The 576716-nt window shown below is 46.7% G+C and overlaps 1 long non-coding RNA gene across 3 annotated transcripts; it reads left to right on the forward strand.

The window, feature by feature from the left end:
• The first annotated feature begins 124702 nt into the window (after positions 1-124702).
• On the forward strand, positions 124703-382768 carry LOC138488572 (uncharacterized). Of its 3 annotated transcripts, XR_011274685.1 has the most exons (5): positions 124703-125518; positions 217837-217907; positions 218652-218822; positions 354109-354201; positions 382721-382758. It is a non-coding gene; the product is annotated as an uncharacterized lncRNA (long non-coding RNA). The 3 variants fall into 3 exon arrangements; XR_011274684.1 differs by lacking the exon at positions 217837-217907 and having other exon boundaries at positions 382724-382768; XR_011274683.1 differs by lacking the exon at positions 217837-217907.
• Positions 382769-576716: the final 193948 nt, after the last annotated feature.

Below are 576716 nucleotides of genomic sequence, written 5' to 3' on the forward strand. Positions count from 1 at the left end.
GTTACAACGCCTGTCTAAAAAGTGACAGAATAAGAGTCAAATTACCAAACTCTATGGTATGTAATACATCCAGCCTTGTAGGTCCTTGTAGGTCCTATAACACTTTCTTCCAGATCTAGTACAGATTGGGAGAAACTGTAATTTAAAAGAAAAGGCGCATCAGGGGTATTGAAGAGGATATATATCCCTCCAAAAACTCGTGTGGCAGCTAATGGGGTAAACAGTCCTTTAATAGCCCACAGATTTGAAACACTGACCCTGGATTGTTGGGGTTAAAAAGACACAAAAACAATTGAAGAAGGAGAAAATCCTTATTCTTTAAACACAAAGACAATACAGTCACAACTTCCCTTCTAAGGCTTGTTTTAATTAGAGGGGAGTCGGACAATGTAAAAAGGTTTTCTCAAACAATCACAAATAGGCTAACTGTTGCCTTTTTTAGATGTAGCAAACACCGTCGACCGGTTTCAGTAGCATGACTTCACTACAACCACATTCATCAGGACAGTCTTAGCTTCCTCAGAACTGGTGTATTTTGTAATTTAACAGCCAGTTAATGAGGAACAAAAATACGGAAGATGGAATTGTACTTTACCACCTTGCCGTAGGTGTCAATGGACTGGAACAGTCTAGGAGTGAGCCTGTAGGATCAAAACAAAATAATCCACAGTCACAACGCGGCTGCTAGGTTCCATGCATTGGATTATGAATAGACCACAAACTAAGTGTCATTCATCTATGCAGACAGAGTCTGTTAAAACCACACTACATCATTCATTCTTAGTATATATCTCTCAATCTCCTTCGTATGTAGCCATCATGCATCTAGGGCCAGAGTGTGGGCTACAGTATTCTAGGTATTAAAACAATAATCATGGATACATGTGAATCATTCATAGACACGTCTTGAACAAGTGTGTTTTTAGGTCAATGGAGAACAAACGTTGTAAATATGCATATATAGGATTGAGAATTTACATATAAAGGAAGGACTAACCCTCTATTTGCTTCCCTTGAAAGTCGAAGAAAAAGGTGATTATGCCTTAGTTGGAGGCACAGTTTGACTACCCAGTCCCATGCTGGTAATCTCTGTGGTAATATAAAGATGTAACAGTATTACTCATATTGAAGGTACCAGATTTTTGGTGCCTCTGCCTGCAGTGCCACTTATTAGGTTACCAGTGAATTTTGGCACTTCTAATGCATTTTAGGTATTTAGAAAATTATGGAAAACTTATAGAGGGGAGGGCCAGGAGTTACAGCTCCTGAACGGGGGTGAGTACTCCCTATCCAGCATGACATAATCCCATGGCTCTAGAAAACTTATGTCAAGATTGTATGAAACCTCAGAGGAGGTCCCAAAAGCTCACTAGCATACACCTTCTTTGGTGTGTGGTACGGCTGTAATGTCCGATGCGAGTGCGGCCGCAAATCTATCGCATTCGCTGTTTTAAAAAGGGAGAGCAATGAGCCTTCCGTTCACTTCCGTGTCACGTGATAGTTGCAAACGAGTCACGTGCACGCGTTTCAGTTGATTGCATAAGCGGCCCGAATGTCAGGTGAGTCACGCTAAACCTATTTCGGCTATGGAAAGAGAGGTCCAACTTTCACATGACATGCCATGTATGTCACGTGTTCACACTCGTGTTGGTGTAATCGGCCCGGAAGTCAGGCTAATCGACTGGGACTAGGTCAGGCACTATGTATCAGGGTGGATCAATGTAAATCTCCACCAATCTCAAACAGATCAAGGTCCCATTTTATAGTGTAGGGCCAATAGATGTTACTGTCTAATTATTAGCCATAGTTATTTTGCTAGGATATTTATTTCACAGGACTGAATGATAGATTAGTTAATCATCGCTAAGGAATGCCAGGGTATGTTTTCATTCAGACCAACCTTGTCGGTGTTTAGACGGAATACCCATTTTTGTTCACGTTTCAGTAGGAGGTGGCTCATGTCCCCTCCTCTTCTTGGGCATCTGACTTTTTCTATGATTGTCCACTCAATTTCAGTGGCCAGTTGATTCGACCTAATGACATGGTCAACCAATGGTGCATTTTCCCGGTGGGTCCTAATGCATGATAGATGCTCTTGGATCAGTTTTTTATTGGCCTAGTAGTCATGCCTATGTATTTTTTATCACAGGGGCACTTTATCATGTAGATTACATTAGATGTTTTACAATTAGTTAAGGAGACGTGTTTCCACGGTGTCCTTAGGCCAAGGTCCAAAGTCTTGGTGCGTTTAGTAAATGTACATACATTGCACTGACCGCACGGTGTGTGTCCCTGTGGAGCTGAATTGTTCCACAAGGTGGTCTGCCCAGTGGCCTCTAAGGCTGGTGTATATGAGTGTATCAGTGTGTCTCTTAAATTTTTTCTTTTTTTCATGGCAAATCCTGGTAATGGTAACGTGACAGGCCCTACGTTAAGTATTGGCCACAGTTTGATGATTTCCGTTTTGATAAGGTTGATTTTGTTTGAATAGCTAAAGACTGCTGTAATGGTTTTTTCTCCAGCTGGTTGTGTTTTTTGTTGCAAGGTTATATCCCGAGGGATATTTCTTGCACGTTTCCTTGCTGTTCTCACAGTTCTCTTGGGATATCCGCATTCTAATAAGCGGTCTGTGAGTCCATGTGCTAGTGCATCATAGTCCTGTGTAGTAGAACAATTACGCCTATATCGTAAAAACTGGCCAAATGGTAAGTTTTCACGAAGACTCCTTGGATGAAAGCTGGTGTAATCCAGTAGGGAGTTGCGATCAGTTGGTTTACGAAAGACTGTGGTGACCAAACAGCCTAATTTTGGTGTGATTTCCACATCAAGAAAATGGATGATTTCTTTCGAAATGCTGTGTGTAAATTTGAGATATCTATCTCTTGAGTTGAGCCAAGTCATGAATTCTTTAAATCTTGGTTCTGTTCCCGTAAAGCTGGCCAAAAGATCATTTATATACCGCGTCGATAGAGTGACCTGTGTTCTGAAAGGATTAGATGGCTGGTATATGTGAGTCTCCTCAAATTCGGCAACATATAGGTTTGTCAGAGACGGGGCAAATGTGGCACCCATTGCGGTGCCTGAGCATTGCTCATAAAAAGATTCCTTATACAGAAAGAAATTCTTGGTAAGTGCTAGCTCTGCAAATTGTAGTATAAACCCTATGGAAACCTCTGGGGGAGTCTGACGTTCGGGACGCTTATGCGATCAACTGAAACGCGTGCACGTGACTCGTTTGCAGGTAAGCTTTTGATGGTAAGCGTATGATGGTAAGCTTTTGGGACCTCCTCTGAGGTTTCATACAATCTTGACTTAAGTTTTCTAGAGCCATGGGATTATGTCACGCTGGATTGGGAGTACTTGCCCCCGTTCAGGAGCAGTAACTCCTGGCCCTCCCCTCTATAAGTTTTCCAGAATTTTCTAAATACCTAAAATGCATTAGAAGTGCCAAAATTCACCGGCAAACTAATCAGTGGCACTGCAGGCAGAGGCACCAAAAATCTGGTACCTTCAATATGAGTAATACTGTTACATCTTTATATTACCCCACAGATTAACAGCATGGGACTGGGTAGTCGAACTGTGCCTCCAACTAAGGCATAATCACCTTTTTCTTCGACTCTCGAGGGAAGCAAAAAGAGGGTGAGTCCTTCCTTTATATGTATATTCTCAATCCTATATATGCATATTTACAACATTTGTTCTCCATTGACCTAAAAACACACTTGTACAAGACGTGTCTATGAATGATTCACATGTAGCCATGATTATTGATTTAATACCTAGAATACTGTAGCCCACACTCTGGCCCTAGATGCCATGATGGCTACATACAAAGGAGATTGAGAGATATATACTAAGATTGAATTATGTAGTGTGGTTTTAACAGACTCTGTCTGCATAGATGAATGACACTTAGTTTGTGGTCTATTCATAATCCAATGCATGAAACCTAGCAGCCGCGTTGTGACTGTGGATTATTTTGTTTTGATCCGACAGGCTCCCTCCTAGACTGTTCCAGTCCATTGACACCTATGGCAAGGTGTTAAAGTACAATTCCATCTTCCGTATTTTTGTTCCTCATTAACTGGCTGTTAAATTACAAAATACACCAGTTCTGAGGAAGCTAAGACTGTCCTGATGAATGTGGTTGTAATGAAGTCATGCCACTGAAACCGGTCAACAGTGTTTGCTATTTCTAAAAAAGGCAACAGTTAGCCTATTTGTGATTGTTTGAGCAAACCTTTTTACATTGTCCAACTCCCCTCTAATTAAAACGAGCCTTAGAAGGGAAGTTGTGACTGTATTGTCTTTGTGTTTAAAGAATAAGGATTTTCTCCTTCTTCAATTGTTTTTGTGTCTTTTTAACCCCAGCAATCCAGGGTCAGTGTGACAAATCTGAGGGCTATTAAAGGACTGTTTACCCCATTAGCTGCCACACGAGTTTTTGGAGGGATATATATCCTCTTCAATACCCCTGGTGCGCCTTTTCTTTTAAATTACAGTTTCTCCCAATCTGTACTAGATCTGGAAGAAAGTGGTATCGGACCTACAAGGACCTACAAGGCTGGATGTATTACATACCATAGAAGTTGGTAATTTGACTCTTATTCTGTCACTTTTTAGACAGGCGTTGTAACACCGCAACCTAGTTGAAAGTGCACGTTAGGCAGGGATAGTATATTTCTTGTTCTATCCTTCTGTCTTCTGCCACAGCCTTGTATTTGCATCTTTCTCGATCGCGAGCTACATATTAGCTGAAATTGAAGTCCTTTCCTCAGTTGTTCTTACTTGGCTGCGAACAACACAGATGTATATTGCCCATCTATTGTGTGAACACACCCTTCATTGTCCACCAGGATTTCAATGCTAACATCCCCAAACTCTGTCAGTGGTGTATATTTGCATTCTATCCCTTGCTGCCTCATGGATTCATTTATGCATACACATGCATCAGAGCCTTTTATCTGTTGTCCCTTTCTGTACTTTAATGCTATTGTAACTTGCCTGGTGAATGTGGGGAATGGTAACATCCTTTTTCACCTGCAGTTCAACTGCATATGGTGCCATCTGTGCGCAATGGAAAGCTTGTCTTTTGTCTTCAAATTCAGGTGCGGCCCCACCTAACCTGGACCAAACCTTTTGATTTAGAAAGTCTCATACCATACACATTCTGTGCATGATATAATTTCCAAAATAAAATGTGTTTTGTGTCCCGCTCATGATCCACACATTGTGATTAATACTCTTAGGATCAATTGTAATCTTTAACATGCATCTCCCTACAATTCTTTGCCCCGATTCTGTATCATCTAGGCCAAAAATGTGTTGTTTCTTTATTCTGAACCTTGGTATCACCTCCCTGTCAATTATTTGCTGGAGTATCTTTTCATTAATAAAACGTCTTTCATGTTCAAGTGCTAACTGTCAGATCCCTTCAGTCTTGGGCAGAGGTAGCATGGACACCTACCTCCCCGTAGGGTCTTGGCACCTGGGAATCAGCAAAACCACATGCCACTGCAACCCACCGGGGAAAGAGGGTTAGGGTCCACAGGATTGGATGGGTAGGGGGATTTAGGGTAACCGGGCAGAGGGTTAGGTAGAGGTTGTGGACAGGTAGGGGTTGTTGGAAAAGGTATTCCTTGTCATTCCTTGTTGTCCCTCCTGGGTTCTTGAGGTCCCTACCTATTCACACATGCATTCAAACATCCACACTGTAAGAAGGTTGTATGCCAGGAAACCTGTTTTACCTACTTGCACTAAAACATTACCTCATGTTATGCATTGATCAGTCACTATCACTCTAAGCAGGTTGTATGCCAGGAAACCTGTTCTCCCTGCTTGCACTTTAACTAATCATGTTATACATTAATCAGTTGCTACCACTTTATACATAGACTGTTTAAGCATGCAGCGTGCTGCTATGACAAGCAACCCACATTTAACATATCACATAGTACACCATAGCAGGGATTTGCACTTAGCTCAGGTGGTTTTGGGGTGTTGTGCAGCTTGCCACCTGAACTGCTGTCCCTGAGTCCAACATGCGTGTTTGTGCAGAGGCTCCTCTGCCAAACAAGCCAAAGAACAGTGGGGTTATCAGCTGCGGAGGCGGGTTCATACACGGGCGGTATTCCGCCTTACATTCTTATCAAAGCACTAATCAGCGCATTGGATTTGGTTCAGTTCTGACTCTCACACATTATGCGGGATTCGGTTTCATTCTCATGCGGACGGTAAGGTTCCGGAGTCAACTCCGATCAAGTTGTGACATTTAAATTGTTCATCAAACTCTCAGAAAACACTGCACAGTATGGAGCGCAGTCTGCATTCCACAATTCTCCCTCAGACAAGCATTTGCATTAACGTCCCTCAAAACACTCCCACATGGAACGTGTTTGCAAGCGTTATCAACATGTGCATATCTGCTGTGCAGAGCGGGCCTGCAGTAGGGTGCGCAGGCGGGGAACGGCCCTGCGGTGAGCGGCCTGAAGGAGCTCCCGTTTCACACATCTGCTTCCTCTCGCGGTCTGTAGCACAAGCGGGGATCCTTGGATGTGACGCGTGCATGCGCGGTGCGTTAGGCATTGTCCTTGTTATCCTGGAAGGCCTCTGGTCTTTCTGGATGCTTGTGTTTACACCAGGCCTCTGTCCTTCAAATTAAACACTGGAACCTCCTGTAATGTAAACATCTCAGTCTCTTAGCACTTCCCAGAGGTTTCTTATGCAGGATCCCTTTACCATGAGCTGCAAGGCTCTTGTCATTAGTGCTTGCCACCTGTTTTTCTCTGACACTAACGTGGCTTCTATCATTTCATGATACCCATTCACATGGATAGGAATCCATGGCTGCCCATCTCCCACATGTATTTATGAAAGGGTTGAAATGTGCTTTCCTGCATTTATCTCTGGAGTCACATTTGGCTTGTATTTTTCTTCGTTCAGATAAATGTGCAGTGTGTTTTCATTTTCTGGTTGTCATTTTTTCTTGGGGTCCAAATAAATCTCCAAAGACGGCTTCTCTTTTTCTCCCTGCATTTCACCCTGACACATGAGAATGACAGTGGCGCTAGGCACACAGCCATTCTGAAGATATACTTCCACTTCACTTTCTGATTTAGCAACGGTATGGCATTCTTTTACACTGTTGTTTTGTGTTATTATTTTCTTAGGCCTCAATGGTTTTTTAGCTAGGGACCACAATACTCCATTTACCCCATCAATGAGGGGCGACAACCTCTTTAAGCAATTCGTCTCTATGAAGAAGGGTATTTAATTGATGGATGTAATCAACAATTCCTGTCTCAGCCAATGCTTCCTTATCTTTATGTCAACCTCAGTGACACCTTCAATAGGTATTTCTTCCCCATTGAAATTGTTCACTGGGCCTTTGTTTTGCCTCACTTTTATGTGATTTTATGGGGATCTCCCTTCATTGAAAATTTCACTAATTCTTTTGACATTATCGTCGCTTGGGCATCCATATAAATCATTGCAAATGCATCACATTTTTCTTCAATAGTAATAGGATCATAGTACCTGTCTTCAACCCCTTCTAGTACATACAAAACATGTGCATTTTTGCTGATTTCAGGACTCACTTTCCTTAGCTCTTTTGTACTCTTTGCTAGGCAAATGGGCATGTGCAATTACATCTTTCCCTCCTTTTTGCCCACTTCATTTTGAATTTCTTTGTCTATTCTCCTGGAATCAGAACCCATTAGGATTGTAGCCACTGACTGCCCCTCTGACTTGGGACTACCAGTGTTCACACTGCAACTTTTTGACAGAATATTTTCACAAGTGTCAAATGGCAGCCTGTCAACCTTTGGTGCACGACACTTATCTGTGTTTTGGATGGTGCCTGTCATTTCTGTCTCTTGGAATATCTGTGTTTCAAAATACTCCTCAGGTGATTGACTTGCATCCTCCTTTTGAGCTACAGTTTTCTCCATATGGTTATCAACATTTTTCTGACTATCAAGTGAGGATATTCTAACTGTTGAGCCTAACTCTTTGTCTTGTGTTTTCTTTTCACAATGGATGCCCTTGTTAAATCTGTTTCTCTCTTCTTTGGGTTTTTATGGTTCATTTTCCCCTTTTTGTTCTTCATTTTCACACAACTTAATAAATAGTCTGGATCAACTCTAAATTGAACCACGCTCCCTTTTTGTGTGTGGTGAAATTCTCTGTCTCACTTCCATTCGTTTGTTTTGTTATTTTTAACTCAGTGGACAGTTTGGAACCATTATTCAAAGGTGATTCATGGGCTTCTGTGTTTTCATCAATGCAGGGGCTATTAAATAGTCACTCATTGTCAGAACGCACCTTCACTTGGCTGTTGTTTTTGAACTGCACATAACTTTCCTATTTTTCAGACAACATTTTGACTTGGGCCTCTAAACATTGAAACCGTGTCTCTGGCTTCCTCTCTTTGTGTATATAAATATAAGGGTACCGATCATACCGAAAGTCCTCCATGTAAGTAATACAAAATTATAAGCAAATGGACCTCGTCTTCGAGGTTGGACAAATTCACTTAACACCTATTTACCATTCAAACAATTTACTTTATTATAAAAAATAGAAAATATATCAAAATGTTTGTTTATAAAAAACACAAATTCACTAAACATTTGACATCAACGTAATCATTCCACCATGTATACACATCTACACTAACATACATCCAATGGTTACTCACAATGGTCTAGGAAAGCAGTTGCATCAGACCCTTTTCAAGGAAAAAATAATAATTCTTCAGTTTCTCACATCCAAATGAACTACAATTATGTATTTATGTTTAACAGCGGACAATAGCTTGTTAACATTGTCTACACGTGTTTCGGTCGGTGGGAGCGGCTTCTACTGAAGACTTGAATTAACCTGACTTTCTTTAAGACGTGGGAGAGGAGTGAGTACAGCCTCGCCCTCACAGAACAATCCATTTGAAGATGCCTTCAAAAAAACTCACTAAAAAAATATGATAAAACATAATTACTGGCCAACCTCTTTTCATCACATCAACGGCACCCATTACTAGTGCGTATAAATCTTTAGTCATTATACTAGTTTGCACTCACCTCCAACAACAGCTTATGGGGGTAGTGCAAACAATGGATTTAATGCCAAGCACTCTGATGTTGGATCAAATTACAAAGGAACCTGAAAAGGATAGAGGCTTAGAGTGAATGTAACACTGCCTCTCTAGAGCAATATTGGCAAAGATCACTACTAATATACTGGATATATGATCTCATCATATCCGCTTATGGCACGTGCTTCCCGTGGTGTAGCCATAACTGTAGGGATCTCTCAAAAAACACCAGATAAAGTGGTGTTTTTCTGATGATGCATTGTTTGATTCTTCTTTTTCTCCATCCCAGTTGCTTTGGTCATTCTGGGACATTAAGTTACGTTTTGGAATTGGTTCAAAAGATTTGAATAGACATTTTTAGTAGTCTTAAATGGTGAATGATTCTTGGATAATTGGTAGGTTGAATTGGAGAGAGTGGTTTCGCTATTCCTCATGAGAGAAGGGGTGGGCATATAACAATAGGCCATGGGGGTATTAGATATTGCAGGGTTATTTTCAGGAGAAAATGGGAGATACCATATCTCACCCGATGGAGTTTTGACATCTCCATGGAGGTTGTCTCCCCCCTTGCGATCCTCCCTCATATAGCCGCCCCAAGAGTCAGGATCAGATAGCAGCTGCCGTGCCGTAGCCACATGGGAGGAGGTTATCTCCGGAAGATCAGTGATGACTCATCCGGATTCATCACAAAAATTATTCAAGGCTTAAAGGTTGCATACTGGACCCCTGATGGAGAGCAACCCTTGTTAGGTAACTTTCTCCCTTTGAATGGGTTCCGGATACAGCCCAAACTAGGAAGGGTATCATATAAAAAATGTAGAGAATACAGGTCACAAGTAATGAAGAAGACAAACCCAAATTTAAGAACTACTGGGAACAAGTTGTAGGAACTCGATTTCTGGAAGCCTGTGGGAAAAGATATAAAAGGTTACATTCCATGGAAACCTTTTGAACTATGCTATGGAACATAATTAAAAAGTTCTCCTTGGGTAGCACAGAGACCAAGTCAAGCTGTCCAAGATATTTTCAGGCTCTTTGCCGCTCTATAGTAAATATAATAGCCCAAAGAAACACGTATACACTGAAAGTGTCAAGCAGTTCCCCCCTTCTCACCTGAGCCCGGTCTTTGCTGGATTTCTTGGTCGATGCCTTCTTGCGGACGGATCGGGTCTTGAATAAGGCTGCACGAGTCTGTTCCGACTCCAGCGTGCGTTCAAAGTTCCGGGATGCAATGATCCAGGAATCCGGGAAAGTAAGAGGGTGCACTACACAGCACACAAGTCCAGGAAGTAAGAAGGAAAAGAGAGGGACTAGGAATGGAGTTTAGAAGGGGCAGAATCAGGGAAAACAATACCGCGAACTATGGAGCACACGTCTGGGCGCTACTTCGCAATAGCATTGAGATGCGCAGAGCCGCGGGGGGCGTGGTCTATTAATAGAACACGCTACGTCCAACGTGTGGAGCGAGGATGGTGTTTCACGCTGGACGGCCATGTTGGGAGTACCAGGGAGTGTAAGCCCCGCTGAGACAATGACCAGGAAGTCCAAAAGGGGCGCGTTCTGTAGGTCATGACAGCATGCCTCCTCCAAAGACATGTTCCTCCAGGTTTTCCCGGGTGTATGAGGTGAAATTTTCTGAGCAGTCGAGGGGTCTTGAGATTAGAAAGTGGTTCCCAGGTTCTTTCACTAGGAGGATATCCCTTCCATTCAACCAAGTATTGAAGCTGACCCCGTTTATACCTGGAGTCGCATATTCTGGAGACTTCATATTCCAGTTGGTTGTCGACCAGTAGAGGAGGGGGTCTGCAGGATTTCCGGGAGGATTGGAAGTAGAGTTTTAATAAGGACGTGTGAAAAACTGGGTGAATTTTCTTCCAGGAGTCTGGTAGTTTGATCCGGTATGAGACTGGATTTATAATTTCTTTGATGGGAAATGGACCATAGTACCGAGGGGCCAATTTGTTTGGCCGTAGATGTCAGGGTAGTAATTTTGAGGACAATCATACTTGATCACCAATCGCATAAGAAGGCCCTGGTCTTCTTTTGGAATCCGCATACCTCTTAGTCTGTGTTCTGGCCTTCTCTAAGTTTTCTTTGGCCTCTTGGTGTACGTTGATGAGGGTTTTGATCCAGTAGTCGACAGTAGGTACCGTTGTGGGATGAGGGAGAACACAGGGTAGAACCGATGGATGGAAACCTTGGCTACAATAAAAGGGACCGGTCTTAAGTGCTGAATGATCAGAATTGTTGTAGGCGAATTCAGCCACGGGTATCAGGAGCGACCAGTCATCCTGAACCTTGGTGGCGAAACATCGAAGATACTGTTCCAGGATCTGATTAGCACGTTCTGTGGCCCCGTTGGTTTGGGGATGATAACCTGATGAGAGGGCGCGTTGGATTCCCAAAATGCGACAAAGATGTCTCCAGATTTGTGAGACGTATTGAGGTCCTCGATCAGAAATGATCTTGGAAGGAAGTCCATGCAGACGGAATATGTGTTCCAGAAAGATTCCAGCAAGTTTGGACGAGGATGGTAACTTACACAGGGGTGTAAAATGAGCCATATGAGTGAACAAGTCAATGGTAACCATGATGGTCGTGTATCCTCGGGAAGGTGGTAATTCCACAATGAAGTCTGTAGCAATGAATTCCCATGGCCTTGTTGGCAGTGTAGGTTGCAGTAGAAGACCCGCCGATCTCTTGTTATCATGTTTATTTTGACTACAGATAGCACAAACTTGGATGTACCGCTGTACGTCGGTCTTCATTCGAGGACACCAAAACTGTCTTTGTATGAGGCGGAGGGTGTTGGTTATGCCACGATGTCCGGAGTGAAGGGTATCATGACAGAGGTTTATTATTCTTTGTTGTAATTTCTGTGTGTGAATGACCAGTGCATTGTCCTTAAATACATATCCTTCCTTAACTCTTAGATTCCATTGATTCTTCCTTGAAATATCCTTCCGCAGATCAGAGGATTGGGTTTGCACTCAAATTTCTTCCAGGAGATTGACTGCTTGAGCTACAAATATCGTGTGGGGAAACATCTTAGGATAGGCCCTATCTTCAGTAGTTACATAGTCAGGACGTCGAGATAAGGCGTCAGCAATCAGGTTTTGTGATCCGGGAACATGAGTGATGTGGAACTGGTACTGGGCAAAGAATTAGGCCCAATGCGCCTTACGACTGTTCCTACACTCCAATGACTGTAGAATTTGAATATTCCGATGGTCCGTGCGGACCTGAACTGGATGTCTAGCACCCAGAAGTAGATGTCGCCATTCAGTGAAGGCTTGGCGGATGGCTAACAGTTCCTTTTCCAGGACGGAGTAGTATGTCTCACTGGGAGTCAGGGTTCGTGAAAGGTAAGCAATGGGGTGTTCCAGTTTATCCTCAAATTCCTGCTTCAACACTGCTCCTATGGCGTAGTTAGAGGCATCCGTTTCCACTAGGAATGGTCGATTTATGTCGGTTTGGGCTAAGATGGGGGCTTGCGTAAACTCTGCCTTTAAACATTGGAATGCCTTATCTTGCGGTGTAGACCAGATAAAGGGGGTGCCTTTCTTCAAGAGAGCAACGATCGGCTGAACGATCTCGGAAAAGGTGGATATGAACTTCCAGTAGAAATCTGCAAGCCCCACGAAGGTTTACCTTCTTTCACAGACGTGGGAGCTGGCCATGCCAATATGGCCTTTACCTTTGAAGGGTCCATACCAATTCCTTCTGGGCTAAGGATGAATCCTAGGTAGTGAACAGAAGTAACATGAAACAAGCATTGTTCGGGTTTGGCTAAAAGTTTGTGTTCACAGAGTCGTTGCAATACTGCCTTTACCTGTTCTTCATGCTTTAGAAGGTCCTTGGAAAAGATCAATATGTCGTCCAGATAGACAATGACGAAGAGGAGTAACATGTCTGAGAACACCCTATCCATGAAACATTGAAAAACTGTGGGGGCATTAGCTAGTCCAAAGGGCATGACTAGATATTCATAGTGACCAAAGGGTGTTCTAAAGGCTGTTTTCCATTCGTCTCCTTCCCGGACACGGATCAAATGGTAGGCACCCCGGAGATCCAACCTCCTGAATATTACGGCGCCTCTCACAGCTTCCAGGATATCCGAGATCAAGGGCAATGGGTACCGGTCTTTGAGGGTGCATTGATTTAAGCCACGATACTCGAGGCAAGGTCTGAGTTCCTTGGTGTCCTTCTTGGGAACAAAGAACAACGAAGCACCCGCTGGAGATTTAGAAGGTCTAATGGTGCCATTTTCGAGGTTGGTATCCAGGTATTCTCGGAGGGCCTTCTTTTCAGGTTCAGAAAGGATGAACATTCTGCCAAAGGGAATCACTGCAGAGGGATCTGTATCTATGGCTCAGTCTTCAGGTCTTTGAGGGGGTAAGGCCTGGACTATGGCAGTTGAAAATACATCAGCATATCCCTGATAGGCCTCAGGGGCTTGTATGATATTGGAACCCATGAGCGGTGTTTGCTGGCCTCTTGGTGGTTCTTTAGGGGGTGTCAAGGAGGGATCCAGGAATAGGCAGTGAGACATAGATAACTCTGAGCCTAGGAATAGTGATCCTGCTGTCCAGTTGATATACGGATTGTGCTTCTGTAACCAGGGCATACCCAACACCATGGGGTAATGAGCTGACTTAATGATGTCAAATCTGATCAGCTCTTGATGATGGTTTATGGAAAGCTGTGTCTCTTTAGTCTGCAAGCTTATGGGCCCTGAAGTAAGGGGTCTTCCGTCGATTGCTTGCACCGGCTGCATGGTGCTTCGTGTCTCGTATGGAATATGATGACTAATAACCCAATCTTGATCAATGACAATTCCCGTAGCTCCACAGTCTACCAAGGCCAAGATGGAATAGGTCTTATTCTTGGAGGGCGATAGAAAGGCCTGCAGTATCACCAAATTGTTTTGTCCAGGAGAGTTCAAGGATGGAATTGATGTGGAGCAAACATCTCTCTCCCGAAGCTCTGCTCCATCTAGGATTGGGAGCTGGCGTTTTCCCGAACGCCGAGGGGGGGCTAGAGGACACTCCCTAACCAAGTGTTTATCTGAGGCACAATACATGCACAACCCCGTATGGACCCTTCGCATCCTTTCTTGCGGGGATATAGGTCCACGGAAGGCTCCTATCTGCATGGGTTCTGGTTCAGTGACTGAGCCTGGGTTTGTGTCCGTCTTGGTGGTACTCTCAAAGGACACTTTCGGAGGATTTCCTCTGGATTTATTCTTCTCTGCCTTCCTTTCCTGGATTCGAAAGTTTATTTGCATGGCAAGGTCCATTAGTGCCTGGAATGAGTTTGGGCGAGCCACTCGGGCCAACTCATCCTTAATCTCCTCATTCAGTCCTCTCCTGAAAAGGGTAAAATTTGCCTCAGGGGACCAATCAGCTTCCTTGGCTAATTGCTTGAATCGGGTTACAAAGGTGAGCATATCCTGGGATCCCTGCTGGAAGTCTAACAGGTGTTCCTGGGCACTATAGACCTGCTGTGGGCGATCAAACATGGTTTTAAGGGCCTGTATGAACCCATCATAGTCATCTAGGAGGGCATCGCCGGAATTAACGAGGGGCGTAGCCCAGGTTAATGCATTTCCAGAAAGGTGAGAAATTATGAAACCCACTTTAGCTCTGGGAGTCGAAAAGTAGTAGGGCTTAAAGGTAAAGTGGACCAAACATGAATCCAGGAATCCACGAAGGATTTTTGTCGAACCAACGTATTTCTCAACTATGCCGCCCAGCAGCACACTTTCTTTTGTGGCAGAATCATGGGATAGAACCAATTGCTTAAGAGCGGCGTTTTCCGCTTTGAGATTCTGTACCTCGGTTGACAGTTCTTGCATGCCACGCATCAGGTCCTGAATGGCCGCTTCCATGTCCATATCGAGTTTGGTCAGGTGGCGTCTCAAACTGTCAAGGAGTTCCCCTCATCTCACCTGAGTCCGGTCTTTGCTGGATTTCTTGGTCGATGCCTTCTTGCGGACGGATCAGGTCTTGAATAAGGCTGCACGAGTCTCTTCCGACTCCAGCATGCGTTCAAAGTTCAGGGATGCAACGATCCAGGAATCTGGGAAAGTAAGAGGATGCACTACACAGCACAAGAGTCCAGGAAGTAAGAAGGAAAGGAGAGGGACTAGGAATGGAGTTTAGAAGGGACAGAATCAGGGAAAACAATACCGCGAGCTATGGAGCACACGTCTGGTCGCTACTTTGCAATTGCATTGAGGCGCGCAGAGCCGCGAGGGGCGTGGTCTATTAATAGAACACGCTACGTCCAACGTGTGGAGCGAGGAAGGTGTTTCACGCTGGACGGCCATGTTGGGAGTACCAAGGAGTGTAAACCCCGCTGAGACAAGGACCAGGAAGTCCAAAAGGGGCATGTTCTGTAGGTCATGACAGAAAGTAATAGTAAAATATATTTATTTCATATACACAAGGCAGGTAAGTAAATACTCTTTTTAGCTAACCAAAGCACATAGGAAATATCAACAATACTTTTCAATGGTGACTGCTTCAATTGTGTTTGCTCGCATTTACAATTGTTACAGAGAATGACACTAATGACAGTTCTACCGTATTACTAGTAAAGTGGTGCACTCACATAGATTACAGATAAACAGTAATGACATTCAGATCATAAAGTCACAGCAGACAAAGTCTGTTGGAAGGAAAAGGATGGTAATACCCACTTGAGCAATTTTATACGTTCTAGCAACACTTTTTAGGGTTCCTAGTGCTTTGTAAGCCCAAACCACTAACTAGCAAAAAAGTCAGTATAGGAGTGGAATAAAAGTCTTATGTAGCAGCTGAAAGGGCAAACTTTAGTCACTAGAATTAAAATGCTTAGCAAGATAACACAAATTATAAGGACCCTGCAAAGGACACCCTACAGGACACAAGCTGTTAAGCCTGGGCCAGAGGTATGGGTGGACACTCAAACACCTTGTAACTCACTTCAGTCACACTGGAACGACTTTTTGACTTAAGTTAAGTTCTACCTTTTGCCTCACAGTACCTTAGGTTAGAAGAAATAAACAACGCTGGATTCTCTCCTGTGCATCAGCGAAAGACCCGGGCTCCTGATTCCTCAGTCTGATAATAAAAGGAAGGACTATGAATGGGATGTCACAGTAGCAGTCGCGAGAGAGGACACTCAGCGTGGATTTCTTCGGTCTCCGACATCAGTCTGTGGTTTTGGCACCTGTTCATCAGCTCCAACAAAGGACGGGTATCGGCCAATCAATCTTCTTCGAATATGTAGTCCTGAACTCTGGTGAGGGGATTTAGATAAGTGGGATTGTGCCTCTGCAGATCATCAAAGTCCGGGGTGGATTTGTCCACGCAAAAACATTGCACTGCAAATGGGTCAGAGGTCTCCTATATTCATGGTTTACATCCCTGAAAGGTTACAGCACCTCAGGAGATGGCTCTATTTGTAGTTCATCTTGGGGCAGTTGGTCCCACCAGCCAGAGGGAAGGAGTCATCCTCTTTTGCGCTCCTCTGTCGATAAGAAAACAGGGTCAGAACAGCAGTGGTTGCTTCACGGTTACTAGAATGGTCTGCAGGTATCTCTGGTCATCTTCAGCTTCAGATCTTCTGTTCCAGTTGTTTACTTGCCTTCTACTTCAGGAACCTCACCTTATATTTGGATTTCCCACTCACCCCTCTGCAAACTCTCAGAGCAGTTTACAGAAAGGGGCGGGTGACTGTCCAATCAGGACAGCCAGCCACCCATTGGGAACTGGTTCCATTCAGGCACTCTGGCAGACAAAGTACAGGGGAGTGGTAAACTCCACCCCTGCTTCCTGCCTTCACAGACACACTGGCTCCTAGGCAGGAACATCCAGTGTTCCTGCCAAAGAAAAAACTCATAAACAGACCTCCCCTCCCAGAATGGTAGAAGAAGGGCTAACAAAGGATAACCACATAAAAAATGGTGAAAAAAATAAAGGAACCACCATGTTATAACATAGGTGGCCCTATTGCGCATAACCGAGATTATGAATAGTCTGTGGTAAAAAATAGCACAATAGTTGGTAGCCAACATCCACTGCCACCAGCCGTAACTGTAGGGTTGTCACTCTGACTGGAAAGTCACAGGAGCAGAGAGAAGTGGGATACTACGTATCTCCTTAGCACGCCACTTAAGGTGGTTAAGGTAGTGTGTGCTAATCTCTCATAAGTAAAGTTTTTGGAAGGATACAAAGTATCCCTCTTTCCTTAAGAACAGTAGTTCTAAAGAAATATAAACGACATATTAAAACAAGAACCCAAAGCGTTACCAACAACACTGCACAGAGGGTGCTGTGTTCTGCAAAAGTGTAACACAGATTCCTTTAAGATATATGGAGGAAAGCAGACTCCATAGAATAAGGTAAAATAATAGAACAGAGATCCCAAAATCCAGAGCAAATAAGAATGAAAGTGAAGAAAAAGGCTCCCCTCATTCAGGATAGAAAGAAAAAGGTCCAGAAGTCTATCAAAAAGTGCTAGGGGCGGGGGTCTCCCTAGGAGAGGGGTTAAGCATACAACTGATACATCTCCCTAACGTTTGTCTCGGGAGGATAGGTCAGGGGCAATGCGCTTGCCTGGGAAGCAAGACGACTCGGCCGAACACAGGTTCGAACCCTGGTTCCACGCTTAGAAATCTCTGGGTATAAAGCATGTTATAAATAACAAATTATAATAATAATTATAATAATAACATTGTGTTGCAATGGTGAGAACATCTGAGCATTACCCAAAATCAAGTTTTGGTCATACCCTAAAATACCTAAAAACCCTCTAATTTGGGTAAGTGCCTAGTGTTTGGGAATATTATGCACTTCTTTCTGGGGTGATGCTATTACACAGTGGTCCATTTTAATATTGTATCCCAAATATTGTACCCTCTGCCTACATAATTGTACCATTTATTTTGAGGCTTTGGGACCGTTCTGAGCTAGTGCTGTTAAAAACACTTGAATGTCCTATTTATTCGCTTCATCCGAAGGTGTGGTTTTCAATAAATCATCAACATTCTGAACTAGCACTGACTATCATTGGAATTGAATATTTTACTGTAACTGTGTGGCATCATGTTGTCTCAGCCCCAGCTTCCGATGGATGTGTTGGTCCCGGTACAGTCATCTTTGTTGTTGGGATTGTCTCCTCTTCTGTCGCCCACGCTGGCATCTTCTTGCCCTACACGTTCTGCATGTTGTTCAACAAGCGTCAGTAGGCTGCTGCGCGTTTCTTGAAGTACGTGGCCCTGCTCTGCCTGGAGGGATCTACTGCAATTGACTTGATGTGTCTCAGAAGGCACATGGTTGGATGGATCCGGGTGTTAGGGAATGGGCTGATTCTTCCTTTACGCTCTGCCTGGGGAGTTTGCGTGGGTTGGCCACACCCCCTCCCTGCGTCTGTGTATGGCTTGGGTGAGCGTAAAATTGGCAACACTCCCTCCCCCTCCCGCTCCCCGCTGCTCTCTTCTCTGATTGGTTGACTCATGGAGAGGGATGGCTTAGATGGTGGCTACTACTTTTGCGTGGGAGCATCCACTTAATGCACTGACTCCAGGAGGTTCTTTGGGCCCGGAGGCTCTCGTTGGTAACGCAGTATGCCTGGTTGCCCGGGATGCCTCAGCAGAGTTCGGGGATTTGGGGTTGAAGATATGCACGGTGAGATGGCAGGCTATTCTGGCACATGCTGAGGTGCTCATAGCATGGTTTTGTGAAATGAAAATCGTGTCTTGATGAGTGACATCCCACAGATGTAATTAGCAGGTAGAACCTGCCTGTATGCCGTGCTTCTCCAACCTAGCCCTAAGATTTCATCTGTCACCTTTACAACCTGAAAAGTATATTTTGCACAGTCAGGTATGTCTCTGAACAGTTAGTAGTTGTATGCCATCTGTATTTCCAACAGGTTCCAAATCCAGCAACAATGATACTGGGGCCAACTGTGTCAGCACCACCACTAGGCCCGGCTCCAGCAGGGGGGCAAAGGGGGCCGGACCCCCCCCAAAACCCCATCTGGCCCCCCTAGAAAGGATGCCATGCCACTTGGCCCCATGGGAGTAGGAGGGTGGGGGGTGGATGTCACTCTAAACATGCAATACCAACCTCAGACATCATTCTGAGAGGCTGAACTGCAGCAGGCCTGGCCAGGATTTGTTTGCTTGCCCTGGACAATAATGTATGCTCGACTGCCATGAAAGCACAAATGACCAGGGAGATGAAGGGCCATTCACATCTCCAAGTGAGGTGGCACACTTATTCAAGCAGGCGGTCTACAACTATTTTCTCAAACCTAAAATCCAATTTTGGTTTCTGTAATTTAAATTATGTTTATCTTTTGTGGGAGTATAGCAGGTTTTTTTTTCATCATGCTTAATAAAATGGTTAACTATATCAAACAATAAATGACAGGTGATGTTGCATGAACACAGATTTCTGCAGAAGGTGCATCATCTGACTGGGGGCTCTTACAAATTACATTCAAAGTATATATTATGCTGCATTAATTGCTTGAGTATAAGTGAAAAGATAAGGTTGGTAGTAACACAAATTTAATTCTGGAGGGGAGAGTGTAGTAAAATCAAAAAATGATAGATGCAAGGGTTTGAATTCAACATTACCACTACTGCTGATCTGCGCAACATTCCATGGCATAATTCTTTAGAATGTCTGTTCCATTACAGAAGGGGACACACCATTAGCAAATGCCTCTTGGTGCTGCCACCAAAAGGTGCAGTTCATTCTGAATTGCTAAGCCATGTTCCCTCTCCACTGGAACACAAGCAACCACATGCATTTTTAGGCCTTGTGGTCTAGCAGTTTAGGAATAGCTTCTCACATTAGTGACAGGGCCAAGGTTGATTTGCAAACAATGGTATGAAAGGATGGCCAGAGCAATGTCAGTGGTTATAATTGATTCAGAGACTTTTGCCTATTAGGTGCAAGCCAGAACTCATGAAGTGGAAGATAGGATGGAGATTAATTTGTGAGGAGAAATACACCATCTACCTGCCTCTCACCTCCAAAATGTCATCTTTCTGGAATTCTTTGAGCTAGCTCTATCGCAAAGTAACACAAAACGTGTTGCTGTATGGGGCCTTCCAGTGTTATATCTAAGCATTCCTTTGAGTGTTTAATTACTAAATTGCCTATGCCAAAGAGCTCCTGGTGTAATACAAATCTCTTAATGTGTTTCTTCAGCCAGTTGATTTTATAAGCAATATCTTTGTCAATGCCTCTGTTCCTTGCACTGAAGTCATGTCTTAAAAAAGCAATCGCAAAGCCAAGAGTTTTGGCTTGTGCATAGGTATTAGACAGATATTTCCCAGCCATGCCATAATATGCCCAGACACTCACACCATTGTCCAGCTGTTCTCCTCTTATGTGCTGGGTGGTACCCTTATGGGAGTTCCTGGCAAATGCCTACCCAAGTCTAATCAAAAGCTCAAGCTGTTGGTTTTGCCAATGCATGTTGACTTCAGTTTGTCTCCTTACGTGAACGTGTATATGCCCAGATGTAGGTGTCTTGCTTGCTACACCAAGGGAGTCAAGCTGCACCTGACTGAGTTGGTCAAACTAGGCCCTAACTGAAAATGATGACTAGGATGGCAAGTATGGACCAGTTTCAGATATTCTCATGCGTACTTACCAGTGGGGATCCGACATAAATAGAATGCATGTTTGTCTGTGTAGAAGCCTAGTCTACTCTGCCAGAATGTTTCATGATTGAAACTGATAAGTACTGACTTGATAACCTCATGCTTTTTGAGTAACGTAACAGAGTTTGCATTCAAACAGAATACATCATGTGTATTGTGGGTCTTGTTTGGAAAGTATTATGTTATTCTTGGGTGCTGGGTGTTTAGGCAGTGCTGGAAATGAAACATGAACACCTGTAAAATAAAACGAGAGAAAAATGTTTCCTATAATGGTGAGGGCAAAGTATAAAAGGTGTACATCTTTTTAAACTAAAAAACACTATTGAAATGATATGATGGGTTATTTATAACGCGCTTAATACCCAGAGGTTTCTAAGCACTGACCCGGGAATCAAACCTGTGTTGCTCTGTGTCGTCCTGCTTCCAAGGCGAGCACGTTGTCCTGAGCTATCCTTCCCAAATATTTCCTAAAGAGTGCAGTCAGACGTGGATTTAACATTTGGACAAGGGACAAAAGCCTATGCCCCACTGCTCTGCCTCTTCAATCTCAGATCAAGCAGCCAGGGCTGCAGAGGCCCTCCCAGTGAGGTCTTATCTTTTTAATGTATCTCAGAGGCAGATTATTTCAACAGGAAGCGATTACAGATGAAAAAAGGTAACCGGCAGTGACCATTGCTATGGCACTATTTTCTTAAAATTATGTAGCGTTTTAACAAGCTATTTAAGTGTGATTGTTGGGTGATTAGAACTTAGGGGCATACAGAAAGATCTGTGTGAAACAATGACCTTGTCATGAATTTCATTTCACTTTGTGTCTGATGAGATTTTGTGTAAATTCTCATTAATTTCTATTCTTGAGCGTGTAGGCTTCCATTCAGGATGGGAAAATAAAGCTAAAATCACAGGGGGCCTTTTTCCAAGTCAAGCAGAGTGGAAAAACAGGTGGTAAATGCATTTATAAACACTTTTTATGAGCTGCAGGATTTTATATGATTTGGCAGGCAAAGATGGAGAACAGATCACTGCCAAATCCGATTGGTTTTCCACCAGCACATGTTTTTATGTTGTCGGAAAACCAATAGATTCCTATAGAATCCGCCTGACTTTTATACCTGATAAAAGCAAGCAGATTCCAAAGGAATCCATTGTGGATGACTCTCACAATAATTAATTGTGGAGTGATTTACACTTTTCCAGACACGTAGTGGAAAATTGAAGAGCAAATGTGATTTTCACATGTCTTTTACTCTTTACTTTTCCAGTACTTGATGGAAACAATTAAAATTAATGAATGTCACCTTTTGCAAAACGTGTAAACAGGAGTTGTCCCAGCCTGTGCAATTTAGGATGAAAAAGAAATTCCCCCCTTACCATTTTCATCAACACATTTCTATAATGATGAATATGAATACATTTTCATGTTGATTTATCATGTGACTTGTGCATTTTTAAAATAATCTTTCTCAAGTCGAGTATTATTTTAGGCATTCAAAACCAAACTTCAACACATATTTGAACTAACTTGATCTTGGACGATGCATGGTTAAGCATCTAAATGTCAGTCTAGGCTCAAATTCTTGCTTTACGACTTAACCGAAGTGTGTGATCCTGGACAAAACATTTAATTTCACTATGCCTTACCTGATAAAATTAGGTGCCCTAGAAGTGCTGCAGTTTGCATTATAAGCTATTCCAAAAAGCCTCACTCATGGTTTAATAGTTGGGCAGCAATTGCATTAGGACCCACCAAGAACACACACATATTTCTTTGAAAATACCAGGACACATATATTGAACAAAATTGTGTCATTCAATATCAAATTAAAGTAAACACATCAAACAAAAATCCATCATGGACAATTGCATTTTATAACCAGTATGTAAACAGTATATACCAGACAATGATGTACAAGGATATGGTAGGGGAGCAATGCCCTCTCCTCCCTACCCTGCCCCACCAGGACCAATACCAAGAGGCCGGAAACCCCTCAACCTGGACCGTCTGCCTCCTGATGCAGCTCTCCCGGCTTTGGACCCAATGGAGTGCTAGCATGTAGGAGAGAGCGCTTTGTCTCCTACCTGCTAGCACTGCCCTGGATCCTCAATTTAATTAAAATGTGCTGCAAAAATGCAACACAAAATCAAAGGTGTTGAAAATGTAATTTAGAAAGAAACAGAATCTTCTATTCCTTGCTTCAGTATTCCGGGGGTGGGTGTCTATCTTTCACAACAAGATGTAGGGACCGCAAGCAACTCCTCGGGGGCCTGCTGGGAGTAGCCACAGTGTTCAGGAAGGTATTGTTGGGTGAACACCATCTGAGATGGTACAAGGACTGGGGGCCTCATTGCTCGGCCCGCTCACAGCAGGAGGAGGCATCACCCTCGATTCTCCCCAGCCAGGCCAATAAAGGAATAAAGGCGTCATGGGGGATGGTGGGAGTAGGTGGGAGTGAAGCAGGGGTCAAGTCCTAATAAAAGAAGTGGGGGGACTCAGTAGCATAGCCAACGGGGAGTGATGTCACAGGAAGTGATGGCGTCACAGGAAGTTGTGCGACCAGACGTGACATCACAGGAAGTGACATCAGTTGCATGGTGCGCTTGTTAACGGGGTACTACACAGATCTAGTCACAGGAGACTTAATTTCCCATGGTGCATCCAAGTCCAGAGAAAACATCAGTTGACACAGACTGTTCTGTTTCACCCAAACTCCCACTCCTCCCTCAACCATGGCATTAATTTGTTATATGAAAAACAAGGACTACACGTTCAGTGGGGACAGCAGAAGAGAGAAGGCAGGACAACGGAAGAAACAGGGTGAACTGGTCAATGAAAGAATGGCGAGGATAGAGGGAAACTTGCAGTTGAAGAATGGATGGTGCAGGGGTGAATGTGTGACAGACAAGGAGAAGTAATGAGGTGGATAGTGTTTTTGACAAGTGAATAGACAACTTGCTGGGGGCTGTGACAGCAGTACACACACAGTGCCCACCCTAAAACTGCCTCTGGTGAAGCATAACCAGGCCCATCACACCAAAGGCTGCCTGTAACTGTTCTGACCCATCAGTTTTGACATTGCCCGACACACCCACCTGATATTAACAGAAATTACCCTGCATTATCCTCGAAGGCAGCCTGACACCATCCCAGCCCAACACAGTAGCATGACTGCCCCCTTACGAGCCTGTTATATCAATCAACCACATCAGTATGGCATTGGTCCGATATATCAGCCTGACACATTGGACAACACTTTATCGCTACTGCCTAACACACCAACAAGGCACGGACCAATACAGTGGCCCAACATACCAACCTGCTGTGCCTCAACACACACGTACACACCAGCACCCTAACATTGTTTCGTGTTCGCCCCAACTAATCTAGAACTTATGAACTTCCTGCTATTTCTTCCCTCCATCACCTCTAAACTTATCACTTTTTTTAACAGTTTCCACATTTGCATACTTCAGCTTATTGCAGGGGTCTCATTCTGCAACATATTAGGTGTGAAGAGCCCACCCAGACCTCTTTATTTCTAGTATTGAAATGGTGGTGCTGCATTTACAATTTAAGTGAACACTCAAAACCTACTAGTACTCGAATGCAAAGCATAACACCAGGACTGCGTGAGCCATCCACGGAGGACATTCGACCACTTGTGATCTCCCAACCCATAGAAGACTTAAACAAGGTATCTTTCAGAGGGGGTTGTTTGAAAGACAAGTGGAAGGTTTGGAGCAGTGGGGGTTCTTATTTACAAAACGGCAGCTGTGAAACGCTCAATATAATGGAAAACGGGTTTATGATAGAGCAAAGAAGACTGAGCATGACTGCAGCTCCCAGGAGACATTAGTTTGTTACATGAAAAACAAGGACTACACGTACACAATGATATGCTTACCGTAGGTTGGAATATAATGCGCAAAGCGTCAAGCATATAAATGGTCCATTGTAATAAAGGTAATAATATTTTGAGTCATATGCCGGTCGCACTGTTGATGAGAATGGCAAGTGTGACGTCACATGTACCGGATAAGATTCCTCACTTTGGCTATTACCAGGTTGAGCGAGGCCACCGTTCCATCCTTGAACCTTCCCGGAAGGAAAAGCATAGAAAACTAGTCACACAGCATAACGTTGATGGGTCCTCTTCTTTAACATGGCGCTGAATAGAAATCAGTACTAGGAGTGAAACGGAATACGGCTGGAAAGAAGAGATGCAATGGACCGCAGAACAAGATTAACAGAGATACTCTCCTTATCTGCAACAGTGGTGTATTGAACTGGACACCCATAGTTTGAGTCCCGAGGACGGCGAAAATTCTAATTTAAAGAAAAACAGTCAACATTTTTAATTTTACAGACAGTCTCTAAAATACCTAGGGGGACGGTGTCGACCCTGTGAAAAAAGTGGGTGGACGCATCCACCCACGTGTACCCCCAACTTGAGCCCTGGAGTGGGAAGTGTATGGAAAGGTGGTTATGGGAGCTGAAGGAAGGTGACTGTGGGGCTGAAAGATGAATGGTGATCGAATATATTAGAAAGGGGAGAGTAGATGGGAAGGCAAGATAGGTAGATTGATGTTGCAACATTTTCCTTGCTATGGAATTTGTGCCCCTGTGATCACAAACTTGGCACACCCAGATAAAAATTCCTGGAGGCGGGCCTAACCACCACTGCCAGGCAGTAGAAGGCTGTTACCATTACTGCCACTCCACCAACACTGCAACGTCCACCACCACTTTCACTGCCGCAATGGCAAGCACTACAAGCTACTTCACTAGCAGCACACCCACCACCCAGTCCCACCCCCTCACCTCTCTTCTCGCCCCTACTGCACTAGCCTCTGCAGGCAGTCAGAGGGTTGGCTGTTGCAGGAATCCCTGTTGAATGCCACCAGCCAATGTGGTCATCTCCTTCTTCCTTCCCTTCAATCTTCTGGCTTTAACTCTCTGCTAATCAAACGCTTCTTCAAGCAGGGGGGGGGGGGCAGATCCCTCTCCTCAGCTGGCTCCCTAATATGGAATAGCCTCCTCTCTCTCTCTTCATCTTGAACAGGAACAACTCAAGTTCTGCAAACAACTCACAACTTTTCTCTTCTCCTCCTCTTTCCCTCTCCCCCTCCGTGCTAACAATCCCCTTTGTTGCTGAGACTGGCGGCCTGGCCCACCAAGAGTCCAATAGGGTCCTGGCCTTCTGCCCAATCGCCCCGAGCAGCCGCCCCTTGCACTGTCCTCTGTGTCCATACCCACCCATCGGATGGTTTGCTTACGCTCTGCACTTACCTGTTGGGCGGTAGACCCCCATCTTCGCCTGAGATGTCTCTGCCCATGCACTTACCTGTTGCACCACGGACCAATGGGCACCTCTGGCACTTTCTCCCCTAGGGGACCCTAATAGCACTTACCCCTATCGTACCCCCTTTTTTCAATGCACTTGCACGCTCCGAATGTCACAAGGTCTAGTAGGACCGTTGCCTGTTTCTATTATTCATTGTCAATTTCATTGTTTATTTGCTCCATTGGTCCCTTCCCTTCTGCCTCTTGGCGCTTTGAAACACTGGTCCTCATTACAAGTTTGCCGGTCCGGAAACAATGGTGCTGGTAAGCCTACCAGCACTGTTGTTTCCTGACCGGCAAACTACAAGTCTGCGGGCGGGTGTTGTTCTGACCGCCAGCGTCAGATGTGGTGGGCGAAACAGAACCCGCCCGCAGACATTCACGGAAGCACCAGCACCGTTATTAACAGTGCCAGTGCTTCCGTGGTCCCCACTCCCATAGAGAATTGGGATCAACATTTTACTGACTTACCTGACCGCCGGGGTTGTAATACTCCTGTGTTTCCGGCAAGTCAGGTGCCGGTAAATCATTACGGGTCTGGCGGCTACCTGCCAGTTTTACCGCCACAGTTACCGCTGGCTGTAATGAGGACCACTGTCTTGTTGTATAAATATCCAATAAATAAATAAATTGGCTGAACCTGTTGCCTGCCCAATCACACTGGCTATGATGTCCTCAGCCTCATGGCCAATAGGGTGACAGAAGACGAGGAGGAGGAGGCACCATCTCCAGGTTTAACAGGGGATGAGGATCATCTAGGGTAGGGTTGTCCAACTCAAGGCCTCAAGGGCCAGAAACATGTCAGATTTTCAGGATACCCCTCATTAATATTCATGAGATACATTTGCTTAAAATGATTCTAAATGTAGGCAATTTATTTCTCATGAATATTAATCAAGGATATCTTGAAAACCTGTAATGATTCCAGTCCTTAAGGCCTGGAGTTGGACAACCCTGATCTAGGGTAACATGACACAAGATCATTACCACCTCTATCATCAGTATGATATTACATCAGACCGATGATGATGATGACAATGATCATGTGAGTCCCGTAGGATGGTGTTATTCCTCTGATACCAACACCACTACACCATTGGATATGGGAATAAGTCAGAAGGAAGAGGGTACCATGAACCAGAACCAGGGTGCCCAGGGCCAGTTGGGGCAACACCACAGCACCATTGCCTGATGTTAAAGACCTGGGGTCAGCAGAGTGCAAGGAATTCCCAGGTACAGCAGGCAGTGTCAAAGGCAGTAGAGAGTGAGGGAGGTCACAGTGGGGATGGCTCACAGATTTGCATTAGTTTAGAGCACTATGAAGAAACTGGAGTGGACTTTCACTCTAATCTTACCAGTTGACTATAGAAAATGTGCAATCTCGTCAATTGTATTCCTCGCCAGATCCTATGACGATTATGAACTCCCCGCAGCCAATACACGAGTCTGTGGAATATGCGGGTGGATGAAAAGAAGGGCCACACACAAAGTTTTGTTAGAGTTGTTGGGGTAAAATGTGAAGTGGGTGTGTTAGAGGTTTTATTGAGGTGAAAGGTGACGAGACATGTGTTTGGGGTCTTGTCTGGGAGTGAGGACTATAGTGTGTTCGATTTTTGTTTAGGGGATTACATATTTCTGAATCACATATTCTTGTATCAGTTTAGTTATGCAAGCAATATTGTTTATTTTAATGAGCTCCAGAATCCTGTTGTGTCCTCCAGCCTGCTGAAAGCTCTGTGTTTGACATTAGCACCCGAACCCTTAGAAATAATGTTCCATCACTTCCTGCTGTGTGATCTGGCCATCATGAGGCATGGCCCTTATCATTCTCATAATTCTGTGATGGGATTGGTACATGTATTATGTAAACCAATGATAAGCTTGCTCACCTCACATGAGTGAAACCCCCAGGTTCTATGCAAGCACCTACACTGTGCCCTCAAGAGGCCAAACGCCCACTCAGTGCCCTCAAGAGGCCAAACGCCCACTCAGTTGTCCTCACAAGTGCCCCATTGTAGTTCTGGTACTCCCGATAGGGTACCGTTACACTTGGCAACATGGGATATCCTGAGTCAGCGGAAGAATGTCGGAAGCATGATGGAGTGAGGGGATAGACAGGCATATCTTGCAATACTTGTAGTACATTGTATGGGTTGTCACCTTTCCTTGCTAGCAACATTGCTATGTATATTCATTCCTTCTTCATCCACCAGTGGATACCAAACGGATGGGTGAGAGTGGGAGCAAGTTATACATGCCCATATGCATGTCGCAGGCTACAGAAAGGTGGCTTGGGAAACTTTGTGTAGCATTGGTGTAGAGTTTCAAAATGTGTCAGTTGCACGTAAATGCAGCATAGTAGCCACCTTAATGGGAGAGGGTTTGACTGTGCATGTTTACTGCATTTTGGAATCCCCCCTGTTATCTGCAGTATGCCTCTGGTGGTGTTTCTGTCCAAGCTATACAGGGTTAGGAGTTGGTCATTGGTGAGGATCCAAGCTGCCTTTTTGAACCCGGAGATGGCTCTGGAGGATAGCTCGGGGGCAACGTGCACACATTGGAAGCAAGACGACGCGGGGCAACGCAGGTTCAATCCCGGGTCTGCGCTTCGAAGCCTCTGGGTATAAAGCGCGTTATAAATGACCACTTATAATTATGCCAGCATAGTGCAGCCTCTTGCTCCTCACCTGTAGCACACGTCTCCACTCCTGCAAGATCTGCCGCTGTCTGTTTCCAGCAAACAAAATAGTGAGCACATAGAGATGCTGGGTGAGCACTCCGCCCGTTGATATGTGGTGTGCTGCAGTTGCATTCTGTCCATCCCTTTTGCGGGGCATGGGGTGCACTTGTGTCTGATTTGGGTTAATCTACCAGTCATTACCTCCCCCTTTTGTGCAGAAGTACATTTTGGAGATGTTTTCGAATTGTTCAACCACTCTTCAACTCATAATCAGACGATAAATACTGTGTGTGGCTTTTCCGAGAATACGGCATACTTTTGTCTGCATGCAGTGTTCACTGAAAATCACATGCCTTCTTTTCTCTAATCCGCCTGTCCTACAAATCACATTTGTTATCCGTTTCATAATGTGGCAGTCTTTCAAAAGGCAGTATTTCAATTATTGCCTGTTTTTACCATTACCATAACAGTCAAAATAAGGGACTGGTTTGTCTCTCAACGCCCCCTAGGTGTATAATACCTGCCTTTAAGGGTAACATGGAGTTCGGGTTGTGCGCGCAGTCAATGCATGCTGTCGTTGCTGAGACTATTGCTGTGTCTGTACCCTTTCACAGGCCCCGTGTCCTAAAACTAAGGACAGGTTGAAAAGAAGGCATGTTTCTTACATCTTTGTATGTCACCAAATGAACTGGATGAATTGTTTTATCTTCATCAGTTATGCAGCCTGCAAGAAAAATGTCATTTATGTTTTGTTTTATAAAAGGATAAATAAAGGTTTTAAAAAAATACAAGCTTTATAACATAAACGAGGTTTTGACAAAGCCTTTTCCTTTAATCCTTCCCTGGGACTCAGCTGAAGAGCTTCCGGTTCAGGAACTAAATTGACATCACTTTGCAGCCAGACAAATAAACTTGAATCTACCAAAATAGAAATAAAAATCTAAAACAATTACAATAAAGTAGTCAGAGTAGGTTGTTCCTGGGACTCACGTTGGTAACACTTTAAAATTGTTTGTCTTTGAATGGAGCACATGTTGAAACCCGAACTGCAGCATCAATGTTAACTTTCCTGGTACATTTTCTGAATGGGATCGGGGGACTGCGACCCCCCTCCATATACTCCAATTTCTAGGACCGCTTGTTCTGCGTGAGGCTACTGTACCTTCAGGTCCCATCCTTTCCTGTACAGGTACTAGAAGGCCTTCCTCTTGGTCTTTGGTTTCGTATCCACAGGGACATGGACCCTGTCTTTGTTGGCAGCCTTCCTGTTCCCCTGTTCCATAGTTTGGCCAGCCCCACATCCTGCAATTACATCAGGCTTTGCTATGCGCCTTGGCGGTTCCCACATTGGTGGCAACCGTTATTTTTCCCTTGAGAATTGGGTAGTTTATACTTGCAGTACAATGTGTGCTTTGTGCTTAGTGAATGTTCTCAGGAGCTTCCCCAGCCAACGCTTAGGTGGACTGTTTACTGCAGCTGTGTTCTTCATTTTCCCCGTTGGCCTCTGTGCATTTGCTAATATCTGTCTTTTGGTTCGAGGTGCAGTGTGGGGTGGGTGCGGGGGTTAGGGCAGGGGCTGTTCCTGTGCTTTAGTGGTATAGTGTGCTATTCGTCTTTGCCTTCAGCATTCTTTTATTTGTGTCTACATATTATGGTGTTCCATGGCACTTTAACACTCCATGTGCTTTTAAAGATTGGGTCCTTTGCCTCTGTGGCTGAAATGTGTTGGGTGTGACTTGTTATTCTTAATTTTTCTTCAAAATGCAATCCATAGATATAGAGATATCTCCAGAGTCTTGCAGTAATTCCAGGACTTTGTGAAATGGAATAAACATACTAGGGTGTGTATGCAGTGTCACAGATGGCCCCAAGAACACACCAAATCTCGAAGAAGTTTCAGGGGTTTTAAGATTTTGGAGAAATGGCTCACTAAGTGACGTCCCTCTCTCGTCTCCCATGAGCAATTCTCTTGCTAGCCCAGGTGTCCCTGAACCCCCATTCACTGGACATCAGTAGCCCCTAATTTCTACAGCTGACCGGCTAAATGTGATAGCCTAAAAACCTACTCCTTATGATGTCTCTTGGCCCGCCTTCTCTTCCCTTGACAACATCCAAACAACCCACCCTGACGGGTCCCCACTGCTCTCTTATATTCTCCCCCTTCCCTTCTGATTGGTGCTCTGCGTCAGCTTGTTCCCCTGTACAACCACTGTCATCTGTCCTCCCCTGGGACGGTTTAGGAGTGTCTGCAAATATAAAACAGGCTTTGAGCTTCCCCCCATCTGCAACGTGGGTTTGCAGGCTTTTTGCAATGGCAGCCTGCTATGAACAAAATCATTGTTAGGGTTCCTGTACACATTGAATGGAGCTTCCAAAGTGCCAGTGTGACTGCTGTGGGTTTCTCTTGCTTCCTCAGTCTCTGCCCCCACTACGCCTGGTGAGTGCTGAAAAAGTCAGCCATTTGCTAAACAGATTCCTGGTAGCTGTAGACGCACAGGAGAAAGATGAAAAAACGGTCTTGTGCACAGCAGGTATGGGGTGATTGACAGTGGTGCTTGACACCTGCATCCACGCACAGGTAGAAGGTACAGGGACTAGGTCCTTCCCAACTCCCACAACCCACCTCTGGGGCAGGACTGGATCTGGTAACATCCTGGCAGGACTCCTGCTCCAGGTTGGTAGGGGTACCCATACTATCTTGACGAGGTCAGAGCCATGACTCTGTCTCAGCAGGTGCTTACTTATCTTTACACCCATGCACCCCACCCCAGCCCTGAACTTGTCCTTTCTCGATGGGCCAGCTGGGTCTGTTCTATTTGGTTCTGGATGCGACATTATGTTTATCATATCGGGTATTCTATTTATTGGGCAGACGCAATATCTTAATGTGATCTGACTTGCGATAAGACCACCTAGATAACTGAAATGTCACGTGACAGGACAATAAACGTCTTCAATATTTTTATTTGGAGTATAACTGGCAGCTCAATAATTTCAAAAGATTACATTATCAGTAATTGATTACGAATCAACAATCTATAAAGAATGTCAATAGAATTCAAATCCAGAGATGCAGAAGAAGTATTCTTAAGACATAAACATACACAAAATGCAAATACAGCAAAGACATCGAAATCATCCCTAAAGAATTTGTTTGAAAAATTTGAACTTTTTTCAAACAAAAAACTACCTCAATAGTGGGAGAATAAGGCCATGAAAATGTATCAAGTGGGAAGAATACCAAGAGGATTAATATTATCAGATGGTTAATAACACTTGGGGGTTCTGTTTATCCTCTTCAGAGGAAGGTGAGGCTTTCAGTAAATCATCAACATTCTGCACTTGCACTGACTACCGTGTATATTACTAGCAAACATTAGCCAAGGTTATATAGGGGTTTGGCTTGTGTTTGGGGTCTAGTCTGAGAGTGTGGACTATAGTGTGTTAGCTTTTTGTTAGGGGAGTACACATTTCTGGATCACATATTCCTGTGTCAGTGTACTCATGCAAGAGATATTGTTTTTTTTTTTTATGATGTCGACAATCCTATTGTGTGGTCCGACCTGCTGGAAGCTCAATGCTTGACATTAGATATCCATACCCTTAGAAATAATGTTCTATCACCTAGGGCTTCCGTACGAGTCAGGCGGTAATCCTGCCAGTACTACCGGTGGGTTGCTGCCAGACTCGTAATATTTTACTGGCGCCTGACTACCCGGTGCCACCGGCTATTACAAGTCTGGTTGCCCGGGAAGTCAGGTGCCAGTAAAATGTAAGTCCCCATTCCCATGGAGTCCCATCTATGGGAGTGGAGACTCTGAAGCAGAAGCACCCTTAACGGTGCCAGTGCCTCCGTGAACAGTCTGGCTACCGTGACATTAGCACCCAGCAAGGTCTGACCTGTCGGGCACAGCCACCACGGCAGCTAGACATGTAGTTTGGTGGTCCGAAAACAAGGGTGCCGGTGAGCCTACTGGCACCCTTGTTTCCGGACCGGCAAACTTAGAATGATGCCCCTACTGTCGTTTGATCTGGCCATCTGGATGTACAGCCTTTTTTTGGCTCCTATCATCCTCATCGTCCATGACAAGCTCATTATTATTATATCATTCTGTGATGGTATTGGCACATGACGCTTCATTCATATATTATGTAATGATATGATATGATATTATGCATCATTTATAACGCGCCTGTACACAAGTGTTTCTAGGCATGACAAGACAAGGTAGAGAAGACAGAGGGAGGACAAAAAAACGATCTTACTAGGCCTTGTGTCATTCAGATCGTGCAAGTGCAGTGGGGAGAGGGAGAGGAGAAGTGCCAGGGTGGGGGGAAGGGGGAAGTGCAGTCAGGGCAGCATTTCTCTATGTAAGTGCAGCCAGGGCAGCACAGCTCTGGCTAAGTGCAAGGAGGCAGGGGACTGTAGGGTTACAGATAAAGCTCCAAGTGCACGGAAGGCCCCGAGACGGTGCAGGGGCTACTGGTCATGGAGGGGCCTGGTTTCCATTGATATTCTCAGGATAGCCAGGCAACCAGTGCAACAGAGAGGTAGGTCAGCAGGGGAGAGAGAGGAGCGAGAAAGCAGAAGCAAAAAGGAAGGTTTTGAGCTGCTTCCGGAACCTCACGTGGTCCGGCTTAAGTTTCAGAAGAGCAGGAAGGCCATTCCAGAGGGAGACACCTGCAGAGGAGAGAGATCTACCACCCAACCCACTCTCTGCCTGGTGAAGCGTCTGACCATCAGAGAGTTCGAGGTGGCTGCACAAAGGGCTCTAGAAGGAAGTTGTTTAGGAAAAGAAAGTTGGATGTAGTGCAGGCCCCCACCCCAGAAAGCCTTGTGAGTGATGCAGAGGGTCTTGAACTTTATCCTCAGCCACCGGGAGCCAGTATAGAGATTTCAGGGCTGGAGAGATATGATCCCTGGGCTTGAAGCCAAGGACAAGTCTTGCAGTCCTGTTATGGATTAGTTGCAGAGGATGAATAGTAGAGGAAGGCAGATTGAGAAAGAGGCTGTTGCAGTAGTCCAGCATAGAGAGAACCAGGGCTCTGGAGACAGTGAGCTTCTGGGGAAAAGTGAGAAAAGGAAGAATACCTCTGAAGAGGTGCAGCTGGTAGTGGGACTTCTTAGAAAGGTCCGTGATGTGAGGAGAGAATGGAGTCGAAGATGACACTAAGGTTTTTTGCCTTGCAGGAAGGCTCAGGAACAGGTCCCAAGGAGGGCAGCCAGAGTGAAAGAGGGAAAGCAGTAGCAGGCGTACCAATGAGAAGGATCTCAGTCTTACTGGCATTAAGGCAGAGATCGTTGGAGGCGCACTTCTCCTGAATCACGAATAGACAGTCAGGAATGAGCGAGAGAGGAGAGGAGACTGAGGGGAACCCAAAGGACAGCTGAGTGTCATCTGCATACAACTAAAAGTTAGAGGAGAATGTAGAGATGAGGTGGGCTAGGGGGGCCAAGTAGACGTTGAAAAGCCAGGGTGAGAGGTTAGAGCCTTGGGGAACACCTCACTTGGAGAGAGAGGTGGTGGAGAGGAAGGACCCAAGTTGAACCTTGGAGGGTCGGTCCAGGAGGAAGGAGGTCAACCAAGCCAGGTCCTGATCCGTGATCCCCAGGTTCACACATATACGATTGATCAGGATGGCATGATTGACCGTGTAGAAAGCAGAGGAAAGCTCAAGGAGGATGAAGACAGAAGGAATGCTAGAGTCGAGATTAGTGAGCAGCGCTTCATGGGTGTTAAGAAGAGCAGTTTCCATGCGTCTGACTGTTGTGAAGCCAGACGGATGGTCATGGAGACAACCAACAGATTCAGAGTGCAGAGTAAGCTAGGAGATGGCCAGCTTTTCCAGGAGTTTGCCCAGGAAAGGAGTGATAGAGATCAGGCGGTAGTTTGCCGGACAGGAAGGATCGGCGGAAGGTTTGTTCAGGAGGGGGTGCACAAGGAAGTGCTTTAGTGGGAGGGGAAAGTTCCAGTGGCAAAAGAGTGATTGCCGAAATTGGTCAAGGCTGGAGCGAAGGTGACAATGTCGTCCTTGATGGTTCTGGAGGAGCACGGGAGCACCTGCTTGGATGACACTTTCATAGATTGGACTTGTCTAGAAACATTGTCAGGCGTGATTGGAGAGAAAGCGGAGAAAGGAGAAGAGCGAGAGGCAGATAGAGGTGGCCCGGGAGAGGTAGCAGGAGAGATAGGACAGGATGTCCTGAGTTTTAGTTTTGAAGTGAGAAGCCAGAGCTGTGCAGAGCCAATGATAAACTTGCTCACCTTTTCTGAACTGCATGTGAGTGAACCCCCAGGTTCTATGGAAGAACCTAAATCGGGCCTTCAGGAGGCCAAATGCCCTCTTAGTTGTCCTCACAAGTGCCCCATTGTAGTTCTAGTACTCCCGGATACGGTTTTGTGACACCTGGTAACATGGGATATCTGGAGTCACCGGTAGAATGTAGAAACATGATGGTGTGAGGGGATACAAAGACATTTGTTGCAATACTTGTACTACTAACATGCATTGCATGGGTTGTCACCTTTCCTTTCCAATATCATCGCTGTGTATAATCTTTCATTCTTCATCCACAAGAGAATACCACATGGATGTGTGAGAGTGGGAGCAAGTTATATATGCTCGTATGCATGTCGCAGAAGCGCATCTAGCACCTTGTCCAGGGCTACAGAAACGTGGCTTGGGACACTTTGTGCAACATTCCTACAGAGTGAAATTTGGCAGTTGCACAAAAAAACGCAGCATAGAAACTACTTAAGGAGAGAGGATATGGCTGTGTGCATGTTTACTGCATTTCGGCATTCACCCTGTTAACTGCAGTATGTCCCTGGTGGTGTTTCTGTTCAAGCTATACGGGGTTAAGAGTTGGTAATTGGTGAGGATCCACGATGCTTTTCTGAACCTGGGTATGGCAGCATACTGCATCTTCTTGCTCCTCACTACTCCCGCAAGATCTGCAGCTGTCTGTCTCCCTCAAACAACATATTAAGCACACAGAGATGTTGGTTCATCACACTGCCCCTTGCGCACAGTATGTATGGGGGGTTCTGCAACATTCTGTTCATCCGTAGTACATTTTGGAGCTGTTTTTCGAGTTGTTAGTGTGTGCCTGCATGTACCAATCTCTATTTAGCAACTGTTGCCCCATATAGATCCACTATGTTGCCTAGCCTTGTGCATATAGGAGAACTGTTGGTTGGTGATATCTCACAACTAGATGAACTGTACTCTAACTGCGCTAGCTACTCCAGAAAGAATTGTGAGCACTAACCTGCATCACAATTGGCTAGAACAATGAATATTAGCTTACATCACAACCAGACAGAACTAAATATTAGCTTGCATCACATGTAGACAGAACTGTGAGTATTAGCTTGCATCACATCTAGACAGAACTATGAATACTAGCTGGCGTTACATCAAGACAGAGCTGTGAACTTAAGTTTGCGTCACATCTAGATAGACAAAGCTGTGAATACTTGCTTGCGTCACACCCAGACAGAATTTGTGAATATTAGCTTGCATCTCATCTGCATCTCATATAGACAGAACTGTGAATATTAGCTTGCGTCACATCCAGACAGAATTGTGAATATTAGCTTGCATCACATCTAGACAAAATTGTGAATATTAGCTTGCATCACATCTAGACAAAACTGAATATCATCTTGTGTCACATCTAGACAGAGCTGTGAATATTAGCTTGCGTCACATCCAGACAGAACTGCAAATACGAACTTGCGTCACATCCAGACAGAATTGTGAATATTAGCTTGCGTCACATCTAGACGAAATTGTGAATATTAGCTTGCGTAACATCTAGACAGAACTGTGAATATTGGCCAGCAGCACAATTAAACAGAAATGTGGGGGATATTTAAGAGCCGCATCTAGATAGAATTTGGAGATTAGCAGGCACCAGCTCGAGAAAGAATTGAGAAGGTTAGCATGCATCACCCCACTAAAAAAACATCTCTCTCCTCTGCACACACCTCTCACACTCAAACTAAACACAACCACCCCTTTAAAGCACACCAAACTGCACGCACTTCACTACACTGCAACAACAAAACAAATCACACATAGGGCCTCATTATGAGCCCGGCGGTAACCGAGGCAGTAAAACCGCCTGGTTACCGCCGGACTCGTATTACCATTCCGTCTCCATGATTCCCGGAATTACTGGGGCATTACAACCCCGGTGACCTGGGATTTCCGGAGGCGGAATGGTGTAAATCCCGATTCCCATTGAGTCCCATAGGACTCAATGGGAACGGGGATCATGGAAACACCGGCACCATCTCGTGATGGTGCCGGTGTTTCCTCGTCCGCCTGCATGCGGTCGGTGTTAAACAGGTCAGACCTGGCGGGATTGACGCCTCTGCCTGCAGGAGTTGTGATCACCCGGTATGGAAACAATGGTGGCGACGGGTTTATCGCCACCGTTGTTTCCATACCGGGTCGGTTGTAATGAGGCCCATAGTCTCGCACAACAGAACATGATGGCTACCAACCAAAAGCGCAGCAAACGGTGTTAACCGAACTGAAGCTGCCAACAGCACATCACAGCTCTCTTGCTCTTTCTCCCCCTCGGTTCCACTAATTTAGCCTACCCCCTTTCCTTTTCAGATCTGCCAAAGCACCAGGGAACCACTCCAGTGGTGATAGTGCACAGTACAAATGTCCTTTAACATTACATAACTTGTCATCTCATAATCAGACATTTACTACTATGTGTTGTTTTTCCAAGAATACTGCATGCTTTTTTCTGCATGCAGTGTCCACTGAATATCAAATGCGTTCTTTTCCTTAATCCGCTTGTCGTACAAATCATAATTGGTTTTGCATGATGTGTCAGTCTTTCAAAAGGCAGTATTTCAAATATTGCCTATTTTTACCACAACCAAAGCACCCTAAAATGGGGGACAAGTTTGTCTCTCAATCTCCCCACCAAGGTGTATTATACCTGCTAATAGGGGTAACATGCAGTTCAGTTTGAATGCACAGTCAATGCATGCTCGTTGCTGAGATTACCGATGTGTCTGTACCCTTTCACAGGCACAATTTTTAAAAATTAAATACACATCACATGTTTATAATCAAGCCACAAATATATTTCGATTTAAAAGAATGCATTAGGCAATTTGTGTAACATCATTGTGTACAAAACAATCAATGGAATTCATTGTTTTATATTCATGTCTGCTCAATTATACAGCCTGCATGACAAAATGTAATTTTATGTTTTGTTTTATAAAAAAAGAAAAGCTTCATAACCTAATTTTCTTTTGAAAAAGCCTTTTCCTTTAATCATCCACTGGGACTCAGCTAAAGTACCGTCTGGTTAAAGTACTACACTGACATCACTTTGCAGCCAAACAAATAACCTTGATACTGCCAAATAAATAAAATATAAAACAATTGCCATAAATTAGTCGGAATAGGTTGTTCCCTGGGCTCTCCTTAGTTCCACCTTAAAATTGTTTCTCTTTGAATGGAGCAAATGTTGAAAAAATAAAACACAGCAGCATCGTTGTTAACTCTCCCGTTAAACTTCCTGAATGGGATCGGGGACTGCAACCCCCCATGCACTCCAAATTCTAAGACCACTTGTTCTGCGTGAGGTTACTGTACTTTTAGGTTCCAGGTACCCGTCGTTTGCTGTACAGGTACTTGAAGGCCTTCCTCTTGGTCTTTGGTTTCGTGTCCACAGGGACAAATGAACCTGTCTTTGTTGGCAGCCTGCTGTTCCCCTGTTCCATAGTTTGGCCAGCTCCACATCCTGCAATTACATCAGGCTTTGCTATGCACCTTGGCGGGTCCCACATTGGTGGCAACCGTTATTTTTCCCTTGAGAATTGGGTAGTTTATACTTGCAGTACAATGTGTGCTTTGTGCTTACTGAATGTTCTCAGGAGCTTCCCCAGCCAACGCTTAGGTGGACTGTTTACTGCAGCCGTGTTCTTCAGTTTCCCCATTGGCCTCTGTGCATTTGCTAATATCTGTCTTTTGGTAGAGGTGTAGCGTGGCTGGTAGGGGTTGTTCATGTGCCGTAGTGGTGTGCTTTTTCTCTTTGCCATTAGTTTTCTTTTATTTGTGCCTACATATTATGGTATTCCATGGTACTTCACCATTCCATGTGCTTTTAAAGCTTGGGTCCGTTACCCCTGTAGCTGAAATGTGTTGGGTGTGACTTTTAATTCTTAAGGATTCTTTAAAAAAAAAAAAAGAATACATACATATGGTGATATCTCCAGAGTCTGGGAGCAATTCCAGGACTTTTTGGCATGGAATAAAAATACTAGAGTGAGTATCCAATATCAAAGATCAAAGATGGCCCCAAGAACACACCAAATCTTGAAGAAGGTTTGAGGGGTGTTATTAAGAGTTTGGAGAAGGGACTCGCCAAGGGACGTCCCTCTCTCTCTCGTCTCCCATGAGTTTTTGTCTTCCTAGCCCAGGCGTCCCTGAACCCCCAAGGTGCTCACTAGAGAGCAGTAACTCCTAATTTCTACAGCTGACTGGCTTAATATGATAGCATAGAACTAGACGCCGTATGTCTCTTGGTCCGCCATCTCTTCCCTTGACCACACCCAACCAACCCACACTGACAGGTCTCCTTTGCTGTCTTATATTCTCCCCCTTCCCTTCTCATTGACACTCTGAGCCAGCTTGTTCCCCATGGCCACTTGCTGTCCTATTTCTTCCTCAGGGCCGGTTTAGAAGTGTCCAAAAATATAAAACAGGCTTTAGTCCTGCTCCCTTTTTTCAGCGCAGGTCCGTCGGCTCTTTGCAATGGCAGCCTGCCATGAACATTGGACCCAATGGGGCTTTTTGTTGTGGAATAACTGCAGCGGAATTACCACAGCAGAATTACTGCAGATTCCGGAATCCTGCTGATTTCTTGACGTTGAGTGGCAAAATTTACCTCCAGGGTTTTGCCACTTACCGCCATGCTCGTAATGAGGCCCATTATTTCCTATTACAATGTAAATAAATGAAATAAAAATCTTTTAACTATCTGTTTAGAATTATTGGCACAAAGCCTCCCATAACTTTCATGTCAGAGGTTATGTTCATACTTAACAACGTTACCCATGCTGAGGGCCCTTTGGAGTCTGATCCATTCCCACGCTGATCTTTACCACAAGGTGTTTAATAGCAGCTTGGCTGAGACTCCATCAGGGGTCAAGGTGCCACATCTAGTGTAGTGTGGGAGTCAGGGTGTATATCGATGACAACAACAAGAATCAGTGAGGGGCCCCACTCTTGAGCTTTCTCCAATGACATGCTGAGGTGCAGAGCAATTATAATACACATACCTGGTTCTCTAGATCCAACTGAGGCTTCAGCTGTGCAAAACCCTTGACCAATTCAAATGTAACCTGTGGTGTCCAAGCACCACTCGAGGCGGCACATCCACAAGTTGCAAAAGGAACAGAAAGTGTTAAGTGAGGAGGATGAATCCGCTCACAACTCTTCAGAGGTGGAATCTCCACATTGGGTTTGGTTGTACAAAGACTGAGCGGCAAGAATCAGAGATTAAATGGCCACAAGCACAGGTTGATTGACTCTGACTGCATAACCCTTTGCTACAGAAGCAGGAGAGGCACCACTTGAGAGGGCTTTGGTTGACCCATCTTCTTTCAGCTTGGACATTGAGTAGGTCTATTTGGTCTGGTCCTTTAAGATTCATAGTTCATTGCAGATGGCTCCACTGGCATTTTCCCTTCTGCTCACATTCCGAGAAGAATGAGCTAGGTGATAGAACCAGCCACAGATAACTAGCCATGAAACTGTCTCTGGCAGAACCCTTGCTTGCATCGAAATCCGTGGAGGTCCAAATGGGATCAGTAGATTCCGGTATGCTGCCCTTTTTACTCTTTTTGGGTGCACTGGTGCCATAACACATTTGCCTCTATTTAGCAGCTGTTTAAGAGCAGGCAGATTCCATAGGATTCCATAAATAAATGCCACCTATAAAGCACAATTTGCAGGTTGTATTTATTTGTTTACAAGACGGAGAGCAAAACTGAAGAGTAAATGCAAATTTACCTTCAGTTTTCCATTATGCATTGTAAATGTTTACAATTGCATGCAGGGGACCCGACATCGCATAGGTGCTAACATTGTGGTCCTCTGCATGTAACTAACATTTTATTTTAGCTTTATGTATTTTCTAATTAATAATGGACATAGCACAGAACTAAACACTTCATAATACATTCCAATTGTTCACCCATATTTCTAGCAATCTTCCAAAATCATATCACCATAAATCAAAATTGGTGATGTGTGGGTTCGCAGGGAGATTCTACTAATATCCATCTTATCAACAATCCCCCCCTCATTTGGTTTGTTTATTTATTCTGCTTATTTCCTCTTCATTATAATAACAAACCATTCTTCAGTGATAATGGTTTGTGGAACCACTGTTCACTCTCCTCTACATGTTCATGAAATGGGGATCCAACTTTTATAATCTTTGGGAAATTTCCAATAGCTAGAACAATTATTTTGTTCATGGCCATGACTCCCCACTAAGTAGAGTTTGGACCTACTTTTCTTTTCCAAAATGAAACTAATGTTAAATGGGCCACATTTAACAAATTATTTATTAATTCTGCAGTGGCTCCCCGCTTTCCGTAACGCCTTTCTGCAACGTCCCCAAGAATCACTACTCAGATTCCATAGATAGAGCTATACACAACACGTTCTATAGGTGCTGAAACCTCTTTCCAATAGATTTGTGAACTTGGCCAATTCCACCACAAATTAGCCATATTTCCTATTTCTCCACATCCCCTCCAACAATAAGGAGTGAAGTTGGCCAGAATTATGTTAATTCTTTATGGTGTAAGGTACCACCAATTGCATATTTTGTAAGCGTTTTCTTTTCTGATGGTGCATTTAAATGGTCGATTCGCTATTTCACTTATGTGGGACCGTAGTTTTTTATATCTATATTTCATGTTGCCATCTCTCCCTATGTATCAGCCTACCATCTACAGTCGACATATCCATTAATTTCTATATTTTATAGATTATTCTATTGTTGTACCATCTTTTGTCATTAATTCCATACCATATGGCTTCCTTTTACTAGCTGCAATCACTGTCTTGTGTGAGATCCAGTGATGTATTAGCATATAACTAAATTGCTGTCTATCTCCTATTGAAAACTTCTCCTTACGTTCCACAAAAGATGGTTATCCCTGCTCAGTATAAGTCCGATAAATTGAATTAACTGTTCTTTTCCCATGCCCCAAAGTTGTTCCTAACCATTTCCAGTCAAAATTCCAGATTATTGACCTTTGGCGAGATGGGTCCCACTCCCAGCATTATTTCCAGTAGATCCAAATCCCTATAATAGTACTCCAATGTGCACATAGTGTAAGCCAACAAACAACATCCTGCCTCCTTCAGACCTTTCTCCAAGAATGGCAGTTTAAATAGCAGGATAACCGGAGCTCTTCGTTTCACATCCCTCAAGCCTTTAATCCCATGGTTTGAAGTCCATTCAATTATGGGTGTGAATTGGGTTGCTAGCAAAAATGTTTTACTTTCTGGCACTTCTAGCCAACTGACTAATGGGAAGTGCGTCAAAATAGCATTTGAGATTCCGAGATGCTTCTTGGACTAGATGGAGGTCTGGATTTTAAGATAGGGCTCTAAACACATACTACAGTCTAAACAGAAGGGTTATCTTCACAGCCATTACTCTCCCAAATCAGGATAGTTAATGTATGTTTCATCATTTGAGATCCTCATTGGATGTTCTCTATAGTTCCAGAATGTTAGTTTTATATAATTCTTCATATTTTGGGATTATCTATATTCCCCAGGTACTCTGCACTCCCTTTAGCCCCATCAATCTGAAATTGTACCTCTAGTTTCTTCACTATTTCTGACTCCCCTGTGATGTCAAATGCTTTGGAATTTTGTATCATTAATTGTGAAACCCGATATATTACCAAATTGCTGAACTTCACTAATGGCAATTGGTAGGGAGGAGCCCGGAGGACATAAATCCATCAAAGTTTCATCTGTTATAACAATATTTTATGTTGTTGCCTTGCACAGTTTATCCCCCGTATTTTTTCATTATTCCTAATTTAGTACGCAAGAGATTCAATGCCTATTGCAAAGACCAGGGGAGAAAGAGGACATCCCTGGTGTGTGCCTCTCAATATGTTGATAGGAGAGTTAATCCACCATTAATATTACCTCTTCTCATTGTAGTTTTAAAATGAGAAGAAACCCTTCCTGTGATTCTAGGCCTCAGTCCATACTCTTCCGATTCTAATTTAACCTAAACTCAATCTACACTATCAAAGCACTGTGGGCATCCAACACTAGTAACACCATTTCTGCCCTGATTTTTTTGCCCCAGCCAATTACGTTTATATCCCTTCTAATGTTATACTGTGTGAATCCTGTTTGGTCCGGGTGTATCATCTTTGGTAAAACCCACATCAAACAGTTTGCAAGAATCTTGGCATAGAGTTTGGCGTTGCCATTAAGAATTGAGATAGGTCGATAGGCCGAGCGTTCACACAGCTCATTCCCCAGTTTTAACATTAGTTTAGTCGTTGACATTGCCATGGATTGTGAAACCTCACCTCCTGAAAGGATTGCATTAAACCGGTTTGGAAGGGTCTGCATCCGCAGCATTTTAAGTTATATAAAATGTTAGTAAGACATCTCGCCCCAGTGCTTTATTCGTTGGCAAGGTATCTATTGACATCCTCACTTCTTTCCAGGGTTAAGGGACCTTTAATCTTCTCTCTTTCCTCTAGTGAGAGTTGTGAAAGGTTAGCCCTTTCTAAAACCTCCTTTTGTTTATCTAGGTCTATTGTATCCCCTTTTCATAACACTGTTCCATAATTTCCAGTTTCTCAAATTCTCCATTTTTAATTTCACCTTTATCATTTGTAAGCCCATTGATGTAGATTATTGTTCTCTGCGTATGCAGCTTTACAGTAAGAGAACGGTTAGCTTTATTACCCCTCATATCATTATTGTTTTGACTGTAGATTTGCCTTTGCCCAATTGTGTGCTAAAGGAGCTTCTAATTGGGTTTGGGCCACTGTTAAGGCCCTAAGTGCCTTATGGATCTCATTCATTTTTGCCTTACCTTGGTGCCTCTTTGGCTGCCGTTTTCAAGGCAATATGTGTGGCCTCACTTGCTGTCATGAATGCAGTGGTTTTGGAAATACTCTCTCCCCTGATTACTGCCTGGCCCTTGTCCCAAATTGGTCTCCAATCCATTTCCTCTACCTCATTAAAGTAAAGTAATTTCTTGTTGCCTTGCAATTCGAGTTCATATTGCTACGTCTCTTTGTATCATATAATTCAAATGCCACAGTTACAATTTTTGTATTGTGTGTTAGTATATTGCACTGTAATTGAAACCATGGCATGGTCTGATGGTCCTGCTCTCTGTTGAAACAACACCTGGAATTAAAATCGCGGCTATTAGTATCATATTGATTCTCGAGAATGTGTATAATAACCGCTCCTGGTGGCAATAACACCAGCTTTCTATTGCGAACAACTCTTGGAGAAGCTTTGCTAACACGTATCTATTGCACATGCCCAATTGAGTCATGGGGAAGGGTTTTGTCCCTCTCAGGATCCATCACAGAATTGAAATCTCCACCGATCACTACCTCACCTTCAAGAAACCTCCCCAATTTTCCCAATTGATCGTAAATATACTGATCTTGATTTTAGTTAGGTACGCAAATGATACTAATGTAAATAATTGTTTGTTTATAACTCCTTTAAGCATTATGGTTTCCATGTGATAATGTCACCTGGAAAAGGTGCCTGGTACGCAACCTTTTTATCCTGACACCTAAAATACTTGCCAAAACATTCTAGGAGCGGTATAATTTTATATTATAAACTCACATCATAGAATATTTGAGGAAAGTGTTTGATTTTAATGAGGGTGCATTTTTTGGGAAATATCACCCCCTGCCGGCCATTTCCGAGGCGTCTTTATCACTGGACACTGCATTATGTACCTCCCTTCTGTGCTTTGAGATATTGATTGTTTCTTAAACTGTATCTCTTTTCCTATCATTATGGCTACTCCTCTTTTTGGAGCCACTAGAGACAAAGAATTATATCAGGAACAACCTATTGTTTTAACCTGCCTTCATCGTGTTCTAACTAATGTGTTTCTTGCAAAAAGACCACTGAGGCCCCCATTTCACTCAAACTTTGTAATATAGAACATCTCTTAGAGTGGGAATTAAGAACCTGGACATTCAGGGTCACGAAAGTCAGCCATCAATTTCTATCTCCATCATCATCAATAGGCAACCCCTTCCCAAATCCTGTACAGGATTCTTTCTATCACACCCTTTCTGCTCTCGTCGACCAAAAGGAAAAATAACCTACATTAAAACCATATCTTTAGATGCTCAATTGAGGGTGAGTACATATCACCTTTTCCCACCTCCAATTTCTCAAGCCCACTGTATCTGAGTTCACTTGGTGCCTCTGTCTCATGTACCCCCTTCCCTCCAGACCACCCACCCACCCCTCTCCACTCTCCATACACCAAAACTTGCAAATCCCCCAAAAGGGGGGTTTATTGTGTAATAGCAAAGGGAAACATTAAACATGATTCACCCATCACTCCTTTTTTGTGCTCTAACATTTCTACAGTTATCCAAATCCATAAGTACGCCCCCATTTAAACTTGTTGCAATCTTTGTTCCAAAACTTTGCAGAATGTCTCTTAACTCATGCAGCTTACACCTTCAGTCAGGTCCTGTCTAGTTGCCCTTTCTCCTTCTCTCTTTCTTTAAGGTTTGGCCGAACTCGTTTCCATCTCTCTTCTTCATTCAATTGCTTTCTTCTTTTGTAGCTTCCTCTATTAGGGGAGGAATCAGTCTGTTGATTGTTCCCAATATTAGTCATCAGATCGGTGACCTCCTCCTCCTTAGTGATATCATAGGACTTGCCTTCAGTTTTGTAGATCATCCTGCACAGGAATTCCCATCTATACTTCACATCCTTCTCCCGCAACCAGCCTGTTACTAGTCTCAAACTCTTCCGTTTCAGCAGTGTTGCTTGAGTTGAATCCTAAAACAGCATTATGGTTGCATCCCCGAATTGTACTATTTTACATTTCCTTGCAGCAATTATAATATTTTCTTTCAGCTGGAAGAAATTAACTGAAGTCAGCACATCTGGTATCAGGTTCCTGCTCTGTTGGAATGAGGGAGGTATACACGCTGTTTTCTATCCATTATAACATCAGTTTCATATGGTAACTCCAATAGCCATCTAAACAGGGCTGTAACAAGTTCATCCAGGTCACGATCTAAACCCCTTTAGGTATTGCCCAGATCCTGATATTGTTGCACTGCATTCTGTTTTCCACATCCTCCTCTTAATAATGTATTGCTTTCATCTTCTGTTCCAGCCCCATTATTTTCTCCAACAGCACACATTGTTCATGGGTCTGTACACAGATAGTATTTTCCACTTCCTCTAATTTTTTTCTGCTGCCATAACATGTTTGTCTTATTTAGCTATTGACCCGAATAGGTTCGCTGAACTGCCCTTTATTTCTTTTTTAAGTTCCAATAACTAGAGTTGCAGATGACTTGGCTGGAGGTGTATCTGTAATCATTTGCTCCTGGGGTGAGTGGAGTTGTGCCATTATTGGCTTAAAAGTCCTCCTGGGTTCTTCCTGGGTCTGCTTTAAAGCGTTGATATCTCCTGATTGAGGGCCCTTTTGTTTTCCTAATATCTTTGCCATGGCTATCACACCCTCACCAAACCCATGGTCTGGCAGCCAGACTATTAGGTATCCAACCCTTCAGATCTTTCATTTTGTTGCTTGTAACTATTTAAGACTACTCCAAGCCTTTACTATAGTGGCAGAAGTTCAAAATATGGTTCACTGGTATCCACTAGATGTGGGTGGACCATCTTTTTAAACCCCCAGCCTTTCACTTTGTCTATCCTCTTGATATTTTAAGTCTTAAAGAAAATGCAGGCTTTACGGAATATCAAAGACAAAAGAAACTACCACTTTCTTGATCTTGACACAGCTTTAGAATCCCCACAACCCAGTGCAGGCTGCGAAATAGATCGCCCCCACTGTGTTAAAGATTCATTCCAGACCACCCTGTAGTGGTAAACACAAGGGGTAGCCCTGTCAACTAGGAAGACTCGAAGGGCAAGTAGAACTAGAAAACAGCGGGGCTCTGGTCTTCCCATGTACACTGTTGGCACACTTGTAATGTGCAGTGTGAACATGTTTACAAAGATAGGGAGGCTGTAACCAATTTGTCCTCGACAAAAAGAACCCAGTCTCAGCCGTAAGAGTTCAAATTAATGAAGAAAAAGGTGACAAATTAAGTTAATAGCATCAAACTGAGACACATGTGAATATCATTACAAATGTGTTCGGACAGAAGTGCGGAGTGCGGTTGACTTAATAGCCACTGTTTATTAACTGTGTTCATACGACATTTCTGACAAACACAAGTCTTTAACCATCCCTGATTAAGCATATAAAAAGAGAACAACACAAATGGCAATCCCTCTACGGTGGTCGCCTTGACGACTTCTAATCAACTTCATTAGGTGTCCCACGGCGTTCTCTCCACACCACCAGAGCACACCTCGTTCCTGAAGAGAGCTGACGCCACGGTAAGCTCCTCAGCCATGACCCATATTGGGCCACTGTCCTGACCTAATTCACTGGCTGACGCTGATTTAGTGAGACATCAGGGCATTTTTTGGTATGACTATTATACCAGAATACCAGGCTACGTGGGTGCCCTTGCCTCTCTCTCTCTCTCTCGGGCGCTTGATTTTCTAGGTGTCTTCATTTTTTAGGTTCAAAGGACTGATATAGGTTAGTGAGGGAAATAGAGGTGAAAAAGCATTATACCGTGCTTTTATGCCTTCTTTTCCTGAAGCGCCTATTGTAAAATGCCCCCTTTACTGTGCTCCAGAGGAAAAGTTTGATCAATGATCAGTGACCGGGCTAGATGTAGCAGGCCTTATCAGATGTTGCTGGCTCTCCCTGTGTTTAGTGCTTACCTATGTCAACATTGCAGCAATGGTAAGAAATCACAGCTTGGACATGTAGTGATCCAACCTGTTCAACGCCACCCAGAACAGGGTCTTTGGGCCTCATTACACGGAAGGCGGTGAACCATGGCGCTACCGGCACCGCCTTGGTGGAAAGGGGAATTACCGCCCCATTCCAAGGTTGGCGGGGCGGTAATTCCCCCTTCCACCATTGCCCTTCCCCATTCCCACATAGGGCTCTATGGGAATGGGGAAGGCGCTAATTACGGTACTGCAAATTGCGGTACCGTAATTAGCTCCACTGGTCCCTTTGCGGGTTGGTTTTTAACGCCTGCAAAAAGCAGGCGTTAAATTCCCAAACCGGCAAAGGGACTTCGTAGTAAGGCGGTAAGGATTTACCGGTACCGGTAAAATACCGGTACCGGTAAACCCTTACCGCCTACCGTGTAATGAGGCCCTTTGACTTTTCCATTTAATGCAAAAGGGCTCTTCCCATAAACTGCTTAGAAAAATACTTCGAGGCCAAACAGAATGCTATGGATATGGAAGTGATCACCAAAACTCCCCCAAAAGCATCGTAGGTAGCGTTAGCTCCCAAATGTGTGCCTTTCAGCCTTTTCAAGATTTGGGTTTGCAACAGGATTTCTTCAGCATCAGGCATCAATGAAAGCAGGAAGTGTATGGCAAGCTCATCAGCTCAGGGACCATCACAGCTAATAAGATAAGAAAGTGAAGATGTCCTGATACTCCATCCCAGTCTGGAAATGGGTATCGTCTTTTCTCCCTGTCTGGAAAGTGGTCACAAAGGACCCTTGGTAGCGACATGTCATATCATCAGTGTCAGTTCAAAGTAAGTCTTCAACTTAATGTTTTACCATTGTAATACGGTGCAAAGCAAATGAAAACCAAGGGAAGACAAACACTCCTGGGCTTGCTTTGGACACAAACATTGTGCAGGGGGTCAATGATCTTGAGTGCCTAATGGTCCGACAAAAGCTGAGAGGCGGCACCTTCAGGGTGGTCTTAGTTTAACAAATACAACAAATACAAATACTCAAGTATAATATGTGGTAAGTCAGAATTAGGAGCCAGACAATTCATTGTGGTTTAAACACAATAATGGGCCTCATTAGGACTCCAGCGCTAAACCATGGTGCTGTTAGCACCATGGTCCATGCCGGAGTCCGCCATGGCGGAATGGGGTATTACCACCCCATTCCGAGGTTGGTGGGGCGGTAATTCCCCATGCCACCATGGCCCTTCCCCATTCCCATTTTTGCCCCATACGACGCAATGGGAATGGGGAAGGCGCTAATTACGGTACCGCAAATTGCGGTACCGTAATTAGCACCAAGGTCCCTTTGCGGGTCCCTACTTTAACGGCTGGTAAAACCAGCCCTTAAGGTCGGGTCCCGCAAAGGGACCTCGTAATTAGGCGCTAGGTGTTTAACGGCGCCGCAGCCTTTTACGGCGCCGTTAAACACTTAGCGCCTGCGTCATAATGAGGCCCAAATAACTTTATTATAGGCCCAAAACCCTGTACTATCCCTATGATTCTGGTCCCTTTGCAAAGAAAAAGGAAAGAGTTCAAAGGGTGCACATCGGGATGTCATACAAAATAAAGCCAGTCCACCGTCTAGACACGTACACTTGCCTTATCCTAGCCCTACAACCACAAAGGAAAATAATCTAATCAGAGCACAAAGTCACTCAAGGTCCTTTTGCCCAAATGGTATATTATTGACTGGTTTATGGCCCGCCCTAGACTGTCTCACAATTAGACATGGACTTCTTGCCCTTAGTAGGATTCAAATATTATCACTAACAAAGGTCTCTGGGCCTTTTGCTCGATCCACAGTTCCAAAAGAAAGAATCAATAAGTCTTCTTGGGGCTTCCCGCCCCGTATCCAATGGAGCAGTGCATGTCTCTAGGCCTCCGGGCCTGCTATTCAGTTCCAGTCCAGTGCAAAGCAAAGTCCTCTCAAATGTCATTAGATAGATGGGCGTCCTCTGGCTTGGTTCGGAACCCCTTTGTTTGCTACGCTTCCCTGGAGTCTTAAGTTGGACACCCCCTTTTAGGGTTGATCTGATGGCAGCCTACTTCAGGACCGATGGATTATCTCCCCGCCGTACGGTCTCAGATTTCACACCACGCTTCATGCGGTTGCATCTCTTCTCTTGTTGGTGGAGCCGAGCTTCTCCAGCTCCAGGCTTGTTTCCAGTTAGTAATGTTCCGATGGCTTTCTCCTCCGCACTCCACACCATCTGCCTGGGACTACTTCCTGACTCCGCCTCAAAGGGAGAAAAGCCCTCCTCTGCATCTCAGTTCCACATGCTTGTGTGCCTTTTTCCTGCTCTCCTCCCCCTGGTCTGATCATAAGGGCCCTTTATGTTGCTCCCTGGGAAGAGACAGAACAAGTTATTGGTTCTGCATTTTACAGAATGAGGGCAAGAGCAAAGGGTCAGAGACCATTCCAGCTACCTTTTTATGGACATCCACATAGTTGTCTGCTGCAGTCCCCATATAGCTAATGAAAACATTAGCTGCGTGGGACAAAGAAGGATAACACATATCCCTGTCAAGGGATGGCCTGTCTTCCAAGATGGGGGGTCACCCCCCAGTGGGATCCCGATTGCCCTGTCCCCTAGGGAGTTAAAATTAGCAGGCTCACCTCCATAGTCCCAAAGGGTGTGGCTCCCCCATTGGTGAGGGTGGATGAATTCCCTGGATTCATCACACATACCATATCATAAGCAATCTAACATACACAATGGATGATGGCCATTTCTTCGTTGCTCTTAACTCATTTCCCCTCGACCACTCAAGCCCACTTCCATTTAATTTGTTGACATCAGAACCATTATATGAAAAGTCATAATTAAACACTTTATACAAAATGCACATATGCGATCACTCATTAGCTCACCTCCTCTCAGTTTGTAGTTGGACTAGAAGTTATTGCTTAATTTGTTCTACCTGTGTAATGCCTACTATAACATATTCCTCTGCCTGGTAGTCGGAGCGAGGGGTGGGATAGTTATGGGGGCTGGGAGCCAGTGAAAGCTAACTGATGTTGAGCCCAGGGGCAGTGTGGGGATGGTCACCACAATGCTCTGGTCAGTTGGCAGGACCACAACACAATAAACCAGAATGTGTGCATGTTCCGTTAAGGGAATGCTTCAGTGCGGATAGACCATGTGATCCATTCAGACCCATTTGGTACAGTGAGATTGTGGCAGGTGAGAATTAGGAGACAGACAAAGAGGTGTGTTTCACACAGGTTTCATCCTTTTTTAGTTTAAAAAGGCCTGATCTTGCCCTAAATCTATGATTCTAAACCCTACACTCTACAAAAGAAAGTCAAAAGGGTGCTTGTCAGGGTTTTAGGTTAGCAACATAAATGAAGTTCTGTGTCCCGAATCCTATTCTTCATCGTAATCTTGAATGCTTTCTTTACCTAGTACTCCAAAGAATAACACAAAACAAACTAGATATACTTTTCAGTAATTGACCAATGATAGGGATGGCTCTTGGCTTTGAGCCCCCACCCCTGTGTCTCTGCTATAGGTTTTGGCCTTGACTACCTATTTCGATTGGGTAATAATAGTTATGTATGAAATATATCCTATGAAAAGCACTTTAGCTTAAAACGCTATATAAAAAACAAATTATTAGGTTCACCGTTCCAAGTATATAGTTCATATATAACTGGGGTACTGTTTGGGGACTATAGCCAGATCTCTCACTACTTCTCATTCCAGTTATAAGTCTCACAGTCTCCCTCCCCACCCTCGGGGGGAGTCTTTCGTCTGTCTTGCTCCCCAATCAAGGTCTTTTCAGTATTGTTCTCTCCACTCTGCAGCTTCTCTGTTCGCTCTGTGCTCCAGGGCTTGTTTCTCTCTCCACACTCTAGGCCTTCTTGGTTCGTTCCCTGCACCGGGGCTTCTCTCTTTCTTCATCCCCGCTTTGGGATTTCTTAGTTCACTCCCTACTTCGGGGATTATTTCTGTCTCTTTCCCCACTTTCATGTTTATTACTCTTTCTCACACACTGGACCTTATCTCTCTCTCTCTCTTTCCCCATTCTGGGGCTTCTGGTTCTTCCTCCCACACCGGCGCTTGCCTCTCGAGTTTTTTGCCACTTTCTGTGCCTCTGGGGTCACTGCGTACCTGTATCTGATGAGTGGTACTGCCTTGGAAGACTATGTAGGCCGACTGCCTTCTGCCGATGATTGTGCTAGTGCACTAGTGGCGCTATCCCAATAGTATCAGGATTCAAAAGTGGTGCAACCCAGCAGCAGCAAAATTCAAATGTGGTGCAACCCCAACAGTATAAACTCAATAGTGGAGCAGCGCAGCAGTAGTACAACTCAAATTTGGTAACCCAGCAGCAGCAATTCAAATGTGGTGTAGCCCCAACAGTATCAAAATTCAAATATAGTGTATTGAGTGAATGGGGTAGGAGGGAGAAAGTGAGGATAGGTACGTACACTCTTGAACTGTATAGCAGTATACTTTTTCACGAGCATCGCACAGGTTGGCTTGGTAAAGTGTACAGTTTCTGTCAAAGTGAAGGGGAACGAAAGTACACTCTTGAACTGTATAGCGGTATACTTTTTTCACTGGCATCGCACAGGCGGGCTTGGTAAAGTGTACAATTTCTGTCATTGTGGGGAGAGGACCGACACGACTGGCTTCATTTGGTTCCTCAATACGTGTTGAGGGAGAAGTCTTAACAGTCCCACTGACCGGGGCTCCCGGGGGGGTATTTGAGGTTGGTGAAGGGACCAATGGAATATGTTTGCTTAATTAATAAAAAAGGATTACAAGAGGACATAAGAAGAAACTAAACAAAATAAGCAAGGGAGAGTGAGGGGAGCAGTCACTATCCTGTCCCCCCAGTTTCCCCACAGGGTTTCCTCAGAGGCGGGCACTCGTCTGTAAGTGGTGGCGGTTTGGTCACTACGGTGTAGTGGTCATTTTCCCCTTTCAAGGGAAATTTTGGTGTGTGTATTTGCATGGAGGGCGGGTGAGATTCAGATTAAGCGAAGTGCACACGACAGGAGAGGCCAGGACTCTGCCCTAACCTATATTAATAATATTTAATTATTTATTTACCAGAGGTGAATTGACTCACTCCCAGGTGACCAAACGTATGATATTCAACTACTGATGTACCAAACGTGAACTGACTGGCTTACCAGTGATCCAAATGTTAATATGTAATTATTTATTTACCAGAGGTGAATTGACTATCTCCCAGGTGACCCAATTTATGATATTCAACTATTTATGCACCAAATGTGAACTGACTACCAGTGATCCAAGCGTTAATATTTAATTATTTATTTACCAGAGGTGTATTGACTTACTCCCAGGTGACCCAATTTATGATATTCAACTATTTATGCACCAAATGTGAACTGATTTACTTACAAGTGATGCTGTTGTTAATGTTTAATTACCTATTAATCAAAAGTGAATTGACCTGCTCACTGATGACCGTGGATGTTATGTACTGATTCATATACCAATGTTTTATTTACACAATTTTTGTCATATAAAGAAGGTTGTCAAGCTGGTCAACTGAAGATAAGTCTGTGACTATTTACCCATGGTACACACTAATCAAAGTTATTCACCATGGCTATCTAATCTCATAGAAGAGGGCATTCACTTCCTCAGAGCCTACTGTTCACTCTGAGGGCCGATAATGGTCCTCATAGGAGGACCCACTCATGGCCCCCTGGGTTGTCATTTCGCACATGTGTGCAGTAAGGTGTAAGTATCCCATGCTCAGGACTCCTACAGGTTGCTGCACACCCCACCTTTTAGATACCTTAGGGAGAGATACCTTACACTATATTGAGAGACCTCCCAGAAAACTGGCAAAGAGGAAAAAAGGACGAGAAAGAAGATTGACACAGAGTATAAGCGGGCCCATGTAGGCCACATATGTACCCATGATTTCCCTTAGATTTCCTCTAAAAATGTTTATGCCGACTCAGACAAATGCTGTGGACTTGGAGTGATTCTGGGGGAAAAGAGGCCTAGGAGTGCAATAGGCACTGTGAAGAGTAACGTTTACCTTTTTTTTTTTTTTGGTCAAAATCTTTTACATTTGCTTTGTTTAGGATTTTTGTACGTTTCAGCAGAGTGCTTTACGGGAAAGGGAACAAGGTTGGTGTCTCTAGGACAGTAGTTTCTAGAGCACAGTAGTTTCGGGAAATTGTTCGTATGTTTTCATCCCTCAGCACACTTGATTTCCATAGTTAACGTTTTTCACTTTCCTGAGTTTTGCTGATGTTAAATGTCCACCTCTGTATTTACACGAGCCATAATTTCCAACGTTATGGGGTAAAAACACATTCACTACGCCAATCTAGATTGTTTTCATGCGCTTTCGTATCATGCAATCAATTTTAAACAATGTATATCCTTCTTTAAAAACGTCATGATATAGAGTATCGTTTCTTAGCAATAATTGTATAAGGCTATAATAGAAACGAGCACAATAACGTCGCCAAATATATTGAGGTATATATAATAGTATGAATTTAAATAGCATATCTTAAATTAGTAAATTACTCCATCTATTGGTTGATTTAAGAATTGCAGAAGTTGCTAGTATATTTAAGATTTTTTAATAATCAGATCAATCAAACTGTATCTAAAGAGGGAACAACGAATGTATGTACATAAGTAAACTGCTATGTATACTCTGGCTGCTATCACCACCGTAGTCTCCCGGCGCTGTCGCTTATCTGAGTCCATGCATAATAAGGCCCCCTGGCATGGGTGTCCACATAGGTGTCATGGGAAGGATGCATCGTAAAAGTGAGAGCCGAAGCAGAGGAGGGTGCAATAGTTGCAAAAGATGGCAGGGGAGTAGCAGTATAACAATGGATGCAGAAAAGCTTCACATAGTAGTGGGGAAAGAGGTAGTGCGCTAGGGATGTAGACAGCCCAGTGTTGTTTTGGCAAATGTGTGTGCCGTATTCCGAAGAGTGTTGATGGTTGCACGATCGGCTCAGGGGGGTGCACAAGCATTTCTGTGGAGTGGGGGAGCTTAAATGGAGGCGGGATGACCAATTACATCCACCAAAATCCCTCATATAAAAGTCCTGGGGTTGTTATGTGCTCAAATGAACTAATTGTATCGAAGAGTTGATTCAATTATGATTCCTCAAAGAAATTCTTCCTTCCCTCACTGGAATGCCTATCTGCCATCCAGACCTGGTGTAATTCCAATGATCTCTGCCACAACGCCAACAAGACTGAGATCCTTCCTATTGGGACCCTGCTCCCTCTTTCTGCCCCTCCCTCTGGCCATCCTCTATGGGCTTGCCCCCTCCTCCTTCATCTGAAGCCAGAAACCTTGGAGTCATCTTCAACTCCTCTCTTTCCTTCACCCCTCATATTGTGTACTTTGCCAAGAAGTCCCACTTTCAACTCCACCTCTTCAAAGGAATTCTTCCTTTCCTCACTTCCCCCCAGAAACTCAATGTCTCCAGGCTCTGGTTCTCTCTATGCTAGACTACTGTCATAGCCTCTTCCTTAAAGGATAGTTCCGGGACTTTTTTTTTTGTTTGTCCCTACGGTTCGGCCATGTGTTTTTAAGCATAAATCGGTAGATCGTAGAAAACTTTCCTATGGACCTTACCCGACTTTTCGTCCATTAACGCACTCGAAATCAGCCGCCATTTTCTGATAATCCTATCATTTCCCCCCCATCGACCTGGCTCACCTGCTTTTGCGGCACTAAATCAAATCCCCTGCCCCTGAAACAGACTTTATCAAAACATTCATATTCCCCGCCTCTATCCGTGACGTGACTGTGCTGCGTAGGCAAACGCGCCCAGGCGTCTTCTACACGACTCCACACGGAACCCGGAAACCAACACAGATCAGCTCACAACACAGCGCGCCACAATTCGGAATATGAAACTGTACTTTTAAATCAAACCGCAAGATTGTAAATTTGGTAAAGTACATTTATTTGACATCAAATGTTTAGAGAATATTCAGCGATTTGCATTTTTATTTGCTCACGTTCCAAAAAGTTCGTTTTGAGGCACGCGATGTTCCTTTGCTGTACACAGGGTCTTAGATCATCTCACAATACAGCGCCACAATTCGGAATATGAAACTGTGGTTTAAAAGCAAACGGCAAGATTGTACATTTGGCAAAGTACATTTATTGGACATCAAATGTTTAGAGAATATTCAACGATTGCATTTTTCTTTGCTCTCGATCCAAAATAGTTCGTCTTGAGGCAAGCGATGTTCGTGTGCAGTACACAGGGTGTTGGTTTACGATAAAATAAGCTCTTCGGTCGCACTGATAATCGCATGGCTGTTCCAACAACGAGGCACTAGGCCACCACAACGGTCTGTATGTTGCATCTAGCAGTTAGTACTGCGTAAGGGCATACTTGTACTTGGCGATCGTCCCATAAAATGGTCAGGGTGGTAACGTTGTTCACGCGGAGAAGCAACTGGTGGTTGTAAAAGCCATCCGCCGGTGTCTGGTACTGGTGACACATACAATAATGAAGGATGTACCTGTTTTAAAAACATAAAAAATGAAATTAGTCTCACCATCAGATCTTTATTAAAATTATTCATTTTATATATTAGGTCAGGAAATTATTTCATAGCTAGGACAGTGCAACTGGGTATTACACGTCAAGGGGGGGCTGTAGGATACTGAGACAGTCCCCCAGTGCAGGGGTTGACAGGGAGGCAGTGCAGGTGGAGAGTGGAAGGGCCCAGGACCGAGGTCGCAGACAGTGGACCAGTTGTAGCAGGGGAGAGGGAGAGAGAAAGCAGAAGCAAAGAGGAAGGTTTTGAGGTGCTTCCGTAAAAGGAGATGGTTCTCCTCAAGATAGTGCGCGGTACAAAACAATATGCCACATAGAACGAACAAGTACAACTTAACCCGTCTTTAAAGCTACTGTATAGTAATTAAATTGCGGTATAAACTCATCTAAAGAGTTACTTACATTATATTTGCATTTTCCATTGTGTCTGTGCGTAGGGCAGCCCCGAAATACCACTCCTTCTATGCCGACGTTATTTCTTCTAATGAACGAACATTAAATGGCTTTCGTTTCTGAAATTATATTCATTATCGTTTCTTACGTTATTGCCCCACACCCCCAAAAAGAAGTCTTTCGGGATGGTCCCGGCCTGTCAAGGTCAAATAACAATAGAACCTTATACTGAGTCGTGGGCCATTCCGGCACCCGAGCAAAAAATCAAAGCAGCTGACCTTCACTTTGAACGAGCACACATTCCTAGTTAGCTACATTCAGTGTAAGGCCATCTCACAGGACTCACAGAGCAATCACTTTTATTTACACAATACATAGCTACACATATTCAATGGGCCTGCGACATGAGGAGACTCGAGAGAACAGACAATCAAATTACAATCATTTAAACCTTGATGTGTATTTCTCAATGAGCTCTGCTTTAGGTGGACATGGAACAGAGGCAATGTTGGGTGGCAATGCAGTTGTCCCCTGCACAGGTTCGTTCACAACTCCATGTATGTGCCTATCTAGGACATCAACAATAAGTCTCTCAATAAACTCATATTGCATATCCTCAAACACTGGTTTGATCACCCATTGTTTACTTCTTTTAGTGAAGGCCTTATTGTAGCGAAGCGTCCCTAAAGTTCCGGTCGTCCTACTTTGTTGACGGCCAACATTATGGTTATGTGCCAAGACCGCTAGAAGAGTCCGATTTATCATGCCCTCCATGCCAAAATGCAATCGTTTTGGCCTGTACTTTAGGCACATATTGTGGAACACCTCCAAATCTCCTGTGTGGCAGAATTCCGTGAGTCCCCTCAAATCTCTTGTTATAGTTTTATCAAATACAATCTTTTCAATGGCTTTGTGAGTGGGTGATGAAGGAATCAACCACTTCTTCTTCCGTGCCTCCTCTGTGGACAAATGGCCATGTTCACAATTGTGGAAATGTTGGTTTGTGGTCCAGCGGTGAACGTTGCTACAGTGTAGCATTACTGACCGCCATTTTTCCAGTAGAATTTCCAACGACCCTCCACATGTTTTTGAGCTCCACCAAAGATGGTTGCTGATTGACTTGGACCACTGTGAAATACCTTGCATATCTTTTTTTTTACCTGCAGCCGACATTTTTTTATTGATTGTTTTTGCAAGATGCCAAACGTCAAATTGGTGATTTATATTTTTGTACTCTTCTCTCATTGTCTTGGCAATTGAAACGTGTCTGTCCGTGGCTATCAGGTCGATCACCATTCCCCGCGATTGTAGTTCTTGCAATGATGCTACAAAGCCAACTTTCTCCATGGCCACTGAGGATGTACTTTGTGACACCTGCACGACCACCGAACTCACAATTTTCTTACTTTCCATGTCCTGAAAGTGGTAGGTGCAGTACTTGGCTGAAAATCCTGGGCTGTTGCACTGTCCATCACCGGCTAGCCTGAACCGTTTGCCCGCGAATGTACTATCAATAGACATTTTTTCCATTCTCCAAGCTTCGCTAATGGCTGGAAATAGATAATCGGTTTGGTATTTGTAGAACTGAGTTTTCGCAATGAAATGGATTCCCACAAACTGAAAGAAAGACTCTAACTTTTTAAAACTTGAACCACTAAAAAGTGCAGCCGCTGCACAAAGTAGATTGCCTGCTGGCAGTTGCCCCAGCATGGGTTGTGCAGACCATGAGAAAGGATGATATTTTGTACAGGTGGCATGTATTTTAAGGTTAGTGCCTCGAATTGCAGGAGTCACATTAATCAATGGCTCCCCACATACTTCCCCACCAACCGAATGCCCACATTTCATCCGAATAATAATATCAATCAAACAACTATCGAATACAATGAATTTGGCCTCTTTCCTTATACTGTCACTCTGCATCCCAGCTGGTTCGGCCTGTAACGTTGAGGACATGTCACTCACATGAAAGGTAGAATCTCTGATATCGTCTTCCGCTATGTTCAGTGATATTGATGGTGTTTCATTGTCGTCCACTTCATTCTCTTCCATTGCAACATCTGTTCCTTCTCCGGCGATGGGTGAATAAAACAATTTCTTCAACTTTCTCGCGGTGTTAGTTTTTGCGGGTGTGGATTCTGTGAATTGATCTCCGACTGCATCCGAACTACCAGGAGGACATTCACTATCAATGGCTGGTGGTGGTATAGCTCCGTTGTCAATCACTTCATATTCTTCCCATTGGCACGATGCATCTCCAGTCTCAAGTCCCTGCCAAAAGGTTTGACAAGCAACATCTCTCGTTCGCTTCACTGTCTGTGTAGATCTAGTTCGTACACCCACTCGCAACTAGAGGACAGATTGGATAAGGGATGTTCAGTTTAAACACAACTTACAGTATTGAACTATTAACAATGAAAAACAACATAATATAGTGACCAGGACACTAACCTTCTTTTGCTTTCTTTTCTTTGAAACTTTCTTGCCTCGAACTTCAACATCAGGACGCTGTTGCTCCGACTCGTGTTTGCATGTCTCCACTTCCTCTTGCGCTGCAACGACTATATTTTCATGATAAGCACATCCATCACGCACTGACGCTCCATCGACTCCCTGAAACATAGAACTTTCATTAGTATGTATAATAATATTGAAAACACAAAATGTACTTGGGGACCAATACCCACGTACATCTCAATAGCAAAACACGAATGAACGCTTTGTGTAGAACATTCAAACGACAATTATTCACGCATTGTTGATCTAGTTAGATGGAACTGTCAAGATCCATACCTCGGGCTCCTCATAGACTTCCATTGATGATATTATTGAAGATGATGCTTCAGTAACTCCCTGAAACACAGTAATTGCATTAGTATGGTTTTCTATTTTGTTAAAAAGAACATAAACTTTGTGCAGGCGTCAACGGCTCATCTAAATAGACCTGCACAAATGATCAGTTGTCTAAAATAAATAATGGATATCTAAATATGATTCGATTTGCTCGATCGTTGGAAGTGTCACCACCCAGAGATCTGTATCAACTACTAGGGGTGATGTTCTTGTAGAAGAAGCTCCGTCATCTCCCTGAAACATAGTACTTGCGTTAATAAAGAAGGAAGTATAGCGGATGTAATCACGTCATATGATTTCGCTTGATCGAACTGTCAGTATCCATACCTCGAAATGCATAAGAACATCAAGGGACGATGTAACTGCGGTGCACACTTCTGCAAGCTGTTGCGCCGACCCGTAACTGCATGCTCCCCCTTCTTCTTGGACTAATGCTCCATCGACTCCCTGAAACATAGGACTTTCATTAGTAATGAACACAATATTGAAAAAAGAAGACACATAGGAGGGCGACGACAGAAGGACATATCAATGGCTAAAAACGAAAGAAACATTGTGTGTAACAATCACGCTACAAGAATGCAAGATCTGATGATCTCCATCGATGGAACTGTCCGGAAACGTACCTCGAGCATCTGAGTGACATCAACGGTTGTCGTCAATGCGTTGGACTCCTCAGCATCTCCCTGAAAGACAGTACTTGCATTATTTTGGATAACAATAATTATAACTGAAAACAAAGACTAGAGGATGAGTACAAGGGTGTACCATTAGGTAAAATAATTACACGATAAATTAAAACTATTGATTTACATGCCAAAAACAAGTCAGTGGCAGAATAGCTAAGTAAGATTACCCGATAGGCGCTTGAAGTGGCTGATGACTGCAATAACGACACGGATGGAGAATCTTCTGCCTTCATATTGAGTGGATACATAAATGGGGAAATTATTGTTAGCTAATGCTACACACTACCGCAAGGCCGAGAGATAAATACGTAAACTTGACTCACCAGTGGAGGGATGTGGACGAATAGAGTGGGAATAGCGGTTGAGAGCAATTTTCGCTTCGCTCACGGTGTGTTCTTCTTTATTAGCAATGATGTGGAGTACATGTCTGAGCTAAAGTGCCTGCTGCAGATGCGGTATCGATCACCCCTCTTGTCCGCAAAGACTTCTACGACTCTACTTTCAAGCTCAGACGGTGGATATCCGCAATATCAGACCCATTCTCTTATCTGATCTATTGTCTTAGGGAAAACATGCATTATAGTACCTTCAGATTTTTTATGGGTCTTCGAAGGGCAACCGCCAATGGAACAGGCAGGCATTGTGGAAAGTTCTGAAAAGTAAAGATCAACAATTCTCTATGAATACCAATGTGTTAAAAAATTAAATGACACATAAAAGGTTCAATGCAAGGTTCGTTTTGGTTCTTGGAACTATACACGTTATTCACATGCGGATAAGTATTTGAATAACTTAAAAAAAATAGAAAAATAATTTGACTAAACTCAGAACATGTGACTAGTTCCTTGCATGTACTGTCTTGAACGAAAAGAAATTGGACGCAAAATGATTATGGTACATGGCCTTACCTTGACGAACAAACACTTAGATGCAGGGATCAGAGTAGTTTCTTGTCGTAGAACAGGGAGCAGTTCACAGGTTGCAAACTGACGACTTTCCTCGAAGTGGTCACGGAAGTTCACAGAGACGAAGAGCAGATAACCAGCACCTTCATGGGTTGACTAGCAAAGCGCAAAGAAGTTCTCATTAGAAATATGAAGTGGGTTATAAAGAATTCGAAACAGGGGTGTGTTTGTGAATGAATGACGTGTATATGTCGTGGCATTATGCGGTTTGTAGGGGGGCGTCCAGCGTGAGGGGGGATGCTTGGCAGGAGACACGGGGTCTGGAGGTAGACATGGGAACAACAACCCATGCTCTATAGACCACTTTGAAGTGTACATGGTCTTTGGCACCTCTTGGCCTTTATCGCTCCCTGACAGCTCCACTTGCCAGCACAAGTACCCCGGTGCGAACTGCCTTTGATAGGGCGGGGGGTGGATTGGGGCGGTGGTCGTGCAGACAAGACACAGGAAGACTCGTGAATGGAGACACACTTATGTGGATTGCAGGGGGGCGTCCAGCGTGAGGGGGGATGCTTGGCAGGAGACACGGGGTCTGGAGGTAGACATGGGAACAACAACCCATGCTCTATAGACCACTTTGAAGTGTACATGGTTTTTGGCACCTCTTGGCCTTTATCGCTCCCTGACAGCTCCTCTTGCCAGCGCAAGTACCCCGGTGCGAACTGCCTTTGATAGGGCGGGGGGGGGTGGATTGGGGCGGTGGTCGTGCAGACAAGACTCGTTTGCCGCAGGGCCTCACCAAGGAGAGGCCATCTAACTGCATGTAAGAGGCAGGCTGCAGGATCTAGTACATGGAAGGCAGGGGGGTGAGTTTATAAATACCTCACCCTCCCAGGAGAATATATGGGTGCAGTTCACCCTGGAGACCCTGGATGCCTAGGCAGTTAGTCAGCAGCAGGCTGGCCTGTGGTGGCAAGGCGGCACGGGCCAGAGGGGGTCATCGCTGTACCCGGTGCCCAAAAGGATGATTTATTATGATCAATTATATTGATTATTTACCTATAACCATGTTTTGTATCAATAAAATCCAACGGCTTTTTATTGCCAACGCTTGAACAAAGTGGTGTGGTAAGTATTTTTGGGGGAGGAGGCAAGGCCGGGAGGCTTGATGCCAACCCGCAAAATAACATATGTATGTCTGCTGCATATGGGTTCAACGGTTATGTGGATTGAAGGTGGGCGGCCAGCGTGAGGGAGGATGCTGGCCGGAGACATGTGGTGTGACAAGACAAGGCACAGGAAGACTATTCAATGGAGACACACTAGATACATTTAAAAAATCAAAACAACCATTGTTAAAATATATGTTGGGTTTTATTTTAGATCTTAATTTCAATTGAACATAAATAATAAACATTACACATTGTAAAGTTCCGGTTGCAGCACATCCAGGGAAAATCCGCGGTATTGTCCACTGTTGCTGGGGAAATGTTGTCTAATGGCAAGTACCGCACAGGCAGGTATTACTCTCCGAACGCGGTGTCCGAGCCTCCCGTGAAGCCACCAAGTGAAGCAACGATAGGCCACCAGCCTGTACCACCTGTGAAAAAGAAAGATGCAAACTGTATTAAAATGACAACACTTTCTTATCACTGTCGATTCAGGTAAAAAATGTCATTCTGCTTTGAAAAAAATTCTATCTAGAAAATGCACAATATGGAACCAATTTACATGCATTCGAATGATATGTAGATGTAATTTTATATGTGGGAGACGACCATGAAATAGTAGTGGCATCACTGACATCACAACCAGAGTATACTTACTCGTTACTCGGATTACGCGGACGAACAGTGCCGCGAAGTTCGTGCATAAGCACCATCATCATCCTCAACACGATCCGTGAGAGGCAGGCTTCCCTGAACTCTGGCAGCTCGGTGATGCATTGCGGACTTGGCTCGCCTTCCGAAATGTAGGCCAAGCACCCGGAATTTTCACGGCAGCAGCAGTTCTCCTCCTCAGTTGGCATTAGCTCGCACCGATTGCACGTGCACCAGGTGGAGACGCCGTCCATGCGACATGGTCCAGGCTCTTCATCCGTTGACTGGTCCTCCCAACTGCCGTCCGAATCCCCATCGTTTTCGCGTGCTTGCCTTTTCAGTAGTTCTTCCTCGGTGTACTCGGGCTCGTACATATACGGCATTATTGTAGCCATTGTGTGGTAAAGAAAGTAAAATAATTTACAGAGATGGTACAGGTGTTCACAAGGCCTAGAAGCGGCGAAGGTAGCTGACCAGAGCACAGAAACGAGTCACAGAATACTCAAAGTAACACAGAGAGAGTAATGGAATCGAAAATCTGCTGCTGTGTGTTGTGAAACGGTGTGTTTATACTTATTGAGGAAAGAGGCGTCCTGCCATTTCCATGGCGACACTTCATTAGCTGAGGCGCAGCGATTGTTGACACGAAACGTGCTTTGGCGTTGGGAAATGGGCGGTACGCATCTGCTGATGTCAGGCTCAGGGGCGGGGGATTTGATTTAGTGCCGCAAAAGCAGGTGAGCCAGGTCGATGGGGGGAAATGATAGGATTATCAGAAAATGGCGGCTGATTTCGAGTGCGTTAATGGACGAAAAGTCGGGTAAGGTCCATAGGAAAGTTTTCTACGATCTACCGATTTATGCTTAAAAACACATGGCCGAACCGTAGGGACAATAAAAAAAAAGTCCCGGAACTATCCTTTAACCTACCCTGCTCCTCTCTAGGACCCCTCCAGATAATCCAGAATAGGACTGCAAGAATTATCCTTGGCCTCAAGCCCAAGGACTGCATCTCCCCAGTCCTACAAACTCTCCACTGGCACCCGTTTAATGCAAGGATCAAATTCAAATGCCTCTGCACCATTCACAAGGCTGTCTGGATCCAGGGATCACGCTAGCCATGCCATCCTGCTCAGCCATCTCTGTGACAACCTAGGTATCACTGATCAGGCTATGGCCTGGTTGACCTCTTTCCTCTCTGATCGACCCTCCCAGGTCCAACTTGGGCTCTTCCTTTCCTCTATCTCCCTCTCTACCTGTGGTGTTCCCCATGGGTCTAACCTCTCACCCTGGCTTTTCTACCAATACCTGGCAACTCTCGCCCATTGCATTGCCGTTTTCTGCTCCAACTTTCAGTGCTATGCGGATGACACTCAACTCATTTTCAGGCTTCCCTCGGCCGCCTCTTCTCCTTCTCTCCTCTCTGATTGCTTATCTGCTATTCAGGAGTGGTGTGCCGCCAACAATCTCTGCCTAAATGCCAGCAAGATGGAGATCCTCCTCATCGGCACACCTTCACACTCCTTTCCTGTCACTCTCTGGCCGGCCTCCCTTGGCCCTCCTCCTACCCCCACCTGCGACACTAAGAACCTCAGTGCCATCTTCGACTCCACGCTTTCCTTTTCTGCCCACGTCTCTGATGTCTCTAAAAAGTCAAACTTCTAACTGCACCTCCTCAGAGGTATCCTTCCTTTCCTGTCCTTCCCCCAGAAGCTTGCTGTCTCTCGAGCCCTGGTTCTCTCTAGGTTGGATCACTGCAACAGCCTCTTTCTAAATCTACCTGCTTCTACTCTCCGCCCCTTGCAACTCATCCATAACAGGACTGCAAGACTTGTCCTTGGGTTAAGCCCTGGGATCGTATCTCTCCAGCCCTGAAATCTCTTCATTGGCTCCCAGTGGCTTCAAGGATTAAATTCAAGAACCTTTGCATTGTCCACAAGGCTTTCTGGAGCCTGGGTCCAAAATGCCTTCAACTCTCCCTCTGTAAATACCTTCCGTCTCAAGCTCTTAGCTTCTCCACCTCCAACTCCCTCAGGGTTAGTCGTTTCTCTAAGAAACAAACTGGGGGTAGATCTCTGTCTTCGGTTGGGGCATCCCTCTTCAACGGCTCCCTGCCACTCTGAAACTTGAGGAGAACCATATCCGGTTATGGATCACCTCAAGACCTTCCTCTTTGCTTCTGCCTTCTCTCCTCCTCTCCCCTGCTGATCTGTTCTGCTTTGACATTGTGCACCTGGTTACTCTCTGATTTCAGGCCCAGGTACTTGCTCACCTTGCCAGACACCTGCACTGCCTCCTGGCAACCCTTGCACTTGGGTCTGTATCTGTAACCCTACAGCCCTCCCTTTTTTCTGCACTTTTCAGACACCCCCTCTCTGTGCCTTAAACCTAGAACTTGCCACTTGCTGGCTACACTACCACTGTTGTTGTTTTGTTATTTCCTTGCTCAGCACTTTCCACTTCTTCCCACTCCCCGCCTCCCCTGGACTTGCATGTTCTTAGTGTCACTAGGCCTAGTAAGATCGTTGTTTTTGTTCTCGCTTGTTCCCCTTCCTTGCCTCTTCGCGTTCTAAAACACCTGTGTAAGAGCACTATACAAATAAAATATCGATATCAATATCTACAACTTGCTCTTACTAAATACTCTCCCTCCAGATTTCTACGCTCCTCCGGCACCAACTCTCTGCTTGTCAAGCGCTTTGCTGAACAGCGAGCTGGTGGCCAATATCTTTCCTCAGCAGGCTCCCTCCTATGGAACTGCCTCCCTCTTCCTCTTCGCCTTGAGCCAGATCTCCTCAAATTCCAGAAGCTCCTCAAGACTCTCCTCTTCGCCTCCTCCTTCCCTTCTTCCCTTCTCTGCTAAATGCCACAGTTGCTGAGATTGGTGACCAGAGCCCTTATGTGTCCTGCCGGGTCACACCCAATCGCCTACAGCCTCCACTCCTCCAAGCACTTTTCCTTGGCACCCACTGACATATGCCATCACATGCCTGCAAGTAGTTATTTACCAATACACTTACAGCTACTCACACCCTAGCAGTTATCGCCTGATACACCTAGCACTTACCCCCCTACTCCATCGATCCTCTCTCTCTCTGCACTTGCACGTTCTGAATGCTCACAAGGCCTAGTAGGTCCACCCATCTTTCATTGTTATATTGCTTTCTTTATCATGTTTCCTCCCTTATGCCCTGATGGGTGCTTTGAAACACAATTTACTTGATGTATAAGTGCCTTACAAATGCACAATAAATAAAAAAAATAATAATAATAATGTGTAGGCTCCAACAATATATTTTCAAAATATATGGTTGATGAAATGCAAACATTTTTCGAAATAAGTTGTTGATGCATCACAAACTGCTAACTTTACTGTTTAATAAGTAAACACGCATTAAGGAGGCCCAAGTCCAGAATTGGCTGAGTGCCATGAAGATCGACCCACCCAGTGCACACTCACTCTGTTTTACTATCAACTGTGACCTTTCATTCAAAACACATGTTGCCAAGACTACGCAAACAGATACCATCTCCGGAAAGTAAAGACTTTCATATCTAACTCGAATTTCAGAAGAATTGTCCAGGCTGTGTTCATCCCCCATCAGGATGGTGGCAGTGCCTACATTACGGTGACACAGATACTACCTTGGTCCCTATGATAGCTGTCCAGCATGCTTGCTCCAGCATGCCGCATCACAGAACTAAGAAAATTCAACCACATCACTCCCATCCACAAAGAGTTGTTCTGGCTGCCCCTTCAAGCATGCATCCAGTTTAAGGCTGTCAGCATTTTCTACAAAGCAGTCACAACATAAATTTGCCTGTTCACCCCACGAGGAGTAGGAGCTCCAACGAGTAGGTCCCGACCCTGCAGGAGCAGCGGGCCTACGGAGGAGAAGCTCCCACCACCCACAAGCTAATTTCGGTAAGCGCTGCTTCTTCGCGCTAAATCTGCAAAAATTTCAGTTTATCTCTCCATAATTGCACACAGGTGTTCGTGGAAGCCCTGAATCAAAAATCGAGTGCCCAGATACGTCTCGCCCTAAAGGAGCACTCTTTATGTGCCTTTCCTGCATCCAGGTACACGAGGTACCAAGCATGTCCAAAATGGCCACCTATTTCTGCCTGGAGCCTCATCTGCCTAGCCAGGCTCCCAACACCAGCCAATGCCTCCTGCCAATTGGCTTCTGACTGTTTTTAACAGCCATTGGTTGCCGGCAGGCGAAGCCGGCCCACATTCTCCAAGGCACACTGAATCAAGGCTACTGCCTGTTATATGCCTGTTATATGCCTGTTATATGCCTGTTATATGCCTGTTATATGCCTGTTATATGCCTGTTATATGCCTGTTCGATGCCGTTCGACTGCCTGCGCCGGACTGGACCACCCGTATGAGGTAACACTGAAAACCTTCATTGCTGCCCCTGCACCGAGGTACTGCATCTTTGCAAGACATTTCCGCTTGCCCACTATTGTTCAACCGGTACTCAGAGCTGTCGACCGGCGTACTCAAGTACAATCTACCGCCACAGAACTACTCACCTATGTCCTGTAATTGACGTTTGTATGCTCCCTCTAGACCCCCACTCACGAGGTACGCGAACCTCCACTTCACCCAATGTCTACCGTTCACGCACTGTTCCGACCACCTCCTAATCCGTGTGCCCCTTTATTCTGAAGCATTCTGCAACCTGTTCCCTGAATGTGCATTGCCTTGGCTAAAAGTGATCTTACCCCCATTGTCTGTGTATTGCCCTAGCTAAAATCGTACCTGCCTACTGCTGATCTTATACTGCCTCAACCAAAGTGAACCTGCACACTGTTGATTGTGCGCTGCCAAAGCTAAAAGCAAGCTTGCCTACTGTTGATTGTGTATTGCCCTAGCCTAAATCGAACCTGACTACTGGTGATTTTGCACTGCCCTAGCTAAAATCGATGCTGCCTACTGTTGATTTTGCACTGCCCTAGCTAAAATCGAACCTGCCGACTGTTGATTTTGCACCGCTGATTTTGCTTACTGTTGATTTTGCACCGCCCTAGCTATAATCGAACCTGCCTACTGTTGATTTTACACTGCCCTAGCTAAAATCGAACCTGCCTACTGTTGATTTTGCAACGCCGATTTTGCTTACTGTTGATTTTGCACCGCCCTAGCTATAATCGAACCTGCCTACTGTTGATTTTGCACTGCCTCAACCATAGTGAACCTACCCACTGTGGATCTTGCACTGCCCTAGCTAAAATCAAACTTGTCTATTGCTGCGACGCATCTCCTCCTAGGTGCACATCCACCATGCTCTTTAGGGCGCTCCTTATACTGTACCACATTCTGCCCTTTGAAGCAGCAATTATCACCCAGCTATGCACACGTCCGACACGGCCGACACACCTTCAGCCATCAGTCACCTTATCTCTCCCAAGCCTTGTCCCCCCGACCCCGCGCGTGGCGACCCCCACAATGGACAATATGACACCCACCATAGGCCTCCAGCGCCTCAACACTGACATTAGCCCATACTTCAATGACCCAGCCCACTGGCTGGAACACTTCGCTAGTAAACCCACTCCGAATCAACCGTGTTCCTTATCTCTCAGAAACAAAAGATTAGGCACCAGATTCCGCATACACCCCACCCATAGTAACCTCCCCAAGCAAACACGATACACACCACTGTGCTCACCCACTGCACCCACCAATAGCAAACCCCCCTCTACAGAGGCGAAATTGCTGGTTATCAAGGGCGCCCTCATCAACGCCAGATCCCTCCCAGCGCACGCTCTAGATATAGCAGACCTTATAACATCTTCAGATCTCGACTTCATTGCCATAGCTGAAACTTGGCTTCATGCCGCATCTGTCACGACCCTCACCCCAAAGCCCCCCTGGCCTACCCATGGGCCAGGGGGATCCTTTGACCCCAGTCCCCACTAAATCCCAACCTAGGCCTTCTTGGTGCCAGTCCTGGCTCCTTTGGCACCAGGCTCATACTTAATAATGAGTTTGTGCTTGGGAACTACTTTTTGTTACTGTCATTTAATTTGGAAGCATCCACAGAATCAGGCCTCTTGGAACCTGGCTTGCAGAAGGATGGTTTGGGTGTGGCATCTTGGAACTCTTTTACCTGGACTTCTTTCTTGAAGCTATTTAAACCACGCCCGACTGGACTGACACGCTTCGCGTTAGTTTGCAATTCTGCAACGTGACGCTCACCGCGTTCAGCTTCAGCCACGAACCTCGGATGAACAGCATCTGCAGAAAAAGAAGGAAGACATTGTTAGAAAAGGTTGCAGCTTACCTGAATTCCATCATTAGCCGTCCTCAGCTCTTCCGACCGGCATCCTGGAACCAGCGCTTCTTCGGATAGACAGACCTGCAGAAAGGGAAAGACATTGTGCACAATTAACGAACTCTGCCAAAAGGCTTACCTTGCCGCTCGCACTTCATTCAGCAACATCTCTGGAATTCTACACTCTGGCGGAGCACTGTGACCTGTGAAGACAAAAGATAACAGGTTAGCAAAGGCAAGGCACCTTCGCGCTGCATTAAGCGTCTACTCGCCGCGTCTAGGCGCTCCAAAAAAGCTAATACTTACCAGCGAACCCCGAATCCATTCTTCGCCATGAATTGGACTTCCACGTACCTAAGGAAGAGACAAAAGACATTGTAAATTCCAGAAAGGCATGCTAGGACAGCAAAACACCATAGCAGTAAGACCTACCTGAAAGACTCACGTCGGGCCGGCATTAGTGAAGTAACTGGACCGCCATAGCCCGCAAAGCACCACGCGCCCCTGCCGAGACAGCAGGACGGAGAACCCGCCAACATCAAGAACAAGGTGAGAGGAAGCCCAGAGGGACCGCAGACATACCGGGTGGTGGGAGGCTGTTAATCCCAGTTACCCGGTCCTAAACATTGTTTACCTGTATTTCTGGCAGGATTCTTCCGCTGGTCACTACTGGGCATCGCAGGGAGGGATACCTGGACACCGACTGCTGGGTGGCGCCCCCGTGGAACCAGGTGAGCGTAACAGCATCCGGTCCTTCCTTATCCCTTGCCCTACCACCCGGCTTCGGCATCATGAGATGTGACCGCACCTCTGCCTCCCACACCAGAAGTGGTGGCCTAGCCATCATCCACAAAACCACTCTGGATCTAAGAGTATCGACCAACACTAAACTCGAGTCCGCTGAACTACTATTGTTATTGTTGTTATTTTGCATTTATATAGCGCCTTATATACCATTGGTATGGTCTGAAGGCGCTGGTAGGTTGAACGCCCTTGGGAACCGAAGTTCAGATCAGTAGAGAGGGTAGAGAGAGTCAAAAGGTGCTTGTGAGCACCGGGTATGTGTGCAGCTCATGCGGTATTCGTACAGATTGAACAGGAGGGCAGACAGGCATGCTCCTTGTGGGACTCCCGTGTCGACTGGTCGGGCTTGGGAGGTATAGGTGGAGAGTATTGTTATTTGGTACTGATCTTTGAGGAATGAAGCTATCCATTTAAGAGCGGTTCCACGAATTTCTAGGGAGTGGAGGCGGTCTAGGAGGATTGAGTGATTGATTGTGTCAAAGGCGGCGGATAGGTCAAGAAGGATTAGTGCTGCGCATCCTGCGGAGTCTGCTGTCATTTTAAGGTCATCCCAAATTGAGGTTAGGGTGGTTTCAGTTCCGTGACGGGCTCTGAAACCTGAGTGAGCGGGGTCTAGGAGATTGTTGTCTTCGACAAAGGCGTTTAGTTGGGAGTAGGCGGTTCGGTCAATGAGTTTGGCAAGGAATCTGGTGTTTGATATGGGGCGGTAGTTTTTGGGTACGAGAGGGTCGAGCGAAGGTTTTATAATTAGAGGTTTGACATGAACCGTTTTGAATGCGTAGGGAAAGATGCCGGAGGAAAGTGAGGCATCTTGCGTGTTCTCCTCCGCAGGTGGAAGTGAACATTTCTTTGAGGGTTGTGGCTGGGCAAGGGTCCAGTGGCGAGCCAGATGGTTTGTGAGCAGATAGAAGTTTGAGAAATTGCTCTGGTGATATTGGACTAAAGGATTCGAACGTTGGTTGCGTAGTGGTCGCAGGTGGAGAGCCGGCCGGTATGGGGGAGAATTGCTGGGTGGATGTAGGACAGCCAGTTTGGTGTTTAGAGTATTTGTTCTTTCGAGAGCCGTGGTGTAAAAGTGGAAGGAGAGTGAGTCGCACAGTGATTGTGAGGGAGTCGGGACGGTCGTGTTGCAAGCCGGATTGGTGAACTTGGAGATGATTTTGTGGTGTTCCTTGCTTGGGTTTTTGCGGTTATGGTTTCGGGAGTTGTAGTAGCCTTTTTTTTGCTTTCCAGATTTCAGCTTTGTACTGATAGAGGTGTCGGGCCAAGGTGGCCCTGCTCTCCTGGGTTTTGTCTTTCTGCCATTTGCGTTCTAGGTATTTATATAGTTGTTTAGTGATCTTCAACTCAGGAGTGAACCATCTGGGGAAGAGGCCACAGCGGGTAGATGGTTTGCAAGGGGGTGTGAGCTGCATCAGAGATGCGTTGAGCCATGAGTCAAAGGCGTCAGGGGTTAGTTGTTTGTTGAGTTGGCAGGTAAGAGGTGGAGACTGGAGGAGTGCATCGGCTAGGTCCGGGACGATTATTAGTTTTTTCCAGCATTTGCGTAGATTCGGAGGTTCAGATTGAGTACGGGAAGGGGGTCGTATGAGTGAATGGCGAACGAGAGAATGAAGTGATCGTACCAGAGGATAGGGGTGGGGGGCTTTAAATGAATCAGGGTGTTGGAGCTAAAGATGGCATCAAGAGTGTGTCCTTTGTAGTGAGTCGGGCCGTTTATGTGGGGTTGGAGGTTAATTGCGTCCAAACTGTCGACCAGAGAGTGTGTCATAGGGTTGGTCGGGATGTCAAGCCATATGCTGAAGTCTCCAAGAAGGGTGAGGTTGGGATGGTTTAGTTGAAGGGTCGCAGAGGTTGTTTGCGAATTGACTATCGTAGCCAGAGGGCCTGTAGATTATTAGGAAGCTGTATGAGAGCGACGGGGAGAGGGATAGTTTAACGAGGAGAGATTCGCAGGAAGGAATGGAAGGTTGGTTGTCGATGATTGAGGCATGGAAGAGAGACTTGAAGACGAATGCTACTCCTCCTCTGGAGGGACGGTTCAGTGGGATGAGGGAGTAGTCGGGGGGAAGGCTTCATTAGCGATTGGGGCGAAGTCATCAGAGAACCATGTTTCAGTGATGAAAACCAGGTCTGGTTTGTCAGAGGCGAGGAGGTCAAAGATGCAGTGTCTGTTTTTTGCTACAGATCGGGCATTAAATAGGATGCAGTTCACATCGGCAGGCGAGGTTGGTCTCGCAGCGAAAGGGGGTGGTGGCGGAGAGAGTGGAGGCTGGAGAGGTAGGGGGGGTCGGTGATGATCGATGGGAATAGCGGGCGAGCAGAAATATTGGCAGGCTTCGGGCGGGATTGGGAAGCTGCGTGTGTTAGGATGATTGGGTTTGGATCGGGGGATTTGAAGGTGCGGTGTGGGCGGTTGGGAGTTTCAGTTGCAGTTGATGAGAAGACGAGGGAGAGGGGTTTCAGGAAGGGTGAAGCCACGGGGGAAGGAGGTGAGTGGGGGAATGAGGTGGTGGGACAAGACAGGGGAGGCGAAGAGTGCTGAGAGATTGTGGGGGACTAGGCACGTTTCTTCTTTAGTTTCTTTGTTGCAATTGGAGTGTGAGAGAGGATATGGGGGTAAGAGGGGGAGAGGGATGTGGCTTTGGTTTTTGCTAGGGCTAGGTGTGCAGTTTTTAGGGAGGGGAAAGGGTGCGGTCGGCGGGGGAAGGTGGCGGGGGTTTGAGGGCAAGGCAGCGGGTGGATGCTTGCAGGGCGGGGTGTGCTAGTTATGAGGGGAGAAGGCATGGTTGACGTTGGCTGGTCGGTGGTGGGGTTCAGGGGAGGGTGGTCTTAGGGTGGTTGGCTCACCATCGTGCCCCTCTGGCTTGGTGTTTGGAGAGAGGGATGGCAGGGAGTGCGAAGGAGGGAGGGGTAATTTGGGGAGGGGGGACGGGAGAGAAGGCGGATTGGGGAGTGCGGGCGGTCCACGGCAGTTGTTTCCGACAAACTGTTGGTGTGTAGGTACACTCATGCTTGGTACTGGCTTTTAGGTGGATTTAGGAGGGCTTTCTAATTGTAGTTCTAAGTTCAGGCACACTTCCAAGTTCAAATTGCACAGAGATGATATTAGGCTATTAGGTATTATTAGGTACACTTCTAGGATCACAGGGATGATATTAGGATTAACTCTAGATTCGATTTTGTATAGAGGTGATATTAGATTATTAGGCACAGTTCTAGATTCTACATGACACAGATATACTATTAGGTATACTAATAGGATTAATTAGGATATTTGGGCACGCTTCTTAGCCTCAATGGTATCGTGCGCACTTCTAGATTGAACTAAGCGCAGAGAGACTATTCTGGATACTAGTCAGATCAATTAGGGCACGCTAATAGGCGCACTTCTCTCAATTCAACTTTATACAGGGAGGGTATTGGGGATGAATATAACTCAACTTTGCACAGGTAGGCACACTTCTCTCAATGCAAATTTATACAGGGAGGGTTTTGGCATGAATATAACTCAGCTTTGCCCAGAGAGGTTATTAGGGAGATTAGTCGATTCAACCCGGCAAGGTATTAGATTATTATAATATTTCACTGAGAGGCTATTGGGAACACTTCTAAATGCAACTTTCACAGAGAGGCTATTGGGAACAATTCTAAATGCAACTTTCACAGGGAGGCTATTGGGCGCACTTCTAAATGCATCTTTCACAGAGAGGCTATTGGGAACACTTCTAGATGCAACTTTCACAGAGAGGCTATTGGGCGTACTTCTAGATTCACAGAGAAGCTATTGGGAACAGTTCTAAATGCAACATTCACAGCAAGGTTATTGGGCACACTTCTAAAATGCACACTTTCACAGAGAGGCTATTGGGAGCAGTTCTAAATGCAACTTTCACGGTGAGGCTATTGGGCACACTTCTAAATTCACAGAGAGGCTTTTGGGCACACTTCTAAATGCAACTTTCACAGAGAGGCTATTTGGAACAATTCTAAATGCAACTTTCACAGAGAGGCTATTGGGCGCACTTCAAAATTCACAGAGAGGCTATTGGGCACATTTCTAAATGCAACTTTCACAGAGAGGGTGTTGGGAACAATTCTAAATGCAACTTTCACAGAGAGGCTATTGGGTGCACTTCTAAATTCACAGAGAGGCTATTGGGCACACTTCTAAATGCAACTTTCACAGCGAGGCTATTGGGGACACTTATAAATTCGCAAAGAAGCTATTGGGCACACTTCTAAATGCAACTTTCACAGGGAGGCTATTGGGCGCACTTCTAAATGCAACTTTCACAGAGAGGCTATTGGGAACAATTCTAAATGCAACTTTCACAGGGAGGCTATTGGGCACACTTCTAGATGCAACTTTCACAGAGAGGCTATTGGGCGTACTTCTAGATTCACAGAGAAGCTATTGGGAACAGTTCTCAATGCAATATTCACAGCAAGGTTATTGGGCACACTTCTAAAATGCACACTTTCACAGAGAGGCTATTGGGAACAGTTCTAAATGCAACTTTCACAGTGAGGCTATTGGGCACACTTCTAAATTCACAGAGAGGCTATTGGGCACGCTTCTAAATGCAACTTTCACAGAGAGTCTATTGGGTGCTCTTCTAGATTCACAGAGAGGCTATTGGGCACACTTCTAAATGCAACTTTCACTGAGAGGCTATTGGGCGCACTTCAAAATTCACAGAGAGGCTATTGGGCACATTTCTAAATGCAACTTTCACAGAGAGGCTGTTGGGAACAATTCTAAATGCAACTTTCACAGCGAGGCTATTGGCCACACTTCTAAATTCGCAAAGAAGCTATTGGGCACACTTCTAAATTCAACTTTCACAGAGCGGCTATTGGGTGCACTTCTAAATGCAACTTTCACAGAGAGGGTATTGGGCACACTTCTAAATTCACAGAGAGGCTTTTGGGCACACTTCTAAATGCAACTTTCACAGAGAAGCTATTGGGAACAGTTCTCAATGCAATATTCACAGCAAGGTTATTGGGCACACTTCTAAAATGCACACTTTCACAGAGAGGCTATTGGGAGCAGTTCTAAATGCAACTTTCACGGTGAGGCTATTGGGCACACTTCTAAATTCACAGAGAGGCTTTTGGGCACACTTCTAAATGCAACTTTCACAGAGAGGCTATTTGGAACAATTCTAAATGCAACTTTCACAGAGAGGCTATTGGGCGCACTTCAAAATTCACAGAGAGGCTATTGGGCACATTTCTAAATGCAACTTTCACAGAGAGGGTGTTGGGAACAATTCTAAATGCAACTTTCACAGAGAGGCTATTGGGTGCACTTCTAAATTCACAGAGAGGCTATTGGGCACACTTCTAAATGCAACTTTCACAGCGAGGCTATTGGGGACACTTATAAATTCAACTTTCACAGCAAGGTAATTGGGCGCACTTCTAAAATGCACACTTTCACAGAGAGGCTATTGGGAACAGTTCTAAATGCAACTTTCACAGTGAGGCTATTGGGCACACTTCTAAATTCACAGAGAGGCTATTGGGCACGCTTCTAAATGCAACTTTCACAGAGAGGCTATTGGGTGCTCTTCTAGATTCACAGAGAGGCTATTGGGCACACTTCTAAATGCAACTTTCACTGAGAGGCTATTGGGAACTATTCTAAATGCAACTTTCACAGAGAGGCTATTGGGCGCACTTCAAAATTCACAGAGAGACTATTGGGCACATTTCTAAATGCAACTTTCACAGAGAGGCTGTTGGGAACAATTCTAAATGCAACTTTCACGGTGAGGCTATTGGCCACACTTCTAAATTCGCAAAGAAGCTATTGGGCACACTTCTAAATTCAACTTTCACAGAGCGGCTATTGGGTGCACTTCTAAATGCAATTTTCACAGAGAGGGTATTGGGCACACTTATAAATGCAACTTTCACAGAGAGGCTATTGGGCGCACTTCTAGATTTACAGAGAGGCTATTGGGCACACTTCTAAATGCAACTTTCAGAGAGGCTATTGGGTGGACTTCTAGATTCACAGGGAGGCTATTGGGCACACTTCTAAATGCAACTTTCACAGAGAGGATATTGTGCACACTTTTAAATGCAACTTTCAAAGAGAGGCTATTGGGCGCACTTCTAGATTCATAGGGAGGCTATTGGGTATACTTCTAAATGCAACTTTCACAGCGAGGCTATTGGGGACACTTCTAAATTCTCAAAGAAGCTATTGGGCACACTTCTAAATGCAACTTTCACAGAGAGGGTATTGGGCACACTTCTAAATACAACTTTCACAGCGAGGCTATTGGGGACACTTCTAAATTCTCAAAGAAGCTATTGGGCACACTTCTAAATGCAACTTTCACAGAGAAGGTATTGGGCACACTTCTAAATACAACTTTCACAGAGAGGCTATTGGGTGCACTTCTAAATTCACAGAGAGGCTATTGGGTGCACTTCTAAATGCTTTCACAGAGAGGCTATTGGGCACACTTCTAAATGCAACTTTCACAGAGAGGCTATTGGGTGGACTTCTAGATTCACAGGGAGGCTATTGGGTATACTTCTAAATGCTTTCACAGAGAGGCTATTGGGCACACTTATAAATGCAACTTTGACAGTGCGGCTATTGGGCACACTTCTACATGCAACTTTCACAGAGAAGCTATTGGGCACACTTCTAAATTCACAGAGAGGATATTGTGCACACTTCTAAATGCAACATTCACAGAGAAGCTATTGGGCACACTTCTAAATTCACAGAGAGGATATTGTGCACACTTCTAAATGCAACTTTCACAGAGAGGTTATTGGGTGGACTTCTAGATTCACAGAGAGGATATTGTGCACACTTCTAAATGCAATTTTCACAGAGAGGCTATTGGGGACACTTCTAAGTGTTGAAGGTTGAGTGGTAGGGTAGCATGGCGAGATGTAATTGCTTCTGTCCCCGCCCTTGCCACACTTACTTGTTGGCGGCTTCTTGCTTCTCCTGCGCATACCTGCAGATACGCCCTGGATCCGTCTTGTTGGAGCCGTCCTTTGCCTCTGGGTCCTTAGCCGTTGGGGGCTGCCGGGCAGAGGGCTGCCCTGGGAGGGTCGCTAATGGCTTGGGAAGGATGAACCCAGTACCCAATCAGGGCGGGTGGGCGGTTCGGGAGGCGGGAGGGAGGGTGGAAAGGCACCAGGAAATGGGTTAAGCAAGGGTTTAGAGGGAAATCAGGCTACGTGGGTGCAGGGAGGGGGTTCAAACACACAAAATGGCCCTCAGGGCAGCACAAAGGGTACACACTCACCGGTACAGGCGCACTGGTCAAAGGCGCCTCGGTAGTAGCAGCGGGTCGCTAGACCTAGAGAGCACGATCCCAGTACCGAATCAGGGCGGGTGGGCGGGAGGGAGTAAAGGCACCAGGAAATGGGTTAAGTGAGGGTTGGGAGGGAAATCAGGCTACGTGGGTGCGGGGAGGGGGTTCAAACACACAAAATGGTCCTCAGGGCAGCACAAAGGGTACACACTCGCCGGTACAGGTGTTAGGCAGAAACCTGTGCAGTTCCCTTAGGGACCACTGCAAAAAGTTTAAGACCACAGGAGTAAGCAGTAAACCCAATTGGTAGCCGTCTGCACCACCCAGATTTACCTGGTAGCTGTGGCTGAGCAGTCAGACCTCTCATAAGAAGAGTTAGGCAGTATGTAGAGTATACACAATAGGGCTAAAAATACAGTAGCACAAGCAAACACTGACCAGAGCTTTGGTATAAAAGTATATAATTATTTATTTAAAAACACACTTGTAAAAATACACTGGCACTAATATGTCAAGCAGGTTCAAACACAGTCACTATAAGTATATACACCTCCCTAGTTAATTATTCAACAAGTCTATGTTAAGACACCACTTATTTAGCAAAACAGAGGTGAGCGCGTAACCGTAGATGGCACTCCAATAATTTGTTAAAAAAGGAGAGAAAAGGCAGAATAGGAAAATAACACAGTTCCAACACTTTTAAGAAACCACAGCAGGTCAAGAAAGGCAGGGTCTACTGTAGAGCAAAAAGTTCATAGGCCAGGCCCACTCTTGGAGAGAGCAAGGCGGAATGTGCCCAAGATCACACAGTGGAAATGCACTCAAAGTCTTTGCAGAAAAGTCAAAAGAGGTTGGATCAGTTCAGAAAGGTAAGGTTGGCAGGTCCGAGGTCACCCCAGGATAGAGAGTCAAGGATTTACGGGACACCTTGGACAATCTGTTGCAAGGGAGACCAGGCGGGACACAGTACCTGAAATGGTGAGAAAGCTCCAGCGGGGGCAGTTGTTGCTGGCACCGGTTGCAAGTCAGGGCTTCGTCCAGGGGAAGAGATGATCTCGACGTGGAGGAAAGCTGGAGGTCTTTGCACTGCCAGGGAAGAAAACCAGCCACGGAGTTTCCCAGTTAAAAGGTACGACCCTTTTATTTGCGGTAGTGGTGAAGCGTGGCTATCCAGCCGCCGGGGTGCTTGGCACGGGTGATTCGACCACGAGACGATCCAGGAAGGCGAAAAAGGCAAACTGGTTGGTCCAACCAGCTCAAGGGGAAGAAGACTCTCCTGGAAGAAGATATCCTCTGTCGTCGGGGAAGTCGTGAGTTTGTACAGCAGGGCTCCACCGGTGGTGTCATCGTTGTAGATGGCTCAGCTTCTCCTCTCTTCGGATTCTTTAGGTCATGTGGCGACTTCTGAAGTTCCAGTCCCCAAAGCCCTGCTTTTATGCAGCAAAACCCCCATTCATCAGCCTAGCTGTCACTCAAACATGCTAAGTGGTGAGCCGGGCGGCTCACCACTGGCCCAATCACACAAGAGTGCGACTTGAGTTGCCAAGGCAACGCAGTCCAGGGTGCCTAATCCCCCTCCCACACATCCTGTGGACCCCAGACAGAGTGGCACCATTTGGAGGGCTTCTGTGGAGAAGCCCGCCAAAAAGTGGAACAAAGGGCTCGACTTGGGTTAGAGTTTCCGAGGCGAACACAAACACCATTTTAAAACTGAGTCCTGGCAAAAAGACCCAACCGGGTTTATAAATATTAAATAAATAACCCGGCGGTATCTTTAACATTGCACCAAAAAGTGGTGCGTTTAAAATGAATGGGAAAATCCCATAGGAAATATTCTGGTGGAATATTTCGTGTGGTATCCACTGCCACCAGCCAGAAACTCGACAAGGGGGGACTGGACAGTGCCCCCTTGGAAAATAGACCCAGGGGGAATCAAATTACCCCTACCAGTACTTCCACAATATGATGGTTTGTACTGGTTCTGTTCACAATTTGAGGCTAGTAAAGCCAATGGTGACTTTACATGCCCTGGGAGACAGTAGTCAGTCCCAGGGTATGGAGTCTATGTTTGGGGGTCACTATGACACCTCTGTGTTACTGCACTGAGGGTGCTGTGTAACACACATACCAACAAACACATGAAGCCCTATGGAGTAAAAGACCCCATAGCCCATAAAACACATTACATAGTCAAAGGACATTCTCAAATCATGCCTAAGAGTGAGAGAAAAAGAGTCTCACTCTTAGCAGGAGAAATAAATAAACCCCAAAAATCCAGCAAAGCTGCTGGGGGACTCACTAGGTTTGGGAAATTAGCCTTAACAGAGAATTCTTCCTAACAACAGGCGCACTGGTCAAAGGTGCCTCGGTAGTCAAAACTATCAGTCAAACTAACACCTAATCAAACAGCCACCCTCCACCTAATCTACAGGCCCCCAGGCCTCCTTTGTCGGCGAAAATCTCTACCCTCCTCCTTGACAATGCAAAAACGAATTCACAAATTATCATCCTTAGAGACCTCAACCTAGGACTTGGCGACCCCAAAGATCCCATTGCACTAGACTTGGAAAACGCCTTTTCCAACTCTGGCTTCACCTTGCACATCCATGAGCCCACGCATTCTAAAGGCAGGACCCTTGACTGGCTAGCCAGCTCTAACTGCAATATCAATGTCCTGGCCAATACCCCTTGCTTATGGTCAGACCACCACATCATCACTTTTAACATTGAAGCTTCCCCCCGTATCCCGACCCTGATAGCGCCTGCTCTCCCGACCAGAAACAAAAAAGGACATAACCAAGGAGAAACTTCTCCCTCTGCTACTCCCTTCGCTTAAAGCAGCCACTGACTCCTGCAATGACCCCACCGCTCTAGCTGACATCTATAACTGCAGCATGCTCATAGCTATAGACTCTATTGCCCCCATCAAACTGAGGAAGGCCAAACCACGGGCACACCTTAACTCTTGGTTCACACCACAGTTAAGAGTACTCCGCAAAACCAAACGCTGTGCCGAAAATTGTTGGAAAAGCCACCATTCTGACGCGCACAAAGACGGTTTCTTCTTGGCATCGCTCACCTACAAAGCAGCCATTATAGAGGCCAAAAAAGAGTCCCTCAATAATCGCATCCTGCAAGCTGACTCCAATTCTAAGGAACTCTTTAAGATCCTAAAAGAGCTTGAAACTCCCGTTACCCCCCGCCACCCCGACACCTGTATTAAAGATAGCAAATGGTGTACTAACATTCAGGCAGCGTTACTGAATAAAATCACCACGCTTCAATACAAAATCATAGCTAAACAAGACAGTCTGAATCTGGACAATCGCCCCCAGCTAGGGCCCTCTCCCCTGACTTGCCCAATCTCAAACGGTTTGCCTTCTCACCGCTCACCACCGCGGAGGTGGAATACATCATCCTGAGGATCAAACTGTCCAACTGCCAGGGTGATCCCTGCCCTGCCCCAATCATTAAGGAATCTGCCCACGATTTGGCCCCATTTATCACATCATTCATCAATGCCTCCTTTAAAACAGGAACTGTCCCTGACAACCTTAAGAACGCATGGGTGATCACCCTGCTCAAAAAACCCTCCCTTGACCCTAGCATTCCTACCAACTACCGACCTATTACTACTGTCCCGTTCCTGTTAAAAATCCTAGACCGCGCAGCATACCTACAAATCCAAGAGTACTTGGAAGCCAATAATATTCTAGGTCTTAGACAATCTGGCTTCCGCCCCAGACACGGAACAGAGAAAGCTCTACTAGACTTAAAAACTCAAATTGAAGTTTTAAAGGTCAACGGCAAACTTGCCCTGTTACTTCTACTCGACCTCTCTGCGGCATTCGATTTGGTCAATCACCAAATCTTATGCAAGCATCTTCACTCTGCCGCCCACTTCTCTCCGTCAGCTACGGCCTGGATCAAATCATTCTTGAGCAATAGATCTATGCAGGTCTTTTCTCAATCTGCAGCTGCAGATCCTTCCCCTATTCACTGCGGCGTCCCCCAGGGCTCTTGCGTGTCACCAACACTCTATAATGTTTTTACAAAACCGCTCTTTGATGTACTTGACTATCTGGGTGTCTCTTATACAAATTACGCTGACGACACCCAGATACTCATTCCCATCACTGGAGACTACTTGGCTGACACGAAGGCCCTGAATGACGTCTACCTGGTCATCCAAGCTTGGATGGCACAACACCAGTTATGCCTCAACGATGACAAGACTGAGCTCCTCTTCTTGGACACCACGCAACGCCTTAGCAAACTTGAGCCGTCCTACCAATCGTTTATCATGGATGGCAACACCATCCAAGTTTCGAAAGACACTAAAACCTTAGGCGTCTACCTTGACACCAGTTTATCCCTATCCCGACAAACAAATGCAGTCAGATCTGCTTCAGCATTCACCTGCAAACTCATTGCAGCCTGTAGGCCATTTCTGACCACCCTAAACACGGTCACACTGGCCAGAACCCTCATCATGGTCAAAATTGACTATGGTAGAGCCCTTTACCTAGGAACCAGCCAAGAGAATCTGAACAAATTGCAAATCTCCCAGAACAATGCCATTAGAGCGTCTCTAAACATCCCGCGAAACCACCACATCTCGGAATTTCACTGAAATTTCACTGAAAGCCTTAGGCCTTACCCACAAATGCCTAGCCAACTAAGCCCCCCCCGTATCTCTGCAGCCGACTATCCTGCAACGCGCCTACCCGCCCTCAAAGAACCGCCCAGACCCACTGTTTAACTATCCCTAGGTTCAAACTACAAAAAGCGGGTGGATCAAGCTTCCCCGTCCTAGCTTCCAAGCTTTGGAACGCCGTCCCCCTCACCATCAGATCAGAAGAATGCTTTAGTGCTTTCAAGTCCAAAACGAAAGCCTGGCTCTTCAATCAGCCTTGAAATTCGGATTTCTTTGTACCTGGGAGCCCTTGTCCCAGTAAAGACCTGCTCTAATCTCTACTCTGTAAATGATGTATATTGCTGTTTGCTCTGAATACTTTGCACTGTATCTAAAGGTTGAATATATGTATGCGCGTTATGTAACCATGTCTAAAGTTGCGCCCTGATGCCTCCGGGCCGGACGGTGCACGTTACAAATAAAACAAATACAAAATACAAAATACCACTCTACTTGATCGACAAACTCACCATCTGCAGAGGTCAGCACACCACCAAAAGCCACAACATTGCCACACTGGAAACCAAGAACTGCGATAGGGAAAAACAAGAAACAGGCTGCTTCTGGCTGTACCTTATCTCTGGAATGAGTTATATTTGCAGATAAGAATCGCCCCCTCCATTTTGCACATCAGAAAGGACTTGAAGACCCTACTCTTCATTAAATAGCTCACCAATCACTGATCACTCCACTTAACCCTTTCTTCTATGGAGCCACTCCCTAACCCCCCACCCCCTCCCTTGTGTCCTCTCCACTTCCCAGCTCCTCTGCTATTGCTGCACTCTACTTGTATCCCCTGGGTATGTCTTTGTAGAGCGCTCCATTGATTCCCAGCTAGGTTTGTGCGTTATCCCGTACAATCCCATACATGCATGCATGATTATTACGATTTGTCGAACAGCATCAGGTTGCTGAGCTAGAAACATTTCCCAAATACTCGACAGTTATTTCAAACATAAGACATTCAACAAAAAACTATGGCACACACGTATTAAAATGGCTCACCAGCCCAAGGTAATGGGTCGAACAAAGTGATGGCCATTACCCTTGGCTGCCACCCATTACCAGCTAGTACAGAGTGCCCTGAGGTGTTGACAAAACATCAGAGTGCTGATGATATCTTTAAAACAACGTCCCTTGCTCATGCGCAAGTGTCTACTCAACAAAGATAGACTAGCTAAATAAAAACATGCCCAGCATAACCAACAGAAAGCCCCATTTAATGTACTAAGCCCTTTTTTTTTAGTTTCAGAGAGATTGGATCAAATGGCACATGATTTCAAATATACAGGTATGGAAATTGTATTGTAATGTTAGCGAAAAACACTGCACTTTTACTTTTTTGAGAACAAAATAGGTTTAGGATAGAATCCCAGCCTGTTGTTGCATCTGCTTTCCCACTTTCCCAAGACCAAACCTTAGCAGCCTTCTCAAGAGCTCTTCAGTCTCTCCTTCACCCTGACAGTTGGCTGTAAGTCCGAAGACAGTGCTCTTCAGGTCATCGTATTTAACAGTGCTGAGCCCCAGGTCTAACAGAAGTTTCAACTGTTCTGACAGTACCGGTGGGGACATGCAACAGCAGAAACCGAGATGGTGCAGACTCTTGTCTGGCTGAGGGTATTCTGTTCAGATCAATGCTCCTTTTAGATTGAAGGCTATCTTTTGCCAAAATGATCAAATCATCAAATGACCCCTCTCAATATTCTAAGAGTGTTTATTAATAACACCTAATACTCAATTTAGTCCCTTTCCTCTCACACTCTCACTCACAACTATGACAACCCATTGGCCAAGGAGTCGTCACAGTGTGTCCGTGTTAATTAATTGCTCATAAGTTAATTCCTAACTGTCCACATTAATAATAATGAATGACGACGATTAAGTGCCAATGCTGTACACTATCTATCCTAGCGTAGCTTGGGATAATGATAGCCCCAGATAGAAACCCTGCTCTGGGGATCCGGTGGGCTTGCTCTAAAACACTCACAAATATGAACTGGCTACATCAACTATGAGACTTTGAACCTGTCACCATCGTACTCAGAGGCCCTATCTCCCTAATTCCAATTCTGGTGGCCGTGGGTTTGTGAGACTGACGTGTCTCTCCTACCATGAAGAGATGCAGCCTATCTGTGCTCTTATCTCTCTTCATCGAGAGAAAAACAAAAGACATAACATAATTAAAGCATTTGCAAAACATCTAAAAGTAGGTTAAGTTCAGCATGTTTATTTTATACAGCACCTTGAAGGGATAGCTGTAAATCACATTTTAAAGAAAGAAGAGATCATAAACCCGTTAATGCAGCCCCAACTTCATCCTTCTGTAAAACCCTAATATGGCAAAGACACAAAGAAGAAAGAGGACAAAAGGAATCCACACAACATCAAGATGAGTCCTGATAAATGTAAAACAAGAGGATTGACAAGGTGACAGTCGACTTAATTTGAACAGTCAGACTTTTTAACTAAATGGGTTTTTTTTCACCATACCTGCAAAGTTAAGAATTTTTAAAGATGTTATAATACAGTTACATTTACTAAAACGGAATCAGAAAATGCAGCTCTCAATTAATTGCCTTTTACAACTGTTTGCAAATGCTGCCAAGGTGGTATCCCTTAATATTATGAAATTGGTTTTGACATATGATAACTCTTTCATTATGTAATATAAACAAGGAAATGTACATTTGATGGTACAGTAAGGATTTTGCAACTCACAAATACGATGGTGTATATAAATCTACATAGACAGCTAAGAAAAATGTACTTTTCTCGCTTTTGTACTAGCAAACATTTTTATTAATTCTGTTGTGCAATTTCTTTTTATTAATTTCAATTTTGAAAAGCTCTTATCACCACTACCCACAGAGTTCTTAAAGAAACCCATATAACAGGATACAAATCTTCCTGCTTTGTTTTTTTAAATGAGATTTAAATGTTTAGTGGAGTTGGATTTTCCAGTTTTTTCACAAACTTCTAAATGCTTATCAGTTAATAATCACATAGAGGACCTCCTTCAATATGTGCATCGGCACTAACAGTTAAGGGCAGATGGAGTTCTGAGCATTGCTTTTCAAGCTCTTCTTTGGTGAATCATTTGCCTTGTAAACCCCATATTTCAGCGTGCTGATATAGTTTTTTTTTTTTAACTTCTTTTTATTGGTTTTACAACAAGTGGAAAAGTGCATTTCCCAACTCCCTCCCATTCCCCCCCCTCCCCTTGAAGGCAATTGCTTATGTCCGTGGTCCATTATCGCCATGGGCCACTAACCAAAGGTTGTTAAGTTCATAACAGAGAAACCATCATCCCGACCACCCCCCTCCCTCCCCTGGGAGTGGCCTCTGCTTGTCCATGGACACGTGTGTTGGCACCTTGGAGTTGTGTCTATATTGTCCATTGTTTGCTCCGGCCACGGCCAGGCCGCCTCCTCCCCACTCACTGTATTCCCTCTGGTCTATGTTCTGCCCCCGGGCACAGGCGAGCCAGCCTGTCCTCCTTCCGAGTCGTCTGAGTCGCTCTTGTTCTTTTCCACCCCGTCTCCGAACAGGTCCTGCCACCCCGTCTCCGAACAGGTCCTGCGTCGTTTCAGCTATCGCCCACTTTTGTAGATCTGCCCATCAACCCTCTGCCGAGGGTCCTTCACTCGTGTTCCATGCCATTGCTATGCGGCACTTCGCCAGTATTGTCATCAGGTCTTTCATTTTTGCCACGTGTGCCATCTGCCTGTCCCCCCTCGGAACAGGCCCAGTATGTAAGACCTAGGTGACCAGGCTTGCATATGGATTCCTGCCGTCCTCGCCTTATCCTTCACCATGTTCCAGAACTCTGTTATTTTTGGGCACGACCAGAACATGTGACCATGTCTGCTTGTTCTTCCCGACAGCGTGGGCAGCTGGGAGTTTGTCCTTTTCTCATCTTCATCATTCTTTTGGGAGTTAGGTAGGCTCTGTGCACTATGTAGATTTGCAGCTGTCTGAACCTGGCATTCCTAGAAACTTTTTTCGTGTATTGGAGGGTTCTATTCCATTCTCCATCCTGGAAGGGCTGCTGAAGCTCCTCTTCCCACTTTGCCCGCACGTTCAGTGTCTTTTTATTAGTGGTACCCAGTAGTTGCTCGTAGAGCCTGGACACGGTGTGTCCTCCTTCAGAAATGTCATACCAGGCATCCAGCGCACCCCCAGTATCCTCTGCCTCCGCCTCTGGCATGGTTTCTCACCTCTTCTTTATTGCTTGTACTAAGCTGTTATACAGGATGAACTGGCCCTTGTGCACCTCCTGCTCCTCTACCAGGGACTGGAATCCGACCCACTGTCCTTCTTGCCACAGGTCCCCTATTTGGGCTACCCCCTTGTCCTCCCATTGTGCCCTGTACGTGGCCAGGCTTGTTATGCGGGTATCTACCAGACCCGCCAGGGGGATCTGTCTCAAGCAGGGGTCCTGCATGCCTTGCGTCTTCCAGGCTCTTTCCCATAGTGTTTGGCCCAGCTGGGCCATGTTAGGAAGAGCCCTAGCCTGGGCAGCATGTATCCACAGGAGTTCCCTCAGGTAATATTGCCTGAGTGCTGGTCGGAGAAGAAGTGCGTCAATGGAGATATCCCCCCCAGCCATCTCACCACAAATTGGAGTTGTGCTGCTAGGTAGTAATGCAAAAAGTCTGGGAGTTTGATGCCCCCCACTCGTGGCTCCTCTGTAATGTAGTCAGTGCTACCCTGTTTCTCCCCCCTCCCCACAGGAAGGTCCTCACCAAGGTGTGCAAGCGTTTAAAGAAAGCCCCCGGGATGTTGTAAGGGATATTGGTAAAATAATATAGGAGCCGGGGCAGGACCGTCATCTTCACTAAGGCCGCTCGACCTATCATCCCCAGTGGTAGGGTCTTCCAGAACTGCATGGCGTGCTCAATTTTGTTCAGGGCTGCCTGCGTGTTGGCTATGTGTGTGTCCGTGGTATCATGGTAAATGTCCACCCCCAGGTATCTAAAGGTGGTCGGGGTCCATGTGAGGCCCAGGTGCGGCAATTGATCTGGTGGCACTTTTCGCAGGGCCGCCAGGGGGAACAGTGAGGATTTCTCCCTGTTGACAGTGATTCCCGATAGTCTACCGAATGCCCCTAGTGCCTCAAGTAAATCTCGCAGATGGGTGCGTGGGTTCTGGACGTAGAGCAGTATGTCGTCTGCGTAGATCGATATCTGGTGTGTCACCCCGTCAATCGCTATGCCCTTGTCCATATAATCCATTCTTAGGAAGACCGCGAATGGCTCCAAAGCTAGAATATATAACATTGGTGACAGCGGGCACCCTTGTTTCGTACCTCGCCCTATGCTCCATTCCCCGGAGACAAGCCTACCCGTCTCAGCGTGCTGATATAGTTCTTCAAATCTTTCTTGAATTGACATTAAAACTGTTTCAAGCTATTTAGTGAAAAATGTGATTTCAAAATGTATCTTGGGTGTGTTAAAGTCTCATCTCTACTCCCACAATCGAAATGTCATTTTATGTACCTTATTCTTTTCACTGAATGAAATCTAGGTTCAACTTCAAGTAGGTCAGCAAGTTCACTAGCACTTGAAATAGATCCCTCCAAACTGTTTTCTTTGTATTTATCCAAAAACTGGACACACCCCTTTATTAATTGCATGGTCCTGCACACATCGATACTCTGATGCTGCACAGATTGACTGACAACATTAATCTGGAAGAGCATGTCATTCCAAATGACCAATGAACCAAAAAACTTAAATCTTCCAGTTGATGACAAGTAGTGGCTCCGTATGCACTTTCAGGACCATCTTTTTCCTCTTCCTCAGCAAGAGTGATGGGTGCATCATTGATAGCACCAATCTGATATCTAACAGCTTTTACACTGGAAATGTTTGCCTCCCAACGTGTTTCACAAAGTCATTTTTAGGTGCAAGATTTAACATTATCTGTTAAAATCTTCCAATGATTAAAGAGAAAGCAAACAGAGAGAATAATCTTCCTAAGATCCCAAATAGAGACACGGATTTGACAGATGATTTGACTGCATTGCACAAAACTAGGTTCAGGTTATGACATCTGCGGGGCATGAAAATGTTAATCGGTTAAGATCTAAAATTCTCCTTAAGATGCTAGTAGTTTTACCTTTCATATTAGCTCCATTGCCATATCCCTGACGTTGACAATGTTTTAAGTTAACATTACTTTTTTCCAGCCTTTTGATTGTTACATCCGACAGCCCTTTAACACTGCAGTCGACAATTGGAGTAAACCCCAATAACCGTTCACATATTTCAGCATCAGCATTATCATTTGTAAAATAAACACATCTTATTGCCAAGGACAGTTGTTCCAAGTGACTGATGTCTGTGTAAAGTCAATAATTATTGACAACTTTTTGCATTTTGTATCCTTTAAATGATTGCGGCATTACCCTTTTCATCCATTAACTCAATAAGTTAATTTGCCATATTATTCCCCCAAAGATGAACTGCTAATTCATTTTTCAAAATTCGATCTACGTGTTCTTGCATAACAGGATTTAATATTTGGTAAATAACTGAATAAGACCTAGGTATTTTCCATCGTATTTTCCATCATTTCTGGCTTATCAGACGAGCCATAAAATGGCATGAAATACCAACGCTGATGTCTCAGGCTTCTCTTGGTTAGAATCAGGCTGAGAGTTCAGTTCACCTTCATCCTGAAGATCGCTAGTACTGATGTTTGATTTGCATGAAGTGACCATAACTGATATCACAGGATTTTCTTGGTCGGAATTTTCATTCCCAGTAACTTCAGTTGTTGATGTCCAATATATTTGAAGATACATACATTTCTTTATACTTTCTTGAAATGTGACTTCCTTCTCAGCTCTTCGTTTTCTAAATTCTGCGCCGAAGGGTTCTTTTTACCACTGTTAGACATTTTTATGGCAGAATTGATATTTTTACAAATAGAAAATGCTTGAATGAACATGGACAATCACATTAAAAAATGAAAAGAATCCATGGATGCTGATGAACACCACATTTTACATAGTAGTCATTCTTAATATTGATATAGATAATTAATAACGTTTGTTAAGTGGAGAGGCAGAGTGCCCAGTAGAACCGTAGAATTCCTGAGGGGTCTCAAACCTATCTCTCAAACCTATCTGTATGAAAGAGGTCATGCGGGCCACTTCGTGCAATACACTTTTACTGCACTCCACTTCCTTGTGCTCGGATTGTGCTACTTAGGTCAGTCAGCCAGACATTGCGTAGTGTACGTTGGAAGAGATTTTTTTTCCAATGAAGGGGACATCTAGTGAAAAGAAAAAATCCATCATTTGTTTTTCACTCATCCCTGTATTGCCAGAAATCTCCAACGGCAAGGATTCCAGTATACGCTTTTGTGTTGATGATGACTCTTAGGTTTTATGTTGCACACGTTTTTTAGATGTATTATTAGGGCATCATTCACTGGCGCACACCTTCAAGGAAATGTACAAAATGAATGATGTGACGGGCGCTCCCATCTCGAAAGAAGGAAAGACCACAAACCTTACACGAGCAGTGACCGAGAGTTTGCTATGATCCTGGTAAAAGTCGAGCAGCCAGCGGAAGAGCCGTCCCAGTTTTTTGCTCAACTCAGCGATGGCTGCCCGTCCGCTCTTTAGTGACACTGCCAGTGTGCTCACCTCTAATCCACTTGAACTGGCCACAGGCGTTCTTGTTCGATGATTTAAGTAGGTGGATGCTTAGGTGGTGTGCAGTGTGTCAGGGGCATCCAGTCCAGATGACAGATCAGGTTCAGCCCAGCCTGAGTGTGAACCCGCGTAGGTACCACCACCATCTTGGACTGGGGCACAGCCTCTCTAGTGACAGATGAACTTGACTGTATGCGCCGAGCGGGCACCCTTTATTTTCTGCTGGCAGATTGCGCCATTATGTGGCCGCACCGCTCGATCACCCCTTAAGCCAGCAATGATATTTGACATAAGATCATGCTTTATTTGGTCATAAAGACGAAGTGGGTGGCTAGGCAAATATTTACCAAGGGATGTGGCACAGTTCCTTTAGGAACAAAAGAAGCACTGCTGCTCCTCTTCTTAGAGACTCAGAGTTGTCATTAGAGAGACAGGATGAAAAGAAGACAGCCAGGAGCAGGAACGGATCCAAGTCTCACAGAGACAGAGATTCCCCTTCCTTGACTTGCTCTTTATCTTCCCCGTTGTCATATTCCTCCTCTTTTCCGTCTTCAGGTGAAGAATCAAAGGGAGATGCAAGAAGCAATTATCTGGATAACAAAGATGTACTTAAGGTCATTGTAACATGTTTCATGTTGAATGTAGTTCTCTACGAATGATCTTCAAGATCCCAACGTCAGACCTACAGATAGGCGTTATAAGAAAAACCAGCAAGAATGGCCTCCCCTTTACTTCAGATTTTAGAGATAAGATCCTTAAAGAGGGGGGGAGTATGATCGTACATCTGGACCCATATTTTGGAATGAACTATACACCCTCAGAGAGGGGGGATCAGCCTGCAAACTACTCTGGAGGTCAACTCCTGCCTGTCAGGCTTAATGGGGTTCCTCTCTATGTCACCTCAAGAGGCAGTGGTCTGTGATCCCATTGAACAGAAAGTTCTCGGAGCATCTCTCACTCCTCACCTGGACTTACGCATTCTCTGAAACCCTGCTAATTTTTGGACGATTTTCAGGAGTTAAACTCTAGGATAGAAGAAGGTGTTAAATGCTAGGACCTACATGACACCCTGCTTCACCAAGTGGAGATGCGCTCAAACTTAGTGTTTGACGGAGTCCTGGCATTCACCTTTATTATACGGACCTCTGTGGTGTCAAGGTGGAAGGTCGACATTTGGGACTGGCTGACACTTCCCAGAAGGATATGACCCTCCAAATTGAATTCCAAGGACCAAGTTTGTTTGGCACATAAATCAAAAATAATGTACACTGTATCCTCAAGGAGAGAAGCATTCTAACACCCTCAAATGCAAGCCAGAGTCTCATTCCAACTGCCACATGTCCTCATACTCTGACATTACATGAAGGCAATCAGCAGTGCGGCTGTTGGCAGGCTTTGATTTAACCGTGTAAGTGGGCTCCAGCGCAGAGGAGCAGGACGAGTACTCTTTCTGAGACATTGTGCTCCTGATTGACAGGGAACCCCACCAGCCACTCCGAGTGGGCTCGGAATATGATGATCAGTATTCATGTGCCTCTGTTTACCATTCACATTACATTGACCTGTGAAGAGAGTTGTCACAGCATTTACTCTAAACCAGCCTAACAGCTAAGAGATTTACACAACACCCATTTTTACACCTTAAAACAAGAAAATGTGCCCAACAAAAATGGGAAACAATGAGCATATGGGAGCCTACCCCTAGCGTCTTCACACAAATCACCATTGATATTTACGAACCAGTGACGAGCAGAGAAGTGGCATAGGATGAACTCTAATAATAATATTACTTCCTGTCCTCAAGAAGAATTTTAAGGTGAACAAAAATATTTTAATAAGCATAAACTATCTATTTTGGTAAAGCTAGTTACTTTTTTACTTCCTGAAAAAACATTTTATTCCAGGTAAGGTGTAAAATCTGAGTAAAGCCATGTTTGATACCCTGACTTAGGAAGTGAAATGACAAGGCATATAATAAAGCCTATAGTTTTACCCAACTTTCTTCATAGGCAAAATTCAACAGAGCCTTACTGAGGTTTCTGACGGTGCCCCATGAGAGAAAATCACATATATTTGGCTTTTAAGTTAATAGCAGCAATGCTCAGAGGTACACAGATTGACTTCCTTAGTCTGTAACTCAGGCCCCCTCTTCGATTCACTGTTATCAGTTAAACAAGATGCATGGGGATGCTAGGGGCACTTAACACAGAGGTCATGATTATATTGAAAAGTCCTCAGCTGCTGAGTTTAGAAAGAAACAGAAGGTGCAGTTTCCTAGACTGTCACTTTGAGTTTCCTATCCTTTTGAAAACAAACAAACACCTTTCCTTCACTGTACTGTACTGCTGAAGTTGTTGATTTCTTCTTCACCCCCAAGGAGTGTGCTCCTGTGCCCTTCCTGCCACACCCCTACCGGCTCCTGTGCTAGCCTCCAATAAAAGTTGACAGGGCTCTGTAAATGTGAGGCATTGCATCAGTAAAACTCTCACTGAGATATTTGCATATCCACCATACTATGAAAGCGCAACATATTGAAAGCCTCACCATGACATTTTGGTAATTTTAAGAAAATGTCATGAATCTGTATGTACGCAATTATTTTGCAGTGAATACAAGATTATTTGCCGCATACTCCGCCCTAACATTATTGGGTAGGAGTATACAAGTGCTCTGTGAAACCGTTTTTGCAGAGCTTCCATATAATTTGTTGAGGTCCATGCTCAATGGAACTCTGAACATTTGCAATGGATGCAAATTGTGTGAAAAGTATTCTAGCTGTCTGAGTATCTGTTGCCCTAATTCTATGTACAAGTAATGCCAGCCATAGTCAATACCCATTATACCTTGCAGGCCAAGTAAATGATACTGCAATGTTTCCCTCCACTTATCGGATACTCTTACCAATGCTAAAGTAGGACACACTGAGTATGACATTTGCCTACTCAAATTCCTTAGAGGACAACTTGATATTTGATTTTTGTAATGTGTTAAGGTATAAGGGTACTGCTTCAAAGTGCTTGTGTGGCATATGTAGCGAGAATAGGAAGCATGGGATAAGGTTACACATCTAAGTAGCCTGCTTACTTAGTATCAATATTTGAACTGACTGTTGGGTTACATAGTGTGGGTAATGCTTTTGTTAAGGCACCATGAGTAAGAGAAATTCTGGTGGTTGAACAGTATCCATAATACAACAAACATAAAACAAGTGGATGTATGTACTAGTCTGGTAACCTTTCGCAAGGCTAAGTTAAGCAGAGTGGAGGTTGCCCGGTAATATCTAAATGTGGCGTGAGGTGCAAGGTAGAGTCATAAGGTATACGTGTGGTAAAGTCAAGTATAGGAGTAATGGGGGGAGGGTATTTGGTTAATGTGTGCAGGCATATCTTAGTTCGATCGATTCATGGAGCCACTTTTTCATATTTGTTTTAACTTCTTTAGGGTGTATTCTGTTTTTAGGTTTTTAAGGTCACGCTTGTATAGCATCCCAATGTAAATATGCTAGACCACACTATCAAGACTAGTTTCTATAATTTAGCTTTGATAAGAGAGAAACCACATGTCAGGTAACTGCTGTGGCTTGTACCTTATTAATTCTTGAGAAGGTGGCAATTGTCTGTGTGTGCTACTAAAACTCTTCTGAGCAGTACTCAGAAGGAAGCTGGGCAAGCACACACGCGCACAGCTTAAAGGGAACATTGTTCATGATCCAAGGATCCACAGAAGAGAACGTCAATACAGAAGAAGATTCTTGACGTTAGGCTGAAGAGGGTGATTTGTGCAGTGCTTCCTCTGTTCTGAGGTCAAAGGTTGTTACTTTATAGTGTTTCTAATCTTTAGGATCTCAGGGGGCTATGGGCTCATCTTCGGCCTCAAGGGGGTAAACAAGTTTGTTTCCAACATAAGATTCAAGATGTAGACTCTTTGATGGATCATTCACTTGGTCTCAGATGAAGACTGACTCATGTTCCTGGATATCAGTGATGCAAATCCTCATCCCCTCATACGATCAGCAGACCAATGACTGCTGAGATTTCTAGTGGGAAATCAGGATTTTCAGATCTTAGTACTTCCCTTATGTCTTCAATCAGCATCAAGGGTGTTAACTGGCACACTTGGTGGGGAGGCTCCAAGAGGAGGGCATAACAAGGCACCCCTACGTAAAGTATGTTCTAGTCCAGGAGTGTTTCAGGCACAAGGTGGTAGAAGCAGTGGCACGCGTCTCCATCTTCATTTCTTCCCCAGATTTCTCATCAACATCAACAAGCCTCACTCCTGGCTCATTGTGGGCCATGTTTGTCTCCCAGAGAGTACAGTCAGTCACATCATTTCAGAGGTTTCTTGGTTGTGTCTCCTGATGAGGGCCTACGCTCAAAGATGGCTGGGGTTGCAGGGACTAATGGCAGCAAGGGTATGTATCACTTCCTGGGTGCCCCTTCAACTTCAGCTTCTCCTGTGGCATCCCCAGCCATAATTGGCTACAAGCATGATGAACTATGAGGTCACAGTTCCAGGACAGCTCAGACAGTGGTGATTGAAGCCTGTCATCCTCTTCAAAGGGTTTCCCCTTAACCCTCCCCTACCAGATGTCATCACCACTGATTCAAGCACCTCCAGTGGTTTGAGGGCATTTAGAGGACCACAACTATGCAGGGATGTGGGTCTCCCTGGGAGTCCCTGCACTCCTCCAATTGGAGGGAGTTGGAAGTCGTCCACAAAGCTCTCTTTGACGTCTACACACTGATCAATTCCTGAGCTGTGCAGATCGTGACAGACAGTACAACAGCAGTAGTCTACATGAACCAACTATCAAGGGGGATAGGCTCCCCTGGCTCAGGTCTCCCTCCATTTGAGTTATTGGATATAGAAGAATTTGATGTTGCAAGAGGCATCCCACGCCAATGGGATCAACAACACTGTCCCATTCACTCAGCTGAAACATTTCAACTACCAAGAGTATTTCCATCAGTCCTGCAGCTTTCTAGTTGACCACAGATTGGTATTGGTATTGTTTATTTATAAAGCGCCTATACACAGGCAAGTGTTTCAAGGCTCTCAAGGATGGTGGGAACACGGGGAAAAACAACAGTCGCTCAGAGCCCTTGAATTTCTGACACAATAACAGTCTGCAAAGGCAGATTAAGTGAATATGGTACTGTTAAGATGGATTTCTGAACTCTGACCTGGTGGGCAGAGGTTTAGGAGGCCAGCCTAGTTTCTTGGAACAGGGTAACTTTCTGGACAAGCCAGACCAATCAAGGTAGCTTGGTGGCGGTCACTCCCAGTCAGGTGTAGATATATTAAAAATACAAATAAATGTATTTCAAGGCCTTTGAGTTTCAACACACAAATCAAATGACAGTAATACTTATTAAGCCAACACAATCCTATCTAAATACATATATAGAAGACCATTGGAGTCTAAAGGGTTAATGCATGAAATGGGTCCACAACCTAAAAGGGTGAGGAAGCAGGCAGTGCAAATAGTCTTTAGTCCCTTCTGCATCCAACACCCTCCTAACTAAGAGGCAGCCCAATCCCTAAGAAGAGTGGAGCCTAATGCTCAAATGTACATGCAATGCAAGCGCACGCGGTAGTTCAAATTGGCAAAACGGGGTCTCTTCAAGGGTCTGTAGCAGCTCAGGAAGGTGGGTGAGGCGATGAAGAATAGGTTCCCACTATTCGAGGAGGGTCTCCACTTGAGGGCAGAGACGCTTCCAAGAGTTCGGAATAGTTTTCTAGTTCCCACTAGCAGTGGAAAGGAGAGGGGACCCCAGGGGCCACTTGTGCGTAAAAATGGATGGAGGCACTAGGGGCCATCAGTTAGGGTTGCGATTACTAACCAACCCCCGGCGCACTCCGGACCAAACTTCGGCAATCGAGTCCACTTCAGTTGCAGGTTCAAGTGCGGCAATTTGACGGCTCTGCGGCTTTCAGCGACAAAGATACACAAATGATTCCCAAGCGGTAAAGTGGTGATTTCTCCGCTCCTGGTGGATGGATCAGGCCAGTTTCACTGCAGCAGGCTTCAGGGTCAAGAGGGGCACAAATGCAGCACACCTGAAAAGTTTGTCACTACGGCTGGGCGACATGGTAACCACGTGTACTCCGGTTCTGGCGCACTCATCTCGCTTCAGACCTGGGAACGCCAATTGTACGAAATTCGGTTTGAGAGTACCGTGAACACAGAGCTAGTGATATTCTAAGTTTTAAAGGGCCTCCTCGAAACAGCGGCAGAATCAGGGCAAAGAATCTGTGTAAGCTGGTCAGCCCACTGGGTGGCCCAGGGACCCTTCCGAGAAGGCTTACTTGCAGGTTTTGATGAAGGTGCCGAGAATAGTTGGTCCCACTATTCCAATGGGTCGAAGCGTCTTCGCAGACCTTCTAGGATGACTAGACGCAGAGGGATCCCACGGGGCTCAGGGTGCCAAACCTTCCAGCGGGTCACTAGCGGTTCCTTGACTCAGATTCTTAGTTTCAGGACTTGGATCCTATCCTTCGTTCAATGAGAACTCCAGAGATCAACATGGTATGGGTGTTTGGGGCCTTCTCTTATCCAGAATATCCTTCATGCCAAAACGAAGAGGACCAGGTCTACTAGTCATTTCCAAAGGCCCTAGATACTCTCGCCATCTCGCCCCTTCACCACACAATTGATGAGATTATTTTATGCGAAGCACAGGCTGGGAATGCTGCCAATAAATACGTTACTTTTTAAATGGAGTGTGACTGAATCTGAGATTTGCTCTGTCTGCTCCCTTGGCAGGGAAGATACTATTCACTTTTTGTTCATATGCCCATACTATTTGGGACTTAGAAACACGTTATTAAAACCTATCTTGTTGAAATTTAAGGTCAGGCATTTATATGAATCCCTGTCATTGTCCAAGAGTACAGTTGACAGCTTGGTGACTTTTGCATTTGCGACTTACTTTACTGCGTTACTTAGAAGTACGTTTCTTAAAACCAACTTAAAAACCAACTACATGGTATGATCTTCAGCTCACCAATGTTTTAATGTTCACTGTATCGTGGATTCTGTGTATATTGAAAAGGGTTCTTAAGCAGGCAAACGTCGAGAAATGTCAAAATGTGCCTTCTTCTGTAATGTCAGGTTGATACTTGACATATTGCTCTTCATGATGTTATTATTTTTAGATCATTTTGAGTTTGATTCTCTGTTATGGTTCAATGACACAAATATGTATGACTTTTTTATGACTGTGAGGTTTTATTGTGGTGTTTTTATTGTGATGTTTGATTTGTATACACTTTTTATGGTGACGCTGAACTAAAAGTACTTAGTTGATGATGGCTATTTGTATGTCAAGTCAAGAAAATGATATTCAAGTTAATGATAGTTATTTGTTTTTTTATATAGCGCTTTCGCAAAAGCACTATAAATAGAACATATTTACATACAATTATCACCCAACCAGGGGGCGTGGCTTGGCGGCCATGCAAGCGTGAGCGAACTCTGAGAGGCTCCCACTCGATCCGGCTAATGATCCTGAAAAAAGGCTGAAATACACGTCGGAAGACCGAACGAACGCCAGGGAAAGGCATCGGAAGGCTCAGGGCGCATACGGGGGAAGACCCGAGAAAAATCGGAAGCTGGAACGAGTGAAAACGGAGAGGGAGAGATGCGTGGCGACACTAACAAAATGGCGGGCGCACAACACTGAGACCACGACCCGCGTCCTGTGACACGAAGGAGGACGCGAAGAAGGACCGGAGGTGAAGGGAGAGACCGGAGGCGACGGGGGAGGCAGCCGACCAACACCCAGCTCCGGCAGAACCGGAATACTTTCCGAGCGACATAGGTGCGGAGTACCGACTGCAGCAGGCGGAGGAAGGAGCCCGCGACGGCACTGCAAGCAGTCGCGCTGCGTGGAACTGAAGCGGGCAGAGTCGCCGCGAGAAGCGAGAAACGAGAGGCGGCCCACAGATCGGATTGAAGAAGAGCTCTCCCCTGCCGGCGCGGAGGTGAGCGACTGTAACGGAGACCCGGCGGAAGAAAGGGGTGCGTCAAAGCCCGGACCCAGACCCGGACCGAGGACCAAGCGGAGCCTGCGAGGGGAGCTGCGGCCGAACTGGGACGGCGCAGAGACGAGTAGGCGCGAAGTACCAACTGCATGGAACTGGAGCGGGCAGAGTCGCAGCGAGAAATGAGAAGCGGCCCACAGGTCGGACCGAAGAAGAGCCCTCCCCTGCCGACGCGGAGGCGAGCATCTGTAACGGAGACCCGGTAGGGGAAAGAGGCGCAGCAGCGACCGGGACGCCAAAGCCCGAACCCGGACCGAGGACTAAGCGGAGCCTGCGAGGAGAGCTGAGGCCGCACTGGGACGGCGCAGAGCCAAGAGGCGGCCGTTGACATAACGACAGGGAAGTGAACCAAAGAAGACACACACAGAAGCAGACCCCGGCCCAGCCAGCTGCCTCAGGACAATAAGTAAAAGAGTAAAATAACCCCCGAGGCGGCTCCTCAATAGAAGCACGAGCTACAAATTCAGCTGGTAAGACTGGCCGCCCGCTATAACGCCAGGACAGGGGCAGTGACCAGGGGAAGAACCGCCCCACGGTAAGATAGACCGCAAGCACCCACGGGTGTGCGAGAAGACAATACCACAGAGAGACACGGTGGAAGGGCAAATACAGAGAGACAGCAGGAAGAAGCTCTTTAGAGGCCAACACACGCAGGAAGTGAGGGCGAAGACTGCGCAGAAACCCATCGGAGCGCAAAGCAGACCCCGGGCAAGTAGGACTCCACTACAGGCCGAGACGAGCAGGTATCAACATGCCAGACAAGCCAAAGAGCGGCAGAGGGAGACAGACTGTCATGGAGACATTTGCCCGCAAGAGTGATGACCAGCAGCCTGAGGCAGAAGAGAAAGACACGCCAGAGCCATATGTCACGCAAGGAGAGATCAGGCAAGTGGAAAGCAGCATATTGGAAGCCATAGAGGCGCTAAAGACGTCAATAGAAGGCAAGCTAGATGCAGTAATGGTGGATGTGGGTCTCCTCAGACAAGACACGAGGAACCTGGCGGAGAGGATGACAACAGTAGAGCAACAAGTGCACAGCAATTCAGCGGAAGTATCCACCTCGCGTACACAAATGTCAGAAGCAATAGAGAGAATCAATATACTAGAACGCAGAGTGGAAGACGCAGAAAGCAGGGCCCGATGTAATAACGTACGCATAGTAGGGCTGCCGGAGGGGGAGGAAGGAAGAGACCCCACGAATTACATTGAGAACCTCCTGATCCAAGAAGTAGGAGCTGGGACCCTGTCCCAGGGCTTTGTAGTGGAGAGAGCACATCGGGCGCTAACCAGAAAACCGCGCCCAGGAGCACCACCGAGACCAATGATTGCAATGATCATGAACTTTAAGGACAGGGAAAAAATCCTGACTTTCTCGAGAGAAGGAGGGAGCATAACAAGAAATGGGGCCAAGATAACGATGTATCCAGACTATACGGTCCTTGTGCAAAGACAGAGAGCCCAGTTCTGGCAGACCAAAGGGCGCCTTCGAGCGGCAGGGGTGAAATTCATGCTGCTGTACCCAGCCAAACTTAAAATACTGCATAACGGAAAGACACAGATCTTCGAGACAACGGCTGACGCCCAGGAGTGGATGGACCAACAAGGGATTCCGCAGCTGGCAGAGGGAGGCGAGCGAAATAGAAACTCCCCCCGGCGAAACAGAGAGTGAAACCAAGCGCGATATGCGTACCCAACGCCACAGCAACAGAGCAGTAGGGACACCCTGCCGTGAAATACCGGAATAGGGTGACCGACAGCCTCCAAGTTGAAAAGCCTACAGTAAAGAGAATTGCAGGAGGAGCAAGAAACTCAGGGAAGTGGAACCGCCAAGACCCACAGTGGAACCCCAGTTATGACGATGTTTATAGTGTCAGTTTTGAGACACTACGCCGCGACAGGCAGGCCCAAGGAGAGGAAGACGGCACCTGGAGAGCGGTGGGGCCCGAGCAGGGAGAGGGAGGCTGGGCGTTTGTTGATGTTCTTTTGGTTAACAGTTATAGCAGTTGGAGAGTTAAGGCTAAGCCCGCAGAAAAAAGAGGAGAGCAGAAGGAGAAATAACAGTTGTCATACACAAAGAATCATTATGGAAGACAAACACAGGGAACAGCACCCACAAGCAGAGAGCTGGCGAAAAGCACGAAACGAGACTGTCAACAACGGAATACAGCGAACAGTAGGGGAACCGACCCGAGAGAGTCGACGAACAGACTATTTAAATTCCAACAGGCAGAAGAAGGGATACAAATTCCTGGCAAGAGTAAATCGAGGGAATGGAACACTGAGCAGGCCCATGGGAAAAAATAGGCCTCTAGAGCGAGTCTCCATAAGGACCGAGACGACCTGAGGATTGTCACGTGGAATGTCAGAGGGATGAACGCATATGTCAAGAGAGTGAGGATATATACCTGGTTGAACAAAACAAGGACCCACATTGCAATGCTGCAGGAGACACACCTGACGGCCGCAAAACAAGCCAAGATAGAGAAAAAATGGGGTGGTCAGATGTATAGCGCAACATACTCCAATTACGCAAGGGGAGTAATGACCTGGGTCGCTCCCGGAATCCCATTCCAGCTCATCAACCAAGAAAAAGACGCGGAAGGCAGGGTCCTGATGGTCCATGGGATGCTGGAAAACCGGGAGATATGCCTGGTGAATACCTATGCCCCCAATCATGACGCGACGGCCTTCTTCAGGACACTCCCGCCCCGGCTGGCCCCGTACAGGAATGCCACGATGATCTGGGCGGGCGACCACAATTGCACATTAGACCCCCGGCTAGACAGGTCGGACAATAAGCACAGGAGAGCGGCGCCACCAGCGAGAGCACTACGACAGATGTTAGACCAACTCGAGCTCGAAGACATCTGGAGGAAGGTACATGGGGAAGAGAGGGGATACACGCATTACAGTGCCCCACATGGGACATTCACACGGATAGACTACCTTTTCACGGGCAAGGAGACACTGGGGGAATTTACTGAGGCACATATACATGCGCAAACCCTATCTGACCACGCCCCCCTGAGAATCACATGGGAGCACACACACAGGAGAGCCCCTATACCCACGTGGAGATTAAGGGCAGAAGCATTATTAGATGGAGGTTTCCAAGAATACATTCAAAATGTAATAGACGATTATTTTCAGCATAACGCGGGTAGTGTGGAAAGCACGGGCACGGTATGGGAGGCCTTCAAGGTGGTGGTCAGAGGTGAGGCGATGGGGAAGATGGGAGGCCTTAGGCGAGAAACCCTAACGCAACTAGACGAGCTGGAGGGGGAAATCGAGAGAGCTGAGGAGCAGGCGGGGGAGAAGGGGGCGGAACAGGGGAACCTCACCACCCTGCGACAACAGTGTGTAGAGACCTGGGAAAGACTAGGGCGCCTTGACTATGGGAAATATATACAGAAATTACACGCCGAAGGGGACAAGCCCAGCAGACTCCTGGCCTGGCTAACCAAACAGGATACTAAGCGGGAACCGATCAACGCAATCCAAAATAGACAGGGAGAGGTGATAAGATCCCAGGACGGTATAAATGAGGTGTTCTCGCAATTTTACGAGGATTTATACTCTAGGGTCCAGGAAGCGGAGGAGGGGGACCTGAAGGATGCCCTCGCGGAAATCAGCCTCCCACAATTGACGGAGGAACAGGCCCAAATGTTAGAAGCCCCTCTCACTGTAGAGGAACTAACAGAAGTGATTACCCGGTTACCGACAGGGAAATCTCCGGGGCCAGACGGGTTGCTAGGCGAATTTTATAAACAATACAAAAACGACATAGCCCCGAGACTGCTGGAAACATTAGACGAAGCATATGAGATAGGAAGACTCCCGAGAAGCATGTCAGAATCGATAATAGTCCCCATCCTTAAACCAGGAAAGCCACCCCTCGAATGCGGCTCCTACAGACCGATCTCCCTAATAAACCAGGACTCCAAGATCCTGACGGCGACATTGGCTAACCGCCTTAAAAAAGTGCTACCCACCCTGATCCACACAGATCAGACAGGGTATGTACCGGAACGAAACACGTCCTGGAATCTACGCAGACTCCATTATGTCATAGAAAGGACAAACCAAGAGGGAGGGGAGAGGGCTGTGGCTTCACTGGATGCAATCAAAGCATTCGATTCGGTGGGGTGGGACTGGCTCCTGGGAACGCTCGCCCACTACGGGATTGGTCGAGGGTTCATACGATGGATTGAACTATTATACAAGGATCCGAGAGCGAGGGTCAAGACAGGTAGACAAGTTTCTAAGGAATGGGGCATAGAGCGAGGCACAAAACAGGGATGCCCCCTGTCTCCAATGTTATATATTCTGGCCCTGGAGCCATTCGCAGTATTCCTAAAAACGGATTACAAGGACACGGGCATAGAGATAGATGGGGAAACACATCAGATATCCATATACGCAGACGATATACTCCTCTACATACAGAACCCACGCGCCCACCTGCAGGACTTGCTGGAAGCGCTGAGCGCGTTCGGTAGGTTATCCGGAATAGTGGTCAACAGAGAAAAATCCTCACTATTTCCCTTAGCTGGCCTACGCGCAATACCGACAGACCAATTGCCGCACCTAGGTATCGCATGGACCCCGAACACCTTTAAATACCAGGGAGTAGACATTTACCACGACACCACGGAAACACATGCAGGTAATACACAAGCAGCCCTGAACAAAATCGAAAACGCCATGAAATTTTGGCAGACCTTACCGTTGGGCATGATAGGCCGAGCGGCACTGCTAAAGATGACGTTCCTGCCCCGACTTTTATATTACTTTACAAACATCCCATATAACATACCGAGGTCCTTCTTTAAACACCTACACACCATGGTGAGAACCTTCCTGTGGGGAGAGGGGAGAAACAGGGTGGCACTAAACACACTACAAAGGAGCTACGAGTGGGGGGGCATAAAACTCCCAGATTATGAGCATTACTACTTGGCAGCACAACTCCAATTTGTGGTGCGATGGCTAGGGGAAGAAATCTCCATAGACGCAATACTTTTTGGGCCAACACTCCGGAGATACCACCTGAGAGAACTTTTATGGATAAAGGCCACCCAAGCCAAAGACCTTCCCAACATAGTTCAGCTAGGCCGAACACTATGGAAAAGAGCTTGGAAATCACAAGACATACGAGACCCTTGCTCAAGACATATTCCACTAGCAGGGCTAGTGGACACCCGAGTGGCCAGTTTGGCCACGTACAGAACAAAATGGGAAGACGAAGGAGTAGCCCAAATAGGGGATTTGTGGCGAGAAGGACAATGGGTCGAATTCCAAACCCTGGTAGATGACCAGGACATGCACAAGGGCCAATTCATCCTACATAATAGCCTAATTTGCGCAATAAAGAAAAGGTTGAACACCATGCCTGAGCCCGAGGACACCGAAGGAGCACTGGACGCATGGTATGATATTTCCGAAGGGGGGCACACCGTATCCAGACTCTATGAGCAGTTGCTGGGAATCACCAACAAAAAGACACTAAGAGTACGTATGAAATGGGAAGAGGAACTTCAACAACCCTTTGAAGAAGAGGAATGGAACAAAGTCCTCTGGTACACGAAAAGGGTCTCCAGGAACGCCAGGTTCAGGAAATGCAACTCTACATAGTGCATAGAGCATACCTGACTCCCAAGAGAATGTCGAGGATGGGAGATGGACAGGCCCGGTGCTGCCCGCGTTGCGGAGTCGAACAAGCCGACATGGTGAACATGTTCTGGTCGTGCCCGCAGATAACAGACTTCTGGAACATGGTGAAAGAAAAGGCGCTGACAGCAGATATACACATGCCAGCGGGATCGCCAGCATCATACTTGTTGGGCCTGTTCCCAAGGGGGCACCGGCAGATGTCACATGTGGCAAAAATGAAAGACTTAATGATAATATTAGCAAAGCGCCGCATAGCGATGGCATGGAACAGGAGCGAAGGCCCCTCGAAGGAGGGCTGGTGGGCCGACCTACAAAAATGGACAATAGCAGAGACGGCAGTCTGGGCGAGAGCCACTCAAAGGGGGGAGAGTAACAGTGGAGCCAGACTATTGGCATGGAACTCTCTGGTACGAGACCTGCTAGGTAACAGAAACGGGGATGACACGAGCGACCAGGGCGACTCGGGAAATGAGGAAACTGGCCCGCCCACGCCAGAGGGCACCATATGATTCAGAGACAGGAAAGAACTGGGTGGAAAGAGGCCTGGCCGTAGCCTGCGCAGACGCTGAACAGTGGAAACCCTACTTGGAAAGGCCAGCATACACACGCATAGACGAGAGCAGGGACACTCCCAGTGAAAGGAAGGAGGCTGCTGAGAGACCGGTCCCTCCGCTATAAACGCGACAACTGTTAGAGCCAAGCCCGAGGAGGCGATGGACTACGAACATACTGCGGCAGCCTTTGGGAGAGGGAGGGGGGAGGAGGAGAAAAAAGGGAAATGGGGAATGCGTTCTTTTTTGGTTTGTTCTTTTCCGTTATGTTGTAAAAAATAAAAAGAAGTTAAAAAAAAAAAAATTATCACCCAACCAAAACTGATACTCATTTATCGACCTTGGAAGGATGAAAGGCTGACTTGGCCTTGCCGGGATTCCAACCTGCAAACTACAGCTCATGCACAGATCTCAGCAGTGAGTGCTCAACCCGCTGAGCTATCCTACAGTTGCCATGTTTACACAGTCGCATACTTTGCTAGGCATTATTTTCAAATACAAATGGAAATTCCTATAGTTGTTTCAAGATTGCTTATAATCAAACACACATTTTTAAAAGTAAAGGCATCCGTCCAACATTTTAATTCCAAATGTTATAATGTGTCATAGAGGCCTTGGAAAATGAAAGACCACAAAAGACAGACCTCATCACACACACAAGGGGGGCCAGCACGCATGCCGTAAAGACAGACCTCCACGGAGCTCCGTCCGTGATCCTGAAACTAATGCTTTACTTTCGCTGAATTAAGGTCTACGACTCGACCTGAGGCCAGAATATCGTGGGGGAACCGATTGCCAACACCCGGCAACAATATTGGGCTGAATCGGAGTGCGGACGACGGAAAACGGGAAGATCGAAGCCGAGCCCCCTGGGACTCCAAGATGGCGGCGCCCGCCGCGGAGTAGGACGAAGCCAGCCTCGGCCCCCTGGGCCATCTTGCGGACCGCTGCAGCTGGGGTGGCCGCTGCGGAAGAGCCTGTTCCCAGTCCCGCCGGTGGATACTCGACAGGGGGAGACCGGCGCCGGTGACTGCCGCGGAAGTCGGAGGAACCGCTGCATGGGCGCGGTCAGGAGGAGGTCGTGTTCGCCGCGGACACTGGAACTGGGAGCACTTAGCAGCCCCGGCGGCGTGAAGGTGAGACTGTCCACGCTCACAGCCTGCACTGGAGCGAGCTACGGGGAACAGTACAGAAGGCGGCGGGCCCCTCACGACGCTCCCTAACGGGACCACCTGAAAACGCTTCGTACGGTCCCCCAGCAGCCTGAGGGAGCAAGCTCGGTCGGCCCTGGGGCCCATCACCGGCTCCTGCGAGGAGGACTGGCCTGGACCTGTGGGGCTGCGGTCGCCCTAGAGGCTGCCCGATACGCGAGAAGCCTCGTGGGAGGCAGTCCCCAGCGGAAGGAACCCACTCACGGCACTAAGGCCCGAGAGGGAGAAGGGCGACTACTACAGTGACTGGGAGCCCCTGGGAGCCTGACCCATAGGTGGTGGGACGACATCAGCCGGCCGGCAGCTCATCGGAGGCGCAGCCCGGGACCTGTTGGCACCACAGCGACTCCCAGAACAAGGCTCCCCACACAACCTGAGCCCACAGCCACTGGTCAAGATTTTGAAACCTAATTGTGCAGACACCAGCTGCCGGAAACAACCGAAAAAACTAGGGTGGGATCCCTGGGCCTATAGCTCCCTCGTAGCCCACACAAAACTCTTGATACAGGGGTCGTCGACAGATCTGCACTCTGCTGGGGGTTGCACTTATAGACCTCAAACCAGGAGATGTCTCCCCCCAGGACCAAGCCGAAACTAGTCACGATGGACTCCTTTACGACAGTCAGACCCCAAAGGCAGTCATCACAACAAGATCGAGAATTCTCTGACGATCCGCCTCAACAAGAGGAGGATCTCAAACACACGCAAGTCCTCCAAGCAATAGCTTCCCTCCGCACATCACTCGAGGGACGGCTTGAAGAGGTGAAGTCAGATATGCAGCTCATGCGGCAGGACGCCCGCAACCTAACGGAAAGAGTTACGGAGACAGAGGTTGCCCTGCAGGAAAATGTTGAGAACACCCGAGATCTACAGACGACGGTCAGAGATCTGGAGCAAAAGGTAGCAAGACTAGAGGCCCGCTCTGAGGACGCAGAAGGTCGGGCGCGCCGCAATAACATTCGCATACTGGGGGTTCCCGAAGATCTTGAAGGCCCAGACCCGACGACCTTCATTGAAACGCTCCTACAGCAAGAAATAGGGGTGGCAAACCTCTCCCAGGGATTCTCCGTCGAAAGGGCCCACAGGTCTCTCCAGAAACGTCCCCCACCTGGATCTCATCCACGTCCAATCATAGCAAAGATTTTGAATTTTAGAAACCGCGAAACCATACTGCGGTTTTCTAGAGAAGGCGGGGAGATAAAAAGAAACGGCTCCATAATAGTTATATACCCGGACTACACCCCTGCAGTACAACGAGCCAGAAACTCTTACATTCCAATTAAAGCCCGGTTGAGGAAGCTCAACTTGAAATATATGCTCTTATACCCATCACGTCTCAAGATTCTATATAAAGGGAAAGCGACGTTCCTAGAGACCCCAGCCGCAGCTAACATGTGGCTTGAGCATAACAATCTGGCGGATGACAAGGAAGAATCATTGAACTCAGACCGGGGATGACCACCCACCCCCGGTGAAAGCAAGCAATGGGCAATCCCCACAGAAAACAAAAGGAAATGAACACGAACCGTAGACGAACGAACCATGATGTAGGTCCTACTACTAGTCTCGCAACACCGGACGCGAGATCGGAGGAGCATACAAGCGGCGGACAAACAACCCACCCCACCAGAAAAGGTGTAAGCAGTTTGCTCACACACAACCTGATCCGGAAGGCCAGGAGTGGCCTGGAAGGCTCAGGAACCCCTGAGCGCTGCAAGTTATAAGCAGCTGCTAGGGTCAGTTTGGAAAGTTTTGTTTAGTTTTTCCCCATTCAACACAATGGGACCTACACAAGTTCGAAAATCTCCAACCAACAAAAGATCTGGGCCCGGAACGAGAGGACAGGTGGGGAGAAGACCAAGACAGGACGGAAGGACAAACGAGGCCAACAGGGGTTAGACAACCGTGAGTGTTACTCAATTACCATATCATGGAGGCTAAAACAAATATTAAGATACTGACCTGGAATGTGAGGGGCCTGGGTTCATACCTACGCCGGAATAGAGTCAAGTCCTATTTGAACAGAAAGAGAGTACAGATAGCGTTATTGCAAGAGACACACTGCACGGCCGAATCCCTAGAGAGGCTAAGTGAACACTGGGGAGGCCAGGGGGTCGGAACTTCGTACTCTAGATATGCAAGAGGGGTATACACTTGGATTCACCCACAACTCCCTTTCCAGATAACTAAGACCGAGCCAGACCCAGAGGGAAGGTTTGTAATACTATGGGGCAGACTAGAACAAACAGATATTTGCATAGTGAACTCCTACCTCCCCAATACCAACATCCCATCGTACCTAAACTCCATGTACGCTAAGATTGCGCCATATCGGCACGAAATCCTTTTTTGGGGGGGTGACTTCAACTGTGTCCATGACCCGATACTCGATAGGTCCCTCCCGCACCCAAAAGGGCCCTCAGCGGCCACAACGGCTCTCTCCCTATTAGTCGATAGGTTACACTTGGCAGATACCTGGAGAGAGTGTCACCCTGACGCTCGAGGGTACTCATATTTCTCCGCTCCGCATGGTCTACACACCAGATTGGACTACGTTTTCATAAGCAATGAGCATATGCCACAAATAGAAGAAGCCCATTATCTGGGCAGAACCATTTCCGACCACTCGCCTCTCCTGGTGGGCTGGAATCACACTGGCCCCAGACCTCCTATTCCAATGTGGAAAATGCCGATAGATGCCCTGGGAGACCCAACATTTAGAGAAGACCTGCATGAATTCATAGAATCCTTCATAGAAAGAAACACCGGAAGCGTAGACCGCTTAAGCACGATGTGGGACGCCCTAAAAGTAGTGACGAGGGGGGAAATAATAGCAAAGGCAGGGGGCATTAAAAGACAACTCAGGGGCGAGCTGACCCATTGGGAGCAACAAATAGAACAATTGGAAACAGCCCCGGTTGCCACAGAACAAAGGGAAGACAACCTCAAAGTACTTAGAACTAACTCTACCTTAGCTTGGAATAGGCTCGCCTAATTTGATTATGCCACCAAAACTAATAGAATACACACGGAGGCGGACAAACCAAGCAGAATGCTAGCCTGGCTCTGCAAGAAAGAGCACCCCAGGCACACTATCACCGGGGTACAAACCGAGGAAGGGGGGCTAGCACAGACACAGCAAGCCATAAACGATACCTTTAAGGGCTTCTATGAACGCCTTTACTCTCATAGCGACCAGATCCCCTTAGAAAAAATCATGGACACCCTTGAAGAGATAGGACTCTCCAAGATGCCCCCAGAGCAATCGGAGGCCCTAGATGCAGACATCACAACTGAGGATATCACAGAAGCCATTAGATCGCTAGCCACTTGCAAGACGCCTGGGAGCGATGGTCTGCCCACGGAGTTTTATAAGGCGTACGAGCCCACCCTAACGCCCCTGCTACACGAGGTTTTTCAAGAAGCACACGAGACAGGGATATTACCTGATAGCATGAGAGAGACCCTCCTGATCCCGATAATTAAGCCTAATAAACCCCCTGACAGGTGTGACTCGTACCGTCCGATAGCAATGCTCAACTACGACGCGAAAATCCTGACAACGGTGTTAGCAAATAGACTGGCTAGAGTTATAGGGCAAGTAGTACACGAAGATCAATGTGGCTTTATACCAGCCAGAAACACAACCATGAACTTGCGCAGAGTGCAGCATGTCATTGCTCAAACTGAAGCTTGCACAGAAGCATATGCACTACTGTCCCTGGACGCCATTAAGGCGTTCGATTCGATCTTTTGGGAGTGGCTATTGGCGGTTCTGGAGGGGTTCGGCTTCGGCCCGAGGTTCATTAGGTGGATCAAGATATTATACACGAAACCTAGAGCCAGAGTAAAAACTGGGAGGCACGTATCGGAGGTCTGGAACATATGCAGAGGAACCAGACAGGGTTGTCCCCTCTCTCCCATGCTCTACGTACTAGGCCTGGAACCCATTGCTATCTACTTTCGAAAGCAATTTTTTGATGCTGGGATCCGGCTGGGAGACACTGACCACGTTATCTCTCTCTACGCGGACGATGTTCTATTATTTGTCAAGGACCCATACTACAATGTGCCTACGTTGCTAGATGTCCTAGACAATTTCGCGAAGGTTTCCGGAATAAAATTCAGCAGAGCCAAATCCTGCCTCTTCCCACTGGCAAACCTTAAGGGAAAGGAAACATCGGAGCTTCCCTCGGTGGGAATACGGTGGGAACACACCTCGTTCAAATACTTAGGCATACACATAATGCATTCCCCCGAACAAATGCATGAGCGCAACACTAAGGCTGCTCTCCCGACCTTGAGGAAATCTATGGCTTTCTGGGCGAAACTCCACCTATCCATGATGGGCAGGGCCTCCATAACTAAAATGATTGTCCTTCCTAGATTCTTGTATGGATTTCAGAACGTACACTTCTACATCAAAGCGCCCTTCTTTCGCCTACTGGAAAGTATGCTTAGAGACTTCTTGTGGGGGAAGGGAAGACGTAAGATAGCGCTTACCACGCTGTCGTTACCGTATACTCAGGGGGGAATCCAACTCCCAAACTTTGAAAAATACTATCTGGCCGCGCAGCTTAGCTTTGTCACCAAATGGTTAGCGGACGATGCCACATCGGAGACACCTCTCCTGCAGCCACTGGTCTCCCCGTTGTACATGAAAGAACTTCCCTGGGCCCCCACCCACCTGATAAGAAATGCCCCCCTAATGGTCACCCTTGGACGCAAAATCTGGCGTAGGACCGAATCCCTTGCCCATGTCAAACAATAATACTCCCCGAACATCCCGCTTATCTCGGACTTATGCAAATCCCCTGCGGACCTACTACAACTCAGACTCTGGGAACAGAAAGGGATATAATCATGGGGGGACCTATACACGGAAGGGGAGTTCAAAGAATTTGAAACGTTTCAAGAACAAAATGAGGTCCACACATGCCAGTTTCTGTGGTATCAAAAATTAAGATCCACGACCCGTGCCAGATGGCCGACATGGCCAGAGGAACCAGACACAAACCCTCTGATCACGCTACTGTACGAACTGGGAGAGGGAGGGAGACCAGTGTCTCAGATCTATAGCCACCTAAATGACACTCCCAACCCACGCAGTGCTGGACTCAAATCCAGATGGGAAGCTGACATAGGCAGAGAATTAACAGACGGGGAATGGGAAAGGGCTCTGACATTTCCTAAAACAGTATCTAGAAACCATAGGTTTAGACAAATACAATTGAACCTTCTGCATCGGACATACCTAACCCCATCCAGGCTGGCCAGACTCCATAAAACTCAGAGCTCCAAATGCACCTGGTGCGAAATGGACAATGCGGACCTGCTTCATGCATTCTGGCGCTGTGCCAGGACACAATCCCTGTGGTCTTCAATACAGCAGACAAGTGAAAATCTGGGGCTGAGCAGATATGGATGGACTCCTGCGGAGTGCCTACTCGGCACAAACCCCAGACCAGCAAAGCTAAAGCATCTAGTTAGACTAATGGACATTATGTGTATTCTGGCCAAGAGGACAATTGCAATGTCCTGGAAGAAACCGTCGGGACCACAACAGAAAATCTGGCACAGAGAACTGAAACGATGGGTGCAGGCAGAAACGAGAGCCTGGGAGGAGAGCGTGGCTAGATCCACAGATGCCTCGAGTATGACTTTAGACGCCTGGAAGGGACTCACAGACCCCTTGTTCTACCCCTCCGACGATAAGCCCCCATGAACCACCGCAGACCCACAGTGGAAAGTCCCATGGATAGAACTGGAGTCCTCGAGGCAGCCCAATCACTACCTCGTGTGAACCCTGCCAAGGGAAGTTCCCCCCCCCCTGAAGGTCCTAATCCCCCCCTGTGCCCCCACTCGGCACCGGCCCCTCAAGAAACAAACGTTTGGAGATAGTTAAAGTTTCATGTTAAGTTGTAAACGTTAATAATATGAGACGCTATGTGATTTATTGTTTGATGGCAGTAATTGTAATTTTCATATGTTTGTAATAAATAACAAATGCCAATAAATAGATTTGAAAATAAAATCACACACACAAGGGGCAGCAGCTCATTTACTTGTATAGATTTGCTTTTGCAACATCAACAACCATCCGCCACTACTCATGAAAGATGTTCACATGCAGTGGCTAGAATTTGAATTAAACACCAGTGCAGATCCATGAAAGGTGTTTAAAGATCATGGCTATTCTCAATTGTCTTTAACCCAGTAGACAGTACTTTCAGTTATAGTTCAGTTCAATCTATTTCACCGTCCAAGCCATTCATGCATGTGTCGCATGTTGAAAATAGAATTTAACAATTTCACTAATTACATCACATACACCCAAATATCTTTTCTAGAAGCTTCAGAAGAGCTTGAAAGTATTGCTGATAATCACAACCTTCACTCGAACTACAGTCTGTCAAGTGCAGAAGAAATGAATACAACTTTTGAATGAAAGACTGTGAAGAGCCTCATAAGGGCCCTTGATGGGACCCAAAAGAAATGGGCCTCATTACAAGTTTGCTGGTTATTCGTTAGTAAATCGACCTAGTTACTGCCAAACTCAATTACTGTTACGCCACTTGGTCAGCGGAGTTACCACATCATTACAGGTGGTGGAAATTCCCAATTTTTGGGATACATAGGACTTCATTGGGATTTTTGGCATATTTACCACCGGCGGAATTATGATGCAGTAAATCTATCGATTTATGGCAGTAAGGAAGAAGATTTTTGTTGGCTGTTATTCTTCCTCCCTACCACCAAGCTTTTAGTATGGTGGTGCCGTAATGCAGTGGTAAAATGGTGGTAACTAAATTACTGGCACTTTACTGATGTTTTTACCCACCCCACCGTACTTTAAATGAGGCACCGTTTTTTAGTGCTGTCTGCTTGATATTTTAAAGATGTTGAAATGCACCTCGCCACTTAATGGTATTACTTGGGAATGCTCATGTGAATAGCCCATTGGCTGGGCTTTCGAATCCTCAAATCTTGATTTTATTGTACTCTCGAAAAGCATACCCAAATAATAGATTGCACGTTTCTTACACCTTGCATTCTGTCCTTTACTTGTTAGCTTCAACGACAACAGATATCAACCATATTTTCTTTTATACAGAACAAGAATGATATAGACCTCTGTAAGGATTAAGTCAGTTTCTGATCAACCCCAGATCCTTGAAGGGTAACAGTAATGTTAACATCAAATATGTTTAACGTGTAAACGCATCCTTAATCCAAAGACAGGTGGCCATACACCTCCATCAGGATCTCCAAAATTCTGTCCCACCCCAATCTAAACCCAAAGCCTAGCCAATCTGCACATAAGAAACCACGAAATGCCTGCAACGTAAGTATGAAAGCATGTCCGATACGAGTAACTTCACATGCGTGCCTAAGAATAGTCATCCCAAAAGCAAGTGGACCAAGACCCAATGCTCTGAGAGAGCAAGCACATTGCTCCATTCAAACAACCAACCTTCTGAGGCTGATCCCCACCCCTAATGAACTCTTGAAGCTACTGAATTTGCACAATGCCAGTTTAAATATACACCCCACCTGGTTCTACCAAGGTCCAGTATACTCATCTGCTGATGAAATATGCTTCAAATGAACCGGGATGAATGCCCATTTCCTTTTAAGGATGTTTCCCTGTTCATGGTTCCAGCAACAACATAAAAACTCAGGTTAGATTTAGTTATTAAGGTCTCTAATTCGATCTCACTTTCTGCCGAATGCTTGAATTTTGGCACAATTTTTATGCCATTATTGAAACTTAATGAATGGCACCTTTCTTGAATTAAACTGAGACAGTTACAAAGCCCAAATTTGATGGAAAATATATATTCCCCAAGGGGCTCAGATGGATAACATCTTAAAAAGTTGTAACCTTTTTTAAGATACATGCGTATTCCTTGATCTATTGGGCTCCAGAGAAGCTTAAATGCATTGGAAGCTTGTTTTGTTGTGCATGGATTAACGTTAAGTGTCAATACATCCAAGATTCCGTGCTTTACTAAAATAGAGGAAATTAGTACTGTTCACGTGGTACCAGAAGGAAGAGCCCCTGGAAATAGTAGACACCTTCAAATTCATGGGGTTGAATTGAGCACACACATGTATAATGGGAAGGCAAACGTTAAGATCAGAGCTAAAGCAATCAAGGTAATATCTGCTCTACGACATTTTGACCAGCAACATAGTGGTTTCTACACTTCAAAACTGAAAAGATGCTACTGAGGCTCCATACAGTGGCACATTTTGGGTTTATTCCAAGTAAAAGATATACACGAAAGACCCCCAAACTCCTCTCACAGCTCCCTCCTTCAACTGCCTAAATTCCAACCTTAACATTCCCTTAAAGAACATCAGGGAACATTCCATAGGAGCATTCCATTGCTCCCAATAGACAGAGCTCTACACAACACACACCCCTCCCCCAACAAACAAACATCCTCATACTATTTACATTAGGTTGAACAACAGATGCACAAGAACAGTGAACTGCAAATAAAAAGAAAAAAAAAAACAATAGCATGAAGATTCAGTTGATAGGGCTCAAACGAGCAAATTACTGCAAATTTTCAACACAAGCATAGCAACCATTGCACATGAGGTATTCAATGAGTTTTAAGAACCTCGATCAATTCCACACTTGCCCACTCTGCAACCTAACTTCCCCCTTAACACCTGAGACACTTGCACTGGCTCGGAATATAACAAATCACCCTTCCTCTTTACTACACCTTTCTTCAACTGAACCAAATCTCCCACCTCTACTGCACCTGCACACTTTGCAAATCTTTCATTCACTTTCTTCACCCCCCTCTCTTTCCTCATATCCATTCTTCTTCTGACCTTGTCCACCACAAAACCAGTCTCTCTGGCCCCCCAACCATGCTGGTGACACCAATGTGTTGGGTTTTCTGCCCCTCATCAGTTTGAAGGGACTAATACCAGTTTCCACATTGGGAAGCTAATCGCAAAGCATATAGTCATTCCTTTATTGCAATTTTCTTATCTTTTCCAGACATGGCACACATTTGCACAGCCTCCATAATACATCGATTCACCCTCTCAACCATACCGTTAGTCTGGGGTTGGTAGAGAGCAGTACGCCTATGCTTGATCCCACACCTCCTCAAATACTCCTGGAACAAACCTCCCACAAACTGTGTATCATTATCTGTCAAAATAGTGCTCAGCAAACTTTCCCTCTCAAAAATATCTTCTAAAAATTCCACCTTACATTGAGATGACACCTCCCTTACCATCCGAAATTCAGTCCACCTGGAGAACATAACCACCACCACCACAAATCTTCCTCGGCCACATCCTCAATGGGTCCAACTATGTCGATGGCCAAGTCCTGCCACACCCCTACAGGGGCATCAACTTTGATCATGGGTTGTAACCTGGCATGAACATTTTTAGCAGACTTCTCACACTCAACGCAAGACTCACTCACCTTGTCATTTTATCGATCCAATCCAGGCCAGCAATAATCTTCTTTGATGATTTCCTTTATTTTAACAATCCCAATATGTCCTTGATGGCTGATTTCAATAAGTCTTCTATGCAGCTTCCTCAGAACCACTAGCTGACCCCAGCAATATAACAGTCCACCTTTCACACTTAATTCCATCTTCACTTCCCATAATGCCCTCTCCTCTCCACTCAATAATCTCTTCTCCGGCCAACCATTTTGGACAAATTCAACAATGCGCTTCCACATTTCTTTCGACTTCAACTTATTTTCCCACTCCTCTCTGGTAATCACCCCCTCCCCGGTGGCATAAACCATACCTGTAATGACATCATCCTCATCCCTCAGATCCATCACACATTCATCCTTATGCAATCTCAAAACATGGTCGGCACGCACATTCTCCTTTCCTGGAATCACCTCAATGCTGAATTCGTGGCACTGCAACCTCGCCACCCAGCATGCAACCGTCCACGATACCTTTTTGAACCCTTTACACTCAAAAATAGCCTACTAAGGCTCCATACAGTGGCGCATTTTGGGTTTATTCCAAGTAACAGATTTACACGAAAGACCCCCAACCTCCTCTCACAGTTCCCTCTTCAACTGCCTCAATTCCAACCTAAACATTCCCTTAAAGAACATCAGCAAACATTCCATAGCTTCCAATAGACAGAGCTCTACACACTCCTGAATCAAGGGAAGACAAACGATAAGATCAGAGCTAAAACAATCAAGGTAATATCTGCTTTGTCGTTTTCACCAGCAACATAGTGGTTTCTACACGTCCATAGTGGTTCAAAACATACACCCAAACGATTGTTCCTGGCATTACTTTCGGCTTGAGCCATGTTTCGTTATTATAGGAGTATGGTTGACCAGTTTAGAAGGTGTTCTTTGCTGACGTCTTCTGGGGTTACCCAGAAATACTACCATCGAATATGTATTACTGGAGTTAGAGGAGACATCCGTTGCAACTATAGCAAGGATAAGGAGACTAGCCTACTATATAATAATAAAGAAACGCAGAGTCTGGGTCTCTCCTACATCTGTGTGATCATTTAATGAACTCAATAAACGACAGTGAGATGAATCTCTCTGTGAAGTTGAATTAAACATTTTTTTCAAATCGATTGAGGCAGGTGTTGTTGTTAAAACAAAATTGCATTAGTTGAATATGAATTCCAACAAAAATAAAGCACACATAAAGGACTGGGGAAAGAATGTAAGGCAGATTGGGATGGAATCATTAGCCTGTGAGTACTTAAATCATATAGCTCGTTCCAAGAAAAAGCAACTATATGTGGTACAATTCCCAGAGAGGTTCCATGGAATGATTGTTATGTTATTTAGGGTTAACAGTTTGAATACCTGGGAAGTGTTAATGCCCAAAAAGGGGTTCTGAAGACCTAAAGAACCTGTAGGGTTTGTCATCTTGACACTGCTGAAACATTACAAATTCATATTTTTACTGTAAAGCTCTGACTGAACTGAGAAAAGAGTTTTTGGGACCTTTTATTTTTAGTCTGGCCACCGTGAACACTGAAATGTTGTGGTGTAGAATGCAAGAAGGAACACAACCATCTCTTAGTTTAGCTGTAGAAAGATACTGGCATATAGTGCAGAAGGTTTTGGCGGCACAACAGAATGTGAAAAGTGTGTAATATCCAATAATGTGTGCATCTACGCGAATCTTGAATGGTTTTGAAACATTAGTAGAATAAGATTAAGTTAGAATGGAGAAGTTTATTTTACAATTTTGCAAAATAATGAAAGCAATACTTGAAATGTAAGTATTTTAGACAATTGTAAATTAAATGTAATTCACATGTATTAGTTATTTTATGTATGTTACTCGTAAAAGGCTTAATTTAACTGAAAACATGTGAATGTTAAATAAATAAATGCACAAATAAAAAAGGTTTTAAGATTGATAGAATATGCAGCTAGGTCACACTTCACCCATTAATTTTCTTTTTAAATTCATTTTTAGTGTCAAATCAATTGTTTTAATGAAAGACAATTTTTGATATCAATGTCCAAAACATGTTTTGCGCTTTACGAATCAAGCGCTTTTTTAGGACCAATTGTTTTTGAAATACCTTAAGAAATATTACCCACCCTAAATAAGTGCTTTGTGCCCAATATACTCATCCACTAGTTTCCAGTAACCTATAAAAACGAATCCCTTCTACTCGAATATCATAAAGTTGTTCTGTGGACCCTAACATAAAGGAAGTTAGTAGTTCCCGATAAAGGGACAAAAGATAAATAGAACTAATTTATCAGACATATATTTACACATCTCACCAAAAACGTGCGACTTTGGTCAAAATAAGAAATAGATGTACAGCCATTTTAAATACAGTCACATAATTCAAAGGTTCTTCTGGTTGAAAAACAGATTATCCCATTGTTTATCAGGTCTTCACGACAATCATTCCACCATTGGAGACGTCAATGTGAAACCAGCCGTTTGGGTACAGGAACCTGCCTTAGATTAGTTTAGGAAGCATGCACCCGACTCTACACAAGGGCCTCATTTGCACTGCCGCAAAGAACCCTTGAAATGCACAGGTCACCTTTGTTGATAAGGTGATCTGTGCATTTTTAAAATTAACACAAATGAAAGCAAGCTCATCCTCTATGTTTTTTAGTTTGGGCTGTTAGGTGTTGCTTGCAACATTTATAAGCCTAAACTATTGCAATGGAGTACAGATATGGAGGAATGGAATAAGAGGAGGGACACACAGTCTATAGCTGTTGTTTGGTTATAAGCCCACCCATTGGCTGCCCATGATCATGCTAATCCCTATGGCCATTCCCACCCATTCCTCCATATACCCGCCCAAAACTCCTCCTCATGGGAACTCTTTGAACTCACTTGTATCAGGCTTTACCATCAGGCTTTGCACTAGTTTTTTTAAAACAGTCTTCTGGGAGTTAATGATGTAACTGGAGTTGTAAACATGCTACTGGTGTAATAAAAACATATGTCCAGGCCTGCCTTCAGCCACTATAAGCACTCTACGTCTCCTTCAATCAAGTCCTGTTAAAAAGCCCAAACTAACCAGGGCTGGACAAGCATCGGCTGTATGGAATGGAAGGTCCACAGGGAAGTTCAGCTTCAATCATCCCCACCACCATTCTTCGGGTCATTCTTACACATTGTGCAGCGGGAGGAATGGGGCATCCGAAAATGATAGATGGGTTCCCTCTTAGCTAAAGCTGCCTGTATATGTTCATAATAAAAAGGCATGGATCTGGTGTAGTCTTAGGTTTAAAATGCAAAAGGGCATTAGAACAATGATGAACACGTTTTTATTATGCAATTTCAGTTGGTGAGTTATTGTGAGCACATATCTGTTTAAAAAATCCATGCATCATAAGGAATGTGAAGAGCGAATTCAGGGCAACCTAGGTGAAGGACTTCTGTTAGTGGAGGCAACTGTCGGGTGCATACATCATAATAGGAGAATATGTTTCCTAATGCAAATTGAATGAGTGATTTCCTGGTTTTAGCTTTAAGGTTGCATAGCTTGATAAACTCCACTGTTTAACTTTATTAATTTCCCAGCATATTCAATACCCCACTCTAAAGAGCTAAAAGAAGGGTGAGACATGTTTGTGATTGATTGATTTGATTGATTGATTGATTTTGACATTTCTAAAGCGCAACGTTCGTCCGAAAGCATCTTGGTGCTGGAGAGTGAAGGACCATTCAAATGAAAGCCAGAAGAAAGCCGACAGCTAAAATAGAAATGTCTTAATCGTCTTCCTGAAGACTATATGATTCGAAAGTTTCTTTGTGGAAGTTGGTAGATCTTTCCATAGTCTGGCTGCGGCCACTGAAAAAGCTCTACCGCCAATCCTCATGCAGTGGTAAGGGGGTACAATGAGCATGTCAGTAGAAACTGAGCGAAGTTGGCGATTAGGATGATAGCGCACAAATTTAGCCTGTAAAAATTCCACACCTAGGTCATGAGTTGCTCTGTGCACTATGCATAAGGCCTTAAATCTTATACGCTGGCTAACAGGTAGCCAGTGTAGTGAACGCAAGACTGGAGATATGGGGGCTCCAAAGGGAGTGCCAGTAGCCATCCGGGCTGCCAGATTTTGCAGGCGTTGTAATCTTTGGATAAGGCCCTTGGGTTGGGATAAGTACAAGGAGTTACAATAATCTAGCCAGGATAAAATCAGCGCTGCCAACACAGGGGGGCAGAGGGGGCGCAGGAAGCAGGGGAAAAACCCTTTTCAAAGTGCTCAGCTGGAAGTGCCCCGCATGACATACAGTTGTGACCTGATTAGCCATTGAGAGAGAAGCTGATAGAACTACACCCAGATTTTTTACTTTACTTACAGGAGTTGTAAGAGCACCAAGAGAGGAAGGCCAGAAAGAAGAAATCCAAAGTGTAGGATCTGGGGAAACCCAGCGGCCAGGACTTCTGTCTTGTCTCCGTTCAGCTTGAGCCAGTTGTGGTTCATCCATTCCGCCAGGCATCCCCACAGGCACGACAACATCTCAGGCTGATCCAGATCTAATCGGATCAGGATCTGAGTGTCGTCAGCATACGAGTAACACCTGACACCGTAGGAGCGGATGAGACTCACAAGTGCCCAAATATAGATGTTAAATAAGATCAGAGACAAGGAGGAGCCCTGAGGGACACTGCACGTGAGGAGACAGAGGTCAGATAGAAACGGAGGCATGGAGAGGGTCTGGGTACGATCCGCCAGGAATGAGGTGCACCAAGCTAGTACCTGGTCCGATATGCTTATCTGGGCCAGCCGAGACAACAGAATGGGGTGGTCGACAGTGTCGAAGGCCGCTGACAGATCTAACAATATCAGGGCGCCAACCCCACCTGAGTCTACTAGCCTGGACATATCGTCCTGGACGGCGACCAGTACACTACCCGTTCCTCGACCAGGTCTGAAACCAGCTTGTGCCGGGTCCAGAAGGTGAGAAGATTCAAGGAATGAAGAGAGAAGAGGTGATACTAAAGATTCAAGTAGTTTGGAAAGGAAGGGAAGAAGAGAAATAGGACGGAAAGTAGCCAAAGTGGTAGGGTCAAGTAATGGCTTTTTAAAAAGAGGAACAACTCTAGCCGCTTTAAGTTCAGGCGGGACTAATACAGATTGACAGGAATTGTTCACAGCAGCTGTGAGTACTGAGTTGTTCAGCCGGTACGACTCTGGCACGGACGGGCACAGACAGGCTTGCCCTAAGCGCGCCTTTGGCGCGCTGATGGCGCGCCCGCTGTGCCCATCCGCTGCGCGGGCGTTCGGCACGGCACATTAATACCGATGTCGGGGTGGAGATGAGGCAAGGACCGCCTTCCCCAGAGCATAGAAAGAGGTCTAAACCTCCTCGGAAGTAACTATGCATTGTCAGAGGACTGCTACAGTTTCTGCAATTACATGGCAGTGTACACAATAAAGTAAAAACACAAACCAATATTAAAATATCATGCACACGAAAGCTTAATGCATCATTGAACAGTTTTTTGAAAGGTATGTCTTTAGCCAACAATGTACAATTAACCTACACCAGCCTTCAATTTGGGAGGACTAATGTTTCTTTACGGCATATATGCATACCTTCTGCTCCACCCAGTGGCCTCATCCTGTGGCAAACCCTAGATGTAGCAATAGAGAGGATGGTAAAACTACAGATTATCAAAGGACAAGTCCACTGACCTCTGCATGGCAAAACAAAGAAATGCAGACAGCAGGGAAGCTTTAAACCCCTACTGAGAAGTTAAGAAAAGCTATTAAGCTTTCTTGTCAAATTCAAAGGGGTTGGGGGCACAAAGAGTAGAGTCCCATTCTAACTGAATAGATTGAAAGGCCCTGATGCCAGGCCTGATTCTGAATCACCTTATCATCCCATTTTATAATTTGTAGACTCCGATTTCCAGAGTCTGGCAATTCATGATGCACGGACCCAGAATCCCTAGACTTCCTCTGGGTCAGAGTCATGCATCATTATCATCATGTGAGTAACCTCATCAGGAAGGTTGCTTGCCGACTGAGCATAACTGGTTTCTGGAAGCATGTCTAGTTTTTGTAGTACAGTAGTGGTGGGTGCTGGTGCAGTGTAGTCTCTAAGAAGGGGTGGATTGCCCCCTTCCATAAAGCCTTCCCGCACCCCCTCCTTGCACTGAGCAACAGGAGGCCTGTCGCTGGGGACGTGCAGCACACAGAAAGTCGGTTTGTTACAGATTCTCCTCAGGTGAAATGTGTGCACTTTGCATTTAATGCAGGCTGCAGTTTGACATTCACACCACAATTCTCCCTGCCAGGAACCTTCCTCATTTCACAAATGTTTTGGCTTTCTGTCTAGTGATTAATGTGCTTTTTTCACAAGGGTACTCGTAGACAGTACGGTTTGTCTATTTAGGGCGGGCAGACTGGATGCTCCACTTCAAGAGCTTCTTATATAGAATCAACATGTCAGTTTTATCTTTCTATTGCCTATCATTTTGGGCATGTCAAACTACTACAGGTTGATGCTATTGTGGTCTAGAGTTTCCCTGGTGCTGCAAGTATATGTTATTGTATCACATGTTTATGTGTAGCGCTTCATGCTTGAACCCTCCCACTTCTAAGTGTTATAACAACAGTGGAATTGCTACCAAATGTAATGGTACTCAATTTATCAACCTCAGAAGGATGAAGGGCTGATTAGGCGCTGCCAGGATTTGAACTTGGAAAGTGCAGACAGGCACATGTCACAGTTAAGCATTTAAATCACTCAGCTACATACTTAGTGCAGATAAAAAGAAACAGTTCTCATATGTGCCCTGCACCCTCTCCTGATCCATGTGTCCTTCAGTCGTTTTTCAATACACAATATAGCATTTATATGAAGTGTGCCATGCCATATGTGTGCTGCTTCCAAGCACAGTAATAAAAAGTAAAACAATAGTATTAATGAAAAATGTAATCCCCACTGCCAAAGCATTACCAACAGTTGTGGGTATGCACATGTAAGAAAAAATGTCTACATGTTAGCATCAATAATTCCATACAAAGGCTCAGAATTATGTCATAATCTTAAACAAGTGTAGTCAGTGTTGATTTAAGTGTGACTACTGTGATTCTTACTAAACTTCCAACATGCCATCATATCCCAAGCAGTGTCTTTGCTTCCATGACATGTGCACTAGTTAGTGTAGCTATTAGGTGGCACTTGCGCTATAAGCTGAAGCTATTGCACTAGAATACAGATAAGGAGAAATGTGCATGAGGAGGAACACACAGCTTGTAGGTGTTGTTTGGTCATGTGCCCACCAATTGACTTCCCATGGCCATGCTAATCCCGATGGCCATTCCCACGCAGTTCCATCCCCTACCCGCCCAAAACACTTCCTCGTGGGAACTCTTTGTGCTCACTTTAATCAAGCCTTACCATCAGTGTTTTTCCAAAGCAGTCTTCTAAGAGTTGACTTAATTGGGACTGTAAATGTGCTCTGGTGTAATAAAAATGTCATAACCAGGTCTCCCTTCAGCCACTTGATTTATAAGCACTCTGTGGGCCTCATTACACGGTAGGAGGTAACCATGCCGCTATTAGCGGCATGGCTGCTCCCTTACCGCATACCGGGTCCGGGTAGGCGGTATGGGGACTTACCGGGTCATTCCGACCCTGGAGGACCCGGTAAATCCCCATTCCAAATACCATTCCCCATTCCAGCCCACATAGGGCCCAATGGGAATGGGGAAGGAGCTAATAACGGTACTGCAATTTGCGGTACCGTTATTAGCTCTGAAGTCCATCTGCGGGTCCCGTCCTTAATGCCTTGTCAGACCAGGCGTTAAGGACGGGACCCGCTGAGGGACTTCGTAGTAGGGCGCTAAGGGATTACCGGCACCGGTGACCTTACCGGTGCCAGTTATTCCTTAGCGCCTACCGTGTAATGAGGCTCTGTGTGTCCTTCACTAACGTCCCGTTAAAAACAAGCATTGGCAAAGCCAACAGTTTGGGCTTGTGTATAAGTGTTAGGCATATGCCAGGCACAGCTATCAATAATAATAACAATTTAGCATTTATATAGCGCTATGAACCCTCAGGCATCTGAGCGCTGCTTATTATTACCCACAGTGTGTGGTGTTCATTAAAGGCTGAGTTTGGCCCTGCCGTTATTCGAACCTGCGTCAGCAGACTCTGCACAAATGTCAAAGCGAGTGCTCTACTCGCTGTGCTATCGGACTGGTTGTAAATACCCAGCTGCTTACAACTTTGTGCACCTGCTACCATCAATGGCCAGTTAACACCACAGTGGCAGTGACAGGCAAGTACCTTTCCTAGGCCTAGACAAAAGCCCAAACTTTTGGTATTGCCAATGCTTGTTTCACTTGCATTAATGTTTGGAGAGTCTGCGCCTGTGTGGAGAGAATTATGATAAAGCACTTGCTGACACGGGCGTGTAAACATGTTGGGGCAGTTTAGCTTGCATTTGGGTGGATGCCAACATTTGAGCCAATACACTAAGTGGCAGTTTTGCTGCATGTGTAGAACAAAAATAGCGCACAGACGAGTTTCCTCAATCTATACTACAGCAAGATGTGTGCCCAGTGTTCCTGCCAACGTTATAGGGAATGGAGCAAATAAGTCCTGCTTCAAACCTAGAAATCACCCTATTGGATACGAGGGTTCGCCACGGCAAGAACAGTGAGCACACAGACAGATTTTTCAACTCTTCTGAATTTCCATTTAGGCAAAAAAAGATCATGGTCACGTTTCCAAGGGGAAAGAAAGGACTTCATAGCCAAATCACGCAGCAGGCCTAATACAAAAATGTATATGTTAATATAGATTCAGACAAAGCCTCCTTGGCCAGTTCCCAATGACACAAGCAGCAGCACTAGTGCTAAGGCACTCCCTCAATTGTTAGCCCTGGTAAAAATGGTCTATCATTTGCCCAGGTGTCAATTGTATCTAAACGCTGCGCATTTAGTTGGAAGCATGAGAGGGTGCGTGCTGGCGCACAGGTTTCTAGACCAGCACCATTCATTCGCTGAGCGTTTGGCCAATATTAAGTGGGCGTTAATGAATCCGAGAGGCCAAGCTACAGCTAAGCAAGTGTGTGCCGCATGAAACCAGGTCCACACTTTGCTGCACTGAATGTCAATGCTCACACACACACACACACCCTAGCCGTTTGGGCCACAAGATGGCGATGTATGCCCACACGATGTCGTTTTGTTTCATACCGCAACGTAAGTCCACCGTTATACGGGCAGACAAGCCAATGGTTTTTAGGAGGGAGAGAGGGAGAGGCAGCAGTGGAGTCGCCAGGAATCAAATTTAGGAGGGGCACAGAGGGGGCCAAAGACAAAAGTAGGGGGGCACAGATAAAGTAGGGGGAGAACATGGTCTATGCTCGTCTTAGATAGGGGGGCACAAGGAGGAGCACAGGGTTTCAGGGGGGGGGGGGGTAGCGACGCCACTGAGAGACGGAGGAGTGAGAGAGAGAGAGAGAGAGGTGTGATGTATAGTATACAACTCGATGTGTTAGTGTGTACATACACATACAGAAAAAGATAGATATGCGCATGTACATGCGTCGGGCAGTGGTTCTTTTCAGTTTTGTAAGGTGGCTCATTGGTCCGTGCTTTGTAACTCTTCTGCCAAGCCGCAGGGGCAGCGGGGAGCCCGTTTGAGCAGCAGCAGCGGGGCTGCAGCCGGGAGGTGCCAGTGTGAGTGTTTCCAGCTGAGAGCAGCGGAAGGACGCCTCGTCCTCTAGACCCCAGACTGGCACGGGGTGCTGTGCTGGGCCAGCCAGGGGACGCCCTGCTTCAACGGCCACCCGGCAGAGGGCGCCAGGCGGGCACTCCCACAACTCAACAAAGGTAAGCCAGCCGAGCCCGAGAAGTGGGCAGAGGAGCCTGCTGCGAGAATGCAGAACAAGGCTGCCCACCGCTGGAGTTAATGAGAAGGAAGTGGGGGGCGGAGGGGCAGCCATGCGTGCATCTGCGTTCTGTGCACGCAGCTCATCCCCGCGCTGCCGCTCCTGACACGCGGGAACTAAAGAACTGCAGGGACAGTGCTGCTGACCACAGCTGCTGCCGTGGCCGCCCATGGATGCCCGTATACTAGATCTGTTGCTGCTACTGACCTGCTCCTGGTAAACCTGCCCCAGGGACCTGCTCCTGCTTTTCCTGCCCCAAGGATCTGTTGTTGTCCAACGTGAGCCACCGGGCTTACTAGGGTACAAGCCCCAGTGACCTGCTGTTGCACCTGTACCTTGCCAGGACCCTGTTTGTGGTGGAACTGTTTCAGGGATCTCTTGTGGGTTCGCCTTAATTGCATTGCTGTCAGTACCCCTACCTTAGCGATGTGTTTCCTGATTTAACTGGCCAGGCGCCTGTGTGCTGCTATACCTGGCATACTGATCTGTTGCGGGTGTACACGCCAGGGATCTGTCAGCTTTTGCACCTGGGCCTGGCATCTCCGACTGGTGTAGATGCCCCGCGGATCTGTTGCTGGTATTTCTGCCCAAGGTAACGATTTTCTGGTGTACTGGTCCGATTTGCTGGTTTACTGGTCCTATTGGCTGGTGTACTGGTCCGATTTGCTGGTTTGCTGGTCCGATTTGCTGGTTTGCTGGTCCGATAGACTGGTGTACTGGTCCGATTTGCTGGTGTACTGCCCTACAACCATCAATAGCTCCTGATGTGAGTGGACTTTTTTTTTACAGGTATTTTACACGCAACAGAAGGGATCTGGTTAGTTCCGGGTGTGTTTGTCCTGCAAGGGCCATCATGTTTAAAGTTTCTCTTCGAACATGCCACATACTTTAAAGGGACAGTAAAAGCAGCCGCATTGTCGAGCCATAACATGCATATTTGTATGTCTAGTCCTTATTTAAATTTGTATACTTATCCTCTTTTTACATTGGTGAGTGTGCTGTCTGCTGTTCTCTATTGAGTTGCGGTTTGAGAACCATGTCTAGGAGGGCCGCAATCTTGACCTTTTATATATGTTGCTAATGCGCTGTCAAAAGGTGTACATTGGATAAACTGAATGAAATGCAATAATGTAGACAGCGGGCTGCACACAGTGAAAAGATCTTTTATCTTTATTTAGCCTTTGTTGTGGTCTGGAGAAGGCTCACTGGCAGGCAGGAGGTTGTGTTAGTGCTTGTTTATCCAATATGCACACACAGCACAAGCTTTACCGCATTAAGTATAACACTAGAGCTTGAAGTTCATAAACTATATACATATGCAACCTTTGCTATCGTCCCCTGCATGTCTGGTAATGGAGTGGGCCCATAGCAAAGGAGCTGAAAGAGCATTGGGCTGCCTTCCTTCTCCTGGCTCGCCGGGCCCATGATGTCAGAAGTGGGAAGCCCGCTTCACACCTCGCATTGACTTCTCGTGAGACTTTGTACTCTCCATACCCCCTTTAGTTGGACAACTTGCTTTACCCGTTACCTAGTCGGTGTACCTTCCTGGCCTTCTTCTTTCTCTCTGTGGTCTACTGCTCTCTGCATTCTCTTCTTGCAGTGTTACACTTTTTTCACTGGTTCTCTCTTGTCCCACTGCACTCCTCCTGGGACTAGCTCCCCCTTGCGATGGTGTCCCCTCGTCCTGCTCCTCTTCATGTTTAGGTTGTTCTCTCGTTGGGTTCTCCTTGGCAGAGCTCTCCTCTTGATTTCTCTGCTCTTGTGTTGCAGGGCTCGGTGCTTCTCCTGCCCCCCTTTCGTATAGTGCCACCCTCTCCAAGTTCCATCGCTTTCCGTCTTGGGTGCGTACATGGTTTGTCCCTCGCTGTACTACCCTCAATGGTCTGCTGAACTTGGACCTAGTAACGGGATCTCTATGTAGCATTTTAATCTTTATGAAATCCCCTCCTCAGACCGTGCTTTGTTATGGCTTTCTTCTTTCGTCACTATATCTCTTAATGTTTTCTTTGCTTTTCTTCACTCGCCACACCAATTCTTCCATGTCCACTTTCTGATCCTCTCTTACATTTGCCAGCCATGGCGGGACCGGTGTGGACGCTGCCCTGTGCCCCCATTAGGAGATGGAACAAAGATATGTTTCTGACCCCATTGGGGGTAAGGTGATGAGCAGCTACTGCTTCCTTGACTGTGCTGAGCGGATCGAGACCTGCTGCGGTGGCTAACTGCAAGTCTCCCTTAATGAACCTGTTGGTGCGTTCCACCAACCCCTTTGCTTGTGAGGAATATAAGGCAGCCTTGATTTGCTGGATGTTGTTCTCGTTCATAAACTTTTCAATTTCTCTCGATACCAGTTGACTCCGTTGTTGGTGACCAGTTCTCCAGGCAACACTTCTCTTTGAAAAATGTTCTTGAGGAACTGAATCACTGTAGTTGTGGTTATGATGGATACAAAGTCAACTTCTACCCATTTGGATAAGTTGTCCACTGACACTATGCCATACTTGTGTTCATGTTCCATTAGCTGTAGCGGGCCTATGAAGTCCATGCCCAATTTTTGCCCCACTCCTTCTGGCACTTTTGTAGGGTGTAGTGGCACTTGTCTTACTTTAAGACGCTTGTCACTATTCACGCATTGGTGACACCCCTCTGTCATTGTCTCTATTTTTGAGTTCATTCCTGTCCACCAATATGCTTCTCTCACGCTCTTTTTTGTCATGTTGTTTCTGAGATAATCGGCGTGAGCCCTGCATATTATGGTTCTTCTTATTGCTGTGGGTGGGAATACTTGGTTGCATCTCATGAGCATCCCCTCACATTCGAAGATTTCATCTGCCACTTTCCAATAAAGAAGCAAACCTTCTGGAATGGACTTCTCATCGGGCCACCCTTTCCTGACCCATTCCGTGATTTTTGTTGTGTTGACATCCTTGGCTGCTTCTTCTTTCCAGTGCCCTTCGCTCATTTCGAGGAATTCCCTACTCCTCAAGTCAGTGAGTGATGCAAACACACATTCATCCTGTAGAAAGCTGGTCTCTGTGGCTTTGCGCATTCGCAGTCTGGACATACAGTCCGCCTGGGCATTTTTCCAACCCGCAATGTGCTGTATTTCATACATGTATTCTTGCAGCTTTGCTGCGATGCAAGCAAGGTGGGGTGTTGATTTCCGGGTCCCTCTCAGGCTCAGTAGGTGCTCTAGAGGTTTGTGGTTGGTAACTATCAAAAACATTGTGCCACAGATGTATATGCGAAAGTAATCCACAGCCCACACACATGCCAACATCTTCTTTTCTATGGTGGAGTACTTCCTCTGCGCTTGCGAGAGTGCTTTGGACGCAAAAGCAACAATTTGTTCCTCATCGCCTTTCTTTTGGGTGAAGGTCGCCCCTATTCTATACGACTGATGTTTGTCTTGTATGCCTCTACTGTTTCTTTTCCTACCATGCTTTTTTACATGTCTATGTTTATTCGTTCAATCTTATCTGTGAAGAAAGAATTGAACAGATTAGCTCGTGCTTCGGTGAAGTCAGGCACTGAATTTTTGCAGTCTAGATTACAAAACCTGGATATAATAGAGAACAGTTCTCTAGGTTAATTGCTAGCGGACTGCAGTTTTTTCCCCAGAAAATCTTTCTTAGCCGAAAAGATGGCCAGTTTATATCCCAACAGGGCATTTTTAGCTTTGATTTGATTTTCTGAAGTGGGCTTTTTAAACCAAGTCTGGCTAGTCCTATGAACTAGCTTACGCAATTCTTGTAGGTTGGCTGAGAACCAAGGTTGAGAGACCTTCTTGCCTTTCGATTTTTGTGGAGCTATTTTGTTACATATAGCGCTCAAAACCGAGAATCCCATAGTGAAAAATTCCTCACAGGCTGTAGGGTCAATAGAGTCAACGGACCCAGAGATTTCAATGCCAGCAATTTTATCTAGATCTCTGGCTCTCAGAGAATAGGAAGCATGTCTAGTCTTGGTGTTAGGTTCCCACAGTAAGACATATGACTGGCAACACCAAAATGCCAATCTAACCACCTAATAACACTTATCATGGTTACTTTATCATAGCTGCCCAGAAAAATATACAATGTCACAGTAAGGACTGGCTGCACTCAAATGCCAATCTAGCCAGCTAATTACACCTATCTGATTGCTTTATCAGAGATGCCAGTACAAATGTCAAGCCACAGTAGGAAATGGCTAGTCTAGCTGCTGCAAAATGCTAGTCTAGACACTTACTAACACTTATGATGCTTACTTCATTATAGATACCCAGAAAAATATGCCTTGACGCAGTATGAAATGGTTAGACTGGCTGCACCCACATGTCAGTCTAGACAGGTAATAGCATTTATCATACTTACTTTATATAGATGCCCTGGAAAAATGTCATGCCACAGTAAGAAATTAATAGACTGGCTGAACACGAATGCCTGTCTAGATAGCTAATACCACTTATTCATTATAGATGCCCAGAAAAATATGCCATGACGCAGTAAGAAATTACTAGACTGGCTGCATTCAAATGCCAGTTTAGACAGGTAATAACACTTATGCTTACTTTATTATAGATGCCCTGTAGAAATGACATGCGTATTAAGAGATGACTAGACTTGATGTAGCAAAATGCGAGTCTAGCCACTAATAAGACATATCATGACTGCTTTATCATGGATGCACATTACGTGATAGCGTCCTGGCAAACATCCCCACAAATGAAGCACTGGATTATGTGTAGCGTGGAATATCAGAGTTTAGCCCCTGTCTAACATTCTCTGACCTGGTAACTCAGGCCTGCAGAAGGCCAGTGGAATAGATCACATACTGTGGTCAAGCGGGAGAGCAGAACCTCTCCGAGAGACTGTGGATGGAATTGAACGGTTTAAGGCAGATGCGCCTATGTACTTTGTATCAGTGGGGCGTATCTCCATTGTTCGGAACCAACCCTAACTCATTGTGTTTCGTACTCTGGCTATCTCAGAGCTAGGCAAAACATAGCTTGAAAGCACTCCCCATTAGAGCATTGACTTAAAATGATCTCAAATGACACACCGTACACAGTATTTAACTGTTGGAACATGCAGACACATATACTGATCCTGGGAAAAGAGGTGCAGTAGGGAGTACAGGAAAGTAAAGAACGGGTAAAGCATGTGGGGGAGCAACAGACACCAGAGGTATACTGGCTGGGGGGTCTACAGATTGCAGGCATGGCTGGATTAGGGAGGTTAGATTAGATTTACAAGGAGCCAGGACAGGGCCTGCATGTGATCCACTTGAGCCTAAAGATAAGCCGCTATAAGTTCACATCCACTAACAACAGGGCAGAATTATGTAATTAACAGATGCATTGATGTTGGCCCGGCCCTAGATTTCACACACGCATCTCTATCTTCACGATTCCCCATCTCAAAACCTTTGTGCTCACTGCACAAAAAATCCCAGACTCGCTTGAAGTGGAAAAGGTTGCTTTAATGTGACCAATACACGCTAACCTGGCTCCATGGCCTTACAGACTAGATCAAATAACAATCCCCAAAACCTTTTATTAATTCAAGAATAAAACAATTCATCACTTCCTGCCCCTTTCTCCCTCCCCTCCTTCTTCAATACCTCTTCCCCCTCTTGATACCCCACGGGCTAGCCTGTTCGTGCAAACAGTGCCACCCCTCTCCTTTAGCGCACTACTACCCTTTTTTTCTTCCCTCAACCATCCTCCAAATGACCCTGTCCCCGGCAACCCCTTGGACCTAATCAACCTCCCACCACCATTCTCTCCTCAACACCAATCTTCCTCTGCCCTACTCTATCGCCCACAGCCAGGCTGACCTGCCACATCAGCAACAACTTGAATCAGTTAACAGAAACATTGCCCAACTCTAACTGCCTTGGCCTGTCACACCGACGCCACCATCCCCCCACAAAGAAGGGCACCCCACATCCTTCAACATCTTCCAAAAAAAACAAAAATAAAGGGGGGTGGGGAGGAGGGAGGAGACATAAAAAAACTCCTCGACCCAAGACCTTCCTTTGCGAGACCAAATTACAGTGCGGGATGGTGGGGGACGTGTAAAACGCCACCAACCGTTGCTTGCTCCTGAACCTTCATTGCCCTATGTACGCCAATTAAAGGGGCACTCTGTCCTCAGGCCAGCTTGCAAACACTCCCTGGGGGAAACGCTTGCGCGTGCCTCCCAAGGTTCCCCTTTGGGCTCACTGCACAAAAAATACCAGACTCGCTTGAAGTGGAAAAGGTTGCTTTTATGTGACAGGGCACAGTTTACAAATACACGCTAACCTGGCTCACTGGCCTTACAGACTACAGATCAAATTTCAATCACCAAAACATTTCATTAATCAAACAATGAAACAATTAATAACTTCTTGCCCCTTGCTCCCTCCCCTGCCCGTTTATTCCTTTCAAACTTCATTCCCAGTTTCTCCCCCCATCTTCTCCCCAAGGCCATGCCCCTCCTTCTTCAATACCTCTTCTCCCTCTTGATACCCCCGGGCTAGCCTGTTCATGCAAACAGCGCCACCCCCCTCCTTTACCATGCAACTACCCCTTTTTTTTTCCCTCAACCATCCTCCAAAGGGTCCTTTCCCCGGCACCAGAAAAACCTTCCCCTGGGGTGTTTTTTCTGCCCCACCCCTCAACCCCCAATACCTCCTACCTCCACCCTTTTATGATATCTTCCACCGCTAACCTAACACCCACTAAAAAGTACTGGTTGCCCATAAGTGCCAAATGAACTCCATCCTCCAGAAACAAATGAAAAACCTCATATTTGATCTTTGGATACACGAGCGTGTGCACCCCTGGGACCTGCAGAACTTCTACATCTCCCTATTAATCTTCTTCCTCATCCGTTCTAATACCCCCTCCTTCACAGTTCCCCTCTATATCCTCCTGGGCATCAACTTGTTCCAAACCAAAACAACCCTTGGCCAGATCTCCCTCAACCAACTACGGCCCTCTTCATCTTCTTCAACACACCACACCTGTCTCCCTAACCAGATCTTTCTCCTATGCATTTAACACCAAGGTCGCCGGCACCCTGTGACGCTCCTTCATACCTGCCAGCATAGGCAACAGTTGGTCCCACCTGAGCCCCCACCTACCCCGACCATCTCAACAAAGCCATATCGTAACTACACCCCAACTGCGTACCAAAAACCCTTTTTACCGCATCTTTACCAGCCCATTTCACTATGGAGTGTCCGCATATCCATATCTGAGGCAGTTCACCACTCCACCAAATCTGAAAAATAAAAGGACAAAGAAGCCTCCAGTTGATGATCCCCCTATCACAACCCTTTGTTCTCTAAGAGCTCCCTTTTCCCAGATCGCTGATGTACCCCTTATATGTTGACGATCTCCAGTGCCCCAGGCTCTTCATCTTATCTTCGGACAACCCCAGCCTGCTCCCTTCGGACGCCGCCCCATCCTGAACGAATGAGGCCCAAAATCCTCTGCCTTCTTGCCCACTGCCAACAGAGCCCTCCTCAACACCCCCAAAACCTGAACAGTCATCACCCCCTGCCCGTTTTCGTTCTGGAAACCCAAACCCTCCCTTCCTTTACATTTCTCCCGCCATAGTAGTCTCACTCTCACCAGACACAACACCCTACTAATTCGATCCAAATGCACCCAAAAACCCCTGCCCAACTGATCCGTCTTTGATTTACAAATAATTTGAATAACAACGCTGTCCTCCGACAGGCAGACATCCCTCCACATCAGACCTCGATCCCCTCGCCCCTTCAGTACCAACTTTGAAACCCAAAATGCCCCAAAGAACAACCACATAAAACACACTGAAAACATGCCTCTTCCCTATGGCGACCAGTATATGCCCTCCAGATGCTGGGACAACCTACTTAACAGGACTGCTGACAACGGCCACCTGCTGTCCGTCTGTTTCTCCTTTTCCCTTCCCCATCCTTCCAACATCCTACGTACCATTTCCCCTGCACTAGGCTGAAAATCCCAGAAATACTTCCCATAAAAAACAATGCACGCCAGATTCCCCACTATCTGTGCCCTGGACCATCCTTTACCCACATAGCTCAATATTAAATTTATCACATCCTCCCTCCTTCTCTCGTCCGCATCCTCCAACCCCTTCCAACTGCACGCTCCCCCCTTCAGAAACTCCAACCTTGCTCTCCTGTATGCAGCCTGTGGTGCTGGGGCCAGTGAACACGCTGTCACGAGCCAATGCCCCTGACCCCCTCAGGTATAACAGCCCCCTGGCAGCAGTGGGGCTAAAGCCCTTCACACCGGCCACAAGGGCCTTAAAACTCCATCAGAAACATACATGGAGTCAGTCCTGGCGCCTTAGGAATAAAGCAATACCAGTTTTGGACCTTAATCCAACATGGAGGCCTATTACACAGCTCAGTCCTTTAGAACCAAGCCATGCCGTCTAGTGTTGTGGGTGTGGCTGGGCCTGGAACTATGTGGCCTGGAACTACTTTACCTGGGCTATTTAAACCACACCCAAACAGCAGAACACACTTCGTGTTATTCTGCACTCCTGCAGCGTAACGCTCACCGTGTCCAGCTCCTGCTCATCTGCTTCTCCGTTGGCCCGATCCTGTAGCCCTAGATCCGGATTCCATTAATAACCTGGAAGAACAAGAACAGCATTAGCGAGCAAGAACACTTACCTGTGAAGTAACCGGCCTTGAATCGATCCTGCGCTTTGCTTACCTCGCCCATCTCCGGAGTTCGCCGCAACCTGCAAAGGTAAAGAAACAAGGACAGCATTAATATCAATTCTTACCTGGGCAAGCAGCGAGTCCTGGCAGCACCCTGCGCTTCTCTTACCTCGCCCATCTCCGGGTTTCACCACAACCTGCAAGGAAGAAGGAACAAGGTCAGCATTAACAAAGCACTTACCTGGGCAAGCAGCGCTTCGATCGCTCATCACTCCGGAACATCACCGCAACCTGTACAAAGAAGAGAAGAGAACTCAGGTCAGCAATTAACACCAATAAACAGTGCAGCGCTCCGCGCATCAATAACTCACCTTTCCCTGTGAAAAGAAAAAGAGACATTGTTAGGGAACAACGTAGTGGAGCAAGACGCAGAGAAGACAGAGAATAAAGGAGGGAAAGAAAGAGACAGAATAAAGACGGAAAAGACATTATAACTCACCTGGAAGACAGCAAGCAGAGTCGGAGTCACAGCCGGTCTGGACCCGACATAAGGGCACATGGACCAGTAAAGCAACTAGGTCCACGGAACGCCCGCACCAACCATGCGCCCCTGCACAGAGACGCAGGATGGAGAGTTCAACGCACAAAACCTAAGGTGAGCAATAACCCCAAGGGAGGCGATTTGGACCAGAGGGAGGTGGGAGTCCACCCATCACAGAACCAGTATCTTAACCCTGCATTCTCCTGTTATAGGCGCTACCCAATGTGTGGCACATAACCAAGCAGAGAGGGGTCCGGGATAGCGTTTAGACCTCCATCTAGTAGTGTGTGGTGCCTCCGTGGATACCAGGTGAGCGTAACACCCACTACTAAATGCAGGGCTCTCAATCTCCTAGCCGCCACAGTTCCTCTGGGATCCGGTGCCCCTCCACCTCTGCTTCTGCAGAGGTGCCAGCCCACGGAATCTCTGCCACTGAAAATGATATAATGCATCAGCGAGACCGTTATCCTTTTCCCGGCATTTGCATCGTCCTAAACACCACATTCCATTTCAGTCACCTCAGCACAAATTCCCTCATTAGCCTGGCCACCCTCTGGTCCCTGGCAGATTGCTTGTTAGCAATGTTGACCACTGCTTCGTTATCCACGTTGAAATTCACTTTGTTATACCCCCACTTTCTGCCCCACAAGTCCAACGCTACTAGCAATGGGAAAAATTCCAGTAAAGCTATGCTCCTCCCTCCCTTCTTCCACTGCTCAGGCCACCTCTCCGCACACCATCTGCCCCTCCAGTACACCCCAAAACCTCCAGCACCTACCATATCGGAAACAACTTGCACCTCCCAAGCCACTGAGTCTCCTTGCAGCCACATAGACACACCATAGAATTCCTCCAGAAATCTCAGCCATACCCTACAATCCTTTCTGACTGCCCCTGAAACCATCACCCTGTGATATGGGTACTTTGCCCCTGCCATAGAAAGGGCCATATTTCTACAACAAATGTGACCCAGGGCCACCACGCGACATGCAAAATTATGATCCCCTACCTGTCTCTGCCTTTCAACCAGCATCAACGTATGCGCCGCTACCGCCCTCTCCAGCAAATGTACCCACCTGTTCACCTTGTTGTCCGGCAAGTGTGAGGTCATGGCCACTGAATCCAGCTCAATTACCAGAAAAGTCAGGACCATCGCCGGTCCCTTAGTCTTATCCTCCACCCATGGCACTCCCAACTCGAGCATTCACAACTTAAAAACCTCCAGCATTCACTGGCACTTCTGCTCTTCGCCTGTCCCACTGAGGAACAAGAAATCATCCAAATAGTTCAAAACTCCCCCAAAACCAGAACTGTATGTAAAACCTCACTGTAGAAAATAGCTAAAACGCTCAAACAATGCACAAGACACTGTGCAGCCCATTGGCAATGCTTTGTCCACGTAAATATACCAAATTACATCCCCAGCAACCAAAAATCCTCTGGATGCACCAGCAACAAACGAAAAACTGAATTGATGTCGCATTTGGCCATAAAAGCACTGCACTCTTTCTTCCTCACCAAACCCACTGCCTGATCTACACATGCATAGGACACCCCGCAATCCTCAGGGGCAATGAAATCATTCACGGACATGCCCTCGGGCCAGGACAAGTGGTGAATCAACCTAAACTCACTGTCAACCTTTTTAGGCACAGCCCCTAAAGGGGACACCACCAAATCACCCAGCAAATCCGTAAACGGCCCAACCACCCAACCTTTAGCCACCTCCTTCTGCAGCTTCACCCTCACCACCTCTGGATTCTCCAGAGCCGACTTCAGGTTTTCTGCCCACCACGGCATCCTCGGCCCCTGGTACCCCAACTTAAAACCCTCCAGAAACATGCAACCAAAATCGTGGCCCCTTCCGTATATGGGTAAAAACAGATTCCTCCAACACCTCCACCTTAACTGGAGTATAGGCCTTATCCCACAACCCCTCACCCCGTCCCATGCACCCTCCCTCTCTCTCTCTCCTGTCTCAAAACATTGCGTGACGGGATGCCATCCTGCACATATGCTGCACTGATGTCTGAAATTGCACACCTGCCTGGAGCAACCCTCTTTAGTAAAGGCCCAGCATGCAGCTGATGGCTGTCCCCTGCCACCTCCCCCCGCCTCATCGAGGGCGGGATGACCAGGAAAGGGCCGGAAAGTCACAGGTAAACCGCTTGCTGTATGAAGTGTCAGGGCTGGGTGCGTGGGCGCCATCCACTGCAACCACAAGTCCATGCCAATCTCCCCCCACTCTGCCTGCTTGTCCTCACCCATCCTTGCCCTGAACTCCTCATCGTACCTCACCCAGGAAAGTCCTCAGACACTTTTTAACGCTTTCCTAATCACATCCATGTATTTTAACAAAGCTGCACACCTCTCAGGGTACTTCTCACAGTAAATGCTAGCGTAAATTATAAATGCTGACATCCAATTTTCAATCGTAACCTGTACCCGTCGTCTTGCCGCCAGCTTCTGCTCCTCTTCCTTTGACCCCTCTTTAGCTCTAACTTCCTATGTAAAAGCTTGAATATATCCACAAACTCTCTGGCCCAAATGTTCTTCTTAGTAGCCACTATCAAATGTGTGCCCAATGGCTTTGTAATACCCATATAGGGTAGCTTCTTCTCCTTCTCTGCGCTCTACCCTGTACTTACAGTAGGCACCTCCAAAACCCCATACGCCACAGAATCAGGGACCTTCTTCATCTGCACTTCCACTGAGACTACACCTCTCCCTTCTGCTCTCACCAAGGTCCACGCATCACACCCCCATCTTCCCTCCTGGCCCCAGGTGCCTGACCCCCCTTTTTGTGCCCACCACCTAGCCCCCTACCTAACCCATGCCGCAGACCACTACCTGCCCCGCTCACCTTTTGCCACCCTGTCTTTACGCAGCTGCGTCATCCTGTCCTCCATGCGGCTAATACTCAATTGATTCCACAGCGTGCTCCTACTGCAGGGACAAAAATCATCAGCTGAGTCTCCAGCCCATCTTCCTGGCATTCTCCCCATATTCCCAGCCCTGCCCTCCCCCTCAAACCTCTCAACACATCGTCCCCTTTCTCTTCCAACCCACTCCCCTTGGCCCCTCTCCCCTCACACCAACCAATCCTCCTCACCCTTTTCATCCTCCCCAGCCATATACCATTCATGTTGCTTAAACCGGCTAGGGCCAGGTAGATCCTCCTCGGGCCAGCATGGGGCGTCCAGGCCATGCTCCTGTGTCATCTTCTCAGCAGGGCCACACCAACCCCTTCCTGCTACTCTGCCGAGGCGTTCCCTCCTCTGCTCTGCGTTCCGTCGTGTTAGATACCGCATCATCTAGACTGCCCTCTTCTTCTCACCGGAGAGACTGCTCTTAAGTCCTCTCCTTCCTCCTCATCCACTGCAACGGGGGCCGTGCCGTGCCCTCCATGTTCAACCCTGTCAGGTAGGGAGGCTGTCCTGCACCTTCAGACATGATATGATAGGTTATTTATAATGCGCTTAATACCCAGAGGTTTCTAAGCGCAGACCCGGGGATCGAACCTGTATTGCTCTGTGTTGTCTTGCTTCCAAGGTGAGCATGTTACCCCTGAGATATCCTTCCCCTGTCACTGCCCTCCTCCGGGGAGAGGGTCTGCCTCCTCCCCGTTGCACTCCTCTGCAGGCATTTTCTACCTTGCCCATCTTCACTACTCCCCCAAACCCCTACGCCCTCCCCCTTCTTCCCCCACCGTCACGCTCCCTCTCTTCCACCCCAACCCCCCTCTCGCTCACACCCCCACCAGCATCTGCGTCCCAGGCTCGCACCTGATGTATGATATGATATGAAATGACATTTATAACGCGCCTAACACAAGTGCTTCAAGGCGCGACGCGGCAAGGGAGGGGGAAACAGAGGGAAGACAGAGACAACAATCCTACTAGGCCAGGTGTCGTTCAGATCACGCAAGTGTGGGAGAAGGGGGAAGAGGAAAAGTATGGCGTAGGAGGGGGTGGGGACAGTGCAGTACATGGTGTAAAAGAATAAATAAAACAATGAGAGAAGTATGGCCAGCTGGTGGCATGTGCAAGGATAAGTGCAGACATCAGGTGTCAAGTGCTGGTGTGGGACTGTAGGGATACAGAGAACAGTCCCCAAGTGTGGACCCCTTCTCCTCTGCTCTCCCGACCATCACTGCCTAGGCCTTGGCATAGCCATCCTGCTGCGCCTGGCCCCTTTTTCCCAATCCCACCCTCTACCTGCCGACAAGCTACAAGCCACCACTGTTGCAAGGGCCCCATCCAGAACCGCTCTGCACTGGGATCTCCCACCATTGGGCCCCTTATCCCCCGTGACCTCCTGCACTGCCCCTGCTAGCTGGGCTTTGGATGCCGTGCTAATAATGCTCAGCACCTCACGCAGGGCCTGAGCATCCAATAAACCCCCCGCCATGCTCTTCCAAGCTTAGCCCCTTAATATATACCTGGGAGCAACCCCCGCAGTGAGACCCCACCCCACCTTTGCAGATCCCCACCAAAAACCTCCAGCCCGCTCTGCACCCGAAGGCTCCTCTATATTCCTCCTTAGTTTAATTTATTTTGTTATTTATTTTTAACACTTTATCCCCTCACTGTGCTCCTTCAAACCACCCCCCCAGAGCACCCCTGCATCCCCTGGTCATCCTGGCCCCCCACTAGGACCTGGCCTCTTTCATCAGAGGAGCCCAACTAGGCTTGCGAAAACAAAGTCCCCACTGTATTCTGTGCCTGACCCAGCTATTCTTATTATCTATATATTTGTGCTGCTTCCATTATTATGTCCCCTTTTTTTAAAACACCCCCCAAAAAACCCCACTGTTGGCCTTGCAGCTAGTATCCCCCAATTAACTCTTATCTGCTTGTGCCGGCTGCTCCTTTCCCTTTCTTTCCCTCTTTTCTTCTTAACAGGATCCCCTCCCCTTGACCCACCCCATAGGTGCTCTCAATTCTTCAAGGCTGGCACAGCAGGCTGTGAGGGCTGCTCACCACACTGCCCCATAGTGGTGTGAACTACACCGCAGTCTCGCTCACACGTAGCAAGCCACAGGCTACTTGGCCTTCCCCTCACTCTCCAGGTGGCAACGTCATGCTCACTGCTGTGAAAATCCCACCGCTTGCCCCTACCAGCCTGACGCGGACCACATTGGAGGGAGAATGCACCTCCAGCCCGATGTCCCCCATAAACCATACCGAGGGCACTACCTAATCCCCCACACTATCGTGAGTGGAGGTTTAGATTCTATTAAAGACAAGGAGGCAAGTATGAAAAACAATCTTTACTACTGACACATAGCAGCAAAGACAAATTTTGTAAAATCAAAAACCTTTCTTGAAAACAGAAAAAACACAATGTTTCATAAGCACACACAGTGTACAAACCCAGTCCAAGATGGGGCTCAGAACTAGCCCATGTAGCCAATCAGGAAGGATCCACCCCCATAAATGCCCCTTCCTCTAAACACAATTCCTCTTCTGAAGCTGCAATCTGACGCCATAGCAAGCGAAACAGTAAGGCCAACATTCCAACTGAAGAACAGCACAGCCAACTTCTTGAGGCACGAACTCCAGAGATCTTTCACCAGACCATCTCCTTCACACTCCTCAACCCGAAACTGTAAATGAGACAAATATTAGTATTGGGTGGGTGGTTGGGATAATACTCACCTTCTTGTCTTTAATAGAATCTAAACCCCCACTCACGATAGTGCAGGGGATTAGGTATTCTATGGCATGACAAGGAGGCTCATATTATGCAAGTTCAAAGTCCTTACATCACATTAAATACCACATGATCAATCCTCTTATGATAGAATGTTTTAAAAGTAGACTCCCTGGACCAGTCAGCTGCTTTTGAAATCTACTCCAAACCTCCCGCAAGGAACGCCGCTTTTGAGGCCACAACTCCCCTTACAGAGTGTGCCCCAAAAGAAGAGATGTCAATCCCAGCTTCTTCCATAACCCACCTAACCCATCTAGCCAAAGTAGCTGAGGACACTGCCTTATAGAGCTTCCGGTAGGAAATAAGCAGCTGAGAGGAACCTGGGGGGGCGGAGCCCTTCTGTCTTTAACATTCTCAGGAAACGCAGGATAAGAAACAGAAGAAATCATGCATTTAGTTCTCTTGGTCACAAAAAAATTCACCCCTTGAGGAGAAAAAACCTTGTTGTCAACGCCAAGAGCTCTGATGTCAGAAACTCTCTTAATAGAAACAAGACAGAGAAGCATAGCTAGCTTTGAAAAAAGTTGTTGCAGAGATAATTCCTGATTATGAGGCCAAGAGATGAATACATTCAGCACGTTATTAACATCCCACTAGGACTGAATATCTGGCTTTAGGAGGAACTTTAACTCTGATGGACTTAAGTGTTTTCCTCACTAGGAAACATCTTCCAACTGGTTCCCCTTTAACCAAAACATGGCCGGACAATATCGCCGACCTGAATCCATTAATTGTCCTATAGGCTTTGCCCTCCTTGAACAATTCAACCAAGAAATTCACTATGTCTACTGGAGGAGCAGAAATGGGATTGAGGTGCCTAGCCACACACCAGCTAACCCAGCGGCCCTATGCTGAGGAATAACCCACCTTGGTGGAGGATGCCCAGGAATCTTTGATGACATTAATAGAGTCCTGTGAAAGGCTTCTGAAGCACCAGGAAGTGCTGAAATCTTCCATGCCATAAGGGAGAGATGCCCCTGAAGGACCAGGTCGCGCGGGAGAACCACCGGGTCTGTGAGGAGCGTGGGGTGGAGAGGGAGAAGACAAGGAATATCTACCGGCAACACCTGGGGAGCGGGAAACCACACCTGAGAGGGCCAAAACGTGGTCACTAATACCAGGGTAGCGAACTGCCTGCGCAACTGCACCAGGACCCTGGATATCATGGTGAATGGAGGAAAGGCATATGGTAGAGGACCTGTCCAATCCTGGAGAAAAACATCTGTCGCCAACGCCAGGGTGTCTGGCCTCCAACTGTAAAATCGAGGAACCTGACAGTTGAGGTGGGAAGCGAAAAGGTCTACCTGAATGGGACCCCAAAGAAACTGAATCAAGGCAAAAACCTCCCTGTTTAGCATCCAATCGCTCCTGTCTTGAATGTAACGGGAATTCCAGTCTGCCACCACATTGCTGGCTCCTGGCAGATACTCTGCCTGCAAAAGAATGTTCCTGTCCAGGCAATAATGCCAAAACTCCCTTGCTGAGTCCGCTAGGGCCTTCCAGCAGGTCCACCACAGGTGATTGATATACCGCACCACAGAAATATTGTCCATCCGGAGGAGGACACAGCAGTTCCCTTGGTCCTTGAGAAGGCTCTTGACCCAAAGGAACCTGCCAGTAACTCCAGACAATTTATATGAAGTAATTTCTTTTGGCTGGACCATTTCCCCCCAGTGGAAGTCTGATCTATCCTGGCCCCCCAAACGGCTCTGCTGGCATCGGACTCGAGGACTACATCTGGGGATGGCCCAAAGATCGCTTTGCCATTCTAGGCATCCATATGCTTGAGCCACCATAGAAGCTCCAACCTGGCTTCTGGATACAGCACTACCATCTGAGAATATGACAGACTTTTGCGCAGATGCCTCCTTTGAGGTGCTGAAGCACTCTGTAGTGCAGCGGCGCCAGAAAGATAGCCTGAATGGAGGTGGACAACATTCCCACAACCCTCGCTAACTGACGGAGAGACACAATCTCCTTCCTTAGGATAAAGCGAATTTCCTTCTGAATTCTGGAGAGTCTGCTGTCTGGAAGGAGGAGGATGCAATGCCTTGAATCTATACTGAAGCCCAGAAACTGGATACACTAGTAGGACAAAATATGGACTTCTTGGCATTTATTACAAAGAATAGGTCTTGCAGTAGAGAGATCGTCAGATCCAAGTGATTCTGCAGAACCTGAAGATCCTTTGCCAGGAGAAGCATGTTGTCTAGATAAATTATACTCCATATTCCTTCCGATCTGACGAATGCCATCACTGGCTTCATTAACTTGGTGAAACACCACAGGGCTGACGACAGACTAAAAGGAAGAGAGGCAAACTGCCAAAGTCGACCTCCCCAAGACAACTGGAGGAACACCTGATGTGGGGGAAAACAGGAAGCATCAGGTAAGCATCCTTGAGGTCCAAATTGACCATCCAATCCCCTGGAAGAAGGGTGTCCCTTAGAAGGTGAATGCCCTCCATTTTTTAAATGATGGTAAACTACAAAAGAGTTCAGGGCTCTGAGATTTATCACAGGGCAAAAGCCCTCTTTGGGTTTTGGAACCAGAAAAATCGTGCTGAGGAGTGGGGAGGCCCTAAAGGTGGCTGGAACCACTGCACCCTTCAAAATGAGATCTCGAATCTCTGCATCCACCAGCTTCTGCTTCTCTTAATCGAACACAAGAGTAGGAGGCGGAGAGAGCTGACAGAGTGGGGAGTAGAATTCTAGCTGGAAACCCTGAACCGTTTATAACACCCAAGGATCCGAGGTGAGCCCCCCACCGATGAAGAAAACGTGTCAACCTGCCCCCCAAACCTCTGTGGGAAGAAACATTTACGAGACGAGACAATACCTGGAGCGGATATCGCTCTATTTGCACCTCTGCCATTGCGACCTCTCCACTGCGTTCCTCTCTGGGGGAAGAAGGACGTCTGGGAACCTCGAGCAGAGGAAGAGTGATGAGCCCCCCGGGAGGCATACTGCTGTGGGCGGCCCCTGGAAGAGGAACGGCCAGAAGAGCGGGCGCTTCCTCGTCCGGCCTTGTCAAAAACTCTAGGTGCAAAGACCTGAATGTTTGCCCTGGCTTTGTCCAGTGCAGTAAAGGTATGGACATATGCCGAAAGGGCCTTAATGAACTTGTCACCAAAAAGATTCCCCTGGGCTTTGGGGCCAGCCTCCCCTTCAGCCATATCTAGATATGCTGGTATTGGCATTGCCGAGCAGGCAAAAGGAACGGTGCACCCATCCCCTGAGCGCCTGGACATCAATCTGTGAATCATTAAGAGTGGCCTCCTCTGCCAATTCGAAGATCTGGGTCAAGGGTCCTAACATGTCCAACAGTTTTTCTTGACAGCCCCGGAGTGCCCCATCAACCGCCTTTCTTGGGTCCTTTCCCTTCTGGGACAAGAAAGCCACCATAGATTGATGAATCACCGGGGTCATAGCCACCTTATCAGGAATGACAGGGCGAGGACATTCAGATCTTAACTTATTCCTGTACTCCTTTGGAAGAGACTTCGTGATCCAATGATGGAGGAACGAGGAAACTGCCTCCGAAGGGCGCCATCACACTGATCTAGGGTGTTGGATGAGAGAGGGGTCAAAAAAAAAAGGAACCGCACTGTGATCCATCAATTGCCCCTCAGTTTCCTGGGATAACCCCACAGATGAAACCTTCCTTTTACACCACTTAGGCAGGGAATCCGAATCCTCAGAAGAATCAGGGGAAGATAAAGGAGTAGAGGTAACTCTAATTGGGGCCGAAGACTGATTAAAACCCTCTGCAAACATACGCTTCAAGGTCCTAACCGGGGAACGGGAGAAGAGGGAGAACTCTGAACAGGGCTTAGTTGCCCTTGCAAATGTTTAGATTTGGCCGTACACTTTCTGGGTGCTGCAGAAGGACCCTGATCAGAATTGAGAGGAAAGTCGGCAATCTTATTGATTAACCTATCAAATGCCGAGGCCAAAGTGGAATTTAAATTCAATAGGGCAGAGTACATAGAATCCCTAATAGCCCTAGAGACCGACGGGGGTGGGACCCCCTAACTCCAGACTCCTCAATAGGCCTATCAGTTGTCTTAGAAGCAGTCCTAACCTGGGTGCTGGCATCCACTGAAGGGACCCCCTCTCCCCTTTAGCTGACTGCATGTCTGTTAATAATGGGAAACACCAAGCACCTAAAACAAACTGTCAATGACCAACCTAGGAGGCCAAGCAGACCCCCCAATTGCTCCACCTGAGGTCTGTGGAAAACATATATATATATATATATAAATATATATATATAAGAAACAGCCCAGGCTGAGCCCGGAAACCAAGTAGGCAAGGTTCTCCAACACAAACACTTTATACTTTAAACATGCGTGAGCAATGCAAAATTAACTTTATAAACATATGGCAGACTGAGGCAGTCACTTGTCATGAACGCCAAGCAGGTGAACACTTTTAGTCACAAAAACCTCTATACGGGAGGCGTAACAGAGCGGTAAGACACTCGAGCTGCTCCCAAGCAGGCGAGCGCTCTCTGTGTAAAATAACACAGCGCCGAGCAGGCGAAATGAAAGGGAGGGGAAAGGGCTTGCGCATGTAGCGCTGCAGCGAAAAAATGAAAGTCGCCAAGCAGGCGCACACCAGAACACTGAAGGGGAAGGGCAAGCAAGGGGGAGGGGGAGGAGAGAGGGCCGACCCTGGGCATATCTGAGGCGAAGCTAATGCCTCACACCGAGCGGCCGGAACAATAAATGAAACACCCACACGACGTTCCAACAAGTGAACGCTACTTCTAAAGAACAGAGATACAAATGAAACACAGATAGTACTTATCAAATAACACCTTACAGAAAGTAAGGACTAGCGTGCAACAAATAGGACTTATCTCATGCGTCAGCAGCAAAGAAAGAGGAGTTGTGTTTAGAGGAAGGGACATTTATGGGAGTGGGTTTCTGCACTGTATGTGCTTATGAAACATTGGGCCTCATTAGGACCCAGGCGGTAAGGGGTTTACGGCGGCGTAAACAGCGCCGACCCTTACCGCCTGATTCCGAGGTCCCTTAGCGCCCTGGAGGTTTTAACACCTGCTTTTAGCAGGTGTTAAAATCCATGGCGCTAAGGGACCTTGTTGTTAATTACGCCACCGTAATTTACGGTGGCGTAATTAACGCCTTCCCCACTCCCATTATGCCCTATGGGGCAAAAATGGGAATGGGGAAGGGTAAATGGGTTAATGGGGACTTACCGCCCCACTCACCTCGGAATGGGGCGGTAAGTCCGCCAACCACCATGGCGTAAACGTAGTTTACGCCATGGTGGTAAAGGTACGACCCAGGCGGTAACTTCCCGCCTGGGTCGTAATGAGGCCCATTGTGTTTTTTCTGTTTTAAAGAAAAGTTTTTGATTTTACAGAAGGTTTTTTTGTTGCTATGTGTCAGTAGTAAAGCTTGTTTTGCATAATATGAGCCTCCTTTTCATGCCATAGAATCAGCTACCAGGAGAGACCTGGAACACCACACGGACCCCCCGAGACTGAGTAGGCGAGCAGGAATGATGTTTATTTACACAACCACTGCCTAACCCACACCTTCTCCTCTTTTATAACTTGTATATTTTTATTATTTCTTGTATACAATTATTAAGTGACCCCACCTGTCTGCCCCCACCAGCAGACCAGACAATCCTCGCCTGACGCCCTCCGCACAGCCCTGACCTAACAGCCCGACCCAACAGGGAAGGCATGGGAGCATCGACTGGACGTGCAAAACGCCACCAACCGTTGCTTGATCCCAAACCTATTTAATCTGAGGAAAATGGGCTCTCTGTCTCCAGGCCAGTTCGCTGGTCTGTGCAGCACCCAACAACTCCCCTGGGGAAACGCTTGCGCGTGCCCCCCCACACCCCTACCCTTCCCCTTAGCGGGTATGCCGGGAAACCCATTTGCAAATGAACGCTGTCCTGGCTCTTAATGAGCACGGCTGGATGCTGGTGTGGTCATTCATATTTATCAGATTCATCAACTGGAGTCACCCATTAAGTGGCTGAAAAGGAATTGTGGTAAAAGCTTTCACTGCACTGCTTTTTCACAGTTGTACTAAATGGATCACGGCAGTAAATGGGCCTTGGTTGATTCAGCACATGTTCTTAAAGTTGTTTCTTGTTAGTTTGTGAAACAAATGTGCTCGCAAACCTTTTAGTAACAGTGATCTGTTATAGTCTGTTAATAAATATCTGAATGTGTATTTGCCAGTGTGTGTGTGCGTGTGTGTTTGATTGTCAATTGTCAATTTTCTCTCTGTGGTTATTTGATAGAAAATGTACCACACAGAAGAACGAATGAACGAATGCTGGGTTTTTTCCATTGATGTGGTGGGTGTTATATCCACCCTACGTCCCGCAGCGCGGTGACGTAGGGCATGTTAATAAAAGCCCCGCCCCCTGAGTGGGAGGCAGTTCCGGGCGAAGCTGAGCCAGCGTGTGTGTGTGTTTCTTTGCGCTCCCCTGCCAAGGCCGCGCCCAGGCCATGCAGCCTTCTTGGACCGGAGCCAGCCCCTCGTGCTGGGCCTCCGGCACAACGCAGGACATAACAATGGCGACGAGGAAGTGAGCGAGCATCCACGCGCTCCGGAGACCACACGGTCGCTCCGTATAAATTTTTGGACACCCGGTGGGGGCCTCACGACCACGTGACCCCCACCCCAAAAAAAAAAAAAAAAAATTTTTTTTTTCTCTTTTCATCCCCCTTTTCCACACCTCATCCTCGCAGGGTGAAGAAAAAAAAAGAGTTTTTTTTCACGTGTCGTCCCAGGCACCACCAGCACGTCGTCTCCTGCACCAATCCATCGGAGCACATGTGCCGGTAGGACGCTGCATCACCACAGGGCACGCACGAACCTGAAAGGTAGACACTCGGCGACTGAGCGCACGCATCACCATGGCGACTGGGCTATCTACCCCTGGACCTTCCACACCGTCCAGAATGGCGGCAAACCTGTCCATGGCGTCACCACCGCCTCGCACGCAGGGAAGTTCGTCGACGTTGATCCAACCATTCGACCCATTCACGGACCCATCGTCCAGTGGGCCCAGATGGCAGCTATGGCTACAGAAGTTCGAGATGGCCATGGAATGTAAGGACGTCACGTCATCCAATAAAAATGAAGGCTCATCTACTCCTTAGTGTGGGCGACGAGGTGCTGCGCATCTTTAACTCCCTGGAGGTGGACGACGGCCAAGATGCATACCAGAGCGCGAAGGACGCTCTGACAGCACATTTTCTCCCGCAATTGAATCCAGACTATGAAACCTTCATCTTCTGCACGACCATCCAGGCCACCGACGAGACCCTCGACGCCTACCACACGAGGCTGAGGAAGCTGGCCATGTCGTGTGAGTTTACGAACACTGAAAGGGAGATTAGGAGGCAAATCATAAATGGAATTCACTCGGAGAAGCTGAGGCGTCTCGTGCTCAGTGAGAAGGGTATCCCTCTACAGCGCATCCTGGAACTGGGCCGACAAAGGGAGCTTGCCCACTCCAGGGCCGCAAACATGGAAGTGACCCTACAAAAACTCCAGCCGTCACTGTCCACAGCATTGGTGGCTCAAATCTCGGACAGACAATCAACGAGGAGCGAATATGGCAGCGGTTACACCCAGAACAGGTGGCAGCCTCGAGCACCAGGACCAACTGAATGTGGATGGTGTGGTGGCCAAAGGCACGGAAGGCGAAATTGCCCGGCGCAAGGCACCACGTGTGGAGCATGTGGCCGGAAGGATCACTACGCGAAAGTGTGCAGATCCATGAGTACGCCGTTGCAGCCCCCACAAGGATCCCAGGAGAAAGGGTCATCGAAGAAAAAGAAACAAGCCAGCGCGAGGAGGGTAGCGGTAGTCAACTCCTCGACGGAAGAAGAAGGAGATGATCTCTCAGCCCTACGACAAACAGCAGGCACGGAGAACGAAGGAAAGGGCCGAAAGGTATACTTAGTATCGACACTAAACCAAGGACCAGCCCAGTCGAAAAGAACCGCCAGGCGACGAAAATGCATGGTCAACATACAAGGCCAGGACATACAAATGACCATCGACACGGGGGCGTCGGTAAACGTCATGCCAACCACCGTTTTCCGAACCCTCGCTCCACGACCCGAGCTAAAATCCACAGACACTCGACTATTTGCCTACGGCAGTCGAAAACCTCTACCAGTCATCGGGAGGTTCCGCACCACGCTTGAGCATGGTGAACAGAAGTTGTGGTCGAAGATCTACGTCGTCAAGGCGGGAATTGAAAGCCTGTTGAGCGGAGATGCGGCTGAAGACCTGGGCGTGGTAAAATTCATATGCCACGTTGACGACACATCCGAGGTCGAGAACTTTCTCAGGCAGCACCCCATGCTACAGAGGGGGATAGGCTGTCTCAAAGGAAAGACCATCAAACTACATATTGATCAGTCAGTGCAACCACGCGCAGTAAGACACCGACGGACACCTTTCCACATGAGGGAACAAATCGAGAAGGAGTTAAGGTCACTCGAAGCCGCTGGTATTATCGAAGAAGTCACGGGACCAACACCGTGGGTTTCCCCGATGGTGGTCACCCGGAAGCCCAAACAGCCAGGGAAAGTTCGGATCTGCATTGACATGCGCCTGCCCAATGCAGCCATAAAGAGAGAGCGACACATAACGCCGACAATCGATGAAATCATCACTGACCTCACGGGATCGTGTGTGTTCTCGAAGGTAGACCTAAAGGCGGGGTACCACCAGCTGAAGCTACACAGAGAATCGCGCTACATCACCACGTTCTCAACCCATTTGGGCCTGAGGAGGTACAAGCGCCTGAGTTTCGGCATATCGTCGGCCGCGGAGGTTTTTCAACAAACCATCCAGGAGGTCATCAGAGGCATACCAGGGGTACTGAACGTGAGCGATGACATCCTGATACATGCACCGGACATCAAGGAACACATCGTGAGACTGAAAGCACTACTGGGCAGGTTGGAAAGCGCCGGACTCACAATCCATCGAGAAAAGTGCGAATTCCTAAAACCAGAAATTACGTTTTTTGGATACCGGTTCGACCGCACCGGCATATCGCCTGATCCCCAGAAAGTGGCGGACATACAAGCTGCCAGCCCCCCCATGACTCCCACCGAGGTGCGCAGTTTCCTGGGTATGGCCACCTACTGTGGCAGATTCATTCGGAACTTAGCAACACTATCCGAACCACTGAGGGAGCTAACAAAGGCCAGCACCAAGTGGGACTGGGGACCCGAATGCCAGGAGGCATTTGAGAACATAAAAGACTCCCTGTCAACGGACACCAGGATGGCCTACTACGACACGGACCTCCCGACAGAACTATTTGTGGATGCCAGCCCAGTCGGACTCGGAGCAATCTTGATGCAGGTCACGAAAGAGGGTACAAAAAGGTCGATTGCTTATGCATCCAGGGCACTCACTGCAACGGAACAAAGGTACTCCCACATAGAGAAGGAGGCAATTGCCGTTCTATGGGGATGTCGACATTTCCACATGTACCTATATGGGCGCAAGTTCACGGCGATCACCGACCACAAGCCCCTGCTACCAATCTTCATTGGGTCATCGGCACACCCACCAGCCAGAATCACCAAGTGGCTGCTACACCTCCAGCAATATGATTTCGAACTTGTCTACCAACCGGGCAGCGGCAACCCCGCGGACTTCCTGTCGAGACACCCACGACCAGCCACCCAGCAGGAAGTGTTAGTCGCCGAAGAAACGGAGGAGCACATCTGTCAAGTGGTCCACACCATGAGGCCCAGAGCGATAAACATCGAGGACATTACGACAGAAACCCAGAATGACCCATGTTGCGATCTGGTAAAGGATGCCATCTTGTCAGGCAACTGGAAAGACTTCATGTCGCATACACGCAATAGAACCGAGGGGGCCAAGGCGTTCCTAGCAGGCATGTTCACGGTTCGACAAGACCTCTCGATCACTGAGGGAGGGCTCCTGCTAAGGGGAGACCGCATCATCATACCCCCAAGGCTGCAAGACAGGATAGTTGCCCTAGCGCATGAAGGACACCAAGGGCTTGCAAGGACAAAGGCACGGATCCGACACAGGGTTTGGTTCCCTCACATTGACGATCGAGTGGAGGACTTAGTGAACACATGTCTACCCTGCCAAATAACAAGTGGACCCCCTGACCCAGAACCGATCCTATCGGCCGAGCGTGGCCGGGCATGATGGGAAGCGATCAGCATTGACTTTTGCAAAATCAGAGAGGGGCTACATCTACTGGTGGCAATCGATGACCACTCACGATATCCAGAGGTCGAGATACTGGAGTCCACCGCCGCGGAAGTGGTCATCCCGGTGATAGAAAAGATGTTTGCCACCCATGGTCTGCCCACGACCATTAAGAGTGACAATGGACCCCCATTCACAGGGGAGGAATTCAGGTCATACCTACAGGAACTGGGCATCAAATACCACCATATCATGCCAAGGTGGCCGCAAGCTAATGGGGACGTCGAGCGTTTCATGAGAACTATCAACAAGGTACTCCGAGTATCTAAGGCAAACGGCAGCCCATGGAGGATCGACCTGTTCCGTTTCCTAAGGAACTATCGTGTCACCCCCCACAGCACCACGGGCATACCACCCGCTGACCTTATGTTCGGAACTGTCATCAACTCGTCGATTCCCCATCATCCAAGCAGAACCCCTGACGACATCGACCATGCACGTGTGGAAACGAGGAGAACACGTGCCAATGCTCACATGAGCGCCAAGAGAAGAGCAAGGCCCTCGAACCACAGAGTGGGCGACCAAGTCATCATGTTGCGAAACCCCACAAAATCCAAGATGGACACCAGGTATGACGAACTGCCATGGACTATCAGCAACCGGCGTGGGACCATGATAACGGTCACACGGGGAGGTCGGGAAGTAACAAGGAACGCCTCCTGGTTCAAGCCTGTGCCCCAGCACCTCTGGACGGATGGCGAAGGGCACCACGACGACAACGAGCAACAAAGCAGCGACGTGCCGGCGCAAGACCCCCAGGAAGGATCTGCGGGGGATTGCAGCTGGCAATCACCGAGACTACCCAGCAGTGAGGACACATGTACTGAAGGTGAGCAGACTGACGAGCCGAGCGGGGACAGCCCCCAAGCGAAGCGGTACAGCCTGAGAAAGGCCACGAGGCCGCCTGCGAGGCTGAATGACTATGTATGCTAATTTCCCCAGCAGTGGCAGAAGTGTTATAGTTGAGCATGCGGTTTACGTTTATGTTGTTTAGGTCATGTTGAAATAAAGGAGGAATGTTATATCCGCCCTACGTCCCGCAGCGCGGTGACGTAGGGCATGTTAATAAAAGCCCCGCCCCCTGAGTGGGAGGCAGTTCCGGGCGAAGCTGAGCCAGCGTGTGTGTGTGTTTCTTTGCGCTCCCCTGCCAAGGCCGCGCCCAGGCCATGCGGCCTTCTTGGACCGGAGCCAGCCCCTCGTGCTGGGCCTCCGGCACAACGCAGGACATAACAGTGGGTGCCAGCAGAGTTTTGAAAAGTTGATTTAATTCAGTATAAGCAAATGTCCTGTGCTTATTCACAGACCTTCGAGTTAATCCTCTTTAGGCTTTCTGGGTTTTACACTATGTATTTTTATGAACGTGCCTGTCTGCGCACGTGGGAATTAAAGTGCCCCATCTCCTTTTTAGGTCTCGCGAGAGAGCTTGCTCTCGGCCAGTCTATTGCAGGTACATTTTAGAGGGAGGCCAGCTGCTTGGTCAAGCATGAACTGTGTAGCTTGCTGACAGCTCAGTTCCAAAAGCAGCCATGTTTAATAGCCCGTTCAGCCACCCAAGAATTGGAGAGTTTTGTGAAATATGATTTTAAAATCATGCTTTGTTTCCCTGCTGCTTGGCACATTCTCCAATTCAGTGCTGATTTGCATTAGTTTGATATTATTATCTATATTAAGGCTTATGTATGCCTCTGTTTGTGTGTTTAAACTACATAAGAAATACGTTTCTAATCCATAATGGTTGAGCACATTCTGCAGCCCTTTGTTTATCTCCATAGTGGGGGCCCGCAGCTTACTTAGGCCAATGAAAAACGGCCATCAGTGGCCATACAAATTCCACAGTCATCCGTCATCTCCATAGTGGCACCCTGCAGCTTCCTGAGATCTGGAGAAGATGGCAAGTGCGGGGCATGTGCATACATTGGAAGGAGGAGCTGTGGGATAGATGTCATTTATTTATTTTTCAGTGCCACCCCGGTCAGAACCATTATCAGGTCTGACAGGGGTGATATTTGTTCGATCACGCTTGACCAGTGCATCCTGCCCAAAGCTTAATTACAGCAGTTGCCATTTCGCAAGGCCTCTCGAGCTGTTTAAGCTGGTGAGAGATTTGGGGAATGGTGCTTGAAAGGGCTTAATGCTTGTTTTCATGCTGACTGGTATGGTGATTTCTTATCACTTTTGTGCTGCTACCATTAGTGTCTCCATCGGAGTTAGATCTGGATTTGTTGCATGTTGCTTTTAAGTGGATTTGTGTTTCCATGCTGCTTGTAAAGTCCAGTATCACTTATGGTTAATAGGTGGTGCTGTGGACTCTGGCACAAGTACTGGATGACTAGACACTGACAAAAAAATGTTGTGACCCCAAAAACGGTGCGCCATTGTCCTCACCGCTACAAAAGCTAAAGAGGAAGATGTCCAACACAAGGAAGAAGCTTGCAACCATGAGCAACCCAGCTTCCCGGGATAAGCCATTTTGTAAATGCCTGGGCTACTTTGTAAATTGGGGGTAGAGTTGTAGAATGATGACTTTAAGAGTTCATTTAGTCTTCCATGCTAATGCATTGATATTTCCTCCACCTATGTGACACCTTTCGATGTATTTATATTATTCTGTGAATGTGATGAATGGTGCTTTAAAGGGCTCTAGGTTTGTTTTCATGCACCTGGTAGACTGATGATGTTGCACACTTGTATATGTTGGTGGGATATGTTTTGGATTCTGTGCATTTTTTATTTCCATGTTGTTTGTGCTGTTCAGTACCACACGTGGTTAATCAGTGGCACGGTGCAGAAATAATGGATGGCTTAGCACTGACACCTCTCCCTATCCCATGCTGAAACACCTGACAAAGTTCAAGCTGGAGATGTGCAATACAAAGAAGGAAGCTTGCAACTCCCTGAAAAATTAGCTAAACGGATTCTGACTGGCCATTTTGTAAAAGGCTTGGCTTACTGTTTAAGTCGGGGCTAGGATTGGCAAGGTTAGCAGTCTCTATTGCCTGTGGAGATGGATTCTCTCTCTCCCCCACTCCCTCTCTCTCCCCCCCAAACCCCCCTCCCCCCGCCACTCTCTTCATAAAAAGCCTTGCCTAAGCACATATATGCACCAATGGAATTGGAAGGTGGGTCCCCATGTAGCCAGCATCGCTTACCAATTGAAAAAGTTTGCCCAGTCTGGGCAGCTGTTGAGCTGTGTCGGGCGAGCTTGGCGACACAACTTTTCGATCAATCGATAGGGTAGATCTGATTGAACTTCGAGCTGCAAGCGACAGACAGCCTTATAAAACCACCTTTTACACCATCTGTGGACTCTTAGGCTGAGTTGATCATGATAACTAATATCAGGTGAATCCTCCCTAGCCACCAAGCAAGTTTAGGTGGTACGGTTTGTTGAATTTCTAACCTTAACTGGACAGATAGCACAGTGAGCTAAGCGCTCGCCCCTGATGTATGCGCGCAGCATACTGTGGCAGATTCAAATCCCGGCAGGTTCAACCCAGCCTTTCATCCTTCTGAGTTCGATTAATGGAGTACCACTCTGTGGGATAATCATGTCTTCTGTCATTTCTGCGCTCTGGGACCTATGGGTGTGTAGCGCTATATCAGAAATACATAATTAATATTAGCACGTGAAATGTAAAATGAGCTGTGAAATGCTGGCTACTCAACGAGCCACTTTTTTTAAAAACTTATTGTTAATATTCAAGGAGCCATATTTGGATTTTTTATATGAGAGAAGGCACATCTGGACAAATTTGACTCTGCATTTGGCCCCTATTGTTATGAATTATGACAGACTGCCTGCATTTGGCCTTTGAGCCAGGTTGTAATGGAGAAATGAGTTGTGAACGATTGTTGGCGCTTAGTCCCGCCATTACCGAAGGAAACGTTGCCTTTTATTTCGTATCCAGCTCTTCTTCATTGTAACACGAGAAAGTGATTCTGAACTGTGGGTGACTGTGGGCACTTAGTGTTTGAGTTCGGCCACCAAGGAAGGAGTACTTGACTCTAATTCTGCATGCAACTGTCTTTTAAAGGGAATTTAGGGAACTCTGGCCAGAGTATTCTTTATGGGAGTGCATGTGACCTAGCCCCCCACCCTGGGTGGCCCCCGCATATCTGTCTGATGGAACAACGTTAGTGCACTTATTTTACAAAATATAAAAGGCGCGCCTTTATATTTTATAGAATCGTGCTGGGGCTCTGTGCTTGGTGCCTAGCTATTGGTGACCATATAGGTCTGATTTGATCAATTAATCCTGTAATACACTGGCGTTTTCTGTAGTTCATGTAGTTTCTGTGTTTAGCACAGCACAGCCTGTGTAGCGTTTTCACCTTTCTTTGGAGAATATATTGATCACGAGCAATCAACATTGTGGACATGCATATTGATGAACACGAGTGCGATGATGGTTCAGAAAACGGCTCAGTGTGTTGAGCACTTGCTGCAGTGATCTGTGTTTATATGCCAAATCACAGTTCTAAATCCCAGAAAGGAAGATTTCCCTGTTCTCTCTTAATTTTTTTATTTTATTGGTAATTTATAAGGCGCTTGTACAGCAAACAGTGTTTAGAAGTGTCATTGATACAAATACATTGATAAATGTATTTGTATCAATGTGCATGTATGTTTAATACCTGTTTTGTATACCCAGTCCTCTTGCTTGCATGTACATTAAAACCCTTCCCCATCTCTTAGTTTCCATGTACTCTCTCTGATGTTAATAGAGTTAAGTATATAAACATTGGTGATAGTAACAACAACTGTGCTACAAAACTATGTAACTGCACCAGAAAGCGCTAGTTAGCATAGCATCAGTATAGTGCAGGTCTAGTGTCGCAGCCTTCAATTAAGGGGTGCTTAAAACTGAGCAGCCAACACTAATGAAGAGCATAATGCATTAGTTGGGAGAGGCTATTAGGTAGCCAAATACAAGCGAGTAGAGGTAGTGATAGGTGCAAGGGCGGGCCCCTAATCACCTCAACCCAATCAGGCCCACAACTTGTAGAACAAGTGCACGTTTTGTACACATAGCAAGTTTTATTGTACAAATACCTGCCGGGGACCAAGGGCAGTGGATGCTGGCATCCCGCTCCTGGGAGGACTCCTGTTGGCGCTTTGCTGTTTGGCCATGCCCCGCCCCCCCTCCTTAACTGCAGCTGAACCTCCTGCCAGGGCCAAAGTCTGTGGGGACCAAGGGTGGTGGGTTTTGGCATCCCGCTCCTGGAGGACTCCTGTTGCGCTTTGCTGTTTGGTCATGCCCCCTCCTTAATTGCAGCTGAACTTCCCGCCAGAGCCAAAGCCCGCCGGGGACCAAGGGCGGCGGGTGTTGGTGCCCCACTCCTGGGCGTACTCCTGTTGCGCTTTGCTGTTTGGCCACACCCCCCCCTCCTTAACTGCAGCCGAACTTCCCGTCGGGTACCAAGGGCGGCGGGTGTTGGCGTCCCACAGGGTGTTTGCATGCCGTGGGGGGCGAGCACCATCATTTATGCACCCTCCTGTCACTTCCCGGCTGGATGAAGGCTCTGGAGTCCAAGCTCGCTTCTTGATGCTGGGTGGGCCTACTGCCACAGTAATAGGGCAATAAGGAAGGTAATATATTTTTATTTTTTCTGGTATTCTTCTTCTAAACACCGTGACTTGCTGACCTGTTTATCCCCTGCTGGTAACCACGCCTAAGCCCAGCCCAGCCAAACCGACTGTCTGTCAAACACGATCAAGGCAGGGGGTTGCCTGCCTGCCTGTTCGATTGCTTTGAGAGGTGATTCTCTGTACTGTCACGGTTCACCATGCCGGCATCACTTGACCAAGAAACTGGGGAGATTTATCTTCACTTACACTGTTTTATGGGCCTTACCTTGGCCCGGTGCCTGAACTAGGCACCAAGCAGAAATTACAGAAACTGAAGAGGAGCAAGCAATTGGACACATTAGCTACCCTGACACCCACAGGAATTTCCAACAATGTTGAAACTTTCTTTGCCTTCGGGGACGCCCATAGGCTGATTAATGAAATCCAGCAGTTTCTGGGTGGCTCTGGGTCTGGGGGTCCCATTTCATCTTCTTTGACAATGGCTGTTTCTGCACCAGACCCCCAGCTTTGTACCCTAGCTGCCCAGTCAGGCCCTGACTGCTTGGTCTCGCTGGAGGTGAGGGGGCCTCCCGCTAATTATGGTACTGTGCAACCTATCCGGATACAATTGATGGCCAAGGAGAGACTCCCCTGCCTCCCTGACCAAATTTTTTTGGCTCCACCCCCCGTTTGCCCAATCACCGGGCGTGGGCAGACCAAAGCCTTTGAAATCCCCAAACTTGTGTCTGCTGGGGGGGAAGGCCAGTGTTCTTTGCTGTCAAGAAGAGGGTTGGCAAGAGGAGGGCAGGACTTAACTATGCTGGGGGGGGGCTGGGTGAGTTAGTACCCCAAGACCCTGGCCCAATGATTGTAGGGAAGGATGGTGACCTCAAGGGTGGTCCCCAGCACTTGACCAATGGCCCAATATTACCCTCCACAGATTAATATGGCTAGCCCAGTTGCTACCCCAGAGGTCACATCAGATTTAAAGTGGAAAGAGGAGAGAGGACTGGGTGGAAAGGTGTGTTGCTGCAATTGCAGCTGAGTTTTGGCCAAACTCTCCCTAATAAAGAAGTTGCTTCTGTCTCTAACTACAGCCATTGGCAAAGGAACACTGGCAGGGGTAAACTGGATCATCCAGGGAGAAGACGTGTATGACAAATCAATCAGGAACCTCAAACATACCCAAATTGCTCCACCGAGGAACTTTGCCTAACCCTATCTAAACCTATACAGGATAACAATGGGTCTAAAGTTAGGCCCACCCATGTGAGAACCTGAGGGGGGTAGAGGTCAACTTGTAATCAATTGCCACTCGATTTTGCTCCAAATGGGCCTGTGCACCATGATGTCCCTTTTAGACGGGAGACTCAGAACCCACACCATCTCCCAATCAAGTATGAAAGGCTTTCGGCAACCTTTTCAATTTTCTTGCATGGAGTCTCCAAACCCCTCTCCAGACGACCAGAACCTAGGGAAGCTCTGTGTAATAAACACCTTCACTGGCTGCAAACTACAGGGGGATGCCCCTTTGTGACCATGGAACATATTGTCGAATGTACCAGGTTTTCCAAAATGGGGGGGACACCTCAGATTCTGTAAAATTGGAAATGTGGGACCCTGGAGTGACAAGAGATATATTGAGAGCTTATAGGTCATGTATCTGTCTGGTTAGCAGTGTAACTGAACTGTGTCCACACTCCGAGGGTTCTTGTCAGGTGCAAATGCTATCCCTCTGGGGGGAAAAAGCCCAAAACGTTCTCTCATAATGTCGAGTGAGCAATGCATACCAATGCCTTGTTCTGTCTTCACGGTTTGTGGAGGCTGCCGGAAACATGTCTTTGGGGACTACCCTGTCTCTGTGACATAAACTCTGGCTGGTGCAAATGATGGAAATGTTTTGTATTGAATATTTGTGTTGTGTACACTTTCATGGCTTCCCGCCAAATAAAGGTATGAAATAATAAATATCTGGGGACCAGTTAGATGGTACCATCGGACCAACAAACAAACTAACCCAAGTCTCAAAAAACCACATCAGTTGACATCTTAAATACATTGCTGCAACAGTTAAAACACTCCCCCCACATGTGATTAGACAAAACCCTCTTTAAAGAAATCCCATCTTTCTCCAATTCCTATGTTTTCACTGGTAGCTCTTATTTTAGCTACCATCTATAGCTCATCTGTGAAACACACCTCTTCTTAGGATTCATTGTTGTAGGTCATGACACCAGTATTCAGTTAAACATTTGCATGCAAACATAATTCATAACTAGCAATAACTGGCCTAAGCTCTTTTAACCTTAATGTTTAATTGCACATAGGTCACGTGAATATTTCAAGCGATATGAGAAAGGCTGGGTAAATAATTTCTCTTTGAGATAGCGATACTATCTCATTCCCCAGGTTACTGGATTTATTGGGAAATTCAAATCTAAATCACTGCCACTTTATCACACACAGTACTTCTCAAAATACAATTAAAACTCATGGTTTCCTATTACGTTAGCCTTGGACATTGACTCACCCCGTGTTTCACTGCTAGCCAAACCAAATAGTGAAAACCCTTCTGTCATGCTCACATGCATCAGAAGATTACCTCTGCTGTTGGAAATATTTATCAGACCATAAAACGTATGGGCAGGTACTGCAGCTGAGCTGATCACAAAGGTTGTGAAGTTACTTATTCACCTGTCCCCTGGTCTCTGAAACCTCACAGAATCAGTTTCTCAACAGTCAAAGTTCACTTTGCAAATATCCCTGACTACTGTGTTTTTGATTCATTTGTAAAAAGCCAACTATATTGAGATTCATGAATTCCCCATGTATTTTTATCAATGTGCATGTATGTTTAATACCTGCTTTCTATACCCAGTCCTCTTCCTTGCATGTACATTGACACCCTTCCCTGTCTCTTAGTTTACATGTACTTCAAATCACCCCATGTGTGCATCGTGTTTATGTTACATTTGGTGGTTTTAACATTTTATCTTTCTGCACGCATGCAAACTATATGTATCAATTCTAGAGAAACAGTAACACTAAAAGTAACCTATCCCATCTGCAATTAACTACACCCGATACATATGAAATTGCAATATCGCACCCAGTTCGCCCCTATCCCCAGTCATCAATACGGTGTGCGCAACATGAACCCCTCATAATCATGCGGACCCTTCCTAAACACACCAACATTGGTCATCTTATCTCGATGTATAGTACTGGCCTTTCTATGGTGACAAGGTGTGTGTTCTCAAATTCAGATGGCATTCTTTAGCCTATTTTCTGCACCTTTTTTCATGCAGCTGATTCAAGGGAAAGGGGTTTTAGACAGGAGAGAGCCACCAAATGTCACAGGCAAGCATATTTTCAAGCTTTTTGCTTTTTCTATCATTTCAATTGTTCAAATCATGAATAATAATCTGCATGTATCTGTAAAAAATATAACCAGGTGACCTTATAAATCAGCTTCTTTTTGTTTCTGTATTTAAGTCTTTAATAAATTAAAACACAAATTAGTTTTTGTATTGCTTACATAAACTAGTATTCTGGTACTTGTAGACTTCTGTTTATGTTGAGAAAATAAAGCACAAATAATTCACCTTTTGCACAACATACTTCTATACATTATTATTTATTTCTAAACAGTCATGTCGGTTATCGTGTGATGTGTTCACTTTCTAAGTCAGGCCTAAAAAATGATTATTCTCTTTATTTCATGAAAGTCAAACATCATAAGTAATTGCACTTTGCTTTATGACACGAAATATGAAACAGTGTGGTCAATTGCCGAAATTGCTAAAATACTAGCTTTGCCCCTTAACCAAAGTGAGTGATCCTAGTCAACAAATGTACTCTCATATCCAAAACTGTTAAAATTGCCATTCCCCAAATATTCCAAAATTGTCTGCCCCTAAAAGTGATTTAATTTCAGGGTATGTTTTTTGAAACCTCCTTACACAGGTTTAGCTCACTATAGTGTTCATCCCATGTAATTATGGCATATTGCACACCATAAAGGCATGTGTTTCTTGTTTCACTCATGACAACACCACTTGAAAAACAGGACTCTCTTCTAACCCTAATCTATCTTCAGACACATACACCTTTTTGGCAACTTTGCAGCTGTATCTTCTATCTATGCAATGGTATGTGTGTCTTCCTTGTTGAATCCAATCTGTTTTCTGTATCTATGTTTGAGCATGTGCGCATTCATCAATGCTTATTTTCGTCACTTGCAGGGCAACATCTCAAGTTATGGGTTGTTATTATGATGAGGCGGGAGGATGTGACCAGAAATTCTTGGTGTCGTCCATTTTTGGTTTCTGTAGGGGCATCAAATGTGTCTGTGCCCCGATCGCCCAAATGCCTCAAAATGGGCCTTCTTTAATCTTGCACTCTGGCTGCCACATGTGGTTGCGGACTCCTTGTTAAGAACTTGAATACTAATTCTTGTCATAATTTTGTTGATTTCCTGTAGTGCACCTCCTAACTAGATGTTTGCAGGGAATGTTCTGTCAGTGTTTAAACCCTTGAGCGCCTGGAATTTATACTTTGATACATTTCGGTTTTCTTTTTATGATCTGCAGATCATAAAAAATCTGCTGTGCTGTTTTAATATTTTATATCTTGGTACAGTATTAAAGTGTATTATTTTGATATTGTTGAGTTGTACTTTTGTTGAAAATTGACCTTTATTGGCATTTTGAATATAACAATACAAGCTTTGAATGAGCACTGCTTCCCTGTAATACTCCCCCCACTTTAAATCCCATCTCATAGGCTTACATCAGTGACTTAGTCGGTGGGCACAAGTTCATGTTTGCGGATCAAGCAGCATCCAAAAGCTCTTTCCGCTACCCCTGGAACCATCCCCCCCTTAGTCCGGCTACACCCCGTACCCTCCCCTTCTCCCCCATGCATCCAACTCAAGCTACTTCAGTAAGGCTCCCCTCCACCATGATAACCTTCCTCCCAGCTGACAGTCTCTGGGGCATCTGGCTGGATTCGCCATCCTCCCATCGCTCTGCTGTATTTCACCCGGAGTTGTCCCCTTGTCGTCCCTTCTGAACCAAAAGATCTTGGACCGTGGAGCCCTTTGCCATCCTGCCCGAGTCCTAACCCACCTTGGCCCATCGCCTCCCCACCATTTTTCAGCGCCAATATTTTCCAAAAAAGGGCACCCACTGGCTCTTGATGTTGGTACGAGACTCATCAATCAGATGTGTAAGGTATTCCATATTGTAAATGGCTCGCAACTTCGCCACCCAATCCCTTTCGGCTGGCATCCTTCGACTTTTCCACATCTGGGCAAGACAGCATCTGGCCCCCATCAACATTACCCTGACCATGTGCCCATCCTCGCCCTTGTCTGCCTCCAACGTTACCCCAAAGAGAAGCCGCCACAGATAAAGCTCCCCGTTGATCCCGTCAACCCCTTTAATCCATGACAGGACTTGCCTCCAGGCACGTTTGCACCCTCCGCAGACCCACCACATATGACCATAGTCCCTTTTAGCCCCCCACATTTCCAACAGCGTGGGTCGTATCCTCTGCACATCTTTGCTAGTAAAGCCGGTGGGTAATGCCACTTGTGTAGGACCATTACAGCCTGGTGTCTGTACTGCAAGGATGCTGTCAACTTTGCCACTTTTCTGCACATCAATGTCCATAAGGCGTCGTCTATTTCCCTCCCTAGGTCCTGTCTCCACCTAATCTGGGCTGGGAGTGGGTCCTTGGGTTCCGCCAGCAATATCCCCTTTTATAGCCGAGCTATGAGTCCCCTGTGCAGGAGTATCTCAAAATCTGTCAGTCCCCTCTGTAGGTTCCCCCCAATCTACCCTCCGATAGGACTCCCTTCAGCTGTAAATAGCGGAATATGGACAGGGTGCCTATCTGCAAGCATTCTGCTAGCCTCGCTATTGTAATGAACGCCCCCCCCTTCCCACATCTGGCCCGTCCTGCTCAGCCAGCCTCATACCACATTTGGAATGCAAAAGGCTCTTCAATCCCGTTTCGTATTGGTGGTGCCCAGATGCAACTCAGGGGGGAGGGCCATGTAGATCTATTTTCCCCTCCTTCCCTCCAAAGAGCCCACAAGACTTCCAGGATCGGGTGAGTCAGCAACCTCCTTGGAATACAAGAGCAGTGAACCCACAGCCATTCTCCTAGGGGGACTGGTGTTAGGACCGCATTATCAAGTGGCACCCATTGCTTCTCAGAGGCCGGTTCCAAGTGGCCCACCAGCACCCAGAGTTGGACCGCTTTATAGTTGGTCAGAGGTCCGGGAAGCCCACCCCTCCTTCCTCTTTTGGTAAGATCGATGTTTTATATGCTATTCTGTGTTTGGCCCCTGCCCACAGGAACCTAACAAGGCCATTCTTACCTCGTCAAAAAAGGCCCTCGGGCCACCACAGGGAGCATCTGAAACAGGAACAGGAATTTGGGCAATACCACCATTTTTATGTAATTCAGACGCGCCATCCAAGAAATCCCCACCCTGCCCCATCGTTCCACATGTTTGCGCACCGTTGGCCATAATGGCAGATAGTTCCCTGTGTATAGGTCCCAGAAGTGTTTGTATACATGTATTCCCAGATATCAAAGGTGCTCCTCCTGTATCTGGAATGGGAGTCAACTCATATATTCTTTCTCTGTTCCCGTCAGTCCCTCAACCAGCAGTCCAACTGACTTGTTAAAGTTAACTTTAAAACCTGACAGTCTTCCGTACTGCTTTAGGGTGTCCCTAATGCAAAGTATCGAATAGAGCGGGTCTGTAATATACAGCAGAGCATCGTCCGCAAAGAGGCTCATCTTGTCCGTTAGCCTTCCAACCACCACCCCTTTAATCCCTTCATTTCTGCGCATCCCTCTGGACCAAGGCTCCATCACCAGAGTGTAGAGCATCGGAGAGAGCGGATATCCCTGTTGTGTTCCTCGTTGCAGCTGGAATGTCTGTGAAACACTCCCATTTGCCACAACCCTGGCTGTCGGTTTCGAGTAAAGGGCTGCAACCCATTGCCCCCATCTTCTGCCCAGGCCTATCTCTGAGAGGACCTCCCCCATAAAGGCCCAATTTACCCTGTCAAACGCCTTTTCAGCATCTAAGGCTAGCAATATGGTGCCTTCCCTTGCCACCTCTGGTGAGTTTAGAATGTGATGCATCTTCTGCATATTATCAGCTCCCTCCCTATGCAGTATGAATCCTGTCTGATCTGCGTGTACCAGTCCTGGAAGATGCGGCTCCAGGCGGGACGCCAGCACCCTAGTGAAGATCTTGGCATCCACGTTTAATAATGAGATGGGCCTGTAGGAGCCTTCGGGATCACAGTGATCATTGCTCTGGAGGAACTTCAGCAGGATTGACCCCCCCCATTATGCAGTTAAAACGTTTGGCCAGCATTTTGGGGGCTCTCAAGATGGTGGCTGGCGTGAGAGGACGCGCTTGAGGTCTCTCCCGGCCGGGCCAACAAACAAAGCACATCAATTTGCGATCCAGATGCCATAAGAAGTAATAAGAGGCCCCCCCCGGTGTCTTCGGTGGGAGTGCTCCCACGGACGTCAGACCACCGACGACAACCCCAGGAAGCAGTTTATCAGACGCGAGGTGCAGATCAGAGCAGCGTGGGCCTCATGTCCAGGGGCTCGCACTGTGCAGAAGCCTGAGGAGGAGAAAGCAGAGGGCAGCCACCACACGGGCAGAGCCGAGAGGGGCAGCAGTATGGAGAGAGGGACCTCACCGCGGTTTGGGATAGCGGATCCCGAGCCACACGGGGAGTGTCGAGAGGGGCAGCAGAAAGGAGAGAGCTACCTCTCTGCGGCGACTTGGAGTAGCAGATCCCGCCGGGGGATAATAGGCTGATCCCCCAACCATCCCTCCGCAGCGGGAGCCAGAGGGCGCCCTCTCCTGTGCACGGGGTGCAAGAGACATTGCGCAGCCACAGAGCAGTACCCCCCCCAGTGGGGCCGCACAGGGAAGCGGAACGGGTGCACCCTCCCGCCCCCCCCGGAGCCGGACCAGAAGCAGCCTCCACAGTGGCAGACGTGCGGTGAGACCAGGAGAGTCCGGCCAGGGGGCAACAAGTAAGTCGGCATAGCTCCCATAGCGCTCCAGCCAACTGCAGTATGTACTTCCAGGCCCCCCCCCTAGGACAGAGCGTAACGTAACGGCCAACTAGGGAGGCAGGCGCTTAGGGAGGGAAGAGAGACCAAGCGACGACTGCACGCGTGGGGGGCGCTTCAACAAGACCCTTGGAACTTCCTTGTGGAGTCGTGCCCCCCCACTCTAAGCACCGGCAGCGGACACACCACCAGAACACAAAAGAGCAAGGAGGGTGGTGTTCCCCCTCATCACTCATCAGGACACAGAACGCTGTTAGCTACCGCCTGCTGAAGGAAAATTGGAGTCATAGCAGGGGATCTGAGGGAGTCACCCAACTTGGGACTGGGACCCCCACTGGAGGGGGGGCGGTCCCTCCCAGTCAAGCAATGGAGTGCTCAGAGGACCTAAGTAACGACCACCATAGTACATCCAACACTGTAAGGACCATACATGTGCAGCGTGTTGGAGGGCACCCAGTGAAAGCCATAAACAGATACGGGGGGGCGGTTGCAGCAGAATTGCGCACCACTAAAACCAAGACAGGGTACGGGGCTTGGACATAGCCTCAATGTCCAAAACTAGAATGAAGACACCAAGCTCAACCCAATCCCCCTCTCAAAGGAAACAGCACAAAAGTCTGAAACAGCTTTGGGGCACAGAGAAAACAAATAAACTAAATAGAGGAAAAAAGGATCCACACGATCACAACAGCCAAGAGATGGGGGACGATACTATGACTAAGAAGGACATGCAACCCTGTTTCAAAGAACTGCAAGACCAATTCTTAATGTCCATACAAGAACAATTCCACACCCTGAGAGAGGATATGAAACAATCCCTGCAAGAGGTGAAGGTGGATCTGGCGAAGGTTGGGGAGAGAACGGATACATCGGAAAGGACGAGGGCGACGAATAGCCTCGAGCTCCAATGTGAAGATCTTGAAAACAGGTATCGACGGTCAAATATACGAATTAAAAATGTACCAGAAACCGTTGAGGACAAGGACCTTCAGGCAAGAATCTCACAACTCTTCGTGGATGTGCTAGGAGAGGATACCGAACCCCGGATAGGAATAGACAGAATTCAAAGGGTGGGACCAAGACACTCGCCAGAATCGGGGACGAGACCCAGAGATGTCTTGGTAGCTCTGTTGAGCTACACCCAAAAGGAGCAAATATTGAGAAGAGCAAGACTCTCCACTCAAGTCACCATCAACGGTCACGAGGTCCAGCTCTATCAAGACCTAGCACAAGTGATCCTCTTGAAAAGGAGCAAATGGGTCCGTTGGTCCAGCACCTTATTACCAGGCAAATGAAATATAAAAGGACCTTCCCATTTGGTCTGTTGTTTACGTAGGAAGGAGTCCAACGCCGAATTGTGACATGTGAGGGGGGAGCAGCTGCTGGGAATACCGCAGGAACGAGGGAAGAGCCACGACGAACTAAGGAGAGCTTAATAGGCCCAAAGAACCAGAACAGCTGGAGGACCGTTGAGAGGAAAAAGAGGGGAAGGAAAAGACAATAAGCATAGTTTGCCCGCTGCAGCTCAGGAATGCATAAAAAAAACTTGGTTTCATGAGAAGAAGCGGGAAGATACCGGACAGGAGGGAGAGGGAAGTTACACACAGCAACTGGATTACAACTACACTGACGAGGCCCAGCAGGGCAGAAGTTGACACATAGAGAGGTCCAGAATGGGGTTTAGGAATCCCCGCACATTTTACATGAGACGAGATGGGGGCGTGGTGCAAGGGGCAGCACGAGCCGACGCAATTAGTTACCAGGCCCCCACTCAGGTGGGAAGGGAGGGAGGGGAGATTTTGGGGGGGACGAATGGGAAAAAGACTTTGAAGGTGGCATGTTAGTGAAAGGGCAGTTCAAATTCTGTCGGGCAGCAATCAAATTAAAGGACATCACATGGACAGAATCAATGTGAGAGGGATTAAGATCCTGACACATAACTTTAGGGGGATGAATCCCCCAATCAAGCGGAAGAAACTTGAGAGGCAAGCATGGAGAGAAGACGCAAAGATTCTACTGTACCAAGAAACCCATATTAGGAAAAAAGGTAAAGCCAAAATTAGGATCAGAGGCGCTACGCAAGTGTATCAGGCGAATGCAGAAGAGAAAAGAGTCGGGGTCCTGATAGCCTTACAGGATAGTCTTGGGGCAAACCTTCAAAACAGTCTGGCGGATAAAGAAGGGTAGTTCCTGTTTCTGAATGTACAAGTATAGGTAGCAAAGCTCACCCCAGCGTCAATCTACGCACCCAATACAGGTCAAGATAGTTTCCTAAAGGAAATCCTCGCAACACACGAAGACTTTGCGACAGGTGAGATCATAATGAGAGGAGACCTAAACATTGCTCCGAATCCGGTGCAGGATAGGAGCCCAAGGGCAAGATCATATGTGCACTTCCCATCTAAAGCCCTAAGGACTATGATGGACACACTGGCGTTACACGATGTCTGGCGCTCCAAGAGGGGGGATACACAAGGATTCACCCACTATTTGCATGTCCACAACTCGCAATCAAGAATAGACTATGTCTGGATCTCCACAGGTCTGTTAGGGAAAATAGAGGACATCAATAATAGGCCCAATTACACTGTCCGATCATGCATCAATTGTCACATTGCTGAAACTTAGAAACCAGAAGGGGAACATGTGGGCGTGGAAATTCCCGAGAGATATCCTACATGATCACACAACGGTAGACCGAATCAGAGAAAAAATAGAACTGTACTTTGCGGAGAATGACACAGGCGAGACGGGAAAAGCCATGGTGTGGGATGCCTTCAAGGCAGTACTAAGGGGGGGACTGATAGCGCTGAAAGCTTTCAAGGATAAAGAGCGAACAAAGTGGGAAGAGGACATAGAAGAAAAACTCAGAGTCACCCAAACTGAGTTAACAACCCATCCGACTAGGAAGCTAAAAACGTCTCTGAAACTCCTGCAAAAGCAGCATGCACTGACACAAAATAGAAAAGCCAAAATGGCACCCCTGAAAGCGAAGCAGAGATACTATATTGGCGCTAATAAAGCAGACAAATTACTAGCTAGTCAACTCAAGGACAAAACTCGCAGAATGGCCGTCGCTCAACTACCAGATGAAAATGGGCAAACACACTCGACCAATGAAGAAATGGGAGGCATAATGGCAAGATACTATCAAGCTCTGTACAAATCAGAAAGACAATAAAGTCAACACAGGAGGGGTTCTTGAGAGGGATTACTCTCCTCCAAATCTCAGAGGTGGATAGAGACCACCTGGACAGAGAAATTCAACTAGAAGAGGTTGTCCAAGTGATAAGAAACTGCCAAAAGACAAACCCCTGGGCCCAGATGGGTACACAGACTCTTTTATATAAAAAATTCCAGGATCTATTGGCCCCCAAATTAGTGGAACTCTTCAATAGCTTCAGAGAAACAGGGGTGACAACCAAATCGATGGATGAAGCCAAACTAATGGTATTTCTCAAACGGGGAAGGACCCAACTCAACCAGGATCCTATCGGCCGATTGCATTAATTAATCTTGATGCTAAGCTGTATACCAAAATACTGGCGGATAGGCTATCAAGACTACTACCATTCCTGGTGGGCATGGACCAGTCAGGTTTTGTCCCTGGGAGACAGACCGCTGACAACACCCGTAGGGTGCGCCGTATCATAGAAAAGGACGAACTCACCAAGATCCTGGCGATCCTGGTCTCAGTCGATGCGGAAAAGGCGTTTGACAGGGTCGAATGGTCGCAGCTTTTCTCCACAATGCAACGAATGGGATTTGGACACCAATATTTGAACATGGTAAAAGCTAATTATAAGTGCCCTTCGTTGAGAGTAGCATTGAATGGCGTGCTTTCATCACAGATCCCCCTGACAAGAGGGACAAAGCAGGGGTGCACTCTGTCCCCGTTATTGTATGCTCTGTTCTTGGAGCTCATGTTAATCAAAATAAGGGAATCCCAACGAATAAGAGGAGTGACGATGGGAGGAGTGGAACACAAGGTCATGGCATTTGCTGAAGATATACTCTTTGCCCTGACAGCACCAGGAACATTCCTCCCAGCCCTCCTCCAGGAATTGGACGAGTTCGGAAAGGCTTCGGGCCTAAAAATAAACAGGAACAAATCTGAGATGCTGACTTTAACGGCTGATCCTACGTTAGTGAACAATTTGGCACAAATAACTTGTGTGAAAATAGCTCATCAGGCCATCACCTATCTAGAGATTAAGCTGACACCGTCAATCAAACAAATCTACGGGGCCATTTACCCACAACTACTCCACCGCCTGAAGCAAGATCTGGCAAAATGGAATCCACTCAACATCTCATGGTGGGGTAGACAAACGGTGGTGAAGATGCCCGTCCTTCCAAAACGGCTTTACCACTTTCAAACAATCCCAATATGGATCCCGAGAGCCTTCTTCAAAACGCTGAACAAGATGATACTGACATATGTTTGGCAAAATAAGAGACCCTGAGTGGCAATGGCGACCCTAACAGCCCACAGACAAGAGGGCGGATTGGCGTTCCCGCATTTCAAGAAGTATTATGAGGCAGCGCAGTTGAGGGTCATCAGGCAGTGGGTAGACCAGTCCCCTCAACATGCGTGGGTATGCCAGGACATTGCGGTGGCAGGGGTCCCCCTGTCCAACCTTTTGTGGAATCATAGGAAGCACAGACATCTGAACACGTCTATTAGTGAAGTAATTGGAGCAGGGCTGGAGGCCTGGGACAGGGCACTTAAACGGGGAGCCTTAACCACAATGCCATACCCATTTACACCTATGTTTGGCAATCCAGAGTTTCCCCCCGTTTACCAGCTGGATGGAAGCAGGATGCATCATAATTAAAGATATGTACAAGAATCAGAAAGTGAGGACGTTCCAAGAATGTAGGCAGGAATTGGGGTGCAAGGCCACTGAATACTTTCAGTACATGCAACTCCTGCACTGGCTTCAACTCGCCGATATCAGGGAAGCGGCCATTAGACAACTCACAAACTTTTAAACGTTTCTAACAACTGACACAGGAACACGTAAACTGATTACCAACCTGTATGCTCATCTGAACTCACAGGGGGAGGAGGTGGTATGGTAATTTATGAAGAACTGGGAATTAACACTCGGGGAATCTATATCGAGACTGCAATGGCGAGACTTGTGGAACAAACTCCCCAAACTAACACGCTCCATTCAATTGAGGGAAATGTGGCAGAAAGTAATACTCCAATGGCACTATATACCAACGAAACTTCATGCCATGTTTCCCTCAGTAATTAACTCTTGTTGCCGTGGGTGCCCTGCAACTGGAGATTGGTACCATATGTGGTGGGGTTGCCCGAAGATCAAAATGTTCTGGCAAGAAATAATGGAACAAGTCAACGCAGTGGTTCTAGGGGCGAATAGTCTAGAGCCAAGGACATGGCTCCTGGGCATGTGGGTTCTAAAACAAAGGGATTTCTCGAAAACCCAACAAAGAGGAATAATGGCTTTGTTAATAGCAGCATGGTTGACAATAGCCCAACATTGGAAGAAACCTCAGCCACCAACAATATATGATTGGCTCATGAAAGTTTCGAGGTTTGTGACGATGGAATGGGTGATTTATAAACTGCAAGGCAACCAAGCGTTTTTTCTGAACGGAAGGGCCAGTGTCCTCGCTTACCTACAGAGTGACTTTATGATCCAATGGTGCCCCCATAAAATTAGGATTCTGGACATGTTGCAAGGGTAATGGAGGGATGGAAGCTTCAAATGTAAATAGTTAAAAAGGAGAGAACTGTACAAGAACTGTTGTCGTTCACCTGAAGGGTCTTGGAGGGAGGGGGGGAGGGATGGGTTGGGAAAGGAAGGGAATGTTATCTGAGGGAATTGATGTGTGCTATTGAAAATCAATAAATATATGTGGGAATAAAAAAGTTTGGGCAGCACAGCTGCCAGCAGGTCTTCATACTGCTTATAAAAGTCAGTGGTAAACCAGTCCTTCCCCGGGGCTTTCCCAGCTTTTAACTTATGGATCTCCAGCAACACCTCCTTCCTTGTCACTTCACTATCCACGGCTTCCTGCGCCTCTGTTGCCAAGTTGGGAAGCTGCATACCCTCCAGGTAGCCATGGATCTCCTCCTGCCCTATGTCTTCTGGTTCAGAGTACAGTCCCTAGTAGTATTCCGCAAATTGGGATGTGATCTCCCCACCCTTCTCCACCATGGCCCCATTTGCTTTCTGTATCCTAACAAAACTCATCACCATCCTGTCACCTCTCATCCGGTTTGCCAGGAAGGCCCCTGCCACATCTCCCTGGTTGTAGTATTTCTGTCACTTATACCTCATCCGCTTGACCACCTCCCCTGTGGAGAGCGAATGTAATTTCTGCCTTTTATCCCTCATATCCCTCAGGAATTTTCCCGTCTGCATCCGATTGGACCATATGTGCTATGAGTGCTTTCAGTTCCCCCCACAGTCTGGTTTCCACCAGCCTCCTTTCCCTTTTCTTCCACGCCGCCTCGACAATGACTAATCCCCTTAATGTCACATTTGTGGCCTCCCATACCGTAGCCATGCCCACCTCCTCATTATCATTTGTTGTAAAGTATGTACCTATGTCCTTCCCTAGGAAATCCCTGAACACCCGATTTCTTACCAAGGTATTGTTACATCTCCATGGTGTTTGCCTCCTCAGAGGGCTCTCTACCTGGCAAGCTCCCAGCAGCAGTCCATGGTCCAACCACGTTATCACCTCCCCTCTAGGCCCCTTTGTTATCTAATCCTGTTCCCGGGGTACCAATACCATATCTATCCTGGTCTAGGTTTGGTGTAGGGGGAGAGGAATGTTTACCCTCCCGGCCAGGCCGGGTGCTTCCTCCATACATCAGTCCAGTGGTAGCCCTGCAAAAGGTGCCTAAAGTTAACATTTTCTTTGGTCTCAACACCCTGCTTGTTCCCCTTAAGTGAACAGTAATCCACCCCTGGGTCTCCCACCAGGTTGAAATCCCCTCCCAGGACAGTGATTTCCTCTGCCCACCTCTTAGCTTCCAATGTACTAAGCCCCCTTGTCTCCTCCACGTCTTCATCCCCCCATTATCCCCATGATCCTCTCCCTACCCCAAACCCAAACTCCCAGATAGCTTCCTCATCTCCCCCATATTGAAATATAGAACCAAGCAAACAGTGCTCCTGTGTAACATTCCCCTAAAAGATCTTCATCAACTCCATCCCACACCCCCAGAACACACCTATCAATCAATTAACCAACTTAGGGGATCAACCCACCTTTCTTGATGCGACCCAGTGGTCAGGCTAGAAACCTTGCCAGAATGGCATTGTTCCCCTCAGGTAGTTTCCCCCCATGAGGGTGGGGTGCGGAGCTTCTGGAATTTCCTGGTGCCATGAATCTTGTATCACCCCGAGGTGTCCCCAGTCCTGCTGCTCCACTTGTCTGGCAGGGCCCCACCCCGTCTTCAGCTCTGCAGCAATCCGGCCCCTGCCCTGAGAGCTCCTTTAGGGTCCGTTTAATGTCATCATCCATTACTACCTGGCGCCTCTCGCCTTCCCATTCAAAGGTAAGCGCAAAAGTGTATCCCCATCTGTATCTTACCCCCTTTTCTCTGAGCTATCTGGTCCGGGGCCACATGTTTTGTGCCTGGGAAGTATTTGGGCTCCGAGGTCCTGGAAGATGGTCACTTTAGAACCTTTTTATTCAATATCCCCCATGTGTCTAGCCTTCTCCAGAACATTCACCTTGTCTCAGTAGTAATGTAACTTGGCAAGGACCGAGCGGGGCCCCCTGCCTCCACCACCCGCTCGATACACTCTGTCCAGGGGCACAGTCACTCCTTCCTTGGAGCCCACTACCATGGCCATAATCTCCTGTATCTTATGCTCCAGCCCAGCCACGGATACATCCTCCTTCTCCCGTAGGCCAAAGAAGCGGAGGTTGTTGCGCCTTTCCCTGTTCTCAGTTTCCTCCACCTTTAGCGGCAGTTCCTCCTCTCATGTCTCCATTTCCTGAAGGCGTGCCCCCCCTGGGACGCACGCCTTCACGGATCAGGTTTGGTATGCCTCCAGGCCCTCCACCTTGTCCACTTAGAGGTCCATCATTTTCGCACCAATGTCAGTACTCATGCCCAGTATTTCTTCCAGGATCACTTGAATGTTACCTTTGATAGTGCCGATTTCAGCCATACACGCGTGGGACTCGCTATCCCCCTTCCCAGCTGCCATTTCCACTCTCTCAGGGAACCGGTATTCTTGGAGTGCCCCTTTCCAGCTCTTCCAGGTAGGGTATGCAGTGCTGGTTAAACATTCTCCACCTTACCCCAATCCAACCTTCCCATGCCGGTTCACGTAGAGCCACCGGACTCTGCAAGTTCAGGCTTGGGGGGCGTAATGCTACACTGCCCTCCACCGCTAGCCTTTTTGCCAGGATCCCACTTTGCGGGTGCCCCTCAAGTCTCCTGGGCTAGTCTGCTGCTGCTTTTCTGTGTCCCCTCACCCTGAAAGAACTCCATTTGTACCACGTGGTCAAGCGTGCACAGGGCCCCACTCTTCAAGGGCTTCTTTGCTCTTCACACATCACTTGGCGCCTCCCTTTTATCTATGGCGGGGAGAGGGAACAGCAGCCCGAACTGATCACACAACGCTCCACCCTCACTTCACCTCCTCACCCCTCGGACTGCCCCTGTTTGTGGTGGTTACCCCTCCAAGTCTTTGCCTCCACCTTCCTGTGTGGCCGCTCAACTTCAGTTCCTGGGCCCGGGACGAACAACCAGTCTTCCCCCACTATGCTGTTCACCAGGGGCCCCCCTAGGGTGCACTCACCAGGCTGTGGGCTGTGGCTCTCCTTGGGCCATGTGTTCACCGGTCCTGGAGGGCTCCTCACTGTACCCACTCCCCTTGGCCACCCTGGGGGTGTCAACTCGGCTTCTCCAGCCCTGCAGTGTCTTGGGCTGCTCTGCCTGCTGCTGTCCCTTGGGCGTGGGAGGTGGTGGAAAGGCATCCCGCTCCACCACGTCCCTCATGGTTGATGCACAACTTCACTCTCCTTGAGCGCCTCGAGGGTGCACCTTCGGGCCGGGAGATGAGGCGGAAGGCTGGGGGGGGGGTACCCACTCTCCACAGGCACCTTGCGTGTGTATTCTCAGGGCCTCCAGTGTCTCCCTCTCCTATGTAGCACTGTGTCCAGGGCCACTCTGCCTCCCACCTGTCTCGTCTCTGCCTGCCTCATTAGGGGATGTTCTTATGGCTGCGCTGCGGAATCAAGGGCGCTTTAAATCCCACTCATCGGGTGCTGCACGTCTTCTGCTGTCCCTGGAGCTATTATGACTGCTCTCTGGGACTTCATTCTGCTCTTACTCCGCGATTCTCCAGGACAGGGAACAGAGCCTTACAGTTAGGCGTCCATCTTGCCCGCGCCCCTTGGTGGTCACCTGAGTTGTACTTTTTACATTGCATTTAAAGATATTACAGGTTCATGTCATTTTTTCTCCCAGTACCTAGTCTGCTTAGAAATAGTATAACATTGCCTATCGCACTTTATATTTTAAGGTTACCTTCAATCGTTTTTTGGTCAACCATTCTGTACAAGTATGGCCAAGTCTCTGTCAACTATACAATTGTCCAAAAAATCTCCTCTGCTCTTAGCACCAATTAGGGAATCTAATGTAGCTATCAGGAAAATCGAATCACATTTGGCAAATTTCAACAAAGAAAGTATTGTGGTGGCTAACCCAATGGCAGATAACAGGACTAATCAGACACAAGATAATATAAATAAAACCAATCAATTGTTATGTACTGATACAGTTAATGTGGAAGACTTGGATATAAGACCAGCGTGTGATGATCCTCCTCGACGTAGTGTATAAAGGGTTGTCATAACTCAGGCAGTTTTTCCCTTTGGCTTAGTTTGCGATTCCCAGAGGCCCTCTTCCAGAAGGGGTTATGCATTTTATTTTACTTATCGAACTACACACAGCTCCTTCTAATGCCACATTATCTACTCCTAATGATATCACCACAGTAACTTCACAACATGTTACTTTTAACAGTGTTTCTTTAGCCAATTAATCTACTCCTTTAAAGTTGGATAGAGATGATCTTTTGACTTTTAGTTTCTTGAGTAACTCCTTTTTGCCTTTGGCTACCTTAGTGGATAAAGGTATCCCTCTCACTATCTCCCAAGCATGCTATTTCAGTATCTTTAAACTTGTCCACTGCAACCCAAGACTAGTCTAATTGTACCAGAGTATGTGATGAAATAGTGCTACTTAGATCAGAGTTTGCACGGTTCGAGCTACAATTCTCAGCTCTGAACAAAGCGTATTCACTCTAAACATTGAGGTATAAGTACACCAAACTTGATTAATTCCAAAACTCAAGATGGCCTACTGCCTTTCTGATCTACAATAATATCTAAGACCATTGCAAAAGAAGGAGTTAAAACATGGTATCTAATTTGGTCATTGTACCCCCAAGCCCTTCATAAACCAAAATCTCTGCAAACTACTCCCAAGGCAACTTTAGATCCCCAGAGAATATCGTGCTGATGCAAATAAAATGTTGGCTGCAAATAATAAATGTGCTGTTATGTCTAATGCCCCCCCTCCCGACACCCCCATTCAACTTCTATAAATCGTCACGGTCTTGGGGCAGGCACTTGTGAAGATTTATATTCCAACACCCTTTCCTTTTGGTGGCAGATCATCATCACCGATTATTGACAATAGTAATATAATGTATATGCATGGAGTCCATAAAAGAGTGAAAGCTATCTTTGAGTATAAATCAGTAATGAAAAACAAATATTGGTACTAGCTACAAAACATCTATAATTCATAAAGATTGAATTGGAGCCAAAGTTTTCCTGATAACTTTGTTCTGATTTAGCTCTTATTAAATTGACCTATCTGATTCTGATTTGGTTAATGGCCCACTTGCCATTAAATAGAGAACACTTCCACCTAAGGCTCTCCTGTTCAATTAAGGTACTCACTTATTTGTTATTATTGACCTAAGTGCCTCTGTGCTAGCCAGGCCTTCCCTTTCTTGATTGTGTCAGGTTGTAGGCCTACAGACAGGAAACTACCCATGCCTCCTGAGGAGCAAACCCTCATTATTCTAGACTGGCAACGTCATTCCACTTGGGCAAGGAATGATAATGGGCGTCTCTGTGATGACAGTAGTTTAAGTTACTTAATGTCTGTTGTTCCTGTACAGCAGGCTATCAATTCCAAATCTAAACTATCAGGTACTCTTATACCCTAGTTTGACCATGCTGTGGGCCGAAGGAGAATGCCTCGTTGTCCCCAGTCATGTATTACATACATTTCTTATACTTTTCATACCCTTGTTTGTTCAACTGTTTTATCTTCAAACATAGTAGCGATTAACAGCAAATTAGCTATCCCGATTGGCGTGCTTTTATTAACGGCTATGACATCATATTGTAGCATAAAACATGGTCTCAGTTTCCAACGTATCTACCAGGGTTTGTTCCTTTTTTCCTCTGGCCCATTCCTATACTATGGGTCGCTCCATTGGTATGCTTTTTTCCTTGATTTCTTTGAACCTGGCAGGGTTATTCAAAAAGATTCCATTAAAAACCCCACCCATATTCATCTTTTTGGCCATGACATCTGGGGAAAGTGGTTTTATCTTTAATATTTATAACTGGGCTGGTACTATACCAGATATAATGTCCTAGACTACCTGGATCAGCTGCTTATTGAATATAATCAGAAGGACATAGTTACTAAAATATGATCCTATTGGCAGGGGATTTTAACTCTCGGAATACTGATCTTGATTTCAGTTAATGTGAAGCAATGGGATGCCCTATGTGAATTCTGCTTCAACCTTTGTAAATTATCACGGGACAGTCTGGTGGAACTACTCAGAGTACACAAGTTGTCTATTGAATATTGTATATTGCTATATGGACTTTGATCTACCAACAAGGTCATCCTTATATCAGCACGGGTTGTCGAACTGACTTTATAGCCTGCAAGGTATATAGTGGAATTTCAAGAAATAAACATTGCTGCAAAGGACCACTTCTCTTAACATCTGATCATGAAGGTTGTTAGACCTAGGATTTCTACCTGTAACATGACTCTCATCTTCTAGCAATCGAAAGAGGTTAACATGGCGTACGTTTATAGCAGATACAATACTAAAGCAGGTTATTTTGAGACCTAATTCACATATTTGCTCACGCCTATCAGCTGAAACTGATTTACAGAATATAGTTGCACCCTCTGATTCTTTCAACACTGTTACCAATGTCATCTAATAATGCACACAGGCAAATTAGATCTCGGCATGACAGGTTTGACAAACAAAGCAGAATCACCAAATGTGATCTCTTAGAAACTCCCAGAGATCCACTGGCCAACCGGCAGTTGTATAGTGAAGCCCAAGGCAACTATAGAATGAACACGGCAAGTGCCAAAACTAATCAAGAACGAGAAAATCGGGCTATGTTACAGTCCTCCTGTAGCGGCTAATGAACACATTCTTTCCTCTACTTGAGGTATTACTAAGTTGTAGATACAGGTGAGCAGTGTCTCCATTGGGCTCTAAATGTCGAACAGTGCTGTGAGGCCAGGAGTTGTAATATCTATCTGGCCTTCATGGACCTATCAAGTGCATTTGACAGTGTCAACCATTATCTGCTATAGGAAGTCATAACAGAGAGATGGATATTGATCCAGAGATCGTAAGTCTGTTAATTCAACTCTTTTTGGGTACAGGGGCTTTTGTCACATACGAAGGAAAGGGTGCATGTACTGATACTTTTTTCAATCACCAAAGGAGTGAGCGAGCAGTGTTGTTTGCCTCTCTTTCTGTGTGGACTTTATTTGAATGTGTTGGAGGAGCACCCACATATCTCACCCCAGCCCCCCAGTATTGCCAGGAAGATAAATCCCCTGCCTGGCATATGCTGACAATGCTGTTTTCTAGGGCAGACACCAATTGCCTTTCTAAAGCTCCTGAATGGTTATGTACGAGATGCGATCCTGAAAGCTCAGCATACATTTTGAAATCACTTTTCGGAAACAGAACTTTCAGACCTGATGAACATTTTGTACCTCAAATTTTCGATCAAAAGTTTAGTATCTATGCTACAACTAGCACCAGTTTGCGGTTTCAATTTTGTTGAAAGCAAGAGCACTTTTGAACACTTTCATTATAGAGGATTTCTTTTTCTTGGACAATGTCCTTGCTTCAGAAAGGATTGTTTGTGTTAAGGACACCTTTCATCAACTGGGCCTATTGGTTGCTGTCTTGAACTCATGTTATTGGCCTGTTTAGACAGAGAAGACTTTGTGCTGCGGCTCGAAATTATGGAACTAAATTTCTTTTCCGCCTTCAAAGTAAGTCTTTGATAGCTGCTTGCCTCTCTTTCATGACTGGAGCACCGGAAAGGGGCTGTTACATGAATTATGTATCTGACAAACAGGCAAGGACTCTTATAACAAAATTACAATTGCATCCATGGCCGCCAGCAGCCAACCTCTCAGTGTGGGAAAAGGATCTTATGACTTGATGCAATTGTGACCAATTGTTTCTCGAAACTAATATGCATCTGGTATATGGTACCAAGGAAAACATACATCTCGTCTCTATTACGAAATCCGAAACTGAGGGAGTCTTCTTTTGCTTATTTGCTCTTGCTGAAAGCCAATACCCATGAGCTGCTTGTGTCGGAAACCCTGTTTACTTGCATATTGTACATAGTCAGAAAATGCTCTGACTCTCATCATTAATCCAGATTTTTCTTATATTTGTATACATGTATTGCTTGTATACTGTTAGTTTTATAATGTATTGTTGGCGATTTTGTAGATATTGTTCTGCTACAGTTTTACGAATTCATTCTCAAAAATCTGATTGACTGAAACGTTGGGGCTATAGTTGTCCAATTCTGCCTGTAAGCGCTCCTTTAGTCTACACCGCCTTGCTCATTGATATTTGTTCTACCTATTTTCTGCATTTATATGCATTCTTATTCATTTCTATAGAGAGCAGACTGCTCTGTGATACATGGTCAAATGCTGACGTTTACTTAACAAGGGTGGGCTATCTCTTGTCTGTGTGTATGCTACCATTTCAATCTAAGTACCATGGCATTGTGCAAGACTGCAGAGGCTGGCAGTAGCACCTGGTATCACGTGCTTTACACAGACTCATAGCCTGTTCATTTTTGGCACTGTGCAATCTGGCATTAACTCGTTCCTGTAGCAATACACAACCACACATTGTGGAGTCTGGCACAAGTAATATAACTTCAGTCATGCTAGATGTGCCACTTTTGTCCAGGTGAAACACAGGCCTGTTAATCCGTGCTTCCTTATTTTTCACAGGCTTCTGCAGTACATTGATATTTTTCCACCTATATGCTGCAAACATATTTATTCTACTTGCGCTGACAAATAGTTGGCGAGGCAGCGATTCTGAATTTACCATGTTAATATTCATATCATGGCATTGTGCAGTACTGTGACGCAAGGCACCGGCAATGTGTGTACAAGTGTGCTGTAGCACACTTGTGCACTTGTATGCAGTATTGTGAATTGGGGCACCAACATTGGATGCACACGTTTGCTTATCTGCTAATGCACACACAGGTCTCCTAAGTGTTACTATGCACACAATGGTTACTACACATACCTCTACCATAGAACACTAAAGTCGATTCCACAAATATTTGAGTTCTTGTGTGCACATGTGTTCAAGGGATTCTATCAATGATAGCCACAAAGCAGGTTCACAGGAAGCACAACATTACAGCATGGGGAGGAAGGGGCATTTAAAAGCCAGGGGATTTGTTGCTGAAACATCACTTCTGAACCCAAAGCAAATTGCAGTATTTTCTGTGTGCTTTCAAGGTCTTTGTGTATAACTACATTTATAGGGGAAAAACAAGATATGCCCGTATCACAAACATAATTACTCTAAAAATTGCCATTTATTGATATATTGTACAATCTGTAATTTTAAACAAATGTTTGTTTCCAGCTGGTCTTTTTAGTTTTCTCATGACAGCAAAGCTCCTACTAGAACACCATAAATCATTATGGATATTACCACCATCTTCACCGAAGCGGAAAGCGATCAACATGTGGTTGAATCCAGAGAGATTGGTGCTGGCACATTTTGAACACAGAAACTTAACAGGACCTTTTGGGCAAGTCAATTTGCAAACTCCAAAGAGCCCTCCTGTGTCGTTCTACCTCTGAACCGGGAGGATTGAGAGTGAATAAGCCCATTGTTCTTTGGGCTTCACATCTGAGCAAGGGGAGGGATAATGCCATTGGAAGAAACCCCTGGGGTAGTCTGCTGTTGTTTCTTTCTCTGCTGAGAGGAGAAATGTCCAGCTTGCCTAGTCCGCCTCGCCTAAAAACCCTAAAAGCCCCAAAAAGATCAAAACCTGCTTCCAAAGTTCTTTGAGTTGGGGAAAGGGCTTTTGCGCTGGCTTAGCCAAAACTACAAGTGATTTGGCCATTTGTGTTCTCGTTTTTTTCTTTTGAAGTTTATTGTCCCAGGAGGAGTTTACATACAAATGGAATATGTCTGATCTCTCAAAGGGGAGGACCACTGCCTGTTCCAGGATATCTGAGGCAAACTCAGGGGCCTGTCGCAAATAGGCCTGTCACTTCATTTCTATCCCCATGCCTCTGGCTGACGTATCAACATGGTGGGCCGCTAAGTGCAACAGTTCATACGCAGCCTGCACCACTTCTGGCAGTTGGTGTTAAATGACTGCTGCTTGTCCAAAGGTAGAAGCTTTTCAGATTCAGCTGGTTCACCCCCAGTCTTTGGTTGGCGGCCACTAGAAGAACAGAGTGATCAGCCTTATGAACCGGCAGGTCAGAATTTTGGTAGATCTGTATGCATCAGGGAGTTTGTCCTCCTCCTTTCACAGAAAGAAAGCTGTAGATGTGCCAGATGAGAAACTAGATTGGTAAGTAGTCACAGCTCCCACAGAAGACAAGGGTTGAGGGTGTCAGGCCAGACAAAAGGACACAGATGGCAGAGGCCTTACCTCATATCAATCCTATTGTTGACTACTGACTGCGAATGAAGGAGGAGAGGGAATTCAACCAGAGGGAGGGGCAACAACATTCTTGTGGGCACTAACAACTACTCCTGTGGGGCAAATGGTCAAAACACTGATATGACATAGGTTAAGGCTCCTTAGAAGGTGTTTGATCCCACAAAAAAAGATAGCTCTCTGGAAATGTGCATTTTGTGAGTTTTGGCACCATCCACCATCTTGTCAAGCTGCTAAGTGAGTGTTCATGGGCTTTGAAGCCTTTGGCATTTCATAGGCAACCACTGCTCTGCTGGTACTCTTGGTATCTGCCCGGTACTGACCCTAGAGCAGAGATCCTCAGACTGTCATCTGGATTCAACACCTGACCGGGGATCTTTGGAATCATTCAAGATTTAGCCACTGAAAGGGGAATCTCGGAGGACCCTTCGGCAGCTAATGGACCCAGGAATCCCTCCCATTTGAGGAGACTCCCAGAAAGAAAACCCCAGTCCAGGGCTCTCTAAAGGGGGCAAAGAACTTACTCCATAATTAATTTACACCTCCAAGAAATTGTGAAGGTGACAAGGAGGAGTCCTGGAGAAAATGTCTTCCCACAGCTACAGCCCTCGAGTAAGATCACAGACCATGTTAGAGGTATTTTGGCAGTAGTTTTGGTTAGTGGTATTTTTGGTTGGTGGTATTTTTAGTATTTCGTGGTATAGTGGGACCCTAACTTCAGAGTACTACCTAATAATTGTTCTTATACCAGGGTCACTAACGGTAAGCAAAGACTGGACTTAGTACACTGTAAATGAGGAATTTATGCCCTTGCAGTATTGTATTTACAATACCACATTATGCCCTTTTGGCTTGCATTTCTGAATACATTTACCATGTACATGAATTGCTATCATTTACTCAACGCCCCAGACAAGTACTCACTTCACAGTTATCAGTTTGTTTTATTTTTTTACCACATGTGATAAATGAATTAGCGCCTGCGGTAAAATGAATTTACTGACGCTCTGCATCAATCTGTATGCCAACCCAAGAAACCTGAACACTGAATAAGTATGTTTCTCCTCAACAGTGATGGGAGCATAATGTCTGTCCTCAAATTCTTCCAGTAGGCATAGACAGTGTGAATTGTTACTGATCTGAGGGCTTACTTTTCTCAGATCAGCCTGGCTCTTTGCTAGACAAAGTGGCATATGAAATTACATTTTACCCACCTTTTTGGCCATTTCCTTTTGAATTGCTTTGTCTATTTTTCTGGGATCAGATCCCATTTGAAGTGTAACCACTGACTGCCCCTCTGATTTGGGACCACCAGGGTTCACACACCAATTTCTCATTGTGCCTTCCCCATTGTCTGGGTCCTCTCTGCTTCCATACACTTTGGAACCTAATGACTGTGTATTTTCACAAGTGTCATGTGACAGCATGTCAGTTTCTGGTGTGTGGGACTAATCTGCATTTTGTACGGTACCTGTCATTTTTGTCCCTTGGAATATCTGTGGTTAAAAATACTCCTCAGATGACTGACCTGCACCTGCCTGTTGGGGAATTGGTTTTTCTGTGGGGGTATCAACAGTATTTTTATTATCAAGGAAGGATACACAGTCTGTTGATACTGACTCTTCATTTTGTGTTTCCTTTTCACATTGCATATTCTTTTTAAATCTACTTTTCTGTTCTTTGGGTTCTTTTTGTTCATTTTCTCCCTTATGCTCATCATCTTCACACACCTGAATGGTCTGATTCAATATAATAAAAATAAAAACACTAAACTAAACTAAACTCCAAGTTAAAACACACTCCCTTTTTGTGTGTTATAATTTCCTGACTCATTATCATTCATTTTGTTCTTGTTTTTAAGTCGGCAAGTAATTCAGTATTTTTATTCAAAGGTGATTCATGGGCATCTGTGTTTTCATCATGGCAGAGGTGACTAGTTAGTCACTTTTTGTCACTACCTGCAAGATCACTCCTATGACCTTCTGCATCTTCACTTGGTTGTTGCTTTTGAAGTGCACACCATTTTCCTATTTGTTCAGACAACATTTTAACTTGGGCCTCTAAGCACTGAAACCTGTCCATGTCTGTCTCTGAATTCCCCTCTTAGTGGTCTTGGCAGGTAATGATTAAATTCACCCTGATTTGGCCTGTTCTGGTACCTTTCAGGAGATTGATTTCTGTTCGTGTTTCCCTTGAATACTCGTGACACAGGAGGTGGAGAATGTGGTGCGACCATCCTCTGACCATGGTCAATCCGTGGTGGGGACTGACTATATTGGTGGGGTACATAATTCATATTTTCCCTTTCATTTGGTGGGAACTGTTCCCTATGCTGATTTCCATTTTCAATTAATCTATCCAGATACCTTGGTCTTTCTTGGTGGCCATACACCATTGTGTTTGGGACAAATTGACTCCGAGTCCTAATGTCTGGTATAGGCTGTTTTACATTTGATTTTGATTGGTATTTGGGCCTGGCATATCATGGCGAAATCCCACTCAGGGAGAACTACCAGGGTAATGAGGACTAATGTAATAACTTCTGTCACTAGGGTCAATGGATTGGAACATAGGAGTCTGGGGTGGTATTCTCTGTGGGGCCACACCCCTTTGATTAAGCGCATTGCCATGCTTTGCCTGAGTTTGGGCTGATTTTAGCAGCATCTTTACCTTTACCTCCAAAATCGCTGGTGTGGATTCCTTAGACTTAGATTTTGTCAAACAGTCCACCATGTGAAAATGAACTATCAAACTCCGAAAATGAGACAGGCAGTGCTATTGCCAATAACGCTATAACAAGAGTCAAATGTTCACACACAACTGTACTACTTCACAGCTCTAACTCAGAGAATGATTGCACAATATGGTTATGCTTTGTGATGCAAGGCCATGCACAGTAATTACTTTACTGCTTCCCCGCCAAAGCACCAAGATGTTAGAGCTATTTTGGTGGTAGTTTTGGTTGGTGCTATTTTTGGTTGGTGTTTTTTTGGTATTTCGTGGTATAGTGGTGAGCCTAACTTCACAGTACTGCCTAATAATTGTTCTTATATCAGGGTCACTAGCGCTAAGGAAAGACTGGACCTAGTACACTCGAAATGGTGAATTTCTGCCCTTGAGGTATTTTATTTACAATTCGACATTATGCCCTTCTGGCTTGCATCTCAGAATACATTTACCATGTGCATGAAATACGATCATTCACTCAGAGCCCCAGCGAAGAACTCACTTCACAGTGATCAGTTTGTTCTATTTTTACCACATGTGATAAATGAATTACCGCATGTAAAATGAATTTACCACCTGCTCTGCATCAATCTGTATGCCAACCCAAGAAACCTGAAAACTGAATAAGTACACTGAGGCTGTTTCACCTTTTCCTTTGATTCTTTATCAGAAGTAAAAAATATGAAAAATACAGAATACCATGTGCAATGCACGATATACACATGACATTTTAAACCTATGTTTCAAAGATGAAAAGGGAGCACAACTCATTTGCAGATACTTTCCCTGCAATTAATGATGGGCTTCAAAATGCTCTTCTGTATAAAACTAAGCCTGCACTGGATTTCAAAACATTCTATTTGCGACACTGCCCAGAGTTCTTTCAAAATTAACCTTGACCTTGATAAGGGTATAAGCTTCTATCACATCAGAATTTTATTGCATTAATGGAAAATCATGAACCCGGCTGTCTACATTTAAAATATACAGTGCAGCACCTGAAAAAATGAATTACCCACCCTACACTATCTGATAACAAATCATTCACCCGCACCTCAATTAACTGAACTCACCAAGAATAATAGTTGATAGTGTGTGTGTCCCTGGCTGCCTGTGACCGGCTAGTTACCGGACAGAAGAATACTTTATCTGGTTCACTCCTTCTGTACTTGGAAAGAGCCCACAAAGTTCTCTGCCAGCCTTTCCGCCTTTATCTGCCACATGCTTCTCCCAGGGTCAGTGAAAGATTAAGAGTGCCCAAGACTGCAAACTCGTCTGAGATGAGACAACTGCCAGCCCAGGAGCCCGAGAGCGTCAACCTTCCTGCCAGCCTTTTTAAGATCTCTCTCTAAGCCTGCCCATGTACATAAGTTGCACATATATGAAATGTAAGAGTGCCAGCCATTTTCTGTGATGTAACGTCTCAGTCAGAACCCCCTCTCTTGAAACTCAGCCAACCCTCTCCAAAGTTTTGACTGTGTTCATCCTGACTGCTTAGAATGGCAGCAAAACGGATGAGAGAGATACATTATTCCAATTTTGCAAACTTAACAATGGACACATTTCAAGCCACATGAATACAGCAAAACGGATCTACTTTTCATGTTTATTCTTCCTGCATTTCGAATGAACTTATCACAGCACAAATGCCTAAACATTCAGTTATCAGTCTGCATCAAAGTTTGTACACAACAATCAAGAACTGATTTGCTCTGAATATTAGTAGGGATTAGTTGATAGGGATTAAGGTTTAATAATTGTTATTTTTTATTCCATCGTCATTGGTAAACAAAAACTATGCTTACATGTGTTTCGACCTCATCAGTCTTTTCCAAGGCAAATTATTCAATTTCTAATCAAGATATGATATCAACACGAACAGTTGTACATATTGGTATCAATTACAGCAAAGAAAAACCAAATAAATTCCACATTGCGAATCCAGATGAAAGTATGACCATGCTGCATTTCGAAAATCATCAAAAGGGGAAAGAAAAGAAGAAGAACGGGTAGGGGAGGAAACAAAAAAAACAAAAAAGAAATGAGAATATGTAAAAATAACAAATAATACACTTTGCCATCTACTGTATTGTTGAGACATACATTGGTATTACCCATGTTAAACTATGTCTCATTCAAACACACATTTGTATTGACATCATCTTTTTGGCTTTACCAAAAATATGCATACTACCGAAGTCAATTCGACTCTGTTTGCGACTAGTTGTCACAAGAAAACTGTAATCAACAACATTCCAGGTAGGAGAATTCTACTGTGCCAAAAGAAATTACAGTTCTCATGAGATTACACACAAGAGTGTGGCTTACTCGGGTGCAGGTTTAAGGAACAGGGGTACTCCAACAAATGTATAGGTAATGCTCTAACTAAGACCAACCTTCTACAAAGAGACAATATGTTTACAATAAAACCTTTAACCTCCTAAGAAACTCATCAAGAAGTGAGTTTCATTACAAAATTCTCTCTGGCCAGATTAGGGCTAACTATGGAGACAATAGGCTTGGAATTACCTTCTCTTTTCCATTGCTTGATTAACCTAGGAATCTTGTAAAAATAGTTTCTTTAATACAAATGAATCAAATAATAAAAAGATTTTAAAATTCTCTCATGACAGCAATTGTCTATATAAATAACTCAACAAACTTTGCCACCTACGCATGCTAGGCTCGGATTTGCATGAATAAATTGCTAGTCAACCTAAAATGATTTTTACTAAGGCTATGACTTTAAAGGACAAATTGAGGCCCTCTTTTCTCAAACCAGTGCCGTATCCTAGGACTGAAACTAATTGGCTGAAGCATACCTTAACAGGTTTTCATAAATGTGGGAATTGTAATTTTTTCAATTTTGCTCTCTCAGCAACAACGTCTTTCACTTGTCATGGAGGTCTCAAGATTGAAATTAAGGACTTCGTAAACTGTAGATCCAAGTTTATCGTTTATGGAATTATATGTGTCTGTGGCAAAGTTTATATAGGGAGCACTCTCCGCAAGCTATGAATATGGATACAAGAGCACCAAGCCAATCTCAGCAGTCAAGAAACCAAATTGCCTTTTGCAGTCCACTGGCAAGCAAATCACCAACTGGCCAACAGGAAAGATATACGTTTCGTCAGACTACAACAAGCAATCGTCAACTCCTCCTCAGGCAACTTGAATCGCGGTATGATTTGTAAGTTACGGTGCACCAATTTTAGTTTAAACACTGAACATGAACTTAATGTCTTCCTGTGACCAAGCAATAACCCCTTACTTGTCAGAATAACATCCATTATCTATAGGGCATCCTCATTTCTGCCCAGTCAATCCTATCTGTATCAGTTTGTGATGAATATTGACTCTATGATATGCGATGACACGTTTACTTTTGGTGTCTTTCACTATGACCAGCCCTGATGTGATAATATGTGAACTGATTGACAGCTAAAATGAGAAAGGCCCAACTGAGCGATAACAAAGGCTATCTAGCCAAGTTATATCAATGGTATGCGATGTACTGCATAATCTCACATACTTAACCATATTATTATTCTGACCAAACCAAATGAGGCAATACACCAACTGAACTGGCTCACAGGTCATGGACATACACCTCATCAATCACATACCAGTAGATATGGCCTTCCACATATATCCTGACCACCACACCCAAGGACCCATACCAATATTTTCCACTCAAATAATGTCCCTTTTTAAACAGGCCTACCTATACTAGGTTGTAATCATCTGACACAATTCCACAACTTTTTATGGCAGACATTGTTTGTATGGCCTATCATTCTTTACATTACTTTTTTTACTAATACCTCTACCTATTTATATTGGAACACAACATGGTCATACTTTCATCCGGATATGTATTGTGGAATTTATTTGGTTTTTCTTTGCTCTAATTGATACCAATATGTATAACTATTTATGGTGATATAATATCTTGATTAGAGATAGAATAATTTGCCTTGAAAAAGACAGATGAGGTTGAAACACGTGTCGGCATAGTTTTTGTTTACCAATGACCATGGAATAAATACTGACATTTCAATTTGCTCATGTTGATCAGTACTGTTATGTTATATTGTCTATTTCGCAAATAACAGCGCATGTACATGGAACAATCTTGTTCTCAAGTATGGGACCACCATTCACGAGTATCAGAGGTCGTGTTGGATTTCCATTTATGGTAGATTATGAGGCGGGCTGCAATAAACCAATGTGAAAGCAGCTCAGAACTTTTACTGGATAATTTGTATTGGTTGTAAGGGGATTTGTTACCTAAAAGCATAACTACGGTTTGTAATGGCAGCTCGATACTTGCAAGTGGTGTATTTGCCCACTGTCCGGGTAATTTCACTCATTGATGGCTTTCATGCTCCTGTGGTTAGAAAGCCTTTGAAAAGCTTGACTACCTGGGTATGAGAAGAGTGGCAAATTGTTTGTACAAAAGGGCAGACATCCAATCACGTCCAGGCATTGAATTGTTTTGGAGACTCTTTATGCCCCAAGAGACTACTTCTGGAGTTATGTGCTAGGCCAGGGCTATGGAGATTTGATGGGCGAGTGCTGGTAGGTTGGAATCTTGTATGAACGACTCTTTCAATAAATTATCAGTCTGGGGAGCTGAAAATAGAGTGCAGTAATATTTGCCCAATATTTGCAGTTTAGCAAGATCCGGGTGCTGGATTGGCCATCAAGGCCTTGGAGTTTATCTATAATATTCCTGGCATGATAGGTTTTCAGTTTGTATTCTCTGAGTCTTATGGCTTTCTTTCAAATGATAAAAATAAAATTGATGTCCAACAATTTAAATGAGATTTCAGACATCCAAGGCACTTTCATCTATGCTCTATTGGCTTTTAGCTGCCTATAAATATTCTGGGAACCGTTAAGCTTGTATTTGGATTCAAGGGAAAGCACTTGTTTTTTTAACTCATTTCTTTTGGCCCTTAATACTTTTTTCCGATTAGGGGCCTGGCTAATTAGCTTCCATCTAATAGTGGGCCTAAATGCTTCCTAACGATTCTCAATAGAGGTTTCTTTGTATTTTCAGAACCATATTGTGTGATTCTAGAGCTTAAAGAAGACTTGATAGCTGGCTCAGGAAGGAGAGAATAATTTGCATGCCATTCAGAGGGGTAGCCAGGATTGTCTAACAAATCAGGCATGAAGCTGACCTAGTTGGGCCCACCACAGTGCCATTAACATCTGTAACTGTCCGCACACCGATGCTGAGTGAGCATTTACAGATTTTGGGAGGGCTTTGCCCACTCAGGCCCTACCCTGTCAAAGCCTCTGATGCCATTGAAAGTGTTTATGGGTATGTTGTCCATTCAGATTGAGGGATAATGTAATTGGGGCATGATCGGACACTGTTGTAAGCTCAATTGAGGAGGATAAGGCCAAAGGTGCCAGTAACTGTGATATTAAAAATTAATCAAGCCTAGTGAAACTTTGATGCACATATGAAAAATAGATATGTTCCCTGGTGGTGGGATTGAAGGACCTGTAGATGTCTATCAAATATAAATTGGAGGTGGCTTGGTGAAGGGATGATAGGGGGCATGCATGAGAATTAGTCGGGCGGATTTTGTCTATATCTGGGCCTAGAACACAGTTAAGGTTCTCCCCAAATATTACATTTGCTTTTTGAAACTTGCCTTTACGTGGAAATATTCTGGAATAGAAGTTGTTGTGTTGAATGGGGCCATATATTAAAAAAATAGACACAAGCATTTTCCCTCATTCCTAAAATTCTACCTTGATCTTCTTTAATCTCAACAAGCTTTTGAAAATTACATTTATTATTAATCAAAATGGCTACCCCCCTTTTATCATCGAAGGAAGAAAAAAACTGGTGCCTCATCCATCTTGACTTGTGGCCAAAACAATCTGACGTTAGGAAATGTGTAAAAGGGCTCTATCAGTCCATAGTTCCTGGAGGGTACTTTTCCTTAAAGAGACAATCTTAAGGTCAGTCGTTGCTTAAGAAAATGGTGGGGCAAAGTGGGAATCTTAATCTTTACAGTTTAACCATTGATTCATCTACAGTGCACCCGGGGAATTGTGATTAGCAACATAATCGAATACGATCTTATCCTCATTAGTTGAGACTCTCGGTTCCGGGCCTCAAGAGGGAATCTTCCACAGACCTTACTTAAGCCCAGTTTTTGCTAACTAAAAAATAATGAATCCTGTAAGAGGAAAATGCATTGGTATGAGTAGGATCTTAAGTGCCCCAAAACAGAATAATAAGGCTATAAATGTAAAATTAGTGTAATATTAGTGTGTGCTCCTAACACAACTGCAAAAAGAGTTATAATAATAAAGGAACCCCAAGATCAACTTAACAATGAATGTGAAACCATCAAAAAACAACAAAAGGCCAGATAGGCCTAAGGATAGTGATCATGTGGTGGAAACTAGGCCGAGTCTGTATGGTAGAGTCTATGCTCCACTCCAGTCAGAATGGAAGGTCTTTAAGTGTTCAGTGTCATTCGTAGTGAAATGATTGCTGGGACCATTCTGTTTGAGAGGGAGTCATTTCTAGGGTTTCACGTAGGTGTAAATAATTTGAATGGATTTCAAGTGTATCTAGAGCAGTCTTGAGGAAGGAACATTTGTGGTGAGAGCCATCAAAGGTCAGGATTATCTTAAAGGGGGATCCACATCAAGAGCCAATAGTCTTTTGTTACAGCCAAGCTTTAAGAGGCTTCATGAGTTGACGCTGTGAAATGGTTTCCGGGGCCATATCTTGAAAAAGTGTCTTGTGACCTATCATTCTGAACAATCAATTCTTTGGATTTAAAGTAATGAAATCTCACAAGGACTTCTGGGAACAAACCCTTCCATTGCTAGAAGTTCATGAAAACTCTGTGCTCGATCTAGAGTCACATCGGTTGCAGGTATTTTTGCCAGAGATGGGGTTGAAAAGCACTTGCACATACTCTTTCAGATCTGAGTTGGGCACCACTATGGGAACCCCAAAAAGGATAATGTTGTTCCAATACGAGTAGCTTTCACTATCTTCCAATTCAGCATCAATGTGGGATCGGTGTTCTTCGAGCTGAGCTCCAGGAATTCCTGCTACAGATTAGATGGACTAAAAGAATGCTCCCAGGAAGCTGCCTTTAGCTATTATGATTATTATTATCACTATTATTTCTAGGGTATTTATTGAGCGTGCACCTAGCTTTGAGACAAAGCCTAGCATGGCAGGTTCACGGAGCCTGTGCAATTAGGCAGCATGTAGGGAGGGGAGCCTCTTCCAGGACATATTACAGCAGGAGGTACATGCACAGACCACTTTTTGCTAAATATGTTATCATCTCTCATTGGATGCTCCTTGGTTGCACCTAACCAGTGCCCAAATATGTAACCGCTTTTCCGATTGGCTTGGCTGGTCAGTGCCAGGTGAAAAATCAGTATGAAAATTCAAATGGGAGATACAGGAAAACTCCCTAAGCTTAAGAGCACCAACAGAGCTGGAGTCTCTGGTGATGCAAGAGCTAAGGGACTGAGTAATCTAGAAGCCCTTATTTGCCATCGAACAATGTTCTTACTCTTCTTGATCAGATATTCTGCTGTTTGCTCTCCATCCACCTGCAGTATTTACATCCTGTTGTTCTAGTGCCTATTTCCGATCAAGCCTTTCCATTTTGCTGGTTCCCTGGTGACTTCAGTAACATCCTACTGTTGCCACTATTTTGTTCCTTAAAAGCTATTGTTTCCTAACCATCTACACCATTAAGCTGTTCATTTATGTTTTTTCTCATCATCTGCCTAATACTCTACAGTCTCCACTACTACTGTCTTCTTTTTGTCTCCAGAATTGCAATCTCCCACAACCTTCCCAGACACTCCTCCCTTAATTGTCCTATGTATGACATTCACTTCCCATTCACCATTAAAACAACGTATGCGCGAGATTCAGATTCATCTGGATCCTAGGCATGAACGCCTTCCGACCACTTCCTCATCCTAGTCATTGTTGGTCCTAACACCCTGTGACAAGCCTTACGTCCTCTACAGCCAGTTCAGCGGTATTCCCTTTACATGGGCTCATCAAAATGGCCGTTTCTGCTTCCTTCATTCACCTCGTTTACCATCCTTGCTTGCTATGACCGAGAGAATTTAAATACAAACTCTCATTCTTTGTTCTTCTTTTGTTTTATTTTGTACACTGCCTTTGGATGCATGCCCTTTGGGTACCCCGAGACAAATTCTTATTTACTGTAGGTGTCTCTTTATATGTCTTTGTGATGGGTTCAGTTAATCTGTTTTTAAAGTCTTGCCAAAGACTTGTTTCGGAATACAAATGTGTATGCAGAAGGAGCCCAGTGGGCGTGGGTCAAACACGGTTGCAGTTAACTAATTGCAGAGGAGTGGCTTCAATGCCTCACTGCTTCAAAAAGGATACAAAGGCAAGTTTAACGTAAGCACACACTGGGCGAGGTGGCATCCAGCTGTGGCCAAAACAACGTGACACTGTGAGCAAGTTAGCAAATGGAAAACACGATGAACAAAAGTAAGAGCAATACTTTCATAGGCCAGTGTCTCGCCCACCCAGTTGTAAGGATAAAACCACTCCCCATCTGTTTGCTAGACACATTTTTATTTGTTCTAATTGATTTGTTTGTTGTTGGTCTTGCGATAGTTGGCATTGCGTTTTTTCTTGTTATACACATGCATAACTCTTCCCAAGCATCACTGCCCAACCTTAATACTTTTAATCTTAATGTTCAACATTGTATTTCATATGTATCTAACCCGCCTTCTCTTCCTCTTCTTCGTCACTATTTAATCTTTCTGTAATATATAACTTTATTGTACTGTTATTTAAATATCATCCTGACATCTGAATAAAGGTGCTATGAAATCAATCAATCTCCGAAGCAGTGATGAGATGCTGGTGCTACTCATATAGAAAATAAGACTAACCAATCCCTTGTGCCACCTTCCAATAACCTTCCTGCTGCGCCTGCACTACTCTCATGCGCACACATTCTGGTGCGGCAGGATATGGCAAACAGAGTATTTCCTTTCAGGTCCAACTTCTTGCATCACCACCATTTTTAGTTTGGGATATTTGGTGTCAAGCCGAAACTATTGCAATAGAATACAGATATGGAGGCATGGCATATGAGGAAGGACACAAAGATTGAAGGTGTTATTTGGTTATTGGCCCACCCATTGACTGCCCGTGGCCATGTGAATCCCTATGGTCATTCACACCAAGTTCCTTCCCCTCCCCACCCAAAACATTTTGCACTCAAAGTGCCTGCAAGTGTTTTTTCAAAGCAGTCTTCTGAGAGTTAATGAATTAATTGGAGCTGTGAACACGCTACTGGTGTAATAAATATGTCTTAACCATGTCTTCCTTCAGTCACTCGATTTATAAGCACTATGTGTGGCCTTCACCAAACTCCTGGTAGAAACAAGCATGGGCAAAGCCAACAGTTTTGGCTTGTGTATAAGTATTACGCATTTGCCAGTCACTGCTATTAGATGTCCAGGTATTTGCACCATTTTGCATCCGCTACCATCAATGGCCAGTTAATACCACTGTGGCAGTGCCTGGCAAGTGCCTTTCCCCTGCCTACAAAATAGTGCAAACATTTGCCATTGCCAATGCTTGTTTCTTTTCTCAGCTCCCTAAGACTGCACACAGGCTGAGTAGGGAAAGTAGGCAGTGAAGAAGGCAGCTGCAGGTTTTCTTGTGGAAGACCAGTGTACTCTTGGTGTGGGGGGAGTTAGTATACAACCCAATCATTATGTGGCCCTCTAGATGTTTTGGATTACAGCTCCCATTATTCTTATGCTTAAAAATAATGGGAGTTGTAGCCCACAACATTTTGGGGACCACAAAATAAGTAGCGAAGAATCGTACATTCTGCACAAATATAACTTCAGAGCAGTAAAGATTTGTGATACATTTAATGCCAGCATGTTTACTACAGTGGATGTCAAAAATGCAGCAATTACAGCATCAATAATAAAACATAGAGTGGTGTAGTGCATTTATATGTGCTATATTGGGAGTCATATTGCATGGTTAAACAATTGTAAGCTGGCTATTCTTCCCCCAATCTTCTCACAAATTCGCTTCTGATCCAGTTCCAATCAGCGCTGGCCACTGATCCCCTACCTGCACTTGCCACCATTCCCACCTCCTCATCCCAGAAATAGTCTGTGCATCGCCTGATCCTCTCAGGGGCTTTCCTAATCCTTTCTGCGCGCTTGTCCTTGTGACAAAGCCTCTCCTTATTCCAGAATCCTGCTCTTTATACTCAGACCTCTCTCCCTTCCCAGGTCGCGCCTTCACTGCGTGCAGAAGTGCCGCCATGTGGAGACGCAGGAGCAACAATATAGCAGAGTAGAGCTGCACTGCGAGGGTCGCAAATTGCATGAACGTGACCACTAACGTTACACACTTTTGCGGTCCCCTGCATGATGCAATTGGAAATATTCCGAAGGGGATGTTGTAGACTGAATTAGGACAGTCCTCCTTAAACCCAGGACGACCTTAAAGGAGGAAGAAGAAGGACTTGGCATAGGGGATGAGGGAGGAAGAGGAGCGGCTACTAAAGCCCGGGACAGCAACTGTAAAAGGGGAATAAAGAAGGCACACTTCATAAGTGGCTCCGTCTTATTTCTTGGCCCACTGCCCGGCCATTTCCCAAAGCTCGGCTCTGTCAATTCCAGGGCCCAGCAAGAAGGGTCAAAACATCTGGTGACAGTAAGGGGCCCAGCTACATCCTGCATCCCTCCACCAGACAGCACTCCTCTGCCTGGGGCACTAGGCTAAAAAAAAGACAGCAGCCTGTCGCATGAGCCAAAGACGGCATGAGTAAGAGATGGCCGCTGCATGGGTCATAGATGGAAGTCTGCCCGCATGAGTATAAGACGGCAGTCTGCCACATGAGTATAAGATGGCAGTACACCGCATGACTATAAGACAGCAGACAGCAGTCCACCACATGAATGATAGGCGGCAGTCTGCTGCACATCAGGACATGGCAATCTGCCATGTACTAACAAGATGGCAGTCCACCACAACGAAGGGAGATTTTCGCCCCTACTGTCACACGACTCGCGGCACACTACCAATGCCAGAAATAAAGTTGGCCACAGAAGCTGCTGCGGCTTCTACAAGGTCCAACAACAGAAGAAGATGCAAAGGTAGTCTGTTGCCGGTTGCAGGACATCAATCCTTCCAGCAGGACAAGGCCGGCCCCATGCTTACTACAGTGAAGGCATTCCTCCCAGACACCCTAGACAAGAACCCAGGGGTCACCTAGTCAATTAGTAGGACCACCCTCCGAGGAGCCCTATTGAGGCCTCCAGTGACTTCAGCAGCCCAGGACTCCCAACTCGGCACCCAGACATCACTGCGTCCAGGCTCATCTGCCACTATCCTCCAGCAAACAAGGGTCTATTCACAATCCACCTTCAAACGATTACTAAGAACTCCCAGTTTCGTAAAACATAGAAGAAATAAAAAGAGGCAAAACATAGTTAAAGAGAATACCGAAAACGACGAAGTAAGACCAGAAAGTAAGGTAAAGGGCATGACCAGGAGATACAAAGAGCGCACATCTGAAAGACGGCAAAGAGAGCGCATATGCACAGAACACCGATAAAGGAGCCCACACTGAGAAATACAGAGTGCATAGGACTCTCCACATCAACACTCCAAGAAATGGAAAATCCTCTGCCATCCAGACACCACAGTATGAGGGAGTGGACAAACAGCAATCCACCCCAACCCGATGATCCATCATCGCCCGGTGAAGTACCACCGGCACCAACTCATGTCGTGGCAACAAGGTCTGAGCAAAACCGGGAGAAAACAGGGGTGCTCCTAAAGCCAGAGGAAATTAAAGGAAAACACGTAAATAAGGGTAAGAGGCAGAAGGAAAGGAGATCTGCCACAAAGAGAGCACCCAATCGGGAAGAGACAAGTGGAATAGCACTCGAGGAAACAACACAGGGTCTACTGACTGATCTAATAGATCACAGAAGAAGATGAGGATCAAAACGAGGTAATGAAACCGAGGAAGATGAGAGGACATGAAGTATAGGGAAATGTGACAAAAGGGGAAGACGAGAGCGAAGGGGCCAGGAAACGAAAGGAGAGACCTCAGCTCCAGTGTGAAGAAGCAGGAGAGAAGAATGCAGGAGAGCAACAGAGAGCGGAAAATGAGAAACATCAAAAAGAGAAAGAGTTGGAAAAAAAGGGCAAAGGCTGAACAGAGGACGCTCATGAATTGAGAGATATGAGTAAGGGCGTAATAGAAGATGGAGGACAGGTAGCAAAGAAAAGAGCATGACGAGTACCCAGAATACCACCAGAAAGTAGAAGGAACACTTGTCCCACAAAGATGATTAGCAGGGGGGAGATCTTGTAGAGTGAATAAGGACAATGCTCCTTGAACCAAGGATGACCTTAAAGGAGGAAGAAGAAGGACTTGGCACTGGGGATGAGGGAGGAAGAGGAGGGTCTACTAGAGCCAGAAACAGAAGCTGGAAAAGGGGAGTAAAGAAGGTACACTTCATAAGTGGCTCTGTCTCTTTTCTGGGACTACTGCAACCCATTTCCCAGAGCTCAGCTCTGTCCATTCCAGTGCCCTGCAAGAAGGGTAAAAAAAGAAGGGTAGGAAGGCGAGTAATGCGAGATGAACTTGCTTTTACACTGCCCTTTTCCTTTCCACCTTGTGGAGAAATAAATGGTGCCCGCAAATTAAGCTTTGTAGGTGGCATTTATTAATGGATTCCTGTGGATTACGCCTGGTATTTAGCAGGTACAAAACCGAGGTGGATTCCATAGGAATCCATTAGTTTTGCGTCTGCAGTACAATCTCATGTAGCCATGAAACAAAATATGCTGACAGGACAGTGAAGGTCAGCACAGCAGAGATCTTATCTCTGCTCTGTGTCCCTCCTCCACCCAGACATTGCCGGGAAATGGGGCATAGAGGGACTGTATGGCATAAAAGCATTACGCCTTGCTTTTATGCCCTGGTTTACCACATTGCCCATTTTACGTGTGAGTGTGTAATTTCTGTAGTAATGTTTAATTGTACTATTAAACATGAGCTGTTACATCCTTCTTCCAAAAGCTATGTATCTGAATACTTGTGGGGGGGTACAGCCCCGCATAAATTCATCAACCACACCCAGCTGAATGTGCTGCTAGATATGTCCCACGTGACATTCGGAGGAGGGGGCAGCACTTCAGCCTTCATGCTGTTCAAATCAAGACAAAAACAGTTATTTTCGGGCATGACAGCTGATAAACCCACATGAAGCAACACATAAACATGAATCCACCCTTTAAGTTATTACATCTTTGCAAATAAATTAATCAGATAGAGTCAAATACCTCCATGGTACAAAGTAGACGAACAATGCATAGATGAAGTGCCTTCTGCACACCTTGCATACCAAACTTGACCAGCAAGAGTTGTTGCTGGCATAATATCAAATAAAATAGAGATTTTAGCAATAATACACCAGACCATCGTTAAAACCATCCCAATCAAAATGTATTGGCCTTACTTATCCAACCACAAGGTGAATTGATGCCACAGGTGAACCTACAGTTAGTTATAACCATCTGGGCAAAACAGAGTCAATGAAATGTATCACACCTCATACAAAACATTATCAACATCAACACGTGCGAGATACAGTCAAAGTAAATGTTCAGTTCCTTGTCCCCGAAACTGTGTTGAAATCCGCGAATGGTCGTATTTTAGGGTGCTGATTTGAGGAAGCCCTCCCACTGCAGGCCGAGCATGCAAAGTGATGTTGGTTTGGGTGCTGAAACAGGAGACTGGACGTCATGGCACTAAATAGAGTCCATGATCTGTTCGCTTCTATTAAAGGGAGCATCCACTGCTTGCGCCTGTTAATAAGTTCTTCACTCAGCTCTGGGAGCAGAGTTTTTCTCTGAAGCGCGCCCTACGGTCTATCACAACTGATAGGTCATTTCGGATAGAAATGTCAGGTTCTGCGTGTTGAAAAGTTCATCACTACCTACAGCGTTGTTAATATATTTTTTATACGATTTCTGGATAACTACTTCATAGAACTAAGTCTATGTTCACATGGCCACTATCATTCAAGAATGTGTGTGTACACTGCTACACTCTGAAAGGTGTTCATGTTATTTATTATATATACATCTGTCGTATATTTAATGTTACTGACATTTTGTATAAATCATGACTGGTGTTAGAAGACTTAGTTTATCACTCTGGACTTTTTTTCATTTACACAAAGATATAGTACACACCCATAGCACATCAACTCAAAAGAATGCAGTGCAGGCACTACTTGTCAAAGGTCTATAGTTTCAGTTAGAAAAATCTGACTGCCCGCACAATTCGTTAGACAGGGCTTTAAGTGGATAAAATATCGAGAGAGGGCCCTAACGCGTTGTGTAATATATAATGGGCAGGGCCTCAAATGTGTCTGGGGCTGCCTAAGAATAGCAAGTAGCTCAGAAACCTTCAAAAGATGTCTGGCCCATGTAACTAAGGGGGGCTTCTAACAGATGTGGTCGATCTTTCATACCTGGAATGAAATAAGTAAAATCTATTGTAAAATCTGTGTTAAATATAATTAATCAGCCACCAAAACACAGACAGAAAAAAAAATCCAGTATAAAAAGGACGTCAAACAAAAGGAGGCACATTCTGTTCGATTTCCCACATTTCTTGTGAAGGAAATCCGTTATTCTTATGTTCTCATTTTGTCAAACCAGTCTAATGCCAAGACTTTAAAATAAGTTGCAAAAATAACATAATGCATTTGTAGTAAGCAGTCTCCGGGGAACAGAGGTAATTTAGTCACAACTTTATTGATTTGCCATTGACAATAGAAGTTCCAGTCCAGAAGACATGGGAGCATGCAGGTATGCGTCTTGCTTCCTCTCCCTAGTCGGTTCCGCCTCTTCTGCTGCAACCTCCGGCAATGTTTGAAGGACACCACCCATGGTCCTAGCTTGAGTGTTAGATCCTCCAGCTTGCACTGCCCACTGCTCGTGGACTCTCAGGCAGCCACCTGCCTCGTAGCTACTCTGGCACGGAGAGAGCGGGAAGGACTGCAAGGCAAGCGGTGGAACGCCCGGGCAGCACACCATGTTCCTAAGTCCTAATACACCTTCACCCATCATCTAACCCAACCTAAAAAAAAATCTTTGAATTTGATCTACACACTGGGGGACCCAAGATTCACTGGCACCCTCTATGCATGGGGAAAGTGATGAACCCAGACATGGAGCAATTTGAACTAAACCAGGATCACACTCACTCTGTTGTTCAAACCCTGTATCGCTTGAAAAAATCCCACTCGTTCCAGGTACTTCCGGGCCCACGCACTCTCTGCAAACATTTTCCCACATCTCTGTGCTTGTTCCATTTCATGTGGCACTGATTTTCATGTTTCGCCTGAATCTCGAGAAATTAGGCACACTCTCTTTCATAACACCTCAGATGCCGACATTCACTCCACTTACTTCCATCACATAAAATCACCACGGTGCCCAGGAACGTACATACTGTTTTACTTTGGGACAAGTGTAAATCAATCGTAGCGTTGCCAATTCTTACCCATCCTCCCACCTTAAGTGTGTCAGTTCCCATATCTGCTCTTACTTCAGCCAAACGCTTACACGTGTCATGACACGCTTCAGCTCTTCTAAGGAGCTAGGTGCAACTCACACTCACTTTCCCTGAGATCTGTAATCACTCAGGAGCTAGTTCACTTACGGGTCTCCTGTTTCTTAGTACTATATCCAGCATCACCCCAGTTCTAGAATGTGGTGTGGCACAGTAAGCCCTAACCATGTGATCTAACAGTTCCAGCTAATTTTTATTAGAAATACGTGCTAATTGTAAAGTCTCTTTGATCACTCCTTTGAATCTCTCCACCATTCCAGTCTGTCGAGGGCAGTACAGAACAGTGGTTTCATGTTTCACACCTGCTTTACTTATAAACTCTTCAAATTATTTGGACCTAAATTGAACCCCATTGTCAGACATGAGTATTGAAGGACAGCCGTCCTCATGAAACATCTTTCTAGCATCACTTGACCATTCCACACATGGCCTTTACTATGGAGTCGTTGGGATGACTATAGGTTGGAGAGGAGATTAAATGCACACATGTGATTTGTCACTTTTGGCACTTGGTTACACACTGCCTTACAACTTCACCCACCTCTGTGTCAGTTTTGGGCCACCAGTACCTCTCACAGACATAACGTTTGGTTAGACTTCTTCTCAAATGTCCCTAATTAACTGTTTTAATGATTTGGTGCCTGTCTCCCTTGAGAGGTACAACTTTCTCTCCTCTAAATAGCATGCCTTCATATAACCACAATTCTGCACACACATGGTCGAATTGTTCACTCACATCACTGGAAGAAGAATGGCATTTTTATGAAATCACAAACTGTAAATATTTCTGGATCTTCTTCATACGCCTAGGCCATGATTGCTTATCAGTTTTGGACCCCACTGCCACTTGAGATACAGCAGCCCAAAAATCCTCCACTACATTTTTCCATACAAGAACGCCATTGATTGGTAGCCATGATAAACAACCAGCTATTACATGACTTTAGCGAGGAGCATGACTCATCCTGAAATTAAACTCTTTAAGGGCAAGAACCCATCTGTTGATTCTGGACAATCAGATATTTTCTTATTATATAATGCATGTATGAGTGGTTTGTGATCTGTGTGTACATTGAAAGGAATTCCCCATTAGAAAAATGTAAAATTTTCTTTTGCCCATTTGCATGCTAATGCTTCCTTTTCCGCTGTGGAATAATTCACTTCCGCTCCTTGAAACGTGCGTAAAGAAAACACTACAGTTACTTCACCACCTTCCCTTATTTGAGATAGGGTGGCTCCAAAGCCTACTTTACTGGCATCAGTGGTCAGAAAATGTGTTCTAAGGGATTAAACATTACTAGAGTTGGGGCTTCTATAATTGTTTGTTTAATGTTGTTGAAGATTCTTTCATATTCTTCAGTCCATCTGAACTTTACATTCTTTTGGAGTAATTCCCTCAAAGGAGCACACATGATGACGGGATTCTAATGTATAACAGAATTCAGCCAAGCCTAGAAATGCTCTTAGGTTGTCTTTGTTTTGAGCTGTGGGGCATTTTGCACCCCCTCAATTATAATTGTTTTTGGACAAATAACTTCTCTGTTAATTACAAGTCCCAGATATGTTACTTCAGGCACTTTAAAGCGACACTTCTCTTTTGTAAGAGTGAATACTGTATACATTAGTGTCCAAAGTACATGTTCAGTGTGTGTGAAAATAAAAATGTCATCATGGAAACATTTACTTTGGGTTGTCTCCAAATAATGTTTCCATAATTCTCTGGAAAACTACAGTTGCGGTTGCTAAACCGAAATGCATGCGTTTGAAACTATAAGCACCAAATGGGGTTATGAAAAATGTGAGGTGTGTGGACTCCCCATGCAGCTCCATTTTGTGAGAAACATCTGGCTCGCTGTAATACTGTTAATAGCTAATATACTCTAGGTAAGGGTTGTCAGTCAACCCATATTCTTTGATTTAGGGACCTATGGTCCACACAGATGTTAATATTACCATCTGATTTCTGTGCAATAACAATTGGAGAAAACTGTTCTGCTGCTTCAGTATCTTCAATCGCTCCACTTTCACGCAACTCATTTAATTCATATTTCAAAGTCTCTTTTAATTTAAGGGTTATTGGTCTAACTTTATGAGCAATGGGTTTAGACCCCCTTTTTAAAATTATTTTGTGCTGGACATTTTTGAGACAACCTAACCTTGTGCTGAACACTCCTCCAAACTTGTCTGCTAATTGAGTTTTGTTGGTTAAATGGCTGACTTCTCCTTTGTCATTGTTGGAGAGGATGTTTGTACATTCTGCAGACTCTTCTGCCACGCAGGCCATAGTTATGGTGTGGTCCAGAGTTTAGTCTTTTATTGGGAGCAGTCTTTCTTATAGCATTTAATTGTTGGTGCACCATACAATTTGGTCCCTTAATAAACTATCTCTTAAAGGCCTAAACTCGCATTCCTTAGCAATTCCTTTTACAGGAGCTACCAATGTGGTGAAATTCTCTTCTGTGGCTTGGGTGGATGTTTTTGCATGGGCCAAATTGTTCTTGTAGGGCCCTTCCAGTGGCTCCAAATATATCTTGCACATCTCCCGCGTTCTCTCCTGGGTATGGTATGGGAGAAAGATTTATAAATACTCTGCAGCCTTCTAAGCCCAAACAGTTCAATACTAGTGCCTGTTTGCGTTCTGGTGCACATTTCTGCCACCAATGTCTGTTGAATAGTTTCTCCCAGTGGTGCCAGCTTATGACAGGTTCACAGGGAGCAGGCAGACAAATTGGTGGATGCTGAACAGTAGCTTCCATTGCTTGGCAAAATAAGAAATTCACATGATATGCTAAAATAATGTACTAAAATAACAATGTGGCTGTTTAATTGTTGCTTGCATAGACTATGCTAATACAATAAACTCAAATAACTACTTAAAATAAATACTCAAAGCCCTTGTGCTGTTCCTAAAAGGTTGCCGTTTCAATTTCAAATTGGGCGTGGGGGGCAGTGCTTGCTTTTTAGGGCAATGCCGCAGGGCCGCCCAAGGCGAGGCAGGGTAACTGCTGTTAACATCCGGCATGCCAGGCAGAGAGGCAGCCCCCACCCCAAGCCTGCTCCTCTCCCCCACAGTCTCAGAGACACGCACTCTCTGCCACACAAAGCCCAGGAAGGGTGAGGTGTGAACAATCACCTCACCCTTCCACGAAGCAACAAGGTGCTAAGCACCTAGGAGAACCAACAGTCAGGCAGGGCGCAGGTTCAAAGACCTGTCCCCCCTCAGGGGGCCAGACAGTCGGCTACACCGGCCTGGGGGCTGGACTACAGCCCCCTCTATGCACATCAAAGACCCAAGGATCCCCTGGGTCTTGTAAATAAGTGCAGCAAGCTCTAAGAAAACACATCTGTTTGTGGACCCTGAACGGGGACCCAAACAAACAGGAGGTTCACTGTTCACCCAGCATCCTCCACTCGTCGCTTCTTTAGCAACTCAAAAGTTCACTACATCCGCAGCATCTTTTTTTCCTTTGAGAACATTGTTACTTTCTAAACAAACAATTTTCCTTTGAGAACATTGTTACTGTTCTAAACAAACAATCTACTACAGACGAGCGGCGGAATCAAAGGGCCAAGGAATTCCCAGTGCGTACAGCATACCGGAGAGCAGGACGTCAGGTCGGCACGAGGAATCGGGAAAAAAACAAACAAGGCAGCCCGGCGCAGGCGGCATGTCAATTTCGCATTCTCAAGTAAGGAACCCCTGCCCCGGGTTGCGAGGCGAATGAAAGTATACTTAAGCCCTCTAATGTAAACATTCCACTGGCAGCTGATCCAAGGCAGAATCCACCCAGCCGCTGAACCCGCCCCTGTCCCCGGTGACAAGGAATGAAAGTATCATAATGTAACTAATAGCCGCATCGAACGAAAAGTTATTTGCTTCACGGGCGGTTGCTTATTTCAAAAAGGGTTCATGTATAGAGCTATCAAGTTATATAGTACAGTGGTGAAGTGTCCCGCCTACAAATCTAACGACTGAGGTTTGATCCCTGCTGTCTGCTTCAATGCATACCTTCACAGACGACATTTAATATGTCTCATTTGTAAATAACCTCAGGCAGCAATTTTTATATCGTTTTGAAACATTGAGCACGGCACAAGCATATTATAGCCTCCAAAAAAAAGAAAATGACTGTGAGCTGCGCGAATAGCGCTTTGGCAACACAGAAGGTCTGGGAATAGGCCAGCCCAGGAACAATAGGGGTTCAAATCCCGCAACCGCTGCACAGTGCAAATATAAAATGCACGTTAAGCTGAACATTTCTTTCCTTTAGGCTTTGCAAAACAAGGGGCAAATAAATGAAAATTGTCAATAGACTTTAAAGCTTCACATGTGCAGCATCAGCCAGTTACCCAATATGGGCAACACCACAGCAATCTTGTCAAATAGTCCAATTTTAAGGTACTTTTTCTCTGTAGTCAAACAGGCAAAAGAATAATGGCTCCCAAATGAAAGCCACAGGAACTCACAACCCCTTCGCAGAAACCTAAATCACCTAACCTACTAGCAGCAATTGAAGCAGCCGAGCATTATGGCTGGGCTTGGGTCAGAGAAAACATATATGGCCTACCAAAAGAAGGGGTGCCCATGCCACCCGGCTTGGAAGATGACCCACCACCACCAAAGAAAAGGAAGTCAACAGAGGGTGTGGGAAAAGGTAACAAAAACAAAAAACTGTCAACATTATGCAAAAACATGAGTGAAATGCAACAATTATTGCTCAAAATTAGGGGTAAACAACTACTCCCCCCGGGCGGGACTGGGCCTACAAGCCCAATCATACCACTAGAGCACAACATCATTGTAAACCCCCCACCTGCAACAATACTAACAGCATCAACACCACCAGCCCCAGCAACACCTCTGCCCCACGCACCAACAACACCAACAGCAGCCGCCATAGGTCCACTTACGCCAACAGCGGCAACACCAGACCCGACAGGTGCACTAAAAGCATGGGCAACCCCCAATGCAAACGCACCGGGGCAAACAGGTGCAAACAACAGCAGCTCATCAGACATGGTCATGATCAGCAGTGCCAAATTATACCAAAAGCTGAAATCCTTCCAGACAGAAATCCTGAATAGATACAAAAGATGCCTGGCATGGAACATTGACATTACAATCAAAGAAGCTATATGGGCAAAAGAGTTCATTGAAATCTTTTCACTTATAGAAGCCCAACGACAAGGGAGAGATGCTTTTAGGGATCCCAAAAAGATAGAGGAGAAAGCCATAGCCAGAAACGCCCAGGTAGAGCAGAATTGGGACAACTGGTTGCAATCCTTTGAATCACAAACACACAGGTATTAACCCTCCTAAATTCTCTTTCTCTGAAATAACCGAGATAGATGTTCTAGACATCCTTAAACATCTCAAACCCTCGCTCTGCAAGGGCGATATATGCCCCCCCAAAATCATCAAAGAATGCGCTGAGCAACTCACTCCTCTTATTACCGCCTTCATAAACGCCTCTTTCAAAACAGGCATAGTTCCCAACTGCCTCAAAGAGGCGTGGGTACGTCCACTCCTAAAAAAAACACACACTAGACCCCTCTCAACCTAATAACTACAGACCCATAACAACAGTCCAATTTCTTCTTAAAATATTAGACAAGGCTGCCCACAGACAAATCCAACTGTACTTCGAAACCAATTCAATCCTAGGAAAGAGACAATCAGGGTTCCGCAAAGGACATGGAACGGAAACCGCCTTACTAGACCTGAAAAACCAAATCACCACCATCCTTGACATGGGCAAGCCTGCCCTACTCCTGCTGCTAGATCTCTCAGCAGTGTTTGATCTCGTCGACCATAACATCCTCACCAACCACCTCACGCATGCAGCGCACTTCTCCAATCACGCAGCAACCTGGATCACTTCCTTCTTAGAAGGCAGAGCCATGAAAGTGTTCTCTAGTATAGCCAACGCAGAACCCACTATCATACACTGTGGCGTCCCCCAAGGATCTTGTACTGCCCCCACGCTTTATAATCTATTTACAAAGCCTCTTATTGATAAACTGGATGCACTTGGGATCACATACACAAACTATGCTGATGACACCCAAGTGCTCCTTCCCCTCACCGGGAGCTATCTCCAAGACGCATCTACCCTTCAACAAATTTACTCCACAATCCAAGCCTGGATGGCCATTAATGGCTTATGCCTCAACGGGGATAAAACTGAAATCCTCATTTTTGGTCAAAAATCCACCCTAGCCAAATTGGGTCCAAGCTATCTAAACTTCTGCATTGACAACTGTCTCATCCCAGTCCTATCCTCAGTTAAAACGCTCGGAGTCCACATTGATGCTACTCTATCCATGGATAAACAAATTACCGCCATTGTATCGGCCTCCGCCTTGAGTACCAAACTTATCAATGCTATAAAGCCATTTCTAACAAAAGACAACTGCCTCTTCATTGCCAGAGCCACTATAGGAGCTAAATTGCACAACTGCAATTCCCTCTTAGCGGGTAAATCAAAAAAAAACATAGCTAAACTCCAAACCACCCAAAACAACTCTCTCATAGCAGCTCTCAGTATTCCTAAAAGAGAACACATCTCTCAAGCAAGAGAAAATGTACACTGGCTATCAATTAAAGACTGAATCACTTTCAAGATTCTCTCCACCGCACACAAATGCATCACCCTGACGGCACCATCTTACCTATCAGACACCCTAGCTAGATCACAATCCACAAGACCCACACAACTAGTGTACACCAACCAACTTACAGTGCCGCGAAACACTAGGGCCAAGGCAGGAGGAATAGGATTCCCCTATCTGGCACCTAAGCTATGGAACGCGCTACCCACAGCACTCAGAGCTGAAACATCTCTCCATGCCTTCCGCAAAAACCTGAAAACTGCACTTTTCAATTAACGGCCAGTTCATTGTCTGTACAGTGCTTACAACTCTGCTTTCTGCAACTATTGTAACAAGCACCACAATGCCAGTTCCTTCTTTATGTGATACGTGACTGTAACTAAGATTGGAACATCCACTGTAACCAGCGCCACAATGCCTATGGGCTGTGTGCTTAACAAATGCGAATCAATAAATAAAAATAATAAATCCTGGCAACTATATACAAGGAAAAATTCCCAGAGGATGGCAAAAAACTATGGGCATACATGGACAAACTCAGAGAAGTAAAAATTGCCCAAAAGGGAAAAACCTGGCTAGCATATGATATTAGATTCAGGCGGAGCATGTCAGAGAAGCAAGCCATAGAATGGGACGAGGTACAGAATGACTTATACATGCTAAATGCTGAGCCTCCATCAGAGGAAGAGGCCAACCAAGCACCACCCAAAAATAACAAAAATTCACAGGGCCCCAGATTTTCTGAAAATGAAAAACACAAAAAAGGGGAACAGCCCTTTCGGAAGAATCAGCTATGGGCGGCTAAGTCTAATGCCCACAGGCAGAACAAAAACCACTCCAAAGCCAATATCCCATGCAGGAATTTTGGAAAAAAATCCTGTGCACCTGGGGGAAGGAATGCTGGTATAAACACACTTGCACAAACTGCAACGGTGACCATGCAGCAAGCAATTGCACCAGACTTCCAGCCACAAATGCAAAAGATTAGCACCACCCCCGCCCCACCAACCCCCCTGTAGAACTAGGTAGAACCCCCATCAATCCAAAGAATTTTAGAGCAGCACTGATGAATTACCCAGACAGAAAAACTAGCGAGGCAATCCTGCAAGGTTTCACCAAGGGTTTCATCATCCCCTTCAAGGGAACAGGGACACAGAATATCCCAATAAAGCTTAAGTCAGCCAAGGACAACCCACAAATGGTGGAGAGCAAAATTGAGAAAGAACTACTATCAGGCAGGATTGCAGGCCCCTGGGACTCCATGCCTTTCAGGGATTACATAATATACCCCCTGGGATCGGTCCCCAAAAAAGAACCTGGGAAAATGAGGCTAATTCATCATTTGTCCTACCCTAAAGGCCAATCACTGAACGACGGCATCCCGAACACTGAATCTGCGGTATCCTACACACACTTCCAAGAGGCAGTAAGACTCATATAGGAATGTGGTAGGAACGCCCTGATGGCCAAACTAGACATTGAATCTGCCTTCAGACTACTGCCAGTTCACCCAGACTCTCAGCAATGGCTAGGGTTTACTTTCAAAAACAAATTCTATGTCGACACATGCCTACCCATGGGATGCACAGTATACTGCACCCTATTTGAGCAGTTCAGCTCTTTTTTCCAATGGGAATTCCAAAAACAGAGAGCCATAGTAGTGCACTACCTCGATGATTTCATGGTTATGGGACCAGCCAAGTCCGAGGAATGCAGTAGAGCCCTGGCCAAGTTAGAAAGGATGGCCGAACTATGGGGCATTTCCCTGGCAACAGAGAAGACGACCAAAACAGCCACCAACATAATCTTCCTGGGTATTGAGATAGATTCGACAGGGGGCTTATGCCGAATCCCAAAAACAAAGATAGCTGAACTCCTGGAAAAAATACAAGGCCTAACAACAAAAGACAAGGGCACAGTAAAAGAAATCCAGTCAATGGTGGGAAGTCTCAACTTTGCAGCCAGAATCATCTCCCAGGGGAAGGTATTCTCCAGAAGTCTAGAACTAAAAATCAAATCCTACACATCCGGCTTGGCAAAGAGGTGAAACAAGATCTGGAAATGTGGAGAAATTTCCTCATAGAGTTCAACGAGACCTCACTTTGGCTCACGCCATTGAGTACATGGACAAAAAGGGTCCTCTTCACTGATGCAGCCGGGAGCAGGGGTTTTGGAGCCATACTAGACTCAGAATGGGTGGCAGGACACTGGCCCAAATCATGGCAATCTCCAGGGTGGACATAAAACATCACCCTCCTAGAAATATTTCCCATTTGACTAACCGTACACATCTGGGGCAGACAGCTAGCTAACACGGAACTCTTGGTCTGGTGTGACAACATGGCTGTGGTACGCTCCATAAACAGAAGATCTACCAAATGCCATTTAGTGCTGAAAGTCCTACGAGCCATTACAGCAGTCACACTACAAGAAAACATTGTGGTCAAAGCAAAGCACATTGCTGGAGCAGACAATAATATTGCAGATGCTTTATCTCGCTTTCAGTGGCCAAGATTCCGGGAGCTAGCACCACACGCCCGGGAACAGATGACGCCAATACCAGCGGAATACTGGTCAATAATGGGAAACTAAGAATAACAGCATCAACGCCAGCGCCAGAGAGCCCAGGCCGGGATGCCCAACAAGAACCAGGCACCTCAAAAACGGGTGCCAACAACACGCTGCCCACAGAGAACACAGACCCTGGCTCGGGGTTCCTAACAGAGATGGCAGAAAAAGCACTGGCAAGCACCACCGTAGCTCAGTACAGTAAGTGCTTACAAACAGTATTTAAAGCCACAGGTTTAAACCATACAGAATTAATAACGATCAAAGACATAGAAATATTTTTAAAATGGGCGCATGAACAGGGTTTTAAGAGAGTTTGGGCAAAAAGACACCTAGTAGCAATTTCATATTTTTAAAAAATACGTGGAGACTCAGACCCCACCCAGAACGTCCTGATCTCCTATGCCATGAAAGCCTGGGGCAGAACAGAGGGACCTCAGGTAGACACCCGCCGCCCCCTAGATTTTAACAAGCTAGTAAAAATAGCAAAACAGCTGGAGGCCATATGCTGGCATCTATATGACACCATGCTACTTAAAACAGCATTTTTTCTGGCTTATTTCTGGGCTTTCCGGGTAGGAGAACTCATCGCCTCCAACACCAAAGCCAACAACGGGTTAGCCATCATGGAGGCCAGGGTCAGACAGGACAGCGTCAGCATAGACATCCAACAGTCCAAAACGGGAGCCAAAAGAACCATCAACATTTGCTGTATTGATGATGCAACAAACTGCCCGGTGTGCATCACCAACCTTTCTTAGGCACAAAGGCCCAAAGTGGGGGGGAGGTTTCTAATCCACAAGGATGCCTCGGCACTAAGCCGCTACCAATTTAAAGGGGTGCTGATGAAAGCAATCAGCAAAGCCGGATGGGATCCGAAGGAGTTTGGCACCCACTCCTTTAGAATCGGGTTCGCCACCTCAGCATAGCAAGGAGGGCTGGCACCACAACAGCTTAAAAACATAGGGGGATGGAAGTCTGACTGCTACAAAAGATACATCAGACCACAGCTAATATAGCCCTCCCTACCCCCCCTTTTTTCTCCCTAACCCTCCAGAAACAACAGACGGGGGAAGACCCCACTCCGATCAGCATGGATAGTCGGACACTCATTCGTCTTCAGGGCAGGCCGATGGGCAGAAGAAACTAAAGAGGGCCCACCTTTCAGGAACACCATTGCTTCCTGGTGGGGATACAGAGGCTTCCTTTGGGCCGACATCCACGATACGCTAGCTGAGCTGGTCGCATACAGAGACCCGCCAGCATTCCAGATAGTACACCTAGGGGGCAACGACCTGGTGACCACTGGAAGGAGAAAACTACTTGGGGAAATGTGCTCCTCCCTAGCTGGCATTTCCCACAACTGGAGGGACACAGAAATATACTTCTCGGCCATCCTGCCCAGAAAGAAATGGCAGGGGGCTACCTGGTATAAATCAATAGACATTTCCAGAACGAAACTGAACAGGGGGTTAGAGAAATTCTGTATAGCAGACCTTTTTCTCAAAGATGGCACCCACCTATCAAACCACGGCATGGAGCATTTCTTTCGAGAAATGTCAGCAACCCTAGCCTCCAAGGTTTGCCAATAAGATATACTTTTGTGTGTGGCGGCACGGGCCAGAGAGGGTAACCTCAGGACCGGTGCCCAAAAGTATGATATTATTATGATATGTGATTATTGTTATTCCCATAACCATATCTGCACAATAAAATCCTACGGCCTGTTTATTGCCAACACTTGACAAACTGTGGGCGCTAACTTTTTCACTGATGAGGGTAAGGGTTCGGCCAATGTAAATTGCATGCATATGGGTTCAGCAGTTATGGGCTTGAAGAATTTGAAGCAGCAGCCCTGATGTCCGTAGTGCTGCGTTGTGCAGGCCTATCTGCTGTGCAGGCTCCCAACCACTTGCTAATCGTAGTAATCAATCTCCGGGGAACAGGGAGGTAATGTAGTCACAACTTTATTGGTTCGCTAGTGGATGCAGGTTTCTGTCCAGAAGACATGGGAACCTGCACAGAGGTATCCTGCCTCCTATCCGCAGTCGGTTCCACCTCCTCTGCTGCAATCATCGGCAATGTTTGAAGGCTGCGGTCTGCGGTCACAGCTCAGATGGAAGAACCTTCAGCCTGTGCAGCCTGCTGCTCGTGGACTCAGAGGCACCCGCCTGCCCTGCTGCTGCTCCAGCCAGGAGGACCATAAGCAGCAGCCCTGATGTTCGTAGTGCTGCGTTGTGCAGGCCTATCTGCTGTACAGGCTCCCAACCACTTGCCAATCGTAGTAATCAATCTCCGGGGAACAGGGAGGTAATGTAGTCACAACTTAATTGGTTCGCTAGTGGATGCAGGTTTCTGTCCAGAAGACATGGGAACCTGCACAGAGGTGTCCTGCCTCCTCTCCACAGTCGGTTCCACCTCCTCTGCTGCAATCATCGGCAATGTTTGAAGGCTGCTGTCTGCGGTCACAGCTCAGATGGAAGAACCTTCAGCCTGTGCAGTCTGCTGCTCGTGGACTCAGATGCACCCGCCTGCCCTGCTGCTGCTCCAACCAGGAGGACCATAAGCAGCAGCCCTGATGTTCGTAGTGCTGCGTTGTGCAGGCCTATCCGCTGTACAGGCTCCCAACCACTTGCCAATCGTAGTAATCAATCTCCGGGGAACAGGGAAGTAATGTAGTCACAACTTTATTGGTTCGCTAGTGGATACAGGTTTCCGTCCAGAAGACATAGGAACCCGCACATAGGTGTCCTGCCTCCTCTCCACAGTCGGTTCCACCTCCTCTGCTGCAATTATCGGCAATGTTTGAAGGCTGCGGTCTGCGGTCACAGCTCAGATGCAAGAACCTCCAGCGTGTGCAGCCTGCTGCTCGTGGACTCGGAGGCACTGCCTGCCCTGCCGCTACTCAAGCACTGAGAGAGCCAGGGGGACCATAAAGCAATCAGCGGTATGCCTGAGTGAGCGGCAGTACACCACCTACCTCATTATCCATCAGTATTTTTTCCTCAATTTAACTCCAAATGTGTGAAACCTATGGTGCAATTCTAAACCTAGAGGCTCAATGACACCATGCCTAAATATGCATTCACGATTAGAACTTGAGCATTGAATATTGGTTTAAAATACAGTTTGTGGTCTGCTAGACAGTTTGAGTGTTTTAGCAAACGCGTTATGCGATATTTGTATTGTCTGCGACTTCTATTTAAATGTGGATCTTATTGTATCTTCGCACTAAGTCACTGATAAGGTGGGATGCACTGGCCACTTTGCCATGCACAAGTCACTTTATCATGTTTGAACTGAAAGTGTGTTCTAACTTTTTGTATTGAATACAAGAGAATTCATGCCCATACACAGAGATAGTCATACCTTGTTATTCAGGTTGAGTTTTCCAATAACAATGATATGATATGATTGGTTATTTATAACGTGCTTAAAACTCAGAGGTTTCTAAGCGCGGACCCGGGGATCGAACCTGTCTTGCTTCCAAGGAGAGTACGTTGCCCCTGAGCTATCCTCCCGAGACGAATGGCGACGTAATATCGAGATGGAGCTACAATGTAATTGAACTCCAGTCTTTAAACCCTAGCTAGTGTTTACCATAGACTGTATGAGATTGGGGGCCGTTCTAGTACACGCAATTCTGAACATGGCTGATCATCACACATACTGCCGAAGAGTGCCACTATAACTTCGATAGAATTAGAGAGGGAAATCACGTGTGGGACACCCAGGGATGCTAGCCTGGAGAAATGTTAGATGGAGCAACCACGTCTAGGAGACACAGCTCGAGGACACGTGTTGGACACTGCCCGGGTTGAACCCCGGCTAGCCCCGGTCGATTGAAAGCCCTGTGAAGGACTGCGTTACTTGCCTTCAGTGCAAACCGAGGGGCAGTAGGATACCCATGCAGTTTGCATTCTGGTGTGCCTGTGGTCTGTTCATGGTTGAGGCCTTTTTTGATCGGTGCTGCACTGTGGGTACATTGCGCATGGCTAGGGTCCTCGAGGGGGGAGAGGGGAGCTTGTGTACTGTTCCGGAAGGGAATGTCTATGTGCTCTGCAGGGCTGTGGTTAGGGCCCCTGAGTGCGGAGCATGGCTTGAGCTGGGATGTCTGTTGGTTTTGCGTGGCTTGAGGGCTGTTTACACTAGAGGGGTGCATTGTGGCAGTGGGTGTTCATTTTGCAGCAAGAAAACGAGTGTAACTGTGAAGCAGGCAGATCTGGGGATCTTATGCAATGTGCAGGGCAGGAGTAATCAGATCCCTGTGCCTGGTTCAGAAGAAGGTCACTGGGCTTCCAGTACGCTGTGCAAGGTTGGCAGTGTTGGGATTCCAACTCACTGTGCGGGGGGTGAGTGCCTGGGCATCGCTGGCATGCCTCTGGGCTGCCACTCGACTTAACATCAGAAAGTTGCTAAGTCAGACTCCTTTGACCAGTAGTGGGGCACTCATTTGGAATCCCCATTTTCATTGCATTGGGCAGAACTATTTTTAAGATCAGCAAACTAAACACATATGCAAAAATAGTCAATTCCGGGCCTCAAATTCAGTTCTGCGAGAGATTTGCTGAGCAGAAATGTTGGCAGGCTTGCCCTCTGCAGGGCTGGGAGCGCAGGGTTCCGGTGTATTGGACAGGACTGGGTGGTACAGAGAGCGTGTCCCTGAGCGGTACGGGACAGAGAGATGGACTGCACAAAGCTGAGGAATTTGAGAGATGAGGCAAAGAGGCACAGAGAAGAATAGTACATGGATGGATGAACAGAAAAATGGGTCCCAGAAGTAGTGGTGGGGCAAAGTGAAATAGGCAGAGAGCCAAGGCATATTAGACAAATGGAGCGCTCAGAACGCTGGGCAGAGTGGGGGAGAAATGAGTAGAACCCGAGTGCAGATGGGGAATCAGAAAGGCAGGGAACAGATGATAGCAGAGTTCACGATGGGGCACAGAGTGGAATAGACTTAGAAGGTACCATTTGCCCACATTCGTAAATACATCTTGAGTATGAGCGATCTCACCTTGAAAACGACCTAACAAGTGGCAGCTTGCAACCTGTACCCACTTGCACCAACAAAGAAAAGCCGGACGTCAGCCATGTGATAATTGGAAGAAACATTTGTTAAGACCTGTAGGTCAGCAGTGCCTAATTTGTGCAGGTGTTTGCTAGGGCTCAGCTGGGGAGGGAGAGGGTGCCTAATTCTCCTGCACTTGAAGTTGGCATCTCAGTTCCAATGTCATGGTTTGTAAATTTATTTGGAAACTTAAATGGGCGAGGGCATGGCACACGCGTGCTGAAACTAATTTGGGCCTTGTTTATTTTAGCAGTGATCACCTCTCTCAGAAATGAGCCATGATTATGATGATGACTAGTGTTAGGAAAGATTTCATATTGTATGTAATTTTCCCTCCATGTGGCAACCCTCAAACTTTTTGCTGCTGTTTTACACCCTGATCTAGACTGTGCCAGAGAAGCACAGCCTTCCGCTGCACTCCTCTAGGCTTTCGCTCAATTCTTATAGGGAAACTGACATGCCCTTAAGACAGTCAGTACTGGGAGACTTCGTTTCCCTTAGTCCTTTCCTCATGTTGCAGCTTTTGTGCAACATAAAACAAGAGTGCACTGTAACTTACATTACCACACTCTTGGGTCTCTAGTCATTCCAAAGGCCCTAGAAACTCTCGCTGGACTTATTATGAACTGTTCAAGTGTGTCACGGACAGGACTGGTGGCAGCTATCGTTTCTGGGATGTCTGTTCCCAATACACATCCTGGGTGCCAGAGAGTCTGGAGTGTCCTGAATGCCTGGTCCGTGATAGGTCCACTTATGGTGTGAGTGTTTGTGAGCAGATCTCCCATTGGGTCCTCTCCGTTTTGGCGTGAAGGGAACTTTCGATAAGAGGAGGCTGAAAACACTACCACCATGTCGATCTCCTAAGTTCACACCGAACAACGGATAAAGAGCCAAGTATCCTGCAACAAGAATCTGAGTCAAGGAACCGCTAGTGACCCGCTGAAGGTTTGGCACCCTGAACCGCTGCCGTCCTGCAAGACCCCTCTGCATCTGATCATCCTAGAAGGCGCTTCGACCCATTGGAATAGTGGGATCAACTATTCCCGGCACCTTCATCAAACCCTGCAAGTAAGCCTCTTCGGAAGTGTCCCTGGGCCAACCAGTGGGCTGACCAGCTTACGCAGGACGTTTTGCTCTGTTACCGCCGCCGTTTCGGGGAAGCCCTCGAAACTTGGTCTACTACTGCTCTGTGTCCACAGCACCCTCACACCGAATTTCGTACACTTGGCATTCCCAGATCTGAAGTGAGACGAGTGCGCCCGGACCAGAGTAAACGCGGTTGCCGTGTTGCCCTGCTGTCGTAACAACCTGTGCACGTTCGCTGCATTTGGGACACCCTCAACCCTGCATCCTGCTACACGGTGTCGAGACGTCCTGATTATCGCGTCCGAACCTGCCAGCAAAGTGAACTGAACTGGAGAAGTCTGGGTCTGCCTGCGTCGGGGACCGGTGAGTAGTCCATACCCCAACCGGTGTCCCCTCACGCACAAGCACGTTCCTTTTCTACCGCTGTTACGAAATAGCGACTCTATCCAGCACTCTCACCCTGCCTCTGCCCACAAGTGGAGGCCTTGCTTGAGTAGTGGGGACTTGTTCTGCATCACTTCATCCACCTTCCTGAACTGCCTGAGACCCTTGAATAGACCCTACTTTATCCATTGGCACCAGCACGTGCAGGTACTTTTGAGCATAAGGCTTCTCTCTTCGTAGGGCTCGGGTTTCCTCCTAGTTAGGTGTATTTCGGATGTCGAACTGGGTCTAATGATTACTTGCACTGCCTATTTATCACCCCCCCCCATCTAGGTGGTCTACATATTACATGCTCATAACTCCTTAGACCCCTCGGTCTTGTATATATATTGTATTGATTGTGATGTGTTGGTTTACTTTAGTATTATTGTGATTCTTTGCTATGGTCGATGTTCCAAAGGCCTTGTAATAAATGCGTCTATATTTTTAATATAACACCTGTCTGGAGTAATTTGTAAGTGTCCTTGCTTTGTGTGCTCATTGAGGTCTTTCAGTCACCCTCACCCCTCTTGAGACTTAGTCTTGACCGCCGCAATCGCTACCCTGATTGGTCTGGCTTGTCCAAAGGTCATCCTGTTCCAAGAAACTAGGCTGGCCTTCTGAACCTCTGCCTCTGCAGGTCCGAGTTCAGAAATCCATCTTAACAACTGTTTGTGATGGTTGGGTTCAGGAGACACTTGTGATGAGACTCTTAGCAACATTCCAAAGGAAAGCCAGGCCCTGAAGGAAATCGATAATTAATTAGAGACTAGTCCATCAGTTTCCCCCGGTCAGTCATTATACCCTTTTACCTAACAATTGAAATTCAGTTGCCAGATGCCACACACGCAGGTGGGTTCTGGCGGTAGCAATCAGATATGTCAGTAAATAAATAACACGTATTTCCAGCAAACTGCTCCATGGCCAGAGCCCAAGTTTCAGATCCCAACACAACCTGATTTCACAATAATTGGCAGGAAAGCAAAGAGGGGAAAGTCCGCACTGCAGTCAGGGAAACAAATAAGGGACATAAAGCAAGACTGAGCAGGTGCGTAAACAAATATTAGTTGAGGCTGAATGCAGGGTAAAGGAAGCCGGATACAAGTATAGACAGGTCTGAAAGCATAGTGTTGCAGGACCGTGCAGAGGGTAGAAACACATCAGACTTAAGATGGATATCACTCTATAATATCATACTAGGGCGCGATCTCAATGTCACCCAGCCTAGTAAGATCGTTGTGTCCGTCTTCCCTCTGTTCCCCCTCCCTTGACTCAACGCGCTTTGAAACACTTGTGTATAGGTGCGTTAAGGACACCTGGCGAGAGGGGGGGGGCGGGGGTGGTGTGTGTGTGTGTCTGTGTACACATGCTATAGTAAGAACACCCTTCATGCTAGTAGCTCCAATTACAGAATACTCCATGTTGGTCAGCTAATTAATTAATCATAGCAGAATCGGTCATCCTAAAGAAAATCCTCTGCCCTAGTTCTTTGGTTCATATGCGTGCATGCACGGATCTGACCTGGCTTTTTGTGATGAAAAGGGATGCTGCCAGGAGCACCAACAGCCATCTCATCTCGTTGCGCGGAGGTCTCAGGAATGCAAGGTCACATTGACAAACATCATCGTCATTCCACTTTATTTCGACCAATGGTCATAAAAGCCATACAGCACAGATACAAATCCCATCAAAAACATCCCCTAAAATACAAAATCCTATAGATGATGCAAAATTGGCAAATTGTGCTAATTATGCAGATTATGCAAGATGTGCCTCTATTGAGAGTATGCAAATCATACAGAATAGACAAGTAATTCCACTCTCAAAGTGACATACATTAGACCGATTTACCACTTTCTAAACAAACTCTGGTTCTAACCAAATATAGAAACAAATATGTGTCCATGTCAGATCACACCTACCATGTCACAGCTGATTACAGTTTCCAACTTTCCTAACAGACATTGGGCCTCATTCAGAGGCTGGCGGTAAGGGGTTAACGGTGCCGGTAAGGGTACCGGTGCCATTAACCCCTTACCATTGCATTACGAGGTCCTTTAGCGGGTCCCTCTAAGGGCGGCTGGTTTTACCAGGCGCCCTTAGTGGGAGCCGCTAAAGGACCAGGGAAGTAATAACGGGCCGTTGTTAGCTCCCTGCCCATTCCCATTGAGCCCTATGGGGGCTCGAATGAGAATGGGAATGTATTCCCTGAATGGGGAAATACCGGGTCCTCCAAGGTTGGAATGGCCCGGTATTTCCCCAATCAATGACCCCGGACCCGGTATGCGGTATGGGGGTAGCCATGGGGCTAATAGCACCATGGTTACCTCCACACTCGTAATGACCCCCATTGTCTTCTTTAAAAAACGTAACAAGGCGCGAGCTAAATACAGAGAATCTGCCAAAAGAGAAGAAAATAAGGCTGGGCAACATTGTGTAAAATTAAAATGTCTAAGGACAGGAAGGATTGTAGCCTGTTTGATATGCTGGTAGGGTGGACAAAACAGTACCAAATGCAAAATATCTTCCATATAATATGGTCCAGACTAGTTGCTTCCTGTTTGTTTCTGACTTGAATGATTATTATTTATTTATTACATTACTGCTCGCATTATTATTATTATTATTTCATTCTTGTATGGCGCCAAATGCCCATGGGCCTCAGGGTGCACAAAAAACATTAAACGAAGGCAAGACAGACAGCATTTAGGAGGTCAGTGACTCGGAGAGCAGGATCTGCAGGGGATGTTTATTTATCCTGACTTAAGGTTCAACAAATGAGATTTGATCCGTTTTAAAACTCCAGAATGGTGCCTGCTGTTCTTATCACCAGTGGAAGAGCATTCCAGGCTTTAGGTGCCTGGGAGTCTGAACTTGGCAGCCGAATCTAACAAGCTTGAACACTGGCTGGACCATTTAAAGTTGTCCTGGGTGAGCAGGATACGGTACGACTGGTTCACTTTCATGCGGTTAATAGGATATTTGGGATCACTGTTCGTTCAGCATTTATAGGATAGGGTCAAGATCTTGTGTGCTATCCTGTGTTTTATCGGGAGTCAGTGAAGGTCCCTTCTGGTATCAGATATGTAGTCCCGTCTGGAGAGGACGTGAATGGTGCGGGCTTCGCTATTTTGGGCAACCTGAAGGGATTGAATATTGGCTTCAGATATACCAGCCAACAGACTGCTGCAAAAATCCAGTCTGGAATTTAACAAGGCAGTGGCCAGTAAAGAGATGCTACTAGTTGAAATGTAGGGGCGGATGTAGTTAAGGAACTTGGTTATGTAGCCACAGGAGGAACCGTTGTGTGTGAGATTTCATTGCGAGTTTGGCAGGGAGGATAGCTCAGGGGCAACCCGTTTGTCTTGGAAGCAAGACAACGGATAGCAACACAGGATCGAATCCCGGGCTTTTGCTTAAAAACTGGTCCCGATATTAAGCGAGTTATAAAAGAACAATTATAATCTAGGCAAACTCTGAGGGTCTTCTTGCTACAGATATTCTGCTACCTGAGATGATGAAGCTATCATAGACTAGATTTTGTTTTTTCAGCTGGGGTTCAACATAGCTCACTTGCACCCAATTGAAGAAATGGTGGCATGCATTGTGCACCTACTTCCTGGTTTCTGAGGGTGATTCTTTCTTGCTTGGTCTTAAAGGCTTGCTTGCTTCAATGGCTTCTCTTTCATTCAATTTGTTCCATTTAGTTGCCAGTATCATAACTGGGGTGCATTGACTTTCAACCGAACATCGTGGAAACAGCTGTGCCGAGAGTGTTGCACTCCCCGTCCCCCAACCCATTAGCCCTCCTTCAATTTCACAAAAGCTGATTAGCCCAGGATATATGGCATGAGAGATTTTACAAACACTCACGACAATTGCATATTCATTGAAGTGTTTTCAAATTCTTCCTTCCTTATAAATAAAAGGTTTTGGCTGCCCGGGATACATCAGTGACATTCACTCTTTCTGCTCTAGGTGGCAGTAAGAAGCACACACGTTCACAATCGCAGACCAGAGAGATGGCAACACATTCTCCACTGTTCAGGGTACATTTTTCAAATGTCTTTCATTTGAATGTTGGCTTGGATTGCTGTGGAGTGAGGGCATCCTAGGGGTATAAAGATGCTTGCCTCTTTCACTTTGCAACTTTTGACATGGGTGCTTTCAGTCTACTCTAGCTGGAAAATATCAGTAGGCCCTGATTAAAGTGGCAAGCATTGATGACTGTACTTAAGATGAAAGTCTGGGAAGCAAGCTGCATTCTTTAATTTCCTTGTGTACCACTCCCCCTCCCATCTCACCTTCTTTTTGAGATGCCCCTGCAGTTTCCTGATGTGCATTTCGTCTCATGGGTTACTTCAGCTGCTGTTACTGTTGTAACTGGAAAGCCAAAAATCATCATCTCAGAGATGAGTGCCAACTAAACAGAGCTTTTTGCGCCAAGTATTTAATTATGGGAATCCATACATGGCTTGTCCCTCTTGGAATGTTCCTTGTGTTCTGCCTCTATTTCCACTGCGTTGTAAACCTGCACCCCCTGAAGGGGAGAATTAGGCATGAGGACAAGTAAGTGTTGTATACTTTATGAAGTGTGGTCACTCATACAAGCCATTTCTCCCTATTTAGGAAGGCAGGCTTCTGATGTGTGCTTTTTCCATGCTTGCTCACTCATAAATACCACTCATCTCAAAAAAAGTCAGTAGGCAAATTTGGTTCTCCCAATTTGTTTAAAACGTTGTTTGCTTCTGACCACTAACAATCCTTTACATTCTTTATCGCTGCTCTTTTAGGCACATGTGTGAGATCATGAACACCTTGATTAAGGAAGATGACAAAGTCTGATTCGGCGCAAATCCTCGATTTCCTCTCGTTACTGGCCAAAGTTGGCAACAGAGTCATCTACCGTGCTGGGCGGACTGTGACATACCTGAGTGAGACTTCACAGATGCCCCGAGACCAAGGTGGGTATAGGGGATAGTAGGGAGGTTTGAGCTGTGTTTAATTGAAGTGTTTCTACAGTTTACATACTGTACTGTACAGCCGTCAAAGTACAAAAAAATAGTCCCTTTAGAAATGGGAGGGAGTGAATCGAGGTGAGAAGGGTGCATGATGTCGCATGCTTTATGAATGACTATGGCTTTACCCAAGGGGGATTTGTTAGGCTCACATTAATCTACATGATGCCATTGTGACTTTGTGTGGAGGATGAGGGGCAATAAAACTAAAGCCACACCCTTATTGCTCAAAATATTTCTATGACAATGGGCCTCATTACGAGGTGGGCGCAAAGGGATTACCGGCACCGGTAAGGACACCGGTGCCGTTAATCCCTTTGCGCCCTATTCCGAGTTCCCTTAGCGGGTCCCTCCCTTAATGCCTGGTTTTACCAGGCGTTATGGACGGGACCCGTTAAGGGAGTTCGGGGTCAAAATGGTACCGCAATTTGCGGTACCGTTATTGGCGCCTTCTCCCTTCCCATTGAGCCCTATTGGGGCTCAAATGGGAATGGGGAATGGCTCTGGTGAATGGGGAATTACCGGTCCCGCCGATCTCGGAATGGACCGGTAATTACTCCCTTCACCCGACCGGAGTCAGACCGATTTTGGGGGCAGCCATGGCGCTAATAGCGCCATGGCTGCCTCCAAACTCGGAATGAGGTCCAATGTATATAGTGTATAGTTAGTTTACTATGAAAGGATAGTTTATTATGTAGTGTGGTTTGCTTCCAACGCATTGCTATAAATAAAGTATTATTTAAGCACATGAAATGCAAAGCAACAGCTTAATAAATATCTATATCAACTAAACCTGGGAAGATGTGCTCAGTTGCTTAAATTGTCCACATCCCGGGCCCACCACTTAACCAACGTGTGTAATCCTGGGCAAATCAATTAATCGCACTGTGTCTTATCTTCAGCTCTGTAAGTGATTCACTTCATAGCTTATGTTAATATTTCATTCTGTAATTTAAAAAAAGCCTAATGACTATAGAGTTGCTCCATATATAATAATTGTGCAATTTAGGTATTTTGAACCACAAAGTTATTTGCCTCTTGGCTTACTTGTGACAACTTATTCTAAAGTCATTTAAAAGGTGACTCCAAGTATCAACGACTGATGATGCTCCTTGCGAAATCCATTTCTGTGAAGCAATTTCCGTTGGTGCAATCCATATGCAAATTAGTTGGTTTGCATGTATTTTGCTCCAAAGCGCCTGGACAGAGCTCTAATAGATGAGTTTCCTGCATCTGTAATGATTTTAGGGTTTTATTTTTGTTGTTGTGTTAAAATGCCATCTGCCACTAATGTTACCAAAAAAGTAGAGTGGGGTGGCGGAGGCCGGCTTTAGGGCACAAATGAGACCGTATGGAATTCCGCTCATTGCATTTGGGGGGGATGGAGGACTCACCCCCCCCCCCACTCTTGCAATGCTGGATACTCCCCTGCCCACATACATGGACTACTACTCTGTTTGCAGTGCTGCCTGTGCTCCGCCCGCATGGTACACACACAGGGCAGCAATACACAGGGCCGCAATGCTGCCACAATGCTACCGCTGGCAACGGGCACGGCAAATGCAGTGAAGAACGCACCTTAAAGGTACACACAGAACAGCAGCACAGGGGTGATGGTCAGCAGTCACAGAACTTCCAGAAAAGCACTCACAGCCAGATGTGAGAAGCACAAAAAGGCATCACGAACCGTGGGTATTAATGGCACACTTGTGAAAGGCCCCCTACAGAAGATGCGATCGGGACAAACTATGGTGCATAAAATGGCAGGTGTCCATTACCAGCCAATGACCACAGGCAACATCTGAACAAATTATCCATGAAAGCCCGAAACCAGGAGTGAACTTAACTGGTGCTGTGTGTGTGCTGGGCAATATATCGAGATTTTGACAAATTCTGATATATATTTTCAATATCAATACAGGATGAGACAATATCGTCAACATCAAGATATATATATATATATATATAACATAATTGCTTGCTGTGGAAATTGCACGATTTTGACCTCTGCGTGCCACTTTGGACTAGTTTGCCCGCGTCAATTTGGGAACAGCATACACATTGCCATATGATAGGTGGCCCAGGGCTCAAGTCGAGGGTGCATGTGGGTGGACAGAGTCCACCCACTTTCTTCAGAGGGTGGACCCAGTCCCCCCATATAAATTGAGAAACATTGAATGTCCTCTTTGAATTTATGTCATCAGGTTTGCAGGCCGGACACTTCACTGCGGCACTATATAACCTGATGTAAAATAACAAACAACTAAATTTGAAACGTCCCATTTCAGTACTGCAGGTTCCCGGGAAAACATTTGTATTGGTTCTTGTAGTTTAAAACAGGCACAACGTTTTCAAAAACACTATTAGAAAAAATATCCTCTCTAGGTTTTGTGTGTGCGTTGATTTTATGAAAGGCAAATGCCATTTGTCCTGTACAATCTGGGTGGTTATTCAAAGCCAATTTAATGAAATGTGCATATTTCACCTTTATATGCTAATTTCTGGCGACATCACATCCCATTGAGTTTGTTGATGAGTCCCCCAATTACATTTTTAGGACTTGAACCCTGGGCTTCCCCCCTACTTTTGTCTGTGGCACCCTCTGTGCCCCCCTAAATATAATGCCTGGAGACCACACTGCTCTGCACTAGGCACTGGCAATGTCATTGCTGCACTAGTTGTTTGGTCATATGTTGTTGAAATAATTCCCTGCACCAGTGCAAAATTGCCCAGGTCCGCCTCACGCGATGTAATCAGGCCAGTGATGTTTCATGCAGTGTGACATGAAACCGTTTTTTAATAAAGTGAACAGAAGCTGTATTGAGTCTACCGCTGTTTACGTAAGTAAATAGGCAATATGGTAGCTCATGAGGATGAGCCCCCACGCCATGATTGTGGCATAATTGGAAGGTTATAGGGTGGAATCCCAACAGAGACAATGTAGCATTGTATCCTTCATCATCACATATAATGGACTGTAGCATGCTTGTTTACAAATTTATCTGGCTAGCACTCACTGAAAATATCTTTATGATTGAAGGCACATTTTATAACCAGTGTCACAGAACTAGTATTGGTGCTACTTTTGCACCAGACTTAGCCAATCTATATGTGGACCATCTTGAATCGAAAACTGTGTTTATTGAGATTAATCCATTCAATACACAGATGACATGTTGGTACCATTATATCGACGACGTGTTTATGATCTGGAGAGGTTCCCCATACTTCTTAAAACCGTTCTTAACTTGGTTAAATAACCAGGATGAGTTCATTAAATACACGATGCATTCCAACTCGAATAGGATTCCGTTTCTAGACCTTGATATTTATAAAATCGGGTACAAGAAGTTGGGAACTAACCTTTTCAGAAAACCAACTGATAAAAATACTCTTCTGGCACATAGTAGCTTTCATCCATTAAGTTTGAAAGAAATCCTCCCATGCGGACAATTCCTCCGAATTCAGCGTAATTGTAGTACAATGTCGGACTTCGATACCAATAGTAAACATCTCAGCATGAGACTCCAGCAACAAAGGTACCTGCCCCAGGTTATACAGAGGGCTCGCAAGAGGGCTTGTAATACAGATTGAAGCTCACGGGACAAGCGAAACACGAGGTGGATAAAATCACATGTGTGACTTCTTTCTCTCCTATTAGCCATTACCTAAGAAGAGCTATTCTTCAAAATTGGAATATCTTACGTACTGATGATTTCAATCTGGATAAACCCTGCTTTGCTTTTAAACGGACTAAGAACTTGACTAAGAAGTACACACCTACGAGGAACACCAGACAAAACTCCCGACCGAATCTACTTTGTGGTCATTACCTTCAGTAATTGGTCACTTTGGATGTGGTAAATGCTCGGTGTGCTCACTAACCAAGGACATGAAATAAGTCAACCTGTATGGTTTAACGTAGAAATTGAGCTCATTTACCCAATGCCTCACAAAATGGTCAATTTACGTTATAAAATGCCCGTCTGGCCTTATCTGTATCGGAAAGACAAAGAGAGAGACCCGACAACATATTTGTGAACACCGCTCATGTATAAAACATCAAGTAGCCGGTAAACCAATGGTGGCCCATTTCAAGTTGAAATCACACAAACACACTGATCTCGCATGGTTCATCATCCAGGCAGTTAAATGTCCAACACATGGTGGAGACAGGGATTTGTTGCTCAGACAAATGGAGCAAAAACTGATCTTTAGATTAGATTCAATTAACAATAGCCTCAATACTTCCATTGAGTGGAACTTGTTCCTACATTGAAGAAGGGGCTAGGCCTCCATTAGTGATCTATGTTAGAACTAGTTTGTATTCCATTCTTTTCTAAATGTATCCAACAAATGTGGTCCTATTTGTAGTTAATGAACCTTTTCCGGTTGTATGTAGCCTAATGCACTCTTCCATGTGTTAACCAGCGCCAGATATTCGTCATTTACCTCGCGTGTCATGTGAGCAATTCCCATATGACCGAAACATGGTTTTTAGTCTGGGACATTACTGGTACGGTCATCAAAAAGCAACACAATTATGCCCACGGCCAGGGAACATTGTTGAATTTGAGATCTGCCGGGATCACTTTACATCCCTATTCAATAGGGTGCCATTATGTAATTGACGCACGCTTGTACGTACAAACAAGAACTGCGGCGTGCAGGCGATCCACCGCACAATGCCCTAGCAGGTAGGTTTATAGTTATGCAGACTCCATAATTAACGCAAGTAGCTTTTAGCATTTACTTTATAGCCTTGCAAGTAAAACACTTACGATAGATGCCCAAGTAATGTGCAGTCGGTGTAGTCTGCGGGCACTGGAGTCCCTGATAGCTGCAAGGAGCGATAGTCTCTCCCCATTGACACAGGTTGCAGTGAGGATACTATAGACAATATGTTTACAGAAAACAAATGCTGCTGGTTTCTTTAATTCTGGTTTCTGTGATTAGGCTTGTGCGCATGCGGTGCAAGTAAAGAAAAACGAACAATAATGTGGAAAAACACTTTTCAGACAGGTCTTCTCTCACAAGATACACGGACATTATAAGACGGGTCCTTGTGAAGTCGATGCTCATATAAGCTTGCTCAGTCTATTGAACATTGAACACTCAAAGAGGAGTTTCGAACTAATAAGGTGATCATCAAATATTACCCAGGTGTACATACCTAGTTACAAGGTAACCTTTTGGAATACTAAGATGAGGAAAGATTTTTCCCCCTTCTTGATTTTTCCAGCAATAGTCTATACAACACACAGAGTTTTCCCATGTGTTCACCAACAAGTGGCCCAAGGCACGCACAAGAGATGATAGGTGGGTGGCAAGTTTTGACACATTAGATCTACGTATAAGAGATCTATTTCTGCTCAGTTTTTCAAAAATGTTATCATTTGTTTGACGAACTTGCCTGGAGCAGTTCTCCACAATGGGCGAACCACACACTCTGATACATCCCCTTGAGCCAGGGTATCCTGATGACGGCTTGGAGGTTTCTACTACCTAGGGAATGGATGCAAGACACAGTTCCCCTTCCTAGCCAGAAACATGTGTTGACACTTAAGTGAATTACTTATCACACTGTTACTAACATCACGCCAGCATATGTATTACGCCTTAGATGTTTTTGTAATAGGATTTTAGTCCAGCCAATTTGAGTGGCGTTTCCTTTTGTACCACAGTACATCCAGCTTTTGGAGGTCATGTGTTTGTCTGTTTTTTTTGATAACGCAATGCTTCGTTTGTTTTTTTAATACAATGTTTTTAACGCCCTCTGACCATGTTTACTGTTGAGTAATGCCTCTCAGTGTTTGACTGGGCTCTCTTCTCTCTTTGTTTGCATGCTGGTTTAATTACATAGCTATAAAGCCATGGGTGGCGCCAGGCATGTGCTTGGGAGGGTTAAAACTCACCCAATTTGAGGCAGCAGTCATCACTCTGCTCTGACACCCAGCCCGGGCTCAGCCGGCAAGAAGCTGTCACGTTTCTCACCTTAGAGAGCGATGTAATTACTTTACTTATTCTCGCACCCATTCACTGCAATGCCCTACCTCCTACAATCCGAGGTGAGGCCTCCCTCACCACCTTCCGCAAAGCTATGAAAACCATCCTCTTCTCATAATACCCCACACGTTAGCATGAATACTTACCACATGACCCAATGCATAAGCTGTAACACAATGACCAAGTGCAATGTCTGTAACAACAGCATTATGTTCTGTAATATCCATAATGTGTCACGATCAGGATCGCTACTATGCCTGTACCTGTGTAACTAAGTTCTTTAAAGTAACAGCGCCTCAATGCGCTTGGGCTGCTTGTGCGTTATATAAATATAAATACAAATAAATTAGCAATGCTTTGTTGAACTAAATCCCCTGTGACATGCAGAGGCATAGAAAGGGTAGGACCTGAGCTGGTCGAGAGGGAAACAGGTGTGCATGGATTGCATGCATGTATGAATATATGCATCCATGCATATCAGAGAGTGTGTAAGTGCATGTATGTATGTTTATATGCGAGGGGGTGTCTGTAAGCGCATGCATTTGAATTAATGCAGTGTGAATGGTGTACATGTGTGTGAGTGCACGTGTGAATGAGAATAAAGTGAGCGTGGATGTTGAGGGTGCTTGTGTGAATGACTTCAGCTGTATGGGTGCCTGAATGTGTATGAATGTGTGTGTGTATCTGTGTGCGTAAATATGTGTGCTTGTGTATCTGTGTGTGTGTATATCTTTATGTGTGCGTCTGTGTGTGTATCTATTGTATCTGTGTTTGTGTATCTTTGTGTGTGTGTGTAGCTGTATGTGTGTGTCTGTGTGTGTGTGTGCATGTGTGTGTCTAGTGTATCTGCGTGAGTGTATCTGTGTGTGAGTGTATCTGTGAGGCTGGGGCCTGGTGAGGGGACGTTCGAGCATGAAAATGTTTTTCGCCAGGATCATGGCATGTTTTATGGTTGTTTTTGGGCAAAGCAAAGCCAACTTGAGTGTTATTATGTGAATGAGGGGTTGGAGTCGGTGGAGGATACTGCAATGGGGCATTGCAGGCATTATGGGCAATGCAAACATGAGTATTTTCTTAATTAGGAATACTGGTATATAGGAGCACTAGAGTAGACATGTTTGGGCACAATCAGAATGAAAATGTTTTTTTACACTTGCATAGAACTGGCATAAAGTGGGCAAAGGCATCACGAAAATGTGTTTAAAATACTCCTGTGCATTGTTGGTGACTAGGCATCTAATAAATGTTTTCATGTCTTGATCTACAAAACCGATTGTAAGCTGTGTGTCTTTTTACCTAATGTATCACAGCAAGTGTAGTATAAAATGCATCATTTTAACCCCTTATTTAAATATTGGTCTCAGGGGAGGAGAGGGGGGTTGAGGCGGGAGAACTCCTCTAAACCCACCTTGAGTGGTTTGCTCTGGAGGCAGAACAAGCTCAGTTCCCTCTTTTGGCTCCCGCTCACCCTACTACATTAGTTCGAGGACTCACTACACAATCCTAGCTACGCCCCTGGTGAGGTGGGGTGAAAGATGCATCTAATCTAAGAAGGCGTCATATCTATTCAGCCTCCTGGTATCAGGGGATGGGGGGGGTGGGGTTCAGGTCAACAGCACAATAAGTTTCATGGCCCCATTCACTACCAACTTTCAAAACTGCCACCCAACCCCCCCACACACCCCCAACCTTTTGTGGCTGGCGCCACCCCTGTTTCAGCCTACTATTGCACTTACACATGCAAGAGCTAGTTTAAGACCCATCAAAAGTAGTTTCAATGAGAACAAAGGCCAGAAACATAGTCAGGGCCGAATGGTGGTAAACATTCTCTGAGGGAGTGCAGGTTTACTGCTGCTCTCCTCCCAACTTGTTTTTAAAAATGTTTTGTGGCGAATGTAAATGGATTAAAGTCCTACTTAAATTAATGTTGCTGAATGTATACATTCTGAAATGAAAATAAGAGCTGTCAGCCCGAATTCAAACCTAAGGCTTGGGAGGAAACTGTCAAACGTTCTATGGCATTAGGTGCATAATCCACTGAGCTGCAATATTTTACCAATTGTGGTGGCATATTCAAAGATGGGGTTAACACTTAAATTCCAATCAGTAGACAGTTTTGGGGAGTGTTTAAGAAGCAGTGAATATGGCTGGTGAAATGCTGTTTTTCATAAGGCAGTCGCACGTAGGATGTGGGGTGAAAAAATGGTGGCAGTGAGATCAGAGTGAGGTGCGTGGGGGATGGGAGGTTGCTTTCAGTGGGGCCTTAGCATGCAACAGAGCGGTAATCACAGGGAGTTAATGGAGAAGTTTGTCAACGGTTTGTCAAAGGTTTGAGCCCTGAATGCTAATGTGATGCCATGTGTGGTTAAATGCATTGTCTGGCAGGCTCCGACAAAGTAAAGCACAAAGCCAACAAACTATTGCAGGTGTTCAATGGGAACAGATTCAGTGCCAGCTCAGCAGTTGGTTCACCCCAGGCCAGCCTACTGAAAGACTCTTTTCTGTGACCATCATCCACTTTGTGTGGTGAGAAATGCAGCAATCGTCTGACAACATTTCAGTCACAAAGAGCAAACGCCAGAACATATTACGACACAGGACCTCTCCATCACACCGAAAGAGGTGCATTTGGGCAGGGAACAATGTGTACCACCACTCTTGCTTAGTAAAATGAGACAACACTAATGGCTAATCCACTCAGATTAAGTGCAGCTGGCAATGAAGGCCGCGTTGGGCTCTATATAGCGGTACTTGTGCATTATATTGAATAAAGTATTCCAAGCAAAGATCTTGTTTCCAGTAATGGCAGCACTTCATCTGGAGATATTTCCCTGTCTAGATGACTGGTTAATCATAGCTTCTTCCTGGGCAATGACACAGAGAGCCTCATTCCAACTCCGGCGGTAACCGTGCTGGTAAAACTGGCAGGCTGCCGCAAGAGTTTACGACCCTGGTGGTCCTGGAAGTCCGGCACCTCAAAAATGTAAATCCCCATTCCCATTTGAGTCCCATAGCACTCAATGGGAATGGGGATGACGGAAGCACTGGCACTTTTAATAACGGTGCTGATGCTTCCTGGAAAGTCTGCCGGCGGTTGCCATCCCGCCCGCAAGTTCAGTCCTGGCCGGCGGGATGGCAGCCGCCCACAGACTCGTAGTGTGCCGGTCTGGTAATAACGGTGCCGGTAGGCTTACCGGCACCATTGTTACCGGACCGGCATGCTCGTAATGAGGCCCAGAGACATGTTCATCTGGAATTTTATTTTGTTTTTTATTTTTTAGGGTATCTTTGTGAATTGGGACCTGTCTCACCCGGCGCCAGTTCAGTCTGACCATTCATAGGGTGCCTGGTTTGCACATAGATGTGTAGGGTCTTTCAACCTGTTGAGGGAATCGTCTAGTAAGTAAAGCCTAGAAACTCTGCCACTTCACCTACCAAGGCACCAAAAGTACTGTGACGAGGAAGAGCATCTTTTAGCCTCAGGAGTCGTCCAGGGGTCACAGATTCGTCTTGGATACTGTTCTCCTGTGGTCTCTCAGGTACTCTGGGGTGGTAGACCCTTTTAAAAGAAATGTAACGGTTTAATGATAAGCCACCCTCAACACAGGGAGTTCCTTCCCTCCCCACTCACGTGGTGATGCAACAAACCTTTACCCCTATCTCAGACACCTAGCATGCCCCTTGGATCCCTCTACCCTGAGCTAACAATGAGCCAAGAATCAGGCCGTTGTATGGGAAATATATTGGTATTTATTTAAATAAAAAATAATAGAAATTAGCACAAAAATGTCAAAACCACTTCATCCGTGGCACCACACAATCAACTTCTCTCAGCATAAATAAATCACAAAGGGGAGTTAAAAAGAGCACACACACAATTCTTACTTTCTGCAAATTTGACTGCACAAAATAATTACACTGATCAATAACAAAGGCACTTATGTCATTTTGTGCGATTTTGATTTTCCTGCAGGCTTCAAAGGGTAGCAGTAGGATTTCAAGATTGGTAAAAATACATATGGCAATTATAATTTCGCCCATACTTTTGGTTTAAAATGAACACATGGTGATTTATCGCTTTGTTTTTCGGACCCCCCCCCCTTGCTTTGGTCTATGTTGGGAAGTCAGACAGACAAATTGGAATGCTTTAGGGAATGTGGATTTCAGACCCCCCCCCCTTCACTGAAAGGCCTGTGTTGGGGAAGTTATATAAAAAGGTTGGACTGATTTAAGAACAAAGACACCCCCTTCCTTAAGAAGTCGGGGTCAGCTGGACAACAAGGATTACCCAATTAATGAATAGGCTATAGTTTTCAGCACACACTGGGAAGTGAGCTTTGTTAATTTCGAATTTTAACAAAATTGACCCTGTAGTGTTCTGCCAAATGGGGGATTAATTAAATTAATATTTTTGGTTAAATAGGCTAAGAATATAGACAGGTTTGCCCCTCCCCACCACCCACTCTAAAGGGAAAGGATTCCAGGCAGTCAGACTGCCCCACCTTTTGGTTTCCCAGGGCTCAGTTGTACTTACATAGCAAGCCTCTGTTTAAGGTACAGGAAAGCCAACTGCATCTCAGGACACTCTGGAAAGATAGGACAGGGGTCTGGTCACTCCACTCGCAAAGATGGCCTCCCGCTCTCCACCATAGGACCCAGTCAGCTTTGAGGCCTTCTTAGAATTAGACAGCTGCACCCAGATGCACTCTCAGCAATCTCCTTTGGTGTCTCCTTGCAGCTGTCAGATGGTAAGTTTCAGCTTTCTTGATGGTCTGTCTTTCCTCTCTGTCTGTCCCTGTGCTTCTCCTTTTTTCTGTCCCATGGACTAGTGCAGTCCCCCTTATATAGCTGCGATGACACCACCAATTTTACAATCTTGGGGAAGTACCCTGCAATAATCCCTGCCACTAGGATTGGACCGTTACCAATCCTAGTCAGGATTGGTCTAGGGGTCTGTAGCATCATATGGCAATTGTCATTTATAATCGCCCCTTTGTTCTCCTTTAAAATTTTTGGCAAAAACTAGTTATGTATCACAATTTCATAATTTTACCAGCAACTGCCATACTCAACATATTTTCTGCTTCCGCTAATCATGGGGAATTAGATAAGCCGAACACCAAGTTTGTATCATGTAGCACGGCCATGTGGCACCTTTCTGCCATTTCCATAAAAACCATAACAGTTATGAATATGTAAGTTATTAAACATATCCCTAAGTTAATTTTCCACTCGCTCACCAACTCTCATATTTGGAGCATGTTCAGACCTGGCAGAAACCTAGATTAACTGGCCATTACAGTTCCCGCAATCACAGGTAGATGCATTTTATCTTCCCAAAATCACCTGGAAATTACATAAAAAATGGTACATAGATGGAATCGATCCGCCTTATAATAGCTGAGAAAAAGGCCTAAATTACAAGAGTCCTTTTAAACCAATTGTGAATCGTCATGTGGAACAAATGGTCCTGCTTCTGCTTCCGGCCATTTGTTTTCACTGGGTCAGTCTGTGCCCACAGTTTTTTTTATCAATCTCCTTTGTGTTGGAAGCAAGCTCTTTGAAGTGGGTGCCCCCATTTTCACACATATTAGTCATGCTCCAGAAAAGGGTAACTTTTGCTTTAAGAGCCAGCAGGTCTGGAGAACACTGAATTTCAACGCCTTAAGCAGGACATTTTTATTGTGGTTGGTCATTAGATGGGAGATGTGACTTCCAGGCTTGGGAGCTTTCCTTTGTGAAGTTTTGCCCACAGCCAACAAAAGGGACTGCTTTGGGCTGACATTTTCCATGAAGACAAAGTGGCTCTTCAAATGTGACTGGAGTTTTGTAGGTGAAACATAATGTACATTGCTTTTGGTCAACCCGCACATCATGTTTTGTTTTCCTGACATTTATCTGTGAGCAGTGATATTTTTTCACTTTTACTTTTTTTTTTAAACCGTTTTATTTGCAGGCCGTTTTTATTTTCAATGGGTACAAATCCTGTTTTCCATGTGACAGGGATCTTTGATTCCTCCCTCTTTTGAAAATTAAAATGCTTCTTGTCCATTGGTAATGACAGGTAGGCCCCTTTCCATGTGGCTCTTTAACTTTACTTGAAAAACAAAAACAAATGCCAGGCCTTTTTTGTTTCAGTGTTTAAAATCTTGCTATTCATGTGAAAGAGACTTCTGTTTGGGGCCTTTAAATGCCCCCCACAGAAAGCACAAGGTTATTGAACATTATTGGACTGCGCTGTAAAAGACAACATACGTTGCTCCCTAAGTGTTTTTAACGCCCTCTGACCATGTTTACTGTTGGGTAATGCCTCTCAGTGTTTGACTGGGCTCTCTTCTCTCTTTGTTGGCATGCTGGTTTAATTACATAATCTCAATTTTACTGTTGCCCATTTTGTTTTCGAAAAAAAGACCTGCAGCTATAAAGCCATGGATGCCCAGCCCGGGCTCAGCTGGCAAGAAGCTGTCACGTTTCTCACTTTAGAGAGCAATGTAATTACTTCACTTTTAAACTTACATTTAACTTCAAAAGTAATTAAACACACCACTCTCTGAGCTGAGAAAACATTAGTTAACGTGACTGTGGCATCAGCAATCGGGCAGAGAACAAAAGCCTGCACAATAGATGATATCAACAGACCGATCCCATGTGTGGCCGCTAAAGGCTTAACTGCTGGGCTCAAATTTAGTTGCTCCATGCCCCCAATGATTAGCGATGCTTTGTTGAACTAAATCGCCTGTGACATGCAGAAGCATAGAAAGGATAGGACCTGAGCTGGTCGAGAGGGAAACAGGTGTGCATGGATTGCATGCATGTATGAATATATGCATGCATGCATATCAGAGAGTGTGTAAGTGCATGTATGTATGTTTATATGCGAGGGGGTGTCTGTAAGCGCATGCATTTGAATGAATGCAGTGTGAATGGTGTACATGGATGTGAGTGCACGTGTGAATCAGAATAAAGTGAGCGTGGATGTTGAGGGTGCTTGTTTGAATGACTTCAGCTGTATGGGTGCCTGAATGTGTATGAATGTGTATACATCTGTGTGCGTAAATATGTGTGTTCGTGTATCTGTTTGTGTGTGTGTGTGTGTGTGTGTGTGTGTGTGCGTGTATATCTTTATGTGTGCGTCTGTGTGTGTATCTATTGTATCTGTGTTCGTGTATCTTTGTGTGTGTGTGTAGCTGTATGTGTGTGTCTGTGTGTGTGTGTGTGCATGTGTGTGTCTAGTGTATCTGCGTGAGTGTATCTGTGTGTGAGTGTATCTGTGAGGCTGGGACCTGGTGAGGGGACGTTCGAGCATGAAAATGTTTTTCGCCAGGATCATGGCATGTTTTACGGTTGTTTTTGGGCAAAGCCAACTTGAGTGTTATTATGTGAATGAGGGGTTGGAGTCGGTGGAGGATACTGCAATGGGGCATTACAGGCATTATGGGCAATGCAAACATGAGTATTTTCATAATTAGGAATACTGGTATATAGGAGCACTAGAGTAGACATGTTTGGGCACAATCAGAATGAAAATGGTTTTTTACACTTGCATAGAACTGGCATAAAGTGGGCAAAGGCATCACGAAAATGTGTTTAAAATACTCCTGTGCATTGTTGGTGACTAGGTATCTAATAGATTTTTTCATGTCTTGATCTACAAAACCGATTGTAAGCTGTGTGTCTTTTTACCTAATGTATACTGCAAGTGAAGTATAAAATGCACCATTTTAACCCCTTATTTAAATATTGTTCTTGGGGGGAGGAGTGAGGGGTTGAGTCGGGAGACATGAAACCCACCTTGAGTGGTTTGCTCTCCCTCACTACGCTCAGTAGCTCCTGCGGATTCAGCTGGAAGCGGAACAAGCCCAGTTCCCTCTTTTGGCTCCCGCTCACCCTACTACATTAGTTCGAGGACTCACTACACAATCCTAGCTACGCCCCTGGTGAGGTGGGGTGAAAGATGCATCTAATCTAAGAAGGCGTCATATCTATTCAGCCTCCTGGTATCAGGGGGTGGGTGGGTGGGTTCAGGTCAACAGCACAATAGGTTTCATGGCCCCATTCACTACCAACTTTCAAAACTGCCATCCAAACCCCCCACACGCCCCCCAACCTTTTGTGGCTGGCTCCACCCCTGTTACAGCCTACTATTGCACTTACACATGCAAGAGCTAGTTTAAGACCCATCAAAAGTAGTTTCAATGAGAACAAAGGCCAGAAACATAGTCAGGGCCGAATGGTGGTAAACATTCTCTGAAGGAGTGCAGGTTTACTGCTGCTCTCCTCGCAACTTGTTTTAAAAAACTTTTGTGGCGAATGTAAATGGATTAAAGTCCTACTTAAATTAATGTTGCTGAATGTATACATTCTGAAATGAAAAGAAGAGCTGTCAGCCCGAATTCAAACCTAAGGCTTGGGAGGAAACTATCAAACGTTCTATGGCATTAGGCGCATAATCCACTGAGCTGCAATATTTTACCAATTGTGGTGGCATATTCAAAGATGGGGTTAACACTTAAATTCCAATCAGTAGACAGTTTTGGGGAGTGTTTAAGAAGCAGTGAATATGGCTGGTGGAATGCTGTGTTTCATAACGCAGTCTCACGTAGGTTGAGGGGTGAACAAATTGTGGCAGTGAGATCAGAGGGAGGTGCGTGGGGGATGGGAGGTTGCTTTCAGTGGGGCCTTAGCATGCGACAGAGCAGTAATCACAGGAGTTAATGGAGAAGTTTGTCAACGGTTTGTCAAAGGTTTGAGCCCTGAATGCTAATGTGATGCCATGTATGGTTAAATGCATTGGCTGGCAGGCTCCGACAAAGTAAAGCACAAAGCCAACAAACTATTGCAGGTGTTCAATGGGAACAGATTCAGTGCCAGCTCAGCAGGCCAGCCTACTGAAAGGCTCTTTTCTGTGACCATCATCCACTTTGTGTGGTGAGGAATGCAGCAATCGTCTGACAACATTTCAGTCACAAAGAGCAAAAGCCAAAACATATTACGACACAGGACCTCTCCATCACACCGAAAGAGGTGCATTTGGGCAGGGAACAATGTGTACCACCACTCTTGCTTAGTAAAATGAGGCCACACTAGTAGCTAATCCACTCAGGTTAAGTGCAGTTGGCAATGAAGGCCGCATTGGGCTCTATATAGCGGTACTTGTGCATTATATTGAATAAAGTATTCCAAGCAAAGATCTTGTTTCCAGTAATGGCAGCACTTCATCTGGAGATATTTCCCTATCTAGATGACTGGATAATTATAGCTTCTTCCTGGGCAATGACACACAGAGCCTCATTCCAACTCCGGCGGTAACCGTGCTGGAAAAACTGGCAGGCTGCCGCCAGAGTTTACAACCCTGGTGTTCCTGGAAGTCAGGCACCGGAAAAATGTAAATCCCCATTCCCATTTGAGTCCCATAGCACTCAATGGGAATGGGGATGACGGAAGCACTGGCACTGTTAATAACAGTGCCGATGCTTCCTGGAAAGTCTGCGGGCGGCTGCCATCCCGCCCGCGAGTTCAGTCCTGGCCGGCGGAATGACAGCCGCCCACAGACTCGGAGTGTGCCGGTCTGGTAACAACGGTGCTGGTAGGCTTACCGGCACCATTGTTACCGGACCGGCATGCTCGTAATGAGGCCCAGAGACATGTTCATCTGGAATTTTATTTTGTTTTTTATTTTTTAGGGTATCTTTGTGAATTGGGACCTGTCTCACCCGGTGCCAGTTCAGTGTGTACCATTCACTGGATTGCACATAGATGTGTAGGGTCTTTCAACCTGTTGAGGGAATCGTCTAGTAAAGCCTAGAAACTCTGCCACTTCACCTACCAAGGCACCAAAGGTACTGTGACGAGGAAGAGCATCTTCTAGCCTCAGGAGTCGTCCAGGGGTCCCAGTTCGTCTTGGATAATGTTCTCCTGTGGTCTCTCAGGTACTCTGGGGTGGTAGACCCTTTTAAAAGAAATGTAACAGTTTATTGATAAGCCACACTCAACACAGGGAGTTCCTTCCCTCCCCACTCACGTGGTTATGCAACAAACCTTTAGCCCTATCTCAGACACATAGCATGCCCCTTGGATCCCTCTACCCTGAGCTAACAATGAGCCAAGAATCAGGCCGTTGTATGGGAAATATATTGGTATTTATTTAAATAAAAAATAATAGAAATTAGCACAAAAATGTCAAAACCACTTCATCCGTGGCACCACACAATCAACTTCTCTCAGCATAAATAAATCAAAAAGGTGTGTTAAAAAGAACACACACACAATTCTTACTTTCTGCAAATTTGACTGCACAAAATAATTACACTGATCAATAACAAAGGCACTTATGTCATTTTGTGCGATTTTGATTTTCCTGCAGGCTTCAAAGTGTAGCAGTAGGATTTCAAGATTGGTAAAAATACATATGGCAATTATAATTTCGCTCACACTTTTGGTTTAAAATGAACACATGGTGATTTATCGCTTTGTTTTTCAGAGCCCTCCCTTGCTTTGGTCTATGTTGGGAAGTCAGACAGAAAAATTGGAATGCTTTAGGGAATGTGGATTTCAGCCCCCCCCCCTCACTGAAAGGCCTGTGTGGGGGAAGCTATATAAAACGGTTGGACTGATTTAAGAACAAAGACACCCCCTTCCTTAAGAAGTCGGGGTCAGCTGGACAACAAGGATTAGCCAATTAATAAATAGGCTATAGTTTTCAGCACACACTGGGAAGTGAGCTTTGTTAATTTCGAATTTTAACAAAATTCACCCTGTAGTGTTCTGCCAAATGGGGGATTAATTAAATTAATATTTTTGGTTAAATAGGCTAAGGATATAGGCAGTTTTTCCCCTCCCCCCACCCACTCTACAGGGAAAGGATTCCAGGCAGTCAGACTCCCATACCTTTTGGTTTCCCAGGGCTCAGTTGTACTTACATAGCAAGCCTCTGTTTAAGGTTCAGGAAAGCCAACTGCATCTCAGGACACTCTGGAAAGATAGGGCAGGGGTCTGGTCACTCCACTCTCAAAGTTGGCCTCCCGCTCTCCACCATAGGACCCAATCAGCTTTGAGGCCTTCTTAGGAATAGACAGCTCCACCCAGATGCACTCTCAGCAATCTCCTCTGGTGTCTCCTTGCAGCTGTCGGATGGTAAGTTTCAGCCTTCTTGATGGTCTGTCTCTCCTCTCTGTCTGTCCCTGTGCGTCTCCTTTTTTCTGTCCCATGGCCTAGTGCAGTCCCCCTTATATAGCTGCGATGACATCATCAATTTTACAATCTTGGGGAAGTACCCTGCAATAATCCCTGCCACTAGGATTGGACTGTTACCCTTCTCTCTCCTCCCAACCCAGCCTCCAAGTCAGGATTGGTCTGGGGGTCTGTAGCACCATATGGGAATTGTCATTTGTAATCGCCCCTTTGTTCTCCTTTAAACTTTTTGGAAAAACTAGTTATGTATCACAATTTCATAATTTTACCAGCAACTGCCATACTCAACATATTTTCTGTTTCCGCTAATCATGGGGAATTAGATAAGCCGAACACCAAGTTTGTATCATGTATCAGGGCCATGTGGCACCTTTCTGCCATTTCCATAAAAACCATAACAGTTATGAATATGTAAGTTATTAAACATATCCCTAAGTTCAGTTTCCCCCCGCTCACCAACTCTCATATTTGGAACATGTTCAGACCTGGCAGAAACCTAGATTAACTGGCCATTACAGTTCCCGCAATCACAGGTAGATGCATTTTATCTTCCCAAAATCACCTGGAAATTACATAAAAAATGGTACATAGATGGAATCGATCCGCCTTATAATGGCTGAGAAAAAGGCCTAAATGACAATAGTCCTTTAAAACCAATTGTGAATCTTCATGTGGAACAAATAGTCCTGCTCCTGCTTCCGGCCATTTGTTTTCACTGTGTCAGCCCGTGCCCACAGTTTTTTTATCAATCTCCTTTGTGTTGGAAGCAAGCTCTTTGAAGTGGGTGCCCCCATTTTCACACATATTAGTCATGCTCCAGACAAGGGTAACTTTTGCTTTAAGAGCCAGCAGGTCTGGAGAACACTGAATTTCAACACCTTTAGCAGGACATTTTTATTGTGGTTGGTCATTAGATGGGAGATGTGACTTCCAGGCTGAGAGTGGGAGCTTTCCTTTGTGAAGTTTTGCCCACAGCCAGCAAAAGGGACTGCCTTGGGCTGACATTTTCCATGAAGACAAAGTGGCTCTTCAAATGTGACTGGAGTTTTGTAGGTGAAACATAATGTACATTGCTTTTGGTCAACCCGCACATCATGTTTTGTTTTCCTGATATTTATCTGTGAGCAGTGATATTTTTTCACTTTTACTTTTTTTTTTAAACCGTTTTATTTGCAGGCCATTTTTATTTTCAATGGGTACAAATCCTGTTTTCCATGTGACAGGGATCTTTGATTCCTCCCTCTTTTGAAAATTAAAATGCTTCTTGTCCATTGTAATGACAGGTAGGCCCCTTTCCATGTGGCTCTTTAACTTTACTTGAAAAACAAAAACAAATGCCAGGCCTTTTTTGTTTCAGTGTTTAAAATCTTGCTATTCATGTGAAAGAGACTTCTGTTTGGGGCCTTTAAATGCCCCCCACAGAAAGCACAAGGTTATTGAACATTATTGGACTGGGCTGTAAAAGACAACATACTTTGCTCCCTAAATGTTTTTAACGCCCTCTGACCATGTTTACTGTTGGGTAATGCCTCTCAGTGTTTGACTGGGCTCTCTTCCCTCTTTGTTGGCATGCTGGTTTAATTACATAATCTCAATTTTACTGTTGCCCATTTTTTTTTCTCGAAAAAAAGACCTGCATTTATAAAGCCATGGGTGGCGCCAGGCATGTGATTGGGAGGGTTAAAACCCGCCCAATTTGAGGCAGACGTCATCACTCTGCTCTGATGCCCAGCCCGGGCTCAGCTGGCAAGAAGCTGTCACGTTTCTCACTTTAGAGAGCAATGTAATTACTTTACTTTTAAACTTACGTTTAACTTCAAAAGTAATTAAACACACCACTCTCTGAGCTGAGAAAACATTAGTTAACGTGACTGTGGCATCAGCAAACGGGCAGAGAACAAAAGCCTGCACAAGAGATGATATCAATAGACTGACCCCCTGTGTGGCCGCTAAAGGCTTAACTGCTGGGCTCAAATTTAGTTGCTCCATGCCCCCAATGATTAGCGATGTTTTGTTGAACTAAATCGCCTGTGACATGTAGAAGCATAGAAAGGATAGGACCTGAGCTGGTCGAGAGGGAAACAGGTGTGCATGGATTGCATGCATGTATGAATATATGCATGCATGCATGCATATCAGAGAGTGTGTAAGTGCATGTATGTATGTTTATATGCGAGGGTGTGTCTGTAAGCGCATGCATTTGAATGAATGCAGTGTGAATGGTGTACATGGATGTGAGTGCACGTGTGAATCAGTATAAAGTGAGCGTGGATGTTGAGGGTGCTTGCTTGAATGACTTCAGCTGTATGGGTGCCTGAATGTGTATGAATGTGTGTATATCTGTGTGCATAAATATGTATGTTTGTGTGTGTGTGTGTGTGTGTGTGTGTGTGTGTGTGTGTGTGTGTGTGTGTGTATCTTTATGTGTGCGTCTGTGTATCTATTGTATCTGTGTTCGTGTATCTTTGTGTGTGTGTGTAGCTGTATGTGTGTGTCTGTGTCTGTGTGTGTGCGTGTGTGTGTCTAGTGTATCTGCGTGAGTGTATCTGTGTGTGAGTGTATCTGTGAGGCTGGGGCCTGGTGAGGGGACGTTCGAGCATGAAAATGTTTTTCGCCAGGATCATGGCATGTTTTACGGTTGTTTTTGGGCAAAGCCAACTTGAGTGTTATTATGTGAATGAGGGGTTGGAGTCGGTGGAGGATACTGCAATGGGGCATTACAGGCATTATGGGAAATGCAAACATGAGTATTTTCTTAATTAGGAATACTGGTATATAGGAGCACTAGAGTAGACATGTTTGGGCACAATCAGAATGAAAATGTTTTTTTACACTTGCATAGAACTGGCATAAAGTGGGCAAAGGCATCACGAAAATGTGTTTAAAATACTCCTGTGCATTGTTGGTGACTAGGTATCTAATAGATTTTTTCATGTCTTGATCTACAAAACTGATTGTAAGCTGTGTGTCTTTTTACCTAATGTATACTGCAAGTGTAGTATAAAATGCACCATTTTAACCCCTTATTTAAATATTGTTCTCGGGAGAGGAGAGGGGGGTTGAGGCGGGAGAACTCCTCTAAACCCACCTTGAGTGGTTTGCTCTCCCTCACTACGCTCAGTAGCTCCTGCGGATTCAGCCGGAGGCGGAACAAGCCCAGTTCCCTCTTTTGGCTCCCGCTCACCCTATTACATTAGTTCGAAGACTCACTACACAATCCTAGCTACGCCCCTGGTGAGGTGGGGTGAAAGATGAATCTAATCTAAGAAGGCGTCATATCTATTCAGCCTCCTGGTATCAGGGGGTGGGGGGGGGTGGGTTCAGGTCAACAGCACAATAGGTTTCATGGCCCCATTCACTACCAACTTTCAAAACTGCCATCCAACCCCCCCCACACCCCCACCAACCTTTTGTGGCTGGCTCCACCCCTGTTACAGCCTACTATTGCACTTACACATGCAAGAGCTATTTTAAGACCCATCAAAAGTAGTTTCAATGAGAACAAAGGCCAGAAACAGAGTCAGGGCCGAATGGTGGTAAACATTCTCTGAGGGAGTGCAGGTTTACTGCTGCTCTCCTCCTAACTTGTTTTTAAAAATGTTTTGTGGCGAATGTAAATGGATTAAAGTCCTACTTAAATTAATGTTGCTGAATGTATACATTCTGAAATGAAAAGAAGAGCTGGCAGCCCGAATTCAAACCTAAGGCTTGGGAGGAAACTGTCAAACGTTCTATGGCATTAGGTGCATAATCCACTGAGCTGCAATATTTTACCAATTGTGGTGGCATATTCAAAGATGGGGTTAACACTTAAATTCCAATCAGTAGACAGTTTTGGGGAGTGTTTAAGAAGCAGTGAATATGGCTGGTGAAATGCTGTTTTTCATAAGGCAGTCGCACGTAGGATGTGGGGTGAAAAAATGGTGGCAGTGAGATCAGAGTGAGGTGCGTGGGGGATGGGAGGTTGCTTTCAGTGGGGCCTTAGCATGCAACAGAGCGGTAATCACAGGGAGTTAATGGAGAAGTTTGTCAACGGTTTGTCAAAGGTTTGAGCCCTGAATGCTAATGTGATGCCATGTATGGTTAAATGCATTGGCTGGCAGGCTCCGACAAAGTAAAGCACAAAGCCAACAAACTATTGCAGGTGTTCAATGGGAACAGATTCAGTGCCAGCTCAGCAGGCCAGCCTACTGAGAGGCTCTTTTCTGTGACCATCATCCACTTTGTGTGGTGAGGAATGCAGCAATCGTCTGACAACATTTCAGTCACAAAGAGCAAAAGCCAAAACATATTACGACACAGGACCTCTCCATCACACCGAAAGTGGTGCATTTGGGCAGGGAACAATGTGTACCACCACTCTTGCTTAGTAAAATGAGGCCACACTAGTGGCTAATCCACTCAGGTTAAGTGCAGTTGGCAATGAAGGCCGTGTTGGGCTCTATATAGCGGTACTTGTGCATTATATTGAATAAAGTATTCCAAGCAAAGATCTTGTTTCCAGTAATGGCAGCACTTCATCTGGAGATATTTCCCTATCTTGATGACTGGATAATCATAGCTTCTTCCTGGGCAATGACACAGAGAGCCTCATTCCAACTCCGGCGGTAACCGTACTGGAAAAACTGGCAGGCTGCCGCCAGAGTTTACGACCCTGGTGTTCCTGGAAGTCAGGCACCGGAAAAATGTAAATCCCCATTCCCATTTGAGTCCCATAGCACTCAATGGGAATGGGGATGACGGAAGCACTGGCACTGTTAATAACTGTGCCGATGCTTCCTGGAAAGTCTGCGGGCGGCTGCCATCCCGCCCGCGAGTTCAGTCCTGGCCGGCGGAATGACAGCCGCCCACAGACTCGGAGAGTGCCGGTCTGGTAACAACGGTGTCGGTAGGCTTACCGGCACCGTTGTTACCGGACCGGCATGCTCGTAATGAGGCCCAGAGACATGTTCATCTGGAATTTTATTTTGTTTTTTATTTTTTAGGGTATCTTTGTGAATTGGGACCTGTCTCACCCGGTGCCAGTTCAGTGTGTACCATTCATAGGGTGCCTGGTTTGCACAAAGATGTGTAGGGTCTTTCAACCTGTTGAGGGAATCGTCTAGTAAAGCCTAGAAACTCTGCCACTTCACCTACCAAGGCACCAAAGGTACTGTGATGAGGAAGAGCATCTTCTAGCCTCAGGAGTCGTCCAGGGGTCCCAGTTTGTCTTGGATACTGTTCTCCTGTGGTCTCTCAGGTACTCTGGGGTGGTAGACCCTTTTAAAAGAAATGTAACGGTTTATTGATAAGCCACCCTCAACACATGGAGTTCCTTCCCTCCCCACTCACGTGGTTATGCAATAAACCTTTAGCCCTATCTCAGACCATAGCATGCCCCTTGGATCCCTCTACCCTGAGCTAACAATGAGCCAAGAATCAGGCTGTTGTATGGGAAATATATTGGTATTTATTTAAATACAAAATAATAGAAATTAGCACAAAAATGTCAAAACCACTTCATCCGTGGCACCACACAATCAACTTCTCTCAGCATAAATAAATCAAAAAGGTGAGTTAAAAAGAACACACACACAATTCTTACTTTCTGCAAATTTGACTGCACAAAATAATTACACTGATCAATAACAAAGGCACTTATGTCATTTTGTGCGATTTTGATTTTCCTGCAGGCTTCAAAGTGTAGCAGTAGGATTTCAAGATTGGTAAAAATACATATGGCAATTATAATTTCGCTCACACTTTTAGTTTAAAATTAACACATGGTGATTTATTGCTTTGTTTTTCAGAGCCCCCCCTTGCTTTGGTCTATGTTGGGAAGTCAGACAGAAAAATTGGAATGCTGTAGGGAATGTGGATTTCAGACCCCCCCTCACTGAAAGGCCTGTGTGGGGGAAGCTATATAAAAAGGTTGGACTGATTTAAGAACAAAGACATCCCCTTCCTTAAGAAGTCGGGGACAGCTGGACAACAAGGATTACCCAATTAATAAATAGGCTATAGTTTTCAGCACACACTGGGAAGTGAGCTTTGTTAATTTCGAATTTTAACAAAATTCACCCTGTAGTGTTCTGCCAAATGGGGGATTAATTAAATTAATATTTTTGGTTAAATAGGCTAAGGATATAGACAGTTTTGCCCTTCCCCCCACCCACTCTAAAGGGAAAGGATTCCAGGCAGTCAGACTCCCCCACCTTTTGGTTTCCCAGGGCTCAGTTGTACTTACATAGCAAGCCTCTGTTTAAGGTTCAGGAAAGCCAACTGCATCTCAGGACACTCTGGAAAGATAGGGCAGGGGTCTGGTCACTCCACTCTCAAAGTTGGCCTCCCGCTCTCCACCATAGGACCCAGTCAGCTTTGAGGCCTTCTTAGGAATAGACAGCTCCACCCAGATGCACTCTCAGCAATCTCCTCTGGTGTCTCCTTGCAGCTGTCAGATGGTAAGTTTCAGCCTTCTTGATGGTCTGTCTCTCCTCTCTGTCTGTCCCTGTGCGTCTCCTTTTTTCTGTTCCATGGCCTAGTGCAGTCCCCCTTATATAGCTGCGATGACACCACCAATTTTACAATCTTGGGGAAGTACCCTGCAATAATCCCTGCCACTAGGATTGGACTGTTACCCTTCTCTCTCCTCCCAACCCAGCCTCCAAGTCAGGATTGGTCTGGGGGTCTGTAGCACCATATGGGAATTGTCATTTGTAATCGCCCCTTTGTTCTCCTTTAAACTTTTTGGCAAAAACTAGTTATGTATCACAATTTCATAATTTTACCAGCAACTGCCATACTCAACATATTTTCTGTTTCCGCTAATCATGGGGAATTAGATAAGCCGAACACCAAGTTTGTATCATGTAGCACGGCCATGTGGCACCTTTCTGCCATTTCCATAAAAACCATAACAGTTATGAATATGTAAGTTATTAAACATATCCCTAAGTTCAGTTTCCCCCCGCTCACCAACTCTCATATTTGGAACATGTTCAGACCTGGAAGAAACCTAGATTAACTGGCCATTACAGTTCCCGCAATCACAGGTAGATGCATTTTATCTTCCCAAAATCACCTGGAAATTACATAAAAAATGGTACATTGATGTAATCGATCCACATTATAACGGCTGAGAAAAATGCCTAAATGACAATAGTCCTTTTAAACCAATTGTAAATCTTCATGTGGAACAAATGGTCCCGCTCCTGCTTCTGGCCATTTGTTTTCACTGGGTCAGCCCGTGCCCACAGTTTTTTTTATCAATCTCCTTTGTGTTGGAAGCTTGCTCTTTGAAGTGGATGCCCCCATTTTCACACACATTAGTCATGCTCCAGCCAAGGGTAACTTTTGCTTTAAGAGTCAGCAGGTTTGGAGAACACTGAATTTCAACGCCTTTAGCAGGACATTTTTATTGTGGTTGGTCATTAGATGGGAGGTGTGACCTCCAGGCTGAGAGTGGGACCTTTCCTTTGTGAAGTTTTGCCCACAGCCAGCAAAAGGGACTGCCTTGGCCTGACATTTTCCATGAAGACAAAGTGGCTCTTCAAATGTGACTGGAGTTGTGTAGGTGAAACATAATGTACATTGCTTTTGGTCAACCCGCACATCATGTTTTGTTTTCCTGACATTTTTCTGTGAACAGTGATATTTTTTCACTTTTACTTTTTTTTAAAACCGTTTTATTTGCAGGCCGTTTTTATTTTCAATGGGTACAAATCCTGTTTTCCATGTGACAGGGATCTTTGATTCCTCCCTCTTTTGAAAATTAAAATGCTTCTTGTCCATTGGTAATGACAGGCAGGCCCCTTTCCACGTGGCTCTTTAACTTTACTTGAAAAACAAAAACAAATGCCAGGCCTTTTTTGTTTCAGTGTTTAAAATCTTGCTATTCATGTGAAAGGGACTTCTGTTTTGGGCCTTTAAATGTGCCCCACAGAAAGCACAAGGTTATTGAACATTATTGGACTGGGCTGTAAAAGACAACATATGTTGCTCCCTAACTTTTCCCTTAAAGTTTGCCCAGGTGGGTGGATCCTCACTCAGAATTATTTGTCTACTTCTCTCTTGTACACCTAGCACTTACCACCCAGCCCCTTCACTCCCTCATTCCTTCTCTCTCTGCACTTGCACATTATGAATGCTCACAAGGCCTAGTAGGTCCGCCTCTATCTTTTATTGTTATTTGATTTTCATTCCCATGTTCCCTCCCTGCTGCCCTGGGGGTGCTTTGAAACACAATTTATTTGATGTATAAGCGCCTTATAAATGCACAATAAATAAATACAATGGTGCTCTGTCTACTATTTCCATTGCCTTCAATTACATTTCCGTTATGTTTACTGCTTCATGTAAATTACATTTGGTTCTTTTTTGTTGGGATATCAATACATGGAACCACATAATGCAGGGTAGGGGGGCATCTACATGGCTTGTAAAATAGTAAATGGGGGCTGAATGTCCAGAATGTCAGACAATACAAGCTGCACCAAGCTGCACGCAGTGTTACATCAGACTAATACACGATCCTGCGCCCATTCTGGGATGCCTCTCGGCTGCCTCGGTCTTGCGTTTGCAGTCTACTAATTAATTATTTTCTCGTAATTAATAATGGCAAGAGCTGTCCATGTGTGCCCATTATTGAGTGTTTCCTATTTTAATTGCCCACGCCTTAGGGGTTGGGGCTGGTAGTATAACTGTGAAGCCATCAATAACTAATCCATAGGACCCATCCACATGCCAGTAAAGCTTAATTGCTCACCGAGAAATATTGTCAAGCATGCTTTATATTGGCATACAGTAAATATGACCAAAATGAAAGTGCAAAAATTAGCAAATTTACTAATAAAAAAAAATGAATACTGGGTATCAGACAAATTTCTTTTTTTAATAGTTATTGAAGATTTATTTTTTACAAAAAGATATTGAAGCTTTTCCTAAAAATATATGCCTCTGTTCTTTAGCAAAGTTTTTCTAACAGCATTGTATGCACTCAAGAGCAGCCCGTAAGCATGTTTTATGCAATACTTTGAAACTATTCAGACACGATTTTTCTGTTATGCAAACACAAGGCGCCAATACATTTGACTGCAATCTCTCTCTCTCTCTCTCTCTCTGACTCTCTCTCCATCTCCTTCTCTCTCTATCTGTCTCTCTCTCACTCCCTCTCCCTCCCTCTCCCACTCTCTCTATCTCTCTCTGTCACTCTCTTACTCTCTATCTCTCTCTCTCTCTCTCTCTCTCTACTTCTCTCTCTCTGTCTCTCTCTCTCTCTCTCTTTATCTCTCTCCTTCTGTCACTCATTCTATTAGTGTTGGACTCCAGAAACTGTACTTAAGTTTCACCTCTCTGCTGTAATTGGTTTTCCGAGAAATCAATCATTTGCTGGCAGTGCCAAGGATGGCACAAATGATCCCTGCGCCTAGGAGCAAGACTACTTGGCTCCTATGCTGTCAGCGCATCCTTCATTAACAGCCAGATGCTTTCTCGTCCTTCCTGTGCCACCATCTTGATAATCTCTTACAGTGCCTTTCACATCCTCTCTAGAGACGGGGCGAATTAGACCGTTCCAGGAGTCCTGATTTCCATGAATGCTTGTCATAAGCACTCAGTGGAGAAAATGCACCCACGGTGCATCCGGATCTAATTTGCTTTCAAGGGGTGTTTACAAAAACACCAGCACTGCTGTATTCTGGCACTCTCCGAGGGATGCTGCACATTATATGGAGCATCAATAAACCAATTAATACAACCGCTCACTACAAACCAAAAGCACCATCCCTGCCTGCTCACACAGAAGAAATATTGTATAGTTTGGGGAATATGCTCTCACACATTTACAGGAAATGAAGTCCAACTTACAGATATATTCCCCACTGGATGTTTGAATAATGACAATTATATCACTGTATAATCGGAAAGGAAAGATACATAATGGAATTCAGTCAAAGTAGAATAGTAGATTTAGTTTCTTGAGTGTGTGCTTAGTTCGGTGCTCACCAAAATGCCTGAGGTAGCGGAAGTGACATCACTCACTTGATAATGACCTCGCGGCATCAAACAACCTGTTCCCAGGACGACATCAGAGGAAGTAACACAAGATGGCTTTTGGCCTTGATGACATCACAGAAAGTTACATCTGCGATGCAAAAGAATACAAACAACAGGTGTTTGATCAAATAAACACCTACGAAAGCAGACACTAGGCTTTAGTTACCACCCATACTTGTTCTAGAGGTCTGCCTTGATATGCCATGGGCCGAGTCATGATATGCCAGTCTTGCAGGCAGCATAAGCAGCTCAAGCCTGCAGCACTTCCTTAATATGCCAGCAGCCCCAAAAATGGCCTGTTGCTCCCATCCTATGTCAATTATAGATTCACACAGCACATATAGTCATCATATGCCACATAGAGCACCCCATTTCCAGGTGCTTCCATACTATAATCAGTGCAGCCTCTTATATGTGGCTACTGCAGCCTAATGGCAACCCCTCCCCCCCAGCACTATCTGAAACGTTTTCAGGCCTAGCACCATAGTCACTTGTTTTGTTCCTCCCCTCCCTTTCTGCACCCCTCTCCCTCACCTTTTGTTTTCCTCCAGCTCTACCAGAAATGTCATCAGGCCTAGTACGGTAGTCGCCTGTTTGTTTCCATGTCCTTCCCACTCTCCCCCTCCCTTCCTTATATATGTCTTAGCACTTGCACTATCTGAAATGTTGTCAGGCCTAGTACGATAGGTAATTTCAGATCCTTACTGTTCATGGCCTGTAAGAATGTCGCTATATTTTCCCTTGTTCCCTCCCATGCCTTGAAGCGCTTTGAAACACATTGTGTATAGGTGCTATATAAATAAACTATCATATCATATCATGTATAGTCTTACTATACCTCACATGTCCAGATAATACCATAACATGCCAAGTGCGGCCTTAAGTCTTAAATGGCCCACAGCTTCCATGTTATGTAAAGTAATGTCTCATGTGCTTGGCACAGTCAGTCACCATAGCTAATGTGCAGTAGTAGCTCATGTCCAGCTGTGGTCATCAGAGAAACAGTGCAGCGTTAGATGCTGAATCAGTCCCATGCCAGACTAAGCTTCCTGTGCCCATGATAGGTATGATGAGTACGCATGTCGAAGGGATTCATCACATGCTAAGCGCATCCTCACATTCCCTAGCATGACAGTGTAGTGCTAGTTAGTGCTTCAATGCAAGGTGCAGCCTGACATGCCAAATGTGCTGCCAATATGTACCAAGTACAGCCTCACGTGCTCCAGTAATGACCTCTCATGGCAATCAAGGGATCAGATGCATGCAATAGTTGTCATATGAAAGGTAGAGCCTTGCATGATCAGTTGCTGTCATCATGAACTGTCTTCCCTCTCTTTCTTAACCCAAAGGGACTCTTAAACCCCGTGTAGGCATAGCCATGCGAATCACAGGGCAGAAGGGGAGATTCTTTCACCACTTATACAAGTGAAAATAAAGCACAGTGCAATCTCAAATTGCATAGACTGCAGGTTTGCAGATACCTCTGCACATAATGAGGGCACAATAAGTACTTGAGAAGTTGCACTTTGCATGCAAATATTCTGCTGTTGGTCTGCAATCCTTTTGCAATATGTTGAAGGTAGTGTGACAAGATATTGTGGCTGATGTAGTGAATTACAGACTGGCTCAGAAATAGGCAATTTTTAGTTATGGCTATTAGGCAGCGCTAAGAGCGCGCTGCTTATAAATCAAAACAATTGTCATGGAAAATGCAAATAAGTGAGAGATGAGATGTGAGGAGGAGCAAACAGCCTGTGGGCGTTGTTTGGTTATTAGCACACCCATTTGCTGGCCATGCCCTGCTAGTCCTTATGGTCATTCCTAAAGACTACCTTCCCCTGCTTGCCCAAAACCCATCCCTGGGATTTCTAGCTCTAGTTCTGTTCTTTCTGAGCAGCCTTTTCAAAGGTTATGAATAATTTCCCCTATAAACCAGCAAATCCAACTCCCCATTTAATAAAACTGTCTTAACCAAGTGTACCTTCAGACACTCAATTTATAAGCAGTATGTCTCTCCTTGCATCAGTTCCTTGCATTGAATTCCTGATCAAAACACACAATGGCAAAGCGATAACTTTCAGCCCTTGTTTAGGCATTCAAGCAGCATTTGTCAGGCAATGCTGTTATGCTTCTGGGTACTAGCACTATTTGCCAGTGTTGTCTTCCCAGGGCCCTTGAGGACCCTTCACATTGCTGGCAGCGTGAAAGAAGAGCAATCTCCTTCCACTGAACTTCCCTACTGACTGGGTTTCTGGCTTTCTTCACTCGTGTGCATTGGGGCTAATTGTGTTTTTGGCCTTAAAAATGGCTGTACCACTTTCCTTGATTCAGCTGCTTTGGGCTAACAAGGCCCACTACGAAGGCCCATGTCTGCTCCCTGTCTGCTTCAGGTATGCTTCCCACCCCCCTCTGGTCCCCCATGATGTCATTGTGTGCCCCCCACCCTCTCTGGTCCGCCGTGATGTTGCTGTGTGTTCTTCCACTCCCCTGTGCTCCGCCGTGATGTCGCTGTATACCCCCCATGCCCCTCTCATCCCTCCTGATGTTGCTGTGTGTCCCCCACCCCCCTCTGGTCCCCTGTGATGTCGCTGTATACCCCCACCCAGCTCTGGTCCCCTGTGATGGCTTGTTGTACCCCACTTCTGGTCCCCCTTGATGTCGCTGTGTGCCCCCCACCCCGCTCTAGTCCCCCGTGATGTTGCTGTATGCCCCCACACCCTCTCTGGTCCCCCATGATGTCACTGTATACCCCCTCCCGTCCCCCGTGATGTGGCAGCGTGTCCCCCACCCCGTCTGGTCCCTTGTGATGTCACTGTATACCCCCCTGCCCCCACTGGTCCCCTGTGATGTTGCTGTATACCCCCTCGGGTCCCCCATGATATCGCTGTGCGCCCCCACCCCCCTCTGGTCCCCCGTGATGGCTTGTTGTACCCCTGCCTCTGGTCCTCCATGATGTTGCTGTATGCTCCCCCTCGGGCCCCCCGTGATTTCGCTATGTGCCCCCCACCCCCCTCTGCCCCCTCTGGTCCCCCGTGATGTCGCTGTGTGCCCCAACCCGACTCTGGTTCCCCCATGATGTTCCTGTGTGCCCTCCTCCCCCCGGTCCCCTATGATGTTGCTGTGTCCCCCCACTGCCCTCTGTTCCCCCATGATGGCTTGTTGTACCCCCATCCCCCTTTGGTCCCCCGTGATGGCTTGTTGTACTCCCCTCTGGTCCCCTGTGATGTCGTTGTGTGCCCCCACCCCCCTCTGGTCCCCCGTGATGGCTTGTTGTACCCGCCACACCCCTCTGGTCCCCTGTGATGTTGCTGTGTGCTCCCCACACCCTTCTGGACCCCCATGATGTTTCTGTGTGCCGCCCACCCCCCTCTGGTCCCCGGGGGTAGCTTGTTGTAACCCCCTCTGGTCCCCCATGATGTAGCTGTGTCCCCCTCCGGGTGCCCCATGATGGCTGTTGTACCCCCCACCCACCTCTGTTCCCCCGTGATGGCTTGTCGTACCCCACTCTGTTCCCCAGTGGTGGCGCTGTGTTCCCTCCCGCCCCCCATCCCCCCTTTCTGGCCCCCCTTGCTTTCCTCCCCCCAGCCTTCCCTGATCTTCTCCGTCCTCCCCTTCCCTTATCCCTTTCTTCCACCCCCCCTCCCATTCATTGCAGGAGTTGTCTTTATTCACGTAGGGTTCACCATCAATGACTTTTGCCAACGCTTGGATTTGACTTTTGAGCACATTGACGCTTGGTGCTTCACCTCCTCAACTCTCATGCTGGACCTACCCTGGATCTCACACTCAGGTTTGCCCTGAATCATGCTGTGCCCATCGTCACTGTGAATTCTTGCCTACATTTTCTGCTCCCTTGCAACATTATGTGTTTTACTGACCTCTGCAACAGTTTTTGCTCTCCCCACTGATTCTCTGCTCTTTTCACTGTTTTTATTCTCTGTTCTCTATTCCTCTCCCTACCTCTTCACTCTGACTCTCCTCCCTCCTTACTTTTTTCTTTGCTTACTCTATCAGAATTGTCCCTGGATCTAGTATGATAGTAACAAATGTTTGTCTCCTCCCCCCTTACTTGTTATTCCTCCCCCTCCGGCCCATTCTGAAATGTTATCAGGCCTAGTACGATAGTCGCTTGTTTTGTTCCTCTCCCTCCTTTCTCCTCCCCCTCATGTAATTTTCTGGCTCTACCAGAAATGTTGTCAGGCCTAGTACGGTAGTCGCCTGTCTGTTCCTATTTCCTTCCTATCTGTGTCTTAGCACTTGCACTATCTGAAATGTCACTAGGCCAAGGATGATTGTTAATTCCACATTTTTGCTGTTCATGATCAGTAAGAATGTTTTTTGTATTTTCCCTTGTTCCCTCCCTTGTTGTGAAGCGCTTTGAACACATTGTGTATAGGCGTTATATAAATAAACTATCATATCTTATCAATTACTCATCTAGCAATTAAATAATTACGTTCTTAAATCGGAAGCACTCAATTGTCCCTGGGGGCAAAACCTGTTCCTAGGCGAACAGTGGTAGAACGTCTTTCTAAACGAAAAGCAAAAGAACGAAGCTCCCTCTGTTAAACTACTGATAGAAAACTGTGCACATAAAAATGAATGCAGAAGAGACCTCAACAATCAATGCACTTTTGGAAGCACCTTGCAATCCCATGACTTAAATCAAACCTGTCCTGGGGCTAAACATTGGAGCATTGCAATGGGGATTTTCATGCTTACTGACCCGCACTGCAATATGCTCACAAAAGTGAGCCTGGTGCGTGTTAAAAAAAAGACATGTAAACATCCAGTGTCGGACAACATACAACAAAACACAACATGTATTTCTACTGGTATCCTGACTTAGTAAAAGGAAATCCACTGTAACAAGGTCGAACGGTTTCTAAGACATATGTCGCAATCTGTCATCTTCTTCAGGACCAACAAAATAATACTGTTGACTCACTGTGCTTGTTAACTCAGGCACCAGGCCCCCCCTCCCGTAACTTACACAAGGGACAAAAAAGCACATGTCCATATTGAAGCTCAAATTTTGCTGATCTGCTAGTCACTAGCAACAAACATTCATGATCTTCTATTTATATTTAATGTAATTATTTAATTGTTTTTATAACACGCCTAATACCGTACCTGATTTTGGTTTACAAGCGTGGATCTGGGACTCAAACCTCTGTTGCTCTGCGTGGTCTTGCTTCCAAGACCACCGTGTTGCCCTGTGCTATCCTTCGTTCATATGCACTGGACTGGATCCCAAAACCCCCAGTGCACCCTGCATAATCTTACTAATGTTCCGCTCGAAACCATCCATGAGCATGTCCTGTTTTGGGGAATTAAGCGATCCTCAACGTTCTCCCTAAATAGGGAACCAATAATAAAAACAATAGTGAGTGGGAGATACATGCTACGCTCAAGTTCATACTGCATTAACGCTTGGGATAGGTATCCCACACGGTTGAGCATCATACTCCTCTCTGAGCAACAACTCCTCAATCATTCTGTGGGAAGCTGACTCGTTTACAGTATCGCTTTGGCTGAGCCGAGAGCAATGATCGAGGCATTCTTCAAAAAGCAAACATGATATGATCACATGATCACCACGACACCACGAAGGCCCAGAGAGTAAGGCCCCTTCCTGTTTGCCCCTGCCCCACACTGCAGGTAGCCACTCGAGAGGGCAGGAGCCCTTCTTGCACAGAGAGGATCCACAGCTGATGCCTCTCCTCTGATCTACTGCCCCACCGACAACACGGTCTGCAGGAATGGCCGTGCACTCATCTACAGCGCTGCAGGAGCAGTTGTTGGGAAGCACTCCCTGTGCTTCACTAGGTGAGCCCCTCACCCACGAGCCCCACTGTTTGCACGCAGTGCGCGGTGCATCCCTTCCCCAGGCACCCGAAGTCCATTGCCTGCACGCCGCAGAGAGCCTCCCAAAATGGCCGCCGCCATCTGTGTTTACTTTGTTGCCTAGCAACATGATTCGATTTTGCACAGAAGGCCGCCGGCAGGCGGAAGCCGGCCCACTCGAGTAAGGCCCCTTCCTGTTTGCCCCTGTTCGCCACGGGAGCTGGGGAGCAAATACTCTTCAGACTCACAGCAAAAAAAACTCTTACATGCCGTGAGTAGACCTCACCTCACTATAGTTCGTGGTGTACACTTAACCCTTGCTGCCAATTACCAAATACTGTATGCCCACCTCCGCTGACTGTTTTGTGTCTAAATTGTCTATTCTTATGCTCAATTCCTGTAATTGATGTACCTAGATGTACCCTCTCTGAATGCTCCCAATGCTTCCCCTTGCACCCACTCAATAGGGCCCCATCACATTCAGCTGTGTGCCACTCGGTTCCTACTCGATATTGTGTTCACCCAGATTTTCCTGTTTACATATTGACCGCTTAAGACAACATCATCCAACTTGCTGCTTTAGCTGTGCCTGTCTCAATGCACAATACACAGATGCATGCCTTGACTCCCACCTACTAGGTTGTGGCCCATATTAACATAATATCAGTTATTAGTCATACCGTCCATATTGTCCCATTCCTAGCTGATCTACCTCATGCTTGCAACCAGCCTACTGTGTTTGTATTTGCCTCTGCCTGCCCCTAGCAGCCACTGATTGTATTTGCCTCTGCCTGCCCCTAACGGCCATTGATTGTATTTGCCTCTGCCTGCCCCTACCGGCCAATGATTGTATTTGCTTCTGCCTGCCCCTAGCAGCCACTGATTGTATTTGCCCCTAGCAGCCATTGATTGTATTTGCCTCTTCCTGCCCCTAGCGGCCATTGATTATATTTGCTTCTGCCTGCCCCTAGCGGCCACTGATTGTATTTGCCCCTAGCGGCCATTGATTGCTTGTATTTGCCTCTGCCTGCCCCTAGCGGCCACTGATTGTATTTGCCCCTAGCGGCCATTGATTGATTGTATTTGCCTCTGCCTACCCCTAGCAGCCACTGATTGTATTTGCCCCTAGCGGCCATTGATTGTATTTGCCTCTGCCTGCCCCTAGCGGCCATTGATTGTATTTGCCTCTGCCTGCCCCTAGCGGCCATTGATTGTATTTGCCTCTGCCTTCCCCTAGTGGCCTTTGATTGTATTTACCACTGCCAGCCTCTTAGCCTATCCAACTTAGCCTAATGAATGCACTGCATACTATGCTATTGAACCTGCCCAACTAGTTCTGTACTAGCACCACACAGTATCTGCTCTCTACAAATGCATTCCCCTGGTTCCCGCCACACAGCACCTACACCTCTCCTCTTCCCCCCCCCCCTTCATCTTCCTCATTACTCTCTCCTTCTGGGCTATCTCCAGCATGCCGCCAGCACACCCAGACCTCACACCACTGCCACACCTCTTGCATACTGCATCATCCACAGCACTTCAAACTGCACTCTCACACACTGATCCGACTGGACATCACCCTCACCACGTCAGGCTCGGTCGACTAAGATCGCGCACCAAGCCTCTCTTCTCTCTCCGTAGCACACCACCCTCCACGCACCTTAGGAACCACAGACTTAGCTCTCACACCCACATATCATTCACACACTCACACCTCTCTAACCATGCTTACCACCCTATCCCCAACACCCCGCACCTATCACATTCCTACCTCCCCCACTCATACACGCACTTTCCACCTCTCTTATACCCAAGACCACACACAAACTGCTCCACCAGCCAACCTAGATTTAAAATGCGCACTCATCAATGCTCGCTCTGTCCATGCCCATGCTATTGAAATCAATGATCTCATTACCTCCCACAAATTAGATCTACTAGCCATATCTGAAACCTGGCTTCATGAAGCATCCAACCCATCTTTCCACCTTGCCCTCCCCCAAGGTTACACTATCCTTAGACGGGACAGCAAAACCGCCAAAGGTGGTGGCGTCACCCTCATTTTCAAAAACACCCTTGCTATCAGAATGTGTAACCAACAATGGGACAACAATGCAGATGTTCTCACTGCCAAACTACCCTCTCCCCAAACTGCACCATAAACATCATAATCACCTACAGACCTCCAGGATCACCTTCAGACTACCAAAAGCAACTCATCCAAATCATAGGTAACAACCTTAAAAGCTCTACTAAAACCATCCTCCACCGTGATATTAACCTTGGATTATCTGACCCTAAGGATAAAGCAGCTGCACACCTAGCCAAAGAACTCTCACACAGGGGGTTCGAACACAAAATTACATCACCTACTCATTGCAAAGGCTGGACCATTGACTGGATTGCTGATCACAACTGCTCGTCTGCCATCACCTCCATCTCAGCCCTCCCTTGGACAGACCACTACTACGTACAATTCTCCATTCCCACCACTCCTACCTACAAAACCCTAACTCATGCCCCCCACTAAAGTAAGAAGCTCCAAAAAACTAATTGCTACCAACCTCACTCCTCTTCTCGATATTCTTGAACTCAAACCTCCATTTATCCATGACCCCACCTCTCTCGCAAACATCTATACCAATGCTCTCACTCAAGCCATTGAAACAATTGCCCCTCTAAAAGACAAACAAAAAAAATCTATGCACTCCAACTCCTGGTTCACAGAAGAACTAGCTGCCCTTCGCACTAAAAAACGTCATATCCAAATGGCAATCAGCGTCTAACCAATCTTCTCTCAACGAATTCACAGAGATCTCATTGACCTACAAAAAAGCTATATTCCAGGCTACATCCCAATCCTATAACCTGAGAATCGCGAAAGCCAGCTCCAAATCCAGAGAATTATTCTCCATATTCAAAGAATTTACCACACCCGCTTCTAGCCCGGATGAAATCATCAAGGACGAAGCATGGTGCACAGGCATCCAGACTGCCCTCCTCAATAATGTTAAAACGCTCCATGACAAAATAGCTTCCCAACGTAAAGCTCTCAATACCCACACCAGTCCTCCCTCACCTCCCACTCACAATCTTCACTCGCAAACTACCCTTTTCGCCTTCAGAGAAGTTACAGAGACGGAGGTCTCTGACCTTCTCAAAAACATCAAACCATCCACCTGCAAAGGGGATACCTGCCCACCGTCTATCATCAAAGAGTGCACTGAATCACTCACCCCTATCATCACAGCATTCATCAATGCCTCATTCTCCACTGGAACCATACCACAATGCCTAAAAGAAGCCTGGGTATGCCCGCTCCTAAGAAAACCTTCCCTTGATCCCTCCTCCCCAATAACTATCGCCCCATCACCACCATCCCCTTCCTCCTCAAAATCCTAAACAAAGCCGCCGAAAACCAAATCCAGCACTACCTGGAAACCCATGCCATCTTAGGCAGAAGTCAATCGGGTTTCCGTAAAGGCCATGGGACTGAAACTGCCCTCTTAGATTTAAAGAACCAAATCCCCAAAATTATGGACACAGGCAAACCTGCTCTCCTTCTACTGCTCGTTCTTTCCGCAGCATTTGATCTAGTGGACCACAGCATCCTCACCTCTCACCTATTTAATGCAGCACACTTCTCTCACAAAGCAATCACATGGATCACCTACTTCCTAGAAAGTAGGGCTATGAAAGTGTACTCAGACCAGGCCAACACTCCCCCCACCACCCCCATACTTATCAGAAACCATAACAAAGAATACTTTCATCCGCCCCAAAAGAAGCCACCATGCTAACCAACTCCGAGTTCCCACCATAAGAAGAGCCAAAGCTGGCAACATTGGCTTCCCTCACATAGCACCTAAGCTCTGGAATGCTCTCTCCAACTCACTCAGAGCAGAACCCTTGCTGTACTCCTTTCGTAAATCTCTTAAAACCACACTGTTCAATTAAACTTCACTACTGCCTCAACCTCACCCTTACCCTCAACCGTACCGTAACAATATGTGCCTGTAATACCACTATATGTATACATTATGTTCCTGTAATGCAAATTACCTTGTAACCACTGCCTTCCTCTGTAACCAGCTTGATGTCTTTTTCTGTAACAGCGCTACGATGCCCCCGGCTGTTGTGCGCTTTAAAAAAAATGTGAATACATAAATAAATAAGTGAGGCAGGCAATTTTGCATTGTCAAGCTCCATATTGGAGTGGTTTCCAACATGTACATAGCGTTATAATGAAGAACACAAAGGTGCTAGCTGTCAACTTGACGGACCGGCACTGCTCACACACCCTCACCCCCTGTCCCGTTTCTCCATTTGTTCACCCTCCCACCCTTACCACTACCCGCCATGCCTCAGATCTCTCCCGACCATCACTGCATTGACTATACCCAAATCTCATGCTGGAGTTATGACATCCTATAAACCACACTTACCAAGCCACTTTGTGAACCATACTGTTCCTTAAATCCACTATCCTGATGTTCTATACAGGCTGAAACTTCCATGGACTGATGTTGCTTTGTCTGATTGTGAACCCACATTATTTTTCACTTTTGCTTACCTGACTTGACTTTGTGCAGCCTAGCGCTGTAATTGCAACTTTTCTGCAACCACCGATTATGGCCTGTAGAGGCTTGTGCTGTTAATTGCAATTTATCTGCTATAGCAGACAAAATCTTGTAATACTACTTTCACTGCAACTACCTCCAGGTCTATACTATGTTGCACTGCACCTACCTGTAACTATAAAGTTGATGTAGTCTCCCATACCATAATTACCTACCTGCAATTACATACTTGACACAGCCCCATGTACCATCAGGTGAAGCTTCTCAGTCTGTGTACTTGCACCTATCGTGTCCCACGTCCTTGTCTGCTTGTCTGATGTAGCCCCCGTTGCATTAGATGATGCTTTTCCAGTCTGTGTACTCACACCTATTGTGTCACATATGCCTGGCTGCTTGCCTCATGTAGCCCCCGTACCCGAGGTGAAGCTTTTCCAGTCTGTGTACTCGCACCTATGGTGTCTCATATGCCTGCCTGCATGCCTGATGTAGCCCCCGTACCATGAGGTGAGGCTTTTCCAGTCTATGTACTCTCACCTATTTTGTCCCATATACCTGTCCGCACGGCTGATGTAGCCCCGTACCATGAGGTGAGGCTTTTCCAGTCTGTGTACTCGCACCTTTTGTGCCCCATATGCCTGCCTCCATGCCTGATGTAGCCCCCGTACCATGAGGTGAGGATTTTCTAGTCTGTGTACTCGTACCTTTTGTGTCCCATATGCCTGCTGCATGCCTAATGTAGCCCCCGTACCCTGAGGTGAGGCTTTTCCAGTCTGTCTACTCTGACCTATTGTGTCCCATATGCCTGTCTGCATGGCTGATGTAGCCCCGTACCCGAGGTGAGGCTTCTCCAGTCTGTGTACTTGCACCTATTGAATCCACACGCTTGTCTGATGTAGCCCCCCATACCATCAGGTGAGGCTTTTCCAGTCTGTGTACTCGCACCTATTGTGTCCCATATGCCTGTCTGCACGCCTGATGTAGCCCCCGTACCATGAGGTGAGGCTTTTCCAGTCTGTGTACTCGCACCTATATTGTCCCATATGCCTATCTGCTTGCCTAATGTAGCCCCCGTACCATGAGGTGATGCTTTTTCAGTCTGTGTACTCACACCTGTTGTGTCCCATAGGCCTGTCTGCATGCCTGATGTAGCCCCCCGCATCATAAGGTGAGGCTTTCCAAATTACCTACCTGCAATTGCATACTTGACGCAGCCCCATGTACCATCAGGTGAAGCTTCTCCAGTCTGTATACTCGCACCTATTAAATCCCTCATGCTTGTCTGCATGCCTGATGTAGCCCCCATACCATGAGGTGATGTTTTTCCAGTCTGTGTACTCGCTCCTATTGTGTTTCATATGCCTGTCTGCACGCCTGATGTAGCCCCGTACCATGAGGTGAGGCTTTTCCAGTCTGTTTACTCGCACCTATTATGTCCCATATGCCTGCCTCCATGCCTGATGTAGCCCCGCGTACCATGAGGTGAGGCTTTTCCAGTCTGTGTACTCGCACCTATTGTGTCCCATATGCCTGCCTGCACGCCTGATGTAGCCCCTGTACCATGAGGTGAGGCTTTTCCAGTCTGTGTACTTGCACCTATATTGTCCCATATGCGTGCCTGCTTGCCTGATGTAGCCCCTGTACCATGAGGTGATGCTTTTTCAGTCTGTGTACTCACACCTATTGTGTCCCATATGCCTGTCTGCATGGCTGATGTAGCCCCGTACCTGAGGTAAGGCTTTTCCAGTCAGTGTACTCGCACTTATTGTGTCCCATATGCCTGCCTCCATGCCTGATGTAGCCCCCGTACCATGAGGTGAGGCTTTTCCAGTCTGTGTACTTGCACCCATTGTGTCCCATATGCCTGCCTGCATGCCTGATGTAGCCCCCGTACCATGAGGTGAGGCTTTTCCAGTCTATGTACTCGCACCTATTGTGCCATATATGCCTGTCTGCACACCTGATGTAGCCCCCGTACCATGAGGTGAGGCTTTTCCAGTCTGTATACTCGCACCTATTTTGTACCATATGCCTGTCTGCATGCCTGATGTAGCCCCGTACCATGAGGTGAGGCTTTACCAGTCTGTGTACTCGAACCTATTGTGTCCCATATGCCTGCCTGCATGCCTGATGTAGCCCCCGTACCATGAGGTGAGGCTTTTCCAGTCTGTGTACTTGCACCTATTGTGCCCCATATGCCTGCCTCCATGCCTGATGTAGCCCCCGTACCCGAGGTGAGGCTTCTCTAGTCTGTGTACTTGCACCTATTGAATCCACGTGCTTGTCTGCTTGTCTGATGTAGCCCCCCCTACCATGAGGTGAGGCTTTTCCAGTCTGCGTACTCGCACCTATTTTGTACCATATGCCTGTCAGCATGCCTGATGTAGCCCCCCATACCATGAGGTGAGGCTTTTCCAGTCTGTGTACTCGCACTATTGTGTCCCATATGCCTGCCTGCATGCCTGGTGTAGCCCCCCGTACCATGAGGTGAGGCTTTTGCAGTCTGTGTACTCGCACCTATTGTGTCCCATATGCCTGTCTGCACACCTGATGTAGCCCCCGTACCATGAGGTGAGGCTTTTCCAGTCTGTGTACTTGCACTATGTGTCCCATATTCCTGCCTGCAAGCCTGGTGTAGCCCCTCGTACCATGAGGTGAGGCTTTTATTTAAAGTCTGTGTACTCGCACCTATTGTGTCTCATATGCCTGCCTCCATGCCTGATGTAGCCCCGCGTACCATGAGGTGAGGCTTTTCCAGTCTGTGTACTCACACCTATTGTGTCCCATATGCCTGTCTGCATGCCTGATGTAGCCCTCGTACCATGAGGTGACGCTTTTCCAGTCTGTGTACTCGCACCTATTTTGTCCCATATGCCTGTCTGCATGGCTGATGTAGCCCCCGTACCTGAGGCGAGGCTTCTCCAGTCTGTGTACTTGCACCTATTGAATCCACGTGCTTGTCTGCTTGTCTGATGTAGCCCCCCCTACCATGAGGTGAGGCTTTTCCAGTCTGCGTACTCGCACCTATTTTGTACCATATGCCTGTCTGCATGCCTGATGTAGCCCCCGTACCATGAGGTGAGGCTTTTCTAGTCTGTGTACTCGCACTATTGTGTCCCATATGCCTGCCTGCATGCCTGGTGTAGCCCCCCGTACCATGAGGTGAGGCTTTTGCAGTCTGTGTACTCGCACCTATTGTGTCCCATATGCCTGTCTGCACACCTGATGTAGCCCCCGTAACATGAGGAGAGGCTTTTCCAGTCTGTGTACTTGCACTATTGTGTCCCATATTCCTGCCTGCATGCCTGGTGTAGCCCCTCGTACCATGAGGTGAGGCTTTTATTTACAGTCTGTGTACTCGCACCTATTGTGTCTCATATGCCTGCCTCCATGCCTGATGTAGCCCCGCGTTCCATGAGGTGAGGCTTTTCCAGTCTGTGTACTCGCACCTATTGTGTCCCATATGCCTGCCTGCACGCCTGATGTAGCCCCTGTACCATGAGGTGAGGCTTTTCCAGTCTGTGTACTCGCACCTATATTGTCCCATATGCGTGCCTGCATGGCTGATGTAGCCCACGTACCTGAGGTAAGGCTTTTCCAGTCTGTGTACTCGCACTTATTGTGTCCCATATACCTGCCTCCATGCCTGATGTAGCCCCCGTACCATGAGGTGAGGCTTTTCTAGTCTGTGTACTTGCACCTATTGTGTCCCATATGCCTGTCTGCATGCCTGATGTAGCCCCCGTACCATGAGGTGAGGCTTTTCCAGTCTGTGTACTCGCACCTATTGTGTCTCATATGCCTGTCTGCATGGCTGATGTTGCCCCCATACCCGAGATGAGGCTTTTCCAGTCTGTCTACTCGCACCTATTGTGTCCCATATGCCTGCCTGATGTAGCCCCCGTACTATGAGGTGAGTCTTTTCCAGTCTGTGTACTCGCACCTATTGTGTCCCATATGCCTGCCTGCCCACCTGATGTAGCCCCCGTATCATGAGGTGAGGCTTTTCCAGTCTGTGTACTCGCACCTATTGTGTCCCATATGCCTGTCTGCACGCCTGATGTAGCCCCCGTACCATGAGGTGAGGCTTTTCCAGTCTGTGTACTCGCACCTATTGTGTCCCATATGCCTGTCTGCATGCCTGATGTAGCCCCCGTACCATGAGGTGAGGCTTTTCCAGTCTGTGTACTCGCACCTATATTGTCCCATATGCCTGCCTGCTTGCCTGATGTAGCCCCCGTACCATGAGGTGATGCTTTTTCAGTCTGTGTACTCACACCTATTGTGTCCCATAGGCCTGTCTGCATGCCTGATATAGCCCCCCGCATCATAAGGTGAGGCTTTCCAAATTACCTACCTGCAATTGCATACTTGACGCAGCCCCATGTACCATCAGGTGAAGCTTCTCCAGTCTGTATACTCGCACCTATTAAATCCCTCATGCTTGTCTGCATGCCTGATGTAGCCCCCATACCATGAGGTGATGTTTTTCCAGTCTGTGTACTCGCTCCTATTGTGTTTCATATGCCTGTCTGCACGCCTGATGTAGCCCCGTACCAAGAGGTGAGGCTTTTCCAGTCTGTTTACTCGCACCTATTGTGTCCCATATGCCTGCCTCCATGCCTGATGTAGCCCCGCGTACCATGAGGTGAGGCTTTTCCAGTCTGTGTACTCACACCTATTGTGTCCCATATGCCTGCCTGCACGCCTGATGTAGCCCCTGTACCATGAGGTGAGGCTTTTCCAGTCTGTGTACTCACACCTATATTGTCCCATATGCGTGCCTGCTTGCCTGATGTAGCCCCTGTACCATGAGGTGATGCTTTTTCAGTCTGTGTACTCACACCTATTGTGTCCCATATGCCTGTCTGCACGCCTGATGTAGCCCCTGTACCATGAGGTGAGGCTTTTCCAGTCTGTGTACTCACACCTATATTGTCCCATATGCGTGCCTGCTTGCCTGATGTAGCCCCTGTACCATGAGGTGATGCTTTTTCAGTCTGTGTACTCACACCTATTGTGTCCCATATGCCTGTCTGCATGGCTGATGTAGCCCTCGTACCATGAGGTGAGGCTTTTCCAGTCTGTGTACTTGCACCTATTGTGTCCCATATGCCTGCCTGCATGCCTGATGTAGCCCCCGTACCATGAGGTGAGGCTTTTCCAGTCTATGTACTCGCACCTATTGTGCCACATATGCCTGTCTGCACACCTGATGTAGCCCTGTACCATGAGGTGAGGCTTTTCCAGTCTGTATACTAGCACCTATTGTGCCCCATATGCCTGCCTCCATGCCTGATGTAGCCCCCCGGACCATATGGTGAGGCTTTTCCAGTCTGTGTACTCACACCTATTGTGTCCCATATGCCTGCCTGCATGCCTGATGTAGCCCTCGTACCATGAGGTGACGTTTTTCCAGTCTGCGTATTCGCACCTATTTTGTACCATATGCCTGTCTGCATGCCTGATGTTGCCCCCCGTACATGAGGTGAGGCTTTTCTAGTCTGTGTACTCGCACTATTGTGTCCCATATGCCTGCCTGCATGCCTGGTGTAGCCCCCCGTACCATGAGGTGAGGCTTTTGCAGTCTGTGTACTCGCACCTATTGTGTCCCATATGCCTGTCTGCACACCTGATCCATGCCTGATGTAGCCCCGGGTACCATGAGGTGAGGCTTTTCCAGTCTGTTTACTCGCACCTATTGTGTCCCATATGCCTGCCTGCACGCCTGATGTAGCCCCTGTACGATGAGGTGAGGCTTTTCCAGTCTGTGTACTCGCACCTATGTTGTCCCATATGCGTGCCTGCTTGCCTGAGGTAGCCCCTGTCCAATGAGGTGATGCTTTTTCAGTCTGTGTACTCACACCTATTGTGTCCCATATGCCTGTCTGCATGCCTGATGTAGCTCCCGTACCATGAGGTGAGGCTTTTCCAGTCTGTGTACTCGCACCTATTGTGTCTCATATGCCTGTCTGCATGGCTGATGTTGCCCCCATACCCCAAATGAGGCTTTTCCAGTCTGTCTACTCGCACCTATTGTGTCCCATATGCCTGCCTGCATGCCTGATGTAGCCCCCGTACCATGAGGTGAGGCTTTTCCAGTCTATGTACTCGCACCTATTGTGCCACATATGCCTGTCTGCACACCTGATGTTACCCCCGTACCATGAGGTGAGGCTTTTCCAGTCTGTATACTTGCACCTATTTTGTACCATATGCCTGTCTGCATGCCTGATGTAGCCCCGTACCATGAGGTGAGGCTTTACCAGTCTGTGTACTCGCACCTATTGTGTCCCATATGCCTGCCTGCATGCCTGATGTAGCCCCCGTACCATGAGGTGAGGCTTTTCCAGTCTGCGTACTTGCACCTATTGTGCCCCATATGCCTGCCTCCATGCCTGATGTAGCCCCCGTACCATGAGGTGAGGCTTTTCCAGTCTGTGTACTCACACCTATTGTGTCCCATATGCCTGTCTGCATGCCTGATGTAGCCCTCGTACCATGAGGTGACGCTTTTCCAGTCTGTGTACTCGCACCTATTGTGTCCCATATGCCTGTCTGCATGGCTGATGTAGCCCCCGTACCCGAGGTGAAGCTTCTCCAGTCTGTGTACTTGCACCTATTGAATCCACATGCTTGTCTGCTTGTCTGATGTAGCCCCCCTACCATGAGGTGAGGTTTTTCCAGTCTGCGTACTCGCACCTATTTTGTACCATATGCCTGTCTGCATGCCTGATGTAGCCCCCCGTACCATGAGGTGAGGCTTTTCCAGTCTGTGTACTCGCACTATTGTGTCCCATATGCCTGCCTGCATACCTGGTGTAGCCCCCCGTACCATAAGGTGAGGCTTTTGCAGTCTGTGTACTCGCACCTATTGTGTCCCATATGCCTGTCTGCACACCTGATTTAGCCCCCGTACCATGAGGTGAGGCTTTTCCAGTCTGTGTACTCACACCTATTGTGTCCCATATGCCTGTCTGCATGCCTGATGTAGCCCCCGTACCATGAGGTGAGGCTTTTCCAGTCTGTGTACTCACAACTATTGTGTCCCATATGCCTGCCTGCACGCCTGATGTAGCCCCTGTACCATGAGGTGAGGCTTTTCCAGTCTGTGTACTCACACCTATTGTGTCCCATATGCCTGCCTGCTTGCCTGATGTAGCCCCCGTACCATGAGGTAATGCTTTTTCAGTCTGTGTACTCACACCTATTGTGTCCCATAGGCCTGTCTGCATGCCTGATGTATCCACCCACATCATAAGGTGAGGCTTTCCAAATTACCTACCTGCAATTGCATACTTGATGCAGCCCCATGTACCATCAGGTGAAGCTTCTCCAGTCTGTATACTCGCACCTATTAAATCCCTCATGCTCGTCTGCATGCCTGATGTAGCCCCCATACCATGAGTTGATGTTTTTCCAGTCTGTGTACTCGCTCCTATTGTGTTCCATATGCCTGTCTGCACACCTGATGTAGCCCCGTACCATGAGGTGAGGCTTTTCCAGTCTGTGTACTCGCACCTATTGTGTCCCATATGCCTGCCTCCATGCCTGATGTAGCCCCCGTACCATGAGGTGAGGCTTTTCCAATCTGTGTACTCGCACCTATTGTGCCCCATATGCCTGTCTGCATGCCTGATGTAGCCCCCGTACCATGAGGTGAGGCTTTTCCAGTCTGTGTACTCGCACCTATTGTGTCCCATATGCCTGCCTGCACGCCTGATGTACCCCCTGTACCATGAGGTGATGCTTTTTCAGTCTGTGTACTCACACCTATTGTGTCCCATATGCCTGTCTGCATGGCTGATGTAGCCCCCGTACCCGAGGTAAGGCTTTTCCAGTGTGTGTACTCGCACCTATTGTGTCCCATATGCCTGCCTCCATGCCTGATGTAGCCCCCGTACCATGGGGTGAGGCTTTTCCAATCTGTGTACTCGCACCTAGTGTGTCCCATATGCCTGTCTGTATGCCTGATGTAGCCCCCGTACCATGAGGTGAGGCTTTTCCAGTCTGTGTACTTGCACCTATTGTGTCCCATATGCCTGTCTCTATGGCTGATGTAGCCCCCGTACCCGAGGTGAGGCTTTTCCAGTCTGTGCACTTTCACCTATTGTGTCCCATATGCCTTTCTGCATGCCTGATGTAGCCCCCGTACCATGAGGTGAGGCTTTTCCAGTCTATGTACTCGCACCTATTTTGTCCCATATGCCTGTCCGCACGGCTGATGTAGCCCCGTACCATGAGGTGAGGCTTTTCCAGTCTGTATACTCGCACCTGTTTTGTCCCATATGCCTGTCTGCATGCCTGATGTAGCCCCGTACCATGAGGTGAGGCTTTTCCAGTCTGTGTACTTGCACCTATTGTGTCCCATATGCCTGCCTGCCCGCCTTATGTAGCCCCCGTACCATGAGGTGAGGCTTTTCCAGTCTGTGTACTCGCACCTATTGTGCCCCATATGCCTGCCTCCATGCCTGATGTAGCCCCCGTACCCGAGGTGGGGCTTTTCCAGTCTGTGTACTCGCACCTATTGTGTCCCATATGCCTGCCTGCCCGCCTGATGTAGCTCCCGTACCATGAAGTGAGGCTTTTCCAGTCTGTGTACTCGCACCTATTGTGTCCCATATGCCTGTCTGCACACCTGATGTAGCCCCCGTACCATGAGGTGAGGATTTTCCAGTATGTGTACTCGAACCTATTGTGTCCCATATGCCTGTCAGCACGCCTGATGTAGCCCCCGTACCATGAGGTGAGGCTTTTCCAGTCTGTGTACTCGCACCTATTGTGTCCCATATGCCTGCCTGCATGGCTGATGTAGCCCCCGTACCTGAGGTAAGGCTTTTTCAGTCTGTGTATTCGCACCTATTGTGTCCCATAGGCATGTCTGCATGCCTGATGTATCCCCCTGCATCATAAGGTGGGGCTTTCCAAATTACCTACCTAGTGCGAGTACACAGACTGGAAAAGCCTACCATACTTGATGCAGCCCCATGTACCATCAGGTGAAGCTTCTCCAGTCTGTATACTCGCACCTATTAAATCCCTCATGCTTGTCTGCATGCCTGATGTAGACCCCATACCATGAGGTGAGGCTTTTCCAGTCTGTGTACTCGCACCTATTGTGTTCCATATGCCTGTCTGCACACCTGATGTAGCCCCGTACCATGAGGTGATGCTTTTTCAGTCTGTGTACTCACACCTATTGTTTCCCATAGGCCTGTCTGCATGCCTGATGTATCCCCCCGCATCATAAGGTGAGGCTTTCCAAATTACCTACCTGCAATTGCATACTTGATGCAGCCCCATGTACCATCAGGTGAAGCTTCTCCAGTCTGTATACTGACACCTATTAAATCCCTCATGCTTGTCTGCATGCCTGATGTAGCCCCCATACCATGAGGTGATGTTTTTCCAGTCTGTGTACTCGTTCCTATTGTGTTCCATATGCCTGTCTGCACACCTGATGTAGCCCGTACCATGAGGTGAGGCTTTTCCAGTCTGTGTACTCGCACCTATTGTGTCCCATATGCCTGCCTCCATGCCTAATGTAGCCCCCGTACCATGAGGTGAGGCTTTTCCAATCTGTGTACTCGCACCTATTGTGCCCCATATGCCTGTTTGCATGCCTGATGTTGCCCCCCGTACCATGAGGTGAGGCTTTTCCAGTCTGTGTACTCGCACCTATTGTGTCCCATATGCCTGCCTGCACGCCTGATGTAGCCCCTGTACCATGAGTTGATGCTTTTCCAGTCTGTGTACTTGCACCTATATTGTCTCATATGCCTGCCTCCATGCCTGATGTAGCCCCCGTACCATGGGGTGAGGCTTTTCCAATCTGTGTACTCGCACCTAGTGTGTCCCATATGCCTGTCTGTATGCCTGATGTAGCCCCTGTACCATGAGGTGAGGCTTTTCCAGTCTGTGTACTCGCACCTATTGTGTCCCATATGCCTGTCTCTATGGCTGATGTAGCCCCCGTACCCGAGGTGAGGCTTTTCCAGTCTGTGTACTTTCACCTACTGTGTCCCATATGCCTTTCTGCATGCCTGATGTAGCCCCCGTACCATGAGGTGAGGTTTTTCCAGTCTATGTACTCGCACCTATTTTGTCCCATATGCCTGTCCGCACGGCTGATGTAGCCCCGTACCATGAGGTGAGGCTTTTCCAGTCTGTATACTCGCACGTGTTTTGTCCCATATGCCTGTCTGCACGCCTGATGTAGCCCCGTACCATGAGGTGAGGCTTTTCCAGTCTGTGTACTTGCACCTATTGTCTCCCATATGCCTGCCTGCCCGCCTGATGTAGCCGCCATACCATGAGGTGAGGCTTTTCCAGTCTGTGTACTCGCACCTATTGTGCCCCATATGCCTGCCTCCATGCCTTATGTAGCCCCCGTACCCGAGGTGAGGCTTTTCCAGTCTGTGTACTCGCACCTATTGTGTCCCATATGCCTGCCTGCCCGCCTGATGTAGCCCCCGTACCATGAGGTGAGGCTTTTCCAGTCTGTGTACTCGCACCTATTGTGTCCCATATGCCTGTCTGCACGCCTGATGTAGCCCCCGTACCATGAGGTGAGACTTTTCCAGTTTGTGTACTTGCACCTATTGTGTCCCATATGCCCGTCTGCACGCCTGATGTAGTCCCCGTACTATGAGGTGAGGCTTTTCCAGTCTGTGTACTCGCACCTATTGTGTCCCATATGCCTGCCTGCATGGCTGATGTAGCCCCCGTACCTGAGGTAAGGCTTTTCCAGTCTGTGTACTCGCACCTATTGTGTCCCATATGCCTGTCTCTATGGCTGATGTAGCCCCCGTACCCGAGGTGAGGCTTTTCCAGTCTGTGTACTTTCACCTATTGTGTCCCATATGCCTTTCTGCATGCCTGATGTAGCCCCCGTACCATGAGGTGAGGCTTTTCCAGTCTATGTACTTGCACCTATTGTGTCCCATATGCCTGCCTGCACGCCTGATGTAGCCCCAGTACCATGAGGTGAAGCTTTTCCAGTCTTTGTACTCGCACCTATTGTGCCCCATATGCCTGCCTCCATGCCTGATGTAGCCCCCGTACCCGAGGTGAGGCTTTTCCAGTCTGTGTACTCGCACCTATTGTGTCCCATATGCCTGCCTGCCCGCCTGATGTAGCCCCCGTACCATGAGGTGAGGCTTTTCCAGTCTGTGTACTCGCACCTATTGTGTCCCATATGCCTGTCTGCACGCCTGATGTAGCCCCCGTACCATGAGGTGAGGCTTTTCCAGTCTGTGTACTCGCACCTATTGTGTCGCATATGCCTGTCTGCACGCCTGATGTAGCCCCCGTACCATGAGGTGAGGCTTTTCCAGTTTGTGTACTCGCACCTATTGTGTCCCATATGCCTGCCTGCATGGCTGATGTAGCCCCCGTACCTGAGGTAAGGCTTTTCCAGTCTGTGTACTCGCACTTATTGTGTCCCATATGCCTGCCTCCATGCCTGATGTAGCCCCCGTACCATGAGGTGAGGCTTTTCCAGTTTGTGTACTCGCACCTATTGTGTCCCATATGCCCGTCTGCACGCCTGATGTAGTCCCCGTACTATGAGGTGAGGCTTTTCCAGTCTGTGTACTCGCACCTATTGTCTCCCATATGCCTGCCTGCCCGCCTGATGTAGCCCCCATACCATGAGGTGAGGCTTTTCCAGTCTGTGTACTCGCACCTATTGTGCCCCATATGCCTGCCTCCATGCCTTATGTAGCCCCCGTACCCGAGGTGAGGCTTTTCCAGTCTGTGTACTCGCACCTATTGTGTCCCATATGCCTGCCTGCCCGCCTGATGTAGCCCCCGTACCATGAGGTGAGGCTTTTCCAGTCTGTGTACTCGCACCTATTGTGTCCCATATGCCTGTCTGCACGCCTGATATAGCCCCCGTACCATGAGGTGAGGCTTTTCCAGTTTGTGTACTCGCACCTATTGTGTCCCATATGCCCGTCTGCACGCCTGATGTAGTCCCCGTACTATGAGGTGAGGCTTTTCCAGTCTGTGTACTCGCACCTATTGTGTCCCATATGCCTGCCTGCATGGCTGATGTAGCCCCCGTACCTGAGGTAAGGCTTTTCCAGTCTGTGTACTCGCACTTATTGTGTCCCATATGCCTGCCTCCATACCTGATGTAGCCCCCGTACCATGAGGTGAGGCTTTTCCAGTCTGTGTACTCGCACCTATTGTGTCCCATATGCCTTTCTCTATGGCTGATGTAGCCCCCGTACCCGAGGTGAGGCTTTTCCAGTCTGTGTACTTTCACCTATTGTGTCCCATATGCCTTTCTGCATGCCTGATGTAGCCCCCGTACCATGAGGTGAGGCTTTTCCAGTCTATGTACTCGCACCTATTTTGTCCCATATGCCTGTCCACACGGCTGATGTAGCCCCGTACCATGAGGTGAGGCTTTTCCAGTCTGTGTACTTGCACCTATTGTGTCCCATATGCCTGCCTGCACGCCTGATGTAGCCCCAGTACCATGAGGTGAAGCTTTTCCAGTCTGTGTACTCGCACCTATTGTGCCCCATATGCCTGCCTCCATGCCTGATGTAGCCCCCGTACCCGAGGTGAGGCTTTTCCAGTCTGTGTACTCGCACCTATTGTGTCCCATATGCCTGCCTGCCCGCCTGATGTAGCCCTCGTACCATGAGGTGAGGCTTTTCCAGTCTGTGTACTCGCACCTATTGTGTCCCATATGCCTGTCTGCATGCCTGATGTAGCCCCCGTACCATGAGGTGAGGCTTTTCCAGTCTGTGTACTCGCACCTATTGTGTCCCATATGCCTGTCTGCACGCCTGATGTAGCCCCCGTACCATGAGGTGAGGCTTTTCCAGTTTGTGTACTCGCACCTATTGTGTCCCATATGCCCGTCTGCACACCTGATGTAGCCCCCGTACTATGAGGTGAGGCTTTTCCAGTCTGTGTACTCGCACCTATTGTGTCCCATATGCCTGCCTGCATGGCTGATGTAGCCCCCGTACCTGAGGTAAGGCTTTTCCAGTCTGTGTACTCGCACTTATTGTGTCCCATATGCCTTTCTGCATGCCTGATGTAGCCCCCGTACCTGAGGTGAGGCTTTTCCAGTCTGTGTACTTTCACCTATTGTGTCCCATATGCCTTTCTGCATGCCTGATGTAGCCCCCGTACCATGAGGTGAGGCTTTTCCAGTCTATGTACTCGCACCTATTTTGTCCCATATGCCTGTCCACACGGCTGATGTAGCCCCGTACCATGAGGTGAGGCTTTTCCAGTCTGTGTACTTGCACCTATTGTGTCCCATATGCCTGCCTGCACGCCTGATGTAGCCCCCGTACCATGAGGTGAAGCTTTTCCAGTCTGTGTACTCGCACCTATTGTGCCCCATATGCCTGCCTCCATGCCTGATGTAGCCCCTGTACCCGAGGTGAGGCTTTTCCAGTCTGTGTACTTGTACCTATTGTGTCCCATATGCCTGCCTGCCCGCCTGATGTAGCCCCCGTACCATGAGGTGAGGCTTTTCCAGTCTGTGTACTCGCACCTATTGTGTCCCATATGCCTGTCTGCACGCCTGATGTAGCCCCCGTACCATGAGGTGAGGATTTTCCAGTCTGTGTACTCGCACCTATTGTGTCCCATATGCCTGTCTGCACGCCTGATGTAGCCCCCGTACCATGAGGTGATGCTTTTCCAGTCTGTGTACTCGCACCTATTGTGTCCCATATGCCTGTCAGCACGCCTGATGTAGCCCCCGTACCATGAGGTGAGGCTTTTCCAGTCTGTGTACTCACACCTATTGTGTCCTATATGCCTGTCTACATGCCTAATGTAACCCCCGCACCGTCATGCGATGCCTTTCTAATCTGCATACTCATACCAATTTTCTCTGTAACCATATACATATTCTTGGTCTTCACTAATGCACTATGCACTAATTGTAACTAGCGCCTAGATGCGTCGGGGCCTGGAGAACTGAAATAAATTTAAAAATAAATAAACTAAATGTCCAACACCAATATGATGGACTAAAAATATTCATACAGGCAACTCACTCCCACTTCTGACACATTGGAAATGTGCCAAATGCACAAAACGCGTTCCTCTCCAACAGGGGAACCGTGCTAGCCATCAGTGACAGAGCGTCAGGAGTCGGATTTTAGCAACTCACCCTAATCATGATTTCATAGAAACGGAATATCTGCACATATATTGCATTACCCAATGCAAAATCGGTCTAAACTGCAATATTCTTCAGCTTAATCAAATTACAATCTCAAGTTCCTAATAGCGATACACACACTATGTGTGCCCTCCACAAATCAAAAGGACGGTCTCAGCTGCATGTCCTGGACAGTGCTACCTATAATGTGGCGTAATCATGTCACTGAAGTTCCTCGCATAGCCTTAAAATCGCCTCCAAGTCAATTTCATGAGCTCCATGTCCCATTTCCTCAAAATGTTCCTCCATAGGGGCGGGCAATTTGCTGGTGTGAATACAGGACTTGTTTTCAATGATCCTTCTCTTCACTGCTCGTATGGTCATTCTGACATACCTCAATGTGCATGGGCATGTTATCAAACATATGACACCAGAACTGTTACAGTTGGTAAAAGTGCTTCGACATGTTTGGGCGCATACTGAACACGGCGTGTCCTGATAGTTCATTAGTTGTCCATAGTTCGCGTTGACCACTGATCTGATGGTAACCCCTCACAGTTCTGGACAGCGTGTGTATGGATACCATGCCTACACAAAAGCTCAAACTGTTGGCTTTGCCATTGCTTGTTATCAGAAGCATGCCACCCAACACTCCCATGTAATTTTGCAACTGCCCATTCAGACCTGTTTGTTTTATATTCCAACAATGTTGCCATTATAATTCCAGCGCTGCAAGTCCCAGAATGTAAAGGAAAAACAGGAATGGCAAAGCATCTCTTTAATTAACATGGCACTTGTAGGCGTGTTTGCAAAAGCAAATATTTGCCAATACAAAAACATACGTGTTCACAATCAGGTTGTAGTGCCTCCTGCAGAAAAGCAAACCCCCAATATAAACGATTCATGTTTAAAATAAAGCCCAGGATGTTTTTAAATGTGGCAGTGTAGATCTTTGCAAATTCCTTCATGAAATGCTTCAGGAAAAACTTTGCTGCCATTGGATCCTCGGGTGGATAGCTCAGGGGCAACGTGCTCCCCTTGGCAACAAGACCTCATTGAGCACCACAGGTTCGATACCCAGGTCCGCGCTTAGAAAACCTCTGGGTATTAAGCGTGTTATAAATAACCTATCATATCTTATCATCCATGAGACCCAGCAGTAAGCCATAAGTGAAGGCTTTTAATGAGCCTTTCCAAGATGACTGATATATGTGATCTTGGGGCCATAAAGGAGCTGATTCATCTGACACTTCCTTATGTTCTTGGGGAGGGTCCTTCCTGCAACATTTCAACAAAACATATTAGCTATCAAAAAAGTTACAAGAAGCAAACACCTTAATATGTTTTACCAGATGCAAAAGTGTGCAGGGCCAGCGCAGCCTTCTCAACTCAGCTCATAATTTCACAGTTCAAAACACACACACCTCTTCATTTAAGAATGTGTACATGTCTCTCTGAGCCGTGTTTTGCTTCCCCTCAATGGCACTTCTTTTGTGCTCTCTGTCTGATCCAGGGGTCACAAGAACAGGGCCACAGGTCCCAACGAGGAAGCCAGGGGTGTCGTCTGATACCTCTGGCGACCACCCAATGACATTTAAAGGTATTCAGTGATTTTAACGAAAACAATTACAAAGAGGTATTTTTCAGAAAATCAATTACATCGAAAAAATAGCGATTTAAAAAAATACTGATAGATCATGGCTGACACAACATAAAGCGACCATGTATCAAAATGACGCGGAGCAAATGCTCAAGACCTTAGCGTCAAAAAACCCAAGTGAATTCTGGACCTTAATTAAAAATAATAACAGCGTGACAAACAACCAACTGTCCAATGTTGTACCGGAGCTGACCTGGATAACTTTCTTTACATCTCTAATTTGCACCTCTACCGCAAACCTCAAGTAATCACAAATGTCGCACAGTGTCGACGTGGGTAGATCTGGCAGATCAAGAAGAGATCTTGGCGATGATATTGACATTGAAAACGTCAAGGGCAACTGGACCCGATGGCCTAACCAACGTAGATTTAAAACAACATCCTAAGGAATGGTCCGCCTTAGTAACAAACATTTTCAAGCAATGTCAAGCTACTAAACAAATCCCTAAAACATGGACCGACGAGGTAATAGTGCCCATTTTCAAAAAGGGTAACAGAGATAATCTGGCAAATTACCGTCCTGTAGCCCTTCTTTATATCATGGGCAAGATCTTTGCAACTCTTCTTCTAACCAGATTCCACAGATGGGCAAGATCTGCTCCCTGCTTGGACCAACTCCAAACGGGTTTTGTCAAGAATGCAAGCACTAGTATCAACATCATGATTCTTAACATCATAAAAGAAAATGTAAGCAATGGTGCACCAAAAGTATACATAGCATTCATAGACTTGACGCAAGCTTTTGATAAGATCAGCCGGCAAAAGCTGTGGACCAAACTATCAAATTGGAGCTGTCCTGCGGAAATCTTAGATCCGGTGATTGCACTACACACGGATACTAAACTCAGAGTCTGTCTAAATAGGCAAGGAACGCTATCGGATCAGTTCCCATCGGAACGCGGAGTGAAGCAGGGATGTCCGCTTGCACCAGCCCTGTTTATTGCATTCATGGGAGATTTCCAATATACCCAACCAGAGGTAAGAGCTTTTCCTCCCAAAGTGGGCAACACCTCAATATCTAGATTGATCTATGCAGACAACCTGATCCTCATGGATCAGACCCAAATAGGCCTCCAGCGCCAATTAACCAACTTGGCCAAATACATAGATGAAAACGATCTGGAGATAAACACAGCCAAATCTAAAATCTTGATTATGGGGAAAAGTCGACCAACAACTACAGACAACGGACGCTGGTATTTGAACAGCACCAAAGTAGAGACCGTCGCTAGTATAAAATACTTGGGAATAATGATCGACTCAAAAAGATCGGAAACAGCAACCCATTTAGCACTGTGGGCTAAAATCAAAACTTTGACAACCCAAACTAAACTAGTAGACCGGAAATACAGGAAATTTTCCCTACTACCTGCAATCCAATTTTACAAACAAAAGGTGGTGCCATCGGTAACTTATGGTATGGACGCGGCCCTGAACATCCATGACACCATATGGTCGAAGCTGGAAGGTTACTTGTGGAAAGCCGTATTAGGCCTTCCCAAATCGTCATCAATATCAGCTATCAGATGTGAACTGGGCCTGCTATCGTTGAAAGCATCAGTCGAGCAAAGTCAGATGAGATTACTTCGGAAAATCATTCTACCAGATACTCTTCCGATTTACAAATTGATCCAGACAGAACTTAACCAAGGTCGCTGCAATGCACTGAACAAATGGGAACAAAAACTCATAAAAAAGCTGTCAGATTTGGCCTGCACGCCTGAGGACCTCATCTTAAATTCAAACAGAATAAAGACAAAAATAGCCCAAGAAGACTGGATCCAAACCAACGAGACAACAATAGAAAATAAACTACTTGCTCATTTACGCCCTACAACAAACAAGTTAAATCGACCTCTGAATTAATGCATAAAATTCCCCAACAAAAGACTGCAGAAAACATTTATGAAAATAAGATGCAACCAAATGTTAACTCAAGAAATCATAGCCATCCGAACTAAATCGGAATCAAGATCTTGTAGACTATGTTCTGAGACTGAAACGGTAGAAACCTTAAGACATTTACTCTTGAACTGTCCTAAAACCGCGTTTTTGCGTGAGGCTTACCTGCTACCCTCGATGTATGACGCATTGCTTCGAGAGGAAGACACATGGTGGTGCCGCCTGGTTTCAGGTGAAAAAACAAAATGGTCAACGGCAGCAGTAAAAATCCTGGAGCTGCACTTAGATTACCAACAGAAACTGCAAATCAAGCCAGTATGACTTAACGCAGTTCGACTCTTCTGTGTTGTGGCAAACAATGACTTTTGTTTTTCTTTACTGCAAATATCATTTGCTCTCCACTTCTGGTTTTGTTTTTGTTACCTCTTCCCTACTTTTATTACTGTGGGCCTCATTACGACCGAGGTGCTAATGGGTTAACAGCGCCGTAAAAGGCTGCGGCGCCGTTAACCTATTAGCGCCTAATTACGAGGTCCCTTTGCGGGACCCGACCTTAACGGCTGGTGTAGACCAGCCGTTAAAGTAGGGACCCGCAAAGGGACCTTTGTGCTAATTACGGTGCCGCAATTTGCGGCACCGTACTTAGCACCTTCCCCATTCCCATTGAACCCTATGGGGCAAAAATGGGAATGGGGAAGGGCCATGGAGGAAGGGGGAATTACCGCCCCGTCCAACCTTGTAATGTGGTGGTAATTCCCCCTTTCTCCATGGCGGAGTCGGTAACTTACCGGCATGGATCATGGTGCTAATAGCACCATGGTCTTATAGCACCATGGTCTTCCGCCAGGGTCGTAATGAGGCCCTGTGTCTTTTATGTGAAACAACTTCTTGTAAAAATCAAACTGACCTTTGATTATAAACAAGTAAATAGAAAATAAAAAAATATATATATATATGGGGGTGGGGTAAAAGGTTAAAACGGGTGTGGAGGGGGTTGAGATGGGGTTATAAGCATAGGGAAATGGGGGGCTTAAGGGAAGGACCCCCCAAATAAAAAATAAAAAATCTGTATTTTTTCGATGTAAATGTTTCTCTGAAAAATTCCTCTATAATTATTTGGTAAAATCCCACATAACCCATTTAAATCGTACATCAGAGCATGTGTGCACAAATGTATGGCTATTGTATATTTGTTATGAGCAAGGTACTCAGAGAACATATTTCAGAGGGTTAGCAATCCATTTAACGACCTTATGTTACCTTTGTTTATTAGCCCCCCTCATGGTATGGGAGCTTCATTAATATCTGATTACTTATGGCAACCCCCATTACTGCTAGCCCACCTGTAGTGTCACAGTCCTTACAATGAAATAATTTCATAATTAAATAAAGGCTCCCTACCTTCCCAGGAAGAAACCAACAAACCTTTCCGGAATGTTCTCCTACTCTCTAAGGGGAGTATAAGGAACCAGCCCTTCTTGTCCTCTTCCTGTATCTTCTACTATTCCTAGACTACGAGGCAGAAGAACCCAAGGAGGAGAGGAAGGAGGGCTGCAGGACTGTGATGAGATGGGGTGCAGTAGGAAAATTGAGAATTACCTTACTTAATCGGCAATTACTGTCCATCCACACTTGTCTCATCACAGTCTTTACTAAATGAAGATATAGAAAGCAGTATATTATATACTACTGCAAGTAAACCAGGGATACAGTTCTCAGAGGTGCTAGATGAAGGAATACGAGAAAAAGCACCTTTTGAAGGGTCCGCACCATGAATGAGTGTCCCTCGCATTTGAGAGGGATTCTGTAATTTATAGCCCCGAACTGTATGAATAAACATGGATCTACCCATGCATACTGGTATATGTGTTTGTATATCTGCAATGAACATTGCCCAGGGTGTAGTGCTAACTGTGGCAAGCAAATCTGGAGAGGAATGGCAGCGGACGATGAAGAGATATTAATGTAACCAATGCTATTAAAAAATTATACCATAGATCGTCTGAAAAAAACCCTATACATCGCAAGGTTGATACCCAGAGTAGAATATCATGATATGATATGATATGATTTGATAGTTTATTTATATAGCGCCTATACACAATGTGTTTCAAAGCGCTTCAAGGCAAAGGAGGGAACAAGGGAAAATACATTGACATTCTTACAGGCCATGAACAGTAAGGATGTGAAATTAACTATCATACTCGGCCTGACCACATTTCAGATAGTGCAAGAGCTCAGACATAGATAAGGAACTGAGGGGGAGAGTGGGAAGGAAATGGAAACAGACAGGCGACTACCGTACTAGGACTGACAACATTTCTGGTAAAGCCGGTGAAAACAAAAGGTGAGGGAGAGGGGTGCAGAAAGGGGGGGGGGAGAAAACAAGCGACTATCGTACTAGGCCTGACAACGTTTCAGATAGTGCTGGGGGGGTGGACAAGTAAGTGTGAGGGGGAGGGGACAGACAAGGTTGCTATCATACTAGGTCCAAGCACAATTCTGATAGGTAAGTGCATAGAAAAAAGTAAGGTGAGGAGGGGAGCAGATAGGAAAAGGGAGAGGGGGAGAGAACAGAGAGTATGCAGTCAAAAAGAGTGGAGAAGCAAGAGGGCAGAGTGAATACAATTGCAGAAGTCGGTAGTAACACATAATGTTGCAAGCCAGGATACAAGATGGAGATGGGAACAGAATGATTCAGGGCCACCATGAGAAAGGGTGATGCTCTGTGAATCATAGGGAACCAATTCAGCATAAGAAGAGAGACATGTCACCATGGTTAACAGGAAGAAGTTGAACCTGGGGCAGGAATTTAAAATCACATGTATGCAAATAATCTGACTGGCGCTAGAAATAGCATAGAAGCAACATGGACAGTACACATACTGAGCTTTGGGGTATCACTGTGCCTTGAACCACCAGGCCCGGCATGGCAACACCTTCTCCCTGAATCAGTACTCTTTTCAAGTAGACCTGAAGGGGATAAGCAAACACTGCACAGGGAGGTGGTGACCCTTGCTAATCCATGCTTAGAGTGCCAGTACTTGAGGGCTGTAACATAAAACTTCACACATGCAACCTGTCAAGAAGGTGTACATGTCACGCCGAGCTTGATAATGATATGATAGGTTATTTACAATGCGCTTAATACCCAGAGGTTTCTAAGCGCGGACCCGGGGATCGAACCTGTGTTGCTCTGTGTTGTCTTGTTTCCAAGGCCAGCACGTTGCCGCTGAGCTATCCTCCCGAGACCACTCGTGTAATGGGGTACCATAGAATGGGACCACTTTTCAGATGACGTTGTACGGACAAGGATTCAGTGCTCTGTCCTCCCCAAGATGGTGAATAGGCAGAGCACAAAAGCACAGCAACGCAACATGTAATTAGTAGTTACTAGATTCAATGTTGGGAGATATGATAAAAGTCAGCCACCATCCATAAAAGACGCCTGTTATACGCATTACTAATGGAACAACTATGGGAGTGAGAGTGTCATGACTTATTGTCTTGAAGCTGGTCCAGGGGACATCAACCATTACTGTCCATATTGGAAAATTACCTTCTACTGCCACGAAGGAGGGACTCTAGTCCGGTGAGCCCACTTTGGGATTTGTCCTTTATTTCAGCTTAGAAGAAGCCTAAGGATGAGGAATGCAAGGAGCACATACACTTTGTCAATCCATCTGTCTACAAGAGCTGACATTGAATCATGACTATGGGAGGATCCATCGGTGTTGCCTACCCTGCAGTAGGCCGGTCAAAACAAACAGTGTTAACTTTACCAAGGTCTGGAGGATGAAGAATATATCACTGACCAATAGATTAATACGGGACGTGACTGGAGATGGACCAGTGTCAGGGAATTCATACAATACACAAGTGGCATCACCATGTTAGAAAACCCATCAGGAAGAGGGAGCCATCTGACCCATTCTTAGTACTAAAACAATATCCCGTTCATTCATAACAAATACCTCTTATACAATGTAGCGCAGCCCCTTGGCAAGTTTCCTTCATCTGTACTGCATGACGAACTCTGAACTGGTGAGGCAAAAAATCTAGGATTCATATGATTATAACGAATTGAGAAATAACAAATGCAATTTTACAGAGAAAAAAACTTTTTTTAAAAACATTGGGGGTACCGCAAACCCCCTGTTTATCGTGATTCTAACCTGACCCTGAACCACCCCCCACAACTTTTAACCCCTTACCCCTACCCCTATATATTTAGCATTCTGTATTTTTTTGGTAAAATTGCATTTGTTATTTCATATTCGATATAATCACTGCATACCAAAATCTATGCCTGAGAATATTTGTTGGATCGAAGCTCACTAAATCTTTTATCCCTGTGAGGGAATAAAGGTTGTGTTCTCCCTTAAGATAATTGCTCTGTTATTTTTATTATCATTATTATTATTATTATTATTATTGTATTTATTGAGTGCAGACCAAGCTTCGAGAAGCAACAGAGCGCTTTACAGAGGTATACAACACTTGAATGCATAACAGAGAGATTTTCAGAGGTAACAATAGAACAGATATACAGCGGGGGTAGGATCCATAGGGGCATAGAGGAGGGGTTCAGCTGTACAGGGTGGTGGGGAAGAGTGGAGCAGAGGGTGTTTAGCGAGTCAGGTGGCGCGGGGGTTGAAGTGATGGCCTAGCTGTTGTGGAGGAGAGACTCCTTGAAGACGTGGATCTTTAGTTCTTTTCTGAATTGTCAGACCATGGGGGTGAATCTGATGCTGACAGGGAGGAGGTTCCATAGTCTTGGGGTGTCGGCAAAGAAGACTGTTTTCTGGTCCTTTCCTTTTTGCAGCAGCGGATTTCAAGATTGCACATGTCCTTGCTTGTGGTGGTGCGCTGTCTGCCAGAGATGCTGAGTCAACCTGAGGGCAACTGCCTTATAGATGATGCAGTAAGACGTGAAGGTGATTTGTGCGTGCAGTGCTAGTCTGTGAAGGTCAATGCAGGCCGGGGTGATGTGGTCTTATCTCCGCAGACCATGATGATGTGTGCAGCTGCATGTAGGACACTTCTCTCAGGGGCACAAGAGAGGATGACGGGAGGCCTTTGAGGAGCGCATTGCCACCATCCAGGTGAAATAGGACCAGTGCTCGAGCAGTGGATCTTAAGCTGACTGGAGAGAGGAAGGGCTTGAATTTCAGCAGGAGGGAGAGCTAATACCAAGCTGTCTGAGATTTATTAGCTATGCCTGTCTTGAAGGAGAGGTGTTTGTCAAGGTGGAACCGAGGGACTTGGCACAGGAGGTCAGCTCAGGTGTGAATCCCTCAGGGTTCTGTATATCTGGGTGTTGTTGGTGAGGAGTAGGAATTCGGTCTTGGAGGGGCTGAGCTTCAAGCATACACTGGGCATCCAAGATTGGATCAGCTGTTCATGTTTTAAGCCTGTGGGTGTCCTTGATGGCGTAGATTTTGAGGTATAGCTGTGTGTCCTCGGGGTGTTGGTGTATGTGAATGTTGTCTGTGGCTAGGAGGGCTACCAGCAGCTCCACGTATAGATTGAAGATCACTGGGGGGCGGATGGAACACTGTGGTACTCCACAGGTGACGGTAGCATTGGCGATCTAGGGGAGTCCATCTGAACCAACTGCTTGCGGTTTGCAAGGTAGCACTTGAACCAGCATAGGACAAGGTTGCTGATTCCCATGCACCAATTTAGGGTCTCTGTGAGTGCCTAGTGGTCTACTATGTCGAAAGTGATCGAGAGGTCGAGTTGAACCATGAGGCAGGGATGGCCATTGTCAAGGATGTTGAGGGCATTGTCGAGCACCTCTATGCTGCATCTGGGTCTGAACCCTGATTGGTATGTTTGGAGGAGATTGTTTGTGTCAATGTGCTGCTGCAGTTGCACGGTTGTATACGAATTGTTCGTTTTACAACTGTTCGAATTACAATTGACCTTTTCACAATTGACCGAATTGTGAAGGTCAATTGTAACATATATGTGGGGGGAAACCCCCCACAACCCCCCACCTAACGCCAAACCCCCCAAAACCCCTATATATATATAAATAAATATATATTACCAAACAGATATATATATATATATATACAGTCAATTGTGAAAAGGTCAATTGTGACCCTTTAAATTCGGTCAATTGTTCATTCGAACAATTGTAAACGAACAATTTGGGTAATACCAGTTGCACGGCTATAACTTTCTCAGGGATCTTAACTAGGAAGGGACGATGGGTAATGGGGTGATAGTTACCTGGGTTGTTGGGATCCAGTGTGGGTTTCTTTAGTAGCGGGAGGATTTGTCCTGTGGTAAGGATCGATGGGAAGGTGCCTTGAGTTAAGGATCTGTTAATGATCTTCAGGTAGGGAAGGAGAGCTTCTGCTGGGAGGGTCTTGAGTCCCTCTGCCAGACATGTGTCTGGGGATGCTGTTGGTACTCTTGGTCAGAGGAGAATTGCCTAGCATTTCGGTGCTGGACTGCCCCAGGGCAGGACAAAGACTGATATGTTTGGGATATTTCTTCTCTGTGAAAGATAGTGAGCTAAAGACTCTGGGTAAGTCTCTCGTAACCAGGACTAATGTCTGGCAGAGGGACTCCCAGGACCTCCCCCTTGTGAATTTGCATATTTAAGTAACTTTGGTTCTCACCCTAAGTTACTAGGGTAATCCAGACGTGGACCCCTTGCTCACTATTCTTAGAGAGGCACAGCTCCTCCCTACTGATGAGATCCAACCAGACCGAACCACGTGTCTTGAGATGCTGTTGGTACTCTTGTTCAGAGGAGAATTGCCTAGCATTTCGGTGCTGGACTGCCCCAGGGCAGGACAAAGACTGGTATGTTTGGGATATTTCTTCTCTGTGAAAGATAGTGAGCTAAAGACTCTGGGCAAGTCTCTCGCAACCATGACTAATGTCTGGCAGAGGGACTCCCAGGACCCCCCCTTGTGAATTTTCATATTTAAGTAACTTTGGGTCTCACCCTAAGTTACTAGGGGAATCCAGACGTGGACCCCTTGCTCACTATTCTTAGAGAGGCACAGCTCCTCCCTACTGATGAGGTCCAACCAGAATGAAACACATGTCTGGGGATGCTGTTGGTGCTCTTGTTCAGAGGAGAAGTGCTTAGCATTTCGGTGCTGGACTGCCCCAGGGCAGGACAAAGACTGATATGTTTGGGATATTTCTTCTCTGTGAAAGATAGTGAGCTAAAGACTCTGGGTAAGTCTCTCGTAACCAGGACTAATGTCTGACAGAGGGACTCCCAGGACCCCCCCTTGTGAATTTGGTCTTGTGTTCTACCCATTGAGCTATTGGATTCCTCTGTCCCATTGCTGCTAGGTCAGCAATTCCAGTGGTACTTGCTCCAGTACAAGAAACTGTTAACATTAGAGATTGGTCTTGGGATTATTCAATGGTCAGTGGCCTTGCTGAAAAAGTATCAAATTCTCACCCTCGCTCTTGTTTTGACAGGCTGTCAGTGTATTCTCTTGCGTATGCAAGGCACCCCCCCTGATTTATGGGACCTAGCATATTACTGCTATGATGGCTATGATGAGGTCTGCCCTACTCGTTGCATAATTAGTAGGCACTATAGCTAGGGGAAGCTAACCGGTTAGCCCCTCCCTGTGACTGAAGAGGTGGAGCCCATTGAGCGTACAGTGCTGCCCATCTGCATTGGCATGCAGTAAAGCTATAAAGCTATATTCTTTGCACTACAGAAGCAGACTTATTAAACCTAAAATAGCGATCCCATCACTTCTGCCAAAGCTAAAGAGAGGAATATGCTCAAGCTGAGATATTGTGCTTGCTGGCTGCCAAAAGAAACCATTTTTTAGCAATTCATTGAGATTTCTGTTATTTTATTTTTTTAAGCTGTCTTGTTGCAAGTCCATACCACTTAAAGGATTCTCAGTAAATAATTAAGCAAGGCAATGCACCTGTGTGTGTCTGCTAGTGCTTCAAAACCAAGAAGCAGCATCCATGACATACATTTATTTCAAACAAACAAAACACAGTGGGGGTCCTCACAAGTTCGGCGGTATCCCTGTGGTAAATCTGCTGGGATATCGCCCAACGCAATTAGCATTACCGCAACTTGGTCCGGAGTTATTAGCGCCAGATCCCAAGCTGCGGTGGGGCGGTATGTCCCCATTTGTATTCGGTCCATTGGACCCAATGGGGCATTTTCGGCTCGTTCCGTTGCACCCTATGGAGCATTTTTCGGCTCAATTACCGCAGTGCTAATACTGCCGCAGTAATTGCACTGAAAATGGACAGAAAGTCCACGGATTTACCCCCAGTTCAGAGCTGGAGGTGAATCTGCAACTTTCATTGGGCAGAGTAGTAATGCGGAGGTAACAGCGTTACCGTCACATTTTTACCACTCCGCCCAACTTGTGATGAGGCCCAGTGTCTTTCAACAGCCCATTACACTCAGAGCACATTATGTGCTGGAGCATGAGAAGTGGAACAACCTTTACCTGCGTGTGGCATGCTGCGGAATTCACATGGGAGGTTAGTTTGGTAGGTCTGTGCTGAGTGCTCTGATCCTATCTGGAACCTACCGTAAATGCATGCAGAGCCCATGTAATGTTTAAATAAGGAGCACGTCTGCAAATTGGACACACAATGGCTCGACACTGAGGCACTGTAATTTAAATATATATATATATATATAGAACCCAATGTCCGGTTTTCCAGGAGAAGAAACTGTGCCTACAGGAACCAAATGATTTGAAATCAGATGTGCAACCTCGCAGGATCAGCTGAGATTTTGTCGTGTGACCGCAGGTCGCAATCGCGATATTTTGCTCTTTGTGACCCATCTGGTGACCACAACCACGCAAATCTGAAGGGCCCGAACGCTCACATATTAAAGCCTGCAATCACATGGCCGCATACACGGTGCTTTAGTATTTTCCCTTGGTATTGCTCGCAACAGCGTGGCCTGCATAGGAATTCGGGGGATAGGAAAGAGCGCCAAGCCTGCAACAGCATGGGCATGGGTAAAAGGGCGGTGGTAAGGGGAGGAATGAGTTTTGAGGTTTGCAACAGAACAACCCCCTCTGACACCTTCTTTCCTTTCTGTAGCATGAAACTGGAACTGGCAACATGTTCCCAACTTCCTTGGAGACAGAAATATACAGGCAAAGGACAAGGGGTGCCAGGGCGTTATCATCCCTTTAGGAGCAAGAGAACATTCTGGACTTTTTTAGTAACTGTGTTGGTGTCTGTCTGGGAATGTCAGGGAGCCTTCCTCTAGCGAGGACTGCGATGAGGCAAGAGTGGGTGCACGGTAACCTCTGCCTCTCGGCCGCTTCTAGGAACACATTTAACATCCTTGCCTCACTAGATAGCATTGAAGCACCACCTCTGAGCAAAACCTACAAATGTGGCTTATGAAGAACCGATGTGCATGTTTTGTAATATACAATACAACGTTGTGGAAAATATACTTCAGTATTCAGTACAGCAGCAGTAGTCAATAACATGGAATAAATGCCTGCACTGCAAGTTAAGTGTATAGAGATAAAGACAGTGGGCCACATTTGCAAAGATTTGCATTGGAGTAAATGAAGAGATGCCCTGAGCACCTCAGACTTACCTTACACCTAACTCACAAAGCCTACAACTGGTGCAAATATGGGGCTGCGCGGGACATGAGACGCTCGTGTGCAAATGCAGTTCTCAATGATTTGCTCAAGGACATCTCAAATAGGCCCCAGGCAGCACCACGTGTGCTCTAGTTTCAGGCTTTGTGAACATGTATGAGGCAGGAGGAGCAAATCATTACACATCTTTGTGAATCATTTGCTGGTGTTCTTGATACCGGGTTTGGAACATTGAAAACTAACGTTATCTTGGATTAGAAAACATTATTAAAGCGCCTAACATATGGTGAGCGAAATCTAATGGCGACAAAAGCCCCATTGACCTTTACTTGGAGGATGAGGTAAAAGCCGAACTTTACTTTAAATCATCATAGAGTCCAAACTCTGAGGATAATAATCTAATTGTATAAGTATAATTCAGGATATAATTATGTGTCAGGATGCGCAGACCTTGTGCTACCAGATTTCATCCTAATGTTCGCTGTCTTGTGGAGCAATACATCCATCTTGCCTTTCCAGTGTATGGACAATAATGTAGTAACTCTCAAGCAAAGAAAGAACGCAGACCAAGGTGTGATGGGAGCGGGCTGATTAGAGTGCAAAGCACCCTCTGCTAGTTGGTATTTTTGGGGATTCGGCTGAAAAGTGGCAAAGCCACCAGTGGCCAACATAATCCTGTAGAGCGAGGCTTTTTCATTTGTGGAAGGTTACAGAGGTTTGGTGTTTCCGGCAGAAGCATTGCTAAGGGTGGGGGCGGGCAGGCAGGAGGGGATATTGCCCTGGGTCTTTTGGTTGTAGCCCCAGATAGAAGCTCAGGAGCTACAAACAAAGGGCTAGCTAGCCCCGAGTCCCGACAGTCCCGACAGTAGCGTAGCCCCGGATCTTTTCCAGATCTAGCGACACCCCTGGTTTCCAGCATGTTGAGCATTAATCCAATGAGGTCTGGTCTGTCCTTGGCACTGCCAGTCAACCCGATTGAATACATGTTAAGGATTCTGCAGTCCACTACCCAGTCCATGGGTGCTCCCTGGGGAGCTACAGTTCCACGGGGTTCCTGCCTTACAGCCATCCCGTGTTTCGCCCCCTCCAGCCACTATTTTTCTGTCCGAACCATCCCCGCTAATCCCTCCTCCCTAATCCCATCATCCCACCGTCCCTCCGCCCATCATGGCAGGTGTTAATGCTGGTATACTTTGCTGATTAATGATGAGCGCATGGAAGTCCTTCTTTCATTTTGTTACCCATCATCGTCATGTGAATCCCTCAGGGTTCTGTTTTAGCAGGACTGTGAGTGTTGTATCACGTGCCATAGGACAGTAAATGTCAGTTATGATAATGAAATAGTAAATCCCACTCTTCTGCCGGTGCGTATGCTGCTGACCATCTCCAGGCTGACGGAGTAGCAATGGTGCCGCTGCGATTCGCTAATGAGAAGCACAGACCAAGGTTTCCTGCAGCAGCGTGGGCACTGCACCAGGGTGGTGGAGGCATGCCTCTCCTGAGCATTGCTGCTGCTGCTCCTGTGGACTCACCTCCTTGGTGGGCACTTGGCACCATGAACAGCACAGGGGCACTTTACACTGAGCTCCACGCAGCGAACAAGACACACTGCAAATTGACTAGGATGCACCATTGCACGCCATAAACACATACCTTTCCTTAATCCCATTTGTCTAAAGGATGTCACATTTGCCCTAGTATGCCAAAACATCCCACTGACTTCAATGGGACCCCCCTATTACACGTAGGTATACTTTCACCCTCTTTGGAGTTTCGACGGATTGTGAGGTCTCGTTATCTTTAGCACAAGTGGGCAGATGCCATTGGCTGGCAATACTGCGCGTGCCCGCTGCTGTTGCAATGAGAATGGCACTGTGAGATATACAGGAACCTGGATGTACACGTGACCCGTATCCTCCATGGGCGATCATGTTGACAATTGCAAACGTTGGCAGCACAGTTACTTTGCTTGGGAATAATTGCCTTCAATAATATGTGAAAGGTGTGCCAGCCATTGTTGTACTTGACACTGCCCATATCTGGAGTGCGGCCGCCCCTGCGTTCTTCTCAACGCATTTGCCTGTGAGCTGTGCTGCCCTGGCTGGCTCGCATTGGGGATTAAATACACTATGGGGAAAAAGGCCAGCTTGCAGCAGTTCCCGCCTGATGCCAAAGAAGAGAAGGATTATTTTGTGTTCTCTCATCTGTGTAGACTGAGTGATGTTTGGGGAGGCAGGCGTGCATTTAGAACTCAGAGTGTAAGCGGGAACTGTCCAGAGTAAGCTGGGAGGGTGTGCTGGCTACTTAAAGAGTACTGGTGGTCTTGGCCTTATTACGAGTTTGGTGGCCATTTTGCCGGAACACTTGCCAAACTCAATTACTGATACTGTCTCCCAGTCAGGCGACATTACTGCTGGATTACAAGCGGCAGTATAGCAGTGTTAGCCATCATTCATGAACTCCTGTGGTAGATTTGGAGGTATTACCACAGGCACTAATTCCACCTCTGGTAATTCCTCACATTTTTGCTTTATACTAGGATTTACCTCCAGCATTAGGCTGCCAGGTGCAGTTTTTCTGCAGCGCGACAGCTCAGTAACGTTTCCAGTCCTGCATCTACTACATATATCCTTGCTCTGCACATGGCTCCGTTGTGTGCCAAATCTGATCGGAATGATCCGCTAACTGGTAGGAGCTTTTTGCACCCATATGCAAATAATGTCACTCGCCTGTCTTGGAGCTTTGGTCTCGGGTTTAAATTCCTATACGTTTGTATGGGCATGATGTTCACCGTCACTCCTGTGTCAATCACCACTTTAGTGGGGCTTCCATTTGATAGGATGGTGGATAGGGTCGCTTGTGTTGCCTTTTCTTCTGACCGTGCTTCGTGATTCTCAGCTTTATGGCAGTGATTAAGTGCACTGAGTGTTCCTTTGCCTTTGTTTTCTTCCTCCTTTCCTTTCCCTGTCGACCGGGTGACGCAGTTCCATCGGAAGACTCTTCTGTCCCGCTGCTGCTGGGCAATCTCTGGTTGGTGTCAACTGTCCTGGTTTTTCCTCTCCCTCTTTGTTGCCGGTGGGAGGTGTGTTGTTGCTGCTGACCTGAGTCTCTCGGGCTCATGGGGTTCAGGCACACTGCCGCAAAGTGGTTTAGGCGTTTGCATTTCTGACATGTTACTCCCCATGCTGGGCACGGTTTGCCGCTGTGCCATGGGCCACCGCACCACTTGCAGGCTTCGTTTCGCCCCGGTATGCGCACGGGTCTCGTGTTGTTGAGGCGCCTTTCCTCTTATCGCCTTGGATCTTGACGATCTTGGACTGCTGCTACTTCTTCCTCTTTTTGCGTGTTGTCCAGGGGCAGGCGCTGCATCGCGTCCTCCATGACTGCTACTTGGTCATCTGTTCTCTCTTGGGGCCTGCCCATTGCTAGTATGCGATCTAGCAGAATGTTTTTCTCTGAAAGTATCGCCTGTCGTAGCTTCTCAGAGATAGCACGTTTATGATCTGTAGGCGGATTGCAAATTCTTCGTTGGGGAATTCACATCCGATCGCTAGTTCTCTCAACATCGCATGAAAGTCATTGATTGTCTCCTTTTCTCTCTGGAGAGCCATGCAGAAGTGAAATCTTTCGTAGTCTGGGTTCAGTTTGGGCTTAAATTAGTTTGTCAGCGCTGCTTTTGCTAAATTGTATTCGTTTGCTCCCCCTCTGTCGGGAAGTGTGTTGAATAGGCGTAGGGCTGTGGCGCCGATGTTTAGTAGAAGGAGTGTGCACTTCCTTTTCTCCTCCGCGATATCTTTGGCCTGCAGGTGAAGTTGAAACTGCTGGAGCCATATGCCCCACTTGAGGGCAGCCCCCATTGTGTAGGGGTCAAATGGTTGCATGAGAATGGTTTGTGAGTTTTCCTGGCTCTCTGGTCTGAAAGCACTATCTCTCCTTACAGTGCTGCCGCTGCTGGTTCTGGACGATCTAGCGTGGGGGCTGGTCATGATGGCTCACTTCGCAGTGGGGTATTTGGGCCTCCTGATTGTCCGTGGCATGCTTTTCCACTGCGCGCTGCCTCCCATTTCTGCGTGCGTAGCGGCACGTGTCCCCACGTCATCGCTGTGCTGTGGGTAGAGATGACTGGCCTTTGTGGCCTGGGCGTACTCTGTCCCTTCCTTATTGTGATGTGGAGTAGAGTTCTGAATTGTCCCTGAGCCTCATTGGGCTCCCTTTGTCATCCCTGCTAAGGAGCGTTGGGGTTGTTGCAAACCAGATCTTTTCTGGGCCTTTCTGGGCCTACCTGACAGTCTTTCACGAGGGAGCGCTGGCCAGGCAGCAGGGGGCGGGCATGCCTTTGTTCGGGTGATTTTTCTTTTCTTCTATAAGTGTTTCGTGACACGCGCAGTGTCGAAATCCTCGTCGCCGGTGTTGTGATGTTCCCCCGGCCTCCAGTGATAGCAGGGAGACCGGACACGCTTGTATTCACTTCACACTCTCACGCGCATGAACAGGGAGAAATGATGATGTGCGACTCACTTTGGCATTTGCTGGCGCCGGAATTACCGCGCCCACTTTATTACGTTTCTGGTCACGTGGTTCGGGTCTCCCCTCGTCACGAGCTCGGTCCTATTTGAATACACCATATTTTGGTACTACACTAAAACGAACTTTATTTCTGCTAACTTCAAAGAAAGGTGGTAACAGATGTACTGCCAGATGTGTACCACACCGCCACACTTATAATGATGCCCATAGCAGGCGATCTCATGGTGTGCTCCAAAGTGTTTGCTTTTTACGCTTGATTTCCGTACTGCAGAAGCATAGAAGCATAAAATAAAGTCATGAAAGAATGATTAGGTACTTTACGTGGGTTCCCATTCAAGGCGGTGCGCGATCTGGGAGTTGGAATCCTGCTGCCAGGTGGTCTGTAAGCAAGAGCTGAGAGCACTCAAGGCACTTTCCATCAATGCCAACATGCAGCAGCAGCCATTCATAATGTGCAATTCTGGACAGACTGCCCCTGCTATCATACAGAGGGTTCACATTACAGACAGCTCTCTGCATGTCAGCGCTACCATGTGCCTGCAGCAAGAAGGCCCCACAGGAGCTTATTGTATGTAACTAGCAGAGCAGAGAACAGATGCATTCATCCCATGGTATTCCTAAGTTATAACTTGTAGGTATTGTGTGTGCTGCTTGAAGCACAAATCTGTGGACCTCTGCTCAGTGTACCTAGTTATATGACATTCTTTAGTGTGACAGCTTAATTGCTAGTGCTCATATCCATTGAGTAAGTATGTGGAGCTCATTTGGAATTGTGGCGTAATGTAAATGGAAGGCGTAAAACCCTCGAGTAAACAGGGGCGGCTTGTCCATAATGGGCGAGGGGGCTTCGACCCAAAGGGTCTTGGCCCTCTCTCACCCATTATGGAGGAGCCAGCCCAGTGAAAATGATCACTCCGTCAGTCGTTATTTTCAGCTGAGGGAGCGCTCTTAACTGCCTTTGACAGTTAAGTTCCCAAGCCGTGCAAGCTCAGTGAGCCATGCAAGGCTGGGGGCGTTTTGCTTCCCCAGCCTTGCATGACTCATTGGAAATGCGGGCTGGGGAACTGCATGTCTGTATGTGCAAGGGGCGCTCCTGGGTCTCCTCGCACATACAGACAGAGCAGGCTGGAGTGGGGTTGTTAGTCACCTAAACCCAGTCCCCTGTACGCATGTGCAGAAACCAGGAACCTTCCTGCATTCTGTTCATGCTAGCAGGGACATGAGCGCTGGAGAGGAAAGACCTGTGGCAGAAGGTACGTGTGTTCATGTTCATTTTTATAAATTATGTGTATGGATGCGTGCATGCTTGTGATGTTATGTGAATGATTGTATGATGATGGATGCTGGTGTGAATGGGAGCGTGATTGCTGTGAGCGCCATCATCCATTCCAACCTCCCTCTCTCATCTCCTCTGTTCACTCCTCTCTCTTTGTCTGACCACTCTCTTCTCACCTCCCATCGGGGTCCCTATGGCCCTGTGACAACTCCTCCAAAAGCCCTGCCAACCTTGTTCACGAACATCCGTCCGATGAAACGAGTGTCAGCTTCTGCCTTCACTTACACCTTCATTCCCCCTTGCCCACCCAACTCAGACACTACCTCTGAATCTGCTCCCTGCAACATCTATCTTTTCATTACCAACACCTTGACATCCTTGCCCCAGTCATGAGGATCCGCCTGAAAACTGCCTCTAAGCGTAACACCTGGTAAAACTCTGAACTTACAAACCAAAAATGTAAGTGCAGGGCTGCCGAACGGAAGTGGCAAACTTCAGGTTCACCCTCTGACAAAATGGCCTGCCGCCCTGCTCCAAAAGCATTACAGACTCTCTATATGTGCCAAAAAAAGGGCCCACATTCAGGCACGAATATTTGGCGTGTCGAACAACATGGCTGAACTCTTCAAAATCTGCCGGGAACTTGCCAAACCCGCCCGCAGTATGCTTTGCCCCTACTCCTTACCAGGCCCTTTGCAATGCACTCGCCACTCACTTCAACTCCAAAACGCAGGACATACTGAACAGCCTTGTAATGCACTCTTCCAAGCCATCCCACCCCCTTTTATCCCCTGGCCACTCACCCTCCTCATTCCTCCCTTTCCTCATTCACCTCGGTTTCTGCAGAAGAAGTCACCAGAGTTGTCAACTCCATGAAGGTCTCTTCCAAACAGGTTGCCCCTTGCTCATCCAGAACCATCAAGGAAGAAATGTCCTCTCTCGCCCCTGCTCCCCCTGATCTTTGTAACCACTCTTTTGCTTCTGGTTCTTTTTAATCCTCCCTCAATCACTCCCTTGTGAACCCCACCTTAAAAAAACATCAGCAGACCCTTCCTGCCCTGCCAACTATCACCCCACCTCCATCACCTCTTTCCTGGGGAAACTGCTTGAGAAGTTGGCCGTCCTCCAAATTAATTCCCATACTGTACTTGGTGGCGGTCTTCACGACCATCAGCCTGGATTCCGAACAGACTGAGGCATGGAAACTGCTCTTCTGAAAATATGTGAAGAATTGTTTGCATCCCTTGATACCAACTCCCTGTTGTCCTCATCCTCCTTAATCTCTCTTCAGCATTTGACACAGTGAACCACTCCATCCTCATAAAAAGGCTCCATGACACCCTTGGTATCTCGGAGCGGGCACTGAACTGGCTTACCTCCTTCCTAACTGACTAGTCTTCCAAAGTCATACTGGGCACCTTCTGCTTCCCTACCTCCTCCACTTGTGGCGTCCCCCAGGGCTCCATTCTTTCGTCTTGGCTCTTTAACATCTACCTTACTCTGCTGGCACGCCTCATTTCCTCCTTCTCCTCCAACATCCAGTGCTATGCTGATGACACAAAACTCTCCTTCAAACTTCCTACAGACGCCCTTGCACACTCCTTCATCCCAGACTGCCTCTCGGCATCCAGGCCTGGTGTACTTCTAATGCTCTTTGTCTCAATGCCAGCAAAACTGAGATCCTACTTAATGGGTCCCCGGCGCCCGACTTCTCCCCTTCACTCTGATCTTCTTCCATGGGCTCTCCCCCTGCTCCCTCTTCGGAAGCCAGAAACCTCAGAGTCATCTTCGACTCCTCTCTCGCCTTCTTCCCTCATATTCAGGACGTTGCCAAGAAGTCCCACTTTCAGATTTTCCTTCTGAAGGGAATTCTACCTTTCTTCACCTTCCCCCAGAGACTCAATGTTACCTGGGCTCTGGTTCTCTCTAGGCTTGACTATTGCAATAGCCTCCTCCTTAATCTATCTTTGTCTACACTGCGACCCATCCAGCTAATCCAGAATAGGGCAGCAAGACTTATCCTTGGCCTCAAGCCCAGGGACCACATCTATCCTGCCCTACAAAGTCTTCACTGGCACCCGATCACAGCACGGATCAAATTCAAATCCCTCTGCATCATCCAGAAAGCAAATGGGGCCAGGAAACACTCTATCTGCAACTCTTTCTGACCAAATACTCCCCCTCTAGATGCCTGCGTTCCTCTGGCACCAACTCCTTGCATATGAAGTGGTTTGCTAAACAGAGAGCAGGTGGTCGATCGCTTTCCTCAGTGGGCTCCCTTCTCTAGAACAGCCGCCCCCTCCCTCTTCGTCTTGAGTAGCATCAACTGAAGTTCTGGGAAAACCTCAAGACCTTCCTCTTTACCTCTTCCTTCCCTCCCTCTCTCCCCTGCTAAGCGCACAGTAGCTTGACTGGTGTGCAGGGCCCTTATGCATCCTCAGGGCCCTGACCTCCCACATCTTATCATCCCAGCTACTGTCTATCCTCTGCACTTGCCTCGGCTCACCCTCCACCACTGGAGGTGGCACATACCTTACTTCATAGCACTTCACCTGCTGCTCTCCATGAGCACCACAGCACCTATCCCATACCCCTCTCCTCTCTGCACTTGCACGTTCTGAACACTCACAAGGCATATTAGGTTTGTCTTCCCCTCCCCATTGTCTCTTCTTATTTTGTTGTATTTAATTAGTTAACATTGTTGTAATTACATTGTCTATCATCCCCTGTCCCATCCCTGTTGCCCTGAGGGCGCTTAGAAACAGTATTTCCTTCCCGTGTAAGTGCCTAACAAGTGAACAATAAATAAAGAAAGAAATATGTGCATGTTGTAAAAATGTGTGTGTTTATATGTTGACTTTTTTATTATTTAAATATGTGTATGGATGCGTCTATGCTTGCGTTATGAGTGAGTGCATGATGGGTGCTCGTGTGAATGAGACAGAAAGTGCTTGCAGTGTGTATGTTGTCTAAATGTGTGCGTTTTTATGTTAATTTATTTATTTAAATATGTGTATGGATGCGTGTATGCTTGTGTTATGCTAACACAAGCATACACGCATCCCTCCACATATTTAAATAAATAAATTAACATACAAACATGTGCACAGAGTTTGTGTGAATGAAACAGAGAGTGCTTGCTGTGTGCGTGTTGTGTAAATGCGTGTATTTGTATGTTCATTTATTTATTATTTAAATATGTGTTTGCATGAGTGTATGCTTGTGTTAGGAGTGTATGCATGATGGGTGCTCGTGTGAATGAGACAGACAGTGCTTGCTGTGTGCATGTTGCCGAAATGTGTGCATTTGTATGTTCATTAATTTATTTAAATATGTGTTTGGATGCGTGTATGCTTGTGTTATGAGTGAATGCATGATGTATGTTCGTGTGAATGAGAGAGTGCCTACTGTGTGTATGTTGTGAAAATATGTGTGTTTGTATGTTCATTTATATATTATTTAAATATGTGTATGGATACATGTATGCTTGTGTTATGAGTGAGTGCATGATGGGTGCTCATGTTAATGGGACAGCAAGTGCTTCCTAAGTGTATGTTGTGTAAGTGTGTGTAGGCGTGTGTGTGCGTATGTTTGTGTGTGCTGGTCCGAGATGATTTTGAAAAGTGGGGGTAGGAGGTTTGTACAACAAAGACATTTTAAAAATGCCTTTGTTGCACAATCCCCCTCCCCACCGTCCAAAATCAGCTCTCCGTCTGAGGTGCTGTCGGGCCCAGGAGACCGGGATGGTATTTTTTTACTGGACATCTATGATAGATGTCTAGTAAAAAGTAGCATACTTGCCTCCCTGTCCCTCCAGTGCCTTGCATACACACATAATCACTTTCATTGTGTGTGTGTGTTTGGCGCTGTGGGACCCAGGGGACATGCCTGCCCACTGGGCTCCTCAGCACCTTGCATACACACATTATCATGTTGATTGTGTGTGTGTATGGTTGGCGCTGTGGGACCCAGGGCACAGACATGTCATTTTCTTTACTGGACATCTATGATAGATGGCGAGTAAAAAAAAAACATGCCTGAACCCAGTGCCCCCAGCGCCTCGCATGCACACAATCACATTCATCATGAGCGTGTGAGGCACTGCGGGCCAGGGGGCAGGCATGGCATTTTTTTTATTGGCTATGCCTGTTAGGGAGAATTCTCTTATAAGGCTAATTTCCCAAACCTAGTGAGTCCCCCAGCAGCTTTGCTGGATTTTTGGGTTTTGTTTTTTTCTCCTGCTAAGAGTGAGACTCTTTTCCTCCCACTCTTAGGCATGATTTGAGGTATGTCTTTGGCTTTTTGTGTGCTTATGGGCTATGGGGTCTTTTACTCCATAGGGTATCATCTTTTTTTTGTGTATGTGTTACACAGCACCCTCAGTGCAGTAACACAGGGGTGTCATAGTGACCCCCAAACATAGCCTCCATACCCTGGGACTGACTACTGTCTCCCAGGGCATGTAAAGTCACCATTGACTTTACTAGTCCAAAATTGTGAACAGAACCAGTACAAACCATCATATTGTGGAAGTACTGGAAAGGGTTCATTCGATTACCCCAGGGTCTTTTTTCAAGGGGACCCTGTCCAGTCCCCCCTTGTCGAGTTTCTGGCTGGTGGCAGTGGTTACCACGCAAAATATTCCACCGGAATATTTCCTATGGGATTTTCCCATTGATTTTAAACGCACCACTTTTTGGTGCAATGTTAAATATACAGCTGGTTTATTTATTTAATATTAAATCAACGGTTGGGTCTTTTTGCCAGAACTCTTTTCTAAAATGGCGTTCGTGTTCGTCTCTGTAACTCCAACCAAGGTCGGGCCCTTTGTTCCACTTTTTGGCAGGCTTCTCCACAGAAGCCCTCCAAATGGTTCCACTCTGTCTGGGTTCCACAGGATGTGTGGGGAGGGGAATTGGCACCCTGGACTGCGTTGCCTTAGCAACCCAAGTCACACTCTATTTTGATTGGCCCAGTGGTGAGCTGCCCGGCTCACCACTTAGCATGTTTGAGTAACAGCTAAGCTTTTGAATGGGGGGTTTTCTGCATAAAAGCAGGGCTTTTGGGACTGGAACTTCAGAAGTCGCCACTGGACCTAAGAATCCGAAGAGGGAAGAAGCTGAGCCATCTGAAATGACAACACCATAGGTGGAGCCCTGCTGCAAGGAACTCACCACTTTCCCAACAACAAGAGAAGATCTTCTACTGGACGAGTCTTCTTCCTTTGAGCTGGTGAGATCAACCAGTTCACCCCTTTCGCCTTCCAAAGACGTCTCTTGGTCGAATCGCCCGTGCCAAGCCCCCCAGCGGCCGGATAGCCAAGCTTCACCACTTTGACCACGAATAAAAGGAACGCACCTTTTAACCGACAAACTCTGCGGCTGGTTTCATCCCTGTGCAGTGCATCGACTCCAAGTTTCCTCCTCGACGAGATCCTCTCTTCCCCTGGTCGAAACAATGAACTGCAACCACTGCCAGGAACAACTGCCACCACTGGAGCTTCCTCTCTCTTTAAGGTACTGTGTTCTGCCTGGCCTCCCTTTCCACGGATTGCTAAAGGTGACCCTTAAATCCTTGGCTTTCCAGCTGGGTTGGCCCCAGACCTTCTAACTTTACTTCTTGAATCGCCCAAACCTCTTTTGAACATTCTGCAAAGACTTTTTTTTTTAAAACTTTGGTTTTTATTAGCATTTTGTAAAACATAAAGACAGAAAATGGGGCCTAACTGAGGTCCCCCTCCCCCCCTTTCACGGCCCTCCCCCTCCCTCCCCCTCGCCATGTCCAAACCAAACATAACAGCGGAAAAGAGACCAAACTTTCACATATTTTCCTAGGTCTTTGGAGCGCCGCAACATGTGACCCATTCAGTTACTGGCTAGAAGCCGACGTCGCCCCAGGTCGTGGGGACCCCCCGTTTGGGTATTGTCCTTCACAGCGGTGGTCGCGCCCCGGCCAACCGGGGACACGATTTCGGGACTAGTGGACATCCCATCCCCATGTCTGCTGGACACCATACCATTCAGCGAGGAATGAGCATGAGTCATTGTTCACCAATGCAGTCAGTTTGTCCATCAAGAACATGTTCTTAAGTTTTTTGGTCCAGTCGTCTTTGGAAGGTGTTTCCGGGCTCTTCCACCTCTGGGCCAGGGCCACTCTGCCTGCTCTCAACATGGTTTCCCACATCCTTGGGTACCGGTGTATTTCCGTTTCCTCCGGGGGGAGGCCCAGCAGCATGGTCAGCGGGTTGAGGGGTAGAGGGTCCTCCGTTACCTCCGCTATCCAATCTCTCACCGCTTCCCAATAGGTTTGTACCTTCGGACATAGCCACCACATATGACTTCTGGTCCCTAACTGGCCGCAGCCCCTCGGGCATTCAGGAGATACCCCTGTGAACATTTTCGAGAGTTTTACTGGATCCCTGTGCCACCCCTGCAGGATTTTAAAGTTGTGTTCCATATATGAGGTGAAAAGATTGCCATGAAACGATATCTTGAAAATGCGAGCCCAGGCGTCCTCTGATATCTCCTCCCCCGCCAGATCACTCCAAAAACCACGGAAACCTCGCCTAGCCTGGAGGTCGTGGGTGTTTAGGACAGTGTACATACGGGAGACCGCTCCCTTTCTAGTGGTTGCTGAGTCAAGGAGTTTCTCGAAGGGAGTTAGTTGTCTCTGTAGGTTAGGGCCCCACGCGGGGTTGTTGAGGATGCCCTTGAGACGGAGGTATGCGAAGATGGAGAGGGTCCCGCCTCCCAGTCCCTTCCGGAGGTCCTCATAACTCAAGAATTCTCCCACCCTGAACAGCTGGCCCGCCCATTCCAGTCCCGCATCTGACCAACTCTGGGATTGTCTAAACCCTCTGCTGCCCAATTTCAGGGAGGGCCCCCACAAGGAGGTCATGGGGGACGGCCATAAAGAAAGATGTGCTGTCCGGGGGCATTCCCTCCAAATGTCCCAGAGAACACCCAGGGTCGGGTGGGATAGAGCTTGTTTCGGGATAGACCTGCGAGGAGCCCACAGGAGGTCACGGACTTTTAGAGGGTGGACATCCATATCCTCTAGGTATGACCAATATGTCCGTAAACCTTCCTTCATGTGTTCTAGAAGGACCTGTAGTTGCGCTGCGTGATAGTACAATTGGAAATCTGGGAGACCAAAACCCCCCTCCTCTCTTGGAAGCGTCAAGGTGGCCCTACCAATCCGCGGGGTTTTTCCCTGCCAAATGAAGTCTCGGACCCCCTTGTGTAGGTCTATAAATGTTTGAGCGGGTACTCGGGTAGGGAGGGCTGTAAAAAGGTATAAAAGCCGAGGCAGTATGTTCATTTTGACTGCCGTCATCCGACCGTACCATGAGATGATCATTCCTCCCCATCTTCTCAAGTCAGCGGCGATCTCAGATAGCATGGGCTCCTAGTTGGAGGACCCTAGTTTTGTTAAATCCCTAGTGAGGAGAACCCCCAGGTATTTTATGTTCTTGCTCACCGCTATTCCATGAAACCTAGTCAGGGGGTCTAGTACCGGGTCCACCAGGCACATCGGAAGGAGGACAGACTTGGCGGTATTTATTTTCAGGCCTGAGAACCTCCCGAACAAACTAATCAGGGACAGGAGGGGAGGGACCGAAGAGCCCAGGTCCACTAGATATGCCAGGATATCGTCCGCAAATAGGGATAGCTTGAATTCCACCTCTCCCCTTCCGATGCCCCTGATATCTGGGTGGGACCTAACCGCTATGGCCAAAGCCTCCATCGTGAGGACATACAGAAGGGGGGATAGAGGGCAGCCCTGTCTAGTCCCTCGGGTGAGGGGGAAAGATTCTGACAGCACTCCGTTCACCTGGACCCTTGCAGTAGGGGCTCTGTAGAGGGCGGCAACCCAGCTCAGGATGTGCGTCCCAAAGCCCATTCGCTGGAGGAGGAGGGTCATGTATCTCCACTCTACTCTGTCGAAAGCTTTTTCCGAGTCTAGGGACAGGATGCATGCCTCGAGATTTGAATTTTGGGCGAAGTGAACCAAGTCTATCGTTTTGCGGATATTATCTGAATCCTGTCTGCCCCTAATGAAACCCACCTGGTCCCCGTGGATTAGCTTCTGCATTATCCCCTCCATCCGCCTACCCACCACCTTAGCCAAGATTTTGACGTCGATGTTGAGCAGCGATATGGGTCGGTAGGACGAACACTCCCTCAGGTCTTTCTCTTCCTTGGGAAGGACCCCTATAATGGCTCCCATCATGGTGTCGGGGAGAGTGCCCCCTCCCAACACCGAGTTGAAAACCTTCGCCTGGTATGGATACAGGGTGGATCGGAACCTCTTATAGAAATACACCGAAAAGCCATCCTCCCCCGGGGAAGTCCCCACCTTCATCCCACTAATCGCCTTCTCCACTTCTTCCTCGGTCACCCGACCCTCCAGCCCCTCTGCCTGATCCCGTGAGAGGGAAGGTATCTGTATGGAGTCGAGGAACTCTTCCATATGGGCATCGCCGCCGTCATATTCGGAGGCATATAGTGTCTCATAATATTGACGGAAGGCTTCGCTTATATGGGGGGTATCATATCCCAATGTGCCCCTGCTGTCCCTCACTCCCTTCACCATTCTGCTTCTCTGGACCTCCCTCAATTTCCAGGCCAGGATCCTATCCACTCTGTCCCCCTTCTCGTAGTATTTCTGTTTGACCATTTGGAGGCTTTTCTCTGTTTTATGGAGGAGTAGGTCTTTCAATTGGAGCCTGTAATCCTCCAGGGTGGCCATGCGGTCTCGCTCTAGGGTTTGCGCCGGGGAGCCCCCCGGTTGGAGGTGTGCTATTTTTTCCCTCAGAGTTCTCTCCTGGGTCTCCCTTTCCCTTTTCTGTCGGGAACCAATTTTTATGAGCACTCCTCTTAGTGTTGCCTTAAAGGCGTCCCAGAGAGTGTGCGTGCCCACCTCCCCGTTATCTTTGAGCTCGAAGAACTCTGTGATGGCCTCCAGTACATTCTGGGCATGGACCTCGTCTCTCAAGATGGCGTTGTTACATCTCCAGCGTCCCCTCCGTTCTTTGCACCAGTCCCCTGCCAGGGTGACCCTAACCAAGTCGTGGTCAGACCAGGGGACGAGATCTATCCTGTAACCCGCTATGTGTGGTTGGAGTACCCCATCCGCAAGGATATAATCTATTCTGGAGAATGCTTTGTGGGTGGAGGAGTAGTACGAGAAAGAGCAAGTCCCCACTCGAGAGGTGGGTAACGTGTCCACCAGGTTCAGGTCATCATTCACCCTTTGGAAGCAGCGAGACGTGGCGTCTCCAGCGGGTCTGGGGTTTGGTGCACCTACCCGTTGTCTATCTCTGGATGGCTCTAGGACCATATTAAAATCGCCTCCCACCACCAATGGGCCTTGGACAAAGGTTTTCAATCTTTCCCCCACTCCCTCCCAGAATTGGGCCTGGCCCTCGTTCGGGGCGTATACAACCGCCAGGGTTATGGGTGATCCTTGTAGGGAGCCTCGTACAAAGAGGTAACGGCCTTTGGGGTCCCTTAGGATGGAGTCTTTCTCAAAACTCAGCCCCCTTGCAATCAAGATTGCAACCCCTCTTTTCTTCCCTTTGTGGGATGCATAGAATATCTCTTCAATTCCGCCACCCCGCAACCTGGGCTCCATCCCCCTCGCCCAGTGTGTTTCCTGCACAAAAAGTAGGTCCAGCTTAGCCCCCCTAAACTCCCTACTGATTAGGGATCTTTTCGTGGGGGTGTTCAAGCCCCGCACATTCAGGGTTCCCACCCCTAGGGCCGGTCGGTCGTCAGCCATAGTCGCTGTCGCCTTTCCCCTTGGTCACCGGTGTCGCATGGGCGCTCCCTTCCTGCTTACTGCATTTTCTTGTTTGGATCTCTTTGAAACGTTTCCCCAACATCCCCCCCAACGCATTCCCCGCCCTAAAACCCCCAACTTGTGAACAAACCCCCACCCCCCTCCCCGGCGTCCAGCCATGTAGTTCTTCCATTCCAGGATTGTTGGCTGGACCACCAGCCGATTCCCCTCGGCCAGGCGTCAGATCCCAAGCTCGCTACCGTGAGCCCCTCCCTCCTTCCCCCCTCTCTTCGCTCCCCCAGACCTACTCATTTGGTTACTCTCCCGGGCCTTGGTTGGTGCATCACTCGGTTCCCACAGTTATGGTCCCCTCTATGCCCCTTTATACTTGCAGTTCAAGGGGGTGCAGCAAACCGGGCATCTCCAGTGTCTTTCTGCTTTCTAGGCCCAATGATCTCCGTGGGGTCGCTGGTGTCACCCCTCTGAGTCGGCCCGGTCCTCCTCCATTGGCGTTGGTGGTGTGTTCAATTTCTTGAACTTCCTCGTGCCGGTTTTCCTCCTTCTGGGGTTGGGATGCCCGGGGGTACCCCCTCTGAGCACCTCCGGACCCACTGGTTCCCTCCGGGGGGCGGGTTCGCCCACATAATCTTGAATAGCGCCTTTAGGGCCTCATTACATGGACGGCGGTAAGGGTTAACGGTCACCGTTAATGGCAACGGTGACCGTTAACCCTTACCGCCGTACTACGAGGTCCCTTAGCGGGTTGGTGCTTTAACGCCTGCTTTTTGCAGGCGTTAAAAACCAACCCGCTAAGGGACCTCGGAGCTAATTACGGCACTGCAAAATTGCGGTGCCGTAATTAGCGCCTTCCCCATTCCCATAGAGCCCTATGGGGCAGAAATGTGAATGGGGAAGGGCAATGGCGGAAGGGGGATTTACCGCCCCACCGACCTTGGAATGGGGCGGTAAATCCCCTTACCGCCAAGGCGGTGCTGGTAATTTACCGGCATGGTCCAGGGTGCTAATAGCACCCTGGATCACCGCCTTCCGTGTAATGAGGCCCTTAATGTCTTCTTCGGTTACCAACGTTGTGCGTTGGCCAGAGTATTCAAAGGACAGGGAGAAGGGGTATCCCCATCTGTAGCGGACACCCTTCTCTTTCAGTTGTTGTGTCAGAGGGCGGCACATCCTCCATTTGGCTAGGGTGTAAGCGGAAAGATCTTGAAAAATGGCGATCTGTGCGCCGTTATAGGTTATCGCCCCCGCTTTCCTCGCAGCCTCCTGAACTTTGGCTTTCTCCGTGTAATAGTGGAAGCGGGCCAGAACCGTTCTGGGGCCCCCCGCTCTTCCCCCGGCCCTGTGTACCCGGTCAAACGTGAGTTCTGTTGTCATTTCCTCAGCAAACAAGAGGGTGATGATTTCTCTCACCACTCGAGTCAGCTCTCTCTCCGTCTCACCCTCCGTCTCCGGAATTCCAAAGAACCTTAGATTGTTCCGCCTTTCCCTGTTTTCATAGTCGTCCATGATCCTGGCTCTCTCTTCATCCCTCTTCTCCAAGGCTGCGAGCCGTGTGTCAAATTGGATTTCCTGAGATGTGGAGGACGCTTGATTAATGTGTGTCGGTGAGGCACTCAGGGCCTCAGGCGGCAGACATGGCAGTTATTCCTAGGCTTCTATGCCCAATAAAAAATGCCATGGCTGTACCCAGGGAGCCCAGCTCCTGACATGCATCTCTCCCCTGAGCCCCCCAACGCCTTGCAATCACACATAATCACATTCATCATTAATGTGATTATGTGTGAGTGCAAGGCGCTGGCGCACCATGACCAGGCATGGCATTTTTTACTGGGCATGGTTGATAAAGCAAGCATGATAAGTGTTAATATATAGCTAGACTTGCATTTCTTATTGTGAGGAACAAGATAGTGGGGTACCGGGTGAAGCGCGATGGGTCAATCCAGAGAACTGTTGAGAAATATGTGTGGTTGGACTGCTGCAGACCAATGGAACAGGTAGGCTAGCCCAACCTAAACATATCATACAAATCAAGCTATTGTTCCATGGTACATGAGCTGTCACAGAAATTCAAATCAGATTGATGACGAATATCACGAATGTCAATCACGTGTTTAATCACAATACACCAGTTAAACCACTTGGAAATGATCTGTCTTTGCCTATGCCGACACGTGTTTCGGCCAATGTGGGTCTTCTTCAAGGCACGGCTAAATACTAAACAACTAAATTCAAAATCAATAAATGTTGACAATACATCAACATGTACAATGCAAAGAGAGATCCGTCAGGGTTGTCACCCACAGAACATACCTCTCCTCAGACACAACCTCATCAACTGGCTCAAAGAAAATGGCCACCAAACTTAGACATAGCCTATGTCCTACTATCCTTATTCTTTGCACTGTAAATAAACAACTGACATTAGTCTGTAATAGAATATACCTGCTGCTCTCCTCTTCCCATGTAAATATCACCTATCTTGCTCACCACATGTATACACCTGCTTGTGTAATTTGAACCTGAACTGTATTATGAACTGTATTATATCTGTAAGTTATATCTGTGTATCATTGTAACCATGTAACTCAAGCTGAGAATATTCTTGTACTCTGCACCCTGATACCCTTGGGTCTGGCATGCATTATAAATAAAGAAACAAACAAACATACATATCGAATTGGAGGTGGAGGGAAGGATCGGACATCATCAACAATTAAATCAATGGATTACACAGCAATAATACAATCGTGAAAATCAAGTGTAAAAAAGTGTATAAAAATACACAAAACAAAAGGACAAGATGAGGCAATTACCAACATTTAACAGTAACTCGCACAATAGTGATAACTTTTCCGCTATCACTCCCAGTGACAATCCCCTAAAACTGAGTGGGCAAATTGTTTATTTATTCACAGGATTTGTTCAGTGATTGATTTGAAGTATTGCAGACATTCTTACAGTTTTATTTAAGATTCAGTCCTTTCGACCAAGAGGTAACTATGGTGATGGTTTTGCATGTGTCATTAACACTATCCACTGTGCTCACCATAACATTAATAGCGCCCATCCTTTTACTACTTTTTCACCTTGCTTCCGCTCATAGGATCGAATTGGTATATGGCACATCCAGTTTGATAACGTTGTGCCAACTGTGGTCTCACGACCTGACATTGACTCTGTGCTTCAAATTCGCAAGGTGTTTATCAACAATACCGCAATAGTGATTTTTTGGAAAAATTCATTTGTTGACTTATATGTGCATGCGCATTGGTGATCAACAACCATTTTCTCTCAGCATTAAGAGTTTTTTACCCATCACAGGATCTTTTTTATACCTGTTTGAACATTTCTTGACTCCTCAATAGCAGCATGCTCAGTAATGAAGGCTTCTAACATTAATGTCTGCGCAATCACTTTATAATGTTACACAGGTACTTTTCACACTGGAGACCATTACTTGCCCCGGTTAGCAAATAGTGTCATGGTTCTCACACATGTCCCTATATTATTGCACCGAAATTGCGATAGATATTTTTATCTTTCAAGCTCTTCTGACTTATTTTTGCAAAGTTGACTCTGGTGATCTGGTATGTTATGAGCACCGGTATTTTTTAACTCATTAATGGGTTTCTTTGTTCTCTTTTGACGGGCCTCACGTTGCATGGCATGGCCACCTTTAAATCATATTGTATCATGCTTCAGTGATTTCCATGCCATACTAGAATGTAAATTCAACAGTTCATTAACTTGGCTTTTTTTCTTCTTTTCTTGTTTGTCTTGTCCTTTTGTATTGTTTATTTTTATACCCTTTTTTCACTTGATTTTCACGTTTGTACTATGGCTGTGTAATCCATTGATTTAATTTTTGATGATGTCTCATCCTTCCCTCCACCTCCAATTCGATATGTATTTTCTATGGGTGACAACCCTGACGGATCTCTCTTTGCATTGTACATGTTCATGTATTGTCAACATTTATTGATTTCGAATTTTGTTGTTTAGTATTTAGCCGTGCCTTGAAGAAGACCCACAGTGGTCGAAACATGTGTTGGCAAAGGCAAATACAGATAATTTCCAAGCGGTTTAACTGGTGTATTGTGATTAAGCACGTGATTGACATTTGCGATATTCGTCATCAATCTGATTTGAATTTCTGTAACAGCGCATGTACCATGGAACAATAGCTTGTTTTGCATTTCTTATTGTGGTATGACATTTTATATTGGGCAGCTTTGATAATGCAAGCATGGTCAGTGGTATTAGTATTTCAGTGGCAGGACATTGTGGACTGGGCATCTTTAATAAAGCAATCTTGATACGTGTTAATATATAGCTAGGCTGGTATTTCAATGCAGCCAGTCTAGTCATTTCTTATTGTGATATGACATTAGGTATTGGGAATCTTGGGTAAAGCAAGCATGATAAATGTTATTACGAAGCAAGATTGCCATTTTTATGCAACCAGTCTAGCCATTTCTTACTGAGGCATGACATTTTGTATTGGCGTCTTTGATAAAGCAAGCAGGATCAGCGGTATTATTCCTACTGTGGCATGACATTTTGTATTTGGCATCTTTTGTAAAACAAGCACAAGTGTTATTATGTAGCTAGAATTGTCTTTCAATGCAGCCAGTCTAGCCCGTTTTTATTGTGTTGTGCCATTTTGTATTGGGCATCTTTGATAAAACAAGCATGCTAAGCGTTATTATGTAGCTCAACTGTCATTTTAGTACAGCCAGTTTGGACATGTTTTCATACTTTGGCATGTATTTTTAATGCTATGTTATGTTAAAGGGTAAAGCCAACTGGAGTGTGTTCTTACGTGGGGATACTGTTATATATTGGCAGAACAAACATGTATATGTTTTCTTTTAGTATCATTACTGGCATTATGCGCAAAGCAAACATGAGTATATTCTTATATGGGAATACTAGGGTATAATGGTGCAGTCAGCATTGAAATGTATGGGCACAGCCAGTGTAAAAATGTTTTATGCTGCACATATTGTGCGAAAAGACATCATGAAAATGTGCTGGAGAAATGCTCCTTTGCACTGTTGGTGACTATCATCTATTGGATTTTTTCATGAGTTACTGTTACCATACAAAACCAATTGGAAACTTGGCTTTTTACCCAATTGTTCCAAACCGTGTGCTCTAAATTGCCCCATTGTAATGTAATATTATGTTTAAAATATTTGTGAGCACGGTGACCCCCCCCCAAACCCACCTTTATTGGTGCAGCCTCCCTCACTACGCTCAGTCACTGTGGCATATCTGGGACATATAATAACGACTCTCCAGTTAAAAATGTCACCAGCCGACACTGTGAGTAAAGCTTTAACGCCTTCCATTCACGCCATACCACATTTTCATGCATTTGTATGACACAGAGCAGGGGTGGAACTCAACAAACGTTTCCACCGCCTCACTTCCTTTCCGCCATACAAATGCTCCAGCATTTGCACCAGTATGTATTTTCATGCCAGCGCAAATGCTGAAGATCCCTATGGGGTCACTCAACTTTATGCACCAACATGAATCAGGCGTACCCCATAGGGATCCGCTGTAAATGCATTTTCAATTACGATTAAACGCAGCTGGACATACTCACATTAAGGACAGCGTTTAATTATAATGGTGAACAATACCATGGTAATCAGTGTTCACAATTATAAATAAATGCTGTCCTGCATGCGAGCATGCCAGGCTGTGTTTAATTGTAATTGTAAACGCATGGCAAGCAGCGCTCACAATTAAAAGTAAACACTGTCGGCATGCCAGCATGCCATGCAGCGTTTACTCACTTGGCACGGCGGATGCACAAAAGTGCAGGGCAAAAGATGGCATACACATGTGTACACTACCTTTTGCCCTGCACATTTGCACGCCAACATGCAAATAATGAACATTTGGTGGCAGGGAGCCGCCTACGTGTATGTCAACCTGTAACGGCTTCCCGCCATCAAATTACTCATTTGGTAAACATTAGCTCCTGTGAGTGCTAACAGCTAAGTTGATATAGATGTGGCACCACCCAACATGGGTGCCTGCAGGGCCTGTATCCCTGGTGGCACAAGCTGGTGTTTAGGAGCCCCATTTTATTTCTGTGTTCTCGTGGCCTCCTATGGGCCACTCGCTGGCTGGACTCTGGGAGGAAAGTGACAATCAATTCCCTCCCTAGTTCCTGTTTTGGTGTGTAGCTCTAGAACTGGACCAGAGCAAAGAGCAGATTCAAGAGGCCAGGAAGAAAAAATTGAGTATTGCTTGCACAAGGCCGATGGGGTGGCCCATGTCGCCGCCCTGCTAATCTATTGCCATGGTTTGTGACGCTGAAAGGCAACATCTGCTGCCTTGGATGGCGTTAACGTTCCTGCCCCTTAGTGATTCTTTGTGCTGTGTGCTGAGCATTGTATGCCTCCTGTATGACTGCAGTCATCCATCTAGCTATTGAAGCTTTGGCCACTTGTTGTCCAGGCCTTTAGCCGCCAAATGTGACAAATAATGCATCTGTCTTGTGAGAAAGTCCTTGGTTTTATCAAGATAGAATTTTAGTGTTCTTCTGATGCCCAAACAGTGACAAGCCTTCTCAGAATCTTCCTTGGAGTTTGGAAAGAAAGTGGGGAGCACAATGTCTTCCTTAATGTGAAATGAGAAGACCACCTTTGGTAGGAACCTGGTGTGAGTGTGGAGCACAAACTTGTCCCGATGAAACATAATGTAGGGCTCAGAAGCCTCCAGAGTCTGTATCTTGCTAACTCTGTGAGCTGAAGTAAGCACCACTAGTAGCGCTGGCTTGAGCGTGACGAATTTGATGTCCACTGTGGCCATGGGCTCGAATGGTTTGTGCGCGAGGGCGCGCTAAGAACAATGTTGAGATCCCAGACTTGGTGCGGGTGTCTGCCAGGCAGGTATAGCCTGGTTAACCTCGCTGGACTGGCCGAAGAGAAGGTAAACTTGTCTGAGTTCCTGTATGCGCCAATGGCCGCTAGGCATGGTCGGCAGGTGTCAACCTGGACCCCTGATCTGGCTAATTCCACCTAGAAAGGCAGCACCTAGCCCAGTGTGCAAGATAGTGGGTCCACTCCTTTTTCTTTGGACCAGAAGCAGAATCTGATCCATTTGCTTTTTCGTATTGCTTTCAAGTAGCCTGACTTCTGGCTCCCTTGATGATTTCCAGGTTGTACAGAGACAGCCGGAGATGATGAAAATTGATTGAGAACCCCAGTTTGTAGATTGTAGTCAAGAGTCTGCCCGCTGAGTACCTGACATGCTCCGGGGACCCCCTCGAACTAACCAGTCGTCGAGGTAAGGATATAGATGAAGCCCTCCGACCTGAGCATGGCCGCCGCTGTGTTCATCAGTCTTGTGAATACCGTTGGAGCTGAGTTCAGGCGGAATGGCAATACCTTGTATTGAAAATGCAAACCCATTACCCGGAAACGTGAGTAGGACTGATGAGGCTGCACTATGGGGACATGTAAATATGCGGCTTTCAGATCCAGGGAGCACATCCAGTCCCCTCCACACAGCTTATTCGCTATAAGAGCTGACATCACCCTTTTGAACGTCTGCAGAGGTATAGGTACATATTTAGGAAGGAAAGATCTACGACCACAGCTGGTTCTTTTTTGAATAGCAAAGATGCAGGAGTAAAAGCCCTGCCCCTGCTGAGGTAGAAGAACCTCCTCCACCACCTCGCTCTCCACAAGGAAACGTATCTCTGCTAAGAGTGAAGGAGTCACAGTCTGTGGGAGCGCGCAGGGGGAGTGGATGGCAGGGGAAACCGGAAGTCAGAGGAGACTACCAAAATCACCCTTGGGTCTGTAAAACGTGAGCGCCAAGCTTGACTGTGCAGGGCCAACCTGCCCTCGAATGGGGTGCTGTGGATCTGAAACAAGCCGTCATTGCTTTTTTGGGTCAGAGGCAAATGACTGGGAGGGGGGCTGAAAAAAGTCTTGTGCGAATACTTCTGGTGTTTTCGCCTGTGTTGCCTGTGTTGCCTGTGTTGCCTGTGTTCGCCTGTGTTTCCAGCGGTCATGGAAACCCCAGAAACCACCAAAGGACCGACCTCTGTCTGATCGAGTGTGACCTGTGCAAAGGTTCTGGATGCTGGCTTGGTGAGAATGGCCAGGGATTTGGCCGCCTGCTAGCTGCTCTTTTTTTTATCGAGTTCCTCATCAGTGATGGAGTGGGACAATTTGCTGCCCTCAAAAGGCAGTTCTACGATTCTGTCGTGAACATCAGGGTTGAATCTGGTCACATTGAGCCATGCCGCCCTTCGCATGTCTGTTGCCACACAGATTGCCCAGCTGGAGGTACCTATGTGCGCCACTGTGGCTTTCATGATGTCCTGTGCCGCAGGTTTTGCTCCGACGAGTCCTGGCTTGATAGAGACTTGTTTATCAGCTGGAATATCCAGGAGGAAGTCAGCAGTTTCTTTCCACAGCCATTGATTGGCAGCTGCCAGCATGGCATTGTCATTGGCCTGCCTGAGGTGGAGCCCTGCATTCACATACACCTTCTTCCCGTATGCCTCAAGGATTTTTTCTTCCTGGCCCAGTAGTGCTGAGGTTGAGGCGCTCATGGTAGAGGTCTGAGGCTTGGCGTTCAAAGACACTGCCACAATGACTGACGACAGTAGCTGTGGGTGAACTGACAAGCGCAGAGTGTCGTCCTCCACATGCCTGCATTTTTTATCTAGCCTTTTATTTGTTGGCTGAGTGGAGTGGGACTTGAGCCGACCCTTCTTCGCCAGATCCTTCAGGTCCTTCTAAAACAGGATGCCAGATCTGGATTCCGCCTTGATGGTGAGTACTTCTGCCGGTACCCCTGACTGCGGCAACTGCTTCTGGGGCTGAGGGATGCCCAGGTATTCAGCTAGGCCAGGGATCCTATCATGGAATACCCTCGCCAGGGAAGGTGTATGCTGCTCCTCCTCATTGCTGTCTTGTTGGTTACCTGAATTTGAAGGGTCCGTGGGTCCACAGGCGTTAGGTCTGCCACTAGAGGTGTCCCAGGTGCTGGAACCGGAGGTGTAGGTGCTGCAACCAGAAATACCAGAGGCATGGGAAATGGTGGTGGTGGAGGTACAGGATGCGCAGGCACCGGCTGAGGTGGTGCTGCGGGCGGCAGCATCTCCTGAATTATGCCTTTAAAAAAGTTCCCCATCTGCGGAGACCACATACGGGTCAAAAACTTGTCAAAAAAACAATCCTTGCAAGCGAGCTGGGTGCGACCCTGCACCAGCAGAGTAAAGGCCTGTTGTCTGCCCCCACCTTGTGCGTTCATGCCCTCATGGTACCGTGCTTGACCCGTAAAGGTCGAGTATGAAGTGGTCCATGCGACTGGAGTCATAGGAACCCAATCCACCGTGGCCATGGGCACGTGCCTTTTTGGTTCTCCCTGTTGGTGGGCTTCTGTCCTGGACAGGATCATTTCCCACCTTTGGTGGTCTGCCATCTTGTCTGTTCATGCTGCCATCTTGTCCGTGCCTTCCGCACGTGTAACTGTGGATGACGCGGGCCTGGGCTCGGCCTGCATGCCTGAATGCATCGGCTATGCTGCACCCCAGACATGAGCCTCGTAGGCAGTTGGCCCTCGGCCATGGGCCAGTAGGGTTGTCTAAATTGCATGTAGGTGTCCCCTCAGGCGTGTGCCTGCTAACAGAGCTGAGCCCCTCGGGATGTATCCCGGTACCAGAGCCAATAGCCAGTGGAACTGGTAGGGCCCTTAGACCCCCTAACCATAAAGCCGGTAGCTACAAGAGCCTTGGTGTCCTTTCTGCTGGTGGAAGGTTCCGACTGACCCCTCCCGTCAACAGGCTTCCCCGGGAAGGAGTCGCCCCTGCTGGGTGCTTTTGAGAAGAGTACGCTTACCTTCTCGGTCTTCCTGCATACCTATTCCTTGATGCTCTCCAGCGGAGTCCTGGACAACAACTCCACCGTGCAACCCGATTTCTGATCGACCGGGGAATGAGATTGTCGCACGCTGAGCAGCCTTCCCATCCGTAGTCTTCCCCAAGGCACCGGAGGCAGAGCGTGTGCGGATCCAAGGTGGGAATAGAACCGTCGCACAATGGGCACCTGCAACGGCCACCTGTTCAAGCCAGCCACGCCTGACATGCGCCACGGGACAAAACCTGAAAATTAGTAAAAAACAAAAGATTAGGGAATGCGCATGGAATTACGAGCTTGAGGCTTCACCCAGGAGTGCTGGTGAAAGCAGTCCTCTCCCGTTGATGCGGAAAAGCGGACTGAGGTGTGGCGCCAGTGGGCGCAGTTAGGGGAACGCATGCTCCCAGGGCCGTGCCCCGCGCACATATACATTTAAAGGGAAAGTGTTCTTTTTTTGGGTGAATAACATAGGAGTATATGAGACTTTTTTAAACAAGGGGTGTGTGTGTGTAAGGCAATTGATCAATTTTGGAATAGTGGGAACAGAATAAGGCAGGAACTAGGTAGGGTCAGCAACATTGGGGGGAATTTGTGGCCTTGGGAGCAACATTGGGGAATAAATGGGTGCAGAGTGCCACAATGGGGCCGAACGTAGCCACTGAGGCCCACATTTGGGCAGAACATGGCCACATTGATGAACTATTCCACAATGGAGCAGACCTGTAGCAGTGAGGTTCCACATGTGCGCAGAGAGAATCATTGCGAAGGAACTGTGGCAGAGCGGGCCACTGCACTGGGACCTATGTCTGGCAGGGAGAATCACATTTCCTAGACCTGGGCAGTGTGAACCACATGCGACTGAACCAATACAATGAGAGCTACATGAGTCAGAATGAGTGTTGCCAACCATCCAAAACTCTAACAGGGTGGGATGTACTCTTGCCAACCTTCCAAACCACACTTAAAAGGCGCATTTCTCCTCTTATAAACCACACTTAAAATGGGTAAAATATAAACTTCTCATCTTCGAATGCACTATAACATGGAAAAAGGATATGTTCTGCATGAACCCATAATAACACGGAAGAGTGATATGTACTGCATGAAACCACTACAAACGAGCATTGATAAAGCCAACAGATTTGGCTTTTGTGTAGCCATGGGATTTGGCATGCACTGCCTGAATGGTGATACTTGACCATGACACAATAACAGCTGCAAAATGGTGTGAACACCTGGGCAAATGATAGCAGTGCTTGGCAAACACCTATCATATCCTACTGTTGTCTTTGAGAATGCTTGTTTTTCATATGACTTCAGTGCAAGGAAGAGATGCAAGGACACACACACTACTTATAAATCAAGTGGCTGAAAGCACACTTGCTTAAGACATGTTCTGTTACACCAGTATTACAATTACAGCTGCAATTATTATTTGTATTTATATTATTATTATTAGGGTATTTATTGAGCACAGTCTGTGCTTTGGCAAGCAACAAGGCGCTTTACAAGTCTTAGGAGAAAGTACACACTGAGGAAAGCAGAGATTCAATGGATCGGGGAGCAAAGAATGGGGGTGGGGGAGGTTAGGCAGTTTGGCTGCAATGGATATGCAAGCAAACAGTGGAGGGAAAAGGAGGGAGCAGATCCCCCAGTCTCAGGTAGGTGGGGAGTTGAGCCAATAACTCCCAGAAGACTGCTTAGAAATAACACTGTAAGGCCCTCTACTGCATACAAGTTTGATGTTACTGTTTGGTAGAGATTGCTCAAAGAGTTCTCATGAGGATATGTTTTGGGTGGGAAGATGCAGGTAGTGGATTGGTATGGCGATAGGGATTATTAGCATGGGTTAGTCAATGGGTGAGTCAATAACCAAACAACACCCACAAGTTGTGTGCCTCTCCTGACATCCTATATCTCTCCTATATGTAATCCAGTGTAATAGATTTGGCTCAAAGGTGGCGGTTAGGCACCACCTAATAACCAAAACGAATAAGGGGTGTCTCCTACCACTCTGAAACAGAGGGAGGAATCCACATATTGCATTAAGAACACTGATATTGAAATTAGCAATAGCCTCCACATTTGTAGCAAATCTGAAAATGTAAAATGTAAAATGTACCTACTTCAAACCTCCCAGGCATCTTACCCTTTGATCCACTCTGAGAACAATCAAACATGCGCTGGACTGGACTAAGAATAAATATATTGACAGCCCAATACCTCTGAAAGACTTATAGTGCTGTTGCAGAGTCTGTCAGTGGTAAATCCGAGCCTGATGTGAGACTGGCAGAGTCTATCCCAAACCTGCTGACCTCTCAGAGGCACAGACCCTTTGAGAAATGCCCTAATATCTCCAGCGGTGGGGGAACAAGCCTATGGCAATTCCCACCCAGTTCCTGCCTACCCCCACCCAAAACACCTCCTGATTGGAACTCTTTGAGCTAACTTCAATCAAGCCTTACCATCAAACTTTGCCCTCACATTGTTTGCAAGTGGTTTCTCAAACGAGTCTACTGAGAGTTAATGACTAATTGAAGTTATAAACACGCTACTGCTGTAATAAATATTTCTTGACCAGTTCTTCCTTCAGCCACTTGATTTTAAAGCACTACGTGTCTTTCACTGAAGTCCTGTTAAAAACAAGCAATGGCAAAGCCAAAAGTTTTGGCTTGTGCATAAGTATTAGGCATTTATCAGGCACTGCTATTAGATGCTCAGCTACTCAAACCTTTTTACACCTGCTACCATCCATCAACGGCCAGTTAATACCAATACAGCAGTGCCTTTCCCATGCCTACACAAACGCCCAAACTGTTAGCATTGCCAATGCTTGTTTTGCTTTGCCCTTGATTTACATGACAATGCATCAAGGGTAAAGCAAATATACTACTTGGCTAAACTGAACCACATTGAATATAGGCCGGTCTAGTCAGTAATAACATTTATGGTGCATAATCAGCCTGGACATACTTTCTTTTACTGGCTAGGAGTTCTTATATGGTAATAATGGCATATATTTGTGCCGCCTGAACGGACATACATGGGAACAACCAGCACGAATATATTTTTATAGTAGCATATGTTGTGTGCAAAAACGGCATGACATGTATTGGAAAATGTTCCTGTGCATGGTTGGTGACTTGCAACTATTGTTTTTTATGTGCTTCCGTACAAAACCAATTGCAAACTGTATGGAGTTCTACCCAGTTTTGCAAAGGAAGTGCTGTGAAATGCATCATTTTAACCCAATGTTTCAAACATTTTTTTGGGAGAGAGACACCCCTCAAACACCCTTTATTTGGTTTGGTCTCCCTCGCTGTGCTTTGTCGATCCCGCATAATTGATGCAAACATTTTAGCCTCTTCAGTTCCGAAATGCACCAACTGCCACTTTACATCATCCATATGTCACCCTTTATGATGTGTGTTTTAATGTGCACACAGGGGCAGGATGCTCCATAATGCTGGTATGGCGCACCACACGCCGTCATACCATCCTATATATCTTTATGCATATGATAAAAAAGTTAGTCTGGCATAAACCTTTCTTCAGTACAGAAATCTAACTTTGCTGTAGTTGATTTGCAGTTGTAATAATTACCCCTATTTAGGTTGCTCCACATAAACTCAAGGGGCGATTTCTCACGTCTCCTGTTTGGTGAGTGGTGCCGCTGCTGGCACAATGCAAAGAATGGTAAGGGGCCTCAATTGTTGCCCCGGGCCTCACCATACCTTGTGACAGCCCTGGCCGCGCAGTTGCTTGCAACTTCGCTTGCATGCAAAGATGAAAGTTCTGCTCGTTACGTGCCACAGCCTGAGCCATGCACCTGCGCATATGACTCCAAGCACTGCCCGGGCAAGAAATAAACGGCACATGCCCCTGCGCAGTGCACTGCTGCGCAGCCTACGGAGTCCAGTCACAGTGTTGCTGACTACTGTCGTCGAAGCGAGCACAGAGTATGAGCGAGCAGGCTGACTGAGGCATGATGCCGCGTGCTGAGTCTCAGGCTGGGCAGGGACGGTCACATCATGCTTTGCAGCAGCGACAGGCAAAATTCAAGTGGTTGCAGTCTCACTTGCTCCTTGCTGGGCTGTCTGCTGTGGGCAGAGGTAGCCCTTCAGCAGGGATTCTGGTGTGGACAGAGGTATCTCTGCAGCAGGGGTTCTGGTGTGGGCAGGGGTATGCCTGCAGCAGGGATTCCGGTGTGGGCAGACGTCCATGGTTGTTCATTGAATAGGTGGACAAGTGTTTCATTTGGATCCGCCTTTAAAAATATAGGCACCGCTTTTTATTTCTTCCACATTTGCCTATGTGTCTCCCGGCATTCTCTGCCCCAGTTTTCTTCTATCGTGCCTCTTGTTCTCACTCCCATCTGCTTATGGGTGGGGTGACGGGTCGGGTCAGCTGCCTGAAAGGAGAACAGTCATACTCATTTGTAACCCACCCTGGCCCCATGCCACATCAGGGACCAGGTCACAGTGACCCGGTCACCCTGCAGCTACCCTGAAACGCAATAGGGTAACTGCAGCACAGTGCGGGCATTAGGCGAGGTGTCGTATTCGGATGATTACTTAAAAGCTTAGCACTGGTCACTGGCTTAAGAGGTGCTCTGTGTGTCTTTTTAACATCCGTGAAACTGCCACGGCAAAGAGGCCAGCTGGTAATCTCAAAGCAGCCCACTGGTCTCACCCCTACATTCTTTGGTGTGCATGTGCACCACAGTCAAAAGGCTGCCGCCAGCCCCTAGCTGATGTGCCTGGATAAAGGGGGCCTAGAAAATGTCCAGGCTTCGAAGGCTCAGAACCGCCCATGTCTCTTGTTCTGACCATTAATGGTCAACAATGGGAATCGCCAATGGTGGAAATTTGGGAGAGAATTGGAGGTTACCTACCTTTGTAATCAAGGCACATTGGTGGAAGAGATCTTCTAGCTGGAGGGATGTTGAAAAGGATACATTTTAGGGCTAGAAACTCTTTTTAAGTGTCTTAAATGGGGAAAGTGAACACAAAATGGGGAAAGTGAACACAGGCTGCAACCTGGCAGAACTGGCACCCTTAATCCAAAGTTTACCGCGCTACACAGGACAATGTTTCAATGTAGCATGTAAGCTTTCCCAGGCTTATGCCACACTTTCTCGACAGTAGTAAGGAATTGCTCCATGGAATAATCCCCGACAGTGGCACTAAACCATTCCTTGCCTGAATGGAAGATTCTAGGAGTGCCCTCGCAATGCTACCCACATCCTGGCCAGACTGGGCCAATCCTTAGAATGCTGGCATTCCTCTGCTTTTGGGGTCAGCATTTGCTGGGTTTGTCACCCCTGCTGAAAGAATATGTGTTTGCTTGAAAGCAATAGTTCATTAATTACACGCTCCTATTTCCTGTAATGACATGAAGCATCTTCGGGTGCTCTCATTGTAGCTTCTTTCACAAGCACAGTTTTCACCTGAGTGCCTGGATGTGGAGAAGTCGCCTCATTGGACTACATAGGTAGGTTCTCTTGCTGTGTAACATTCACTCTCTGTGGATTACCCTGCATTCCTGTTGAGGCTCTCCCTTTGTCTTCCTATTTTACCTCTCACAGTTTTCGGTGTTCATGCAGACTGGACTAAACAAGGCAGGACAGATCTGCCCTCCCTCCCCCCCAATGTGCTATGGCTCTCTCTGCCCGATTCTCTGCCACCATTCGAATTTGCTTGCAAATATTAAAGCAAATAATGGGGTGACCATGCATTTTAAGCAGTCGTTACTCTGCTATGACACACGAAAGTATAGTGTAGTGTATGTTTCTTGACTTGACCTTGATTCGAGCTTCAGCTTTGTTCCTGTATGTGGTCAAGGCTCTCCTCGGTCAGTGACTGCATATACGTTATCCCATGTGCAATTTGCATGTGCTCTGATTAAAAACACACTTCTGTTGCAAAATAAAAACACACTTCTGTTGCAAACGTGATTAACCTTTGGCACTCGAAACACCCGAGTTTCTGCTGTGGGTATTCTCATGTTAAAACTCTCATTTGTCTATCTTTTGTATCGCTTGCATCCAACATTGCACAGATGAGCTGGGTGGCTGTCTTGAGCCACCTCGCCAATATTCACATTACACACTAGACTCCATCGTGTTTGTGTGTGCAATATACACAAAGATATAATGGATCTGGTTCACATACAAACAATAGCAACAGAATTTATCATGTGTACAGAGCATGTTTGTGCATGTGTTTTTTTGAACAAATATACGTGATCATCACTCACTACAAATAAATTGACAGATCATTTTACTCCGTGGTTTAAGCCTGTAGCAAAATCCCCAGGGTGTCCCCTGTCCCCCCCAGATTTTATGTGTCTCCTACGCCCGTGTGCTGGTGTATATTGCTGAGACAAGCCTCATGATTTTCCTCTGGGCACAATCAGCATAAAAGAGGGAAGGATGGTATATATTAACCCAGGTGCAGAAACCTGCAGCTCATCACCAGATAATCTACCAGTGAAACAGGCAGCAAACACAGCAACAAGGTTTGTTTCCGTACATCACTGCAGAAATGTGTCAGGCAACTGGAATAGTATCACTCTGGCCCGAGCACAGAAACCTTAGGGGTTTCATACCAGAACATCATACAGAAAGCCGGCATGATACAGCGAAGGGATTTCCTAGCAGTACGTCCTGTTGCATGGCTTTAGAGCACCATACAAATTCAACTCAACCCACCCACACAACACATACTACCACCTCTCCTGGAGTTTTCAATCACACCGATTGTTACCAAAACGGAGGGCGCAGCTGTCATGTGGGCCCTATTCCAGTTCTCAGGCAGCTAAATCTGCCTTCACGATCAGATTCCTGGCCTGTTGGTAGGAATGCGTGGGCATCGGACGGTGGCTTACTTCATCCTCGCACAGCCTTATGGGCTTGCCAAATATTCATGTTTTGTCTTCACCCCCACCCCTCAGCCTGGCTGCAGTTCCTGAACTATTGCCACCACCAGGGCCGCTGTTGTTCGGCACCACCCAAGGCTCATGTACGGCCGCAGACCTAAAGTAAAATGACACTATATTCCATATCGCTCTTTTTGTGCTTTGAAGCACAATCTTTAATCTTACCGTTTATTTTTTAATTGCACATTTTTACGTTTTTGTAATTCATCTTTATTCCAACCTTTGTGTGCCCATTTATAATTTCTCCCGGGTCTCTTTGAACACCCATAGATAACTATCCAGCTGTATTAGTTCACATGAGCATGTATAGTGCTGTTATGTGCATTTCAGCCCTCACAGATACATTAGAACGGAGGCAGATGAGTGCCTCATGCATACTCCATCTTCCTCATGTGTAGAATGTCTTCATCTTCTTTGACTGATTCATCTTTACATTCTTTCAAGGTTATCTATATGCTTTAGCTCAATGCTGCTCAACGCTGCTAAGAATCAGGGGCAGCATTTGCTCGTTTTGAACAAGGAGTGTCCCTTCTTGACAATTCCCAATACAGCACCAGAAACAGAATGAGATCATAAATATCCCAATATTAATAGCAATATGGTCCAATTAGTAGGGCCAACCGACTTTGCCCACTCAGTAATGTGACAGACAACATCCACAGTTGTGCAAATTGTGTGTGCATAACCAGTTCAAAAGCTTACTTTTCCTGATTATATTGAATTTCTATGACATACAGTTGTTTCTGAAAATCAGTTAATTTGTGGATTACTAGCAATAGTTTTCTCAAAACGGTATTGGGTCATATTTATCCAATCATCATCCATTTTATACCTCAGTTGAATATGGAATCGCACCACTGCCTGGTTCAGGCTAATGGCATGTCTCTCAGTCAGTGTAGTGCGCTCTGAGGCCCACGGGCGTGTGGCGCATTACAAAAATTGAAATAACTAAATAAATAAATAAATAGTAAGGGAAATTCTTAAATCATGTTCGATATTGTGTTAGGGTGCACACAACTGTCGTTTAGAAAGAACATACGGGTGCCATTCGGCATCATATGTTTCCAGGGACCTTGCCAGCATTCTGTTCCAGCTATAATCATTTTATGTCCAGTCTTTACCTTTTCAAAACATTGGACTTGCAGTGATTCTCTAGGCCATGAAGTCCAGTCGATGCCCAGGCTGCGGTTCATTCATTTTCTGGCGCTAGTTCAGGCATATTTTGCACATAATGTTTTTCCTCTCCTGCGGCTTGTACCTCTCCGAATTCTCAGTGAATAACCCAATCCTTTGGGATTGCCTAGATTCTGGCGGTCAGCTTGTAAGTAGGGTCCTATATACTTTATACCGTATGGGCTGAACAAACTCACTAATTCCTCGATGTTGGACTGTCAACTCGTATAATTCTATTCTTGGCTCGACACCCATAAGTGGACTGGGACGCCGGCATCTTCCTTCAATGCTTCAGGCCACGTCTGATAGAGGCCGTCATCTCGAATGGATCTTACCTGATCGTTCAGGTAATCTTGCACCTCTTTGCAGGCAATGGGCCTCATTACGACCCAGGCGCTAATGGGTTAACAGTGCCGTAAAAGGCTGCAGCGCCGTTAACCTATTAGCGCCTAATTACGAGGTCCCTTCGTGGGACCCGACCTTAACGGCTGGTGTAGACCAGCCGTTAAAGTAGGGACCCACAAAGAGACCTTGGTGCTAATTACGGTGCCGCAATTTGCTGCACCGTACTTAGCGCCTTCCCCATTCCCATTGAGCCCTATGGGGCAAAAATGGGAATGGGGAAGGGCCATGGTGGAAGGGGGAATTACCAACCCGCCAACCTTGTAATGGAGTCGGTAACTTACCGGCATGGACCATGGTGCTAATAGCACCATGGTCTTCCGCCAGGGTCGTAATGTGGACCAATGTCCCTCTCCATCTTCTTTCCTGCAACTCTGATGTTGAAAACACAACTTATTAAATCGTTCTATGTAATACTTGTCAGATACTATTATGTTCAACTCTCCTAGACTAGCATCTATCTCTCTGAGCTCGAATTTGGTTACTAAACCTAATATTTTCCCTAATTTGCCCAACTCTTCCTTATATCCGTTTCCCCTATAAATAGACCATACATCAGTCCCCGTACTGATGCAATGTGAGACTTGGCCTTCCAGACTCCTTTGATTCTGCCTCTTACTTGACAACATGACCTTCTGTTCTGTCCGTCTGATCACTGCACCTTTTGAGCAAATGGGAAAATGAGAAGTCACTGGGAAGTTTAAAATAGGCAGAATAAAATACATTGTGCCAAACGTAGCATTTAAAATGATCCTTTTTTTCAGACCTGTTCCACTGGGCATATTTCATGTCCGTGGCATTTGCAGGTGTTCTACAGTTTTCCTGATACAGTCTGTTGGTTTAGATACACAATACAATATTTTCTGTACAACCATACATAACAGGATTTTCTTAAAAGGCAGTCTGAGTCTTTCTTGCCACAGATATGCACGGAAACACCGGCACCGTTTTCATTAACAGAATTGCTAGCGCCAGATTTACCGGACCACCGGGGTTGTAATGCCCCAATAAATCCAGCAAGTCCGGCACCGGTAATTCACTACGGGTCCGGCGGCAGCCTACAGGTTTTACCGGCATGGCTACCGCCAGACTCATAATGAGGACCATTTACTTCCTGCTGTTCAGCTTCCATGAGCAGGCAAAAAGATTCCAGGCACTACTGCCATAACTACCCTATCAGTTAGTGTCCAGTGGAAGAATCGCTCACTTGCAAATCGTTCGTTCAGCCATGCCGGTTCTCTGGTAAGTGTCCTCCTTCCGTTAGCCATACATTGTGTGAATCTTCTGTGCGCCTGTTTGCCCATATCCTGAAAATATACATATTTAGTACAATATTATGTTCGATGCGTTTTATTGGTTGGGCTTGGCATTTCAATGTTTCCATCTTCCTCACTGATTCTCAGGGACCCCCTCTGGCAAGGCAGTACACACAGATGTAACTTGTCCAAATGTATATTGTTTTGTACTCTGAATAAACCCAATATAGTAATTGATAACACACTTGTAAGAATGAGACCTTCAAGTCCTGCCCTGCCAGGTAACAATGTTCCTACGCTTCCACCATGGGCAATTCCCACCATGGGCAATTCTTGACCTGCACCATGGTTATTTGCTGTTGAGTAACTGCCCTCTTCCCCATCTTTACAATTCACTTCCCTGACACAAGATTCTTAAAATATCGTTCCTCTTCAGAGACCCACCTAAATTGGAGCAAAATGATAACACTAAATGACAGGCAAAACAGTGATGGTGTCACTGTCTGTGGTAATATCCGGCTGTGCTGCTGCGTGGTAGTGCACCGCATGGATCCAGGTGAGTTCAATCGCAACAGCAGACTGAGGTTCCTGTCATCAAGAAAACCTGAAAGGGTCCATTGCTTGTCTAGGCAGTTCTACCTCTTATGCTTCTTTAGGATCACCCGCTGTCTTGGCTGGGAGTGTGCCAGGCACACTCCCAGCCAAGGTGTAGAGCCAAGGTGTAGAGATGGCCCCCATGGTGCCGGGGGACCCACCACCCTAGGTCCAGAAGGGCGATCCAGGGGGGCCGCAGCACAGCCCTCACTGTAACATTGAGTCAGGGTGAGGGCTGGGCTGAAGCGACATCACCTTGTGGTGCCGGTAGGCGGTATGTCACCTCTGGACCAGCTGCACACGTCAGACAGAAAGCAGGGTCCCTGCTTCCTGTTTGCGTGCAGTGCAGAGCCAGAGGCCTGGAGAGAAGACAAAGTGTCTCGTAAAAAAAGTAAGGAAACCTTTTTAAAAAAGAATGTGTATATCTGCTTGTGTGCGTACGTGCGTGTCTGATGCGATTGTGATTGTGTATGGAAGTATGTAATGTTAAACGCCTATGCGCCTAATGTTGATAACGCTGTCCCCCTCCCCCAAATTGTTAAATAAATGTGCAACGTATAGACATGCAATCTGGTTGTGGGGCTGTGGCTCTAACTGTACAGGTATTAGGTAAGATTTTGTAAAGTCCAACTGGTGAGGGACTTTACAAGACTTATCTGCTTGGTGTTAGTGACTCAACTTTTAACATAGGCCTGTACCACACAAGTCGCAAGAGTGGCTGAGCTGCCAGGCTTATCTTAGAAGGGGTACTGCGGGCTGTAGAGCAGTACAATAAAATCAGTTAGTACAACACTTACACCCTTGAAAGTTATGATAAAATGATTTATTTTATATACACAAAGCAGAAGAATCACACTAGAATGCAGCAACTAATAGTAACATCAAGCAGAATTTCAGAATCAAGTAATTCAAGTAGCAATAATGCAGGTGAGTACATTCTTTTTGTACTAAAACATTTCCAGCACACAGTGTGACATTAGTTAAGGTCAGTAGTAACACTTATGGTTCACCATACAATACTGAGTTTGGAGGAAAAAACGTGTTAGCATAGAATAGAACACTATAGCACTGTAACAATAGTCTTTTCTCGCAGAGGGATGTAGGAAGTCTTTTCCCCAGCAATAAGAGTGTAAAAACAATTAAAATGTTTACAGGAGACAAGCATCGCCACATCCAATAGGGTTCAGAAGGGATGCCTTTAGGAAGTCAGGAAAGCCAAAGTCAAAGGGACAGTTGTAGTTCTGATGCAATTTCTTAGAAAATGTTAGTTGAGCACTCAGTAGTTTATGGAAGAAAAATCCAGGCACTAAAGAACTCCTACCCGATGTGCACAAGCTGTTAGGCCTGCACAAGTGAATTGCAGTAATTCAAAAGGATAGAAAGGAGCACAAGCTAGGAAGTACAAGATTTGGCTAAAGGTGGTTAGACCCAAAGCCCCACAGTTGGTTAAACCCAAATCTCCACAGTACCTTACAATTGAAGCAGATGTTCCAGCTGACTTGCTTCTTGATGCAGCGATGAAGACCCTTGCTCCTGGACCTTGGTAATGGTGATGAAAGGAAGGACTTCTGGCATGCTTCTGTGGCAGCACTCTCAAGGGGGCTCTGCAGCAATGGATTCCACTCATTGCAGTGGCTCTTTGTGGTTTTGGCACCTTCACTCTCAAGAGGGACTCTGCAGCAATGGATTCCACTCATTTCAGTGGATCTTTGTGGTGTTGGCGCCTTTTTCTCAGTGCCAAAGAGGAACAAATATCGCTGGTTGGATTTTCCTCACTTCCTCTGTCCTGAACTCTGGTGAGCGGACTCTGGATGATGAACCCTTGCTTTTGTAGACTCACACGGATGCCTGTGAAGTTTCAGCTGGATTCGTCCTTCGGAAGACATTGCACTTGTCAATTGTCCAGGTACCCCGGGTATTGTAGCCCAGGAAGGTTGCAGTGACACAGGGGTTGGCCCAGAACGAAGCAGGTCTTGAGGCTAGTTGGTCCCACCAGCCTATCGGAGGAGGTCAACCTTGGTGGAGCTACACTGCTGATGAGAAAACGGGGTCAGCACAGCTGCAAGTCTTCACCAGTGCTTTCGCAGTCCTGAAAGGAGCTGCTGGCTTCTCTCTGGATCTTCTTCTCCAGATTCAATGTTCCAATGGTTGGCTCTGCCTGTAGTCTCAAAATCCTTGCCTTATATGCAAAATCCCATTCATTCACAGCACTAAGCTGTCAATCACACGGGGAGCCGGTCATCCTCTATTACAGCCACCAGCCCAGTTGGAACTGGTTTCAGCCAGGCATGCCTACAAACAAAGTAAAGTGAAGATTTTGCCTCCTCCCTCACTTCCTGCCTTCCCAGACACACTGGAGCCGGGGGTGGGGGACTTCAGGGCTGAAGCCCGCCAAAGGAAAAACACACAATGGACTCAAACTTGATCTAAACGTCAGAGTAAAAACAAGTGAGAAATAGCAACAAAAAAAAGACAGGAGCCATTTGTGTAGAAATCAGCCTGCAGATACATTGTACAAAAGGAAGTCAAAAGAAACCACTGCCACCAGCCATTCAAGTAGGTTAGTGTAACAAAAAGTTACATGATAAGGGGTTACTATGTAACCCCCCCCCAGCACTCCACTGAAGGGGGTGTGTGCTGGACCCACAAAGGAAAATGGTAAGTAAGACAAAAGTTGTCTTACTATTCTTGGGAACTGTAGTTCACACAAGAACATGAATTTAAACCTTTAGAGGAGTCCAAGGGACTCCTCAGTGGCACTACACAAAGGGTGCTGTGTGTCACTATATAAAAAGCAGATGCATATGGAGTTTACCAGACTCTGTTAAAGCATATGGAACACAAAATCATAGTCAGCGCAAAGCGGCACGAGTGGGTGGCAGAAGGGCCCACTCACTCAGGAGGTTAAAAATCAAAAAGGTCCCAGAGTCCAGAAAAGGGCTGGGGGTCTCTAAAGTAAAAGGGAATTACCACAGAAACTTAAAATGATCCCTAACAACGATAGATCCCTCTTTGGACAAGTCCATTGACCTAGCACACAGTTCCAGGTCTTCACGATCATTATGTAAAAGTATGGATAACTGGGGACTAATAGAATTGTGGAGATTGGAACATCCAGACACATTGGGCTATTCCTTATATTCACATCCACATGGGCTATACACGAGAACAGAACCTTTTATTATAGGTAAAGATCCCAGTGATATATTTGGGGGTATGAAATACTCAGGGAGAAAATTGTCTGGTCATTCGCCCCTGGTGACGAGGCTATATTTTCAGGTTCATAGGAATAGAATACCCACTTGGCGACTGCGTGCGGAAGCCCTCAGAGATTCGCATATAAAGAAACGTTGGCGGTACAAATCGCAAAATATTTTGAGGTAAATCAGGGTTCTGTTGATTATGCAGGCATGGAATGGGACACCTTCAAAGTGGTGATGAGAGGGATATGCATGCCCATTACACATGGGGTGAGATCTGTGTTGGGAAAGACATTAGCAGGCATTGAAAGAGAAATGGAGGACAGGGAGGGAAGAGGAGCAGTAGAGATCAATGTCACTCTGCATGTTGACATGGGAGGTGCTGGGCAATCATGATTATAGAGTTTATGTTAGTAACCTACACAGGGAAGAAAAGAAGACACTAGACTCTTGGAGTGGCTGGTGAATAAGGAACGATGGACAAACACAGTGCTATTGATTCGTAATCAGGATGGTCATGGTCATGTGGTTCATATGCAAGCAGATTTTCATGCCTCGTTTGCATTATATTACGAAGCATTGTATAGTGAGAACTCGACAAGTTTGAGATCCAAAATAATGGATACATTTGACTTAGTTCCGGGCTGCCGGCAGAGATTGATGATCATATAACAGCACAGCATTGTACTGAAATGGAGTTTTATCTATTTTGTCGTTATTGAACTGAAACATAAAAACTCTAAGTGAGCTGATAGCCAACAGTCTGCAGCGGGTTCTCACAGGGCTGGCATGATCAGGCCAGTTTCATGCCAGCTAGGATCACGTCACATAATCTAAGGTGCCTACACCATGTAATAGCTCGAACAAGGGATGTTGCGCAACCCAAAGACGTAATTTCGTAAAATGCAATAAAAGCATTCAACTCTGTGAGGTGGATGTGGGCAGTACTGGAGAAATGTAACTTTGGGCCAATCCTAACCTACTGGATTAAACTACTGTATACCTCGCTAACATCCAGAGTAAAGACAGGAAGATTGATGTCTGAATCAGGTGCAGTAGGAAAAGGGACGAGACAGGGATGCCCCTTGTCTCCGATTCTGTTTGCTACGATAATGGACCCACTGGCATGTGTGCTTCAACGCAATATTAAATGTACCCATTGTAATGGAGATATTGGACTCTTTTAGTAAATTGTCAGAAATTTGAGTGAACAGAACTAAATTTGTATTTATCCTCTGGCAGCGCTTGCAGATACCCTGAAGCTCAAACTACTGCATATGCCCGTTCAATGGGTGACTGATACGTTCACCTATCTGGGCATTAGGACTAGACGAGACTTCCAGGACACTCACAGGGATAATACACTGAGGCCATCGAAAGTATTGAGAAATAGGCGGTTTTCTGGAAGACCCTGCCTCTATTTTTATGGGTAAGATAGCACTTAGAAAGATGATCCTCTTTCCTCGCCTGCTTTATTATTTTACTAACATGCCTTACTTCTTTCCCAAAAGTACATTTCAGAAACTAAACATTTTGATATCAGAGATATTGTGAGTAAAGGGTCATAGGAGCATAGCATTAATTACGCTACAGAATAAGTTACAGAATGAGGGTCTGCAAGTTTCGGACTTTGAAATGTATTACAAGGCAGCCCAGCTGCAGTTTGTAGCACAATGGTTCTCTGATGAGGTAACACCTGAATTACATCTCTTAGTGGGATCTGCTAGCCCCTTCACACTCAAAGAAGTACTGTGGCGAGGAACGTGTGACACGAAAACGGCATATATGCTGGACCTGGGCAAACAAATTTGGGAGACGACATGTAGGATTGCAGGTGAGACGCAACCATATTCCCCTAATATTCTACTGGGAGTGAGTACAGATCATCGGAAGGTATTGAATAGGAAGCTGATGGAGAAATTGGAAATGAAGGGACTGTCCGTTTGGGGAGACTTATTTGTGAATGGTCAGCTAATACCATATTCTGAACTGTACAATGGCCAAGTCTGCCTGAAAAACCATAGAGTAGTCCATTGTTGTAAAGCCTACATGGTATGGATGATGGGAGAAGACCAGTTGCCACAATATATAACGCTATGTTGGAGAATAGGAAGATGCAGACCCTTACAATTAAGGGTGACGGGGAGAACAATCCGGGAGCACCTCTGGAGGATACCCAATGTGAGGTAATAGGTTTATACACTAAACTGGTGTCGAGGAATGCACAACTGAAATTGATACAATACAATATATTGCATAGAACATATTTTACACTGGTAAGACTACATATAATTAAGCCATCCAGAGACACAAAATGTCCAAGAGGCGGTTTAGCGGAAGATGCGTTCCTACATAAGGTATGGTCGTGCATGCAACAGCCACATTTTTTGGGGGCGATGGTAGGCAATCTGGACACCATTGGAGCCACATGGGTGGAGTTGACACTATTATCATGCTTGCTGGCACAGTACCCTAGGGACAAAAATCGGAATCAGTTGAACAAAATAATTGATCTAGCTCTGGTTTTGGCGAAGAGACTCATACCCATGTTCTGGTTTAATGCAGATGGCCTGAAGGTAACGGACTGAGGCAAAGACCTGACAAAATGGGCTGGTCTAGAATTGGCGGTCCCAGTTGACATAAAAAAGTGAATATGTCAAACAGGCTGGAATGGGCGATTTTACTGGAGGGCTTGTTTTACCCCTCAGATGTAAGACCCCCATGAGAACCTCATAGTTTATTATTACAGACTACTAAGTGGGGGATAACAAGTATTTCGGCATCCCAAAACATTGAAGTTTTGGATTACCCAGCAAAGATGTAACAATGTAGATTATATGTGGATAGTTGTAGGGAGGGTTTATGGTTTCAAGGTTTTACATATGTAAGGCAGGGATATTAAACTGTAACATTCTATGACAGTTTGTTGTAAAAAAGAATTAATGGTATGCATGTATGTATGTATGTTTATTCATGCCTGCATGTGACTGGTGCCTGTATTTCTGGGTGGAGACTGCACCTGTCGTGTGACTGAGAATGCAGTGTATGTGTTAATGTTCTGGGTGATCATGTGGAGAATGAAGTGTGAGTTCATGTGAGAGAAATTCTATGGTGAGTGACTGGTGGGTAAATGGGTAAGAATGTGATTATGTAAGTGTGTGAATGTTCTGGGTGGCTGCCCATGTGGAGAATGCAGTGTGAGTGAATGTGAGAGAAGGTGTATAGGTGAGTGATTTGGTGGGTGATGAATATGAGTATGATTGTGTCTGTGTGTGAATTTTCTGGGCGACTGCCCATGTTTCCAATGCAGTGTGCATGAATTTGAAAGGTGTATGTATGAGTGACAGGTGAGTGAATGGCCATGAATATGGCTGTGAATGTTTAGTTTAGTTTAGTTTTTTATTTATAGAGTGCACTTAACCCTCAGGTATCTATGTGGTTATGCCTGAATACATAGTTACAGACACATGACAGATAGCAAAGGAATTACATTACATACAGTTACAGAGACAAAGTGTATAGCAATTGACTTGAGTTACATAATAAGTTGGTGGTCAGGTGGCAGGCAGAGGTAAGTTACAAGTACATTTTCGGAACAGAGGCTACATATGCTTAGAGAAAGTGTATTCTGGGTGACTGCCCATTTGAAGAATCCACTGTCATTGAATATGAGAGAAAGTGTATGAATGACTGGTGGGTGAAAGGGTATGAATGTGATTATGTGTCACTGAGGGGTCAGGGGAGCACTGTTGACATTTCCTTAAGTGACATGTTTTACTGGCATTATTGAGCAAAGCCAACTTGATATGTGCTATTACATGGCTAGATTGGTATTTTGGTGCAGCCAGTCTAGCCATTGCTTACAGTGGCATGACACTTTTTTCTGGACTTCTATAATAAAGCAAGCATGATAAGTGTTATGACGTGGCTAGACTGCCATTTTGGTGCAGCCAGCCTAGCCATTTCGTACTGTGGTGTGACATTATTTTACTGGGCATCTATGATAAAGCAAGCATGATACATGTTATTATGTGGCTAGACTGACATTTTGGTGCAACCAGCCTACCTATTTCGTACTGTGGCATGACATTTTTTACTAAGCAATTATGATAAAGCACGCATGATAACTGGACTTGTGTGTCTAGACTGACCTACATTGGACCCAGTCTGAACATGTTTTCTCATTGTGGAATGTTTTATTTTTAATGGCAAAGCCAACAGAAGTCTGTTCTTTCGTGGGGATACTGGCAGTATTAGTAGAGCCAGCTTGGACATACTTTCTTATAGTATTATTATTGGAAATACATGCAAAACAAACATCAATATGTTTCTATATGGCAACACTGGCATACATTGGTGCAGCCAGCGTGGAAATGTATGGTCACAACGAGCATGAAAATGGGCCTCATTACGAGGTGGGTGGTAAGGGATTACCGGCACCGGTAAGGACACCGGTGCCGGTAATCCCTTACCACCCTATTCCGAGGTCCCTTAGCGGGTCCCTTCCTCAATGCCTGGTTTTGCCAGGCATTATGGAAGGGACCCGTTAAGGGACATCAGAGCGGGCCCGTTATTAGCTCCATCCCCATTCCCATTGAGCCCTATTGGGGCTCGAATGGGAATGGGGAATGTTTCCCGGAATGGGGATTTACCAGGTCCTCCAAGGTCGGAATAAACCGGTAAGTCCCTTTTCCGGGAACACGGACCCAGAATGCGGTAAGGGGTAGCCATGGCGCTAATAGCGCCATGGCTACCTCCTACCTCGTAATGAGGCCCAATGTGTTTTATTCTGGCATATATTTTGCGGAGTTACCCAACAAAACGGATTGCAAACTGTCTGGATTTTTACCTTATTTTCATAGAAAGTGTACTGTATAATTCACCTTTTTAACCCGTTATTTAAAAAAAATGTTCTCGGGGGACAACCCCCCGAAACCCATTTCATTGTGCATTCTCCTTCGTTTCACTTGGTCTGCTCTTGTCTACCTGTGGCAAATATTTATACTACTCCCAAAAAAAAAATCACCAGCCATCACAGGTAGTACATTTGGGTGACAGGGGCCAGGCACTGCACCCTTGTTTCTACGCTAGGTGAAAAATCAAGCTTTGATAAAAAAACATACATCTTTCATCTAACGCAGTGCGTGCGTGCATCTGCAACAGCATGATCATCATGGATATTGTGCATGCATGGCCGGCCTGGAGGGTTGCATGTCCCATGCTTTGTTGTGGGTGGCACTCTGCATGGCTTGAAAGAGAGCACCCAAAGTTTGTTACACCACTGGTGGCAGGGAGAAGTTGGGATTTTGGGTAAAGTTTCATGTACCTGCTGATATATCGAACAAATAGGGGGTCATTATGACCCTGGTGGTAGCAATGGGCACTCTCTGGGGCATTAAAGCCCCGGCGGACCCGGTAAATCCCCATTGCCAGGTGCTGGTAATTATTACTTCCCATTCCCATTTGAGTCCAATTGGACTCAATGGAAATGGGGAGGCCGGATGCACCGGCACCATTCAGGAATGGTGCCGGAGCATCCGTCAAGGTCTGCTCCCGGGTGCCGGTCCGCCCACCAGGTCAGACCTGGTGGACAGAAAGGCACCCACGAGCAGAACTCGTAGTTTGGCGGTCCGTTAACAACGGTGCCGGTAGCTTACCGGCCCCGTTGTTACCGGACCGGCATACTAGTATTGAGGCCATAGTTTTCACTAAAACTTTGCAGTCAGCGTGTGAACTGTTTCTTGTTGTATTTATTGTTTCTCAGTTTACATTTTGTACACTTGCACTCTATGTTATAAAACTATACCTTAATTGGTGATTGACTGTTACGGACACATTGATTTTTTAATCATGGCTGCTAAAGCCTCTCTGTAAAATATTGTTGTTTCCCGCTTTTACCAATATATTTTGAGCATGACTGCACACAGCAAAAGCCCCTTTACATTTTTTTATTGAGTGTTATTCAGTATGACAAAACAGCCAACGTGTAATACTATCCTTCACTTAGCAACCAAAATATGATAAATCAAATCATTTAAATACATAGATATAAAATAGAAAACATAAAAACAAATAATTCATAAAAATTGTTTCAATCTTGATCCACAGTTTTGTCATAAATCAAATACATCCCTCATTGTTACCTGACATAAACATAACCCAAATGTCATTTACATTGCACTGCTCACTTACTCCCCAATGCGAGCATATACCCTCTTCTTATTTCTTCTAACGCTGTGCAACTCAAAATTAAATGTTTAGCTGTTTCTGTACAATTATCCTCATATAATCGACAATGTTTGTACTCCCTCAGTATTCTGGTACACGCTCCCAGTAATTCATAGGTTTCAACCCCATTAAACGAATCCTAATGTGTGCCCAAATCATGTGGTTCCCCAAAAAGTGGGCAACATAAGATGGAGTACTCACTCGCCTTTGGTAATATGCTACAGATAATGCTGCAGTAGTTTTTCCTGCATAGTCTACTAAATGTTGTTTTCGGTTCTGCCCTTCAATCAGATTTTTCATCTCTTTCTTAAATCCTACATATGAGAGGGAAAGGCTGCGGAGGTCCTATTGATCCGTGTTCTAGCACACACAGCCAGTCTACCAATGTAACTGTGCTTCATAGGGTCACATTTACTGACCAAGACATCTTTGAGTAACCATAATAACGTGCCGGTACTCACATTCATTACTTTCCAGTATGTTCTTAAGCTGCATGACTCAATATTTGCCATAATACTAGTAACATCATACTCCAGATAGATGTATTCAACCGGCATTTTTCTTTAGTCGCATAAGCTTGCGTAGTATACATCTCTCCAGTTTTGCCAACTCAGACACCATCTTGATTCCCCAAAACTCTATTCCATAAATTATTATGGGCAGGATGTTGCTGTTGTATAGTTTGAGAATGATATCCACTGAATAGCCTCCCTGGGCAGTCCTGAGCTGAACATTCTGTAGGTGTAGCCTGCCATTTAATTTTGAGTCAATGCTCACACCAAGATATTTATACAAATGAACTGTCTCAATCGTGTTTCTGTTCAATGACCAATTACACAAATTTCATTTTCTCCCAGTACAAGACTTAGGTGAAAACACCATTATTTATGTTTTACTAATCATGATCTTGAGTGAATTTAACTGGACAAATTCCTGCAACCGATCCAGCAGAGACTGCGGACCCTTAGGTTTGAGATCCAACAGTACCAAGTCGTCAGTGTATGCTAAGCACTGTATATTTGTGTCTCCCATTTTAGGAGGAATCAAAGTAATGTTCGCCATGGCATCACCCAAATCTGCTAGATAAAGATTAAACAGAATGGGAGCTAAAATGCAACCTTGTTTTAAGTCACAGCAGGTGTTAATCCATTTATTCTCTCCTCCCTTTTGGTTCATACTCACTTTTACTTTATTATTACTAAATAGGGTGATAATCATGTTAAGCAAACCTCTCGGGATGTTCCATCGAAACAGCTTCTCCCAAAGCCTACCTCGATCAACTGTATCGAATGCTGCATTGAAGTTAATGTACGCTATATAAACAGGCAATTTTATTATCAGCCACGACTGTTTGACGATGGTAACCAATGAGAGCCCATTATCATTAGTGCCAGAGCCTTTCATAAAGCAGTCTGGTTCATATGAATGATGTTATTTTTCCGGATCCAGTTGTTTAACTCTCTAAGTAGAATTTTGGCAAACATTTCTTAAGGGGCTTCAAGCATTGCCAGTAGCCTATAGTTACCAGGATCTTGCCTGGCTCCTTTTTTATATATAGGTGGTACTACTATGCCTTCACACCACGTTGTCAGAATGAGCTGGGAAAATCCGATCATATGGAACAACATATGTAATATACACGGCCAGATGCTCATTTTTTTTTTATCAATTGATTGCAGGTACAATCAGGGCCAGGTGCTCTAGAGCATTTACATGAACCAATGATTTTCATAATATCTGCACATTCTAACCAATATTCACACCAATATTCACACAGTGCACTTGTGCCACTATTATCTGGTTCTCAGCAGGTGGAAGGAATTCCCAAATTGCCTTCAATATGCCTGACCCAATCTCCCTCTAGCACCTCGCATATCGATGAGCAGTGCTGTTTTTGATAATTAATGATCATCCAGAAAGTCTTCCAGTCATTAGTAACACTACATTGAACTCATTCCTTCCACTTGTTACACTCCAACGTGTATGTGTGCCGCTTTAACCACCGTTTATACTGTGCATGGGTTATGCCAACACGTAATGTGTGATTCCTAGGATCAAGTGTGTCACTACCAATATTAGTGAGTTCCGCTCTCAAAAGCCTTTTTCGCTTTCTAAGGACAAAGTCAAAGTCATGTCTGTGGGCGGTTCGTGCCTGTTTCCCTCCGAATATACAGGCCGATTCATGGAAATAATGTGCGTTGAAAATTTCCGCCCAAGCGTGCAAAAGCATCCGAATCGCAGCGCAAGTGCGAAAATCGCAGCGAAACCCGTGCATATCGATTCATGGAAGTCCGTGCGCGTGTAAATCCATGGATGTGCGCTAAAATCCTGCGTGGCGCACACGGGCGCACATGTCATCAAACAGCGTGCGCTGCGCGCACAGCTAAAGTGCACATAGCGTGGCGCACACGAAAAAAGTAGGCGTAACACGGGGCGTAACACGCGGAACGGGGAACAACGTGTGAAAATGTGGGAGTTACGGGGGAAGTACAGGAGGCAAATGCGCAGAACGCCCCCACGCGTGCCTACAACACGTATTCATGGAATAGAACGGGGCTAACGCGTGTGCCAAAAAAGACGTGCTAATCCAGAAACAAGTACGCCAGCAGGAAGCAGGCATACGCGGACCCGCGCAGCATAAAAGTGTGCGCAAACAACAAACAAGCTCAGACGCTAAGATGAATATACCGTTCCTTGCAGCAGTGTTCGTGGGATACTGCAGGAGGAGGAGGAATAGTCAGGGCCAGAATTTTTGCACCCAGGATCAGCCTTTTTGGGATTCCTGATGACCAGGTGTATGGGAGGTACAGGTTTCCACCTCACATAATACTCGACCTGGTGAGTGAGTGGGAGGATGACCTCACATCACCCACCCTGTGCTCCCAAGCACTGAGCCCCTTGGAAAAGGTGCTCAATGTACTGCACTTCTTGGACACTGGTTCATTTCAGCGGACAAGTGCCATAGTGGGGGGGGGAGGGGGTTGTCACAGGCCACGCACTGACGCTGCCTACACCAGGTTTTGGCCATCATGCCTGCACGACCATCAGTCCGCAGGCACATATACCTGCCCAGAACACCTGCAGAAAGGCAGGCTGCCGTCCAGGATTTCTACGGGGTGGCACACTTCCCCAAAGTGCTAGGTGCCATTGATTGCACCCATGTGGCTCTACATCCTCCCAGGGCATCTGAGCACATCTATGGAAACCGCAAGCACTGGCATTCCATCAACGTGCAGGTAGTATGTGATGCCAAGGGAATCATCACCTCAGTATATGCCAACTATCCAGGGTGCACCCATGAAAGTTTCATTTACAGAATGTCAACCCTAAACCGGGACCTAGAAGCTGGGCGGTATGGCGATACATGGCTGCTTGGTGAGTTTAAATGCCACTGCACATGCATGCATGTCACATACTGAGTAATGTCACAACCCCACTAAGTATAACCATCATCATCTCCCCAGGGGACAGTGCCTACCCTCTAAGCACCCACATGATGACGCCAATTCGGAACCCCACCACTCCACCCGAGGTAAGATACAACACAGCCCATATTGCAACCCGGGGCATAGTGGAGTGCACATTCGGAGTGCTCAAGTCACGCTTTCGCTCCCTTGACTGCTCTGGTGGGCAGCTGCTATACGCTCCCCCCAGTAGTGTGCAGGATCATAGTGGCAGGATGTGTCCTGCACAATGTTGCAACACGCCAGGGCCTGCCGGTGGACATGGTGGTGCCACCACATCCCCAACCACATGCATGGCCGCTGCGCATGGGAGGTGAAAGGGCACGTGGTGAGGCAGCCCGTAAGCAGCTGGTGGCTAATTACGTCACCTAAAATCACACCCCTGTGGAGTGCACACAGCCCTGGCACATACCAGCTGACAATCAATGATGAAGACATAAGGGACAATCAACTGTCACAACCATACCAGCCTGAGATTGGTCACCTGGAAGTGTTACATTGTGTGCATCCCTACCTACTGAAAGACAACCAATGCTGTGTCACTAAAAGACACGCATTTATTCTGCATGACTGACTACCCCCTTGCAAAATACTACATGAAAATAGCACCATGTCACCCAACCCCTCCCCATCTCGGCCACCCAACACACCATGGCATGCCATGCAATGTGAAAGCAAACAAAGGAATGCACAACACCCGACACAAGTGTCACAAAGTGCACTGTCCCTAGAGGAAACTGGCCACAGACAATATGCTCCCAGTAATCAATAACAAACAGCACACATGACCAAATACTTACCAGCAACACAATACAGCAACACAGCATGAAACATTGCAAAAATATGACAGTACAAAGTCAAAGCAGTGCAAGTCTTACAACCTGAATAAGCCAGCACATTGACCCCTTCCAACTGCAGAGCGTTGCTGTCACGCAAATGTGTCAGTGTACTGCATACAACATGAACTGCATCTGCAAAGGAAACGTCCATGTGAAGACATGAAGAAGGTACCTGCGAATAAGGATGAAGACTTGGATGACAAGCACATATCAATACACCATGCAGTGTTCAATACAACAACAATACCCACTAGGGATGTCCACACAGTATTGACTACAGACTGCCCACTCAGCTCATGGGAGCCCAATGTCACTGTGTAAGTTACTGTCACTTGCTCCCACCCTTTGCAAGCCCATGGAAACGGGAAGCAGGAGGGGTGTGTGTGTCAGGAACCCAAGCATCTAACCCAAACACAGGACAAGCCTGCATGTACCCAGCAGGAATACACAGTGGATGCCCACGGGAGCCACACAAGGCAACACACTGTAAAAAAAAAAAAAAAACATTTAAAAAAAAATCAAAAATGCCCATGTGGAGGCCAGGGGGGGAGAAGCCACCCAGGAGGTTCGAGGACAGGGTGCACACCAACACCCAACTGCGTGGATGTTGCAAAGCCCTGGTATGGTCCTCCATGGCAGCAAGCATGCGGGTGTGCAAGGTCTGATTCTGGAGGATGATAGTGCGGAGATCCCCATGCAGCACCTCACGGGTTGCCTGCATTTCTGCACGCATGGCCTCACGTTTATGCCCAGATCTCCTCACGGGTTGCCTGCAGCACAGCTGAGAGCGAACGTGTGAGCTGCTCCACCTGCTGTTCTGCCCTAAAATTTCGGGATGCCTCAAGTTCAACCAGAGTCTCCCTGAGGTTATGGAGTTCCACCCTCAGGGCTTCCCTGTGGCCCTGTGACTCTATTGACATGGCTTCCCGCAGAGTCTTCAGTGCCGCCCGTCGGTCCCTGTTGGACGCCAACATGTCTTCCCTGTGTGATTGGCAAATGGACTCTGTTGCCTGCTGTTGTTGCTCCATCTGCCTTTCAGGGGGAGAATGGAAGTGGACACCCTCTCCATTGCCTGAGCCATCATTTTAACCGATGCTCCCTGTTGGGCTGCTATACCGTACATTGAGTTTTCCCATACAGTATTGCCTGGTGGCGCACGGCCACCGCGTCGGCGGGCACCCCACCTGTTCGGGGCAAGGCGATCTGTACCTTGCTGTGCTGACACTGCCTGAGGCTGCAGGACTGCATTCCCCCTCTGATCTGCTGTCCTAGGATCAGGATCAGATGTTGTGGAGTGTGTCCCTGCATCCGTAACCGCCAAAGGCGGACCTACCAAAGCTGACATCCCCATAGAGGGTTCTACCCCTGGTGCAGGTGGGATGGACAGAACAGAATCCCTGCCAGAAGCACTCACCTGCAACAGCACATAAGTCTCATCATCTGATTCAGCACCTGAATAGAGGTCTGGGGAGGTGCACCCAGAGACACCCCTGGACAGTATCATCTGCAGTATGAAAGGGTATTCACCCACCACCACACCACGTCCTCCACTGGTGCCAGGTCGTGGCTGAGATTCCTGGTCTGCACCATCTCCTCAACCTCACCAGCATCAAGTGCGTCATCACCTGCAAAAACATGAAAGACAACAAATGGAAACAGGCATGAGCACACATAGGCCTGACAAGACAGAGATCCAGTACATGATGTACACATGTCCCACATGACTACAACCCTGGCATGCATGCACTGTCAATGAGTTTGAAGGGGAGTTAGAAAGCAGACACTGAGGACACCAAGATGGAAAAGCACATTTGCTGCATGGTGGGTAGCACTGGCATTGCACATTAGCATGTGAGTGGCATGCCCAATACTCATACATGACACATGCCAGCACACAGATGGCATGTAGCATAGCCATGGCACATTTGACTAGTACAGCGATATGTCAGTGAATGAGTACTGTCACCCATCCATGTGAGATGGACATGATGAGATGAAAAATGCTAAATAGTGTGCCAAAATGTGCATGTGCCACACACTGCTACACATCCAGTGTACAATAATACAGTGATTGTAGGCAGATGTACACAGCAATGGTTGGTCACTTTAACTTGACATGAAACAACTATCATGTTCGACATGCAAACAGGCCCCAAAAATAAATGTGAGCAGGCCTGTGGCCCAATGTGGGGTGTAATCAATGACAGAAGCATGTCACATATGTGGCATTAGGGTGGAGAGAAATGCGTTGGAATAATGGGAAATTTGAAACAATCTGCCTGAATAAACACTGAAAAAATCAGAACAATGTTGTTGCAAGATGACAGTTCAAGGGCAACTGTTGTAATCTGGCGCTAATTGGCTACTGTGGTCAGAAGTGACACTGTCATACCCAAATCCAAGCCCGGTGAATGTCTTGGAGGAAGCACATGGTTGACCCATACCACTCAAGAGTACACACCCTCACCTGGCACTCATTCAGAAACCGTCACCCAAACAACATACACATGGATTACACACACATGCATGGGCACTCACCGGACAATGCATCATAATCTGGTAGGTCTCCCACGCCTTGGATCTGTTCCTCTGTGATGACGGTTCCAGCAACAGACTCATGTTCAGTGAGTTGGTTGTCATCTGGTGGAGACCCACCGCCATTCACCAGAGTAGAGGCATGATTTGAGGCCAGCTTGTTCTTTGCTCTGCGTTTCAGGTCATTCCAACGCTTGTAGCAATCATCAGCTGTGCGCCTCACGGTCCGCGATGGTCTGCCAGTGTGCCCTACGTTGACCAGGTGTGGTCTTGCACCCTGCAGTCACCACCATTTCGCGGCTATGTGCCGACACATAGGCCACAAGTGCATCAAGTTCGGCGTCATTAAAGCTAGGCTTCCTTGACGTGCCGGAGTGTGTAGCCGTGCCTGGGGTCTCAGCCTGTAGTGCCAGAGCACCCTTATTCTTCTTTTTCAAAGGTGGTGCAGATCCTGAGTGGCTCACGCCACTCTGGTCAGTAGGGGCAGAAGCACAGGTGGACTGGGTACTAGAAGTGTGTGATTGCACAATGACCATAGGTCTCAGTGCAGGCATTGGCTGCAGGGTGACGTTGGCAGGGGCAAGGTCGGTTTGATGGACCTGGACCAACACTGTCCCGGCTGGGAGACTCAGAGCTGGGGTGGATTGAGCTGCAGCTGCCCCTGCAGCCTCCCCACCCTGGCTACTTGGGGCAGCAGATGACATTGCTGCCCCAGATCCATGTGGCCTGGTGACAGCAACCTTCCCCGCCACACGTGGCTTAGATTTGCTGACCTGGAAGTCAGCATGGGAGTCATCCTGTGCCGGTTCAGGTGCCAAAATAGGCCGGTCCACCAAGGGCTGAGCTGGGATGATGTCAGCTACGTTTGCCACAACCATTGGGGGGGGCATGGGTGTCCCTGATTGCTCCTCCACACATGGGGGTCTAGGGGCACCCTGCAAATCCTGGCCACGTCCCCTACCGTGCCCACCGCACCCACCTTTTCGAGGTCGGCCACCTTTGCCTCCCTTACCGCTTGGTCGCCTCCCAACCATGGCACTGATGTTGTTGTGCATATGGGAGTAGCAGTAAACAATTGTCCTGGGCAATTGGGGTGAAAGGGGTAGGGTACTAGATGGAATTCATACCCTAGTGCTCTAGCAAGGCTGTATGTGACCCCTGGGGGAAGATGACGGGTCACACAATGCACAGGCACCCCAAAAACAAAAGCACACGTGCACGCAACCCCTTGTAGACCACGTGCGTGGAAAAATAAACCCGCACTACGCTGTGGCACCCAGAAACACAAAAATAAGCGTACGCGTGTTACACGCAGCCTACAATGAGCTCTGAAGGGGTACGCGACACACGGGGGCAAGCACAGTTGGAAAATACGTGCGCGACTCACCGTCTGCCTTGAAAAAGAACGTGAAAAAGATGCGCTTGTGCTCGTAGGCAACACCCCCGCCAAAAGAAGAAAAGAACGCAGTCTGAGGAAACAGGGAGTACGAACTGGAAACGTTGTGAAGTAATCGCGTGTGAACCGACAAGAAGTACAAGATACACCCGCTCGCTCTCCACAAAAAGCACGTACAAGGAAATAGCGTGATACTGGTACCTTTTAAGCCAGCCCACACGTGAAACGTTACTTACGTGTGTACGCGCTAAGTCCCTTTCCTCCAATTGCACGGTGACGTGCAATTTTTTCACGTGCCAAATCACTCAGTATCAAGCTGGCCACGCGACAACACACAGAAGACCACGCTCCTGCCCAGAAGGCCAAATTACTGCCCCCAAGAGCCCCGAGCACGCTCCCACCTGCCATCTGCTGCTGCCTGCCTGCCTGCTGCCCACGTGCCCTGCTATTTGCTGCCTGCACGTCAGCCAGGGGTGCAGTTGCTGTGACCACCCCTGCTGGAACTGAAGACTCCCAACTGGGATACCATCGCTCCACCGCCCAGCCCCAGGACCCAGTTGCCGACCCACACATGCCTCTGGGGTTGCCATGTCAGGCACAACACCATCTGGCACCACTGGCAACCCCCAGCCAGAGAGGCAGAGGGCCACCAGCTTCAGTGCCAGGGAAGTTGGTGTCCTGGTGGAGCAAGTCCTGGGGCAGTATGATGCCTCTTTGGAAGTTTGCACGCCGACTATGAAGGACGGACCAGGATCTGGATGGACATTGTGACTGCCATCAACGAGGAGGGGGTGGCAGTCCGCGACATCAAACATGTCAAGAAGCGCTGGGAGGACTTCAGGTCCAGGACCCTCGACAAGGCCCAGCACCTCTTCAAGGCAGCGGATGCCAAGGGGCGCCGGGGCCATCTGTCCGACCACCAAATGAGGGTCCTGGAACGCATAAGCCCAGCGCTCCACGTCCAGGTCCTTGAGAGGCAGACCCATCTGGAGTCGAGCGGTAAGTGTACATGCATACTGATTGGACGCTGTGCGTGTCGTGGTGTGCCAGTAGTGTGCAGTTGCACATGTGTTTCTGTAGGGCCATGTATGGATGTGTATATACAGGGGCGTGAGGCTGACACATGCGAGTCCTCTCATGTGTGAGACACATGGATGGTGTATGTGTGGGTAAGCATGCAGGCCAAATGCAGATGTGGGAGCACGCATGTTTGAATTACTGTGTATGTACGTTGGCATGATTGTGGTGTTGCACATGGATGTTGGTTCCAGCTGCATGTATCTGCGCTGTGTACATGTGCATGTGTGTGTATTTGACAAGTGTGCAACTGTGATGCAACATGGATGCATGTGGCACTGACATGTAGAAGGCTGAATGCCAGATGTGACATGGATGGCGATCTCATCACTCTGACAGTTGGTGGACATGTATACATGCATGTAAGTGTGTTGGTGTGTGTGCATGTGTTGTGTACTCCCCGTGTTTCATGTGACGTAAGGCTCCCCTTCGGATGCTGATGCTGTTGTATGTGTATGGATGGTGCTGCCTGGTGCAATATTTGCTCATGTGTTTGAGTAGAAATTACATGTGTGTTAGGGAGTGTGATGCCATGTCTGAAGATTGACACTACCACTCATGTACAACTGCCATGTGTGTATCAGTCCATTGTACAGTGCCCTGATGCCTGTGTTCTATCTCTCCCTCTCTGCAGCGTCAACGGATGAAGAGGGCGGAGAGGGTGCTGTGGACCAAAGCGGCAGGGATCATAACACCAGCCGGAGACGCAAGTGCCGGCTCCCCTCCCAGATTGTCATCTCTTCGGGGAGTGAGGAGTCTGGTGCCGCTGCTGAGGGTAGGTCCAAGAGGTGGAGGTTGGAGATGGACTTCTCGGCAGCAGAAGGGGCAGCTGAGACCCCACAGGGTCCGACAGAGGAAGATGGCATGGAGTCATCCAGGTTGGTGGGGGGTTTGGAGGAGGAGGAGGGCGTGGAAGGGACTCACACGGGATCTGGAGGTGGGGATTCCACTGGTGCCAGTGGTGCAGTGCAGGGGCAGAAGGCAGCACAGGCCGCCGTGGAGGTGCCTGTGTGCAATCCTGTCCCTGATCCTGTGACTGCATCATCCGGCACCAGCAGGGATGCCTACGGCCAGACCCGTTTTCAGGGAGGGGATGGGCGCACAACAACTGGCCTTCATCTCCCTGCGGACGTGGCTATCCGGGACCGGGTTGAGCCTGTCCTGGCTGGGATAGCGTTGTGTCAACGGGGCATGCGAGGTGACCTGCAGTGTTTTCGTGAAGACACTGCACGTCATCTCGGATGCCTCTTTGACCACGTTGACCTACTAGGACGGGTCAACAGTGCTGGATTCCTCCGTGTGCTGGACCTTCTTGCGACCCCCTCCTCACCTGAACCCCCTACGTGCCAGTCGTCCTCCATGCCATCTTCCCACCCATGTATCACCTGGGTACACTGTGCAGCTGCCTCTGACCCAGCGGCCAGGCTGGTGGAGGACACATCCTTGCCACAGTCGGGAGTCGGACGTCCAGCAGGGGTGACCACCACGACAACTGCACGCCAGCCGGAGGAGGACGTGCGGGCAGCAAGAGCCAGGGCGCAGGCACAGGCACAGCAGCAGCAGCAACATGGTGGGAGCAATGATGGCTCGGGTCCTTCAACATCGGAGAGGCAGGCATCGGCCAGAGGGCAGGAGGACCCAGGATTGCAAGTGTCTTCCGTGTGGCAGCGGTTGGGCCATGCCATAGATGCGGAGCGGCAGCGGGCGGAAGAGGCACGGCTCACAATGGTCAGGGCAGAGAACTCCATGCGGAGGGCACTGAGGCGGGCCGAGTGCCTAGAGGCAATTCGCAGGGAGTTGGAGGGCAACATGTCATCGTCCCTGTGAACCCTCGGGGCCATGGAAGAGGACCGCCTCCAGGACATTGAGCGGGAGTTCGATGATGCCCTGGCCCGGGACATCAAAAAGTGAGCCGTCAGACTAGTCCGCTGCCATTGTAAATAGTTAGTTAATTAGTTAGTTAGTGTTAGGTTACATTTTTGTTTTCATTTTTATTTGGGGCGCTTGGACAATACCCCACATTTTTGTATATAGTTCTTCATTAGTTAGTGTATTTTTGTAGGTTTCATTTGGACAGTTGGGCTCATGGACCCAGGATTTCATCCTTGTAAATAGTTGGAGTGTGGATTTGTCTGCATTTTCTTTTTTGATTTTCCATGGAGCAATGGATTTTACTTTTTCATTTCTGTTTGGATTTGCTTTGTTGGAAGGAGACTTTGGAAACATTTTTGATTTCATATATATTGTATTTGGATTTCCTTTTTTTATCATTATGTGACATTCTGCATTGTTTTCCTTATGTCCATTGTTTGGTCTTTGAGGTTCTTTCACCACATTTTTTGTTCAATACATTTTTTCCCGTACTTCAATGTGTGGTATTCTCTAATTGGTTTCAAGCATGTCACGATGTGGGTTTTCACATTCACTGGCACCCATTGTGTGTATGTGACGGACATGTGTTGATGTACATACATGCCATTTGGGTTGTTTCATGTAATGGGCATTTCAATGTGGGGTGTATGTTATGCTTGGTTGGTTATTTGGGCAGGGGTGGCGTGCCATGGGATTTTGGTGGCCATGAGGGCCATGATTGTGGGTCATGTTGACGTGTTGGGGGGGACATGAGTGGGGGCCTGCTGGCAGGTGCCCCTCACTGCTGGGGGGGTGGGGGTGCAGGGGGACATGAGTGGGACATGAGTGGGGGCCTGCTGGCAGGTGTCCCTCAATGCTGGGGGGTGGGGGTGCAGGGGAACATGAGTGGGGGCCTGCTGGCAGGTGCCCCTCACTGCTGGGGGTGGGGGTGCAGGGGGACATGAGTGGGGCATGAGTGGGGGCCTGCTGGCAGGTGTCCCTCAATGCTGGGGGGTGGGGTGCAGGGGAACATGATTGGGACATGAGTGGGGGCCTGCTGGCAGGTGCCCCTCACTGCTGGGGGTGGGGGTGGGGGTGCAGGGGGACATGAGTGGGGGCCTGCTGGCAGGTGCCACTCACTGCTGGGGGGTGGGGGTGCTGGGGGACATGAGTGGGACATGAGTGGGGGCCTGCTGGCAGGTGCCCCTCACTGCTGGGGGGTGGGGGTGTAGGGGGACATGAGTGGGACATGAGTGGGGGCCTGCTGGCAGGTGCCCCTCAATGCTGGGGGGTGGGGGTGCAGGGGGACATGAGTGGGGGCCTGCTGGCAGGTGCCCCTCACTGCTGGGGGGGTGGGGGTGCAGGGGGACATGAGTGGGGCATGAGTGGGGGCCTGCTGGCAGGTGTACCTCAATGCTGGGGGGTGGGGTGCAGGGGAACATGATTGGGACATGAGTGGGGGCCTGCTGGCAGGTGCCCCTCACTGCTGGGGGTGGGGGTGGGGGTGCAGGGGGACATGAGTGGGGCCCTGCTGGCAGGTGCCACTCACTGCTGGGGGGTGGGGGTGCTGGGGGACATGAGTGGGACATGAGTGGGGGCCTGCTGGCAGGTGCCCCTCACTGCTGGGGGGTGGGGGTGTAGGGGGACATGAGTGGGACATGAGTGGGGGCCTGCTGGCAGGTGCCCCTCAATGCTGGGGGGTGGGGGTGCAGGGGGACATGAGTGGGGGCCTGCTGGCAGGTGCCCCTCACTGCTGGGGGCTGGGGGTGCAGGGGGACATGAGTGGGACATGAATGGGGGCCTGCTGGCAGGTGCCCCTCACTGCTGGGGGGTGGGGGTGCAGGGGGACATGAGTGGGGGCCTGCTGGCAGGTGCCCCTCACGGCTGGGGGATGGGGGTGCTGGGGGACATGAGTTGGTGATCATATTGCAAGGTGACATGTGGCCTGGCTGGAGGGCATGCCCATGGTGGATGGGCTGCCTATGGGACATGACCAGGGGTGCAGGGTAGTCCCCTGTGGTGTGGCTGCCTGCAGGCGCCGTGGAGGGGGTAGAGGGACACCTCGGAGGACCCACACTGCCAATTCACGTGTGGGACTCCCCACGCACCCCACTGGATACATGTACCCCGCTCTGACAGCAAAATCGCATGTGAAACTTCCCGCGAACCCCAGTAATACACGTACACCGCTCGCACAAGGCCAATCGCGTGTGAAACTCCCCGCGAACCCCAGTAATACACGTACACCGCTCGCACAGGGCCAATCGCGTGTGAAACTTCCCGCAAACCCCAGTAATACACGTACCCCGCTTGCACAGGGCCAATCGCGTGTGAAACTTCCTGCGAACCCCAGTAATACAAGTACCCCACTCGCACAGGGCCAATCGCATGTGAAACTTCCCACGCATCCCAGTAATACACATACCCCGCTCGCACTGGGCCAATCGCGTGTGAAACTTCCCGCGCACCCAGTAATACACGTACCCCGCTCGCAAAGGGCCAATCGCATGTGAAACTTCCCACTCACCCCGAAATACACGTACCCCGCTCGCACAGGGCCAATCGCGTGTGAAACTCCCCGCAAACCCCAGTGATACACGTACCCCTCTCGCACAGGGCCAATCGCATGTGAAACTCCCCGCAAACCCCAGTAATACACGTACCCCGCTCGCACAGGGCCAATCGCGTGTGAAACTTCCCATGCACCCCCGAAATACACATACCACGCTTGCACAGGACCAATCGCGTGTGAAACTCCCCGCAAACCCCAGTGATACACGTACCCCGCTCACACAGGGCCAATCGCGTGTGAAACTCCCCGTGCCGGGGTGTACATGTATTCGGAGGGATGCGCAGGGAGTTTTACAGGCGTTTTCGTGGTTGGGGGCTATATGGTGGTCCAATGGCCTGTGCACCATGTACGGGATTTGTGCACTGTGCATGGCGCAAGGGGAGGGGTTAGGGGCGTAACTGGCGCTGCTGCACGGTCGCTGCACCACTCTGCGCCACGGCTGGTTTTGGATGTTGAAATCCATGAATACGCTGTGCACGGAAATGGATTTTAGCGCACGCGGCTGGCGCAGACTGTCGCACGCGCACACTGTACGCCAGCCGCGTGCGCCACTTGTGCGCTGGATTCTATGAATTACCCCGATAGTGTGTCTTTTCTTTTTTGAAAGTATGCTAGTACTAATTCTTTTCGCACAACTTTGATGTGTAAAAATACCTAATTTAAGCAGCTCTCTTGCCATTTCCCCCGCTTTGGTTAAGTTATTAGTGGTCCAGTGATTATTCTGCACATTTAAAGCAAGTGAACCAGTCTCCCGATTTCCAATTTGGGGGATTTCCCAGTTTAATGCACTTAACAAAGGCAAATGATCACTCTCTTCCCTATTTAAAATGGTAATGTCTGCCACTAATGTTGACAATCGGGAATACAGAATACAGTCAATACAACTTGATTTGACTGCAGAAGTCCAAGTGAAGTGAGGAGATAAATATGAGACACAGTTAGCATGATCCATAGTAATACCTGCTAAATACAGGATATTGGCCCAGTCTTTGCCGCGCATGCAAACTGGCTTACTACTACTATTTGAGTGTGTCGAAGGACAAGAGGACAGATTGTATTCCTCTTCTACACAGTCTCTAGGGAGTGAACAAAACCCTTTAGTTCTCTAATGACCCCACAATGCTCTTTCTGTGCCGGATATCTGTGATTTGACCGGGTGCTGAATTTTCAAATTCAAAATTGCTGAATGCAACAATGCCGAATTTGAAATGCGAGATTCAGTCAAATAAATATCCAGTCCCTTTTTCCTTTTATTTCCTTTTATTTCTTCCCGGCAGCAGGGGACACGCCTGCCACTCCTGATGCCATTGTAGTGCACAAGAGTGCGGGGAACACCCCTGCAACCCTCTCTCCCCTTGTTCACTATAATGGCACCGAATGAGAGATTTGTTCAGCCGAAAATGTAACAAATATCCCATTCCGTTTTTTAAATTTGATTATTTCTACGGATACCTTCTGTACCTTCTGTGGCCGGAGGGTCGTAAATTGTGATGACCACTATATCTTTCCTATGTGGTCCTGATGTACTTCCATTTATTACAATTTTGCCTACCAGATGGTAGTTAGCAGTATCAACCTCTACAAGCTTGTAATGGGTATTTTACCCCCCCCCCACAAACAGTCCTCCTTCCAGTCTACCTCTGGGCCTTGTATTGCCTTTTTTGTAATAAAGGTCCAGCCATCTATGATAAATGAGTCAACTAACCAGGTTTCTTGCAAAGTAATGACACCAAACAAGTCGATAGACTTCAAGAGACCCCCCTGCTCCAACAGATGTTTATACCCCCAAGTGTTCCATGACAGTAATGGGGGTGAGTGGTCAGGGCTGGGGAGTCTGTTTTTGCCTGAACAAATTGGTCAGCCACTTCCAACCCTCCTCATCACTGTTTACAGTCTGTGTGTGTCCTTTAGAAGATTTCATGGTACCTGTTTTCTCATATGAAGAATGTTCAGGTTTTTTGTTCCCCTCAAAATGAAACTTTCCATCCTCCCAAACAACATGCTTTTTACTCCGTTTTTTGGTTCCATTTTCGGTCGTGACTTCTACTTCTATGGCCGTGCACTCATAACCCAGTTTCATTAATGCCACTTTGTGCTACAGGATATAGGTGATGATATAATCAGAATAAAAATGCATGTAAGAGGTGGCTTTGTTTTCTTCTTCCCCGAAGTCCACTATTCTAATGTCTTGATTGTGAATGCATCGCAGTGGAAACACCTCGAGAATTAATTCCATAAATCTCCGTCTGTTGATAAAGTCAACCTCCTTGTTTCCAAAGATGCATCTTAATGAGAGTTGTATTGGGCTGCATCAAAGATGTGTTATGGTGTGTTCTAAACGCCCTCGATGGAGCAGTTGGGTTAATTTGTGTAGAAGCATCCGTAGGTTTGCTAGAGTTATCTTGTTCCACTAGTGGCTGGAACAATCTTACTAAATGTGTTAAAATGTCTCCACCAGACTCTTTAGGCCATACTTTTTTGTTTTATCATTGGTAGACCAATTGTATTTCCATGTTTGCACCGCTTTGGTAGTTTGAATCAGAGGTACTTCACCAGGATTGGTCTTCCTAGTCTCACCTGTCTTCATTTTCTCTGCCTTGCCTAAGGTACCTCTTCCTTTAATTCCCTCATTCTCTCTTTCTGCAGCAAAAGAGATGTTCACTACAATACCACTCTATTTTATTTTCTCCAAATGCAGTTCAGATGTCCCCACAGCTGTCCATAGGTTGATCAGCTATTGGAGTGGCAATGCCTCACGCATCAATTTCCATATGATTTTGTTCTTACTGGAACTTTCTATGAGGGAGTTTCAAATTCCGATCTTCACTATTTGCTTACATACATGCCTGTCTAATGGTCTTCTTTGTTTTACGCTTTTTGTTTACTACTTCAGTACATTTGCCTCTCTTTACTTCTTGACATTCTTCATCTGTTTGCTCAGTATGATTGTTATCATCAGACCTCCCTTCATTCTCAACATAACATTATTTGTGCAGCAATTGTCTAACCAAGGCGGAGGTGTCAGTGCCTGCTCTTAAGCATTTTTCCATAGTGATAGTTTGTTGCTGGCATCTGTCATCAATCTGCCCCAACGCAGGCCCAACTCTCTCAATATACTTGCCTGCGTATTGACTTTTTTCAATAAGGAATCACACTTCGTCACAAGTTTTCAAATACTCCCAATATTGCCATGAGGTAAAACTAACATTGCTCTCAACACCGATTGTACGATTCTCTAAAATATTACCCTCTTCAACATCATCCCCCAACACCATATTATCGGCCGTGTTCTATGTGATTTTATTCGTTTCCATTGCGCAATCAGTTTGTGGAAGAGGGAGAGTCGAATCAGATGCCATGTTTTCTGGAATCACAACCTCAGTGTGCCCCTCAGCTAAACTGCACATTTGCACACCTCCAACCTTAGCAACGTTCTCAAGATATGAGAGATTGGGAGCTGGACTAGCAGCCCCGTTCTCCTCCTCGTCAACAATTGTTCGCTGCTTATGACCGGAAGTTGTAAAACGTCATGCAGCATCAAGTTCCTGACGTTTTCTTCAGGCTAAACGTGTGCTTGTTCCTCAGTCTGAATGTGTGCTTGTACAAGTGAGGAATTGGTAGTAAAGCTGTAACAATATTCTCAATAGTCTTTGTGCCAAGGCACGGGACAGTTAGTTCCAACTCAGATGCAAGTTGGAAGCGATCATCTTCAACAATCCTCTGCAAAAAATCTTTGGTGGGAAAATAGTTCATAATCATTGCATTTCCCTTACCCGTCCTGATGGGGCTTGTCCCTTTATAAATCTGCGGGAACAAGCGTGTTATTCTTCTTGTAGCTGTTTAATCGTAGCTAATCACTAGCGGGCATATCAGTACAGAGTCGCATAGTGAATGGTGTCTCCAATTACGCCATTTGCCGATTTGCCATAACGCCTGACGGCGTGACAGCGATGGGCTTTGCGCACTTCGCGTACGTCTCTTGCGCGACGCTACAGCGTCCTGCTCTGATTAAATATGGACAGAAGGCAGTTCAAAGGGCACCAGGAGCCGCCCCGCAGTCACCACACTGCTGTCTGGTTGTTGGGAGTCCAGGAAAGCCTTATTGCAGGTAAAAACCACGTTGCTCAGCGTTTAACAAAACAAATACAAAAGCGCTTATATTTGTGAGGCCATGGCTTTATTACTGTCTGGTTGTTTTACATTTATTCAGTTTTAACCCATCAATTTATCTACTCTGATGGGCTTTTATAACCACCGACTTATTTTAGTTTGTGAACTTGATCGTGTTGTACTTATTGTTTCTCCAGCTAATATTTTTCACGCTTTTACTAAAAATATACGCTGATTGGTGAGCGACTGTTATGGACACATTGATTTTTTCCCTCCCGGAGCCTCTGCATCTTTCTTGATGGGCAGCTGTGATGGCCCATCCTGATAGTCACCTCAGCTTCACTTTCTGAGCGTGCCGTGCATCCCTTGAAAAAATTGTCTTCCAAAACACTGCACTTATTAGTGTTTTGGATGACCAAGGTATGATTCAAGGTACATCACTGCCAAGTGTTTGGACCCTGAGCCCGGTTGGCCGTGGCCACCAGGGCACGCTGAATGGGGTCCTGCTCCAAAAATGCTGCACCAAAACCGCTGGCTCCGAAAAGGGCAGCGCCAAAAGAGGGCGGACTATTAAGCAGGCACAAGCTGCTCAAAACTCCCATGAATCAGGTAACTCATTTGAAGATATTTTGAGTGTCTTTTCTTCTACTTGTGATAGGATTCAGTTTTTAACATATAAAAGCGGATAACATCCAGTGCCATTAACAAAGAAGTTCTGTTTTTGGGGTCTTCAGGTAGCCAGATTTATGGTTTCTGGCTCCGAGCCTGAACTTCCCACCTCTGCTCTTAAAAGCATCTCAAATTGTTTAGTATTAAATGTTAGTTCAGCTGTAAAAAAAAACTCTCATTAATTCACAATATGTCCATTGAAAATAATATTGGCATTTCATGCATATTAGAAACCAGGGTATCCAATTTGAACATTGATATTCTTAATGATTTGGTTCCATGTGACTTTAACATTCTATACTACTCTGACACTGCCTGTATTTACCATAACAAGTAAACAGGGAAAGAGGGGAGTCACGCGGGGCCAATCGCTGAAAACATCTAGCGAAATAAATAACCATCAAATTGAGAGCCCAATGTGGGGATAGGCCAGGTCAAGGATAGTATAAAATCAGATAATCTTTATTATACACATATAAAATTACATGACCACGTGTAATTCAACCAACGTGATTTATGTCATCATATGCCCATGTAAGAAATCATACATAGGAAAAACAGCAAGACCTATTAAAAGCAGGATTTCAGAACATAAATTGAGGGTACGCCTTAATACCAGCAATGCCCCGCTAGTGTCCCACTTCCTGGAATTAGGTCACAATTGTGATGACTTCAAATGGTGGGCCCTAGAACGCGTGATAGGGACAGACCGACTTAACACTGCAGTGAGACTTAGTCAATGGGAACAGTGGTGGATGTATCAGACTGATAGTTACCACAATGGTTTAAATCATCAAGAAGAATGGCTCCATTGTACCACCTAAAGTTTGACTGATGTACCCCGCCTTTCATATAGGCACAAGCTTTTGCTAACTGGCCACTGGTCCTGTTTGAATAATGGTACTGCTTTACTGGGGTAAGAGTGTCGCACAGCTTAGTATTTATCTTGCTTTGACGGCCACACCCAGGTGGTCATTGAATTTTCAGTATTCCCTTTCAGGCTGACACTGACTGTGGATTATGGCTTTTCTCCCTTTTCCCATTTGCACCTCACGTGATATATAACTGACTCCTGCCATCTCCTTTATGGATACGCATGGTTTAGCCCAGTCACAGAGACTGCACACCTATGCATATAGGGATTGCAATATTGGAATCCACATGAGTCTCTCATTGAGGTTTGAAGGAGGGATCTTTTCTCTCCTCCCCCCCTCTACTGCGCCCTTCTCAGGACTTTCCTGCAGTATACTCACAGACTGGAATGCTATAACTACTGTCCCTTTAAGGGCCACTTCCTGGATTCTATGTCACGTGACCGCGATTCGCGGTAACGTGACCACAGGATCATGCTATTTTAGGCAGTAGGTGTAGCCGGGAGTTCGCATTCCGAACATCTGAAAAGTATGCGAGGGCCGCGGAACACATCGAGCTGATCACGGTCGCGGATACGGACGAACGAATACCCCGCGTTGTAGGCGCCAGCTTCTTTCTCTAAACAGGTATGGAAACGGCCACTCTCACTGTCCTACCCTTTTCTCCCCTGCTTTCTCTCCCTTTGTGGCCAATTTAATGCCATGGGGCCCGGGAGGGGGAGAGGGGAGAGGAGGGAGGGTGGAGTGGGAGGGTGTTAGGCCTACACTTCGGTAAGTTTATACCTCTGCCAAAACACTGTATTTATCTTCTGTGGCCACATAATGACACACTTTAGGATGGCATTTTTGACAACTTGGTACATGCATTTCTACATTTGTCAGCCTTTAAGATTTGGCCCGATCGTGTCTGGGGAATTAGTAGATTGCATTGTTTACCACCTAACACCCCTTCGGACAGGATGAACTGAACCGACATAGTTCCTACCGCTCTAATAGTTGGTTTGCATAAGATGGACTACATCCACCCTGAAAAGGATTTAGTTCACTTATTTCTAATGCAGGATCGCCCTGACACATTATGGCACGACATAGACAACTTTTACCTCTTTTGTTAATGGTTGACGCCATGCACAATGCTCCTTCATTACTACTAATTACTGATCTTAGCATATCAGTAACGGGCATTAATATGTATGGGACATATATTCATATGCTATATGTTGGACGCAATAAGTATCTATGACCTACTGATGTCATACGCTTTTTCCACCATATTTCCGCTGGGTTCATTTCCACTTCTTCTCTTCTCCTTCCAGCCAGTAGAAAACCAGCTGGTGGGACTAACACCGAGTTCCTCTGCAAATAAAGCAAGCTTCATTCTAACAAGACATTTAACCCCAGATCTGAGGGGTCTTCTTTTCTCTTTCCTGTGGCTTCACCCAGTTGGAGCTGGTCCTTTCAAAGTTTGGATTACCTTGTTGTATGTTTGACTGATTAGATGCTCTGTCTTAGTTCCATATGCACATGCCACGGGGATTGAAGTGAGTTTCTCTATTAATTTAGGCTCTCCTCTCCCGGTGACCCGACAGGTTGGATTTATCTAACAGAAGATCCACGCAGGGTCTATTGGGGTGGAATATAATTCTACATCCCTTACCCCAGTGCGGGTTTTGTAATATGACTCTTAATTGAGCTATTATTGATTCTTAATGAGAACCACACTGTAACGGTTTATGTTGAATGACTGTGGAGTTGCTAGGCTAGGTCAAGGATTTTTTAACGTGTTTTTTAACTTTGCTATATGCTTGTCTTTATTCTTTATCCTTTGTTGTTTTTTTTCTTTCAACTTTTTGATGCACTTTAATGATGAACTGGACAAAGGAGGAACGCTAGGATTATATACAGAAACAGAAGAAGAACCAAGTCTGGAAAGGGCAAAAGGAATACCATCTAAATGTCCTTCCATTGATCATATATATCCTATTCTGTTCCTATATTCATAACCATTTCTGTCCTGTCCTGAGGAAGACGACTGTTAAGCCATCTCTCTCTCTCCTAAGAGATAGATGCCTTAAACATTTTGAAGGTCGTCGAAACTACCTACTTCGTGATACCAGTGTGGCACATGTGGATGGTGTAGGCCACATTAGGTACCGGTGGTTGACTGTGTTGGTTGAAATGGTAACAAGTGCTGTAGGCTGCACCTTTTTTATTAACTCTGCACTACAAGCCTGTCTGATCATTTGTAAAGTTTAATGCCATCCCAGAACATGAGGCTGGAGAGGTGTTGCAATTTTGCAAGCTCTGCACTTTCTTATCCCTTATTCTAAATTGATGGAATAGCTCTAGTTAGTCTTAGAGTTGACTTGTGGATTGTGCATGTAGATTGAGACTGGGGTCATCAATAGGATTCCAACAAGATATCCTTCTTTTTGGTCCTATGCCCCCCATTCCTTTGTCTCTCTTTATTTTCCACTTGCCCTGCCCCCCCCCCATACAATTGTTTCCTTTTTCTTGTGGGGCGACTGCATTTGGTGTTCACTCTGCACCACAGAGTGTTCAATCGGCTATCATGCACTTTACTTGTACATATTCAATATTTAGTGTTTGTTTTTATGCTGTTTTATCATGGATTCAGCACTATGTGTCATGTAATTTTATATGTGTATAATAAAGATTATCTGATTTTATACTATCCTTGACCTGGCCTATCCCCTCATTGGGCTCTCAATTTGATGGTTACTTATTTCGCTAGATGTTTTCAGCGATTTGCCCCCACGTGACCCCCCTCTTTCCCTGTTTACTTGATTTGTTACTCCCCTGGGTCTACGCGGTAGGGGGCGCCTATCCTTGATCATGTATTTACCATAATGCATTGTCTATCATTAAATGGGAGTTTCCTCCCCTTCCAAACTAGAGAGCTCATTAGACCATATCAATATGGTGGCTGAGTCTAAAAACGAATGTACTATTCCTCTATTGTTCTGTTTCCTAGGTCCCAAAAATAGTAAGTCGACGTCTAGGCAGGAACTGTAGTGGCCATCTTACTTCTTACATCTAATGGTCATGGGCAATTTTAAATTCTCGTTTGAGGCGCTGTCCAGATACATCACAACTATGTTGGATTTAATAGAATTTCCATGGAGAGACCTTTTTAGTCTTTAGGTTTGAAATTAAGTTTACAAACCCTTCTTTATGGAAGCACGATACTGAAGAAAGATCCATTATTCATAGCTGGAGTAAACTTTCTAGGAAGTTTACCAATAAACACCTTCAATCCTGTACTGTTGTCCAGGACTCCAACAGAAATTACATGGTTTATAAATTTAACAGAAACATTGCAGAACTATTAGATACGTTTGTGCCATTAATGCCTCCAGAAATATTCCAAGGAAACAGAAATAATGGTTCATAGCTGAAGCCAATGAATCCAGGTGTACTCTCAGCAATTTGGAAGCTCGTCTCTTTCGTCTTCTCGTCATCTCTCATCTTCATACACACATCGTTCCTAACCAGGCGTCCTCAGGTTAGTAGGTACTGAATGTCAACCCCTACTGTCTACATTCTGCATAACTCGTGTTTGGGGGTTTGGCTTTGGGTTCCCGAATGGTGATTAATTTGGGAGTCAAGGTCCTGTTGCAAAGTCCCTGGGGGTCTTGGGAGTAAACTGCCAGCTGCACCATATTGTCGCTGGGCCTAGAAAGCATTATGCAGCTTTGTTCTCCGCAATGTAGCTGTTGGTCTGCCAGTTCGTTTGTCTTCCTGCTGGGTCACTTCTTTCCGGAGCGGGACACCACACCAGTAGCGCTGGATACTAGAGAGTTGCCTTTACTTATTAGGATAAAGCCTTCTGATGACAGGTCCTGGGTTGCTTGTGGTGCATGCAGGTTTATCTCTCTGTGGCATGGCTTGCCTTGGCTCATAGTAGGTTTGTTGATTCAACAAGAAAAAGAAAGAGTCTGACAAGCACTTTGTACATGAGGCATTGAGTGAGACAAAGGTGTACTTCATAACAGCATGCTGGTACGGGGGATAGGAACGGGGCGTCTCACCTGCCACCATCCTCCGCATGGGAGGACTTGCTCTGGCTTGCTCCCTGAAAGGACTCCCACCCCCCCGACTGAGAGGGGTTCACATTCCCTCTTGGCAAGGCCAGGATCATGTCCTTGTCACACCTAGCATATGGAAGAGAGCAATAGTTCATCCAGCCTATTTCTCATGTATGATTTTTAGCAGAACAACTAGAACATATAGTTCTAGCACAATTATAACCGTTTGTTTTTAATATACAGTTACTTGATCTGATGCAATCTGGCTTCAGACCTCATCATAGTACTGGAAGAGTAACTATCACTATGCGCGACATCCTTAAAAAAGAAGTCGATACTAGGGGTATGGGAGCTTTCATTTTGAACCTGTCGGCTGCATTTGAAACTGCCAATCACTGTATACTTCTATCTTGTCTTGAGTTACGAGGTATCAGAGGTCAAGCTGTAAAGCGCATTGAATCTTTTTTAACTAATCATTACCGAACTCTTAAACTGAACAACTGTGGGTCCCCAAAAACAAATCATTAGCATATGGGGTACCCCAGCGCTATATGGCCTCTCTAGCTAATATCATGCATAGCCATGGACTTTTTTCTTCCTGAATTATGCTGTTGATACCGAGATATTCATAATGCTATCTGGAGTTAGAAATGTCTCAGCTAATAATGTTAAGAGCTGCCACTGACTAAGAAAACTGGATGGATAGCAACTACCTTAAAATCAATCAAACCAGGACAATATGTTCTGGCTTAAGTCATTCTGGAATTGCCTTGAACCTTCCTCTCATGTGAGAAACGTAGGTATGATATTTGGTTCCGAAATCTCTCTTTCTCAGCAGGAATCTGCAGTGTCGAAGTCATGAACGGAGGATAGCACAGGGGCAACGTGCTAGTCTTGGAAGCAAAACCACGTAGAGCAACAGAGGTTTGAACACCATAAAATACCAGTTAAAAAAACAATTAAATGTTTCTTTTAGCTTAGAAAGCTCAAGAGATTATACCTTACCTCTCATTTAACCATCAAGTTACCATCATCAATGCATGTATCAGTTCCGAACCAGATTTTGGCAATAGTACCTATGTGGGTCTTAATGCAAAAACATCTCTAGACTACAACTGGTGCAAAAAGCAGCTGCTAGACTTCTAATTCTTGTAGGAAAATGTGATCATATATGCCCTAGACGTTCACAGCACTGTCTACTGTCTACCACTGAAGCAAAGAATTATATTCACAAGTATTTGCCTGACGCATAAAATGGCACACAGCCATCAAGAAACCCTTTGACTGATAGATTGCAGCATTATCGACCAGCAAGATGTGTGCGATATGAGCTTGCACAAGTGGACTGCCAGTCAAGGGCTTTTTCAAATGTATGAATTGCACCGTGTGTAAACATGCTTTGAACAATGTGCAGACGTATGTAACTAGAGATAATCAAACGCTACCCATACTGGATTTGATTAATTGTAGAACCAAATATGTGGTCTATATTGTGATTTGTGTTTGAGTATTGTAACATTACATTAATAGAGATATGCTTTATGTTATAGGCAGATAATCAGATACTGATCATCCAGATGCTTTCTCAATGATTGAGTGGAATGGATCCTAATGTTGGAATAATGAAGAGAATCAGTAGATAGGTAAGATTGACATGTCAGGACCATGAGATTGAACTGCTTGAGTGCATTAATGGCAAATATGCACTGTGTTCATTTGTATTATAATTCCATAAATGTTTTCTTGGGATGTTAAAGGGGTATTGTTAAAATGTATTCTATAATGATTCTTGGAGCCCACAAAGCAATACGGTGGGTGGGGGGAGAGAGGGTGGTGGGGCAGTGTGGGATTAAGTCATCAAGTAGGCACTTAATTAGTGGGCATAAGTAACTACAGTCTTGAAGGGTATTATTTTAAAATAACTTGGGTTGTTTTGGCATTATTCTTTTTTATACCTCCTCTTTTTCTTTCTCTTACAACTGTTTGTTATTGTGTCCCTCTCACTTTAGATTTCTTATCCATAGGAGGACTGTGGATTAAGAATGGTTACAACGCACAACTGTACTGTTTATGATTATATCTATACTAGCGGTACCACCCGGCATTGCCCGGGTCTTTAGTTGACATGCACATGGGGGTCAGCTATAGCCTTGTGTATGTTTTACTGTGTCATAACTTCATATTTTTGAAAAATCACTAAATCAGCAATCTCCAGAAATAGCCGGACTGCGCTCCACACCTGTGCAGAGCGAATGGGTGGGTTTGGTCAAATTTCACTATCTCCAGTACACCCCAGACTGGTATGCTGACCTTGTGTCCTAACTTCCTATTATTGGAAAAGTCACAGAATCGGCAATCTCTCAAAATCACCTATACTGATAGGACAGAGCCAGAGCCCGCTCTGTGTAGGACGAATGGGCGGGGTTGGTCGGATTTCATTATCGCCAGTACACCCCAGACTAGTATGCCGACCTCAGACCAAAATTCCATCCCACCAACTGATGTGGGGCTGGAGCCAACAATCGCAAAAACGGCAATCTCCTGAAACCGCCTATGCTGATAGCACAGGGCTGCCCCCCCCCCCTGCAACTGTTATGGGGCTGAAACTTGCCCCGAACATACAAACACACTTTCAGAAATAAATATATATTACTCTGATGAATGTAGGAACAGAGAAAACTAAATAGATTTTGTCCTAAAAATGTTACATGAATAATGTGGTTTGAGATTGTATGCAAGTTTTTCCTTTGTATTGTCCGATTCATATATATTTTAGGTAAAACAAGGGATTACACCTACCTGGATAACGCCCCATGGGTGAAACATTAGAACGTGCTCTAATGAGTCAATGTAGGTATGTGACTCTGAGAGAAGGCTTTTTGTGTTATTATTCAGATGTATATCATTTGGGCTTAAACACAAACATGGTATTTGACTATAAGTTTGTATCGTGTTGTTAATTATCTTTTCTAATACAAAATGTGCAAATTGTTGTGATAAGATAGGAATCTGGTAATCAATTAGAGTTTTTGGGAGCTTATTTATAAGTGTTGATACTTGAACCAATTAAAAGGAGGGTTATTCTTATAAACTTGAAACATAGCACATCTATAGTCTGGCCTTTTCTATATAGGTTGTGTTACAGCCTGCAGATAATTGATGCTGCAGGTTAAGTTAAAATAAGAATGAAAATATAATCATTGAGTACAACAAGCAAACTTGTAGATCAAGTTAGGAGAGTGCAGTGTCCCTTTATCAGACAATGAGTCCATTCATTTAGATGTTTCTAGATATATATTCTCTGACCTTTGGACAGCCAGTGTACCTGCAGCAACTGACCAAAAGCAGGGTAGCAGCACAGTCACATCTAAATTTAGCACTGTGCTATATAATGTAATAATGATATTGGACTGAGCTGTGCCTCTGAGTCCATTGTCGACGTTCATCTGATAGGTCTCGAGAAGAAATCAAGGTATCTTGATTGCATATAGTCCTTGAATCATCTAGCTACGTCACCGAGATATGCCTTATATGCCCAACAAGTACTGTTTGAAGAAGTCATACATAGCTATCTAATTAAGCTGCGACTGCCTTCTTTAATTCGATTTGTTTTATATCTAAGACTAGACATACTACCTGTCTTGGGGTACACTGGAGCTTGGAAGGGAATTCCTAGGGAAAAGAGAATCTGTAGATACTGTGGTGGATGCGTGGAAACTATTTGTGCTAAAATTACAACCTCAATACGATAAAGGCTATGACAAATTTTGGGATTTCCACCATGACCAATTCTGGAGTATGCTCTATGGAGCAGAATCTCTACTCTTGGTATCAGCAGCATATCATATATGGGAAACTGTGAAAAAAAGATTGTCTGACACTGTCCCTGTTTAAATATTTACTATTATCTTTTTCGTTATGCTCTTTTCTCTTTTAGTGTGTCATTTTAAATAAAGCTATGAAGTGTTTTCAATATTTTCGTGTTATTGTATTATGTGTTTTTTGTAAAGCCTTTAGTGTGAAAGGTTGTAAAACCAAATGCACTTAATAAAAAAGTATATATATATATATATATACTATTGCAATTGGCAGTGTTTGCCACCATGTTCCTGAGTTAGCACTGCTTGAACATTCCAGCTTTTTTCATGACAATATAGGATGAGTGGCTTTTTATAATCTGGTAGCCCAATAGCTAGGGAAATAGTTAGAGCCGGTTTTGTGTCTACAAATGCCCTGTCATCCTCCCCTGTACATTGAGGGGTTCAGGTGTATTGAAATGATTACATTCTTGAAACATTTTCACTACGTTTACATACCCTATTAACTCCTGCTGACAGACCTTGTGACTCCTAAAAGGATCTCATTTGGCTTATGGTTATTGGTTTGGGTAATTTCATTATGGCTTCTACTCTCGATTGCGCAGTTGTCATTTTTGCTTAGATACCTTATGCCACTAGCCTAGGGCTGTGAATAATACTAATATGTCTTGCTTACATGCTTCCTACATAGAAGATGCGACTAACAAGTCATCAACATACTATACTACCGTAGTCCCTCCTGGGAATGTAATGTTCTCTAAATCTTCGTTCAGGACTTGGCTGAAAAGGTATGGGTTTTCCATGTATCCCTGTGGGAGGCCGGTCCTCATTAATTGCGGGCTTTGTTAGAAAATGCGAATAAATCCTGACTGTCGGATGTACCGGACTGAAAAAAGAAAGCTGAGCACAGATCGATCACAGTAAGTGGCCATTATACACAACAATGTAATCACTGGCTCCAGCACAACATGGAATGCACGGAACATTACCGTATTTACTGCTCTTAGGTCTTGACCAAATCTATACACATCCCATCCCATTTTATTAATGGGTAAAATACAGATAATACAAGGGCTGGATATGGACTGTAATATCCCAGGTACCGATAGTGAATCTATTAGAACAGATATCCCTGCTTCTGCCTCTGGTTTCATCTGGTACTGTGACCTCCGAGGGAGGGATTTGCTTGGATCGACTTGGATTTTACTGGTTCACAATTATGAATCAAACCTACATCATTGGCATGGTGAGGCCACAACTGCGGTGTACTTTAGCGATCCGTTCATTTAAATCCTCTCCTTTTTATGTGAGTCATGTTTTTCTTTCTTTTCTAATTCCTTTCACAGAATAACAATTGACACAATCTCATGTTCAATTAGACCATTCAGGCTGGAGTACATTCTCATTTTACACTGCACATCTCCCCCTGAGCAAATGTATTGGGGCAAGGGCGGGAGCTCAGCAGAAATGTGTTGTTAGTAAATGGGACCAATTGAAATAGTAAGTGGTTCAGTCGTAAGATGAATAACTGGCTTTTTTTCTTTTTTTTAAAATTTTTATTTATTCTTTTCCAAAAATACAAATCACAATATATACAGAAAAAACATGCCAGCCGGTTTCAAATCACACAAAATTACAATATATATACACATTATTTGGCAGCGAATACATGACGTCCCTATTTACCCCACCACTACCCCACCCCACCCAACTCTCAACCACTAACTTTAGTACATACTAATCATGAAGTCTAGTACAGCAATAGAAACCTCCCCCAAATCTTCTCAAACAGGGATAGCTTCTTCTCTCTCCTATGACTTTCTCAACATCTGCCAATCCATGCATCACTTTCATCCACACATTCATTTCCACAGGTGTTGCAGACTTCCAACTAGACAAAATTAGTTTCTCTTCGACCATCGCACCACGAAATAACTATTTCCTCTGGCTAGTAGTCAAATCTTCCAAGAGCTCATCAGACACTAACACCAAAGTTTTAAAGTCGTAGTCAATTCTTCCCTCAAGTACCTCACCACAAATCGTACCAAACTGTGTCCAAAATCCTCTCACCCTCAAACAATCCCACACCATATGTCCCAATGTTCCCACCTCATGAACACACGCCCAACACTCACTACTATCAGCCAATCCCCTTCTCCACAAACTGGCTTTTTTAAAATGCTGAGCGCACGTATATATTTTTAAAGGAAAAGGTGTCTTCTTTAATGGCTTTTGACTTTTTGACTTTATTGTGGAGTGATTTGCTTCTGTATCTATTAAACAGTGCACCTCTTTAGCATTGATTGTACACTTCCGCATATGGACCTTGATCTATGGTTCTTGAGGCTTGCCGATATGATTCTTCTGGTGCATCTCTAAAACAGCTCCGGGCTTCACATTGGGAAAAGGAGGCGCATCTTGGAGCTGAGGCCAGTTTGGGCACTTCTATTTCCAATGCCCCTCCTGCTTGCAATAGTGACAAGCTGTGTTACTAGCCACAAATCCACTTAGGCTTCCTGGCTGGCCAGGGGTACCAACTCATCGGCCTCTACATCTTCCCTGGACATGCCCGGTGCCTCTTCCTGGCACCAGCCCCCACCTCCTATATTCACAGTGCTCTCCCACGCCCCAACATGTGTTGTTGCTGCTGCTGTACATTGTATACGTGGAGGTGCATTAATATACCCTTGTTAGCTTCCTTCTTTTGTTCCTGACAGGATACACAGTGATTCACAACTACAATTAATCCTGAAAATGCTACGTCTTCCATCCAACACAAACTAATTTGAGCTGTTCTGCTCTGCATGCTAGGCAACAGCCCCAGTACAAATGATGAACCTGCTCTTGCTTCCTCTGCTGTCTCATGTGACTTAGTTATACCTTAATAGTGTGTGAAGAGAACCTTTAAAATATCTAGAAAATCATCCTGAAATTAATCTTTCCTCTGTTTTCAAGTACACCTGTTCTCCAATCATTGTTATAGAGACTATTTGTGCCAAGGCTTTCTAATTTGCACCAACTCGGCACAATCCATACCCTACATCCCCCAGGGCTAGCTTTTCTGTTGAGTCAAAGGCTGATGTACTCTGGCTGGCAACCCCATCCTTATGAGCTGATTGATATCATCCTATGAGGGGTTATAACACTGTTTGAATGTCAATCATTCCTCAAAGTGTTTCTCCGGTTCCTCTCTAAGATTTGGAAACTCTTAACACAAATTCTTCAAATCTCCAGGAGTCCCATGAGCGATGCATTGTTACCAGGCTACCAGATCCATTGGCACCCACTCCTGGTAACTCTCTCCTCGGGGCTTCGAGGTGTGCATTTTCCGCCGTGCTTTTGACGTGGTCAGTGCCATTGTAGTTTATTTATTTTATTCATCTGTTATGGCTTCAATACAAACCTTTTACATTACAGTAAAATCGCGAAAGAACAAAAAAGATACACATTCACATTTAGACAAAAACAGTCCGAATCATGAGAAGATAAAAGAAAATGACAAAAGTATGAGATTGCATTCTGTTAGGGAAAGTTTGCAATTAAAACCTTATTTACAGCTAAAACAAAGGAGATATGATTACCCACAAAAATTCTTGACCATAATTAATCTTGAATGATGTACTTTCAAAACAGTGTGCAAGCCTCAATTGCCTCAATGTATTAAGATCTTGCCATTCAGCAATGATGTGTTATAATGTCTCAACATTTGCTTCATTTTTGCAGTATCTAAAAAGGCTTGTATGGCCTTGAGACTATTACCGAGCAGCCAAAATCTCGTTGGTCAGGAACAAATTGAAACGCATTCTTAGGAAGAGTTGCTTATATTTATCATCTGAACATTTTTTGCAGATATTTTGGTAAAGAGTTCACTGCTTTTTCTGGTCCCGATTTGTATTTAGGCAACTTCTATTTAGCACCCTCATCTCTCGTTGAGATCCAGTCGTGTTCACGTAGCTGTGTCCTGGGTGTTTAGTTCAGATAATTAAGTCTGTACATCCTTTTTCCTCACATGACCAGTTCCTGCTGCATTTGAGCTAGTTTTAGGGTTTCAATAATGGACATCCTAGACGGGTCCTAGACCTTTCTGCATAAAGTCATTGGGCCTCATTACGAGTTTGGAGGTAGCCATGCCGTTTTTAGAAAATGGGACTTACCGGGCCATTACAACTTTTGTGGGTCCGGTAATTCCCATTCGCAGGACTCGGACCCGGTACGTCCCCATTCCCATTTGAGCTCCCATGGGGCTCAATGGGAATGGGGAGGATGCTAACAACGGTCCCGTTAATGACGAGACCGTTGTTAGCATCCTGTTCTGTTAGCGGGTGCCGCTCTGCACGTCTGGTCTGACCAGGCGTACAGGGCGGCCCCGCGAGCAGAACTCGTAATGAGGCGGTGAGGCAACAATGGTGCTGGTAGCGCTGCCTGCGCCATTGTTGCCTTACCGCCAGGGTCGTAATGTGGACCATTATCTTCCACTTAAGCATGCATTCTAGTGATAAAAGGCTAAGTGTATATCTAATTATGGCCATTGTAACCCCATTCGGGAGTTTCAGTTTAGAGCACCAAAATAGACCCTCAAGTTTAAACCATGGAATGAACCACAAGTGACCCCATATTTCAGCACCATTGGTTCAAACTGGGCTAACCTTCATTTTATAGATCTTAACGCAGGCATTAGGGAAAAGTGACCATACAGGGTGTTTATTTTCTTAGATTGTGTGGCCAGCATCAGGGGTTTTGTCTGGAGCCTATTAAAGGCAGCATTTGCCGAACATCGAGCGTGAATGGGGAAGCCGAAGAAAATCATGGAATCTGTTGGCTTTAGTTCAACATCTTTTAATTTTCAAGTGAATGTAGTATTTATTTTTGCTTCTCGGGTCATCAGCATAACTTGCATTTTGTTAGCATTAATTTCCTCCATGCTAGATTTCAGATATTAGCGAATGGCTTTTATTTATCTTTGAAGACCAATTGGGGTGTACTCAATCAGGACCAAATCATCAGCATAAGCCAATGAATCTATGTGCTCACTGCACCGCCCGTAACTGTGCTGATGAAAATTTCAACAGCATTTGTGGCGCGGCGCAGTAATCATATAGATCACTTTGCCCGCATCCCAAGGCTCGCATTTCTCTACCCGCTCCCCCCAATTTATCTTTACAGCAGCATACTTCTATGTTGCGCCACCAACTCCCCGCTATCCCCGCAGCGTCAGTTGCTTCCACTTACGTGGGTGGGAGATGACGCTGCAGGGTCCCTTTTTCGCTGCAGGGTCCCTTTTAAAAAAAAAACGTTCCTGTCCCCCACTTACCACCCCAGCAACCCGCAACTTGTACCAAAGTCGCTGTAACTGCTTAGTCGTAATGAACGTGGTTGACATTTTGGGTCATTTTCCTAAGTCAACCACTGTATTTTCGTATTTAGCAATGCCAATGAAAGCATGTGCAATCCCTCAAAAACGTCCCCTAAATTGGATATATAGAGGTTGAAGAACACGGGGGAAGGACGCAACCTTGTTGTAATCCTCTAAATGTGCCAATTGATTTAGACATTAGCCCCATGTTGATTAATCTTACCGGAGCCACTGTATCAGAATGAATGAATCTCACGATAATCAATAAGGAAAGTGGGCAACCCCATTTCCTCAGTTGAGTCCCCAGGAGGTTCCTATGAACTAAATCAAAAGCCATCAAGAAATGAATAAAACATAGGTAGATTGGCTGATGGGTGAGAAGTGCCCTTGTTTTTGAGTAAACACAAGAAGAAACCAGCACCTGCTTTTCCCAGACCTTTTCGAACCCAAGCCTTTTATTCTCTAAATGTTACTGAGAAAAAGATTTTACTTGAGATGTCCAGGAGTGCACTTGGTGGTAGCGAGCTGGATTCATAGTGATGCCCTTTTTAAAGATCGGCAGCAGGTGAGATATTTTCCCGGTCAAAGGAGTATCTTTGGCTTTTAGAATATTGTTTAACAGGGTGTCAAGTATATCCGACCATAAGTGCGGTTGCCCTTTATATACTCGATATGAGAGGCTATCAGGGCTCAAGAAGATTTTAGTTTAAGTATCAATGTGTAGATATCCTCAATGATGAAGGTTAATTTCCTGTTTGAGGAATTTTGGCAATCATTGTTATTCAGACTTGCGTTATAAGAATACAGGTTTGTAAAATGTTAACTCCATAGCTGTTCACCAAAAGGGCTTGTTAGATGGTATGCTTGGGGCTCTGTATCATTATTCATTAATTGCCAAGAATAATGCGCTTGTTTGGCCAGTACAATTGACAGCATTCTTTCAGACTTTGATTGTTTTAACTGAAACTTATAGCACCTAATCCAGTTTTTGTATTGCAACTCATTTTTTTTACCTAGCGCCCTTTAGTGTCAGAAGTGCATTTTAGTCTTCTTAAATTATATCTCAGGGAGGGGCGCTGTTGCGCGGCAACCAAGATGGCCGCTTGAACGTCGAGCTCCGGAGCAGCAGAGCGATCGATCCTGTCCCGCTCTGCCCGACGCTGTCAGAGATCCTGCTGGACTTCACCCGATCCTTCGGGAGTCCTGCCGCTGCGGCTGGGTGCGGCCTGGAGCCGCTGCGAGCCCCGAGGACGGGGCTGCGGCTGCGACCTCCCGCTCTCCCCGCCCCGCGGCTCCAGTGGTGTCGGCTCTCCTTCGACTTGAGGTCGCGGCGCTGCGGGCCGCTCTGGGGGAGGGGCGCCCGCCCGGCGAGGCGCTCCGGATCATCGCGGCCGGCCGGGCCTCTCCTCACTCCACTACATCTTCCGACCGGGATCGTCGGTGACTGCCGGCCCCTCCTCCATTTCGGCTTGGCCCGCCGGCGCTGTCCAGCCTCGGGCCCTCGGGCCGGGCCCCGAGGGGCCCCATCGATACCGGAGCGCCCGAGAGGTAGGGGGTGTGTGGGGGGGGCTGCGCCTGGCTGCCGCGGCCCCGGATTGGTCACTCGCTCCTGCTGTACCCTGCGAGTGGTCCCCCTGCACCTGGGCCGGCGCGGCTGCTAGGCCCTTGGCGGCGCGGACCCCCCTGCCCCTGCCCGGGCCCTGCCTCTCTCTGGACTCCTGCCTGGGGACTATTGGGTCGCCCTGGACACCGTGACCCGCCGGGCCGCGGCGCACTCTCCACGTCCAATCTACCCTGGTGCTGCCAATGTCTTGGGGCTGCGGAGCCGAGGAACAATCTACGCTGTTGCCCCCAAGGGCTTCTCTGGAGTTCTGCACCTGTCATTGTGTCCTACACCGCCTGGGCGCGCTCGGGACTGCTGCATCCTCTTAGTCACCAATCTCGGCGACATCCGCCCACCAGCCTCAGAGGGGTCATAGCCTCTCCTTCTCTTCACCCCCTGGACTCTGGGTGTGCTCACTGGTTGCTCCCCGCCTACATTGATCCGGTATTCGCATCGGTCCCGGCGACCTGGAGGACTTGCCTCGACACTTGCATTTGGTTCTCACTTCTCCCCCTTCCTTGCCCTCGATCTACGTAACGGCCAGGATGACCAAAGGGGGTGCGAGGAAGTAGAGCTCCATCAATATGTTCGCGAAGGCTGCGGGGAGACCACCTGGGGAGGCTGCTGAGCAGGCCTCTACCGCCCCGTCTGACGCAGCCCCGGAGTCCCAGAATATGATGGATTTTATGCCAGAGGGTTTCACTGCCCTGCACTCAAAGCTAGATGATATGTACGGCACCATATCTTCGATTAAGGCCCACATTGAGAGGACTGACAGCTGTGTATTGGAGGTCGAGACGCGGGTCGGTTCCGCTGAGGACGCGCTGGGTGCCCTGCGCACCGAGGTTGTCGCTCTTTCCAACCGGGTCCTCGAGGTGGAAAAGAAAAATGAAGATTTGGAATCTCGCTCGAGGTGCAATAATCTCCGCATTATCGGGGTCCCTGAGGATGAAATCCACGAGCCAATGGAGGACTTTGTTCAGCGCACACTTCTGTCGCTCCTTGATGAGCCCGAGCTTTCTCCACACTTCGCAATTGAGCGGGCACACCGCGCTCTGGTGGCCAAACCTAGGCCCGGTGCCCCACCTCGGCCCATCATAGCTCGTGTATTGAACTACCGTGACTGTGACGCCCTCCTCAGGGCCGCAAGACTCAAAGGTGAGCTATTACTGGGCGGTGCAAGGATCCATCTTTACCCTGACTTCTCAACGGCTGTCCAGCGGGAGCGCAAGACCTTCCAGGCGGTGAAACGCAGGCTACGAGACCACTCAATCAAATATGCTATGCTCTATCCCGCCAAGCTCCGCATAGAGCACGCCAACCAGGTGTTGTTCTTCACGATCCCAGAAGAGGCCTCCAAATTCATTGATGAACACTTCCCTGGCTGATCCCTCTCCCCTGACCTCGGTTCAGCAGTTATCCTAGGTCCCCGACGGGGGGTGCATGGGTCTCCCCGCCCTCCTGTACCGGGGCCACGTTGATCCTTCATCCCGTAGCCTGTTTGCTCAGTCCAATTGCAGGGCCCGCCCGGATCGCTATGTGTGAGAACTTTGTCCAATCTACATTTCACCTCCATTGTGGGCATCTCACGATTTACTTGCTCTTCTGCAACCCGGAGCGATACGGCCAGTCAGGCCTTCAGACCCACAGGCGCTGATGCCTTTGTTTTGGTTTTGTTTGCAAGGGGATGGGCGTATCATCCCTCTGTTTGGGGGGGGGGGGGTGGGTGGGGGTGGGTTATGTTGGGGTTTTTGCGTTTGGAAAATTAGCGCTGGCAGTGAAGGCGGACTGTGCTGAGGCACTCTGGAACTGGCGTCGTAGGACCGTGGACCCGACCCTTAGGTCACTGACATTCTACTTAATCCCAAACACCGTCACACTGTGATTGAGAGTGCCCTGACCTTTATGAGCTGGAACGTACGGGGACTAGGGAATTATAGAAAGATGATTCAGTTGCAGGCCGAGCGCCATGGATCAAAGATTCTCTTTCTTCAAGAGACTCATGCCCGCTCTGTACACTGCATGCGTTTTGCCAAGTCCTGGGGTCCCCATAGGTTTTTCACCGATTACTCCTCTCAAAGCCGGGGAGTCATGACCCTCATTCACAGGAGCCTCCATTTTACCCTCATCTCCTCGACAATTGACCCCCAGGGTAGATATGTATTGCTCCACGCCATGCTGCACCACAAGGAAGTGATTCTTCTGAACATCTATGGCCCAAACATCGATGACCCGGATTTTTATGTGCAGGTCACCTCCCTTCTCGATGGCTTCCCCCTTGTTCCAATCCTTTGGGGTGGGGACTTCAACACGATCTTTGACATAGCTCTGGATAGATCAGGCTCCAGGCCCCGTCACCTCTCCAGGGCGGCTTACGCTGCACTGTCTTCCCTTCCCCGTCTGGCCATGGTGGATGCATGGAGGTTCTTCTACCCAGATTCTCGCATCTACTCTTTCTACTCCTCTGTTCACGACTCCTACTCTCGCATTGATAGGTGGGTGATCTCCAACGTATTGGTTAGGAGCGTAACACAACTAATGATCCTTCCGAAAACCCTATCTGACCACTCTCCTGTCACCATTACCGTAGATTGGGGCCCCGATCCCGCCCGCTTCCGACACTGGAAATTGAAACCCCTTTCCCTACTTGACCCGGAGTTCTGCTCGGAGCTTGAGTTGTCGGTTGAAGAGTTCTTCGAGACCAACACGGTCTCGGTAACGTCCCAGGCCACCTTATGGGAGTCATTCAAGGTTTATATTAGAGGGATTGCGCTGTCCAAGGAGAATTGGGCCCTTAAGTCGATCCGTAGAGACCTTGCCACCAGTGAATCTAGACTTTCGTCTCTGGAGGCTACATGCTCGCTTCACTCCACCCCGGGTAACCTGGCTGACATCGCCGAGGAACTGGACAAGTTCCGTTCTCTTGCGGACCGTGAGCAGAGGGTCCTTGATAACCCTGGCATGGCAAGGAGGTATGGGGAGGGAGAGCGCCCCGGCCGCTTTCTGGCTCGGTTGATCCGACACGAGACGGGGTCCCCGCACATCCTCGGGGTTGAGAGAGCTGATGGCTCTATGGCAGTCTCCGCACAGGAGGTTAACAGGGAATTTTTCACCTTCTACGAATCCCTGTACTCCAATGCCGATGAGGTATCGCTGGCGGAGATCGACTCCTTTCTCGACACCCTCCCTCTGTCAACTCTGTCTCCGGAGACCGCGGGCTCCCTTGACTCCCCTCTCACGCGGGAGGAGCTGTCGGTTGCTATCGATTCCCTATCGTCGGGTCACACCCCTGGCTCGGACGGTGTCCCGGTTGAGTTCTATAAACGTTTCAAGCCACAACTGCTCCCTCATTTGCTGGCTCTCTGGGAGGAGTCTGTGGAGGCCGGGGTGCTCCCCCCATCTCTCCGTGAGGCCACAATTACAGTACTTCTTAAGTCCGGTAAACCCCCTTCGCAGTGCGGTTCGTATCGCCCACTCTCTCTCATAAACTGCGATGTCAAGATATTTGCCAAGGCTCTGGCTCTCCGGTTGGCACCCTTCTTGCCATCTATTATCCACCCGGACCAGGCCGGTTTTATGCCGGGTCGCTCCACCTCCCTGAACCTGAGGCGCCTATTCAACATTATTGACAGAATCAGCCCCGAGACACACGCTGTGGCTGCTGCCCTTGACATGCAAAAGGCATTCGATTCGGTTTCATGGAGGTACCTGTGTAAATTCGGCCCCTCTTTTCTTTCCTGGGTCAGATTGCTTTATTCCGAGCCGGTTGCAAGGGTCAGCACTGGCAACCGTTATTCCCCCCTTTTCAAGATCGCCAGGGGGACGAGACAGGGGTGTCCCTTCTCTCCCCTGGTCTTTGCGATAGCAATCGAGCCTTTCGCCGACATGCTCCGCCAACTCCATGCTCACAGAGGCCTTCGCTCCGCGGGGCAGACGGACATAGTGTCCCTCTATGCGGATGACGCGTTGCTGTTTGTGCGCTCTCCTTCCACCAACCTACCCCCTATACTTGCGGACATTATCCGTTTCGGTCGGGTCTCGGGCCTTAAAGTGAATTGCTCGAAATCCATTCTTTTTCCGCTCACGGAATGTACCTCTCCCCCCCTCGACACACTCGGTTTCACATGGGCACAATCCACATTTACCTACCTGGGGACGGTGGTGACTCGCCAGCGTGAGCTGACTTTCCATGAAAATTACCAGGAGTATCTCACACACTTGACAGCTAAAATCCAGGTCTGGGACAAACTCCCGATTTCTCTGGCTGGCAGGATAGGTCTGCTGAAAATGGTGGTGTTGCCCCAGCTGCTCTACAGGTTCGCTAACATTCCCTTGTGGCCGGGGGTGGGCTTTTTTCGCGACTTGACTCGCACCGTGAACTCCTTTCTTTGGCACTCGGGTGCGGTCCGCCTTAAAATCGGGACCCTTTCCACTCCCATGTCTAACGGGGGCTTTGGAGCCCCTAACTTTCTTAAATACTGGCTGGCGTCACAAATCCAATAACCTCCTATTGGTTTAACACTACAGATCCTCCCCCGCACGTCCGACTTGAGAAGCTTGCGGTGATCGACCGGGACATCGGCTCCCTGGTGTTGCAACCTGCCCCCTTGACACGGGACTCACAGAATCCGGTTGCCTGCACAGCCGTTGCACTGGCAAAGATGTGGAAGCTGACGGGGACTGCCTATGCCTTCCATGGCAATCTCCCTCTTTGAAATTTTCTCCCTGGGGTCCCACGGGTTCCACCGGGTACGGTTCGCCGATGGGCGGACGTGGGCTTCGAGCTGTTGCGCGATGTGTTTGTCCAGGGTATATTCGTCGAGTGGCCCGACCTTCCCCTGCCCCTGAGAGGAGACCGGAGTGTATGGCTTCAGTACGCATCCCTTCGCAGGACTCTTAAGCGACATTACCAAACATTCCCTGCAATGCCACCTGACGACCCTGCCATTGAGGAGCTCACTTCCCCCCGGCCCTACGAGGGGTAAGATCTCTAGGTTATATACCATGCTACAATCCAGATCGCTCCCAGACTTTGCCAAACTGAGATGTGCTTGGGAGGCGGACCTTAGTGTTGAGATGTCTGATGATCGCTGGGCCCACCTATGCGAACGCACGCAACGGGTTTCCTTCAACTCCCGGTTTAAACTTATCCAATTCAAAGTGCTTCACAGGTTTCATCACACCCCGATCAGACTACACTGTATGTCCGTAGACCACCCTGCCAGCTGCCCCAGATGCGGCCAGGATGATGCCGACTACATCCATATGATCTGGTCCTGCCCCCGCCTCGCACAATTCTGGGAGGCTGTTTGTTCGACAGTGTCCGCTGTAACTGACCACCCCATTGTTTTTTCTCCGCTGGTATGCCTCTTTCATGATCTCCCAGGCCTCACTCGGGACTCCAAGAAACTAGCCGGTCTCTGCCTGCTTCTCGCGGTGCGCTCCATCCTGCTCTGTTGGCTTCACCCCTGGCCTCCCACACATGCCCAATGGCTGAGAGCGGTCACGTGGGCCTCTGACTCTGAGGAAGCCTGGTCCCACCTACAACCCACTCACTCCAGACCTAGAAACATCTGGCTAAGGTTCCGCTCCTATATGTCTGACCTAGCCGAGACTCAGGACACCTCCTCCCCCCCGCTTCCCCCCACCAGCTCGGGGTCTCACCCCTGACATAGTTTCCTGATGTCCTTTTCTACGATGTGACTGTATTTTGTTCTTTGAATGTTTCATCATGTGTAGTAACCGCTGCATACCTACGCTATGTACGCTGCTTTTTCACATTGCTACTGCCTGACACTGTTCGCCTGTGTTTTGCTGCCTCGCTTATAATAAAAAGAAGTTTAAAAAAAAAAAAAAATTATATCTCAGGGGTTTTATTTCCCTGTGAATGTTCATATCAAATGCAATTAACCCCCTGCAACGCTTTCACTTAAACATTAGACAGTGTACAATCTTTTTTGAAAAAAACTACAAAATTCTTTACCATCAGTGCAGCAACAAAGGTTGCCTTCTTGGCATCCTTTACAGTTTTCCTTAATTTATCATTGAATTTAATGACGTACTGATTCACCAAAGTCTTTTTATCCTGTTATTAGTGTGTAATGTTTCGGTTTGGGATCGAAACACCTGGAGATTAGGGGTAGGGATTTCCCATCTAAGAATTAATGTGCATGGTCACTCAGCTTTGATTTCAAAATTTCCAGATGAATACAGTTAACGTGAAATGTTGACGATGCAAACATATAAACAAGCGCAGCCTTAGAGGATCCTCTGTCCCAAGTGTAATGGGCTGGGAAATCACCTTGAAGGTTCCTGTTTAGTTTAGTCAAACCGCTAGCGTTAAAGACTTCAGAACAAGCTTTACCCCGCACTAATTGTTATTTCATATGGCGAGCGCTTGTGCATGGGAGACTGTCTTCAGGATATCGAATTAGACAATTTAGATCTCCTGCGAATAGAATGGAGTTAGGTTTAGTAGTGTCAGTCCAATCAGAGAGTCTAGTATTCACTAAGTCTATGATGTTGTCAGTTGTTACTTTTATTTGATTCCAATAGACATTGATAAGTAAATTTGAGTCCAGACCTTGACGAATCGACTTGTCCCAACACATAGAGATCGCTCAAAATATGGACTGTCGTAGTAAAACCTAATTGAGTTAATACCACAACCATTTTTAGTTGCTACTAATAGATCCCCAGAGCGTCTTCCCTTAGGACCCATATCTGCTTGGCTTATATGTACCATATACCTGTCCATTAAAGTGCAATATCTCAACCCTGTTTCTAATCAATATTAAGATAGTGTAACATAAAAGGAAGGTCAAGTGGTCTTGGTAACGATGTTTAAAGCCTCTGGTATTCCACAATAGAATACTTACTAAAGACGAGTCGTGGCCACCAACACTGGTTGTTGTTGAGTGTAAGGTATGACCTTGCCAAGTCCAACTATCGGGATTACTGTCCATTTGGTTCACCACTTCTTTCGGCTAAGCAACCTTCCTGTCCTCATCACTCATTGTAATACAACAACTCTTTGTAGAGCCTTTCGCACACTCGAGGGACTCATGTGTCCTTGTTTGTTGTTTTAAAACCTGTGTGAAGTCAAGTAGAGGGGCATTAGGGAAAGTGTACAAGTCATAACCCAGTGACAACAGAGTTGTTGATACCTCTAATAAGGCATGAAGACAATTCTCAATCAAATATGCAGAATTACTTTATCCAACTGCGTGTCATTTGGGAATTTTACCTGCTCGAAGCCATTAGAATTTAGGAATCGCAAGATTGGAATTTTGTGGAAACAGCCTTTCGAAACCCAGTTTAAAATGTCCATTATCATTGTGGCAGATTCGTGAAGCCCTACCTGGTTTATTCAGCCTCTGGTCCTTTTAGCTCAGGAGTTTTAACTAAGGGTGATTTTTCAATGACTTTCATTTGTTGGCTGTTCCCGCCAATTTGAGCTGGTGATCCTGCTTCATAGCTAATTTCACCACTAATATGCCTGGTCACAACTGATCTAAGTCGCTCCCACTGGTTGTGTGTAATCAGGGTCAGGAAGGAGTGGATTAGTTGTCACCCTTGATGAAGTCTACAGTAGAGGACAACAGACCAGGCCATGGTGCTTCCAATTTAATCAAAACAGGTCCCCTAAATGTGAGATCAGCAGTTGAACATGCTCTGGATATCCATGAGTTGGTAGTGGATAACGACCTGCAGCTGTTAGTTATAATGGAGATCTGACTAGCACAGGATAGCCCTAGTACTGTAAGTGAAATGTTACCTGCAGGTTTCAAAGCCCATTGTAAAAAACGTGCATATAAACATGGTGGGGATTGGGGTGTCATAAGTTTTAGAGGGTCAGTGTTGCAAACACAGTGGTATCCTTCCTTTGAACATCTATTAAACTGAGTACATGCTCTGATTTTTCTGTGTTAGTGACAGCCTTAGATGGCCTCCTTAATACGATAAGATGTTTCTAATGCACTTTTAATCCTTTTCCGAAAACCTGCAGTCATTGTCAGCTATGTTTAAGAAATTCACTAATTTAGTGGGCATCTTGGGTTTTAAACAGTGATTTCCTGGCCCTACTCAACTCAGCATGTCATTTACTAGATTTAGTGCTTGATTTTAACTTTTCACTTTCTGACTTTTCCATCTCTCCTGTGATCTGGTCAAATCATGCACTGTTTTACTTGTTCTGTAACATAGGAAGGAAGTCAAAACCTTTGGTAACGGAACAGAAAATCAAGCACCCTGTATGCAAGTTACATTTAATATCTACTAATACATTCTCTATATTCCTCTTATGCAGTATCCAAGTTACCTCATGCTCCTGATGCTCTTTTTATTTAGTCTTGTGTTAAAGTGCTATGGTGTCTTTAATACTTAGCACCTTTAATTCAGAAACATCCAAAATCTAGAGTTCATTTAAATAATCATTGATACTCTCCAGAGCTTTACCAATTGAAAAGAGTGGGCCATCAAATAGAAAGATGTTGGCATGCCACTCATTCCTATATCAAGAACAAACTCGTTTTTAACTATAAAAAGGCGATATATCAAGCCAAGAAAATGTAATACACTGAGAGAATATCATCTGCGCATCCTAATAATAAAGATGTTTACAAAATCCATCAAAATTTCTCCCACACAAATGTTTGTGTGATAAATAACCATCCTTTTTTTAACTAAGATTACTAATTTACGTGAAGCTATACTGTTTCTATACAAAGATCCTTAGGTTTCAAGTGCTTTGATCTGCTATATAGTACTAGCATAATAAGACCAGGAAGACTGCAGGGCATACCATCTTCTGGTTTCTCATTGGCCCCCCCTCCCTCCTAGATTTATAAAGGATCATATTCCATTAATGGCAGAAGATCTAGCCAGCATTTTTAATGCCTCCTTTCAAAGAGGCATTTTCCCATCTCAATTGAAAGAAGCTCAAGTCTCGGCACTACAGAAGAAGCATATTCAGATCCAGGCGATCCATCAAATCTTAGACGCATATCTACTCTCCCCTTCCTGCGTAAAATTATGGAGACAGATGCCACCTTTTAATTGTCTAATCATTTAGAAAACGATCATCTCTTGGCTAGTGCTCAATCTGGATTTTGCCCTTTACAAACCACAGAGATTGCAGTACTGTTTATTTGGGAAAAATTGTTGGAGATAAGAGATAGAGGTGATCCAGCAACACTCATTCTTTTGGACTTGTCAGCTGCGTCTGATATGGTGGATCACTCTATTCTGACCCACTGACTAAAATCTGTGATGCCATAACAGTGTTTTTATTGGTTGGAATCCTATTTGTGAGATAGGAGGTGGAGGGTTCAGATGGGAAGTTTATCTCATCTAGCAGTTGTCTAGCCTGTGGTGTTGCTCAAGGTTCTGCATTGTCGCCATTCCTTTTTAATGTGTATATGTTTCCTTGGTTAAATTAAAGAAGAATCCTGGTGGATCTCCATGGGAGACATAATGGAGGCAGAGTGGTGAAGGAATGCCTAGGTGTGACATAAGACTAACTGGTGACAAGGCCAAAGTACTATTGTTTTGTGGCTTTGTTGAGGCTATTCTTCCTTTCCCGTGGCCTACTAGTCTCCTTCCCATGTGGAGGCTCTCTTCTGTTAACTCTACCATGACCTTGAGCGGAGGAAGCACACCGAAATATCTTGGCTTGGTAGATGCACCACCATTAAGATGAATGTGCTGCCTGAGCGGCTTTCCGCTTTCCTGGCTCTCCCAGTGTTGCTCCCATCTCACATTCTCAAAACCCTGCAATCTAAGATTTGGGATTTTGTCTGGCATAGGAAGCCCCGCCCCCACTTGAGTGTCTAGTAGGATCCTTGCTCACACAAAACGGCAGGATGGCGTGGCGGTGCCTGATATACACCAATAGCTATTGGGGGCTCAGATATCTACTTACTTGATTTTTCAGATGCTCAACTTGTTAAACGTTTGATGGAGTTTGACCAGGCATGTCTCGGTATCCCTTTTTTTAGTTACCCTTCCTTGGCTCCCATCAGCTTGCAGACCTCCAAAACACTCCCTCCTGTCCTCTTCACTAGTTACTTTGACTTATTGGGACAGGACAAATCATAGGCATCGACCTACCACTCAGCCCTCATCGCTGACACTGGTCTTTCATAATCCACTGTTCACCCCTGGCCTGGCTGGCAGAGACTTTTTTCAGATGGCAGGAGGGTGGTGTTCATGACCTCGGTCATTTATATGATCAGGGGACCACCCCCCTCACCTTTGAGCAGTGCAAGATGACCTTCACATTACCGGAATCCGAGAGATTACATTATGCACAACTTAGACACTGGACGTCCCACCCTGAGACCAGAGGAGGGGGAGTTAGGGATGAGAGACCTTTTGAGAAGTTGGTGTTGTTTAATCTTTCCTGTTGTAGGGTCTCCAATATATACAAGCTTTTGGTAACAGGCACGGGGGTTAAGAGATGGAGGCATATATGAGGAGCTGTGAGAAGGATTTGGGTCACGTGATCTCAATCACATCGTGGGAAATTATTTGGCGGAAGGACTCTAGGGCATCCATATGTACCACTATATTGGAGAACTCTTATAACATTCTTTATCGTTGGTATCTCACACCTAACCGTTTGCATGCTAATTATTCACTTGTCTCCCCTTGCAGCTGAAGGGGGTGTGCAGAGGTGGTATCCATGGTGCATATAATGTGGCATTACCCCATCAGCAAACCTTATTGGGCTGCTGTTATCACTTTAATCCAGCAAATTGTGGGCATTCAGCTTCCCCTGTATTCCCTGGTGATTTTGTTGGGAGACGTGGATGATCAAGAGATCTTTACCATTGGGGCCCCTCACTCAGTGCTATCTAATCACATGCTTACAGCAGCTAAATTGACCATCGCTCAACATTGGAGAAAGGCGGATGCTCCTTGGCTCAATATGTGGTGGGTGAAAATGTTGTATATTTGCGCTATGGAGAAGATTACTGCCACCCTTTTTGATTCTTTAAATAAATATAGGCGTATATGGGATCCCTTTGTGACCTTCGTGAATTCGAATGACTATATCCCATGGATCATCCAGGAATGGAAATCATTTTCGTTATTGTAAAGGAGAGACATTACAGATGGAGTGGATGGACGCTATCCGGAAGGCCTGTTCTATTGGTTTCGGTGGAGGCCCCCTTTTGCTTAATTCCTTTTCTCTTACCTCTCCAATTGTGCACACACAAGAAATGATTATATGTATGTCACTGCTTTTCTGCTATACCTCTTCCTAATTGTTATTTATGTGTTTGATTTCTCGCCTTTCTTTATTTGATACATTGAAAAAGTCTATAAATATACTGATAAAAAAAGAAAGAAATGTAGGTGTTCTATTTGTCAGTCAACTGTCTTTTGCCCCACTAGTGGATGAAGTTGTGAAAAGTACATTTATATAATATCAATCAAGTACGGGCACCTATTTGATGAGGACTATCTTAACATCCTTACATCCTTGTATCCAGAATACAGTATATGTCTGTTTATTTGGTAATCTCAAAGAAAGTACTATCTAAACTTCAAGCAGTCCAAAATCGTGTGTTGCGTGACATTTTAAGGCTGAGAAAATGTGATAATATTTCACAGGCTCGTCAGTCATTAGTCTGGCTGTTAACAGAAGACCAAATTCAAGCTTGCGCCCTTCCACAGATATGTAATAAGGAATGGCCCTGCACCTAAATATGTGTCCGATTTGGTTCGGCAAGATAATCGGTCAAGATTGCTTAGCTCTAGTGTCAAGGATGGTGGCCAAACATACCACCACTCAGTATCGTGGAAGATCATTCCACATTTTAGGATGCTGCTTGTGGAACAACCTTCCAATTTATGGTATACCATTGCTTCATCGACAGTCATTTTTGCAACTGCCTTTTTGTACGAGTACACTATTACGAAAAAAGTCATCAAATTTGTTGGGGGGTGGGAAAGGGCAGATAAAGGGTTGGTGTTCAGGAATAGTTAAAATAGGTGGGGGAGAGGGGTCTTTGGGGGGAAACCCCCCAAAAATAAAGAATAACAATTTTTATAACTTTTTTCATAATAGTGTACACATACAAAAGGCAGTCGTAAAAATGACTGGCGATGAAATGTCATAGAACTCAATTTATATTTGGAATAGCACCAAGCTGTTGGACTTTAAGTCTAAAACAATATCTATCGTCCTTCTGTGTGCTGTGTGCCTTACATGTAGATGGGGAAGCTTCACATTGGGTGTGTCTGTTTGCGCGTCACATTTACATGCGGCTACCATACAGTTACAGCCCTATGTCCAAGCAGCTGGTATACTGCATGCAAAACAGTCAGGGTTCAGGAGCTACCACGGCACAGAAAGTGCACTTCTGGATTTATAGACACACGTGCTCTCCAAGTTGGAGCATAGCAAGTCAGGACTGGTGATGCAGTTAGATTTATCAGCAGCCCAGCCTTTGACTTGCTAGACCATAAAATACTATTACATCGGATGCCAACTGTTGGAGTTCTCTCTATGGAGGCCATTACCTGGCTTAGATCATTCCTAGAGGGCCGCCAGTCACGTGTGCAATGGGGCGATAGTGCATCTGACTCACAAATTATAGCATGTGGAGTGCCACAGGGGGCATGGCTTTCCCCCTTGCTATTCAATATCTACATCCTCCCTCTATGTGGCGATCTAGGACTACATCAGATATTTTTTTGTAATTATGCTGATGATTTCCAGCTGGTTCTAGATATTACTGGTGAGTGGTGATCATGAAAAGGATCAACAGATGTTGAACGTGGTACACCATATGATAAAATGCTGGAAGTCCACTAACTGGCTCTGTTTGAATGCAGCAAAGACCGAGTTTATGCTTTTTGGCCCTCGGCAGACACAAACCAATTTAGATCAGAGATATGCTAGTTTTATTATTGATGGCAGCCAAATCAAGGTAGTACAGAAGGTGAAGATGTTGGGCACATACATGAAGCAAACTTAGATTGCGAAGCCCACGTATTAGCTATTACTACCAGCCCTAACTATCAACTTAAAGTACTTAGGTAGGTAACACCACTGATTTCAATAGAAAATCATACCAAACTCATGAGAGCAGTGATCCTCCCACGTGTTGATTATTGCAACAGACTCCTAGGAGGTGCAAGTAAGGCTGAAGTCCAACAGTTGCAAGAAATCCAAAATGCAGCCATACGCATCATCTTTAAGATGACAAGATTAGAGCCAACGACTACAGCAAGGAAAAAGTTACATTGGCTCCCAGTGGCAGCTAGAATCCAGTTTAAATTGTTAACCATATTCCATAAGTGCATTTTTGGCAATGTCCCAGCATACCTGAAGGAAAGGGTTCATCTTTACCAACCTATGAAAAATCTAGGATCACCTGAGGGCTCTTTACTGGAACTACATCGGGCAAACAGAGCCCGCGGCTTTGGTCGGGCCTTCCATGACAGAGGGGCCAAGGCATGGAAGGCCCTGCCCTTATAGCTACGTAAAATGGAGAATCATCTCACTTTTCGAAAGCAACTGAAAACAATTCTCTTTAACTAGCATTAATGTTCCTGAACTACTTCTTCTGCACCTTCTATCTCTCTGTGCCTGGCTGCCCACGGGCTTTGGTGTGATATAAGCTCAATAACATACCATTTGCATCATTTTTTACTTTGTGAAATTTATGTTTTTGTTACCGTTTGTCTCACATATTGAAATGTTTTGTATGTGTGGTATGTTGGCTCCTTGAAACTGTCTTTTTTGTTCTGGTGGTATGTTTGCACTTCATAACTTACTACTGCTTACTACTACTGCAAACGTACCAATGTGGTATAGGATGGGTTGGTGGAGGATGCCGTTCCTGCTTGGCCAGCGGGATATTGGGGCACAGGTGGCGTGCTTGCTATGTTGTGGGAGAGGACTTGCTGATGGTGTGCTAACATTGCGTGCATAAAATGATTGTGCGCTGCTTGCACAGCTTCCGTCGCACAGAATTTTTAAATTATTTTATTTATTGCATTCATAGCAGCACCCAGACCCACAGGTATCACGGTGCAGTTACAGTAAGTGCAAAGTGGCAAAAAATAAGGTAAAAGATAAGCACACTGGTTACAACATGAGGGGGGACGAGGAGCATACTTAGGCAGTGCCGTGCCTCATGGTACAGGGGGCTACTGCAGATGTAAGGTAAGCATGTTACGAGGTGGGGCTGGGAGAGTCAAAACCAATATTAGCAGGGAGATTAGAAGCTACCACATCTCAGGGTCAAGAAATTACAAATCAAGTAGTTACAAGAAGGAAAAAGTGAGCAAAGTGCAAGGATGACATAATAGGTGTAATTGCATAATCTGGCAAAGCCTCATCTCATGGTACGGGGGCTGCATCAGGTATGCAGCACATATGAGTGACAAATGGGTATGAATGCATAATCTGGCAGAGCCTCGCCTCATGGTACGGGGGCTGCATCAGGTATGCAGCAAATATGAGTGACAAATAGGTATGAATGCATAATCTGGCAAAGCCTCATCTCATGGTACGGGGGCTGCATCAGGTATGCAGCACATATGAGTGACAAATGGGTATGAATGCATAATCTTGCAAAGCCTCGCCTCATGGTACAGGGGCTGCATCAGGCGGGCAGACAGGTGAGTGAGGATTAACCCATTTGGTGAGGACTCACCTCATGAAGCAGGAAAGCAAACAGCAAAGAAACTGAGTCGGTAGGAGCATCCAGACTGTTCCCTCTCACCTTGTGGGTCAAGGTCATGAATACCAGAGTCAGGGGGTGGAGATTCGGCATCTAGCCAGTCTTGTATGGGAAGGTACGGCATGCATGGGGGCTACACCAGCACTTACAGAAGAGGTCCTTTGGCTTGCTCCTTCGGTGTGGGACTGAGCCCGCACAGCCTGCCGGCAGTGCAGCAGCGAGCAGTGCCCACAAAATGTACTGTTAGGAAGTCCATTGTCAATGTAACAGAATATATAAACCATACTGATTTTCTGTTTGCCATTCATTGAGTGATACTGCTTAAAAACTCTGAGGTTTCTGTACTCAAGGGATTCTCTGCTGCTATATCTTCTGATTCTTCCCCCTTTTATAATTTATTTTAATTGGGGATACAATTTAGCCATCCGGGCAGACGATTTAAGACCTTTCCTTTCAGTTACTGCCGTCTTTTGATATTCACCCTTTTTAATTTATGACGTAATTTTATTTTTGTTTCTTAGTCTTGAGTGCCCCAGTCTTTTTAAACCCTCTGCAAACCAATTTAGAAACACTTCCGATGTATCTGGTGTAATTGATGAGCCCAGGGCTGCCAGGACAGTTCTCAGGTAAAAAGCTTTCCTTATGTCGAATATCCCATCTACAGGAAACTGTCACTGTAATTCACTCTTTGTTAATATACTCCATTTTTCTAGATATGTACATGTTTCTGGTCCGCAGTTTATGAATATATAAAACACTGTTGTACCTCTGTCCAGTGATTCCTGTTCATCTGAGTGATTTCTTCCCATTTCATTATGTTTTATTACATCCCATACCTATTACCATGTCTTTTGTTCTCTTAATAATAATAATAATCATTTTGCATTTATATCAGGTATCTGAGCGCTGCTTATTATTACCCACTGTGTGTGGTGCTCATTTATTGACCTCGGAAGGATGAAAGTCTGAGTTTGGCCCCGCCGGGATTCGAGTCTGCGTAGGCAGGATCTGCACAGATGTCAAAGCGAGCAATCTACTTGCTGTGCTATCTGACCAGCTATAATGGAGGGGTAATGGCCCAAAATGTCACCCTCACAATTACAACGGCCGAAAATCACAACTTTTTTTTTTAGACCCCCGCTTACACCATATATATATATATATGTGGTTGGGGGTACGCAATGTAATGGTAATATGGGGGGGGGGCTCCCCCCACATATTGATGAGGTGTAAGGGGGTTTAAACCATTTTTGTTTTAAAGTCAGCATTGTCGGCCATCGTAATAATAGTGGTCGCAATAATCACACAGATCCTAATGGAGGTACCCCTTATGGAGGTATCTTGGCTTCCATCATCTGCACCTTTTCTCCCGTGGCCCAGCCTGAGTTCCTATCTACTCATTTTGCAAAATTGCAAAATGGTCGACTGCCAGTAAGAAATCTGGTTCTGTGGAAAGGACGGGGTGGGGCTTGAAAAGCACACACTCTCAGGAAACAGTGCCCAGAAGGAAGCCTGGCTCCACAATGTAGCCAAGACCCTGAATACACACACCTGCAACGTATATCCATAAGACCAGCAAGGGGAGGACAGAGTATAAAAATGCTTGAAGAAACTGGTTAGTGTTTGAAGCTAGCAGAAACAAGGAGAAGGAGAGTGTTGGAGGCCTAGAAATAGTGCTTTGGATGTGACCAGGGGTGTTGCTAGGCATGGAAAAGATCCAGGGCTACGCTAATGTCAGGACTGTCAGGACTCTGGGATAACTAGCCTTTTGGTTACAGCCCCTGAGCTTCTATCCACAGATACAACCAAAAGACCAGGGACTATAGCCCCCTCAGTCATGCCCCCTAGTAACGCCTCTGGATGTGACTACAGAAAAAAAGAGGAGGTTACTGGCAGAGAGTGGAGGAGTAGACTTGAAGGAGAGCAGAGAGTTGGGATTTTGATAAGGAAGGAGGTAGTGAAGAACACAAGAGAGAGGGTTTGAGGTAATAAGTGCCCATAGGTTGGGGAAATACATACCCAGAGCTTGGGGATAGAGATGCCCCAGGGGTGTGGTGAGAAATGCACAAGTCGCAGAGAGAGAGAGAGACGTAAGTGGTTTAGGAAAGAGATACCCCAGAACTTGGGCCGAGAGACACACGATAGAAGTCTGAAACACGGGTGGCTAGGAAGGAAGCAAAGGGTGAGATCTTCAGGAGAAAGGGAGGACACAAGATAAGGTGGGGGAAGTGATAAAAGACCTAGTAGAGGGGGGGAAGAAATCAAACCACCAATCGAGGGAGGCAGTAAGACCACAGGAAGTGGCAAAGAAAATAGGTAAATGCCCTAGAGAAGGGGGCAGCGAGTAGGGAGGGCAAAGGAGGGGAGAGGACGCCAAGGTGAAAGTAGTAGAGCATAAGGAAGGAGCAGCCTAGGTAGTCGGGGGCAGAGTGTGAAAGTCCCATAGATATGCAATACATCTGGTAGACCAGTGCAGGCTGGGGAAGGAATGAGCATGTGGTGAGGCGTCGGGGTGGTGCTAGACATCAAATGCGAGGGAGGAGAAAATAGTGAGCAAGAAGAGTAGGAAGCCCAGGAAGTGAGACTTGCTCATGCGCAAGAGGAGGGTAGCCAGAGGAGAGTGTTGGGGAGTGACCAGCAAGTTCCAGAATTAGACAGAAGTCCCTCCTTCACCCCAACCCCAGCCACCCTCTTTAAATCTGGACAGAGTCCAGTCCGGCTCCTTTTGGCAACCCTAACATTCCTATCAGTGTTTGCACCAATCTGGACTATAGGTGGGTGCAACACCTGGGCAAATTTCATTTGGTGTCAGTAAAGAAGGCGACAATGTGAATTGCAGGACTGGTGGAAGGACGTGTTGAGGGCATTTATAACACACCAGGCTATTAGCAACAGTTATCCACCATGGCTTGCTCAGCAGGCAGACTCCGATGAGTCCCATACTATCCTCCCCTGGGGAGAGGGTCATGAGGCTTGGCACAGCTGATTTCTGAAGGAAAGCGTTTCTCTGCTTCCCGAGCCTTTGGGGTCTCCTTGTTTGCCCGTAGTTACGGCCGGGGGGGGGTCGTCAAAGGATTTACACTTGCGAGTATCTGTACTCCCCTTAATGCCTCCTTGGGAGGTCTTGGTGGACGTGCTTCGTTCTGTTATGGCGCCTTTTGGGCTCTGGTTTAGGATGGATTCTAGCATAGCCAGCCTCTCCTGAAGGGGTTTTACCCCTTGAGCCACTGCATCAACCAACAAGCCTCCTAGCACCTCTTTCAAGCTATAAGCTAGTTCTGGCGCCTGCTCTTCCTCGCTCCACTCATATGCAGACATCTTTGCGATGGCTGGGTGATGTGTGCTAGTACCTGAACTTGCATGCTGAGTTGCACGGCCAATGCTGCATTGTGTTAGCTTGTTGAACTTTGGGGTTTTTTGTTTGTTTTTTATACTTACTGGCACCCTTTTCTCCTTGATGTGTGTTTCTTGTGTGCTATTCTGCTCCTGGTGCAAAGCTTGCACTTTATTGGCCACTGGCATCTGTTCTGCTAGTTACTCCCAGCTGTGGCTCCTTAGCTCCACGTGTGTGCTAGGCTGTCTCTGCTGTGCTGGGCTAATCTTGCTGTTGGCATCAGGGTTATGTAGACAAGAGAAGGATCACCACTGGGCCCGGACTCGTAAGGGGATTCCCTTCTTGTAATTCTATCACTGCCGCGCTCGGGTTCCTTGTATCTGCAAGAAGTCGTTGCGATGACGCTCTTATCCGTTAGGCCCAATCCCCGTGAGGGAGGGGGCCTGCATTCTCCTTCCTGCTTGATCAGCGCTTAGGATCTGCCCCTGTGAGGGTGGGGGCTTACTCACTCCTCTTCAGGAAGGCAGAAACGGGCCCCCGATCGTGTCGGTAATATGACATGGGGCCCGTTGCCTTCTTCTGCTGTGTCCTGTCTGCCTCTACTTTCGCCTGGCGCGCACGCTGGCAACAATTGAACGCGCTGCATGGCCCCTGCGAGCCTATGCAAGAGCGCTCCTCAACTCAATCACTGTTATGCTGTCTCCCTAACAGGTGATTCTCATCTGTCCTTAATAATGGTTATACCGTTGTACCAATTATTTGTTCCTGAACTATTGTCATATCCATGCTCAGACATGTATTAATATAAAACATAACATGATGACACGCTCTGTGCTAAGAAAGGTACACTTATCTTGCTGAAGAGCAGGAAAGGAAGAGGAGGAGTCATTGGACAGGAAGTGACATATGGACTGGACAAGCACTGTCAAGGACTACAGTGTCAGAGGGAAATGTAGTTTTGAAAGAAAGAAAAAGGAAAATGAGTAGGTGGAAACATTTTCAAAGTGTTTCTGTTATTTTGTTGAAACTGCTGAAAAGTAAGAAGTTGAAGCATAATGCTTGCCTCCTGTCTTGACTTATATTGTTTAAGGCTTTTATGTGTATGTTTGATGACTTTGCCACTTCTACTTCTTGTGCCCACATATGTGCTCTTGGTTTCTTCTGTGACTTACAACCCATTACATTTTCTCCCCATCCTTCAGATAGTTAATGCCTTCTGCAGACAAAGCTAATACAGTATGCTGTAAAGGAAAGCTGTGTGTGTTGATCTTATAGTTCAAAGACCACGTTGTCTTTTACCATTTGAATGTAGAACGCTTTAATAAAACGAATTCTGTGTCCTTTTTTTGTAGCAGTTCGCACTCAATGTGAAGAGACGGTGGCGGAGGAGTGCATGGTGCTGGATTGGTTTGCAGCAGACTACCGACTGGAAACAGTAGAGGCCCTGGGTAACTGCTCCTGGAATATAGATGAACTTCTTCCAGAGAGTGCTGGCCCCCTACCATTTGATGTGGCCCCATGTTCCTGTATTATGGGGTGCATAAAATCCAAGCAGACGTATGCCGTTCAGAACTCCACCCAAAATGAAAAGACCCATGACAGCAATGAGACGCCAGCTGAAGAAATTGTGGCCCTGGTGGAGTCTAACCAGGAAGAGGAGAAAGATGATTCCTTGACAACAGACCCAGCACTGCTAGACTACGCACACCGCCTCTCTGAGGAGATCGTGGACAGAGCGGTAAAACAGTGGGCAGAGAATGACAGTAAATACAGCGACATCCCTTTCATAGAAAGTGATGTGCCTTGACCGCCAGGCCATGTCCATCACTTAACATGCGGTATGCCCAGCTGTCTTAACACGAGGAAGTGATTCACAGTACGAGGCATAAGCAGCAATGTTCTATTAAAATAAGGCACCAGGGACGAAATCGTGCCTGAATGATCTGGTGAAAATGTATGTAAGGTTTTCAATGAAACGAGAAAAGGAGTCCTGCTCACGTCAGTGGGGTAGATGCACCAAGATTCTGGAGCGCATAAGTGTAATCAGTAGGACCCGGGTAAAGGGCGTCACATTTGACAGAGTTAGTACATTGAGTGAAAGTGGCAGTAGTTAGATGTGGACAGTACTTGAAAATTACTACAGCACCAAAGAACTATTTAAGAGTAAATCATCCATGCTAATCTTTTGAAATACTTTATTGAAAATATTGTTTAAAACAAATACGGTTATAGTTCAAGTATTGCATCCCAGTTGCAGGATTTTATATGATGTTGATCCCAAAGTAGGAGTTTCACACATAATGCTCTGCCTTATTATATATTTTTGTTCAAAATAATCCTTGGAGGTACAAAGCACATTAAAAATGATTTTTACAAATTAGAAAAGCTACTCCATTTAATATACTGTTGAATAGATCACCAATACAAGGACGTCTTTCCCGAATTTTCTACACAGAACTCTCAGATTAAAACGCAAGTTCTGCCCTTACTTTACACATATCTTTAGGAAATGTGCGCACGCAGGTCAATTCAATAATGCAGAAACTGTCCGCATAGCAGGTTGTGCCATTAGATCTTTGATTGGGGGGGTATAATGGACACCAATGCAGCACAGGGTGCCTGCTCTGTTAAGGACTTAAGGGGGCCCCAGATTGGTCCATACCCTCTGTACATGTATGGGTGAAGGAAATCGCAGAGGCCCCGCCACATTTTGAAGAGGCCCCATTCCATTTGTGCTGAACTACTGTGATTTGCCTGCATTATGGAAAACAAAGGATCCAGAAAATGCTGCTGCTCATTGGCTGTTTACATTTCAAAGCCCTTATAAACTACCCCTAATCTATCCTTTCAATTTGTGTTACATGTTGCTGTGTAGCCCTCTCATACAAATGCCCAACTTAAACATGTTATTCAATGGGCAATCCCGTAGTATGAATCATTTATCTTGATAATATTGATATGCAATCAGCATATCCAGGCACGTGGCCTCATTCAGAGAATGTACAGGAGTACAGAAGGGCAATATGAGTACATTTGCCTTTAGGATTCTGAGTCAAAATTCAAACCAAAACAGGTATAGAACAGGTTTCAAGGAAGCAACATTTTCGAATTCCCATTTTTATGTAAGGTCAATATGCACTCTGTCTTTTAACAAAGAATGTAGTTTCACAAAATTCTAAGCGAAGGAGAAGCAGACATGTTCTTTATAACAGAAACCTTGTTAACAAGCGACTATAAGGTAATACCACACAAACCGATCCCCACCAACTTCAAACTGATCCAACTCATCCGAAATGGCAAAAGAGGAGGTGGCATCGCCATGCAACACAAGGAGCACCTCAAAATCTCACCTTCGCACCAAATGGTTTCCCCGGACTCGGAAGGACTCGAGATCCACCTCACACTCAGCCACCAAACCAACCTCCTTGCTACTTATTTACAGTTCCCCATTAGACATCCCAACAGTTACAGAAAATGTTTGCAGGCATAATTGATGACCTAGCTATGGAACACAAACACCTAACGGTACTCAGAGACATCAATATTTGGTTTGAGGAGCAAAGACAATCAGCACCCAAAAGCTTGAGCCTCTCCACGCCCAGCTTTCAGCGCAAACAAATGGTCAACACATCAGTGCGTCAACTCCAAACTCATAAAAGACAAACAACTACTGCCATTCAAAGTTGGAAAACTCTACACTTGGAGGAACTCAGAATTTCATGGAAGAGACCAACCCCCAACAAGCAGCAACCAACAATTTCAGAAGCAATGTACTAAACATAGAGCAAGCCATCACCGCTGAAATATGGAACAGAATTGGAAGTACCTGTCAAATCCTGGACAAAGACATTTAGCTTACAACCCCACCGATTCAAACCATACTTTAAAAAAGGGGTGCATCTTAGTAACAAGACCTGGTCTCTGATCGATACCTGCTCGCCGAACATTTACTAACAAATCCTTAACAGAGAAACACCAGCTTTCTGCTTTCCCAAATTAAAGAACTGCTTGCTCTTGACAGGGATTGTGCCAAAAGCGTTTAAGACTGAGTGTGTCAAACCACTTCTAAAAAACAGAGCTGGCAGCCTAGAAAACTCCCCAACTCTCGTCCTCTCTCCCAAATTAAAGAACTGCTTGCTCTAGACAGGGATTGTGCCAAAAGCGTTTAAGATGAGTGTGTCAAACCACTTCTAAAGAACAGAGCTGGCAGCCTAGAAAACTCCCCAACTCTCGTCCTCTCTCAGACATAACGTACCAACACACAATTCTATAGATTCTATTAAGGTAGCCAAATCTTTGTGCATTCAGAATCTAATAACCTACTAGATCGCTCACAAGTCTGTTTTAGACCTATGATCGACACCAAATCTGTGCTAAAATTTGATTTGGGACGACCTCAAAACCCCAACAGATGAAAACATCACATTGTCACTCGTACTCCTCAACATCTTAGCGACCTTTGAAACTGTTAACCACAGTACACTAATTAGAAGGCCTGAAGAAACCTGAATCAATAACACAACTCTACAACGGATGAGATTGTAAACAGATAGAACAGAAATGACTTGGCTAACCCTTTTAGTTCAGACCAGTGAGCCATTACCTGTGGAGTTCTTCAGGGATGAAGCCTCCCGCTGCTGCTGATCAACATCTATATAACCCCATTGTTGAAGGTCATAAAATCTAATGTGCCCTCCTGTTACTACTAAACAGATGAAACACAAATCATATACAAAATGACTGATGATGGACTCTGAAGCACCATCCTCGGCAACTGCTTCACACGAATAAGCAAATGGATGACGGCCTACTACCCAAAACTTAACCTAGACATAATGTAAATAATGATAGTCTGATCTCACAACACACCGAAAATGTCTCTTCCATGGCCTTTGGAAATTGGTAGCTGCACTAAACCATCTAGGTGATTAAGAACGTAAGTGTATTAATGGGGAAAAGACTCATGTGGGAGCCCCAAGTCAATGCAATAATCAAAAGGTGCTTCTGCTAGCTCTGCTCTATCTGATGGATTATGCCTTAACTTACCTTTGCAAGCATAGCACTGGCTATCATCTTCACAAGTCTTGCAAGAATCAACTACGCAAACAGCATTTACCTAGGTGTGCCAGGCTAGATCACAAAACAAGACTTTTCAATAGTTTGTCTTTCACACGCATACACAACCTAAGGGAATGCCATTCCAGCTTCCAACTGTTCTGCTAGGACACAACATAGGACACCCAAGAAACTATAACGACTAGAAGACATCACATTAAGGGACTGCCAAAACCCTTAGAGAATGTCTACCCAGTCTCCCGGACTGTCTAAACGTCAGTACAGAACATCTTCACGCATCATCCACTAAAGCCAAACACCTCTCACCATAATGCAACCAACAGCATGACCAGTCGTTCGTAAGCACAACGGAAACCCCAAGAAAAAGCCTAATAACATAACATATATCCCTTATGTATCCTGCCCAGTTTATTGTTAGCTGCCCACAACTTCGGATGCCACTTCTGGTTTGCCATTCAACTGAGTAAAACATGATTTCCCAAACCGAGGCTAAAGGAAATCCGACAAAAATAATGACAGAAGAATAGCTAGTTTTGATCTAAATTCCAAATCCTCGTACACTTATATGATTTCACTGAGTCTATTTTTAGAGTGAATATATAACACAGTGTGTTTGGTGGTCCCAGGGCCTTCGTCTGAACTTGTCTGCTTGTGTGGATGACACACTTATTGAATCATGTCTTTTTCAAGAGTACTGAAAGGCATAACGTTGCACTTTTTGTTGAAGTCTGGTCTTCTGTGGACAAAGATTCACCACCCACTCTGTCTGAGTCTGGGGTTTATGTGCGCTGATCGGATTGTACACTTCTGGCCAGTGGTCAAAGTCTAGTGCAACTATGTTCCCTGTGGGACAGCCCCGTGCCCCCTCCCATGCGCAATCCAAACCCCCAAACAAACACACCTGCTGTTTTAGGGAATGTTCAGTGCAGTGAAAGTTTCAACTTCTTCTTACACTTTTCTTTTAAAAATAAACCTTTCCGGAACGGTCTCTTTTTAAAAACAAAAGTACAGGAAAAGTAAAACTTTTTTTTAAAAGTAGAGGCGCACCGCTCCCAACCGCTCCTGCCCACTTCGACCATTGCGTTTGGCCCAATTCAATGAAGCGTGCTGCTTTGCGCAAGTCAGGCCCAGCGTTTCGCCATAATCCAGCCCTGTGCAGATCCCTGGGCTGTTCACAGTGTGTACCATGGGCACACTGAGCATCAATAGTGCCTACAGGACACCACACATATTCAGTTTAAAAGAGAGTGGCGCTGAACATTTGTGGACAACGGCTTTAATCAGCCAAACAACGAAGTACAAAAAAAACGTGAAGTCTAAAAACGAAATTCGGTACAACCTTAAAAGAACGTTGACATTTAATTGGGTTTGCTTCACAGAAACGTGATCTGTGACACTTGACCACAGGAGTGACACTGGCAGGTGGGAAGACGCTTCCTGTACCTTGATGTGCATGAATGTAATTGGTTTAGAAGGATGAAGTTTTCTCTTCCTTGCCTCCCTGACTGGTGCCCGAGTGAGCTCCACCGCCAGCACTTATGCTGTTCTCCTGTCTGTGCTAAACCTATGCCTTAAGACGATTTAATTAGTAGTGTGTGTTTGTAGTCAAAAATTGTATAAATAAATACAGTGTGTTGTTAGGGGTAATTGCTTTAAATGAACAGTGCTAGCTTTTTCAAGATTGCTGATCTGCATTCAATAAAGATGTGCTCAGTATAAAATATAACTTTAAAAAGGTGTATTGTTGCGTAAGGTCTTCTTACTGTGCACCCTTTAGACCCACTAAACACAAATCACGAATGAGAACCCTCATCAGTCTGAAATTCAAAATGGCTGATTATATCATTCACTGTCTGTTACGAGAAAGAGATCAATGAAAACGTTCTTGCTATGACTTTTTTGGAGACTTTAAAGCCACTAGATTTCTTAGAGGACTAGAAATTGGCAGAAACCAAGTTTGTGTGTGCAGGAAAGTTACGAGTTTACGAGTACGCCCGAGCAAATGCATTCAGAACCACCATGGTACTCGTAGTTGGCCAAACCTTTCCAGCAGGATTTACGGGGGTTAAGGTTGGTATGTTCATGGCAGTTGAGGGCTGATGAAAGATTCTATAAACTGTTGATGGCAAAGACCAGCACCTTCCCTGTCAATCAAATGAAGAAAAAGTGTTGCTTGCAGGGCCAATTGCCTGCAACTGGTATGTGTCTCAAAGAAAAGAAAACATACTTAATTCTTTATTTTAGCAGGCAAAAAAAGAATGAGTGAAAATAAAACAAATGTACTGAGTGAAAATAGGTTCAGTGCCATGAACTCGTACCATTCCAATACACCCAGACTGAAAGATACTAGCTATAGCCAGGTCAGAGGCATGAATGATGGCCTCTTGCATGACTGCCAGGATCTCTTCTTTTTGTAATGTTACTAACCTCAGTGGTTCGCCTCTGAGCAACCTCTGGCTGTGTGACTGCATTCTTGCTTGCTTTACATGTGACAGACTTTGTCCCAGGTTTGCAGGCCTTTCTGATGTAGATGTATGCGGTGAACTCTCCATGCTGTAATAATAGACACATCTACGTACCTATTATACCAAACTCTGCAATGAAATCTCACAATTACCTTCTTCACGTGTACTTATTTTATGAATTTCAAGAGGATGACATGCGGTCATTACTAACCTGATTCAAACCTATGACCCACAGGTTACAAATTGACCCCACCCACCCTGCCCCGTATCCTGCTTAGGTATCATACTGCAGTGTTTTATGCACGTTTAATGCACGTTTAATGTATTTCTTCATGTGAACAAGCTTATCTAGCCTCAAAACGACCCCCGTTTTCCCCCATCCTTCTGTACCTTCCTGCAACCTTTCCCCCATTTGAATGTATTCTTTGTTTGTTTCTGCTGTGAATTTCTGCAGCCAAACCTGAGTGATCCAGACCTTTCCAAAACAGCACCTGGAAACAGAGTGAAGAAAATGTCACTGAGATTAACCATCCTGAAGCTCACTTACAGGTTCACAAAGCCCTGTAACACATGTTTTAAACAAGGTTGCTGGGACCTGTTTGTAGGGAAGTGGCAATCCATACTAAATACTTTCTCCCTTGACCTTACTCTTGACAACTTAATAACTGGTAAATACGCTGTCAGCACTTGTCAACATATGTCATCCTGTTGAAGAACCATTACAGGCTCAGTTAGAGAATTGGAAGGAATCTTTGCACAGAGATAATTGGATCATTAAAGAAAGTAAATCTGTGGGAAAGCAAAAGAATATTAAAACATTTAAAAGAGGCACATTTAACATATTGTTTGTGAATCTGCAGCACAACTGAATCTGCAGAATTGTATGGACAGTGGAAATACTTCAATCCTCACACCCAAGTATTTAGTGTTCAGACACCTCAGAGTTGGTTGCAGAAAATGGCCCTCCTTTGCCAGGTATTATGAGACTATTAAGATTCTTCTAGTGCATTTATAGCACTCATACATGTGGATACAACTGCTGCGCAACCAGTGTAGGTGGGGAATAACACTTCATCTCCTGGAAAGAATGACATTGAGGTCCAAGACAACAACAAAAAGCTTTCATAATTAGCATTTCATTAATATCATTGTCTAAATCTGTAAAGAGTGCTTTAAAAAGAGGCTTATCCTTTGTACTCACTGTCACAACAAGACAAGTTGGAAACACAAAGAAGCAGAAAGAAGTATGTAGGTCTCACGAAAGTCGCATTTATTTACACAGCAAAAATGAAAGGAGAATTCTTCAGTAATGAATTGTGAGTAAAGGGACTCTGTGTATTACAAAGTTCATGGTTTGGGCTCAGTCTGACCCTAATCCAACGTTCAGTCACACACCCTATTCTTTCTCTTCATGTTTGGGTTTTCAGGGTTCCCAAAATCTCTTCTTCAGAGACCTTAGTTCCGGCCCTCCAAGCCCACCATGACAGGGCATTGGTAAAGTCTTAAAGTCAAAGGCAAAGATGGATCTTTCCAAACACTGGTACGCTCTCCTAGGATCTTTGAGTTGGGCTTGGGGGTCGCTCTGCCCCTGATGACCTCCCTGTTCAGGGCTCCAAATCCCTGTGTCAGTCCTCTCCTGGCAATCCCTGATGTGACTGCCCTCTCCTCCGGTTATATTCCACTGTCTCCTACCTCCTCCCACTGCCCTGGATAGACCTTGTGCAATGGAACCTCCCTGTTCTTTCTTGCTAGTAAAGATGCCTCCTTCTCATGCCTTGCAGCTCTTTCTCCCCCTCTGGAATTTCTCTGTTCTCCCTTCCAGATGGTATTGGTTCTCGTCTTCGTCCCCTTCCTCCAATCCTCCTCTCCAGCTGACTACTCTCTCCTTCCAACCTCCTCAGTGTAACTCTCTCCAGATGGTAAGTCTCTTCCTCCAACCTCCTGAGGATACCTCTCTCCAGATGGTTATTCTTTTCTCGCAATGCAACTTCCTCTTTCAAACCTCCAACCAACTCTTTCCTATTAGCTCTGCTCTCAGTAGACCTCTTACTCGCCAATCTCCTCCAAACACTTCTCTTCAACTGCCTTTTGAACACCCCAAACTGAGCAAGCTGGCTTTTATAGTTTGGCCTCTCCTCCCGTTAGTGGTGCTTAGGGAGAGAGATTGAACATGTTTAGTGTAGCCTGGTAAGGTCTGTGATTGCGCCATGTGCATTATGGTCACAGGGGCTAGAAGGGAGAAGGCCAGAGAATGTATTAAGACCTGCTGCCATCTTCGATTTTAAACCTACCTGGGACACATGCAAGGTCTCCCTTCCTGCCCTTCTGGGCTCTCCTGACAGTGTCTACTTTGACCTGGGTCCCTCTTTCTCCCAAGCATATGAATATCACAACTCAGTGAAATCTTTGGTAATTACTGAGGCTCTTTCACGACTCTCTCTCTCTATTCTACCCTCACGCCCAGCTCACTCTGCAGGGCACACCCTGGATGTTCTGATCTCGTCAGACCCCGCCCCTCTCCAACCCTCTCACCACTTTGTCTTGGACTAACCACTTTCTTCTCTCCTCTCACCTGTTGCTCTCAGCCCCACAGGTCAACCCGACCCAGCACTGCCACCCACCTTCTCGATCATCCAGCTCATGAAGTGTGTGTCAGTGGAGGCCTTTGGTGCTACTTTCACCCCTCCTCCTCCTCCTCCTCCTCCTCCTCCTACACCCTCAGCTGACTCACACTCTCACACAGCCCTTTCCAACCTTCATCTCTCTATCTCTAACACTCTTGATGTTCTTGCCTCTGTCATGAGGATCCGTTTGAAGACCGCATCCTAGTGAAACTCTTCTTACGATTCTGACCTCTCCACCCTTAAGCGCAAGTGTAGGGTGGCTGAGAGGAAGTGGAGGGCATCAAGTACATCCTCTGACTAACTGGCCTGCCGCCTGCTCCAGAGGCAATACATACTCTCTGTCCTCTCTAAGAAGAGAGTCTACATCCAAGCCTGCATCTCGGAGGTCTCTAACAACTCAGCCGAACTTTTCAAAATCTGCAAGGAGCTGGCCAATTCTGCTGCAGTCTCTACCGCTCCTGTTCCCTCCCAGGCCCTTTGCACAGCTTTGGCATTTCATTTCAGCACTAAAACTCAGAATATCCCGTCCACTCTCTCTCTTCCTCTACCTCCTCTTCCTCTCCCTTTTCCATTCCAGACCCCACTCCAGCCTATCTCCTCGTCCTGACTCCTCCTTCCCCCTGTTCACTTAAAACAATGATTCTAGACAAGTCCGATCTATGAAAGTCTTGTCAAAGTAGGTGCTCCCCTGCTCCCCCAGAACCATTAAGGACCACATTGACACCCTTGCTCCAGTCTTGGCTGATTTCTGCAATCACTCTTTTGCCACTGGAACCTTCCCTGCTCCTCTCAAGCACTCCCTTTTGCACCCCCTTCTTAAGAAGCCCTCTGCTGATCCTTCCTCTCCGGCATAATATCGCCCGGCCTCCATCACTCCTTTCCTGGCCAAAATTCCTGGAAAAGCTGGCCATCTCCCAGCTTAATCTACATACTGAATCTGTTGGTTGTCTCCATGATCACCAGTCTGGCTTCAGAGCAGCCAGGACCATGAAGACTGCTCTCCTGAACACCTGTGAAGACTTTCTCTCCAGTCTTGACTCTAACCTTCCTTCTTTCCTCATTCTCCTTTATCTATCCTCTGCTTTCGACACGGTCAATCACACCATCCGGCTCAATCGTCTCTGTGACAACCTTGGAATTTCTGGTCAGGCCATGGCCTGGTTGACCTCCTTTCTCACTGATCGACCCTCCCAGGTCCAACCTGGGTCTTTCCTTTCTTCTATCCCTCTCTCTAATTGTGTTCCCCAGTGGTCTAACCTATCTCCCTGGCTCTTTAACCACTACCTTGCACCACTGGCCCACCTAATCTCTACCTTCTGCTCTAACTTTCAGTGTTATATAGGTGACACCCAGCTCTCCTTCAGGCTCCCCTCAGCCTCTTCTGCTCCTTCTCTCATACCAGATTGTCAGTCCGCAATTCAGGAATGGTGTGCCTCCAACGATCTCTACCTTAATGCCAGTAAGACTGAGATCCTCCTCATTGGGACACCTGGTCCTGCTTTCCCTCTATCACTCTGGCCGCCCACCCTGTGCCCTCTACCTGCTCCTTTCTGTGAGGCTAAGAACCTTGGTGTCATCTTCGACTCCACCCTTTCCTTCTCTCCTCACACCTCTGATGTCTCTAAGAAGTCACACTATCAGCTGCAGCTCCTCAGAGGTATTCTTCTTTTTCTCACTTTCCCCCAGAAGCTTGCTGTGTCTAGAGCCCTAGTCCTCTCTAGGCTGGACTACTGCAATAGCCTCTTTCTAAATCTGCCTGCCTCTACTCTTCGCTCTTTACAACTAATCCAGAAAAGGACTGCAAGACTTGTCCTTGGCCCAGGGAGCATATCTCTCCAGCCCTCAAATCTCTCCACTGGCTCCCTGTGGCTGCGAGGATGAAGTTCAAGACAATCTGCATCGTCCACAAAGCTTTCTGGGGCCAGGGACCACACTATATCCAACTTTCTCTTCCTAAGCATCTTGCTTCTTGAGCACTTTGCTCACCCACCACAACTCTCTGAGGGTCAGACGCTTCTTCAGGCAGAGAGTTGAGGGTAGATCTCTGTCCTCGGCTGGGGTCTCCCTCTGAAACCGCCTCCCTGCCTCTCTCAAACTTGAGCAGGACCATCTAAGGTTCCGGAAGCAACCCAAGACCTTTCTTTTTGCTTTCACTTTCTCTCTCCTTCTCCCTTGCAGATGTAACTGTCTGCTATGCATAGTGGTTACCTGGCCGCCCACTGAATTTAAAGGACCAGGCTCTTGCATGACCAGCTGCCTTTGCACTGCCTCCGGGCCTCCCAACCACTTATGGGACTGTATCTGCAACCCTACCGTCCCATGACTCTCTGCACCTATGAGCCACCTTCCGGCAGCACCTATGAGTCACTTTGCACTCACCTGTCCCCCTTCCCCCTTGGCACTTCTCCCCCTCCGCCCCCGCACTCGAGCAATTGGAATGACACAAGGCCTAGTAAGATTGTTTGTCCTCCTACCGCATCCCTCCCTTGTCTTGTCGCACCTAGAAACACTTTTGTACAAGCACGTTATAAATTACTTATAATATATCATATCATTGATACTATTTTATAGAGTACATGCGATCAAGGTTGGATTTCAGAGATAGGAATTGCTGACCGCAACATTTGAAGTAATTCTGGCAGTGTACATTCTCCCAGAAATCACCAAATACACTAATGATTGAAAGTCTTAATTCCTAATACAATCCAACCCAGGATACATTGATTGCTTGTAAAGCCTCTTGGGAAGGAGCTACCACTTATCTGAGGCTGCAGCATTTTAATATCCTGCTTTTCTTGTCCTTTTGTATAAACCTAGAGCAATGATTTCCATCAACAACTTGAATTTCTGTGACACATGAATACCCTGGTTGCAATCCCCTCCTGAAGCTCCCTCCACAACAATTTGGGTGCAATCACGCTTTCACAGGGCGACTGTTTGTGGCAGTTGGATCCTGCAATAGGACTGACTATCTAATATACAAATATTTTTGTTCCATGCAGACATTTCATATGGTTTGTGCATTTGCAAGAGCACCTTCATAGCCTGTTGGCGGGCCTGCTTCTATGGTAGTGAGGGGTAGAATGGCAGGGTAGGGATGTGTGGTGGTGAGGTTGTTGATTTCATGAGTGTGTGCTGGTGCACAGTGGCACTTTAGGAGAATTAAGGTGTATGTCAATAGTTGTCTCAGTGGAGCTGTGTGCTGGAGTGTGGCCCGTTTGTTGTTTGTATGTATGCACTGCGTACATGTCATGTTTGTAGCACCAAGTGGCAAACAGGCTATATCAGGGGGCACAGAAAGATATAAAGATAGAGTCTCGTCCACTTAGCTTTGTCTGCACTTACTCAGGACGCACAGGCGATTGGATGCCCTCAAGGCAGTACATTTTAGTCCCAAGTTAACTCGGAAGCAGTCTGAAACACATAAAAAAGTGGAATAACAAGCTAGTCCTCTTTTGAGTCTCTTGAAAGTAGAAGAAGAAGCACAGGCTTCACAGGTAAGCTGCAGGAATGGTTGTTGATTAGGTGTCAAGGCTGCAATTTGGTGGCTTTAGGATTCAAACACCACCTGAAAGAAGGAGGGAAAGAAAATACAGTCAGCACAAGTTCAGATGCTGATTTAAAAAGTGAAACCTCACTGTAGCTTTCCCAACGTGTATAGATCAACTTGACCTTCCCTTTGTTTTAATAGAGTATTGTACCAATTGTGTGTGAATTATGTTGACAAACCTGCATGGGGGCCAAGTTTCTAATTATGTGTATATTATTTTCCTTTATTTGCCAATTGCTTTGCTAGTGTGTGTACTATTTTGAGAATAATCAGAGTATATTTGGTGTCTACAACACAACTTCGAAGTGGTTGGACATTTGGTTGTGTACATTTATATATATATATTAGGGGTTAGTGTTTTCAGCAATGAAGGCAGATGTTTTTTGTTTTCATGCTGATGTTTATTTGATATGATATGATATGGCATTTGTAATGCGCCTATACACAAGTGTTTCAAGGCGCGATGAGGCAAGAAAGGGGGAACAGAGGGAGGACAGAGACAACGATCTCACTAGGCCAAGTGACATTGAGAACGTACAAGTGCAGGGGAAGGGGTGAGAGAGGGGGGAAGGACAGGGGGCAGTGCTGTACATGGGATCAAACCAAAAACAAGAAGTGTAACCAGCAGGGGGCAGGTGCAAGGGTAAGTGCATACAGCAGGTGTCCAAAAGTTGAGGTAGGGTGACTGTAGGGTTACAGATACGGACAAGTGCAAGGGTTGCCGGGAGGCAGTGCGAGTGTGCAACTGGGCGGGTAATGACCTGGGGCCGAAATCAGAGAGAAGCCAGGTGACCATTGCAGTATCAGACAGGAAATAAGCTGGGAGAGGATGGGAGAAGGCAGAAGCAAAGAGGACGGTCTTGTGGTGCTTCTGAAATCAGAGATGGTTCTCCTCAAGTTTCTGTTCCAGAGGGATGCCCCAACCAAAGAAAGAGATTTACCACCAATTCCTTGCTTGGAGAAGCGACTGCCCCTGAGGGAGTTGGAGGTGGAGGAGCGAAGAGCTTGAGTAGGAAGGTATTTACGAAGAGAGAGTTGGAGGTATTGAGGATCCAGGCCCCAGAAGACCTTGCGGACAATGCAGAGTGTCTTGAACTTAATCTTTGCATCCACTGGGAGCCAATGCAGACATTTCAGTGCTGGAAAGATACGATCTCTGGGCTTGAGGCCAAGGACAAGCCTCGCAGTCCTGTTCTGGATGAGTTGCAGAGGGCGGATAGTAGAAGCAGGCAGATTTAGAAAGAGTCTGTTGCAGTAGACCAGCCTATAGAGAACCAGAGCTCTAGAGACAGTGAGCTTCTGGGGGAAGGAGAGGAAAGGAAGAATACCTCTGAGGAGGTGCAGTTGGTAGTTTGACTTCTTATAGACATCAGAGATGTGAGGAGAAAAGGAGAGCGTGGATTCGAAGATGACCCCGAGGTTCTTAGCCTCACAGGTGGGAGCAGGAAGAAGGAATATTGTATTTATTTATTTATTTATCACATTTTCTGTAATGCCCAGACCTTGTGGAATCACAGCATTTTGTGCAGAGTAAAGAGTTTGATTCTGCAATCTGCTTGGCTGGAATTACAGACGGCACATAGTGGCGTGCTGGCGCTTTGGCATGGAGATGGTATGATAGTCTTATGCGGCCAAGTGGATTGCAGAATCAGTCACGCTTGACTTTTGACGTTCCTTCGTTTACTCTCCATTGAATGTGTGCAGCTTACTGGCAACAGATCCCACAATTATTACAAGCAGGCTACTGACCATGGTAGTGGCCTCCGTGCAGAATGCCTGACGAGGCATCATCATTCAGCTCACTGTACTAGAAGCATCCATCTATTCAATTTGTCCTATGGCCCACAATACAGCCTTGAAGAATGGCTGAAGCTCAAAACATGTGTCGGCTGGGCACACCAGTTTTGATTGAGAGGCTTACTATTAGCCAATTTATATATTTCCACCCATTGGAACAAATATATTCAATATATTCAGTCCTATCTGTGCATTAACACGTTTACAAAGACATTTTATTTTTTTATTTTATTGAGCGTTTGTTAGGCTCTTATACAACTGAATAGTGTTTCAAAGCGCCACAAGGATAAATGGGAAGGGAACAGGGGAAAAATAACAATAGCAAAAACAGTCAAATGCAGTCATGGTCCTGATAGGCCTTGTGGCATTCGGCAGTGCCATTGCACTGAGGAGAAGTGCAAAAGATCGGGAGGGGAGAGCAGAGGAGTGGCAAGTACTGGTGGAGGGCCCAGGAGCTAAGTGCTAAGGGGAGCCAATGGGGAGACCTCAGGCTAAGTGCTGGTGCAGGCTACTCCCAAGAGAGGGATGCAGAGCCACCAAGCTGGGGCCTGCAAGGGCAGTGCAACAGGGGCAGGGGTACTGGTATCGACTGGGAAGAAGAGGGCCTGGAATTGTGTAAGATTTGTGAGGATCAGGCCACCAGTCACATCAGCAGTGAGTGATTAGCAGGGAAGGGAAAGAGGGATGGATGTAGAGAACAGTAGAGTTTTGAGCAGTTTCTGGAACTTGAGGAGTTGCGGCTCAAGTCTGAGAGGGGCAGGGAGGCTGTTCCAAAGGGAGGCACCAGTCGGGGAGAGAGACCTGCCCCCCCCTCTCCGCTTGGAGGAGCATTTGACAGTCAATGAGTTGGAGTTAGAGGAGCGTAGGGCTCTAGCAGGGGAATATTTCGGGAGGGAAAGTTGGAGATAGCGTGGTCCCAAGCCCCAGAAGGCCTTGTGGATAATGCAGAGGGTCTTGGATTTGATCTTTGCAGCCACTGGGAGTCAGTGGAGAGATTCTAGAGCCGGGGAGAAACGGTCCCTGCGCTTCAGACCAAGGATAAGCCTTGCAGCCCTATTCTGGATTAGCTGGAGGGGGCGTAGGGAGGAAAGAGGGAGATTCAGAAAGCGGCTGTTGCAGTAGTCCAACCTGGAGAGTGTCACGCCTGTGCCAATGGCGCACACATTGGCAACCATCATGGATGATATGGTACTTGTTCATCTTCATAATACTTTTTAAACAACCCCTATTCACAATTTGGTCATTCATTTCCATGTGTATGACATTGGTACTTTCCTATTTAATTCAGCTAACTACATGTACCATAATGCACCTTGCTACAGCTATCAATTCCTGGCCATTCACATTCGTCTGTTTTGGAACCACAATCCCCAGAAGCCCTAGCGATCAGTGCTGCTTCCACCATCTCAGGACCAGAGAGGGAGGAGGCAGATTATCTTCAGGTGTGCTGCTCCAGGTGCTGCCAATTAGCCTGCCTCAGTACAGGGCAGGGCTGTATTTAAGCAGCTGCCTGCAGGAGCTCAGTCTCTTGCATCAAGAGTCCTCCCAGCCCCTTTTTGCCTTGTGACTCATATTTGTATGCTGTTCCTGCAGTTTCCTGCTTTGATCCAGTGCTCTTTCGGGGCTGCCTGCCTTGCAGCCTGCTACACTCTGCTGCCTAGAGCTGTAGCCTTCTGGGCCCTCTGCCTCACAGCCCTGCTCCTCTGGGCTCCCTGCCTTGCAGCCTGCTACACCCTGCTGCCTACAGCCCTAGCCTTCTGGGCTCCCTACCTCACAGCCCTGCTCCTCTGGGCTCCCTGCCTTGCAACCTGCAATCCTCCGCTGCCTACAACCCGGTTCCTCTGGGCTCTCTGCCTTGCAGCCTGCTACTCTCTTCTGCTTTCAGCCCTGACCCTCTGGTCTCCCTGCCTGGATGCCCTCTTCCTTTGGGTTCGCTCCTTGCTGCCCTACTCCTCTGGGCTCTCTGTCTGCCGCCTACTACAGCTCTCAGTCCAGCTCCTCTGGACTCTCTGCCTTGCTGCCTACTACAGTCCTCGGCAATCCACTACAGTTATTCTGCACCTTGTGCCATCCGGTACTGCAGCCCTGCTTCCTTGTTTGCAGCCCCCCTATTTCCTGGATGCTGCTCCCTTGTTCTCTTCCTTGTTTGCAACCCCTTGTTCTTGATCCCTGTCCTTCTCTTCCTTGAGTCCTCTGTCCTCCCCTTTAGTTTACCCATTTCTATTGTACTGTTTTTTCCTTCATTCCCTTCTGCTAGATTTCTCTTAGACTTCCTTTTCCCTGGTTATTTCTGTTCTTGTCTCTCTTGCGTCTTATGTTGATCCTTTGTACAGAGCTTGACTGTTGGTTTCCGGCAGGCAACCTCTGCCCCTTCCCTTGTCGGGTTTTCTGTGTTACAGACACGCACAGCTGTTGTTCCCAGCCATGAGCAGACAGAGTGGGCCCCTGTAATAGTAATCTGTGCAGAGGGCTGGAGTTTCCAAAGGTCCGTGGAACACTCTTCCATTTCTGCATACACCCCAAGAGGGAATCCAGTTTGTTTGTATCTTTGTATTTCCTGCCCCTTTCTGTTCACAACTACAGTTGCCTACTTTTCTTTCTTGTTGAGTTTCCTGCTGTGTGTGTACTTATCTGTCACCTTACATCAGCACAGCCACCCAAACCCTATCTGGGGGCCCTGTGCCACTCTTGACAGAATGCCATCCTTGACAGAGAGGACCAGAGCTCTGAAGACATTGAGCTTCTGGGGGAAGGTGAGGAAAGGAAGAATGCCTCTGAGGAGTTTGAGCTGAAAAAGGGACTTCTTAGTAAGATCCCTGATGTGAGAGATTAAGGAGAGAGTAGAGTCGAAGATGACCCAAGGTTTTTGGCCTCACATGATGCTGGGAGTAGAGGGCCCAAAGAGAGTGGCCAGAAAATAGAGTGCAGAAGGATCTCCGTTTTACTGGTATTAAGGCAGAGAACATTGGCTGCACACCATGCCTGAATGGCGGTCAGACAGTCAGGGATCAGGGAGGAAGAAGGGGAGATAGTAGAGGGAAGTTCAAAGGAAAGATGTGTGTCATTGGCATAACATTGGAAATTAGGAGAGAAAGGGGAAATCAGGTGAGCAAGAGGGGAAAGATAGATATTGAAGAGCCATGGCGATAGATAGAGCCCTAGGGAATGCAACAGGTAGAGAGGGAGGTGGTGGAGGAGATAGGGTCCAATTGCAACTGGGAAGGGCGGTTAGTGAGAAAAGAGGTCAGCCAATCCAATGCCCGGTAGGTGATGCTGAGGGTGTCACAGAGTTGTTTTATGAGGATGGAATGGTTGACCGTATCAAAGGCAGAGGAGAGATCAAGGAGAATGAAAACAGCAGGAGAGTTAGAGTCCAGATTTGCAAGCATGGTTTCATCGGTGTTCAGGAGAGCAGTTTCTGTGTTCTTTTTTTTTAAGGCAATGTTTGCCTTCTTTATATTTTATTTCTATCTAGAAGTGTGCAGGGTTTGAAAATTGTGTGTCTTTGTGGATGGGAGCATCGTGGTGTGTGTCGGAAGATTCTTTTGTGTCACATTGAAGATTTATGATATGACTGAGCATGCATTGCAGGGCTATTATGGGACAAAGAGTCATACTTTTTAGGAGTAAAAGTCTGTTTTGTGGTTGTTTTACTGTTGAGTTCTGCTGTGCTGGTGTGATGGCATGTGTGTTTGCTGTTTGTGGTGTGGAGTTTGGGATTATGATGGATGTGGACAGATGGTGAGGATGGGTGTTGGTGAGCCTGCCTTTTGCCTATAGCACTTTCATATACATGTATAACAGAAAACATAAGTTGCCAGTCTGTATTTTATTTTTGGTTGCATGTTTTTTGTTTGTGTTTTTGTATTTAAATAATTAATTGTACTTACCATCCAATGAGGATTTGACCTTCAGAGCAGCACGCTGGGGTGTTGGAACCTCCAGGGCTTTGAAATGTCCTTGCTGCTGGCACTTTTGAGGGAAGAGCTAGAAAGAGATATTTACTTGTTAGGATTTTTGTTATGTTTATTGATGCACTTTTGATGTGTTGTCAAATGGCATAGTAATAATTTCAATGTGTTCAGCGTGTCTGATGTTTCGTTGTTTTTTGATATGTGCATGTGTGACGCACGTTTTTTTGAAATTGCACAAGAGTCAATAACATTTGCTTAGGCAATGTTGTGTTTGGCTGATGTGTGATTGAGTGCTGGGGAGCTGACCCTGAGTTTTCCCTTTAATCGGGTAAAGTATGATGCATGTGTTGGTGTGTTATTTGATGCAAAATGTGGTTTGTGGCTATGATGTTCCAGTGTATTTTCTAATGCAGTGTGGGACTGTGCTTTGAAACCTTTGAAGCAGCACTTTAGGGATGTTTTGGTATGTTGTTTGAAACGCTGTGGAGTTTTGGGCTGGGAATATAGTTAGTGCTGAGTGGAGGAGGGCTGGTGTTTGCTCAGATAATTCCCTGTGAAAGAAAGAATGTTTATCTCTTTATTTGTGTGCTGATGCATGTGTTATGTTGTCAGGCTGTATACTGACGGTGTGCATGCAGTGCTGCGATGGGTCTGAATGTGTGCATGCAGGAGTGTGACCGGGTGGTGTTTTGTGGGTTCTATGTTCTTAGATCGGAAGGTTTTTTCCACTGAGTTTTTTGCTAAAGTATTTTGGCAGAAAAAAACTCAACGAAATTATCTTTTTTATCGGGGGTTTCCCCCCAAACACCCCTATTATCTAGTCCCTATTCCCCACACCCTCCTACCCCTTATATCCACTTGCCCCCCCATATTTTCATAAGAAAATGTTATTGACTCTTGTGCAATTTCAAAAACATACGTCATACACCCCAGTGCAATACATTTTTTAAATCATGATTTGACTTTTATGAGGTACATGCATGTTACTTAGTCAATTGAGTCGTTGGCTGGGCTAAGTGTCTGTGTTCGAGTCAGTACTTTAGTTTTGTATGCTAAACAGGGAAAACAGTACATTTTAAAGTTAATTGTGTGTGTTGCATGCACGTGTGTGTGGGTGGGTGTATGTGTGAGTGTAGGTTACTCTGGTTTGCAAACTGATGGCTAGAAAGCTGTGTAGGTGTCATTGTGGGTTGTCTTTCTCTTGATCAGGTGATCAGCAACCTCCCGGTGGTCCACGGTTTGGGTTTGTGGGCGGCTATGTAAGAAGCATTGTTATGCAGGGGTGGTTTCTCTGAAGGACTGTGGATGTGTGATTCGCCATTACATTGTCATATTGCGGGAAACAGGTTTTGTTTTATTTGATGCCTTTGTAGCAGATTGTCGAGCGTAGTACAATTGTATACACAATTCCTTTCCTTCTGTCAGCAGTCTCAGTGTGTGTGGAATTGCATTCCAGAATTGCTTTTGCTCCTTCAACCGTACATCACACATGTTTTAAGGTGGCTGTGGTCGTTCTGCATGTTTGTGTCTGTTGGCCAGTGTACGCTTCAATTCGTTTGTCCCTCTGATCTTACTGTTCATACGTCCATTTTAAATGTTCTATTTGCAAATGTGTGTTTGTGTTGGGTGGCATAAACTTCATTTTGATCGGCCTGGCTTTGGCCATGTCCCCCTACAGTGCATGTCTGGAAATATCAATACATGTTTTGGGTCTTGCAAAGTGAAAATCTCGATTTTGGCTAACCAAATTGTGGAAATGTTTTTGCCATGCACCACTTCAGCCAAAGTGTGTGCCAAAACAATGTGGAAATTGATGCAGACAATTTTGAACTATGTGGGCTAAATACTGTATTATTAGCCTCTCTGGAAAGCCCCAAGCAAAAACATTGTTTCTCATCAATCAGTTTAGGTATGTAAATGTTGACGAACATTTTCCAAAGTTGCCATGGGTGTTCTGATTCTATGCCAAATGTGCTGAACTTTCGTAGATGAGAACAAAAGTTACGGGGAAAAGCATTTTTGCATTTTGTATGTTCAATGTAACCTTAGCCATTCTGCTGCAACAGTATAAATCTTGATATATACACTTAGATATTGTATTGCCATTTGTTTGATCTTTAGGAAACATCCCACCCTTCCTCCTCTCCTTGCACCTGAAATAGATTGCAGTGTTTCCAGTGGACCCTGAGTCCACGGATCATATCCATCACCAGGGCCCCCAATCCCTTTGGTTCACTGAGGACCAGCAACATGGCATCTGTATAATGAAATATTATCTTGGCCTAGCAACTGCCACTGGAATCCCCAAAGCACAAAGTTTAAACTTGTCCATTCCCCAGTCCTCCACGAGTTCCAGTGCCAGTGCCGGAGAGGACAGAGAGCAGACATCCCTGGAGTACTCCCTGTCCAAGGTGGAATTCTCTCAACTGCAACCCTCTCAACGTAACTATACACATATACCATCTCAGAAAGCCCTAGACAACTATATTGTGTGCATGCCCGCCCATTGGAAAGACACCAGAAAGATGTCAAAAGACTTTTTATAAGCAAAGCGACATGATAGAGAGTGGGCCCTCCATATGACTCCCCATTACTGAGGCCCTGCAAAGCATTCTCAACTGTGAGCGCGTTGCCCTCGGTCGCCTGAATCCACGTGACCCCTGTTTATCAGCCACTCTACCATTCGCAGTAGCATTTTGGGCAGCACGTTGTGCTATTTAGCAGATACAGAGGCCAATGTGTGGCGCAGTCTTGGGGTGATTTAACCGTCTCCAGTATAACCACAATCATTAAAATGACAAAAAGAAAGTGGCGGCATCCCTCTGCTATTGCAACATCTCAAAGTTTAAAAGTTGCTAATAGTCGAGGTGGGGGCTACTCCAGGACTGGCATCTCCATCCTGTGCCAAATAGGGTAACTACAAAGAAAATATAATTGCCCTGAATCCAGTGCACCCCCAAAATATCACTTAAGTGGTATTTAGTCACATTTTCAAATTCATCCACAGTCAACAAGAGGCGAGTTTTTCCTACGCTGTATATGCCCTCTTCATTCTTGTCTTATGTGTGCACTCTAGATGTAGATCCCCGTAACAAGAGGCGAGTTTTTCCTACGCTGTATATGCCCTCTTCATTCTTGTCTTATGTGTGCACTCTAGATGTAGATCCCCGTAACAAGAGGCAGGTTTTTCCTACGCTGTATATGCCCTCTTCATTCTTGTCTCATGTATGCACTCTAGATGTAGATACCCGTAACAAGAGGCAAGTTTTTCCTGCTCTGTATATGCCCTCTTCATTCTTCTCTTATGATGTGTGCACTCTAGATGTAGCTCCCTGTAACAAGAAGCGAGTTTTTCGTACTCTGTATATGCCCTCTTCATTCTTGTCTCATGTATGCACTCTAGATGTGGATACCCGTAACAAAAAGTTAGTTTTTCCTACACTGTTGTTAGGGAGAATTCTCTTATAAGGCCAATTTCCCAAACCTAGTGAGTCCCCCAGCAGCTTTGCTGGATTTTTGGGGTTTGTTTTTTTCTCCTGCTAAGAGTGAGACTCTTTTCCTCCCACTCTAAGGCATGATTTGAGGTATGTCTTTGACTTATTGTGTGCTTATGGGCTATGGGGTCTTTTTACTCCATAAGGTATCATCTGTTTTAGTATCATCTGTTTTAGTGTATGTGTTACACAGCACCCTCAGTGCAGTAACACAGGGGTGTCATAGTGACCCCCAAACATAGACTCAATACCCTAGGACTGACTACTGTCTGCCAGGGCATGGAAAGTCACGATTGACTTTACTAGTCCAAAATTGTGAACAGAACCAGTACAAACCATCATATTGTGGAAGTACTGGAAGGGGTTAATTCGATTGCCCCTGGGTCTGTTTCCAAGGGGGCACTGTCCTGTCCCCCCTTGTCGAGTTTCTGGCTGGTGGCAGTGGTTACCACACAAAATATTCCACCGGAATATTTCCTATGGGATTTTCCCATTGATTTTAAACGCACCACTTTTTGGTGCAATGTTAAAGATACCGCTGGTTTATCTATTTAATATAAAATCACTGGTTGGGTCTTTTCACCAGAACTCTTTTCTAAAATGGCGTTTGTGTCCGTCTCTGTAACTCCAACCAAGGTCGGGCCCTTTGTTCCACTTTTTGGCAGGCTTCTCCACAGAATCCCTCCAACTGGTGCCACTCTGTCTGGGTTCCACAGGATGTGTGGCTAGGGGATGGGCACCCTGGACTGCGTTGCCTTAGCAACTCAAGTCACACTGTGTTCTGATTGACCCAGTGGTGAGCCGCCCGGCTCACCACTTAGCATGTATGAGTGACAGCCAGGCTGTTGAATGGGGCTTTTTCTGCATAAAAGCAGGGCTTTTGGGACTGGAACTTCAGAAGTCGCCACAGGACCTAAGAAATCCAAAGAGGGGAGAAGCTGAGCCATCTGCAACGACGACACCACCGGTGGAGCCCTGCTGCAACGACCTCACCACTTTCCCGACGACAAGAGAAGATCTTCTGCTGAAAGAGTATTCTTCCTCTGAGCTGGTGGGATCAACCAGTTTGCCATTTCGCCTTCCAATACGTCTCTTGGTCGAATCGCCCGTGCCAAACACCCCGGCGGCGGGATAGCCAAGCTTCACCACTGTGAGCGCGAATAACAGGAACGCACATTTTAACTGAAAAACACCACGTCTGGTCTCTTCCCTCGGCAGTGCAACGACTCCAAGTTTCCTCCTCGACGAGATCTTCTCTTCCCCTGGTCAAAACCATAAACTGCACCCGCTGCCAGGAACAACTGCCACCGCTGGAGCTTCCTCAACTTTAAAGGTACTGTGTTCCACCTGGCCTCCCTTTCTACGGTTTGCTAAAGGTGACTCTTAAATCCTTGGCTTTCCAACTGGGCTGGCCTCCAGACCTTCTAACTTCAACTTTTGAATCAACCCAACCTCTTTTGAACATTTTTACAAAGACTTGAATGCATTTCTAAACTGTGTGATCTTGGGCACATTTCACCTTGCTCCATTTAAAGTGGGCCTGGCCTATGAACTGTGGCTCTACAGTAGACTCTGCCTTCACTAACTTGTTTTAGTCTTAGAAAAGTGTTGGGAACTGTTTTATTTTCATGACCTGCCTTTTTCTCTCCCTTTAACTTAATTATTGGAGTGCCATCTAAGTTACGCGCTTGCATCTGTTTTTACAAATAGTAGTGTTTTGACTTAGACTTGTCTAATAATTCTTAAGGGAGATGTGTATACTTTTCTGATTGTGTTTGAACTTGCTTTGATTTATAGTGCTAGTGTATTTCCTTAAGTGTGTGTTAAATAAATAATTATATACTTTTGATACCAAGCTCTGGTCAGTGTTTGCTTGCTCTACTGTGTTTTTAGCCCTATTGTGTATCCTCTGTATACCACCCTACTCTTCTTGAGAGAAGTCTGACTGCTCAGCCACAGCTACCAGGTAAATCTGGGTGGTGCAGACTGCTAACAATTGGGTTTACTGCTTACTCCTGTAGCCTTAATCTTCTTGCAGTGTTCCCCAAGGGAACTGCAAAGGATTCTGCCTAACACTGTTGTACAGCGGTGGGATTTGTATTGAGTATACATTATAGAGTGCTTCTGATACTTTGGTGCAACTAACCACAAAGCTTAGCACTAGAAAGGTTTAATTTCTAACAAGTCAACTATGGTAAATTACAGCCAGGAGTCTCTTACTGCAAATACAGCTGATTGTTTAAGAGCCCTTTGTAGACATAAGTATCTCCCTGTAAAAGGCAAGAAAATAGAATTAATAGAAAGATTGTTAGAAAACCAAAGTCTGGGTAGTGGTTCAGATGAGCCTACCTCCCCAGCAAATGTAGACAACAGTAATGAATGTAATATGAATGAAAGTCTTGATAGTGTTGTTGTAGAGTCAGAAGAGGAAGGTGAGGCCAATGTATCTGTCCCCACTGGCCATCTGCCTGCTATAGCGCCTCAAGCTGTGTCTACTGGACCTTTGTCAGGTCCCACATTAAGTCCTGCATTCATTGAACTATAAAAAATGAGACTTGAATTAGAGTTCAAAAGAATAAGTGCCCAATCAGAACAAAAGCACCAAGAACCAAGGCTCAGAGATATGGAGCTCAAACATGAGCTAGAGATGAAGAAATTGTCTGTGGAAAATGCTTCTCTCCCCTGATCCTCTAGGAGTTCCAGTCCCAAAAGACCCTGGATGCCTAAAGAGATTGTGGGTATGTATCAACCTAAGTTGGATGTGTTGGATTGGTTGGCTATGTTTGAGTATAATCATGGGCTCCAGGACATCACAGGGAATCAGTTGCTTCCTTGGTTGTTCTCTAGGCTCCCCCGTGTTGCATCTGATGTGGTAATGGAGTTGGGGGAGGTGGATAGGATGGACTATGAATGTGTGAAGTTAGCTTTAATAGCTAGATTTGGGAAGACCCCTTCCCAGTACCTTAAGAGGTTTAGGACCCTCAGAAAAAAGCATGATGGTACCCCTTCGGCTACCCGGGTGAGTGAACGTTTAACGAACTTAGAGGGATGGATTAAGGGTTACAGAGTGAACACTTATGAGGGAATGAGAAATCTTGTTATTTTGGAGACAATTTATGATGCCTGCTCTCCTGAGCTCAGACAGCACTTGGCTGATTCAAAGGAAATAGATTCCAAGAAGCTAGCTAAGGCTGCTGACTTGTGGGTTGCCAACAGGGCTACTCACAAAGATTCAGGGGTCACTCAGAAAAAGGATGAGGGAAAGCAGCCACCAAAAGGGAACCAAGAGACTTCTAATACCTCCCATACCAAAGAAGGCCCCAAACCACAAAATAACCAGGGCAAGCCCCAAGGGAAACCAAATAGGGCTAGTGAGTCCTCTGGTGTTCAACCAGAAAGAGGTCAGCAGCAGCACCCCTTCCAGAGAGTATTTGGAACATGCTATGTCTGTGGAGCAACTGACCATATCAAAGGAGATCCCAGATCTAAGGGTATACCTGCCGGGATCAGCACAGTCTCCTTAGCCTTCACTCCTGAGGAGGAAGTACAAGTGGCTAGTGCTCACTTTGAAGTCTTTGCTGAAGAACCCTTGAGTCTTCAAGCAACTGTATCCTTAGAGTCCATGGGTCTGGTTAGCAAACAGAATAGGGTTGTGTATGACTCTCTACCAGAAAACTCTAAAATATATTACATGGACAGTGTTCTTGTCAATGGCCAGGATACTCCTGCCAGGAGAGACACTGGGGCCAGCAGAACAGTAGTGGATGAAAGCTTTTTCAGACCTGAGGATGTTGCTAAGGCACCCAAAGGTCCCACTAGAAATTCTGGAGGCCCTGTCCAGATGGTTCCTATTCTACCAGCCCTCATTCAGTGTAATAACATGACAGTGAGGATTCCTGTCAGTGTTCAGACTGAGGTGCCTGGGAGAGTCCTCTTGGGGAATGATCTAAAAACTTTAGGGGTAGTATCCAGTACCCCCAGGCCTCCCAGTATAGAGAAGCAGGACCTAACCAAATTGGCTAGAGAGGCCACCTTAAGGGACCACTCTAAGCCTGTGGGAACCTCTACAGAGAACCCCACTACAAGCCCTGGTGTTAGTAAGTTGACCTCTAACCCAGGCACATTTCAGGCTAGTATGTCAGGGAAATGGGAGGCCGAACCAAGCTCCATCATTGTTCCCCCAGTTTCAGAGTCTCTGACTCCCCCTGCTTCTGAGGACGAGGTGGATAGACCAACTGGACCCCTCTCTAGGCCTAGGAGAACTGGTAATTCTCAGTGCTGGTGGAAAACCAGAAAAGAAAAGTCTAAGGACAAAAACCTTCAGACTTTTGGACCTTCTACTGAAGACTCCAACCCAAATCCTAGTATTGGGAGTGAAACTCCTAAAGTAGGTAAGGATAGATCTAAGAGGAATGGGAAGCAGGTACATGGCCTAACCCCAACCCCTCCAACCAAGAGGCCTGAGATCCAACCTGCTCCCAACAGAGAGGTGGTGAGGAACCCTGGAGGCCCCTCTAGATATAAGATAATCCTTTATAAGGACCCCTTGAAAAAGCCTAACACAGGTTCAGAAGTTGTACCAACTTCTGAGGGACTGGTCAACCAGATCCCCTATAGATTTAAAAAGGAAGACGTTCCTCAAAAGGTGTGTAGGTCATATAGCTTACAAAGGAAAACCTTTGGTTTTTCCATTGAACACAGGTCAAGGTGTCACCACCAAAATGCTGATGGTCTCGCTAGAATGTTTGTAACCGACTAGAGGTATGAGATTCATCCAGGAGTGGATTCAATCCTCCTGTCCCTTAGTCTGGAGGGGGCGAGTGTTAGGGAGAATTCTCTTAAAAGGCTAATTTCCCAAACCTAGTGAGTTCCCCAGCAGCTTTGCTGGATTTTTGAGGTTTGTTTTTTTCTCCTGCTCAGAGTGAGACTCTTTTCCTCCCACTCTTAGGCATGATTTGAGGTATGTCTTTGACTTATTGTGTGCTTATGGGCTATGGGGTCTTTTTACTCCATAGGGTATCATCTGTTTTAGTGTATGTGTTACACAGCACCCTCAGTGCAGTAACACAGGGGTGTCATAGTGACCCCCAAACATAGACTCAATACCCTAGGACTGACTACTGTCTGCCAGGGCATGGAAAGTCACAATTGACTTTACTAGTCCAAAATTGTGAACAGAACCAGTACAAACCATCATATTGTGGAAGTACTGGAAGGGGTTAATTCGATTGCCCCTGGGTCTGTTTCCAAGGGGGCACTGTCCAGTCCCCCCTTGTCGAGTTTCTGGCTGGTGGCAGTGGTTACCACGCAAAATATTCCATCGGAATATTTCCTATGAGATTTTCCCATTGATTTTAAACGCACCACTTTTTCGTGCAATGTTAAAGATACCGCTGGTTTATTTGTTTAATATAAAATCACCGGTTAGGTCTTTTCACCAGAACTCTTTTCTAAAATGGCGGTTGTGTCCGACTCTGTAACTCCAACCAAGGTCGGGACTTTTGTTCCACTTTTTGGCGGGCTTCTCCACAGAAGTCCTCCAACTGGTGCCACTCTGTCTGGTTTCCACAGGATGTGTGGGTGGGGGAATGGGCACCCTGGACTGCGTTGCCTTAGCAGCTCAAGTCGCACTCTGTTCTGATTGGCCCAGTGGTGAGTGACAGCTAGGCTGTTGAATGGGGGTTTTTCTGCATAAAAGCAGGGCTTTTGGGACTGGAACTTCAGAAGCCACCACAGGACCTAAGAAATCCAAAGAGGGGAGAAGCTGAGCCATCTGCAACGACGACACCACCGGTGGAGCCCTGCTGCAACAACCTCACCACTTTCCTGACAACAAGAGAAGATCTTCTGCTGAAAGAGTCTTCTTCCTCTGAGCTGGTGGGATCAACCAGTTCGCCATTTTCGCCTTCCAGGACGTCTCTTGGTCGAATCTCCCGTGCCAAGCACCCCGGCGGCTAGATAGTCACGCTTCACCACTGTGACCGCAAATAACAGGAACGCACCTTTTAACCGACGAACTCCGCGGCTGGTCTCTTCCCTGGGCAGTGCAACGACTCTAAGTTTCCTCCTCGACGAGATCTTCTCTTCCCCTGGTCGAAACCACGAACTGCACCCGCTGCCAGGAACAACTGCCACCGCTGTAGCTTCCTCAACTTTAAAGGTACTGTGTTCCACCTGGCCTCCCTTTCTACGGTTTGCTAAAAGTGACCCTTAAATCCTTGGCTTTCCAACTGGGTTGGCCCCCAGACCTTCTAACTTCACCTTCTGAATCAACCCAACTTCTTTTGAACATTTTTACAAAGACTTGAATGCATTTCTAAACTGTGTGATCTTGGGCACATTTCACCTTGCTCCATTTAAAGTGGGCCTAGCCTAGGAACTTTGGCTGTACAGTAGACTCTGCCTTCACTAACTTGTTTTGGTCTTAGAAAAGTGTTGGGAACTGTTTTATTGTCATGACCTGCCTTTTTCTCTCCCTTTAACTTAATTATTGGAGTGCTATCTAAGTTACGCGCTCGCATCTGTTTTTACAAATAGTAGTGTTTTGACTTAGACTTGTCTAATAAATCTTAAGGGAGGTGTGTATACTTTTCTGATTGTGTTTGAACTTGCTTTGATTTATAGTGCTAGTGTGTTTCCTTAAGTGTGTGTTAAATAAATAATTATATACTTTTGATACCAAGCTCTGGTCAGTGTTTGCTTGCTCTACTGTGTTTTTAACTCTATTGTGTATCCTCTGTATACTGCCCTATTCTTCTTGAGAGAAGTCTGACTGCTCAGCCACAGCTACCAGGTAAATCTGGGTGGTGCAGACTGCTACCAATTGGGTTTACTGCTTACTCCTGTAGTCTTAATCTTCTTGCAGTGTTCCCCAAGGGAACTTTACAGGATTCTGCCTAACAGCTGTATATGCACTCTTCATTCTTGTTTTAGGTATGCTTTCTAGATGTAGATCCCCGTATCAAGAGGCAAGTTTTTCCTGCTCTGTATATGCACTCTTCATTCTTGTCTTATGTATGCACTCTAGATGTAGCTCCCCGTAACAAGAAGCAAGTTTTTCCTACTCTGTATATGCCCTCTTCATTCTTGTCTTATGGATGCTTTCTAGATGTAGATCCCCGTATCAAGAGGCGAGTTTTTCCTACGCTGTATATGCCCTCTTCATTCTTGTCTTATGTATGCTCTCTAGATGTAGATACCCGTAACAAGAGGCGAGTTTTTCCTGCTCTTTATATGCCCTCTTCATTCTTGTCTTATGTATGCTCTCTAGATGTAGATACCCGTAACAAGAGGCGAGTTTTTCCTGCTCTTTATATGCCCTCTTCATTCTTGTCTTATGTATGCACTCTAGATGTAGCTCCCCGTAACAAGAAGCGAGTTTTTCCTACGCTGTATATGCCCTCTTCATTCTTGTCTTATGTATGCACTCTAGATGTAGCTCCCCGTAACAAGAAGTGAGTTTTTTCTATGCTGTATATGCCCTCTTCATTCTTGTCTTATGTATGCTCTCTAGATGTAGATCCCCGTAACAAGAGTCGAGTTTTTACCTCCACTTATCATGTCCTCTGCTTACAAATTAGATGTAGTTCACATAAGGTTAGCTTCTTCTAGACTGTATGCACTTTGGATGTATGCCAGACTGGTAATCTCTGTAAACTGTTCTACCAAGCACTTATCTGTAACCGAATTCTTGAGCTAAAGCGCCTAGATCCCTCTGGGCTTTGTGCGCTATATAAATGTGAAAATAAAATAGTCATAATTCATCAAGGAAACACACCATGTGCCATTTTCTTTGTATTGTAATGCACATTTGCAGGAGCATCGCAATAATAATTCAGTGGGGAGACATGAAAACAAAGGGAAACAATTGATTCACGCCAGCGAGGAGCCTCATGGAGGACAGCCATACTTGAACACCCAGCCCTCTTACTACTTAAAGTTAGAACATGGTGCATTCATCAAATGCTGCTACTTAAAGCCTTATCCAAATTCACGTGTATGGCTCTGCCAAATCTCGTTTTGGAGTGAAACGCATGTTCCCGCCTGGGCACGCCCAGTCTCAGCCCATCGCGTGTTATGGAGCTGACGACGGAAAACGTCCTCAAAAATGGAGGAGGCAGCAGGGTAACCCCTGCGGGGTCATGCCGCCGGGAGCTGGGACCCTCACCCGGAAGGGCAAAGGACAAAGGGGCGGAACGGCGCCAAAAGCCGAATGGCCCAAAAGCCCGCGAAGGGGAGACAAAAGGAAAGGGGCGGGGCTTGCAGGATATAAGCAGGCGGGACCAGGGACCAGGCATCTCGCTCTTGCACTGGGACCCGGTCGCCGCCACCTGACAAGTGCAAGGAATTTCGTTTTCCACCCACCCACCCACGAAATACACGGAGGAGGACACCTGGGCATTGCTGTCGCAGGGCACCCAGGTCAGAGGATGACAAGTTGGCGGTGTTTGGGCAACCAAGCACAAATGATAGACTCCGGACGAGCCAGAAGGAAACAGAATGGGTCTTCGCTCTTCTGGACCAGCGCCTCTTGGGGGCCTAAACGGCGGGGGCGTCTGGTAGGAACAAATAAGGCTCAGCTTCCCCCCCCAAAACAAACGGCGCTCTCCCCACCCACGGACCCCTGCACGGGCAGGATAGGAACAGGTACAATGGGTCGGGGGAGTTGAGGGCCTACTATACCAAGTATAGGGGGAAGCAAAGGAAATCCGGCAAGCAAGCGCCACACGTACAGAATGAGGTCACTATTGTGTACAAATACTTCTGTTGTCATGGAAATAAAACTGCGGCCAATTTTGCCAATTGAAATCTTGTGTCATGCCAATTCATGGGGGATAAAAACATTGTGTGCATGCGCAAAGATAATTGGGAGTAAAGGCAAATGGACGGCTGCAGGGGTTATAGTTCTATGCAAAAGCGCAGTTTGTGTCTGTGATCTCCTCTTTAGTTTCCTCCAGGCCCATCTCATGGAATCAACTGTCCTGTGGTCACGCTCCCGTGGCAAGCCAGCATGATGGCATGATCGATGTATTCTGGCACCCTCTAGTTCCACTTTCTTTTTAAAAAGAAATATTTTATGTATAACTTTTTCAGTAAAACAGCAAGAAAAGAAAACATCATAACACAACACAGCATGGTCCCCGGAAGCCAGGCCGGCTCCATCCCTCCGCACCCTATCTCTCTAGTAATTATACAAATCCATTCCACCTCCCGTCTATTCCACCCGCCCTGAGGTATGAAACAAACCCACCCCACCAGTATTATACCCCACACCTATGGTGTAGCGGCTAGTCCGTCGACAAGGACATCACCCCCTTCCTACTCATTCACTTTCAGCAGGTATACCCTCAATGGGGCCCCTATGTCCGTGGGCCTGCAGCCAGACGGCAACATATTGCTATATTGCCTTTCATATCTTTCGCAGTATGCAAGTAGTCGAATCCAGCGCTGAGATGTGGGTACTGGCCCTCTATACCAAGTCTTCGCAGTAAGTGATCTTGCCGAAATGGACACCATGCTGAGAAGACGCCTCACACAGATATCCCCCTCAAGAAATATTTCCAACAGCCATATCTCAGGTGACGCTAAAATATCACGCTCAGTCATTTCACGTGCAATGGCAGTGACTTGAGTCCAGGAGGGCACTGCACCTTTGCACATACCCAAATAAAATGCATAAAGTCTGCCATTTCTGCATGACACCGTCCACATCTCGGGGAGACCTGCTCCTAGTACTACCCTATGGAACTCGGGTAATAATACATTTGATGCAGGTATTTATAATGCGTTCATCTGAACTTACTGTTCCATGCGATGGTCTTAGATTGTGTGCAGGCCAGTGTGCATTGTCCATCTGTGAGGGCCGCCCCCAACCCAGCCCATCTCTCTCTGGCTGAATCGTGACCCCTAAGCATTTTTATAGATTGTAGATACCTTTCTGCTATATCTAGGGTGATTAGCTGTGTGTTCTGCTATTGGGGAGAATGTAGGGGCATCCTGAGTGGATGATATATGTTGTTTCAACACGTTCCTAAGCCTCAAGTAAAGAAATCCCGCTAAGTCATTCACCCTTCCTTTCTCCTTCGAATGCTGAATAGTTAACAAGTGTCAATCTATATATAGGTCTCCCAGTGTGTGAATCACTAGAGCCTCAAAGTGCAGCCAAAATAGCTTTTTGTGGTTTAAAGGGATTCCCTGCACATCGGGAATCTCGAGGCATATAGCCCATCCGGGCCCATCAAGTTGGCAATCTTGCTGCAGGCCGAGCATTGTGCCTGTGCTGCCAGGTGATAGGCATACAGATCCGGGCAATCCAGCCCTCCCTGTTCATAAGGCCCAGAAATTGTTTCATACGACAACCGGGGCTGCTTCTCTGCCCACAGCAATTTTGGGTTCCATGTGTTAATATCCCCGCAAAAATATCGGCATACAAAAATATCGCCATATTGATATTAAGGCATGGAACCTGCGGGGGGACCCCCCCCGTACCCCTGCATTATTTGTAAAGGACACCCCCGCAACCCCTGCTCCCAAAAATTATCCCCCCAAAAAATAACGTTCCTGACTACCATATATATATGGCGATATTTTTGGTGGGGGTAATATATAGTGATGCCCAATTTTGTCATGAGTGCTCTAACCCTTCGCCAGTATTCTGCAGGTGGAACGAGCGGTATGTTATTTAATATACAATTTGGGGACAATGACCATCTTAGCTAACGCTATCCATGCTGCTTGCGACAGTGGCATATGAATCCATCTTGCCACTTTAGGTTCTTTTCCTTTTCCCTCAAGAGTCATGAAATTGTTATCTCGGTACAGTGTTTTTACCCAGGTTGATATCATGATTCCAATTATCGGACTTTGTCTGCCCTCCAGGTGAAATTCGTGTGGACCTCTTCCCGCACGACAGCCGGGGTTAGTGCTAAAAGCTAAGCCTTTTCCCGTTTATCTTCAGACAAGCCCCTATATATGCTGATGTCATCTAGCAGTGGTTTCAGGTTCCAGGTTTTATATATAACAACATGTCATCGACATACAGCGATATTATGCGCACCGTTGAATATATCTTTATCCACCCATGCTGGTGATATTCTCTGATACGGCACGCAGAGGGTTCAATCGCTAGCACAAAGGGTAATGGTGACAAAGGGCACCATTATCAAGTCGCTCTACTAGGGCTAATTATACCAGATTGTACCTTGTTAGTCAGCACCATTGCCCTCGTCTTACTTTATAACAGTTTTGTCCATTTTATAAAGAGTGTGCCTACCCATGAGCTGCAGAGAACTTCTGGCCAGTATCTCACCGTCAAATGTGTTATGGAGGATTTATTTAATTTATTTATTTTATTTATATATTAATAGAGCGCTATAGCCTGTGGGCATTAGAGCGCTGTAACAAAACATTACTTATTTTTACATCTGACCACTCATGGCCCTGTTCTTTGCTGAAGCCAGGCCAAGACCATATTCCTCAATGCCTCTTTTGGTTCTTCCCCTGTGGTTTCTCTATATCAGATATGATGAAATTCCTATTATCCATAAGAAAGTCTTGTATGGGCTTGTCCTTAAGTACCGGCATAGAGGATTTGTTTACCCAAAATATTTTAAGGCTGGATGAGGAAAAGCTACCTTTCATGGGTTGATCCGCCTCACAGGGGCCTATCTTGGGATTCCTCACATCCCTCTCAATCGAAGAATTAGAGCTTCTCAGTTTTGTGTCTACTTCCGCCTTGGAGCCATAAGGCCCACTCCTTGCAGGAGGACCTAACTTGGGTTTCCGCATATCCACCCCAGATTTAGGGTTTCCCAGTTTTATTGTTTCCACCGTAATACCAACCGGCCCCTCCCTTACGCGAGGGCCAGTACCAAGGTCCAGAACATCCAAAGGCAGCAGTTCAGTTTGTGAGACCTGATCCGTTCTACCCAATGGAGAAGCTGCCTGATCCCCAGTATTCAGTTGACCAGAGTGTTGATTTGTGATAGAAAAAGTTAAATCCGTTTGGCATGTCTTGTCCGTTCTAATTATGTGGTAATTCCCCACACAATTGTCAAGAGAGTCCATCCAAGTACATAAATCTTCAAAGTTCTCACACAAGTTCAGTTCTCTAATAATGTTGTCCTTTACCAACCCCCCATTTGCCAGGAGTAATCTGCTTTTGTATGTTATCATTCAAGGCAGAGGGATCTGTCACAGCAGAAGGAACTTGGGGATCAAGGATAGGTTCAGCCCCCTCTATATTGATGGAGACTGTGATGGGCAAAGGGGCCACAAAGGCCCTGCATTTCTCTTGGAGTTTTCAACTTTATGCATCTCAGCGGTTTTTAGAACAGCCATGTCACATACCTCCAGAGACCAGCACACCCTTTCTAGGTGCAGCCTTTGCCTTCTGCGTGTACTTAACTCGAGGACCTCAGATAGATGGACCCCCCAGAATTCAAGGGCAGTCAAGAGTGTAACCCCAGGCAAAACCACTAAGTTCAGCCGAACCACACTGGAAACTGGAGAAGAGGATCTGGAGGTACTATTTAAAGTAACCAAAGGCGGTCATGGTGGAGACATAGTGCACACTCCCTTTGTCCGAGTTACGTTGGATTTATTCGGTATGTCGTTTCTATAGTTTTTCAAATGTTTTCCTTTTCTTCACCCAGGCATACAATTCCTGAAAAGCAGACACTCGGGACAGATGCTCAAAGAGGAGGAGCACTTGAAACACAACAATAAATTGCCGCCAGGATTCTAGGAATTACCGGCAGGGACTAGCGAGGATGTCAAAACCAAAGGGGTGAAAGGCAGGACCCCCTCAGCCCACATCAAGCCTCACACTTGGTTGACTTACCCCAACCCACCAACACCTTGTGGGTAGAGCAGTAGCACAACAACCTCCAACACCGTCTCGAGTCCTGCCATGGCCACCTCCTGCCCACCTCCGCCAAGCTCACAAACAGGAGGTGCTAGGGGAAAGGACCCACCACTGTGTTACACAGGCCAAGCCACACTGCTGCCTAGATCAAGCAGCCACCTTTTACGTTCCTGAATCCGTTTGTCTCCCTCAAACCTGGGGAAGCCATTATATAATCAATCCATGAGGACGAACCGTGAACCTGGGAGTAATAAGTATATTCCCTATCCCTGGGGTGTGTCGCCTTCTAAACATCAACCAACATATGTAGCTGAGCAATTTCCTTCCTATTGCATGACTGATTTGTACCCTATCCAATTCTAGCGTTACGGCACATATCACCTCATAATTCTCGAACTTCCCCACATAGCTAGTACAATCATTAAAAAACTCTGGGGAGTCAATGTTGGGGGCATACACATTAATGAGAACCACTCTATTTCCCCAGTGAGGAGTAGAAAACAGCCGATGTCATCTGAAATCTGTTGATGTAGTTTATAGTGAAGGGCAGAGTATTTGTATTTGTATTTATTAAGTGTTTATAGCGCATTACGCCAAAGCGCATTACATTACAACAACATGAATACATAGGATCAGGCCTCTAGATAAGGTGCGTACCAGGCGTTTTTACGCATGAAAATCTTGTAAATAAGACAGCTTTATTATTTTCCTGTGTACATTTACACACAAGTTGAGAGCAGAAGGCAGTGCAAAGGTCAGGTTATTTAACAGAAGCCAGAACGCTTTCAACATTTAAATATATACAGGAGAGATCAAATGGCCAAACATTAGAGAAATAAGGAAAGGTGTATTCTGTCACAATGCAGAAGGCTGCCGCATAGCAATGATTTCCATACGTCGGCTGGATGTCACATACATTTTACTCTCTTGCAAAGGAGAAAAGTCATTTTTACACTCTTGAAATCACATTTACGCTCAAAGTTTAAAAATAGGGAGTAAAATACTCCCACCTCAAAATCTTATCTGCAGAACTGCATAGGATAAAATAGAAGCATAAAATTACAAGACATGAAACAAACCATGAAAAACAGTATGCAGAACAATTTACTGAGGACAATAAAAGAGAAATAGAGCCGGGGAAGAAAAGAGGGATGAAGTAAGGGAAGTTGGGGCAAGGGAGGAAGATGAGATTTCAGGGGGAGGGGAAGGAGGAATGGGGAAGAAGGGGGAGTTGTAGGAAGGAAGGATGGAAAGAGGGATGAAGGAGGGAGATAGGGGAAATTAAAGAGGGATGACAGGACGGGGGATGAAGAATAAAAGATTTCAAGGAGGCGCAGAAGGAGGAGTAAGAGGAAATGGAGCGGATAGAGAGAGAGGAAGAGAGTTACAGTGCAGGGGGGCAAGGAGCTGAAAGGATCGGAAACAAGAAGAGGCACAAGGAGATGGAGGAACAGTGAGTAGGCAGACCGGAGGGAGTGAGAAGGAGTGTAGAAAGAAATGAGAGAGGAGAGGTAGGGGGGAGCGAGATCTTGAGGAGATTTAAAAACGAGGCAGAGGAAGTTAAATTTAAGTTGGGAGTGAAGGGGAAGCCAGCCAAGATAAGAAAGCGAAGAGGAGATGGAATCATGTGGGGCAAGAAGACAAAGGGTGTGAATAGCAGAGTGGTAGAGGGATTTGAGGGGGGCAAGATGAGAGGCGGAGAGACCGAAGAGGAGAGAGGAACAATAGAAAAGACGGAAGAAGATGAGGGAAGAGATTAAGAGTTTAGTAGCATGGAGGGTGAGGAAGGTACAGATTTTGCGGACATTGAAAAGGTGTTAGAGACAGGCGCGGGTGGTAAGAGAAATGTGGTGTGTAAGGGAGAGGGAGGAGTCGAGGTGGAGGAAGAGATATGGAGGTTGGTAGGGGGAAAGAGAATAAAACAAGGGGGAGAGGGATGGAAAAGCATGTTAGAGGGGAAGAATAAGACTTCCGTTTTTTCAGAGTTGAGGGAGAGAAAATGAGATGACATCCAGTTTTTGACTGCAGGAAGAAAGATTACGGTGGAGTTCAGGGGTGAAAGAAGAGAAGGAGAGGTAGAGTTGGGTGCCATCGGCGTAGAAATGGTTAGATATACTGAAAGAAGAAATGACAGGGACGAGAAGGGAAGTGTAAAGTGAGAAAAGGAAAGGGCCAAGAACGGAGCCTTGAGGAACGCCGAAGTTCAGGGGGAGAGTAGCAGAAGTACGACCACCCCAGGAGACTGCAAAAGAACAGTTGGAGAGGTAGTAGGAGAGCCAATTGAGGACAGAGCCAGTGATACCAAAGGAAGAGAGAGTGTTGAGAAGTAGGGGATGATCAATGGTATCAAAGGCCGCAGAGAGGTCAAAGAGGACGAAGACAGTGGAATGCTTAGAGTAGTGAGCAGTAAGGAGGGAGTTGAGAACATAGATGAGGACAGTTTCAGTCGAGTGTTTAGGGCGGAATCCAGTTTGAGAGGGGGAAGAAGAGAGAGATTGGTTACAAAGGTAGAGTGTTGAGAGTAGACTAGACGTTCGAGAAGCTTAGAGAGGAATTGTAAAACAGAGATTGGACGAAAGATGGATGCAAGATGGGGGTTAGTAGAGGGTTTCTTCAAAATGGGGATGATGGTAGCTTGTTTGAAGGAGGAAGGGAAGGTGGCAGAGGAGAGACAGATATTGAAGAAGGAGGTGAGGTAGGGAATGAGAAGAGGGTACATTTCATTTTAGGAATAAGAGGGGTAGGGACGGGATCAGAGGGAGCAGCAGTAGGGTGAGTTTTGGACAGTAGGAGGGAAACATCAGAAGGAGTAACAGGAGAGAAGTCAGACAAGTAAGAGGAAGGAGCGTATGTATATAGCAACCCCTCTAACATGTGTGTAGTATGATGAGCAGTAACTGTGCATGCCTCATCCCTGTGCAGGCAGAGAGAGCACAAGGGTGGTCGGGAAGGCAAGCATGGCATCCAAGATGGGCGCCAAACTTAAAAACACTTGTTGGCAACGTTTGTCATATTATGTACTTGTACTGTATGTGGGATGACGTATAGGAGAATTGTAACCAAAACATATATTGACGTTCCTTGTAATAAGGGAATGCAAGGAAGTGACCTTTTCCTTGGATAAGAATAATGTCATCAAGTCATTGGTTTCATTATTTATGCAACACGTTTTTTGAATGAGCAATTTTCATTATGGCACACATAGTATGAATAAACAGAGGTACATTTAAATGTGTGCACCACATCTATGGTCACTTTAATTAAAATGTATGATTTTGGTACAATGATATGATAGGTTATTTATAACGGATTAATACCCAGAGGTTTCTAAGCGCGGACCTGGGGATCAAACCTGTGGTGTGCCATGTCATCTTGCTTCCAGGGCGAACACGTTGCCCCTGAGCTATCCTACCGAGACCCTGACCTATCCTCCAGAGACACAATGCACAAATGGGAGTGTATTTAAGTAACCTGGTTCCTGCAATTCAGACCAGGAGACAGTTCTATTCCACACTTACTATTTAGTAAGCTAGTAATAGCTCAGACAGGACTTCTATGCTTTTCCTACTTTGACACTTTGGGCCTGATTCATTGAAGTGTTTTATAATGGCGCAATCTCATAGGAAAAAGCTCTGTGAATCAGGCCCTTTGTCTAAAATCGGCCTGGGTCTGCACCACTAAGCACAATGGCAGAGACTCATTACAGTCAGGCAAATTCAGTATAGAAGAACTGGCCCTCACATCCTGCCACTCCATTAATAAGGACATGCAGAGGCCCCCTGATGTCCCCACTCTTGGATAGGATGGACTAATGGGAGGGGCAATGCCCCTCTGAAAGGACTGAGCAGTTTGGCATGAGTGATAATGTAAGGATTAGTCAAGTGAGTAAGGTAGCTTGCTGGAGACAGAGAGATATAGCAGACAAGAGGCTGAGAGAATTAGAAGCTGGAAAGAGGAGGCTGAGGAAATGAGTAGGGTGAAAGGGTAAAGCGAGTCAGGAAGGGTAGAAGGACCTGAGAATAGGTGGAAGAAGGATGTCAGGGGAAGAGGAGAATCAGAGAAGGTTGAAGGTATGGATAAGCAAGGTGGGAGGAGGACATAAGGTTTTTAAGGTCAACATAAGGAAGGATGGGAGAGAGAAAGAAGGAGGTTGTACGAGAGATTCAGGAGGAAGAAAGAGAGAATATCAAAGGGAGGAAAGGAAACACAAGGGAGGTTGGAAGAAGATGCAATAGTAAGTTGTAAGATACATTACATAGAGAGAAAACAAACATCAAGTAAGAAGAAAGGTGACCATAAGGTGGGGTCTGTGGGATGTATTGACCCACTCTGCTATACTATGCAGTCTCACTCTGCTATCTATTGTGTGAGAAAAAGTAAAATGGCGGCAAAACCCTTGTGCTTGCCAAAACCTCCAAAACCACGTTTTTCAGCACACAAAAAGATGGCTGCACAACCTGCCACCTATGGTGCATGTATGGTGAAACAGAGAACACGCTGCAGAAAAAGTACCAATGGGCTTCATTACAAGCAAACATAGAGTGCAGAGGGAGAAGCAGCGCGTTGCAAGTGAAACTCCAAAAGTTGCCTGTAAATGACATTTACTTTGCTGCTGAAACTTCAAAATGCCTGTACATAACACTTTCCAACACTCAAAATCTTGCTTGGCGTTAAAATCAATTTATTCTAATGAAGCACTGTGAATTTACAAGGTCCTGAAATGTTAAGAGCAAAACACATTCTCAGCAAAACTGGATTGCCTGTGAATGACAACTCCTGTCAAAAATCTTTGTGCAGCCACACAGGGCTACCTGTGAGTGACAGCCACCTGTCATATGGGTTCTCCTGATTAAACTTGAAGGTTGTTTAAACTAAAGGTCTGCCAGATTAGCAAATATAAAAGGACTGTTGCTGAAAGGAACACGGATCTCAGTTGTTTTGAACCCACAGGTTTAAATCAAGAATGTAAATTATATATGTTATCTGATGCAACATGTTTGTTTATGCTGGATTTCAAGTCAAGAAATTAAGAATTAACATAGGCTGGCTGGGCCTGCAAGGGGTTGACAAACAGGTTTCCACCCAAGGGGAGGGCATTGCTCTCAGCAGATGCTTACTGACACATGTTCATTGTGGGATATGCCAGACTTGTGTCTGCTGCCAGGGACTGAACAATGGCAGATTCTCCAGGCCAGGAAATGGATGTGTGAAGAGGTCATAAACTAGGCTTGCAGAAGGAAATCCCAAAGGTGGGGGCTACTCCTTGCCTCCAGAGACAGACAAAAGGCTGACCATTTGCTGCTAAAGAATATGTAATGAACATGTTCAGAGATTTATAACTTGCTATCAGAAGTGGTGAAAAATATTAAATGGGCAGATTTGTTAATCTAAGTTTTGGCCCTACATTTGAAAACTTGGTGGAACTGTGTAGCATATTCTGAACAGGAACAGCAATATATGTGGTTTTATGGGAACTGTATTTATGCTAGAATTGTTAAACTTTTCACATACATTCCTATGGTAAACGTGCATATTTGTGGAAATTTTGAGACATTTTGGAAAATGTTTTCATGGCGAAATGGACAAAATGCTGCAGAAAGGCGAAACAAGATCTCACAGCTGTGGGATTTTGATGAACAGATACTCCATAAAATATGTAATCCTTGTATGTGATTGTCATAGAGGTTACAAATGTATGAATATGTATTTAGGACAAAATTCGATTTTGATACTAGTGGCTAGGGGAGGTGTCTAAGTATTGTAAAAATCAAACCATAAACCTGACATCATCTGTCTTTGATCCAATCACCCGGATGCAAGGTGGAGATGAGGCTCTGATCCAATCCCAGTTCACAGGGGCAGGTTTAGTTAAGACGGCCCATACACCCATTTGGTGATGTCATTTGACAGGATAAATAGGGACATCTGACAACACATAGGGACACACTCTCTCTTCTGATTCCAGTGAAGCACTTTGATCCAGCATTCAACATCCAGCCTTCAACATCCTTCTAGATCCAGATGCTAACCACCAGGCCAAGCAGTAGCTGAACTATTTTCAGCTAGGCCTCAATCCTCAACTAATCCTCACAACCCAGTGAAGCGCTGTAGTGGGGGGGAAGATCCTGAAGCATTCTGGCTTGCTACCACAAATGCTTCCCTTATGAACTCGCCATCCCGTTGATCTGAAATATCCAGAGACAAGAAGGGCAGATCCCGTGAAGTTCCGGCGACTGGCCTAGCTGATCCTGTCCTGCCTGATCTGCTGTCCTTCCCTGATAGACCCGATCCAATTGACCAGAACTTTGACAGTCCAAAAATCTTAAATCCCATTGGATTGTGAGTATTAACAGGATGCTAGAGAACTATTGTATACTGTGCCTTATATTGTTCCACCCTAATCTCTGAACTATCCTTACTTTCATAACCCCTAACAGTGTCAAAATCTTTAGTGCTATCTTATCCTGTCTATTTGCTAAAGCGTCATTTTCATAGTCATTGTTATTTGTGTAACTTTTATCCATAAATCCCACTTCGAGTGTTTGGACTCGTTCCGCCGGGGAAGGCGCTAGGGATCTGTACTTGAAGTCATGAATCAGTCTCAGAGCTTACTTCGTCCCAACCTGGTTGTCTAGTCTGAATGCTTGAGTAAAAGCTTAATCCATATTTTCTGGTTTTAAACTGAAGTTCTTGTCCAAATTCGCGTCTTTATTTTCGAAAAACACCTCTCACTAAAACCTCTATAACTCCCTCATTTTTAAAGCTAGAAACGACATTTCAACTCCCACTGATACCTAACATCCTTAGCTATCTCGACAACTAACTGCATAGGAACATTGTTTTTGTCCCGTTTTTCTTCAATATCGCATAGTAAAAGTTTGCCACGAATTTGCAATTTCAGCCAAAGTGCACAGGTCTTTTTGCCCATTTCAAAGTGCCTTTTCCATCCCATCATGATCTGAAGTGTATATTGTGGTTCATATTATATCCCATGCATGTTAGGACCTTATAAGTGTTGCTTTCTTTAGAATGTGTCTCCATTTTAGCATTTTGACAATTTTGCAGTATTTCACCAAGCCATTTTCACCTGTCATTTCAAAGTGTCATTTGCCAAAATAAGGTTTTCTCTCTTGTGTGGGAGGGAGGATTGCCTATCACTCTAGACATTGTATTTCATTCCTGAAAACCTGCTGATTACTCACATTGGTGTAGGATTGCTCATTTGTATTCAAACATAACTTTGCAGGGGAAACATTAACCTAAACGCCATCTGTGTGCAAAACAAACTGTTCTTTTTCTGTGTGTTTTCTATTTTGCCTCCTTATAGGTAAATTCAATTGCTTTGCTTATTTCTGAATTGTATTGGCACCCTTTGGTTGATTGCTGCCCTGTATACATATCTATAGTAAACCTATGCGTGATTTGAATATTAAATAAATAAATAAAAATGTACCTTTACAAACTAGTCTGATTCCTGGTTCAGTGTGACCGGGAGGGGGGGGGAGTATTTTGAGAAGGGTGTGATATGAGTGGTATATCATTCAGAATATTGAACTTATAGACAAAAATAAATAAGGGTTTCATTTGCGCACTACATGCTAGGCGAGAATTGGGTGTGTGCCTGATTGAAATCCCTTACAGCTTGGGGGCTCGAGCCGCGATTCTGAATTGAAATACCACCCATGGCGGTCTAACACAGCATACTAGCCTGCATGGTACAAACACCTTGTTGTGTTGGCATACTGTGCTACACTGTACAAGCACCCCTCAAAAGAAATACTGAAAAGAATTGGGCCTGTTTGCAAAGGTAAATTAACCCTGAAATAAGCCATAAGGAAATTGATATTTCTGAGATGGTGACCCCAATGGAAATTAATATTGCTAGGGAAACTGTTTGTCAGGGGTGAGTGGCCAGAACAGGATGAACAGGTATGGCTGCAGGAAATAAAACAACATACAACATGCTTGATACCTGGCAGACAAGGGTCCATTACATTAAGCGCTTAGCGAACTGTATATGGCCCCAACAATAAAAGAGGAGCAGTGTAAAATTGCCAAAATAGCAGCCTACCTGTACCTCCACATAGGAATCATACAGGAAAAGCATGCAGACAATATAGTTCTGGCACAGAACCAAGGGGAAACACTGCAGAAAATCCAGACTAATCTGGACTCTGCAGTGCAAAAGCTCCAGAAGAGCCAAGAATCAGAAACAGAGGTCAGGCAGTATATCACCAAACTAAAAGAAGATCTGGTTCTCTTACAGCAAAAGAACACAGAGCAAGAGACCCAGGTACAGACACTGCAAAAAGAGTCAGCAAAAACTGGAGCAGCAATTCACTTTTAACAGATCCTTCGCCGAGCAAGTAGTCACCCTACAAAACCATAGAATCCTTGAAAGAGGAAAATAATAAATGAATTATTAAAGACATCCACTCGCAAGAGTAATTTGATGAGGAGCGCCAGAAATCTAGTGCATTTAAAAAACAGAGGGACGACCTGGCTGCACAGAGGGGCACTCTAACTCAGGAGAGGGACGCCTTAGGCCAGGAAGCCAGCCAATTAAAAACCAAGTTGGAAGAAAGAAAGCTGGCTCTTCAGGAGTTTAGTAAAGTTAAAAGTGAATATGAAAAGCTACTAGAGCACAGCAGGCGGGTGGAGGATGCTCTGACAAAGAACACTCAGACCAATAAGGACCAAACTCAGGAGGTGAGTCTCCTGCAGCAAAAATGGCCCAGTATTGCCAATCCAGGCGGGAAGCAGAGAGAGACAATGAGGCTTTCTATTAAAAGAATGACAGGCTCCACAAACAGATTGCCGTGCAGGAGCAAATCATTGAGACCAGTAAAGCCTTAATAGAGGAGCAAAAGGGTCAGATTTTGGCATGTCACCAGGGAATAGGGGCTGAAAGAGATGAGGTAAGAAGGAACGGAGAAACCCTTGAGCATAACCTCAGGACCACTGTCATCAGGGACTTTAATCCCTTTAGTTCCATGGTCTCTGCCACCCTCATGTCCACTGGCTCATATGAACCAAGGGCCACTGGGATGGTAGACTTCAGCAGAATGGTAAATATGGGACTGACAGATCAGCGCCTCCTAGAAATGGACGGGCAGGCGTCCCTGTACAGATTCCCAAATGTTAGGGCTAGCCTCTCTGACCAGGAAGACGCCAGTGAGGGGAGAATCAGAGAATTGGATCCTCAAAAAGCTTACCAACGGATCAGTCTGTCAAATTTGGTGGGGAACTCCATGAAACTAGACCCACAAAAAGTATCTTAAAGACCTCTTCCCCTCTAGGGCAGTGGGGGGGGGGTACTCAGCCAATCCTGGGGGAGCAAGGGAGAGTCAGAAGACTCTTCTGAGTGCCACAGGTCTCAAGAGACTAGGCCCCCACATTCTGCAAGCCATTACCAAGCTCGCAGAATCAGGGAGAGCCTAGAGGATCAGATAGCCACCTCCTGTAGCAGTGCCTCTGAGTCAGAGGATGAGTGGACAAGGATGACTAAGACTAAAAAGGCCAACAAAATTAAGAGGGCCCTACTGAAAGACCCCCTGAAACAGATAAAGACCATTAGGAGCATCATAACTCCCTATCATAAAAATGCCAAATATTCAGTTTGGGAGCACCTCGAGTTGTATGAGCAAATGATGGATACTTTCCACCTGCAAGATAGCCAGAGTTGCATTCAATATGCCAAGTGGACATTTCCCCCTGAATATTCCAGCTTCTTTGCAGGGCTGGAGGATCAGAACCACTCAAGATGGTCCACCTATAGGGCGGCCATCTTAAAGCATTTTTCCATACATAGGAGCCTTCAAGAGGCCCGCAAGGCGGCTTACAACCTGCAATGTGGGGAAGACCAGGCCCCACAAGAATTTGTACAAGAGCTAAAATGTGCCTTTGCGCAGACCACCAGGAGGCTGCGCACAGACATTAGGGAGTTCATTAATACCTTCTTTCATGCACTCCCTAAATACATAATGACCCAGCTGGTGAGGGACTTTCATAAGAATAGATCACTAGACTGGGTCATTGAACAGGCAACTCGCATTTATGAAGTGCAGAAACCGGTAGAGAATAAAAGTACAAATGAAAACCCCAACCCAACCAACCCCCCCTTCTGTGGCTAAGGTGGAGGAGATGAAGGTTGCCCCCATTTTAGATCTGGAGATGGGGAGGCCTAAAAATACTCCTGTGCAAAATCCTCCTAACCAAAGACCCAGAAGGCCCTCTAATTTTACAAGGGCAACAGACCCATCCTGAGCTATGGGTGGACTCCCCCAGCCAAAGAGGAGGGGGGAAGCTGTCAATCTATGAATCTTCCCTCTTAACCTTTCTCAGGAGGGCAGTAATCCCCCAAATGCCGGGTTGAGCTTCTTTCCCTAGTACCCGCCAAACATCAACCCCCAAAACAACCCTTCTTTCATTCCCCACTTTCCTGAGCCCAGACAACCCAATCCGGGAGAGGGGAGGCCAAGGGTGGAGGGCTACCGGAACTATCCCAACCAAGGGTATTATGGGAAAAGGGACAGTTACCCTTCCCCTGATCAACCTAGGATGGACCAGAGACCCCCGTACCAGCCAGAGCGGGTGTCCCAACTGGAGTGCCAGGTCCAGAACTTGTTACAGGATCTGGGTCGCATGTTGAGGGCTCAGCAGATCCCTCAGATGAACATGGCGACTCAGAACCCCTCAAATCAAGGGTTTGGTACTCCAGAGCAATGACGGGGTGAGAACCCCGACAACCCACCGGTTCGCAGGGAGGAGGCACAGGGGAAGGGGGGCGTAAAGCCTAGAGGAAGCTTCCTTCCCCACTTGTGAAAAGCCCCTGGAAACCCAGGAACCGGAACCAAAATCTCCTGACCTTGAAAGTCTGCAACCTAAGGAACAGAGGGCGGGTAGGAGAAATAAAGGGCCTAAAAAGACCCATTTTGTGGTGGTGGTTAGAATCTTCCAATATGAAGGAGAGGGGTCCTCAGAGGATTCTGGGAAACGGATCTTCTCCTTCAGGGATGGGGGTACTCCTCCCAAAGAAAAATGGGTCCCAAGAGATCCTAATCCAGACTGGGTAGATGTGAACCGCCCATCATTGAACCCCAGAATGACCAGCCAGAAAATCACCTTGCCCAAACCAATTCTGGTGACTGCCTCCAAAAAGGGAGGGGGGGGCAGCCCAGAATCAGAACCAGGGGAGTCCAAAACTTCCCCAATATCCAACTGTCACCTTTTTCTTACAGGTTCCCACGTTCCCAAACAAAATCCTGCCCAAATTACCCCTCTGTCAGAATCAAGAGTAAAGAAATTAACCCACCAATTGGCCCAAAATGCGCATTATCTTTGCCCCCTTGAAGAAAAGGAGGGAAGATTTTGTGCCCCGGTCCAAATACAGTGGCCATCTACATTTTTGGCACTGGTGGACACTGGATACCAAGCCACCCTTCTGTCAAAAAGGGCCTTTGATCAGCTGAATTCAGGAAGGCGGGAGAGATACCAGATCCCTCTCACCTCTCTTCCTGGACAACTTCAGAACTTCGATGGGAATGAAATTCCTGTCGAGGGGACTGTGGATTTAGACATTAAAATTGGGCGACACAAGGTGAAACACCAGTCATAGTTGGGACTCCAGAGGGCACACCATGTTTACTAGGGAATGACATCCTGCATAGATTGTCTCCTGTCGGAGTGATTTCCCGGGGGTCGGCAGGGCCGTCCGCGGACCTCCGGGGTTAGGGAGGCCCCAACTCCTCCCGCAGTCCCCAAGGAGTATGAGGCACACGCAAGAGCAAGGAGTTATTGCTGTTTATTAGATGAAACGGCAGGGATAGGTTCTGGGATCACAGGTCCTCCAGGAACACTTCTCACAAGAGTGGGCACGCAGGCCCTTTTTCTGCTTGCGTGATGCCATGCCGTGCGTCACTTGGGAAAACTGCCTGCAAACCCTAACGCTAATTCGGGTTGGCTCTCGAAATGATAGGGTTAGTATAGACACATATAGAAAAGTTAGTAATTGGTAAAGAAGAGGTCAGGTGGTACGCTTGGATCATCCCTAGAATTCGTTACAACAGAATGGTTACATAGGGAAGGTTAGTGATTGGCTAGGTTGTGATGGTGTCAGCGGTTAGGCCCCCGTGCCCTGATTGGTTCATTCGTGAGCCCCCAAGCCTGGGACCATCATTGTTCCCAGCTCACAGTGTACCTGGTGTTAGAAACAATGTATGACTATGTGTCAGTGGTGGACAATGGACAGGTCTGCCAGTTGCTGCAGGAGCGCTTCTTTCTCACCGCCTTCAGTGTCCAATTTGTCACCTTATTGTTGCAGTCTGTGTCCCAACCATGAGACCCCAGAGTTTCCCTGGTCCCTGGGACTTGGCATAGCGTCAGGTCGGCCTGGTCACGTGTTGTGAGACCGTGGTTGGAGCAGAATTATGAGCATTTGATTTGTATTTCGGCTCCGAGGGGTGGTTGGCCGTGGCAGGTGTAACCTTGGCTCAGGGCGCACAGTGTGTAAGTTGTAACTTCGTGGCCTTGGCTGCGAGGTCCTCGTCGGGGTTCGTTTTGAACGATCAGCGTCTTGCAGCTCCGTCTGAGCTGCTCTGGGCCTGTGGCTCTGGTTTTGCAGCCTACTCTGGTGCTGAGGCCTACTCTGGCATTGTTTATGGATGGCGGCATATGTCTCACGACACGGGGGTCGTGCAGGGTGACAGGGGTCCTTATAGATAGGTTTCTTACATCACCGTGGTTTTAGTAGCAAGGAAGCGTTTACAAGCATGTAAACAAGCTCAACTTGCATCTTGCATTTCTGCAGTGCTGTAGCTTAGCGTATGTGAAAAAATAACAACAATGCATGAATGAGTGTAGCGGTCCCCTACGTCATGGTTCTGAGTATGTTCTTCGTGGGGATTGGTGTGGGTATGACCAGTGTGCATTGTGGAACCTGTGTTACCGTCCGTTGGCTATGTCATCATGGCATCTCTAACGATGGTGGTTTTCATTGGTGCTGTTTAATCGATCTGATCCATATGATCGATGTCGGCGTCACCTAAAGTTCCGACATGTGATTTGATTGACTGGCAGTTCCCCTGGATGTGTGGGGGTGTGGCCACAGTGGATGTTAATGTCTGGGACATCTGTGAGTGGGTCGAATTCCTCTCGTGGTGGGTGCTTGGGTCGTGATGTTCTGGGCCATGGTCTGGATGAGAATCGGGGAAAGGGAACGTCCCATTTTCCCTCTTCAGTCCCCCTTCTGGTCAACTTGTCGATTACAAAATTATCCACTCTCTTGTCTCCACGCACTCGCCATACCTTCGTTATCCCTGCCAAGTGTCCGTATCGGTCCACATGATCTTCGAAAGATAAATACATATAAACACATCCGCCTCTGGGTTTGCAATAAACCCATTTCCCAACGTAGCTTCTTGTCACGCTCACCTGATTCCCACGGAGGCGCAGGTCTGGCTTCGAGTGCTGATGCTTCTTCTATGGTGAAGCGCAGGACTCTGAAGATGGACTCACTGGCTCGCAGGAATATTCCCCTGTGCGTGAAAAGGGAGTATTACCTACTGACGGAATAATGCTCAAGCCTCCCACTCCCTTCCAGCCCTCCACGATACCCTTCCTCGATTCCCCGTGAAGTCTCACCTTAGGGTCTGGAAGGATGAGTTCTCCATCCTGCTTCTGATGCAGGGGCGCGTTGAAACCCAGTTACTTCACTGGATTGAGGTTTGATGGGAGTTCAAATAAGCTTGACTATTCAGGTAAGGCGCTGTAAGAGTTCTGTAGCAAGTTCAAAAGTTCAAGCTTAATAATAATGTTCATTGTCTTATTGCAGCAAGCGCTAACGCTTATGTCTTTTTCCCCTTAGGGGCCGGGGTTTGGAATGCCGGAGATTTGGCGCCGACCCGAAGTGAAACGTGCAGTTCCAGTAAATGACAGGTAAGTTCTGGATGAGCGTTCAGGTAATGTCTTTGCATTCGCTCATTCAATGTCTTTGTCTTTTTTCCCCATAGGGGCCGGGGTCCGGAATGCCAGGAAGCGGCAGGACCCGAAATGAAATGGGAATGACCCAACAGGTAAGTCTTAGAAGGAAACTGAGCTTTTCCTATTCCCTTCCTTCTCTCACCTTGTGTTCTTGTCTTTTTCTCTCTAGGCTCTGGGAAGTGGCTGCGGATCCGGATGATCGCTGCTGAAGATGGAGGTGCCCAGGAAAGGTGAGTGAAATGCAGCGCTGCAGCGATCGAAGCGAAATGCTTTTAAAATTATGTCTTCCCTTTCAGGATCGTCGGTGTGAAGTCTCCGTGATGCAGCTTTAGCAGGTAAGGTCTTCTTTCTCTCCAATTCTCTCTTAGCAGGTGACCCAGGATGCTGACAGGCGTGGCTGAAGTCCAGATGCAGGAGCTGACACGGTGAGCGTCCAGCTGCGAGGAGCAGAACAACGCGAAGCGTGAGTTGCTGATCAGGCGTGGTTTAAATAGCTTTGGAAGAAGTTCCAGGTATGTATCCTTCCACCGATCAGGTATGTATCCTTCCCCGACCACACCCAGGGGAAAGTAGGTCCACAGGTAAAGTAGTTCCATTCAGGCCTCAAGAGGGCCTGGATGTAGCAGCATGGTCTGCATCAGGTAAGTGCACCTTAAAACACTTGAACACATGTCTAGCTTTATGAGCCTGGCGCCTAAGGCGCCAGGACAGGGGTCCAACATGAGCCTGGCGCCTAAGGCGCCAGGACTGTGTCCAAAGGGCCCCAGCTTGGGCCCGCTGGCACTTCCCTGGGGGAAATGATGCCTGCCTCTGGGGTTGCTGGGTCGGACCTGGCTCCTTGGAGGTAGGCATCATGACACTTCTCGGGTTCCTTGGATTTTCAACTTTGATTGATGGGGGGTACAAGTCTGCTTCTACTATTTGTTGGCACAGCTGTTCACGTTCCTTAATGATAATGTCTGTATTCTTATCGTCTTCAGCTGGCATTAAGACGTGCATGCCTATCATTTCTTCGTCAGTGCGCTTAGATCTTGTCTTCCATACCTTCATCCCCATTATAGCAGCCATTCCTAATGTCACACACCCTGCTACTACTTTGAGGCCGTCTGAAAGCCAAGATGGCATCCAGGATCATATGTAGGAAAACCAGCTGCCGTCCTTCCTCACTCCTTTTGCTTCGTCTTCCATCTTGGCATGCATCTGAGCGAGCTGCGATACTGCTTCCGATAATGTTCCATTCTCTTCATCCTTGGCAGGGTAAATGTGCAACATGAGCTTCCAATTTTCACGCAAACACCTCCTTTCATTGCTGTCAAAAGGTCCAGTACATATCTATTTTGTAGGGCTACTATCCTTATTGCTCCTAATTCTTCTTTTATTGCGTTGAATCCGTTCACCGTGGAGTTAATGGTCAGCATGAGCTCCCACCTGTTGATCTGCAACCATTTGGCGTAGGCTTGCACTCCTGGATGTATTATGGAGGAGAAGAACATTGTTGATCTGCTTAATAGCCTATGTGCTGGTGGGATGTCACTCAGGGCTGTCTCTGATTTTCCCCACAGGTAGTTCCCTGTCAGTGGTTCTCCTTGTCTCTTCACTCTTGACAAGTGAGCGGTGTCGTTCCAGTTTTTTCTTTCTACCATCTTCAGTGATCTTTTCTTCCTCTTGTTCCCTTCGTCCTTCTTAGGGACATTTTCCAAGTTAACGTGCTTCTGTGGTACCACTAGTGATGGTACGTTGATGTGTACCATCGTACATACTCCATCCCACATTGGAGGCAAACTGTTGTATGCCCTTGCTCCACAGGCCCAGTAGTGGTCCATCAGTACAGCTGTTCCTGCACCCCCCTCAGGAAGCTTTATTATTCTCTTGCATCCTTCATTTGTTCCAACGTCTATTTCTCTGTTATGTTGGTAATACAGTGTCGGTGCTGTCAATGGGAGTATTGTGATGGGTTCCTCTTCTTTATCTATCCATGTCACCAGTGCTGCACTCTTCGTCCATTCTTAATAGCACTTGTCATTTTCTTCTTGTACTTTAATTACTGATGACTTTGCCAATGTCAGCATTTTTTCCCCTACAACTCCGTCCACCCATCCGTCCTTCGTGTATACTTTTCCGTATATCAGTATCAGTGGTCTTTCCCAGCATCCAGGTTCACCTGCAAATTCTTTTGCGTACCATTCGCATGGTAGGTAATCCAGTGTTACCTCTTGTGTTTCTCCTTTTTCTGGTCCTTCTGCTATATACTTGAGTCCTTTCATCTGCTGCCATGAGTCATCATACATGGGAAGTGTTTTGATGAAGTTATTTTCATATGGGTACGTCGATCTTGATTTCCACCGGAGCATCGTCCTTTTCCCCTGGAATCTTCCTCTCGTTTGGAACAATGCTAGATATAGCAAGCATTCAGTAGTTGTTGCAGGCACTTCGGTTGCAACAAATGTTCTTGAGGCGCTCATGGCATATGGGATCAATGAACACACATAGCAGTTGTCCTTTGTCATATCCTTCGCAATTTTCAACATGTGTTTATACCAAATTTTGTTAGAGACGTGTGCAGATTCTGTGAGATATGTGTCCACCCCATTTACATCACTTGATGCGCTACGCTTGTTCTTCTTAATGTTTTGCCCCGTACTAGTTGTACCACCTGGCACAGTGCTCCTTGCAGGCATTGTGGGGGATATATTAGTAGTGGGAAATGCAGCCACATAGAAAGCATAGTATGCGTGCCAGACAGCGGCAGTAATCAGACCAGTGGTAAAAAAATATTCCTACCATCTTAATTACAATTGCAAATACCACTGGCATTCTCACTCTTACCTTTGCTGCGGTCCTGCAGCTACTTTACTTTAGATGATATAGGTGCCCGCCTGAAAATCTCTAAAATTAATGCGTTATTACTGTTAGTGTTTTAATTCAAGCCATGCATATTAGGTAATCGTTCAATGCCCAGGCAAAAAGCTCTTCCCACGCTTTCCTTACCGTCCTATCTCGTAGGGCTGGTAGTGCTTCGTGGAGGTGTGGAAAAGATTGGGTAATTATCATAAGGAACGTATTATAATTTACACGTATCCTTCTTCGTTTTAAATGTTTTGGACTTTTTATAACATATACAAATTGGAGTGACAGTGCCTCTGGAGTGCTATCGTCTGCTGGCAGCATTTACCGCTGGGCAGTGACGTTTGTTATAATTCTGTGTGTACTTTTGTCTTTTATTGCAAATATGATAACAGTACGCAGGACCTGCATGTGCGAGACAAAAAAGAAGAGAGCATGTACGTGTTTACACAGTGTGGTGTATATTTGCAGATAATCTTGTCAATGTCCTTTATTAGCTAGTGGCTAGGGAGAGTTACTTTATACTAAGTCTGTTTGCTTTGTTGGGACCTTGTAATCATGGGGTGGCCTATGGGGCGCTAATTGTTTGTGTCTTTTGGGGTGTTCTGATCTTGCGCTGTGTCAATTTCCGGTGTCGTTGCTGAAGCATTGGCCCCTTCGCTGAGGAGAGGATGGGTCTGTGCTTGGTAGGGCTTGATGTCATGGATATGCATCCACACTTCCTTGCCCCTGAGCTTCACTGCCCTGGGGGGTATCTTCTGTACCAGATAAGGACCTGTGAATCTCGGACTACTCCAAGTCCTCCGGAAGTTCCTCAGGAGTACCTCGTCTCCCTCTTTCACTGTCCACTGTGTAGTCTGTTCTTGTTCCTCGTTGGTAGCTTCTCCTTGCTGATCGTTCTTCGACCCGCCCTGTGCCCGTTTGGTCTGTTGAGAGATAAAAGCAGCACTAGTAACCAAGGAAGAGACATATTCGTGCATTTCATCACCAAATACAGTACTGGTTGCTTGGCAGTCAGTTGTGGCCCTTGATGGTGGTGTGAGTGGGAGGTGCATTTGGTGACCAGTCACCACCTCGTGGGGTGTGAGGTGGTGATCTGACCCTGATCTATTCCTTCATTCAAACAAAGCCAAGAGAAGGCAGTACAGCCTACTCATCTTTGTTGTTTGCTTGATTTTTGCTATTTCTTCTTTTAGGAGGCTGTTGAGGTGTTCGCAGACGCCATTTGCTTGAGGGTGGTACGCACATGCAAACTTATGCTTGATCCCTAAGAGGGTAGTTACGTGTTGGAACAGTTCATTAGCGAAGTGGGGGCCATTGACTGACCGCAATACCTTGCATACCTCCCACCTCGGGAAGACCTCCCTCACCAACAACTTCACTGCTCTGAATGCGTCACCATGGGAGCATGGACCAGCCTCAATCCAGCGTGAGAATGGGCACACCACTACAATCATGTATCTGTAGCCTTGACATACATTGATCATGTCAACATAGTCAATGTGGAGGTGTAGAAAGGGTCCTTCAGGCCGGGGTATGGTACCTTTAATCACTTGCAGCCTGTGACCCGCCGTAAATTGCTGGCATGTAAGTCAGCTACTGATGAAATTAGCAACGTGTGAGTTTAGCTCAGGACAAAACCAGTTTTCTTTTATTCGTGCTGCAATTACCTCTTTCCCTGTATGCGTGGGATGGTGTAATTGGGCCAGCGCTATTTTTAATAGTGCTAGGGACATCACCACTTTCCCTGTATTGTTCTGCCGTCATAATGCATCTGTGGGGGACATGGTACACCCTCTTTTTACCCACAGTTCCTTTTCTGCCATTGGTGCTGCTGCCTGCAAAATTATTTGGCCCTCATTACGACCCAGGCGGTAAGTGAAAAACGATGCCGGTAAATGATTACCGGCATCGTTTTCCGCTAGGTCCGATCATGACCCGTGACCGTTAACTACGATGCCATTAGCGGCATCGTAGTTAACGCTGCCGCTAACTGCTCCAAGGACGCGCGCACGCGACCTGCCACACCGCAAATAACGGCATGGCGCAAAGCTACGCGAATGACGACCCAAGCGGACATGCACCTAACGCCATCACCCAGCCCGTTAAGTACCTTACCGCCATGGTGCTAATTACGCCATCGCGAACCAACCGTAAAGGGCCTTGTGCAGTGAATCCAGCTGCCACAGGTGCACAGAATCAGCACAGGTGGAGGCAATACAGAGTCAGGAAGTACAAAAAGAGCACACCCAACCCCTTCCCAGACCCAGTCACACTCCACAATGATTCCAATAGGACTAGCAATGTTGGGGCTGGAGGACCTGATAGCAATGCAAGTGCTACAACTTCAACTACAACAACAACAACAATAGGCTGCACAGAGGAGACGCAGGAGGAGAAGGAGGGCAAGGTAGGGCCAGCAAGCCCCACCAGCACAGCCAGTGGCACCACGCAGGCAGCCCACAATCCCACGCATCAGAGCCAGTCCATTCAACCTCACCGCTGAGCAGATCCACACCCTGTACCGTTTGGACCGGGACACCATCACCACCATCGTAGACATGATACACAACGACATTGTCAGCATGATAGAAACACCAACCGCCATCCCACCCCTACTGAAGGTAGTGTCTGTACTCCACTTCCTGGCCACAGGCACCTACCAGCACACAGTGGGACACTTGCATGTCATTTCACAACCATTATTCTCACGTACACTGATCCAAGTGCTTGATGCCCTCCTCAAGCACACAGACGACTACATCTCATTACCACGGTCTGCCCAGGAGATTGCAAACACCAAGGTGGGTTTCCATGCACTAGCCGGCATACCTGGTTGCATTGGTGCCATTGACTGCACCCATGTGGAATTGGTGGTGCCACATGCCATGGAGGTACCGTACCGCAACCGTAAACTATTTCACTCAATCAACGTGCAAATGGTCTGTGACTCCAACAGGATCATCACACATTGCTGTGCCCGATTCCCCGGAGCAACCCATGATTCAATGGTCCTTCGGAACTCCACAATACCACGCTACATGCAGCGACATGCAGGGCCAAGATCCTGGCTACTCGGTGAGTCACATGTCATGACCATGGAAATGTGAAGTGGGTAGGTGAACGACGTACCAATGCATACTCCACCTGGCTGAAAGGGGGGGGTGATGCATACTCCACCTGGCTGAAAGGGGGGGGAATGATGAATACTCCACCTGGCTGTGAGTAGCAGAGACAACGGAGCCAGATCATACCCTAAAGCAGCACAAACTTCAGCTGACACCACTAAACCTAATGCCCGATGTATGCGGCCCCACCACGTGAATGAAGGTGTGCCCCAACCATGACACAACCATCTGCAAGTGCATTGTACCAATTCACACCACATTGACCTCAACGAAATGCACCTACATGCACGTCACCAGACACCATCCACTGAAAGGCCTGTCCCCATAACTGCGCACGAATGAGGCACATGACGGACAGAAACATCAACACACCATCACACAGACAGCAAGGCCCACAAAATGTCCCTATCAACATCAGTATTGCACACTGGGGTCATGATGAGGCTGACAGCAATGTTGCAATGATGTGAGCGTTGACCTCACAGGACACGTGCCAGGCCACCAAAACAAACGGCATGAACGAACACAGTGGATGGACACTCACAAGGCACTTGACCCCCCTGCATACATTGGTTGATGGCATGCACAACATTCCATAAGAGCCATGAGCATATATTGGTCGCATAGTGTGAATCAATTAGTGCATTTAAAAGAGGTTCGAAGTAACAGTTGGATGCAAGCCATGGTGGCACGTCATGTTTTGAAATAGACGTCATGACTGACACATACATTCTCGCCCACATACAGGTGATGCAGGCTATCCCCTGAAGAGGTGGCTCCTTACACCAGTCCGGAACCCACAGAACCAGCACGAGGAGGACTTCAACCGTGCACATACACGTACCCGTGTGGTGATTGAGCAGGCATTTGGCCTATTGAAGGCACGGTTTTGCTGCCTCAGCAGGTCTGGTGGGGCACTCCTGTACCGCCATGAGAAGGTGGCAAAGATCGTCATGGCATGTGTCATGCTACACAATATGTGCGTCAGACGCAATGTGCCCCTGCCCCCTGATGCAGAACTGCAACCACCTGACGATGAGGATGATGAAGGTGGGGATTCGGCAGCACCTCATGGAGGCGGCGATGCACAGGAGGGGCGTGAAATGCGTAGTACTCTGATCAACCAATCATTCTAGCACACGCGAATGGGGGGTGTCACCTGGAGATGACGATTGTGGCACTGTGTGCGTCTGTTATATGGACACTGGGGACTGTTTACCAATAAATCACACATAAGCAATGAGCAATGTCCACACATGTGATTTGTGCAAATATGAAAAGTGTATTGTGAAAGTGATTTTGTTGAACACACCCACTCCCCCCTCCCCCCTGAACTCCCCAACACGCCCACTCCCCCCTCCCCCCTGAACTCCCCAACACACCCACTCCCCACTCCCCCCTCCCCCCTGAACTCCCCAACACACCCACTCCCCCCTCCACCCTCCCCCCTGGAATCCCTACAAAGGTGTGAGTAAGTCTGTGCAGCAGTGTCTGATGTAGGATTTCTCCACTGTCCGGCCACTATTGGCAGCCCCCTCCCCTGGCCCCCAGGGCACCCCTGCCTGTGCTGCGCAGGTTCCTCCCCGATCGGCGGATGGGGCTGCTTGGTGTCGAGCTGACACCCGAGGAGGTTCCTGCCTGCTCATTTGGACGCATGTCCCGAATTGTCTGCACTAGTTCAGAGATGACGTGCCGCACAGCGGCGAGTTCTGCGCAGATGTCCTTTGTGGAGGACTCTATAGCAGCCTTCACTGTCTCCGCACATTTCTCCATTGCTGCACTTGACCCCCCACATTCTTCAACATGCTCATTGAGGAGCGAGGATAGTTGCTGCTGCCGGGTGACGATCTCCTCCAGGGTGTGTTGGTTTTTCTGGCCCATGGCTGATGGCAGTGGTATTCCCATTGGGCTGCTCACCTCCTGCAGCGGGGATGGAGAGCCTGGCCAATCCTCATCCTGTAACTGCCCCTGTGTGGCATCCGCATGCGGGCTGCTTAGGGACAGGTAGGGGGAATGAGGGTGGGCAGTGGGGCTTCCGACATCAATCTCCTCAATGATCCCTGCTTCGCTATCGGAGGAGGCTGCAATGGCAGCAGTTTCCCCAATAGTGCTGCTTGCAGCAGAGCCTGTCCCTTCTGTGGGCACGATTTGGGTAATGTCTGCTGCTGCTGCTGCTTCTGTGCTGCCTGCTGGGGTAGCTGTCAGTGCCCTGTCCTGTTTTCCTGGCATGGATTTTGGCTGCTGTGGGGTTTTCCTCGGGACGGCAGAGGTGGAGGGTTGTGGTGTTGGCACAGTTGTCCTGGCCCTCTTGGTAGGTGTGGAGGCAGTGGTGTCCTCATCCTCAAGGTCGGAATTTGAGCCTGTGGTGGAGCAAAGGAGGGAAAGTGTTATTGATGGGTCTGCGGACATTGGGCGGGCATTGTGACGACTGACATCTTATCAGTTAGTACATGCGGCACATTTGAGGCAGGGGAAAACAGGTTGTCTCCCTTTTGTGTGGAAGTAGCATGGAGGTATGTGGGTGCCTGCAGTTAGGGTGTGCATACTGCATGTGTACAGGGTGGAGATCGGATGTATCTGTGGGCAGTCTCCTGCTGATGTGTTGCATTTACACTATGGGGCAACATTGTACTTCACATGAATGGACTTTGGGGAATTTTGCATGGCTTGATTTGAGCCACCTACCTGCATCGCCTGATGTCGGGGCTCCTCTCTCCATTCCTCCTACTCCTTCTATGCTCTCCATTCCGATTGTGGAGGCACAGATTTCCTCCCATGGCTGCAATTTAATAGGGGACTCCGATCCTCCCCCGGTTGCCGTGCCCAGGTTCCTGTTTGCCGATAGTATGCTCCTGACTCTGAGCCGGAGATCGTCCCACCGCTTGCGGCACTGTCTCACATTGCGGGGTATTGTTCCCACGGCACTAACCCGCTGAGCTACCAGTGCCCATATGGCCTTCTTCTTGGCTATGGCCGGTCTGGTCATTTGGTTGGAGAATACCACTGCGGCGTTCTCCTGGAGGGTCTCCGCAAGCATGGTAAGCTCCTCTCTGGTGAAGCGGTCTTGCCGCTGGCGGTCACAGGCTTTTTTAACCACTTTAGGCATTTTCTTGCAGGAAGAAGGTTGCTGATGGTATTTGCCGGGTCTCAGGCTCGGATGTCCAGTGGTTGCGGAGGATGCCAATGGATTGTGTTTTTAAAGATGGCCACCGTGCTCTTTCCCGTTCCGCCGCGGTGACGCTACTTCCGGTTCCGCTTATCTACGGTCACCGCTAATTGCGGTGACCGCTAACTACGGTCACCGCTATGAACGGTGGTCGGGGTGGCGGTGGTGCACCTTGCGCGGCATACGATGCCGGTAGGTGCCGTTTTGGGGGCATTAACGCCATGGCGCAGTTTACATTACCGGCATGGCGTAATGCTCGTGCACGATGGGTCGTAATGTCCCGCTTTTTACGGCTTTGACCCAGCACGTAAACGTTAGTTACGCCATGCCGGTAATGTTGTATACTTACCGCCTGGGTCGTAATGAGGGCCTTTGTGTCTCTGGGATATGTGTATACCCATCCTTCATTAACAGTTGCCTTACCCCCCTTTTCTTTTTGTTTTACTGGGAGGGTCCATATCTCGCCAAAGTATGCCGCATATTTGGCATGAGCATCAGCTGTTTCGTTACCTCTTGATATTGGGTTGTCACCATTGGAGTGTGCCTGACAATTCACAAGTGCTACCTCTATCGGGTAATTAATTACTTCAATTAGTTTTGCCAGTAGGAGATTGTGCTGTACCGGAGTACCATCAGCTCTTCTAAATCCTCTCCTTTCCCATTTTATTAATCCTGAGTGTACTGTTGAGGTGACATATGCACTGAGTATATTGTTATTCTTTTGTCGTTTCCTTCTTCTAGGGCCAAGATAAGTGCTACTAGCTCTGCAGCTTGTGCTGAGTAGTGCTGGGGTAATTTTACACATCTTACTGGAACGAAAGTCCAGTCTTCTCTTAGCCGCACTACTGCTGCTCCCGTCCTTCTTATTCCATCACTTTGGTCAATAGTTGATGACCCATCTATGTACATAACCCCCCTCTAAGACATTTTCTTCCACTTTCCTTGCTCCTGAGTAATTTTCAATAGCTTCTGGACAGTCATGTGAGTATTCTCCATTTACTGCTTCCTTTGCTATAAATTGTGCTGGATTTACATTACTGCATCTCACTACTGTCAAATTCTGGCCTGGATAATATTATCTCATACACTGTTGCTCTTTGTGTTGTCAGTGTGGACTTAGGTCTTGTCAATATTGCAAAGAGGGCATGCTCCACATACAATGTTGTTTGGCATCCAATTGTGATGGATGACAATTTTTCCACTGCAAATGCTGCAGCTGCTAGGCTTTGTTCGCACAGGAAAAGTCCCATCATTTTGGGTCTAAATTGCCACTGTAAAATACCAGTGGCTTGTGCCCCATGCTTGTCTTTTGGGTCAGTACTGCTTTAATTACTGCAGTGTCACAATGTGAGAAAATGTAGAATTCCTTTTCATAATTGGGAGTGGCTAGTACTGGTGCAGTTGAAATAGCATTTTTTAATTCATTAAATGCAGCTGTCATTTCCTGTGTCCATTCCAACTCCCCCTGCCCATCTGTGCCTCCCTGAGTGCCTCAAGTAGTGGTGCTATGTGTGAACTGTAGTCAAAAACCCATGCTCTGCAGTAATTGCACAGCCCAAGAAACTGCTGCAGTTCTCTCACTGTCTGCGGCTGAGGTGTGTTCCCTATTGCTAGTGCCCTTTGTGGTGCAATGTTCCTCCCTTTCTGTAAAATTATCTGTCCAATGTAAAGTACTTGCTCCTGGCAAAATTGCAGTTTCTCTTTGTCAACCTTGTATCTTTTCTCAGCTAGTTTTGTGAGCATTTTCACTGAGTCCCTGCTGCACCTTTCCTCAGTGGTGCTGCATATTATTATATCATTTACATACTGCAGCACCGTGCTTTCCATCTCTATGTTGCCCAAATCCATTTGTATAACTCTGTTAAAGATGGACGGTGACTCACAGTACCCTTGAGGCAGCCTGGTGTGTTTCCATTGTGTGTTGCGGTATGTGAAACTGGTTAGATCTTGTGAATCGGGGTGCAGTGGAATGGAGAAAAAAGCATTTTTGAGGTCGATCATGGTGAACCGTGATGCCTCCGCAGGAATCCCGCATGATATTGTTGCTGGATTAGCTGCAATATGGTACTCTGCTTCCACAATGTGGTTGAGAGGCCTTAAATCCTGGATGAAATGCCATGACCCTCCCTTTGCCTTGTGCATGGGATACACTGCTGTGTTGCATGGTGATTCTGAAGGTACTAGTATTCCCCTATGCACTAGAGCAGATATTGTCTCGTATATCCCCTTATCAGCTTCCTTTGATAGTGGGTACTGCTTCACCCTGGCCAGCATTGCACCCTTCTTTAGCTTAATGTTCACTCCTCCAATGCTTTTGATGCAACCCATGTCATAGGGACTAGTAGTCCAAAAGGAGGCGGGTACAGCAGCTAAGTCCTCCTCATAGAATGGTACTTTGGTAGGGCAAGGGGCTTCCAGCGCCATTGCCATTTTTGAGCTACGTCTTTCAATGTTACCTTCAACCAAATGTAAACGCTCATGTCAAACACCATTTCCCCATCTCCTTTCTCATCAGAAAACAGTTCCTCATCTGATACCTGTGTAAGCCTACATCCTTCTGCCAACACTATCACTGCTCTCCATGCCTTCCCTTCCCCGGTTTGTGCATGTACTGCAATGTAGTCTGCTTTTGAAACAATACTCTCCACGTCCACTGATATTATTGCCCCTTCCTCTTAATCAGTGGGGGTCTCTGGCCTGAAAAGATATGCTGCTGGTCTCCTCCACACCTTGCCCTCTATTCCAGGTAGCCACGCTATTGCCATGTCTGTCCCGTATTGGAAAAGGTCCCGTCCACTGGCTCTGCCCTTATCATTTTCTTGCCACAGTAAGCCTGTACTGTGTGTCGAGCTGTAAGCATGCTTATGCCTGGTGTGGAGCACACTATTCCCTTGTCAGTGAAGGAGATAGTCATGTTCAATCTGCTCATGATGTCTCTCCCAAGAAAATTTACTGGTGATTGCTTTGAGTATAACAAGGGTAGAGATAAGTCGTGCTCCCCAACAGATAAGGAGATGTTATCAGTAAAAGGAACCAGTCTTTTAGCCCCAGAGAATCCTTGAGTGTGCATGGCATCGCCTGACAATTTAAACTTCCCTTCCCTGATGCAAGACCTAGTAGGCACCTTTATCTACTAAAAAGGAAAATGTTTTGTCACCTATTGCCACGTTTATGCGTGGTTCCTCCGCAGGGTTAGGTGTTACCGACAGGATGGGACACAGCAAGGAAGTCTGTGGGCTGTCTTATTGGGGGTATAGTGATTGCCGTTCCCTGTGTATGAGTTGTGACCCAATATTGTCAACCTCCCCAAATGTGTTTGTTGCATTGGTTCCTCTGCAGGTGATTTTTTACTGTCCTGTATCTGTGTTAGTTGTTGTACCGCCTGGACGTGTTGTTGTTGTGCCGTTGTCATTTGTTGTTGTGCTTGCTTCTGTGCTGGTTGATGTTGCACTGGTTGTGTGGGGGACGTTGAGTATTCAAGCTGTGGTGGCATTGGTTGTTGTTGTATTTGTGTCTGTGTCATCCGTTGTTGCGGTGGCTGTTGGTAGTACTGCTGTCCCCCATTGTAGCCTTGTTGCCCCAGCTCTCCCCATCCTGCTCGTGCTGGTCTTGCCCTGCATGTGCCCTACCACTCCACATGTCCAACATGTTGGCGGTTTTCGTGTTTGCCATTGGTACCCCCATTGTTGTCTAAGTACCCCTGACGTCCATTTGTGTTGTACCCTCGGAACCCTCCCCCTTGCTGTGGCGCGGCTTGGCCAAATCCCTGCCCCCTTGCTACGCCACCCCTTCCTCTATAGTTGCTCGCTTGTCCATTTCCCATTTGTGTGTATCCACCCCCCCACCTGAGGATCATAGGAGTGTTGTGCTGTGTATGGTGGTGGCGGTGGCATTTGTTGTGTTGTTGTATGTGCTGGCTGAATTTGTGCTACTGGGTGCTGTTGTGTCGCGTCTGATGTTTGTGTTACTTGTGCGGGCCTGTTATTAGCGCACCTTCCATTGCATATTTGGAGAGTTTCTTTTGTACCAGTTTTGCCTCCTCTGCCTTCCTATCCTCCTCTTTCTGCTTCATCTTTTCCTGCCATGGTCTGCAATGGTGAATTATTGTTAGCTGTATCATGGGATGTATCATTAATGGTCACCCCTGGGAATCCTGCCCTCCTCCAAATGTCATCTGCTGCGTCACCCAATATTGAAATTAACAGCCCCTTCACAACGCCCACTGCTAGCTTTAGTCCAGCATTTTGTTTTTCCATTTCGTATATCCATTTCCCAGCCCCTCCGCTCAATGATGGCAGTCTACATTTAATGTTCTCCTTATCCGCGTGTTTCCAAGGAACATATTGTGGCCTTGCTCCCCCTCTGTCTAGTAATGGCATTTGTGTGTATTCCCTCACCTCCCCTGGTGTGCGTTTGTGTGGTGTTATATGTGTGTATTCGCTGTCCTCCTCCTCCATGTCAGAAAGTTCCTCAATAAAGTCAGTAAGGTGTTGTGTGAGTCTATTTTCTCCCCCAGCCACATGTCCCTTCTGTTTTTCTACCTGTTTCTTGTTATGTGGTGTTGCCATCTCCTCCATTCTACGTCTTGGTCGGTCCCTAAATCTGTTAACATATGGTGTGTGTTGTACAGGTGGTGTTAGTGGTCTTTGTGCCCTTTCTCTTTGTTGTCTAGTGTCTAACCTTCCTACCTCTCCCCCATCTTGTGTTTTGCACTCCCAGGACGACCCACAGTCTGTGCGTGTTATGTATAGTTTACTTAATCCTTCCCCGCTTCCATCGCTTTGTCCTTCACACGATCCTTCTTCTTCCTCACTGCAAAACCCGTCCGAGAATGCCAACCTCGTAGTTATGTTTTTCCCTCTTACAGTTACTGTTTCCAAATCTATGTCCGCGTACTCACCTGTCCCTTTTGCTTGTGCCATCGTCACTTCCCCTGTGTTACTCGCAGTTGACTTAACCTCATGTGTCTTACTTGATCTGCTGGATATTCTTTGTTTATTCCCTTCATCTTTTACTTCTGTTCTTGTCTTGCAAAGTTCGTTCATTATTGTGTCACTTAACTGCTTAAGTGATCTGACATCTCTATCCTTTACATGCCATGCCCGCCTTCCTTTTCCAGTATGCTTTCTAGTATTCTCCCTTCCTCAAACTTATGTGCGCTTTCCGCTATAATCTTTCTTTTCCATAACGTCATCTCCCTGTCGTTTTCTTCTCGCACCTCTTCTTTCCTCCTAAACTCCCGCTGCCCCATGGGTGCTACCCTCTCCGCTATCCCCCTTAGGTGGTCTTCCTCTTGCTTTTTCTTCTCTATCTCTTGTATGTTTATCCCCGCTCTACCACGCTTACCTCTCTTCGACTTCCCCTGTTTCTCGCGTTCCTCCTGCTCCAGTTGCCTAATCAGCACGCTCCGTGCCCCCCTCAGTTCTGCTAGCTTTTCCTTCAACACCGCCTCTTCTGCCCTTGTCATCCTCCAGTCTCCTGTTATACCTACCTCGCATCTTCCTTGCGCTTCTCCCTCCTCCTCCTTTTCTACCTTGCTAACTGCTTCTTCCTCTTCTCTGTTAGTTTCCCCCGTAGTTTCAGTAACACTTGTCCAGCTATCCATTCATCTGGTCCTATATTTGCGAAGTCCACGTGTGTCCTTTGTGCACCCCCCGTGTTCACCTGTGCCTGTTGTGCATCTGCGGCACTCCCCACACCGCGCCCCTTTTGGTAGCTATCTGCTGGTGCGTACGGCGGCGGGCTGAACATGGGGTTTGAATAGCCTTCTGCAGCTGTCAACTGTGATCGCACCGCTTCCCTTAATTCTCTCATTGGGTACTGCCCTTCTGTTTCCTTCTTCATCTCCTTATTTATGGGTGTTTCACCTTCGCTTTCCTGTTTTACCTCTGCTACTGGGTATGATCCCTCCGATTCTTCCTCGCTCTCCTACGCGCTGGGAGGTGCTGGAGGCGCGCTACACCCGCCCTCTTCTTTCACCTTCTCCTCCTTCACCCCCTGCATTGTTAACATCCCTGTTACCCCAGGCACGCAACCCTGGAACAATTTCCAGAGATCGAAAACTTCTAGGTGGTTTGTTAGCTTCTTTCCTTTATATGTGTTGTGGAGATATGCTAGCAGTGAGTGTTGTGTGTACATATCAAAACTGCCATTGGGCGGCCATGGTATTCTTATTTTATTGTCTGTCCCTTGTGTCCATTCAATACTGTATTTTACTATTTTGTCTCTATGCGGTGTTAGTGTAGCGCATATGTGCTGAAGTGGTGTTGTTAGTGTGCTGGCCCTATACCCTGCCCCTATTCCATGATACACAGACATTATTAAAACTTTACCTCCTCACCACTGTTACCTGGCCCCGTAAACTGGGGTCTTCCGACTTTCCGCTGCAAAGAAAGCAATTGTTTTAAAATACTGTTGTGCTGGGCGCCACCGCCCTCCTTTCCTCTACTATAGTGTCACCTTCCCTATGCTTCTCTTTCCAATGCTAGGGCTCCCTTCGGCCAGTGGCGCGCAAAGCCCCCTACGACTTAGCATCCTGCGCAGCGTGCTTTTGAGCCACCCTGCCTTTCCTGTGCCGCCGCTACTCAGCGCGCCTCCAATCGCAATTTCAGCTCCTCCCCCTTTCCCCTCTCATTCCACTGCCAACAACATCCCTGTTCCCCCTTCCTCTCTCCCCCTGTTTTCCACCTCCTCCCTGAGCTATCCCTTTATTGAGGCAGGCCGGCATTCTCCGTGCGTGCGTGCCCACCCCTCCCCTTCACTCCTCCCTTCACCGCGTGCCCCTGCTCCGATCGCAATTCAGAAAACACTGCATAGTCCTATGCGCAACTCTATGGGTGACGTGTCCAGTTCTAAGACAGTTGGATACAGGTACGTACAAGCATGACAAGAAAATGACTTGTGCGCTACTTTACAATGTTATTCCCAACAATCCCCACAGCTGTGTTCCCACCACGCCTGGAGTGGAGTATTCATTAATCACTTCGTTATTATAGTAGACTGCACACACTGCGTCACCTCACAGGTGATATGCTCCCTCACCAGGGGAACTTAACCAGCCCACTATCTTCCGCACCGAGAAACAATCACGTTACCTCAGCCAGGGATACGTCATTTATTTACTGAGCTATAAAACTCAACCAATAGGAATCCTCATCTACTCATCAATCAAAAACGCCAACTCATAGGAATGCCACCCCCCCTTTTTATACAGGTACCCACGATCAAAACCAATCAGCGCGGTTCACCGGTCGCATGTGGGTGTCTCAAGCCCCACCCTACACACTCTGCAATACTATACAGGGCGGCCCTCGTGCCTGACCCGGCAATACTTCACACATCAACCACCGCTCAATTGCCAAAATCTTTGGACACACTGTAAAACCACCCGCCACCCTCGTTACAGTTCCTCCCACCACCCACACAACTTTACATTGCTGGTTGCGTGTGCCATACTGATATCGGCTTTCACCTGCCGGTGCTGCTCGGCTGCGGGTACCCCTCCCAATCTGCTCGCCACCTCCCCTCGTCTGGACCACGTCTGGACACTCCCCAACTGTGGGCGGGATACTTCTCAAGTCGGCTCCCGATGGCCACTCTCTGGATTGCGCAGTCCAGCCGTCTCGCAGTTCCGCGATGGTCCTGTAGTCCTCCAAAGAGGGCAACGGCAGAGGGGGCTGGGTTGCCGGGCCACCTTGGCACAGGCTGCGCCTCCCTTTGACCTCTCCCCAGATGTCAGATCTCGACAGATCTCAGCAGTGCCTTCAACTTGTTGGGGTGATTTCCCAGGGCTCGGCAGGGCCGTCCGCGGACCTCCAGGATTAGGGAGGCCCCAACTCCTCGTGCAGTCCCAAATGAGTATGAGACACACGCAAGAGCAAGGCGTTACTGCTGTTTATTAGATGAAACACCAGGGATAGGTTCTGGGATCACAGGCCATCCGGGAACACTTCTCACAAGAGTGGGCTCACAGGCCCTTTTTCTGCTTGCGTGACGCCACACCGTGCGTCACATGGGAAAACTTCACCCAAATCCTAACGCCACTTCGGGTTGGCTCCCCGAGTGATAGGGTTAGTATAGACACATAGAGAAAAGTTAGTAATTGGTAGAGAAGAGGTCAGGTGGTACGGTTGGATCGTCCCTAGAATTCGTTACAACAGAATGGTTACATAGGGAAGGTTAGTGATTGGCTAGGTTGTGATGCCGTCAGCGGTTAGCCCCCCGTTCCCTGATTGGTTCATTCATGAGCCCCCAAGCATTGGACCATCGTTGTTCGTAGCTCACGGTGTACCTGATGTTGTCACCTTATTGTTGCAGTCTGTGTCCCAACTGTGAGACCCCAGAGTTTCCCTGGTCCCTAGGAATTGGCATTGCGTCCGGTCGGCCTGGTCATGTGTTGTGAGACTGTGGTTGGAGCAGAATTATGAGCATTTGATTTGTATTTCGGCTCCGAGGGGCGGTTGGCCGTGGCAGGTGTGACCTTGGCTCAGGGCGCGCGGCATGTAAGTTGAAACTTCGTGGCGTTGGCTGCGAGACCCTCATCGGGGTTCGTTTTGCACGATCAGTGTCTTGCAGCTCCGTCTGAGCTGCTCTGGGCCTGTGGCTCTGGTTTTGCGGCCTACTCTGGTGCTGAGGCCTACTCTGGCCTCGTTTATGGATGGCGGTTTCGTACGTCACCATGGTTTTAGTAGCAAGGAAGCGTTTGCAAGCATGTACATGAGCTCGTCTTGTGTCTTGCGTTTCTGCAGGGCTGTAGCTTAGCCTATGTGAAAAAATAACAACAATGCATGTATGAGTGTAGCGGTCCCCTACGTCATGGTGCTGAGTATGTTCTTCGTGTGGATTGGTGTGGGTATGACCAGTGTGCATGGTGGCACATATGTTACCGTCCGTTGGCTATGTCGTGATGGCATCTCTAACGATGGTGGTTTTCATTGGTGCTGTTTAATCGATCTGATCCATATGATCGATGTCGGCGTCACCTAAAGTTCCGACATGTGGTTTGATTGGCTGGCAGTTCCCCTGGCCGTGTGGGGCGTGGTCACAGTGGATGTTGACGTCTGGGGCATCTGTGAGTGAGTCGAATTCCTCTCGTGGTGGGTGCTTGGGTCGGGATGTTCTGGCCCATGGTCTGGATGAGAATCGGTGAAAGGGAACGTCCCATTTTCCCTCTTCACTCCCCTCATGGATTGTGTAAACAAGGTCCCCTGGACCCAGACTAACCGACCAATCAAATTAAAACATAGTGTCAACCATGTTAGTTTAAATGGCACATGCCACAAGGTTGAACAAAAACCTGACCAAATTGAATTCCATTTGCAAAACAACCAAATCACTGACATGACAGTAAATGTAGTAGGACAACAAACTGGTGATAGGAAGTCCTCTCTATTTCTGAAAATCAACCTCCCTTCCAGTCTAAAGTGGCATTCCACACTGGAAGGAAATACTCTGAAATTCTATACCAATTCACAATCAGAAAATCCCACTTCTATAGCCCAAAATTATGAGAAACCAACTCAGTGGTGGATAACAGCGACATTAGGAGTATCACTCTGGGTGCAGGCACCATTATTGGAAATGTTTCCATAGATTTAGGTAATGAACTGGTAAGACCAATCCCCAATGACTGTTTTGACAGTGATAGCAACAATGCCATAACGCCAGATAGGATCTTCACCCGGCATGGGGAGAATTTCCTGGTGTACTCTTCCTGCCCTTATGGTAAGGAAGAGGTGACCTGTGACTTCAGGAGGGATGAGGTGATCTTTCAAGTCCACCAGCACTGCCTTCCCCACCTGAAGCCATCAGTCCAAGTCAATACTTTAACCAGGGACCTCTCCACCCAGCTGGAGGAGGCCGCTGAGATAGCCAAACCAGAAGTCTTTCCGGGCTTCTGGCAGATGGTTGAAGAGAGAGTCAACCTAGCTGATGCATGTGAGACTCTGGAGCAAAAGCAAAAGTTGAAACAAGTTTTCTTAGATTTTCAAGATCTCTTTGCGGTGGACTGATATGACTGTGGTCGCACCGACATCCACACAACAACAATTCCCATGGACCCTGGCATGTCTCCAGTGTTTGTGAAGCAATATCGTTTGTCACTCGCATCCATGGAGTCCCTTACAGAAATAATTAAGAACCTTGTGTCCCGTGTGATAATTTGTCCAGTCTACAGCACCTTCAATAATCCAGTGCTGGGGATTTTGAAACCAAACGGACAGTGGAGACTCTTTGCTGACCTAAGGGAGCTAAACAAACGGGTCCACACTTCCCGATGGCCTCTTCCCTACATTGACCAAGGACTGGCCCAGATCCATGGGTCAAAGGTATACACTGCCATTGACCTGACCAATGGGTACTGGACTGTACCTGTCAGTAGGGAGGACCAATATAAGCTGGCATTTACCTTCGGAGGGCAGCAGTACACTTGGACCCAGACTCCCTTCAGATACATCAACTCCCGCAATTAATTTAATATCTTTTTTCATAAGGCCATGCCCGACTTGGGTGAAAGGGGTAACCTGGCCTATGTAGATGATGTTCTAATCAAAAGCTCAACTGTGGAGGAACACATAGCGCAGATCCGTTATGTTCTGACACAGTTGAGGGCTGTCGTAGCAAAACTCTCTTTCCAAAAGGCACAGTGGTGCAGGACCCATGTCAATTTCTTGGGGCATGGGATAACGCCTAAGGGTCTCTGTCCCCAGGAAAAGAAAGTAGAAGCACTCCAGAAACTAAAAGACCCCACAACTCTGCGGGAGCTAAGGAGCCTCCTAGGACTGACTAATTACAGTAGAAAGCTCATTGAGGATTACGCAGAGATCACAAGACCCCTGATCCATCTGTTGAAGGGGGGGGGGTCAAGTGGGAGTGGGGTCTGGAACAAGCCGAGGCAGCGAAACAACTTAAAAGAAGCCTCTCACAAGCGTCTTGCCTAGCTTACCCTGTCAAAAAGAAGGAGTTCTTCTTGGAGACAGGGTTCTCAAATCCATGCTTGACTGCAGTATTATACCAAAAGCCTGACAAGGTCAATAAAGTCATCTCCTATGCAAGTAAGACTTTATCCTCTGTGGGGGAAAAATTCAACGACTGTGAGAAGGCACTCCTGGCAACGGTGTGGGCATTGAAGAATTACCGCCCGTTTATCCAGGGGGAACACATCATAGTGGAGACTCCACACCAGCCTCTGCAATATCTTCAAAGTGACAGAATCCGGGACGGAAATGTGAGTAATTCCCGAATTACTTCCTGGATTCTGTCAATGCAAGGCTTTCCTGTGGAGGTCAGATATGGCCAAAACAAGAAGAGTCCCCTAGCGAAAGGTCTGGCTGACTTGCATGATTGTGCCAGAGAAAACTGTCTCGAGGACGAAAGTCTTAAAATCAAGGACAACATAGAGGCATACCTTAATTCCCCACACAAGGTCTATGAAGAAGACAAGTGTGAGGGAATGCCCACTGTCTATGTGGATGGGTGCTCCTACCATGTTGACAACAACTGGGAAAAGGAATTTATGGCCGGCGTGAGGAATGCATGGGTGAATGATGCCCCAGAGCCCTCCGCTGGGTACAAAATTGGTCCCCGTAGTAGTCAAGTGGCAGAGATGATGGCTGTGCATCAAGCCATCCTCACTGCTGTCCAACACCAACTCCACAAACTGGACATAATCACTGATTCAGATTATGTCCAGAACGGGTTCATGGAGCACCTAGTTAACTGGAAAACCAGAGGGGTGCTATGTGCTAACAATAAACCACTAAAACATGGAAAACTAATACAAAATATTGATGATCTGGTCATCTCAAATGGGATGACCATCTACTGGAAAAAGATCAAGGGTCATTCTAAAGTAGAGGGACCAGACAAAACTGGAAATTACTTAGCTGATCAGCTGGCCAAAACCGGAGCCATCCAAGGGGATCTACTTGAGATCGAGTCCCTGTTGGGGGAAATCCAGGTCACTGCTATCACTAGGTCTGAGACAGATGTTCACAATGAACTCTCAACTGCCCAATGGAGTAAGGAGACCCCAGATGCTGATTTGATTATGGCTCAAAAAGGGGATCCAATACGTTTTATCAACACATTGAGGACCCTGAGAACTTTCCCCTGACGGATACTGATTGCATTGGAAAAGAGGACCTCAGAGTGTTGATGAAATGTCCAAAAATGTTCAGAATCCAAGACGGTTTGTTGGTGAGGGGATCCATATCTGGCCATGACCAGTGGGTGGTCCTTACCTCATTCCGAAGCCTGATGCTAAGTCACGCCCATGATGCGGCCACAGCCGGTCATTGGGGGTTTCATACGACATTCGAAATCTTGCGAGAGGTTGCATACTGGCCACAGATGGGGCAGGACCTCGACCAATACTTGAAGGGGTGTCTTGTGTGTGCACAATTTCAGCCAACATCACTCATACACCGTGCTCCTCTCCGAAAGAGGGGGATGACACAGCCTTGGTCAGATTTGCAAGTCAATTTTATCGGCCCGTGATTCGCTCCTTTAGGGGGAACAAGTACATGTTGACCGTAACATGCTTGTTTACTAAATGGGTGGAATGTCTCCCGGCCCCAAATTGCAAGGCAGAAACAGCAGCTGCCCTGATGATCAATCACATCGTCTCGTGTTTTGGACTACCCTAAAGGATTGAGTCAGAACGAGGTAGCCACTTCACTAGCGAAGTGATGACAAAGATGTGGGAGATATTTGGGGTAAAAAGGAAACTACACATTGCCTACCGGTTGTCCTCTAGTGGTGGAGTTAAGAGGTACAATAAAACTATTGTGAGCATATTAAAAAAGTTTGTGGCAGAGTCTGGGACAAGTTGGGACATTCGATTACCCCTTGACCTGATGGCCATCAGATCTACCCCTTCTTCTGCAACAAAAATGTTTACATTTGAGCTGATGACTGGACGAAGGATGGTGCTACCCCAGCATCTGCTCTACAGAACCGAAGAGCAGACCCTGATAAATGCCTCCACAACTCATGAGTATGTTGAGACTCCGAGAAAACACCTTCAACATGCTTTTGCGTATGCTCAGCGGAATCTAGAAAGATCTGCAGACAGTATGAAGACCCACTATGACCTTAAGACAACTAAAAAGGAATATCAAGTTGGAGACCGGGTCTACTTGTGCAATTTCCAAAGGAACCAAGCCAAAGAGCGCAAATTCCTCCAAGTTGGTGGGGTCCTTTTGAAAATTGTGGACAGAATATCACCAGTCGCCTACAGAATCCACATCCCCAAGGGCAATTTGACAAAGGGGAAGACAAGTGGGTCCACATAAACCAGCTAAAGAGTTGCCATCCCAGGCATAATTTGCGGCAGATAGAAGAGCTTATCGGAAACCCATAGGGGGAAAATCCGAACCTCTAGAAAAATTATAAAATATTAATTGATTACATCTCGGAAAATGGGTAAATTATCACTGAATGTAGGCGGGGAATGGTGCCAATTGTTAGGGAATGCAAGTGTCATTCCCACTGCTGAGATCTTCCGAAGATGTGTGGGTACAGTAGTGGGAAAATGTTCATAATAGTGTTTTGTTCTGTTTTCTAGTATTGGCACTAAATCCCAAGAATCACCAAGGAGGACCACTCGGGCACCGGGAGGAAAAACCCAAGGAATCCAGAGTATCGTCCCATCCCAACCCGAACCGGCGAGGAGAGCGTGTTGCCTCAATCGCTGACGGGAGAAGCAACTGAAATTCTCCTCATTACGAGGTGGGCGCAAAGGGATACCGGGCACCGTTACGGACATTGGTGCCGGTAATCCCTTTGCGCCCTATTCCGAGGTCCCTTATTGGATCCCTTCCTTAATGCCTGGTCTGACCAGGTGTTAAGGATGGGACCCGTTAAGGGACTTCAGAGCTAATAACGGTACTGCAAATTTCAGTACCGTTATTAGCTACTTCCCCATTCCCATTGAGCCCTATGGGGGCTCAAATGGGAATGGGGAATGGTTCTCAGAATGGGGACTTACCGGGTCCTCCAAGGTTGGAATGACCCGGTAAGTACCCATTCCGAGAACCCGGACCCGGTATGTGGTAAGGGGGTAGCCATGTTGCTAATAGCACCATGGCTACCTCCTACCTCGTAATGAGGCCCATGGACAGAAAAGAACATCCCACTCGCCCGACTCCCCCTCGACTGGAAGTCAAAACGAAGTCGGGAGGGGGAATTTGTGGGATGTATTGACTCACTCTATCTATGGTGCGAGAAACAGTAAAATGGGTAAAATGGCGGCAAAACCCTTGTGCGCACCAAAACCTCCAACACACAAAAAGATGGCTGCACAACCTGCCACCCATGATGCATGTGTGGTGGAACAGAGAACACGATGCAGAAAAAGTAACAGTGGGCTCCATGACAAGCAAACATAGAGTGCAGAGGGGGAAGCAGTGCTTTGCAAGTGAAACTCCAAAATTTGCCTGTAAATGACATTTACTTTGCTGCTGAAACTTCAAAATGCCTGTACATAAAAATGTCCTACAATCAAAAATCTTGCTTGGTGCTAAAATTCATTTAATCTAATGAAGCACTGTGAATTTACAAGGTCCTGAAATGTTAAGAGCAAAACACCTTCACAGCAAAACTGGATTGCCTGTGAATGACAACTCCTGTCAAAAATGTTTGTGCAGCCACACTGGGCTACCTCTGAGTGACAGCCCCTGTCAAATGGGCTCTCCTGAATAAACGTTAAGGTTGTCTAAACTAAAGGTCTGCCGGATTAGCAAATATAAAAGGACTGTTGCTGAAAGGAACATAGATCTCAGTTGTTTTGATCCCACAGGTTTAAATCAAGAATGTTAATTTTATATGTTATCTGATGCAACAGGTTTGTTTATGCTGGATTGCAAGTCAAGAAATTAAGAATTAAACTAAACTGGCTGGGCCTGCAAGGGGTTGACAAACAGGGTTCCATCCAAGGGGAGGGCATTGCTCTCAGCAGATACTCACAGACACATGATGATTGCGGGGTATGGCAGACTTGTGTCTGCTGCCAGGGACTGAAAAATGGCAGATTCTCCAGGCCAGGAAATGGACGTGTGAAGAGGTCATAAACTAGGTTGCAGAAGGAAATCCCAAAGGTGGGGGCTGCTCCTTGCCTCCATGGACAGACAAAAGGCTGACCATTTGCTGCTAAAGAATATGCAATGAACATTTTCAGAGATTTATAACTCGCTATCAGAAGTGGTGAAAAATATAAAACGGGCAGATTTGTTAATCTAATTTTTGGCCCTACGTTTGAAAACTTGGTGGAACTGTGTAGCATATTCTGAATAGGAACAGCAATATATCTGGTTTTATGGGAACTGTATTTATGCTAGAATTGTTAAACTTTGCACTCACATTCCTATGGTAAACGTGCATATTTGTGGAGATTTGAAAACATTTTGGAAAATGTTTTCATGGCGAAATGGACAAAATGCTGCAGAAAGGCAAAACAAGATCTCACAGCTGTGGGATTTTGATGAACAGATACTCCATAAAATATGTAAGCCTTGTATGTGACTGTCGTAGAGGTTACAAATGTATGAATATGTATTTAGGACAAAATTTGATTTTGATACTAGTGGCTAGGGGAGGTTTCTAAGTATTGTAAAAATCAAACCATAAACCTGAAATCATCTGTCTTTGATCCAATCACCCGGATGCAAGGCGGAGATGAGGCTCTGATCCAATACCAGTTCACAGGGGCAGGTTTAGTTAAGCCAGCCCATACACCCATTTGGTGATATCATTTGACAGGATAAATAGGGACATCTGACAACACAGTGGGACACACTCTCTCTTCTGGTTCCAGCGAAGCACTTTGATCCAGCATTCAACATCCAGCCTTCAACATCCTTCTAGATCCAGATGCCAGCCACCAGGCCAAGCAGTAGCTGAACCATTTTCAGCTAGGCCTCAATCCTCAACTAATCCTCACAACCCAGTGAAGCGCTGTGGTGGAAGGAAGCATCCTGAAGCTATCTGGCTTGCTACCAGAAATGCTTGCCTGATGAACTCGCCATCCTGCATCAGCGAAATATGAATATGAAATATCCAGAGAAAGAAGGGCAGATCCCGTGCAGTTCCGGCGACCGTGGTAGCTGATCCTGTCCCGCCTGATGTGCTGTCCTTCCCTGATAGACCCGATCCAATTGACCAGAACTTTGATGGTCCAAAAATCTTAAATCCCATTGGGGTGTGAGTATTAACAGGACACTAGAGAACTATTCTATACTGTGCCTTATCTTGTTCCACCCTAATCGCTGAACCATCCTTACTTTCATAACCCGTAACAGTGTCAAAATCTTTAGTGCTATCCTATCCTGTCTATTTGCAAAAGCGTCATTTTCATAGTCATTGTTATTTGTGTAACTCTTATCCATAAATCCCACTTTGAGCATTTGGACTGGTTCCGCCGGGGAAGGCGCTGAGGATCTGTTTCTGAAATCATGAATTAGTCTCAGAGCTTACTTCGTCCCAACCTGGTTGTCTAATCTGAATGCTCTAGCCTTGAGTAAAAGAATAATTCATATTTTGTGGTTTTAAACTGAAGTTCTTGTCCAAATTTGCGTCTTTATTTTCGAAAAAACACCTCTCACTAAAACCTCTATAACTCCCTCAGTTTTAAAGCTAGAAACAGAATTTCAACTCCCGCTGATACCTAACATCCTCGGCTATCTCCACAACTAAAACCCGTATTGCATGCCCGGCTGCACAAAATTGACCCAAACATTTCGTCCGACTGTTGGCGGGGATGCAAATCTGAAGGAACTCTGTTCCACATGTTATGATCATGCCCACATGCGGAAGCTTATTGGAGAGAAATCTTGAACCACATAAAAGCAATCACAGGCCTTACCATCCCCTGGGACGCAGGGATAGTACTACTGGGGGACACAGGCGACGGTGAACTCCCCCTCACTGGATGCCAAACCCGTATATGTACACACCTCCTAACAGCTGCAAAAATAGCACTTGCCTGCCTTTGGAAGAACCCAACAGGCCCATCAATCCCGCTGTGGTGGGCAAAATGCTGGGACACAGCAGTCGCAGAAAAGATCACCGCCCTACGAGCAGGGAACCCGAGCAACTTCCAGAACACTTGGGCCCCATTTATGGACTTTGCAGAACAATTCCCAACTCTATCCCGCAGACCCCCTCTCACCCTTTGGTTGGGTTAAAAAAAGATGGACAACTTACCAAACCATGAACTCAGCTTGCGAGAAGATTTAGCAGACTAAGAAATGTCTGATGTACCGTTGTAATGTTAAAATGCAAATAAAAAGTTATATTGAAAAAAACGTATTGCAGAACATTTTGGCCCGTTTTTCTTCAATATCGCATAGGACAAGTTTGCTGCAAATTTGCAATTTCAGCCAAAGTACACATGTCTTTTGCCCATTTCAAAGTGCTTTTTCATCCCATCATGATCTGAAGTGTATATTGTGGTTCATATTATAGCCCATCCATGTTAGGACCTGATAAGTGTTGCTTTCTTTAGAATGAGTCTCCATTTTAACATTTTGACCATTTTGCAATATTTCACCAAGCCATTTTCACCTGTCATTTCAAAGTGTCATTTGCCAAAATAAGGTTTTCTCTCTTGTGTGGGAGGGAGGATTGCCTATCACTCTAGACATTGTATTTCATTCCTGAAAACCTGCTGATAACTCACATTGGTGTAGGATTGCTCATTTGTATTTAAACAAAACTTTGCAAGGGGAACATTATCCTAAACGCCATCTGTGTGCAAAACAAACTGTTCTTTTTCTGTGTGTTTTCTATTTTGCCTCCTTATAGGTAAATTCAATTGCTTTGCTTATTTCTGAATTGTATTGTCACCCTTTCCGTGATTGCTGTCCCATATACATATCCATAGTAAACCTGTGTGATTTGAATATTAAATAAATAAATAAAAATGTACCATTACAACTAGTCTGATTCCTAGTTCAGTGTCACCGGGCGGGGTATTTTGAGAAGGGTGTGATATGAGTGGTACATCATTCGGAATATTGAACTTATAGACAAAAATAAATAAGGTTTCATTTGCGCACTACATGCTAGGCGAGAGTTGGGTGTGTGCCTGATTGAAATCCCTTACAGGTTAGAGGAGATGTTGGAGAGAGAGGGAGAGTGTGTAGGTGTTGGTGTGTGTGGGTGCATGTTTATCCAGGAGAGCATGTATGATATGATATGATATGGCATTTATAGCACACCTATGCACAGGTGTTTCAAGGCGCGACGAGGCAAGGGAGGGGGGACAGAGGGAAGACAGAGACAACGATGTTACAATGCTAGGTGACATTGAGATCGCGCAAGTGCAGGGGAGGGGAGGAAGGGTAAAAGTGCAATGGGAAAGGGGCAGTGCAGTACACACGATAAACAGTAAAATAGATAAAAACAATAAATAAAAAGTGCGGCCAGCTGGTAGCAAGTGCAAGGGCAAGTGCAGACATCAGCTGTCAAGTGCTGGTAGAGGGCTGTAGGGATAAAGAAACAGGAGGAGGAGGCTAGAAGAGATACTAAAGGGAGAGACAGACAGAATGTCCAAGAGAGGGGGAGAAGGCAGAGCAAGAAGGCCCTAGAAAATACCAAAGAAGATGGTTGAAACAGACAGTTGTGATGGTGCAGGAGAAAGTCAATCCAAAGACTCACAATGGTGCATCATGGAGTCATAACGTTATGGGATTGAAGAGAAGTAGTCATGAGTTGCAGAAGAGGTCCCCTTTTGTAAGACATTGTTGAGTGTCATAGAGAAGGAAAGCGCGGATGGAGCTTTGGGGAACCCTGAGGTGAAGCCTCTACTTAACACGGTTAAATGCCTCTTGGGGGACATTCTGTAGTTTGGGCAACCACTATTCTGCACCAGCTTCTGCCTTTACTCAGCCCTAGCACACACGTGGGCGTGGGATGAGTCCCTGGAAAAGGAACTTCCCGGAACCGAGGACAACAAGCAGAGGACCCGAACCCACTGGCGATGATGTCAAGAAAGAGATCTAGGGGACTTTTACAACCCCCCCAGACTCTGGGTAACTGAGAATTGGTAATCCACACTTGAGGTGGAACCAGGTTTGACAGTTACAACCGTTAAACCCAGAGAGTAGCAGTCTTTTTGTTGAAGTGTTGCATGGTATTTTCCTAGTTTGCCCAAACCCATATCTAGTCCTAATAAATCTTTGTTAACACAAACTTGTGTGTTGCTGATCCCATCCAGCGTTGAGACACCTCAGCAGCATAGGATGAAAAGGACGTGGAGAGAGAGCTATCAAGAAGGCCTGGAACAAAAATATGAAACCTTGGAGATAACAATCATCTTGGAGACTGGCACTCTGGCCTACAAGGAAACCCAGTGCTTGTACTCCTGGCTGCTTTTTCTGCCCAGTTCTTCTACGAATGCAGCATAATTACACTAAACACGCCTTCCTTACATCTGCCAAACCTGACTCAAAAGTTCTTACACTATCTTGGCGCCATCTAAAGTAGGAACGCTTGCGTTGACCAAACATGCTTAGTCTGTAATCAAAAAAGCTGTACTAGCTGCCGTTTATTTGTAATCCCACGTATTTGGCAAACTTGACAACATCAGGGGCACTTTGTAGATGATGATCAGACTCACAGACATGAAGGAGCGCGTTCTCTGCATACAGGGAGATCACAGTATAATGCTTCAGGATCTAAACGCTACTGTGAATAGGCCCATCTCAAGCCCAGATTGTAAGATTTGTTGGAGCTAAAGTTAATGATGTTATTCAAAATGGCCAGTCCTGGCATGTGAAATGTTCCACATTTTAGAAATGAAATGGCCCCAGAAACACTAGCCTTTGGTTCACTACCCAATAGCCTTCCAATAGCCTGCTCAATATGGTACAATAAGTCACCTAATTTAAAACCTCACAGCACTGCAAATAGATAATGGCACTCCACATAATAAATGCTTTCCCCACAGCTAAAAGGCTGGCCACCGCGTATGACTATTCATTTATTTGGGCTATCACACTGACATACTTCTTTATATTAAGTTGAGTGCTGTGTCCCAGAAAAAGAAACAGCTTAATCTAAATTAAATACATTCAGTACATGTTTCATCAACCTATCTGCCACACATTTTCCCAGTATGTTATTATTATTATTCAAGGCAAGGCTGATCGGTCTAGGTAGCAATATGATGATAGCCTGGCTTAGAGTCGGTGGAAGGGAACCCAAATGTATAGTGCAAGTGTGTATCGATAAGCCATAGAACACACGGGTAAAGGTTCAAACAGTTTAAACCCAGTGCTTGGATGGGACAGACTTCTATATGGTCTTGGGCTTATCCATAACAAAACTGTGAATTTCTCACTTTCGCCTTGTGAACAATCCCAACTAACAGTATTAGGATGTCAGGATGTGGGACGTGCAGTCTACAAGGTATCCACGTTAGTACCTTCCATCTACCAGGAGACCCTTTTGGCTCCTGACCTCCTTTGTTCTCTCAGAGTATTTTCCCAAGACATCTCAGAGTATTTTCCCTTCTCTGTCATTCACTCTCCACTCTCCCTTTTGGCTCTTTGGTCAACACTTCAGCTTCTCTTAATCGTCTCTTCAGAGACGCGATAGCCTGGATCTCAGGTCCTCTGTGCCCTTGTAGTGTAGACCTTGGCAATGAAAAGAGCAAGTGTAGTGTTGGCTTCTTACACCAGGTGGCCGACCACCAGCGCGCTATAGGCTGGGTCTGTTTCTCCTTACTTTCCCCCTGTCCCCATCACCCACCATCATCTACCTCCTCGATGAGTCATAACAGTCTTGTGACAATGAGGACCTTTTCTTCCACTTGCTGATTCTCTGGTCATCTTTCATCCTTTCCACCTCTTAGATGCTCCACCACAAACTGTCACATCCCCTTGGAAAGAGTACGATTCAATGTCTGTAATCATTCTCCGAGCTTCACCTCTGACCCTCTGCTTCTTAATTTTGTCCTTAACTCTTCCATCTCTTCCTTGACTCACGCCTCTGTCTCCCCTCTGACGTCTTTTCAAACCACCTCTTGAATACACGTCGCCATCTCAACTCTCCTTTCAACTTTCGATAAAATACCTTGCCGTGTACTTTCAGATAGATCGATCCCTTCCCATCTTTCCTGTGGCTGGGTGGTACCGGCTGCTTTCACTCACACACTGCTGCAGGAACGCTGCCCTCTCTCCTGGAGGTTGTTTTATCTCGCTCCTGTTTTCAGCAGGTTCATCTATGAGCTGCAAGCTTCTTTTTGTTGTGGGGAGTCAGTTACAGTTCCCTGAATAGATTTAGTTGTTCATGGATGAGGACTCCACCTCTCTCTGCTACACAGGATTTTAAATGGGTAAAGTTAGTGAGTGCCATATACCTGTCCTCTTTGGGAGCATATGCCCTTCTGTGGGGTGCTTATGTTTTCCTGTAGTCTTTCTGGCCCAGCTTTGTGAATGTATTACTGTAGTCTGGGCCAGGTGTTCCTTCTGGAGAGGAAATGGATTATGTAAGATGTAGTCCTTTTCTCCTAGGTTTTTTGACAGGACCCACGTAAACTGGGTTGGAGACCTGTTCCCTAGCGTCCTGCTTTGTGTAAGTGACCGGCAAAGGTTTGGCGATGATCTTCCTCACTACGAATCCACTGTTGGCCTGCTTGTATTCAGTCTAGGTTTTCCCACTCACTAAGGACAGGAGCAAAGTTGAGAGTCACAGTTCTTGTCTACTGGCTTTTCAAAGATTGGTTGGGTGGCTTTGCCCGGGGAGAGTGCTGGTCTGGAGGACCTTGGAATGGCATCTTCAGGTTCATGTGACGGACCATGAGGTCACTTTGTCATAGGTGTAAGCGCTGTCTACCCAACAACCACATCTAAGGGGTCTTAAATAAAAGTCTGCGTGTTCAATATAGAGGTGAACTCAAGCAAACCTGTAATGTTAATATTATTCTTTTTGGATCTCACCCTCAAGGTGCTCCTGAGTGCACACAGAATTGGCTGCTTCTGACAGTTTTTTGATCAGCCACAATCGTCGTTTCAGAGTGCCCTTCACAGGGCTGATGCAGTTTTCAGCCTCTTGTTAACTTTCACCCTGCTTCTCGATATTACACCGCATATTTTATTTTCCAGTCTCTACAATCTAAGTTATTAAGCTTTGAAGATACTTCCTTAATGTTCCCTTTGATCTCACTTAAATATATCTTGCATTTTGGCTCTATTATGAATTAATGTATGGCGTAAACCTCAAATGCTGAGGGTGGGGCTTGAGTGGAAAGCAGCACCTTAGACTTGAGGGCAACTGAGTCCAACTTTGATTGCTTTCTTTCTCTCTAAGGCCAGCTCATTCTAAAGAGATGGCACACTGCCAGCTGATGGGAGAAGAAAGCAGTTCACGCAATGCAAGAATCACAGGTAAAGAGCAGCGCTTGACACTTTTGCCTGGAACACGACTATGATACGCACATGAGATGGTTTGTGTGCTTTGTGCTTAGAGGGGGATTTTAGAGGAGACTAGCTGTTTGACTTTGCTTCCATGACTTTCTGGCTAAATCAGGAGGCCCTGCCTGCAGCCAGCCTTCACCAACCTCCACAGCAACTCTGATATTATCACTAATCAAGACAACTCTTCCTGCCAGGAGGAGCTCCCATCTAGTTAAGCATGCAGGGGCCACTGTCAGCAGCACCTCAGAAGGGTTAGCACTCGCAGCGGCGCCTTCAGCAGCCCTTGTCCGAGCCCGGAACCCAGCAACCAAGTCCTGAACCGATAGATACAGTAGGGGAGCAAGCCCAGGCTGCTTTGCACATCGGCTGAGTCAGAGCAGACTATATCAGGGAAGCAGCCCAGAATCTAGTCCCTTCAGTGCTCTGCAATCACCCCAGACATTGACAGCACCACCATGAGGCAGGGGTTGGATGCATGTGGCAGTTCTCCACTGTGAGTCCAGGCTATGCGATCCACACAACAGGGCTCATGCCTTCCGGTGTCTCTGAAAAATGTCTGTGGTCTCTACTGCAAAGGGTCATCTGCTTGGGGCCTAGAGTGATGTCGAAAGCTCTGAGGGGCTTGCATAAAAAGTGCCCCTCTTGCTGTGGCCCCCTTTTGCCTGTAGCTCACTTTTTCTACCAGTTAATTCTCTGGCTTGATCCCAACATTCTCTCTGGGCAGGGGCCCACTGTACCATTGTGTTAGCTTGAGTGCTGAGATATGCCATTGTGAAGGAACTAACTTGTCAGACTACCTGATAGGTTTATAAAGGAAGAAAGTGTCCAGTCTGGAAAAGGAGGAGTGCACAACCGACCAAAGGAAGAGTCTGTTTCCATCTCTCAGTGCGTCAATGACTCTTGTAAGTTAGTGTTGCATCCCCGCTCCCTATATAAATACTATCCCTGCTGGGTCCATTGATCAGTGGAAGTCTGTTTCATCAAAAGCCAGCAAACACAATATTTGCGCCCCATCCCTTCATTATCCATCCACCCTCTGGTTGTTAGGAATCTGCCTTGCAGTTCCCCGTCACCTTTACCTGCTGTATTGGAAATATGTTTTCTAAACATTACAACCATTCTACTGAAGCCCCCAATTCATCTTGCATGTTGTACCCTGATGTAGCCAGCCCCCCCTTAACAATTCACCTATCGATCCCTGAAAGTATGTCTCTTGCATTAGGTTTGTTTTTCTTTGTGAGTAGTAGTGCTCCCTCCATTTTCGCCTGATCACAGAGAGCATTCACATTCCTTGTCAAACCTGCGAGGAGTATCTCTCCCTGTCATATCTCCCATTCAGGATCCGGTGGTTCCAAGTGCACATCCGGAGCCTTTGCAGCCACACTTGCTATAACCCGGCAGCTCTTGGCCACCCCTTTGAGCAGTGTAACCTTGGCCAACCACTTCTCCCTTTGCTCCAGTGACACATTCTGGGGTGCACGGGCCTGGACCCTTCAGATATTCGCCCACTAAAGATGTGGTTGAGGGTTATCTCTGAGACGCCCTTTTTGAGGGTGCATATGTGAGCACATTGCACCCTAGAACCGCCTCCCACTCCCTTAGCACCAGTGAGCACCAAACTATGTTTCTGTAAGGTTGCTTTCATCTTTGTGTGTTCCTGCCCTGCCTGATCCCAACACTGGAAAGGTCTCCAACCCACCCCCAAGACTGCCAGTGACACTTTATATTTCCCATAGAAATAAGCCTCATCCGGGGCAGTTGGTTGGGTTATCCTTTACCTCGTCACCCCACTCTCCCTCTCCCACTTTCCTTTCTCTCTTCGTTTTGTATTTGTATAGTTCCTTCATCAGCGACTGTGATTCGAAGGCATATCTCTTTTCTTTCTTTAGATAGCAGGAAGAAAAGAAACATACAATCATGCTCCCACGGTCGCTCTTTTCCTGCCTGCTGCTCCTGCTTACACCATGAGTAGCTTGAGCATTTCTGTCTCACTGTTTTTGAGAGAGGCTTGACGGACAGACGGGGGAAGCCACGTCTTCATGTGGGTGGTGCTCACCAATGTGTCGCAGCCTTGCCTGCACTCCTGGGTGCCGTTGGATGCATGGGTATCATTTTAAGGGGGTTGATAAGAGGTTTTTTCCCCCCCAACTTTCATGGCACACCATTTTGTCCCCCTCATTCGGCAGGGGCCCTTTTCCTTTACATTGTAATTGGTTATTTATAACACACTTAACACCCAGAAGTTTCTGGACGCAGACCCGGGGATCGAACCGGTGTTGCTCTGCGTCGTCTTGCTTCCAAGGCGAGTGCGGTGCCCCTGAGCTATCCTCCTGAGAGGTCATGGCCACCAGACACCCCCAAAGATTTTCAGCAAGGTTACTGCACTGGTTGGATGAGAGTGCTCAGCCTTCCCCCCAGCCACTTTTATTTCCATTTTGCATTGAAACTTTCCCCCATTTTCCTGCCGGGACCTCTGTCAGCCATCCGAAGGTGTAGTGGGTGTCGCATTGCCCAACACCTAACGCCGTTATCGAGGAAAACACTCAGCGATGAAGCAGTTCAGCAACTAAAGTCAAATGATGACTGGCAGAGCGTTCTTTAGTACAATAAACAAGTTCTACAGGAAGCTACCCCGCTTTAACACACAATGGTCATGGGTGGGCAATAGTATAATTGTGAAAAACTGCTTTGCATTGCTCTAGCAGAATCACATGGTCAGTACAGGTTATTACCACATTGTATTCAAATACATAATTAAAACACAGAATAAAACATAAAAAACACAAAATCAATATCGTATCCAGAAATACATATATGTTCTCAGTCTTCTCCTATTTGAAGACAGTTTGACGATTCAGGTTAGTAACACATGTGAGAGGCCTATTACAGATCACGCATATCTAATTGCTCTCTCTATTCAGTGTCGCAAAGCAATTTTTCACAATTATACTACTGAGCACCTGTTAGGGAGAATTCTCAGAAATGTGCAAATTCCCTTCTGGCTTAGGAACCCCCAGCTCTTTTGCTGGACTTTAGGACTTTTAATTTCTAACCTGGAGAGAGTGAGACCTTTTTCCCACTCTCTCATGCATTTTTCTGTGATTTGGAATCCGTGTTTCTTTTGATTTTGGAGTCTGACAAACTCCATAGGCATCATCTTTGCATTGTGTCACCCAGCACCTTCAGTGCAGTGGCACAGGGAAGTCTCTTAGAATTCCCAAAGGTTTAAATACCTTATCTTGGTAAAACTACTGTTTCCAAGAGCAGTAAAGTGAAATTGACTTTCCTTACATTGTAACTTTCTAGACCCAGCACCCACTATCTTACAATAGGGTGCTGGAGGGGTTGCTTAGTATCCCCTTTGTCTATTTTTATGTTACCGTTTCTACAATGAATGGCTGGTGGCAGTGGTTTACCTTTTAGTACCATGTATTGTACCCAGAGCGTTCTTTAGGACATTTAGAGTGCTGCCAGTTTGGTCTACACTGGATTTCTTGATTGGATTTTTGATTCGACTCAGTATGTGGAATATGTTGGGAAAGGCGTAGGGGTAAGCAAGCAAAATAGTGAAACAAATTCCCAAGATACTTATCGTGCAAGCAGAAGCAGCGAGGACAGAAGGATTGAGGAAGCGAGCAGTAGTTTAAGTGTTTCTTTTCTTGCTGCTATGTAAATAAAGAAAAGAGAAGTGCAAAATACTCGCCTCCGTGCCATTACTAGAATCACTACTTCCCGTCGCTTATTAGGACTAATCTCCCTGACGAGGAGTTCTCCCTGACGGACAGGGTCATCTGATGTTAAACAGCTTTCTCGAACTTTCAGGTGTCCTACATTTGAAGACATGTTTTTTAAAAAGAAAGACCACCATCGACTTCTACCCAAGCAGTATTTGTTGCCTTCCCGTGGCCATCATGCCTACCACTGTAATTATATGCCGCGATGCAGCCATATACAGAAAATGGAGTTCCAGTGACAGACCTTTCCAGCTGCAATTCAACATTTTCTCTAAATCATATTAAGTACTTCCTGTCATGTGCATTATGTTAGACACACTTTTAGAAACGTTAAAGCACACATTCGGTAGCATAGATCAGGAAATCATAATGTGAAATTCTTTGTAGTTCTTCATTGAGCAGGAACCTGCCAAAGCTGAACTTTATTTCTACATTTAGAACATTCGTGAAGGAATAACTCAAGAGGGCACCCACTTGCACCTCCTAGAACATTCGTGAAGGAATAACTCAAGAGGGCACCCACTTGCACCCCCATCATATTGGGTTGATAGAGTTAGATTATTATGACCACTAGCTGTTAAGGAATATTGGAATTTTGATTCTTTTTTAAAACGTCAAAGAACACTGTGCTAATAGATAACAATGTCAAAAACCTCTGAGGAAGATGGCCACAAGCAACAATACCAGTTATAGGCAACCTGTGGACCTCCAGAGGTTTTGGCATACGGCTCCCCTGATCCTTTGCCATTCATTGCCTAGGCTGGCTAGGGCTGATGGGAGTTGTAGGCCTCAAAATGCAGAAGGCAGCAGGCCTACCTCTGATGTATGCACTCATGGAGTGCAAAGGCCATCAGTAAATATCAGGGAGCATTCATAGATCTATACTGATAGTTAATTCTGTACACCATACCCCTGCCTTCAGTCCTAAATAAATATTTAGGCAATGCAAAACCTTGAGGGGTTCTGGTGAGAGTCTGCATTCTCCGTTTCCAAAATCCTAAATGTAGGTTGTCTGTTGCATGCAGTCCCATTGTTCCTTGTATTATATGGGCAATCGTTTCAGACCTTCCATAGTTAGTAGTTTAATAGTGAGTGTACGCAGTGACTGAAAACTTGGCTACCACGCCTGAAATATACGTTCCACACTATATATATAGACTTAAGTATTTCATCCTGAAGAATAAACTTGCTCTCAAAATGTCTATCAATAGGTAAGTGATGCAGATTGTGCAGCTGAACGTAATCTTATGTGACAAGGCCAACAGAACACCTGTCAGGGTGTTCCCAGAACTGAGTCCAGACACCAAAGCACATTCAAGGGTGTATATTAAACATCTGATTTGATGACTGAGGTGGGATAATTCATGAATTACGAATCCATAAAGTTTCAGACTTTCCTCCAATGAATGAATTAAAACGAGGTAATAACATTCCAAATGTTGGAGGATACATAGAAAGTTTTGGAATCTTTGGAATGCTGTATTCTTTTGTACAAATTGTAAATTTCAATGAAATCAAATAAAAAAATAATAATAATTAAACAAATATTCAAATACATAATGTGTCAGGACGGTGACAAAACTCAACAAATAAAATGTATTTCGTTTTGAATAGAAATTGCTTTGACAATATTGGGACACTCCACAAATCCACTCCTTTGGGGTCCTCAAATGTGTTTTTAATATTAGATGCTGAAAAGGCCTTCGATCGGATAGATTTAAGGTACCTAGAACTAGTGCTGAGGAGATTTGACTTTGGGGAAATATTCTGCAAAATGGTTATGAGGATCTACCAGGGTCATAGGACAAGCATTACCATAAATGGAGCACTCTCTGACTTCTTCTCAATAGCGAGGGGGCCCAAACATGGATGCCCCATATCCCCATTGCTTTTGTTGCAATAGTGATGGAACCATTCACTGCCAAAGTCATGGAAAATAACCTTATTACAGGGCTATAATGGGCAAAGATACCCATAAAATTGGTATGTTTGCAGTTGACGTTATCTTTACACCGATGGATTTACCAGATTCACTAGTGGGGGTAGATCCAAAAATGTGCAAAAGTCACAGGCTTCAAAGTCAACGAGGCTAGATCTGAGCTTCTGAATACGTCAGTCCCCTCAGCGATGATGATCATTTTGCAAAATTAAGACCGTTACAAGTGGACATCTAAATCGATTAAATACTTAGGTATCAACCTTACTGACAAAAACTCAAACTTATTTAGGGCAAACAACCCCAGTCTATTGGCAAGGGTCAAAGCGGGTCTAAATAGATGGCAGGGCTTCACGCTTTCATGGCTGTTACATTTAGCACTCATTCAAATGAATACCACGCCTATATACCTAATCCAAGCGCTCTCAATTCAAATACCTGGAGAGGATACCCAAGCTCTGCAATGTAAACTAGACGATGTTGTGTGGCAGGAGGTCAAAAATCGAGAGTTAATAGAAAGACTCAATTCAAATACCTGGAGAGGATACCCAAGCTCTGCAATGTAAACTAGACGATGTTGTGTGGCAGGAGGCCAAATCGAGAGTTAATAGAAAGACTCAATTCAAATACCTAGAGAGGATCTCCAAGCTCTGCAATGTAAACTAGACGATTTTGTGTGGCAGGAGGCCAAGTCGAGAGTTAATAGAAAGACTCAATTCAAATACCTAGAGAGGATCTCCAAGCTCTGCAATGTAAACTAGACGATTTTGTGTGGCAGGAGGCCAAGTCGAGAGTTAATAGAAATGCTCAATGCAAATACCTAGAGAGGATTTCCAAGCTCTGCAATGTAAACTAGACGATATTGTGTGGCAGGAGGCCAAGTTGAGAGTTCATACAAAGATTATCATGAGCCTTAGAAACCGGGGTGGAATAGCCTTTGCAGATATTACAGAATGGTATTTAGCCTTTCAACTCAGAATTATTATCGAATGGGCAAACTGAAAGTCTGGGAAACGATCACTTCTTGTGGAACAAGCTATGGCAAGGGCTAGGATTTGGGCACAAGTGTGATGGTTAGAGGGAAAAGGCCCAGGTCATTATTACTTAAAACTTAACACTAGTCACACATTATCTGTATGTGACAGAGCGGCTTATAAATATGGTCTCCCCACCTTACCATCCCCGCTCACCCCGATATTTCAGAACCCAGACTTCACACCTGGACTATAAGATAAGGCTTTTACTACATGGAAATCTGGAGCATGTGTGCACATAGGGATATGGTCCAGGATGATGGGACTATTAAGTCATTTGAATGATGTAAATGAGTGTTCTGGGTGCACAAGGGGGACAGGTTTGAGTACTTTCATATTCATTGGCTGATGCATGCATTAATAAATGACAAAGCTGTGAGACCCTTTACTGAATTTGAGGAACTGACCGAATCCTCCAAAACGAGTAAGGGCCCATATGCAAGTTATATATGCTACTACAGGCTAAGGCCCCTAAAGAGATGGCCAGACTAAGACAAAAATGGCTAGAACAATTATACTTATCAATTCCCAGAGAAATCCAATATAAAACCCCACTGCCTTGGCTGGCTGCATGCTATGAATAGCTGTAGGCCAATCGAATGTTTGCAGGGAATGAGGGGGAAGGGACATATAACCATATCTTGTGGGACTGTCCTCGCGCGTGTGATATTTGGCTCAGAGTCTGATCAACGATTGTAAAAATAATAAGGGCTCCTATCATGGAAGATCCACTTCAGCTGGTCTTGGGCATCCCTGGCAGGGAGTGCTGGACCAGCCTGTACACTTTATGCTGCATCTTGCGGCTTTCAATAACATTTTTAAACAATGGGGACAAGAGAACCACCGGATGTCAGCCTGTGGTTTAATATAATATGGCAGATTCTAGCAATGGAAACAATGTCCAAAGTACTTAAAGGGGATGATTAAAAAAAAAGCTCCATGGAACCTAAGATCCTTTTCTGGAGGTGGCCATAGAGGACTGCCTTCATTGAGGTCGCAGCCGGAAGTTAGAAGTGTTAGGATTTATAGACTATGTACAATGGGGGATAAATTAATACAATGCGGATAATGGAGACACATTTTAATCTAGGCCTTGGAATTGACATGTGTAAACCTTTTGGTTTTTGAAGCTTTAGCAGGAAATTAGCTTATGTACATGTGAGGGTCGGGGGGTCGGGAGGGCATGGGGTTATACGTTCAAGACGGTTTTCAAAAGCAACTGAGCATTGCAGTAGAAGTGTTGTGCAAATGCCTTAATAGATGAACAAATTACTTATGTCCAGTAATGTTCTTTCTGATGGGTGGTCTTCTCACGGGTTCCCCGCCTTAAATATTCTTTCCTTCTTTCAGAAGCTTTTTTCAGCAGGGAGCGCTGTGCTACTGGGGCGTCGAGGATCCTCAATGCTGTCACCGTCGAGTCCAGACCTGATTTGGGCACTGGTACAGATATAGCACACTGCGCCCGTGACCTCAGTTATTATTTTTTACCCACGCTCAGGCACGTTGTGGATCATGAAGAAGGTGACAGCAGGAGAGAGCTCCCTGATTGCGAGGCAGGCTGTGAGGGTGATGAGGAATCGGTGGGAGGAACATCCATCAGAAAGAACATTACCGGAGGTAAGTAATTTGTTCTTCTAATGGATTGTTCCTCACATGGATTCCTCATCTTAGATGGTCTCCCATTGCAATAACAGACTGTGTGAGGTGAGAGGAGTGACCTCCGCAGCCATCGAGTAATCAAAAGTTGCAGGACAGCTCTGCCAAAGCAGGCGTCCTTAGCTGATAAAGTATCCAGGTAACAGGGTTTTGCAAATGTGTGAATGGAAGCCCGTCCACGCTGCAAAATGACAAATATCCGTTACAGGAGCTCTGCTCTGAGTGCTGAAGCAGCAGCCACACCCTTCACTGAATGTGATCTGAAGCCTTCAGGGATATTCTCCCCTGTTCGAGAGTAGCACTCAGAAAGCCTGGCTAGGGCCTGACTGTGCTCTGATCAGTCAATCGTCCAGGTAGGGAAAAACATGAATAGCTCCTTTCCTGAGATTTGCTGCTACCACCGCCAACTGTAATTGTAATTGGTTATTTATAACGCGCTTAATACCCAGAGGTTTCTAAGCGTGGACCTGTGGATCGAACCTGTGTTACTCTGCGTCATTTTGCTTCTGAGGCGAGCGCGCTGCCCCAGAGCTATCGCGCCCCGAGACCTCAACAGGTTGGTGAAGACCCTCGGGCGGATGTGAGCCCGAAGGGCAAAACCCAGAACTGGTAATGGGAGTTGCCTATGATTAATCTCATTCACTTTCTGTGCTTTGGATGTATTTGCACATGAAAGTAATCATCCTGGAGGTCCAGTGACACCAATAAATCCTGAATCTCCAGAGCCTGGAGGATCTGCAAAAGTGTTCCCATCTTGAACTTGTCCTTTCTGAGGAATTTGTGCAAGCGTCTCAGTTCCAAGATTGGTCACAGACTGCAGTCCTTCTATGGGATCAGAAAATAAAAAGGAGTACCACCCCCCTGTTCCTTTCCTCTTGTGGTGCCGGTTCTATGACACCCTTCTCCAGGAGAGAAGCAATTTAATTCTGGAGCAGCAGCTCTGGGACAGAAGGTTGCCAGATGGGGCAGGGAAGTGTGGTGGATGCTTTAGCCGGAGGCAGTGCCCTTGGGAAACTACCTGCGGGGCCCCTGCACCCATAGTAATGCTACACCATTCTGAGGGGTGGTGTAACAGCCGCCCCCCTACCCGAGTGACATGAAAAAAGCTTTCAAAGCAATTTTGCGGCTGTTGCTGCACTGTAGAGGACTGAAGCAGAAGTGGACTGGGTTTTTCCCCTCCTCATCCCCTTGATGGCCTCATAAGATTTCTCTGGCTCTGTCCGGCAATAGTTTGCTCGCCCCTTTGGCCTGCATAGCTATAGTAGAGAAAAAAAGGTTCTCCTTTGGATGGGTATGTGGACTGGGTGGGTTGCCAGACACAGCCGCTCCCAATGATTTCGTTGCAGCATTGGACCCCCAAAGGTTTTTCAGGCTGTCGTCAGCCTTAGGACCAAACAAGGGGGACTCATGAAAAGACGCATCCTGGTCACATCTGGACTTTCTCACCCAGGCACATCTCCATGTGATGGTACTTGTAGCCATTGCTTTTCCAATGCAGTCTGCTGCATCAAGAGCTGACTGAAGGGCTTGGCACATTGATTCTTGCGTCTTTGCCATCTTCCACAATATTCAGGGGACCACCCCTCATTTTCCCTTCTTTGATATGCTCTGCCACCTCAGATATCACCAACCATAAGGTCTATGCGTACTGGATGATTGCACATGTCGTATTTACAGCCTTTAAGGCCATGCTGCCAGAGACAAATACTTTTTTTGGCAAGAGTGTCATACCTTTTATCACCCCCCTGTCAGGTGTTAAGGAAGGATAGGATCTTGCCTTTGCATATATAGTTGCTGCTTGCACCCCTAGGCGGTCATGAGTGGAGCAATTGTGGATCAGAGGATGCTGGCTTGTATTTTCTGACAAGATCCTTGTGCACTGCTGGCACCAAGCAGGGTTTTTTCCACAGCTCCAACAATGGATCTTTTATGGCAGCATGAAAAAAGGGAACACAGTTTCCACCTGTGTACTATGGCGGGTCAGAAGAAGGACACAGACATGATGATGACATTTCAAAAGAATATTTATTAAAGAATAAAAATAAGCCTCTCTTTCTCTATCGCTATGTGGGGTTTCCCTACCTATGTCATTACTAAGGTGCTTGTTAGTCATAGGAAAATGTCCAAATGAATAATTCAGCTGTCGAAGCACGAATACTAGGTTGCTGTTGCAATCATCTGATGAAAGATCTAAGCAATGTTTGAGTGACAGAACAGCCAACACGTGTTTCGACCAAAAGGGTCTTTATCAAGGTAAGATGGTGTGACTTGTGAAGTCAACTGCTTAGGAATGTCCCAGGGGTCGGGGGACCACGAATGACACAGGGTATCAGTGTACTATGATCAGTTGGGCAACTGATGGGTAAGTAGATCAAAGTTTGCCATTTCCTGCATTGTCAATTCTAGTATGCTGCAGGAGCAGCCAAGCTTGTATAGTTACTGGAATCCTAGCGTCTCAAGGTTTCAGGTGCATCAGTATATTGGGCAGACTGGTGCCTTAAATTCCCAATGAATGGACGCTGGAGCAGGTTCCTTGTGTGTCTATAAGCGGATTGCTATCAATTCCTTGACAAAACACTGCGAGTCTAAAGTTGTCTTTAGTCCATCTTTACCTAATCATTCCACTCGGGACACTTCAGGTGTGGCCCCTGACCAAGGGACATGCAGCACGCATGTTAAATTCAATATCACCAGACATGACACATTGATTTGTGAAAGGTGCCCATGGGTTTTACCACATTACCTGGATTCTGTCATCTCTCCATTCACAGTCGGCAAACATCTTAACTAGATGACATACCTATGGTGTCCAGGGTGCATTGGAACCAAGGACACACATCACCCTCTGTTTGGAGCTCCTGGCGTGGCTTAGGTACACAGATGTTTAGACTGAATAAAGAACTTTTAATGGTATCCTAGACTAAATTGATAAAAACCCAGTTTGTATGTTTTTTCTTTTGCCATGTGTTTGGTAGAAGATATTGGGCCTCATTCCAAATTTAGTAGTATTGCTCTGGAAATACCGCCATACTCGGTTACCATTAATCGGTTAAGTGGATTTACCACCAGATTACAAGTATCGGCATGGCGCTGTTAATGTTGTGTCTCGTTGTCCCTTCAAGCCTAGACAGTGTAGGCAAACATGGAGGCTTCTGTGACCTGTGCTTGGCGCGCTCATATTTATTTGCCAATATATCAGTCTGTCTGAGTTCATCTGCAGTGTGGGGGGGCGGCGGGTAAGGGAAATATGTCACAAAGGAAAGCAAGACCTTTGCACTTGACTGCAGCATAGCCTTGAGCAGAAACGAACTGCGTCAAACCCGGTGCGGTGGACAATCATTTTATGGCAGCGGTTCAAATGAAATGCTGAGATGAAAATATTCACATTTTATGTCAGGTTAGATGCAAACATTTTCTGAAAGCATAACCTGCTACATGCTGCAGCACGAGATCAATAAGCCGATTCATGGAATTAATGTGCGCTGAAATTTTCAGCGCAAGTGTGCGAAAGCGTGCGAATCGCAGTGCCAGTGCGAAAATCGCAGCGAAACCCGTGCACAGCGATTCATGGAGGTCCATGCGCGAGTAAATTCCAGGATGTGTGCTAAAATTCTGCGTGGCGCACGCTAGCGCACACATCTCCAAAAGGCGTGCGCTAAGCACACAGCGAAATCGCACATAGCGCGGCGCACACAACAAAATTAGGAGGAACATGGGGCGTGACACGCAGAATGGGGAACAACTCGTGAAAATGTGGGCGTCATGGGGGAAGTAGAGGGGGCAAGTGCGCGGAACGCCCACACGCACATTCAAGACACGTATTCATGGAATCGAACGGGGCTAACGCGTGCGCCAAAAAAGATGCGCTAATCCGGAAACACGTACGCCAGCAGGAAGCAGGCATACGTGGACCCGCGCAGCATAAAAGTGCGCGCAAACAACAAACAAGCACAGACGCCAGGATGAATATACCGTTCCTAGCAGCAGTGGTCGTGGAATACCGCAGGAGGAGGAGGAGGATAGTCTGGCCCAGAATTTTTACACCCAGAACCAGCCTTTTTGGGATGCCTGATGACCAGGTGTATGGGAGGTGCAGGTTTCCACCTCACATAATATTCGACCTGGTCAGTGAGTGGGAGGATGACCTCACATCACCCACCCTGTGCTCCCAAGCACTCAGCCCCCTGCATAAGGTCCTCAATGTACTGCACTTCTTGGCCACTGGATCATTTCAACGGACAACTGGTATAGTGGGGGGGTGTCACAGGCCACGCAGTCACGCTGCCTACACCAGGTCTTGGCCATCATGACTGCACGCCCATCAGTCTGCAGGCACATATACCTGCCCAGAACACCTGCAGAAAGGCAGGCTGTCGTCCAGGATTTTTACGGGGTGGCACACTTCCCCAAAGTGCTAGGTGCCATTGACTGCACCCATGTGGCTCTACGTCCCCCCAGGGCATCAGAGCACATCTACAGAAACCGCAAGCACGGGCATTCCATCAACGTCCAGGTAGTATGTGATGCCAAAGGAATCATCACGTCAGTATATGCCAACTATCCAGGGTCCACCCACGACAGTTTTATTTACAGAATGTCAACCCTAAACCGGAACCTAGAAGCTGGGCGGCATGGCGATACATGTCTGCAAATGCCACAGCACATGCATGCATGCCAGATACTGAGCAATGTCACAACCCCACTAATGATACCCATCACCACCTCCCCAGGGGACAGTGCCTACCCTCTGAGCACCCACATGATGACACCAATTCGGAACCCCACCACGCCACCCGAGGTAAGATACAACACAGCCCACATTGCAACCCGGGGCATAGTGGAGCGCACATTCGGAGTGCTCAAGTCACGCTTTCGCTCCCTTGATCGTTCTGGCGGGCAGCTGTTATACGCTCCCCCAGTAGTGTGCCGGATCATATTGGCAGCATGTGTCCTGCACAACGTTGCAACACGCCGGGGCCTGCCCATGGATATGGTGGTGCCCCCACATCCCCAACCACAAGCACGGCTGCTGCGCATGGGAGGGGAAAGGGCACGGGGTGAGGCAGCCCGTACAAAGCTGGTGGATAATTACTTCACCTAAAATCACACCCCTGTGGAGTGCACACAGCCCTGGCACATGCCAGCTGACAATCAATGATGATGACATAAGGGACAGTCAACTGTCACAACCATACCAGCCTGAGATCGGTCACCTGGAAGTGTTACATTGTGTGCCCTACCTACACAAACACGACCAATGCTGTGACATCAAAAGACACACTTCTATGCTGCAAAAATCATTACCCCCTTGCAAAATACAACAGGACAACAGTGCCATGTCACCCAACCCCTCCCCAGCACCGCCACCCAACACACCATGGCATGTCATGGCAATGTGAGAGCAAACAAAGCAATCCCCAAAACATCACACAAGTGTCAAATTACAGTGTCCTCAATGGAAACTGCCCACACACAATATGCTCCCAGTAATGTAGAACTAACAACACACATGACCAAATACTTACCAACAATACAATGCAGCTACACAACCTCAAACATAGCATAAACATGACAGTACTAAGTTAAAGTAGTGGTAGTCTTACAACCTGATCATGCCAGCATATCGGCCACTTCCAAATGTACAGTGCTGCTGCCACGCAAATGTCCAAGTGCACTGCTTACAACATGAACTCCATCTCCAAAGTAGACGGCCTTGTGAAGACATGAGGAATTAACCTGCAAATTAGGTGAAAGACATGGATGCACAAGCACATAGCAATACACCATGCAGTGTACAATTCAACAACAATATCCACTAGGAATGTATACACAGTATTGACTACAGACTGCCCACACAGCTCATGGGAGTCCTACGTCACCGTGTAAGTCAATGTCACTTGGGCACACCCTTTGCAAGCCCATGGAAACGGGAAGCAGGAGGGGTGTGTGTCTCACGAACCCAAGAATCTAACCCAAACTCAGGACAAGCCTGCATGTGCCTAGCTGGAATACAGTGGATGCCCACGGGAGCCACACAAGGCAACACACTGCAACAAAAAAAAAAATCAAAAATCAAAAATGGCCATGTGGGGGCCAGAGAGGGGGAGGCCACCTAGGAGGTCCGAGGACAGGATGCGCACCGACACCCACCTGTGTGGATGTTAATGTTAATGTTAAAGGTCATTTGTACCGCGCACTATCACCACCGGAGTGGTCCCCTGGCGCTCTGGCGGCTCTGAAAGAGGGAGGGAGGGGTGGGTTAGTGGGTGGAGGCTGGAAAAGTGCAAGATTGCAGTGATGTGCTGTTGGCAGCCTCAGCCCGGTGGTTCCGTCGGCTGGGCCTGGGGTGTATGCGGCCGGTAGTCGTCGTGTGCTGATGTGCGAGTCTATGTGTGTTTTTGTTTTGTTGTTGCAGTGTAGTGAAGTTTGTGCGGTTTGCTGTGCTGGAGGTTTGTGGTTGTGTTTGGTTTGGAGTTTGAGAGGTGTATGCAGAGAAGGAAGTTGTTAGTGGTATTGGTTAGTTGGCATCTCTATCCTGGATTGAGCCGGTTGGGCTCGTGTAATCTTACACGACGGGATGCTTGTACACCCTGTGCCTCAGGAGGTACGTGCTCGTTTTTTTTTTTTTTTTTTTTTTTTTTTTTTTTGGGAAAAAAAAAACACCTCCATGGGCTCATGGCCTGCACGGCTATGCCAATGTGGGAGAACTGCTGCTGTCGCTATCATCACCTTCTACTGCTGCCACAGGAGGTGGTGCTGCCACAGGAGGTGGTGGTGCTATGGAAGGAAGCCCACGCAAAGCCCTGGTATGGTCCTCCATGGCAGCAAGCATGCGGGTGTGGAAGGTCTCGTTGTAGAGGATTATAGTGCAGAGATCCACATGCAGCACCTGACGTGATGCACAGATCTCCTCCCGAGTTGCCTGCATCTCAGCTGAGAGCGAACGTGTGAGCCGCTCCAGCTGCTGTTTTGTCCTCAAGTTAGTGGAAGCCTCAAGGTCAACAAGAGTCCCCCTGAGATGATGGAGTTCTACCCTCAGGGCTTCCCTCTGGCCCTGGGACTCTATTGGCGTAGAGTCTCCAGTGCCGCCCGTCTGTCCCTGTTGGACGCCAACATGTCCTCCCTGTGTGATTGGCAAATGGAGTCTGTTGCCTGCTATAGTAGCTCCATCTGCCTTTCAGGGGGGACAATGGAAGTGGCCACCCTCTCCATTGCTTGAGCCATCATCTCAACTGATGCTGCCTGTTGGGTTGCCATACCGTAAATGGATTGTTCCCATGCGGTATTGCCTGGTGGCGTACGGCCACTGCGTCGGCGGGCACCACACCTGTTTGGGGCAAGGCGATCTGCGCCTTGCTGTGCCGCCACTGCCTGAGGCTGCAGGACTGCATTCCCCCTCTGATCTGCTGGCCCAGGAACAGGATCAGATGCTGTGGAGTGTGACCCTGCATCCGTAACCGCCAAAGGCGGACTTACCAACACTGACATCCCCATAGAGGGTTCTACCCCTGGTACAGGTGGGTTGGACAGAACAGAATCCCTGCCAAAAACACTTACCTGCGACGGCACATAGGTCTCATCATCCGAATCAGCACCTGAATAGAGGTCTGGGGAGGTGCACCCAGAGGCACCCCTCGATAGAATGTTCTGCAGCAAGATTGGGTTCTCACCCACCACCACACCACGTCCCCCACTGGTGCCCGGTCGTGCCTGAGATTCCTCCTGTGTCTGCACCATCTCCTCAACCTCAACAGCATCAAGTGTGTCATCCCCTGCAAAAACATGAAAGACAAAAAATGGAAATAGGCATTAGCACCATAGCACACAAATAGGCCTGACAAGCTACATAACCAGTACATGATTTACACGATTTACACATGTCCCACTTGACTATAACCCTCCCATGCATGCACTGTCACTGAGTTTGAAGGGGACCCAAAAGGCAGACACTGATGACACCTACATGGAAGAGCAACACATTTGCTGCATGCTGGGTAGCACTGCCATCACACATTGGCCTGTGAGTGGCATGTCCAACACGCATACATGACACATGCCATCACACAGATGGCATGCACCATAGCCATTGTAAATTCCACACGTCAGTGAATGAATACTGTCAGCCATCCATGTGAGATGGACATGATGAGATGAAAAATGCTACATAGTGTGACAAAATAGGCATGTGCCACACACTGCAACACATCCAATGTACAAAAATACAGTGATTGCAGGCCGATGTACACATCAATGGTTTGTCACTTCAACATGACAGGAAACAACTATCATGTTCCACATTCAAACAGGCCCCATAAATTCCTGTGATCAGGCCAATACTCAATTAGCCTGAATGGTCAAATCATTCATCTAACAAGGTAACACATGTGGTCTAATGTGGGGTTCATCAATGACAGAAGCATGTCACAAATGTGACAATAGGTCTGAGGAATGCATAGCCAAAGTGGGAGAATTGAAACAATCAGCCTGAACGAACACTGAAAAATACAAACAATGTTGTTGCAAGATGCCACTTCAAGGGCAACTGCCATAATGGTGTTCCAAATTACTAATGTGAGCAGAAGGGATACTGTCACACCCAAATCCAAGGCCGCTGAATGTTTTGGATGAAGCACATGGGTGACCCATACCACTCAGGCACACACACCCTCACCTGGCACTCAATCAGAACCCGTCACCCAAACAACATACACATGCATTACACACACATGCATGGGCACTCACCGGACAATGCTTCATAATCAGGTAGTCCTCCCACACCTTGGATCTGTTCCTCTGTGACGAAGGCCCCAGCAACAGACTCATGTTCAGTGAGTTTGTTGTCCTCTTGTGGAGACCCACCACCAGTCACCAGAGTAGCGGCATAATTTGAGGCCAGCTTGTTCTTTGCTCTGCGTTTCAGGTCATTCCACCGGCGATGGTCTGCCAGTGTGCCTTACGTTGACCAGGTGTGGTCTTGCACCCTGCAGTCACCACCATTTCGTGGCTATGTGCCGACACATAGCCCACAAGTGCATCAAGTTCCGTCTCATTGAAGCAAGGCTTCCTTGAGGTACCGGAGTGTGTAGCCGTGTCTGGGGTCTCAGTCTGTCGTGCCAGAGCACCCTTCTTCCTCTTCTTTAAAGGTGGAGCAGAGCCAGAGTGGCTTACGCCGCTCTGGTCAGTAGGGGCAGAATCACTGGTGGACTGGGTAGTAGGAGTGTGGGAATGCACAATGATCATAGGTCTTGATGCAGGCATTGGTTGCAGGGTAATGTTGGCAGGGGGAACATCAGTTTGATGGACTGGGACTGACGCTGTCCTGGCTGGGAGAGTCAGAGCTGGGGCAGATGGAGCTGCCCCTGCAGCCTCCCCACCCTGCATACTTGGGGCAGCAGATGACATAGCTGCCCCAGATCCACGTGGATTGGTGACAACAACTTGCACCGCCACACGTGGCCTAGACTTGCTGACCTGGAAGTCAGCCAGGGAGTCATCCTGTGCCAGGTCAGGTGCCACAATGGGCTGGTCTAACAGGGACTGAGCTTGGATGGTGTCAGCCACGTTTCCCTCAACCATGGGGGGGCATCGGTGTCCCTGATTGTTCCTCCACACATGGGGGCATAGGGGCACCCTGCAAATCTCGGCCACGTCCCCTACCGCGCCCACCACACCCACCTTTTGAGGGTCGGCCACCTTTGCCTCCCTTTCAGCTTGGTCGCCTCCCAGCCATGGCACTGATGTTGTTGTGCGTATGGGAGTTGCAGTAAACTATTGTCCTGGGCAATTGGGGGTCAAAGTGGTAGGATACCAGATGGAATTCGTACCCTAGTGCTCTAACAAGGCTGTCTGTGACCCCTGGGGGAAGATGACGGGTCACACAACGCACAGGCAGCCCAAAATCAAAAATAAACGTGCACGCAACCCCTCGTAGACCATGTGCGTGAAAAAATGAACTCGCACTACGCTGTGGCACCCAGAAACACAAAAATAAGCGTACGCATAATACACGCAGCCTACAATGACCTCTGAAGGGGAACCGAAACACGGGGCAAGCACAGTTGCTAAGTACGTGCAGAACTCACCGTCTGCCTGGAAAAAGAACGTGAAAAATAAGCGCGTGTGCACGTTGGCAACACCCCCGCCAAAAGAAGAATTGTACGCTGTCTGAGGAGACAGGACAAAAGGAGAAGTGAACTCTGTTTGAGGAAACAGGCCCAACAAAAAATCAGAAAAGAACTGAGGTAACAGGGAGTACGAACTAGAAACGCTGTGAAGTAATCGCGTGTGAACCGACAAGAAGTACAGATTTCACCCACTCACTCTCCATGAAAAGCACGTACAAGGAAATAGCGTCCTACATGCAGCTTTTAAACCGGCCCACACGTACACGTCAGAGACGCGTGTACGCAGGCGCTTTCATCCAATTACACGCGATGACACTCGGACGTGCAGTTTTTCCACGTGTGCTCTGTCATCACGTGCTATGAGGGAAACGCCCGCGCGCTTAATGTTACTTACGCGCCTACGCGCTAAGGGCCTTTGGTTCAATGGAATCGCGTGCGTGTGCTGACGCGCTTACGCGCTAAGGCCCTTTCCTCGAATTACACGCTGACGTGCAAGATTTTCACGTGCCAAATCACTCCGTATCAAGCTGGCCACGCAAAAACACATGGAAGACCACGCTCCTGCCCTGAAGGCCATTTTCCTGCCCCCCAGAGCCCCGAGCATGCTCCCACCTGCCATCTGCTGCTGCCTGCTGCCCACGTGCCCTGCTATTTGGTGCCTGCACATCAGCCATCTGCAGGGGTCCAGTTGCTGTGTCCACCCCTGCTGGAACTGAAGACTCCCGACTGGGATACCATCGCTCCACAGCCCAGCCCCAGGACCCAGTTGCCCACCTACGCCTGCCTCGGGGGTCGCCATGTCGGGGCAAACACCATCTGAGACCACTGGCGACCCCCAGCCAGAGGGCCACCAGCTTCAGTCAGAAGGAAGTTGGTGTCCTGGTGGAGCATGTCCTGGGGCATTATGATGCCCTCTTCGGAACATCACGCGCCAACAAGGAAGGACGGGATAGGATCTGGGACGACTTTGTGGTTGCCATCAACGCGGAAGGGGGGGCAACCAGCAACATCAAGTAAGTTAAGAAGCACTGGGGGGACTTGAGGTCCAGGACCCTCAACAAGGCCCGGCACCTCGTGGAGGGGGGCCGGGGCAGCATGAGTACCATCCAGATGAGGGTCCTGGAACGTGTAGGCCTAGCACTCCACGCCCAGATCCTTCGGAGGCAGACCCGTCCGGAGTTGAGCGGTAAGTGGCCAAGCATTGCTGTGTGAGACAGGGCATGTTGCAGGGTGCTGGTTGTCTGATACTTGCATGTTTGTGTGACATAGGCCATGTACGTATGTGTGTGTGCAGGGACATCATGGTCATGCATGTGAGACCAGTAATGTGTGAACCACATGGTTGGTGCATGTGTTACAATGCAACATGCGGAGCAGCATGGGGAATGCACACATTAATGCATGCCTGTCTCTGTTATTGGACATGGATGGGGTGTGAGAGATGGGTGCTGCTGTCATGGACATGGATGGTGTCCATGTCTTTGTGTCTGACTTGCGTGTCTGTGACTTGTAAATGCTATGGATTCATGACACATGTCTGTGACAATGTTCAGATTCACTGATGCAGCCTACTCATCCTTGTATCCACTGTGTCTGGGGTGTACGAGGCCAGATGTATGAAACTACGGTGAAGTGTGTGCATGTGATAGGCATGACCCATGATACATGTGAGTTTCAAACCAGCATTGTATGTTTCAAGAGTCCCTTGGACATGTATGCTAATGTTCATAGCATGCGCCATGCCTGTTACTGCATGTGTTTTGCCTGCACTGACCCATGTGTTGTGGAGGGACATGATGGAAGTGATGTTTGACAGTGCCACTCATCTGCTATTGCTTCCTGTCTAGGGGACCATTGTACAGTACCCTGATGCTTGTGTTCTATGTCTCCCTCTACACAGCGGCAAGTGATGAAGAGGGCGGAGATGGCGCTGTGGAGCAAAGTGGCGGGGTTCCCCCCACCGGCCGGCGACGCAAGGCCCAGTCACCCTCCCAGAATTTACCATCGTCCGGGAGTGAGGGGACTGGTGCTGCATCTGCCACAACGGCTGCAGCGGAAGGGGTCGGTGAGCCCCCACAGGGGCTTGCAACACCGGAAGACGGTGTGGAGCCATCCAGGTTGGTGGTTTCCACAGAGGAGGAGGAGGCCGCTACTGAGCCTGGTGGGGGTGGTACCACTGGTGCAAGTGGTGCAGTCCAGAGCCAGGGGCAGGAGGCAGCACAGGTCACCGCGGAGAGGCCTGTGCATGTCGCTGCCCCTGACCCTGTGACTGCACCACCATGCACCAGCAGGGATACCCCATCCCAGGCCCATCCACAGGTAGTGGGGATGTCCATGTCACCTGACACTCTTCTACCTGCGGACGAGGGGACCCCTGGCCGTATAGAGAAGGTCCTGATTGGTGTCGCGTTGCGCACGCGTGACATTCGTGATGACGAAGAGCAGCGTGCCAACGTGGCCCAGTTGGGAGTGTCCATGGTCGGGGGTTTTGTACGTGTCGGCCACTCTTGCGGCCCTCTCCTCCTCTGTGGAGACTATGCGCCAGTCGTTCTCCATGCCGTCTTCTGGCCCAGATGCCACCTGGGCCCCCTGTGGACCTGCCCTGACCAACGCAGCCAGCTCGGTGGGGATCCCATCCCTGCCACAGTCGGGAGTCGGAGGTCTAGCAGGGATGGACACCACAGAAACTGGACCCCAGCAGATGGAGGATGTGCCGGCATCATCGAGCAGGGCACGTGCACGACGGCGTCAGTGGATTCCATCAGCCTGGATGCCATCGTGCTGGCAGAGGCCGTTGCGTCAGAAGCAGCGGCAGGCTCAACGTGGGAGGCATCATGGCTCGGGGCCATCTACATCAGAGGGGCAGGCATCCGCCGGAGGACAGGAGGACCCTGGAATGGGAGTGTCTTCTGTGTGGCAGCGGTTGAGCCAGCAGATAGGTGCGGAGTGGCGGCGGGCGGAGGAGGCACGGCTCACAATGGTCAGGGCGGAGAACTCCATGCGCAGGGCGCTGAGGCCGGCTGAGTGCCTCGAGGGAATTCGCAGGGAGTTGGAGGTGGACATGGCGTTATCCCTGCGAGACCTCGGGGGCAGAGAACAGGCCCGCCTCCAAGACATTGAACAGGAGTTCGATGATGCCCTAGCCCATGACATCAACAAGTGAGCCGTTGGACTTTGGGGCGCATGGACTATGCCCCACATTTTTGTATATAGTTAGTAAATAGGTAGGTTTCATTGTAGGTTTCATTTATGTCGTTGGGCTCATGGACCCTGGATTTGCTATTTGTACATAGTTTTACAGTGGATTTTTCTCCTTCATCTTTATTTTTCTTCACCATGGAGCAATGGATATTACGCTTTTCTTTCCCTTTGGATTTGCTTTGTTGGACGGTGACTTGGACACATTTTCATTTGGATTAATTTGGATTCTCATTTTTTTTATTTATCATTTTTTGGGACATGCTGCATTTTGATTATCTTTTGGCATTATTGTGTGTTTTTATTTCATTCCCTTCATTTTGACTTGAATACATTTTTGTTTCTTACTTCAATGTGTGGTCTTCTCTCATTGGTTTCATGCATGTCACAATGTGGGTTTTCTCAGTCATGTGTTGCCATTGTGTGGGTCTGACAGACTTGTACTCATGCGCATACTGCTTATTTGTGATCTATCATGTAATGGTGATTTCAATTTGGAGTGGATGTAAAGCTTGGTTTGGTGTTTGGACTGGGGTTCTGTGGGGTGGGATTTGTGTGGCCATAAGAGCCAGGGATCTGGATTGTGATGACGTGTTGGCTGGGGGACATGTGTCGGGGCCTGCTGGCAGGTGCCTGTCAATGATGGGGGAGTGGGGGTGCAGGGGGTCATGAGTGGGACATGAGTGGGGGCCTGCTGGCAGGTGCCCTGCACTGCTGGGGGGTGGGGGTGCAGGGGGTCATGCGCTGTTGATCAGTAGTGCAAGGTGACATGTGGCTTGGCTGGGGGGCATGCCCATAGTGGATGGGCTGCCTGCGGGACATGACATGGGGTGGGGGGGAGTCCCCTGTGGTGTGGGCTGCCTGCAGGGTCCGTGGAGGGTGTAGAGGGAACACCTGGGAGGACCCACACTGCCAAATCACGTGTAGGACTCCCCTGCACCCTTGAAATACACGTACCCGGCTGAAATCGCGTGTAAAACTTCCCGCGCACCCCTGAAATACACGTATCCTGCTGAAATCGCGTGTAAAACTTCCCGCGAACCCCAGAAATACACGTACCCTGCTGAAATCACGTGTGAAACTTCCCTCGAATCCCAGTTATACACGTACCCCACTCGCACAGGCCCTTTCGCGTGTGAAACTTCCTGCAAACCCCCGTAATACACGTACCCTGCTGAAATCGCGTGTGAAATTTCCCGCGAACCCCAGTTATACACATACCCCACTAGCACAGGCCATTTCGCGTGTGAAACTTCACACGAACCCCCGTAATACACGTACCCTGCTGAAATCGCATGTGAAACTTCTCGCGAACCCCAGTTATACACGTACCCCACTCGCACAGGCCCTTTCACGTGTGAAACTTCCCTCGAAACCCTGTAATACACGTACTCTGCTGAAATAGCGTGTGAAACTTCCCGCAAACCCCAGTTATACATGTACCACACTCGCACAGGCCCTTTCGCGTGTGAAACTTCCCGCGAAACCCCATAATACATTTAACCCTGCTGAAATAGCGTGTGAAACTTCCCGCGAACCTGTTATACACGTACCCCACTCGCACAGGCCCTTTCGCGTGTGAAACTTCACGCGAACCCCACTAATACACGTTCCCCGCTTGGCGTTTGCTGTTTGGCAGCCCTGTAAACTGGTCCAGGGTTAGCGCAGCCCTTTGCGCTGGATTGGGGATTTTGATGGCTTTTCCCTGCGCCAGGGGCGTTCTTGGGGACGTAACTGGCGCTGCTGCAGGGTCGCTGCGCCACTCTGCACCACGGCTGGTTTTGGAGGTGAAAATCCATGAATACGCTGTGCGTGGAAATCAATTTTAGCGCACGCGGCTGGCACAGACATTTGCACGCGCACACTGTGCGCCAGCCGCGTGCGCCACTTTTGTGCGAAATTCTATGAATTACCCTGTAAATGTCAAATGATGCATATATGTTGTTCAGCACAATGAGACCGAATTATACACTCAGAAATCATTGAGAGGCTGTACTTTATTTCATGTAGCTCTCAGAGTGAGGTCAATAAGACATTGTATATATCAACTTGTGGCCCCATTTAGCAGTGATGTGCAGCACTTTATCGAGTAAATCTTTACAAGTGCGTCACTGTTTCCGTTTTGTAAACTGAGCAGCATTTAGAGGTGGTCAAGCTTTGTGGAATAAATGCCAGTGCAAGGGTACCTGAAAGGAATTGACAGTAAGAGGGGTGCACATGGAAAAAGGTTTGCAAATGGAGATGCACACTCATCCTTTTTGCATCCTAATTCATATGTATGCAGAATTGCCAAATGTATATGTTTGATTATGAAGGTCTCTATATTGGAATGTTCAAACCCTCCTAGTTTATCAATAAACCTGATCAATCTACCTTTCGACAGAAGGACTATAACTATTTTGCCAGAGTAGGATATTTCTTTCCTTACATTCGAGGCCAAATACCAATGTGACTATTTCCAGATTGGTTCATTATTTAATATTATTTTTTTGTAATACATGGACTGAATTTGAATAGCATCTCACATTGACTCTGTTTCCAATATACCCACAGATGAGATACACCAGGACCTTAGGTGGACTCCGCGAGCACTTAAACATTGCCATGCATGTTATACATATATACAAGCCTGCACACTGTATTGTGTTCATTAAAATACAATCCCATATGCCATGATGTCATCACGTCAGACGCAGGTTGTCTGCATAGTAACCATGGTCCCTAGCAATGCGGCGATCAGCTTTTCACCACGTTGCAGTTTCCACGCTGGTCTGGACAGTGACTGTAAGTTTCAGATGACTTTTCCCATATTCTATTAGTAGCATATTCAAGTGCTACACTCATGAGCCTATATCCATATTATCACTGTAGATGACAGACGTGCGATGAGCTACCTTTCCAGATTGAGAGTAGTAACAAGCCCACAACCTAGAATAGACGACCTCATATGTTGTGGTAAGTACCTCCGAATTATCTCGCTATTCAGTTCTTACTAATGCTAATTCTAACTGTTGAGACTCAGCTATTTATACATTCTACAGAACGGAGGTTCCACAAAGCTATGGATTAAGAACCCGGCACACCTTGCATTCCATACTTGACATGCAATCTCCTGAATAGCAATTCAAGGTGAGCCATCTCCCCAGGTGGAGTCACTGTTACTTTACCCACATTGATGAGAGTTAACAGCTTCTTAATGGGATTCTTTATATATTTGTGTAGCTCAGGTGACATATTGGATGGCAGGCATTTATGAATGCAAGTTTGGGACACACCATTATGGCACGTTGCCAACATCTCCTGATATACAAGGTTATTTATCAGGCTTTGGACGATTAAAACTATTATGTACAGACAATATAACGAATGTAAATTGATATATATTTAAATACATTTATTAATATCAAAAATTAGCGCACAAAATAGTAACAGTCCATTGAAATTATTTTTTCTTTCTCTTTTACAAAACACAGTTTGTACTTTGTATATAAGAAGCACTGATGAAGAGGGTTCCTACTCGAAACGCATTGGGTACCACATTAAAAGAAAAAAAATATTTGGAGAACAAAATAATTTATTGTTTAAATCTGCTTATTGTAACGCTCACCAGACTCCCACGGAGGCGCTGGTCTAGTCTGGGTTGCTGTGGCCTCTTCGAGCGTAATGCGCAGAACTCGGAACACCGACTGAACAGGACCCTCAAATCTTGGTTGTCTGGCCAGTAGGAATATCCTTCTGCAGTTGAGAAAGGGGATTAACAGTCTGCAGAATAGTGTGCTTGCTCCCCCTTCCCCCCGTTCGGGTGGGGCCAGCGGCATGTTTCCAGGTAGATTAATCTGCACAGGGTTACTGGGAACCACAGGAGCGGGGTTCCCCCCGGAACCGGGTAGAGGAGTGTGTCCAGCTTGACCTTGCAAAAACTGTCTAGCCAGGTCATCAGTTCTTTCCTTTGATACAATCACTTCCCTCCTGAGAGCATTAGACTCTTGACGAGCGGCGTGTACTTCAGCCCGTAATTCCCCCAGTAGTTGGGCCAACTGATCAGTCTCAGAAGTTTCCATAGCGCCTGGGTGGGAATTTGTTGGAAGGCGTCGCGTTCTGTAACGCTCACCTGACTCCCACGGAGGCGCTGGTCTTGTCTGGGTTGCTGTGGCCTCTTCGAGCGTGATGCGCAGAACTCGGAACACCGACTGAACAGGACCCTCAAATCTTGCTTGTCTGGCCAGTAGGAATATCCTTCTGCAGATGAGAAAGGGGATTAACAGTCTGCAGAATAGTGTGCTTGCTCCCTCCTTCCCCCCTTCGTTCTTCTCTAACTTCCTCCGAAATCCCTGGTTGAAGCTCACCTTATGGTTTGAAAGGATGAACTCTCGATCCTGCTTCTGGTGCAGGGGCGCGTGTTTGTCCAGTTACTTCGCTGGTTTTCAGAATGGCGCTGGCAAAATCCTCTTGACTTTTCTGAGCGGAACGCCGTAAGTATGAAGATTACAAAAGTTCAAGTGTTGAGCCTCCTTTTCTGTTGCCTTCCTAACCTGTGATCTGTCCTTTATTTCAGGTGCAGAATGAAGGCGATACATTGAGGGATTGAATTGCCGATGGTAAACTCAGGTGAGTTAGCGATGGGGGCGATTCCTCTTAATGTCTTTATATTCCCCCAGTAATGTCTTTTGTCCTTTCCCCATAGGGGCCAGGGTGCGGTAACTGCCAACGAAGCGGCGCCGACACGAAATGAGGAATGGTCCACCAACAGAAGACCGGTAAGTGTTATGGCGGAAAATTAGGCTTTCCTCATATGTTCCTTCTGCTCACCTTTTGTCTCTTCTTCTCTCCCCTAGGCGCAGAGATGTGGCGACCGGTGCAGACAGTCGCGGTGGAGCCAGAAGAACTCCCGAGGACAGGTGAGTCAAGCACGGCGCTGCAGCGAGCAACGCGGTGCTTTTAAATGAAAGTCTTTTCTCAGAAACGCTGGCGTGAAGGTTCCAGATGCAGGTAAGAAGTTTGATAAAATTCTTGGTTTTCACCTTTCTCTTCTCTTCTTTCCTCACAGGTGTTCCAGGATCGAGGCGGGCGTGGCTGGAGACCAGATGCAGGAGCAGACACGGTGAGCGTTCAGCTGCTTGGATGCAGAACAACGCGAAGCGTGAGCTACTGTCTGGGCGTGGCTTAAATAGCCCCCAAAGTAGTTCCTGTAAGTATCCTTCCCTGGCCATGCCCGAGTGGCAAAATAGTCCCAATGAAAAAATAGTCCCTTTCAGGTCTCAGGGAGGCCTGAATCTTGCAGCATGGTCTGCATCAGGTAAGTGCACAAAACACCTTCCTTTATGAGCCTGGCGCCTATGGCGCCAGGACTGATGTCCAACATGAGCCTGGCGCCAACAGCGCAGGACAGAGTCCAAAAAGCCCCTATAAGGGGCCGCTGGGCTTTTACCCGGGGGCATGATACCTGCTCCCGGGGGTGCTGGGCCTGGCCTGGTGCTCCGGGAGTAGGCATCATGACAGCACTCCCCCCCCAATGCCCCTCCCAAGGTCGTTCCCTCTGGAGGTTTCGGTTTGTTTGGGAAATTCCGATGGAACCTTTTTACCAGCCGAGGTGCATGTACGTGGTCGCTGGGTTCCCAAGACCTTTCCTGAGGCCCGTACCCTTTCCAATCAATTATATAGAAAAGTTTTGATTTTGAGATCTTAGAATCCAAAATGTTCTTCACCTCGAATTCAGGCTCCCCATCTATCTGGATTGGTTCTGGTGGCTTTATTAATCTGGTTCTGGTTGCACTGGTTTCAAAAGTGACACATGAAAAACGGGGTGAATCCGCATGTTAGCTGGTAGATCGAGCTTGACTGCCACTGGGTTAATTATAGCTTTGATCGAGTAAGGGCCCAAATACCTTGGATTAAAAGTTTGAGGTCCCTTGAGCAATAAGTGTTTGGTAGCCAACCATACTTCATCCCCTATTTGGTATGGAGGCTCCTCACTCCGATGCAGATCCGCATTCTTTTTGTATTTCCCTTTCGCTTGTTGCAAATGTGCAGTTGCATCCTTGAAGGCTTGAGTTATCATGGAATGCAAATGGTCCATTGCGGGCATTTCAAGGCTCAGAGGTGAGTCCAGGTCTGAAGTACGAGGGTGATGTCAATATAGGGTATAAAAGGGGCTTTGTCCAGTTCCAGAGTGTACCGAGTTATTGTATGCATATTCGGCCACCCATAAAATATCCTTCCAATTACCCTCCGATTGGTGCAACATACATCGTAGGTATTGTTCAAGGGTCTGGTTCGTTCTCTCCGTCTGACCATCAGTCTGTGGGTGGTGGCTGGTTGAGAGTCTTACGTCGATTTGTGCCAGTTGACAACACTTTCTCCAAAAATGAGAAATAAACTGGCTTCCCCGGTCGGAGACTAGTATGGACGGGAATCCATGCAAAAGGATGATATTTTCGAGGAATTCCTTGGCTAGGACAGGAGCTGAAGGTAATCCTTTCAACGGAATAAAATGGGCCATCTTGGAAAATAAATCCACCACAACCAGAATAGTATTGTATCCATTACAAGGGGGCAGGTCCGTGATAAAATCTAGTGACAAGGTGTGCCAAGGTGCTGGTGGAATGTCTAAAGGCTGAAGAAGACCGGCGGGTTTTGTCTTTTGGCCTTTGTTTTGGGCGCAAACTCCACAGGACATCACGAAAGATTTAATATCCTTTCACCAGGAAGGCCACCAGAATTGTCGTTTAATTTTTTCCTCAGTTTTGGCAATGCCAGGATGTCCTTCCATCAGGGTATCATGATGACGGGAAATAACCAGTTCTTGCAATTCCTTTTCTGGCAGAAATAAGCGTCCTTGGAAGTAAGGTAGGCCATCGTTGACCGAAAAGTAAAAACCTCTTTGGATCCAATCCTGCAAGGCTGTAGAGTCCAGGAGTTGTTTTACCCGTGCTTGAATGTCTTCAAGGGTTTGTAAAGAGGTTATCCCCAAAATTCTTTGTTCTGGAATTATCGGCACAGGTTCTGAGTTTGTGTCTATTTCTCCCATTCCTATTCGAGATAGCGCGTCCGCTTTACCATTCCTACAGCCGGGGCGGTAAGTGATTACAAAATCGAACTCAGCAAAGAACAAAGCCCATCGGAGCTGACGTGACGATTGAGCCCTGGCAGTTTTTAAATATTGTAAGTTTCGGTGATCAGTGATCACGGTGATGGTATGCCTGGCGCCAAGAAGATAATGCCGCCAAGCCTTAAAGGCGGACTTAATGGCTAATAATTCCTTGTCGGTGATTGCATAATTTACCTCAGGCGGCGAGAACTTTCTGGACCAAAATGCTAAGGGGTGCAGTTGGTTGGTTTCAGGGTCTCTCTGAGACAGGACAGCTCCCATGGCTAAGCTGGACGCGTCGGTTTCGACTATATAAGGGAGATCGGGACGTGGGTGCTTCAAAATAGGTGCGGACGTGAATTTAGCTTTCAATTCCTGAAAGGCCTGTTCGGCTTCCTCGGTCCATTCGAAGCGTTTATTTTTTCGCAAGAGTGCAGTGATGGGTTGTACCACACGTGAAAATTCCGGGATAAATCTGCGATAAAAATTAGCAAAACCAAGCATGCTTTGGACACCTTTCACCGAACTAGGTGATGGCCATTTGAGGATGGCATCCACTTTTCGTGAGTCCATTCGGACCCCTTTAGGTGTCAGGATGAATCCAAGAAACTCAACCTCGGTGGTATGGAAAACACACTTTTCCAGCTTTGCAAACAGTTTGTGCTGGCACAATTTCTCAAGGACGGCCCTGACATGTTTTCTGTGATCAGATTCCGAAGAGGAGTACACAAGAATGTCATCGATATATACGACAACACAAACATCGATGAGTTCCCGAAGGACATCGTTCATGAAGAATTGGAAGGCAGCAGGCGCGTTGCACAACCCGAAAGGCATCACCTGGTATTCGAATAATCCATATTTTGTACGGAAGGCCGTTTTCCATTCGTCGCCTTCTTTTACTCGCACCAGATGATAAGCCCCCCGGAGATCTAACTTGGTGTATACGCAAGCTTCCTTCACCTGGTCAAGGAGTTCAGGGATCAGAGGCAGAGGGTAACGGTTTTTAACAGTTATCTGGTTCAATGCGTGGTAGTCGATACAAGTTCTAAGGTCGCCTTCTTTTTTGGGAACGAAGAACAAAGCCGAGGATGCCGGAGACTTTGACGGGCGAATGAAACCATTGGCTAGGTATTGATCTAAATATTGTCTCAAATGCAGATTCTCAGGTCCAGTAAGGGCATAAATCCTGCTACAAGGGGGTTGTGCACCAGGCACCAGATCGATTTGGCAATCGTGCGATCTGTGGGGAGGTAACGTGTTGGCCTGTTCCTTTTGGAAGACGTCCTGAAAGTCTTGGTATTCCGGTGGTAGTTGCATGGAGACAGAGGTTACAGACGCTAGACTAATCTTCAGATTTTCTGGGTAGCAGGTTTGTGCACAATCCGGGAAGGTTATTTTCTTTGCTCGCCAATCAATTCGAGGATTATGTGTCTCTAACCAAGGGATTCCAAGAATAACCTGAAACTGTGGAGCCTTGATTACATCAAACACAACTGCCTCCCGATGGCCGTCCGGACCTGTAAGTGTCACCTCAGCAGTGGAATGTGTTACCGGTCCAGAGGCAATTTTGGTTCCATCGACTGTGGTGATGACATCTTTGCTGGTTTTAGGACGCAGAGGGAGGTTAATCCTAGAGACCAATTCACGATCCACATAATTTCCTATAGCCCAACTATCGATGTATGCCTTTATTGCATGCAACCGCTTAGGCTGTTCCGGATCTACGAGGACCATTGGCACAATGAAATGCGAGGTCTGAGAGTTAGTTTTCAAGCTCGGCAAGTGGACCCCTACGCTTGTTGGGCGTGGTCGTTTCCCGAAACAGAGTCTTCATGGTTTTTATCAGCGGCTCCTACCACCTTCTCGGGCGGTTTTGCCGGGCAATCTCATAGAAAGTGTCCAGAGGACCCACAATAAAGGCATAATTGCATCAGCCGTCTTCTTTCACGTTCTTTTTGAGTTAAAGGTCCTTTAACCCCTCCGATTTGCAAAGGCTCAGAGACATCAGCACCCTTGGGGTTAGCGTGGGTCTTGACCAACACCCAGGTCTCAAACTTGGACCGATCTGCTTTTCTGTTTTGAAGTCTGTGATCCAATTGGACCACTAAGTCTATATATTCTGTGCATTCTTGGGGTGGATTTACAACTTGGGCCAGGACATCTTTAAGTTCTCCACGTAGACCTCGATAAAATAACGTGATTCTTTTATCCTCTGGCCACCCAGTTTCCACAATTAGTCTATTAAAGGTTGCAATGTAGGATAGGAGGTCCTGATTGCCCTGTCGCAGGGATAGGAGTTTGTCATCCAGAGCCTGCCCCTGAGAGTGTCGAGCAAATAACCTTTCCATGCTTGCTTGAAATCCTTGAAAATCACGGAGAATCGGGTCATCTTGAGTAACCGGTGGAACTGACCAATCGGCAGCACAGCCGCTGAGATATGACAATACAAAGGCTACCTTGGTCTGGTCATTAGGGAAGGCCCCAGGTCTGCATAGGAAGTGCAAACGACACTGATTCATGAATACGGCAAATCATTTGGGGTCCCCAGCAAAGCGTTCGGTTGGGGCCAGCGGCATGTTTCCAGGTAGATTAATCTGCACAGGGTTACTGGGAACCACAGGAGCGGGGTTCCCCCCGGAACCGGGTAGAGGAGTGTGTCCAGCTTGACCTTGCAAAAACTGTCTAGCCAGGTCATCAGTTCTTTCCTTTGATTCAATCACTTCCCTCCTGAGAGCATTAGTCTCTTGACGAGCGGCGTGTACTTCGGCCCGTAATTCCCCCAGTAGTTGGGCCAACTGATCAGTCTCAGAAGTTTCCATAGCGCCTGGGTGGGAATTTGTTGGAAGGCTTCAAGTTCTGTAACGCTCACCTGACTCCCACGGAGGCGCTGGTCTAGTCTGGGTTGCTGTGGCCTCTTCGAGCGTGATGCGCAGAACTCGGAACACCGACTGAACAGGACCCTCAAATCTTGCTTGTCTGGCCAGTAGGAATATCCTTCTGCAGATGAGAAAGGGGATTAACAGTCTGCAGGATAGTGTGCTTGCTTCCCCCTTCCCCCCTTCGTTCTTCTCTAACTTTCTCCGAAATCCCCGGTTGAAGCTCACCTTATGGTTTGAAAGGATGAACTCTCCATCCTGCTTCTGGTGCAGGGGCGCGTGTTTGTCCAGTTACTTCACTGGTTTTCAGAATGGCGCTGGCAAAATCCTTTTGACTTTTCCGAGCGGAACGCCGTAAGTATGAAGATTACAAAAGTTCAAGTGTTGAGCCTCCTTTTCTGTTGCCTTCCTAACCTGTGATCTATCCTTTATTTCAGGTGCAGAATGAAGGCGATGCATTGAGGGATTGAATTGCCGATGGTAAACTCAGGTGAGTTAGCGATGGGGGCGATTCCTCTTCATGTCTTTATATTCCCCCAGTAATGTATTTTGTCCTTTCCCCATAGGGGCCGGGGTGCGTTACCTGCCAACGAAGCGGCGCCGACCCGAAATGAGGAATGGTCCACCAACAGAAGACCAGTAAGTGTTATGGCGGAAAATTAGGCTTTCCTCATATGTTCCTTCTGCTCACCTTTTGTCTATTCTTCTCTCCCCTAGGCGCAGAGATGTGGCGACCGGTGCAGACAGTCGCGGTGGAGCCAGAGGAACTCCCGAGGACAGGTGAGTGAAGCCCGGCGCTGCAGCGAGCAACGCGGTACTTTTAAATGAAAGTCTTTTCTCAGGAACGCTGGCGTGAAGGTTCCGGATGCAGGTAAGAAGTTTGATAAAATTCCTGGTTTTCACCTTTCTCTTCTCTTCTTTCCTTACAGGTGTTCCAGGATCGAGGCGGGCATGGCTGGAGACCAGATGCAGGAGCAGACACGGTGAGCGTTCAGCTGCTTGGATGCAGAACAACGCGAAGCGTGAGCTACTGTCTGGGCGTGGCTTAAATAGCCCCCAAAGTAGTTCCTGTAAGTATCCTTCCCTGGCCACGCCCGAGTGGCAAAATAGTCCCAATGAAAAAATAGTCCCTTTCAGGTCTCAGGGAGGCCTGAATCTTGCAGCATGGTCTGCATCAGGTAATTGCACAAAACACCTTCCTTTATGAGCCTGACTGATGTCCAACATGAGCCTGGCACCAACGGCGCCAGGACAGAGTCCAAAGAGCCCCTATAAGGGGCCGCTGAGCTTTTACCCGGGGGCATGATGCCTGCTCCCGGGGGTGCTGGGCCTGGCCTGGTGCTCCGGGGGTAGGCATCATGACACTTATTAATTAACTGTTTTCATTAGATTGTAAAATCATATCTATGACCTAATACTGTATTAATGAAACACAATTGAAAAGTTAACTCCTAATTACATATCTAATGGTTTGTCTGTATTTTGGCCCTAGATAGTGTGCAGGGGATGGGAGTTCCCACACCTTGGGAACTTGCCATTCTTCCTTAGATAAATCCCTAACCCCAAGATACAGTTACTCACTACACTGGAGCAACTGTTTATTGGAGGAAATCTTTTCCCGCGCCCCGGTGCTAATATGTACCAGGATTAGGACAGTCCAAAGGGATCTCTGATGCATTCCAGTCCTGTCTGTTATTGCTTATCCAGAATAGGAACCCCGGATATGCATACAGGTAGGTGACCAAACGTTTTCATTTATGGTCAATACTGGGGCTACAAAATCTTGCATTAAAGAAGGTGAGTGCCCATTGTCAGGCAAAACAATAGGCACACAGGGATTCTGTCAATGCCTTACGCCGAGGATCTACGCATTAAGGTGGGTACACAAAATGTATCTGTTCCCTTTTTGTATTGCACAGATTCCCCAGAAAATCTCTTGGGCACAGATCTCCTCAGTCGACTCCACATGTCGATTGCTTTCACGGAGGAAGGTATAGTATGCTGTAAGAGTAGCAATGCTTTTGCATGCATATTGTAGTGATAGCGCCATAAGTGGGGGTGCCTGTACATTCAGCTTTGTTTCTTCATGGAGTAATGGTTTTGGTGAGTTGGGTCCTGGGAATCAGAGATCAGACATGGAGGCTACTGACCAAATTTTTGTTTGACTGCTGAGCTACAGGAGGTAACACCAGGCACTATTGTTACAGTTCTCCTAGAAGCAGTGGTCGTCAAGAAGCACTGGGTGCTTCTCTCAGGAACTGATGAGGAAATCACAGAGTGGCACACAGTTTCGTGCATCGATCCAACCTTATCGCTAAGAGACATGTCCAATAAACAATTGCTTGAAGATACCGAAGATACAGGAAATATGGTTTCTGACATTGGGGTGCCTTGCGAGATATCGATAGAGCAAAGGGAAGTACCACAGACCATGCTCATTGTTAGTTATACATCGCCATATTAGAAGGAAGATTTGGAGGAAGTACCTGACCATTTATGGACCCGCAATCCTCATGATGTGGGGCTGTTAAAGAGTGTTGGAGCTGTGCGGATAAAATTGAAACCTGGTGCAATACTACCATGGGTTAAGCAGTATCCCATGTCTAGAGAGGCTAACAAAGGGATTGATCAGAACATTATGGTGTTGTTGAAGCAAGACATAATACAACCTTCTGTGTCCCCATGTAACACGGCCATCTACCCTGTGAAGAAAACAAAGGGATCCAGTTGGAGGATGGTCCTGTATTTGCGCCCTCTCAATAACACTGTTGAGGTGGAACTCCCAGTGGTACCGAATCCTGCTACCATTCTCTGTAATATACCTGCTGGGTCAACCCACATCACGATAATTGATTTAAAAAATGCATTTTTTCTGGTCCCCTTGGGCCCTGATTTTCAGAACCTCAGAGCGTTTACGCATCATGGTCAGAGGTTCGAGCACACAAGGCTGCCCGACGGGTACTGTGAATCTCTGAGTGTTTTCAACAGGGTGGTTTAAATGGTTTTGGGGAATTTACATGTGTCCATTACAATAATTCAATACGTGGATGACTTATTAGTCTGTAGCATTTCAGAAAAGCAGCGTTTTGGAGGCTCAACAACGCTCCTCACCCTGCTCACAGAGAAGGGGTACAAAGTAGACAAAGAAAAATTGCAATACTTCCAGACAGAGGTATTATATTTGGGGCAAGTGATATTGTCTGCAGGAAGGAAGCTAATGCCAGAGAAAACCACTGCAGTTCAGAATACGCCCCAGCCAGTCATGGTGAGACAAATGCAGCAGTTTTTGGGACTCTGTAGCTATTGTAGATCATGGATTTTTGACTACTCTAGTTAGAAGAAGCACTTATTGTAGGGACATAAACAAGCACAGAAGGTGAAAGGTCTGATAGAAGGGTCTGAAGAGATGGTGACCTGCATTTGGGAATTCAAGTCTGCGATCAGCAATGCTCTGGTCTTGGCGACCCCGATTACAAGAAACCATTTTTTCTATTTTCACACTCAAATGGGCAGGTGATGACACAGGTCCTGGCCCAGCAAACATTGCTAGGCCATAAACCTTTAGCATACTATAGCGTACTCCTAGACCCTGTGATGCATGGGCAGTTCCCTTATGAACAGGCTTTAGCGGCAGCGACTTTTGCAATTCAAAGATCTTCAACCATTACTATGGGTTGCCCAATGATGATGTATGTGGAGCATGCAGTCTTTGGGATTTTGGAAAAGTTCAAGTTGACTTTGATGACCTATAGAGTCTCGGGGTATGAGTTTTTCCTATCGAATGCATCCATATATCATGTACGGTGTCACCTAGTCAATCCTGCGTCATTTGTATCCGAGCCTGTGAAACCTGATGACATTGTCCACGATTGTACAACTTATGAGGGAGAAGAGGAAGAGAAGACAAATGTTAAGGCGGATGCCTTGGAGGGAGGTGAGGTACTTTTTGTTGATGGGTCCTCGATAATTAATCAGGACACTAGTGAGAGGCATATGAGTGCAGCTGTTGTGGGCCTTGTGGATGGGGAATACAAGGTAGGATAATGAAGCGGTTGCCTTCACATTACTCTGCGCAAGTGGCAGAACTAGTGGCACTTATAGAGGCACAAGAAATGAGTAAGGGGAAGGCAGTCACTATTTTTTCTGACTCTGCGTATGTAACCTCCACTGTACATTCAGGCTTGTCAAGGTGGCAGAGAAGAGCGTTTAGGAGCTCTGAAGGGACCACTGTCCAGCATGTTGCGCTGCTATCTAGGTTAAGTTAAGTGCTAACACTGTCCACACAGGTAGGTATTGATAAATTCGCTGTGCACACTAATCGTACTAACCCCATATCGCTTGGAAATGATGCCGCACACAGAGCAGCGATGTGCCATTCACAGATTCCCTGAAAATGGAAACCGTGTCCCAGCAGGTACAGTTAACAGCCTTGTACACGGCAGCCCCTTTGCTCCGAATTACTGAGATGCAAGAGAGCACCTATGGATGAAAAGGAGCTCTGGAGAAAGAGGGATGTGCCCTCTCGCCCACTGATTTGCTGTGGAAGGTAGTAATGCCTGTAAAGCTGCTTCTTGTGGCTGTAGAGCAACTATGCTACCCGTTGCACACTTCTCCGTGACAAATTGCAGCAGAACGTCAAGAGAAATGGTTCATACCAAACCTCCAAGAACAGGTAAGTATATTTGTAAGGAACTGCATAGTTTGTAGGGAATTCAATCCTGGAAACACCATGAGGTCAGTAGGGGAGTTTTTCGGGAACTCCATATTGACTTCAGAGATTTCAGAGATATGGTTCAGAGATGTAATAATTTTCGTAACCTCATAGTTTTGTTTGCCCATTGTTTGCCCATTTTCCCGATGGTGTAAGGTTGGTCCCTGTGTACACCCTGATGCTAATTAGACAGCAACATTTTTGGTGAGGGAGGTATGTCCACGCTGGGGAATTTGTGTGGTCCTTAAGTCTGACAATGGGACCTACTTTTTTAATGCTTTGTTTGCTGAAATTACTTCACTCTTGGGGATCAAGCACAGCTTGTGTTTGGTGTTGTCAAGTTCCCTTGTGTCTTCCCCAGATTCACTGCCCTCTTCCTCCTCACCTGATTCTGAAGAACTGGTTTCGGGGTCCTATTTCAAGAATCTTCTTCGGCTGTTCAAATCTCTCTTTTTTTGTGGAGAATTGGTCTAACCCGGTAAGAAGACACAGTGGCCGCTGGTGCAAACAGAAGGACCAAGGCTCCTATCGCGGGAGAGCCAGAATGGGGAAAAAGCCTCCTTAGGCACAAGAAACCCCTGCGAGAATGAAGATGGAAGAGTCGCAGTGGATACGACGAAAGTTTCCAAAGAAGACTGCAGCCGAGGGCAGGACTCCTTCCAGAAGGTAGGCACGGTGGGATCTGAGAGCTGGTTCAGTAAGAAGCACAGACTAAATGCAGGCAATCTGTTGCAAATAGGAGACAGAGGGAGAAAAGAATATGGACCAATGCAAGTCAACTGGGCGTAAAGCTTGGGTAGAACTAATCAAGTATAGAGGTGAGAGTAGCGCCGCAAGAGCGGTGGAGGTAAGGAATGAAATTAAAGAAAGAAATGCAATGGGAAGAAGAGTGAGAGACTGGAGGTCGAAAAGCGGGGCTCCAAGGGAGGCAGAGCAGCATGGCTGGAGAAAGAGAAAAAGTCACAGGCAAATAGAAGGGAGGCTGGGAAGCAGGGCTTCCGGGGAAATGGGGCAGCATGGCCAGAGACAGAGAAGGAGCTGTAGGCAGAGTGTTCGGTGGCAGAACGAAAGGTGAATACGTACTAGTGTTGGGATAGCAGTAAAGAGAACCACACTGCAGTTGCAACACACCAGACCGCCGGGAAGATACTGGCTAAGAGCTCCCGGCAGCTGCCATGTTGCGCAACAACTAGACCGCAGCAAGAGATGCGTAAGGAATGTGGCGGCACCACTCAATGGTGGACCGCTTACATTGGTGCCAAATGCGCCATGCTCCTGAGCGCATGACAGGTGTACCACCCTAGGGCCAACGGACTAGTGAAAAGACTAAATGGTGTTCTTAAAATGCAGTAGTCTAAGATGTGCAGTGATTTGAAAAAGAGTTATGTACCAATTGTTCTATTTTATTTGGGAAATCAGCCATGGAAAGATCACCACCTTAGTCCTCATGAGATTGCGACTAGGCAAGGGTTACACACTCCACTCTCACCTGCATGGACAGCATCATATGCACATAAATCAGCAGAGCTTCTGCGTGAGGAGTTAAGGGAGTACCATAGGGCTTTAACCAAAGGTTGTGTCTTCTCATCAACAGTCTACAGGAGAAAGCAGAAAAACAATCTGATGATATACACCAGCCACAATTGCTCCCCAGGGACCTGATCTGCATCTGTACCTTCGTCAGATGCTGGAATGAGCAGAGTTTACATGGGCCACACTGTGTGATATTCGCAACTCCATCTGCTGTGATGGTGGAGGGCAGCAAGAGCTGCGTCCACATCAGTGATGTGCGAATGGAAACCAACACCTCTCCACCGTCACAGGAGCAGGCTCAAGTTAAGTATGCCCTAAGGCCTCGCAGTTCATTCCAGTAGAAAATGGGAGAGCAAACGTAGACCAGTAACTGATTTAAAATTAATATTAGGATGAATCATTATATGTCTTTCTCATTTGTTTCTTTTATAGTGTTCCAATATGGCAAACAGTATGGATGTGAATGATTTAAACTTATCTAGTGTTGTAGAATTTGATCAAATATTATTGAGGTCACTAAGAGGTATTGATTCTGACTTTATGGACAAGGATGATATAAATTCAAATTTAATAATGGATGCACATGGTTTTGCAGTAGGTAATGTATGGTATAGCCATATGAGAGTGGGGAGAGAGAGATCTGTAGGATTTTGCCAAATATGCTCTGTCATCCCCCATGCTTCTGGTCTCTCTAGGGTATTTATCCCAGAAGAGATCGAGCTAGAGGAGGCACTGTGTATAGTGCACCTAGCTTTGTGCAGGGTTTGAGGGAAATTTCAAGGAAATCGGTCACAGCATCTATTTCACCGGTTGAGGAGAATGGTCAGTCACAGATTGTAAAGATCCGAAGAACATGCATTGTATGTAAAGAGTCATGTTGAACTTAAAAGGGTCCATTATAACAAACAATCAGTGGGAGCAAAGGGTCAAAGGTTGCAGAGCTGGAGGGATGAGGGGATTCTCAGAAGAAGCGGTGGCACATGTAAACCAAGAGTGTGGACATGTATGATGGAAGTATTTAAATTATCTGACATGGCTTAAGGAGCTGTAGAGAAGGAGCCAAGTACCCCCACCTCAATCACCTCACCCATATTGCTTATATGTTGGAAGCCAGAATATGAGACACCTACAAAGCCATTTGAACTACAGATACCAAGGAGAATCCAGGAAGCAACATTCCCATTGAGGCAACCATACCCGCATATGAGACAATATGATAGCTGTCCGAATAAGATTCCAGAAGAAAACAGGATGGTTAAAAGACAAAGAAAAATGATGACATCTCACACAGAGCAGAGCTGACACATAAAGAAGAGATGCAGAGACCAGAGAATGCAGGCAATTCTATAGGGCATCAAGAAAGTATCGAGATAAACAACATCTTGGGATCAAGATGAAGAAACGTATGCTACAGAAATAATAAACATATCAAGCTGTTCCACACATGTAAATATGCAAAGAAACGCAAGCAGACAAAGTATTCTTAAGGCTAGCTTTATAATAAATAGAGTGCGGCATGCACCAACATATACATATATATTGGAGTCAGTAAAGGATGGATGTCCCTACTATGTACGATAGCAGTGCTGAGCAAAAGAAGGAAGGCCGCTTTTTTCATTTTGTCGCAGTTAGAACACAAGTAAATTACAGGCGAATCTCAGAAAGGCGAGGTTGGATGAGCCAAGAAACCAGGGCCATATCAGACTGGCGAAAGCTGACATTGGATACAAATTGTGTGAAAGCTCCTGTTCAGAAAGCATGAATAAAAACACAAAGCCATCAGAGGTCTATTAGAAATTAGCATTCCAAATACGCTGAAAGCTCGATTTCGTGGTCTTCAGTCACATGGGGAGAAGAAGTTGGACGAGCATGATGGTCACAACTACGCACAAAGGCAGAGCCTTCCCTCCCATGAATTCCCCAGAGCAAGGAGCATTTCCAACGACGAATTCAAAGCCCTAATTGACAGCAGACCACTGAGGTGATGATGAATGGATATGTTAATTGGTGGGAAGCACGGTTAAGATGAACTCCCCAGCACCTCGACGCTCAGCCCTCATGAAGCTATACGTAGGTAGGAAGATACTGACAGAGGTTAGAAGCCAACCGATGATAGGGGACCGCATGATCAAGGGTTATGTAGTTGTGTAGCCAATAAAACGTTGTATATTTAGTGACGTTCATAGTGACATGTTTTAGGGGAAGGGCTTAGTTACCCCACCTGATGTTAAGAAGCAAATCACATTGTTCCACTGCCCTAGACGTGTATGGATCGTATACCTAGATGGTCCTCTTAGAACCTATCACACTCACTGTTAGGTTTTTGAAGTTTGCCACGAAGGATGACGTTAGTGATATGCAGGTTAACGTCATCAATGACGAATATTTACTATACAAATGTAATTTTTTATAAAATGCTTTGAGAAGTCTTGAGAGAGTCATTACGCTGAGACGTCCTTCGATGTCCGTTGTACTCCCTGTTTTAGATAATTGATATTAAAACAGCTATCCTTTTGCCAACTACATGAGTTGTTTTGATTATTGATGTTTGAATAATTTCTGCATCCCCATCCATCTCAAGGGTATTGCTACCTCCTCTTAAAGGGCTGGCAGCTTCAGTTCACGTGGTAGCATAGATTTGATGGTTAGATAACCCATCGAGATAAGTGAGCTTTTGAGGACCTGGAAATATCTCACAACCTCTACCATTCGGCTGAAAGGACGTGAGGCTCCCTGTAGATGCAAAGTAACGCAAAGTCTTGCAATCCAAGTTAGACGGGTCCCTTGTTTTCATGCAGAAACCCCTCCAGGCATCTAAAGGAAGCTGAACAAACAGAAATTTGGAGAGGCCACTGAGGAGGTGTGCGTTCCCGAGAGTCGGAAGTTGAAAAATTTAATTTGAATGATGAGTACAAAACTGAGTGAGGTGTTAAAAGTGTGAATAGGAAGTGTGTGTGAAGAAAGTGAGAAGGGGAAAACGAGTAACGGAGGGAGGTGGTCTTAAATATTGAGTCAAATTGACTTGAGGGGAGGCCAAGCAATTAAGAAATATTGCAAGGAGAGGCTGTGATAAAAGAGTATGCCTAGGTACCTGCGTTTTAAAGATCATAACAGAAGGAACAGCACCTAAAATCCCATAGCGGATGACGTAGGAGACGGATTTGATTAAAGACAAATCTAAAGAGGGCAGTTCAAACTCCATAGGAGTATTTTTAGGGTCAGGATTAGTCTTAATAGAGAAGACTAGGATGCATGTGGCCGTCCGAGTGTGTTTGTCCGTCTGTCTGTTTTATGTGATTGCATAGTAAGGATGAAATGGTAAAACGAAATTGATAAACGAAAAGAGGAAAAACGCGAGAGTTGTTAAGGACTAAGCGTATATTTAATGAACTTGAATTGATGATATTTTTAGCAGATGTAAAAAACGAAGTAATAAAAGGTTTTGAGCCTGGACGATTGGTGCACGCTCATATTGTTTTGGTTTTATTAAAAAGTATTATTATAATTTGCAAAAAGTAAACAGTGAGTATTGATGGTCAAAGAGTGACGTGTCAAAATGGAGGCTATTATTCCGCGTATGCACCTTTGCAAACAATTGTCGAAACACGCACCCAAGCTTAGACCATATAGTGCGGAATGGGTTAAAGGAACCGCAGACAAGATGTTCATGCCCTGGCCACAAGGAGGATCGCATATACGGGGAAAAAGCTAGACAAACGAATAGCGAGCTTAGAGCTCTGGAAAATGTACCAGGAGGAGAGAGAGGACCCACCTCCTGAAGATTGGATACTTAATATATGCACAGAGGGGGTGAAGAGCCTTGAACTCCACCTGCCGCGCCTGAAGCAGATGGCGATCGTAAGAAAGATGATGGGCTGCTCCCAGTAAGGGAGCTCAAGGCAGCAACAGGATATAGCAACCCGGCATATGAGTCGCCTGCACAAAGCAGTGACGAGGACCAGGAGAAAAATACTGAGAAAGATGTAATCTTTAAGGTCAAGGAGAGACGCATGTTAGGCAAAGTTTGTATGCTGTACCCTCTTGGACCGCTACTCACAACTATGACTACAGGTGTAAGCAAAACCAATCTTTGGTATAAGTCTGTACCACACAGTTGTTAGTAGCAAGCTGAGCAGCCAGGCGTATCTCAAGAGGGAATGTGAGCTTGTAATGAGGTTACACAGATGTCTACAATCACAAGTATTCAAATAGACTCTTATAGTCAAGGTTTCTTGGTAAAACACTTAATAATTTATTGCACAGTCAGTTAGAAAACATTCACTAAAAGGAGGCAATCAACATCACCCAAAAATATACTACAGTACTTCACACTATCAGGTTCTGAGGCATTTAAACTACTTTGAAGGAGGAGCAAAATGGCATTCAGAGCATTTGAAGTAGGAGCAAAAAGGCATAAGTTACTGAAACGAATAATAGAGTTACTCTTAAACAGTGTAAATAGTTTGAGTTCACCAGAAGAGTTGTTCCAATGCAATAAATAGGCCAAAGTCAATGGGCCAGAGTCTTGTACAAGTAAAACGGTTCTGGTAGTTAAATGGAAAAGTCTTTGCCACGGTTCTCAGAAGTAGTTCATAGAAGAAAGGTTTGTATGTCGGGTCACAAGCTGACTAGGCCTGCAAGTTGCCAAAGTTTCACGCACTTTCACAGTGAGAGGTAAGTTCTCTCGGTCGAGTTTTCACAGTACCTTATTTTGAAGAAAAAGATGCAGCTGAAGACTTCTGTTCCTGGTAGTTTCTGCAGATCTCGCTATTGCTGAGCCTCAGTCATGGGGACGAGAGGGAGGATTCCGGGGGACTCCTGCACTGCACGGGGACTGGTCGCAAAGCTGGCAAACTGGCAATTCTCTGGTTCCGGTAGCTGTCATCAAGCACACAAACTGGTGTCCTTCTCCGTGGCTATTCGGTTTCCTGCAGCACTCTGAGGAAAATACAACCAGCTCTGAGAATGGTATCCAAGTGGCTTATGAGTTCACTGGTCCCACCAACTCAAGGGAAGAAGTCGTCCTTGAAGGGCTTCTCTGTCGAGATGACTTTGGCGATTTGGACCTGCAGCAGGGCTTCACCGGGCAAAGCAACGGTCCAGGAGTTGCAGCAGCCGTCCTCTTCCAGCTCGTCTTCAGTTCTTTCGTTCCAGTGGTCCGCTCTGCCTTCCAAACCAAGAGACTCGCCTTTTAAACAGTTTTCCCCCATTGATTCCAGCCTAGCTGCCACTCATTCAGCAGGGTGGCTGTCCTTGCCGGACAGTCAGCCAGCTAATCACGCCAGAGTGCATTTGGGTCTCCTAGGAGACTAAGCACAGGGAGTTTTTCAGGCACCTCCCTCACTTCCTGCCCACCCCTGACACTCAGGTGCCAGAGGCGGTCTTCAGTCCTGAAGCCCGCCAAAGGCGTAGGAACAAAGGGACCAAACCTAGTTTGGCGCGCAGAGACAAACTCTAGAAGGACCTTTCCAAAAAGAAATGGCGAAAAAGAAGACCGGGACCCGTTTAAACAAAGGAGGCTCAGACGCCATCTTGAAAAACATGGCTCCCGCGATTTAACGCTACCAGTGTTCACGGTCGGGAAAAGTCATGTAGTTCGTTGTAAAACCACTTCCACCAGCCATTTCGAGAGGAAAGGGTAGCATTGGACTGCTACATGAGTTTCTAGACATAGGGGATACTAGGTAACCCCTCCAACACTCTATTGTAAGATAGGGTGTGCTGGGTCTTGGAATTTAAAAAGACTAGTAAAGTCAATTTAACTTTACTTTCTCTGGGAAACAGTAGTTCATCCCAGAGAAGGTATTTAAACCTTAGGTCAGCTTGAAAGGCTTTCCTGTGCCACTGCACTGAGGGTGCTGTGTGGCACCCATGAAAAGATGATGCCTATGGAGTTGTCTAAAACTCCATAATCAAAGAACACAAGAGTAAAACACATTCAAAATACATGAGAGAGTGGGAAAAAAGGCTCACACTCTCTCCAGGTGAAGGAAATTAGCACATTTATGAGAATTCTCCCTAACAACGCGATAATGAGAAAAGCGATCAACCAAGTACATCTCTAGATATAGGACGAGAAATAAAGAGATGGAAAGGAGAAAAGGATAAGACTGATAAGTTAGCGCTTATACAGATGAATGGATGGGTGGTCAGATTTTGCTCAAACTCTATGGTAAGAGCAATGAGGACGTAATGCAAAGGGAAGATCAAGATGATCAGAACAAAAAGGATAAAGAAAGAGAGGAAAGATTGAAAGACAATAGAACAAAAAGAAAGGATAGACAGACGGGAAGAGTTGTACCAAGAGGAACAACAGAGAAAACAGGAAAGAGCAGAGGAGCAGAAAAAGTATGACAACTGGCAGAGGGCGATTGAAGAGCAAGAAAAACTAGAAAGGAAAAGGAGGGAAGAAGAGGAACAGAAATTAAGGGATAAAAGAATGCAAAGATGCAGAGATGAAGAAATACAAAGGGCAAATGAGAGAAAGGACATGAAAAGAAAAGAAGAAGACAGGGTAATGGAAGAAGCAAGGAAGTGAGAGTTGGACGATGAAATGGAATGAAAGAGAAGGCAGAGAGCATGCGATCTTGATCGCATGGAAAAGGAGGTAATGGATCCTAATCCAATAGTGGCATGGGACGATTTAGACAAATTCTTCCCGACACATGAGCCGATAGCAGGTCCGTCCAGAGCAAATCTGGAGGATGAGTTTGAATCTAGAAGCATTGAAGACGCGATTCATAAAGTTTACCATGATATGAAAACCAAGAAAGTACTGCAGGGGAACAGTAAAAATGAACGACTTGAGAGTACGCAGCTGTACAACAAGAAGGAGCCTCATGTAGTTTTGAACCAAAGGAGCTGTCTTTAGATAGACTGACTCTGAACAGAAATGATGAAGAGAGAGGTCACACAAGCCTGGGAAAAGATATGTCAGACGAAGATAGAGAACCTGCTTATTGGGAAGAAGGTAATGCATGTGGTCCTGAAGGGTGTTTGTCAGTAGATAAGGAAGTAAGATGGTTGGATTTAGACCTAATATCTCGGGCGTCCGATTCCGTGACACGACTAAATCGGCCTTAAGAGAGATCCCATGGTCAGAGGGGGACTTGCCACCATATGTGAACAGGCTAAGGTCACTACCAGGTAGAAGGCGGTGTGGAACCATCATTCCTGCTATGGACAGGAATTTGATGGGTGAAGAATGCGAGTTTGGGATTTCAGAGTTTCCTTTGTTGGAGAAGGGAGGAGCAAGACCACAATATATACCTTGGCCACAAATGGATAAGGATAATTTAAGGTGGAAACTCCTGAGTTTAACTTCTGGTGCTGGGAAGTGGATACATGAGCTAAAGAAAATGACAGGAGAAAACACATTAGCTATAGGGGACATTAAGGGTCTCCTAATTGCCATTCTTGGGGAAAGAGCTGATGATGTCTGGTCGAGAGCAGGATATTCCAGTGTTACCATGGTCAACACTGCTTATGATGGAGCACCGTTCAATAATTGCAGAGCGGGTGTTTGGAAAGCGCTTAGAGTGTTGTATCCGGATACATCAGATATGGGAGCTATAATGACAAAAAAGATGCAAAAAGGGGATGATCTGCTTGTTTATATTCAGAATTTTCAAGAACAGTGGGCTTTGGAGACACGCAAGGCTTGGGGGAAATCTATACCTTTGTTTTATCATATACTATGCCAAGGGCTGCCAGACCCGGTACATAAACAGCTCAAGAAATGAGTGGGCATGGAAGCAAAGCCATGGTCGGAGATTCAGCTGACCATCGCGCATTATTGCAGGCTTTTGCAAGAAAAGAATCGAAAGAAAGATGATATTAAGAAAGGCGAAGAGGCAAAGTTAGTGTAGAAAAAAACGATCCAAATACGCCATTGGAGGGGTTTATACCACGAGGAAGGGGAGGTTTTCAAGGAAGAGGCTTCCAGATAATCAGGGAAACTTCCAGAACAATCAGAGTGGGTTCCAGAACATGCAGAAGGATAACCAAGGCATGCAGGGAGGGCAGATTAGGAAACCGCTTGTATGTTGAACATATGGAATGACAGGGCACAAGGATTTGTACAGAATAATCAATTTTCGAGACGAGGGATGTCAAAGCGGCCTGCTTTTTCGCAGCAGAATGGAGATGGGTTTACTCAGAATAAGACAATGCAGCAGACACAAGCACTGAGAGTGCAGCAAGACTTTCAAACACAGCAGCCATCAATGAATCCGTCACAAGGGCAGTCGCAGCAGTCAACTTTGCAGATACAGCAAAGCATGAGCACAGAACAGTTAATGACTCCTAGGATAGGAGGTGTTACTGTTGATGGAGGGAATCCTTTCACAGGTACGGGTATGAGACTGTACCCGCAATAGGACCGCTCACTGGAAGACTTGATGTGTTCTATACTGTCAATAATGCCAAATACTCAAGAGAAACTGTGGGTTGACGTTAATATAGGAGGCACATCTTTTTCATTTTTAGTAGACATGGGTACAGCATGCTCATGTATACGAGAGGGGATATTTTCGATGTCTGGAAATGCCATGAAGGTTTCACAGGAGCTGGAAGTAGAGGTTCTTTTACTGATGCACTACCAGTCTCTATAGGAGAGTGTGACATGTCTGTACCGTTATTATATTCAAGACAGACACCTGTCAATATATTGGGTTGCGACTTAATGACCAAGGTGAATATGAGGATTTCGTTCACTGATGAAGGCATAGTATGCTCAACACCAGGAATGCATTATTTAAATGTGAGTGGATTTATTATGGCAATTGCAGGACAGATAGCCATACGAGGAGTGCCATTAGAACCAGAGGTTTTTCACTATGGGGTATACATTCTGTTGACATAGCTACCAGGCTTAGTGGGTAGAACTATGAGAATACCTGATGAATTTCTATTTAGACCAAAGATAACTATGGATGAAGAGGAACCACAAATCTTTCCTTTAGAATTACAAGCAGGAATAATTCCTAATTATGTGGAGCAATTCTTCCTGTTTTCACACACGAATGGCACTGTTACGACAGCTGTACTCACGCAGAGAACCACGTTAGGGTATTGGCCCCCCTTGAGTATTACAGTGAGATTTTAGACTCAGTAATGAGGGGTCACTTCCTGTGCGAACAATCTTTGGCAGCCGCCACCTTCGCCATTGAGAAGACTGCCGGTATAGTGATGGGGTGTTCTATGACGTTATTTGTTGAGCATGCATTGTTTGCCATTCTGGAAAAAACAAAAGAAAGGTACGTTGATATCTCAAAGGGCTTCTGTCTATGAGGTGGTCATATCAAATCCTGCGATCAAAATAGTCAGATGCAGAATAGTGAATCGTGCTTGTAGCGGAACCACTGGCAGAGGCTGAGCACCCGCATGATGGTTTGAACTATGAAGAGTTCTATGAAGAGCTCTCACAGTTAAAGGAAAATGCATTGGCGGCTGGGGAGCATCTCTTTATTGACGGTTAGTCTAGAATCGATCAAAATGATGGACAAAGATATACAGGTGCCGCTGTGGTAAAGCACACGGCCAATGGAGAGTTTTAAGTACTAATAAGTGCACGACTACCATCTCACTTTTCAGCACAGGCTGCAAAATTAGTGGCACTGATTGTCGCGCTTGAGGCTCATGCAGACCAGGAAGTAATGGTGTACAGCGACTCCGCCTATGTGACGTCAACGGTGCACGCAGGGCTAGCACATTGGAAAAGGAGGGGCTAACTCTGAGCGGACAGCACTCCGTTACAACACGCAGCCTTACTGGAGAGAATCATTAGAGCACTACAACTCGCAGTAGCCATTGCAGTCGTAAAATGTGCAGCTCACACTAAGAGAGCAGATTTTATTTCACATGGGAATCGAAAGGCAGATGAGGAAGCCAAACGCATTGCATGTACAGAAATAATCATGTAATTTGAGACGCCTGATGTCAATGAAAGCATGGTGGTGCTGATGAGTGTGCCAAACTGTTATAACAATCTGTCTAGAACTCATTTGGGAGAAATCCAAGGGAAACGCCCCAAGAAGAAAAAAGACTTGTGGACACAGAGAGGGTGTTTTTTAAACTCCTCTGAGGCATTGTGGTGACAAGACAGCACTGGTAAACCGGTGATGCCTGTAGCCTTGTTAAGAGTGGCATTGGAACAGCTACACTACCATGCGCACGTTACTAGAGAGAGCCTCAGCGCAACAATGGCGGAGGATTGGTTCATTCCAAATAGAGTAGAACACATTGCATTTTATTTAGTAAATTGTATCGTATGTCAAAGGTTTACTGCTGGGCACACACTGCGCACAATTAGAGGAGTTATCCTGAGACCTAATGGTCCCTTTCAGCATTTAAACATCGACTATTTCAACATGCTGCAAGTCTGTAATGGATACAGATACATGATTATAGTAGTATGTCCCTTTCCAAGGTGGGTCGAAGCTGGACCATGTACACACCCAGATGCCACCTGTGCAGCCAAAGTTTTAGTACGAGAAGTGTTTCTTAGATGGGGAATATGTGAAGTATTGAGATCAGATAGTGGCCCTCATTTTGTCAATGAAATCTTTGAACAAATAAGCTTGTAGCTTAGCATAAAGCACATTTTTTCATTGGTGTATCACCCACAAGCAAATGGTACCTGTAAGAGACTCAACGGCCTGCTTAAAGAGAGAATAGCAAAATTGAAATTGACCCTGAAGAAAGGATGGTTGCATTGTCTACCACTGGCTGTGTATGCGTTAAGGAATCAGCCAGGTTCAGACCACCATCTTACCCCTCAAGAGATAGTGACAGGGTAGCGGATGAGGACACTGCTCAAACCTGCATCTAGACCTAGAAGTGATGCCCAGCCAACAGCAGAATTGTTAGGAAAGGAGCTACGTGACTACAGAACATGTATGACCTCAAGTATGTCTTTCATTTCAGCTCAGTTCAAACTAAAGGGGTGTAGGACAATGCAGAACACAGAAGGAGATGCTACAGCAACAGGAGCTGATCAGCTGTGTCTTCCTAAACATTTTCCTGGAGATGTCCGCATCACCCTCACCCCCACCCCCACCCGAAGAGAGCATCGGGGAAGAACCACAGCACGTGCAGACTAGGTCTTTGACAAGGAATAAGGACGCAGAAGCTGTTGCTGAGTAAAAACAAAGAGTTCATTGGACTGCGGCTTATTTTGGGACACTCCTTTAAGTCACTAAAAAGGGGATTGCTAATAGCCATCATCGAGCAGATCCATCAGCTTATTGAGTTCAGTGTGAAGAACACAAATGCCCATGGTCACCGTATAATGCTCATAGACTGGCCAGTACAGTATTTCTCTATCTGATCGAGAAATGCTACATCTTGTTGGGAGACAAACCAACGTCTGAACTTTCCCAAGAGAACCGAGAAACAATGCAGCACTCAATTATATATTGAGATATCATAAACCAAGTGAATGGGTACTCTGAGAGGACCTTAATCACTGCGTGAGACTTTCGAGGAAGAAGACCAAAAAAGGTTTACCAAGTGAGGAACTTTTGTTTCATGCTGAAAGAAAATCTTCATGTCATCTGGTCAGAGGCCAATTTGTGGCATTCATTGTGAATTTTAGTATATTATTGTATACTCAACCTTCTAATTGAGGAACTTTTTGAGCCGATTCTGCAGATTCCAGAAAAGTGCATGATGTTCCCCCATTGAAATCACTTTTTCTTTCCTTAAACGTAACATGGGCAGCAACGGTAGCAACTTTGTCATGGCAGATAATGAGAGACGTCCACAATGTATTAAAAGTTATTGCTTTAATTGGTCGTGTGTGTGCACCATTTACACTTCTGTTCTGTTCATAGTAATACTGCTCTCACTCACAGTAAGAACGTCTTATTATGTATACATAAGTAAAGTGAAAATTCCTGTGTATCCTCCTGTGGCAACTACTAGGCCGCCGAGACTTTATGTGATTGTTCCTACTCTAGAGATACACACAAAAGCACCTAGTCCTGTGATAAATGAACCAGGGGTAGTTTCTAAAAAGTCACACATGTAGATTTGGCGAGACATTTTTATGCCTAAAGCTTATGCTGATAGGATGAAACTCCTAGAATTTTCTCCTAATCAGGTAGCACATGTAAATGCACCCTGCCGAATGGTTCTATGATTGGTCCAGTAAGGAGAAACTATGCTGACATACTTCTTGAGTAAAGAACGAGATCCAAGAGAAATGCTAGGGAGGATGATCATGAGCTAAATGATTACCTGGACAGTACAGCACACTTGGGGAACAACATTTGGTTTCAGCATATGAAAGAAGTGTGAAGTAGGACCTCGAAGGAGGAATGCTTTGTATGTGCAGTTCTGCCTTATAGCATGGGGAAGTCTAAAATCTTCATAGCTATTAAAATAGACGTCGAGATAGCACATTGCCTGTCACACATAGCACTCTGCCGAACAACAGGACAATTAATGGGTTGAGATGCCTATCTCAAATGGGCAACTGAAAAGACAGATCCAGATGAAGATGACTATGTACAAGATACAAAGACAAGAAACCGAACTCACACCAAGAATCACGTGATCAGATATGAAAAGCCTGGAGTGAAAGGATGGGAAGTAAACAAAAGACTTGAGAGTCTAGGAAAAACTGAAAAAAAAATCTGACACTGGAAGAACAGAGGCCAGATGCAGATCTGGGGATCAGTATTATCACCTAATGGATGGGAAAAAGGAGTGGTTATCTGCAGAGCCTGGATGATATATGATCGTCCTGAATCAACTGTTTGGAATACCAAGGTGGGGTGCAAACCGTTGTAGCCGTAACTCGGTAAACTATTTACCTGGGTCGAAGACAGAGGAGGACCCTTGCAGATAGTACAGTTGGAAAGTTCAAAGTTGTGCTTCAGAAACAATGGCACAAGAAACGTCAGAGAAATCAGAACTACAGTCGAATCTTTGATGCACCAAAAATGAATCTTGGGACAGCAGTGATCATGGATCACCATTGGGCCTGTGGACCCAAAGCTTGAATGAAATTACCCACAGAATGGGAGGAATATGCACCTTGGTGAATGTTCGTGTTCCTGCGTTGGTAATTCTTAAAAGTGATTTGAATATTCACAGTTTCCCGAAAGCAGATGCTCATCTGAGAAAGAGAAGGTCTCTGGAGCTGATAGATTGAATGAAGAGGGAGAACTACTTCTCTGCCAAGTCAATAGAAGCTTTTGACTCCATCCCGTATGAACACAGACTGTTTAGGCAGACTTCGTCCATATTCACGTTAATCTTCATGTTGAGAATACAGGTTGGAGCAAATACTAAATGGTTACAGATAACCAGTTGGAAATTGCTGCAGACAATTAACACGACCATAAAGGGATTCAATGCAATCAAACAGGACCTGAGAGCCATAAGACTGATAACTCTTCAGAATAGATACGCCTTGGATATGATCACAGCGATGGATGGAGGTGTTTGTGCAAAAATCGGAGAATCATGTTGCACATTCAGACCTTCTCATGATGACGAGAATGGATGGCACCTTGACAGAGGCCATAGAGATGTTAACAAAACAACATGTCCAGATGATAGAAGAAGTAGAAGACTTTGTTGATGATAGCTGGTTTGGATCACTCTTTTCTTGGGTTCCACAATGGATGGCAGACATGTTCAAGTTCTTTGGAGCCCTGATTGTGCTAGCATTGCTGTGATTCTGTGTGATCAAGATTATAATCACACAGTGCAAGATGACAGCAAAGAAAGCCACAGAGATGAAGATCATGATCGATGTTGAATCAGGATGGAAGGCCAAAGATCTACCAGATGAAGAGGTCAGAGACTTTGTGAAAGCCAGTATCCATGCACCTGAGGGAACAAAGTCCTATATCCGAAGAACCATAAGGAGTATGTGAGAAGATGGATTTATTGAAATCTCAGTGGACAGTGCCTGCTCATGACTTGGAACAAGGATGAGCATGTGAAATCAGCTGGATGCCTGAAGGGAGTCATAAAGATATGGATCCCAAAGAAACATTTCTTCAGTCAAGCATGTCTCGATATGAAGACTGATCGGAGAGTGGTTGATGAATCGCCCTGAGGGGGGAGTGTAGAGAAGGAGCCAAGTACCCCCACCTCAATCACCTCACTCATATTGCCTACATGTTGGAAACCAGAATATGAGACACGTACAAAGCCATTCGAACTACAGATACCAAGGAGAATCCTGGAAGCAAGGTTCCTGTTGAGGCAACCATACTCGCATATGAGACAGTATGATAGCTGTTCAAATAAGATTCCAGAAGAAAACAGGACGGTAGAATGACTAAGAAAAATGATGACGTCACACAGAGCAGAGCTGATGTATAGAGAGATGCAGAGACCAGAGAATTCAGGCAATTCTATAAGGCATCAAGAAAGTATCGAGATAAATGACATCTTGGGATCAAGATTAGGCAACTTATGCTACAGAAATAATAAAGATATCAAGCTGTTCCACACGTGTAAATATGCAAAGAAACGCAAGCAGAAGAAGTATTCTTAAGGCTAGCTTTATAATAAATAGAGTGTGGCATGCACCAACATGTACATATGTATATTGGAGTCAGTAAAGGATGGATGTTCTTACTACGTATGATAGCAGTGCTGAGCAAAAGAAGGAAGGCCGCTTTTTTCATTTTGTCGCAGTTAGAAAACAAGTAAATTACAGGAGAATCTCAGAAAGGTGGGGTTTGATGAGCCAAGAAACCAAGGCCATATCAGACTGGGGTGAGCTGATATTGGATACAAACTGTGTGAAAGAATAAAGCTTTTGTTTAGAAGGCATGGATAAAAACACGAAGATGTCAGAGGTCACTGACATTTGCAAGTTTCAACTTCTTCCTACACTTTTATTTTAAAACGAAACCATTCCGGAACGGTTTCTTTTTAAAATAAAAGTATAGGAAAAGTAAAACTTAATTTAAAAAAGTAGAGGAACACCGCCCCTGCTCACTTCGACCACTGGATGCCACCAGCCTCAGCAGCAAATACCCCATCATAAAAATAAGCCTTTGAAAAAAAAGAAAAACAATGCGCTTTCCACGCTATGGTAGAGAGTGGGGGGCCCAGCCACACACATCACATTGCCGCCATAAGCGCTATTCTGGATCCGACCCCAACCTATGTCAGAGGCAACAGAAGGCACACCGAGGGCGAACCTGAGGGCTCCCCTCTCTAACCAAAATCTGCTCTGTGCAGTGTTGCCAACTTGGCGACTTTTTTGCTATATTTAGCAAAAATCACGGTCCCCCAGCGACTGTGCTGAAAAAGCATCTAGCGAGAAATCTAGCTATTTCTTTCTCTTGGTTTGGAGACTTACACTTCTTTCTATTGGTTAGGATACTTGCATCATTTACACAAGTTTCCAAACGAATAGAAAAAAATGTAAGTCTCCAAAACAATAGAAGTAATATTACGTTGACACACTGTGCCGTGCGCCTCTTTTGCTGATTGTGAAATGCTCCTAGAAAAGTTGTTAGGAGGATTTAAAGTGACTATGGCATGTGCACAATGTAAATTTGGAAATTGGGTGAGAAGGAAGCCAACAGTAGCAGACTTAAAAGGGCACGGGTAGCAGTGTCATTAGGCATGAATCTAGGCACATGAAGTTTAGGCGTGCGTTACTTCCATCAATGTTAGCATGTTGCATGGCTGGGCGGTCTTGCTCTTGGAGCTTGTTAGACTTAGCATAGCAAGTATATTTTACCACAGTTGTTCTATGTTGGTAATTCTGCTTCCATTCGTTCTGCTGCCCATATTCACATATTGCATTTTATACACGGTCACGCAAATGATGCGTTTAAGTTCCAGGAATATATGCAATTTTTTTTAATGCTACAGTGAAATGGGCGCTGGCCCCTCGACAATCACTCATCATGCACTTGGCCAATTATGCAAATTAGGCGATGACCTGATTTAGCTACTTTTAGGTTAGCCAATAGCTACTTTCCTTACTAACCAGTTCGCTACACTGGCTCTCTGCCACCGCACTATGCACATCGTACTCACACAGACCAATTGCACCACTGAGGCAAGCACCCAGGTTCCCCGAGAGTCAAAGACCCTGTGATTAATGAAAAAGCATAATCCATTTCGAAAACACAATTATCACGAGCCCCCACCTTTCTGGGCTCGGTGAAACTTGGCTTTCTCAAATGAATTGTGTTATTTGTATTTTCGGATGTCTAAGTACATTTTGACATGGACAGTGCTCGCTTGAACAGTACACAAACCATACCAGGATAAGCTTACTATAGTTTGCGTACTTTGCAAGCAATTAAACAAATTGCACCAGTTTTTAAATATTATTTTTAACATTTCCTTTCATCGGAGTTCGGCTGGCACCTCCGCCCCTTCTGAACTCTGCCTCATCGGAACTCCGCCCCCTCTTCCAAACCCCGCCCCTGGACTGGTCCTTGTGGAATCCCTCTCCACATTTCTTACATTTCCACCACTTGCTATACCTACTTCACAACGCTCACCTTTTACACAACTCGTGCTCTGAAATACTCTGCCATGTTGTCAAGAGTGTGTTCAATATCTATGGTTTGTGTTTATTATTACGTTTCATCCAACTATCAGTTATACAGTAACTTGCTGGCTGCACTAACACTTTTCTGCTTTTATTATTTATGTTATGTATTTATTATTTATTTATTTGTATTCTTTTGCTTAGCACTTTCCACTTCTCCCCACCCCATGCACTTTCACCCTTTCCCTCTCCCATGTACTTGCAAGTTCTCAATGTCACTGGGCCTAGTACAATCATTGTTCTGTTCTCCCCCATTCTCCTCCCTTGCCTCATCTCACTCTGAAACACTTGTGTACGAGCGCAATACAAATAAAATATTAATATCAATATCGATTGTTATATTCAATTACAAAATAGCGACTGAAATGTACTTTTATTGTCTTATCTGGACAGGTATCTTCTACCGTTTTGCATGTGCCACAGTTTCCAGCTACCATCCAATGGATTCTTCAATCAACATTGGAAAATAAACATACACAGAACTTTTTCCATCACCGTCATATGGGACGACCGACATGGGCCAATCTGCCCTTTTACGGTACCAGTAACAAGAAGCAACCTATCAACCTTCCAAATGTAGCAACGTGCAGAAGCGAAAGTGTTCTGCTTGAAACTGAAAAAATGAACATCTTCTACCACAAAAACCACCATGTGCATCATTCCAATGTTTCACTGGTGCAACATAAGCACACACAAGAATGAACGTTAATCGTAATCAGCATATCATGAACAAATTAGAAACCACAATCAAGTCATGCGATGTTCCTTAGCTATAACTTCCCTGGGAAAAAAATATAGTTAATTTCTTTGACTTAATAATGTCTTGAAAACATTCTTTGTTAAATAAAAGCACTTGTTACATTGCAAACTATTAATGTTTCCTTAAAGAATTCTAAATACCAATGCTATTTTTGGCAAGAAAGAGAACGTACCCTCTGTATGAGGATATCTGTCTTTATCTTCCAGATTCTGTGTTAAGTAATGTTATGGCGTAAATGATAACGATACCCACGAACGTAATGAAAACAGGTAGAGCAGATCGTTCGGACAAATTATGTCACCTTCAGGAGCGGCCCATCTGTATTATTGCCATGAGGAAATTTAGGGGGACACATCAACTAATAACATAAGCACAAGATGGCCGCGCCCAACACGTTGTTTTCACATTTATAAAAGTGAGTAAAAGTAAGGTAAGATGCATAGAAAAACGTTTATGATCGATCACAGTATGCTTAAAAGGAGATGCCCGAACGATCAGAACAATAACATTTTTAAGCTCACTTCCCCTTTCATTTCACAAACAATGTTATGCCGTACATTACTGCACACTTTTATAAAAAGAACACAGAAATCACGCTCAACCCTTAAAAATAACTGCACAAAACCAATCCTGGAAGCTCTCATTGACAGGAAATTGTTTATATTAATTTTAACCAGAATTAAACCACTAACAAAATTAATCAGTAAACTACAAAAACGACTTTGAAACATGTCAATGTCAACAAAGATACCTTGCAAACTTCTCTGCAGATGAGAAGGCCATGCACGCAAGAATCTAGGGACTGGCCATAACCACCACAGCCTAATACAGCCAAGCACCCAAGAATCTGGACAGTGGCCACAACCTACACACATAAGCCAGGCGCCTGAATAAATTATTGCTGGCATGGCCATATGACACTGCAGTAGTTGTGCTAGTGCGTAGATTCTTGGGTGCAGGGCCTATCTGTAACCTATGCAAGCATCCTCATATCACCTACATTCCACTCACCTACCTAATGAAGCCTCCCTGCATTCACCAGACATGCCGCCCAGCTGTCCAGCGCCCTGTCCATGGACTCCCTCTGCAGCCGCAGACTGTCGTGCCCCACACCTTCTTCTTCCACTTAAATAAATACATCATATCAGCCTTCTTTCACTCGCCAACCCTTTCCCAACTCCTCTTGCCAACACCAAATGCCCCAAAACATATTTCCCAGCCCTCTCCCCCACTGCGCTATCCGGATGCAACATGGCAAGTGTGTTGGAAAAATATGACGTACATCACGCTTTCCTCCAGCCAATCAGCGGGCGCATTGCTTACCCACGGACATCACACAGCCCTCCAAACCAATCAGAATCCTGCCTAAATTTTGCCTGTTTTAAAAAAAAATACTGGACGAATTTACACCAAATTTACAAAAGCGTGCTTTCGGGACCAAGCCACTGCTCCTGCCGCAAATTTCCATCCAGCGGTTTGCACTGTAGGCGTGAGAATTTTTTTTGACATTATGTCTATGGGAAAAAAAACATTTTTGGGAACCCCCTACAACTTTACCCCCCCCATTCACGAATCCTCACCAAACTTTCCAAAATAATTCAGAGCGGGCCATATACTTGTTTTGCAAAGTTTGGTAAGGATTCATCTAGAGGGAGCGAAGTTATAAGCCGCCCAAAAAATGCCCTTCCTATGAGTTGAGCAACTTAACTATAACTACAGGGCTGCTGCCGCAGGCCGTGTAATATATATTTTTTCCATAGACTGAATGGGGAAAAACTTTCCGCACGGCTACAGGACGAACGGCTGGACGGATTTTCACCAAATGTGCGGCAGGAGCGGGTGCTTGGGTCAGAAAGCTTGCTTTTGTGTGTTTGGTGGAAATCCGACCAGTACTTTCTTTGCAAGGAACTGAAATGCTTGTCTCAAAGAATTTGTGATATCTGGGTCCACTTCGCTGACCCATTTCCCTGTTCATTCTGCGGACAGAAGTCTCATTGGCTTGCAGTATGCCGTGATGTCGGAGAACATTGGACGTGGCCAGTGGTTGGCTGGAGGGAAGCGTGCTGTGCGTCAAAGCTTTTGGGAAACGCTGCCATGGTGTATCGGAGCATAGTGCTGCACCGGAAGATGGCTCACAACATGATTTGCAGGATTGGGTGGGTGAAAGAGGGGGTGAAAAGTTTGGGGAGTGAAAAGCGGACAATATGATATATTTGTTTGGGTCAAAGAAGACGGTGGTGTGCAAGGGGTGTACGCGGGTAATGTGGCAATTTGTGGGTACCTCCTCAGGCAACAACCTTCTGTGGTGACTGCTTGGACGCTGCATTGGGAATGCGGAGTGCATTGCAGAGGATGCAAAGACATTGATAATTTGTTGTGCTGTAGCCTAGGGGTGCCGGTGGTTATGGTGACTTTGTGGGTTTCCATTGTGGTATGCCAGTGGGTTGGCTTGTCGGTGGCTGTGGTACATTTGTCAAGTATGGTATGTGGCGCCATGTTCCCATTCATTCCTCCATTGCCTTGTAGTGGTTGTGGGCAAGGCCTAGGCTTTTGGGTGCATGGGCGAGGCCCTAAGCCTCCGCATGTACCCAAGAGGCTAGGGCTTGGCCACAGCCTTGCTTCAGGGAGGGCAGTAAGACATTGCCACATGGAAGGAATTTTTTACCATAGCAGTTCTGCGATATGGACCTTTTACGCAGCTACTCACATATACTTCATTGGTGGGTAACTGCACAGGCGAATATCATTGTTTGGTGAGTGCAGGCAGTCTCCATTGGGGGTGGGGAGTGCATTGGACACAATATGAGCATATTTGCAGTCGGTGTGCTATGTTGTGTTGTGTTGTGCCTGCAAAGTCCCTACTGCCTTCTGTAAGTGGCTAGGGCCCTTGGACATAACAGTCTGGGCACTGGTTGGAAATAGGTTTCTGAATGTTGCCTTGGTTAAGTTTGTTACTGTACCCATACATACCTGTAGTCAGGATAGGTATGTGGCCACATGTTCCCAGGCATGGCTCTATTTCCTTCTAGTGGGTGTGTCCAAGGACTAGGCTCTTGGCCACAGCCCTCGAAACGCACCCATGTATGGGACTACTGTGATATTGGTATGTGGATTGCACACATATGTATAAATAGTGTATTCCCTTTGCCTTAGCTCATTTGTATAAGTTATTATAACCATACCTTCTGACATCCCACAGACTTTTACATATGGAAGTGTGCTAATGGCAGATTCATTGTGGAGGACTTGTTAGACTTCTTACAGCAGCAGTGCTGCAACATGCAACCATTTGCCTTTGGAATGTTGTGCCATTGAACAGAGGTTTGTTGCTTCAAGGAGTGCAGTAAATCAGTTGCAAAAGCCTTACTTGGCATTTTTACTAGGGTTGGCTTCCCTAAAGAAGTTGTGTCTGAAAGGGGCAGCAACTTTATGTTAAAGTATATGCAGGCCATGTGGAAAGAATGTGGTGTCACCTATAAGTTTTCATCCACATATCCCCCACAAACCAATGGTATAGTGGAAATCTTTAACAGGACCATGAAAAGTATGATTGGGGCTCTGGAAGAACCCCAAAGAAGGAAATGGGACCTTCTGTTACCATGCATGCTGTTTGCCTACAGAGAGGTACCACAGGAGGGTGTTGGCTTCAGCCCCTTCGAGCTTCTGTTTGGTCACCCTGTGAGGGGACCCTTGGCCATAGTCAAAGAGGGATGGGAGATGTCCACTCCCCCTATTGCTACCAACATAGTGGACTATTTGCTAGTGTTCATAAAAAGGATGATACTCCTGATGGGTCTGGCTTGTGAGAAGTTGAAGGCGGGGCAAGCTCTGGTAAAACATAGGTATGACCAGAAGGCTTCCCTCATCAATTACACACTAGGTCAGCACCTCCTGATCATGAATCCTATAAGGCCTAGAGCTTTGCAGGACCCGTGGTCAGGCCCTTACACAGTGGTGGAGTCACTGGGTGAGGTCAACTATTTAGTAGACCTTGGAAGGGCTGGACAGGTTCCAAAAGTGTTCCATGTGAATAGACTGAAGGCTTTCATCCCAAGAGTTGAAATAGCTGCACTGCTGCAGGCTTCAGATGTGAAGGAAGAGGAGTCAGAACCTCTCCCTGACCTGTTCCAAAGCAGTCCTTCAGACAGCTCCATTGAGGGTATCCAAGGGGCCCCTCACCTGACGTCTGATCAACAAGCAGAGGTGAAGAGTTTGCTTAGGCAGTTTTCCCCCTTGTTTTCACAGTCCCCTGGTTTGACACCTTGGTGTAAACATGATATTGACACAGGAGACAGTGCACCTACCAGAAGTAGGGGATACAGGATGTCAGACAAAGTAAGGTCTGACATTAAGACAGAGGTCAACAAAATGTTGGATCCTGGGGTGATAGTAGTCCTTGGTCCAGCCCAGTGGTATTGGTTCCAAAAGCAGGTACGTCTGAGCAGAGGTTCTGTGTGGATTACAGGGCTCTGAATGCTGTCACCAAGACGAATGCACACCCTTTGCCTAGAACAGATGAGCTTGTGGATACTTTGGGTGCCTCCAAATACCTCAGCACATTTGACCTCACTTCAGGCTATTAGCAAATAGCTCTTGCAGAACATGCCAAGGAGAAGACAACTTTCTCAACACGAGAGGGTCTTTACCAGTTCAGGGTAATGTCTTTTGGGTTGAAGAATGCCCCTGCTACTTCCCAGAGGCTTGTGAATCATGTGTTGAATGGGTTGGATGAATTCTGTCTTGCATATCTGCATGATATAGCAGTTTTCAGTGCCACCTGGGAAGACCATGTGAAAAACCTTGGGATTGTGTTACAGGCTCTTCAGAAGGCCCACTTGACCATAAAGGCCAGTAAGTGCCAGATAGGACAAGGATCAGTGGTCTACCTTGGACATGAAGTAGGTGGAGGGAGGATACAGCCTCTACCCAGTAAAGTAGAAGCAGTACAAGACTGGTCTGCCCCCACCACTCAGACTCAAGTGAGAGCCTTTTTAGGACTCACTGGGTACTATAGAAATGTCATGTCAGACTATGGCACCATAACTGCCCCTCTGACTGCTCTCACCAATCCTAAGAAACCCAAGAAGGTAACTTGGTCTGAAGAGTATGGGAAAGCCTTCAATGGCTTAACAAACTCCTTGTCCCAGGCCCCTGTTCTCAGGGCCCCTGATTGCCAAATACCTTTTATTGTGCAGACAGATGCCTCTGACACTGGGATAGGAGCTGTACTATCACAAGTAGATGAGAAGGGTAAGGAACAGCCTATTGGTTTCATTAGTCGCCAGCTTAAGGACAGAGAGCTCAGATAGTCCACTGTAGAGAAAGAGTGTTTCTCTGTGGTGCGGGGCCCTAACGAAGCAGAGGCCCTACCTCTATGGGACCCACTTCACTGTGCAAACGGACCATAAGCCCTTAAAGTGGCTAATGAACATGAAGGGAGAGAATCCAAAGTTGCTGAGGTGGTCCATAAGTCTGCAAGGCTTTGACTTCACCATTGAGCATAGACCAGGTGTCCAACATAGCAATGCTGATGGGTTGTCCAGAATGTTTAACCAACCTGAACTTGAGACTCATCCAGGGGCGAGTGTTAGGAAAGATTTAATTTTATAAGTAATTTCCCCTCCAGTTGTACACCCCCAAACCTTTTGCTGCTGTTTAAACAGCCTTCAGCTGCACTCCTCTGGGCTTTCGCTCACCTTTTAATGGGGAAACTGACATGCCCTTAAGACAGTCAGCACTGGGAGACTTTGTTTCCCTTAGTCCTTTTCCAATGTTGCAACTTTTCTGCAACATGCAGCAAGTGCACAATGTACCTTCCAGTACAGTGCACTTGGCCCTATATACTCCCGAAGGACTTTTTAGTAAATGTGCAGATGTATCAGGGACAGGGCTGGTGGCAGCTATCTTTTCGTGTATTTTTTTAACCCTTTACTGCCGAGTTAACCGTGTTAACCCCGTTTGGCACGAATAGGTGGCCTGGCTCCAAAATGGCCATGCCACAAGCTTCTTTGTCCTGTCCTTTGGCCATCTTGCCCCTTCCGCTTCCCCAGGTCGAGCCGACCCGGGACAGTCCTTATTTGGTCATGCATTTTCCTGCAAAACGCCAAGCTTTTGCAGGATTCTGCATGCCTTGTGTGTGTGCTTCCAGGATGTGGGCTGGAACGTCTGGTTCCAATACACATCCTGGGTGCCAGAGAGTCTGGAGTGCTGTGAATGCCTGGAGCCACCGTGGTCCATGATTGGTCCACGTATGGAGTGTGTGTTTGTGAGCCGATCTCCCATTGGGTCCTCTTCATTTTGGCACGAAGGAGACTCTCAATAAGAGGAGGGCAAAAACACCCATACCATGTCGATCTTTGGAGTTCTCACTGAACGAAGGATAGGATCCAACTATCCTGAAACTACAAAGCTGAGTCAAGGAACCGCTGGTGACACGCTGGAAGGTTTGGCACCCTGAGCCCGCTGTTGCCCTGTGGGACTCCTCTGCATCGGATTGTCCTAGAAGGTCTGCGAAGACGCTTCGACCCATTGGAATAGTGGGACCAACTATTCTCAGCACCTTCATCAAACCCTGCAAGTAAGCTTTCTCGGAAGTGTCCCATGGCCAACGAGTGGACTGAGCAGCTTACCCAGGGGTCCTTTGCTCTGTCACTGCTGCCGATTTGAGGAGGCCCTCGAAACTTGGTATACTGCTAGATCTGTGTCCACGGCACCCTCACACCGAATTTCGTACACTTGGTATTCCCATGTCTGAAGTGAGACGAGTGCGCCAGGACCAGAGTAAACATGGTTACCGTGTTACCAAGCCGCGCAAACGATCTTTGCAGGTGCACTGCATTTGTGACCCTCTTGCACCTGAAGCCTGCTGCAGTGAAACTGGCCTGATCCATCCATCTGGAGCGGACAAATCGCCACTGTCCCGTTTGGGAATCATCGCTGTATCTTCAGAACTGAAAGCCGCAGAGACGTCCTTTTTGTCGCACTCGAACCTGCAACCACATTGGGCTCGACTGGCAAAGTTTGGCCCGGAGTCCACCTGGCTTCGGTGAGTAATCATAACCCTAACCGGTGGTCCCTAGAGCTTCGATCCATTTTTACACACGAGTGGCCCCTGGGCCCCCCTCTCCTTTCCACTGCTAGTGCGAACTAGCAAACTATTCCCGAACCTTGGAAGTGCCTCTGCCTTCAAGTGGAGGTCCTCCCTGAATAGTAGGAATCTATTCTTCATCGCCTCACCCACCTTCCTGAGCTGATAGAGACCCCGTTTTGCCCATTGGAACAACCGTGCGCGCTTGCATTGCATGCACTATTGAGCACAAGGCTCCTCTCTTCTTAGGGCTTGGACTGCCTCCTAGTTAGGTGTGTGTTTGATGTTGAAGGGGACTAAAGACTACCTACACTGCATGTTCCCTTCCCTTCTAGGTTGTGGACATATTTCGTGCTGTTAACCCTTTAGACCCTAATGGTCTTGTATATATCTTGCATTGATAGTGTTGTGTTAGTTTAGTAGTATTGCTTTGATACTTTTACTGTGTGTTGAGTTACAAATGCCTTGTAATAAATGTGTTTATATTTTTGATATATACACCTGTCTGAGAGAAATGTGTAAGTGTCCTTGCTCTGTGTGCTCATTCAGGTCTTTCAGTCACCCTCACCCCTCCTGAGACCTAGGGCCTCATTACAGGTCGCGCAGTCCGGAATTAACAGTGGCGGTAAACCTGCCGTCACTGTTAATTCCGGACAGCCCGATCCCGACTCCTGCAGGCGGGAGGTGATGTTCCTGCCAGGTCTGACCTGGCTTGTTTAACACCGCCCGCCTGCAGGCGGATGTGGAAACACCAGCACCATCACGAGATGGTGCCGATGTTTCCACTTCCCCATTCCCATTCTCATTGAGTCCTATGGGACTCAATGGGAATGGGGATTTACCAATATTCCGCCTCCGGAATTCCCGGGACACCAGGGTCGTAATGCCCTGGTATTTCCGGGAGTCACGGAGGCGGAATGGTAATACGAGTCCGGCAGTAACCAGGCGGTTTTACCGCCTCGGTTACCGCCGGACTCGTAATGAAGCCCCTAGTCTTGACGGCCTGCCATAGCTACCTCGATTGGTCTGGTTTGTCCAGAATTTACCCTGTTCCAAGAAACTAGGCTGGCCTTCTGAACCTCTGCACACCATGTCAGAGTTTAGAAATCCATCTTAACAACCGGCACCGTTATAAACGGTGCCGGTGCATCCAACCTCCCCATTCCCATTGAGCCCTGTGGGGCTCAATGGGAATGGGGAGTAATGGATTCCGGCCCCTGGCAATGGGGACATACAGGGTCCGCTGTCGTAAAGCCCCAGCAAACCAAGGGGAAGCACAAGCGTAAGGTGGCTGCAGGCATTGTGGGGGCCATTTCACTCAGCCGATGCCACCTGTACCCTTTTTGTAAGTGTGGCAGGTGTGGCAGGCTGGCATCTGCTAGCAGGAGGCAGGAACAAACCCACAAGAAGGAAAACCAGGAAAGAACCACATTTCCCAGCAGGCCCTGCCCCAGAAGCTACAGCCCGAGCAGCCTGGGCACCTCTAATCAGACAATCAGGTACACAGGGCCTACAAACGGGCTGGGCGACGCCAAGGCCAACGCCCAAACCAACGTGCATGCACAAAGGACACGTGTTCGCGCTCGACTTTTCCACCGAGCTGACCCATTGTGGAGAACTCCAGAGCGACAGCCAATTGTGGGGCCAGTCCTCGCCCGAAGCTGAAGCTTCAGGCCCCGCAAGCCTAAAAGGTAAGTGCCTTACATATTTACGCTAGAACGAAGCATGCTGCTAACATTCTCCTGAGTGCTTGACTTACACGGGAGGGGCTCCGGTTGCCATAGTGACAGCTTGGAGAGCCGTGAAAGCGGGGGAACGTGATCATACGTAGACCGCATGGAATACTAATACTAACCGCTTGCGGCATAATTCCCGCTCAGCCAGCATGCATGTTCTTGATCTCTAACGAACGAATGTACTCTGAGGACATAAGGGCACACACTAACTGTTTCCCCTTTTGTTATGCGTACGCCACCTGCGAGCCCAGGGGTCCACATGGCTACAGACTGCAGGACAACCCACGGAACGAACAAAGTGGGAAGCCAGAGCTAAGTGCTTTCTTTTCTTTTACACCTTTGATGTTTGATGCATGTGTTAGCTTGTGAAAACAAAAAGAAGATATCGAGGCTGAGTACCCCAAAGGAAATACACCAAACACAGGTTATAAAGATACACAGATCTTTATTCAAAGTAACTGAACAGTTTTCAAAGAAACAGAGTATCGGAGAGCTATCAGGCCCTCAGTTCACCACAGCGAATACCAGCACGTTCGGAGTGGGAAGTGAGTGGGACTGTACATCAGAATAGTTGTGCCTTTAATTCAGTATGTTATCTGATGGTCAACCCACTAGCTTGTGAACCATTTCCGTGGGCTAGAGGTTCATGCCGAGTTTGTGCCCTAATTTATGCAGCTATACATTTAGGGGTTATCCTTAACATATTCGCAAACAAGTTACAATAGCAAAAGTGTGTCTTTGGATTTCGCATTGTTCTTTCACATATATCTTAAACAATTTAGTCAAACAAGTGTTCACATAAAATGCTCAAACAGTATTGTACACGATATACGTTCATGGATTAGTCTCGTTGGTACATGTAATCCTTTATACACAGGTCAACGAAGGACAAGGTCTCAGTACATGACCCTAAAATTTGGCCTGCAGGCAGTTTACATATTAACTTGTACACAGAGGTCAAGACGGCCATGTTACATTCAAAACGACACTGTCCACCATCTTAGAACACAGGGTGACTTTAGAGAGAGAACCTAAAATTGCTGATGAACCTAAAATGGCGGCTTACACAGATCTAAGGTCAGGTATTCCTCCTTTGGGCCTATGCCAAGCGCTAAACTACTTCTAATCACTTTACGAACAATTCCACGTCTCAATGTCCACACACCCTGAATCACCATCGGAGATATCAATTGCCATTAGATCGGTTACCAGAATTTCTTTCAAAACATATTAATTGGAATTTTTGTCTGGGGTGTATACCTTGTGTCCTAACGTACCCATCGCCTGAGCGCAACATCCCCCTAGCATCGAACATATACCAGGAAGACACTGTATACAGCAACAAAGGAACAACAGAATTCCCAAAATGATCAGCAAGACCGAAAGTAACTTCCAAACCCAAGATCGCAAGAAGTCCCAGAACCAAGTGCTAAGATCATAGTTTCCCTCGGAAACATGCACTTCTGAACTAAGGACATGCAGATTCTGTATTGCCTTGAAGATAGTTGGGGAGGAATCTGGCACGAAAATGCAGCAAGCGGACCCCACTAATTTACATACCCCTCCACATTCAGCCAGGATGACATCTAATGCCATCCGGTTCTGAAGTGCTACTTACCTTATTGCTTTCTGTTCTAGAGTCATATTATAGAGTATGTCAGTGGTCCGGTTGATGGTTCTCTCCAGTACTCTCGCTAGTCCCCTGATATCCTCTGAGTTCATTATTTGTCCCCAAAATGGAACAAAAGATTTCGCTTCATCCCCCAGAACTGCTGTAGACGAGACTTTGAAACCTCTACAGTACTGGCTATGAATACCCCGGGTAACAGGATCCCTAAATAACAAGTTCCCTGCCAATCCCTGGGTATCCATGGAAATGCTACATTACCGCAAACAAAGTAGACAGGTTCGCCCACATACAAAGGTCTGTCTTCCCCAGTCCAATTCGCAACATTGGCGCAACCTTTAAAATCACCCATTGACTGATTACCACCTCTGTATGCAGAAAGAAACTGAATCAGGGCTATGGTTAACAGTGTAAGAAGGAGGCGTGGCATCCTTATTGCCTATAGGAGCCATTTTCAAAGAAATCAAAGATTGCAAAGGACGAGACAGTCTATCAGAGGGCCTAATAGAAGCAACGTTGAGCTTACTCCTATTTACAAAAAGCAAGCATCCTAAGGGAGTCAAAACATGTTTTTCAAACTGATTCAAATAAGTCCCATCAAAGTTCCCTGAGATGCTATCGTTCGAGCGACCAAAGAATAGTGCTCTAAGAGAAGCATAACATGCAGTTGTCAAAGGTAAAGGATGAATATACCAACCTAGCCCCTTATCCCCATGTTGTGGTAAATGCGAACAAACCCAACAGTTGGACCTATTAAAGATGGCATGTGTAGCATTCATGATGAGTAATAGCGTATTATTGTGATATCCCTATCTATGCTGAGAATCCCTAGGAGATAGGGTGTGCAGATGCACAAAAGGAGTAGAAACAGTAGGTACATTTTCAGATGGTAACAAATTCTTGAGGGATGTACTTCCTCTAGATACCCAAAGCCTAAAACAATGACTATTATAAAACCAATTAGCATTATCAACAAACAGCAATACGTTTTCGGGGCCCATGTTGCAGGCTGTCCTTTTTCACAGCTGGTCACACGTTCACTTATCAGTCCTGTACGAGCGGTAACGGTGGCATGCATTGTAGTCTTCAAACGAACACGCCAATGTTTTTTAGCTGGCGACCTCCAGGCCGAGCGTCTTCTTAGTCCTTCCACAAACCCTAGCCAACAGAATCCCTGTATAGACAATAGATCGGGCCAAAAAGGCAAGTCTTTGATGATTTTCCTCGATCGCACAGCCGAACCGTGCATTAGGTCTATTTCCTAGTTCGCAGATCGTACCTCATGCTTCCTGTTACTGAGTGATCTGAAAACAACGTGTCATCACTTCCCGTTGGAAGCAACGTATCAAGAACAAGAGAGGATGCAAGATCCGGAACAACAGCTTCCGGAGACAAAACTGTTGAAGAGTGTGAAGGCAAAATGGCTGTTTCCCAAGGCCCCATTGGCTCAGGGAGAGCCTCCGACACACTCTCGATGCTGTTTACTGCTTCGGGATCATTGATTGCAGTACAGATGAGGGGTTCTGTTTCTTCTGTATCGTATGGCACTGGGTGTGGAATCTTCTTGGTGTGGGTTGCATGGATCCAATTTTTCCTGCCTGACACCCGCACCACCGTTTGCGTGACCAGCAGGACTTGGAAGGGGCCCCGCCACCGAGGTGCAAGGCAAGACGATCGCTCGAATGCTTTTATGAGGACCCAGTCACTGGGCCGTATGCTGTGACCGGGGCCCTCGTATCGTACAGTTAAAGCCTCTCGCACCTGGTGATAAATCAAATACAAGTTTTTAGTCAACTGGCTACAGTAATCTGAAATAAGAACATTTTTCACATTTCGCAGTGAACAATTTTTCAGAAGGTTCCAGATATTCGCAGGCCTCCCCATAACCACCTCAAAGGGAGAGAGCCCAGTCTTAGTTTGAGGGGTCGTACGCATGGATAACAACATGATCGGTAAGGCGCCCGGCCATTTTAGGTTGGTGCCGGCACACGTCTTAGCGAGCTTGTTCTTGATGATGCTGTTGTGTCTTTCTACTAGTCCGGCACTCTGAGCGTGTCTGGCCGAATGGAACCGTTTATTGATATGTAATCCCGCGCATATCTGCAGAATTACAGCAGCGATAAAATGTGAACTATTGTCCGACCAGATGACTCTTGATAGCCCGAACCTAGGGAAATAATCTTTTAACATAGTGTTTGCAGTAGTCATGGCTGTAGCGTCTTTAACAGGAAAAGCCTCAACCCATTTGCTAAAAGCACAAATGACAACTAACACGTATTTCAAGTTATTACATCGTTCCATTTCAATAAAATCAAAGTGTATAACCTCGTAGGGGACAGAAGGTGGACCAAAGCTTCCCCTATGAGTTGGTGTTCCCTTTCCCACATTATGCTGTAAACAGATCATGCAGTTTTGGACAAAACGTTCAGCTACCTTAAAGATTTTGTCATTCACCCATACATTTTCCAACATTTTTGTAATCTTGCATGCACATATATGTGTAGGACCATGAGCCATAACAACCATCATCATGATGTACGCATCCGGAAGTAGCCATTTTCCTTCAACTCTGTCCACCCAACACCCATCATCATCAAGTTTCCCCAAGCCCCCAGCCCACTTTGTAGACTCTTCCAATGTGGCATCGGCTAGGATATCCCTCACAGAATCGATACTCTCATCCATAGTACAGGCATTTGTGGCTTTCCTTGAAGTATATATGTCTAAAGAGAGATCGGTGGTAGTCTGTTTAGCTATCTGATCAGCAAAAGCATTCCCTTTTCCTATATCATCTACAATCTTTTGATGCGCTGCGCATTTTACAATAGCTATCTGAGTAGGGAGTGCAAGCGCTGAGAGTAGCCGTACTATCAAGGAGCCATGCTGGATCTTTGAACCATGTGAAGTTAAGAACCCTCTTTCTGACCAAAGTCTCCCAATGTTGTGAACCACCCCAAAGGCATACTGATTGTCAGTGTATATATTCCTTCGGAAAGCCCTTCGGAAAGTTCGCAAGCTCGGGTCAATGCTATAATCTCTGCGGCCTGAGCGGAGTTATGCATGATTCTCTTGGTTTCCACAACCGTGCTCAACGTAGTGATTGCATAAGCAACTGTGGATGTACCATCCGGAAGTTTGAAGCAGGAGCCATCGCAGAACAGCTCCCCTTTGTGGATTGTTAAAAGGAGTATCTTTTAGATCAATTCTACCCTTTGTCTCTTGTTCGGTAGTGTAAAGACAGTCATGTGACTCTTCGTCACTGCAAGCAGTACCTTGCGGGAAAGGTAAGAGTTCAGCCGGATTAAGAACACAACACCTCTTAATTTGTATGTGTGGTGCAAACAAGATCAATTCATATCTTGTCAACCGTGCGGAAGTTAGGTGTTGTGTTTGAGTTCTGTTCAGTAGAACATCTATAGAGTGAGGTACCATCAGGGTTAAAGGATGGCCTACGACCATTCCCTCCGTCTGTTTTACAGATGCAGCAGCAGAAGCGACAGCTTGCAAATATCTTGGCAAAGCGCATGCTACAGGATCAAGGGCGGAAGAAAAGTAACCACATGGCCTATTCTTCCCTCCATGTTCCTGCGTTAACACAGCCAAAGCACATCCATCACATTCATGCACAAACAACACAAAGGCCTTTTCATAATTTGGTGTGCCCAAAACCGGTGCCGAGCACAATGCAGTCTTGAGCAAATCAAATGCAAGCTGGTGCTCCATGTTCCACGGCAATGGTGAAGAAATGCCCTTCTTCGTCAGAGCCAACATCGGCCTAATCGTTAACGAGAAATTAGGGATCCACTGCCTACAGTAAGAAGCCATTCCTATCAAGGTTCTAACTTCTTTCTGTGTATTTGGGACAGACATGCTTGCAATGAGTTTTATCTGTTCAGGCGTCAATCTTCTTCCCTCCTTTGACAGGAGATAGCCTAAATAGGGGACCTCCTGACAACAATATTGAAATTTCTTAAGCAAAGCTTTATGTCCATGTTTAGCCAGGTGAATAAGCAACAACACAGTGCCCTCCTTACAAGCGCTTTCTGAGTCGGTAGCTAAAAGCAAGTCATCTACATATTGAAGCAGTGTACAAGTAGAGGGCAACTCAAGGGTATTGAGTCGTTCTTTCGGAGCCCTACTGTAGATGCTAGGACTTTCCGTGTAACCCTGTGGTGCACGGGTAAATGTGAAGGAGCGCCCCCCTAAGGTAAACATGAACAAATATCTACTATCCTTGTGTATAGGAATACTAAAGAAAGCATTCTTTAGATCCACAAAACTAAAATGAGTAGCTGAGGCCGGAATCATAGTCAGTATCGCCGTCACATCAGGCACAATTGGAAAATGTGGAGCGACGATTTTATTGATGGCACGTAAATCAATTATGAAACAGAAAGGAATTGCGTTATCGCCTTTCTTGTACACGGGAAAAATCGGACTATTGCATAAACTACCTGCAATTTCCTCAATCACCCCTCGATGTACAAAATCAGAGATGATGCATTTCAAAGCTTGCTCACCTTCAGCTGAAATCTTATACTGTGGAATGCGCGGCAGCTTCACTCCATGCCTCAAAACAATCTTCACAGGCTCAATTTGTAAAACGCCGACATCACTGTCATCAACTGCCCATAAACACTCCGGAACAGCACTAAATTCCGGTGGCAAAGGTCTAGTCAAGAATTGGGAGAAAGAAAGTTGCTGCAGTGAAATCGTCAAACGCACTCCATCAGAGGAACAATGGATTACTGCATTTAATTCCTTCAACAGATTCAACATCAGCAAATTCTCTCTACAATTCGAAGTCAAAAGGAGTGGACAATGGTCCGTAAACGGACCCAAAAAAATAGGTACCGACGAAGAAACTGGACAAACAACTGGTTTGCCATAAAACCCTACAGAAACATTGGTTTGCCCTGACAGTGGAATGTTTGGAACCTGAGAATGATCAATGGAACACTTCTGTGCATCTGTATCTATCAAGAATAGATGTTTCCTATTTCCCACTAACATTTCAACGTAGGGACCTTTCTGATTAACGGGAATAGGCGTAGGATCCAAACCCTGCTTCAGGCAATCCTAACGAAACAGAATATCGTCAAAAGGAAGTTCTTCAGAGAGGTAAGCGGCAGAAGGATGATCGAATATGTTTCTAGTATCCACACTTGGTGCCTGATTATCCTGTGAAAAAGGTTGCTGTGAATCTTGTGAAAACTGACCTCTACCATTTCCAAATGTGTTATTTGACCTCTGTCAAAGGACCGGGCATTGTGCACGCCAATGACCCTCTTGCCTACAATAGGCACACTGGTTAATGTTTACAGGACCCAAGGACACATTTCCTTGTGAACATACTGACCTCTAAACTGTGAATTACCCCCTATAGGGCCTCTAACAATTTGCTGCATTAATACTTTTGTTTTCAAATCACCTTTTCTTTTTTGAACTCTTTCCTTTCCATTATTGACACGATTCTCATAGTACTGAGCCATGTGCAGTACTTCTGATTGAGACTTTGCTTGCCAAGCACTCTCAGAAGACATATTTTGCGACTGGATGTCTGGCAACAATCCACGCACAAATTAGTCTACAAATAATCTTTTCCCAGACCCTGTGCTTAAATCTTGTCCACTGAAATCCGAGAATACTTGTTCGAACCGATTAAAGAACTCGGTAGCACCCTCGGACTTCCCTTGGACACAGGCGGTAACTTGTCCCAAATAATTCTCTTTTCGGTAATCATAGTTTTCAACTTTGCAACTATTATGTCAGGCAAAGTTAGTATCACCTGAGATGGTCTTTCGCCAGCTGGCCTTTCTCCATCGAGTCTAATTATGTTAGCCCATGTATCTCCTAACCCTAGTACGTCATCTATAGTCCTAACCTGTTTCCACAAATCTACGGGCATGAGTACAGGAAATAACAAATCAATATCACTTAAAGTGAATATTGACGATTGCAAAACAGACTATTTCTTTATAGAACCCTGTCGGATTTTTCCTAATGTCGGGAATAGATTGTCTAATGGTGTTCACTTCCTGTCTTGAGAACGGGACGTGAACGAACTGAGACACATAATGTGCAGGTATTTCCACAGCAGCTGTACCCACTACAGCATCAGCGGGGATCTCAACTTTTGGGGCAATCGTCGGAGGAACATCTCTCATAGGCAACTGAGAAGTAGGCAACTCCGAGCGCTTACTAAGCAACAGAGCCAAATCGAGCACTAAAGCAGCCGAAGAAGTGTCAAATGAAAAAGCTCTCTTGTAAATACTTAATAACTCTGCGGGACAACTAATCTTTCTTTTTACACACTCATCCTGTAGGTATTCTACCATTACCTGTATCACTTTCCTCTGCATTTCTGGCGTATACTGACTATACGTGTCATATACTTCAACTGTAGTTATCGATGAGTCTGAGATCCATCTAATCGCATCCTTTATGCAAATTCGCATTTCCTCAGATATCAATTTGCGACAAGGAAAGAACCCTTTCTGCACATACATACTATCTTCACCTTCATCCTCATTCTGTAATCTTTCCAACTCCTTTCTATACTCAAATACGCTCTCAACATGCTCTTGTACTTTCTCCACAGAATCTCTAGAGAACACTAAGGTGTTCAGATCCCTCAACCCTTGTGGAAGATCTGTATTGTTTAATCTGTCCCACATTACACACAAATGGATCCCTAATCCTTCAATGAAAACATTTTTCTCAGGAAAATTGTCCATATTAGAAAGTGTGGCAAAAACATTAGCTTGATCATCCCTCTCCATACAATGCTCTGCCAATGCAATCAATTCACGTTTCTTCTCTGGAGGTACAGTATTGCGAGTGACAACCCTCGATCCCGCTCCCTGATCTACTACAAGCGGTGCAGGACCACTTGGAAGAGAGAGATTAGGCATGTTCAACGGAGGTGTTATCACTGGTACAACAGGAAAGAGCGGAGGAGCAGGTGGAGGAGCAGGCAGAGGAGCAGCAACAAAAAGAAGACCAACGACTGGAGGAAAAGGAACGACAGGAGGAGGAATAACAGCAGGAAGAGGCAAAGTATCGGCAGGAGGAACATACGGAGGTAGCGCAGTGGCACCAGGCCTTCGTTCATTTAACAATTTATCGATAAGTTTGTCGGAAACATCAAAGTCTTTAGAGGGATAGATTTTCTGGATACCAAGTGAGAAAGCCCTATCCATATTCCTAGTCGACTCAGACTGTTTATCTTGGTTATATAACAATGCTTTTTCGGCGTTCGTCTTATGACGATGCGCATGTTATTCTCTACTCTTAAGCTGCTGTAAAGCTTCTTTCTTCCAATTTTGTAATATGTCAAATGCTGCAAGTCTAGCCTTTTTCTTTAATAAAATGGATTCTAAGTATTCAATACGAGGGATTTCAAAACTACCATTGATTGGCCACTGAAGTTCGCAAACACTATACTACCAATGCCATGCTTACAGTACATAGTACAAGCCAGCGACCCCTCCTGTGGCGCCGGAGGCTAAATTCCAAAGATTGTCTGTCACTGCGGAATAATGCCCTAAAGCAGGCAGACAATTTCCCAGGCATATCAGAACACTGGTGTTACCTGGTCAATAATTGTACTTGCAAGTGCAATGCTCCAAAACAAATTATCAGGATACTTAAGAATCGGGTCACGACTCACCTGATCAAGCCTAAGGAGGTCCGATCAGATTTCAAAGTTTTTTTTCTAATGAATTTTACCTTGCGTTTGGTGATTTCGGCAAATCTGCCCAACTCGATATGTTGACCCTTGTCAAGATGCCGACTCGGACCGCGTGCTCACCGTCCAGGGATCGGGCCGTGCAGCGCTGTTGAGGGGTCGCGTCTCATTCAGAAAGGGGCCCCTTTTTTCTTTACACCGTCCGATCCGGTCCGATAGCAGCGTCAACCTTCAACGAGCTGGCATCAATCTTGAGGGTCCCTATTCGGGCGCCATCTGTGAAAGCAAAAAGAAGATATCGAGGCTGAGCACCCCAAAGGAAATACACCAAACACAGGTTATAAAGATACACAGATCTTTATTCAAAGTAACTGAACAGTTTTCAAAGAAACAGAGTATCGGATAGCTATCAGGCCCTCAGTTCACCACATCGAATACCAGAACGTTCGGTGTGGGAAGTGAGTCGGACTGTACATCAGAATAGTCGTGCCCTTTATTCAGTATGCTATCTGATGCTCAACCCACTTGCAGGTTAACCATTTCCATGGGCTAGAGGTTCATGCCGAGTTTGTGCCCTAATTTATGCAGCTATACATTTAGGGGTTATCCTTAACATATTCGCAAACAAGTTACAATAGCAACAGTGTGTCTTTGGATTTTGCATTGATCTTTCACATAGATCTTAAACAATATAGTCAAACAAGTGTTCACATAAAATGCTCGAACAGTATTGTACACGATATACGTTCATGGATTAGTCTTGTTGGTACAGGTAATCCTTTATACACAGGTCAACGAAGGACACGGTCTCAGTACATGACCCTAACATTTGGCCTGCAGGCAGTTTACATATTAACTTGTACACAGAGGTCAAGACGGCCATGTTACATTTAAAACGACACTGTCTACCATCTTAGAACACAGGGTGACTTTAGAGAGAGAACCTAAAATGGCTGATGAACCTAAAATGGCGGCTTACACAGATCTAAGGTCAGGACCTTGCAACACGGATTTCCTTGCAGAGCGACTTGGCTTAGGCCAATATATACACATACGATCTAGAGGGTATAATACAATTTCCCGTTCGACAAGCTCCTAGCATCGGAGAGCTCATTCTGTTTTCCTATGTTAAAGCACTGAAGGTGCGCATTTGCTTGTCTTGAGGTACTACACTGCATATGCTCTTGGGGTTCATCACCAACAACTCCAAGGAGACATAACTCAGTGCATAAGTGCAGGTTCTAACTGAGTGCAACACCTAAAAGGTGTGGATGCATGAATGTGATGTGAATGAATGCTTGTGTGAGCACGCAGAGTTGCTGGAATTGATAAAAGCAGTATACCAGCACTATGCCTACAGAACAGGCTCACAGAACAAGGAGCATGCTTTCCCTTTAGTCCCCCTACCTGTCCACTATCTCAGCCTAACCCTCAATCCGGTCTTCCTACAACCCCCCAACATATCCAATCCGTGGACCCTAACCCTCTTTCCCCGTGGGGGTCACAGTGGCCTGCGTTTACTCAATCTAGGTGCCAAGACCACCAAGGGGAGGTAGGAGTTTGTGCTGCTTCTGCACTGTACCAGACTTTGCCTCGACATCCGCCAAGGTCGGAATGGCCCTGTATGTCCCCATTTCCAGGGGCCAGAAAAAATGCAACTCCAGGCACGGCTACCACCAGGATTGTAATGAGGCCTAGTTAGCGCTTAGTGCATTGGAATAGCATTTTCCTGCAGATTACAAACATTCGCTTTGATGGATGAGCTGAAAATAAAGTGCGCAGCGCAAAAATTATTTAAAATATGTAAAATACTTAAAGCATATACGTTGCACAGATGGTGCAGAGGAAAACGGGCAGTACTGAACCCTTGCGAGCGCCATACATCACAAACATTATATACACACACACACATTCAAAAACAATCATATATCTGATGCATGTACAAACAATACGCAGACCCCCAAACATGAACACACAGTCCAGGAAATTGGTAGACAAGAATCATTTTGGAAAGAAAGCTTATTTGTGCGTATTAGACGGAACGGTCCAATTAAGAATTGATATAGGATATTGAGATACGTTTGTGTTTTTGCTTCATGCGCATAACTCTAGATTAAGAAATAAACGTAATTATGTTTCTTTAGTTTAATAGTTTAATGTGATGAAGTACAAAATAAGAATTTAATTGTGCAATTATTCAAGCAAAGTTTCATGAGGGCTTTAAACTTCATCTATATTGAACTTTATTATGTCCCCCAATGTTTAGATTTAGAGGGTAATTCATAGAAATTCGTACAAAAATGGCGCACGTGGCTGGCGCACAGTGTCCCCGTGCGATACACTGCGCCAGCCGCGTGCGAAAAAATCCTTTTCATCGCACAGCGTATTCATGGATTTTAGCCTCCGAAACAAGCCGTGGCGCAGAATGGCGCAGCGACCCTGCAGCAGCGCCAGTTACGCCCCCAAGAACGCCCTCGCGCAAGGAAAAGCCTTCACAATCCCCAAATCATCGCAAAGGGCTGCCCTAACCCTGGACCAGTTCACAGGGCTGCCAAACAGCAAACGCCAAGCGGGGAACGTGTATTTCAGTGGTTCGCGGGAAGTCCCATACACAATTGTCCTGGGTACGTGTACATCAGGGGTGCGTGGGAAGTAACACATGCTATTCCATCAGGGCACGTGTATTCCAGGGGTGCGTGGGAAGTATCACACGCAAAAGCAGCAGGGTACGTATATTTCAGGGGTGCGCGGGAAGTATCACACGCGATTCCATCAGGGTACGTGTATTCCAGGGGTGCGTGGGAAGTATCACACGCAAAAGCAGCATGCTAAGTGTATTTCAGGGGTGCGCAGGAAGTATCACACACGATTCCATCAGGGTACGTGTATTCCAGGGGTGCGCGGGGAGCACCACACGTGAATTGAACGTGTGGGTCCTCCCAGGTGTTCCCTCTACACCCTCCACGGCCCATGCAGGTGGCCCACACCACAGGGGCCTAACCTGCACAATACCCGCAGGCACCCCATCCACCATGGCCATGCCCCCCAGCCAACCCACATGCCACCTTGCACTACTGCCCACCAACGCATGTCCCCCTGCACCCCCAGCCACCATTTCTAAGTGGGTGGATGCAATACTCGGGTGGGTGTTTGGCATTTGGAGGCTGACCATAGGGGCCAGGGATCTAGATTGTGCTGAAATGTTGGCTGGGGGACATGAGTGGGGGCCTGGTGGAGGCTGCCGCTGCACTGCTGGGGGTGGGGGTGATAGGGTACTTGAGTGGGGGCCTGGTGGAGGGTGCCCCTGGGGGGTGGGGGTGTTGGGAGACATGAGTGGGGCCTGGTGGAGGCTGCTCCTGCACTGCTGGGGGTGGGGGTGATAGGGGACTTGAGTGGGGGCCTGGTGGAGGGTGCCCCTGCACTGCTGGGGGGTGGGGGTGGTGGGAGACATGAGTGGGGGCCTGGTAGAGGCTGCCCCTGCACTGCTGGGGGGTGGGGGTGGGGGGAGACATGGGTGGGGGCCTGGTGGAGGCTGCCCCTGCACTTCTGGGGGGTGGGGGTGGTGGGAGACATGGGTGGGGGCCTGGTGGAGGCTGCCCCTGCACTGCTGGGGGGTGGGGGTGGTGGGAGACATGAGTGGGGGCCTGGTGGAGGCTGCCCCTGGTGGCTGGGGGTGGTGGGAGACATGAGTGGGGGCCTGGTGGAGGCTGCCCCTGCACTGCTGGGGGGTGGGGGTGGTGGGAGACATGAGTGGGGGCCTGGTGGAGGCTGCCCCTGGATGCTGGGGGTGCGGGTGGTGGGAGACATGAGTGGGGGCCTGGTGGAGGCTGCCCCTGGATGCTGGGGGGTGCGGGTGGTGGGAGACATGGGTGGGGGCCTGGTGGAGGATGCCCCTGCACTGCTGGGGGGTGGGGGTGGTGGGAGACATGAGTGGGGTCCTGGTGGGGGATGCCCCTGCACTGCTGGGGGGTGGGGGTGATAGGGGACTTGAGTGGGGGCCTGGTGGAGGCTGCCCCTGGATGCTGGGGGGTGGGGGTGGTGGGAGACATGAGTGGGGGCCTGGTAGAGGCTGCCCCTGCACTGCTGGGGGGTGGGGGTGGTGGGAGACATGGGTGGGGGCCTGGTGGAGGCTGCCCCTGCACTGCTGGGGGGTGGGGGTGATAGGGGACTTGAGTGGGGGCCTGGTGGAGGCTGCCCCTGGTGGCTGGGGGGTGGGGGTGGTGGGAGACATGGGTGGGGGCCTGGTGGAGGCTGCCCCTGCACTGCTGGGGGTTGGGGGTGATAGGGGACTTGAGTGGGGGCCTGGTGGAGGCTGCCCCTGCACTGCTGGGGGGTTGGGGTGGTGGGAGACATGAGTGGGGACCTGGTGGAGGCTGCCCCTGGTGGCTGGGGGGTGGGGGTGGTGGGAGACATGGGTGGGGGCCTGGTGGAGGCTGCCCCTGGATGCTGGGGGGTGCGGGTGGTGGGAGACATGAGTGGGGGCCTGGTGGAGGCTGCCCCTGGATGCTGGGGGGTGCGGGTGGTGGGAGACATGGGTGGGGGCCTGGTGGAGGATGCCCCTGCACTGCTGGGGGGTGGGGGTGGTGGGAGACATGAGTGGGGTCCTGGTGGGGGATGCCCCTGCACTGCTGGGGGGTGGGGGTGATAGGGGACTTGAGTGGGGGCCTGGTGGAGGCTGCCCCTGGATGCTGGGGGGTGGGGGTGGTGGGAGACATGAGTGGGGGCCTCGTAGAGGCTGCCCCTGCACTGCTGGGGGGTGGGGGTGGTGGGAGACATGGGTGGGGGCCTGGTGGAGGCTGCCCCTGCACTGCTGGGGGGTGGGGGTGATAGGGGACTTGAGTGGGGGCCTGGTGGAGGCTGCCCCTGCACTGCTGGGGGGTGGGGGTGGTGGGAGACATGAGTGGGGGCCTGGTGGAGGCTGCCCCTGCACTGCTGGGGGGTGGGGGTGGTGGGAGACATGGGTGGGGGCCTGGTGGAGGCTGCCCCTGCACTGCTGGGGGGTGGGGGTGATAGGGGACTTGAGAGGGGGCCTGGTGGAGGCTGCCCCTGCACTGCTGGGGGGTGGGGGTGGTGGGAGACATGAGTGGGGGCCTGGTGGAGGCTGCCCCTGGTGGCTGGGGGGTGGGGGTGGTGGGAGACATGGGTGGGGGCCTGGTGGAGGCTGCCCCTGCACTGCTGGGGGTTGGGGGTGATAGGGGACTTGAGTGGGGGCCTGGTGGAGGCTGCCCCTGCACTGCTGGGGGGTGGGGGTGGTGGGAGACATGAGTGGGGGCCTGGTGGAGGCTGCCCCTGGTGGCTGGGGGTGGTGGGAGACATGGGTGGGGGCCTGGTGGAGGCTGCCCCTGCACTGCTGGGGGGTGGGGGTGGTGGGAGACATGAGTGGGGGCCTGGTGGAGGCTGCCCCTGCACTGCTGGGGGGTGGGGGTGGTGGGAGACATGGGTGGGGGCCTGGTGGAGGCTGCCCCTGCACTGCTGGGGGGTGGGGGTGATAGGGGACTTGAGTGGGGGCCTGGTGGAGGCTGCCCCTGCACTGCTGGGGGGTGGGGGTGGTGGGAGACATGAGTGGGGGCCTGGTGGAGGCTGCCCCTGGTGGCTGGGGGTGGTGGGAGACATGGGTGGGGGCCTGGTGGAGGCTGCCCCTGCACTGCTGGGGGGTGGGGGTGATAGGGGACTTGAGTTGGGGCCTGGTGGAGGCTGCCCCAGCTCTGCTGGGGGGTGGGGGTGGTGGGAGACATGAGTGGGGGCCTGGTGGAGGCTGCCCCTGGTGGCTGGGGGTGGTGGGAGACATGAGTGGGGGCCTGGTGGAGGCTGCCCCTGCACTGCTGGGGGTTGGGGGTGGTGGGAGACATGAGTGGGGGCTGCCCCTGGATGCTGGGGGGTGCGGGTGGTGGGAGACATGGGTGGGGGCCTGGTGGAGGATGCCCCTGCACTGCTGGGGGGTGGGGGTGGTGGGAGACATGAGTGGGGGCCTGGTGTGGGATGCCCCTGCACTGCTGGGGGGTGGTGGTGATAGGGGACTTGAGTGGGGGCCTGGTGGAGGCTGCCCCTGGATGCTGGGGGGTGGGGGTGGTGGGAGACATGAGTGGGGGCCTGGTAGAGGCTTCCCCTGCACTGCTGGGGGGTGGGGGTGATAGGGTACTTGAGTGGGGGCCTGGTGGAGGCTGCCCCTGCACTGCTGGGGGGTGGGGGTGGTGGGAGACGTGAGTGGGGGCCTGGTGGGGGCTGCCCCTGCACTGCTGGGGGGTGGGAGACATGAGTGGGGGCCTGGTGGGGGCTGCCCCTGCACTGCTGGGGGGTGGGGGTGGTGGGAGACATGCGTGGGGGCCTGGTGGAGGCTGCCCCTGGATGCTGGGGGTGGGGGTGGTGGGAGACATGTGTGGGGCCCTGGTGGAGGCTGCCCCTGCACTGCTGGGGGTGGTGGGAGACATGAGTGGGGTCCTGGTGGGGGCTGCCCCTGCACTGCTGGGGGGTGGGGGTGATAGGGGACTTGAGTGGGGGCCTGGTGGAGGCTGCCCCTGCACTGCTGGAGGGTGGGGGTGGTGGGAGACATGAGTGGGGGCCTGGTGGAGGCTGCCCCTGGTGGCTAGGGGTGGTGGGAGACATGAGTGGGGGCCTGGTGGAGGCTGCCTCTGCACTGCTGGGGGGTGGGGGTGGTGGGAGACATGAGTGGGGGCCTGGTGGAGGCTGCCTCTGGATGGTGGGGGTGGTGGGAGACATGGGTGGGGGCCTGGTGGAGGCTGCCCCTGCACTGCTGGGGGTGGGGGTGGTGGGAGACATGAGTGGGGGCCTGGTGGGGGCTGCCCCTGCACTGTTGGAGGTGGGGGTGATAGGGGACTTGAGTGGGGGCCTGGTGGAGGCTGCCCCTGCACTGCTGGGGGATGGGGGTGGTGGGAGACATGAGTGGGGGCCTGGTGGAGGCTGCCCCTGCACTGCTGGGGGATGGGGGTGGTGGGAGACATGAGTGGGGGCCTGGTGGAGGCTGCTCCTGCACTGCTGGGGGATGGGGGTGGTGGGAGACATGAGTGGGGGCCCGGTGGAGGCTGCCCCTGGGGGGTGGGAGTGATAGGGGACATGAGTGGGGGCCTGGTGGAGGCTGCCCCTGGTGGCTGGGGGGTGGGGGTGGTGGGAGACATGAGTGGGGGCCTGGTGGAGGCTGCCCCTGGTGGCTGGGGGGTGGGGGTGCTTGGAGACATGTGTTTGTGATCAGTAGTGCAAGGTGACATGTGGGTTGGCTGGGGGTCATGGCCATGGTGGATGGGTTGCCTGTGGGACATGAGCAGGGGTGCAGAGTAGTCCCCTGTGGTGTGGGCAGCCTGCAGGGGCCGTGGAGGGTGTAGTGGGAACACCTGGGAGGACTCACACGGCCAAATCACTTGTAGCATTCCCCGGCACCACCGAAATACACGTACCCTGCTGAAATCGTGTGTGAATCTTCCCACGCACCTCGGAATACACGTACCCAGGCCAATCGCGTGTGGAACTTCCAGCGCACCCCGTAGTACACGTACCCAAACCAGTCGCGTGTGGAACTTCCCGCGCACCCAGGGCACACGCTATTTTTCACACAGCGTGTGTCCGTGTTTGTCGGTACCCCTTTGCACCTCATTTGTCCTAGAGGGCCACTGTATGGACCATTCATCATGGCTGTATATGGGTGCTTTTTGTTATCGCACATTTTGACGCACATTTTTTCATGCGCAGGGACGCTACCGCCTGCTTTCTTGTGGCGTACTTGTTTGGCCCTGTGCGCGTCTTTGACCGTGCGCTGGTTTGCCCTATTCGATTCCATGAAAACGTGTTGTAGGCGAGCGTGTGGGCGTTCCGCGCACTTGCCTCCTGTACTTCCCCCGTGACGCCCATATTTCCACGCGTTGTTCCCCATTCCGAGTGTTACGCCCCGTGTTCCGCCTACTTTTGTGATGTGCGCCGCGCTATGTGCGATTTCGCAGTGGCCGTGGCGCACGCTGTTGGATGACCTGTGCGCCGGCGTGCGCGGCGCACATTTTCAGCGCACATCCAATGTTTTTCTCGCGCACGGACTTCCATGAATCGATGTGCGCTGGTTTCCCTGCGATTTTCGCACTTGCAATGCGATTTTCGCACGTTTTCTGCGATTCGCACGTTTTGGCACCTCTGCGCGGGAATTTTCGGCGCACATTAATTCCATGAATCGATTGTGTGCAAGAAAGGTTATTGGGCTATACTTTGTACTAGAACATATGAATATATCTTTAAAAATGTAGCTAGTGCCTTTATTACGAGTCAATTACTCATGGAGTTTGATTATGAAAATAAAGTGAATATTCCAAATGGTTTCATTGTTAATGCTGCTGAGCTAAAGAACGAGTCACATGGCTAAACGCGCAGGATGGTTTGTCCCAAAGTCTACTGAAGCTGCCAAGATACACATAGCATGTTCTTGTTTGTTTTTGTTTAACCCTGCAGTTGTTGGCACACATTTCCCAACCACAGCTTTCTTCTGTATTTTGGGTTCTGCTGTTCACACAGTGGCATTCATTGGGCTAACAGCAGCATGCTTTCACAACATATTGCTAATTATATGTTTCTTAATAGGTGTTTGTGGAAATGCCACCTTAAATATTTTGTGTTGCCCTTTTCTTCACTGGACATTACCTACCTGGCACTGAATGAAAAAGCATGCTGAAAATGTGGTTTTCTGTCTACATTCCAAAATGCACTACGAGCTTTAGCAGGCTTAATGTATTGTCCTGCTTCATAAGAAACTAAAGTTATCTTTTCTAACTCGTTGCTAGAGGCGTTGTTGTATTTTTTTTTATTAACCACTAAACCATGCCTCTTTATAATGGGCATTGCGTACATGCACAGTAGCGATCAATATACATGATATAGGTTAATGACTTCTGGGAGGAAGACGGTCAGTGTTTTCATGCAAAGTGAGTACGAACACATACGATGTATTTCACTATGGCTGGCGCTTATTAGCCTAGATACATTTGGTAAATGGTCCAAGAACTGTTTATTTATTTTATTTGCATTTTTTTAAAGCGCTCACACAGCTCAGGGGCATGAGGTGCTGTTACAGAATGTTTGTTTTATTGTTGTCTTAGTTGCATATTTTTAACACGCTTAAATACCCAGAAGTTTCTATGCACTGGACCTGGGGATCGAACCTGTGTTGCTTTGTATCATCTTGCTTCCAATGCGAGCACAGCATGTTGCCACTGAGCTATCCTCCCGAGACCTATTCTCCGGAGAAACAATCGCTTCAATGTGAATCAAGGTAAAACCACAACCATATATTGCACCAGTTAGCAGCATAGATGACAGATTGAAAATACATTTCCACCTTAATATCCTCATTCCCCTTTCCACCTCTCTCCAGATTCCCTTCTCTGTCTCGTGCCACCTCCCGCTTGCCAACTCCAGACGACCACCCTTTGGCAAAATCGCCCTGTCACGTAGTCATATTCAGCAAAGAATAGGGCCCAACGTAACTGTCGTGAAGATTGCGCTTTAGCAGTTTTTAGATACTGGAGAATTCGGTGATCTGTTATGACAGTGATGGTGTGTCTTGCACCCAGAAGGTAATGGCGCCATGCCGTAAAGGCAGACTTGATGGCTAGGAACTCTTTATCTATGATGGCGTAATTGAGCTCAAGGGGGGGGGGGACATTTACATGACCAGAAGGCAACCGGGTGTAACTGACCTGTTTCAGGATCCTTTTGCGAGAGGACGGCTCCCATGGCCATGTTTGATGCGTCCGTTTCCAACACGTATGGGAGTTCTGGGCGAGGATGGCGTAGAATTGGGGCCGAAGTGAATCGAGCCTTAAGTACCTGGAAAGCTCTTTCTGCTTCCTCTGTCCATTGAAATTTTGTATTGCTCTTTTTTAGTAATGATGTGATGGGATGTACTATCTGTGAGAATTGCGGGATGAACTGGCAGTAGAAGTTTGAGAAACCTAAAATGCTCTGTACACCCTTGAATGAGTTTGGTGATGGCCAGTTTAGGATCGAGTCTACCTTGTGTACATCCATATGGATACCCTTCGGACTAAGAATGAAGCCAAGGAACTCCACCTCAGAAACATGGAATGAACACTTTTCAAGCTTGGCATAGAGCTGATGCTGGCAGAGTTTTGCCAGTATGGATCGAACATGTTTGACTCGGTCTTGTTTTGATGCAGAGTACACTAGGATGTCGTCAATGTATACTAAAGCACAAACATCAATTAATTCCCTTAAAACATTGTTCATGAAATATTGAAATGCAGCTGACACGTTGCAAAGGCCAAAGGGCATTACTTGATATTCGTACAGGCCATACTTGGTACGAAAGGCGGTTTTCCATTTGTCGCCCTTTTTAACTTGGACAAGGTGATATACTCCTCTTAGATCTAGTTTTGTGTAGATTTGGGCATCTTTAACTTGGGCAAGCAGTTCAGGAATCAATGGCAGGGGGTAACGTTTTTTGACGGTAATCTGGTTCAATGCGCGATAGTCGATGCACGTTCTTAGGTCCCCTTCCTTTTTCGGTACGAAGAACAGAGGACTGGCCGCCGGGGACTTCGAGGGACGGATGAACCCGATTGCCAGGTATTGGTCGAGATAGGACTTCAGGTGCTGGTTTTCTGGTTCTGTGAGTGCGTAGATTCGTCCTCAAAGGATCTGGGCGCCGGGTATCAGGTCAATCTGGCAATTGTATGGTCTGTGTGGAGGTAGGGTATTAGCTTGTTCCTTCTGAAACACGTCTTGAAAATCCTGGTGCTCTCTTGGTAGGGTCCCGGCCGCCACTGTTCCCAGCGTAGAGGTTCTGGCGTCGATTGATTGTTTCTCTTGACGATAACACGTTTGAGCACAGGTCTCGGAGAAGGTCAGCTCCTTTGCTCGCCAATCTATTCGAGGATTATGAGCTACCAACCAGGGCATCCCTAAGATCAGTCGAAACTGAGGTGCCTTGATGAGGTCGAAAGCGATAGATTCTTGATGCCCATCCTGGCACAGAAGGGTTAATGTTGCAGTGCATTGGGATACTGGGCCGGAGGCTATTTCCGTGCCATCGACTGTGGTTACAGTGTCTGTGGTTAACTTTGGACATAAAGGAAGTCCCATCTTTGCTGCAAGATCTTGGTCTATGTAATTCCCAACAGCTCCACTGTCTATGTACGCTCTTGCTGCGTGCATCCGCAATGGTTGTTGGTGATCGATCAGGACCACAGGTAGTGCAAAAAGGGAGGTCTGTAGTTCACTTTCTTCGCTCGACAAGTGGACCCCTACACTTGCCAGGCCTTTGGTGGGGTCTTCCTTGTCTGTAGCTCCTACTATCCTTCTCGGTGGCTTCACTGGGCACTCCTTTAGAAAGTGACCCGATTTTCCACAGTACAAACATAATTGCTGTTGCCTCCTCCTATCTCTTTCCGCCTTAGTCAAGGGTGACCTGACGCCTCCAATCTGCATTGGTTCCCCTGAGCCTTCTGTTGATCGGGAAACATTGTCCCTTGAACGCACATAAATAGGGCGAGAGTCGGGTCTGATCCGATCTGCTCTTCGGTCTTGAAATCTTTGATGTAGCTGAACCACCAGGTTAATAAATTCTGCACAGTCTTGAGGGGTGGGTCCACTACTTGTGCGAGGACATCCTTTAGCTCTCCCCGCAGACCCCTATAAAATAACGTGGTTCTCTTCTGTGCAGGCCATTCAGCTTAAACCACAAGTCTATTGAACGTGGCAATGTATGTCAATAGGTCTTGGTTCCCTTGACGAAGGGATAGAAGTTTGTTGTCTAGAGCCTGTCCATGAGTACGACGGGCGAAAAGTTTTTCCATTTCCTGTTGAAAACCCCTGAACTCACGTAACAGAGGATCATCTTGAGTCACAAATGGTACTGACCAGTCTGCAGCACTTACGCTCAAATAAGATAGCACAAATGCGACCCGTGATTGGTCATTTGGAAAGGCCCCGGGCCTGCAAAGGAAGTGCAGATGGCACTGGTTCATAAAAGTGGCATATTTCTTCGGATCCCCAGTGAATCGCTCCGGTGGCGCCAGGGGAACTGCCCCAGGAAGGGTTATCTGAACAGGGCTGGCTGATGGTACTGGCATTGTAGGCACGTTTCCCGGCAATGGTGCATGTCCCGCTTGCGACTGGAGAAGTTGTCGGCTTAGGTCATCTGTTCGTTCTTTAGTAACTATCAACTCCCTCCTCAGGGTGTTGGTATCCTGCCGGGCTGCGTGTACTTCGGAGCGTAACTGTCCCAACATTTGGGCTAACTGGTCAGTTTCTGACGTTTCCATGACGTCCAGGTGGATTTTTGGTGTGAGGCTTTGCGTTCTGTAACGCTCACCTGATATCCACGGGGACGCCACTCAGCCGGTCCAGACTTCCAACCACTTCGAACCCTTCCTTGGACTTGCTTAACCAAGCACTAGGCCTGAAACACAGTAATATCGGAGGTCACTTCCCTATTGGTCTTGCTTGTCTGGCCCCCCTTTTCTTCCCTGGGTCCCAACCTTCCCCCGGACCTCTCCTCACCTTGTTTTTTGATGTGGGGCGCTCTCCGTCCTGCCTCCGATGCAGGGGTGCGTTGGGTGATGCGGGCTAGAGGGTGCCTAGTTGCTTCACTGGCACGGGCCCGGGGGACGGGGCTTGCTGTGGCTTCAGCCCGACCGGTAATTGGAATGAGTCTTGCAAAAGTTCTGATGGCTCTAGTCCCTTTAATACTGTGTCTTTCTTTCCTTAGGTGATGAAGGTCTTGAGGATGGTGATGCGCTGCTGAAGTAAGTAGGAATGCGGAGCGTGATGCTTATTGGCTTCCTTAGCACCAACCAATGTTCGTCTTTTCCGTGTCCCTTTAGGTGCCACAGTAACCCAGCATGGAAGCGAGCTGAGGAGATGAGCTGCGGTGAGAAAGCGCGATGTGCAGCGCCTCTTAAATATTTTGCGCTAACCTGATGTGTCTTTTCCCTTTTTTCAGATTGGCGGGATGCTCCGGAGCAGAAGTTGTCCGATCGACGGGAGTTCAGGAAAGGATTAAACTCTATTTGCAAATTCGAGAGAGCTAAGTATTGCAGAATGCTTACTAACGTCTTTTCTTCTATTCCTCTCCCCTTTGGTAGGGCGCGGCGTGCAGAGATGGAGATGACTGAGCCGTAGGAATCTGCAAGACTGGGAAGAGCTGGACAGAAGTTGGATGCTCTTCGAGGTGAGTATTGGCAACAAAGTTCTTATTCTTGCAGGTGCGCTGGCACTGAAGAGAGAAGTGGGCCTCTTCAGGAGATCCGAGCACTGAGCCGTAGGAATCTGCAAGACTGGGAAGAGCTGGACAGAAGTTGGATGATCTTCGAGGTGAGTATTGGCAACAAAGTTCTTATTCTTGCAGGTGCGCTGGCACTGAAGAGAGAAGTGGGCCTCTTCAGGAGATCCGAGCACAGTGAGTGTCACGTTGCAGGTGCAGAGAAACGCAAAGCATGTTTCTCAGGCCGGATGTGGTTTAAATAATCTGTAGGTATCCCAGGTATCCCTGGGCTGAGCCACACCCGAAAGACTAGACCGCTCACCCAGTTCAAGGAACTGAATTACATGGGGGAATCCATTGCCCCATAATACATTGCAAGTCCAATACTAAGTGGATCTCAGAACTGTGTGTGAGCTTGGTGCCAAAGGCACCAAGTCTGAGTCTAAGTAGGTGTCTGGGGAGATGGAGAGGCCCTTAGGGGCCGACTAGGGGGCCGTGACCTGGCTCCAGCCTGATATGCTGGGGGGCTGGGGTCAGGAATCGTGACAATAGGTTGCATCTTTTTCGGGCATCAGATTTTTCAATTAAGCCATGGATGCAATAAGCCCATCAAGGCTTAACTGGCTAGTAGTTGAAAGCGGTCGATCTCTCATATTAACACGCTTCGTGCTGTTCTTCATGCAGGTCCTCAGTGCCTTGGTGGAAGGGCCACAGGGATCACTGGGATCCTCAACGCAGTTCTTATCAGCTTATAACTGCCATTTCTTTATATGTTGATCCACAATGTTAGAGGTAATTGCCACGGATTCCCAAAAGAATCATTGCTCTTGTGCCTTCAAGCCACAGACAATTTAAGTGTCTCAGACAATATTTTTCCATAGATAAATCAATTTCTTGTTCAGACTCTCTGCACACACCTAATAGGCGAAACGCAGAGTAGGGCTGCCACTTAGTCATGAACCTCCTTTTAGGGAAGAACATGATTTGAATGACAGAGCTTTGGCAGTAAAGCTTTCTGACAATGATAGACTGATGGTCTTTTTCAAACTGGACCAAGAACGAGGGCTGTGTGGTGTTCCAACTAGATCTGGTCTGCATGCCCAGATTGATGGGCAGTGGGTTTAACTGGACTATTTCAAGCAATGTTTGAGGGCTCAGAGTTCCCTGATTCATGGATTGGAGTTCACACTGCCAGGTGCTATAGCAGTTTTTTTGGAGAATGGGTCTGACCTTATTACATGCTTCCATGATGGCTGGAAGCCAAAGCTTCTGATAAGTCTTCACAATACGTATTTTGTCAAAGGTTGGTCTACTCATTTTGTTAGATAATGAAAGAGCTTTCAAAAAGGGTCAATGATTCAGAATAAATTGAATGGTTTGAATAAAGCATTGTTCAGTCTAAAATACACTATGCTGGAGGGGTGCTAGAGAGCCCAGTCAAGATGGCGGTTAGACTTTAAGCTTGCAGGCAGCCTTTGTATATCCAGACAGGAGCCTGTGAATTTCTGTGATATCACCACTGAAACTGGTGTTGAACAGCTGTGTGACAACTGCCTGCACCATTTGGGGAACTTTCGCAGCTCTTTATGTTCCCGCCCAAAAATTCTGGCTGTGCAGAGCAGCGCATCGGGAGAGATGGGCAGTGGTGACCCTGCTGGAAAGAGTGGGGCGGGGGAAAATTCGCAGCCGCCCTTGGGTTTCTATGCCCCCAAAATCTGCGACTGAGCTCGGCCAGTGCTTGCAAGGGGCTCCGTAGAGCTTGGAGAGCCATCACGGGGGAGCTGGTGGTATCAGGCTTGCAACGATGGGTCAGGGATGGGTCAGGTGAGAGCTGCAGAAGACAAGGTGCGATCCAGCAGTGTGGGGAGGCACTGGCGGCGTGGGGAACGCCCTGCAACAGCTGTCTAGCAGTCCATGATGTGAGGGAGGATTTGAGTGCAGCCTGTAGCATTGCACAGATGTTTGCAGGGTAAGGATCGTTCCGGCCTCTCATCGCTCCCGTAACGTGCTCCGGTGAAGGATCCTGGAGCGATTGATGGTGTGAGAGAGTGTGTGGTGACAGTGTGGGCTATTGGTGTGGACTGTTGAGCTGTGCGTCCTGATGAGAGTTGCAGGGGTGCCCAACAGCAGGTTGGTGTTCAAGGCTCCTGGACTCTTGGAGGCAGTTATTGCCAAAGCGTCTGTGTTAGGCAGAAACCTGTGCAGTTCCTTTAGGAACACTACAAAAGATTTAAGACTACAGGTGTTGGCAGTAAACCCACTTGGTAGCAGTCTGTACCACCCAGATTTACCTGGTAGCTGTGGCTGAGCAGTCAGACTTCCCTCAAGAGAGTTAGGCAGTCTGCAAAGTATACACAATAGGCACTCAGACACACCAATACAAGCAAACACTAACCAGAGCTTTGGTATCAAAGTATATAATTATTTATTTAAAAACACACTGTTTGAAACACTCCAGCACTCTTATTGTAAAATATTCTAACCACAGTTACTATTGTAATATATATACCCCTTTTTCCTTATCAGATAAGTCACAGTAACACACCACTTATTTTCAGACAGAGGTGAGCGCTTAACTAGATGGCACTCCAATAAGTTTGTGAGAAAGGGAGGGAAAAAGACGGAATATGGAAAGGTACACCACTCTAAGATTTCAGGAACACTGTTAGCAAGGCAGAAGAGCAAAAGTCACTGGTGAGCCAAAGTCCAAAGGCTGGGCCCACTCTTAGAGAGAGCAGAGCACAAATGCGCCCAAGATCACACAATTACACTAGGCTTTGAAAGTCTTGCAAAGAGTTCAAAAAGAGTTTAGAGAGGCTTTAAGAAAGTTTAGCCAGGGTGACCCAGGCTAACCCAGGTACAAAAGCCGGGGGCTAAATCTACCCCGTACAGTCGGTAGCAAGGGAAGCCGGGCGGGACACGGTACCTTAAGTGGGAAGGATCCTCCAGCGGTGGCAGTTGTTCCTGGCAGTGGGTGCAAGTCGCGTTGTCGTCCAGGGGAAGAGAAGATCTCGACTTGGAGGAAAGATGAAGGTCGTTGCACTACCAGGGAAGAAACCAGCCGCGGAGTTTTCCGGTTAAAGGTGGTACCTTTGTTCGCGGTCGTGGTAAAACGTGGTATCCCGGTTGCTGGGGTGCTTGGCACAGGCAAGGCGGCCACGAGGTATGTCGGGAAGGCGAAAATACGGTGAAACTGGTTATCCCCACGAGTCAAAGGAAGAAGACTCTCCGGCGGGAGATCTCCTCTGTCGTTGGGAAAAGTGGTGAGACGGTCCAGCAGGGCTCCACCAGTGGTGGTGTTGTGGCAGGTTGGCTCAGCTTCTCCCTCGTCGGATTATTAGGTCCTGTGGCGACTTCTGAAGTTCCAGTCCCCAAAGCCCTGCTTTTATGCAGAAAACCCCCATTCACTCAGCCTAGCTGTCACTCAAACATGCTAAGTGGTAAGCCGGCCGGCTCACCACTTGGGCCAATCAGGACGGAGTGCGACTTGAGTTGCCTAGGCAACTCAGTCCAGGGTGCCTAAATTCCCCTCCACCCCTCCTAAGTACCCCAGAGAGAGTGGCACCACTTTGGAGGGCTAGTGTGGAGAAGCCTGCCAAAAAGTGGAATAAAGGGCTCGACTTGGGTTGGAGTCACAGAAGAGAACACAAACGCCATTTTAGAATCAAGTTTTGGCAAAAAATACCAACCGGAGAATTAATATTAATTAAATAAACCGGCGGTATGTTCGAGGCTACCGTAAATAATTAAATAAAAGGTAGTAGCCTAAAACAATGGGAAATCCCACAGGAAAATATTCGCAGTTGAATATAAAAAGTAGTATCCACTGCCACCAGCCAAAACTCGATCAGGGGGGATGGAGACGTGCCCCCTCGACTAACAGACCCCGGGGCAAATGAATTGCCCCAGCCAGTACGTCCACAATATGATGGTTTGTACTGGTTCTGTTCAGAATTTAAGACTAGTAAAGTCAATGGTGACTTTACATGCCCTGAGAGACAGTAGTCAGTCCCAGGGTATGGAGTCTATACTGGGGGGTCACTATGACACCCCTGTGTTACTGCACTGAGGGTGCTGTGTAACACACATTACAAAAACACATGAAGCCCTATGGAGTAAAAGACCCCATAGCCCATTAAACACATCTAGATTCAAAGAAACACACTCAAATCATGCCCAAGAGTGAGGGTAAAAGAGTCTCACTCTTGGCAGGAGAAAAAAAATAAACCCCAAAAATCCGGCAAAGCTGCTGGGGGACTCACTAGGTTAGGAAATTCAGCCTAAACAGAGAATTCTCCCTAACACTCGCCCCCCCCAGACTAAGGGACAGGAGGATTTAATCCACTCCTGGATGAACCTCATACCTCTAGTCGATGACATACATCCTAGAGAGTCCATCAGCATTTTGATGGTGACACCCTGACCTGTGCTCAATGGTGAAATCAAACCCTTGGAGGCAGATTGACCATCTCAATAGTTTTGGATTTTCTCCCTTCATTTGCATTAACCATCTCAAGGGTTGGTGGTCAGTCTGAATGACAAAAGTAGAACCATACAAGTATGGCCTAAACGTCTTCAGTGCCCACACAATAGCAAAGCATTCTCTTTCGATTGTTGCCCACCTTGTCTCAGGATCCTTCAGTTTACGGCTGATGAAGCAAATTGGGTGCTCCCTAGCCTTCTCATCCAGTTGGCTTAGAACTGCACCTATACCTACATTGGAAGCATCAGTTTGTACAATGAAAGTTTGGTGGTAGTCAGGAGCTCTCAATACTGGAGCTTGGCAAAGAGCTTTCTTCAGTTTTTCAAAGGCCTGATTGCACTCCTCATTCCATTTGACCTTTTTAGGGAATTTTGGAGAGGAGATTACATTCAGTGGAGAAGCTATGGTCCCATAGTTCTCAATGAAATTCCTGTAATACCCAGTGAGGCCTAGGAAGGCTCTCACTTGGGTTTGAGTAGTAGGTGTTGTCCAATTTTGCACAGCTTCAATCATGCTAAGCAAAGGCCTTATTTCTCCACCTCATACCTCATGCCCAAGGTAGACCACCTTACTTTGACCTATCTGGCATTTACTTGCCTTGATAGTCAAATTGGCCTGTCCAAGAGCCTGCAAAACATGTCCTAGGTGGTTCACATGGTCCTCCCAGGAGTAGCTGAAGACTGCAATGTCATCCTAGTATGCCATGCAGAAGTCCTCCATCCCAGCTAGAACGTGGTTCACCATCCTTTGGAATGTAGCAGGTGCATTTTTTAATCCAAAAGGCATGACCATAAACTGGTACAAGCCAACTGGGGTGGAAAATGCAGTTTTCTCCTTGGCATGGTCTGTCAAGGCTATTTGCCAATAGCCTGACGTAAGGTCAAATGTGCTGAGGTACTTGGCTGCGCCAAGTTTATCCACCAACTCATCTGTCCTTGGTAAAGGGTGGGCATCAGTCTTGGTGACTGCATTAAGAGCTCTATAGTCCACACAGAATATCAAGTCTTTGGATCCTGCCCTTGGTACTAACACAACTGGGCTAGACCATGGACTAGTAGAGGGCTCTATTACCCCGAGATCAAGCATCTTCTTGACCTCCCCCTTGATATGGGTTCTCACATTTTCTGACATTCGGTATCCTCTGCTTTTGACTGGCAGACAGTCACCAGTGAGTATCTCGTGCTGTCCCCAAGGGGTCAAGCCTGGTGAGAGTGAGAACAGGGAGGCAAACTGATTTAACATAGATTTGCACTCCTCCTGTTGCTCAGGTGTCAGATCTGAAGAGAGATTGACTCGTTCAATTTTTTCATCTAAAGGTACACCTCTGAGGAGATCAGGGAGAGACTCACTCTCTTCTTCCTCTGCTGCTGAAGCTAGAAGCAAGGCCCCTACTTCAGGTCTGGAGATGTACGCTTTCAGTCGGTTGGTGTGGAAGGCTCTAGGAGCTTCCCTGGGTCTGCCCAGATCCACCAGATAGTTGACCTCTCCAAGTTTTCCCACAACTTTGAAGGGTCCCATCCATTTGTCTTGCAAGGCCCTCTGCCTTGTTGGGAGCATAACGAGAACTAGCTGGTCTTGAGTGAACTCAACCACGTTAGCTTTTTGATCATGCCAATGCTTGACCAAAGCTTGTCCAGCTTTCAGGTTATCACTAGCTTCTGCCATCATGTGTGACATTCTCCTTCGGAGACCTATCACATAGTCAGTCACTCTGACTGGCTTGAGGGGAGGAGCACCTTCCAACCCCTCCTTAATCAGGGCCAATGGACCTCTGACCGGATGGCCATAGAGAAGTTCAAAGGGAGAATAGCCTACTCCCTCCTGAGGGACTTCTCTATAAGCAAAGAGAAGGCATGGCAGTAGAAGGTCCCACTTTCTTTTCAGAGGTTCCTCTAAAGCACTTATCATGCTCTTCATGGTTCTGTTAAACCTTTCTAATTAAGAACTTGTAAGTAACTCCACAGGTTTCCCACATGGCTTTCATGTAGTGGGACATAAAGTTTGACCCCCTGTCGGATATTACTTCCTTAGGAAACCCAACCCTGGTAAAAATACCAAAGAGGGCCTTAGTCACAGCCGGAGCTGTAACAGTCCTCATAGGAATTGTCTCAGGGTATATAGTAGCATGGTCTACTACAACAAGGATAAACCTGTTGCCTGAGGAGGTAGGGGGGATCAAGGGGCCCAACAATGTCAATCCCTACCCTCTCAAATGGGACTCCCACAACTGGGAGAGGCACTAAAGGTGCCACATTCTTGGCGCCAACCTTACCAGAAGTTTGGCAGGTATGGCAGCTCTTGCAAAACTTATCTACTTCCGCCCCCATTTTTGGCCAATAGAAGTAGAGTGAGAGCCTTTCCTTGGTCTTCTTGAAACTCAAGTGACCAGCCAAAGGAATCTCGTGGGCTAAGTGCAAGAACTGTTGTCTGTTTTCTTGAGGTATTACAAGGCGTTTGTAGTCTCCAGGTTCAGACTCAGTTGGTTCCCTGTAGAAGAGGCCATCTTCCCAGTGCAACCTATACTTCCCAGGCTCTTGCCCATCAGCCTGAGCAGCTGCCTGTTGGCGGAGACCCTCCAGAGTTGGACATTCTCTTTGTCCCTTACGGAAAGCTGCCCTGCTGGGCCCACCTTCTGCCAGTAAAGACTGCAGCTCAGGATGGTCCTCAGGGTCTAGATCTCCAATAAGTTCTTGGCCTCCCACTAGCTCTTCTTCAGAGTCTAGTTCAACCATACAGGGTTGTACCTCCCTCTCAGCCTCAGCTGGAGGTGGAGTTACAGGTGTAACTGTTGGAAGCACTGGAGTGCTTGTTGCTGACTTTTTCCTAGGAGTCTTGGGTTGCCCCTTTGCTCCTGATCTGGTAGTTACTGCAGTGAGTTGCTCCAGTGGTAAAGGAGTGATCTCTGTCATCATCTCCTGAGATAACCCTCGCAGGGTTTTATCCTCTCTTGCAGGTTTTGTGAGCTCCGGTAACCTTTTACTAGGTGGTCTGGGGGTATGTGACACAACTCCGAGAGCTTTCAGGTCATTACCCAACAGAACCCTACCTGGCACTTCACATTGTACACTGACATGTATTTTTGCAGCCATGTCATTACATTGGATGAGAACTGGTAACTGGGGAAACATCTGCACAGGCCCTCCAGCTAACTTGGTGAGGCATTTGGGTGCCTTAGCAACATCCTCTGCCTTGAAAAATGATTCATCCACCACAGTTATGCTGGCCCCAGTGTCTCTAATGGCAGGAGTCTCCTGACCATTCACCTGGACACTGTCTTTATAATACTCTTTAGTATTATCTGGGATAGAATTATACACATCTAAGTTCTGTTGTTCCCACAACCCCAGAGAGACTAAAGAAACACTGGCTGAGACACCAATGAGTTCATCAGCCAGTAGTAGAAAGTTTCCACTTGCCATTGGGACTTCCTCTTCTGGAGCGAAGGCTAAGGAGGCAAGTTGGATCCCTGAAGGTTTACCCTTGCATCTGGGATCTCCTTTCACATGGTCAGTAGAGCCACAAGAAAGCATTTACCAAATGCCTTCTGGAATGGGGGCTTGTTCTGACCTCCCTCTGGTTTGGCACCAGAGGAGAGACTATTCTGCTGTGGTTTCCCTGGTGGCTTACCCTTCTGGTTTTGTTTGGGGCCCTCTTTGGAATTTGCAGTATTAGAATTCTCTTTGGAGTCCTTTTTAGGCTGTTTCCCCTTATCCTTTTTCTGAGTTACCCCAGAATCCTTGTGAGTGGCCCTGTTGGCAACTCACAAGTCAGCAGCCTTAGCTAGTTTTCGGGAATCTAATTCCTTTGAATCAGCCAAGTGCTGTCTGAGCTCAGGAGAGCAGGCATCATAAATTGGCTCCAATATAAAAAGATTCTTCATATCTTCATAAGTGTTCACCTTGTAACCCTTAATCCATCCCTCTAAGTTTTTCAACCCTTCACTCACCCAGGTAGCCCAAGGGGTATCATCATGCTTTTTGAGGGTTCTAAACCTCTTAAGATACTGGGAAGGGGTCTTCCCAAATCTAGCTATCAGAGCTAGTGTCACACATTCATACTCTTTCCTATCCTCCTCCCCCAACTCCATTACCACATCAGTTGCAACAGGGGGAAGCCTAGAGAACAACCAGGTGAGTAAGTCATTTCCTGTGATGTTCTGGAGCCCATGATTATATTCAAACAGAGACAACCAAACCAACACATCCAACTTAGGCTCATACATACCAACCAATTCTTTAGGCATCCGGGGTATTTTAGGACTGGAACTTCTAGAGGAGCCAGAGAGAGAAGCATTTTCGACAGATAATTTCTTCATTTCTAGCTCATGCTTGAGCTCCATTTCCCTTAGCCTTAGTTCTTGATTCATTTCCTGATGTCTCTGTTCAGCCTGAGTATTCAGTCTCTTGAACTCTAGTTCAATTTTCTCTAATTCAAGATATTGAGGACTAAGTGTGGGACTTGGCAAAGGCCCAGTAGCTACAGCAGGTAGAGCAGACAGAGGCCTAGGGGGGACGGTCACAGCAGCCTCACCCTCCTCTTCTGACTCTTCCTCAAGATTATCAACATTTTGATCAATATCAATTTCTATACTGTTATCTACATTTTCTGTTATGGTAGGTTCGTCTGAACCATCATCCAGACTTTGGTTAGCTAACAACCTTTCTATTAATTCCATTTTTTTGCCATTAGTCTGGAGGTTCTTATGCTTACATAGTACTCTTAAACAATCAGTAGTCTTTGTAGCAAGGGACTTTTGACTATACGTTTCCATAGTTGACATGTTAGAAAGATTACTTTTTCAGTGCTAAGCTTTGTTGTTATTTGTACTAAGGTATCCTAAAGCACTCTAAAGTGTATACTCAATACAAATCCCATCGCTGTACACCAGTGTTAGGCAGAAACCTGTGCAGTTCCCTTAGGGAACACTGCAAAAGATTTAAGACTACAGGTGTTGGCAGTAAACCCACTTGGTAGCAGTCTGTACCACCCAGATTTACCTGGTAGCTGTGGTTGAGCAGTCAGACTTCCCTCAAGAGAGTTAGGCAGTATGCAAAGTATACACAATAGGCACTCAGACACACCAATACAAGCAAACACTGACCAGAGCTTTGGTATCAAAGTATATAATTATTTATTTAAAAACACACTGTTTGAAACACTCCAGCACTCTTATTATAAAAGATTCTAAACACAGTTACTATTGTAATATATACACCCCTTTTTCCTTATCAGATAAGTCACAGTAAAACACCACTTATTTTCATACAGAGGTGAGCGCTTAACTAGATGGCACTCCAATAAGTTTGTGAGAAAGGGAGGGAAAAAGACAGAATATGGAAAGGTACACCACTCTAAGATTTCAGGAACACTGTTAGCAAGGCAGAAGAGCAAAAGTCACTGGTGAGCCAAAGTCCAAAGGCTGGGCCCACTCTTAGCGAGAGCAGAGCACAAATGCGCCCAAGATCACACAATTACACTAGGCTTTGAAAGTCTTGCAAAGGGTTCAAAAAGAGTTTAGAGAGGCCTTAGGAAAGTTTAGCCAGGGTGTCCCAGGCTAATCCAGGTTCGAAAGCCGGGGGCTAAATCTACCCCGTACAGTCGGTAGCAAGGGAAGCCGGGCGGGACACGGTACCTTAAGTGGGAAGGATCCTCCAGCGGTGGCAGTTGTTCCTGGCAGTCGGTGCAAGTCGCGTTGTCGTCCAGGGGAAAAGAAGATCTCGAATTGGAGGAAAGATGAAGGTCGTTGCACTACCAGGGAAGAAACCAGCCGCGGAGTTTTCCAATTAAAGGTGGTACCTTTGTTCGCGGTCGTGGTAAAACGTGGTATCCCGGTTGCCGGGGTGCTTGGCACAGGCAAGGCGGCCACGAGGTACGTCGGGAAGGCGAAAAGACGGTGAAACTGGTTATCCCCACCAGTCAAAGGAAGAAGACTCTGCGGCAGGAGATCTCCTCTGTCGTTGGGAAAAGTGGTGAGACGGTCCAGCAGGGCTCCACCGGTGGTGGTGTCGTGGCAGGTCGGCTCAGCTTCTCCCTCGTCGGATTCTTAGGTCCTGTGGCGACTTCTGAAGTTCCAGTCCCCAAAGCCCTGCTTTTATGCAGAAAACCCCCATTCACTCACCCTAGCTGTCACTCAAACATGCTAAGTGGTGAGCCAGCCAGCTCACCACTTGGGCCAATCAGGACGGAGTGCGACTTGAGTTGCCTAGGCAACTCAGTCCAGGGTGCCTAAATTCCCCTCCACCCCTCCTATGTACCCCAGACAGAGTGGCACCACTTTGGAGTGCTTCTGTGGAGAAGCCCGCCAAAAAGTGGAACAAAGGGCTCGACTTGGGTTGGAGTCACAGAAGAGAACACAAACGCCATTTTAGAATCAAGTTTTGGCATAATAATAGTTAATTAATATTAATTAAATAAACCGGTGGTATGTTCGAGGCTACCGTAAATAATTAAATAAAGGTAGTAGCCTAAAACAATGGGAAATCCCATAGGAAAATATTCGCGGTTGAATATAAAAAGTAGTATCCACTGCCACCAGCCAAAACTCGATCAGGGGGACGGAGACGTGCCCCCTCGACTAACAGACCCCAGGGCAATTGAATTGCCCCAGCCAGTACGTCCACAATATGATGGTTTGTACTGGTTCTGTTCAGAATTTAAGACTAGTAAAGTCAATGGTGACTTTACATGCCCTGGGAGACAGTAGTCAGTCCCAGGGTATGGAGTCTATACTGGGGGGTCACTATGACACCCCTGTGTTACTGCACTGAGGGTGCTGTGTAACACACATCACAAAAACACATGAAGCCCTATGGAGTAAAAGACCCCATAGCCCATTAAACACATCTAGATTTAAAGACACACACTCAAATCATGCCCAAGAGTGAGGGTAAAAGAGTCTCACTCTTGGCAGGAGAAAAAAAATAAACCCCAAAAATCCAGCAAAGCTGCTGGGGGACTCACTAGGTTAGGAAATTCAGCCTAAACAGAGAATTCTCCCTAACAGTCTGCATCGAAATAGCTGAAGGCACTGGAGCGGTTAGGGGGTGATGCTTGCCGGGCGTGCGGGACTGTCCTCTTCACTGTCCACATAAAACGGTTTGGACTGGAGAGGACTGCTGGCTCATTTGTAAGATTCGGAAGCTGGACATTGTTGGGGTGCCAGTGTGCTGAGCAGGAGGAGCACGTTCTCTTGGACTATCTGGTGGAGTGGTGAGTGGTACCCCAATACGGGTACGCTCTCCCTGGCGGTGTGCACTGCCCAAGAAGTCGGATTAAGTAGTGTTCCCTTGCATGGTCAGGTGGAATTCAGAGGGAAGGTTGCACTCATTGACTGTTTAGGTGGAACCTGTGACCTGTCTGACGGTTGGCAAGGTGTGTGGATTTCCTTTTAACCCAGATTATAGAGTTGGTCACTACCTCAGAGGTGGCTGGCGGTAGGTGGGCGGTGTGTGCCGTCGGACACCTGGTGTCCCCAGTGCTGTTGGTGTTACATTGGGAGTCTGCAGATGTGCACTTATCCTGCCTGGATATAAAGTGAGTTGTGCCGATGTCCAAGATGGTGAAGTCCGGGAAGCAACAAAGTTCCAGTTTGAGATGCCTTCTCAGGCCAAGAACAATATAGTGGTGGACGACTCTCTGAGCATGGGCTCCCCATTGCTGATGGCCAATTCGAGTGAGGCGTTCAATTACATTAAGGTGAGGTTTGGTCAACTGCAGGCCAGCATACTGTCGCTAGATGGCAAAATTGACACATTGACGTGCACAGTGGACCATTTGCAGGTCTGACTGGACAAGCATGGAGAGAGGCTAGATGAGGCTGAGACCAGAATATCAATGTTGGAAGACTAATCCTCCGTGACAGCAAGAGAACTTGTCAGGGCCAATAAGGCTCCTAAGGAGCTGGTTTATTAAACAGGAAGATTTTTAATCCTGGGCCAGCAGGAATAACCTGTGGATAGTGGGAGTACAGGGTGCAAGAGTCAGTGGACCAGAGATCAATGGGGCCGTTGCTGGAGGCCATTCTGCACAAAGCCCTGGGAGATGATGACTTTTCTGCTGTGTTCATCGGGAGAGCAAATCGGCTCCCTAGTGGTAGAAAACTGATTCCAAGAGTATCGGCCGATTATAGCCAGATTGTTGAACTATCGAGACAGAGATTGTGCATTCTGTCAAAGACATGTAATCATTTGGTTCCTTCCCTAGGGCCAACATTAATAAGATTTTGGAATTTCACTAGAAGGGTGGAGTATTCCACTCCTATGTGTTTAGTTCATAGGGCCTAAGTGTATTTAAATACAAAAGAACAAGTTACTCTCTTACCTGGTAACGTTCTTTCGATGGGATGGTCCGACGACGTATTCCATATCTATGACAGTAATCACCACAGCTGTGCTGCTTCGGAAAATCTTTCGGCGTCTGCGTCGATGACATTGATACGCCGTCTTCGAGGACCTCCTCCGACGGCCAACGTCACCAGATGTTACAAGTAGGACGCACAACGCCCGTAGCCTCAGTTGTAGTTTTTTCCCCAGAACGTGTGGCACCAAGCGTCTGACAGTATGACCACAGGAAGCTTTGCGGAAACATAAGCTGCAAATCGCATAAGAAATTCTGTAGCGGGGAAGGCAGGGAGTGAGCGATATGGAATATGTCGTCGACCATCCCATCGAAAGAACATTACCAGGTAAGAGAGTAACTTGTTCTTCGAGGGGATTGGGTCCTCCGACGTATTCCATATCTATGACAGACTCCCAAAGCAGTACCAACGTAAGGAGGTGGGAAAAGAATTTAGAATATACAAATTTAGAATGCCCAATCAAATTGCAGAGTAAAGGACCGCCTTGTCAAAGGGCAGATCCTGCCACCGGATAGAATCGAGGATGTAGTGACGTACAAAAGTATGGACTGAAGCCCAGGTGGCTGCATCACAGATGTTACGAATAGGAACACCCCTCGCAGGACAGTAGAGGCAGCCATACCCCTGGTAGAATGGGCCCGCAAGCCGACCGGTGGGTCCTTACCCGCCAAACGGTAACATTCAGAAATTGCCAGATTAATCCAGCGAGACAAAGTCTGCTTAGTCACAGCTTGTCCCAAATGCTTTCTAGCGTAACCAATGAAGAGTTGATCGTCCACTCTGACCCGGGACATGCGTGAAATATAAAAGCTTAAAGCTCTCCTAGGATTGAGCCTATGGAGCCTCTCCTCTTCCTTACCAGGATGCGGAGAAGGATAAAACGCCGGAAGAATAAACTTCTGGCCTAAATTAAATTCCGACACCACCTTCTGAGGAAAGGAAGGACGAACTCTAAGGACAACTCTGTGCTTATGAAACACCGTGAAGGGTGGCTTAACTGAAAGTGCCTGTAAGTCACTCACTCTGCGAGCGGAAGTGACCGCAACTAAAAATACAGTTTTAAGGGTTAACAGTCTCAAAGGACAAGAATGCAAAGGCTCAAATGGAGCACCCATTAAAAACTTGAGAACAAGGTTCAGATCCCAACCGGGCACCTGGAAATGTGACGGGGGAACACATTAGTGAGCCCTTTCAAAAACTGAGAAATTAAAGGGATTTTAAAATAAGAACACTCCTCAGACGAGCGCTTAAATATAGACAGCGCTGCCAGGTAACCTTTGATGGTACCCATTTACAGGCCCCTGTGGGCCAAAGAAAGCAAAAAAGACAGAACCATAGGAATGTCACATGAAAAAGGATCCACATCCTTAACCCTGCACCAGTCGCAGAACTTTCTCCAACGGCAACGGTACAGGGACTTCGTTGCCGGCCGTCTGGCCGAAAGCAACACCTCCATCACGTCTTCAGGGAGGTCCCAGTCCTTATACCTCAACCTTTCAGAAGCCAATCGTGAAGGTTGAGGGACCTGACCTCTGGATGGAGAACCTGACACCCCCATCCAGTGAGAGCAGATCGTCTCGGTAGCGAAGACGATGTGGAGGCAGATGGACAAGTCAAGAAAGTCCGGGTACCACATCCTCCGGACCCACGCTCGAGCAATGATGATCATTCGGGAACCCGAACCTCTGTAACCTCTGCAGCACTTGTGGGAAGACCGGGACTGGAGGAAACGCGTACAGCAGTGGGAAGGACCACTCCACCACGAACGCGTCTCCTAAGGCTCCTCTTGGAGGAAATTCCCACAAACAGAACCTTTCGCACTTCCGGTTGACACTGGAGGCGAAGAGATCCACTTGAGGGGTCCCCCAAAGGGCGAAGATCTCCAGGAGAATCTCCTGAGCCAACTCCCACTCGTGAGAGATCGCGCTCTGACGGCTCAGAGCGTCCACCGTCTCGTTTTCGTCTCTGGCCAGATGAACTGCCGAGATCGAAACTTCCTGCTGGATTGCCCAGAACCAGAGCTGCATCGCCTCCCTGCACAGAGGAAGTAACCCTGCCCCCCCTTTTTGTTGACGTAGTGCATGGCCACTGTGTTGTCCGCCAGGGTCAGGACATTCTTTCCTCGCACAGTCGGCAGAAAACCCTTCAGGGCAAGCCTGATGGCCCTCAGCTCCAACAGATTGATATGGAGTCTGGACTCCGATGGAGACCAACGACTGCTGACTGTCAACTCGTTGGCATGAGCTCCCCATCCGGTGAGGGATGCGTCCGTCACGTTCGTCACCTCCGGCCAGGGTAGCCAAAATGGAGCCCCCCTAATCAGATTGCCTTCGTCGGCCCACCACAGAAGGTCCTGGGCGACTGAGGGTGGCACCTGAACGGGGTCCGACATCCTGCCGGAGGACTGAGACCACTGGAGCTTGAGAGCCCATTGTAGAGATCTCATCCGCAACCTGGCCTCTGGCACCAGAAGAATGCAGGATGACATGAGGCCAAGCAACCTCAAGAACTCGAACGCTGGGAGACTCTGGGCATGCTGAAACTTGTGCACCATCTGCTGAATGTGGTGAGCCCTCACCTGGGGAGGAAAACACTGCCCCAGGGACGTGTCGAGCACTGCTCCGATGTACTGGAACCGCTGAGTTGGCATCAAGTGGGACTTCTTTAAGTTGAGGGCGAAGCCCAGCCTGTGAAGGGAGTGGCAGGTGATGGACAGATGATCCAGGCCTGGCTCGGGAGAGCGCGCCCTGCTCAACCAATCGTCCCCCCTTTCCTGAGATACGCTGCCACCACCACCATGAGCTTGTTGAAAACCCTCGGGGCGTAGGTCAATCCGAACGGCAGGACCCGAAACTAAAAGTGCGAGTCGCCAACCGCAAACCTCAGATACTTCTTGTGCTTGGATGGATCGGCACAAAATAAGGGGAATACCATCCCTTGTTCCTCTCCGCTACGGGTACCAGTTCAATGGCACCTTTCTCCAGCAGGGATTGACTCTTCAAAGAGAGATTCCCTGGTGGATTGTCTTAAGGACTCTGCAGTAAAGAAAGACAGTAACCGTGGGCTATGATCTCCAGAACCCACACATCTGAAGTAATGGCACGCCATTCTACAAGATCCTGCGCCAGCCTTGCCCCAACCGGTAAAGCCGATGGTGTCCACGACTTCCTCGAAGGTGGAGCCTCGAGAGAGTCCTTCGACCTCTGCACCACCGGCGTCGACGTCTTCTTTGAAGACTTCACAGGAGCACACGGGCTCGAGCGCGTCGAGGACCGGGACCTGGAACGGGCATGACTACAACGATTCACCTTGTCCGAGCGGAGCCTCTCCCGCGAATCGTGCCGACCACCCGAGCCCGAAGGCGTACGAGCGGTGTCTCTAGTACGGTCACATCCAACCCCACTCGGAGGCGCGGACGGACCAGTGCCCTGCGATTCAAGAATCACCAACATTTTCTTCCGAAGGAAGCCCATTCCTCCGGAGAGGAACGCTTGGTGGGATAAGAAACCTGCCGATGGGGGGAGTCCTCGGATGAGGAAGGGGAAGGTGACCGATGACGGCGCTTCTGGGAGTGCCTTGAAGAGGCCGAGGAGTGGCCGAGGAGTGGCGGGACCCACTCATGGACCGAGACCTTCTAGACTTACGATTATGATGTGGAGAGTCGCCCCTCGAATCATCCGTCGAAAGCCCAGTGGACCTCGCCTTCCGGAGCTTGGACACCTTACCGACCGACAGCTTCTTCTTACGTTCCCACAAGGCCTTGGACGTAAGCGACTGGCAGTCGACACAATCATCCGTGATGTGGGCCTCCCGAGGCACTAGAGGCAGGCGCCGTTTGAGTCCGTCACCGACATCTTGGACCCGCAGTCCCCAAACTTCTTGAAGCCCGGACGCGGGGTGGAAGAAGAGGAAGAAATCCCGATAATACTTTACAAAACGAACAGGTTCGAAGAACCGAAAGAACAGAAACTCCAAAGAGTTGAGGCACGCCGAGATCTCCGAAGCGAACACGTTCGCGGACAAAACGGAACTGAGGCTACGGGCATCGTGCGTCCTACTTGTAACATCTGATGACGTCGGCCGTCGGAGGTCCTCGAGGACGGCATATCGACGTCATTGACGCAGAACTCAGACGCCGAAAGATTTTCCAAAGCAGCACAGCTGTCATAGATATGGAATACGTCGGAGGACCCAATCCCCTCAAAATACAATTGTGGGCACTTCACTTGGGAGTATGCAAATTCACTTGGACTGCCATACACCCCCCCCCCAACATTCCATTCCAGGATCAATAGATGATAATGGCTCTCTATCATGGGCTTCACTACCAGAGAATTCACTAGCATAAACATTCCCCCCAACCAACCCTCTGAGATATAAAAATAGTCCAGGTGGGAATACTGCTTACCTCCAGCCCATGTCGTTTGAGCCGGGATATCCCCTTTTGTGTGGCCATTCAACATAAAGATGTCTCTCTCCCTCAATTCATCCATTCACAACATCACTTTCTAGGATATGGCTGCTGGCAGTATTGTGGTTCCATCCTCATTAATAAATGTTATATTGAGGTCACCACAAATCACAATTAAGGGGACCATCACTTCCACATACACCTTGTCAATCAAGGTCATACCTGAATTCACAAATTCCTCTTCCCCTATTCCCAGCGGGTTCCAATAAAGATTAAACAGTGCAAAAAAAAAGCCTCTTATACAAGGGGTGCTTCAAAATGAGCAAAAGCATTTGTATAAAGGGATTCAGATACCTTACATTCACCGCCTTAATGCCCTGGGCCGGTTTTATCAGGGTCATGAGGCCCGCCGAAGAACATCAACTTTTGCCTCTTATGGGGGAGTTACAATAAACATCAAAGCAATCACACAACAGAGTTGAGAACAACCATGTTTCATGAAAACAGAAAATATCCCAATTTTTAAGTGTCGATGCCTCACCGTTGAGCAAATGCTTAAAGCCTCTGATGTTCCATGACCCTGTGCGTAGAGGCCATCATGGAAGTTCCTTTGGCTGTTAATTTCCTTTATTTTTTGGCAGTGAAGTAGCTAGCCAGGACCAGTCTTGGATCCAATTATTTTGGTTCACTCTCTCATGGTTAGATCTTACTTTCCTTTGTTGACCATGTCTGCAGTCAAATGTCACCTTTATTAGGTGCTCAGATTTCTCCCTTGTCATTTAATGTGTTGGACTTCCATTCGATCTGAATGATTTTATGCTTGCGGCAGAATTAGTGGTATTGTCTTGTCGAGACTCCAATTTCTGACAGTGGTTATTCTTTATTTATTTATTTAAAAGTTTTTATTCAATTTTACAAACAAACAATAAAAACCAAACCCACAGTGCATGTTCCAAAAGTTTCATTACACTTTTCTTAATTCCTAACCACTATTCCCTCTACCCCACCCCCCATGCGAGTCTATTGCGTTAAACCTTCAGTTTCAACATCCTGTGGTTCGGTCTCCTCCTCCACAGACTCAGTCGGGGCGTCTAATGACCCAAACAGTCCGGCTATCAGTGATTTCCAGGCCATCAGGGACTCATTCTCCTCCTCCCCCCCATTGCTACACGCTTCTTGCCATGCCATGGTTTCGGCTTCTGCCCATTTTTGCAAGTCTTTCCACCACACCTCTATCTTCGGCACATGGCATGGCTTCCATCCCATGGCAATCCTTCGTTTTGCAAGCACATAAACCAGGTCCCTTAGTTTGCTTACATGCCTGAGCTTCTGTGGTCTGGGGAACCCCCCCAGCAGACAGGCCCACACTGTATCCACTACTATCCTGACCCCTCTTCCTTCTAGTTTCTCTTTTACTCCCCTCCAGAACCTCTCTATGAGCGGGCATGACCAGAACATATGCACCATGCCCGCGTTCTCTTTGTCACACTTGGGGCATGCTTGCCGACCTGCATTTTTGAACCTCGATATCCTCCAAGGTGTCATATAAGCCCTGTGTGTTATGTACAGCTGTATCTGTTTCAGCCTCGCGTTTCTAGACACCTTCTTATGATACCCTTGCACCCGTTCCCACATCCCATCTCCCATTTGGGCCCCACCCTCTGTTTCCCAGTCCAGTCTCAACTGCGTGACCTCCTTCCCCACTTTGGACATCAACATCTCATACCGTCTGGAAATCTCATGACCCCCCTCAGCTATATCATATATCACGTCTATGGTGGCGTCCAATTCTTGCTCCAGCACAGTTTCAGGCCATGTTCTCTTAATTATCTGTACCATTCTGTGATACGTAATGTATTGGCCTTCGTGCAACCCAGCTTCTTCCCGCAGCCCCTCAAAAGTAACACTAGAGCCCCCCTGCCAAATATCCCCCATCGTTGCCACCCCAGCCGGTTCCCAGTGGGTCCAGAGTATCAGTCGCAGCTGAGCGTCTGCCCCTGTCAATACAACCAATGGTATCTGCGGTGAGCATGGGGACGGGTCCCTCATCATTTGACATGCCCTGCGCCACACCTTCCACCCTAGTAGCATCATTTTAGGGTGCCCCACCATTTCCGCCCTGGGTGCCCACATAACTTCTTTCAAATAAAAAGGTGCACAATCACACCCAAACAGCCTAAGTTCAGAGGTCTCATCATCAGAGAGCCATTTGGCAACATACTGCAACTGGCTAGCCACATAGTACGCCTCATAGTTGGGCAGCTTTATTCCCCCTTTGTCATGGAAGTTCTGAAGCTTCCATAACGCCACTCTGTTTCGCGTGCCATGCCACAGAAAGTCCCTACACATGCTATTCAGTTTGGTGAAGAACCCTTTAGGAATCAGGTACGGTATATTCCCGAAGTAATGTAGGAGCCTCGACAGGACCACCATCTTTAGCATCAGACCCCGCCCCATCATCGCCAAAGGCAGCTTTGCCCAAAACCGCATGCATTTCTCAATTTTTTGGATTGCCACTTCTGTATTACACCTATGCTCCTCCTCAACTGTGTGATATATGTCTATCCCCAGGTACCGGAAAGTACTAACCGCCCACGGTACCTGTAAAACCGGTAACCTCTCCGCTGGAACCCCTATATACCCCCCCAACGGGAACAGGCTAGACTTCTGGGGGTTCACCGCTATGCCCGATAGCACAGCGTATCTCCCGAGCACTTCCGAAATGTACTGGAGGTTTTCCTCTGCAAACCGCACATACAGCAGCATGTCGTCTGCATATAGGGAGATCAAATGCCGCTCCCCGTTCACCTCGATGCCTATGGTGTCATATTGTTGCCTCAGATAGATTGCGAGAGGTTCCAGGGCCAGTATGTAGAGCATAGGAGACCACGGGCATCCTTGTCTAGTACCCCTACTAAGTTGCCACCTCTCTGATATCACAGATCCCGTCTTAACTCTAGCCAGCGGTTCACTATACAAAATCTTCACCCCACCTTACATAGCCAGGCCCCAACCCGTAGTGTTTCAGGGCCGTCAGCAGCCACAGCCACTTGACGGAGTCAAAGGCCTTAATCGCATCCAAGGACACGATTGCCATTTCCTCATCACTTCCTCTGCCCAAGTCAATGATCCTCTGGAGTCGCCTATGATTATTGGTGATGTTTCTATGGGGGACATAGCCCGTTTGATCCGGATGTATTAACTTGCTAATGACCCTCTTCAGTCTATTTGCCAAGACAGCAGTTAATATCTTGCCGTCTTGGTTCAGCATTGACATAGGTCTAAAGGAACCACAGCTACGCCCAGGTTTATTAGGTTTAGGGAGAGGTACTATGACAGCCTCTCTCAGTGACTCCGGTAAGCGGCCCGTCTCAAACGCTTCATTTATCATTTCTAGCAGCGGGGGGGGGGACCTCTTCTATATATACCTTATAAAATTCACTTGGGAGCCCATCTGTCCCCGGGGTCTTACTAGTAGGCAACTGCCTCACCACCTCCCCCAGTTCTTCCAGGGTAATCGGGGTGTCCAATTCCTCTCTTTCTTCCTCGCTTATCTTGGGGAGCCCCATATCATCAAGCGTTTCCTCTATCATTACCCGGCTACTTTCCCCATCTTCCCCGTATAACACTTTATAATAATCCACAAACGCTTGATTAACTCCCTCCTCGGTGTCCTCTAAGCTACCATCTTCCCTCTCTATAGTTCTAATTTTGGCTCTGGGGGTCTCGCTCTTATACACCACGGCAAAAGTCTCCCCGGTTTATCACCTCCCGCATGGTGTCTCTCTATGTCCTTTTTATAATTAAGGTTACACAACCTCTCCCAGTATTCTGCACATTTTTGCTGTAGCTTAAGTATCAAATCTAGCTTCTCTGCTGTATCGTCACCGGCTTTTAAGGCCTCTTCCAATTTTGCTTCCGTCTCCCTCAGTTCAGCCGAAACTCCACCCTGTAGGCCCTTGGTTTTCGCCATGGCCGCCCCCCTCATGACAACTTTAAAGGCCTCCCATAGTGTCCCTGCCGAGTCCACACTCCCAGTATTGGTTTCAAAATAGTTTACTATCTCCTCCCACAAATCCTCTCTAAAGAAGGGGTCTCGCAACGCCTCAGCTCGTAGGCGCCATGTCCGGATCCTCGCCCTCGGGGGCAGTATTGCCATGCAAGAATCAGGGGCGAGTGGTCCGAGAGGACCCTGGCCCTATACACTATGTGTGCAATCTCTGCTATCATTTCAGGTGATGCAAAGACATAGTCCAGCCTCGTTGATAACTGCTGTGGGGCAGAATAATGCGAATATTGCCTTTCCCCAGGGTGCCACACTCTCCATGCATCTTCCAACCCAAAGTCATCAAGCAGTGTCTGTAGCGCCCTGGCTGCAGGGGCTGGTCTATCCAATTTCCCATCCGAGCTATCCACCCTCGGGTTCAATACGCAGTTGAAGTCCCCTCCCCAGATCACCGTGCTTCCCACACACACGTTCAGGTTTGCACTCAGTCTCCTAATGTACGCCGCTGTGTTCTGGTTCAGGGCGCACGTGTTAACAATACTTATCTCCCTGTTCTCTACCAATCCCCTCAGCATAACCATCCTCCCGTCTGTCTCAGCCACCACTTGCAACCGTTGAAACGGGACATGTGGCGCCACCTATATAAGTACTCCTGTTGCGTAGGCCGAGTATGATGAGCCCACCAACACCCCCTTCCACTTTCCCGTAATCATGTCCATCCTCTCACGTGTAAGGTGGGTTTCTTGCAGCAATGCAATATCTATTTTCTGCCTGCGCAGATACAGCATAACCTTGTTCCTTTTTAAATAGCTATTAAGCCCCTGCACATTCCATGTGAGTATTGTAAGGTCCCCCATGGCCTGCATGGCCTGGTATGATCCCTTTCCCTCCCCTCCAGGTGCAGTTTAACTTTGAGTTCCAATCCAATCTATATAGGCTTGCATCCCCTTCTAAATCCCCTTTAACCAAAAACACGGCAAACTTCCCGCTCCCTCTCCCCCCCGCCTCCCATCCCTTCCCCAACACCCCCCCCAACTGTTGCCCAGCTCCATCCCTGGATCTCAGGCTCCCCCGCATCTAGCTCTTTCCGCCTTTCGCCTGTACTCGAAGCTCCGCAGGGTGAGGCCGTCCTAGTGGCCAACCTACTACAACTACAACTATAATTCGGGGGGTAGGGTGCTTCCACCCTGCCGCTCCAATAGCACATCAAATAACCACCCATTGCCATACAGTTTAAATATATGTAACCGCCACTGTATTCCAGTCCATCAAGTCTCTCACAATCAGCAATATGTTGTCGAATATCAGCCTCCTAGGCGCTCTTGGGATGTTCGGTCGCCGCCATAACAGTATGCATACCGTATCTGAGTCACTTATCACGTCCATCTCGTGTCTCTTCCGTGTCTTGATCCGGGCAGCCCTGCAGATCCAGCCATGTTGTCGCTTCTTCCGGAGTGTCAAAAAAATGCATTTTGCTCTTATGCACGACCTTCAATTTCGCAGGGTACAGCAGCATATATTTTATCCCAGCCGCCCGCAGCCTCCTTTTGATGGTTACATAGCTGTACCGCTGCCTTTGGACCAGCATAGTATAATCCGGGTATGCCGTGATAGTGCTCGAGGCCCGCTCAATTGTTCCATCTTTCCGAAAATACTCCAGTATTTTCTCGCGGTCTTTGTAGGTCAGTATTTTGGCGATTATCGCTCGTGGAGGAGCCCCTGGTCTTGGCTTCCTCATGAGGGCTCTATGTGCGCGCTCCACCACAAATCCCTGCGAGAGTGTGCTGGCCCTGATTCCTTGTAGGAGTAAGTTCTCAATGTAATCAGTCGGGTCCTGTCCCTCCTCACCTTCCGGAAAACCCACCACGCGAATATTGTTTCTCCTCGCTCTCCCTTCTGTTTCCTCTGCTCGAGCCTCCAAGTTGGCCACCTGTTGCTTAAGGACATGGATCTCCTTTGCATTGTCGGTGCTGGTGTCCGTGTTAGATTTCACCGCACCCTCCAGGCTGCTTGTGCGTTCCGCCAGCCCCCTGACATCTTGTATCAGCAGGGAGACTTTGATGTCCACTGCTTCAATTTTAGCCTCCCGGGAAGTACGTAGGTCTATCATCGCAACCCCCTCAAGATTCCTTCAACTCCGTAATGGCTTCTAAAATCTGATGATTATCAGCCGCTGTGGCGCCCTCCGCCTGTGCCATCGGGCCTTTGGTTGCGATGGCCGCAGGAGACTGTTGTGTTTTCGCGAAAATATCCATTGTGGGTTGTTTGTTCTTATTCTTACCCACGGCCCGTTGCACCGCCATTTTCTGGCCTTCGTTGGGTCTCCCTATTACAATCCAACGTCCGAGTGTCTCCCCAACTGTAATTTCCACTCTTTACCGACTGTTGTGGTAATCTCCAGGCAGTCGCGACATCCACCTCCTCTCACCGCTGCTAGTTGCTCATCAATGCCGAGCGAGCGCTTCTCGTGCTTGTCGTGGTGTGGCCTGCATTTTCACACCTCTGCTGCCCTCAGGCCCCTGCCGTCCGGGCCAGCACCCAAGCCTTCGCGACCCAAGGCCCACTCAGCCCCCAGGGGTTTTTCTCCGTCTTCACTTCACCCTTGTCATTCCTTCCCCGTGGCCGCCTCTATTTGTCCTCTTCGGGTGTCCTAGTTTCGTTTCCTTTGTTGTCGGCCATCTTGTGTGACAATGGGCCGAACTGTCGCCGCCGTTCGTCGGGCAATTCCTCCAGACTCCCGCTTACGATTCTCTCGATCTTTATACAATGAGCAGAGCATACATTCCCGTGCGTGTGTGATCAATTCTGGAACCAATGGCGCACTTTCAAAGGTAGTTTTCACGGATCATCTGTCGGATCCTCCGGAGCTACACGGGAAGCACGTCCTACTCCATGGCTACTCAAGCCACGCCCCCTTATTCTTGTTTACTGTTTTCTGTACTTCCCTCCCCACTGGAGATTTTAAACAGGGGAGTCAGTAATTTTAAAACCCAGGGAGAAGAGGTCCTGCATTGCTTCCAAGAGAATGGTTCTTATTGAGACCGACCCAGCCCATACGGATTTCATTGACAAATTGGACCACTGTTATAGCCTCGGATTTGAGGTTTTGTAATTTCAGAGCACAATGTGGTAACTTCAAGATATTTCTCCTATTTAATATTAAGCCATCCTTAGAGGGGGTGAATAAATAAATAAATTAATAATCCTTTCATTAGGAACAGAGTTAGCAGGGGTTAAAGGGGGTAGGAGTGGGACAAAGATCTTTCTCTCATCCTCCATCACCTTGCTTCAAGTTACATCCTTGGTTAGAGTCCTTGGCCCTTCCCTTGTAGATCTTCTCACAATAGCATTCCTCTTTTCTTTCAAGGCCTGGAACCGATCCGATATGGTTTCTACCAGGTAAGAGTCGATCACAGTTTTTCGAGGAGGCTTAGGACTTTCCTTTGCTTCTTTTGGGCGACCCTGATCCAAGGTAGCATCTTCCCTGGTAAATGTTACATTCACTTGATCCTCCTCCTCTTCCTCTATCATTTCAGAATAGGTTGAGCGATCGTCCATGGGGATCTCTTCGATCACCGCCTCTTCTTTCATGATGGCGTGCTCTAGCACTGTTCCAAGAGCAGTCAATCTATCAGCTTTGTCCGTGCGACTTATCTGCTTGCATATGTCCCACGGGATAGGTTTCTGAGCCTACGTGATTGATACATTTCTGAGAAATGCCCTGGACCCGTTAGATTTTTGCTGTGGTTGGAGGTTTTTTTCCTTCTATTTTTGTGCCCTTTCCATCTTGTTGTTTGCTTCGGCTTGGGTGGTTTTCTCGAATAACAAGAACAAGGGGCCATCTGAATGGGAGGGACCACAATAGTTCTATTCCTCAAGTCACTGGTCCCCCATTGACCCCCTTCATAATTTGAGTGCGCATCAAGGGGCAAATCGACCACTTCACTTAAGAGGTTTGTCATTGTCACCTACGGCCTTTGCTTTCTAGTTATCCTCCAACGATTCAGTTGGGAGCTGAGGGAAGAGGCCTGTTGAGGACTGGCCCCCCTCAAGATGGATAATTTCCCTTTCCGCCCCAGTCTCCTTTGTAAAATGTTGTTGTTTCTGCGCACCCTCTTTATTGCGTTGATCCTTTTCACAGAAGGGCCTTGACCATTTCATGGCATCCAGCAATGCTGCCATCATGCATGTTTTATCACCTTCTTCCCCTCTAGCTAGATCATACAGCCTTGCTTGCCATTGGGCTGTTAATTCTGCTTCTCGATCCAACCGAGTTTTGATTGACCCCGAAAGAGTTTCCAGGCAAGCCAGCTTTGTATGGATCGTTCTCAAGATAACTCCTTGGTCTTTTATAGACTCATTCATATTCTCATATAGTTTGGTAAAGGGGTTGAGGGCGATTGCCAATGCGGCCAAGACACTATTTTCAAGTTGAGACAATGGGAGCAAGGATTTCTGATCAACTTTATAGGATACAGACGATTCAGCCACAGACTCCCCACTTGTCGAACGCGAAGTGCATGAAAGTTCTACATCTCGCGACAACCTCCTACTCCCCTTACTCAATTGTTCTCCCCCTTGCATGATTTCTAAGACAGGATGATCGATAATTTTTGGGGGATATGCTTCCATCACAGTTCCCTGTATGACATCTTCCCCTGCTGGATCATTAATAGGCGATGTACATCCAATGCCTTTGTATCCGAGTTCGCCTTTACTAGCAGTTTCGGTGTTGAACAATTGTTAGCAAATGAGTCGCTCAGTTTTCTTTGCCAGGCCACGTTGGATTTAATATCCTGTACGTCCCTATGCAGCCAAGCTGCTAGCGAAGAGGGCTGATTTTCCAGCGAGCTCAGTTGCCCTGCGGCTATTTGAGGGACTAGCCCCTTTTACTTTAAGGAGGGGTTACTCTCCTGCAGGGATTCATAGTCGGGAGAGTCTGGTCGAGAAAAGACCTTTTTCATAAATGCATTATCTTCGTCCCAATCGATGGTCGTGTTTTCTGGACCCTCAACCCCTTTAACCTCCTTTCTTATTATTTGATAGCCGTCAAGATACTCTGAATATTGAGTCCTCTCCCTTGCCATCCCGCTATTTGGTGGTGTTAGGCAGAAAACTGTGCAGTTCCCTCTGGGACCACTGCAAAAGATTTAGGACTACAGGTGTTTGGCAGTAAACCCACTTGGTAGCAGTCTGTACCACAAAGATTCACTTGGTAGCTGTGGCTGAGCAGTCAGACTTCCCACAAGAAGAGTTAGGCAGTATACAGAGTATTCACAATAGGTCAAGAGAACACAGTAGAACAAGTAAACACTGACCAGGGCTTGGTGTAAAAGAGATATAATTATTTATTTAAAACCACATCTAGAAAAACACATAGGCACTAATAGTAAGCAATTCAAAAACACAGCCACTAAAAGATATACACTCCCTTAAAAGAATATTAAACAAGTCTTAAGTAAAGCCCCACTTATTTTCAGACAGCGGTGAGCACTTAACGTAGATGGAACTCTAATAATTTGTTTTTTCAAAAAGGGAGAGAAGAGCAGAGAACAAGTTGAAACAGATCCCAACACTTTTATCAGAACATAACAAGAGAGGAAGGCAAAGTAAAACCGTCAAGTTAGAGTCTAAGAGGCCGGATCCACTTTCAGAGGATCCAAACGAAATGTGTCCAAGGTCACACGGCTGCAGTGCACAAAAGTCTTGTAAAGGTTCAAAAAGGAGTTGGACCAAAGAAAGGGACCAGTTAGAGGGTCAAGGCGGCCAGCCCAGTCCAGAAGGTTAAGGGGTTATTATTACCTTGTAGCAATCTTTAGAAAGGGAGGCCTGGCGGACACGTTACCTTAAAGTGGTGAGAACACTCCAGCGGGGGCAGTTGTTCCTGGCAGCGGATGCAAGTTGGTGCTTCGTCCAGGGGAAGAGAGGATCTCGTCGTGGAGGAAGACAGGAGTCTGTTGCACTGCCAGGGAAGAAACCAGCCGCGGAGTTTCTCGGGTACAAGGAGCGGTCCGGTGATTTGCGGTTCAGTGGTGAGTGGCTATCCGGCTGCCGGAGTGCTTGGCACAGGCAGTTCGACCACAAACCGGGCGGGGGTGCGAAGAAAGAAAGGTAAGCTGGTTGTGCCCACCAGTCAGGGGAAGAAGCCTCTCCAGCCGGGAGATCTTCTCTGTCGTCCGGAAGTGGCGAGTCGGTTCTGAAGGGCTCCACCGGTGGTGTC

Source organism: Ambystoma mexicanum, chromosome 9, assembly GCF_040938575.1.
Source record: "Ambystoma mexicanum isolate Mex_15411 chromosome 9, UKY_AmexF1_1, whole genome shotgun sequence".
Taxonomy (NCBI): Eukaryota; Metazoa; Chordata; class Amphibia; order Caudata; family Ambystomatidae; genus Ambystoma; species Ambystoma mexicanum.